The sequence below is a fragment of the Eublepharis macularius genome, chromosome 12 (assembly GCF_028583425.1).
Source record: "Eublepharis macularius isolate TG4126 chromosome 12, MPM_Emac_v1.0, whole genome shotgun sequence".
Taxonomy (NCBI): Eukaryota; Metazoa; Chordata; class Lepidosauria; order Squamata; family Eublepharidae; genus Eublepharis; species Eublepharis macularius.
Genome location: NC_072801.1, coordinates 43,003,162 through 43,579,877, shown reverse-complemented (window position 1 = coordinate 43,579,877; position 576,716 = coordinate 43,003,162). Strand labels below are relative to the sequence as shown.

The following is a 576,716-nucleotide window of genomic DNA, read 5'->3' as shown; positions in this document are numbered from 1 at the left end:
TGCTCTTAAGGACGCGGCTGCTAGACATAAAGGCGAAAGGCAAAGCAAAACCATTTGGGCTATTTTAAAGGGGAGGGGGACAAGTAGCACTTTAAGCAAATTCCATAAACGTTTAAGTATGTTTTCGGTGATTAATTTTTCTTAATGAGGAAAAGACCATTTTCTTGATAAAGAAGCCGTCCCTACCTCTGTTCTTTCTCTCCCTCTGTGTTAGGTGAGTCGCTTGCTGCTGGAATTGGGCAAAACTCTCTGATTTCAGTTGGGGGAGAAAAGTTCTGGTGATTTTGGCACCATCTTATGAATTAGAATAGGGGGTGTCCTTTTTAACACATAGCGGACTTTGAATAGTCCTGGCTCCCCCCCCCCCATTCTTTTCTTCCTCCTCCCTGCCTTTCCCCAACCCTTTTCTATCACTTCCTCCTCCCCCCTTCTCTCTCTCCGAAGTCTTTGAGGGGAAAACCTTTTTGACGTATCCGTGTTGTTAATCAGATCGATGGGGAAAAGTTTGATTGAAGTTCCTTTGTCATGCAAATGTCAAGGGCTTGATGGATGATGGTAGATATCTGACAAACTTCAGGAGGCATTTGCTCATTGGGCTTGAAGGCAACCACGTGGTCTAGCCCCCCTTCCACCCCACCCCCATCCCATTCTGGAGGCTCTTGGAAGGAGGGGTGGGGTGTGGGGGCTCCAAGGCTAGAGAGCCCTGGATGGGAAGGGTGGTTGTCCCCCCCCCTCCTTCTTTTGGCTTAACTTTGACATACTATCCAAAGGTTGTAGGGCAGAAGGAATCCCCCTAAAACAGGGCGACCCTCTTCCATCACTGGCAAAGGAACAATACCTAGAATGAACTTCTTCTTAGACTATGCAATTTGTAACCGTGGGACCAGCGCCTACGCGCCGAAGGACTACCAGCATCTCGACCCAGGGACCACTTCCTTCCCCGCTTGCTCAGGTACCACTCTTTCCTGTGACAGCTATACTTCAGAGGGACGCTTCGGAGCGACAGCGGTGGGCTCTGGTGGGCCCAACGCCCACCACCAGCACAGCTCCAGCTACCCTCCTCCGCTCCCTGCCCACCCTGCTGGCCTTGGCATCTCCTTCGCGGGGTCATCTCAGCCAGGAGGAGGGGGATACTCGGCCCCCAACTGCAGCCCAGGCGTCGCCAACCAGCAGTTCTACCTCAACCCACAGGAGACGGATGGAGCTTATTTCCAGACCTCGGCCTACCCTTCCAATGTGGCTGCAAACTCCTCTTCTTCCAGCCTCGGAAGTTTGTCTGATGGTGGCTTCTGCGCCACCACGGGCCAATTCCAGCCACATCTCTATGGGCCTGAGCAGGGTGGCTATTTGCCAGGGGGCTTTGGCAACCTTTCCCCGCCCTTACAGGAGAACAAAGACCCGCGGCCTTGCTCGGCCCAGCAATGTCCCATGGCTTCCACCGTCACCCAAACCTTTGACTGGATGAAAGTGAAAAGGAACCTTCCCAAAGCAGGTAAAGACACTCCCTAGTAAGTACTTCCTTGCCAGGATTCCTTAGAGGAAGGGGAGCGAGGGGAGGGTAGAGCAGCCCTCCTCGGTGGGGGTTTTCCTCCACTTGAGGGCTACCTCCATCTCAAGAGCATCCTAGACGTATCTGAGCTGGCCTCTGTTGGAGACGGGGATGCCTCAGAGAATGTTGGGAGTGCTTCGACCAAAGGGTGCCTTCGTGGGACATATAAAGTAACCATTCTGGTCGGTTTCCAAAGATGCCAGAGGGGAGAGAAAGAGGTCATTGTTCTCTTCCCCGAGCATAAGATAGAAGGCAGTGGGTTCGCAACTGCAGGAAGGGAGATGGAAGCTGAACCGGCCAAGAAAGGCTTCCAAGAACAGGAGGGAATCGCCTTCCCTGGAGGATTTTTATGGGGCAGGGAAGAGGCAAGAGCTCACATAAGCATTCCAGCAGCTTTCCTGCCGTTTTGTGTTACTCTCCAGGTTTAGCATCTATGTGTGTCACGTGACGACTGCAGTATCAAGTGGTGATTTGGCATGTGTGAATGATCGCCCGCGCAGATCAACCCAAAGAGCCTGTGGCTTTCAAGGGGCCCCTTCCCACATCCAGCTGTCTCGGCCACAAACGTAACCAGCCCTTCAATGCTGAGCAGCTCACCCGCCTGCCCACCTCTCCCCGCAGGTATCCGCTGAGAGTAGAATTCAGCGCGGTACCAGGAGGGCCGTTCATCGGTGCTTATTCTTAGCACAACGACAGTGAGGATTCCGGAGGCTCTTGGAAAGGGACCTCTGGAAAGCACGGGTCACCACCAGTTCCTGGGGCAAGTCTGTTCTTTACTCCCTTCCATGAGGGCTGGGCAGATCCCCCAGCTAAGCTGTGCCCAGGGTATCCGAGTTACCTTCCTGCTACACCAATGTTCCATTTAACCTGACACGAAACAGTAATAGAAGACACATACATTACCTTCGAACTGGGGTGGGGGGGGAGAAAGAAACGAATTTGAAATCCGAGGTTGGGATGGAAAGGGCTGGAATGATGGAAATGGGGGTCGGGATTAGGACGCAGAAATCGAGTTTTGGAAGAGATGGAGAGGCAGAGCGAGGCATTGCAGAACTGCATCTGTGTCCCGCATCTTTTTTAGGGTACATACACGCCAAGAGTAGATAAAAGTGCCCTTGAGCAGGTGCAGAGTTCCTTTCCTTCACCATTCCCAACGCCCAGGAATTAGTTTTCCTAGCAGAAAACAAGTTTCCAAACTTGTGCTCAGATAGGACTTTTTCTAGAAAGGAAGAAGATGATTTTTTTTTAAAAAAAAATCAACATGTAGCCAGCCTTAAACGGCCTTTACCGAGGTCTAGCCAGAAAATCTGTTTTCGGTTAAGTTGCTATTATTGCTGTATTTGGTTACATTAAAAATTAATAATCGACTATCTGAAGCAGATCTCATGAGACTCTTAGGTATGCTTTTAGGAGTGCCACGGAAGAAAGACGGGCTGGGTATATGGCAAACAAGAAAACACTCCTTTTTTATGTACAAATGAGATGAAACTGTAAGAACCAAATGGAAGGCAACGATTAACTTTGTAATGGTTTAAGATGTTAATAACCAAGATAATGTAAAATGTCACCTTGCCCCCAGTCTGTCCCCATCATATCTTTAGAAATAGGGGGCTATAGGGGGCTTTAGGAGGCAGGGGCAGGGGTGGGGGCGGGCCCCCATCAGAGGGGGCGGAGACTTGCAGGTCCCCTGAAGGGTTAGAGGAACGCGTCTCCAGGCTCCAGAGGACAAGCGTGCCCCTGAGCTTCTGCAGAGTGCCGGACCCTCTCACACCCTGACTGGGGAGCACTCTGGGCTTCCTGAGCCGGGCTGGGCTGCGGGGGGGGGCGGGCTCGTGTGTGGCGTTTCAGGGACAAGAGCAGCCTATTCTCACGCCTGGTCTCGCTGTTTCTCTTTTGCCTGTTTGGCGCGGCCCAGTCAAAGTGTCCGACTACGGCTTGGCTGTCCACCCCAGCACCATCCGGACCAACTTCACCACCAAGCAGCTGACGGAGCTGGAGAAAGAGTTCCACTTCAGCAAGTACCTCACCCGGGCCAGGCGGGTGGAGATCGCGGCCACGTTGGAGCTCAACGAGACCCAGGTGAAGATTTGGTTCCAAAACCGACGGATGAAGCAGAAGAAGAGGGAGAAGGAAGGGCTGGTTGGCCTCGCTTCTCTGCCCGGCTCGGCCAAAGAGACCGGCGAGGCGGCCTCAGACAGATCCAGCCGGTCGTCCACCCCCAACGCTTCGCCCAGCTCCGTGTCTTCTTGAGGGCCGCCAAGAGGTTCACACACAGGGTCCTTCCCCTCCCCCTTGCCGTGACCCCCCTTCCCCCTCCCTTTAAGGAAGCAGCTACTCCTTGCACAGAAACGCCAGTTGCATAAGCTCCCCAGAACATGGATGTTTATGCGCAGGCACATGGCGTGCCCATCCAGAAACCCGCCGTGCGCGCACATATCTCAGCAGTCAGGTGGCCCAAGGGGCGTCTTCAATATATTCACGCTCACATCCATGGGCAAGCACAAAGGCACGCCAGCTGGCACGGGAAAGGGGCGCAGCCTTCCTCCCAGCCCCAAGGACGCGGTTTTGCAAGGGCTGCAGATTCCCAGCCACCCCCGTGCCGCCCTGCACAGAGCCCCATTCGGCCACGGATTTAAAGTCCACGGAAGAGGAGTTGCGAGCCACACTTTCAGCCTCTCGGACCCATTAGAGAACAGCCCAGCAGCGATGCCCGCGGGAAAAGTCCGTCTCCACTAGCCTCTCTTTGCAGATCAGACTGGGGTTTAAAGAACTCGAGAGGGGCGGAACAAGCCTCCAGACTGGGCGCCTTCTCTCGAACCCAAAACTGCCCAAAGAGTGCCTGTTTCTTGAACGCCCGCTTTAGCAATGCAACTGATCTCAGGGACGCCATTCCCCTCTCCAAAGGTTAGGGACCAGCACAAGCCACAGTAGAAAACTGCAGCATTCCCCCCCCCCCCCCGCTCCCCCAATTCTTCTTAAGCGACTTCGGATGCAAAAAGTTCTTTGTGGATCTTTTTTTGTTGAGCAGTTCATAGAGTAGAGGGGTTCAGCGCTCTCTTTGCTTCAAGTGTTTGCCACCGATTTGGTATAGATGGTTGTACATTTGACAATAAGAATCTCATACTGCATGGAATGAAAGATAGTCCCCGTCCATGCATTGCAGAGGCCTTGGAGAACCACTTTTACTCCCCACCCCCCATCTTCAGCTTTGCACTAGTACAGAACGATGCCTCTCACATGTAAGAGCAGCTGGGACAGGTGGGTTGCTTGCAATTGCTATCACGGATCTCCTCTCTTGTGTGAATGCATCATCGATACAGCAAAGCGAGACAGTTGATAGCTATCGTACGAATCTTTCTCATTTGCCTTTGATATCAACAGAGAGAGTTTTATGTCTATATTAATAATTATTATCATATGCTTGTGGGATTGTGCCTGAACATAAATGGCTTATCATTTTGTCAAGATGTTGCTTTTATGTAATAGTACCTGGGATTCATTTTCGCTTCAGACAGCTTATGTTGATATAAACCTTTCAACATGCATGATACATGCACCTTAACCACTAAAAAAAATAATATTTCAGCTTCAGCTTCCTTGTACTACAACCCACTTCTTCAGAAATCACTTCTCTAGGGAAGAGCTGGAGTTATTCGTTTCTTTCTTGAATATTACAGTGGGGGGGGGGGTTCGGGGGGGGTAGAGGGTTGGTGGAAGGTGAGGAAAGGATGGAGGGAAAACAGCATTAGATTTTTTTTGGAAAGGCACCAACAACTAGTTTAAACGAAAGGACTTGGATTTTTGGGTGCAGTCTGAAATGCATCTACTTGATTAGTACACCGAAATCAATGGGGTTTGCATTCCAGTAACAGGGCTTTTCAGGCAAAGTTTAACGCGAGTTAGAATACAAATCCAAACTGTCTTGCAATACCAAGGAAAGGAAAGGAAAAATGAAGGTGCATAGAGAATGCGCGGAATACCCCACTGCCCCCACTTGCAAACCCCGCCCACCGCTCCGCCTAGGAGTAAATCAGGGCTCAGGCAGGCTGCTTCCAACTCCTGGTTACTAGGCAGCGCCTCAGTGGGGTGGCGTTGCCGTCCTCGCGGTGGTGGTTTCGAAGAAAGTTTCGCTAAAATCAACGGAAGTGTCATCGAAGTTAGTGTATTTGCCTATAGGCGCTAATTTGGTAAAACCGATCGGTAATGTTTGTTTTGATTCGTTTAAGCATTTGATTGTAATGGTCATTATCCAAACTGTGAACTATAATAATAATTTCCTTGATATTTATTATTCCTTCATCTCCATAGCTTGCACCTTTAAAAGCAAAATAACTAGTTAGGGGTCTTCCTTCCCCCATAAACGCATCCTGGAAGAGACACTGCTTCCCCTGCCCCATCCCGCTTATGGTAGTTTAGAGCAGAACCTTTTTTAAAAAATGGAAACTTTGTTACAGTTATAATTAATTGTAATTATTATTTAGATTTTTTAAAAAAATAAGCTAGTATTTTAAATGCGAATTTTGGAGACCTTTTCTCCTGGTGCTTTGTATTTTGAACCAAAACTACCTCATTCTAAATAAAGTTTACTTTCTCCCAATGTTTCCAGACTTCTTAGTTTGACCCAGTCCTCTCCCCTGTCATCCTTCTCTTTTCCCTGCAATGCAAATGGGTTGGAATGATCTTGAGGAACTGAGATTTTTCCTCCAGTTGCTTATAAGAAACTGCCCTATACTGACTCAGATCCTGGGTCCAGCTAGCCAGGCACAGACAGCAGCTTGTACCAGGCTCAGGCTGTCTGGCCGCTCTCCCATAGCGCTTCTAGTGGAGAATGACCCCAGAAGAATGTTTTAGGTGGGTAGCCATGTTGGTTTGCAGTCAAACAGCAGGATTTGGTTTCAGAGGGACCTTGAAGATGAACAAGACTTTCAGGGTATGAGGTTTCCAGAGTTAGAGCTCTCTTCTTCAGACATCATGTCTGAAGAAGGGAGCTCTGATTTTTGAAAGCTTGCACTCTGAAAATCTTGTTGGTCTTTAAGGTGCCTTTGGAATCAAACCCAGAAGACAAGATTCTTTCAGTCAGCAGCAAATGGACATGGCAAAAGAATTTCTCAACACCCAGATAAAGAAAAGGCATAGTTTTGTACACACATTACAGTGAATGTGTGTACAACACACATGCAATTTTTCTTGGCTTCCTGGGATAGTTCTCTTGATTGGTTAAACTATCTCCAGACTCCTTGCTTTCTAACAGGCATGCATCACTAGGATATTGACAAGGAGTGTTCAAAGGAGGGGGCTTTCTGTCCTTATCTGTCCTGGAGATGCCATGGAGAGGGGGCTTTCACTGGATAGGGGCTTCCTTACTCTGTAATAGGTAGGTGATCGGACAAAGGTCATGCCCATTTCATTCACTGGGACAACAAAAAGTCCCTCCTGGGCTCCATCTAAAATTCAGAGGGAGTCCCCAGAAGAGCATGAATGTATCCCAGCAGGTCTTTTGCATGAGTAAAGATTCTCAACTACCAGACTTCCAACGAATTCTTGCCTAGGCTGGCAAAGACAATCCACTCTGCTTATTTCTTGGCTCCTCTGTTTTTGTTTGTTTTGCTGTGGTTACGCTCTAAAAGTTCTCCGCAGTGGCACACTCCACCTCTCTGTGGCTCCTCTCCTTTCAATGCCAAGGAGATACCAAGGTAGATAATAAAGGCAAAGTGGATGGAAAGAGACTGATCCTGACCACAGTGAGCATGTGGGAGTTGTTGTGTTGCAGAAAATCGGAAAACAACAGCCAGGGTTCCTCCAAGTCCAAAAACTCCATTATGGAATACCTTTTATTAAAACTAACTAAAGTGACACAGAGCAGTCTGCAAACATTTCAGTTCTCCAGAACTCTTCATCTAGAGAGATGTTTAAGGGTGGGGGGGGGCACGGCGGAGGCAGAATTCCATTCAAATGGCAGAGCAAAGAATTTGCAAAGTTGTGTTGGTTTCCTTTCAGCTCCATATATCACTTTAAAAAATCTAATCTTCAGGTCCTTCCTTCCTTCTCCCCACCATCAACCTTCACCCTGGTCTATCATTCCCCATTGTCTCTTCTTTTTTTCCCTTCTAGCCATCCTTTCCCAATCATTTCCCTCTTTCTTTCCATCCTGTCCATCTATTGGTCACCTCACCCATTCCTTCAAAAAGGGAATAGCAAAGATGTGTCTCTATGGCAAAGGTCTGGTTAATGCATTTTCTCTTTGTTGTGGGGTTTCTGCAGATATGAGCCAAACACTTCTGGTATGGATCTCAAACTGAATTTTCAAAAAAAACAGCTTATCTCAAAGCAGCTGTAATTCCCTCCCTATCGCAAATGAAAGGGAAATTCCCTGCTTTTTTTTTTTTTAAAGAGCTTCTAAATCATTTATGGCAATCGTTTGACTGTGCCTGTTGCTCATCTCCTGGAAGAGAAGATCTTCAGAAAGTATGCTGAACAAGCCGGTCTCTTCTGCCAGGATCAGAGACAGCAGAGCAGGGGACAAGTCCGGGAACCCCCTTTGGCTATTGGCAAGGATGTCAATGCCATCTGTTCCTACCCCTTGGTGTGATTTCTCCTCCCCCCTCTCTCTTAAAGCATTTGTTCTCACAATGTGAGGCCTTTTGATCTCAGAAACTCACTGTTTAAAACAAAGTCAGAAAAGTCTTACTTTGGGGATCCTTTGCAGCTTCCCTCTGGGCTTTCCTTGTGATCTTGCTGTCTGCAATGGTTTATCTGAATAACAGGCCCAGTCTATCATGGGAAACTAGGAGAGGTAGTTTTTTTCTTCTCTTTTGGGTTTAGCCAAAATTAGGGCTATACTCAAGCCACTGATCAGCTGGAAAGCAGATGCATAGAGTAATCAAGAATGCCCTGTGTGCATTTTCTTCCCCATTGAGTATGCCCATCCCATCCTTACCCAACTCCTTCTTCCCCATTGAGTATGCCCATCCCATCCTTACCCAACTCCTAGAATCATAGAATCATAGTGTTGGAAGGTATCTCCAGGGTCATCTAGTCCAACCCCCTGCACAGTGCAGGAAATTCACAACTGCCTCCCCTCCCAGACTCCAGTGATCTCCATGCTCAGAAGATGACAAAATATCATCAGGATCCTTAGCCAAACTGGCCCGGGAAAATTGCTTCCTAACCCCAAAGTGGCGATGCACATTACCTTGGGCCTGAAAGAAGGGGCCACGAGAACTAAGCACTGCCCTCCCTCTCATGATCTGCCTAGGTTCACAGCATCAGCATTGCTGTCAGATGGTCATCTACCCTCTGCTTAAAAACCTCCAAAAAAGGAGAGCCCATCACCTCCCGAGGAAGCCTATTCCACTGAGGGATCACTTTAACTGTCAGGAAGTTCTTCCTAATGTTTAGCCAAAAACTCTTGGTTAAATTTCAGCCCATTGGTTCTGGTCCGACCTTCTGGGTAAATATTTCCATGAAGCAAGTGTGACTAGGGCTACAATGCTAAGGATACTTTCTGGGAATAAACCCAATTAAGTAACAGGGGACTTACCTCTGAGCAGGCCTTCTTATGATTACTCCCTAACTTTCTCTCGATTGGGACTAAGATGAAAACATTCTAGATTTCTTAGGTTAACATTTGACATCATTGATAATTTTCATTGGCAACTTGAAATGTATCAAGTAATGCTCGCCTTACTTTTCAGCATGTTTTCTTTTATTTTGAATTATTTCTCATAGGTACATTTTAAAAGTGTTCAAATTTGCTTTCTGAAATACCACCAAGCATAGAATTTTGAAGAGGTGGGAATCGGTTTCTAATTCAATCACATTTCTGAACATAATTGTCTGCCTTAAACATCACAGGACAGAGTCCAGGCCAAATTTCTACAACAAAAAAAAAGACCATTGGGATGGGGAGGTTTATGGCTGCTTGCTGCTGTGCTTGGGAAGATAGAAGCCTACAGAATGTTTTGGTCATTTAATTTCAATAAAGAGAAAAGGGAAGTCATAGTCCTACCAAAGTGTTATATTTACAGGCATATGAGCCCTCCTCCCCAATATTCCCGGAATTATGGGAATTGGCTTTTGGTTCCTTAAAATCTTTATAGATTATCTCCCCCCACCCCAAATAGAGTTCTGCACACACTTGAGTGTCCCAGGAAAGGCGGAAGAACTCTCACACAACAATTCATGCGCCATCTACCTTCACAAGGGAGAATCTCAATTGTCTCCAAAACGAAGATGCTTTCTTCCTGAAGTTTGACAGAGAGGGTCCCTTGGATAAGCCATATACTCGCTGGGAAACACAAATGAAAGTGTGTTTTTCATTGAAGCCAGTGCAGATAAATACAAAATAAAACAAAGCATCAAAACAGTTGTTAAAAATATGTTTTTTTAAAAAAAACCCTAAATGAATAAAATTACCCAAGAACAAAACAACCTAAATAAATCCAGAGGAGTTAGCCGTGTTAGTCTGTAGTAGCAAAATCAAAAAGAGTCCAGTAGCACCTTTAAGTCTAACCAATTTTATTGTTAGAGAACTTGATTCTCGAAAGCTTATGCTACAATAAAATTGGTTAGTCTTAAAGGTGCTACTGGACTCTTTTTGATTTTGAACCTAAATAAAATTTCTGTGCACTTCTTTACAAGAGATCATGCTACTAAAAATAGTTTATATATTATTCTACAGTTAAATATGGTGAAGAAACATTTTTAATTGTACTATAAGTCCTGTGGTGGGTGAATATACAATGCCTCATGCAGGGCCCTCAGCATTAAAAGCAGTTTTTATTTTGAGAGCTCTCCCATGGAGCCCAGACATTAAAATGAGAGCGCCTCTCCCTCTCTCTATATGGCTGATGTAAAGCACCACAAACAAACCTGGGCATGTTAGTGTTGAGAACAAACCAGGAGGTCCTTTGTCTCTCTCCTCCTTCCCCCTCCTTCCCTCATGAACTAGGCCCAGTTTAACAACTAGAAAGCTAATACAGTATAGTGTTTAAATTGTCAGAATAGGATCAAAATCCCACTCCACCATGGAAGCTTGCTGGGTGATATTGGGCCAATCACACACTCTTAGCCTAACCTACCTCATGGGGTTATTGTTTTGAGGATAAAATGGAGGCAAGGAGAACAAAGCTTTGAGTCTCCAATGGGGAGAAATGAGTATCAATGAAGGAAGTAATTAATATATAACTGCAATTGGTTGTAGCATCCAAGTCAAGTGATTTCACCAAACACATTTTAATAACAAAATGCAACATGTACCTCACAACAATTTGTATTGTATTCTAAACCAGGAAGTCTCCACTCCTAACAAGGTGCACAAGAGACAGGGGAGGAGATGCATGAGCGTGAAGCCTTTCTGGCTCATCCAGGACACAAACATGTTTACAGCTTGTTCACAACATCAGTATACCACAAGCATTTCATTCACTCTTGTCTGACCCCACCTGTTGGGTATTAGGTGAAAGGGCTTTCAGGTCATAATATGACTCCCAGGACATGATTCACAGCACCTCTCCCTTTGGAAAGTAAGCAGCTGTGTGACACGTGAACGGCAAGTGGATTGAGTGGAGGGCAAGTGAACAGGGAGAAATACACTTGCCGGTTCAAGTGTCATTCGTCACTTGTAGCTTGGCCCTTATTTGTTGCTGCTTCATGAATTCTATGGCTGAGCACAAATTAAATCTGCAGTGATCGTGGGCAGACTGGCCATGTAACTTACAGGGAGATTTCCCGGTGGGCCACTGTCCTCAAGCACCACTGGCAATAAGGACCAAGCAGAACCAAGCTCCAGAAACTCTGCTAGGGTATCAAGGACCAATTGGCTCAGACTCTTTGGCTTCAATAGTGATCAGCATCAATTCTTCACCAATTGCCTCTTCTCTTTTTGAAGCACCATTGGTTTATGGGAATAGGGTTGCCGGTCCAGATTGGGAAATTCCTGGAGATTTTTGGGGTGGATCCTAGAGAGGGTGGGGTTTGGGGAGAGGAGGGGCCTCAGAATGGTATAATGCTATAGAGCCCACCTTCCAATGCAGCCATGTTCTCTAGGGAAACTGATCTCTGTCACCTGGAGATCAGTTATAATTCCAGGAGATCTCTAGCCACCACCTGGAGACTGGCAACCCTATGGAGGAGGCAATGGGTGAGCCAAGACCCAGTGTAGGTACAACTGAAGTGAATGACCCTGTGGTGCCGCCTTATATCTTGTTCCAGGGCCACTTTAATTTCCCAGTCTGCCTCTCGTTGCTCTTCCCTTGCTCCCTCTTCAGAGGGGGTTTCAGTGTGGGTTTGACCCCCAGGCCCTCTCTTTCTGTAATGAATAGGTGGCCCCTCAAGAAACTCACCTATCCCACCCTAGGTTTACCTACTGTTCTGACAGCTTCATTTCAACCCCTCAGTCTCACGTGTACTTGTTCAATATTTACTCAGCCTGACAGGTTTGCCTAGAGCTTCACTCTGTATGCCTGGCCTTGCTAGCTCCTCTTCCCCTTGAGCTTCGGTTCACTGAAAGTTCAACCCTAAATGAATTCACCGAAGGACAGGCTTGGGCTGTCCAGAGGACCAAAGATGGGGTCACGCTTAGGTCTTCTCAAACAACCAGGCCGCTTTCCAAGGCCCACTGCTCAGTCAGCACCCCAGGCAAGAGATCTGCCTTGAAAAATTATTTTGGCTTGCAGAGGTGGGGTGAGGAAACAAACCACAAGCTGGTAACAAGAGAACACCCAGCATATCCAGGGGTAGGCTTTCAACAAACGGAGCAGAGGTCAAGCCTTCAGGGAAGGTGAGAAAAGTTCACCAGTGCCCTGAGGTTCAGATGATTCCGGAAAAGGGTAACTGTGCACAAATCATGAATTGTGTTGAGAGATGTATTAGAATATGTTAAGTATTGGCATGTGTACTATGCTATATTAATACTATATGATATAAAAGCCAGTTCCCAGCATTTTATCACAGTTTAGTGTGGCCAACAAAGGAAACAAAGATGGGACCCTAGAGATGGGACCAGACTTGATTCTTATGGGGTGGCCCCCCAGTGACAGTGAACAAGTTTGGATCTTTGACTGTTTTGCATAGAAAAGATCTGCTGCGTTCTCATGGTTAGTTTCAGACTAGGATCTAGAAGACTCCGGGTTAGATAGAATCTCTGCTCTGCTATGGAAGCTTATTGGGAGATCCTGGGTCAGTCACACACTTTCAGCCTAACCTACCTAACAGGACAGTTGTGAGAATAAAATGGTGGAGGGGAGGACAATGCGTATCGCTTTAGGTCCCTATTAGGAAGAAAGGTAAATGAAGTAAGACAGACAGACAGACAGACAGACAAATTAATGGTTTCGATTCAAACCTGCGGAGAAAGCAAAGGTCAGTACTTGGAAACGTTATTGTAATGAGGGCACTGCTAAAGTTGGAAGACCTGTTCCTGATGATCCTGCAAGCCCTCCCCTCCCGCCACTCAACAGGCCCTTAACTTGTAATATAATATCCATTACAAAATCCAGAGAGAAGCCACTCTAAACCACAGCTGCAGAGTAGCTCGTAATACGTTTCAGGAGCAGACTGGCAAATGGCAAAAGTTCCTGGTGGGCCAGTGCTTTGGAGGGCTGCTGGCAGCCAGGCGCAAGCGAAGCCAAGTCCCAGGGCTGCAGGGGCCTCTCAGCTCAGAACTGGGTGTCAGCTTACCCACTGACTCCTTCTGCCTGCCATCAATGGCTGACAACTAAGGAGCGGAGTAGGTCCTGCACGGGCCACTCTTTCAGGCTTGCTCTGGGGCCATTTGAACTTTCTAGACTGCCCCTTAATTGTTTGTAAGCCTTTTATCCCACTCACATTATAGCAAGTCCTTATGCAAATACTAAACGTTTCTGGAGGCTCTTGGCAGGCATTTGTGTGGGGATTACTAGGCTAGTGAATGTGAGATGAGATTTACATGTGTTACAGCTCCTGTATAGAAAAAACAACAGAGGAATGATTTTACAGTTACTAGACTCTGGATACAATGGTTGCAAATTGTTTCGGATGCCTCTGGTCCCTGCCTATAGTTTAGCTGCTGTGATATCCTAGAAAGGCAATTCACAGGGCATGGAATGAATGGAGTTTGTGGTGTTAGAGCAGTGGAAGATTGTTCTGTTGTGGAGGGAAAGCTTTACATTGGTCTAGAGTCAGAAGAGGCTGGGTGGTATTAATGTAGATGGACAGACAAGTTCAGAAGCTTAATGCGATGCTCCCCCATATGAGCAAGGCTTCAATGTGCATGTACAGAAGCCACTTCAGTTGCCAGCCTCCAGGTGGTGGCTGGAGATCTCCTGGAATTACAACTGAACTCCTGGTCATTGTTTGCTTGGAGAAAATGCCTGATTTGAAGGGTGAACTCTATAGTATTATACCCTGCTGAGGTCCCTCCCCACCCAAACCCTGCCCTCTCCAGGCCCTCCCCTGTAAAACCCCCAGAACTTCCAACTTGGAGCTGACAACCCTATAAATTGGATTTTAGTTTTAAATGTAAATTGGATTGCAGCATTCTGGTGAAGCACAATTTGTTTACTTCAGGGTCTTCAGCTTACTTACTTAAGCTGAATTTAGGGTTGCCATCTCCAAGTTGGGAAATCCCTGGAGATTTGTGGGGTGAAACCTGGAGATGGCAGGGTTTGGAGATGGAAAGGACTTCAGCATGGTATAATTCCATAGGGTCCAGTCTCCAAAGCCGCTATTTTCTCCAGGTGTACTGATCTTTGTGGCCTGGAGACCAGTTGTAATTCTGGGAGATCTTCAGCCACCACATGGAGGCTGGCAACCCTAGCTGAATTCCTTTTTGGAAAGGAGCAGCACCATCCATCATCAACAGAAATGGAACCAGTTTTATGAATGAAATTAGCTGCCTTTCTACCTTGCAGGAACTCAAGATGGCATACAAGATAAAATAGCAATAATAAAAATATACTAAAACCTCCCAGAATTAAAAACACAGTTTAAGACTACCAGTAACCAGAGAGAACTAAGTTAATAATATCATCAGCTACCTCCTACAGCCAGGCACACCTTCATGGGGAGATTGTTCCATAACCTTGGGAATACAACCCCAAAGGCCCTGTCTTATATAGTCACAAAAGGAGCTTCAGGAGGGCCTCTCCCTGTGATCTTAACTCTTGGGTAGGAACATGTGGGAGAAGATGGCTGTTCAGATCCTCTGATGCCAAGCCATGTAAGGTTTTAAAGCACAAAAAACAACACCTTAAATTGTAGCCTGTGAAATTACTGTATTGTGGGTCACATGCTCCCAATGGTAGTCTAGCCACAGCAGTCTGCACTAGTTGCGGCCTCTGATATTCTCCTGATAGGCATCCCAATTCAGAAACAGGTTTAACTAGATTAGTTATAGGTGAATTTATTTACACTATGCTCTTCATACACATTGTGGGCACAAACCTTGTAGGTCTGGATGTCCTGGAGATACTAAGATGACATATGTGGTCCTCTTTTTATGATCAGGGACAATTTTTGACATGAGAAGCAACTCCTGTGAGTTAGGCATTCTGTCTTGCACAAGTTTCTGCTTGTACAGGAGTCTGGTTGCAATTACTCAATGCTGATGAAAGGGGTCTCTACGTATGTTCAAAGGCATATTCTTTGTTTTTATTTCATATGACCATTTGCAACGATTGTACTGATTTCGAAAGCAGAGAGTTCCTTGCAATTCTTGCGGCATCAGAAGACACAGAGATGGACACCCACCCATGCAGAGAGATCTGAGCCTGCAACTCTGAGGCCCAACCTGGGAACATGGGAGGTAATAACCAAGAAAGCCTCTAAGGATGCGCAGACTGCATTTCTTTAATAATAAGGGCTGCCTTTCTCCACAATCTGGCTTTGCAAGGAATGGAAGAAGGATTTGGGTTGAAGTTCCTGGCAGGATTCTCTTTTGAAATATACCACCGCTCAACAGACAAGGGTTGGTTCAGCCTTTTATTTTTTCATCATAATTATTCTGTGAGCTCCTGTTGTTCTTCCACCTTTAAATCCATGGTGATGTTTCCCCCCTCCTATACCATTCATGCTGACCCTCCATAGGACAAATCCCTTATTCTTTTACTATGGAATTCTTGAAGGGGGAAATGGGGTATGATTTGCAGCTCATGTTTGCTAAACTGTTGGAAGAGCTGACATGCTTCATATTTATATGCTGATGGAAGTATGGTCTACAGAACAGAGTAGTTTGGAAACAGCAGGAGAATCTTCTTGTAAGAAATAAAAGGAGGCATCCAGTTTCAAAGGAAAAACTCACACAACCTACCACCTCCATCTTTCCCCTCCAGATTTTCTGAGACTGGCATAAGAGAACATTAGCTGCTCTTGCTCTGCTCCAACATTATACTGGTATTTCTTCATGGAATTGCAAAAAACAATCAAACTGTCCCACCTGCCCCAATGTGTGGAAAAAGTATACACACTCTAAGTGTGTGTGTGGAATCAAAATTCTGTACTCCAGTAGCCTGCATTCTGTGCTGAATTCTGTGGTTGGCATAACTCTATCAAACATATCTGTATTTATTTACACAATTTATTTTGCTGTATCACAAAGAGTGCAAATGACTAGGAAAGACATTAAAGTCCTTCAGCTCTGCATATTTTAGGATGGCCATCCTTCCGGTACAGACTGGAGATCTCCCAGAATTACGACTAATCTCCAGACTACAAAGATCAGTTCACCTGGAGAAAATGGCTGCTTTGGAAAGTGGATTCCATAGCATTATATCTCACCCGTCCCCAAGATCCCTCCCTGAATTCAGCTCATCCCTCATATCTCCAGGTTGGCAACCCTAGAAATGTAAAGGCTGCTCAGCCTACTCCTATCTCATGAACTCATTTTATGGGATTTCATCAGGCATTGTTCATGTACTTTCAAGCCTGTTGTCACATTCTTAAGGACTAGAAACTTCTGTTAAAGAAAGAAAGAAAGATTAATTCAGATCTTGTTTGCCTCTCTCTGCCTGCATCTTTTGATTGTATTCAAACACTCCTTAAGGTAGCCAGTTTGGTGTAGTGGTTAAGAGCATGGGACTCAAATCTAGAGAACCAGGCTTGATTCCTCACTCCTCCACTTGAAGCCAGCTGGGTGACCTTGGGTCAGTCACAGCTTCTAGCTCTCTCAGCTCCACCCACCTCACAGGGTTTTTTGTTGTGGGGACAATAATAACATACTTTGTAAACGGCTCTGAAAGGGTGTTAAGTCATCGTGAAGGGCGGTATATAAATTGAATGTTATTATTATCATTTTGCCTTCTGTATGGCTGCTCTGAGTTGGGCAGGAGGGGAAACCAGATAGAGACAGAGGCTGTAGAAGAATCAATGTCAGGGGTAAGCCTTATTGAATGGCAGTGGCTAAGATCTTGAGCAGATCTGCTTAGGACTGCTCTCACCATTTATTAAGAAGAAAATCCTTTTTATTCCCTGTGTCCATTACATTTATGGAGATACTCATCCCTCCCCCTTCCTTTTCCCATCTTTTTTTTCATTCTTAAAATTTATTAATGGATTTGGCAAACCTTGTCAGCGTTTGCTCAGATTATGCCAGCAACTGTAAGGCTTCCCTTGATGAATGAGGAGCAGTGCTTTAAATCAGTCCCCTACTGATACAAATTATTTTAATGTGCCCCTTTTATGATTTACTGGGATTTTATGAAGTAGCCAGCTATGTTGTAAGACTTGATTATAGACTTGGGTTGCCTTAAAAGATAAAATGCCCTCTAAGGAAAAGAAGGTGGTTTTTTTTTTGAATAAATGGTGCATTGCTGATTCAGACAGTTCACAAAAGCAGAGCAGCTTGGCTGAATAAGGAACACACTTCCTTCTGTCTTGGCCTTTTGGCAGGGTGTTTTCTTTTAAATCCAAACTTAGGGGCTCTCCCCCACACACACATCCACATTCTGAGGGTGGAAATAGACCAGCATTTTGTGTATAAGCATGCTACTCTTCACACATATATTATTAGATAGGCGCTAAAGAATTTAAATGTAGCAAAATCTTATGTAAACACTGGTTCAGCGCCGTTCTGTTAGATTCTATTTATGTAGAAAACTGGGTTCTTGTGTGTGATGGACAAACTGCAGCTTTAACGGTTGGACCTGGGGAGACTGGCCATGTACTTTACTGGGAAAAATTGTGGTGGGCCATTGCCTTAAGTTGCATCCATTCCCATGGTGGGGCTGGTGAGAAGTAGTAGAGGTGACACTGGCATAGGGTAAATCTGGGCATCACTGTGCCTATGCTCCCCCTCACCTAGTCCTTCACCAGCGGCACCAGTACTCCTCCTCACCAGCCCCACTGTGCCCAGGGCAGCAAGGAAGAACACGGGCTCCCCAGTGCCTCGCTTTGCCCTCTGCTGGCCCAGCCATGGTGCAGCTGGCTAGAAGGAGCATGGGCATTACCAACACCCTCCTCACTGATCTCACCGAGCCCAGGATACAAAGAGAAGCACAGGCACAGTAGTGCCAGGCCTCGCCCTATGCCAGCTGAGGCATGGTGCGAATGGAAAGGAAAGGCATGGCAGTGCCCCCCTATGCCACACTGGCTTATGTGAGGTCCAGCTGATATGTAGGAAAGCAAAAGTGCCTCTTTTCTTTCTCTTGGCAGCCCTTTGTCAGGTGAGGTGAGGGAGACATGACAATGGGAGGGTTGTGGCCCTATCCAGGTCTGTTTTGGCCTCTCAGTCAGCCCTTGGGTTGAGCAATATGTATCAGGGCCCTCATGCTTGGGAAGGGGGATTCTTCCCCTTTATGCCATTTTCTCTGATTTGATATCCCTGCCCCAGCTGGTTAAAGGCCCAGTTGGGAAAAGGACAGACATGATATACAGTCCCACCCACCCACCCTGGCCGCCCAGCTTCGATAAGCCCAGGCAGTCATTTTCAGCTGGGACAATAGCCTCTTTCCCCAATGCTGCAGCCTTGCTCCATGCCACAGCCTCTCTCTACTGCTTTTTACAGCTCAGCTGTGCTTCTTGGGATCTGAACGCTGATCCAAAGCTTCATATTCAGCCTGAGGGCATGGTAGAAAAGAATGAGAATTTCATTTGTGGGGAAGTGAGGCTTTTTGTTTTGTGTGTGTGATGTGTGGTACAAGGTGGAGCAACGAGACAGGAGACTTCACAATTCTTTAAGGATATGTAGAAGGCATAAAGGAGGTGACGGGGAGAAGACCAAAGCCATACTCAGTTACAAAATCTGAGGAAATAAATATTATAGATTGCTATGCTTAAGTGATTTATGTGTTAGTTATTTAAATATTTATACCTCATCTTTCTCCCCAATGGCTTATAAAATTGTCTCCCCATCCACCATTTTATCCTCACAACCACAGTCCTGCGATGTAGGCTAAGTTAAGAGACAGTAAATGAATGAGCTTCTGTGGGGGATTCAAACCTGGGCCTCCCAGATCCTAGCCGGACACTCTGATTGCTGCACTATGTTTGCTCTTCTCTGCTGGTTAAGGGGCAAAGAGTGCGTAGTATTGTAAGAACCCCCACATTTCTTAACCTGCTTCTGCCTCATACCTACTGAGAGAAATGTGGAGCTGTCGAGAGAGAAACTCTCGCCCTCTTCCTGATGCTACTGGCAAGTAGTGGAGAAACTGGCTCAGAGTTCCTTCCTTCAAGAAAAAGAGGAATGTGGTCTTTGACAACCTCTCTGAGGTCCAAGAGGTTATCAGAGTGTAAATGCCTTTGCTGGGGTGAAATGTTTGAGAAAGACCAGAGAACATTTTAAACATATTTATAGGCCCTGTTCTTTCCAGCTTCTGTACCTCTTTCATCTGCAGTTTCACAAGTAAAAGGTGTGATTGTAAGCCTCAAACTGATAATGCCAAAAGCATGACTCAGAAGAAGGGGTAGCGAGGTAGCAAGCTGGCTAATGTTGGTTCACAGACACAGTATAGTTATAAAGGGGGGGGGGCTCTTTTATTGGACTTCATTTTCTGGTTTGAATAATGGGTTGGATCCAGACTAATTTTTCTGCCTGTGAAACAAAACTTTCCTATCTCTTCCCTTTTGCCACAGTCCACTAACCTCCATTTAATGCTGTTCATGGGAGATAGGGGGAGCCCGAGAAACAACATGGGGGGAGGGTCTGCAGTGGGGAGATGGAATCAGTACAAATTGCCAATTTAGTCTGGATCCAACCCTTTATTTATTTAGAAATGTATATGTAGCCTCTCTAGAAATCTGCTTCAGGTGGCTCATAACTAAAGCAATATAATAAAACCACTAAAAACTAGCCAGGACATTAAAAAAAGCCATTCAACTAGTGCCTCTTTCTCCAATTAACTGGAAGAAAGCCCAGGTGGGTTTTTTGCTTTGAGGAAGAAGTAAGGTGGTTGCCATGAAACATATCAGAGACCACCATGGCACCTACACTAAAATATAACAAGGCAATTGTTATTTTATTTGGTTTTTGAACTAAGTGATGAGCTGCCAGAAGAGATGGTGGGTGTCCTACGAAGGGAGTTCCCAGCATTTAAAAAATCAATTATCAAATACAGAAGTGCAGGGGTCATTTCGTAGAAAAAGAGCTGCAGGAACTCATTAGCATAACTCATTAGCATATGCCATGCCCCTTGACATCACCAGAAGTATGTCATTAGCATAACTGAGTTGCTTATGCCCCACACCCTAACATCACCTATCCTAGCTGTTTTGGACCCAATCCTGGCCATTCAGGGCAAAAATTGGGCCCCAAATGGCAAAAAAGGGGCTGAAATTGGCCGAAAAGGGGCCCAAAAGGGTCAGGATTGGGCTGCTGCTGAGCGGGAGAGTGATCCACCACCCATCAGAGGCCCAATCCTGGCCATTTCAGGACCAATCCTAGCTGTTTGGGGTATGATCCTGGCCATTTGGGGCCTGAATTGGGCCATTTCGACCCTGATCCAGGCTGAAATGGGCCCAAAATGGCCAAAAACCAGGTGGGTAGGGCCACCTGACATATAACCCTTTTGGAGAACTACCGGAACTGCGTTCCTGCACGTTCCCCCTCAAAATGAGCCCTGCATAAGTGGCTAAAAATTCAATTATTAGGTTCACGGGAGGGGCACTGATTCCAATCATGACTGCTGTGGCACAAAGGGATGGGGTGAAGCCTTGCTGAGGTGTTGTTTGCCTGACCTGAAACCACCACGGGGTACCACTCTTTACTCCACTGGTATAAACATACAGGCACCTATATCAGAATAACAGGTTGTTCAATGGATCCCCAGGGAGAGTTTGTTTATCAGTTTATTTAAAATATTTGTATGCTGCCTTTCTAGTCAAAACAGTGTCCCCAAGACAGCAAACATTAAAACACTAACAATTTAAAACAACATGTAAAGAAATTAAATTAGAAACATATTTAAAATAGTATTAAAACAGTTCCATAAATGCTGCATCACAAACATACAGAGAACAGGGAACAGGGAGAAGGGCCAAGAACAGTTATTGGGGGTATGCCAGACAAAACAAAAAAGTCTTCATCTGCTGGCAGAAGACAGCAATGGAGGAGACGAATCTCCCTGGGGAGGGAATTCTAAAGTTTTGGTGCAATGAATGAGAAAGCCCTTTCTTGGCTTGCCACCTGCCTAGCTTCATATGGCGGGGGCACTCAAAATAGGGCCTCCAAAGATGACAAGTGTGAACTGGTAGGTAGGCAGTCCTTAAAATATGCTGGTCCCAAGTCATATACGGCTTTAAAGGTCAATACCAGCACCTTTAATTGGCCCCAGAAACAAAGTGGAAGCCAGTGCAGGTGGCTGGAGTGATATAGTCCCTACATCCCCACTCAAATCTGCATTCTGGCTGCGGCATTCTGTACCAACTAAAGCTTCCCATTTTGTATGAACGTGTCTCATTCTAGAAGTGACATTCCATTACCAGATCTGAAATTCTCTCCTAGCTGTGTTTCACATTGTGTCACTGTTCCAACCCCTCCTCCCCAATATCCTTCCAAACTGAGCACTGAGGGAGTGCCAAAGATACGTTATCAAGAGCATCAAATGTTTTAGCTGTTGAAGTTTCCAAGCACTCCAAGAGGAGTGAGACTGTTTAGATATCAGATGTTCTCTCGCTAGGGTCAGGTGAACCACTGTTGAGTAATGGCTAAATTCCCCCAAAGCTCCTTTTTTTTTGCCTTCAAAATGTTATCCTTGCTGCCCTTTAGCTCTCCAGGCATCCAGGGTAAGGAACATATCACTTTCCTAATCCCACACCTCAGCCTGAAGCTCTTTCAGTTTAAAATGGGTGATTGTTTACAGAAGATGAAAGATTCTCACCACACCACCTGGTTTCTGTCTGCAGCCACATTGGACAAGGGGTGAAGGTGCTTCTCCATTTATCTTGGCTAGCTCTCAAAAAACCATCCCTGATTTGGATGTATGGAATTTCCAGTATTTAGTGTGGAAAGAGCAATAAAGTTGGAGGAGGAAATTGGAAGGCTTATTTGAGCTTCAATATTCTGGAATATTCTCAAGGGGCAGTCTTAGTGAGTCTGGGGCTCTGGTCAGAAGTTCAGAATGGGGTCCCAGAATGACTGCTACCCCACTGCTAGCCTCCCTCACCCTGTGAGAGTTGGATGGAAGCCACATCCAGAAGCCAGCTACCTGAGCTCCAGATGGGGCAAACACAAGCAAGCGGCAAGTCCTTACTCTTCTTATTTCCCTCGCTCCCTGGGGTGGGAGGTGGGAGTCTCCCCCAGCAGAGGGCCCAGAGCAATTGCCCCATGTTGCTCATTAGCTAAGATTGCCCCTGATATTCCCTTGGAAACAAATTGTATTTACCTCATTTGTACCAAAGGGGAAGTCAAAGAGCTTTACATCATTCTCTTCTCCTCCATTTTATCCTCAGAAAAAAACCCATGTATGGTAGGTTAGGCTGAGAGTCTGTGACAGGGCCCACTGTCACCCAGCAAGCTTTCATGGCAGGGAGGGGATTCGAACCTGGGTCCCTCAGCTCCTAGTCTGACACTCTAACCACTACAAGAAAAAGTCAGGCTGGGCACCTGTGCTGTGACTGTCTTCTCTCCACAGTAGACCAGGCCAGGGGCACAGGTATTTTCATTCAGGAAAATAGCACAGTGGGGAAAAAGTGAGCCCCTATTCCCTAGTGCTACAAAGCCTGATCTACATTGTTTCCTCTCACCCAAGCAGGTTTTTAGGACCAAATGTCTGGAATTCCAGTAACAGAATTCTAGAAGTTTGGCCTTCGGAAATGTTTGAGAACAATCTCTTGCTGAGGTTATGGCAGGGGTGGGGGTTCTTCAGCTGTAATTTGGAGAACTTCACAAGCTCCTGTACCTTCCACACAAACAGCAAGTTGCTAAGTGTCATAGAATTTCCTTCAGGATTAAATACATAAAGGTATTCGTTCATACTCACTGAATGATGGGGAATCATCATCTTGGAGGCCATCATGGCTTGTGGTCCTTCAATCTGAGGGTGAGAGAAAGGAAACAGTGATGAGAGGTTTCTTGTCCCACCCCCACACCTGCAGCCATCATTTATTATGACTTGGTTCTCTTGCTGGAATCATCTAATTGTTCCCCTACTTAAGGGGGCCTGCTTGGTCCATTCCTTTGCTATAGAGGCTCTTTTATCTTGTGGACTGGGCTCCCTGAGGAGACAAGGGGCATACCATCTAGAATTTTTTAGGAGGCACCAGGAGTGTTTTATTGCTAAGGGTTTTTAATGGAGTTTAAGCCACAGGTGTTTTCTTGGGTGCTTATTGGGGGTTTATTGTATTTTGTATCCTTTTCATCTTGAAATTGTAAGATGTCTGAGCCAAAAGGGAAATAATTTAATCATAAATAAATAACTCTGGAGCAAGCACATTATTTGGCAGGTACCTTAGCCACAATGCACTGGATCTGCTTGTGGCACACTAGAATATGTTGCTTAGGTTGACATTTACATCTGCTCCTGTGGGCAAGGGAATTGGTCTAAATCAGGAACCTCCAACAAGGAACTTGAAAGATATTGGTTGCTTGCCACTTGCTGCAGAGTAGCTCCTGCAACTTCCAGACGACCCAGAAAAGAAAGATCTCCTCTAGGCCTTTTTAAAAAACTTTTATTTCATAGGATTTTTTTCTCTGAGCTGCTTAGCTCATAGCTTCATTTCTGGTGCTCTTCCTAGTCTATGTTGTTTTTAGGACAGAACAGATCTTAGTATCATGCCGGGGCAGGAGAAGTAGCTTGGGATAGTTTTATTACCATACTCAGAAGTAGCTCCCATTAGAGAAAAAGTTGGTGACCTCTGGTCTAGATGACCTTTTAGTCTCCTCTGTCCCAAAGAATCAACATCCAGACAGCTGGAAATGGCTTGGAAAGGGGCTTAACTTTTCTTCAAGGTTAGTAGCCAAAAGCTTAATATAAGGAGGCACTCAAAGCTCTTCACCACCCGGTTTCAGCTTCTCCAAACTGACAGTGGGCTTTCCGAACACCTTGTTCTGTAGACAAGACACAGACTGAAAAAACAAGTCCTTATAATGAGCACCAAGTTGTCACCAGATAAACTTTCACCACTCGAATGTTGCTTGACTCTTTCTGATCCCTTCTGCCATATGTCTTACAACTCACAAGAACTGCAGGGCTATAAATTTTAACCTCATTGGGTGCTACAGTTATTGCTGAAATAACCACTGTCATTTTTAAAGCACATCAGTTCAATTTTTGCTCTTACAGAATGAACAAAGAATAATTTCATACCCCCAAAATGATCTCGTCTTAAACAAAGTATGGCTGACATACTTTGGAGACAGTGGGTATGTTAAAATTCTATTTGCTATATGATTTTAATATTAAACTAGAACACTATTCTATTCTAAAGGTAAGCTAAAAATTCTCTTTGCAAAAAACTCAGATTTATATTCTTCAAGCTGAATTTTTTCAGCATTCTCATTGATAAATATCTTTAACCTTAGGGATTTTAGGACCGAACAATATAAAAAAAAAACTGTTGCATGTGTCCTATCTAAAATTAGTCCATAGGACTGAAGGTTGAAAAGTATTTTTTAAATATTCCTCAGAATTGGATTTCAGAAGTGAAATGTGAAAATATTTGAAATTCAATCAAGTTAATTTCATCCTAGAAAACAGAACAGTTTTGCTGAATGACATGACTGGGATTGTTAGATCTTTGAGAAGAACTAACTTTGCACATGTTCCTGCCCAGCATCCAACATTCCAGTAATCCACACCCCTTTTCATGCCTCCTGTTCCGGATGTCCTGATTCCCCAGTGGGAGATTAGCCACTCATTACTACAAAAGATGGATGTGATATTGCTCCTGCCCAGAATACCATACAACCACCTCTCTCTTGCACTTTAGCAAAAAATGTGATAAGCCATTTTGAGTAGCCAGATTGCACTTCTTCACTGAACGTAATAAATAGCAAAAGAGCTATACATTTCCTTTTTGGAAACAAAATCTGAGGGCCAAGCTACACATGACGAATGACACTTGAATGGCAAGTGTATTTCTCCCTGTTCACTTGCCCTCCACTCAATCCACTTGCCATTCAAGTGTCATTCGTCATGTGTAGCTTGGCCCTGAGGTTCCCAGAATGCTGGACTCTGGGATCATTAACCAGTTCCACGCTTCTGTCTCATGACTGTGGAACATATGGGGGAAGTAGGCTCACCTGTAGAACATCTGCTTTGCTTACAGAAGGTCCCAGGTTCAATCCTTGGTATCTTCAGCTAAAGGATCAGGTAGCAGATGCTGGGAAATGGCTACTCTCTGCCTAAGTCCCTGGAGAACTATTGCCAATCAGACAATAGTGAGCTAGATAGACCAATGATTTTTAAAAAAGAGTTTTATGTGTCCATGCAGTGAGCGGGCGCTAATCTCAGCATGCTTCAGGACCCTTGTGTTTCTTGTATCACTATGTGTTTACCATAAGAATATTGTATGGGAGATAATAGCCATTCGGAGGTGTCTAGTGTGTGTATTTGTAGCATACATGCACTAAAACACTCCTGCTCCTTTCATAATCTACCAAGCAGAGTACCATAAAATACAAAAGCATTCCAGTGATATTTTGAAGACTTAACAAGATTTATTCCTCCATAAGCTTTCGTTGGTTAGAGCTCACTTCATTCCATGACAGGATTGCCAACTCAAGGTTTAGAAGTTCCTGTAGATTTAGCTGTAGAGTCTGAGAAGGACAGAATTTGAGGAGGAAAGGGACCTCAGTGGGGCATAGAGTTGCCAGGTCCCTAGACCCTCCTGGCAGGAGGCAGGGGGTCCTGGTACTCTCCAGGAGAATGACCCTTGCAGGCGCTTCACAAGCATGTGCTCCCAGCACCAATGTGATGATGTCACTTATAGAAGTGATGTCATTGCACTGCCCACATGTGGTGCTCCTATGTCTGATGAAATCATGTGTGCTGTACTTGTGCCCAAGGTGCCTGCCGGTGGTGGACAGTCTCCAGGTGGCTTGGAATCTTCTGGCAAGTAGGCAAACCCCTGGAAGATTGCCCACCATCAGCAGACATCTGTGATCCCTAATGGGGCATGATATCAAAGTCCACCCTTTAAAATAGCTATTTTTTCATGGGGAACTGATCTCTGTTACCTGGAGATCAGCTGCAATTCTGGGAGATCTCCAGGTCCCACTTAGATATTGGCAACCTTACATGCATAGAATTGTAAATCCATATGGCCTGGTTTCTGTACATAACAGAAAGGAAGGGTGATGTTACCAAGAGAGTACAGTTCAAAACAAGATCTAATCCAGTACCGTCACCTTGCTATGTACAGTCTCCCCCACCCATCAGGGTTCAGCAGGATTCCTTTTCTTTGCTGCTCACCTGACACTTCAAGCAAACATCTTGAAGATCAAGATACAAGATAGCTGGTGGACTGCTAGACTCAATGGACCTCAAATTATGCAGGTTAGGTTAATCCAAGAGCTCAATGAGCTCAGCTGAAGCCCAATAACATTTATTCCAGGAACCCCCTGCACAATTTGTAACACATCGCTGAACACCGCCTACCAACTATAGAATATGTCCTGAACTTGATATATGTGCAAATACTAGGGTTCCCAACACTGCCTCGGCATATGCCAGGAAATTTTGGGGGTGGTGCCTGGAGAGAGCAGAGTTTGAAGAGGAGTGATATCACTTCCTGTGGACACTCTAGGCTGCAACTTCCAGTATCTATGGGCTTTAACATTGAGACAAAGGGAAATTCCTAGCATGTCACTATGTGGTGGCCATTTCCCCCCCACTCTTCAATTACTCCAGGTCAGGAAATTAAGGCTGGGCCAGGGATGAGTAATTCCCCACCCAGGGCAGATAAATGGGAGGCCTAACTTGTGTACACACATGTCCACACATACTCATTTGTGCAGACCTGCATAGGAAGTATATCAGGCTCTTGGCTGAGTACCATTTATGCCTTATGGGCCGTACCCAGAACATAGGGCACAAGTTATAGAGAGCTGCATCAGCCAAAATGGCTGCTTTATTGTTACCTCCAAGTCAGCAAGAAACCATCTTACCCTGGCCGACTGTGTCTTTTCTAGGAATCTGCATGAGCAGCAGGGAGTAGCAGGGATCTATAAATACTTTGCTTAAAAATAAAGTTGCCCATAAATTTCCAGACATGTTGAGTGAGACAGTGGAAAGAAGCTTTTAAACTGAAGGCCGAAAATACCCCATGTCACCACGCAGGAGGGCGAGCCAAGCCTTCAGCTTGTCTACTGGGTGTTTGCGTCTCCCTAGGTTTCCGTGGTCGCCTCTAACAGCTTTTAATTCACAAAACTGAAATGAAGCAATCAGTTTTCATTTCAAATGCAGCCAGGCTTTCAAAAGAATGAAGTCATTTCCCCTCTTTCCCTCCTCCCTATCTACATTTCCCCCCTCTCTTTACAGTGTTTCCAAAGTTATTTCTTTTGTGAAAAAAAATTATTCGAGGAGGAGGAGGAGGAGGAGGAGGAGGAGAAAAAGCACACAAGACATTTCTCAGCTGAAACTGGGCAGCTGGTCGTTGATTTATGAAGTGCTGAAAAGCATCTTCAGAACTGTCATTTATCTTAAAGACTTCTGCCTAAATAAACAAAGATCCCCCCCCTTTTCCCTCCCCACACTAATTATATTTACAGTAGAAACAGAACCTTAAGGCCCAATAACAAGCAACCTTAAAAGACAGCACCTTTGAAACATCCAGCTTTGAACTGCATGCAAAGGCAATGCTGAGTAGAACCATATCTCCATTTCTGGGGAACTGCAGGTCCCTGGAGTAAGCTATCACATGGGGAGGGGGGCTCAAGGTTGTACACATATTTAGAGATTAATAAAGGCAATATTCTAGATGGTACCTGGCACAGAATTTTGATGCCATACCTTCATGAAACCGGGGAAGGATTTTTTTCCTTTGCTAGAAGGCAGTGGGTTAGAGTCGCCACAGGCCTGGAAAGAAATGTCCTCTCCCTTTAATAGAGTCTTAATGGGATGTTATTTACCAGATGATGCTATTTACCTCTAAGCTATGAAAAGCTTCAGCCACCCATTTCCACATGTTATTTCAAGGCATTTTTTTCCAGGCCTGTTAGCAACCCTACAGAGGGTGGGGGTAAATGGTATTGCTCTCTTGCCTCCTTTGCAGCATGTGACTTGGGTTAACTAAATGCATCTTCTTCATTACTCTATATGCACCCTTTCTGTGATAAACCTGCACGCTGCCTGTTGGCTGCCTTCTACGTTGTATAGGTTACTTTCAGTGCAATCCTAAGCAGAGGTAAGCCCACTCCTTTCAATGGGCTTAGACTGCAGTAACTCCGCTTAGGACTGAACTGTCCTAAGAACACAAGTAGGTTGTGGTGGAAAATTCTTGTCCTAACTCAAGTTGAGGACAGACCACTTAGTTCCTTCAACTTCCAACTATGATTCTGTACACTAATTCAGAAGGGACTTTTAAATTTTCCAATTTTGAAACCTGATTCTCAAATGGCACACATCTCCTGTGTGGGACTTTGTGTATGCTGAGAGACCATGCAGAACCAAATGTGGTGCTGGGTAGAGAATTTAGCTTTCATTTTTGTATGCACAAGTTTCTATTTTATGCTGAAAACAATCTGAAAATGAGAAAATGGGATTTAAAATGTCTGATAAAATAAAATAAAATCTCAGAAGCCAGACAGCTGGCTGGATAAAAATTTCAGTGGTTAGGACTGGGACTGTAAGTGTTCATATTTTGGTGATGTGCCTTGAGTTCAAGTTATGCTTACCAGGCTTTGATTATTTTTTAAAATTCAGATTCAGTAATTCCCAGAAGACAAAATAGTATTATATTTTGAAGTTTTTTTGGTAAGAAAATGATGTTCACGCTTTTTAACAGGAACACACTTCTTGGCCCATTTTAATGCACTATCAATTTTAGACTTACATGGTAGGTGTTCCAACACCCCATGGGGCCAGAAGATCTGTTCATGTGGGATACAGGTCCCTGAAACTTTAAAATATTTTTTTTCTTCTTATGAAAATTTTACGGTAGCTTAAGAGCTCTCCTGATAACCTCCGTTCTTGTACGATTTTGCAGCTGTTCAGATGATTATCACATATTTAATCTCCTGCCAATGAATGAAATTCTCCATTTTGGCTGTTCCCAAATAAATTTCAGCTACTCTTAAAACTTTTACTATCACCATTGATTCAGGGTTAATCAATAAGCAAAGGAACAAGGTAAGGGTAATCAATAAGCAATAAGGAACAGTTAATTTTAATTTATGGTATTTTAAAAATATATTCATTTTCCTTTTAATACCAGGAATAATATTCTAATCCTTTGCATTTTAGCTTTTTATTATTTTAATCTAAAAGTCAATGTGCTATATAGATTTTTCTGGGATAAAGATATATAACTTATCTTGGAAACAACAATAATAATGGTACCTTGCTCATGCTGTCTGACTTCAACCAGGAAAGTGGGGTAGCAGAGGAAGGGGGTGAGTCAGCAGATAACGACAAGCTGACAAACCAGCAGTGTGTATTATTGATCTTGCCACCAAAGAGGATTGTGTTGAAAGGTTTCTATGAACATAATTTCTGCCAATCCGTGCACTATTGGGGAATGTTTGGGCAGGGTGATCCTAACCAGAAGTTCAGTGAAGTAAACTCTGCTGTGGCTTTTCTGCCATACCAAGTTCTTTCTCTGAGAAAGAGTGGGTTTGGTCCAACCAGCTTTTCTGCTAATGGAAAAGGAGGAGGTGACCACCTAAAGGCTACGTTGAATATCATGGGACCTGCATGCACAAAAGCCATGCATACCAGAGGCTGTAATACAGGGGTACTGGGAGACACTGAAAGAAAAAGCTGGGGGGTTCCAAATTCCAACCCTCTGCATTTATGAGTTTTCTCTCACTTGCTTTATATTACAATTACTAAGCTGTGTTAGAAAGCCTGTTTGGGGGTATCAATACCAAACTGTGTTCTTTGTCTTTTTCTGGGGTAGCCAAATGCCTCACTGTGCCTCCTCCATAAATAAGAATTTTGTTGGACTAAAAAACTTGGGCCTTTCCCCTATGTTAAATTTATCAGGGAGGATCCCTTGGGTGAAGGATACAGAATGTCATTCCAATTGCGTGGGGAGGTTTTAAATGCTGCAGGTATGTTGTGCTTTTAATTGCCAATAAAATTTGGATGATTGTTACTATCTGTCTGAAATTGCATGCAGGATCCCGTAAGTGAGGGATACAATCCCTGAAAGCTTCATCTCAATTGAAAGGGACACACACAAAATGCAGCTGGAAATATTTTCAGTGGAAACCAATAAAAACAGGTAAAGAACATGAACATGTGATAAAAATAATGAAACAAACATACTAAGGAAAAACATATAATCCCAAATAGAAATGAATGATTTTGTAATGCATACTCCTAGTTTTTGGTGCTTTATTTATGTCATTTATGTCATTTATGTGATATGCTATGTGATAGACACTCCAGCATTCCTCATATAATTTCTAATGAGATTTATGTTGCCATCTTTGGATTAAAAAAATCCTACCTTCTTGAGTAGGTAGGTCAAAGGTTAGAATAGACTCAGGCAGTTAAGACAGAGACTGAAGTAAACTAGCAAATCAAAGGAGGAAACAGTGTTGTGTAGTGGTAAGAGTGTCAGAGTAGAATCTGGGAGACCCAGGTTCAGAGCCCCACTCTGCCATGGAAGCCTGCTAAGTGACCTTGGGGGCCTGTCACACACTTGCTGCCTAACACACCTCACACAGTTGTTGTGAGAATAAAATGAAGGTGAGGAAGAGGATATAAGTCACTTTGGGTCCCCATTGGAAAGAAAGGTGGGATATAAATGAAGTTTATAAAAGGAATTTGGAAAATGAAATCTTAAATTTTGAATTTTTAAGTATTTGCTGAATTTAGAATGTATGCAAACATTTCATTATAACTATGATATTAATAAAGATAGATAACCCTGGTGGATTAGATACGAGGCCCTCGTATACGGATTGCAAGCGGCAGGGCCCTTTAAACAACCCCAACCCCAACCCCAGCCCCAGCCCCAGCCACCCACCCCCACCCCACTCCAGCACTGCCAGGTTTCTTCTGCCCAGTGCAAACGGTGCAGGGAGATTCTCCCTGTCCCGCTTGCACCCGGTAGGGCCGGCTTCCCGGGGCTGCTCCTGCCCCGTGCGAGCAGGGCAGGGAGATTCTCCCTGTCCCTCTTGGACTGGGCAAAAGAAGCCACGTGGCGCCGGCTCTCCCAGTGCTAAGAGGGGCAGGGAGATTCTCCCCATCCCTCTCTCACCAGGAGAGGGGCAGCCGGCACTCAGCTGCTCATAGGGGAAGACCCCGACGAGCAGCTGATTCAGTGGTTTAAAATGCTCCTTTCCGTGCTGCTGAGCAGGGGCACGGAAACGGGCATTTAAACTCCTCTTTGATTCCAGGTTTCCAGGGCAACAGCCGGAGTTCAGACAATCCCTGCCTGAGTTGCCATGGGAATTGATTGCAGGTGCCAGACTGTCTGGCTTGACGAACAGCAACTACAGCAAGGAACGAGGCTTCCAATGACCACCTGTTCATTTGGAATTGGGCCTCATGAACAGCCTGTTCGCGAACAGCTGAAGAGGCTGTTCGTGGGCTTTTTTGCATTCATAATTCTGTTCGTGCCCACGTCTAGTTTCTAGCCCTCATGGCTCTTGATATAACCCAAAAAATGTACCAGCAGCAAAAACTCCAGCAATATTGCCTTCTTTTTCTAGCTTGGGTGAAGAGCTACAGGAGAACAGGCAGAATTTTAGGCTAGCAGTCCCTAACCTTGTTGAACCTTATGAAGTATTGTGATTCACAGCTCATATCAAACAACTTTATTGAAGCTGGAAGCAGACAGACAAAATCCCCCTCAACATGAGCTAAATATATACATGAAACCCCATGCCCCTTTTCAAGCAACAACCAATACAAACACATAACTAGAATCCTTAGTTTGCATAAACTATATACATAGTAACTTATTTACAGCATGGTGGTTGGTCTTTATTATACAGATCTGATTGGCCACTGCCAGCAAGAAACAACCAGTAGTAACGAAGGCTTCAGGAGCCTTAGCTCAGCCTGAAGCTAAGCCAATACATAACAAACCTGTAGGCATTTTGGAATTTTGAGAACAGGTAGTACGTGCCACAACAAAATAGTTTTCTTGAGGTGGTTTTAGGACAAGTTGCAGAATGGCTGCCCTGAAGGGACTGTGTCCATTCACAAAAAGTATGTGTGTGTGGGGGTCCTTAAATAACGTTTATTTGGAATATATATATGAACATATATATGATCTGCTAAAGGCAGCTGTTCTTAAAATGTTAAGAAGTTTCTAATCAAGCATCCTCCTGTGATTGGAGGCAGCCATTTTCAAACACAACAATGGATGACATGTTGGGGATCCCTGGCTTAGGCACAAGGAAAGGTGAAAACGAATTATCAACATTAGGAGAGGTCTCAGGCAAGCAAGGTTTTCAGTCATAGTATTCCAAAACAGAAGTGACAGTTGTTAGCCATTGGCAAATTCATAGTATAACCAAGAATCAGGACTGCATGAGCAGGATTTTCTTGGGCAAGGGGTGGGTGGCCAGTAGCCACACACAAGCTCTTCTAGCAACAGAAAACATTTGTCTTCAACTGAGGTTTGAGTAAGCCTGAAATTCGTCAGTGATCCTGCCACCTTTTCCAACCTCTTGCAAGTTCTTTAGGAGCAGCAAAGCAAACATGTGAAACTTGCTCATACCCCTAGGTTTTGGTGAAGAAGAATTTTCAGGTCTCTTTGGGAGAAGAAAGGGGGACTTGCAGGCTGCTAGAGGAGAGGGAAGAGCTCTTCTTCTGTGGAGCTGGTAAGTCATGAAAAGCATCTGCTGGAGGCTGGAAGCCTCCAGGTCTGAGTCATGGAATCACTGGGTGGTGTTAGCCTCACTGACATCTTCTGATGCAGGCAGGAATCCAGATCATAGAGAAGTGGAATTCTTGCTAGCTTATCTCCTCTGGTTTTTCTCATTCATTATCGGCTGCAGAGGAAGTTATCTGATTTGAGAGTTCTTGGGATACTTCAAATGTGGGTGATTCCTAACCTCCCCTATTCATTGTTATGACAGGTATTTGCAGTCTTGATATGACCAAGTTTTCATCTCACGTAGCTGAGGTTACAGATACATGTGCCCGTCCACTTTCATTAGGCTAGCTTTCCTACGATGCAAAACAGAGGCTTAGCTAGAAATGAGTCCAAATATTTAAGCAGTAGCAGAAAAACAGGCACGTCATGGGAAATTTCTGGTAGAGTATGCCTCCCCTTGCTGGATGGATATCTTCTATCAAATAACAAACTGACAATCAGAATATTTTCATTCGTGAGCCATCATTTTGGCAACATTCAAATCCCCAGTAAAAAAATAATGTATAATAATTCTGATTGCTGGATTTGATGTTTCCATTGTAAAATCCAGCTATTTTGTTATGGAAGTCAAACCCACCCAGTTCTTGGTTTGGAGCATGAACTCCAAGTAGTCAACGGAGTAATTAATACCTATCGAAGGAAATGACTCTCCCTCTCCCTCCCCCCTCACCCACACACGCACATCAAGCAATATATATACACAGCTGTCTTGCTCTTAACCTGTGGTCAAATCTTTCTAACCTATCTAATGTTCTTATACCATGAAGAGCTTTCTCATGCATTGATGCAGTGGAGCCAAAAGGAGTTCCTTACAAAGGGACACCCAAAACGCATCCTGTGAGATGGGGTTGGTTATTCCTCTGTGTGGTCTCTCTAATGCAGAGAGAAATGTTTATCTCTGGGGTAGGTAAACAACCCCAGTGAAGGGCTGCTACATTCCTGCCTTGCTTATAGGCTTTTAAGAGTTATCTAACTGACCAGCATGGTATAGTGGTTAGACTAGAGGCTAGGAAACCCAGGTTCAAATTCTCTTTCTGCCATGGTGACCTTGGGCCAGTTGGGCCTAATCTATATCTCAGGATTGCTGTTATTATGTGAATAAAATGGAGGAAAGGAGAATGGGCCCCCACTGGGGAGAAAAGCAGGATATATCAATAAATATAAAAAGATCACAGATGAAAGCAGGATGCTGGAGTAGATGGGCTAAACACATATATAGATACCTATCTGAGTATCTACCTCTATGTACCCAACTTTGCATATGTGTCTATCCTATTTATGTGCTTTTATCATACATTTCATCCAGGCAACTCAGAACAATATATATGGGTCTTCCTGCTTATGTTCCATCCACATTCTATCCATTTACAGAGTAGCATATTTTTAGAGATGGAGTCATACTAGCTTGTCCATGTAGAAGAAGCTCAATTTTTATTCTCCCTCCCCCCAATAATTTTTCCCCTCTCCATGCATTGCTTTGCTTTTCCTGTCTTCCTTAAATCGCTTTGGGACAAGAAGGGTGTTTGCGTTAACAAAGCCAGAGATTTGATCACCATACAGTCCTACAACAAAAAAATGCATATTAATGCCTCTGAGTTTGGAGTCCAATCCAGAACACCAGATGCTTGTCAGCCACAGAGCTGGCTGGGATGAACAGATGAAAAGACGTCTCTGCTTCTGAGCGAATTCCATCAGATCATACACAGCTGTTCCTGAAGGCTTTGAAAGCACCAAATACTCATAAATAAATATTAAGTGAAAGGAAGGGAGGGAGGATTAGGCAACCAAAGAACAAAAGGATGGGAATAGAAGAGGCACAGAGAAGAGACTATGATCTTGGAGGAAAATATATCATTTTCACCAGTACACACTTTTGTTCTTTCCAAGGTAGAAACTACAGTGTGACACATTGTTCTGAGTTGCACTGCATTGTGGGCAAATGGGTCTACAGATACGGCATATTTAATAGATAGATCTTCTGTATGCCAAATGTTGGAACAGAAGTAACACAAAATGCCTGAACACTGAGAAATGCTATTTTCCCCTTTACATTAGAAGCAGACCATGTATTTGTGTGATGCTTTTCTTTATCTGATTTGGAAGTTTCTGACTCCTCCTCCTCTTTCTGTGTCCTTTGTTCTCTCTCTCCCTGTGGTCTTATAAGAAGCAAGATGTTTCTGCAGAGGTATCCTGTGCAAGTATGGTAGAGACAAACTCATGTTTTCATACTCCCACTCAAGTGCAGCTGAATTAGCTAGACACTTGTAATAGGGAATAGTGTTATTTAGATTAGGTTTCTATCTTTCCTCTGATACTACAAGAATGCAAGTGAAAGTGAACCAGCTTCAATATAAGTAAGTTTTATCTGCTGCAATATTATGGCTTGAAAAGTGTTTCACAACACATGATTCCAGGCTTTCCTGACTGAGCAATTTTGCTATATTAACTAACAAATATCCTCAGTACCAAATGGGCATAGTGTCACCAACCTCCAGTGAGTCTTGGAGAATTATAACTGCTATCCAGACTACAGAGATCAGTTCCCCTGGAGGAAATAGCTCCTTTGGAGGGCAGAAAATATGGCATCACATCACTGCTGAGCCAGTCTTCAAACTCCACCCTTCCAAGACACCACCATCAAATCTCCAGGAATTTTCAAAGCAAGAGTTGGCAGCTCTACCAGGATATCAAATGTTATCCCAAATCTGGCTGCAGAACTAAAACAAGTCAATGAAATTGCTCTTCTGAGGCTACCTATCATTCAGCAGACAGAAATGCTGGGTGTACCTAGCAAGGCCTTCTTAACAGTGGTTCCAATTCTCTGAAATTCTCTTCCTAAGAAAATCCTCCTATGATTCAGTCTTTAACCATTTCATAGCCTCAGAAAAGCCTTTCTATTTAGAAAGATGTTTGAAGGATTGTTGTGGTTCTTATATTTCTGGGGCAAGATGCTAACATTATAATAAAAGATAAGGAAGTCCAAATATTTGGGGAAACACAGTTCTAAATATGGATGCTCAAATACCTGCTGGTTCAGCTCATATCCAGATTTCCAGACATGAATAGGGAGCCTGTTTTTCAATGGACTGTTTGTCTGTTTGCAAACCCTTTAGTTTCATGGCTATTCAAGAGGTTGCTTTGCCGCATTCCTTTCCAGTAGTAAAGTACAGTGCAATGGGGCTATTTACGCTTGTGCATTTTCAAACTGCCCAACTGAGTTTTACTTTCCCTCTTGGTGCACCTCTGTCTTGGTTGGTAGGAAATTGTTTAAACAGTTAAATTCATCACAAATCACATAAATCAGTCGTCGATGAACACATTAAAAACTACAATTGGAAATTGGAGGTGGGAGGAAAACTGTGGCAGTTTGAGAACTACTGAAATATAATAAAAGTATAAAAGAGAGGGGTGACTTTACCGGGGGAGGAAGAGAAATGTGAATTTATAAGCAGTTAGATTAATTGATTGAGATATATATAGATATGTATAGGTCAACTGATAGAGAATAATTAATGATAAGGTTTAAACATGAGGATTGACTAACTAACAATATTTTCTTTCTTTGACAAGATTTATATGCACCAAACTGAATGTATAGAAGAGTTAAATTGATTGAGTATCTGAGGAGTTATATAGAATTACCATAAAAAGTTGAAATGAGTAATATATAGAGAACAAATCAAAAAAAAAATCAAATTGTTTGATTTAAATGTGGGAAATTTTTATGGTTTATGATATATAGGTTTATATAGAATTATTCAAAACTGGAAAATGGGATAAATTGTTTATCTAAAGACGTATAGTTTGGGTGTATAATAAGTAAAGGAGTTAAAGATGTACTGCTTAATATAATGGAGAATGTATATCTGTTTTAGACAGAGGAACTTAATAGAAGTAAGGGAAAAGGGACAGAGGGTGGGAAAGCTGTTGGAAGTCAACAAAAGGGGGGGAAAGGGAGGGGGTTAGAAACGAAAAATTAGGGGAAAATTGACTGTAATGTAAAAATAAAAATGTTCTAACCCAATAAAAATTTTTCAAAAAAAAAAAAAAAAAACTACAATTGAGTATGCATCTTAGTAAGATTGTTTATGAAGTTTGAAAAAAAATTACAACCTATTTGGCAGGTGTTCGAGTTGTTCAGTGCCAAACTGAACAGAACCAAGTGATCAGCTCATGTCTGACCAAAAATGGTAAGTTCAACTGTTGAACATGTTCATGGCAAAATTCATGGCAACAGAGTGTCCCACAGTAATACAGAAGATAACAGAAACTATTTCTTCTTATATATTATGAGCATTAAGATTTTCCAAGAGAGCACTATCACAGCCATACTATCAGTGCACTTCATGGGAATGTGGACAAATACCCTTGATAGCTTTTCCTGAACCGTAGAACTGTCTATACCAAAATCCAAGCTTGAATGTTTTCGAGAAGCATTAAGAAACAAAATTGAAGGCTCAAGGGGGTGTCTGAAACACTTTTAACATGAATTTGCAAAACTTTGAATACACACACTAATTTGGACATTTTCCTAAGTTTCAAGTGGTGGAAAACTCAAGCAGAACCCAGTCTAGACTGAGCTGGGTCCAGGGAATCCTTGCCTCAAATAGTGCTTTCTGATTAGGATTGCTTTGATAGCTAGCAGTTTAATCCAGATTTTCCTTCCATGGTTGTAGCTGAATTCAGGATTCTTCCTACATATGTATGTACGTGTGTGTGCACATTTATACAGTAGGAGAAGAAAAAAAGAGAATCCGTTTGCATTTGGCAAAAGAAAGAAGACTGGGCTTGTGGGATTAATTTTATTTGGGGTGGACTGATATTATTTTAGAAACTAGCACTGTCTGTGTGCATTTAAGGGGCAGGATTCCATATATGTGATGTGGTCATATGAAAATGTGAAAAATGTGGAAATGTACATCTAGTGTAGCAGTAGTGTTGGATAAAATACTGAAGGAGGCTTTAGAAAGCTACATCCTGTGATTCTATAAAGATCCTGAATAACAGATTTGTTAGTGATTGGAAAGCAATGCAAGAAAATATGTGCAATGCAGTAAAAATATGCTCAACAGCAGGAGGGGGACAAAGGGGTATCTTTTCCACTGAAAAGGAGTATAGAGTTGGAGTTTTTTCTCTATCTGCAATTCTAAGCAAAGTTATGCCAGTCTAAGCTCATTGAAACCAATGGGCTTAGACTGAAGTAATTCTGATTAGTTGGTTGTTGTGGGTTTTCCGGGCTGTATTGCCGTGGTCTTGGCATTGTAGTTCCTGACGTTTCGCCAGCAGCTGTGGCTGGCATCTTCAGAGGTGTAGCACCAAAAGACAGAGATCTCTCAGTGTCTCTGTCTTTTGGTGCTACACCTCTGAAGATGCCAGCCACAGCTGCTGGCGAAACGTCAGGAACTACAATGCCAAGACCACGGCAATACAGCCCGGAAAACCCACAACAACCATCGTTCTCCGGCCGTGAAAGCCTTCGACAATACAATTCTGATTAGGATTGCATTGTTATTCTCTCCTAGTTCCACTGCTTATTACAGCCTCCAATCCACATAGCTTTTTGCCATACAGGTTCCATGATCCCCAGCACAGCCTTTTGGTAAAAGGAAAGGGAAACACCCTGCTCCTTTCTCATCAGTGGAAAAACTGGTTGGATCCAGTCCATATTCTGTACAAGAGCTCTCTGTCTCTCTCCCATTTCCTTGCAACTCTTACAGGTCCTGTTCTGAGTAGAGGAAAGTTCTACTGTTTAGCAAAACCTTGACATCCCAGTAGAGGAAAAACAAACGGTTTTGGTGGCATAGTCAAATAAATCAATGCAACCCACCCAGCTCAGGGTGTTTTTTAAATTGTTTTTCAAATAAAAATCCATGACCTGCTGTCAAGACAGTTCAGGCAACACACTACACAATGATTTAATGTCTTTATATTACATCTCTCATTAACTGATTGTTTTCTTTCAATTCAGTAAGTTTTCTTATTTATCTTTGAACCAAACCCATTTCTATTAAAGTCAATGGTGAAAATCCCACTGGAGTCAACCAAGTTCAACAGCTGTGTCCAGAGGTTCCCAGTTCTAGCCTTAGCACCTCCTGCAGGAGAAGTATCACAACTCCTTTGCGGAAATTCCCAGTTCCTGTGGTGACTGTCAGTCAAACTAGACGAGACACCAGACACGAAAACGGCATGTCAATTTCCTGCAAGTTTTGATGAGAAATGTAGGTATCTCGTCTGACTTCCACCGCCTTGCGCTTGCTTCACCTGCTCTGCACCTGCTGCCTTCCTTCAAGCTAAGGGGCGAGAGCTCCGGGACCTTGCCTCGTACGCACTGTGGAGCAGCATGTGGACTGGCTCCCCAGTTCTCTCCCATGCACTCTGCCTTCCAGCAATCCGGACCCTGGATGAGCGAGTGAGACGGGTGTATGGGAAAGAGGGGGCCACAGCTGTTCCCTCCAGGCTTCTTCTCCAGCAGTGGAAAATGACGTTCAGCTGTCGCTGCCGAGGAGCCAGCTGGCATCACCCCCCTGCCCCCTCTTGGATCCCATGCTCTGCCTCGCTCACAGGGTCTCCCAGCTTCTCCCATCCACCGTCCCTCTTTGTTGGGCGGGCTGTTAGCTTCCCCCCAGCTATTCCTTTCAAGGAGTCACCCCTTGTCAGGAGCTGGTGTGGGGCTTGGGAAACAGTGAGCAGCATAAACTAAATGGGGGCGGGCAGCTTGAGGACCATAGTCCTGCCAACGCAGCCCCACCCGACAGGTGCAGAGTCCACACAGGCTGGGTTTCCCTTGCACGTATTTCAGTCCTCTGACCCCCTCCCAGCCTGGGCTGGGAGAGCACCCTTCTGGGTGGGTGTTGGGGTCGACCGAAGCAGGTGTGGGGCGGGTGAGGCAGCACACCGTGTGGGTCCGGTTGATGTGGAGAACAGGGCAGTGGGTCAGCCTGCCAGACACCAGCTTCAGAGAGGGGTGGACAATGCCAGCTGGCTGCTCCTCCTCAGTGACAACCGAACACCACTCCCCACCACTGGAGAAGAAGCCCAGAGAGAACAGCCACAGCTCCCCCCTTTCCCACCCACCCATCTCGCTCTCTCATCCAGCACCTGGGGTGCTGGAAGGCTGAGTGCATGCGAGGGAGCCGGGGAGCAGTCCACTTGCTGCTCCATGGCTGGGGAGCTCTGTGGCTTGAAGGAAGGCGGCAGGTGCAAGGTGGTGAAGCAAGCGTGGGGTGGGTGGCAGTCAGACGAGGCACCTACATTTCCCCTCATAACTTGCGGAAAACTGCCACGTGCCATTTTCGTGTCTGGCATCTTGTCTAGTTTGACTGTGTGTTTTCTTCAATTGATGTCAGATCTACTGTCAGCTATGTAGCAGTAGGACTCTCTTTTAGCCACCCAGGACAAGGATTTATACCTGCCCTCCACCCTGCTCCATTTTCCCACCTCTGAGGAATTGAGGAGCAGAAAGAAGATGGCATCTGCATAGTGATGTTCTAGGAATTTCCACAATGGTAAAGAAAGACTATAGAGACTAGGGAGGCAGCTTAGAGAGTCCTGCCTAAACTCTATCCTCCCCAACACTGCCCTCTAAATCACCTGGTGTTTGCCAAGACAGTGTTGAGAACCCAGCAGTGGTGGCGCCACAATTGTAGAACTATTTCCTGAGAGAAGCTCAATAAGTTCAGTCATTCGCATTTGCAAGACGGATGCTGATATGGTTATTCTGCCATGAACTGAATAGACTGTTGGTGGTTTATTTTTTTTCTCACTATGAATATTTTTGTAATCTATACCTATAAAAGGGGAGCCGTGTTCCAAACGACTCACCTCTTAACCTAGAGCGCAGGCATGGTATCATGCCTCTAGCAGAGATAAGAGGGGAGTCGCTCCCCGGCAGGGCTTCCTGCCTGCAGTGGTGCGATCTGGCCCCAACGGAGCCAAAACAGGCAGCTGCTGGGTGCATGAGCATGCCTGCAGTGGCCTGATCCAGCCCCAATGGGGCCAGCATGGGCTGCTGCTGGGCATCTGGCACCCCCTGGTGGCACTCCCCACCTGCGGGGCTGGGGATGGAATGGGCTGCTGCTGGGCATAGGAGCCCATCAGGGTACTTGGTGCTGCCCCCCCGCAGTGCTCCTCACCTGCGGCAGCCCAATCTGGCCCCACTAGGGTGCCTACCCATCCCTCCATCATGGTGCTGAGGAGGGGGCAATGCCAATCCTGGCCCCTCTGCCCTCTTCCTGCCCCAATTGGGGCACTGGGGAGAGGCAATGCCAGACCCAGCCACCCTTTCCTCCCCCCACCCAGATTGGGGCTCTGGGGAGAGGGCAAGGCCTGGTCTGGCTGCCTTGCCTCCCCCCTGACTGGGGCACTGGAGAGGGGGCAATGCCAGGCCCATCCGCCCTGCCCTGCCCTCCTCCCAACCACATCAGGGTGTGGCAGAAGCAGCAATGGCTGGCCTGCCTGCCCTGCCTTTTCTAGAGCCCGTTGTATATTTCCCCACAACGGGCTTTGTTACTAGTGCTTATATATTTGAACATAATACATATTGTTGCTTTATTGTAAGTGGATTGGAGTGCCCCTTTAAGCAGAAAAGCAGAAGATAGTTTTAAAATAAATAGCAATCAGGACTATAGAGTATGATTATTGAATGCATATTTATATAAGCATAGTAACTAGAGCAGTAAGTCCTTTTAGAAAATGAATTGGGGGGGGAATATTAGGTGGATCCTGGGAAGGGTGGGGTTTGGGGAATGGAGAGTCCTCAGCAAGATATAATGTCACAGGGTCCACCTTCCAAAGTAGCTGTTTTCTCTAGGGGAACTGATCTTGTCAGCTAGTGATCTGCTGTAATTCCAAGAGACCTCCAGGCCCAACCTGGAGGTGAGCAACTCTAATGCCATCCCTCACCCTGCGCCACTGGAGTGTTTTCCACTAAATCTCAGTGTATGCTGCTGTTGTGATATACCTACCACTGATTTTTTTTAAACTGGCAAAAGCCCACTGGAGACAGTGGGAGAATGGCAGGCAGAAGGGGAAATAGTGCCAGAGGTAGGCGAGGAGGTGCAGAAACCCTCATCTTCCTGTCCACATAGGGTTGCCAGCTCCAAGTTGGGAAATTCCTGGAGATCTGAGGGGGGGTGAATCCTGGAGAAACCTGGAGAAAATGGGGTTGCATTGGAAGGTGGAGTCTCATGTCCTCCCGTCTCCAAACTCTGCTTTCCCCAGGCCCCACCCCCAAATCTCCAGAAATTTCCCAACTCAGAGTTGGCAAGCCTAGAGTATTGAGATTGTTTTTCCTGACTGCTTATCCATGGCACTTTTTGTGCCATAATACTGCTTCTTCAGTTGCTAGGGGTCCCAACATTGCCTCTGCAAACACTAGGAGATTCTGAGAGTGGTGCCTGGGGAGAGCAAAGTTTGGGGGATGGTGTGGTGTCACTTCTGGGTTTGCAACTAAGTTTCCAGATGATAACAAATTATTCAGGATGGTGAAAATCAAGGTGGATTGTGAAGAGCTATGGGAGGATCTCTCTAAATCAGATGATTGAGAAACAATGTTGCAAATGAACTTCAATGTGGGTGATGCATATTGGCACAAAACCTCCTAATTTTAAATATATGCTGATGGCTTCTGAACTGGCTGAGACTGAGATCAAAAGAGATCTTGGGGTTGTAGTGGAAAGCTTGATGAAAATGTCAACTCACTGTGCAGCAGCAGTGGAAAAGGCAAATTCCATGCCAGCAATTATTAGGAGAGATTGAAAATAAAATGGCCAATATTGTAATACCCTTGTATATAACTATAGTGGAATACTGTGTGCAGTTCTGGTCATTGTATCTCAAAAAGAATATTACAGAACTGGAAAAAGTATAAAGGAAGGTGACCGAGATGATTAGGGGGTTGGAGCAATGCTAGAAAGTCTAGGAAGAAAGACTATTAAGAAAGGCTGGAGAGTCTGGGAAATTCCAGTCTAGAAAAAGAGAGCTAAGGGAAGACATAACAGATGCTTATAAAATTATCCATAGGGTAGAGAAAGTTGATAGAGGGAGCTTTCTCTTATTCTCCCATAATACTAGAATTTGGGACACACAATGAAATTGTTGGGAAATAGGTTTAAGACAGACAAAAGGAAATACTTCTTTACTCAATGAGTAATTACACTACGGAATACACTACGGAATTCACTGGAAATATTGATGACCGCAAGTGTAGATAGCTTTAAAAGGGGGTTAGACAGATTCATGATGAGAGGTCCATCAATGGCTACTAGCTGTGGTGTCTGAAGGGAAGCTTCATCAAAAGAGGCCACAAACCTCTGAATACCAGCACTGGGAGGCAGCTCAGTCCCTATGCCCTGTTAGTTTGACCCTCAAAGGCAACTAGTTGGCAGCTTTGTGAAACAGGATGCTGGAACAGATGGTCTGGCAGGCCTTTCTTATGTTCTTTTGACCTCTAGGCTGCTTCCCCTAGTCTTTATGGTCATTACCAAATTCCTAGAGCATTGTTATATGAAGGGTATCTTTTCTCCCACTCCTCAGTTCCTTGGGAGCCAGGAAATTGGGGCAGGTAATTCCCCAACCTGGTCAGATAAATGGGAGGTCTATGGTTGCACCTTGCCAGTTCTCAGACTTGGGGTGGGGATCCAAATGGTACATCCTCTCCCATTGATCAAAATGTGTTTGATTGCTTTTTTGCTTCATTGACAGTCCACCTGTCTCACGGAGACTCCGTGCAGATTATTGAATCAAAAAAGCATGCAATAAAAACAGCAAACAATGCTGGATTTTCTGAGTTGGCTTCAAAGGCAGACCCATGTAGAGTGCATTATAATAGTCTAGTCTTGAGGTTACTGCGGCATGAATCCACATTACCAGATTAGCTGGGTCATGGTAGGGAGCCATCCTATGGGCTAAATGAAGATGGGAAAGAGCATTTTCCACAGCCTAATTAATTTACTTCTCCAGTAATAATGCTGGGTTAAGTATCACTGAAGATCTTCAGAACCCTACTGAATGTGGGAAGCCCAATGCCCATCAATACCTTGGCCTTGGCAGAAAGTTCTTCTGCACAAGCTTCATTGAAATGCTCTTCTGCTGCTCCTGTTAATTCCCAGGGCCTTGAACAACAGAGCTTCCTAAATCAGGGGTCCCCAACCTTTTGAACCTATGGGCACATTTGGAATCCTGACAATGTGGGGGCTGCAGCCACAAAATGGCTGCCACAGCCTCCCTTCAGTCACTCAGTGAAGATCCTTGTGCTGTGAAAGCAGCTTCTACCAAAGCAATGCCAATCAAATCTCCAAAGGCCAATCAGAAGCCATACTTGGCAAAAGCCCCATCTGGCTCCACCCACTTTCTAAAAACACTTGGTGGGCACCAGGAAAGGCGTCAGTGGGCACAATGGTGCCTACAGGCACCATGTTGGAGATCCCTGTCCTAAATGGATTATTAGTCAAGTCTCTTTGTCTTGCATTCTGCTAGGCCCTTAATAGAAATCCAAATCCACTATCTAAGATGTGGTTGCTTTTTTTGTCCACCTGGTCAGAATGTTTCCAAAACTGCATTACAGAACTCCACAGATGTACAGACAGAATTATGGTTGCTATGTATGGGCTACGTAGGATTCTCCGTTAACATTTATTGGAGATTGTCATCACTTTGGGCTGAACGAACTCCAGATGTGGAAACCCTTATGAGGAAAGTTCTAAAAGGCGAAGGTTAGCTGTGCTTTAACTCCCACCCCACCCCACAGCAATTCCTTTGATTTATTATTATTAAACCCGACAAGATTTGGTAGAGGAGAAAATTGAAGAGAGCAACACAGGGCTGTAGTTGGAAGGAGCTAAGCTGCCAGAAAAAGAGCATGCTATTTTCTTCCAGGGTGGAGACTTAATAAAAAAAAAATCACAGCTGAGAACTCCTGTTGAAAGTTTTGCTGACAGGTTCAGTGTCTTAATATTGCATGACGGATGAAGGGAATCTGGTAAGCTCTAGAAAAACAGAAACATTACTCCTCATATAGCAATAAAATGTTTCAGAATGGGTGGGAGAGTTTCCCCTCCTATTCCTTCACCCTTCTCTAATCTCAGAACAGTAGCTATCAGCTGTAGTGATGAACATAGGATTATCTATGTGTAAAAAAGGGTCACCCGGCCTGCTTCAGCAAATGCTGGGAGATTTAGAGGGCAGTGACTGGGGACAGTAAAGTTTGGAGGCATGTCATCACTTCTTCCCTGTCCCTCTAGGAATTCTCCCAATCTGTATTATCTTTACCTTAGAGATTGAGGGAATTCCTCAAGCATCACCCAGAAGTGATGTCTTATTTAGAGCCGAAACAGACGTGACGAGTTACCTCAATTCAACCTGGGTTTCCTTGCCTCAAGGTTTGACGGGAAGTGTAGGCGTCCTTGCAGGTGCATCACTGCATTTCTCCTTCCCCTGCTTACGTGGCCCGGAGCTACATAGCCGCACGTGCTCTGCCTCCCCCCCCCATCGCACTGAGCATCACTTCATCTCCCCCCCTCCCTTCTCTGGCCCAGTCCCCTCAGTTCTGGGCTGCGCGGCTTCTGGTGGGGGCCGGGCGAGTGAGGGGGAGATGTAGCATGCTCCGGGAGCCTTTCCTCCCGCTCTCCCAGTGCAGCTCGGTGTCGCTCTGTGGGGGCTGGGCCAGGCGAGGGGGGTGGAGTTGCTTCCCCCGTCACACTGAGCGTCACTTCATCTCCCCCCCCCTTCCCTGGCCCAGCCCCCACAGAGCGACACCGGGCTGCACTGGGAGAGCGGGAGGAAAGGCTCCCGGAGCATGCTGCATCTCCCCCTCACTCGCCCGGCCCCCACCAGAAGCTGCGCAGCCCAGAACTGCGGGGACTGGGCCAGACGACGGAGGGGGGGAGATGAAGTGACACTCAGTGCGACTGTGGGGGGGAGGGAGGCAGAGCACGTGCGGCCATGTAGCTCCAGGCCACGCAAGCAGGGGAAGGAGAAATGTAGCGATGCCCCTGCAAGGATGCCTACACTTCCCGTCAAACCTTGAAGCAAGGAAACCCAGGTTGAATTGAGGTAACTCGTCACGTCTGTTTCGGGTCATAGTCAGAAGAGTTTCTGGGCATGACATCACTTCCAGGTGACACTCTATGGTTGAGACCATAGAGATTGGGAGAAATTCCCATTGATGCCACTCCCCTCTACTTTTCCTCCTGCTAGCAAAGGAGGGGAACTGGTGGCAGGGATGGGAGGTTGCCTTTCTGGGATCCCAATATCTTGTCTGTAAGGGGTAATTGTTCATGGATGCTACCATCCAAGATGCAGTGACAGAGATGTCTACTAATCTTAATAGAAAGCCAGCATAGTGTAGGGGTTAGAGTGTTGGACTAGGATCTGAGAGACTCAAGTTTGAACCCCCACTCTGCCATGAAGTTTGCTGGGTGATCTGGGCACAGTCTCTCACACACTCAGCTTAACCTGCCTCAGAAGGTTGCTGTGAAGATAAAATGGGGAAGGAAATAATGCTGTAAGCCACATTGGGTCTCCATTGGGGAGAAAAGTGGGCTATAAATGAAGTATGTAAAATAAAAATGAGTTTGGCCAACAAACTGTGTTCTCTGCTGTGCCAAAGTAGCCTAGTTTCTGCATCAGTGAAAGCTGAATTTTGCAGCTAGTAAAAACTGTCAGGGCTTGCCATGAACACCGCTAGGTGTGGCACCAGTGTGCCTGGCTCCAACTTCAGGGGGGTGTCAGGGATACTGCAGGACCCTGCTCTGTGGAAGGAGAGGCAGTATACCTCACCCTGGTTCCCTCTCAGTCCACTCGCTGGCCTGCTCAACCTGACCCCGTCACCACTCTTACTTTCCTCCATCAACTTTCCTCCTTGTACTCTCGCTTCTCTCCCCTCCATCACTCTTACACAACCCACCATGCCCTGTGGGTGAACTTCCCTTATATTCTGCCCCTCATCCCAGGCTCCACCTGCCAGGCCACACCTCTGTTTTGCCTTCCAGCATTGGCCTGGGCTGCCTCAAGCAGTTGCACCTGGGGTAGCTAGTTTGGCTGCGTTGGACGGCTTCAGCTGTGCTTTCTTGGCTGGCTGCCAAGCTTCCTCTGTTCTGAGCTTCCAGTAGCCTCAGCTGGTCTCTATTACTCCCTTCCTCCCTGTTTGCAGCTTGGGGCGAGGCCCTGTGCTGCTTCTGCTGTCCTGCCAGTAAGGTAGCTGTCTGGCTGGCTGCCTCTATTCAACTTTCTCCCTCTGCCCTGGACCCCTCCTGGCTGTCCTTACTTCTCCTGTCAGGGCCCTTAGTCTTCCACTGGAGGGTGAGGCTGGCTGCCTTCCACCTGCTTCTTTTGATCCTCTGGGGTTTGGGAGCTGCTCCACCTTCCTGTGGCTGGGTGCCTCTTTCTCCCCTAGGGCTTGGGCAGGGGCTTTCAGTACTTCTAACCCCTTGTTGGCACTCTGGACAGGTGTGGGTGCCTGTTGCCCTTTGGGGTGGGGTTGGGCGGCGTGCCCCTGGCTGATCTCTCCCTCTGGTTCCCTTTTCCCTTCCCTTTCTGCTGGCTGGAGCTGCACCCCCTCCCAGGGGTTTCCTGCGCCTGCTGCTGGCGTTCCATCAGCTTTCAGGTAGGGGGGCTGGGGCAAGTCCGAGGTGTTTGGGGTGCTCAACCCCGGACAAAAACAATAAGTAAACATATTTTACTGTTGTGCTCCCTTAAGAATATAAGAAGAGCCCTGCTGGATCAGACTTGTGGTCCATCTAGTCCAGCACACATTTTCACACACTAGCCAAACACCCACTGCTTTGTTTCACACTGTGTTTGCCATTCATAGAGGAAGAGCCAATTTTTGCCATCCTGTGATTTGTGAGCGGTTTGAGCCTGTTTGTCAGCTTACTTGTCCTGTGGTCAAATAGCACAATACAATGAAATTTGGCAGTGTATGAGTTTTCACACAGACTGGTGTGAGTTCTAGTTCCCTCCACACCACAGACCTGTCATCACTGCACATCACTTAGCTGCAAATGGTATAAATTAATAGTGTGCAAAATCAATCGGTCAGCCAGGAATGATAAAGGAAGTCTAGATTTTAAAACAAGTCCTACTATTTGGTGTTCCTTTAAGGCTGTGTTACTGAGGTTATTGCACTTATGTGCATTTTTGCACAGCCTTACAGGAGACATAGTTCCATTCTCACATCATTTAATTACCTGACCCAATGACCTCCTGGGAGAGGATCGATTTCACCTACTGCATATGTGCAAATAGCCCCGCAAAGCAAGGAAATGAAATTCCACTATCACAAGGAAATAAAACTCTACCACTACAGTTACTGAATAGCTACAAAGCTGCACAATATATGTTCAGTACAAATGGCAGCAAATTGAACAGAAACAAGGCTCAGCCCTTAAATAACTGGAGCTGTCAAATACAGCATGTTTACTTGCTGAACCAGCTCATGGTGAAGTTTGTGGCATCTCTAGCTCTGACCATCACTCCTACTAGACAACATTCCCTTTGCTTTCCTTTAGTACTAGAGGCTATCAAAGGTTTCCTGCCTGACTGATCTATGAATTTTGTTTTTACAGGTCTCACTCTCGCTTTGGCCATGATCCTCCATGATGCTTGACCTGATAACACTCTGGTCATGTTAATTGCCTCTTTCTGCACCTTTTCCTGCATCCTTTAGTGATGGGTATGCTGTGAGAACTGCAAACAATATATTGATAGATAGAACAGAATTGCATTATTAATCTGTTCCGTGACAGTAAGCCAGACAGCCTTCATTTTCACATGGATATTTGTCATAATGGCACTATGATACTTTCGGGTATTTTTCTTAATAATTTTTAATACTGAAATCAAAAAGAGTCCAGTAGCACCTTTAAGACTAACCAATTTTATTGTAGCATAAGCTTTCGAGAATCAAGTTCTCTTCGTCAGATGCCTGATACAGAGACTGGTCTCTCCTCCTCTTCTGTATTTGACCAGTCTCTGTATCAGGCATCTGACGAAGAGAACTTGATTCTCGAAAGCTTATGCTACAATAAAATTGGTTAGTCTTAAAGGTGCTACTGGACTCTTTTTGATTTTGCTACCACAGACTAACACGGCTAACTCCTCTGCTTTTAATACTGAAATTTTGTAGATTCTGCAATGTTTTTTCTCTCCCTACCCCCTCTCTTCTTCTCCCTCCTTCCCCTTTTCCCTCTCCCTCTTCTTCTCCCCCTCACTTTCTCTGTCTCCCTCATACATACATGCACACGTTCTCATAGCACACAAAAGAGACAGTCCACACAGTCACTTTTTCTGTCACTCAAGATCACTTGAAGATGAATCCAGCCTCCCTCCCAATCTGAAATTTGGAAACATGTCAGAATGTGAAGTGTTTGAATTTCATAGTTTCATATTTTGTTCTTAATGTAGATACTTTACAAAAATACATTTTGATGATTATTTTAGCTCACTGATACGTTTCAATGTCACTTTTTCCATTTTTATAAAAAAATGATCATTTCACTGATCATTTTGACCCACTTTCTCCAGATGCAAATTTTGTTTGTTTGTTTGTTTATAGTCTGCCTTTCTCACTGAGACTCAAGGCAGATCATACAGTGTAAATTAGTACAGTCAGTTTCTAGGACATTTCAATAAACAATGTAACAGGGTCTGTAAATGCAAATTTGCAAAGATTTAAAACCAACAGAAATCTAATACAGAGCTGGAGAAATGCTGAAACAGAGCATAAGCAATTCGAAGAATGATACATTATATGACATAAAACACCTAGAACTACCCGGTAGGATCATACACAAAGCAACAGATAGCAGACAGTAGCACATACTAATATAGTCTATGGTCCCTGCCCCTCTACTGATGCATCCCTCTGAGAGCACTACCTTACAGTGCAGTCCTCCTATCTGAGTAAAAAAGCCCTCTTGAATAATTCAGTTTTGTGTGGTTTGCAGAAAGCCAGGGGAGTGGGAGCTTTCCTGACCTCTTCAGGTAGGCTGTTCCATAGGTGGGGGCTACCCCAGAGAAAGCATGTGTACAGACGGCTGTTGATTTTGTCCCCATGCAAGGTGGCAACTGCAGAAAGCTCTGTTTGTGTAAATCATTAAGTATTTTATTACACTTTATAGCCTACTTTTCTTCTGCCACCAAGCAAAAGGCAGAAAGTATAAGAGTACCGGGAGGCAGCCATCCATATAATGGGTAGTGTCCTGCCTTCGGCTGGAGTAACTTCCTCTAGGCTAAGGAGCTTTCCTCCAACTTAACTGGCTCTTCTGTTCTCTGCCATTCAGTCTCTGCCAATGGGCAGAGGCATTCTGGGAATGAATCAACTCCTTTCCCTGCAAAAACAATAGGCGTTAAATAGCATTGCTTCTAATAAGACTGAAATCTTTTTTATTCCCATCTATACGGAATCTTCTTCACCTTTTTTTCTTTTTTGGGGTGGGTGTGACAGCCTGTGAACTCCTTGCTCCTGGAAATTGTCTGCTCTCCTACCAGTAGTCCTGGCAAATGCAGGGAAGTCAAACAAACTTCCCAGTCCTGGGTTTCACTTCCAGCACCTGAGGTAGGGGAGTTCAACGGGAGTTTCTTTTCCTGCCCAGTTAAAATGACAAATTGGTACATGAGTGTTTAATGAAAGATGCTGGAAACGTCCATGAAGATCAGAAAAATCACCTCATGGAGCTGACAGGCAGGCCATCTGCATTCCCGCATCCCTATTAATTCCCTAACGATAAACGACAGGAGAGCCTAGAGGGTTAACAGCTTAATTCAATCTTCCTCAAACTCCCCTTCTAGGGCCCTGTCTGTATCTAGAATTAGAAAGTCATTTATAAAGCATTATTTGCACACTGGGTTTTTTTTTCATCTGGCTGCTTGCATCAAGTATCAATCATACCCTTCCCCCTTCTTTACTATTACCCTCATACCAGGTCCTCCACATCAACAGCACCACAGAGTCGCCACGTATCCCATGTTGTCCACAGAGATATATGATGTGCTTCTTGGTGACATCTGCCATCTAGGTAGGGTTGCCAGGCTCCAGGTGGTGGCTGGAGATATCCCGGAAATACAACTGAACTCCAGGTGACAAAGATTAGTTCCCCTGGAGAAAATGGCTGTCTTGAAAGGTGGACTCTATGGCATTATAGCCAGCTGAAGTCCCTCTCCCTCCCAAATCTTGCCCTCTCTAGGTTTCACCCCCCCCCCCAAATCTCCAGTAATTTTCCAACCAGGAGCTGGCAACCCTACATCTAGGTAACCTCATGGATCCCATGGGTCACATGATGCCACCTATTGGTCACATGACTTCCAGCTGGCAATGTGCAGAGAGCAGTGGGAAGTTGCACAGTAAGAGCCCTCAGGAGGTCTAATTTCAGAGCAGTAGCCAAGTTAATCTGTTGTCGCACCAACAAACAGGAGTCTGCCTTAGCAAAACCTGACATTCCTCAGCCAGCTTAGCAAAACAAAGCTGCCATCACCAATTACAGCTATTGCTAATGGTCTGTGTTCTTTTTTTCATTAGATTTTACTTTTATAGTCTTACACTTCACCTACCTTGTACTTTTTGCATTTCATGGTGTTTTGATCTTGTTTGTTTGTTTTTTATTTCGCTGTTTTTTGAAAACACTTTCATAATATCATACTCAAGAGATTTCACATTCTGAGTAACTTGTGGAAGTTGAACTCACTGCCAAGAGATGACAAATTGGTACATGAGTGTTTAATGAAAGATGCTGGAAACATCCATGAAGATCAGAAAAATCAGTGGTGAGGGCCACTAACTTTAAAAGGGGGCAGATTATGGAGGATAGTTGAATGGGACTTCCGGGTTCAGAGGTAGAATGGATCTGGCTGTCAAACACTGAGGGCCAGCCAGCAGATGAGGAATGTTGCCAGCTATTGCAAGGGCTTAAGGGAAGGATGGGTGGATAACACAAAAACTTGAGGCAAAACTGACCAGAAAGATACAAGGGCCGAGGAAAAGTAAGCTCAAAGCCTAGGACAGAAGAAAAGTATAGCAGTAAGGAGACGGTAGGCCTGGGAAGTCCAGGATCAGGAGACTGAAAGTGTTATCCTATGCATATGTACTTGGAATTAAATCCTGCAAGTACATGTGAATAGGACGCCTTCCTATTGGTCCGTTAGGGTCAGTATTGTCTACTGTAATTGGCAGTGGCAGAGATCTTTCACTCCAGCTACTACCAGAACTTTTTAACTGGAGATGCTGGGGATTGAACCTGGGAATTCTTCATGCAAAGCAGCTGTTCTGCCATTAAGCAATGGCCTATTCCATAGCCTGGGTCATTGAAGTTCTTGGTCAAGATAGTTCCTGACAAGGCCTGTAGAATGCAAGTCACCTGTACTCAACAGTATCCACTTAATTTGGTATCTAGAACTGTCCCCAAGGTAACTTCACAGTTATCAAAGGACAGAGAAATATGAGAGAGGGAGAGAACTTGTGCCATTGGCGTGCTTAATTACTTTGTCAGATATCTGACAAAGGGAGCTTGATTCTCAAAAGCTTATGCCCTGGAAATCTTATTGGTCTTTATGGTGCTACTGGACTCAAATCCTACTGTTCTACTGCAGTCCAATTCAGCTATTCATTGCAACTATCTGCTTAGGATAACACTATTAGTGTACTAAAGATGTCTTGAACATCTTTAGTATGAACATTTTTCTCCTGTCCTCTTTTACTAAATCCATCACACCCCAAATTTGGCATTGCACAGTGGTATGTGCTTATTATTATTAATTATTTTATTATTTATTTCATTTATACCCTTCCTTCTCCCTAGTGGGGACCCAAAGCAGCTTACATCATTCTCTACTTCTCAGTGAGTTAGCTTTTAAATCCTGTTTTCATGATGTCTCATCTGAGGGCCTAGGGACGGGAAGGCATTACTAGAACTTAGCCCAGGCTATACCAGAAGAATGAAGAACTCTAAAGCCATTGTAATTGCAGCAGACAGCAGCACTCATTAGGTTGTGATAATTTCCCTCACATATGTTTAAATAACTGCCTTTAGAAGCCACTTGGGTTCAATCTGTCAGGTGAGGGTTGGGATAGATACTACGCTAGTTAAACTTCACATCATGCTATCTCTACTGTAATGTATAAATCAACAAAAGGACTATGGTCGGTGTTTTAAAGCTAGTGTCATACCAAATATCACCAAGCTAGGCTGAATTTCATATAATTCTGTATACAATTATGTTTACAATTACATCAGTACACCATTTCTCAGCAAAATAATACAACTTTCCACAAGGCAGGCCACTGGTATGCGCTCCAACCTTCACAGTCACCCAGTGAATGTCATGGAATAGTGGGGTGGGGGTTTCAATGCAGGTCTTACCAATCCAACTCTGTCCAGTATACCACACTGAGGTAGTATTTCATAGAGTTATAGAGTTGGAAGGGGCCTTACAGACCATCCAGTCCAACTCCCTGCCAAATGCAGGAACAGCCTAAAGCATTCCCTACAAGTATTCATCCAGACACTCCTTGAAGACTGCCAATGACAGGGGAACCTATCCAGGGCCGGTGCGCCCATGGAGGCCAGGTAGGCGGTGGCCTCGGGCGCGTGTGCACGGGAGGGGCGCTGGAGGGGGTGTTGGGGGTGGTGGCGCGCGCAACGAAGCTGGAGTGACTGGGCTGCCTTCAGCTACTGCTGCAGCCAGCCAGCCAGCCCCTTGCTGCCGCCGCCGTCGCCACACACGCCAGCCGGGCACAGCCTCTGTGCGCCGCTCAAGCAGCGACTCGCGGCTTCTGCGCCCAGCTGGGGCGTGCGGCGGCGGCGGCACGGAGCTGGCTGGATGGCTGCAGCAGCAGCTGTAGCCAGCCCACGCCAGCTCCGCTGCGCGCTCCTCCACCCCAGCTGGGCGCAGAAACCGTGAGCTGCTGCTGGGGTGACGCACGGAGCAGCCTCCGCGCGCCTCCCCAGCCCCGGCTCGCAGCTTCGTCGGTCGGCATGCCGCCCAGCCCCCCTGCGGCGCGTGATGATGTCTGCGATGATGTCATCACGCCGCGCAGAGGCGCAAGGCACGCTGCCGCAGGCGCCAAAACCTCTGCCGCCGGCCCTGAACCCATCACATCCCTAGACAGCCAATTCCACTGCTGAATTACTTGTAATGTGAAGGAGTTTTCCTAATGTCCAGCCAGTACCTTCCCTCCTTTAGTTTAAACCCATTGTTTTGCATTGCCAACAGGAAAAGTTCCCTTCTCTCCTTTAAATGACAGCCTTTTAAATACTTAGAGCAATCATGTCTTCTGCCAATCTCCTCATTGCCAAACTGAACATTCCCAGGTCCCTCAGTCTTTCTTCATAGGGCTTGGTCTCCAGGCCTCTGATCATCTTCGTTGCTCTCCTCTGTACCTATTCCAATTTGTCCACATCCTTTTTGAAGTGAAGTCTCCAGAGCTGCACACAATACTCCAGGTGGGGCCTGACCAACACTATATTTATCCTACCCAATCCAGATAAACTGAGAGTAGGGACCGTGTTAGAAGGGTTCTATAGGATATATACCCACAGATAGCTCAAGAAAGCAAACCAATCTACACTGAAAGTTTTATATTGTTTTATTTTCAATCGTCCTTATAAATAAATTAGGGGAATATGTGGATGGATATAGAGTTTCAGCTGAATTAAGGTTTGGCCTTAAAGTTTCTTTTGAATGCCAGGGCTCTCTGTAGGGAGATATGAAATGATAAAAAGATGGATGCTTCAGAGCAGCCACAGCCTATAAAGCCAAACCTTGATTCAGCTGAAACTCTGTATCCATCCACGCAGGGGTCATTTAGTAGAAAAAGAGCTGGAGGAACTCATTAGCATAACTCATTAGCATATGCCATGCCCTTGCCATCACCGGAAGTATGTCATTAGCATAACTGATTTGCATATGCCACACTCCCTGACATCACCTATCCTGGCTGTTTTGGACCCAATCCTGGCCATTCAGGGCCGAAACTGGGCCCAAAATTGCAAAAAGGGGCTGAAAATGGCTGAAAGGGGGCCCAAAATGGTCAGGATCGGGCCGCTGCTGAGTGGGAGAGTGATCCACCACCTGTAAGCGGCCCGATCTGGGCCATTTCGGCCCCAATCCAGGCTGAAACGGGCACAAAATGGCTGAGAGTCAGGTGGGCGGGGCCACCTGACATGTGACCTCTTGGGGGAACTGAAGGAACTGCGTTCCTGTGCGTTCCCCCTCGAAATGAGCCCTGCATCCACGTATTTCCGTGATCTATGTAGCTTGGTTCACTTGTTCAGAAAAAAGACTATTTGCTGGGCTCATTCAGTTATGTTTCAGTTTACAATTACTGGGTGCAGAGAATAGTTATCAGCCAAACTTTTAAAAATCTTGAGGCGAATCTTTGGCTTTTCCAAAACTTCAAGAAGTCTCCTGACAAAGAATCAACCCCCCCACCTACCCACCCCACACTTTCTGGAGGCACAAATCCTATCTGACTCAAACTGACAGTTTTACAGATTTTCTTTTCCACTCCATCTTCCCATCTGGCTCCTATTGGCAGTTACACCTAGGAGGCATACCTAGCAAGCATACAGGAGATTGGTGGTTGATAGAAAATGGCAGAATCTTTGCTCATCGTCACAGTGACCTTAGGCCATTCACTGTGTCTGAATAGTGCCTTGCCTGCCTCACAGGATTGTGATGAGGCCCAAACTGGGGGAGGGCTGGACTGTGCATGTTGCTGTGAGCTCCTTGGAGGAACAGTAGTATAATAATCTTCCTGGGACTGGTGCTGCCGTTGAGCAAGGAATCATGTGAGATCGTATTTTGTTTCTTTTGTTTCAATTCTAAGACGCTCTTTTTATCCCCCTCTGTCTGGTCCGTCTTCATCAGTCTTTTCTGAAAAAAAGATAGCTACAGCCGGAAAGAGCAAAAGATAGGTCCTTTTAGCTGCTCAGCCAACTTGGCAAAGCCTCTTTACCTTTAAATATCAGCCACCCATGGTGAAACAACTCTGACTCCATGTTGGCAGTGCAAGGGGTTTCCATAGAGACAGAAGTGCAGGTCGTAACCTCTGTAAATGTAATCAGAGCACTGGAGCTGTTTGCGTGTGTGTAGACAGGTTTAATTCTCTTGGTAGTGGGAGTTCAGTAATGCAGCGTGTATACATAAGGAGTTCTCAGTGACTGACAACCTGTTATCTTCAAGATGGCTCAGCTCAGAGTAGAGCCGCCTGTCCATCTTTGAGAGCTGTCTTCTTGGCTGCCTTTTCATACACTAATTCCAACACAGACCCCCATTGGGCCCACTTGTCAGCATGTAATGGCTTGAAAATATAATAACCATTCCAGCTACACTCCATCTGTCTGGGTTTACAGCTGCCTCTTCACAATGCCAACTCCATGAAATCAGATTGTTGCCACCCCTTGCCTGTCTATTTGGGATCAGGCTTTGTAGTCACTTTGCAAGGGACAGTGTTTGCGAAGGACACCACCATTACTGCTTCATCCTGCTTTTCTTCCGTCTGTTGTATTCTCCCTTGCCTTCAGTCCCTTGATTGTTTCTCACCACAGTCTGCCAAACTGTAGACACCTTGGGGTTGGGGACCTGTCTTTTCCCATAGCTTCCTATATGCTAACAACAATCATAACAATAGCCCTCCAACTGACCCATTTTCAGCATGACAAAACACAAATTTGAGGGAGGGGTGACTCTCAATAAAATTCTCCTAATATGAATTTTTTGTGAAAAACTGAGCTCATAATCTCCATTTTCTCTTCAGTATTCCCAGTTATAATTTAGATGGGGGGGGGGCAGTTAGGGAAAAAAACAAGACATAACAGCATAGAATTTGGTAAATCAGTATGAATGTATCAAAATCCATCAACAAGATTTAACATTCATCGAGACATAACATTTCAGTCTTTTATTTTTTAAAAATGTATCCTCAAAAGAATTCCAGTCAAGGGAGTTTTTGTACTTGTATGCTAAATCCATGGATGCAACATGCAAGGCCAACAAAGCAGGAATAAGATGGAGAGCTGGTTTTGAGTAAGGTATCAGACTAGGATCTGGGAGACTCAGGTTCAAATCCCCTTCCGCCATGGAAGTTCACTGGGTGACCTTGGGGTAGTCAGTCTTTCTCCACCTAACTTCTTGTGAGGGTAAAATGGAAGAGGGAAGAATGAATGAAATATGCCACCTTGAGCTGTTTGGAGGAAAGACAGGATAATATACATTAAAATAAAGAAAAATTAACTGCTTAAAAGAATTTTAAAAAATCGAAGCTTGTGCAAGTCCAGCACTGCCAGACAGTTGAACAACACAGCAGTGGTTTTTAAAAATAAACTAAAAACCACTAAAGTAATCTTTTTTCCATACAGGAGAAAACAGCTATCCTGGAGCAGTATGACAATGTTGTGACTACCCTGCACAGTTAATACGTCCTACAGGCTCCTTCCTTATAAACTGCTTTTATTTCCTAATGGAATGGAAGAACACATCATTCTGTAGTAACTGATAATTATATTCTAACTAAGTCTTCCAGAATTCATTTTCCCTTTCCCTTCTCTTTAAATCACTATTAGCAAGATTTAGATATTTATAGGTTATAGAAGACTGTACATTTCATAACTACTTTAAATATTTCGAGACATTGATAATCTCTCACAGGACACAATCCAATTGAAATTTGAAATACTATTAACATTGCAATCTGGGGAGGAGACTTAAGTCTGTGGAATGGGATTCGAAATCAATGGGACTTCCAAGTAGGGTTGCCAACCTCCAGGTGGGGGCTGGAGACCTCCCAGGATAACAACAGATTTCCAGAAAACAGAGATTGGTTCCTCTAGAAAAAATCCAGTGAGGTCCCTCTCTTTCCCAATCCCCACCCTCCTGAGGCTCCACCCCCAAATCTCCAGGAACTTCCCTACCAAAAGTTGGCAATCCTACTTCTAAGTGGTTCCCTTTGTTTAGATTGTGCCCTCAGTGATTTTTGGAGGTATCAATGGATACAAAACTAAAGATACTCTTTTTAAAACTAACAACAAACGTGTTAGAAGAATATCACTTCTCTGCCCCATGCTCTCCTCTCTGAAGATTTTTCCTCTTTCATTTTTACCCTTTGAGGATATGAGTAAGTACAGAAAGAGAGGGGACTGGAACACAGGGACAAAACGGCTCCCTTATTAGTGAGTGAGGCCTAAAGGCCTTTTTGTGTAGAGGAATTGGTGGGGAAAGGATGAAGGCCAGGGAATAGAATAGCAGGTGGATGGCCATGGGGAGATTTTTCCACCTTTGATCTCAGACTGTCCTGTTCAGCTGAGTGGAATACAAAGTGAGGGTGCCAGAGAGCCAGCACTTCACCTCCGTGCGCAATCGACAGGGGAGAGGCAGTGAGCGAGACCGACAGACTGTCACTGGCAAAATGAACTGTCACCTCCCATTTTTCAGAGGCGCAGAGGGATGAATTGCAGCTTTGAACCATGTGGCCTGTTGTTGATTGAGTTCCGCTGTCTTCGAACCCCAGCGAACAAGGCAAGTTCATTTCAGACTGACGCTCCCGCTGCTTATCAATTTGGGAGCTGGGGAAATTAACCACTTCAGAGCTGATTTCCTGCCTGCTCTTTTGGAAGTTCCACATCCTCTGTGCATCTTTTTTTGAAGCTTCTCTGGTCCTCTTCTCTTTTAAAACAAAATCAAGAATGGTTGGTTGGCAGGGATAGACTGGCCATTTAATGTATAGGGGAAGTCCCTGGTGGGCCACTACCCTGGAGAGATATTGGCAGCCAGGAACATACAGAGCTAAGCCCTAGGAGCTTTACTGGTGTTGCAGGGGCTACTCTGACCTGGCCAGCACCACCAATGGTGGGTGTCAGCTCATTTCTTGCCTCCTCCTGCACTGCACCACTGGAGTTACACACCCTGGTTTTTTCCTGAAGCATTTCCCTCCTCCATCTGCCCCTGAGGACTGGTAAACAAATTAAGGGCAATAGATCCAATAGATCCAATATCAGACTACAAGTCATCAATCATTATCGAGAATAGATATGATCTGGGCATCAAAAGAGTTGGTAGTTTGTACAAAAGAAACTGACATTTTGCCCAAAATTAGTTCAGATCATAATCCTGTTATGGAGATTTGGAATGAGGAGTAAAAAATTAAGATGGAGAATAAATGAAGACCTCTTGAGTAGTCAAGTGAATTTGGAGGTTCTTAAAAAAGAGACTAAATGCTTTATACAATATAATGTGGACCAAGGGGTGTCAATTCATAAAGTTTGGGATACGTATAAAGCGGTTCTTCGAGGAGTGCTTATGGATTTAAATGCAAGGGATAAGAAAAATAAAGAAATGAAAATGAAGGAAATTCAAGAAAAAATAGTGCAAAAAGAACAGCAATTAAGGAAAACACCAGGCAACAGGAAATTAAAATACTACAGGAACAAATAAAAGTGATGGAAAATAAGGAGATGGAATGGGAACTGAAAAAACTGAAACAAAAGTCATTTGAAGGAGCCAATAAACTGGGGAAATATTTGGCTTGGCAGATGAAGAAAAAAAGAGAGAAGAAAATAATAAGTAAAATAATTGAAGATGGAAAAGAGTTACTGGATCAATCTTTAATTCAGAGAGCATTTTACAAATACTATGCGAGATTATATCAGAAAAAATCTGTTGATAAAAGATTAATAGAGGAATATTTTCATAAATTGAGTTTGCCAATAGTGCCGAAGATACTGAAAGATAAGTTGAATGCCCCAATTACAGTAATGGAAATTATGGATGCGATACAAGGCACGAAAGTGGGGAAGGCGCCAGGACCAGACGGACTTACAGCTAAATTTTATAAAGTAATGGCTGATGAATTAAAGCAGCTGATGCAAAAAGTAATGAATGCAATATTGGGAGGACAAGAGATACCGGAAACATGGAATGAAGCCAACATTACATTGATACCAAAAGAAACACAGGATTTAACGAATGTTAAAAATTATAGACCAATATCGTTAACCAACAATGACTATAAGATTTTTGCCAAAATTTTGGCGGAAAGACTCAAAGCCTGGTTGGTGGAATTTATTGCAGAAGAGCAAGCGGGCTTTTTGCCGGATAGGCAAATAAAAGACAATTTAAGAGTAGTTTTGAATGCTATAGAGTACTATGATAAGAATCCAGGGAAGAAAGTTGGATTTTTCTTTGTTGATGCAGAAAAAGCGTTTGACAACTTAAATTGGGATTTTATGATTGCCACAATGGAAAAGATGCAAATGGGAGAAACGTTTATTCAAGCAGTGAAGTCTATATATAAGAATCAATCTGCAGCTGTAGTTGTAAATTGTGATATAACAAAAAAATTGGAGATAAGAAAAGGAACGAGACAAGGATGCCCACTTTCTCCATTGTTATTTGTGATGGTGTTGGAAATTTTACTTAGACAAATACGGGAAGATGATATGATAAAAGGTCTGAAAATTAAGGGTCTTTCCTACAAAGTTAGAGCTTTTGTAGATGATGTGATAGTTATAATTGAAGATCCTATTCAAAATATGCCAAGATTGATGGAGAAAATAAAAGAATTTGGAGATTTGGCAGGATTTTATATTAATAAAGACAAATCTAAAATACTATGTAAAAATATGTCTAAACAACGACAACAAGAACTAATGGAGATAATGAACTGTGAGGTAGTCCACAAAACAAAATATCTAGGTATTGAGTTGACTGTAAAAATATTGATTTATTTAAGAATAATTATGAAAAGCTATGGCAACAAATTGATAAGGACATGTTGAATTGGAGTAAGATGAATTTGTCATGGCTGGGATGTATTGCCGTTATCAAGATGAATGTGCTGCCGAGGATTATGTTTTTAATACAAACAATACCCAATGTGAAAGACAATAAGCAATTTGAAAAATGGCAAAGGAAGATATTGAATTTTGTTTGGGCAGGGAAAAAGCCTAGAGTGAAGATGCAGGTATTATATGATGCCAAGGAAGGAGATGGATTACAGTTACCAAATTTAAAATTATATCATGAGGCTATATGTTTGGTATGGTTGAAAGAATGGATATTATTGAAAAATCATAAACTATTGACTTTGGAAGGATATAATAAACTTTTTGGATGGCATGCATACTTGTGGTATGGAAAGACTAAAGCTGATGCTATGTTTCTACACCACTTTGTGAGATGGAGTTTATTTGCAGTTTGGACAAAATATAAGAGATACCTAGAAGAGAAGACTCCTATGTGGATTATTCCAGCGGAAGTTGTGAACCCAAAGACGGAATATGAAGGGGAGGAGTGGTTGACATATAAAGAAATTCTTAGAGTGGATCAGAATGTATATACTATTAAAACTAATGAAGAGCTGTTATTTCAATATGGTTGGTTTCAATATAGACAGATAAAAGATTTGTATGATACAGACCAAAGAAAAGTAGGATTTAGGACGGAAAACTCGGAGTTAGAAGAGTGTTTACTTCAAGAGGGGAAAAATGATATCTAAAGTATATAAGATTTTGTTGAAATGGTTTACTGAAGATGAGGTAGTTAAAGTACAAATGGTAAAATGGGCAATAAATTGTAATAAAGATATACCGATGGAAGCTTGGGAGAGGTTGTGGAAAAATACTATGAAAATATCAACATGTACCACTATAAGAGAAAATGTTTATAAAATGATGTATAGATGGTATTTAACACCAAAAAAAGCTAGCTAATGGTAATAATCAAATGTCAGATAAATGTTGGAAGTGTAAGAAGCATGAAGGTTCATTCTATCATATGTGGTGGACTTGTGAAAAAACTAAACAGTTCTGGGGGGAAATTGTGGAAGTTATGTCAGAGATTTTACAGAGAAATGTTGATAAAAACCCAGAATCGCTATTATTATGTATGAAACTGGAAGAATTTGATAGAATGGACAGAGTAATGGTTTTTTATATGATTACTGCGGCTAGAATGTTATATGCACAGTTGTGGAAGACACAAGAAATACCATCGGTAGAAGACTGGATTCTAAAGCTATTAAATATGGCAGAAATGGACAAGCTTACAAGGGACCTTAAAAAACAAGATACAGAGGAATACATTATGAGTTGGGAGAAACTTAAGAACTTTGTGGGAAAAAAGTGGGACATGAAAGGGAAGATGTGGTCTTTGGATAATTGTTGAGGAGAAGATAGGTCTTTATTTTACTTAATTTAGAGGTTAAAATAAGGTATTATATTACATAAGTTAGAATTTAATAATAATAGAAAGCGGGCTTAAATGTTGTAGATAGTGGTATGTTATAGTATATGCTATATTATATATAATATATAATATATAAATTAGAAGTTTATATTATAAAGGGTAATTTGCTAAGCTAGGAGATAGCTATGGAATGTAGATGAAGATGGATATGTTATGCTATATATTATACAGTATAATGTAGAAACTAATATTATAGAAATTATTATTTTAGGAGATAGAGGTGTAATGTGATGTAATGGATAAGAAGGGAATGGAAAACTGTTGGAAGTCAATGAAAAAGGGTGGGGGAAGTGTGGGAATAATATAAGGACATGGAGATTGATATTAAATATTATGATTTGTATATGTTAACCCATCCAATAAAAATCTTATTAAAAAAAAAAGAACATAGGAGGTGCACAGGACCAATTATACATTTTCAATGGATTTCTGTGACTAATATGGCTGGTTGCTACTGGGAGACAGAATTTGAGTAAGATGAAGTATTGGCCAGGACTATTATTTTTATTTATTTAGAAAAAAATATATGCCATTTCTCCGGAGACCTGCTTGAGACAACTAATAAAGTTTTTAAAAAGCAATTAAATAATTAAGGCAACAAACATAACAATTATCGGACTTAAAATGAGCCCTAAAACAAGCTATGAACGTACTAGAGGCATAGAAGTTACATAAAACAACATTCAACAGCCTAAAGTAATATTCATAAAACATCCTTCTGATTAGAAACAGGCCATACCTATTAAAAATTATGGAAACCCTTTAATTGAAAGCCTGGATAAAGAGAAATGTTTTGGCCTGACATATAAAAGACAAGAAAATAGGTGCTAGGTAATCCTCAAGGGGAAGAGCATTGCAAGGGTCATTGGGAGGGCCATTGTTTGGAGGGATGCTGAGAAATTCTATTGAAGTCCCTGCCTCTGACTATTCACTCAAGAACCACAGTCCCTAGAATTTCCCAGGAAGAAGGTATAATTATTGACAGTGCAATCTTCAGCAAAGTTACATACTTGTAATCCCACAGACTCAATGGATTGGGAAGGGTGCAACTCTTTTTGGGACTGTGCTATAAACCAATATAACTCTGCAGATTGAATCTCTTTCCTTTCTTCCTTTTCTGCTGTTCTCTCCTGTTTGAGAAACCCAAAGCAGCAAACAAAAAAGAGAAGAAAATCAATTACAGAAAATCAGCAACATCCATTAAAGCATATCAACAGTGATTAAGACCACTTGCTTAAATCAGTAGCATAGCCCATTGATTTTATGGGACTTACTGCCCAGTAAGCATGTGTAGGATTGCAGTCCTAAGGAATAAAGAATGATCCATTGTTCCATGTGTTTATTGGCTCTTCATATCATTGATATAATTTACCAAGTTCATCCTTTACATTTATCCTACATCATTCATATTTACGTGGCTCTCCATTTCTTATTAATCAATTGCTTATTGTATCATGCAAATTGTAATGCTTTACCATTGCTGTCTGGGAGATGATGTTGGAATGGCAACTGAACTTAGTGAAGGGATAAATTAGAGGTAATTTCTGGCCTTCTATAAATTATGTCCAGGGATGCTGAGACTTAACACAAGACAGGCTGGCATTCTTCTTGCTTGCTTCTCCTGCCCACACATAACACAATATTTTTTGTTGTTGTTCACCTGGAGAGCTTTGTCTTTATACAAACATCCACACACCACAAAGCTTGCTTTGAGGCTGCAGGAACAGACTGGTTTTTAATACCATACTGGAAAATCTTCTGTGATTCATTTTACCTAGCTAATCCCCAGAGGTATTTGTTTATCAAATACAGGATTATGCACAGGTGTTTACTGGGGAGGAGGTTCAGATTTCAAGTGGACATGGGTCCTGATTTATCAGATGTACAGTGCAATTTTATGAAGAACACAATTGGAGTCCAGTAGCACTTTAAAGACCATGAATATTTCCCCGTATACAGGCTTTTATGATTCAAAGTCAGACAGATTCATGAAGGATAGATCCATCAGTGACTGCTAGCTAGGGTGACTAAAGGGAACCCCCGCATTCAGAGATGGTGAACCTCTGAATACCAGTGCCAGGAGGTAACATCATGGGAAGGCTTCACCATCTATGCCCTGCTGCTGGCCCTCCATAGCAACTGGTTGGCCATTGTGTGAGACAGGATGCTGGACTAGACGGGCTATTGATTTGATCCAGTAGGGCTCTTTTTATGTTCTTATACTACACTTCATCAGATACAAATAGAATGAAGTTCCATCAGCCCTTATATCCAGGTCAGAAGGTGGGAGGAGTGTTGCAAAGAACCAGCTGGAGTCAGGGCTGGTCGTTCTGTTACTACAGGCTAACATGGCAACCCACCTGAAACTATCTCAAGAAGCACAAGATTGAAGTCCAGTAGCACCTTAAAGACCAATAAGATTTCCAGGAAAAAAAGCTCCTTTAGTAAGATATCTGACGAAGGGAACTTTGATTCTCATACTCTGGAGATCTTATTGGTCTTTAAGGTGTTCTACTCTTCTACTCTTCTACTGCAGACCAACAAGGCTACCCTCCTGAAACTATCTTATGAAGTATTACGTCTCCCTGGGAGACATCCATACAGGTTGAAGAGCATGTTCAGACGTTCTGTGCTGCCCAGGCATGTGTGTGTCTGACTCATATCAGGATCATGGCACACAGAGAAAGGGGGTTTAGATCTTTCCCTTTTGCCATTTTCTGGTCCCACAAGGGCCTGGGAGGGGTAATTTATTTATTTGTTTCTTCATTTATTTATTGTCTGCCATTCTTGCTGAGACTCAAAATCGATTGTTATTATTATTAACTACTACTGCTGCTGCTGCTGCTGCTGCTGCTGTTTATTTGTAGTCCACTTTTCTCACTGAGATCCAAGGCAGATTACATACTGCAAGTGAATACAATATAATTAATAGGTAGGACATTCAATAACTAGAACATTCACAGCAAAAATACAATATGATCAGTAGTTGGGGACATTCAATGAAAAACAGAATAAAACAGGATATGGCCATACATTTGAAAAGTAGCATAAAGCCGAAACACATAGATTAAATCTTTCTGAATTGAAGCATAAGTGATTAACAAACTTTAGCAATGAAATAGGAGCAGTATAATACATACAATAAATATTGTAATAAGACTGGATTACAGGTAAGAAAACAATGCAACAGAAAGAGTATAAGATATAAAATAGTAAAGAGTCCAGTAGCACCTTTAAGACTCAAAGGGTGGCCATTGGAGATCAGCTATCTCCAGAATGGGAACTATCTTGCGGGGTTCCGCAGGGCGCAATCTTATCTCCCATGTTATTCAACCTCTATGTAAAGCCTTTAGGAGAACTCATTCGCAGCTATGGAGTTGGTTGTCAGCAATATGCAGATGACACCCAACTCTATATCTTGCTATCTAGGTCTGCACAGGATGCAGTAGAAATCTTAGATCGCTGCCTGACAGCCATAGTGAAATGGCTGAAAAATAAATTAAAATTGAACCCAGACAAGACTGAAGTGATGCTTGTTGGGAAGGCAGAGATCTTGAAGGATATTGTACTCCCCTTTTTCAATGGAGTTTGTTTGACCCTTGCTGACTCAGTTAAGAGCCTAGGAGTTATACTGGATCCAGCGCTACTACTAGAAAAGCAAGTTAAGGCAATGGCAAAAAATGCTTTTTACAAGCTCACTCTTGCCTGGAAGATGGCCTCTTATCTTGACACAGCCAACCTGGCCACCTGGATCCATGCTATGGTAACATCAAGGCTTGACTATTGTAATGCACTATGCATTGGTCTCCCATCAAAGCTAACTAGAAGGCTCCAATTAGTGCAAAATGCTGCAGCTCGACTGTTATCAGGAGTGAGCAGGAGCATGAGCATCATTCCCATCCTACAGTCACTCCACTGGCTACCTATCAGTTACCGTGCTCAGTTCAAGGTATTGATTATTATATACAAAGCTCTTCATGGCCTTGGTCCAGCATATCTGTGGGACCGCCTCCCTCCCTATGTTCCTCTATGGCAGCTTTGTTCATCTGAATAGGGTCTCCTGCAGGTGCCAGGCTGCATATGGGCGAAATCAACAACAGTCCATACACGGGCTTTTTCTGTGGTGGCCCCTACCCTTTGGAACAGCCTGCCTGAGGAGGTCAGGAGAGCCCCCACTCTCCAGGCTTTCCGCAAATGATACTAAACTGAATTATTCAAAAAGGCTTTTTACTTGAATGGAAGGGCTATATTGTAGGGATGGGATCTCAGATGCTTCGCTAATGAGTCAGGGACCATAGACTTCACCATTATGTTGCCTTACATTTTATCTATTGCTTTAAATATGTACTACCTGTGCTTTATGTTGTCTAATGTCAATTCTAGAAGTGATAATGTTCTGTTCCAGTATTTTCTTCTACTTTGTATTGGATTCTTGCTAACACTATGTCTTTTTAAACTTGTATCTATTTACCCTATGGCATTGTTTATGGAAATGTACTTGATACTGTATGGAAATGTACTTGATACTGATTATACTAAGCTCGTGCTGTGTAATTCGCCTTGAGTCTCAGTGAGAAAGGTGGACTATAAATAAATAAAATAAGACTAAGCAACTTATTTGTAGCATAAGCTTTCGAGAACTACAGCTCTCTTTGTCAGATGCATGTTCTCGAGAGCTGTGGTTCTCAAAGGCTTATGCTACAAATACGTTGGTTAGTCTTAAAGGTGCTACTGGATTCTTTACTATTTTGCAACAACAGTACAGACTAACACGGCTAATTCCTCTGGAGTATAAGATATGACATATATAGGAAATGCACTTACTAGATTGCTGGGATCATGCATTTATTTACAGTCATTTGTCCAATCATGTAATACCGTTGCGCTAAAAAGAAAGTTCAAAGCATAGAATAGAACAAATAAAACAATTTGGAGTTAAGATCTAGTTACAGTACCGAGACCTGAATATCACCAAACAATATCTGGCTACTTGAAAGGTAATCTTGGCATTCTTATCAGACAGAAGGTAATCAAGTTGAGCTTTTTTAGTGAGACCAAAAATTTTACTTAATAACGGTATGATCGTCTCATCATGGGCTTCCTTATAATATGGGCAGCTAAAAAACATATGCTCTATAGTTTGCACTTCTCTTAATGGACAGGAACAAAGCCTTTCCAGGTAAGGGATTCTATTATATATGCCTTCCAAAACTGCAGAAGGAAGGCCAGGCACCTTGCCAGGACAAACACTCTTCTGAAGCCATTTATTTCTAAGGATGTTAAGTAAAGTGCTGGCTTCACAATATTTTGAAAATTTGACCACACATTCTCAGTTTGTAAGCTAGCAATATCAGTTTGGTCTTCTATATCCTTAGTCCTCTGTTTAACTAATCTCTTTGCCTGATCATAACCACAGGATAGGAGGACATGAAGAGAAAAGCCAATTCTACCAATATGGTTCTGAACAGACTTAAACCAATTAGATTGAAAGCTGTCTCTGTTTATAAATGGGAGTAGACTTTGAGGATTAAAATGTCCCTTCAGCCACATGCATGTGGATGATATACATACCCTTGCTTCAACTCTAATGCTACATGTCTCCAGTCTTACCCTAGCATTAGACATACACCTGGGGACCTATAAAATTGTCCTTAAAAACCTAGATTGCACTCTTTCCTGAGGGGCAAAACACAAGCTGAGAGGACCTACAAATGTCCCACACAATAATTGGGGCACCGTTTTAGCCCTAAATAGTTTAAGGGCTGCAGGGACATAATGTCCTCCTTCTGACTGAAAGAATTTTGCAGTAGTATTTGCTGATCCCTCTCCTTGGTTGGCAGCATATTTACTGTGGTTGACCCTAGAGCCTGATTCTTGTATAACTACCTGAAGATATTTAAACTTTTTAACTTGCTTAATCTAATGGTCATTGATCAACCATGATCTGATCTTTGGTCTATTCCCAAAAGCTGGAATCAGAAAACTGTTCTATAAAAACAAGAAATGCATACAACAGACAGTTTCATAAACTATAACCCTTCTCCTTTTATTAAAACATCCTCCTGAACAATTCCAATTTTACGACAGCCCTATTCTCTTTATAAAAATGCTCCCTTGAACAATTCGGTTTTATACATTCTGCGGAATGATAGAATTGTGGGAGTGCTTTGACCTCCACAGGCAGGCCCTTCCACACCTATTTGCCCCATTGTGGAAACAGGTAGCTCATCAATACACATGTAGCATCCAGATAGGCAAATTGCTTCCCCTGGAGCTATTTCACGTCAAAAACAAAACACAAGTGCAGGGGGGAAGTCTCTGTGTGTACCAGAGTCCTGATCCAAATCAGGGCCCTATGAACCTGGGAAATGTTGAATTTCAGAACATGAATCTACACCTCACTCCAGGGAAAAAACAATGTGAAGTTATTCCCTAAATTCATGGATTTCAATTAGCTTAGACTGGAGTAATTGTACATAGGACTGTACTGTCAGTATATTAAAAGGAATGAAATTATCATAATCAAGCCTTCCAGATCCCTGCTGTCTCACATTAAGGATTCTTCTACATATCATCTCTCTGCATGTTAACTTCTGTCATAGCACGAGACAAATCAAAAGCAGTCATAATCAAGACACCAAGGAGTCTGTGGAACAGGATTGCATCAAACAATTCAAGCACATGAGCTGTACTTCCCCCCGCCCCCGAAACACGATATAAAAGGAACTAAAATAAAATCATATGAAAACAATCAAAATACAAGCTATTACATCAGAAGTTATGCCAATAATGGTAGATGATGATGATGATGGTGGTGGTGGTGGTGGTGGTGGTGATTACATCAGAAGAAACCTGAATGAAAGAGCATGAGCAAAAATTATACAAAAGTTGAAAAATCCCAATGATTATAAATACAAAACATATACACCCCAGAAAATCAAGACAGAGCTTTGTCCACAAACGCACACAGATAAAATCATGTCTGAAGCATACATGAGTCAACAAGTTTGAAAATATATAGAATTAACCTCTAAATGTTTTTATTTACTGTTCTTTTCCAAGCTGCTGAACTAACAGAAAAAAGGCAGAATGCAGTCAGTCTCTTACCTATGTTAGCTGTGAGAGAGCTAGGTCCTCTCCATTCCAGGCCAGGACTCTAATCAGTATACCACTAATATACAGCCTCTTTTGATTGCTTCTAGCAATAGTCATAGTATATAACCCCATGAAGTGTAAACAGGCCTTCTTGAATCTCTTAACATGGTGTCTTGAAACATTTCCATCTAATATGGGGCCAGTTCTCATAAAATACTACTAAGACAGAAACCTGAATCCAATTAAGAAAAAAGCCCAACGTGGAATTGGGTTACAGGCAGAGGTGGTTGTGGGGGAAGTCAATGGGTTTAAACATTTCCAGGGCTTTTAATTAAATCAAGCAATACATCATAAAAATGTCCTGGAGTGGAAGGACTCTATAAAGTATGCAGAACTGAACAGTGGTTGAATTTTTTACAGATTGTTAAAATGGATAGAGTGTTAGACTATCTGTTGACACAAGGCACTTAATTTATTTAAACACAAAGTAGACACAGAAGTTGATTTTTATTGCACTGACTTTGGACAGTGAGCATATAAATGATACATGAGGCTGGAAAACAGCTATTGTATGAAAACTTACATGAATAGAGGGAGAAACTCTCAAGAAAGCTCTAACACGTTTTCTTGCAAAAATACAAATAGTTATTCTGATTTGATTTTTTTTAAAACAATGTTCGGTTTAGAGTTTTGAAAGAAAATAAAGTGGGATAAATAACGTTGAATTTTGGCAAGCTGAAAATTATTTGTTTATTTATTAAGAAAAAGTATATGCTGCCTCATCAAGGACGAGCTCCAGGCAGCTCATAATATAAAACAAGAAGAAGTGGCAAAAACATACAATCATTCACATTAGTAAACCATTAAAAACTCAGCAAATAAAAACAACACAAAAGCACATAAAAACCCAGAGCATAAAAACTGATATGAGTGCCTTCAAAAGTAAGTAACAAAAATGAGATTCAGGTTGAAGACATACAGTGGCCTTTAAGCATGCTAAAAGCTGTTTGAGAAAGGCTTCATTTTCAATTCTGTGTTATCTGTTTCTATTGTCCTATTGCTACTTTTGATGAAACAGGTTTTGTAGATTTCACATTGTACTGAAGGCACGTGTAAAGTTAGTCTGATGGCTGTTTCCTTTTGCAAAGCATCCTGGGAAAGGATTATTTGCAGTGGAGGGCAAAGGGCTGAAAGGGAGAGTATCATCATAAGCCTTCCTCTGCCAACCACTTTCACTCTAGTATATCTGTGGGACTGCCTCTCCCCATATGGAGGCTTGCCTGGGATCGACCAGAGCCAGGGCCTTCTCTGTCCTGGCGTCTACCTGGTGGAACTCTGGCCGTCGTCACACGGGCATCTCTTCCGTTAAATTTACAGCATATAGCGTCCTACCTGTTATCGGCACAGTAACGTTTCTTTGGGTCACCTAACAGCTCTTTGCACCACCAGCTGTCCACACCGAAGCACTCTGTTCTGTTCTCTCTAACCGCGCAGAAGCAGCTCCCCCCCCCTTTTTTTTTATTATTCTGGCGTTTAATTCCACTATAACGGAATAACAGCATATAAACATTCCGTTAGAGCAAAACATTACGACCCTTTTGTTTTTCCAACTTTGAAATTATATAAATAGCCCTTTGCCCACAGAAAACTCCCTGTCTGACGTGATCCCCATAGCTGAAGACTCTGCCATGGCGAATGAGTCATTTTTACTTCAGCAGAAAGTTTGCATTGTGTTATGTCGTTATGGCGTTATAAAGACATAATAAAATAAAAAAAGGGGAGTTGCAGGAAGAAATGGATTCTGGGATTGAAGGGAGGGCATAGGACGTTGCGAGGCGAACTACATCGATGTGAGGCATTCACACTGAGGCACAAAATAGCGCGACTATCAAGCACAAAGCAGAAGAGAGAAAATTGCTACAATGTTGGAATAAGGTGGGTGTTTGCCGGGAAATAGCGCCATTTTAGCGCTAAATAAAAGCCCGTGTGACGATGGCCTCTGTCTGTTGAGACCTGAGCTCAGTGTGATTTATTATCCTTTTGCTGGGCCTGCAAGACAGAGATGTTCCACCAGGTATATGGCTGATGCTGTGCAAGTACAAGCCTTCTGGCCAGCTCCCTGTTCGGGAGGCAATGCAACCCCCTGCTTTGGTTCCACTCATTAATCCATCAGTTCATCTGGGTATCTCCTCCACCGGTGGAGTGTTTTGGCTTGGGTCAAGAATGTACCAGCCCAGTTTCTAATCTAAGGAGGGCGTTCAGGATACACCATGGGACTCCACGGATCTTTCATAGGAACTTGGATTGTACTGCTTCCAGTGAGCGCCTCTTTTTATAGATAGAGAGCTGGAAGCCATATAAGAGCTGAGATATAACCTTTTGTTGGGATTCACATTCACCCTGGTGCTGTGGATCCGTCCACCGTGGTGCTGTCGGGTCTCTGACCCCCTGGGCATGCTCTTACACCCCGTACTGACTGTTTGGTCCACTCTGTTCTCTGCCACGCCCCGGTAGACACTCCCTTAAGGCCTCAGACTTGGCAGGGAAAGCACCAGTACCACAGTCCCTTGTTGCTCCTTCCTTACCTGGGAGGCTGCCCTTGAGGCAGGGACAGGGCCTCCATTCTCGCCGGCCAGGAGTCTATCTGCCTTTTATCCCCCCCTCCTAAATGATAGCCCTTCCTTGTCCCATGCTCCTCCCCCAGGGCCAAGCCTAGCACTCAGGCAATGGGCAGCCAGACCAGGGCCAGATCTATGGGGGGGCAGGGGGGTTGCCTGCCCCCGGCGCCAACAAAGAGGGGGCACTGGGCATGGCTGCTGGCCAGGAGCATGCACCGCAGAGCTGGCAGCAGCAGCACTGGCGGCTGAGCAAGTGGGCTGGGAGGCTGCCTGTGTGCCACCCCGGCTGCCTGCTGCGCTGACGGCAGCGTTTAGCCTGCGGCTGCTGCACCCAAGCAGGAGTGTGTGCTGGTGGCAGCAGCGCGGGGCAACTGAGCGGGCGGCCTCCCAGCCCTCCCACCCTGTTGCCCCGTGCTGCCACCACCAACACAGCTCCTGGCTGGGCACAGCAGCTGCTTGCCAGGCATGGCAAGTGACCGGGGCGGCATGTGGGGCAACTGAGTGGGAGGGCTGGGAAGCCACCCGCGCACTGCCCTGGCTGCCTGCCATGCTGATGGGGTGGCTGGCTTGCAGCGGCATGCCCTGCTGCTGATGTCACGCGCAGTGATGTCATCACACAGTCCGGGTGTGTGCGTGCCCTTTGCGTGTGCGCAAAAGTGCTCAAGGGGGGAGGCAATAGCCCTGGAGCTGCCCCCAGGTGCCAGCAATCCTCACTACAACCCTCGGCCAGACTGCTCATTCCCAGGGCCAATCCGGGGATCCTTCAGTGCAGACTTCCTGGCCCTGGCCCTGCCCCTCTGCCCTCCTCTTCCCAGGCTCACCCAGGAGCTGGCTCCACTGTGAGCCGGAAGAGCCCGATGCCCTTCCTGTGCCAGTGCCTGCCACAGTAGAGATTCCCTTGGTGGCAGCAAGGTGCTTCCTGCCGCCTGCCTGGTCATTGCGCCACTCAGCTGTGCAGCGCGCTTCTGCCTCCTTGCCACCTGAGCCCAAGTGAGGAGTTCCAGTGGCTGCGCACCCATCTCGCTAAGCCCACTGCTGTCTGCTGGGTTCTGCCACTGCTCCTCACCGTGTCCCCGGCCACCTGCCAGGTGGGTTTCTGGGAGGCGAGGGAGGTGAAGCGGCATTGCTGGAGAGTCCAGACGGCTTGCTGACACTGGCTCCAAACACCTTTCCTTGGAAGACCTTGATTGCTGCAGGGACAAAAGAGGAACCTTTTGTGAAGTGGAATCGTAGAATGGCGGAGGATGCTCTGTGGGCAATCTCTGCAGCGTACGATGCCTGAGCTCTCCAATGCCTGGATGCCTGGAGGACTATTCCAAGATATTTAAAGATTTTGGTTTGTTCAGTGTTATGGCCCTCTATTTGCCATCTATGAGTTCTATGTTTTTTGGTGAAGATGAGGACTTTTTTTTTGTGCTAATTTATTGCAAATGACTCCTCTTTACAGTATGTGGTAAAGGCACAGAGTGCTCTTCTGAGGCCCACTTGTGAGTTAGATAGGATGACAATATCACCTGCGTATAGTAAGGCAGGAATTGTTTTGTCAGCAAGCTTTGGTGAATGGAAGCTTGGATTTCTTAGATGTTGCACCAAGGAGTTGATACAGTAGTTGAAAAATAGAGGGGCCAGGATACAACCCTGCTTGACTCCAGTTAGATCTTATTGGAGAGATGGCCTTGAGGACAGCATCTTATTTTTGGCAGTTTCTTTTATGCAGCGAGCGAAGAAGTATGAAGAGTCTTTGGTCTATTGAAGAGTTCTCAAGCTTTGCCCAGAGCCTATTCCTGGAGATACTGTTAAATGCTGCTTTGAAATCCACAAAGGTAGCATAGAGTGCTCCATTTGGCTTAGAGCTGTAATTCTCCGCAAGATGGTGCAAAATAGACACTGGTCTATTGTGGAATGGCCAGCTCTGAGGAAATTAGTCTAGCAGAGGAAAGGTCAAGCAACCACTTTCCTTCTGGCCCTTCTCTGCAGTCAAGCCCTCCTTCTGGAATGTGCTTGTCAATGGAGACCATCCACTGGGCTAGCATTACAGGTGGTTGCATTGTAATGTAAAACTGATCACTGAAACAACAGAAAACCCCACGTAACCTGTTGACAAGAAGCAAAAATAGAATTAGCGTGCACATCACAAACAGATTCCTCTTTCAAACTGATCTCAATTCTCTGAAAAGTTTTTTATCTGCCACCAACTTAGGAACATTCTTTTCAGTGTCCCTTGATGTCAATTTTGGAATTTACTATTTTTAAAAAATTCAGACTTAGAAATGATTGCTAAACTTTGCATTTGTGCAAAATTTCATTAATGGGCAAAAGATTGATAGATGTTTTATTCAATATTGTTGGAGGCTTCCTTTCACCTTGGATGGAGCCTGGTGGGCAGAATCCTAGTCCAACATTCTCACCACTATGGTACACTGTCTCTCATCAGTCGCTCACGCTCTCTCATTGCTCAGTGTCTATATCGGCATGCCTAACTGTGAACACATGGTAGTAGATGGCCATTTCATCATGAGAAAATTGTAGACATAATGGACTTAGATCAGAAATACAAAGTAGGCAGTCATGGACAAACTGTCATTAAGAAGAGGCACTCAGATTCAAGATGGGTTTGGTGAGCCTGTGAGCTGAATGATTCTGTTCAGCACAGAACCATGGTAAAACAATTGTGCCCTTACTCTAATGCCTCATTGGAACCTAGATATGTGAAGCAGCTTCGTTTTCGTGGTCTGCCGGAAGTGGAAGGGAAGTCAGCGCAAGAACAGATGACTGAGGTGTTGGCTGATTACCTGGGGAAGGAGGAGGAGGAAATTGTGGCTATCCTAGATGTGGCGTACCGAGTGAACTCGAGAATTGCAACCCAGAGGAAACTACCAAGGGATGTGATTGTGCAGTTTACAACTAGAAACATGAAAGAGAGGATTGTGACAAAACAATTTCAAGATCCATTGGAGATTGATGGCAAGACGATTATCATAATGAAGGAACTGCCCAGATCAGTGTTATTGGACAGGAAAAAATATAGAGTGCTAATTCAGACTTTGAAGGACATGAATATCAGGTACAGATGGGAGTTACCGGAAGGAGTGTCCTTTGAGTTTGGAGGGGCAAAAAAACGCATCAGATCTGAGCGGGAGATGGAGAGATTTATCAAGGACAATGAAAAAGACTTACCAACAAAACCATGAATATGGAGTGTAAAGTATTATCTTGGAATGTAAATGTACTAAACTCACCGAATAAGAGGAAAAATATTTTTCATTGGCTACTAAAACAAAAATGTGATATTGTTTGTTTGCAGGAGACCCATATTAGAAAACAGGATGTAAAATATTTAAAATCTGGAAAATTGGGCAAAGAATTTGTAGCGGCCTCTAACAAGAAAAAAAGAGGAGTGGTGTTGTACATAAAAGAGGAGCTGCAGCCAAAATTTGTTATGAGAGATGTGGAAGCTAGATTTGTAGCAGTGGAATGTAATTGGAATTTAAAGAGAGTGTTGGTAGTCGGACTTTATGCACCTAACGGTGCAAAGGAAAGCTTCTTTGAGGATTTAAGGAAGCATTTAGACGATCTTGTATATGATCAGATAATTCTTGCTGGAGATTTCAATGGAGTGACAGATTTGGAACTAGACAAAAAGACTACAACAGCACAAAAGAAAAGAGGACTATTGCCAAAGCTTTTTTTTGAGTTGATTCAACAAGAGACTCTCGAAGACGTATGGAGGAGAGAATATCCTAAAACCAAACAGTTTACTTTTTATTCTGCAAGGCATCTTACATTATCAAGAACTGATATGATCTGGGCCTCAAAGGACTTAGCGTTATGGACTAAGGAGGTAGAAATAATGCCGATGGTAGGCTCAGATCACAACCCAATTATGTGGAAATTTGGAAAAAGGAGAAAAAGGAAAGCCTGGAGAATAAATGAGGACTTGTTACAGGAAAGTGAGAATATGGAAATATTGAGAAGAGAGACAAAGTTTTTTATACAATACAACGTGAATAAAGAAGTACCAACCAATAAAGTTTGGGATGCTTACAAGGCGGTTGTAAGGGGCATACTAATGGACTTAAATGGCAGAGCAAGGAAAAAGAAAGAGGAGAAAAGACAAGAGATTGAGGAGAAAATAAAGGCCAAAGAAGCACAGTTAAAAAAGAGACCAGGGAAAAAGAAAATATATCAGGAAATCAAAATTCTTCAAGAACAGTTAACAGCAATGAGTAATAAAGAATTGGAGTGGAACCTTAAAAGACTGAATCAAAAAGCTTTTGAGGGTGCTAATAAACCTGGGAAATATTTGGCATGGCAATTGAAGAAGAAAAGGGAAAAGAAAATAATAAATAAAATCTGTGAAGAAAATAAAACGTATCTGGAGCAGACTACCATTAGTAGAGCCTTTTATAAATTCTATGCTAAGCTGTATAATAAAAAAGAAGTAACCAAAGAATCAATAGCATCATATTTGGAGAAAACCAAACTTCCAGAGATCTCGGAAGCTTGGAGAAATAAGTTGAATAGTGAAGTAACCGATGAGGAAATAAGTAAGGCAATACAATCCGCAAATCTAGGAAAGGCGCCAGGGCCAGATGGACTTACGGCTAAATTTTATAAGACAATGGCCAATGAACTGGCACCATTCCTAAAAGAGGTGATGAATGGAGTTTTCAGGGATCAAAGGATTCCAGATACTTGGAGCGAAGCGAATATATCATTGATCCCAAAAGAGGGCCAAGATTTGACTAACGTGAAAAATTACAGGCCTATATCATTACTTAACAATAATTATAAAATTTTTGCGAAGATATTGGCGGGGAGACTGAAGGGGTGGCTCTCGGAAGTCATAGAGGAAGAACAAGCAGGCTTTTTGCCAGACAGACAAATAAGAGACAATTTAAGGACAGTGATCAATGCTATTGAATACTATGATAAGCGTTGTGATAAAGAGGTTGGTTTCTTCTTTGTAGACGCTGAAAAAGCGTTTGACAATTTAAACTGGGACTTTTTGTTTGCCACTATGGAAAAGCTACAATTGGGAGAAAGATTCATCAGAGCAATTAAAGAAATTTATAGAGACCAGACTGCAGCAATTGTAGTGAATGATGAACTGACCAAGAAATTGACGATTAGTAAAGGAACAAGACAAGGTTGCCCGTTATCTCCATTGTTGTTCATTTTAGTATTGGAGATTCTGATGATACAAATACGACAAGATGAGGAAATACGAGGAATAAAAATAAAGGACTATTCATACAAGGTTAGAGCATTTGCTGATGACATAATGTTAATTGTAGAAGATCCATTGGAGAACATGCCAAAAGTGATAGATAAGATCAAGGAGTTTGGTGACTTGGCAGGTTTCTTCATTAACAAAAAGAAGTCAAAGATATTATGCAAAAACATGACTAAGCAGAAACAACAATTGTTAATGGAAACAACGGACTGTGAAGTAATTAGTAAGGTGAAATATTTGGGAGTTGAGCTGACTGCAAAAAATACAGATTTGTTCAAGAATAATTATGAAAAATTATGGACTCAGATAGAGAGAGACTTGATTAAATGGAATAGACTGAATTTGTCATGGTTGGGCAGGATTGCAGCAGTTAAGATGAATGTGTTACCAAGAGTAATGTTTTTGCTACAGACAATACCAATCATCAGAGACTCTAAACAATTTGAAAAATGGCAGAGGAAAATATCAGATTTTGTTTGGGCAGGCAAGAAGCCTCGAGTGAAAGTAAAAGTTCTACAAGATGCAAAGGAAAGAGGCGGAATGCAACTGCCCAACCTGAGACTTTATCATGATGCAATCTGCCTAGTTTGGTTAAAAGAGTGGATGACGTTAAAGAATAAGAAACTATTAGCCCTAGAGGGATATAAAAAAATTTTTGGATGGCACGCATACCTATGGCATGACAAAGTAAAGGTCAACTCGATGTTCCTACATCATTTTGTAAGGAGAAGTTTATATACAATCTGGAAGAAGTACAGAATTTACCTACAAGAAGGAACCCCCTTGTGGGTGGTTCCATACGAGGTGATAGATCCGAGAGCTGTTGATAATGAACAACAATGTTTAACATACAAAGAAATAACTAAAATTGAAGTATCTAAACTTAGAATAAAGACGCAAGAGGAACTATCACCTAACTATGATTGGTTCCAGTACAGACAGATTAGAGACTTATACAATTCGGACTCTGCAAAAGGGGGCATACGAACAGAGAACTCGGAACTAGAGCAGACCCTTCTTAAAGAAGACAAGAAAAGAATATCCAAGGTATACCAAGTACTGTTGAAATGGTACACTGAGGATGAGATAGTTAAAACACAGATGGTGAAATGGGCTATAAATTTCAATAAAGAAATAACAATGGAGGCATGGGAATACTTGTGGAAAACTACAATGAAGACAACGACATGTATCAATATTAAAGAGAACATTTTCAAAATGATCTATCGTTGGTACATGACACCAAAGAAGATTGCGCTAGGGAACTTGAATACTTCTAATAAATGCTGGAAATGTAAGAAACATGAGGGCTCCCTCTATCATATGTGGTGGTCGTGTGAGGTAGCTAGGCAGTTCTGGGGGGAAATAATAAGAGAAATGAGTGAAATTTTACAGTTTCAAATAAATAAGAACCCAGAACTCCTGCTGCTAAACTTGGGAATGGAGGGAATTCCAGCCCATCATAGGACGTTGATTTTTTATATGACTGCAGCAGCTAGACTTTTGTATGCGCAGAAATGGAAAGTACAAGAAGTGCCAACTATTGAAGATTGGATCTACAAATTGCTGTATATGGCTGAAATGGACAAGATGACAAGAAAACTGAGAGATCTGGACTCAGGGCAGTTTAACACAGACTGGGAGAAGCTGAAACAATATCTGGAGAAGAAATGGGAGGTGGGAGGAAAACTGTGGCAGTTTGAGAACTACTGAAGTATAATAAAAGTATAAAAGAGAGGGGTGACTTTACCGGGGGAGGAAGAGAAATGTGAATTTATAAGCAGTTAGATTAATTGATTGAGATATATATAGATATGTATAGGTTAACTGATAGAACATTGATAGAGAATTATTAATGATAAGGTTTAAACATGAGGATTGAGTAATTAACAATATTTTCTTTCTTTGATAAGATTTATATGCACCAAACTGAATGTACAGAAGAGTTAAATTGATTGATTATGCGAGGAGTTATATAGAATTACCATAAAAAGATGAAATGAGTAATATATAGAGAACAAATCAAATTGTTTGATTTAAATGTGGGAAATTTTTATGGTTTATGATATATAGGTTTATATAGAAATATTCAAAACTGGAAAATGGGATAAATTGTTTATCTAAAGACGTATAGTTTGGGTGTATAATAAGTAAAGGAGTTAAAGATGTACTGCTTAATATAATGGAGAATGTATATCTGTTTTAGACAGAGGAATTTAATAGAAGTAAGGGAAAAGGGACAGAGGGTGGGAAAGCTGTTGGAAGTCAACAAAAGGGGGGGAAAGGGAGGGGGTTAGAAACGAAAAATTAGGGGAAAATTGATTGTAATGTAAAAATAATAATGTTCTAACCCAATAAAAAACTTTTCAAAAAAAAAAAAAAAGGAACCTAGATATGTGGTGAAAAAAAATTATACACTGATGTCAGATGTAGAAATATCTGCGGACACCTTCTTGGCCCACACCCTCAACAAGAAATTTGATGGGAACAGCCTTTAAGTGTTTTTAAAAATGCACACTGTCTTTATCTGTTCACATTTGCCCCCTAAGACCCAAGTTTCTTTGCAAGATCCTTACTCATTGAAGATCCGTTGGCTAATGGCGGTGATAGATAAAGGGCCTTTTCCATGGCCTGTGGCTGAATGCCTATGCTATTCTTAAAGAAGGAGGCTCAGAGCCAATTTAACATCAATCTTCTTTGACTTGTTAGCCCAAAGAGATTTCTCAAGCCATTAGATAAATAAATGCACTGAAATATATACACTAGAAGAACATTCAACAACAGTTGACAAGGATTCTGGATTCTTCTGCTTCAGGTGTTAAACAATCTGGGTTCAAACCTCTAGGGTGGACTCTGCTACCAAGTGGAACAGTTGTATTTGCAGTATAATTCCAGCAGAGGGCTCCTTTCTTTTGTAGTTGACTGACCCCACTTCCGCGGCTCATGTAATTGGGTACTGGTGACTTTGTCCTAGTTAAAAACCTTCCAGATCAAGACTTAGTGACAGTTCTTTTTGGACCTGTGTGGGTGTATTTTAAACATACTGCCCCTCAACCACGATGCTTCTGAGGTTAGCGATTAACAATATAAAGTCTAATCTATAAAATATCTAATAAACATTTGAATACCTGCAAATCTGCTGCTCAGTCTTCAAATTGCTCTGCCTGATTCTAGCATTGCCTTTCTTCTCTATGGCTCCCTGCTGTCAGTCTCTCTTAGACTGACAATCTGATTGCTCCTATTGCACTTTCAGTGGACCTCGGGGCATTGTTTCCTCGAGTGGGCTGTTGTGCCATTTTCTGATGCTGGCCCCAGGAACTAGCTTCACTCTGCTGGTCTGGTGGCTTTTCTCAAACCATGTGCCTCACTGCAAACATGCCACCTTCCTCTTCTAGCTTGTAGAGACTTTCAAAGTTATTTCCTTCTAATGGCATCCAGCTAGGCAAGTCTCCTGCACATCAGTTGGCTGCTCCTTATTTCCTTGCCCACCATCTGGACTCCTGAGAGCAAGCCAAACTTCCTTCTGTGCCAAATACAGCCAAGATCCGTTCAGCCCATATTCTCACTGTACCAATTTGGTTAAGTGAATTGACAAGATCTTCTCCAGAGCCTTCCTTGCTATGCCACCTGCAGGTAAATTATCCTGCACATATTCCATGAGCCAGCTACAGCATGTCTTTCCTTAACCCAATTTCCCTCTGGTTCTGTTCCCTGACATGGCGCGTAGAAACCATTCCTTCCTAGCAATCCTTATTGTCACACATGGCAGACCTCCTCATTAAGACTAGGACTTGTCAATAAAAAAGTCATTATAGGAGATGTTGGGAGAAAGGAGTTGCAATGCTGAAGACATCCAAGGGGAGAATGAGGTGCAGCTCCATCTCATATTCTGACTGCAAAGGCAAAGGATCAATAAACTCCTCGGCTTTATACTGAGGGCCATCCGTCAGTAGGAAAGAATGAGAAGGCAACGGGAGGGCTTATCTTGCTTCTCATCTCTGCCTACCATCTGTGGCATTATTTCTAGCCTTCCTTTTCTTCAAATGTCTGATCGATGCCAGTTTCTTTTGTGCCTCAAAACTTGTGGTATCTCAACTTCCATCTCTTTCAGTTTCCCATTTTATTCTTTCAGCTCCTCACAGATGCTTGTGCAGTTGTTTTGCTGAGGATGAAATTAAATCTGTGCTCTCAGGTACTTAACCAAGTGTGGACCATAAGAAATTTTAACTATGACAGCTATGAATTTTCTTATTAGCTGTTTGTACTGCTCAATCATTTTTTTCTTAGCTTCAAGTGGAATTGCAGATGGGTTTGCATATGGCAGTTAATATAGTTAACATATAATTAATATATTCCCTGTAGAAATCTAGCAGTTCCCATCCTCATGAACAGAAGTAAATCCTGTTCAGCAAAGGTTTTCCTTCTTCTGGCAATTTCTTTTTTTTTTGTTACTATGTTGTAGTGTAATTGATGACTTCCTACTTTCTCATAACCCTGGCAAAATAATTAATTAGTTCTTATTTTTTTTTTTTGAAAATTTTTTTATTGGGTTAGAACATTGTTATTTTTACATTACAATCAATTTTCCCCTAATTTTTCGTTTCTAACCCCCTCCCTTTCCCCCCCTTTTGTTGACTTCCAACAGCTTTCCCACCCTCTGTCCCTTTTCCCTTACTTCTATTAAATTCCTCTATCTAAAACAGATATACATTCTCCATTATATTAAGCAGTACATCTTTAACTCCCTTACTTATTATACACCCAAACTATACGTCTTTAGATAAACAATTTATCCCATTTTCCAGTTTTGAATATTTCTATATAAACCTATATATCATAAACCATAAAAATTTCCCACATTTAAATCAAACAATTTGATTTGTTCTCTATGTATTACTCATTTCATCTTTTTATGGTAATTCTATATAACTCCTCAGATACTCAATCAATTTAACTCTTCTATACATTCAGTTTGGTGCATATAAATCTTGTCAAAGAAAGAAAATATTATTAGTTAGTCAATCCTCATGTTTAAACCTTATCATTAATTATTCTCTATCAGTTAACCTATACATATCTATATATATCTCAATCAATTAATCTAACTGCTTATAAATTCACATTTCTCTTCCTCCCCCGGTAAAGTCACCCCTCTCTTTTATACTTTTATTACACTTCAGTAGTTCTCAAACTGCCACAGTTTTCCTCCCACCTCCCATTTCTTCTCCAGATATTGTTTCAGCTTCTCCCAGTCTGTGTTAAACTGCCCTGAGTCCAGATCTCTCAGTTTTCTTGTCATCTTGTCCATTTCAGCCATATACAGCAATTTGTAGATCCAATCTTCAATAGTTGGCACTTCTTGTACTTTCCATTTCTGCGCATACAAAAGTCTAGCTGCTGCAGTCATATAAAAAATCAACGTCCTATGATGGGCTGGAATTCCCTCCATTCCCAAGTTTAGCAGCAGGAGTTCTGGGTTCTTATTTATTTGAAACTGTAAAATTTCACTCATTTCTCTTATTATTTCCCCCCAGAACTGCCTAGCTACCTCACACGACCACCACATATGATAGAGGGAGCCCTCATGTTTCTTACATTTCCAGCATTTATTAGAAGTATTCAAGTTCCCTAGCGCAATCTTCTTTGGTGTCATGTACCAACGATAGATCATTTTGAAAATGTTCTCTTTAATATTGATACATGTCGTTGTCTTCATTGTAGTTTTCCACAAGTATTCCCATGCCTCCATTGTTATTTCTTTATTGAAATTTATAGCCCATTTCACCATCTGTGTTTTAACTATCTCATCCTCAGTATACCATTTCAACAGTACTTGGTATACCTTGGATATTCTTTTCTTGTCTTCTTTAAGAAGGGTCTGCTCTAGTTCCGAGTTCTCTGTTCGTATGCCCCCTTTTACAGAGTCCGAATTGTATAAATCTCTAATCTGTCTGTACTGGAACCAATCGTAGTTAGGTGATAGTTCCTCTTGCGTCTTTATTCTAAGTTTAGATACTTCAATTTTAGTTATTTCTTTGTATGTTAAACATTGTTGTTCATTATCAACAGCTCTCGGATCTATCACCTCGTATGGAACCACCCACAAAGGGGTTCCTTCTTGTAAGTAAATTCTGTACTTCTTCCAGATTGTATATAAACTTCTCCTTACAAAATGGTGCAGGAACATCGAGTTGACCTTTACTTTGTCATGCCATAGGTATGCATGCCATCCAAATATTTTTTTATATCCCTCTAGGGCTAATAGTTTCTTATTCTTTAACGTCATCCACTCTTTTAACCAAACTAGGCAGATTGCATCATGATAAAGTCTCAAGTTGGGCAGTTGCATTCCGCCTCTTTCCTTTGCATCTTGTAGAACTTTAACTTTCACTCGAGGCTTCTTGCCTGCCCAAACAAAATCTGATATTTTCCTCTGCCATTTTTCAAATTGTTTAGAGTCTCTGATGATTGGTATTGTCTGTAGCAAAAACATTACTCTTGGTAACACATTCATCTTAACTGCTGCAATCCTGCCCAACCATGACAGATTCAGTCTATTCCATTTGATCAAGTCTCTCTCTACCTGAGTCCATAATTTTTCATAATTATTCTTGAACAAATCTATATTTTTTGCAGTCAGCTCAACTCCCAAATATTTCACCTTACTAGTTACTTCACAGTCCGTTGTTTCCATTAACAATTGTTGTTTCTGCTTAGTCATGTTTTTGCATAATATCTTTGACTTCTTTTTGTTAATGAAGAAACCTGCCAAGTCACCAAACTCCTTGATCTTATCTATCACTTTTGGCATGTTCTCCAATGGATCTTCTACAATTAACATTATGTCATCAGCAAATGCTCTAACCTTGTATGAATAGTCCTTTATTTTCATTCCTCGTATTTCCTCATCTTGTCGTATTTGTATCATCAGAATCTCCAATACTAAAATGAACAACAATGGAGATAACGGGCAACCTTGTCTTGTTCCTTTACTAATCGTCAATTTCTTGGTCAATTCATCATTCACTACAATTGCTGCAGTCTGGTCTCTATAGATTTCTTTAATTGCTCTGATGAATCTTTCTCCCAATTGTAGCTTTTCCATAGTGACAAACAAAAAGTCCCAGTTTAAATTGTCAAACGCTTTTTCAGCGTCTACAAAGAAGAAACCAACCTCTTTATCACAACGCTTATCATAGTATTCAATAGCATTGATCACTGTCCTTAAATTGTCTCTTATTTGTCTGTCTGGCAAAAAGCCTGCTTGTTCTTCCTCTATGACTTCCGAGAGCCACCCCTTCAGTCTCTCCGCCAATATCTTCGCAAAAATTTTATAATCATTGTTAAGTAGTGATATAGGTCTGTAATTTTTCACGTTAGTCAAATCTTGGCCCTCTTTAGGGATCAATGATATATTCGCTTCGCTCCAAGTGTCTGGAATTCTTTGATCCCTAAAAACTCCATTCATCACCTCTTTTAGGAATGGTGCCAGTTCATTGGCCATTGTCTTATAAAATTTAGCCGTAAGTCCATCTGGCCCTGGCGCCTTTCCTAGATTTGCAGATTGTATTGCCTTACTTATTTCCTCATCGGTTACTTCACTATTCAACTTGTTTCTCCAAGCTTCCGAGATCTCTGGAAGTTTAGTTTTCTCCAAATATGATGCTATTGATTCTTTGGTTACTTCTTTTTTATTATACAGCTTAGCATAAAATTTATAAAAGGCTCTACTAATGGTAGTCTGTTCCAGATACGTTTTGTTTTCTTCACAGATTTTATTTATTATTTTCTTTTCCCTTTTCTTCTTCAATTGCCATGCCAAATATTTCCCAGGTTTATTAGCACCCTCAAAAGCTTTTTGATTCAGTCTTTTAAGGTTCCACTCCAATTCTTTATTACTCATTGCTGTTAACTGTTCTTGAAGCATTTTGATTTCCTGATATATTTTCTTTTTCCCTGGTCTCTTTTTTAACTGTGCTTCTTTGGCCTTTATTTTCTCCTCAATCTCTTGTCTTTTCTCCTCTTTCTTTTTCCTTGCTCTGCCATTTAAGTCCATTAGTATGCCCCTTACAACCGCCTTGTAAGCATCCCAAACTTTATTGGTTGGTACTTCTTTATTCACGTTGTATTGTATAAAAAACTTTGTCTCTCTTCTCAATATTTCCATATTCTCACTTTCCTGTAACAAGTCCTCATTTATTCTCCAGGCTTTCCTTTTCCTCCTTTTTCCAAATTTCCACATAATTGGATTGTGACCTGAGCCTACCATCGGCATTATTTCTACCTCCTTAGTCCATAACGCTAAGTCCTTTGAGGCCCAGATCATATCAATTCTTGATAATGTAAGATGCCTTGCAGAATAAAAAGTAAACTGTTTGGTTTTAGGATATTCTCTCCTCCATACGTCTTCGAGAGTCTCTTGTTGAATCAACTAAAAAAAAAGCTTTGGCAATAGTCCTCTTTTCTTTTGTGCTGTTGTAGTCTTTTTGTCTAGTTCCAACTCTGTCACTCCATTGAAATCTCCAGCAAGAATTATCTGGTCATATACAAGATCGTCTAAATGCTTCCTTAAATCCTCAAAGAAGCTTTCCTTTGCACCGTTAGGTGCATAAAGTCCGACTACCAACACTCTCTTTAAATTCCAATTACATTCCACTGCTACAAATCTAGCTTCCACATCTCTCATAACAAATTTTGGCTGCAGCTCCTCTTTTATGTACAACACCACTCCTCTTTTTTTCTTGTTAGAGGCCGCTACAAATTCTTTGCCCAATTTTCCAGATTTTAAATATTTTACATCCTGTTTTCTAATATGGGTCTCCTGCAAACAAACAATATCACATTTTTGTTTTAGTAGCCAATGAAAAATATTTTTCCTCTTATTCGGTGAGTTTAGTCCATTTACATTCCAAGATAATACTTTACACTCCATATTCATGGTTTTGTTGGTAAGTCTTTTTCATTGTCCTTGATAAATCTCTCCATCTCCCGCTCAGATCTGATGCGTTTTTTTGCCCCTCCAAACTCAAAGGACACTCCTTCCGGTAACTCCCATCTGTACCTGATATTCATGTCCTTCAAAGTCTGAATTAGCACTCTATATTTTTTCCTGCCCAGTAACACTGATCTGGGCAGTTCCTTCATTATGATAATCGTCTTGCCATCAATCTCCAATGGATCTTGAAATTGTTTTGTCACAATCCTCTCTTTCATGTTTCTAGTTGTAAACTGCACAATCACATCCCTTGGTAGTTTCCTCTGGGTTGCAATTCTCGAGTTCACACGGTACGCCACATCTAGGATAGCCACAATTTCCTCCTCCTCCTTCCCCAGGTAATCAGCCAACACCTCAGTCATCTGTTCTTGCGCTGACTTCCCTTCCACTTCCGGCAGACCACGAAAACGAAGCTGCTTCTCCATGTGTTTAGTTTCTGCAACTGACATCCTCCCCTTCACCAGTCTCATCTCTGTTTGTTGCGTGTCTATTAAATTCTCCATCGCGTCTTCTACTGTTTTAACTCTCTGCTGCGTTCCTTGTAATTCACTACTAATCGTTTCCACGCCTTTTTTCACTTCTGACAGCTCCGACTTTACTGTCTGTGTAACTTCTTTGACCTCTTTAATAAGCTCCAGTTTCGTGTCCTTAAGTTCTTTCATCATGTCTATAAGTTTTTTGTCCAAATTTTCTATCGCCAATTGCCACTCTTTTTTCGACATCGTGGGGCTTGCTTTAGCTCGCTCCCACGAATCTGCTCTCTTCCTTAGCTCCGTGGCGTATGTTTAAACGTTTTCCTTTTTTTCAAATGTCCCAATCTTTGCCAAAATTAATTTTTTGTATCCAAAATGTCGGGCGTCTTTTCTCTATGGTTTCTCTATGTTATTGTAATCCAAAATGGCCTACTTCCTCTTCCGCTGAAGCCGCGACCCTTCCCCTTTCAAAAATGGCGATTCCCTGCTTCCTGTCCGTCGGCAAGGGCCGCTTCCCTCCAGCCACTCTATTGTTGTTACGCACTTCCTGTCTCCCGTCTTCCCACAGCAGGTCTCGCGATGGTGTCTTTTTCCCACAGCTCCGAAACCACAGGTATTCAAAACAATAGTCCAATTTTTGCAATAACTTCTTTAAATTTAGTCTCTTTTAAAATACTACTCCTGCCGAGTCTTCGCCTCCTTTTCACTAGTCTGTTGCAGTTAAAAATCTACTTTCTTTCTTCTCTGTTTTTATCAATCTGTCCCGTTTCAAGAGATAGCGATCTTTACCTTCTCTTCAGCTTTCTCGGGTTGTAATCGCTGTTTCGATCTTAAATTCTCCTCTCGACTTCCCTCCCCGATCGAAGCTTGGGTATGTAGGTCTTATGCCAGCCGAATTGGCCCCAAAACTGCCGCAGAGATTATAGCCGACCCGTCGCAAGGTGGGACCTCAAGGATCAGGGGGGAGACTCCTTGTGTAGAGCCCCCCCTCGTCCGAGATCTAACTCACCCTAGGGTCTTGAGCGTTCTTTGCCTGCTCCCCGCCTGAGAGCAGTCGGCCGCGGGTTATTTTCACCCCTCCGGCCGGTTAAAACGGCAGTCCGGTCAGCTCCGCAAATGGAGCTGCGTTAGACCTCCATGAATCCCAAACCGGAAGTCAATTAGTTCTTATTTTTTAAGGAGCTGATTAAGTAGCACTTTTTACTCTGCAAACAGTTTTTTTGTTTTATTTTACTATTTATGAATGTGATTAACTATGAAATCATATTAATAACATTAAAAGAATAATGAGCAATGGCTCTGGCAGTAAAGAGAAAAGCAGTACTTAATTTCCCTTCCTGTAAACAAAAACTGATAAATAACAATTGCTTCAGGAATACTATGGCTATATGTAAGAAGACATGAAATAACTGATTAAATTGAAATTAGGAAGAACAGAAGAGATGCTAGTCCTCAGAAGCCTCACCAGTTCTTTAGTTTTCATACTAGACAACCTGATATTGCAAGAGGATTTTTTAAAAAAGAACAGATTTTTAATATAATCAAGTGGCCTCCCTTCCCATCCTTAGCTGAGCTCTAGGGTTTTATTTTATTTTTTACCAAAGTTTTATATAGAATTGGCCTGAATAACCACCACCACCTCATGCCCCACCATCCCAATTAGCAAAATCAAAAAGAGTCCAGTAGCACCTTTAAGACTAACCAATTTTATTGTAGCATAAGCTTTCAAGAATCAAGTTCTCTTCGTCAGATGCCTGATACAGAGATTGGTCAAATACAGAAGAGGAGGAGAGAGAAGAGGCAATTAGGGGGAGGAAGGGGGAGGGTGCAATCAAAACATTCCTTTGCTAGTATATGTAAACATCTCCTTTTAGTGTGTGTATCAGTTGGCTTCAAAGAAGTTTGCCCTGTTAGTTTGTAGCAGCCAAACAGCTAGACCATCCAATTCCAATGCAGTATGGGCCTTCGATAACCACAGCTCTCCCTGCCAGATGCATCTGACAAAGAGATCTGTGGTTCCCGAAAGCCCACGCCAGGTGCCACTGAGCTCCCCCAGACCCCACCTCTGTAAAGGAAATCTGTTACCTGTGGTAATGTGATAACCATTCATAGTCCCAATTCAGTCCCAGCTTGACAGAGTCAAATTTGCATATGAATTCCAGTTCAGCAGCCTCCCGTTGGATTTTGTTTTTGAAAGGTTTCTGTTGAACTACAGAGACACTGTCTCTGGCTCTTACAGCTGCTCATCCTCCAATCTGATATATGCCCTCATGTGCCAACAATGTCCTTCTGCTCTGTACATTGGACAAACCAGCCAACCTCTACGCAAAAGAATAAATGGACACAAATCTGACATTAGAAATGGAAACGTCCAGAAACCAGTGGGAGAACACTTCAATCTACCAGGACATTCCATCAAAGACTTAAAGGTCGCTGTAGTTCAAAAGAAACCTTTCAAAAACAAAATCCAACGGGAAGCTGCTGAATTGGAATTCATATGTAAATTTGACTCTGTCGAGCTGGGACTGAATAGGGACTATGAATGGTTATCTCATTATCAGAGGTAACTGATTTCCTCAACAGAAGCAAACTGATCTCCATATCAGAAGGAGCTGTTTGCATCTCCATATCAGAAGGAGCTGTTTGCATCTACTCCACCCTTTTCACATAAATAAGGGCTAATTTGCCAATATCCCATCAACTCTCTAGTACTACCTTTCCTCTGTTTCCAAATCACATTAATAGTTTTTTTTTATTTCATCCACAGATTGCTTGGGTATAAAAGAACTTGGTTATGTGCAGGCCAGCTCCCAAGTGAGCTAGGCTGCATGTTTTCCTGGATGAGGTGTGTGTGCGTGCAAATATAATAAATCAGAAGTCCAGTATTGAGTTGCCAGCCAGGGACAGGGTGGCAATGATAAGGAGGGATGATGTCATACAGATGGTATGGAGTCACTTCTGGCAAATACCAAAGTTTCATCCTGGCACTGAACATGGCACTCTAGGATTCATCCAAACTCTATGGGGAAACCATAGAGGGTGTTTTTTGGCAAATCCTAGAGTGTCATGTTTTGCATAGTGCTATCACTTGCATCTCCAAATTTTCATGCATTATCTCTCTGACACCCTGATGACTGGTGGTGGGGAGAGATTAGGGAAGCTGGAAAGTCTCCCGTTGAAGCAGGAGACCTGGTCTCCTAGTCCGGTGTCATCTTTAAAAAGCTCAAATTGAAATAAATGTCGTTAGTCCTTAAGGTGCCACAAAATTTTTTTGCTTTGGGTTTTTTTTTATGTCAGATTCTGGCTCAGAGTGACAGAGGGTGGCAGCTTCCCTGTGAGAGTGTGTGCTATTGTTTCATTGGCAAAGAGGGGCTTCAGAATGGTTGGGGAAGCAGGATCCTCCATCCTCTGGTTTTCCCCTGTCCTTCCTCTTGAAACACCATGACAGTGACACTGAAATAAAAATATTCGGGCTTCACTATGGGGCAAAGGTAAGAGAAAGGAACCAAAGCATGTTTCCAACTTCAAGTACTTTGGCTAGGAGTTACCAGATTTAACTCCTAGCCAAATCCCACGACTGAATCCCAGTCAGTAACTGCAGGCCCAGATACAGTGTGCTCCTCAAGTCTCCCAACAATGTATGGTCCTTCTCACCCCCACCCTGCTCATCACTATGACAGATGTTTCAAGAATATTAATAGTTCAGGGGCCCTGCGCGTGGAGCTGAAGCGGCGCCTGCGGGCGCTGAGCGAGAGCGAGAAGCTGTGCCAGGCGCACCTGCTGGCGGCCCAGGTCATCGAGCATCCCAGATATCAAGCATCCAGCCGAATCGCGGTCTTTCTGAGCATGCCAGATGAAGTCCAGACAGCAGAAATAATTAAGGACATTTTTCAGCAAGGCAAGGAGTGTTTCATTCCACGGTACAAACCCGGTGGCAGCCACATGGACATGATAAAGTTGGCATCCTATGAAGAAATTGCTTCGCTCCCTTTAACCTCCTGGAACATCCACCAGCCAGCTGACGATGACAGTCGGGAGGATGCCTTGTCTATGGCCGGTGGTCTTGATCTTATCTTTATGCCTGGACTTGGCTTTGACAAAACTGGCAACAGACTAGGAAGAGGAAAAGGGTACTATGATACATACCTGGAAAAGTGTACCCACCACCCCAAAGGAAAACCTTACACCATCGCCTTAGCTTTCAAAGAACAAATCTGCGATATGGTTCCAGTGACTGAAAATGACATGAAAGTTGATGAAATCCTTTTTGAATCCAATTAAACTGTGGCTTGGGCGGATAGTTTGGCCAGGGGAACCAAGAATGAGTCTCGCAAATGCCTAGACCCCTATTGGGTTGCTGGCTTGTTTGCATGTGTTCCCCCCCCCCCCCGCGTCCCCCTTCCCTGGATGAACAGAATACAAAGCAATCATTTGCACATCTGAACAGGACGTCACAGATCTGGCACCACATCACCCCAAACTGCAGTTGAGTCCGCACACATGTTCAACTAACATGCATTGAGTAGACTAATATCTAGGTGACCGAGCTACAATACAGGAAGACAAGACCCCTGCTCAGATTTCTCCTCCACTGCATGCCAGTTGGCCTTAGGCAAACTGCTGCTTTTTACCCCCTTCTACAATACGAGAATAATAGTGCTGAGCTGTCCTACCTTACATGGGCGTTGTAAAGGTTACTGAAATGGTGTATGTGAAGAGCTTCGCACACTATATACCTTCTAAGAATGTTTCCAGTTGGTTTCCCATTCCTTCCGCATTCAGTGCCTTAGATCAGAATCCAGTCAAACTCTTTAAATTTTTTGCTTTTGCATTTTTATATCAAATGTGTAAGGCAGCTTTTCTGTACTTCCTGAATAAACATTCAGTAATTCCCGGAAGAAAAAAAAAGAATATTAATAGTTCAGTTTTGCATGACAAGAAGCTTCCAATACAGCAAGTAAAACTCCCTCTGAGGCCCATTTTATATATACCTTTACCATATACAGTTTTTGCTGCTTCCTCTTCTGTTGCTGGAATCAGGTACATGGAAAGGTCATGAGGTTTAGTTTCCTTACGTATTTACAAATGATACACCTGAACTTTCAGCAAATCTATTGCTTCTGCAGTATGAAAACGTGCTAGGAAGCCAAACCACGTAGACAGAAGTCTCCATGTTTGCTTATATTCTGCCCCAGGCTCCTAGAATGGTGAATGGCAAAAATAAAATCCGTCAATAAAATATAATCCATTTATAATACATAGCAGTACATAAAACAAGAATTAAAACTTTATGCAAGCGGAAGTGCAGCGGGGCAGGACTAGAATTAAGAAGGCAAACCAATGCACTTGATCAATCCCTTGGTACCTAATAATGATTTAACTCAGTGTCTGAAACTAAAGTGCCAAGCAAATAGTTAGGAAAAGGTATTGCTTAAATTAGAAGCAATTGCAGAAAAGGCCCACTCTGACAGCCACACACTTCCTTTCTTGGAAGGGGGATGACACAGAGAGGGGCTTCAATAGGTATTTATGTTTTTGGATCAGCTCATTTGTACTTGGATTGGTGTGGAAACAACCACAGAGGCAGCGAGGGTTTCCAGATGGTCTCAGCAAAAATACTGGACACGGGAAATGGGGAGGCCATACTCATATGAGGAATGATCTTTGTACACACGCAAAATGTGAGCATGCTCCTGACCCTGGTGCGATGACATCACTTCTGGAAGTGACATCATAGCACTGCCCACAGCTATCAATGCTACTGGATGGGGTCTTTGTTAGGCTGGAAGCACAGGGGATAGGAGGCAAGAGGAGGCCCTCCCACACACAACTTTTGAAGCCATGTCTAGGGAAGCCGCTGTGAAGGCTCAGCAGAGCCTTTGGCATCCAGAGACGCACTTGGCCAGCAAGCAGATCCCTGGGTGACCGGGCCGGTTCCGTGCTTTCAGCCTCTCCTCTCTTTCAAGGCTGTTGTGAGGAGGAAACGGAGGCACAGAGATGGTGAGAGACACATTGGTCCCCACTGGGGAGAAGCAAAGAAAAGCAGAAGCTGTGCTGCCTCTGACCCATAGGTGTTTAAAAGGGGCTTGTTTCATGGGGCAGAGAATCTTGAAGTATAAGAAATCTAATTGGGATGCAGAGGAGTTAGCCGTGTTAGTCTGTGGTAGCAAAATCAAAAAGAGTCCAGTAGCATCTTTAAGACTAACCAATTTTATTGTAGCATAAGCTTTCAAGAATCAAGTTCTCTTCGTCAGATGCCTGATACAGAGATTGGTCAAATACAGAAGAGGAGGAGAGAGAAGAGGCAATTAGGGGGAGGAAGGGGGAGGGTGCAATCAAAACATTCCTTTGCTAGTATATGTAAACATCTCCTTTTAGTGTGTGTATCAGTTGGCTTCAAAGAAGTTTGCCCTGTTAGTTTGTAGCAGCCAAACAGCTAGACCATCCAATTCCAATGCAGTATGGGCCTTCGATAACCACAGCTCTCCCTGCCAGATGCATCTGACAAAGAGATCTGTGGTTCCCGAAAGCCCACGCCAGGTGCCACTGAGCTCCCCCAGACCCCACCTCTGTAAAGGAAATCTGTTACCTGTGATAATGAGATAACCATTCATAGTCCCAATTCAGTCCCAGCTTGACAGAGTCAAATTTGCAAATTAATTCCAGTTCAGCAGCCTCCCGTTGGATTTTGTTTTTGAAAGGTTTCTGTTGAACTACAGTGACCTTTAAGTCTTTGATGGAATGTCCTGGTAGATTGAAGTGTTCTCCCACTGGTTTCTGGACGTTTCCATTTCTAATGTCAGATTTGTGTCCATTTATTCTTTTGCGTAGAGGTTGGCTGGTTTGTCCAATGTACAGAGCAGAAGGACATTGTTGGCATGTGAGGGCATATATCTGATTGGAGGATGAGCAGCTGTAAGAGCCAGAGACAGTGTAGTTGATGCCATTGGGTCCTGTAATTGTATTCCCTGGGTAGATATAGGGGCAGAGCTGGCATCTGGGTCTGTTGCAGGGCCTGGTACCTGTGCTGGTGACTCTGCTGGCCGATTCATGGTTGTGAGTGAGAAGTCGTTTAAGGTTGGGGGGCTGTCTGTAGGCAAGGAAAGGTCTTCCACCCAGGGCTTCTGAGAGAGAGGTATCATTTTCCAGGATGGGTTGTAGCTCACTGATGATACGTTGGATGGGTTTGAGCTGGGAGCTATAGGTGACAACCAGTGGTGTTCTGTTGTTAGTTCCTTTAGGTTTGTCCTGGAGTAGACTGTTTCTGGGTACTAGTCTGGCCTTGTTGATTTGTTTCTTCACTTCATTTGGTGGGTACTGTAGTCCCAAAAATGCTTGTTGTAAATCTCTTAAGTGTGAGTCTCGGTCGAGAGCATTGGAGCAGATACGGTTGTAACGTAAGGCTTGGCTGTAGACAATAGACTGAGTGGTATGTTTAGGGTGGTAGCTGGAGGCATGTAGATATGAGTATCGGTCTGTTGGTTTCCGGTATAAGGTGGTATTTATTCGTCCATTATGTAGTTGTACAGTGGTGTCCAGGAAGTGTACCTGTTGTGTAGAGTGGTCCAGGCTTAGGTTGATAGTAGGGTGAAAGTTATTGAAGTCCTGATGAAATCTCTCAAGAGCTTCCTTCCCATGGGTCCAAATGATGAAGATGTCATCCAGGAATCTTAAGTATAGTAGTGGTTCCAGTGGATGGGAGCTGAGGAAGCATTGTTCCAAGTCCGCCATGAATATGTTAGCATATTGTGGTGCCATGCGTGTGCCCATGGCTGTGCCATTAATCTGTAGATATAAGCTGTCACCAAATTCGAAGTAATTGTGAGTGAGTACGAAGTGACAAAGTTCAGTGGTGAGGTGTGCTGTGGTTTTGTCCGGGATAGTATTCCCTATGGCTAGTAGTCCATCCGTCCACGGGGAGAGTCTTTAATATTTTATTGAGTTCTCTTTTGTATTGCTCCGTAGGGTCAGAAGGTAGTATTTTATAGAATGTTGTGTTGGAGAGTTGTCTTTCTGCTTCTTGTAGGTAGTTTTGTTTGTCCATGATGACAACTGCTCCGCCTTTGTCAGCTTCCTTGATTACGATGCCAGAATTATTTTGGAGGCTGTTTATGGCATCTCATTCTGCATGGCTGAGGTTCTGCTTTAGGTGTTGTTGTTTGTCAATTATCTCAGCGTGGGTACGTTGACGGAAGCATTCAATGTAAAAGTCCAATGAGGAGTTCCGGCCCTCAGGGGGTGTCCATGTGGAATTCTTTTTTCTGGAGTTTTGTAACGATGATTGCATATTGCTGGGTTGGGAGGGTGATTGCTGCTGTGATGGTGTCTGTTCAGTGCTTTGTTCATCGTTTTGTTCAGCAGAGTAGTTGAAGAATTCTTTCAGTCTTAGGCATCTAAAATATGCCCAGGGAATACAATTACAGGACCCAATGGCATCAACTACACTGTCTCTGGCTCTTATAGCTGCTCATCCTCCAATCTGATATATGCCCTCATGTGCCAACAATGTCCATCTGCTCTGTACATTGGACAAACCAGCCAACCTCTACGCAAAAGAATAAATGGACACAAATCTGACATTAGAAATGGCAACGTCCAGAAACCAGTGGGAGAACACTTCAATCTACCAGGACATTCCATCAAAGACTTAAAGGTCACTGTAGTTCAACAGAAACCTTTCAAAAACAAAATCCAACGGGAAGCTGCTGAATTGGAATTCATATGTAAATTTGACTCTGTCAAGCTGGGACTGAATAGGGACTATGAATGGTTATCTCATTATCAGAGGTAACTGATTTCCTCAACAGAAGCAAACTGATCTCCATATCAGAAGGAGCTGTTTGCATCTCCATATCAGAAGGAGCTGTTTGCATCTACTCCACCCTCCCCTCTCCTCCTCTATATCTGACCAGTTTCTTTTTGCCCTCCATGCATCTGACGAAGAGAACTGTGATTCTTGAAAGCTTATGCTACAATAAAATTGGTTAGTCTTAAAGGTGCTACTGGACTCTTTTTGATTTTGCTACTACAGACTAACACGGCTAACTCTTCTGGATCTATACATTTTAATGGCATCTAAAATCTTCGGCCTGAAGTGAGCCAACTTACCATGAGTCCACAACTTCTTGTTGGGGCAAAACCTGCTTTTGTGTGTGTATGCAAAACAGATTGCCCACTGCCTTTTCCTTTAAATACAAAATTAAACAGAACTCCAGTGGCACCTAAAAACCTTGCAATAATTTATTCCAGCATGAGTTTTAGTAAGGCAGAGTTCACTTCATCAGATGTATGACATGTCTACCCACCTCAATTTAATGTACCAGCCTAACTAGGCTTACTGTATATCTGCCAATGGCAAACCAACTCCTGCCCCACACTCTGTTGCTGCACTCGAACACTGGAGCAGCTGGAGAAAGAAATAGTGGGTCATGGATGCTGTGATGCCCTCCTCAGACCCCTAAAAGCTCCCAGGATTGGCAGATGTAGGCCTGGTTACCTGAGGCCTAACGGATATACACCCCCATGCATCTGATGAAGTAAACTGTGACTCATGAAACGTTATGCTAGAATAAAGTTTGTGACGCTTTAAGGTGCCACCAGATTTCTGTTTGATTTTGCTGCAGTAGACTAACCTGAAAACCCCTCTGGAATTATCTTTAATAACAAGGACATTCTGATTCAGGGCTGCCTGTTTCTTTTCCAAAAGGCAGTTGCCATTGAGCCTGGCTGGGTGGTGAAGTTTAACCTTGTCACACTCGGTGGTTAACCTTTCAGAAGAGGCAGGGGTGGAGTGGGCAAGCCCAGAGTTTGATGTACCAGGGAGAGAGCAAGTAAGAAGACTGTGACCTGAATGCATTTGAGTATTCAGATGTTCTTCCAGCTTTTCTGACAGGATAAGCTGGAGTGCTTATTTCCCTGACAGGTGCTGGGCCTTAGCCGCAAAGAACACCCCTAACAGCCACATGTCTGCCTGCCAACCCTCCCTCTCTAGATCCTCTGATATTCCTATGCCAAAGCACTGGCAGACTTTTGATTACAGGGTCTTTGTGCGTGTGTGTTTTAACCTTGCCACTCTTTCAAATGCCTTCAAGTCTCTCCTGCTTCCCATGAGCTCAGTTTCCATAGTTACCCCCAATCAGATCGCCTGACTTTGTTGGGGGAAAATTGGATTTCAAAATCAAGAGGAGGTTTCAAAGGAATGTGTCCGTTTAATAGGCTATCGCTAAAGAGAGAGAGAGAGAGAGAGAGAGTCAGCTGACTGCTCTTCGGGCCCAAGTCGAATAAGGTGGAGTCCTTATCGTGCTCTGTTTGGGGAGGCAGTTTGGCATTTCAGGCACCGGAAATGTTGATGAGATACGGCAGTAATGCAGGAGAATTTGCCAGTCATTACATTACTAGTAGTTTATTCCCTCCCCCACACATTGATCTCAACTGTTCTGAATTGGTCCCTGATCGAGATTAATCTCTACAGTGGCAAATGCTGGAGCTCTAATCTTCCTGGAAGAATCCTCCCTGACTTAGAAGACTGCTCCCAGATATGTGTTGCTGGCTATGGTTTCAATACTGAGGGGAAATGCACTTCACCCATGTGCATAGATGTTCAAGCCCTCCCCCTGAGAAAAGTTCTGGGTCCAATATTTATGGTTGTCAGCTCCAGGTCGGGAAATTCCTGGAGGTTTTGGGCGTGGAGCCTAGAGAGGGTGGGGTTTGGGAGGGACCTCAGTGGTATATAATGCCATAGAGTCCATTCTCCATGGCAGCCATTTTCTCTAGGGCAACTGATCACTGTGGCCTTGAGATTAGTTGTATTTTCAGGAGAACTTCAGGCCCTACCTCAAGGGTCGTAACCATACTGATACTTACTGATGTATTCAAGCTTTATATGACTCAGCCACAGACCCCAAGGGGACATTTCCAGTGTTAGAACACTAAAAGGTTTTCCAGTGTCCATGTTTTGTCATGACTATTCTATTTAATGCTACCCTAATGATGCAGATCACCCTGATCTTGTCAGTGCTTGGAAGCTAAATAAGGTTGACCACAGTCAGTTCTTAGGTGGGAGACCGCCAAGGAAGACTGGAGTGGCTATGTAGAGGAGGGCAATGGCAGACCACCTCTGCTCATCTCTTGCCTTGAAAATATCCATGAGATTGGGGTCATTGTGAGTTGGCTGCAATGTGATGGCAGTAATATGCTTGTAATATGACTAGTAATATGACTACATGTGGACGATGGTATGTGTGTGTGTTTAGGCACAGGTCCCAGATGTGGGCTAAGGAAAATGACTCATTGCATTGGCTCAGACAAAATGGCTGCTCCATTATGGACTCTGTATGTCCTTGGACAGAGACTATCTTGATGTCTGTTGTATACAAATTCATTGCTTTTTAACATAACTGCACAAATTTTTCTTATTACAGAGTCTAAGGAAGAGAAATGGGTACTTCACGCAGGGCCTACTCCTAAGTCCTATGAACACCAAGTTGCTGGATTTTTCTAATAGCCTGCTGGGCACTTCTGCCTTTTCTTCTCCTATTCAGACAGTGGAGGTGGGTATTAAATTATCTTCAAACATTCTGACTTGGGTAAATTTTCACTGTCTAAGGTCTGCACTGATGTACAGGCAAACAGGAGTGGATGTTTTAGCTTCCAAGGAAGTTGCACTTCTTCCTATCTTCATTCCTTGGCTGCTGTGTGAATGAAACCTTGAACTGGCAAATACCCTGGCAGCCAGAATAGATTTATATATGAAGACTGCTTTGTGATTGGGATGCATGATTACCCTTATTTATTACCACAATAACAATGAAAATTCTGCACATATTCAGGGGCACATTCTTTCATTCTTAGTTTATACATTGATGTTGTCTGAAGCTGTTGCCAGGACTGAGGCCTGGTGAGCACAAATGAAGCCCTGCATCTGACACAAATGCCCACAGGTCTCAATAAAGCATTGCTTTATTCTCACATCCCTCATTGTGGTCCCTCATTTCTGAGGTTGGGGTTTTTTGTTTTGTTTTGGCCTGCATTTGGTGGGTTTTAGATCATTATACAAATTACAGGCAAAGGAAGATCTATGGTAAAAAGGCTAGAAACGTGACTCTACAGCGGCTCTCACTGTTGGTCATGTGCTCTATTTCTCTTCGCAGGCAGCCCCCTATTACAGAAATCCAGTCTGGATATCACTAAGGCATAAGTAACCATGGCCAAATCCTTTCTGTCTAAAATAGGGTGCAGCTAGCATGCTAGCTCAGATGGGTCCTGGACACTGCCATTATCCAGCCCCCCAAGAGCAATGATGGATCCAGCAGCACTCCCAAGCTGTGAACCTCCTGCATTTTGTTTTGAAGGCTGGGAGGCACAGAGTACTTTATTTCTCCTTAGGGCAGGAGGATGAGAAATCTCTGCACAGAGAATTAGAGTAAATAGGGGCTGGCCCAAAGCTTCTAATTAATGCCCGAGTTTGAAAATCAAAATTGCATTCTTTCTTGTTTCTGCTAGCTGACCTAAGTACAATCCCTTTGGCAAGCCTCTTTGAAATGGACAGAACAGAGGGGCACAGGAGAATCTTCTGGTGAACTGGACCGCACTATGGATAGCTCTTCCTCCCACTCAACTCCCCCCCCCCCCATGTTCTTACTAATTGTTTAACTGGAAATAAATCCTGTTGATTTCAGGGGGACTTACTCAGATTTCATCGTTTGCAGTTCTACACCTACACTGTGGCTATCAGTGCAATTCTAAGCAAAGTTATACCCTTCTAAACCTATTGAAGTCAATGGGCTTAGGAGGGTGTAACTCCTGTTAAGGTTGCACTGTAAGTCACTTTATTTCATAGCAGGGTTGCCTTTGTCTCTAGTAATCTGTAAAAGAGAGGTGACAGAGTGACAAGGGAGTGTTATTTTGTGCTATTATACAAGACAAAGATGGAATTCTTCTGCCATGTTCCACAGAGAAATAAACCAGTAATTGTTTTTGTGCTTCTGCCCTCTAGAGGATGGAATGAGAAACCACCATGTGAACAGACTTGCTCAGAAAGTAACTAAATGTTTGGATTCGGAGGAGACTATATGAAAATAGAGTGTTTTTAAAAAAGCAGATGGGGAAAGGGTTATGAGTTCTCTCCCCCCATTCCTTTGGTCAGAATGCCCTCTCTTCATGAAAATACAAGCTGTTGAGTTTGTGACATGTTTGTTTGGAACCTCTGAATGTTGCAAAGGATGCTGGGAGTATATTCTAGGGCTGCATTCACACATTGTTGTATATTGTGGTGTTGTTATGCTAGAGCAATCTTTGCCAAATAGGTTGGTTCATCCACTTAGGAAAATCTGCTTGTGAGTGACTAGGGTTGTCAGTTCCAAGTTGGGAAATTCCTGGAGATTTGGGGGATGGAGCCTGGAGAAAGCAGGGTTTCGGGAAAGGAAGAACGTCAGCAAGGTATAATTCCTAGAGTCTACCCTCCAAAGCAGCTGTTTTCTCCAGGGGAACTGATCTCTGTGCCCTGGGGATCAGTTATAATTCTGGGAGATCTCCAGCCGTCACCTGGAGACTGGCAACCCTATGAGAGACTGGTATAGCACAATGATGACTGTATCCATGCATTGCTGGATATTGCACTAAGCATACATAGTCCATTCATGTGGAGTCCTGGCACCACTTGATTCTTATTGTCATCTTGTATGTATGGAGAGTGTTACCTAAATCACTCTCCTGCGACCATACTCCGTAGAGGAAGATAAAGCTCTGAGCAAGCTGTTTTCCCAGGAACGTTGCTGTTTTTAATACTGAGAAAACTTTGATAAACTCTCAAGGAGCCCCCTAGAGTCCAAAAATAACTGATTCAGGGCATATTTATATCTCAAATTTAAGGTATAATAGTCGTTCTGTCTTTCCAAGGAATGCTGGGAATTGTATTTCCTTGAGAGGGCTTAGGGATCACTATACAGAATTCTCAGCACCTTTGCCAAACTTTGCCTTGACTTTTACACTGTTAAAAAGGCAATGTAGGTTAGTAGCAGGGCTTTTTTTCTGGGAAAAGAGGTGGTGGAACTCAGTGGGTTGCCCTAGGAGAAAATGGTCACACGGCTGGTGGCCCCGCCCCCTGATCTCCAGGGGTGCGGAGGGCACTCTAAACTCTAAGCGGTGCAGAGGGCACTCTAAACTCCGCTCTGCCTGGAGATCAGGGGGCGGGGCCACCAGCCATGTGACCATTTTCAAGAGGTTCCAAAACTCCGTTCCCCCACGTTCCCCCTGAAATAAGGCCCTGGTTAGTAGTATAGATATGCCAGCAAGCATGGGAAGGCCAGGGAGGGGGGGGGAGCTGAAGAGGGGCTCTCCTTCATGCATACCTCTGTTCATGCAGCGAGAGTCTTCCAGTATGTTCAAAATATTTCCAGGTGATTCTGTACTTCCCTACAAGAATAAGAACTACCCATCCCGGGATGTCTGGGAGCTGTGTCTAGACTGTGATGTTTCTGAGACATGAAATGGGTACAGTAGAATAGAGAACACTGTACCAGGAGTTTCAGCTTATATATCTATAAACTGCAGACAGGGCCGGCACGCCCATTAAGGCAGATCCGGCCCCTGCCTCGAGAGCTGGGGTGCTGGAGAGGGTGCTGGAGGCTGGGGCGGGGGAGTGCGCTGCGGAGCTGGCTTGCCAGCCCCGTGCCACTGCCACCGCTGCTGCCAACACACGCCCGCAGCTGGGCGCAGCAACCGCGGGCCAGGAGTGGCAGGTGTCCGGGGCAGCTTGCGGAACCTCCCCAGCCACCCACCGCGCCCAACTGGGCAGTGACATCATCACGCAGTACGGGAGGTGCGCACGCTCATGCACTCTGTGCACACGCGCATAGGGGCAGCCACGGGCACTGGAAATCCTGGCGCCGCCCCTGACTACAGAGATATATATTCAAAAGAGTCTAGAAAGTTCACACATTTACAGATACAGTGGAATATAAGCCCACTTAAAAGTCTTGCACACTACCCGTAGCTGTGTATGTATGGTCAGGCAGTGATTTCTCAATGGTGAAAGAAATGCAACCCACACCTTTGAAAAGGTTTCTCTTTAACTTGCAGGTTCCAAGGCATTAACAAGAATGTAGGGCTGAGTTTACAAGTCCCAGGTTTGAAGCTTGGACTGAATATCCAGGCATTGCAATTTTTAAAAAAATTGAGGGATGCTCCCTTCTCCAGAGTCCAGACCCCACCCACCTCTCATACATTTTATCTGATCCAAACACACCACATCCTTTCCCCTCTTCTTCAGAAAAAAAGACAAGAATGTGCAGGAAATGGGTCAGATTGGTTAAATGTAGCTATGCATTCTAACCTCAAAAATGTATATACCTTGGGCCACAATTTATTAACATTTACCTGGGGCCAAGTCCCACTGAGTTGAATGTTTACTCCACTCCCCTAGTAAGCATGCAAGCAAGCAAGCATGTGTCAACTTGTTTAAGACTGGGATACTAGCCTTTTCCTACCCTATCAGAAACAACTGCTGTAATGATTAATTAATCAGAGATGCAATCCTAAAAACCGAGTAGCCTTTAGCTGGATGCTGAATAGACCTGTTGATCCCAGAGTTAAGAGCAGAGAAAAGGAAATACCTCTTCATTCAAATAGTAATTAAGTTATGGAATTTTCTACCACAGGATGTCGAGGTGGTCATTAGGTGACTTTAAAATGGGATTACATAACTTCATGGACACATCCACAAAATGCCATTAGTCAGGGCTTTTTTCTGGGAAAGGAGGTGGTAGAACTCAGTGGGTTGCCCTCAGAGAAAATGGTCACATAGCTGGTGGCCCCGCCCCCTGATCTCCAGACAGAGGGGAGTTGAGATCGCTCTCTGCGTCGCTGGCGCAGAGGGCAATCTAAACTCCCCTCTGTCTGGAGATCAGGGGGTGGGGCCACCAGCCATGTGACCATTTTCAAGAGGTTCCGGAACTCCGTTCACCTGCGTTCCTGCTGAAAAAAAGCCCTGCCATTAGCCATGATGATTAAATTGAACCTCCATGTTCAGAGGCAGAAATCCTCTGAATACCAATGCTTGGAGGTTGCCAGAAGGCAGAGGCCTGGGCCTCTGTGCTCTAAGCCTTCTGGATGCATTTGGTTGGCCTTTGTGTGAAACAGGATGCTCTGCTAGATGGGCCATTGGTTTGATCCAGCAGTAGGCAGTTCTATAGGTGTTGAGAAACTTGAGCTAAAATTAAGATAGGCCTTGTTCTGACAAAGAATAAGAATAAGTTTCTGTCCCATCAGGGCTGCAGATTTCTTCCTGCTCTCATAAGCAAATCTTTCCGTTTAAAACTATGATAATTAGAATATAATCCCTTTTTACTTAAATGAGCCAGATGTCTAGTTGCAGAGAAATGCTTACAAACCAAAAACAGCTATCAAAGAAACAGAAGCCCTGTCCAAAAAGGACAGCAAACCCAGTTGTAATACACAGCTTGTGAGTCCCCCAGCTGCCATATATGCTAGCCCTTCCAATGCTATTAAAAAAATCCCTTTCCCCTTGTCTATCTAGGATTCAAAGGGTGGGCAGGAAATGGAGTTGACAAATATCTGGCAGGCCTCAGTATGTGGCAGGTATGCATAGTTCATCTTGATGAATTACAGGTTGTGCAAGCTAGTTGTATCTGTAGTCCACCTGGATCCATGGTCCAACCATTATAACACTGGACAAGATTAAGCGTGTTAGCCTAAGTGGGTCTACTTAGAAGTAAGCCCAATGCTATTCAATGACGCTTACTCCCAGAAAGGTGTCTTTAGGACAGAAACTAAAGAAAACCACTCTAAGCAGGTTTACTTAGACTCTTGTTCAGGGCTGATTCCACACACGTTGGATAATGCACTTTCAATGCACTTTATCAATCGTTTGAGGTGGATTTTTTGTTCTGCACACAAAGAAATCCGTTCCAAATGATCTATAAAGAGGATTGGAAGTGCATTATCCAACGTGTGCGGAATCAGCCCAGGTCTAGTTAAAGGGACTTATTTCCAGGAAAATATATTCTTACAATTATATTGTAAAACAGAATTGCTATGCAGTTCCGTGGAAGTAAGACCACTGATTAAAGTAGGACTTATTTCTAGGTAAAAATGTATAGGATTATACTGTACATCAAAAGGTAGTTGTGCTAAAAAAAATTAATCAAAATTTACATTACTCTAATAGATTTTAATAAGATCATTACATTTAACGTATAGTTTCAAATTCTCTTTTAAAGAAAGGCCCTAGAATATTTTGTGTTAAATATTTAAACCAAATGCATACCACTTAATAAATAAAGTAGGCCTTTTGGAGGTCTTAATGCTAGCACACCAAACCATGTAGTTTGGGTCAGACTTGAGGGAAAGCTACTTCAGGAAGCTGCATACCGATTACAGCCTCCTCTCACAGGTGTTCACGCTTCACTTCTGTGCCAAAGAGAAAGCGGGACTTGCAGCTGCAAAGGAGGGATGTTTTTAACAAACTGTCCCTCCCCCTTTTTCTTACCATTGTTGCTTCCTTTCCTCCTCAGAGACATTAGCAGTAGCAGAACATCCCACAGCAGACTTGTTTTTAACCTCAGGACTCTTCTCCAATGCAAGCTGGAACAGGTACTCTTCCTGAAGATGCCCAGAGACTCTTTCAAGGTAACTTTATGCCTCTTTGACCAACTAGGTCCAGCTCCTATAGTTTAGTTAAAAAAAAAAAGAGGCAAGATGGCTGTCGCCACCAAGAAACCTGTATGATAGCATCTTTTCACAACATTTCCGAAATATATTCACACAATTTTTGTCCCTCATTGAAGACTTTGTTGTGCTTGTAGCAGCTTTATTTGTAACTGTATGTACTAACACTTTTACAGAGGAGGGTACCTTGAAACTATAGAGTTGGACTCCGTGGTTGAAGGCCAGCAGATGTCTTGCAAAGAAATATTGACATTTGATAAATTATATCATTTTAGAAGCATCCTGCCTTCGTATCTTAGATTTGATGTTGGCAGATAAAAGGCTAGAAGTGATTTTAAAAGACAGTTTAGATTCCTAACATCAAGTACTGACAATGTATGTTTACTGAAAGTGGGCCTCAAAGGGGACCTACTCCCAAGTAAGTGTGGCCATTGTGGTTTTTCAAACTTCCTTTTTATAGTCTCTACTCTAGTGAAGATTTCACTGTACTGGCCCAACTTCACAGCAACCACATTTCCTCCATTTTTTATTTTTTGCATCCTTGGACCTCAGTATAGTACCTTAGACCTCAGTACGGTGCCTTTCTGAGCCATCTAAGCAAATCTTCTAAAATTAGGGTAGTGGGCAGGTTAAAAATCTTTCTACTGAGCACCAGCTTTTGAACCAGTTAGTTCAGTTTAAAAATGTGAAACTTCAGTATAATTTTTGGGATGCTGAAGGAAATGTGATACTCTGTAAATTGCTGTTCTGGCAAAATGCAGTCTTTAATATCTCTCGTTTCATTCTGTTGTGGTGGCTCCTTAACAATTAAGAGCAACAAAAAATTCCTGTGTATGCTTTTGTGAGCGAGAGCTCGTTTCTTCAGGTGCATTGAAGTTATATCACATTACATTTATGTTTTTATATTCATGACCGAATCGGAGTTTTTATTTTGCGGCTGCAGACTAATGTGGCTATCCACCTAGAATTATCCTACTGTGATACATGGGGATAAAGTAACCCACACACACTTCCTAACATTTGCTCTAGCTGATCAACTTGGTCTATGCTGATTAATCAGTAAAATGTTTAGATAGTTTATTGATAAAAATTTGTAAATCTAACTTAAATTCTCATGGTAGCTTACAGTTAATTGATGAAACAATTATACCTAGACCATTTTTGAAGGATTTGATTTAAAAGGCGTAAGGCAGCAAAATCTGAGCAAAGAGGAACTGTTTTACCTGCTGCTTAAGAAAGTAGGTAGAACATTGGTACGTGCTGAATGTGCAGTTGTGAAAGTTATCTGGAGAGCACAGCAGCACACTTGGCGGCAGGGTGGGGGGGAACTGTTCACGCATCTTTCCCTCTGTCAGCCAGGTGAGTGATAGCATGCCACAGAGGCTGGGAACAGGGGATCCTCTGCCCCCACTGGAGGAATGAGATTCCTACTCCTGAGCAGCCATTTTCTCTTGGGGGGGGGACTGATTTCTGTGGTCTGGAGATCAGTGGCAATTCCAGGAGATACCCAGGCCCCACTTGGAGTTTGGCGATCCTAGCTTAATGTCTGGCACTGACTGTTGTGATTAGAATATCAGATTAAGGCTGGGGAGACTAGACTTCCAATCCCTGCTTTGCAGTAACGTCCACAAGTTGACCTTGGGCAGTCACCCTCTCCCTCAGGAGGCCTAACTTTCTTCATAGCATTCTTGTTGTGAGGATAAACTGGTGAGGAGGGAATTATGAACCTGAATTCCTTGGAGAAAGGTTGGGGTAAAAGTGTAAGGCAGGAGTCCCCAACCTTTTTGAGTCTGCGGGCACATTTGGAATTCTGACATGGTGGTGTGAATGCTGCAGGAGGGGGAGCCAGCCACCAAATAGCTGCTACAGCTTACCTTCAATCACACAGTGAAGATCCTTGTGCTGTGGAAGTAGCTTCTGCTAAAGCAATATTTTAAAAAAATCTGTACAGGCAATCAAATCTCCAGTGGTCCATCAAAAGCGCAGCAAAAAGCCTCACCTGGCCCCACCCACTTTCTAAAAACACTTGGTGAGCACCAGGAAAGGTGTTGGTGGGCACAATGGTGCCCTTGGGCACCCCTGATGTAAGGGATAGATGGGGAGAAGCATAGCACAGGACAATGTTACAGAGGAGAGTAAAAAAAAATCTCTAACCCATTACTGTCCTGGTAACTATCATGGAGGTGTATTATATCTCTTTATAAAGACCCCTCCTCCTGCCTGTCATAACAGCCCTTTAGCTAGTTTATACATAGTGCTCCAGTTCAGCACTTCTGTCGTTTGGTCATGCTGAACTGTGTGAATGACCTTTCTGTGTGTGAGTTTCATAACATACTGACAGCAGCTTGGATGTAAGTTTCTAGGGTGGGGAGCAGAAGAGAAATCCCTCTTTCCATCCAAAAATCCTTCATTTAAGCATGTGCCACTGCAGTCTCATGAAAGCAGGAAGGGCTGAGGTGGACTGAAAGGGAGAGGGTGTTGACAATGCTGTTGTCATACCTTAAAAGAGAGGAGTATTTTTGCAAAGACTTTGCCTTTTCTAGTCCTTTATTTGAACAATATTTTTTAGCATTAATATATTGATACACAGTGTTCACAGAGTGCCTCACATTATTTATTTAGTGGGGACTGCAAGGGCTTGCAGGGACATCTCATTTCCCCTCCCCCACCATGTCCTCTTTCCCTTCCTTGCCCCTCATAGCTTCTCCCCCTTTTTCTTGCTTCCTTCTCTCCTTCCTGCCCACCTTTGTCTGTCCCCCAGTCTTCACCCCTGCCCTCCACAGCCTCTCCCCTATGGCCCAGTTGTATGGTGTGGAACCTGCAAGGACTCTGGGTGTGGGTGGGTGTGGGTGTGGAGGTACTTCACTTTCCCTCATATCCCCTTCCCCTCACTATTTCTGCTTTCCCTCCTCCTGACAGTCTCCACATGCTCACCTTTTCCTACATCCTTCTCTCCTTCAAACCCATTAAATAATTTATTTTTTCTACCCCATCTTCATCTATATTTAATAATTTATTTCATTTATACCCTGCATTTCTCTCCAGTAAAGCCCCAAAGCAGCTTACATCATTCTCCTTGTCTCTATTATCTTCACAACAACCCTGAAAAGGGTAGGTTAGGCTGAGAGTGTGTGACTAGATCAAAGTCACTCAGTGAGTTTCCACAGCAGAGTAGTGATTCAAGCCTGGGTCTTCTACATCCTACGCTCTAACCACTGCAATTATTAGCTTTTGAGGGAGGAAGGCTGCTGTTGAATAGTACAAGCAGCCAAGCCTGTATGAGTCATGCAAACCATGTGCTATGAAGTTGTCTAATGGTTGCTTCTGGGCCTTCCCCTAATGAGTCCTTTTTCATAGGCCCAAACAGCCTTGGAAAGGGCCCTGCCTCCCCCTTTTGCTGACAGAAACCAAGTCTGGAATAATGGCTAAACTGTTATGGTTGCCTAGCAACAGCCACTGAGAGCATCTGGTTAAAGCCACAGGTGCTCCTTTTATCATTTGGGGCTTTTTTATCCACCCCCCCCCCCCATATATATATATTGTAAAATTTCAAATTTTTTGCAAACTTGGGACATTTTTCAGGAGTATAGAAAACTTTTCTTGTCCATTCATGGCTCCAAGTATCTTCAGATCAGGGCCACTTGGCTATTAGTATATACTTCACTTTTCTCCTCAATGGGGATCTAAAGCAATTTACAGCAGAGTTCTCCATCCGTTTTATCCTCAGCCTTACAGCACTTCAAGGTAGGTTAATCTGAGAGAGAGAGAGAGAGAGAGAGAGAGAGAGAGAGAGAGAGAGAGAGAATAAGTGGCCAGCTTCAGCTCACTCAGCAAGCTTCCTTCGTGGAGTGAGGATTCGTGCCTCAGTTTCTCAGATTATAGTCCGGTGCTAACCATTATACTATGCTGGGTCTCTGTAGATTTTGTGATTCTTTCAAGAGCCGTGTAAGATAATTCAATATTGTTATCACCAGTATTGCACATGGGTGGGCTTGTGGTTAGAGAGTGGCTTGCCTAAGGCTGCCTAATGAGTTTATGGTAGAGGGTGAGATAAAAGAACAACCTCCTGGGCTACAGCTACATCAAGTCCTAGGTTTACTGAGTATCTTTCATGAAATCTGTTTTTATTGCAAGGATCCGCCAACAGAACAGGTACAATATCCATGCAAGTGAGCACCTCAGAGCATGTGCATAGTTTAATACCTACAGACAACACCACATACAAAGGGGTTTAAGTGCAGGGCTTCTAAGTGTTTTTGGGCTTTGGTATCTGGCACAGCTTAGCTTCACCTTTCATGCAGCTGTACTGCTGGGTCTCTCTTTAACAGAAGTATCCATTTATTTTTCTCTTGAGATTTCAACATCTGCCTTTTAAGCTTCCCTTTGATCTGCAGCTAGATGGATGCTTGTTCCTGAGGAGCTCATGGTGCTTCCCTTTGATCTGCAGTTGGGGGCCATTTGGTGATGCAGAACTTATTGCCCACCCCACCTTCTCTCACAGGTACCGCTGGCTATTTAACTGGGGCTCCATGCAGAACGCACGAGCCGAAGTGAGAGAGCACAAGGGCTCTTGGCCCGTGGCTCTTAGCTCGGGGTGCAGAGCCCTGGAACAACCATCAACTACACAAGGTGGTGGACGCAAGAGAATAGGAAGAACATCACTATATTATGAACGGTTCCTGGGATGGTTGCAACTTCATTTTGACACTGTTTGCTTATCTATACCATGATTGTAGCCTTGGTCTGTTGCCTGAATTGAGACTACCAGTATGTTTGATACTCTAGTACATCGTTTTAGAATCCCATGCTAACCTTCTTACTACTTACTACGTACTCGCTTGGTGAAAATGGCTGGCACATTTGCTATTCCAGTGCAATTGGGAGCTGGTAAATATGGGAGCAGGACTTACCAAAGGCACCCAACATCAAGCAGTAATGCTCGTGGGGCGAGGGGGTGGATGTGGCCCCATTTTCAGTAGGGGGAATACTAAAGAGGGGCCACATCCACCTCCCCCATCCCGTTATACTTATACTATGCAATAGAGGTGTGGGGAAAAAAATTCAGGTTTCCTCAGGAAACCTGAAGCAGAAAAAGGAGTCGGAAATAAGGGAATCCCTTGTTTGACCTGTTTCGGTGTGCTCCGTAAAGATTCGAAGCACACCGACAAACTACCCGCGGCGCTTATTTCACCTGATGGGAGGGGGAGGAGGAAACCCCTTCCCCTCCCATTGGGTGAAATAAGCGGTGAGGGGGGAGGAGTTCATACCCCACCGGAGCAGATCAGCTGCTTGGCAGGGTTTGTGGCAGGCCCTTTAAACTCCAGTTGGGTCATGACCGAGGTGAAGCATGGAAGGTCCCTTTCACTGCTGCTTGCAATGCAAGTGGTGGCGAAAGGGCCCTTTAAACTCCATCTGGGTCACGAGGGAACCCCCCCCCCCCCGCGACCCAGGTGAAGAGCGGAAGGGCCCTTTCCAACTGGCTGGAGGGAGGGGGGAGAGTTTAAAGGGTAAAACCCTCTGGGCGCTGCTTGCAAACGGCACGGGGAGCATTCTTCCCTTCAAACTCTTCCCCTTTCCAGCTGGCTGGAGGGAGGGGGGACAGTTTAAAGGGAAAAACGCTCTCCGTGCTGCTTGCAAACGGCGCAGGGAGTGTTCTTCCCTTCAAACTCTCCCCTTTTCCAGCTGGCTGGAGGGAGCAGAGGAGAGTTTAAAGGGTAAAATGCTTCCTGTGCTGTTTGCAAACGGCATGGGGAGCGTTTTTCCCTTTAAACTACCCTCCCTCCAGCAGGCGTGGAAGGCCCTTTAAACTTCAGCTGGCCCACAGCAGCAGGGAGAAGGGCATTTCACCCTGGCAGGCTGCACTCAGCCACTTGTCAGGGAAACCCCTGACAAGTGGCTGAGTCAAGGGTGAAATGCACCTCTCCCTGCTGCACAGCAGCAGCAGGAAAAGGGGTATTTCACCCCGGCAGCCTGCATTCAGCCGCTTGTCAGGGAAACTTCTGACAAGCAGCTGAGTCAGGGATTTAAATGTCCCTCTCCCTGCTGCTCCCCAGCAGCACGGAGAGGGAAATTTAAACCCCAGCAGGCTGCACTCAGCCGCTTGTCAGGGAAACTCCCGACAAACAGCTGATTGGCAGTTTAAATGTCCCTCTCCGTATGGAGAGGGATATTTCAACCCCTTGATCCAAAGCTTCCCGAAACAACTCAGATAGCTTCAGGAATCTTTGATTCGGGGTTTCCGAAACAGCCCCAGTACGTTGAGGCCATTTCGGAAATCCCAAATATTTGTATGCAGTTCGATTGCATGCATTGCTGGGATGTTGCAGGATGTGGCTTGCCTAACAGAAACTTGGCTGCAGGAAAATGACAAGGTGTGTCTTTCCCAACTAACTCCCCTTGGCTATGCAGTCCTACACCAACCTTGTTATGGCAGCCAGGGCGGAGGAGTTGCTATCATTCTTCACGAGTCTTTCAACTTCTGCAGATCTCCAGTACAAGCTATAGCTGGTATTGACTGCATGTTCCTGTCTCTGTGTATTAAAGATAGACTGGGTATCCTGCTTGTTTCCAGACCACCCAGCTCCCCCATAAGCACCCTTTCTGAGTTGGCAGAGCTGCTAGCAGACATGGTATTGGAGACACCTAGACTTATTGTTCTGGGAGACTTCAACATCCATGCTGAGTGTTCAAAGTCAGGCCTGGCTCTTCCCTGGCAACCCTGGGCCCCTCTCAAATAGTGTCAGGCCCTACACATGAAGAGGTCACACACTAGACTTAATAATAATAATAATAATAATAACATTCGATTTATATACCGCCCTTCAGGACAACTTAATGCCCACTCAGAGCGGTTTACAAAGTGTTATTATTACCCCACAACAATCACCCTGTGAGGTGGGTGGGGCTAAGAGAGCTCAAGAGAACTGTGACTCGCCCAAGGTCACCCAGCTGGCTTTGTGGAGGAGTGGGGAATCAAACCCGGCTCTCCAGATTAGAGTCCCGTGCTCTTAACCACTACACCAAACTGGCTCCTGAGCCAGTTTTGCACTGAGCCTTTAAGAGAAAGCCTTGTTTCAACATTGGAGGTTCAGCCTGAACCATGGTCAGATCATCATCTGCTGAAGACAAAAGTGGCCCCAACACCTCACAAAATAAGGGGTTCAGTTAAAATGATTTGCCCACAAAGGCTCATAGATCCTTCCAGATTCCAAAATGCCTTGGGGGATTTTAGAATTCCAGATTCATTGAGAGAAACACAGTTAGAATCCAGTTGCTGTTTCATGTCAATGGCTCTATAGTGCTGCACTAGGCCCACAGACAAATGCTGGAAGTAGTTAAGTTTTGTTGTTCCTTTATATCTTTTAAATTTGGCCTGGATCTACCAACTACTTTTGTGCTTAATTAGAAGCTGCCAGGTCTAAGGAGGTCCTCCAGACAAACATTCTTCCGGGAGTGCTTCTCACACCACATTGTAACCCTCTCCCCCATTCAGAAGAATAGGCACAAGATGCTTTATTAGAACAGGTACGCTGTGACTCCATTAGCACCATGCCTGGCTTCCTGATCTTCTCCTTTCTCCCAAAGACCTGGGCCCGCATAATACTGTATCTCTGTTTAATCTCCTGCCTGGCATCACAGGAAGCTGCTTCATCATGCTGTTATTCCAGCACAGTAGAGCTTGCATCATGGTTTTTTAAATTCTAGATGCCCTTCTTTCTTCTGGTGTTGTCTGAGTATTTTAATTGTTTTGACCTGGATATTTATAAACCTTGTTCTGCTACATGTGCAATATTGTTTTTGTATCAGTTTTACCCTCTTGGCTTCTCGGATAAGAATGGGGACCCAAAGTGGCTTACAATGTCATCTTCCCTCCTCCATTTTATCAGCATAACAAAAACCCTGTGTGGTAGGTTAAACAGAGAAAGAGTGATGGCTCCAAGTCACCCAGCAAGCTTTCATGGCAGAGTAGAGATTCAAACCTTAGTTTTTCAGGTCCTGGTCCAACACTAACCACTAACCCATGCTGGCTGAGTCGGAGTGAATGTCTGATCCAAGGTCACCCACTGAATTTCATGATCCTGGTTTTCTCTGGTTCTAATTAGTAATAGTACAGATGAAGACCAATAGGGGAACTCAAGCTGGTATGCCAGACATTGTTCACCTTAATTGACTTTTGTCTGCATAAGTCTTAAGATATGGCAGGTTATAAATGTAATTAAGTAATAATAAATAAATAGCTCACCAGATGAAACCTCCTGCAAAGATGGGGGAGGGAGGAAATCCAGCTACTTAATGGAATGAAGGATTTTGCACATGATTGTAGGCATTTTTATCCTCCCCATTGCCCATGTTCCAGGGCTGAGTCAAAGTATTAAAATAAGCTTCAGTGAGCCTGGGATTAAATTTAAGACTCATTATAGTTGGCTCACGATAAGAAACCTTGCCTCTTCAAATCCAGCTGAATGTGTGGGTTTCCTCTTTCTTTTTAATTTAAGGCTGTGGTGCATTTGGCTCCTTTCACTTTTTTTATGTTCAGTGCTTTATTGTTCTGAGCTGACATTTCTCGTAAACAACTCATTTTCGGCACCTGCCACCTTTCCTTTAGCTTAGATTATTTTCTTGTTAGCTGACTGTTTTTAATTGAAGACTTCGGATCCCCTTCTAAAGCAGGAGCCTTCCTTTCCTGACAAGCAGAGCAGGCTATGAATGGAGATTAATTGCGTGTCACGCTCCCCTATATCAAACTTGCTGCGTCTTTTAACAATCCACAGAGTCTCCAGGCCTTCTGATAGGGAAGGTACATTCCATCTACACAAGCTAGAAAGACAGGCACTTGAGTCAACTGCCACGTTCGCCTAATGATTCGTCAGAAATGATCATATCATTTAGAAAACGCAGATCAGAAACAAGGAAGCCAGATTGCACTGATATGCTGTATGTGTAGAATTTCATTTTCTTTTTTCTTTGTCACTGAAGGTTAGTTTACAACATCGCCAGGGCTTTAGAAGCTGATTAATTCCTAAAACAGGAAGTGCTAGGGTTCAAGAAAGCAAGGCAGCCAAGCCTTGTAATACTGGCAGATATTTGAGGCAATCTGTATTTAGTTGTTGGTAAGTAGGGTTGTTAACCTCCAGGTGGTGGCTGGAGATCTGGAATTACCTCTGATCTCCAGGTGACAGAGATCAGCTCCCCTGGAGAAAATGGCTGCCGTGGAAGGTGGACTCTATGGCATTGGTGCCTCCCCTACTCAAACCCCACACTCCCCAGGCTCCACCCTCAAGATCTCCAGGAATCTCCCTATCCAGACCTGGCACTCCTACTGTTGAGAGAAGTTAACATACCTTTTCTCAGAAGGCACTTTCCCACTTCTTGTTTCTACGTTCAGTGCTTTATAGCTGGGCCCTGATAGAAGAAACAGGTGCCAGGCATGAACTCTACTGATCCCTCACATTAAACACACATGCACACATATGAACACATGAATTTGCCTTATTCATTCTTATTCATCCTTATTCAATACAAATATTCTTTTGTATTGTCTGCTCCAGGGGTCCCTGTGTGGCTTGTGGGCATTCCTGATGCCTTCCAGCACCTTCCCTGGTGGTCACCAAGTGTTGGTGGAGCTCTGAAGATCTGGTTGACTTGGCAGATGGGAAAAAAGTTGCTTCTGTGGCAACTGCCCCAGTGTTGGTTTTATTCTCTCATTCCTCTCCCCCAGTGTATGTTTAAAAATCACTTTTTTTCTGTCTGTGTTTGGACTTCCTTTGGATGTGTGTACACCTGCACCTTCCATGGCAGCCATTTTGTGGCTGGCTCCTCCTCCTCCTGCAGCAGCCATTTTGTGGTTGCGGCCACCACCCCATGTCAGAATTCCAAGAGTGCCCACAGGCTCAAAAAGGTTGGAGAGGGGACCCCTGGTCTGTTCTGACTGGCAGCAGCTCTCCAGGATCTCACGCTGGAGGTCTTTTACATCACCTACTAGTTGGTCCTTTTAACTGGTGATATTGGTGATTGAACTTGGTACCTTCTGCATACAAAGAGGGTGCACTTCCAGTAAGCCACAGTCTCCCCATTTAATTTAATGTTTAAAATGTATTATCCCTATAAAACACTGTCTGTATATTGATAGTAGTGCAAAATTAACACTCAGCCTGTTGATGTCCGTAGGCTTAGAAGGGTATAATTGTGCTTCAAGATTGCCCTGTAAGTGCATGAATTCAAGCTGAGGCACTTTTTGCCACTGGAATTAGCCCAAGCAGCTATTTGTTCATTTTATTCTCTCTTTCCCTGGTTGTCTGTTACTCTTCCTGCAGTAAGGCAAGCTTTCTTGCTTGTCTGTGTTCTTGATATTTTATAACATCGCAGAGAAGCAGTAAAACTAACGCAGCTTAATCTTGAGCAGTTTACATACGGCTCTTCCTGATCCACTCTGAAACTTTATGGCCGAGCTTTCTATCTCATTTCCTGGTGCTGTGAACATAGCAGACAGCTCTGAAAAGGGAGGGGGTGGACTGCTGCTTGGAGCTGTTTGCAGAAACGATTGGTTTTTCTATTATAATCCTTCCAGTAACTGGTCTGCTGTGGCATTGGAGTTAGAGCTGTTTTGAGACTTAGGGGAAAAAAAGAAGTGCACTTATAAACAAAAAATGCATTACTATACAAGCATGTGCAACTGGAAGGAGCAGGAATCAGCTATGATTTTTCATTGTATGTATTGTATGTATTGTATGATGTACATACAATACATTGTATGTATTGTATGATGACATCCTGCAATGGAGGCCCCAGTACCAAACTCAAGTATCCAAATTCAGAAAATGAAATTAATACACAGAAACAGGTTTCCATATCCAAATCTATTACTACATGCATTCATGGCTTTGTGCTTGCCAGTATTTAAAAAAGAACATTTTCAGTGCTACAAGAAACCAAGGAAAGCTGGATTTTGTTACCAGTATGAAAACTATCAAGCAACTCACTCATTCCTTTTGTGCTTTTCCCTGTTTCCTTCAGAAGTTTTAGGGGAAAGGAGAGCTGGTACTGAGACTTATCTCATAATTTGAGTATGTTGATCTGTGGGACTGGATTTCCAATAACTGTATTATACTTTGTGGTTTTTTTTTTCTTTTTAAAGATAACTTGTTGTATCAGTTTCAAATTCTGGGTTTTTTTCCTATTAGAAATGTCAGTTGGTTTTTGTGTATCTGTGGATTTTACTTATCTGTACATAATCTAATTCCTGCCCTCCCAATTTTTCTTCCTAAACAGATATTGAAGATTACCTGATAGAGGCACTTCAGTATGAGAACCTCAGTGCTAGAGCGAGGGAACGAGGCGATGCAATCTTGTTCGATATCGAGCAACTTAAAGAGAGGTAAGAAGAGCCAATAAATATAATGGTAGCAATTCCTATGGTTGTGAATGCTTCAGCTGAAAAAACTAAAGGAGTCAGGGCAAGCGGTCAGTTCCTGTGACATCACTGATAGCAAGAGACAGCTTCTGCAACCTGAACCTTGTTCTACACAGGCTTTGCTTTTTTTTAAAAAAAACCCTTTCTTTGCTTGAAGTATTGTATGTTATTAAGCAAAGAAGAATCCAGTTGTGCATTTTCTTGAAATGGACAGGGTTATTTGGGAAATCTGAAGAGGTGCAAGTTGTACCTCTACAAACCAGTAGGAGCAGTTGCAGGCCATCTTTGAAGAAGCTGAAAGATGTGGTGGGAATTGTTCCTGACAGTTAAGGGCCCCTAAGAGCTCTCTCCGGGATTGTATATGTTCTGTGCATCCACAACAACTAGAGAAAATCTAAATTCTATCCCAAGAAATGATAAATTGTGCAGCATGTATAAATTAAGTAAACATGCTTATGTTTACTTATTTTGCATCATGGGCAACCAATCCTGTGTGTGCTTAGTGGTGTGATGGTATATTTTTGAAGCATTTTAAAGGTTTTGTGTGGGTTTTTTGGTATTGAGAGCTGCTGTAGCATAGTGGTTAAGTGGTTAGACTGCAAATCAACACTCTGCTGGTTGAAATCCCATTAGTGCCTTGAGCTCAGCATGTGGCCTTGAGTAAGCCACTCCTCTCAGCCCCAGCTCCCCAGCTGTATTGTAGGAATAATAATAACACAACTTTATTCACAGCTTTGAGTGGGGTATTAATCTGTCTATAAGAATGGTATATAAGTGCAGTTGTTATTTGTATTCTGAAAGTCACCTAGAGCTTTTGAGAATACAGGGTAAAAATTTACTTAAGAAATCTTCAGTAGTAGGTGTTTCTCTGTCTGACATAGAACGGCTGCCAGTCATACTAGACAAGTGTAGTCTCTTTAATTGTGTTTAGCTGTAAGCCACCTACAAGCCACTCTGCCTAACAATGCAGAAGATTAACAAATACATTTCACAATAAAACACTAGATCAGAGAATCTCAGTTGCAAATGACAGCTATCTCATTCAGTACTTTTTCTGCAGTGGCAGCAAAAAAAAAATCAGATACAAGCAATTTTTTGTATAGTCCTTGACTTTGTTGAACCTGTGGGCCCTTTTGGATTTTGAAAGCAGATGGTGGGTGCAATCAAAAAATGGCAGCCATGGGGTGGGGGCAGGCCAACTGCAAAATGGCTGTAATAGGTGCTAGGGCCAATCACAAAATGTTGAGAGATTGCAAGCCAAGCATTGCCTTTTGATGGAGGCCTCTGTTTTTAAATGGGTGTTCCCTGAGGCAACACAGGTGATGCCTGGTGGACTCTTTTGAAGTATCTCCTGCCACACTGAGATGGAGGAAAGCCAGGAGCGATTCTGTGCTTTGGGGGAGAAGGTTGGGGTGCTAGGAAACACATTGGTGGGCACCATGGCACCCATGGACACCACATCAGGGATCACGGCTGTACCTATTTCCATCAGAAGACTACAAATAATATCCCTTGTAGAAAGGGTCAAGAGATGAGTCAAAAATCCTTCTTTGCCATAATGTAATGGGCATTGTGATATCTGCACAATGTCTTCAGTTTTTACTTTATGTTATTTACCTTTCTCATTGAGATGCAAGGCAGATACAATTTTTTTTTTAAAAAAAACTCTTACAGTATAAGAAATCCAGTAAGCAATGCACAGAATTAGAAGACAACACAAACAACTAACTGCCTAGGAAAATGTATATTATAAACAATGCAGTAGGTAAATTTACAAAGATAGAAGACAATGCAGTAAAAGCAGTATAGTATCTAGAATAAACATTGCACTAGACAACAAGCCTGTGCCATAAAGGCATCCTCCTGGACAGTTCTGTTCTGCTACAGTTGTAATCTTCAGCTCCAAACTCTGGCAACACTGTACATTTGCAAAAGGAAGGGAAAAAGGAAGTAAATATTCAAGCAAACAGAAATATTTCCTTAAACGTCTGTACCAGACATTGGAAGCCAGCCAAAGAACTCGTTGGACTTCTAGACAGCAAACATTTGCATGGATTACTGAAAGAGGATAGGGAGAATGCAGGCAAGCTAAATGAATTCTTTGCATTATCTTTCACAGTGGAAGAACTAATTTTGAGGGAGCAGGCATCTGAAGAGCTAAATCGGGGTGATAAAAGATGGTCTGGAGCTAATTGACAAATTACAAATTAACAAATCATTGGGTCCAGATAGCTTACACCTGAGAGTTCTCAAAAGAGTTCAAATATGTCTATCTTCTAACAAAAATATACAGCTTTTCACTTAAATGGACAACAGAGGATTGGAAGATGGTCAGCAAAGCACCAAGTTTTTAAAAAGGGATCCAGGGAGGAGTTAGGAAGAGGCTGGCCTGTTAATCTGTCTTCTCACTCAGGTAAATTCCAAAGGCAGCCAAGTAGAATTTGCAGTCTTTAATAAGGCACGCCTGCTTGCAGATTGGTATCTGGTTTAAAAAAAAAAAACAGGAAGCAGACGGTATGGGTAGTTTACAATGGAGGGAAGTATACAGTCGCATCCTCCAAAGATCTGTTTTGGAACCAGTGCTTTTCAGCATTCATTATCTGATGACAGGGGTGAGCAATGAGATATAATATCCACAGATTTGGCTATTCACCAAATACAAACAAGAGTCCATTGGCACCTTAGAGACTCTCCATTACAGCTGCAAGACCAGGACGCCTACATTTCCCATCAAAACTTGAGGGAAGCTGACAAGTGTCCAACCTGTGTCAGGCGTCACTTGTAGCTTGGCTTGTATCATGCTTGATGGGCTTTGTGCCTTCACAGAGAGGAGTTCAGAAATGTCTAGAGCTAGTTTTTAGGTGCAAAAATCTCCCCTCCGAGGTGCAGTTTTGAACAGTGCATGCCCAGACTTCCGCTTAAGCATAAGCTTTCTTGTGTCAGAGCTCCCTTCATCAGATGCTCTGACTTACAAAAGCTTATGCTGGAATAAAATTTTGTTGGTCTTTAAGGTGCTGCTGGGCTCTTGTTTTTATTTTGCTGCTACAGACTAACTTAACTACTTGTCTAGAACTTCTAAATTATCATGTTGCTGAAACCCTAAGCAGCTCTCTCCAAACTGGGGGAATGGACAATGAAATGGCCTCTTGAGATTCAGTGTAAGCAAGCATGAGTCTGTATAAAGTGATGCACATCAGAGTGAAAGATCAAACTCACATATGTATACTGATGTGATCCGAACTGTCAGTGACTATCTGGTAAAGAAGTTTTGGGGTCATGGTGGATAGGTCAGTTGAAATGTCAACTCGGTGTGCAGTGGCATTGAAAAGACAAATTCCAAGCTGGCGATATATTAGGAAAGGGATTGAAAATAAAATGGTCAGTATCGTAATGGCTACATATAAATCTAAGGTGCAGTGGCATTTGGAGTAATGTTCTGGTCACCCCATCTCAAAATCGTTTCTGTAGAGCTGTAAAAGGTACAGAAAAGCACAACTAAGGGGTTGTAATGCCTTCTCTATAAATGTTTGAGGCAAGTAGATTAGGAGAAAAGGTAACTACATGGAGACACTACAGAGGTTTATGAAATTACATATGCTGGGGAGAAAATAGGTGGCGATTCCTCCCCCTCTCCCCTCCATCTTACATAATGCTAGAGCTCAGGGGTATCCAATGAAGTTGATAGGTCGACTCAGGGCAGATTTTTAAAAAGTATGTCTTCACACAAATGATGATTAATTTACAAAATTCACTGCCGCACAATATGGTGAAGACAGCTATGTTAGGTGGCTTTAAAAGAAGATTAGACAGAATCATGGAGAATAGTGCTGCAGTCCTGTGCAGAGACACTTTAAATATATAGCCATATACGTAGCTGTCTTATACTGAAGCAGATCATTGGTCCATCACAGTCAGTATAGTCAAACTGGCAGTGGCTCTCTCCAGGGTCTTGGGCAGAGTTCTTTCATATCACCCACTACCAGATTCTTTAACTGGAGCTACTGGAGAATGAACCTGGGACCTTCTGCCTGACAAGCAGATGCTCTGCTATGGCCCCTCCATCAAATGGTGACTCCAGTCTGTCCATTGTGACTCCAGTCTGTCCATTGATTTTTAATGGGTGTAGATTGGAGTAACTCTGCATTGGATTGCATGGTAAGAGGTCACAGGCAGTTTTATCCAGGATAACAAAAGGGAACCTCCATGCTTAGAGGCAGTGTATCTTCAAATACCAGTAGTGGTGGAACAAGGTTTGGAGGATGGGGGGAGAGCTGTTGCATTAATGTCCTGCTTGCAGGTTTCCAGGATGCATCTGGTAGGACACTCTGGAAACAGGATGTTGGACTAAGTGTAACCTTAGCCTGATCCAGTAGTACTGTTTACATTTTCATGACCTTGTCAGAGAACTGCTATTGCTGTTCCCGTTTATAATGACTTAATATTTTTAGTCTGCAGGAGAGTTTTGTCCTCTTAACAGTAACATGCACTCAGACAGCAGTATCTCCAATTTTCAGGCAGGGAGCTGAGACTAAGCAAGTTTGATCTCTGGAAGGCCACCCATGAATGCAAAGGGTGGACAAGGACAGGTTTTCATAGCCTCATGTGCAATTCTATGTGAGTTACAATATAGCTATCAAAATATTAATGGATACTAAGGTTGAGCACATATAAAATAATAAGATTGTGCCTCTGAACATAAGCAAAGTGCTTCTTACCACTGAGTATCCTGTACCATCGCACACATATTTGGGACTAGGGAAAATGGCTTCTGAATCATGAGGTTTTGACCAGGATGGAGGCTTAATTCCTGGTATCTTTCAATTTAAGAATTAAGCACTGTGTAAAAACCCTACTGCATTGGTGAGGTACTTAGTGAGGGGGAGGGAGAGAACCAAACTGCGTTCAATAGTGTGATGATGTTTCAAGATTCACAAGCTGTATCCCATAGCCTCTCCTGCAGCTTCTTTGTATGGGATTTAATAGTGCACAGCAGAGATGGGAGTTTGAACCCTGAGTTCTCAGTGCAAGTTGCAGTATTGAATTCCTGTGCAGAGAAGTCATACCGGTTTCCTCAAATTTGCACTAGTCTGCAATCAAGGTGCCCTATACTGGGTGTAGTCACTGACAGATTACCACTTTGTTATAGATCATTTCCAATATCTGATTTTTTTAAAAGGATGATACCCTCCTTAAAGTTTGCTCAAGTGGGCAAAGAGTTTTTATCCTTCGTAAGGTCACAGCCGGGTGCTATCCCCTGCAGGAGAACATTGTGTGATGCCCCGCTGTATCCAAATCAATCTTTCCTGCTGGCTAATTAAGCACCAGTTTTCTTACTTAGCAACTTGGGACTGTGTAATTAAGGGCCTAGGTTGCCGTGAATAATTGAAAGACATAGGCACATGAATGCAGGAGATGGAGGGAAGCTTCTGGTTATGGGGGGGGGGGGAAAGGGTGCCTTTTGTTCGGAATGCAGAATTGAGATATCTGTAGCTCTGAATCCAGATTCCCCCCTTCCTGTCCATGTCCACATCTGTGTAAGTGTAGTGCAGTCTTTTTGGGAGGCTTCCTATTTTTCATGTTTTACCCTTTCCCTACTGGAAAAATCTGAAAAGCATTTACAAGATGGACTTGTAGCAGAAGCTTACCTAGAGGGCTGCCAACTCTGGGTTGGTAAATTTCTGGACTTGGGAGGTGGAGCCTGGGGAGGGCAGGATTTGGGGAGGGGAGGGACCTGAGTGGGATAGAATGCCATAGACTCCACCTTCCAAAGCAGCCATTTACTCCAGGGGAACTTATCACTGTCATCTGGAGATCCATTGCAATTCTCAGAGATCTCCAGGCCCCATCTGGACATTGGCAACCATAGTTACTGAGTCTGTCTCATCCATTTACCATCATGCACATGGAGTGGATACATCCCTTGTGTCACCCTTATCCCTAGATCAACTGTCCTAGAAATCTCTTGACAACAAAAATGAAACCCCTCCTTGAAGCTCTCCTTGTTCCTCTCTTCATATTTGACAAATCAATTTTATATCCATTGTCATCCTTTGCATTGATAAGACTCAAGAAACTTAATTGACAGCTTGGGATGTTATGAAAAATATGGTGCATTTACAGAGCAAGCCTAAGCAGAATGGAGGACTGCACTACTGTTGTGCCAAGAGATGCATGCCAGGTCCACAAAAGTTGTTAGTATTGTCATTTTAATTGATTATTATATTTGAGGTTTTGTCGAGGCTTCGGAACTGGAATCCACTTTGGAGGGCATAGCGTAGGGTAAGCATTTGAAAATAAGTCAGCAAGATATGCCCCAGGGCAACAACCAATGTTAAAAAAAGTCATCAAAGGTTTGAATTGGGACGTTAGAAAGCACTTCCAGTGAACTGTGAGGGAGGGTGGGGGAACAGAGGATGGGATGTGAATGCTTGGGGCTTAAAAAAGAAAAAGAATACCTAGACCTATTTATTTATTTCAATGTATAGCCCTCCCTCTCCACAAGCAGGCTCAGGGCAGGTTACAGCAATATCAAACATTACATAAAATATGTTATAGCATAAAATCACATTAAGAAAATAATCCATAAAAACATCAGATAAATACAATCAAGTAAAAGGCATCAACTAAACATCTGAATAAGATGGCTACAGAGAAGCCAATCAATAGAAACAGATGGATACATCCACCAAAATAGTAAAGAGTCCAGTAGCACCTTTAAGACTAACCAACTTTATTGTAGCATAAGCTTTCAAGAGCCACAGCTCTCTTTGTCAGATGCATGGAGGGTATGAAGAAACTGGCCAGAGATATATAGGTGGTGATGGGAGGGGGGAGAGGGTGAAGGGAGTGAGGGTCATGTAAATGTAAATAAGTTACAAGAAGTCATGAAAGAGAGAGAATGCACAATCCAGGCTGGGTGTGACCCCTCCCCTCCATGGCAGAATCTGAATAGAATGCCTGAAGGCAATTACTTTTGGTAATGAGATAACCGTTCATAGTTTCTATTCAATTCAAGTCTGACTGAGTCAAATTTACATATGAATAAGTCATATCCAGGCAGGCAGGGCGGGGCAAGGGAGGCCAACAGGGGCAGATTACCTCAGCCATAGGCCCGTTTTATAGGCCCTGCGGAACTGTAACAAGTCCCAGAGGGCCCAGATCTCTACAGGGAGCATGTTCCACCAGGCCGGTGCCAGAGCCAAAAAAGCCCTGGCTTTTCTTGAGGCCAGGCGAACATCTTTTGGGCCAGGGAGAGCAAAGAACTCTCCAAGGGACATATTGGGAGAGACAGTCGTGTAGGTATGTTGGTTCCAGTCTGTTAAGGGCTTTGAAGGTCAAGACCAAAACCCTGAACCTGATTTGGAACTCAACCAGAAGCCAGTGCAGCTGACACAGCACCAGATGGATATGTGCCCAAAGTGTGTCCCTTAAGGACACGTGCTGCTACATTCTGGACCAGCTGCAATTTCCTGGTCAGACCCAAGAGCAGCCCTGTGTAGAGTGAATTACAGTAGTCCAGCCTGGAGGTGACCGTTGCATGGATCATTATAGCTTAGTCATGGGAGTAGAGGTAGGGGGCAAGCTATCTGGCTTGATGAAGATGAAAAAACTCAGTCCTGGCAACTGCCAAAACTTGGGCCTCCATGGAAAGTGTGGTATCCAGGATCACTCCCAAGCTCCTTGCCATTGGTAAAGGCCTCAACAGCACTCCATCAATGGGTGGGAGCTGGATCCCCACCCCTCAACCCCTGCCCCAAGTACAGGACCTCCGTCTTCATAGGATTTAATTTCAGCTGACTCTGTTTCAACCATGCAGTCACAGTGTCCAAACCCTTAGCCAGGGCCTCTGGCACGATCTCTGGTCAACCATCCATCAACAGACATATCTGGGTGTCATCAGCTTACTAGTGACAACCCAGCCCACAACTTCGGACAACCTGGGCGAGGGGGCACAATGTAACCCAAATTTTACACCAAGAAAAACTGAATGTGCCTATTTTTACCTGTATGGATTTCTTCTTCTCTTGCTGTTCAGGAGAAGGGCAAAGAATTATGCAAAGCACTTGAGACACATTTAAAGCTTTAACAGAAGTTCCTTATCTTCTCTGTTCACTCGAGGTGCAGTCCTGAGCAGAGTTGCACACTTCAACTCATAACAACAGCAGCAACATTCAATTTATATACTGCCCTTCAGGACAACTTAACACCCACTCAGAGCGGTTTACAAAGTGTGTTATTATTATCCCCACAACAATCACCGTATGAGGTGGGTGGGGCTGAGAGAGCTCTGGAAGAGCTGTGACTGACCCAAGGTCACCCAGATGGCTTCATGCGGAGAAATGGGGAATCAAACCTGGTTCTCCAGATTAGAGTCCTGCCGCTGTTAACCACTACACCAAACCATGTGTCGTTTGCTTTCTGAATCTTCTGTTTTCTCATTTTAACTCTTTTGGAGTTGTTTTATTGTATTAAGTGAAACTGTTCGTCTGACCATGAAAATGGAGGGAGGGATCTTGTCACTCATTGTGAAGTAATCAGTTGTGGGATCACTGTGTAGCTAGTGTTAGCTTCTGCGGGAGAAAATTTCCCAGATGACATTAACAAAATGAATAGATGAATGGGGGCGTGGGTGTAATGGCACCAATGCTCTGTTTTTTAAAAGGTCAAAGCCTCTGATAATGAAGAAGAAGAAATATAATCTCTAATGGCAGGAACTCTGGAATTTGCACTGTGAGGAACCCAGGCTAGGGATGTCTCATAGTTGCTGCGTATAGTCAAATTCACAGTTCTCTTCAGGTGTACAAAAGAATAGGGCTATGCAACTGGTCTCTGCGATTGGCTAGGGCTTGGCTAGGCCTGGTCTGGCCTTCTGTCTTTGCTTGGTCAGTGGAACCTTCAACTTGGTACATTTCAATCTCTGTCTTGCAGCTCAAGTCTTTGACCTTGGAGTCTAAGAACAAGGAAAACACTTCCAGATAAAGCTGGCCCTGGCCTGATCCTGACAGTTGTCCATGAAGGCAACATCACATGCATGTGTAGAAACCAATTATACAAAAATACTGTTCTAATGAGGTATAACTTTTGAGGAGGGGAACGACAGAAAATGGAATGTTAATAGCAAGAAGCTGTGTGTCGCTTGCTTCCCCTCCTTGATTGAATACATACAGTGATCTTTGTGCAGTCTTCTGTTGTGCCACTCTGGATGCACACTTATGCTCTTCTGTTCCCAACTGGTCTCTAATTTTTCCCTTTCTAATGTCCTTTTGAGCTGAAACGTTTGGATTTCTGGAATAGCTGGTTGTGGTTAGAATAAAGTGGAGATGTGCAATATTATATGCAACGGACAAACTCGTTGGAAGTCCCCAACATGTGTTCACTTGTCAAGAAACATACATGTCTCTGTCACACTTCATGTTTCCCATGGGAAATACTGATGATGACAACTGGTGCCATATTAATTGGTGCCAAGTAGATGCAGTCCTCAAGCATCCAAAGAAATAGCCTAACTTCTCTTTTTTTTCCCCTTGGCAAACAGTTATAATTTAGGTTTGAAGGAACACATACATAAAGCCACTGTTTATTTAAAAAAAGGAGTGCCTTTGTTACCAGAACTGCTCTTTATTATAATGGGGAATTAGCTATAGCAGTCTGTAACTTAAAATTAAGCGCGGATCATAACCTATGTATACGGAGGTCCCGATCCCAGACACTCTAGTGACAAAGAGGCAGACTACAAATAAGTTCCAAACACGTGTATTTAGTGTGGCGTAAGCCTAAACTTGCACAAGCATACAAGAGAACATACAAGATCTAAGAAATACAGAGTAGGAAATACAGAGACGTTCGCATTAGCTGGTTCCCAACGATGACAGGGGGAATACTCACTTATCCTGAAGCGAAGCAGAGACACAGCAGCGAGGGTGGCCCAATGCCAGCACTGGGTCCACAGACAGACAGCAAGAAAGTCTGGATAGGAATGGCCTAAGCACCGAGTGGTCTGGGAGACCAGCTTAAATACCCCAAAACGTACCCTGGGGCTGGTGCTGTACTTGGTGGTTCTCACAGATTAAAACAAAGGTTCTAATGGGCTACTGAATGGCTTAGATGGGCCACTTTAGTAATCAGATTGTGATAAGTGACACCTCAGGAAGAGGGGACAAAAGAGGGAGGGGGAAATCCAAGTGGGCTGAAAGGATGTTCCAGCGGACAGGGCTTGTCCTGATGTCATCAGCTCTGGAATGCGGAGGTTTCTTTGAGATGCATTCTCTAAGTGCTTGGGATGGTCGGCACTTAGTTCTTCTCCGGGGCGGCTCCTAAGATATGCAGAGCGGGGCGAGGTGCTCTCGCTGCGGACGTGGTGTGCCCGCTTCGCCGAAATGGCTTCCCAAAGCAGTCTTCCTCTCAGGGTCTTCTGGCTGCCTGAGAACATGGATGCCGGCTGGGCATAGCTGGGGCTGGTTTGCAGGTTGCCTGGTAGCGAGGGCAAGCTTGGGGACCGGCCCGCGGGAGGCTCCAGGCGGGAACTGACCAGGGAGCGCCTAGCCAGGCTCGCTGGAGGTTTCCCCGGCAGGCGCCCGGCTGCTAGCAGCGGCTTGGGCCCATATGAGGCAGGCTTCCATGGAGGCAGGGGGAACAACACTTTAAAACACAGTCCAAAGCAGGGAACAGGCACGGTCCGTGGCAGATGGCAATGCAGGCACGGGGCACACTTGTAACAGAGTCCAAACACACACTGGGAATTCCAGATACAGGTCAGGGCAGGGCTGCCCAGAAAGAGAGTCCTTTGTGCAGTTATCCAAACATGGAGTCAGTAAACTACACAGTCTATTACAGCAGCAGGGTAATTGACACGCAGGCAGGAAACTGACACGTGTATCAGAGCACACACGTGCAAAGCAATCTTTGTGCAGCAGTGAAACAGTAACGCAGGAAACTTTAACACAGTTCATGGCAGGCCTTAAAGCAGGGGAGGGGGCCTGCTTGGCAACAATTCCCCCCCTCGGAGACCCCGTGACGTCAGGCGCGTGGGTCTCCGAACTTGACTTCAAAGGCGAGGTGGTCGGCAATGTCCGGTGGTCGAGCTTCGAGCGGAAAAGAAGTGGGAAGGGAAGGGGGAGGAGGCGTCACTCAAAAATTTAGTTTGGAGAACCACCTAACCGAATAAGTGCAATTTAGATCAGCCAATGGGCTGCAGGTCTCTGGGTTCGCACCAGGGGGTGTGCTAAGTGCAATCGTCAGAATAAATAGCAATAATTCATAAGCAATAGCAATTCATAGTTACATAAGCAGTAATGAGCAATTCATAGCAATGAGTAATTCATATGCAGCGGCAAATTCATGGGTATAAGGTTAAAAGCAAAGGCAATTCATGAGCCAATTCATGAATACAGGATTAAAAGGCGAAGGTAATTCATAAAAGCACAAGCAATTAATAGATAGGTGATAATTCATACAGGAGAAAAGTGAAATGTGCAAGCAAGGCATAGACCAATTCATCAAGGGTGGAACAATTCATAGGTGATTAAAACCATAAATACATATATAGGATTAAAACAATAATTCAGGAAGTTAAAACCAATTCCATAGATAAAAGCAGCAATAGTAAAAGCAAGTGCGGGGAAACAATTCATGAGGGGTAAGCGGCGGAAGGGCTCATAGGGGACAGAAAAATAAAATTCGCAATTAAAAGGCTAACTCATGCGGCCAGATTAAAACCAAATTCATAGAGTTTAAAATCAGTAATTAAATAACCTTTAAAAGAGACCATTCCGGAGGGGTCTCAGTTAAAACCAAATTCATAAAATGATAAATAGGCTAGAATTACCTCGGCGGAGGGAGTCAGGTTAAAAAGGCAATTCAAAAGGTTAAAATCAAATTCATAGGGATAAAGTTAATAGGGGGTGATAAAAGGGTCCCAGTTCATGGGAGGATCATGGGCGCACTTGCAGTAGATAGAGGGAGGGACTAGTTCGGGGCTAAATTCATGGGAGTAAAATTCATAAAAAGCAATGGCAAGAAATTCATAAAACAATAGAGCTACAAAGATCACAGACGGCTCAGTCCGCAGTACAGCTGCTGGACTGGGTTGCATATTTACAGAAACAAGCAAACTTAGTCCATGTGTTCCAAAACACACTTCCACCCGCCCTTGCTGTCTGCGTCAATCCGCAGGGCAGGGTCGGCAGGCGGCGAGAAGGGCTTCAGACACACAGTTCTAGTCCTCATGGAGGTGGCACTGCTGGCGGTCGTTTGGAGACGGGCCGTGGGCTGGGAGGCAGAGTAATATGTCCCCCCCTAGTCCACAAGAGGGCCTCGGAGCGGTGTCCGGCAGCAAAGCGTCCATGGGGCCGGTGCAGATTTCTTACACATAAATGCACAAGCATAGTTCGTAATCACACAAGCAACAAAATAAACAAGGGCTAAAATCGGGGCGCCAAGAACAACCACTAAGGCAGAAGGAGGTCGGGGTTATAGTGATCCAAACGGTAAGACAGCTGGAGTTGCTGGAGCTGTCGGCGGCTCCAACAGCCCAAATAAAGTAGTGAGGCACATAACAAAACTTGAAAGGCCAAAATAACAACAATCGAGTGCAAAGCCAAGTTGTAAATTCCAGTGGCAGTGGGGCTCCAGCCAAAGAGGGTCTCCCACCACGAATGCTCACCGGTGGTCTTAATCCGCTGGGCAAGGTCCAAAATCTCTTTGCCGTTGTGGGACACAACCAAAGCAGTGGTGTCCCCGTCCCTCTGGATGCTCTGGAGGGTGCGGTGGAGCTGGGGGTGGGTCAGGAGCTCGTGGATTAGCTCCATACCGATGCCAAGGAGAATGGGCTTCACATAACGATAGATGAAGGGTGCCACCAGGATCTCTTCTTGGGTCCAGACCGGTACCGTGTAGGTGAAGTCACAGGCTGCCACCGAAGACAGGTTGCAAAAGCAGCGATTGACTCCCGGGATCACGGGCTTGAGCTGGAACGAGTTCAGGATCACAAAATCGCAGGCCGTTCGCACGCAGGCACATCCTTTCCCAAGGTAGACCACAGCGGAGCTGTTCTCCCGAACGACCTCGAAGGAGCACTCATTGAGGGCGTCGACTTGCGGGGCTACACAGGGATGATGCGGTGCAAAGGCTTGGTCTTGGCAAATGAAGCCGGTCTGGTCTCGATGCTGGCACCCTTGGAGGCTGACGAGCTGCCATCCGGTCAGGGTGAAGCGGGCCCAATGGTCGGGGTGGCGGGCGTAGAGGACCTCGGTGTCGCTGACTTGGAGTCCCAGAGGCACGACTGGATACACATGGAATGACTCGTGCGCACTGGCCGTTAATAAAAATAATTTAAGCTCCTGGGTAGTCGGGGAGAATGAGGAATTTACGAGAGACCACCAGGATTCAAGCTCCAGTTCTGTGGGTGACAATTTGGGCATAATCAATCTTTTAATTTCCAGGGGCAAGTGCCCGTCCGTGGCTTGCCGAATTAGCCCCATGGCCACAGCCTGATTTAATTGTTGGGCTTGCATACATGCCATGGCTGTTGACACGTTGCGTTCAAAAGACTGTGTTCCTTTGAGCAGCAGAGAAAAATCTCTTTCAATTTGACTCTCCCAGTTAACTAAAATGGAGCTGATCTCGTGTTGCCCATTTGAAATGGAATTTAGGGACTGCACCACTGGTTTACCTAAGTCAGAGATGCTAGTCGTGACATGGGCAAACTTATTAGCGAGAGTCTCAATATTGACCGAATCCATGATTGCTAAGCCTCCGGCTGCAGGAGCAGTCCAGTCGGCAATGCTTCGTCTGGCACGCGAGAGAGAGGGAGAGGGATCGATCCACAGTTGTAGCCATGCATTCCAACCCTTGCTACCGGCCTCCAGATAGGGAGCGCACTGCGGCAGCCTCTGGGTTACATTTAGCTCAGCTAAGTCTATGCGGATCTCTTTTAAAGACATTTGCGGGCGGACTAGAACTCTCTCTCGAATGTCAGTTTTCAAAACATGGGAGCCCACTATATGCGTGCCGCCTTGGCTTAATTGTTCATTGCTAGCAATCAAAGGGTCAATTTGGATGGTGTGGGTCTCCTGGGTCCGGATCAGCAGGGAATAATTGCCTGGTTCATGAGTCAAATTTACAAAGAGCAGCCCAAGCCGGTGAAATTTCTCTACTAGGGGCTTGGTTTGGCATTCGGGCGTCTGCTGAACCAGTATCCAATCGGGTGGGCCGTGTTTGGCTAGGTCTTCCTCTTTTACAATCCAGGTCAGGTTCTCCCAGCGTTCTATAGCAAAGGAGAGAACTGCGCCTGAAGGGGGTGTAATAGTGACTGATGCGGATTCGGTGATAGTGGTGCCTAGTAGGATGGTCATTCTAAAGGGGTCTCCTGCCTTCCACACTGCGGCCGACACTAGAATAACTTCACAGTATGGTTCGAAAGCCTCAGTGACAAATGGCGAGGTTTCGAAGTTGGCAGGGGTGGTATACTTGTCTACCACCGGGACTGCGGTGGGGGCTGGCCTTATACGGGGAAGAAACATACATGGAATTGGAGCAAGTGGTGAAACTGTATCGGTAGGCGAGTAACATACTAATTCTTGAGACAGAGTTTTGACTCCCACACATAAAACAACAAGCTCTGGGGGTCAGATCCACTGCTCTTCGCAACTGCGGAAGTTTGTGCGATCCGTAGGGGTGGTCATATTAATCTGCTGCACAACCTTGCAGATCATCATTTCATTCCCTGCTAGGGTATTGATACATCTCCAGTGGGGGTAGGGCATTAATTTGGACGGGCGTCCCTCTATTAGGGTGCCTGCCAGCACGAGCAAACACAGAGTTGTTACCAGAACTGCTCTTTATTATAATGGGGAATTAGCTGTAGCAGTCTGTAACTATTAATATTAAGCGAGGATCATAACCTATGTATACGGAGGTCCTGATCCCAGACACTCTAGTGAAAAAGAGGCAGACAACGAGTCAGGTTCAAACACGTGTATTGAGTGTAGCGTAAGCCTAGCTTGCACAATCATACAAAGAGCATACAAGGTCTACGAAACATAGAGTATGAAATACAGAGACGTTCGCATTAGCTGGTTCCCAACGATGATAGAGGGAATACTCACTTATCCTGAAGCGAAGCAGAGACACAACAGCGAGGTGGCCCAATGCCAGCACTGGGACCACAGACGGACAGCAAGGAAGTCTGGATAGGGATGGCCTGAGCACCGAGTGGTCTGAGAGACCAGCTTAAATACCCCAAAACGTACCCTGGGGCTGGTGCTGTACTTGGTGGTTCTCACAGATTAAAACAAAGGGTCTAATGGGCTACTGAATGGCTTGGATGGGCCACTTTGGTAATCAGATTGTGATAAGCGACACCTCAGGAAGAGGGGACAAAAGAGGGAGGGGGAAATCCAAGTGGGCTGAAAGGATGTTCCAGCGGACAGGGCTTGTCCTGATGTCATCAGTTTTGGAATGCGGAGGTTTCTTTGAGATGCATTCTCTAAGTGCTTGGGATGGTCGGCACTTAGTTCCTTCTCCGGGGCGGCTCCTAAGATATGCAGAGCGGGGCGAGGGGCTCTCGCTGCGGACGTGGTGTGCCCGCTTCGCCGAAATGGCTTCTCAAAGCAGTCTTCTTCCCAGGGTCTTCTGGCTGCCTGAGAACATGGATGCCGGCTGGGCATAGCTGGGGCTGGATAGCAGGCTGCCCGGTAGCGAGGGCAAGCTCGGCGACCGGCCCGTGGGAGGCTCCAGGCGGGAACTGGCCAGGGAGCGCCTAGCCAGGCTCGCTGGAGGTTTCCCCGGCAGGCGCCCGGCTGCTAGCAGCGGCTTGGGCCCATATGAGGCAGGCTTCCATGGAGGCAGGGGAACAACACTTTAAAACACAGTCCAAAGCAGGGAACAGGCACGGTCCGTGGCAGATGGCAATGCAGGCACGGGGCACACTTGTAACACAGTCCAAAGCACACACTGGGAAGTCCAGATACAGGTCAGGGCAGGGCTGCCCAGAAAGAGAGTCCTTTGTGCAGTTAACCAAACATGGAGTCAGTGAACTACACAGTCTATAGCGGCAGCAAGGTAATTGACACGCAGGCAGGAAACTGACACGTGTATCAGAGCACACACGTGCAAAGCAGTCTTTGGTGCAGCAGTGAAACAGTAATGCCGGAAACTTTAACACAGTTCATAGCAGGCTTCAAAGCAGGGGAGGGGGCCTACTTGGCAACAATTCCCCCCCTCGGAGACCCCGGGACGTCAGGCGCGCGGGTCTCCGAACTTGACTTCAAAGGCGAGGTGGTCGGCAATGTCCGGTGGTCGAGCTTCGAGCGAAGAAGGAGTGGGAAGGGAAGGAGGGGGAGGCGTCACTCAAAAATTTAGTTTGGAGAACCACCTAACCGAATAAGTGCAATTTAGATCAGCCAATGGGCTGCAGGTCTCTGGGTTCACACCAGGGGGTGTGCTAAGTGCAATTGTCAGAATAAATAGTAATAATTCATAGCAATAGTAATTCATAGTAATAGGCAGCAATGATCAATTCATGCATATAAACAACAACAATTCATGTTTGGGTACATTGATCAATTCATGGCGGGAGGTAATTCATACGGAATTCATGATGGGTTAAAAGCATTAAAAACCAGGGGCAATTCATATACATGGATTAATTCATAAGCATAAGATTTAAAAGCAAAGACAATTCATGGTTCAATTCATGAATGTAGGATTAAAAGCAATTCATACAAGGTAAAAACATAAATATCTATATAGGATAAAAGCAATGATCTAGGGAGTGAAAACCAATTCATAGAGATAGCAGCAATAAAAGCAAGTGTGGAGAAACAATTCATGAGGGTAAGCGGCGGAAGGGCTCATAGGGGGTCAGAAAAATAGAATTCTCAATTAAAAGACCAACTCATACAGTCAACTTAAAACCAAATTCATACAGGCTAAAACCAATGTTTAAATACCCAGTAAAAGAGACCGTTCAGGAGGGGTCTCATTTTAAAACCAAATTCATAAAACGATAAATAGGCTAGAATTACCTCGGCGGAGGGAGTCAGGTTAAAAAGGCAATTCAAAAGGTTAAAATCAAATTCATCGGGATAAAGTTCATGGGCGCACTTGCAATAGATAGAGGGAGGGACTAGTTCGGGGCTAAATTCATGGGAGTTAAAATTCATAAAAGCAATGAGAAGAAATTCATAAAACAATAGAGCTACAAAGATCACAGACGGCTCAGTCCGCAGTACAGCTGCTGGACTGGGTTGCATATATACAAGAACAAGCAAACTTAGTCCGTGTGTCCCAAAACACACTTCCACCCCCCCTTGCTGTCTGCGTCAATCCGCAGAGCAGGGTCGGTGAGCGGCGAGAAGGGCTTCAGGCACACAGTTCTAGTCCTCATGGAGGTGGCGCTGCTGGCGGTCGTTTGGAGACGGGCCGTGGGCTGGGAGGCAGAGAAACATGTCCCCCCCTAGTCCACAAGAGGGCCTCGGAGCGGTGTCCGGCAGCAAAGCGTCCATGGGGCTGGTTCAGGATCCATACACATAATAAAATACAAGCATAGTTCATACCAGCACAAGCAATAAAACAAACAAGGGTTAAAGGAGGGCGCCAAGAATAACCATTAGGGCAGGAGGAGGTCGGGGTTGTAATGATCCAAACGGTAAGACAGCTGGAGTTGCTGGAGCTGTCGGCGGCTCCAACAGCCCAAATAAAGTAGTGAGGCACATAACAAAACTTGGAAGGCTAAAATAACGATGATTGGGTGCAAAGCCAAATTGTAAATTCCAGTGGCAGTGGGGCTCCAGCCAAAGAGGGTCTCCCACCACGAATGCTCACCGGTGGTCTTAATCCGCTGGACCAGATCCAAAATCTCCTTTCCGTTGTGGGACACAATCAAAGCAGTAGTGTCCCCGTCCCTCTGGATGCTCTGGAGGGTGCGGTGGAGCTGCGGGTGGGCCAGGAGCTCGTGGATTAGCTCCAGACCGATGCCAAGGGAAACTGGCTTCACATGACGATAGATGGAGGGTGCCACCAGGATCTCTTCTTGGGTCCAGACCGGTACCGTGTAAGTGAAGTCGCAGGCTGCCACCGAAGACAGGTTGCAAAAGCAGCGATTGACTCCCGGGATCACGGGCTTGAGCTGGAACGAGTTCAGGACCACAAAGTCGCAGGCCGTTCGCACGCAGGCACATCCTTTTCCAATGTAGACCACAGCGGAGCTGTTCTCCCGGACGACCTCGAAAGAGCACTCATTGAGGGCGTCGACTTGCGGGGCTACACAGGGGTGATGAGGTGCAAAGGCTTGGTCCTGGCAAATGAAGCCGGTCTGGTCTCGATGCTGGCACCCTTGGAGGCTGACGAGCTGCCATCCGGTCGGGGTGAAGCGGGCCCAATGGTCGGGGTGTCTGGCGTAGAGGACTTCGGTGTCGCTGACTTGGAGTCCCAGAGGCACGACTGGATACACGTGGAATGACTCGTGCGCACTGGCCGTTAATAAAAATAATTTAAGCTCCTGGGTGGTCGGTGAGAATGAGGAATTTACAAGAGACCACCAGGATTCAAGCTCCAGTTCTATGGGTAACAATTTGGGCATAATCAATCTTTTAATTTCCAGGGGCAAGTGCCCATCCGTGGCTTGCCGAATTAGCCCCATGGCCACAGCCTGATTTAATTGTTGGGCTTGCATACATGCCATAGCTATTGACACGTTGCGTTCAAAAGACTGTGTCCCTTTGAGCAGCAGAGAAAAATCTCTTTCAATTTGACTCTCCCAGTTAACTAAAATGGAGCTGATCTCGTGTTGCCCATTCGAAATGGAATTTAGAGACTGCACCACCGGTTTACCTAAGTCAGAGATGCTAGTCGTAACATGGGCAAACTTATTAGCGAGAGTCTCAATGTTGACCGAATCCATGATTGCTAAGCCTCCGGCTGCTGGAGCAGTCCAGTCGGCAATGCTTCGTCTGGCACGCGAGAGAGAGGGGGAGGGATCGATCCACAGTTGTAGCCATGCATTCCAACCCTTGCTACCGGCCTCCAGATAGGGAGCGCACTGCGGCAGCCTCTGGGTTACATTTAGCTCAGCTAAGTCTATGCGGATCTCTTTTAAAGACATTTGCGGGCGGACTAGAACTCTCTCTCGAATGTCAGTTTTCAAAACATGGGAGCCCACTATATGCGTGCCGCCTTGGCTTAATTGCTTATTGCTAACAATCAAAGGGTCAATTTGGATGGTGTGGGTCTCCTGGGTCCGGATCAGCAAGGAATAATTGCCTGGTTCATGAGTCAAATTTACAAAGAGCAGCCCAAGCCGGTGAAATTTCTCTACTAGGGGCTTGGTTTGGCATTCGGGCGTCTGTTGAACCAGAATCCAATCGGGTGGGCCGTGTTTGGCTAGGTCTTCCTCTTTTACAATCCAGGTTAAGTTCTCCCAGCGTTCAATAGCAAAGGAGAGAACTGCGCCTGAAGGGGGCGTGATAGTGACTGATGCAGATTCAGTGGCAGTGGTGCCTAGTAGGATGGTCATTCTAAAGGGGTCTCCTGCCTTCCATACTGCGGCCGACACTAAAATAACTTCACAGTATGGTCCGAAAGCCTCAGTGACAAATGGCGAGGTTTCGAAGTTGGCAGGGGTGGTATATTTGTCTACCACCGGGACTGCGGTGGGGGCTGGCCTGATACGGGGAAGAAACATACATGGAATTGGAGCAAGTGGTGACACTGTGTCAGTAGGCGAGTAGCATACTAATTCTTGGGACAGAGTTTTTACTCCCACACATAAAATAACAAGCTCTGGGGGCCGGATCCACTGCTCTTCACAACTGCGGAAGTTAGTGCGATCCGTGGGGGTGGTCATATTGCTCTGCTGCACAACTTTGCAGACCATCATTTCATTTCCTGCCAGGGTATTTATACATCTCCAGTGGGGGTAGGGCATTAATTTGGACGGACGTCCCTCTATTAGGGTGCCTGCCAGCACGAGCAAACACAGGGTAGCCAGGTGCCTCATCTCCTGGCCTTCCTTTTCCTTTTTGTGCCGAAAATATCCTGGGGAGACCTGCGGATATAAGTACAGGTTCCCTGAGTTTGTTGCAGCAAAATAAATGAAGTAAAGCAGGGAAAAAGAAGGGTGTTTTTCTGCCAGCACTCTTACTGATTGGGGCTCGAACGAGAAGTCCCAGAGCACTAAGCGAGCCTTCCAGCTTGTTGCTCTGGGGAACTCCTGTGCGAAGGTTTCTTTCTAAGGCGTGTATATTTCAGGGGGGACGTCTTTACGTCGGGCAAGGGTCGGCTGTGCGTTAGGCGGGATTATGCAAACTCGCCCCAGAGGTCCCTGGGTGCCTGGGCTATGTGGCCTTCAGGTGCCCCTTGCTCGGTGGCGGGCTATTTTCATTTTGCGGGCTGAGAGCTGTCGGTCCGGCTCGGCCTGGCCTTGCCGTTTTAAAATGGAAAAAAAACTAAAGAGCGACTTCCATTAACTATAAGGGTTGCTGCAGACGGGGGCCCTTGTTTTAATTTTTCAAAAATAGGCCTTCGTCATATGTTTGCAGGACAACCAATTTTTGGGGGGGGACTCCCTCGGGAGGCCCCATTTTCTGGTTTAAAAAAGGTACACCGGGCAAAAAAAGAAAAATACACTGAGCAAGAAAAATGCACTGAGCAAAAAGAAAAATACACGGAGCAAGAGGCATACGGGTGTGGGGTGCTTTTAGGTTGCCCTCACTTGGAAGGCCTGGCAGGGCTTCATTTTAACTTCAATATGTCTCCCCCCCCTTCTTTTCCCTTGTACGGTACGGGCAAGGGAAAAGATTACGTGGGGCGGGCGGCTGCTGGCGGAAAGGGCCGAAATGGAGCCGAAGGTGCTCGGCAGCGTTTATCGAAAAGCGGCGGAGGCGGCCGAGATCTGCCGGCGCCACTGGGTCTGGGTGAATCGGGGGGTCATCTTGGCGCGGGGGATCCTGGCTATGTAAATGAGGTACGCTGCCCCTTGTGCGTGGCGAACGCACCTCAATAACATATTCCAGAGGTCACATATTTACAAAATACTGGCGGGTCTTTTACCTTTGCACTAAAGCGTACTGGCTGGTGGCGCCGTATAGCAACTCACCATGACGAATATGAACATTAGTAAAAGAGGGATGTTGGGCTATTTGGGGATCCTTTTCCAGGGGAGGCACGGCCCTCAAAGCCAAAGCCGACCATCATGCGAAAGCGTGGGTCTGGCAGGTGAGACCCCGAATCTACGTAGATGCGGGATCTTCACCAGCACGGCGGGTGAAACGTTTTCAAACAAAGAAATCACCTTATTTGGTGGTTTCAACGTTGGAAGACTGCATTCACTTCTGGGCTAAAGCCTCTCCAACCACCTTCACACACAGCAAATCTCTTTTGCCTGTGCAATTTTTTTCCGAACATGCGGCTTACAATCCAATCAAGAATCACTTTCGGTGGTGGTCCTATTTGGCTTTGATTGCCGTGTCTTCTCCCAAGGGTCCCAACTGTGGGGCCCGCCTAATGAAGTTAAAGAATAGAACTGGAAAAACTTTTAACATTTACACCGATATCTACATATTCTATTGTTTCTTTTATTCTAAAGCTACAAAAGTCTGGTCTAAGGGGACACACGGTATCTCTGGCCCAGGGTGGAGTGATATCTGGCGAATCACTGGGCAGAGGGGGGCTGGGCTGGTGGTGGTTCCCCCAGGGTCATACACAGGAGGGGCGGTTTGCAGCGGCTTCCCTCTCCATTCTTTTAATTGCGAAGCGTGAAAGTATTTTAGCCAAGTGCCTCCTGTCTTTCTCTGGATAGCTACCTGATAGACGGCTGGGGAGACTCTTTTTGTGATAGGGACTGGGCCTTGCCATTTGGCTGCTAGTGAATGCGCCTTTTGCGAGAACTTCCTGTATAGAACGAGCTGTCCTTCCTCCCATTGCCTGGGATTCCTGACCCATCCTAGTTTGCGGTCCATATCTTTCTGAGCTGTGCCCAACTTCTGGGCCACTTGCATGTGGACGGCGTGTATGGACGAGAGCAGATCCTGGACCCAAGCGTCATTAATCACTACGGGCTGCATATCGGAAGGGAGCTGCGTATCTAGCCAGAAGGCTTCCGGGAGCTGCATTCTTCGCCCTGTCATTACCATATGGGGTGTTAGCCCGTGAACTGCGGTAGTGCCTCTAATGGCCATTAGGATTATGGGGAGTTTTTCATCCCAGTCTCTCCCGGAGGAGCGAACCATCTTGCGGAGAGCCTCCTTGAGGGTCCGGTTGGTTCTTTCTATGGCGCCTGAAGCTTGAGGGTGGCCGGCTATGTGGAACCGTTGCTGGATGCCTAATGCTTTACAAAGCTCCTGTGTAACTTCCCCGATGAAGTGTGAGCCTAAATCGGAGTCCATGACTCGCACAATGCCCCATCTTGAAAAGACATTGTTGAACAGTAGTTTGGCGGTGGTGGCTGCATTGTTGCGCTTGCACGGAAACGCTTCGACCCATTTGCTGAAGGGGTCTATGACAGTGAGGCAGTAGCGATTGCCGCGAGCAGTGGGGGGAAGGGGGCCGATAAAGTCAATCTGTATGCGAGCCCAGGGTCCATCAATTCTCTGATGCTGGAGGGGAGCTCTAGGTCCGGTGGGGTCTGCATTGACCATAGCGCAGGACAGACAGTTGTCTACCCATTGAGCTACTTCGGTGCGCATGCCAGGCCACCAACCAACCTCTTTTACCCTTTCCAGAGTCAGATCCTTGCCTCGGTGTCCCTGCTCGTGGACAAACTGAATTAAGTCAGCCCTAACTTCCAATGGCACTACCCAATGGCGTTCGCCGGCTGCATCTACTGCCCAAACTATGCCTTCCTCTTCTCTGATCATGAGTCTCCCTGTCTGATCCCTTCCTGCGGCTAGGAGGTCAGTTATTTCTGGGTCAGATAGTTGCAGTTGTGCTAGGTCTAGTGTTCCTGCGGTTCCCTGAGCTTGGCTGCGGGCTTGTGCTCGAGTGGTGACAGGGCGGAGGGGACAGTCGGTGGCTGATTCCGGTAGGGGAGCATTTTCAGTGGCGGCTGCCTTGGCTGCAAGGTCTGCCTGGTCGTTCCAATAAGCGGTCTCTGAATTTGTCTTCTGGTGTCCCTTGACATGGGTCACCTGTGTTGGGCCTGAGCGGGACTGGAGGAGTGCTGCTACCTGCTGCCATAGCTGTAGGTGGGCTACGGGTTTCCCATCGCTGGCCCTCCACCCCTGATTCTGCCACACCGGGAGCCAGACCGTGGCGGCTTTGGCCGTCCAATCCGAGTCTGTATAAATGGCAAGTGGGCTTCCTGGGGGCTCAAGCTCAAGCACCGCCAGAAGCGCTTGCACCTCAGCCGCTTGGCTGGAATGGGGGCGGGCTGGACCTTTGAGAGTATGGGCGTCGCTCACTCGCACGGCGCCGTAGCCTGTCCGAGGGGAGCCTCCAACGTGAAAGGAGGAGCCGTCACAGAACCAGCATGTGAAGCCGTTCTGTCGGGCTTCCTCTAGCGGGACTCCCCAAGTGACTGGCCAGACAACCTGTGATGGCGGGTCCAGGGGGCACTCGTGCTCGGTCCCGGTTACCAATAGGCCATAGGGGGCTGGAGGTTCAGTGGTTTCCTTTTTGAATTCTACTCCGCGGTTGACCAGGGCCAGGGTCCACTGGGCTATGCGAGCGTTTGAAACTTGTCCGTCTTGTATCTTTCCCGACAGGATATATTTGAGGGGCGTGTGAGTGGTTTGCACTATTGTACGTGAACCTCCTATGATAAATTCCCAATGGGTCAGACTCCAAACCAGAGCAAGGCATGTCTTCTCGCATGGGCTGAACTTAGTTTCTACTGCGGTTAGGTTGCGAGAGGCATAGGCTACTACTCTAGCGGTCCCTGCTTGCTGCTGGGTGAGCGTGGCTCCTATGCTTTTGTCTGATATTGCTAGCTGGATAAAGAAGGGCTGGGTAACATCTGGATGGGCTAGGGCCGGGGCTGCGGCCAGACTGCGCTTTAGCTCGGCTAAGGCTGTCTGTTGCTCCGGTCCCCACTCCCAGGGAGTGTTCTTCTTGAGGAGAGCATAAAGGGGGCGAGCTTTGTCTGCAAAGGACTCGATGAAGTCTCGGGAAAAGTTGAAAGTTCCTAGAAGGGCTCTGAGGGAGGGGACATCGGTGGGTGCAGGCAGCTTGGAAATGACCTCCATTCGCTGGGCGTCCGGGGTGCGACCCTCGGGTCCCAGGGTCAGACCCAGGTACTTGACGCTGGTCTGAACCAATTGGGCCTTTTCCCTGCTTGCCTTGAACCCAGTCTCGCGGAGGAGTTCCAGGACTTCCCTGGTGATTTGGCGGGCTAATTCTTCCGTGGGGGCGTGGACTAAAATGTCATCCACGTAGCTCAGTACGTGGGGCCTCGAGGAGGGTTGGAGGCGTTCCCACATCTGAACTACATGGGCATGACAAATACTGGGGCTGGAGTGGAATCCCTGGGGGGTCCGCTTGAATGCGTATTGCTGGCCGCGGAAAGTGAACGCGAACTTGTACCAGCAAGACTCATGCAACCGGATGGAGTGGAAAGCATTGGCCAGGTCTATGACCGAGTAGAACCGGGACCCAGCGGCAATGGCCGTTAGGATCTCATTATACTTGGCCACAACCGGGGCAACTGGAGGGGTGGTGGCATTCAGGGCACGGAAGTCGACCGTCATCCTCCAGGTCACTCCATCTGCTTTCAGAACTGGCCACAATGGGGCGTTGCAGATGGACTGCATCGGGAGTATGACGTCCCACTCAAGGAGTCCTTCTATGGTCTTAGCTATCCCTGCCTCAGCTTCTGCTGGGTACTTGTACTGTCTTTGGGGAGGGGGGTCCTTTCCTTCAATCAGGACGCAGGCGCCCTTCACTATCCCACACTCGGCCTTGTCTGTCACCCACACTTCGGGAAAGTCCTGAACCCAGGGGTCTCCGGTGACGGGGGCGAGAGGAAGGGGGGCCTTGAGGGCTGCGCATCGATGGACTGCATTAACAAAGTCGGGGCCTCCCGGGATGCGCCACAGGAGCCCGTTCGCTAGGTCAATGGTCAGTCCCTCGGCACGGAAAAATGGCATGCCCAAAAGTCCATCGTCTTCTCCCCGGTTTGCGCACGCCGAAATCCGGGTGGCCAGGTTCCCAACGGAAAGGGGGATGTCCTGCCAGACCGGGGATTCCTGCATGCCGCCTCCAAAACCGGCGAGCTGCATTGTAGTGGGGGTCTGGGTGCCCTTTGTGACTAAGGTGGGCCGGAGTATATTAAGTGAAGCTCCGGTATCTATGAGGAGGGTGGCAGGCTTCTTCTTTTCCCCGGGAGTCCCGATCCCTGCCTTCACTGTCGGTCTCCCCCATGTATCCGGCTTTAGTTTGGCAACTATGCCCACGGAGGGAAACTGGGACTCGGGGCAACCCTATTCTGATCCTGCACCCTGATCGGTGGAAGCGGCGCTTCCTCTAAAGGGGTTGTTGGGACTCGGGCGTTCCCGGACTGCAGCTATCGGGGGACTCGAGAAGGGAGGGTCTGGCGGTAAAGGGGGCGCTGACGGGGGTACTGGGGGCTGCTGCTGGTCTTCCCACTCCATGATCGCCTTCATTAGAACGGACGTGGGCTTTCCGTCGAAGAGCTCCATGTTCGCTCCAATGTTTTTGAGGCGCATCCAAAGTTCCCAACGGAGGGAGTCCCTGGACTGGGGCGTGCTGCCGCGGTCCCGGTAGCCCTCGTGGTCGCCCTGCGATGCTCCCCAAGCATTAGACTGGTCTGGAGGCGGGTAGACCTGATGGTGGTACGGGTGCGATGCTCGTGAGTGAGAAGGGGCTATGGGTGCATCCTGTAGTCGGGGCTCGTGGGGTCCCTGCTGGGAGGAGTAACTGTAACTCGGGGTAGGCGCAAAGGAAACTCCCGGACGGTAGTCCCTCGGTCCTCTTCCCCGGTTAAAGCTACTGCTCCTTCCCCTCAGGATTCCTCCCCTTGCCTCCGGATACGGGCTGCGTCCCTGTGGTCGGTACTGAGAGTGAGGGCCATGATTGGCATAGGTAACCGCGCTAATCGGCTCGCTTTCCTTCCTACGAGAGGCTGGGGACTTCACATGGCGGATGGCGCCGGTCTCTCGCAACAGGCCAGCAATGCTCCTGATGCGGGATTCCAGCTCTCCCCATGTAATGCTCCCGGGCTCTACTCCTGCTAGGGCTAGGCGAGTGGTGCTGTTGAGTCCATCTATGACTGCTCTCCTGAACTCTAAGTCGTCGAAGTCCGGCATGTCACTTAAATCTAAATCTACCTCGTCTGCTAGTTCGGCTAGGAGCTGTTTCCTGGCTAAATATGCCTCTGGATCCTCTCCGGGTTTTTGAGATTCTGCAATATATAGGGCCTTTAAACTCTTGGTGGGCCACAGGAAGGCGCACAACTCTTTCATGGCACCATACTGACTGCGAGTGGCTAGTCTCCGGTTGGAAATATATGCGTTAAGAGAGGTGACTATTTCGGGGCTGGCACAATGGCGAGCCAGCTGAGCTACATCGGAGCCACTGGCAGAGGGCTGGGACATGGTCACGTGTGCAAACCATTGTATAGCTGAATCTCGGTTCAGGGGTCCCATGCGGTCCGCTATGGCTTGGAGCTCATCGGGTCTCCAATTGCGGGTTTCCTTAACTATTCGGTCTGTCTTCCTGCCATCATCGTCTGTGGTGACAATTTCTTTGGTAGCTATCGGATGGAGGGGCTGTGGAGCTTCCTCGGGCTGGGGCGAAGGAGGTGACCAGTGATCGGTACTACCTTCGGGGAGGGCCAAGAGGGCTGCGGGATGCACGGCGGAAATTACGGCCTGCTGCATTCCCAGGTGCTGTTTTAGGGCCTCTAGCTCCCTCTTACAAGCGGAGTGGTCTGCAGAAGCTACCTTGGAGTGATTGTGCTCTGCCATGAACTGGGCAGCATGGGTTAACTTTGCAATTTTCTCCTGACCTTCAATTACTGCGTGCTCAGCCATATCGGCACGAGCGGTGGCTACTTCAGCCTTGTGCTGGGCGTCCTGGAGGGCGGTAGTTAATCCTTGCTTTTCTAATATGAAATTGACACGTTCGGCGCGCCACTCAACTGCTTTCTCCTCATGGTCTCTTTCCTGTTCGACTAGTTTGGCCCTGAGACTCTGGATTTCTAGATGCAGGGCGTCCTGTTCTCGTTTGGCTTTCTCTTCTAGCTCCTTCCTCTCTCTGTCCTGGGCTGTTCTAAGCCTCTCTATCTCCTGCTCACTATCTTCCTGCGCTATATGTAATTTATTTATCAGGGACACGCTGTCCTGTAAGGCAGTAAAAAGTGCCCAAGCTCCGTATCTGTCCTTCTTGCTCGACTTGGGTTTCTCTTTCTCACAAAAATCTTGGAAGGCACTTCTAACTATCTGGAGTGGGTCGGGTCCCTTGAAGGAACCGGCTTCCCAGGGGCAATCTCCCTTCTTCACTAGCCACTTCTCCAGGCGGGGCACGGTGGGGTTTGCCCGGTACATTTTTACTTTTTAGTTTAAGGCTGATCTCGGGGGAGGTTAAAGAGTAGATCAGCGACACCAGGGGTGGGGCGATTAAAGCTGCTCAAGGGTTTTAACAACTTCTTCCTCTCTATGTTCCTTTTGGGAGGTTTATCCTTCCCTCAGGTCCTCAAGGGTTTTTACCAGGGGGTTTTAAGGTTCTACTTCAAGGGGATTTTTAAGGGTTCTACACTCGGCTCTTCTCCACCGGGGGAGAAGGAAAATTCCTATTCCCGTTTCAAGCTTGCCTACAAGCCACGGGACCAGGAAACGTTTACTGGCTCGGAGGGTGCTCTCAAGCTCTCTAAGCCCAAGAACAAAAACGCTCAGTGCTTCCAAGCCTCTGCCTAGAAGCTAAAGCTCAGGGGTCTCCCAAGCCTCTACTCGGAGAACCAAAGCTCAGGGGTCTCCCAAGCCTATGCGCTCAGAAAACCAAAAAGTGTTCCCAAGCCTCTGCTCAGGAACTGCAATTAGGGGGGTTTCCCAAGCCTATGCTCAGGCAACCAGAAAGGTGCTTCCAAGCCTCTGCTCAGAAGCTGCAAATGCTCTCAAGCTCTCTGCCCAAGAACTATACTCAAAGTGTCCCCAGGCCTCGTGCTCAGAGACAAACGGTTAAACTGTCTCCAAGCCTCGACCAAAAGACTAAATGCGCTCAAGGACTGCCTCTGCAAGTCCCCAAGCAAAAGTGCTCAGGAGTAAAGCTTACTGTACTCCCAAGCGAGGTGCGCTCAAGAGTTCTAACAACTCCCAAGCAAAAGTGTGCCCAAGAGTCCCACTGACTCCCAAGCGAGGTGCGCCCACGAGTCTGACGTAAAACTCGCAAGCGGAAAGGCGCCCAAGAGTCTACCTTAAAACTCTTAAGCACGGTGCGGCCGGCTGCCGCGGGGCTTCAGGAACCTGGCTTTAGATTCCCAAAGCTAAACTGACCAAACGGACTAACAATCCCTTCACGTTTCCTCCGGAGCGGGGATTGAAGCCTAAGTGCTGGCAGGAACAGGGGTTTGGACGGACTTAGGAGAGACGGGGGAGGGCGGAAAAGAGTTTTATATGTGCTGCTTCAGGATATATATCTATAGAGCCTACTTCTGGGATCCCACCCACATAGACGCGTTTAGGCGGCCCGGAAGGTGGCCAGGAACTTCACCAGTTCAGAGGTCCTCACCCACAGTACACCGGTTATAACGGCTGGAGGGCCTCGCGGTGCACCACAAAAGGCAAGTAGTCCAAAGCTGGCTGAAGGAGGAAATGGGGAAAAGCCAACCCACAAGATAGAAATGCTCGCTAGAGCCACACACACTCACACTTTTAATTCCCTGAGCTAAATTGCGCTCTTTACACTGAGGTCTGGAAAATTTTCCTCTAAGTCAGTTCGCCGAAGACACGCGTGTCGACTCACGTGCATTCACACGAACTGGGTTATGCCCGCATATTCTCCACCAGTAAACTGTTACCAGAACTGCTCTTTATTATAATGGGGAATTAGCTGTAGCAGTCTGTAACTATTAATATTAAGCGAGGATCATAACCTATGTATACGGAGGTCCTGATCCCAGACACTCTAGTGAAAAAGAGGCAGACAACGAGTCAGGTTCAAACACGTGTATTGAGTGTAGCGTAAGCCTAGCTTGCACAATCATACAAAGAGCATACAAGGTCTACGAAACATAGAGTATGAAATACAGAGACGTTCGCATTAGCTGGTTCCCAACGATGATAGAGGGAATACTCACTTATCCTGAAGCGAAGCAGAGACACAACAGCGAGGTGGCCCAATGCCAGCACTGGGACCACAGACGGACAGCAAGGAAGTCTGGATAGGGATGGCCTGAGCACCGAGTGGTCTGAGAGACCAGCTTAAATACCCCAAAACGTACCCTGGGGCTGGTGCTGTACTTGGTGGTTCTCACAGATTAAAACAAAGGGTCTAATGGGCTACTGAATGGCTTGGATGGGCCACTTTGGTAATCAGATTGTGATAAGCGACACCTCAGGAAGAGGGGACAAAAGAGGGAGGGGGAAATCCAAGTGGTCTGAAAGGATGTTCCAGCGGACAGGGCTTGTCCTGATGTCATCAGTTTTGGAATGCGGAGGTTTCTTTGAGATGCATTCTCTAAGTGCTTGGGATGGTCGGCACTTAGTTCCTTCTCCGGGGCGGCTCCTAAGATATGCAGAGCGGGGCGAGGGGCTCTCGCTGCGGACGTGGTGTGCCCGCTTCGCCGAAATGGCTTCTCAAAGCAGTCTTCTTCCCAGGGTCTTCTGGCTGCCTGAGAACATGGATGCCGGCTGGGCATAGCTGGGGCTGGATAGCAGGCTGCCCGGTAGCGAGGGCAAGCTCGGCGACCGGCCCGCGGGAGGCTCCAGGCGGGAACTGGCCAGGGAGCGCCTAGCCAGGCTCGCTGGAGGTTTCCCCGGCAGGCGCCCGGCTGCTAGCAGCGGCTTGGGCCCATATGAGGCAGGCTTCCATGGAGGCAGGGGAACAACACTTTAAAACACAGTCCAAAGCAGGGAACAGGCACGGTCCGTGGCAGATGGCAATGCAGGCACGGGGCACACTTGTAACACAGTCCAAAGCACACACTGGGAAGTCCAGATACAGGTCAGGGCAGGGCTGCCCAGAAAGAGAGTCCTTTGTGCAGTTAACCAAACATGGAGTCAGTGAACTACACAGTCTATAGCGGCAGCAAGGTAATTGACACGCAGGCAGGAAACTGACACGTGTATCAGAGCACACACGTGCAAAGCAGTCTTTGGTGCAGCAGTGAAACAGTAATGCCTGAAACTTTAACACAGTTCATAGCAGGCTTCAAAGCAGGGGAGGGGGCCTACTTGGCAACAGAGTAGCCAGGTGCCTCATCTCCTGGCCTTCTTTTCCTTTCTGTAGTGAAAATATCCTGGGGAAACCTGCGGATATAAGTACAGGTTCCCTGAGTTTCTTGCAGCAAAATAAATAAAGCGGAATGGGGGGAAAAGGGAGGGCGTTTTTCTGCCAGCACTGTATGTTAAGCGGGGTTCGAACGAGAAGTCCCAGGGGCACTAAGCGAGCCTTCCAGCTTGTTGCTCTGGGGAACTCCTATGCGGAGGCTTCTTCCTAAAGCATGTATACTTCAGAGGGGACATCTTTGCGTCGAGCAAGGGTCGGCTGAACGTTGGGCGGGGTTATGCAAACTTGCCCCAGGGGTCCCTGGGTGCCTAGGCTATGTGGCCTTCAGGTGCCCCTTGCTCGGTGGCGGGCTGTTTTTATTTTGCGGGCTGAGAGCTATCGGTCCGGCTCGGCCTGGCCTTGCCGCTTTAAAAAGAAAAAAAAAAACTAGAGAGCGGTTTCCATTAACTATAAGGGTTGCTGCTAAAGGAGACCTTCGTTCTATTTTTCTAAAATAATTTTTAAGTAGATGAGGTTAGGGTTGAAGGTATGTTTTATGATGGTTTGCTTTTGCTTTGCCTTTTTCCCTCTGCTTTTTTGCAGGACCTCATGTATGTATTTCAGCGGACCATTTTTTTTTTCCTAGGATCAATTTTTGGAGGGACTCCCTCGGGAGGCCCCAATTTCATGTTAAAAGAAAGAAACACACAAAGCAAAAGCACACGGGCGTGGGTTACTTTCAGGTTGCCCTCACTTGGAAGGCCTGGCAGGGCTTCACTATAACTTCAATATGTCTCCCCCCCTTCTTTTCCCTTATACGGTACGGGCAAGGGAAAAGATTTCAGTACGTGGGGCGAGCGGCTGCTGGCGGAAAGGGCCGAAGTGGAGCCGAAGGTGCTCAGCAGCGTTTATCGAAAAGCGGCGGAGGCGGCCGAGATCTGCCGGCGCCACTGTGTCTGGGTTGTTCGGGGGTCGTCTTGGCGCGGGGGATCCTGGCTATGTAAATGAGGCACGCTGCCCCTTGTGCGTAGCGAACGCACCTCAATAACATATTCCAGAGGGCACATATTTACAAAATACTGGCAGGTCTTTTACCTTTGCACTAAAGCGTACTAACTGGTGGCGCCGTATAGCAACTCACCATGACGGATATGAACATTAGTAAAAGAGGGATGTTGGGTTTCCTGGGGGTCCTTTTCCAGGGGAGGCACGGCCCTCAAAGCCAAAGCCGACCATCATGCGAAAGCGTGGGTCTGGCAGGTGAGACCCCGAATCTACGTAGATGCGGGATCTTCACCAGCACGGCGGGTGAAATGTTTTCAAATACAGAGATCACCTTTATTGGTGCATCTACGGTATTGGAAATCACCTTTGGGCTAAAGCCTCTCCAAAACTTACCACAAGGCAACTCTCTTTTGCCTGTGCAAAATTTTTTTTCCGAACATGCGGCTTAAAATCCAATTAAGAATCACTTTCGGTGGTGGTCCTATTTGGCTTTGGTTGCCGTGTTTCCCCCTAGGGTCCCAACTGTGGGGCCCGCCTAATGAAGTTAAAGAATAGAACTGGAAAAACTTTTGACATTCACATCTACATCTACATATTCTGCTGTTTCTTTTATACTAGAGCTACAAAGGTCTGGTCTAAGGGGACACAGGGTATCTCTGGCCCAGGGTGAAGGGACGTCTGGCGAATCACTGGGCAGAGGGGGGCTGGGCTGGCGGCGGCTCCCCCAGGGTCATACACTGGTGGGGCGGTCTGGAGCGGCTTCCCTTTCCATTCCTTTAATTGAGAGGCGTGGAAGTATTTTAGCCAAGTGCCTCCTGTCTTCCTCTGGATGGCTACCTGATAGACGGCTGGAGAGACTCTTTTCGTGATTGGGACGGGGCCTTGCCATTTTGCCGCTAGTGAGTGTGCCTTCTGTGAGAACTTTCTATATAAAACGAGCTGTCCTTCCTCCCACTGCCTGGGGTTCCTGACCCATCCTAGTTTGCGGTCCATATCCTTCTGAGCTGTGCCCAACTTCTGGGCCACTTGCATATGGACGGCGTGTATGGATGAGATGAGGTCCTGAACCCAGGCGTCATTAATTACTACGGGCTGCATATCAGAAGGGAGCTGCGTGTCTAGCCAGAAGGCTTCTGGGAGCTGCATTTTCCGTCCTGTCATGACCATATGGGGCGTGAGCCCGTGAACTGCGGTGGTGCCTCTGATGGCCATTAGAATTATGGGGAGTTTTTCATCCCAGTCTCTCCCGGAGGAGCGAACCATCTTGCGGAGAGCCTCCTTGAGGGTCCAGTTGGTTCTTTCTATGGCGCCGGAAGCCTGGGGATGGCCGGCTATGTGAAAGCGTTGTTGGATGCCTAACGCCTTGCAAAGTTCCTGGGTTACTTCTCCGATAAAATGTGAGCCCAAATCGGAATCCATGACTCGTACAGTGCCCCATCTCGAAAACACATTATTGAACAGTAGTTTGGCCGTGGTGGCTGCAGTGTTATGCTTACACGGGAATGCCTCGACCCATTTACTAAAGGGATCTATGACAGTGAGACAGTAGCGATTGCCGCGGGGAGTGGGAGGAAGGGGACCTATAAAGTCAATCTGTATACGAGCCCAGGGTCCATCAATTCTCTGATGCTGGAGGGGAGCTCTAGGTCCAGTTGGGTCTGCATTGACCATAGCACAAGACAGACAGTTGTCCACCCATTGTGCTACTTCGGTACGCATGCTAGGCCACCAACCAACCTCTTTGACCCTCTCCAGAGTCAGATCCTTGCCTCGGTGTCCCTGCTCGTGGACAAACTGAATCAGGTCGGCCCTGACTTCCAGTGGCACTACCCAGTGGCGCTCACCGGCTGCATCTACTGCCCAAACTATGCCTTCTTCTTCTCGGATCAATAGCCTTCCTGTCTGATCTCTTCCTGCGGCTAGGAGGTCAGCTACTTCTGGGTCCGATATCTGCAGTTGTGCTAGGTCTAGTGTTCCTGCGATTCCCTGAGCCTGGCTGCGGGCTTGTGCCCGGGTGGTGACAGGGTGGAGGGGACAATCGGTGGCTGGTTCCGGTAAGGGAGCATTTTCAGTGGCGGCTGCCTTGGCTGCAAGGTCTGCCTGGTCATTCCAATAAGCGGTCTCTGAGTTTGTCTTTTGGTGTCCTTTAACATGGGTAACCTGCGTTGGGCCTGTGCGGGACTGAAGGAGCGCGGCTACTTGCTGCCATAGCTGTAGGTGGGCTACGGGTTTCCCATCACTAGCTCTCCACCCCTGATTCTGCCACACCGGGAGCCAGACTGTGGCGGCTTTGGCCGTCCAATCCGAGTCTGTGTAAATGGCAAGTGGGCTTTCTGGGGGCTCGAACTCAAGCACTGCCAGAAGCGCTTGCACCTCAGCCGCTTGGCTGGAATGGGGGCGGGCTGGACCCTTTAGAGTGCATGCGTCGCTCACTCGCACGGCGCCGTAGCCTGTCCGAGGGGAGCCTCCAACGTGAAAGGAGGAGCCGTCGCAGAACCAGCATGTGAAGCCGTTCAGTCGGGCTTCCTCTAGCGGGACTCCCCAAGTGACTGGCCAAACAACCTGCGGTGGCGGGTCCAGGGGGCACTCGTGCTCGGTCCCGGTTACTAACAGGCCATAGGGGGCTGGTGGCTCAGTGGTTTCCTTTTTAAACTCTACTCCGCGGTTAACCAATGCCAGGGTCCATTGTGCTATGCGGGCGTTTGACACTTGTCCATCTTGTATTTTGCCAGACAGAATATATTTGAGGGGCGTGTGAGTGGTTTGAACTATTGTGCGTGAGCCTCCTATGATAAATTCCCAGTGGGTCAGACTCCAAACTAGAGCAAGGCAAGTCTTTTCGCATGGGCTGAACTTGGTCTCTACTGAAGTTAGGTTACGAGAGGCATAGGCTACTACTCTGGCGGCTCCCGCTTGCTGCTGGGTGAGCGTGGCTCCTATGCTCTTGTCTGACACGGCTAGCTGAATAAAGAATGGCTGGGTAACATCTGGATGGGCTAGGGCCGGGGCTGCGGCTAGGCTGCGCTTTAGTTCGGCTAAGGCTGTCTGTTGATCCGGTCCCCACTCCCAGGGAGTGTTCTTCTTAAGGAGAGCATAAAGGGGGCGAGCCTTGTCTGCAAAGGACTCGATGAAGTCTCGGGAAAAGTTAAAAGTTCCTAGAAGGGCTCTGAGGGAGGGGACATCGGTGGGTGCAGGCAGCTTGGAAATGACCTCCATTCGCTGGGCATCCGGGGTGCGACCCTCGGGTTCCAGGGTCAGACGTACTTGACGCTGGTCTGAACCAATTGGGCCTTTCCCCTGCTTGCCTTGAACCCAGTCTCGCGGAGGAGTTCCAGGACTTCCCTAGTGATCTGGCGGGCTAATTCTTCCGTAGGGGCGTGGACTAAAATGTCATCCACGTAGCTCAGTACGTGGGGCCTCGAGGAGGGTTGGAGGCGTTCCCACATCTGAACTACATGGGCATGACAAATACTGGGGCTGGAGTGGAATCCCTGGGGTGTCCGCTTGAATGCGTATTGCTGGCCGCGGAAAGTGAACGCGAACTTGTACCAGCAAGACTCATGCAACCGGATGGAGTGGAAAGCGTTGGCCAGGTCTATGACCGAGTAGAACCGGGACCCAGCGGCAATGGCCGTCAGGATCTCGTTGTACTTGGCCACAACCGGGGCAACTGGAGGGGTGGTGGCATTCAGGGCCCGGAAGTCGACCGTCATTCTCCAGGTCACTCCATTTGCTTTTAGAACTGGCCACAATGGGGCGTTGCAGATGGACTGCATCGGGAGTATGATGTCCCACTCAAGGAGTCCTTCTATAGTCTTGGCTATCCCTGCTTCAGCTTCCGCTGGGTACTTGTACTGTCTTTGGGGAGGGGGGATCCTTTCCCTCAATCAGGACGCAGGCGCCCTTCACTATCCCACACTCGGCTTTGTCTGTCACCCAAACTTCGGGAAAGTCCTGAACCCAGGGGTCTCCTGTGATGGGGGCGAGAGGCAAAGGGGCCTTAAGGGCTGCACATCGATGGACTGCATTGACGAAGTCTGGGCCTCCCGGGATGCGCCACAGGAGCCCGTTCGCTAAGTCAATGGTCAGTCCCTCGGCTCGGAAGAACGGCATACCCAAAAGTCCATCATCTTCTCCCCGGTTTGCGCATGCCGAAATCCTGGTGGCCAGGTTCCCAACGGAGAGGGGGATGTCCTGCCAGACCGGGGATTCTTGCATGCCGCCTCCGAAACCGGCGAGCTGCATGGTAGTAGAGGTTTGAGTTCCCTTCGTAACTAAGGTGGGCCGGAGTATATTAAGTGAAGCTCCGGTATCTATGAGGAGGGTGGCAGGCTTCTTCTTTTCCCCGGGAGTCCCGATCCCTGCCTTCACTGTTGGTCTCCCCCATGTGTCCGGCTTTAGTTTGGCAACTATGCCCACGGAGGGAGACTGGGACTCGGGGCAACCCTGTTCTGATCCTGCGCCCTGGTCTGTGAAAGTGGCACTTTCTCTAAAGGGGTTGTTGGGGCTCGGGCGTTCCCGGACCACAGCTATCGGAGGACTTGAGAAGGGAGGGTCTGGCGGCAAAGGGGGCGCCGACGGGGGTACTGGGGGCTGCTGCTGGTCTTCCCACTCCATGATCGCCTTCATTAGAACGGACGTGGGCTTTCCATCGAATAGCTCCATGTTCGCGCCAATGTTTTTGAGGCGCATCCAAAGTTCCCAACGGAGGGGGTCCCTGGACTGGGGCGTGCTGCCGCGGTCCCGGTAGCCCTCGTGGTCGCCCTGTGATGCTCCCCAAGCGTTAGACTGATCTGGAGGTGGGTAGACCTGATGGTTGTATGGGTGCGATGCTCGAGAGTGAGAAGGGGCTAGGGGCGCATCCTGTGATCGGGGCTCGTGGGGTCCCTGCTGGGAGGAGGAACCGTAACTCGGGGTGGGTGCAAAGGAAACTCCCGGGCGGTAGTCCCTTGGCCCTCTTCCCCGGTTAAAACTGCTGCTCCTTCCCCTCAGGATTCCTCCCCTTGCCTCCGAGTACGAGTTGCGTCCCTGCGGTCGGTACTGAGAGTGGGGGCCATGGTTGGCATAAGTGACTGCACTTATCGGCTCGCTCTCCTTCCTACGAGAGGCCGGGGACTTCACATGGCGGATTGCTCCGGTCTCTCGCAATAGGCCAGCAATGCTCCTGATGCGAGCTTCCAGGTCTCCCCATGAGATGCTCCCAGGTTCTACTCCTGCCAGGGCTAGGCGAGTGGTGCTGTTGAGCCCGTCTATGAGTGCCCTTCTGAATTCTAGCTCATCGAAGTCGGGTACATCGCTTGCATCTAGGTCCACTTCGTCTGCTAGCTCAGCGAGAAGCTGCTTTCTAGCCAAGTATGCCTTTGGGTCCTCTCCGGGTTTTTGAGACTCTGCAATGTACAGGGCTTTTAAGCTTTTGGTGGGCCATAGGAATGCGCACAGTTCTTTGATGGACCCATACTGACTGCGGGTGGCTAGCCTTCGATTAGAAACGTAAGCATTAAGGGCTGTGACTATTTCGGGGCTGGCGCAGTGGCGGGCCAGTTGGGCCACATCGGAACCACTAGCGGAGGGCTGGGAGGTGGTCACATGGGTGAACCATTGGATAGCCGTGTCTCGGTTTAGGGGCCCCATGCGATCTGCTATGGCTTGGAGCTCATCGGGCCTCCAATTGCGTGTTTCCTTAACGACCCGGTCTGTCTTTCTGCCGTCCTCGTCCATGGATACAATTTCCTTAGTAGCTATCGGATGGAGGGGCTGTGGGGCTTCCTCGGGCTGGGACGAAGGGGGTGACCAACTGTCGGTACTACCTTCGGGGAGGGCCAAGAGGGCTGCGGGATGCACGGCGGAAATTACGGCCTGCTGCATTCCCAGGTGCTGCTTTAGGGCCTCTAGCTCCCTCTTACAAGCGGAGTGGTCAGCGGAGGTTACCTTGGAGTGGTTATGCTCTGCCATGAACTGGGCGGCATGGGTTAGCTTAGCGATTCTTTCCTGTCCCTCGATTACTGCATGCTCAGCCATGTCGGCACGAGCGGTGGCCGCTTCAGCCTTGTGCTGGGCGTCCTGGAGGGCGGTAGTTAATCCTTGCTTTTCTAATATGAAATTGACGCGTTCAGCGCGCCACTCAACTGCCTTTTTCTCATGGTCTCTCTCCTGTTCGACTAGTTTGGCCCTGAGACTCTGGATTTCTAGATGCAGGGCGTCCTGTTCTCGCTTTGCTTTTTCCTCTAGCTCCTTCCTCTCTTTGTCTTGGGCTAATCTGAGCCTCTCTATTTCCTGCTCACTATCTTCCTGCGCTATCTGTAATTTATTTATCAGGGACACGCTGTCCTGTAAGGCAGTGAAAAGTGCCCAAGCTCCGTATCTGTCTTTCTTGCTCGACTTGGGTTTCTCCTTCTCACAAAAATCTTGGAAGGCACTCCTAACTATCTGGAGCGGGTCGGGTCCCTTGAAGGAACCAGCTTCCCAGGGGCAATCTCCCTTCTTCACTAGCCACTTCTCCAGGCGGGGCACGGTGGGGTTTGCCCGGTACATTTTTTCCTTTTCGTTTAGGACTGATCTCGGGGGAGGTTAAAGAGTGGATCAGCGACACCAGGGGTGGGGCGATTAAAGCTGCTCAGGGGTTTTAACAACTTCTTCCTCTCTATGTTCCTTTTGGGAGGTTTATCCTTCCCTCAGGTCCTCAAGGGTTTTTACCAGGGGGTTTTAAGGTCCTACTTTTAGGTTCACAAGGGTATTCTAAGGGTCCTACACTCGGTTCTTCTCCACCGGGGGAGAAGGGAAAATTCCTATTCCCGTTTCAAGCTTGCCTACAAGCCACGGGACCAGGAAAAGTTTACTGGCTCAGAAGGTGCTCTCAAGCTCTCTAAGCCCAAGAACAAAACGCTCATAGCTTCCAAGCCTCTGCTCAGAAGCCAAAGCTCAGGGGTCTCCCAAGCCTATACTCGGAAACCAAAAAGTGTCCCCAAGCCTCTGCTCAGGAACTGCTACTAAGGGGGTCTCCCAAGCCTCTGCTCAGGCAACCAGAAATGCTCCCAAGCCTCTGCTCAGAAGCTGCAAATGCTCTCAAGCTCTCTGCCCAAGAACTGTACTCAAAAAGTGTCCCCAGGCCTCGTGCTCAGAGACAAACGGTTAAACTGCCTCCAAGCCTCGACCAAAAGACTAAATGCGCTCAAGGACTGCCTCTGCAAGTCCCCAAGCAAAAGTGCCCAGGAGTAAAACTACGGTACTCCCAAGCGGAAAAAGCGCTCAAGAGTTCAAACAATTCCCAAGCAGGGTGCGCCCACGAGTCTGACTTAAAACTCGCAAGCGGAAAGGCGCCCAAGAGTCTAACTTAAAACTCTTAAGCACGGTGCGGCCGGCTGCCGCGGGGCTTCAGGAACCTGGCTTTAGATTCCCAAAGCTAAACTAACTAAACAAACGGACTATCGATCCCTTCACGTTTCCTCCGGAGCGGGGATTGAAGCCTAAGTGCTGGCAGGAACGGGGTTTGGACGGGCTTAGGAGAGACGGGGGAGGGCGGAAAAGAATTTTATATGTGCTGCTTCAGGATATATATAAATCTATAGCCTACTTCTGGGATCCCCCCCACATAGACGCGTTTAGGCGGCCCGGAAGGTGGCCAGGAACTTCACCAGTTCAGAGGTCCTCACCCACAGTACACTGGTTATAACGGCTGGAGGGCCTCGCGGTGCACCACAAAAGGCAAGTAGTCCAAAGCTGGCTGAAGGAGGAAATGGGGGAAAAGCCAACCCACAAGATAGAAATGCTCGCTAGAGCCACACACACTCACACTTTTAATTCCCTGAGCTAAATTGCGCTCTTTACACTGAGGTCTGGAAAATTTTCCTCTAAGTCAGTTCGCTGAAGACACGCGTGTCGACTCACGTGCATTCACACGAACTGGGTTATGCCCGCATTCTCCACCAGTAAACTGTTACCAGAACTGCTCTTTATTATAATGGGGAATTAGCTATAGCAGTCTGTAACTTAAAATTAAGCGTGGATCATAACCTATGTATACGGAGGTCCCGATCCCAGACACTCTAGTGACAAAGAGGCAGACTACAAATAAGTTCCAAACACGTGTATTTAGTGTGGCGTAAGCCTAAACTTGCACAAGCATACAAGAGAACATACAAGATCTAAGAAATACAGAGTAGGAAATACAGAGACGTTCGCATTAGCTGGTTCCCAACGATGACAGGGGGAATACTCACTTATCCTGAAGCGAAGCAGAGACACAGCAGCGAGGGTGGCCCAATGCCAGCACTCGGACCACAGACGGACAGCAAGGAAGTCTGGATAGGAATGGCCTAAGCACCGAGTGGTCTGGGAGACCAGCTTAAATACCCCAAAACGTACCCTGGGGCTGGTGCTGTACTTGGTGGTTCTCACAGATTAAAACAAAGGTTCTAATGAGCTACTGAATGGCTTAGATGGGCCACTTTAGTAATCAGATTGTGATAAGTGACACCTCAGGAAGAGGGGACAAAAGAGGGAGGGGGAAATCCAAGTGGGCTGAAAGGATGTTCCAGCAGACAGGGCTTGTCCTGATGTCATCAGCTCTGGAATGCGGAGGTTTCTTTGAGATGCATTCTCTAAGTGCTTGGGATGGTCGGCACTTAGTTCTTCTCCGGGGCGGCTCCTAAGATATGCAGAGCGGGGCGAGGGGCTCTCGCTGCGGACGTGGTGTGCCCGCTTCGCCGAAATGGCTTCCCAAAGCAGTCTTCCTCTCAGGGTCTTCTGGCTGCCTGAGAACATGGATGCCGGCTGGGCATAGCTGGGGCTGGTTTGCAGGTTGCCCGGTAGCGAGGGCAAGCTCGGGGACCGGCCCGCGGGAGGCTCCAGGCGGGAACTGACCAGGGAGCGCCTAGCCAGGCTCGCTGGAGGTTTCCCCGGCAGGCGCCCGGCTGCTAGCAGCGGCTTGGGCCCATATGAGGCAGGCTTCCATGGAGGCAGGGGGAACAACACTTTAAAACACAGTCCAAAGCAGGGAACAGGCACGGTCCGTGGCAGATGGCAATGCAGGCACGGGGCACACTTGTAACAGAGTCCAAACACACACTGGGAATTCCAGATACAGGGCAGGGCAGGGCTGCCCAGAAAGAGAGTCCTTTGTGCCGTTATCCAAACATGGAGTCAGTAAACTACACAGTCTATTACAGCAGCAGGGTAATTGACACGCAGGCAGGAATCTGACACGTGTATCAGAGCACACACGTGCAAAGCAATCTTTGTGCAGCAGTGAAACAGTAACGCAGGAAACTTTAACACAGTTCATGGCAGGCCTTAAAGCAGGGGAGGGGGCCTGCTTGGCAACACCTTCTGCCCAAGTATCCTGCTTACTTAGGGAGTGTGGGTGCTGGCTTTTGGGGTGCAGGGTTGAGAGAGAGTCTTTTTACCATGCTCAGAGGTACCATGCTCATTGGGTTGGATCCATCCAGCTTTTTTGGCTCATTCATACTTCTTCTGCTTAAGGCCCCTTGATTCCCAGCACAGCATTTTTGGGTGGTCAAAGGAGACCCTTCCTCCCCTTTTCTGTCAGCAGAAAAGCTGGTTGGAGCCGGCCCACTATTTCATTCACCTCTAAGGTGTCCTGGTTTAATGAAGGCCTACCTTCCTTTTAACTGAAGTTGTGCACAATGATATTCTTGTCTTTTAAAAGAAAAAAGCAACATCTACTCACATTAACTGGGGTTAATTTTAATTTCCAAACTATATTTGAATAATAAGAGATGGGAGCAAATGGGAAAGTGGAATTTCACAGCAATCTTAGCTCATTAGCTTAACTATGGCATATGTAATTCCCCAGCAATAAGAAGCTCATTAAGTCGGATGGCTTGTGATATCAAGATAAAAATGGTATTTAAGACTGTGACCTCCTGATCAGGCAGGTAGCTGAACTCTCTGTGTTTAATACCTTATCTTGCCCAGCCCTGCTAGATTACCTTTAATTAGCCAGAGCATTGATTTTCATATGCTGAAGAGGCTAACAGCTGAAATTAGCTCCATTCTGCAATTTCGGAGTCTGTTCAGCATAACTATTCAGATCTCATTTGGGCATTTAGTTTCCCTAAAGTATGTGTAACATGGATAAGGCTGTACTTTTTCTTTGCATGTCTGAAGTGGGTGGAGGGATCTAATTTTTGCAACAAAAATTTATAAATGGGAGTCCTTCTTTTACCCTGCAGTATCTTTCTGTAATACTTGAAGAACACTTCTCCACAGCTGGGCTTACTTATAGTTGCTGGGCTGCAAGAAAACTACCTGCAGTGATGGAATGCATGGAGATAAGGTGGGGGAAGGCTCATCTCTTTTCACCTACATACACAATGTGCTATGGGGAGGGGAAGCCATAGCTCAGTGACAGAGCCCCTTCTTGGCAATCAGAAGGTCTCAGGTTCAGTTCAGGGCATCTACAAATTAATAGGGTCAGGAAGCAGGTGTTGCAAAGAACCACTGCTGGCGACGCACTGCCAGTCAGAAGAAACAATACTGACCTTCATAGACCAATGGTTTGACTTAGTACAAAGCAGCTGCATGTGTCGGAAGACATGTACATATGTTCTGACCCCACTTTAGACAAACGTCCTCATCATAATAACATTCGATTTATATACCGCCCTTCAGGACAATGCCCACGCAGAGCGGTGTACAAAGTATGTTATTATCCCCACAACAAACACCCTGTGGGGTAGGTGGGGCAGAGAGAGCTCCTAGAAGCTGTGACTGACCCGAGGTCACCTAGCTGCCTTCAAGTGGAGGAGTGGGGAATCAAATCTGGTTCTCCAGATTAGAGTCCTGTGCTCCACTACACCACTATACCAAACTGGCTCACGTATTTGACCCTGAACTTTGAGGGAATTATAGTCATTATAATGCTAGTGTCTTGTGACGGAGAAAACATTGGAGGACTTCTGACTGGCATGCAAACAATGAGTTTTCAGATTTGAAAAGTAGGATTGGGTGTTGCAGTCTGTCCATAATCCTAATATAGTTATTACGTTTGTTTAATATAATTTGTTTCTTGCCTTGCTGCATGAAGCCTTCAAGGTAATTTGCAACCGTAAATAATAGACTGTAAATCAACAATGAGAAACTAAATGCAGTCAGAAGAAATAGAAAAGCAGGCAGCCAAATGCAGGAGAAACATTTTCAATTGTCTCCTAAAAGACCACCGAGTACCACCAGATATCTCTGGGGAGGGAATTCAAGAGTGGGGCACCATCCCAGAAAAGAGCATGGCCCCAGTCACTACTAACCAAAGGTTGTGAAATGTGTATACTACAGAAATACACTCACACAGGGTGAGTGATCTGACCAGCAGAATCTTAGAGCAATTTCTAACTGGTTATTTTGGGGTTGGGTGAAGAGGCTTAAAAAATCTTGTAATCTTCTGATAGCACATTCTGGTATCTCCCATGATCTTAAGACTTGCTTTCCAACATTCTTCCACCAATGTTTGTCCACACATTTTATTATAAATTCATCATTAATTCAAGCCTGTGGTGGAACGGCCCCACTAACCCATGCACCCCACTCCGTTTTGGCCCTCTGAGGAGTCAAGGCACCAGTGGCCATCCCAAGTATTTACCTGCCAATAGGCCACAATGCCGGCTCACCTGAGTCTTGAAAGGGTTATCTTGCCTTTGTCCTTTGGTCAACTACTACCAGCTGGTCAATTTCACAATTATCCCCCAAGAGGGTGAATGCTCCCAGGTTCCCTTTTGTGTTGCTGATTAAAGGCTCTACCTAGTGCCCACATTTCTCACTACCCAATGACTGTTTACTATGGTGATAGCTTACCTCACTTGTGCACTCCCAGGGAATTAGCAATTTAGCAAACAATCTCCTCCTTTCCCCTGGCACCTGTTTTGAATAGTATTTGAATGCTACAGATCTAAGTGGTATGAAGAAGAACTGCTAACAGTAAAGAATTTATTAAAATGAGAAAATTTGTACACATACTCTGCACAGTAATAAATTGAGCAAGGAATACAAATGGTGCAAACACATAATCCTCTGCCCCTCTACTCTATACATGCCCTAGCTGATCTTATTCTAAGGCAGGCTCTTTATGCTTAGAAGTTAATGTTCTAAAAGCTTCTCAGTACCTTGGAGTCTCTGTCTGATCAGCCAACCCTTTGCCTGCTCCACATGGCAATGACCACTGTCCAAGATATAGTTTGATATGACAGCTCTCTCCGGCAAGTTATCCCCAGCTGGAATTGGCCAAAATGGACCCTTCTCTCTCCATGCCAAAGATACTATCTCTTCTTTCTGTTTACCCCTCCGTGAGTCTCTTCTTCCTGGGGTCATTGGGAAGATCCTATCTAGCTTCCTGTATTCCAAGTCTTTGTAATCTTTTGTGTGTCTAGTTCCAGCCAAGGAGTGAGCTAGCTATTTCATTGTCTCCAGCTAGGATGGCCTTTTGTATTTACAAAGTTTTGATGGCTCGGTACTCGCTAGAGCCATTGGCAGGATGAGCAATACTTGGGAGCAATTGACTTCTCCCTTCCTGCCTGTCTTCTGCTCATAGGGAAAAACTTTTTAAAACCAAGTGTGATGATGGATAGAGAGAATCTCTCCCTCTCCCCTCTGTTCCAATTCTGTGCTACTTGGCCAACGAACATATTTGGAATGATTCGCAGAGCAGTTCTTTGGCAATGGTGCGTTCTTTCTTAAGTTTATCTCTCTTTCTCCTTTCCTCTTCCCACTTGTCTACTTGAAGTGTTGTTCAGCATCGATTATTTTTCCTTGGGTGGACATTAAAATAGCCAACATGTTAAAGCTAGATTTGTCAAGATCTATCTTAAATATCTGCTGCAGTGATTTTAGTGATCTCGAATGGCTGGAAGTGCAACAGAGTGTAATTATACCTTGAGTTTATGGATTTGCCTTGCACGGCTTGCTTGTTTGAGCCATTGTGGGGTGGGGGCAGCCTATGCTAAACTTATCTATTCCTCTCTGCTGCTGACTTTTTGAAAACTTTGAAGAGGGGGATCATGAGTACTCCCCCAGCTCTGAAGCCCCTGCTTGCTGCTGAGCAGAGGCAAGGCATTTGGGGTTTGGGGGGGGCATGCTAAACAGAAAGCAAGCACAAATAAGATCCTGTCCCTAGAAAATGGGAAGTGGATACTTCAGATGGCAACATTTTGACACAGGCCTAACCTATAGAACAGAATCTGTTGGTAAGCTTCATCATTGAAAAGAACTGTGCCCGCTTTTCTGTCTCACTCGTCGGCTGATCAGTACCCTGCGTCACAGTTCTTCTCCTCCTGCTTCTTATGTAAGTGAGATATGGGCCATTTCTGCATGTCCTTATAGGGACTGCCCACTCATGGAATGCTGGGGGCTTTCCCCCAGGATTTCAGGATGTCTCCGTTTGCAAAGTGGTTGCAGTCTGTTTGGTTTCCATTTTTTCAGCGCCTTTTCTGGAACCATGGAAAAGTGCAGTCCCAGAAAAGGTGCCGAAAAAACGGAAACCAGGCAGCCTGCAACAGTTTTGGAAACGGAAACGTCCAGAATCCTAGGGAAAAGCAGCCAGCTTTCTGTGGGTGGGTCACCCCTATAAAGACATGCAGAATCGGCCATGGACTCAGGAGTTATTTATAACTTGGGGTATCTTAAATATTAGCTTGAGCTTTGGAGGAAAGGCAGCAAATAAATATTTTAAATAAATAAATAAATGACCTTTTGTAGAATGAAGCCCACTTCTTTAGATTAAATGAGTGGATCCTCATTATGCAGGTATTTATGTAGGGGCATGGGGGAGGGAACTAAACTTCAGGATCACAGGGTCATGAAATGCACGACATACAGGATGAAAAGTAATTATGTAAAGTTAAAATCTAATCAAGAAAAACACAGAGGCCATTCACTAGTTACTCCAAGCTAGTTAAAACCTGTTATGAGTGGGAGAGTTGCACGTTCTGCTTAGATGGGAAACACCCGTAATGAGTAAGTATGTGTTTAAGTCAAGGAGGGAGTTAGTGAAACTACTTCATGAGCTAGAGTCTCCCTTTTGAAGATCTTATGTTAAAGAACTGTGACTTTCATGTCTCATACTGTCAGGAGAAGTTGAAATGTTCACCCACTGGTTACTGAATATTGCAATTTTTAAATGTCAGATTAGTATTCTTTTAGGTCAGTATCGATCTGTTCAGGGAAGAGAGCAGAAGGGCACTTTTGACACGTATCACGTTAGAGGGATGAACCCAAGATGCTTTAGATCCTGTAACGGTATTGCCTGAGTATATATGGGAACAAAGTTGGTATCTTGGTCTGCTGAACAATCCAATCTTTGCTATTGTGTCACTTTTAGGTGGCCCATTGTTGGAAAAAGGTATCTTAGGGCATAGAGGCTGTCTGTAGGCCAAAAAAGGCATGCCACTCAAGGCCTCTGTGAGAGAAATATAATTTGGATGAGCCATAGCTTATTGAGCAGATTCGAACTGAGAGCTATAGGTGGCAGCAAATGGCCTTCTGTGCTTCTTTCTCTTGGGCCTTGTAGTATGCTATTTCTGGATGCCAGTTTGGCTTTGCTGATCTGAGTCTTCTCTTCTTGTGATTATAATACCCACCCAATGAATGCCCATTTTAAATCCTTGTCCAAAGAATTAGAACAAATGCAGCTATAAAGCTGTGCTTGGCTTGAAGGATAAAGGATCATTTTCGCAAGTCTTTCTGGGAACTGAAGTTCCTCTCCCCCACCCCTTTTCCTTCTGTTCCTTCCCCTCGCTGCCTGAAGAGACAGAGAGAGCCTATGGCAACATCAGCTTTTGCAAATTGTCTTGCTGGGGGGGGTGGGAAATGCTCCGGAAAAAGCTGAGAAAGTTGCAGCTGCCTGCCCCAAAGATCACTGAGAGCAGGCTTGTGACTGGAGAAACAATTTGCAAAAGTTGCTGTTGCCACAGGCTTTCTCTGTCTCTTCAGGCAGCGAGGGGAAGGAACAAAAGGAAAAGGGGTGGGGGAGAGGAACTTCAGTTCCCAGAAAGACTTGCGAAAATGATCCTTTATCCTTCACGTGTAAAATGTCACTTGTAGCAAGGCTCTAAGTCAGCCAAGAATATACTTGCCATGTTGGCTACCCATGGTTGTGCCATTAACCTGATAGTATAAATTGTTTCTGTGTGCCCTGGTATTTTCAGCAACAGTGTTCCTGATGGCTTGTAGTCCATCTTTGTGGGACAGACCCTTAATATTAATAGTGGCCAAAACAGTATTCTCCGGGAGACTGCCAGTGGATTGTAGGTTTCTTGGGAAGTTAGCATTTTGCAGGATTCTGGGAGGTGTTCTGGGAGGTCTTCAACACCTTTACAATAATTTTGCTAGTGCCTGGAAAGATGGAGTTTCCTGGGTTCTCGAGCTTGTTTCTTTCAGATAGTAGGTAGAAGGTTCTTGGTTGAAGCTCCTGAGGTGTGTCCATGTAGATGGGTTCCTGAAGATATGTGCGCGATGCATCATTATTTAATTCTTTTTGATTTTCCTTTGTGGGTCTAGAAAAATAGCTCACAGAATGTTGTATTGGAAAACTGTCATGTTTGTCATTCTCTGTATGAATCCAGTGAAGCATTATGAGGGATCCATATAGAGTTATTTCCTCTGTACCATTGGGAAGATGGCAGATGATTGTTGGTGCTCTATTGCATCGGCATATTGAAAAGATGGCAGCTGTGCAGCAGCAGCTTGTTCTCCTTTATGTAAAGAGGATGCTGACTGTCCATACACTAGCAGACATAAATGAGAAATATGCCTCCACAGTACTGCAGAACTGTATAACCTTGAATGGTTTTGGTGGGGCTAATAGATGACCCCTTTGGAAGAACAGATTCTTCTGCTTGGCTCAGTGGGTGATATAAGAGATTGACAGTGTGTTACTGCTGCTGTGTTTTGCTGCTGTGTCCCCATGTTGATTGCATGAGAGTAGAAAGTTTATTGTCCTTTTTTCTGTAGAGTGGGTTGTAGATGGCTTTTTGTTTGGAAAAGCCCTGCCAAATGTAAAAAGGTGTGGAGGGTTGGATCTTTATGGACAAATCTGGTCCAGAGCCCTTACCTTTTGCTGTGTAAGATAGTGTCTGGGAGAGATTGTGGCATAATGTATCATCATAGTTTGTGGGTTAAGTGGACTGCAGTGGATTCTTCATTATAAGCCGCTTGAGCATAACGTCCTGGTGTTTCTGTTTGGATAGGAAGGTGATATCTGTGCAAGATACAGCATCCATATCTGTACTGTGTCTCAAGCAAAATCTGGAGGTATCTAGCACTTCAAGTTTAGCCAACCTTATTTATAAAGAAGACAAAGTCTCAGAATGGTTTCTTCATTGATCTCAGGTTTGGCAAGGTGTGTTTTAATGAGTTTCTGAAAGAACTGGTGTGTGTGTGTTACAAAATTATTTTGTTTTGATCCAATAAAGCTTAGTTTTTGGATTCTTAGCATCTGTAATTTTATTTAGGGAGTGATGGAAGAAATGAGGCAAGTTTCTTTATGCTATGCAATAAAAAAAAAGTTCTGAGTGATGTTGAAAAAAAATTCATCCAATCATACAACTGGCTCAGGGGAACCTTGTAGAGGAATTTGCTGTGACTGTAATGTGCGCACTGAATCTCAGATTTACTTTGGAAAAACCCTCCACTGTACTGTATTAAAAATGACAGAGGTTAGGGACAGAAACACCAATCCTTTTGGTCAAACTGGAATTGAAAATGACAGAAAATCATTTTTAGCACACAGCTACGAAGAAGACATTTTCAGGAGAGATTAGGTGCCCTTCTCAAGGAGAGGGGACAGTCATTCGCTAAACAAGAACCATTTGTGACTCAGAATTGCTAATTGTTCAGGGAAAGAAAAGAATCTTCTCTGCTGAAAAAAGAGGAGGCAGCCTGAACAAGTGGGGAAAGGAGAATAAAAGTACTCTGCTAGTCAGCAATCAAAGTTTATTACAGGCTGTAAAGAGGGGTTGTAAAGAAAGCAGTGGGTGATGGGATATCTGATGTCATGGCAGACCCCACCAGGTTTGCATTGGGAGGCAGTTCATCCTGCTCTTTCTATTATTAGGCAGGTTGTATGGTCACTGTTGGGGCCTGCGGTGTTGGCCTTCTGCCCAGTCCCAAGAGTGGCTTGCTGAGCAAACAAATGGACCTGATTTTGCAATCCATGGCAGTATTTCATTGTTTTTGGAACCACAACGCTGACCCCAAATATGTTTGTTTCAAATGCTGGTGATAAATCTGCTTGTAACATCACATTTGGATTCTAGAATGAAGAATCTAGGCTCTGATTTAAATGCCCCATGAGGTGTATAAGGGTCAAACTAGACAAGCTTATTTTAAAAGAATTAGATCCAGGTTTCAGAGCAGCTGGGGGGAATGGCTTTAAAAAAATTAAGGAGAACCCATTCGGGCTTGGAAGTGGGGGGGGGGGAGCTCCAGCCTTCCCTCCCCCTGAGCCATTTCCCCCCATGCTGAAACAGCGCTGGTGGGGAGTGTTATTTCCCCATTTTTGCTGTGCCATGTATTCTGTGGAAGTGGACCAGCAAAAATGAAGGGACAACACTCTCCCCTGCGCAGTTTCAGCATTGGGGAAATGGCTCAGGGGGAGGGAAGGAGCTCTTCCTCTCCCCACTGCAGCATTCTGAACCCAAAGCGGCTGTGCGGCTGCAGGAAACCTGAGTTGGGAGCCTGGAGCCAACTCTTTAAAACCAAGAACATCTAATTTGCCCCTAAGAAATCCCACCTTGCCTCTGGGGTCTTCTGTATAGCTGGCATTATGTTTAAATTGCTATTCCCCATATTTACATTGTTTTTTGCATTCTATGGATACTTCAGAATACCTAGATGGTCTCTCCTTTATTTTTAAAAGCCATTCCCCACAACTGTTGTGTGGCTGCAGGAAACCTGAGCTGGATCCTGGAAGTCTTAACACCAATAAATACTGCATTTTGCTTTTTGTTTTTCAGGTATCATTGGGAACTCCAGCCTGGAGGTGAGTATAACATTATACTTCTATTCAGGAAGGAAGGTAATATCAAGGATGTAGCATGTCATATGCAAAGTATATACAGTAGTAGCACCTACTAGAATTGAAGACAGATTTCAAACTTCTTTGCTATTGACATTTGTCCTTGAGGGACACTTCTCACATTAAGAATCAGTTTGTCAAATCCACTGCCTTTTGTTCCTCTTCCCATTTATGGGTGCTATCAGATTTAATGGTTTTAGGGATATTGAAAAATTAACTAGGGAACAAGTTCAAGTTAAAGGAATTTGCTTGAGGAATATTTAAACCAGATTCTTTTCAGCTCATTATATGATGAAATGGAGTTGCTACTAGGGTAGTGGTCGAGCCGCTTAGCTTTCCAGAGGAGACATAGACTTGAGATTTCCTTCTCCCCTCTCAAGCATAAGACCTAGAAAATTTCTGGTTTTTTAAAAAAATATAGAAATCTAATATCCAAGGCACCTCTAGTGTACATGGCTACATTCAGAGGACCATGTTCGTTTGGTTTTGTAGCATCCTTTATATTGCACGAAAAGCCAGCATCACGATTGGGGAAAATCTTGCTGTATGGACATAGAAAAATCAGTTGATTAAAGGCATATTCTTAATTTGTTTCCTATAATTATCATTAGCAAATTTTACTACCGTACTTGTCTGCAAGTGCTAGCAACATTTTTTTAAAAATGCAACTTGATATTCTTACAAATTTCTGCAGACCAGTTTTGTTTTGCGTGTGTTCATGTGCATGGTTTGTATATTTCTTAAACTGTTTCTGCACTTGCGGATGCCAAAAGGATATACACTGGAGTGGGCTTTTGCCTGCATGTGGTAGGGGGTTGTGAATGTGCCATGCCCAAGAGAGAGAAAGGAAAATTGACATCATCTCAAGATGATGTCTGTAGTCAGTATAGTAGAGATCAAGATCTTCATTACACGGCTGCTGGGTGCCTCCTTGGGATGATTCCAGGAGAGTGAATTTGGAATAAACAGCAGCCTGTATAGAGGTTTCCAGTGTGCAAGTGTGGACTAGTGATCTTACCCCAACAAAGGAGTAACCTCCCAGTTTTTTGCTTTTGAGTGGGTCATTTCTGCACAGATTGCTCCCAGCCTGAAAAAGAAATGAAGACAAAATGAATGGGAATTTTCTTCAAAAAACAGTAGCCTTGAGATCAATGCTCTTGTCATCCTAGGTAGAGGCAGCAATTAGAATGTCTTTGTGTTGTTGCACACGTTCAGGCTTGTGCACGGAATAAGGAGTAAAATACAAGGGGGTTGGATCCAATCAGTTTTCTGCTGGTGAAACAGAAAGGAGGCATCCCATTGGACCATGCAATGTACTGAGAATCATGGGAACATCATGTACAAAAGCCTTGTGCAATGAAGGCTGTAGCACAGAAGGGAACTGGATAAGAGGTATTGTAAGCCTCCTTGAGTTCCTGCAAGGTAGAAAGGTGGCTAATAAATGTTTTAAGTAAATAAATAAGATTGAATTTTAAAAGCTGGTTGGATTCAACTCAAAGTTTTGCATGCTGTTGGATAAGTGATGTCTTGCCCATGCATAATGGTTTTTGCACACATTTTTAAAAAAATGTTTCTATTTCATCTCTTCTACATGGTTCATGGTGGTTTACTTGATAAACCCTTTAGCCGCATGTAGATAATCTTCTGGATTAGGAAGTTTTTTCCTATACTTAAGGTAGAGGGGCTGTGTGTACAGGGGACTTAACATTTGCACATTTTCATAACTGTTCCATCTTATTCCTTGCCTTTGCTTCAGAATTAAAAATTCTAGCATAATATTCTCTCACTTTCTCTTCTCTCTCCTCCCCCCTGCCCCCCCGCCGCCACTGTGGGGGCTCTGCTTCCAACACATGCTCATCTCCGGCAACACAGAAATGTCAGGAATGCAGCGGTGCCTGGAATTCCCTGTAGAATGGTGTTATCACATTTTAATATGAGCCTTGGTGCTTCTAATTGCTTTCAAATCATTGTTTTCCTGCATTTCCTTGATGAACTGGGCATCTGGCATCATTGGAGAGACAGTAAAGTAGACAGCTGTGTTCAGAATTTTTTTTAAAAAATCCTGATTAGAACACATAAAAGGGATAAAAATTAGATTCTTCTTCCTTCCAGAAATGTTTACATCCATTTTTTTTAAAAGCCCACTCTTCACTATTTGTATTCTGTTATTAAGCAGTCACAGAGATTTATATTAGGGATGGCCGCACATCAGCTAGCATTTTTGTTTGTTGCGTTTCTGTTGCATATGCATATTAAAAACAAAAAAGGAGTGTGTTGTTACTCTCCTGGTTTGACAGGGTTGTGGGGAATGCAAACTACTGCAGTCAGAATGGCTTTTAAGTTTGATATGCATTTTAAAAGGTTAAGCAGAAACAGACTTCTTGTCAGCGATACACTGGACATCCTGTCCATTCCAAGAGAATTGTCCTCTATAGCTTTAAGCTACCCATTTTTTCTTCTTCTTTCCAGTTCCCACAAGTATCTCCGTAACTGGTAGTTCTCTGGAAATAATCCTGCCCCCTTCATCTAACTGAGGTTGCCAACTCTGGGTTGGGAAATTCCTCGAGTTTTGGGGGTGGAGCCTAGGGAGGGTGGGGTTTGGGGAGGGGAGTGATCTCAGTGGGGTATAATGTCATAGAGTCCACACTCCAAAGCAGCCATTTTCTCCACAGGGACTAATCTCCGCAGTCTGGAGATAAGTTGTAATTCTAGGAGAGCTCCAGGCCCTTCCTGGAAATTGGCAATCCAACATCTAATAAGCTTCAGTATAATTCATCTGTTGGGTTTTCACCTGAGTTTACGTTCATTAAGAAGTAGCATGACATATTATTAGCATATCTCAAGCATTTAAACTTAGCATATTTCAAGTATTCCAGAGGGTTTCACATTATCTCAGTAGTTACTGTCTAGTCTAGAGGCTGTCTAGTGGGTTGTTGCTGATATGGAATTTTGAAGTGGCGGTTCAAAAACTGGCATCCATGATGGAGCAGGGTTTTTTAAAGCATCCACATGCTGTCATCCTCTTTTTACCTCGCTTCCATATTTCTCCTCACATTACTGTGATCTTTCCCAAACCTGATTTAAGTTGTTGGCCCTTTTTTGTTGCAGAGATACAACTTTCTCTTTTGGTATAGCCAGTTTGGTGTAGTGGATAGGAGTGCGGGACTCTAATCTGGAGAGCCGGGTTTGATTCCCCACTCCTCCTCTTGAAGCCATCTGGGTGACCTTGGGTCAGTCACAGCTTTTTCAGAGCTCTCTCAGCCCCACCCACCTCACAGGGTGTTTGTTGTGGGGATAATGATAACATACTTTGTAAACCGCTCTGAGTGGGCATTAAGTTGTCCTGAAGGGCGGTGTATAAATCAAATGTTATTATTTGTTATTATTATATCTCCAGAATGAAAAAGGATAGAGATGTAATTAAAAAAAATGAAAACTAAGAGGAGTTAATAGGGGTTAGTAGGTCCTGGCAATAAATTAGTATAATGCAATAATGATATATCAATTTCTGATTTTTAAAAAAAGCCTTCTGGTTTAGGGGAATGCTGGCAGTAGGAAAAAGGGAAATTACCATGCAGATGCTCTGCTGCCAGTGCAAATGCCTCAGCATTCACAGTAGCAATGAAAACTGCCTGGAGAATCATACTGAAAGGAAGAAGCCTTAATCACTATGCAGCAAGGGTGCAGTTGGAAGAGAATGTCTTGTAACATTCCTGGCTGGAGTCTGTTCAATTAAGAGTCTATGGCATTATCTCCACCTCAGTCTATCTAGCACATACCACAATAGTTGTGGTATTGAAAGCTCAGCCTTGCATAGCAACATCTACCTTGTTTTCATATTTGACAGATATTTCCATTGCTTGGATTTGTAAGAATGTGAACATACATGTTTTATAATCTGTGACTGTTGAACAAAGAACACACAAAAGCAATAAAATTCCATCAGTTTTGAAACCATGACCATGTTGAAAAACTTGCATGTGTGAACACTTTTGTAGAAGTTATCATTGCAGAGCTTATCAAATGCCATCCATTGGTTAGTCAGCTTATTTTCTTCCATGCCATTATAAGCATGGAATGGCCATTTGAGGGACAGGAAGGGCCCGAGGAGGCAGCTCCAGCCTTCTCCGCTGCCCTGTGGGCCCGCGCAGCGGTGGCAGAGGCCGAAAAGGCCCTTCCTGCCCCTCAAATGGCTGCCACCATGGCCATTTGAGGGGCTGGAAGGACCAGAGGAGGAGACTCCGGCCTTCTCCACTGTCCTGTGGGCCCGCGCGGCAGCGGAGAAGGCTGAGAAGGCCTACCCCGCTGCCCTGCGGTACCGCACACTGCCGGATCTGGCCTTCCCCACCTAGCCAGGTAAGTGGGTTGGAGGGGACGGGGGGCTAAGTGGGGGATGGGGGTGCTGGGAGAAAGCCCAGCCCCCTGAATCACTTTGGAATGCTCCAAATCTTTATGGAGCATTCCGAAGCGCCTCAAATACCCGAATCAGCTTGCCGCTTTGGGTTTTGGGTATTTCCTAATGTTTTTCCCGCTTCAGGTAAACCCAAAGTGGGAAACCCGAATATTTTCAGGGTGCACACTCCTAGTCTTCACCTGCTGGCAGAAGAGGGAAACAGGTAAATCTCCTTGTGGAGAGAATTTCCTAGTTTTGGTGCCACAACTGAGAATGCCTTTTTTGGGGTTACCACACATCTACTCTCAGATGGTGGAAGCTCCTGAAACAGGGCCTTTGAAGATGACCGTAGTGATCAGGTAGGTTCATGTAGAGGTTGGCAGTCATTAAGATATACTGGTTCCAAGCCATATAGGGCTTAAAATGTCAATACTAGCACCTTGAATTGGGCCCAGAAGCAAACTGGGAGCCAGTGTAGAGAGAACAAGACTGGAGTGATACGGTCTTTATGATCTACTCCAGTCAACATTCTGTACAAGTTGTAGTTTCCAGACATTCTTCACAGGCAGCTACAAGTACAGTGTTGCACGATCCTAATCTAGAATATTTTAGATAGTTCATTCCACATTGGTTCAAATCCAGTTCCAGTCTTTTCTGGTTGAACATTGGCCTTAATACAATTCCATCCATCTTCTGGATCAATAACTAAATATTATTTAATTAGGTAACTTCTAAAAGATAAGTAACTACTGAGGCTCTGTTCCTTATTTTAACAGTTTAACTGAGGCCATCAAAAATAATGTGAATGTTCCATGTTCTGTGATTTTGGGTGCAAATGTGTCCAGCCATGGCCATCAGATACAAGGGAGATTGCTGACAAAGAGTCAGTTGCTGGAGTTCTGGCTTGGCATAAATCAACCACAGACCTCTTGTCAGAGCCTAGGATCAGCCTTGAAATGTGTGAAGTCATGTTAAACAAGGAGAACACTTCCTCAGGGAAGGAAAGGGAAGAGCAGTCATGCCAGATTTCCATGTGTCCCTCTCACTGTTAAGTAAACACTGTGTGCCCCTGGAAAATTGGCTTCCAAACAGAAGGTGTGGCTTTTATGTAGGACTGAACCTCATTACAATATTTTTCCTTTTGGAAAAACCTCCTCCTAACATTTACCAATAGTAGTCCTGATAGTATTCTTTTTTTTTTTTGGCAGCTGACGTATGGAAATCCCATAGGGTTTTCAAGACAAGAGACATTCAGAGGTGGTTTGCCATTGCCTGCCTCTGCGCAGCAACCCTGGACTTTCTTGGCGGGGTCTCCCATCCAAGTACTAACTAGGGCTTGGCCCTCCTTAGCTCTCAAGATTGGGCCAGCCTGGGCCATCCAGGTCAGGGTGATTTTATACAGCCCCTTGTCATATGCTCCCAGCTGTCTCCATTTTCTGGTACCTGTCTGTGATAAATCACAGACTCTGTTTTGTTCCTGGTTTTGCCTTGGGATGTAATGATAAAAACTGTAAATTGCATTTCTAGAACTGTCTGTCTTCAGGTTTCAGCTCCCTGCCTTCTACAAATTATATTTCCAGCACACATGTAGCTGTTGCACTGTGTTTTCCAGTACATACCAGTGCCCAAACACTGTTTTAGCCAGGGGCCTCCTGTAGGTGGGCAAGGGCCAAATTACCCAATACATTTAACACAAATCAGTTTGGGGGTTTCCTGGCTTGACTTGCAGTCACATGTATAATTGGAAAATTCATCTGCCAAAGTGTCCATTACTTGATGTGGCTTGGGAGTCCTTTGCGGGCAAGGGCGCTTCAGCATTCCCTCTCATGCCATTTTCCCAAATAGAAATGGCCACATGGGAGGACTTGTTTACCCCGCTGTAAGGCTCTGCCTGTTCTAGGATCATGTGATTGAGTACACATGGAGCTTGAGAGTGGGGTAAACACACACACACACACACAACCATAGCCATTTCTACTTGGGAAAACAGCATGGAACAAAAGGCTGAAGCCCTTCCTACTCCCAAGCTGCACTGAGCAGCAGACCACTTTGGAAGATGAATTCCCCAATTGCATGTGTGACTGTAAGTTGGGTAGGGAAGTCTTGACCTGACTCACATCACACGTATCATGTAGCTTTGGCTCTTAAATCAGTATTTGCCCTTTTGTGGGCTTTTTCTGCAGTTGTTCCTAATTTTTGGAACGGCCTTCCTGAATATAGGGAAGCACCAACTATTTTACAGTTCTAGAAGTTTTATAAGCTGAATTTTTCAGAAGTTTTCTTGGGCACTGTTAGTTCTTTTCTGGTTGTTGATGGATTATTAGTCTGTGATGATTTACTTAATTTTTTTTAAAGTTCCTATTATAAGCCACCTTGAGCCTATCGTAGGAGAAAGGTAGGTTAAAAGTGAAGTAATTACTTCTAGTGCACAGATGTAGAAATGCCTGTGCATGAAGACATCAAGCAGCACAATCTACTGTTTGGCTTTTTAAATCTACAGAGTACAGGCGATTACAGGGCAAACATACGATGCATACACCTGAATAGAGCCTTGGGGCAATGTGCAGTGGTCCGAAGGTAGCAATGATTTTTTACTCATCCTGTTGTTTTGACTTGAAAATCAATGTTTCGGTTTCGCATTGCCCTTGTGCAAATCAAACCTGTGAGTCTATGCCTTTTTATTTCCTCATGCAGATTAGTTTCCCTTGTTTCCCAATAGCTAATATTTGTGCATCCATTGTTTACAATTGACATGTTGTATAAAAATGATATAGCAAAAACATATAAATTTGGAATGCTAGCAATAAGAATGAACAAAATGAAAACAAAGAGGAATGAAACGAGCATATTCATATATCTCTAGCTGAGAGTTCAGGCATAGATCTCTTTGTATGAGAACATGTCCCCATTTTTACCTGTGAAATCTCTGGGAGTGTGTTTTTCAGGAATGTGCAACTTTGTCCTCTGTCAGAGTCAGGGTTTATGGATATGTTCATAAATGACACAGAAAGGGGCAGATATACTTTATGACAATGTATAGCTGCTGAATGGTCATGATTTTTGCTTAAAGAATCGTGATTGTATAATTATCTTCCCAAACAATGCTTAGAATTCCCTGGTGGAGATCCCAAGGTTTCCTCAGGACAGGAAAACCATGGTCATCAAAATGCAAAACCCCAAAGGATAAAAAAATATGTATTGTCGAAGGCTTTCACGTCTGGAGAACGATGGTTGTTGTGGGTTTTCTGGGCTGTATTGCCGTGGTCTTGGCATTGTAGTTCCTGACGTTGCCAGCAGCTGTGGCTGGCATCTTCAGAGGTGTAGCACCAAAAGACAGAGATCTCTCAGTGTCACAGTGTGGAAAAGATGTTGGCAGGTCATTTATATCTACTCAGGAGGGGTGGGGTTGAGCTGAGTCATCCTGTAAGAGTTTCCCAGGGTGTGGAATGCTAATGGCGGGAGGCTTCACTGTATCCTGAGGAGGTTCTTTTGCATATGGGTGGGTGCTTGATGTGCTAATCTTCTCTGCAGGGCTATTGTCGGGTATAGAGTGTTTTGTTAGCCTGGTGTTTTTCAGAACTGGAAACCATGCTCTGTTCATTCTTAAGGTTTCTTCTTTCCTGTTGAAGTTTTGCTTATGCTTGTGAATTTCAATGGCTTCCCTGTGCAGTCTGACAAAGTAGTTGGAAGTGTTGTCCAGTATTTTGGTGTCCTGGAATAAGATACTGTGCCCTGTTTGAGTTAGGCTATGTTCAGCCACTGCTGATTTTTCAGGTTGTCCAAGTCTGCAGTGTCTTTCCTGTTCTTTTATTCTTGTCTGGATGCTACGCTTTGTGGTCCCGATGTAAACTTGTCCACAGCTGCAGGGTATACGGTATACTCCTGCAGAGGTGAGGGGGTCTTTTGCTGATCGTAGCATCTGTTGTATTTTTCGGGTGGGTCTGAATACTGCTTGAAGGTTATGCTTTTTCATAAGCTTTCCCATCTGATCAGTAATTCCTTTGATATATGGCAAAAACACTTTTCCTGTAGGAGACACTTTTCCTGTTTTTCCTTGGTTGTTTGATTCATCCTGGGTTTGATTGCTCTTCGGATTTCATTTCTGGAGTAGCCATTTGCCTGAAGTGCATGGTTTAGATGATTAATTTCCTCATTGAGAAAGTGCGGCTCACGGGATTCGGTTTCGTTTTCTCAGCCATGTCGGACGCTCCTCTTCGCGGGCTCGAGAGGAAGCGCCCGAGCACCCTGTCCGGGCGGCTGATCTGCGAAGATTAGCCCCCAAAACTCCCAGTGTGGGAGGCTGGGTCCGGGACGCTGCGGGAAGAGCCCCCCGGAATCAATGCGGGGGGTTAATTGCCCGTTTGTCCCTACGGAGGCCGGCGGATGTGCGCGGCGCCTCGAGTGCTGCCGGGCCATGGAAAACGGCAAAGAGCAGAATTAGGCGAGAGCCTGCAAGTAAGCGAATCCCTTCTGTTACTACAAGCGTACGGGAAGGAGTGGTGGGATCTGAAGCTAAGAAGGCTCGTTCTTCCCCTTTGCTGAGTTTCAGAATCCAGCTGGCAGTCCCCCCCCCCTAAAATGGCAACAAAAAAACAAAGTCCTGCCCTGGGCAAGTCAGTTTCGGCTGCCCTAAAGGGAGAGTCATTGGAGGAGATAGTGCGGAGGGTGGTTGGTGAAGCTATAAAACCCTTTGTTGACAAGCTGAATGAAACAGATCAAAGGGTGGGCTTAATTGAGAGCAAAGTGAAAACCATTAAGGAAGCAGCGGGGGGGGGCAGAGAAGTCTGCTCGGGAAAGTGCATCACTCGTGAAGGCTACGAATAAAGAGCTTAAACTGGTGGAGAATCAGCTGATCGGGCTACAAGTGGAACGAACACAGACAATTTTGCGCCTCCAGAATGTGAAAGAGGAGGAAAATGAGGATTTACGGGGTCTGGTCTCGGAACTATTGGCGACACCCGCGAGGGCAACTAAAGAAGAAGTAAAAAGCGCCATTTTGGAAGTCCGTCGGGCTACTTCAAAATATGCAATGAAGCGTCAGCTGCCTCGCGAGATCATCATTGATTTTTCATCTAAGAGGATCCGGGACACTATCCTATATAATTCATACAATGCGGATTTGGACTTTTTGGGTAATAAAGTTAAGATATTGAAAGACGTCCCATTTCTAGTTCGGAAAAGACGTTTTAAGTATAAAAAGTTCGCAGCTCTTCTGAGAGAACGTGGAATAAAGTACAAATGGTTATTTCCGGAAGGAATCTGGTTCAGTCACAAAGATCAAGCTTTCAAGTTATTATCAGAAGATCAACTAAGGGATTTTGAGGATAAAAATCCGGAATTTCAGTGCACCAAGCAAGACGAAAAGGAGAAGTCTGAGGGGGGGGGGAGGAAATGAGCACTGCGGCTGCAGCTGCTCAGAGAGAATTGCGTCCGGGACCCAGGAGGGGAAGAAAAATTTAATTTGAATTTAAATTGTAATTTGCATTTAGTAAGGTCAACCACTCCATCAATATAACATAAAGCTTTAATTTTTGAATAATGGCAGTATGAAGGGAAAACATTTTGTGTAGCATAGCTGTTGCATGTTGTAGTTGTTGTGTTTTTTTTCCCCTTCCTCCCCTTGTTCCCTTTCTTCCCTTTGTATTGTTAGTTAATGTAGTTAATAAAAAATAAAAAATATATAAAAAAAAAGAGAGAAAGTGCGGCTCACATATCCGTCTACAACAGATGCTACGATCAGCAAAAGACAGTAGAGACCCCCTCACCTCTGCAGGAGTATACCGTATACCCTGCAGCTGTGGACAAGTTTACATCGGGACCACAAAGCGTAGCATCCAGACAAGAATAAAAGAACAGGAAAGACACTGCAGACTTGGACAACCTGAAAAATCAGCAGTGGCTGAACATAGCCTAACTCAAACAGGGCACAGTATCTTATTCCAGGACACCAAAATACTGGACAACACTTCCAACTACTTTGTCAGACTGCACAGGGAAGCCATTGAAATTCACAAGCATAAGCAAAACTTCAACAGGAAAGAAGAAACCTTAAGAATGAACAGAGCATGGTTTCCAGTTCTGAAAAACACCAGGCTAACAAAACACTCTATACCCGACAATAGCCCTGCAGAGAAGATTAGCACATCAAGCACCCACCCATATGCAAAAGAACCTCCTCAGGATACAGTGAAGCCTCCCGCCATTAGCATTCCACACCCTGGGAAACTCTTACAGGATGACTCAGCTCAACCCCACCCCTCCTGAGTAGATATAAATGACCTGCCAACATCTTTTCCACACTGTGACACTGAGAGATCTCTGTCTTTTGGTGCTACACCTCTGAAGATGCCAGCCACAGCTGCTGGCGAAACGTCAGGAACTACAATGCCAAGACCATGGCAATACAGCCCGGAAAACCCACAACAACCATTGATAAAAAATATGTCTGGCTCCTAAAGTTTTGGGATGACTCGTGAAGCCAAAGAAAAGTTGTCAAGGCCTATGATATGTTATGCAAACTTGGCCCTCGCCCCAGAAGATTTATGCTTTAGAGTAGGTGTAATCTCTTTTTATAAGATTTTTATGGGGCTAAATGAGAAACCGAACTTGCTAGACAAATGTAAATTAAGAAATTCCTTTAAATCAAAACCTTTCAATAGTGAGACTAATACAACTAGATTTTTTACAACCAAACACATAGGTATAACAAAAAACAGAAACTTGCAGCCAATAATGTGTTTGATTTAAGCCAACTAACTAGTTGTCTCTTGGAACCACTTCAGGGTGAACAAAGTCCAACTTTTCAGTCCACCAGGTGCCAGAGTCCCTTGCCACATTCCTCTTGATTATGGAAACAAACTGGAACCCAGGCTTCTGTCTTCAGCTTATAAATTACAGCCCTGCAATAGTAACATGGTTCCTGTAATAGTACCAAACTAAATTTAAAGACTGCCCCCCTTTTTACTCATTTGTTTTCACATACAGTGTCTTTCCAGTTACCTTATTTAAGGTGATAAGAACTCATAAAATGTTGCTCCCCTGCAATCAACCTTCTCCTCAGCTCCACCATTCCAGACATGGACTCGGCCCAACAGGGCTAAACCAGCTATCTGAACAGATTGAATAGTTGCATGTAGAGTTGCCAACCTCCAGGCAGGGCCTAGAGATCTGCCAACTGATCTCCAGAGATCAGTTCCCCTGGAGAAAATGGCTCCTTGGGAGGGTTAACTCTATGGCATTATACCCTGCTGAGGTTCTTCCCCTCCCCAAACCCTGTCCTTCCCAGGTTCCACAACGCAAATGTCCAAGGATTTTGCAAGCCAGGGCTGAAAACCTTAAAAAGGAAGAAAGGGAAATTTCCCATAGGTTGGATTGGATTTATGAACTAGGGATCTCTATCCGGCCTCAAGCCTGTATATCTGAAGTAGCATTAGAGAAGGAAGTGCTCTGTGTGTGGGTGTGTATGTTATCTTTTCTTTGTGTATGTGCACCCAAAGAAGCCCTACTTCTGTAACTGTTTCTCTCTCTCTATTGCTGTAGTTATGACAAGAATAAGTGGCAAATCGTTAAAGCAGCAACCAAGGACACAAGACCTTGCCATAAGAAGGGAAAGAGCCCTCTTTGAAGCCAAATAGGAGTGTTTTTGAATTAATGGGGTGTGCCACGATTTCTTGGCTAAGTTCTGTTTACTAAAACGTCTTTGCACTCTCGACAGGCCAAGGAGTTCCTGTATCGAGCTGTAAGCAAAAATCAAAAACCCAGGCCTGCCTTGGATTTATGATGTGCCTCAAGCTGCCAGAGACAAAGCACCAGATTGTCAATATTTATACCTCGCTGTTAAAATATATCTTCTGCTGAGTGCTTGGGATTCCTCTTGCTGCTGAAGCACCAGCAACAGAACTGGGATCTCCTCCTCCTCCTCCTCCCCTTTAAAAAAAAATACTTTCAAAAAATTAACCGTGTTTCACAGCTGAAAATGTTATGTGTACAGAGCTTAAATCTGACTTGGAGAAGGAGGGGTGGCATTTGTCTGAAGACTGCTTTACAATGAAATAGTTTGAATCCAGCACGGCATTACCATAGCCACAGAACATCTAGTTTTGCAGCTCCCCCTCTGTGGCTGCCCCAAATACTCCCCCTGCAAATCCTGCTCCTGAGGGCCCCCTCTCTCCAAGGATCAAGGTTTTTAGGAGGCATTTCAATCTGTTTTGGGGAGGGAGGCTCCAAAAATCATTCTCCTTGGATGGAAGTCCTGGTACCTGTGGAATCGCTGTCCTGGATCCAGCCCAATGTGTGAGGGAGCATGCCTCTGAGCAGGTGCAGAGTGTTTTTTTGCTCCCAGGAAGTAACTGCAGCTTCCTTTTTGGGTTTAGGGGGCAGTGCTTCTAGGAATTAGGGTGTAATGCCTAGGGATCAGAGACATAAGCAACTCTATTTTTCTAATTAACCTGTGCTAAGAGCATAAGAATTTTTGTGGGGATCACATCAAAGTCCACCAAATCCAGCATTTTAAGAGCAGCCAATCAAATGCCTCTGGATACTTGCACACTGGTGAAGATGATGGTTTTCCCTTCCTACTGGTCCCTACATTATCTGAGGCCTAACCAGACACAAGGCCTGTGGCAGGATACTCATTTCATTATTTTTTAAAAAAAATCAAATAGTGGTGTAGGGCCCAGTTTGAATCAGGGCTATAGTATCAGGGCAGAAGCATTTGAAATGGCAGTTGAGTTTCTGTGCGGTAGTTTCTCCTCACTTTCCTTGCCTCAGACCCTGTCTGGCTGCCACACACACCACAATATCATGTGGAGGTTTATCTAAAAGATCTGCAATTGATATATCACTATACTCTGGTGGGGGGGGCGGGATCAGGGGTCATTTCATAGAAAAAGAGCTGCAGGAACTCATTAGCATAAATAATTAGCATATGTCACGCCCTTGATCGGGCCAAAATGGCCAGGATTCGGCTGCTGCCAAATGGGGGAGTGTTTCCCCCACCTGGCAGTGGCCCGATCAGGGCTGTTTTGGCCCAATTCAGGCCTAAACGGGCCCAAAATGGCTCAAAATGGCCATTTGGGGCCCATTTGTGGCCTGGATCAGAACCAAAACAGCCCGGACATGGTCAGTGCCAGGCAGGGGAGGGTTCTCCTGCCCGGTACCAACCCGATCCCGGCTGTTCTGTCCCCGATCCCTGTGGAAATGGGCCCAAAATAGCCCCAAATGGCCCGTTTGGGCTTGGATTGAGGCTGAAACAGCCCAGATCGAGTCGGTGCCAGGCAGGGGAACCCTCACCTGCCCAGCACTGACCCAGTCCCAGCCTTTTCGGCCCCAATCCAGGCTGAAACGGGCCCTAAAGTGCCAAAAATGGCCATTTAGGGCCTGTTTCGGCCCTGATCGGGGCCAAAATGGCCGGGGCCCAGTCGTTGTCAGGCAGGGGAGGGTTCCCCCACTTGGCACCGACCCAATCCGGGCTGTTTCAGCCTTGATCTGGGCCCAAAAAGGCCAAAACCATCCATTTTGTGCCCGTTTTGGCTGGGATTGGGCCTGAAACGGCCGGGATTGGGTCAGTGCCATGGCACGAACCCGATCCAGGCTGTTTCAGTCCCAATCGAGGCTGAAAAGGCCCCAAATGGCCAAAAGTCAGGTGGCCAGGGCCACCTGAATGTTTGGGGAACTGCTGGAACACTGTTCCGGTGTGTTCCCCCTCCAAATGAGCCCTGGATGGGATAGTGACTCAGCTAAGGCAAGCAAAACAGTGACAGCATGGACAGGAGCTGCAAAAGCATGCACCTTATCCATGCAGTGTGCCAATGGCCATTTATGATCTGTCTCAAAAGATTGTTGCAAAATGATGGGGCGGGGGGTGGGGAGTGGGGAGAGATGCAGCAGATTGTCACAAAACCATGGGAACTGCAGAAAGATTGTGGAGGGGCGGGGGGAGACCATGTTGTGTGGATGTTCCCAAAAAAGGCACTGTAGTTTGTCTTAAGGTAAGGTAGATCAAAATATTTTGTGTGGACACCAGCCAGGAGAGGGAAGTAAAACACTCCCCTCCCCTTTAGAACAAGAGGGATGGGGTGGGGGAAGAGGTCAGCAAAGGTTTTAAACCCATCCCAGATCCATCTACCCCAAGTGCTGTCACTGTGGTCTACTCTGGGATCTCATCCAGCTGTTCTTTATCTACCTATATATCACATTTTTATCCTGCTGTTCCTCCAAGGAACTTACATTAGCCTATATGGTTCTCCCTTATTATCCTCACAACAATCCTGTGAGGTAGGTTAGTCTGAAGAAGTGACTGACCCAAAGTCCCTGCTTCGTGGCAGTGTGGAGATTTGAACTCAGCTCTTCACAGTCTAGTCCAGTAGCTGAACCACTCTCTCCCAGCATCTTGTTTAGCTAGGCTGTAATTATGTGCTACCTGCTGCACAGAAGTCTCTGACCAGAGTACTATATTGAAAAGGCAGGAGTGGAGGGAGAAGCAAATGGTTTCTTTATTAAAATGTATAACATTGATGCAGCAGTAACTGCTTGCCTTCTAAAATCACTCAGCAGTATATATGCAATGCATAAAACATACATAATATTGTATATGTGAGTATAAAGCAACGTAAAAGCTGAAGGCATCTTTCTTGTTTTTTTCTTGTAGAATATTTTAAAGACATGCATTAAGTTTCACATCAGTTTGATGAGAATTATGTATATTTGGGACGTGGAAAGCTGTAGCTAAGTGCCTAATGTAAACTGAGAACTGGCCCCCGAAGGACTAATGCTGGGCCCTCCCTCTTTCTGTTAGGAGATAATATGGTCAAGTGGAGTTATTTATTTATTTACGTCATTTATATCTCACCTTTCTCCCTGATGGGGACTCAAAGCGACTTTCATTTTTCTTCCCTCCATGTTATACTTGCAACAACAACCCTATGAGATATATTAGGCTGAGTGTGTTACTGGCCCAGGCTCACCCTATCAAGCATCCATGGTGGAGTTGATATTTGAACCTGGGTCTCCTGGATCCTAATCTAACACTCTAACAACTCTGAGCCTGGGAGATCTAAGTTCAGAATCAAGTTCAGCAAGTGACTTGCCCAATGTGCTTGGGCAACTTGCTCATCCTTTGGAATGGTTCTTACCGTGAAAACTGGCGTAACAGAGACTCGTAGGGGAGGAGAGTAGAAATCCCATGCCACCTTCCTCTCTCTGCATTGTGTAAATTTCCTCTTCCCCTGCCAGCTCCTACTTTTTCTACCCTTGTCTCTTGCTTGCACAGGCCTCTTTCTTTGCCCTGGCACCCACTGCCTTAGTTGCCATTCCATTCCTCCTCTCTGAGCTCTTTCTCACCAGATGCCACTTTCCATTCCCTGTCTTGTTGCAGCTCCTTGGTCTGTCCCTCTTCCTCTCTTCCACCCTGCATTTCTACTTTCCCCTCTTTTTGGATCTCAGTGTTTTGTTGAATTGTCTAGACAACACAAAATGACTGCTGAGATCTTATGAGTGGTCTCAAGACCACAGCTGGCAAGGAATTCCATTGTTCCTTTTTTGCAATGAATGTGCATGTTTATATCATGCTAGTCCCATCTGGTTTTTTTTAAAACATCCTTCTATTGTTGTTTTTATTTACTAATCTTCTGCAAACCTGGAGAGAACTCTGCCTGAGCCCTGGATGGGTCCTCACTTTGTGGATTTCCCTGAGCTGCATAGTAGGGGCACACATTTTTATTAGACATATGATTGGATGCTGCTTGTTGGGTCGAGATCGTAAAGTGCTTTGTAAATTATTCTTGAAAGCAAAATTCTCACGTACTTTACCAGGTGTGTTGTGTAAGCCTATTGTGTTCAATGCTGTTACATGTTAAGGTGATGATAGACTAGTTGTGACTTGAGATGCATTTTGGAAAAGGCCAGAGAGAAAAGGGATGAAAAAGTATTGAGGCAATTGATTGACTGTCTAGATCATCATGAGCAGACCTGGTCTCTGCAGTGGTTAATTTTTAAAAAGGGGTGGTAGAGCCTCAGTTTGCCCTTGTTTGTGGATGGGTTTAGCCTGGCTGCATTTAGGCATTTGGAGACAATATTCCTTGCACATACTTCAGATGTTCTGTATTCTGTTACACTTCACATCTTCCAGAACTGAGCCATGGTGCTCATAAACTGAGTGTTAACTCAAATTAAGCCTTTGTTCATTTATTCTTTCTCTCTGTTCAACTAGCAGGCCTCTCCTGAGTCTTCATTTTGATTCTTTTTTCTCTGGAAAAAATTGAAAACTTAACATAACTTAATTTTTAAAAACAGACAGAAAACTACCTAGAGGTTGCTGAGCTGGTTCAAAGCAGAATCCGAAAACCAGTCAGTCACACAATATCTTTTATTAAAGACCCACCAAAATAACATGCAGCAGTGAGCAAGCTTTCAGGTTCTCCAGAACACTTCATCCAGATGGATCCAGAAAAGAGCAGGACAGAAGAAAGAAGAAAATGTTTCAGGCCTCATGCCTGCATCCTGTTGTAGAAAACCTGGTAGCTCTGAACAGCTATCTGTTTCCATTTTGGGCCTTTAAATATCCTGGCATTTAGTTTCCGGGGGTCCAGGAGATGCATCTGAACTGTGAGTCTTTGGGAACTGAGCGCCTGTGTTTGTGGGGGGGAAACACTGCTGCTTTCTATTTTATGATGAAATCTCAAGGGTTACTTAAATGAGCACATGGCCCTACCATTATTCTATGCTCATGATGAACAGAAGAGTGGTAAAGAAATGGCCCCTCTGGGAATTCTGTACATGATATATTGTTTCTACACAGCGTCACCTGAGCCTTGGATTAGCACAATGTGAGAGTCTAGGGAATTCTGAACACATCGGCTCTGTGCTGAGTTTTGAGCAGACGCTGCACTGAAAAAAAATGCCACAAACTTTTTGTCTCAATGAGGGCTAGAAACTTTCCTGTGTTTTTTAAAATATAAAATGCTGACCCTATTGGCTGGCTTCTCAACAAAAGGAAAGTTATTAATAACAATCACTTCTTGCTAAAGTCCAGTAGTCCCTTAAAGACCAATAAGATTTCCAGGGCATAAGCTTTTGACAGTTAAATATCCCTTTGTTACAGCAACCAGGCAAGATGTGGGGCAGAATCTGCCCTGAGGAAGGAGCACATCTGCTTACAGGTGACCAGAGAACGGCATGAAAAAGAATGGAAACCTATCTTGCAAGAGGGCCTTTATTTAACTTTTAAAAGGATTCCCCGGCCATGCTGTTTATTATGCACCCGAGTCTACAAGTGTGTTCAAAAGCACTTTGAGAAGAGTCTAAACGGTGTTCTTATTGTTGCTTGTGAAAAGGACCATTTGCCAGAGAAGAGAGGGAGCAGTACAAGGAGAGGCACAAGGATAGTGCCTGATGTAAAATTCAGTCTCTAGGGGGTGAGGCTCTATTTGTATACAACATTGTTCTTTATATTATAAAGCAGCCTTCTGCTTACCTGGTAGAGTAAGTCCAGGTGAGGAAGTCTGTTTGCATATATGGATTGTAGTCCCTGCAGCTGAGTGTGGATTATTAGCCACTCAGTCTGCTTTGACTACTGAAGAGCTCAGAACTCTTATCCCCATCAGTATGCATTTCCTTCCATTTCTTTCCAAACATTGCTTCCAAGAACTTGAGTTGCCCTGTTCCTGGCTTCCTTACCATCTCCCAGAAGGCTGCATTTGTTGGTTTTTAACAATAGTGGATTTCCCCCCCTCTCCCTCCTTCCTTAGGGCTGGGATTTCCTCTTTCCAAGGCTAGGGATTGCTTTATGAAATATGGCTGGCCAGTGTTGATTTGCCTGTGTCTATTAGTTGCTACCATCTGCCTCCTTTATGAATGCCAGAAAGCTTGTCAGGAGACAGTGATAGGGTTAACATCTAGACTAGTTCATCTTAAATTTTCCTCCATTGTTGAGGGAGCTGTTTTCTGCCTTGCTTTTCCAGACAAGGAAAATGTGGCACACTGCAGCCCCCCCTACTGGCAAAACCCATTCATTGTAACTTGGAATGAAACTATTTTGCAAGTGAGAACCTGATAGCTGCAGCCGAGCTTGACAGTTTGTCTTCCAATCACAGCAGAAACCTCTTCTGATTCATGAATATTTAGCAGGGTTGTTCCTCTCATTCCCAGGCACCAAGGAGTGATCAACATTCTAGAAAATAGTATGGCAACCAGGCCATCCTAATGTTTTGTAGAGGCTCCTCAATTGGGAAAATTGCAGAATTTTAAACTATATGAGCCCACCTTTAGCGAAAAAGACATACATACATCGAGAATACATTGTATTTTGTTAAACTACAATGAATCAAGCATTCTACTACTTAAATGCAGACTTCAAAATCTGGGCAAAGTATTCAGAGGCTTTTTAAAAAAATGTTTTGAAAGAGCAAACTTTACGCACTCTTGACTTCTGCACAATGCTGTCTAATATGTCTTCGCATTCTTTTCATTGTTCTTCCTGGTGAGTGGTGATGCCTTATAATATAAAAAATTTAATGATCTCGCAGCTGAGTTTCTGCTCTGATGTTTACCTTTGCATCTTGCTAGAAGGAAAAGCATTTGCTACCCTGTGTGTGTCATTTTTCAGGAGCTAAGCTAGACAGCTTTTTGTAAAGCTTCCTGCACACATGCGCATGCGTGCGCACGCATGCACGCACACACACACACTATAGAAACACATAGGAATATTCCATTTTAGGACACTTTTCATCTTAGGAACGTGCTGCTTGAAGCAATTGCTTCATATGGGATTGAGGTAAGGCCAGCCCTTCAAAGAATAGATTGCCTATTTAATCTATTAAATTTTTATCCCATCCTGCCTCCTAGGAGGTCAGAGCAACAATTATGGTTCTCCCATGCTCCATTTGTCTTCACAGCAACCCTATGAAGTAGAAGTTAGGTTGTGGGAGAGAGTAACCAACCCAGGGTCACCCAGTAAGCTTCAAAGCCAGGTAGGGATTCGAACCTGGTTTTCTCTTGTTACCTAGAAATTTACAAACTAACAATAAGAGGAAAAACCCAATGGAGACCAAAAAGGTCTCCATAATCCTTCAGCCACTGCCATTTTCCCACCCCAAACTGGTACCTACAACCTGTTTTACCCCTGATGGAGGAGACATGGGTGACTGTTTATATAATTTTAAAACTACAAAACCTATGTTGCAGTCTGACTACAAGTGAAATGTACTGAAATCTTTTTAAGCTTTTTCAAGAAGCTGAGAAAAATGAATGCACGACTAGAGTGTGCTGAAATTTGAATCGATAGTCAAATTACCTTCAGAAATACTTTCCTCTCAATAGGAAAATGGAATTGCAAATTAGAAGTGTGGCAGTGAGATTTTCATGTGCCTATTAACAAGGCAAATGTCAAGAAATATTTGAAGAGCTGGGTAGCTGCTGGGGGTAGATAAAGGGCATGTGCTACTGGCCTAAGCATGTAGGAAACTGAACTTATCTCAACTATTGCCCTTTGAGCAGCTATCCCTAGCGAATCACCCAGGCATGCTTTAGAAGGAGCATGACAGAGTATGACATAGTAGTTAGTGTTGGACTAGGAGCAGAGAGACCTGGGTTTAATTCCTCATTTAGCCATGAAACTTGCTGGGTGACCTTGGGCAAGTGAGAGAGAGTCAGTCTCGATCTCTCTCACAATTTCGTCTACCATACAGGGCTGTTATGAGGGTCCAATAAAGTAGGGGAGAACCATGTGTGCCACTTTGATCTTCTTGAAGGAAATGTCAGATAAAAATTTGACAGTAAATCATCTTTCTAGTTTGGTGCTTCTCATAAGAGAGAGAGTCTTCAGGTCCCTCTTCTAAACTTTCTGTATCATGATTTGTCAGTCATGCACTGCCTGAGCGATGGTTGTGCATAATTTAGTGCCCACAGCTAACTACATGAATGAATCTGAGAACTGAAGAGAGTTTTCATTTTGTTTTATCAGGCGCACTCACCCACTTGTCCACACTCTCTTTCTTGTTTCCTCTTCCTGACTCATTGAAGGCTGAAGGATGCCTGCTTGCCCGGGGAGTCTAATGGATAGAAAGAGCCATAGATGGCTGAAGAGACGTACACAGTGTGGCTTACTCAGGTGCTCCAGAAAGGCTGGGACCTGAGCAGAGTTCCTGGTTGGGGTAACCTTCTCCCATTTATGAACTCTGTCCAAGTGAGGACCTCCTTGGGGAGATGGGCCATTTATTTGACAGGGAAAATTCCTGGTTGGCCACTGCCTTGGAGGGCTTCTGGCAGCCAGGAGCAAGCAGGGCCCAGCAGCTCTGCAGGGCACACTCAGCTCAGGCCAGAGGAGCCAACAGCAGGTGTTGTTTCACCTGTTGCATTGATTTAGTGGTGGTGCAGAAGGAGGCAACAGGTGAGTTGATGTAACACCAATAGTTGCTGGGCAGGTCTGAGCTCAGCGGCCCCTGCATTGCTGGCTTTTAGTGCTTTAGGAACCACTCATCCTGGCTTGCTACTTGGCTGCTTCACTTTGTCCCTGGGCTCTCCCTAGACCATAATTTAAAAGCTGTTTTATTTATTACCAACATTTATCTCTCTCCTAGCCTTGTATTTGGAGAATTGGCACTCGAGCTTCCAATGGGGAAACTGTGTGTGCTTGTTTCTTTAATTATTATTCTAAATTTGAATCCAATAGAACCTTAAAGAAGAACAAAATTTTCCAGGGCTGTTAGTATTTTTGAGTCAAAGCTCACTTTTTCAGATACAGATACATCTTGTAACTGACAAAGTGAGTTTTGACTCACAAAAGTTTGTATCTTGGAGGTACTACTGTACTTGAACGTTCTTCTGCTACTACAGACTAACATGGCTAACCTCTTGAAACAATTGTTTTTCTTTTTTCCCTTGGAGCAGATTTCACTCCAAACCCCAAAACTGCTCTTGAAAAGAGAGGGAATTGAAATGGAGGGTGGCCAGGAGGGTTCACTATGAGAAATTATTGGTGGGAGAATTCTGCTGAAAAACTAGGACTTTGGGATGCCCTGCCAGCTTCTAGAGAAGTGCATCAAACCTTCCTTTTCTAAAATGTGGCTGCATCTGCTTTAGTGTGAGCAAATTTTTAAAAGTGAGAGCATAGTAGCAAAAGGAAATGAGATGGTACTCCCTTTTGTTGGCTGCTGCTTTGGAGAGAAACATTCTTCCAATAAAAAGCCTATCGCTTCATCTGTTTTGCACGCATCTCTTTCATAGGGATTATCACAGCCACAATGCTATTAAACCCTGTGGCATTTTAGTAGCCCGTTAATTTGCTTTTCACTTTGTTTGATTAGCAAACTGGAGTTACCTTAATGAACAAAATTAGCTCTGAGAAGCCATTTTTATCTCTATTGCTGAATCCAAAGTCAGAAGGGACCAGTCTCTGGATAACCCAATCCAGCTTCATATCTGTTGTCCAGCATATTGCCCTGCATTATTTTGTGCGTAAAAAACATTATTAGGGTTATGCCAGTATTCTGTGGTGGTGTATTGTTTTGAAATCTCGGCTTTCGTTCCCAGTGAATCTTTAGTCAGGTTTATCCCAAGTTTCCTGGTAAAGTCCTTATGAACTGTTGAAAATATGTCACTCTGGGAGAACTCTGCCCTGGGTACCAGGTTGGGATCACTTCCAGTGAACTCTAGCCTTTTTCAGGTGTTGCATCTATGCATACTGGGAGGCCAACAGTCATGCATAGATCTTTCCAATACATGCAGTCACGTTGTTGTTTGTACAGGGGCAGCACATGTATTTTGCATGTGCACACAGCTTCGGTATACTTGCGCTGACTGCTGGATTTTCCAGGGTTCTGGTTCACATAGACCAAGCTATACATGTCTGCAAAATTGGCTTGTTGCCCTGTTTAGCCAAACATTGTAACTGTGCATATTGTACAGTTGCCAACCTCCAGATGGGGCCTGAAGCTCTTCCAGAATGACAACTGATTTCCAAATGACAGAGAACAGTTCTCCTGGAGAAAATGGCTGCTTTGGAGGATAGACTTTATGCCATTATACCCTGCGGAGTTCTCTCCCCTACCCAAACCTCACCCTTCCCAGGCTCTGTCCCCCAATCTCCCAACCTGGAGTTGTTAACCCTAGTGTACTGGGAGGATTGCAGGTAGCATGGGCTCTCATTCAGTTGCCAGTTTGCAGAAGGGATGTAGCTTTGTCAAATCAACCCTCACCTCTGGAAATTTTTTGAGCTAAGCTCCATCTTTTCCACCTTAGACTGCCTTTCCTGATTAATGTAGCTCCATAGAATTGAGTCTAAGGCGGGAGGGAGAGAAGTTAATATGTACTATGAGAGAGCTAGAGGGGGTCTGCCCAGAGGAGCTTGGTTGTGTCTACATAATTCCAATTATGAACCTCTCTCCTAGCTCAATGTCATGGTTCAAATAGTCTCCTGTACCTTTTGCTGTGATTTCTAATAGCAAATTCATTTGTAAACTTAAATCCGTTTTCTATAAGCCAGTTCTAGTGCTGTTATCCAGCCCCAAGAGCTGTCGATTGCAGTGTTTAATTTCTTGTTTAAAAATACTGTGTGCTGTGGCTTCAGAAGGCACACTTTCCAACCCTGAACCCCTTCTCTCTAATCCTGGATACGCAGAGTTTAGTTGATTTTCCATTATCAGGTAAGAGAAATGCCATCTGCACTTGCTCAGAGGCACTCCCTGTTTATTACCACTTGCTTTAAAGAGCAGATTCTGGACCTGGGGTATACAAAGGCCCTGGTTGGAGTTGCCCCATAACATTTGAAATTGGCTCTAAGATTTGCACACCTCAGTGCCAAAAGCTAGCTAACAGCACCCATTCAAACGGGTATTTAGGAACCGATGAGGCCTACCAGCCATTCTCGCTGAGAAACGGTGTGCCGTTTTTCTAGTTCATAAATGTGTTCAAAAGGGGATGTAATTTATAATGGCAATGTTGACAGAGCCTTTAACTACAGCCCTGCAGAATGGGAGGCCGTGATATCATTTTTATGTGCGAAAAAGGTTTACAAGAGCGGCTGCATTTCTTCTCGATAGCCAATAATTCAGAGGAACGGCTGCAGTAAGGAGTGTTAAGCTGCAGTATCAATAACACTTCTGCAAATCTGTTTTGGGAATGTGCATTATTGTTAAATTAGTCTCTGAAAATCTGGAGATACTGACACCATGGAGCATGAAGGCAGATGGAGCCTGGATCATCAGCTTTTATTTCCAATGAGATACTTGAGGGTTCATTAGTTAGAAGCGGGATTTTTTGGTTTCTTCCTACAGGCTTTCAAGTGTTGAGCTCGAGCAAGGGACTTCTTGCTTCCTTCCCGACAGGAACTAGTCCATCATAAAAGCATAAACTCAACCCGGTTAATATTGATCCCCCCACAACCTAAAAAGGCTCTTAATGAAACTCCAGGTACCCAGATAAAGACGTTCACTGAAGGGAAATGTGGGCAGGAGGGAAATCTCTAATTGACTCTCCCTTAACAATCTTCTCTCGGACATGAATGCATTTCTCAATGCAGAACCCTTTCAGGTATTCCAAAGATCAATGAAAAAGATGTTTCTTCGAGCCACATGTGAAAGTTACGGATGCTGAAATTAACAGGAGTTATGCAAGAGAGCAGAAGAGCTCTTGCATAGTTCCTGCTTGTTTGGGTGGGGCCCTGGCCTTTCTTTTTAATGCTAAAGAGTTTATGTTCTTTTCTCTTTTGAAGGTAGCAGTGTTAACTGAGGCTCTCTCTTGCAGTAGAATGCACTGCTGGGCACTAGCTGTCTGCATTTTTCAAGAGGCCAATATAGAACATCCAAAATGAGAGCAAGATGTATTTTCCAGTATATGAATTATGAATTGGATCAGCCTTCCCCCCAGTTATTAGATTTACAGAGTTGCCATACTGCACATGTGTTTTCTCCACAAAGGCATCTATTGTCTGTGGGTCGTCTGAAGTAATGAAAGTGTGAATCAGATGTCCATGGATACATCTGGTTGGCAATGGGCTGCACTGTTGCTGGCTATGCATATAACCATGCATGCTTCATGTTTCCATTTCTCCCCATTTCTTGATACATGCTTGGTCAAGAGTAAGCTGTGGCCACAGCAATATGGAGCAAGTAGTTGTACAAACCAGACCAGCTTTGAGTTTGCAAGGTATGCTATTGGCCTGTGTGCTGCAAAGCATCTTCTGGGATTTTTGGAATTCAGTCCAAAGATCTGCTTGGGAACTTTTAATGCAGGGAAGGTATCTGAACATCTTTGCAGATATTGGAGTGAATTGCAATAAGACCAGGTGGCGTGCCCAGCTGCATTCCAGGCTCCCCTAAGTTAGAAGCCACGTAGTGCCATCTGCTGGCATTAGCACACAGATTTGGACTTGCCCGGAAGAATCCACATGTACTGAGTTTTTCACTCTTGCCCATTTTATCCTGGCAATGTGTGTGCCATTCTGAAAGGAAGAAAAAAGGATCCAGATTTTGTGCCAAGAAAAGTTACCTTGTTCAGGCTGTACAAATCTGATTATGGTTGTCTTACATGTGAAAGTATGAACTACCTTCTTCAAATTGTATTGTGCCACAAGTTGTATGAAGTACTGACACGAAAACTGTAGCATGTCTTGATTTGTAGTGATTGAGCCTGTACGCAAACATACAACACACACACAGTCTTCACAGTATTATGATCCTGAAGGGAAGTGTGACATCAGTCTCTGATTTGGCACGTATTACCCATACACATTCAAGATAATCTTTACATCCACAAGGGCTAGGAGCATGGGATTTTTACATATGGAAGCTTAGAGATTCTCCACCCTGGCCAAATTTCTCACCCCTGGTCTGCCCAGGAAATATCCCAGTGCCTTGTCTTTAGGATCTTTTCTAGTTTAGCAAGTTTAATTTTCTGCTGCTAGCCAGTTTCTCAAATCTTGGTACCATTTCCCCAGCTCTACACAGTTTCACTACTGTTATGTTACAAGGTGCAGACATTTAAAAATGCTTAAGGGGGAAAGGAGAGAAAAGGGCTCACTTTTCACTCAGGCTGGGAAAATTCTAGATAACTGCACACAGCTGGGCTCCAGATTGACTGTGGTCTGTACTGTTTATGAGAGTTCCCCATGCCCAGGGCACAACGGATCCTTTCTCTTCATAGCACTTAACATAATAAACTGGCCTATGGCCTGTGTCGTGTTTTTAAAAGCAATGTTAAGAAGCAGCACTCAGAGGGGAACACTGGCAACTCAAAACTGGTGTCTTTGTCTGCTGTAATGTTTTTAATCATGTCTCATCTCCTTCCTCCCTCTTAAGCCTACACAAGGTTTTAAAATGTACATGAATTTGGTTATGCAAAAAAGGTAGTCACAATCTGAATGGAGTTCTATAAAGGACTAACAGCTAGGGTTGCCAGCTCCAGGTTGTAAAATTCCTGGAGATTTTGAGGGTTGAGTCCAGGGAGGGTGGAGTTTAGGAGGGGAGGGGCCTCCACAGGGTACACTACTATAGAGTCAACCCTCCAAAGGACCCATTTTCTCCAAGGGAACTGATCTCTGTCATCTAGAGCTCAGTTGTAATACTGGGAGATTCCTAGCCACCACGTGGAGATTGGCAACTCCACTAACAGCTCAACCCCCGCCCCCTCCAATGAGAGGTTCAAGCCTGCCTGGAGGTCACAACTTTTGTCCTGGGAGCCTGGATGTGATTAATAAGTGGTAAAACAGCAAACACATTTTAGGGATGCTCAGATATGCTGAATTGCTTCATGCAGGCCTTGAGTGATGCAATATTAAGGGTTCCGCTTTTGACTGGAGCCCCGTTTTATGTAGCAGAGTAGTTAATTTTTTCTTGGAGCTTCTGCTTTAGTCTTCTGCCTTTTAGGCCTCTTGTCACTGGAGACAGAATCCCAGGCTGATGCAGCTCACTTTGAATCAATATGGATCCAGCATGCGCTCTCCATTAATTACGCATTGCACCTTTGGGCCTGTCATTGCAGCGCAGCAGGAGCACAGTGGCCTTATAAAAAGCACGCTGGCTAATAGGTACCGCAGTTTGCTTCTTTCTTTTTTCCCCCCGCCATGCTGTAAAACTCAGAGGCAAGGTACAAGCAAGGCTTAATATACTTCCATGGAATTAAAGTACCGTAGCACTAGACCTCCTGTGAGATGTTTTCAGCCCGCATTGGCTTACTTGTTCCTTCCCTGGGACTTTGTCTTATTTTTGTACGTGTGCCAGAGAGTGATAGTTTGGGGGATTTGGGGTACAAGCTAATTACGGGTGCTTCTATGCTATTACTTGTTTAATTCCCTGCATTTTCATTAAAAGCTAATGAGGCTCCCCCCCCCCTCCCCAATTCAGGGACAATAGTTCCTTAGTCTCTGATAAACTTGTTCCCTTGTTTTTCTTTTTCTTTGTCACTTGGACTCATCTAATTGTTGCTGCTCCATAAACTTTATGGGGGAAGCAAATTGAATAATGAAAAACAAAACCAAAAAAAGTTTTATTTTTAAATTTTCTTTTCTGATTCATTTGGGGAGGGATTGAAGTCCTCCAAAAGAAACTGTAATGTAGAGTATTCTCCTTAAAGTTTACAATCTGAAGCTGAAGTGTAAAAGGGACAAGCCAGTTACTCGTCTTCTGTTCACACAAGTAGATGCTTCATTTTTACAAATGTTTAGGATGGTTTTGCACACGACCTTCAAACATCTTTTCCTATGCCTGCCACACTGATGCAAATCCAATATTGGCTACAAGGGTCCCCAGCTTTGTTGAATCTGTGGGTACTTTTCAAATTTGAAAATAGGCAGTGGGCACCACCGAAAAATGGCTGCCATGGTGGCAGGGAACAGCAAAACATATAATGGCTGCCATACCAATCATAAAATGTTTGACATTTCTAATCAAGCACTATCCTAGGATGGTGGCAGCAGTTTCTGAATGGGCACTCCCTGCAAACATAAACCAAAGTACTTCTGCTATAGTGAGGTGGAGGAAAAGTAGATGGGAGTGGGCAACAGGAAACATGTTGTTAGGCAGTATGGTACCCATGCTGGGGGTCTCAGGGTTGTGATATGAGGGTTGAATTAAGAAGAGGCTTTTTGTTGTTTTTTGTTTACGTATTTATTTGAGAGGATTTCTATTCTGCTTGTCTTTTGTTAAAGTAACATTCAAGGGAACTAACAAGATTAAAAAAAACCCAATAAAACTAAGTGAATAGAAACATGACAACAGCAACTAACACAAATAAGTTTACCCCATTCTTAAAGTGATCCATATAACAGCAGCAAATTAGATTAATAAAACAGCAAACAATAAAATAATAAAGAGCATAAAAGCAGCTGCCTATTAGCAGTCATAGATCTAAAAAACAATAGGTCAAAAATAAAATAATTGAAGAACCTTTCAATTTAATCAGTTTTCAGAAAGCTAGAAGCTGAACTTCCTAAGAAGGAAGGAGGTGAGCTGAACATCCTGGGGCATGGAAGAGGAGGAGATAAGCTGTAAAGTCTTCCAAGAATTGGTACTGGGCTACCTGATGGGAGCCAGCTTAGCAGAAGCCACCAGGATTCGATTCACACAAGCAGGATCTCTCAGTAAACCTGTCGGAGCCAGACTCGAGCAGATTCTTTGAATGATGACCAGGAAAACCAGAATCCTTTCTGAGGGATGAGCAGGAGGCCAAGGCAAAACCCAGAACCACTGGACCCCCTCCAGACCCAGAGCCTCTTTCAGACCCAGGGCCCCTGGATCCTGAGGCCACACAGTCAAAGGACTTACCCCTGATGGCTCAACTCCAGGCAGTGCTGCTTACATGCCTGAATCCTGGGCAGCCATTCCCTCGCCTTGTAAGGCCAAGACTTGGACTACCGGTCCCCAAAGTTCTCCCCTAACCCTATGAGAGAGACAGAGACAGTGGGCTCATGAGGAGGCAATGCAGCAATAAAGAAGTGCCTGATCTGCAGGCTGCATTCCAGCTACTGATGAGCCAGAGAATGATGAGTCAGCTTTCTTGTACAGCTGGATACAAATTGAAGAACGTATCCCCACCTAGATGAGATACTGAAACTTTATCCCGACAAGCCAGAGGTGCTAGTGGTAGGGGAAGTTCTGACCCAGGGAATGGTTTCCTCCTCTTCTAGATGAGGTTGCGCGCTCCCCCTGAAGGAGCAGGTCTGTAGCCTGGAGGTGCTCCTGGTGCCTTTCACCAAGTTCAGCCCTTCCTGGGTAGTAAAGATCTTTCCACTGTAGTACTACTGCAATGCACTCTGTATGCAGCTGCCCTTGAAGACTCTTCGGCAGTTTCAGTTGGTATACAATGCTGCGGCCAGAATACTGACTGGAGTGGGTTGTAGGGATCATATCACTCCAGTCATGTTCCATCCATATGGGCTTCCAGTTTGTTTCTGGGCTCTCAATTCACAGTGCTAGTATTACCTTTAAAATCCTACACAGTTTGGGACCAGCATAACTTAAAGACCTCCTTCTCCCATATGTACCTACCTGCTTTCGCCAGTCATCTTTGGAGGCCCTGCTTCAGGTGCCCCCACCATATGAGTGCTCTTCTTAGTTGTGGCACCAAAACTTTGGAAGTCCCTCCTCAAAGAGATTAATCTTTCTCCCTCTATTGCTGTCTTCCACAAGTGGATAAAGACCTTTTTGTTTTGCTGGGCATCCCTCTAATAACTGTTATTGGCCCTCCTACCAGTTCTTTGTGTTGTGTGTTTGTGTGGCCGTATTTATTGATTTATTTTAATACTATTTTAAATGTTGTTTTGCCTTGGGAGGAAAGGTGGCATATACATGTTTTAAATAAATAAATACTGGAGGCCCATGGTCATCTAGCTTTCTTCAAAACCTGTTTCTGAAAAGATTTGTACTGGGGCTGTGGTGCATGGCTGGAGGATGTTTATTGCTTCCCCCCACCCCCGCCAATTGCTATAGAGAAATTGTAATGTGCTTATGGCTATTAGCCCTGATAGAGGGGGAAAGGCTGCCTGTCTTCTTTCCCTGCTAGGGCTAATAGCTGTTGATGGGGTTAGGGGATTTCTGTCCAGGAAACTGTACAGCGAGAAGGGTTAAAACCATGGCTCCAGTCCAAATTGCTGCCTCCTCTGCCTCCCCCCTGCCCGCATGGCTGCTATTAAATAGAACTAAATATGTTAAGAGATCCAGTCATAGAGATCTGACATATCATTTAATTGCATCCTTAGGCATACCATAGTCCAGCCTGGGAGACTTCTAAGAAGGATTTCTTTCCCTCTTGTTGTGGCTGAAGCTTCCAGCTAAAACTGCAAGGTGCCTGTTTGGTTTGTTGTTTGCTAAGGTTGGGGACAGGAGAAGCAGTTAATAGCTTTTCTTTTGTGTTTAAGTTCCCTGTTGAAATTAGACAAAATCCCTCCCTCTCCAGCCTTCATTCTTGGCTGTGGTGTTGAGTGAACTTAGCAGCTGTCTTTGCCCCCTTTATCAGCTGTCCGGCATCTGTATATATGTGAGCTTTTAGAAAAATTGAAGGAGGTTCAAGCACAATATTTGCTCATCAGGACCTCTCTCTTCTTCTGCCCGTGGTGATGAATGTTGTCTTTCTCCATCAGCCATGTCTGTTAGCAGCACCCCCTCCTCTTCAGTTCAGCATAGCTGTGACACCTGCCCAAGAATATTTAACTTTTGTTCCCTTTTGAATGGGAACTCCTACCACTTTGTCATCATTTCGATCTCAGGGAAGGGCTGTGGCTCAGTGACAGAGCATCTGCTTGGCATGCAAAAGGTCCCAGGCTCTGTCCCTGCCATCTCCAATTAAAAGGCTCCAGTGATGTGAAAGAACTCTGCCTTAGACCCTGGAGAACCACTACCAGTCAGAGCGGATAGTCTTTACCTTGAGAGACCAGTGGTTTGACTTGGTATAAGATGCTTCATGTGTTCATCCTCTAACCTGTTCTCTTGTATCTCTGAACTATTAATACCTGATTAGTAGCAGGCAGGTGTTGCCCATTGATTGGGGAACTGGGTGTTGAAAGGGGGCAATTCTCACATATGCCAGTCTTGGGTTAGGAATCTTCTTTTGGAACATTTGATAATGGTGCCAACCTCTGGTGAGTGGCAGTAATTTACATAAAGTGGGGGAAGTCTATGTAATTAAGATCCCTTTCTTGACTGAAAAGCATAGGACTTTACAGAAAATCTTTCATTCCTACAAGGGGCGAGCATTGTAAAAAATTTTCCTCTTTTGGTTGACTACAAAGGAGGTACTGCAGGGAGAACCATGATATAAACTTGTTAAGTGTGATTTTAAAGTGGTTTTATGTTAGAACCATGTGCTGACTCACAGCTACTTGAACACTGCCTGGGAGGTGGCTCAGTGGAAGGACGGAGGCAGTCTCTAAGATAGCGATCTGTTAAGTTTTATGACAACTGCATTGGCAATATGATTTGCAAATTGGACTCCTTGCTCATGTGCGCTCTTCTGTGTTGTGACTAGGTTGGCAGCCAGTAAAACACATACTGAAGGTCTGAACATGGCAAGTGGTCATTTCCCTGACTGCCCATCCTCTAGGACACCTTAAAGAATAACAAAGTTCATCCCAGCTTCATCTCAGCATAAGCTTTCATTAAATCAGAGTTTACTTCATCAGATGCATTGGGGCATGCATCTATTTGGCTGACACATCTATATATTCACAACAGAAAGGGGGGAGTGTTTAAGCTATTTCAAATCAAGATCCAATTTTTTAAAAAAGTTCACTCTAAGTGGGTAAGGACCCACCCATGTCGAAACTGTGTACTCATGAAAACTTATACCAGAACAAATTTTGTTATTTTTTAAGGTGCTACTTGACATCTGGTTTTACTGGGAAAGTGTGGGTAGGTAGGTGGCCCAGATTGCAATTATAGAATGTGATCACACCTAAAGAGATCTGGTTGTATAGCAAAATACAGTTCCGGCCTGAGAACCACAGCCTCCATGCACTGTCTGACAACCCAAAAATTGGCTAGCCCTGTGCTGTTGGGCTTTGCAGATTCAGATCAGAAATTTGAAGTGCACTTGTAGGATTAAATAATGTTGTGGTGATGGGTACAGAAGAATCAAACTTGGAGAGCAAGTGAAAACACCAAATTTGTTATTGCTCATATCTAGTGATTGTATAGACCTTCTCAAGGCGATTTTCACTATTGGAATATGGCAAATCCATACAACCAGGTTCTTCCAACTTTTGGAACACAGATTGTGGGAATCTGCCATCACAGATAGCTGTTTATAAAGCTGTGGTGAAGGGATGTTAGGCAGTCTGCACAGAAAGAGACTGCAGGAACAGATGTGGCTAGCAAGTATCCCTTGTTCACGTGAGCGTCAGGGCTGCAAGCATCAGCTTGTGGGCAATGAAATCTCTTTTGTGGGTTCATAAGTTTTGTAGATATATTTGAAAAGGAGCATTTTATCATTCTAATGAATCTCTGACCACCTTCCAATTTGTTATTCACATTCTTGAACTGTGCCGTTCCATAAGTGGTTATTTGGCTTCTTTAACTAGAACCATCTTGCTCATCCTCAACTTTCCTCTTTCTTGTTAGGGGTTCCTGCCATGTTTAGCCCAACACAAGATGCCTCCGGTGACAGCCAGACCTGGAACTTCACATCAGAAGCATCGCTTTCCCTCAGCTGCCCTGAGAACCGTGAGTCCCTCTTCTCAAACCCTTTGTAATGATTATGATGGTGGTTGAAGTTGCTAGGGATGGGGTGGGGGTCGAGAGTGTGAATGTTTGTGTGGTTTAATGGGTGTGGTGGCCAGCTGAGCTGCCTGTCCATCTTCCACTTATCTAGACGGAGTGCCATAAACTGTGTCCAGCCACATGCAGGCCTTCAGGGCTGGAGCACTGGACTGGAAATAATTGGATTGGATCCAGATCAGACATTTCTGTGGACACAAGGATTTCTGCTCATGAAATATGATAGTTCCACCTCTGCCCCTGTAGCAGCGTGGAATTCCCTCTGCAGTCTTGTTTCTGGGGGTCCTCTCTTCTCCAAGAACAGAATTTTGGGGACCATTGGGGGCTGCTGTGGGAAGGGGAAAGTAATGCTCCATGAGCAGAAATCCTTGAGTCCATGGAAATGTCTGATCTGGATCCAAGCCAGTTTTCTGTTGTTTCTTTGCAAGGTTGGGTGGTCTTATATTGGTTCTTTATAGCTGACCAAATTGCATGCCCTTTCTTGCTCCTGATAAAACTAATGGAAGAGTTGCTATCCTTTTAAATATATGTGTGTTTAACTCTTGTGATCTGAAAGAGAATTTGAAAGGTGAAACATAAAGGACTTTTGACCTGTCTATGGAATGAAAAGGAAAGCCAATTTCATTGCAGAGAGGTTCTGTTGGCTGTCATAGAATGGGGAGAGGACCAAGAACTTGCTGGGGTTCCTCCTGCATCTTACCCACTTTGCACAAAATGTTCCTTCATCCCTGCACAGGGAAATCCAAAACAATGGTGGAGAGTTCTTGTCCTGGGGCTCAGTCTTGTTTGGAACACCAGCCATGATTTCATATGCTAAGACTTAAAAATGGAGCTACACATTCAACACTTAAAAACAGTTGGGTGATTACAGAATTTGAATTTTGTCCTGTCATACGTCAGAATTCTGTGACAAAAAATTAGGTTTTCTACAAAGGAGAACCAATGTGGTGTAGTGGTTAGAGTGCTGGGCTAGGATCTGGGAGGCCCAGGTCTGAATCCTTTCTCTGCCATGGAACCTCAGTTGGTGGCATTGGGCCAGTCACAAGCTCTCAGCCTTATCTACTTGACAGGATGGTGGTTGTCAGGATAAAATGGAGAAGAGGAGAACAATGTTGTGAGCTGCTCTGGGGCTCCATTGGAGAGAAAAGTGTATTTATAAATATCTTTTTTTAAAAGTTAAAACAGACACAAGGTCTGTCAAGGACAGAAGTAACACAGTTTGGTAAGTTGGAATTTTCAGACTTGAGGAATCCCGCCAAATTTATGCAAAAAAATTCATCTTGGCTCAACTCTAAAGCAGCCTGGGAATGGGAGAACCTTTCATCTCTGCAGTCTGACTTAAAGAATGTGGAAGTGAGATAAGAGATCTGGGAATGCCATGTTGATCTGGTTGTTTGGGGGCTTTTGAAAGTTTGGAAATCTGTTGATTTAATCATCTTCATCCTGCTTGTCTAAATAAAATGTGTATTGGTCTGCCTTTTGACCAATGTGCTGTTGGTGTGAGACTGGCCACTGGGTCGGGTCAAAGTCATTCTTTACTTTTGCCTCTTGCTGTAAGGGGTAAAAAGTGAATCGTGATGGCTACAGATGGTTGATGGCCAGAAAGTCTGTGTGCTAAAGAACCTTTGGGTGTGAAGTTGAGATGGATGATCCTTGCCTATTAAAGGTCGAATAACAGCATCTTTGTAGAATGGATACCTCCAGGAGTGTGCTGGAATCGGAGTCAACTTTTGCTTCCAGACAATCGTTAAGGGCAAAACCTCCCACGGCTCTTTTTCAGTAGTCAAAATGGAAAAGTAAAGACAATTAGGTCTCTAGTATCATGGATCCTGCTTTGAAACCCTACTGCCTCCTGGGGAATTTCCTTGATGGTCTTTCAAGGAGCCAGTCAAACTGGAAGGAGGCCAAGGCCATACCAGGAATAGATATGCAAGCAAATCCCCTTAGTAGCCTGTGTTCTGTAAAACATTTTTTTTTTTGCAGAGAGATAGATGCTGCTTTAAAATTGCTTTGGCATAGACTCAGATTCCCACAGGGAGGAAAAGGACTGCTTAAAGACTCTGGGAAAGCACTACACATACACACTGCTGTTCCCCTTAAATGAAGATGTACAGGAATAGTCGCTCCAGGTTTGGCGACTGTGGGTGATCTCCTGCCTGGAAATAGGACACTTGTTTTATGTTGCAGGGGGTGGGGGGAGGAGGTAGCTTTCATAGAACTTTAGAGAATAAGCTCTTTCCATGATGTCTGGCAGCAAGTTTTGACTGCGGGTTTTAGAAATATTTATTTACTTGGGTGTTCACCTGCCATCTGGCAGCAAGTGGCCAATCTGCTTGGTGGTTATAGTTGGCCTGTTTCTGAAGAGTGTTCATGTCACAGCAGTTTACACTGTCATTGGCTTCCATGCTCTGATGTCACAGAGGTGTTTTTGTGGAATGGGAGGCACTCGTTTTTAAATTCCAAGGTTTATAAAATTAAACAAAACTGCAGAAGTGTATAACCTTCTTGAATCTGAGCTACAGACTGTCTGGTTGGTTTGGTTTTAGTCTTTCAAGACAGAGATTAAAACAGATGACAATCCCTGATTATGATGACATGATTCAGACTTTCTGCTAATCCCAGACCTAGTGTTTAGGATATAAAGACATAGTGGTTGGACCAGGCCAGCTTTTTCACTCAGTCTTGCCCAATTCCTCTTCTTACTGTAGCCCCTGTCCCACAGGGCTTTTGTCCATGTAGGCTCCTTGATATCCTTTTTGATGAAAGGGGAATCTCTCTTCCCTTTTTCACCAGCAGAAAAGCTGGTTGGATCTAACCCAATATATCCTCAGGCTTTGATGTTACCCCTCCATCCCCACTTCGTTACAGTGTGCAGGAAAGTGCTGCCCCTGGAATTTTCCATTTTGGGCTCCCAAATGTTTTGGTTTGGTTTTTTAGCATTGTATTCCTGTACATTTGCACAGAAGAATCTCAGAAAGAAGTTTTTTTTTTTTTTAATAAACAGCTTCTTCACTCCTTCAACACATGGCTTCTTTCTCTGGCAGAGGGGAGATCATGATAAAGGGAGGCAATTCCACAAAGTTCGAGAGGGACGGCTTTATTCAATGAGCCACGACCGTGTTCTAGATGATGGCCCCTAATGAGCGATTAAGAAGCTAATGTTTGTATGGCGCTGGGTGGTCCTGGAGCTCTCTTAAGTGCTAACTTCTGTTATTGTGACAAAAGCTTTAGAGTTTTAGGGCTGGCTCCACAGAATCCTAGACGGATATGCCTTGCCTTTGTGTTTCATTAAATTATCATAGTGGAATATCTGCATCCTCTGTATTATAGCTTTTTATACATTCTAACTATTTATTATAGTTAATTTGCAGGTAACAATAGCAACATTTTTTTCCAGTTTGGGACTTGGAAATGTGGGTCCTGCACATGCATCTCTGCATATTATTGAGCATTAATATGTTTTTTAAAAAAGCAGTCGGTTCCCCCATTATGAAATCCTTATGTCCACAATGAGGATTTTGCATCAAACGTGTGATAGGAGTTTTGTGCTTCTCAGATGCACATGGGCCTGATTCTGATCATGACAGTTGCATTAGGATTGCCACCCCCCAGGTGGGAAATAATGACCTACAGCGGTAAGGTCTTAAGGACCTAACGTTCTTAAAGTGCACCGTGCAGCAAAGTAATAAGCAATAATAATATACTCTTGTATGACTATCAAAAATACTCTATTAATGTAAAGTGCTGGGTGCTCCACAAGTCACAATCAAAAGGTTACACAATTACATTAAACACATCACAGTTTATAGAACAAGGCGTGATAATACATCTATAATCATATACAGAATTGATTGAAGCTGCCTGCAAGTCCCAAGTGCCCCAAAAGTCCTTCCTTGAAAATTACAACTGGAGCACACTCTCTCTTCCTTACACTCTGCAGATAACCCCAGCAGCAGGAGTTGGCAGGGAAGCTGGCTCCCGGGCGGGAGGATCTACAAAGGAGGCACAGGACACGCAGGGAAGATTCCACAGCCACCCAGAAACGCTCAACAGGGCGCTAGCTGAACTCCTGTTTCGGGGAAGCTTTTTCAAGAGTGTTCAAAGATGGCAAGAGTATTCCATTAACTTCTCCAAACTCACATTGGAAACCCAGATACAAGGTATCTGAGAGAGTGTGCTCCAGTTGTAATTTTCAGGGAAGGACTTTTTGGGCACTTGGGATTTGCAGGCGGCTTCAGCTCAATCAATTCTGCGTATGATTATAGATGTATTATCACGCCTTGTTCTATAAACTGTGATGTGTTTGATGTAATTGTGTAACCTTTCGATTGTGGCTTGTGGAGCACCCAGCACTTTACATTAATAGAGTATTTTTGATGATCGTACAGGAGAGTATTATTATTGCTTATTACTCTGCTGCACAGTGCACTTTAAGAACGTTAGGTCCTTAAGACCATACTGCTGTAGGTCATTATCTCTCACAGTGTAGTTTACTCTGCGGTGCGCCTCTTGTTACTTTTACCCCCCAGGTGGGGCCTGGAGATCTCCTGGAGTTACAACTGATCTCCAGATGACAGAGATCAGTTCCCTTGGAGAAAATGGCTGCTTTGGAGAGTGGAATCTATGGAATTATACCTCTGTGAGGTCCGTCCCCCTCCCCAAACCCTGTCATCCCCAGACTTTACCCCCAAATCTCCAGGAATGTCGCAGTCTGGAGTTGGAAACCCTAAGTTGCATGGGTGCACATACTTTGTAACATATTAATTGGTCTTAAAGGTCCAAAAGTGGGAGGGTAAGGGTTTTTTCCCCTTTCAAATACCTTTGAATGTTTTGAAAAATGTCTTGCTGTGTACAAGAGAAAAAAAAGTCATTTTATAGTCTTATCTCAAGTTTTGGGAACAGGTAAGCAAAAACACAAGTGTGTGGTATAGTGGACTGAATGTAGACTTCAACAAGAGTGACTTGGGTTCAGTTCCTTGTTGTACCAAAAAAAAAAAAAAGGTTACTGGGTGGCCTGGAGCTAGTTGTAGGCTCTTAATCAAATTTACCTCATAGGGTTGCTGTTGAGAGGACAAAACAAGATAATGCCTTGAGCTTCTTTGAGGATACATGGAATACAGTCTGATTGGTAGCAGTGCACTTAGGAAACAAATGGGAACGATTGGCGTTACAGTTCCCATACAGTTCCCATTTTTTGGCACGCCAAAAAATTAAGCACATAAATGGCTCTGTTCTGCTCACAATAGTTATCATCAAGGCTTTTTTTTCAGCTGGAATGCGGTGGAACGGAGTTCTGGAACCGCTTGAAAATGGTCACATGGCTGGTGGCCCCGCCCCCTGATCTCCAGACAGAGGGGAGTTTAGATTGCCCTCCGCGCCGCTCGGCGGTAACTCCCCTCTGTCTGGAGATCAGGGGGCGGGGCCACCAGCCATGTGACCATTTTCTCTGAGGGCAACCCACTGAGTTCCACCACCTCTTTTCCCAGAAAAAAAGTCCTGGTTATCATACATATTATACACGTGGTGGGCATCTTCTCCCCTCTCCTGAAATCAAGATTTAACGTTTGGGAATAAGGAAGCACAAGCACCTTGCATTGATGTTCCATTGGTGTTGTGTGTGTTCTGATTGGGCTTCAACATGCCAAGACTCTTGCCTCTCTGACATGTGCTCTTTAAGCTAGAAGGACAACAAGACTTGCTACCCCTTGTAAACCTGCAAGACCGATGGGGTATTGTTGGCCCAGCTCAGTTCCTTCTAACCAAGTTGCCAGGTGACCAGGCAACTGGCTAATTGCGAGCCTCATTGTTCCATGTAAACTAGGTTTGGGGGCAGGTCTCATAGCTTCAGTCCCCCACCTGTAAAATGCAGAGACTGCCCAAATCCCCTTTTCCTTTTTTTGGGCACAGAATCTACACATTTTATATGTTGTAATTGCAAAAAGCTCTGCCAGTTGGTCAGCAGCAATATGGTAAAGATACAGGAAGGTATCATGATCGGGGGGAGGGCATGGAAAATGCCACTGTGCGTAGATTTGGACATCCCAGGCATTGGAAAGATTGCAGCTTAGAAGGATGCAGTTTTGCTTAGGACTGAACTGTAAGTGGATGCTGTGCTGATTGGAGCGACTGGGCGAGAAAATGGAATCTGGTCCATGCTGAAAGTATTTCATTGGTCCTTATGACTGACTGAATTGTGGGTTCTGCTGCTGCAAGGGCTGTGCTGTAAGGAAATAGTTCAGAGAGACGTTTTGGCAAAGGGATGGGGACTGTAGACTATACTACTGGGTTGCTACAAGTATGCTCCTATTGGATAGTTTCTGCATTGTTTAATAGGTTGTGTTAAATTGCTTATGTTTTGTTTCAGTATTGTTCCAGCTCTGTATTGGATTTCTGCTCCCCCGCCCCGTAATCCATAATCCAAACAATTGTATTGTTTATTGAGTGTTCCAGCCATTGATCGTATTGACTGACACTGTGCTATCTGCCTTACAGCTCAGTGAAAGAGGCAGACTATAAATAAATGTGAAGTCAGAAATGCCCTCTGGTAAAAATCTCATTGTTTGAATGCCTTCTTGAATGATAAACACACCCATGTGTTTGTGTAAGTGGATAAAAATTTAGACAGTTTGATCTTTGGTGGGTTCATGAGGGCAGGAAGGGCTTTTAAACAGTGCTTTGTCTGGGGGTGGGGTGAAGTGGGGAGGGGGCACGGATGTATTCACAGTTGGCTTCTCTTGCATCTTACCCAAATTGCAGAAGGAATTCTGGCCTTGACCCAGTGTACTTCAAGTATTTATCCTCTTTTCACGGCTAATTCTTATGATTTCTTTCTAGTTGGTCTGGTGTATTTTTTAAAACCCACCTTCCTCCAGGGAGCTTAGGATAGCATATATGACTCTCCCTTCCTTATTTGATCCTCACAAACAACCCTGCAAAGTAGGTTAAGGTGATAGAGAGGGAGGGAATGACTGGCTTCTGCAAGCTTCTATGGCAGAGTGAGAATGTGAACCCTGGACTCCTCAATTCCAATCCAGCACTAACCACCACAGCATAGTGGCTATACCCTCAGATTCTTTCCCTGCACCCAATCTACAGTCTGCTCAGCTAGCTAGACTTCAAAGACTTTCAAGAAGCTACACCCAGCTGCCTCTTCTCCAGGCTCTGGGCAGATTCACAAGTGATCTTTGACCAATTGTGAGAAGATGTAGCTGGGGTAGTGTAAAAAGGTGCCCTGTTGTATGTGCCTGAGTCTTGTATATACCTAGAAGGGGCCTCAGGATCATGGCCCTGTCTGTCCACTTGTTCACATTATAGAGTGGCTTTCTTTTGCTGGTAGAAAATGCTAAAAAAGCTTTCTGTTTCCATCTATTTGGCTTTCTTCCGGAAGCCCATGACGCGCAGTGTCATGCTTGGAGTAGGCCCTTGGAATTAGGCCTGCGACCACGCGATGACAATATGTGGGCGGATATATGTTACATTAATGGCTTAACGCCTTGTGTTGTAATTGCCTATAAAGCAGCAGTTAAGGGCGGGGGGAGGGATTTATAGGCTGCAGAAAGAGAGGAGAGTTCTGCATCTCCCTCTTGTGGCAAAACGGAATAATACATCTGGCATTTCCCGCCCACAAAATAGTATGTGGAGGGCTTGAAGGAGCCGTTGTATCCCAAGCTACACTGTTGAAGTCCCGGCGGTTCAGCATGGCCTATTGTGGCTGGGAGTGGTGCGTCAAGATCAGTAGCAAGTAGAGTTGCCAACTTCCAGGTGGTGGCTGGAGATTTCCCAGAACTACAACTGATTTCCTGACACCAAAGATCAGTTCGCCTGGAGAAAATGGCTGCCTCGGAAGGTGGACTTTATGACATTATACCCAGCTGAGGTACCTCTCCTCCCTATACCTCTCTCTCCCCAGGGTTCACTCTCAAGTCCCCTGGAATTTCCATACCTGAAGATGGCAACCCAGTGGCAGGTAGCAAGAGTTTACAGCCTTGTTTCTGGCCAACAGCTCAAAAAGTTGTGGTTGTAAGTGTGTGTGTGTGTGTGTGAGAGAGAGAGAGAGATTGTAAGAACAGCCCTTCTGAATCAGGCCGGTGGTCCATCTAGTAGTGTCCTATTTTCCACAGTGACCAACCAGATGCCCTTGGAGGAGAGCTTCTGCCAGCTATGCCTGGAGGAGGCCCAAGCTCCCTAACAATTGCTATCAAGAGGTATCATGCTTCTGAACATGGAGGCTCCATTTAGTTATTGTTGCTAATGGCCATGGACAGGCCTCTCCTCTGTGAATCTGTGTAACATCTTTTTAAAGCCCTCTAAAGCTGCTTCCACATATCATTTTTTCTTGACCTTTGCTTTCAAACTGGAGTGCTGATTTAAGAGCATCTGTGTGATGTCATCTTTTCATTGTCCACTTTGCAGGTTTTCCCCATGCTTAGCACAGTCATTCCCAAACCTGGGCTAATATAATCTTCTCTGAAAGAGCATAGTCTAAGCATATTAGCATGCTGTCTGGATGGGAAGTTACACATTTTTGGAGGCCCTGCCCACATATATATGTTATCATTACTGTGCTATAGTGCTATAGCAATTGCCATTTTTTTTAAAAAAAAATCCTTCAATGGTGCGCCAGAGAAAAAATTAGGGGGAAAGAGGGTTGGTGGAGGAAAATCTGCAGAAAACTCCGGTTGTCAGTGTGGCAGCATCAGTGAATCCAAAACAAAAATTCTCACTATGCCAAAGCGACCTAAATGAATGGTTGCTGTGGCTACAACGTGTAGCAACAAGTGTCCTAAAACAGCTGTATTATCCAAAACACTGGAAGGCAGCAGCTCTTACGGTTGCTCCACATTTTATGTGAGATACACTACCACTGTCTCTATGCCAATTTCCTGCAGTGAACTTATAATGCAAGGCCTAGAAACATACATTGTGGAAATAAAAGCAAGAAATTCAAGACTGTGGCTAGGCTTAAGGCTCCCTCCCCATGACTACCTCAAGAATTCCTTTTAACTCAAGGTAATAGTGATCAAACATTAGACACTGTGTTGAGGAGCTGCTTTTTAAAAAAAGTGAAATCCAAATAATTCTTCCAAAAACAAGTTTCAAAAGTGCACTGGGAAGCACTTTTGATTCTCCTTCCACTTGTACAAATCCCCTCAAATTTTGCTCATGCAAATTCCATGGTGGGTTTAAAAGAAGTGCACATTTCTTCTTCCTGTGGTAATTCACAGTCTTGGAGAACCATAGAGGAGAATGGCAAAGGAAGGCCATCCAGTCCTGCCTCTTTCAGATCAAGCCTTGTAATCCAGAAGGCAAAGCAAGTGCAGGAAGATTAGAGAAGCTGTGAGGAGCTCCATAGTAGCTCCAAGCCACACCTGATATGAAAAGGCAGCCCAAACCCAAGATCATTAGCCAGTATCACTGGGAAGGACCCCATTACAGACTAATTACTGCTTCCCTGAACATGTGAACATTCTTTTTATTATCCTAAGAAACCATGCATTTGGAACTACTTTATGTCAGGAAAGCTTCTGCTTTCCTGGCTTTCTGTGGACTATGCAAAACTGAAGGATTCAAGATTTTTTTACACAGGTGATAGAGCTGTCCTGTAAAGAAATAATTCAGAGAGATTCTTTGTAAAGGGATAAGGACTGTAGACTATACTACTATGTATTGTCTGTTGCTGTAAGTATGCTCCTTTTGGATGGTTCTGCGGTGTTTAATATGTTACATCAATTTGATTGTATTTGTTTCAGCTCTGTATCAGATGTCTGTTGTTTTCAAATTCCTCCAATCCTCACCCTATTTTATTGTTTATTGTATGTCCCAGCCATTGATCAGATTGCCTTATACTGTGCAATCTGCCTTGACTCTCGGTGAAAAAGACATACTATAAATAATGTAATTAAATAAAATTAATTGTATTGGTAATCTGATGCTTTAGAGAAAGCAGTCAAGGAGATTGAGAACTGTTTGCAATGAATAGAACAGTTCACCTGTAGAATGTAATAGATGCATGAGAATACGAACTATAAGACAGCCGCATCATCAGTATTTCTGTTCTTTCTCATAACTATCCTAAATGTCTCACACCTCTGTTTCTGTCAAGCTAGTAGATTCAGCCCATTAAAAAAAAAATTAAATACAGGTTGATCATTGTAAAGCAAATGTTTTAAATCAGTACTGATCAACCACTTGTGGCCAGCCAGTCTCATGTGTAGTGTGTGGAAATATTAAGACCAGAAATAGTATTTGATATTATTGCATTCTTCATTAGGTTGGACAGCACCATACACTGACAGAAGCTATGGAAGCTGTAGTACCACTTCCTGTACAAAACACAATGACGCCCCTGTCTTCCGCCTCTGAGGCAGAACTCCACCTCACACAAGACACCTACCCACTCTGGGCATCTGGCCCAAGCAGTACTAATCCCCAAGCACCTTCATTCCAGGGTGCAGGTGGTGCTCAGCCCCAAAGTTGCCACTTCTGACCTTCACAGGTTTCCCTGCCTCTCCTTCATTACTGGGAGGGAGACAGTGGTACAATGATGGGGGCTCTTTGTTTCCTAGCCGCTAGGCTTGAGATGTTGGCCACTACTCCCACATATCAAAGCCTCTCTCTGGTTTTCTGATCTAAATCAACATATGCAGTGAGTTTACCAAGTCAAGATAATCCCCCCATAAAAATATGTCAAATTTGGGGGGAAAAAACCGATTTCAAGGGTTGGTTCTGTGAATGCAGCAAGGGTTTGGTATTTCCTGCTTTATGGGAGCGAACTGGCTGGCAGTGGGTCCAGCCAGATGAGATCCTGAGAGTTTCACAATTAGAGCTCCCAGTATTTATTTTAATACACTTTTCAAGACTGTAGATGCCCCGTTCTTATCAGGACCGTTCTTATCATGTGTGAGTGTGTTTGTCTGACAATCTGCTGTTTGCCCCATTGGGACAAAAATATGGGTACCCTATCTGTATATTTTCTCTGAAAGAGCAAATAATGGCTCCCTGTGGTCATTTCAGGGTGAAAAGATTGGTGTAGGGAGCTTAAACATCATCTCTCCTCACACAGTGGTCACAGTCAGAATTGGGTCCTTCATATGCCTGATAACAATTGCATTTTTTTTAAAAAAAAAATTGCTGGAAACTTTAATGGTGAAACTGCGCAGATCTCCTCTGGTTTAGCGCTGTGAGCCCTGTTTGCCTGACCTTCTTTGGGTAGAATCAGGGCTCATTTTGAGGGGGAATACGCAGGAACACAGTTCCGGCAGTTCCCCAAAGAGGTCACATGTCCGGTGGCCCCGCTCATTTGACTCTCAGCCATTTTTGGCCCGTTTCAGCCTGGATTGGGGCCAAAACGGCCCGGATTGGGCTTCTGACAGGTGGTGGATCACTCTCCCACTCAGCAGCGGCCTGATCCTGACCATTTTGGGCCCCTTTTTGGCCATTTTCCAGCCTCTTTTTGCCATTTTGGGCCCAATTTTGGCCCTGAATGGCCAGGATTGGGTCCAAAACAGCCAGGATAGGTGATGTCAGGGAGAGTGGCATATGTAATCACTTATGCCAATGACACACTTCTGGTGATGTCAAGGGGCATGGCATATGCTAATGAGTTATGCTAATGAGTTCCTCCAGCTCTTTTTCTATAAAATGACCCCTGGGTAGAATGGTGTCATGTGACATCCTTCAATTCTTCCATGCAGTGGAGAGTTGGGACTAATAGTGATTATTGTCTTCTGACAGTGGTCAGTCTGAGACAGTTCTGCCTGCCTCTTCCGTGTGGTTATTTGTGAGCCGCAGCTGAAGATGTCAAAGGGTCTATGCCCTTACAGAGCACAGCGTAACTATTGCATGTTCCCAGCAAGTGATGTAATGGTTTGAGTACTGAGGAGTTTACTTGCCGTGGAGGCATTGGCTGAGGAAAACAACATCTGGATAATGCTCAGCAAATCTGTAATTGCCATGTAATCTTCGTATGAAAAACACATCCCGTTGAAAAAGGTCAAGTTGAATAGGCATATACTCAAGGATCCTTTAAAAGTGGGGAGGGGAGGACAATCTTGGAAAGGAAATGGAGGAGCAGTTCACTCTGCTGTGAAGACAGAAAAAGAATAATTACAAGAGGAGAGGTTTGTGTTAAATTATATTATGGAAACTCTTGCTAACATGAAGAGCAATTCTGCAAATGGGACATGCTGCCCTTGGAAATGTGCTATTCCGTTTGCTTGGAGAGTTCCAAGCAAGAAATGGGGAAAGGAATACTTTATGCAGTAGGATATCCTGTGTGTGTGTGGCGGGGGTAACAGGCTTGATCAGGTGGTATAATCGAACTCACACACATACTTATCAGAGTGCTGAACTGCTTACAAAACACTGTTGGTACAGTTGACAGTCTGCGTGGCTCATTGTTTAATTTTTAAAGTGCATCTATGTTTTTGCATTTCTTGTGACTTGTTTTGTATCTGCTACTATCCTAAAACACATTTTTAAAGTGGCAACAGCATAAAAGAGTGCTGATAGAATTGGAGATTTAAAAGAAATATCAGGAACTTTCTCAGGAGGATAAAGAAAGTTTCACAGTAAGGAGCCCCCCTCCCTGCAAGATTCTAACTCCTGTTCAATTCACATACAACGTGACTATCCCTCAATAGCGAGTGCAAAATGAAGACATTCATGATGTGTAATCCCTTAAGTGTTGAGGTGTACACAAAATGGCGGCTGAATGCGTGCTGCTGCAGAATCGTTCCATTTCCCTTCTCTCATCCTCACTGCATGGCTGCTGCTCAGTTATTTTGCTTTTGTCTGAAGCCATGTGGGTGGCTTAGCACCTGGGGCTTTGGGCCAGAAACATCCACAGGTGTAAAACAATCAGTGCTTCTAAAGTTCAGATTTTGGGGTCAATGGCAGAGACTGGATGACCGCAGAAGCAATTACCGGTTTGTTTCCCCGACATCCAGATGCCCCCTTTGTTTTGACTGGATTGTTACAAATTTGCTGCTGACGTTCTTTATACTCCGTGCAGGCGGTGTTCTGGAACTGCAGAGCACGCTGGTTGCAATTTAATATTGACGTTCCAGCTGGCTTGTTTCCTTCAGATACTGGGCAACATTGTAGACAAGGCCAGGAAATAAGTGGATAAACAAAGGAGTATGTGATTTCCATAACTAAGTCTTCTCCTGATGCAGAGGTGCATGCAGAATTTTCCTAAGGGAGTGGTTGGTGAACCTGAAATGTTGACTGCCCTCAGGCCCTGATCTTAAAATGGATTGGAAGGGAAGGAGAAGGGATGATATGCTCCAGTGAAAATTTGTGATTTTCATGGTGTTCCTGTCTGAGTTTGGCAAATGGAACTCATAGGTTGATCTTAAAATGCCAAATTTGCACTGTTTAATGGGATTCTGTGTATGAAGCTCCAATTACCCCCCTCCCTTTAACTAACTGGTGTGCAGGGCCCTGGACTGATCATAACCACAGTGTGGGGGGAAGGGGAAGCCTCCTATGTCCCCATGTCATTAGGGTTGCCGGTCCCCTGGTGGGTGTGGGGGATACCCCACTCCCAGCCTTCTCCCTCTACCACCACTCACCTGGCCAACAGGGGTAAAGGCACTGGAACAGGCCTCTCAGGGTGCACTCCCACTGCAGTGCGACAACGTCATTGCCATTCGGCCTGGCATGAAACCCAGGAGCAGACCAGGGCCTGCGTGATGATGTCACTCGCAGAAGTGATGTCATCATGCTGCACTGGGAGTGCATAAGCTTTGTGTGCAAGGACATCTGATAGGCAAGTACTGGGTCTCCTCCCCGCCCCCTGAGGGTAAGGGTACATGGCAATCCTACCTGCCATGCTGTTTTCTCATCTGCTGTTGGGCAATACGGGCTGTGAGTATTGACCTGGAGTTACACACAGATTTCCTTGCTTCATTATGGACCACTAGTTGGTAGAGGGATTTATAAGTTGCTCAGGCTGGGATACCAAAAGCAGTATGCCAAAATCCTCTGGAGAGTTGAGTTAACTCTCTCCTGTTCTCTGGACCTCAGGTGCCTCCCCCCCCCCAAAAAAAAATTTGCTGTTCAGCCTGCTGGGAAAAAACATAAAAGGTTGTATGATTTCCCCCAGCAGGGCAACTAGTATATCTAAGGGTTTTTTGAGATCAAGGGAAGAAAGACAAAAACTATGTCTTTCTCCAAGAATCCACTTTGAATTGAGGTCCCATGCAGCTGTTGTTAAGTAATTTTAAAAAGTCCTGGAGGTCTGTTCACGGGAGATCTGTCTTCCAATATTTCATCTAATTTGACCCTAAGAACTGAAATATAACTTGGATGCTAAACCTTGCTTCTGTTTGCATTCTCTTCATGTGCAGGGCATTCCTCTGACACTAGGCGTTTTCCAGTACTTTGACAGGAGCAGGTCTTGTTTGCTGACTTAAAATATTTATGTACCATTGTTCCCAAAACAATTTTAAAGTCCTAAACAATCTTGTGTGTATATGTAAAGTGCCGACAAGTCGCAGTTGGCACTTGGTAGGGTTTTCAAGGCAAGAGACTAACAGAAGTGGTTTGCCATTGCCTACCTTTCCATAGTGACTCAGGTCTTCCTTGGTGGTCTCCCATCTAAGAAATAACCAGGGCAAGCTGCAGCTTCCACTCACACCACTGGACTATATTCCTACTGGAGTTTGTAATAATAGTGGCATCAGGAATGGACACCTTGAGGTATTTGGACTTCAAAAGTTCACTATTATTACAAAATGCCAACAAGCATGCAGTGTAGCTGTGTGAGTTGGGGGTGCTGGAGGAATGTGCTGCACATCAGAAGGCTGCCCCCCATGGAAAAGAGCTGGCTTGTAGCAGCCGTGAATGTTAATTGGCTTTTTTAATACAGGCCGTTTTTGAGGCAAAAAAGTGCATAAATCTGTGCTTTCATATTATGTATCTGAAAATTTGGTAGTTTAAAAATTGTATTGAAAGACCTTGTTCTATTTTCAAGTCTTCATTTGCTAAGTGGTTAAGAGTGTGGGACTCTAATCTAGAGAGCTGGGTTTGATTCCCCACTCCTCCACTTGAAGCCCACTGTGTGACCTTGGGCTAGTCACGGCTCTCTGGAGCTCTCTCAGCCCCACCCACCTCACAGGGTGTTTTGTTGTGCGGATAATAATGACATACTTTGTAAACTGCTCTGAGTGGGCATTAAGTTGTAGAACAGAGGTGTGACCTTAAGGGAGTGACTTGTGATATTTGGGCCCCATGGAGTACCCATGGGTTCCAATCACAAAGTGGATGGGGCAGAGACAATGCAAATGTTTTCTGGTTTCTTGTGTTGTAACAAGGGATGAGGGAGTGGAAGATGAAATTGCACAGTTTGCCACAAAGCATGAATAGAAGTGGCCTTACCATGAGGCAGCTGTCTTGACAGGACTGATTTTGAGCATAATTTAGGGAGATCTTCAGAGATGGATTGTGCTTCTTGAGCTGGATCTATCCACAGGGAGGTTCTTCTGCACAAACCCTAGTAAAATAAGTATGACCGGCACAGGAGCACGCAAGTGCTCTCTCACTGTTCCCTATCAGTTCAGTGAGGCTTGCACAACTGATAGCGGTGCTCCATGTTAATTAAAGGAATGGGGAAGGTGCTTTTTGGATTTTCTACCCAAAGTAGTAGAATGTTTTAGACCAGCCTTGGGTAACAAAATTCAGCACAGTGAATTGCAGTACTTTGATGATATGGAAGATTTGAACTGGACTATGCTGGAAAGAGCAAAAATCCTTTACAACAAAGCAGGAGCGCTGCTTAAACAAGGTATTTCCTCTTCCATGGTGTTTGTGTTAACATAAACATTTCATGTTCATCAAGGAAAAAAATGCATGTCCACTCTTCCCTTTTTTCTTTCGAGAGCTTTCAGCTTGATAATATCAGCACCAGTTCTGAGAAATCTTTCCCCTCCCCTTCTTAACCTTTCCAAATCCCCAAGTTCAGTCTAGTCCTTAGTCTGAAATACAGAAGTTTGATTTATGTGTGGAGGTTGATTGTGAGATGAACATGTGCTCACAGACAGAGCTACGTCTTCAGGTCTCCAGACTGATTTTTGGTTGTTGGCTTTGAAAGAAAGAGGAAGATGACTGGGCGGGGAACAAGGTTAGGCTCCTTGAAGGGCCCCTTCTCTACTTGAATGATGAAGACCATAAAGCCAAAACAATCAGACCATTATATTGGCATTTCAGTTCATTCAGGTCATAAGAAGATCATTGCAGCATCAGCCCAAGAGTTTGCCATCCTCATTCCAGTTGTGGTCAGAAATTTTGATGTTTACCAAAGATGCTTGAGATTATTGATGTCATCTTCCCTTCTGCCTCTCCTATTCTTGGTGGGGATGGAGAAGGGTAGGCAACTACCCTGTTTCTTTTCTTTCGTATTCCCCTCAAACATGTAAATGATGGTGACGATAATGGAGGGGGTGTTTATAGGAGATGGAATATGTTGGGTTTGGACCCTAAGCTTTAACCCCAGCTCTGCTCCAAAGTTTACATGGTAACCTGAAGTTCCTGTCTCTCTTATTTAGCTCACCAAGTGTGCCTGAAGACAGATGTATATACTTCCCCATGACTCTTGAAAGAGTGCCGGAAGGAAAGTTAAATACACCAAAGGAATAAGATTTTACAAATAATATTCCTGGATCAGACTGAGTAAAAGCCCATGTAATCCACGTTTCTTTCTGGCTATGGCCAGCAAAGTGCTCCTTAGGAAAGTTGGGAGCAAGGCAAGGCGGAAATAGCCACCTTCTAATTCATGGCATCTAGTCTTTTTCACCCATGTCAAAAAAAAATGTAGCATCTCCTTGAGATTGTGGTGTGCTGGCAAATAGAAAGAGGCAAGAAGAGGGACAAGAGTTGTAACATGGCCAGACACACTGGGAACAAGACCAGTCCCAGTGATACTGCTTACCTCAGCCCCTTGATAGGGTTTCCAAACTCCAGGTGAGGCCTGGAGATCTCCCAGAATTGCAACCAATCTCCAGAGTACAGAGATTAGTTCCCATGGAGAAAATGGCTGCTTCGGAGGATGGCAATAAACCCTGCTGAGGTCCCTCCCTCCTCAAACCCCAACCTTCTCAAGCTCCACCCCCAAATCTCCAAGAATTTCCCAACCTGGAGTTGGCAGCCCTTGATGAGAGAATATGCCCTGTGTGCTGAGGAAAATGGTCTGGTGAACTGCTGTTCAGCACATATTCTGGAGGTTGTGTATCCCTGGTCCCAGAGCCTTAGGAACTCAATTCCTGATTATTGTGTCTAGTAGCCACTTGTCCATCTGTTGTTTCTGTGTGGGTTAGATGAAATTGAGCTCAGAGTTCTGTTCTGGCCCCTTCTTTGGGTGTATTGAGATGTAATAATTATTGGAAGAATAATGCTAACAACAGATGCATCTTTAAGTAGATGATCAGAGATTTTATTATAAGAAAGGAGACAAGTCTGGTGCCAGGGTCAAAGTACAGATATTTAACATAGGAAGTGTTAAGTGATGGGCTACCCTGTGTATGGATGCTGGGGACCAGGAAGTTCTGCTGACAATGAAACCATCAAAAGAGCGGGATAGGAGCCAAGATGAGAAAGGAGCCATGAGTGCTGCGGATAGATTCGGTTTTCTCTGAACTGGTTCCAAATCCTAGAAGGTGCTCTGCCGGTTTAGATAAATGCCTGATGCATGAGGTGGAAACAGAGGCAGACGATTGATGAGATAATACATCCAGGAATGAGCCTTTCTTCACTAATTTGGGGTGTTGGAATATTGAGGTTGGAGTGAGTGTGATCAGTTGAGCTGCATATACTGGGATATAGCGTTCTGAGTGGCCTTGTTAAAGAAGATGGCATTTCTCAGTTTGCTTCATCTGTGACTGAGAGAAAAATAGTAAAGGAATGTTGGCTGTAAGAAAAAAGTGGAATGGAACACATCACAAGTTAAGTCAGCTGTGAAAAATGCTTTCTTCCATCTTCACTTGGCCCCAAGGACTGCCTTCTGCCTTGATCCAACCAATCTGACCATATAGGTCAATGCCAAGGTCAAGGTTAGATTATTGTAATGTACTGTATGTAAGTCTACCCTTAAAGACAACTTGAAAACTCTAGCTGGTACAGAATGCTACAACTTGTTTGCTATTGGGAGCTTGGCAGAGTATGCATATCACCTTTTTTTGCAATTGTGAATCCAACTCATGGTTTATTGTTGGTTCTTATTGCACTGTTATAATTTTATGATTTGCCTTTAGTTTCAATGAGAAAAGAAAACAATAAATGAAGTTAAATAAATAAATGTATCCCAATAGTTTGCACATTCCTGTGTTTTTCAACATTCCTGTCTTTGAGAAACCATTTCCATCATTATGCCTGGTGATGCATATTGTGGAGGATTCTGGAAATGTTCTAGGACACATATCTACCACTGCTGATGCAATGTGTCGGTCTTGCTGTCTCTTCATGAGAATTAAGAGTGCAGCCTAAGAGCACACACAGCATTTCCTATCAGTAGCACATTGCAGGGGAAGATCAATAGCAATAGGCACGCTTGTTCAACGTTATTGATCTTCCCATTCAGGAACCCTGGAGGAGCTTCTGAGCAAATCCTGGCATGCAGTTCAAAAACTACAGAGATGATCCATTCTTGTGCATGTAGTGTAGTGGACATTTCATCTAGGAATTATGTCTAAATCTATAACTTTCCAAATCTGTTCCCAAATTTGGGGTTGTAGGACTATCTATTTTGGACTGGACTTAGACTTAATGGAGTTGTCACAGTCAGATCTGAGAAAGGGCTTCTGCCTACTCATGGGCATGAACAGGAACCCCCCCCCCCAGCACAATGTTAGTTGTTCGTTGCCATCCACGAACAGGGATTCACAAACATCGACGGACATGACATGTTCAGGAACATGTTCATAGTTGGAGGTTCGTGGGAGCCAGAACGACCCCCTTAGGACTTAGCTGAACTTGAGCCGAGGAAAGGAGAGTCCATGGGTCTCCCCCTTTCTTGGTATTTTCTCTTCACAATGGCAAAAACTGGACTGTCTGCTGGAAGCTAATTGAGGAGTTACAAACTGACCTTCCCAATGTCCAGTACCCACCAAATTTGCAGGGGAAATAGTCCTCACTGTCCTCTAAAGACCCCCCCCCAAGGTTCAGAGAGATTGCACCCCGAGAAAGGCATGATCCATGGTCTTCCCCTTTCATGTCATTTTCTCTTCACAGTGGCAGAAATGACTGTCTGCTGGAAGCTACTTTGAGGGGTTACAAACTGACCTTCTCAATGTCCAATGCCCACCAAATTTGCAGGAGACATAGTCCTCACCGTCCTCTGAAGACCCTCCAAGTTTCAGAGAGATTGCACCCCTGGAAAGGCATGATCCATGGGTCTCCCCCTTTCATGTCATTTTCTTTTCACAGTGGAAAAAACTGGACTGTCTGCTGGAAGCTACTTTGAGGGGTTACAAGCCAGAAGGAAAGCCAGAAGGAGTTCAGACAGAGTTCAGACAGTCCATGCCTATGTTGCCAAGGGAATTGATTGAAAGGCGCTAGATTGTCCGCCTTTATGAACGGCTGACGAATGCCACGAAGAGGGCTTGGAACGAACACATGTTCGCCGGGAACAGGGCCTCACAAACAGCTTCCTCGCAGACAGTGGATTGGGCCGTTCATGGCTTTTTTTGTTCGTATTGCTGTTCATGCCCATCTCTACTCATGAGTCCCTGACATACTCTAGTAATGATGGCAGTTGTGTGTGCCAAACAGACTTCAACAGAGTAGAGTCTGTTATCCTTTCTCATTCTAGATAACTATACAAAATTGGCATGGTTACAAGGAGACCCCAATGCCTGCTGTTGAGGTTGCTGCCTACTTAGCGTGCTACTGGGCATGCCCAGACCCATGTAGGAGCATCTGTTTCCTTACAAAATTCTTTATTGGTGCTCCTGTCGATAGCTCTGTTGACATGATTGTAATTACAATCTAGCTATCCTCCTGAAAGATTTGAGTTGTTTGCCTATTGGGTTGATAGGGAAAGTGAGGGAGCCCCAGAAGGTTAAAATTAGGGAAGAAAAGCTTGTTAGGAAGAAGTGGAACTCCCTCCCCAGGGAGGTTAATGTGTGTACCTCTTGTCTTCAACCAACAGGCAATTTTGTTTTGTTTTGTTTAACTTTCCCTCTCTAACTCATATTAGCCCTCCTCCCTGTTCATGTGTTTAGATCTATTTATGTGTTTCTGTGTTCTGAACATTTTATATTTATTTGTATTTTAAATGCTATTTTAATGTTTGAAATGTTTTAATGTTTACCACTTTGGGAACTCTGAGTAGGGTAAAAAGGCAGTGTAGAAATATTTTAAATAAAATTAAATAAATAAAATATCTCAAGGCCCAAGGTTATCACTCCTCGGTACTCCTGAATTCTTGGTACTGCTTCTAAGATTACTCGAGTAGGGCTTGGAATGACAACTAAATTTGCCTGGAATTACAACTAATTTCCAGTCTGCAGACCATCAGTTCCCGTGGAAGAAATGACAGCTTCAGAGGGCAGACTCTACAGAATCACATCCCCACTGAGCTTGCTTCCCTCACTAGAGACTACCCACAGATCTCCAGGAATTTCTCAGTCTACAGTTTGCAACCTTATCTACTTCCAGTGCAATACTTTGGGTTTCCTTTCACCTTTGTGGCTCCATGCAGACATGTTTGATAGGTAGTTGAGAATATTTTTTCAGTACTGAACTGGTGGTGGAGAGTGCCATCAAGTCATAGCTGACTTTAGGTGACCGCTGATGGGCCTTTCATGGCAGGAGACCAACAGAGGTGGTTTGCCATTGCTTGCCTTTGCAACCCTGGTCTTCTTTGAAGGTCTCCCATCCAATTACTAACCAAGGCTGATCTTGCTTAGCTTCTAAGATCTGATGAGATCGGGCTTGCCTGGGCTATGCAGGTAAGGGCCAGTACTCTTCACTAGAGGTGTGTGCTTCAGAAAGCGTCGTTATTTCCAAATCAGGGCTAGCATGCTGGCCCCAATTCAGAAATACCGAAACAAAACTTCCCAAAGCATTCGTAATGCTTCAGGAAGCTTCAGGGGCCCAGGGGTTAAGTTTAAAGGGCCTTGTCGCAAACAGCAGGGCCCTTTAAACTTTTCCATTCTCACCCTTTCCTCTCCACCCCCACTTACCTGGCACCAGCTGGAGGAAGAGGCCCTCCTGTCTGCCCGCTGGCCTCTGGTGGTGGCGGCCCTCTCTGCCGGCCAGCCGCACCAGCACAGCGCCAGCAGCAGGGAAAGCCCTATCTGCTGGCCAGCCACGCTGGCTGCGGCAGGAAAGGCCCTCTCTGCTGGCCACGGTGGCAGCAGGGAAGGCACTCTCTGCCAGCCAGCTGCACCAGCATGGCGCCGGCAGCAGGGAAGGCCCTCTCTGCTGGCCAGCCACACCGGCGGCAGTGGCAGCAGGGAAGGCCCTCTCTTCCAGCTAGCTGTGCCGGCCATGGCGGTGGCAGGGAAAGCCTTGTCCGCTGGCCAGCTGGCCAGCATGGCATGGGTGGCTGGAGGCTGACCAGGTAAGTGAGGTGGGGATGGCCTCCCCCCTCCCCTCCCCCATCTCTTCAGTATGCTCCGAATCTTTATGGAGCATACCGAAGCGACTTAGAAACCCGAATCCGAAGCAGCATGCCACTTCAGATTTCAGGATTTTTTCTGAAGCTTTTTCCCGCTTCAAGTAAACCCGAAGCAGGAAATCCGAATTATTTTTCAGGTGCACACCCCTATTCTTCACTATTCTATCATTCTTTCCTTTTAATGTTGGATCTGCAAGCTCAGCCATGACGTCCTCCTGGTCATGTGTGGCAGTTAATAATCTCCTGTAGAGAGAGGAAGCAAGCTCACTGTTTGCCAACAGAAGGTCCAGGATTACCTCTTGACCATCCTGATTGTCAGTTAGGGGCATTTAACTCTAATATGAACAAAGTTTTTAAACTGACCCTACCTTAACTTTGCAAAACTTTTTTTCCACTGGTTTTTTTCTTCAGGCTTTTACAGTTCTTTCTCCCCCCCCCCCAAACTTCTAGTCTGACTCACTTTATGACCAAAGGTGGCTTATAGTACATAAAGCAAAAACTACAGTGCAATTTGACAACTCAAAATAATAAATCAAGTGTATTATGCAGCATATCGAACCATCCTAATCTTTTCCATGAGCGGCCAGAAGATTTCAGAGCAATCCTACTAGACAGACTATCCTGAAGCTGGCTACTTTTTAAGCTGAGAGACACCAAGAATTTGGGACTGTATAATCTGCACTGTCTCACCTTGCAAGTTCTTTTTCTTTCATCCCAGAGGTGTTGGGGACTGGCTCTGATGGCTGCATGGTGAAGAGAAGGTATTCTGTGCTTGCTCAAAGACAGAATTTCTGTCCCCAGCTGCCAATGTTGCTACATCTGAGTTCTAAAACTAAGCCCTATAAGAGACTTTGTTCAAATAAACCCAACAAGGGATGTTTTATGATATTGTTATAAACTTTCCTAGTAATCCTGATGTTGGCATTCTCAATAGGGGCTAGAATGCAGACCCAACAGAGCAGTTTTATATTATTTGAAGCTATATAATGCAAAAAGGAATACTAATATTGCTACATATGAATTTATTGAAGTTACTATTTATTTCTTTTTTTTAAAGGAAAAAAGTCCCTCCTGCATTTTTTCCTCTGCTGGCGGGAAAAGAACCCTCAAACCCTCCCCCTGTTTATGGATGTATTGCACTTTTTTTTCGTTTACCCTGAAATATAATGAAAACAAAGGTGCTTGTTTTTTGAATCCATGAACAAAAAACAGTCTTCTCAAAACCTTGAGGCTTTGAGCGTGAGAGGGGTTGAAAAACGAGTCTCCAGGCAGCTTTGTAACCCAGGGGACATCTCTGAGGATGATGGGAACAAAATAGCAAATCTGGACAAAGAGGAGAGTTGGGGGGTTGCTAATAAGATGGAGAACCTGCTTTATGATAATTAGAATAAAATTGGGGTATCAAGAATGCCGGGGTCAGCTTCTACTTGCACCAATCTGCCTTTCACCTTGTAGAGAGAGGCCCGCGCCAGGTAATTAGGTCAAATCAATGATTATATATCTTAAGGCCAAGTGGAAGGGGCAGTAATTGTGATGAAATTTGTCTGAAGAGAGGGAACCATGGGGTGGGGGATGCTTGGGAGGTAACTTGTTTAAAAAAAGGTAACAAGTTCAAAGGGGAAATTAAGTTCAAGGTTCAGTTCCTGTTCACTTCTCACACTAGGAAAAAAAAAACCCAGGAAACTAATATTTCTATCAGGCATGTTGTTTTATTTGGAGCTGCAGAGAGAAAGCGAGAGATCATATCAGAGTGACGAAAGGCAATTAAAACAGAGACAAGGGCCTGTAATTAGGTTTTTCTCCCCCCGCCCCCCACTGGGAAGGACAGCCGAGACGAAAAAAAGGTACGATGAATCTCCCTACTTCCCCATTGGTTAGTTCTTTCTATTCTGAGCACATCTAGTCATCAATGCGTAAATAACCCACATCTCTTGGCAAGATATGCCACTAATGTAGGTTGTTATACACAGGAAAGATTTGCTTGTGGCTTTGCAGAAAAATATAGCAGCTTTAGGAAGCAGATTGGTGGGGGCTCTGGAACGCATTTTCATTTTTCATTTTTTTTCTTGCCTTAAATAGAGTAGAAAAGATTCAGATCTGGCTGCACAAAATAATTTCCCCCCCACCTGGTCCCTTCCCTCATAGTCCCCTGCCCTTATTATCTCCTTAAGTTCCCTTGAGCTTCTATGACCATCACTGGCATTTCCTCCCATACTTCTGTCATTTAAAGTATATGTACATGGAGGCACAGTATACTTTAAATGCCTGCCTCACTGAGACTAATTATAGCCTGACCCCCAGATAGTATGAACAATTTTGTAATGATGGGAGGTGTGCAGTGGCAGCTAGGGATGTTGCATAACTGGACACTGGGTTTCCTATGAGATGATATCAAGCCTGGTTTCTGCTGAGCGGCTGGACAAGATCCTGTGAGAAAAGTCAAAGCAGGATTTAGTAAAGACCAGGAACAGCCCAGAGAGGGAGCCTTCATTTAAGTCCTTTTCAGAGATTACAAATTGATGTACTGGGGGCCTATGAACTGCATGTAGATCATCCCAATATGTATGGTCATCATGTTTTGTTAAAAATATATGTGGGTCCTTCTTTGCATTTGAGGAGAGGCAATATGTGTATTCACCATGTTGATACAACTCTAGTACACATGAGCAAACCACAGTGGATTTTTCAGGACTGTCTACTCATGGTAAATAAGCACGTTTCCCCTGGTCATACAGCATGGCAGCCATGCATGTCAGGAGGATCATGGGTATCATGAGCTCCTGACATACATGGCTGATAAACTCCTAGTATGTGCAATTGTAACATCTGAAAGGGGCTTGGAAGCTTTTGTAAGGAGAGGTCCCTATCATGTGAGCTTATCTGGCCTATTGCTGTTTTCCTTCTGCAGTAACAGTGACAGTGACAAAGGGAAGGGACCATTTAAGTTGTTTCCTAGAAGGTCTCCATGTGTTTGCAGTACCATCTTGGATGAAGAATCTGTACTTGGGTGCACAAAGTTAAAGGTAACTCTCCACCTGGGAAACAACGTCCTGTTTTTAAGATGGTACCTAATGGATAAGCAGATGCTACATCTTTGGGATGTGGCTTCTTGCTCAGGAACTTGGATCCAGAGTAAGAAGTCTCACTAGAATGGCATGTCCTCAGGGAGAATCCATATTTCCCAAGTTACCATAGAGTTCCCTTCATTTAGCCAAAGCTTGGTGATGACACACAGGATCCTTCAAGATGCAGATTATGAACCCATTTAGATTGTGCCAAATACAAATTCCTCTCTCACTGAGATGTCTTTAGCTTCTTTAACTATATTTCTGGCAGTTCTGATGAGATGTAATTAGAAAATATATTACTCATAAAATTCATGTACATTGATCGAGAGGTGTGTGTCTCTCATTGGCAAACCAGTGTCTGGAAAGAGGTGTGGGCTATATCTCCTCAAATGAAAAGGACCCACATATATTTTTAATGAAGTGTAGGTTGTACTCAGCAAGCCCTCCAGCCTTCTAAATGCTTGTGTGCCGGCCAGAAGGAGGGTGCTGTGTGAAGGGTCCCCCTTCACTTCCCTTCATGCTGATGTAAGGGGGAAGATCTTGCTTGATTACAGCATTGAACTGGGAGGGGCCTTTTCTCTCACAAACAGTTGGGGCCTGAGAGGAGAACCCCAGGGCTTCAGTTTTGGACTCGTACCTTTCTGTTCAGCATATGGTATCTCCTGAAAGAGAGATGGTCACTCCAGAAAAACCTTGAATTTATATTCTTGTATATTGGTAGAAAAGAGCAAGAATCCAGTAGCACCTATAAGACTAACAAAATTTGTGGTAGAATACGAGCTTTCGTGAGCCACACTCACTTCTTCAGGTGAGCTGAGGCTCACAAAAGCTCATACCCTACCACAAATTGTGTTAGTCTTATAGGTGCTACTACTGGACTCTTGCTCGTTTTTACTGCACTGGGCAGGGGGTTGGACTAGATGGTCTGTATGGCCCCTTCCAACTCTATGATTCTATGATTCTACTGCTAACACGGCTATCCATTTTGTGTATTGGGTAAGTTAGCTCCTGAACACTACCTTTGAGTAATTCTGCATCCTCTTTAATAGCAATCTGGTATGGTCAACGTTCAGTGTTCCATACTTCTACAAACTGGGTTGGGTTTCTTTCTTTAAAACATAAATTCAATGACTCCTGTAATTGGGTACCTTGGGGAGAAATAAGGAGAATACAAATTCACACTGTTTTGCAAAGAAATTCAAGTCTAGGGAATTCTCAAAGGCCCAAAAGACTGGTTTGGCAGTCCTGTCTCTTTTTCTGTCTGTAGGTGAGTATGCCCTTATATTTTAATCCCTTCATGATTGCAAAAGTAGATGATTACTGGCACATATTAACAAAGCCAGTGCAAAAGATAAAGAGTCCAGCTTGTATTATCACCTGCCATTATTTCGTTGACTGATAGTCCCTAACAGCCTTGTCAATAAACCATCAATAACAAATGCAGCTGAGGTTACCTATAGAGGTAGCAGAATTTGGGACAAGATGGGGGGCAGGGACTAGGCAAAGAATGGAGTAAACTGAGACTCCCATTCTATAAAACAGTCCCTCACTGGTAAAATTTACTAGAAGTTCATGGCCCAGCCTTGCTGCAATATTAATGACCACAGAGGGCATGCAAAGTTCAGAGATTGTCTGTTATTTTCTGCCCCTTTTTGGTACAATTCCTTGCCCCCCACTATAAGCTTCCCTGTCACTGCTCCCCTCTTCGCTCTCTCTATCTCTCTTGGCAACCATAATAATGTCTTTTCTATCTTATCTAATTTTCTTTTTGAGGACAAATGTATTTCATGGCATCCCAAAATAACATCAGTTTTATCTTGGGGTAATGGATTTTGGGGAGGGGGGGGACAAGTGGTGGGGGTGATGGTGGAGGAGGAAAAGGAGGTGGCGGTGGATCAGACAAGGTTCACGCTTTGTTCGTGCGCCATAAAAAGTCTTCAGTTATCAGGTATTTAAACCCAAATCAGCAGTTCCATATCCGTAACCCGAGCCGAATGTTTCTCCACCTAATAGCCGTGCCGCTGTCATTTTGCACCGACTTGGGTGACACTCGATTTGTACTCTCTGACGGGAACAGATGGGCCTTCATTGTGAAACCCCGCCTGTATGCAAATGTGAACCTAGTTTCACCCGATCCCGAGGCCTGACCCGACCGTGTCTATGCATTTTACACTACACGCCTCAGCCTTGGGCGGGGGGGGGGGGGGGAGAAGGGCAGATAAAAAATGGCTATCGGATAGTACCAGCGTCGGGTCAAGTTTACCATCCGTCTTTTCCACAGGATCAAGACGGCAACACTGTTATTTAGTTACATCGTCTGACGTTCACGTAATAAGCTCTGATTTCACCTGTTTCTGAACCCAACCACTTACCCATGGGGTGTTTTTTCCCCCTTTGCAAAGTTAAACAGACTTGCACAATTGATTCTTTTATTTTCATCAACATCAAGAATGCAAGCATAAGAGGAGGTGACTTTTTTTTTTAACCTCCCCCAAACGGCTGCATTTTCAAGCCTGTGCCTTTTCCTCATTATTCGTGTATATTAATTTCTTCCCTCTGGAAGAAACCAGAACCCTCCGTCTGTTCCAAGTCAATAGCAGCATGGAAATGGTTGGTTACACGCATACGCGCACACACGCCACTTCCTTGGCTTTCTTTTTCTTTTTTTTTAAATTTTAAAATAGAGAAAAATGATAATTGATGTCAAAATAAACAAGGAGCATTTTAGACATCAATTAACAGTTTTGCCTGTACACAGACGTTGGAGACTTGTGCCATAAATCTCACCATTTAAACGCACAACCCTTCATTAGAGTGAAAATATGAACAGCTGTAATGTAATCGCACATTTATGCCAGCGACGGAGAGAAATCTGGTTCGGGTTGTCATTTTTCACACTGATGAAGGGCTGTAAGCAGACTTGAGACATGGGTGATTCTAGCATTCGTCACTCATTCACTTTTTCTCCAGCACACAACCCTATTGCTCTCCTAGAGTGTAGCAAATTGGCAGTCTTTGCTTGCAGCGTTTTCCATTTTATGTTGTTTTTTAGCTTGCCATAAAACAAAGTCACCCCCCCCACACACACACACTCAAATTCCCTAGGCCAGGAAGCCTTTGGGGACTGACCCCCTAAACTGTATTTAGGATGAATTGTTGTAATCCTTCCTCCCCCCCGCCCCACAAATCTGCAACATCTGTTGTTCAAGGATACGTTCATTGCTGAAGTCTGAAACAAAAAAAACGAACAATTTTTTCCCAAATACAACTGGGTCTGAAATCTTGCCTTTGAGCAGTACCTGCTTACAAGGTGAGTGGGTAAATGAAAATGTGAGGGAACACCAAGTTCATTTACAGCAGAAAATTCGTGGAAAGATTAAAAGAAACGTGTGTGTGTGTGTGGGGGGGGAATCTTTGAAAACTTTTTGGCCTTCTGAGAAATTTTAATGATTCATATCATGGGGAAAACCCACCTCTTTTCATAGCCAGAACTGAATAGTCATGGAAATTCAGATGGTTCTGCATCAAACTAAATTTACAGGTGGTTATTTGCCCAGTAGGATATTCATAAGAACTATCAAAGAAGACTAATATCTTTGTGTCCATTTTTCTTTTTAGTCACAACCATCCCAATCAAAGAACTTGCTATATAGCAAGAAGGAAACATTTAGGATGGGATAGGAAGGTACCAGTACAAAGCTGTGACTTTTTCTGTGTGTACATCTTGCATATTCTGTGGATCCTCAGTTGCAGAATTTGGAAATGTGAGAAAAACTGCATACTTTCTCCATGCAATTTTAAAATGTGTTCTGAGAAGCCCTGGGGTTCCTTAAAAGCTTCTCAGAGGTTCATCAGTTAGAAGTTCAATAACAACAGATGACCGTACTCTTGGAAAGCAGCTAGCCTGTGGCCCCTCACAGTTAGGAATGTTTTGAGTGTGCTCTCATTTCTGGAATGGTGACAGTGAGGGCTACTGGGCCCTTTTCTGAGGGCAAGCCCTGAAATATCCCTGAGAATCTTTTGTAATATGCAGAGGTTCCTGCCAGGCAAGTCAATCTAGAAATAATTTCGTTGCAAATAGAAGATTTGAAAACCAGTGTGGTGAAGCAAATGGTCCAAGTTTTTCTCCATCTCTAGATGCCTTCAGGCTTCCTAGTCTCTCATATCTTATAGTAGATCCATGTGTGGCAACCTGCTTCTAAATGCATACAGTGTTTGCTGGATGGACATGTGTATTTTTGGGCGTGACAGATTATTTTCTTTTAAGACTAGAAGAGGTCCCAGAGTAGCAAAACAAGCAAACACCAGGAGAGGGCATAAAAGTGGATCAGCTATGCCAGATGCACAAAGGACTTCCTGGGGGGAGAGGTAAAGCAGCAAAGGGGGAGGCCACATCCAACAGATTAAATGCATTTGACGTCCCATGACTTCACACACATTCTATGTGCTTGGGTCCTGAGCCCTGTTATCTATTAATCAGGGCCATGTCCCCTCACACCCATGCTCAGCTGAGCCCTGACTCTTCACCTCAGCATGTTAGCTACTTCACCTGGAGGCACTCCCCAGGCTAACCAGGCCCTGCCTGACATACTAGTGGATGGCCAGACTCTTCCCAACTCTGTGCTTCCACCACTGTTCTGTCATATCTTCCCCATATACCTTCCTATACCTATACCTCCCCCCCTATACCTTCCCCAAGGTATAGATAGAACTCTCTGTCTAGGGCAGTGATGCTATGTATTCTTTGAGTTTGGGGGGGGCAATCAGTGGGAGGGCTTCTAGTGTCCCTTCCCCACTGGCAGACCTCCTGATGAGACCTGTTTTTTGGCCACTGTGTGACACAGAGTGTTGGACTGTATGTCCCATTGACCTGATCCAATATGGCTTCTCTTATGTGCTTATGTTCATACTAGCTGCTGCCATGCACTAAGTGTGGCTGGCAGACCTGCACTGTATCATACTTTGCAGCCAGGCTGGTGGGGATCCACCACACCTTGATGCAGTCTGGGCCCTGTGGCTGCTTTCTAGGTGACCTTTACATGCCCAGAATCCAATCCCAGAACTCTAAACATGGAATGCCGGATTCACATGTAGTTTGGTGCTCAGTGCTGACACACAGGCTGGATTCTTGCATGATGTTGCTGGGACGTTCCATTTTTGGTATGAAATTACTACTCAGTGGTTTTCTGCTGTTTTCCTCCTAGTGCTTGAAAGAACTGTTTGATAGGCTTCTGGATTATTTTCTCTCAAGCAGAAATAGCTGGAGAACACCTGTTTTTCCATGTGCAAGCCTGGATTGCTTGTCTAATTTCTCTGAGGCACAACTCCACATGGCACATAACTGCTTGTTGCTATTCCGAGCTGTAGATAGCAAATTCAGAACACCATGTTCATGGATGTTTGAAGAGCTTAGTGAACTTTGCACCCGCATATAGTCCAAGCTCTAATCAATAGAGAAATAACCCTGAGTGCGTGTGACTGGCCCAAGGTCACCCAGCAAGATTCCATGTCAGAGTGGGAATTTGAACCTGCGTCTCCCACATCCTGTCCTGAAACTGTCTAACTACTATATCATACCAGTCCTCTGTAGAAAGTTGTTTAAGGATTGCTGTGGAAGGGAAGCAAACACCATCCCCCTTAACCTGAAAGAGCCGTTCTTTTGTAGCTGCCTTAGTAGTATGATTCTTAACCCACCTGTTCTGCTGTTTTTCTGGCTGGTACTTGGGAGACCAATGGGGTGTTGAAAGTATGGTTTATACCAATTTTGACTTTCAGTGAGCCTCTCTACCAAGTTTTGTCCTCAGTTGTAGTTATTGCGTCAATTCTAAGTGGAAGATAATAATTTTTGAATTGTGGATGCAGTAGTGAAATAAGTGTGTGTGTGTGTGTGGGGGGGGGGGGGATTTCCATTGAAGAAGCAGTGGGTAGGAGGTTGTGCCGAACCTTTGCTTCTGCTTGTTTTTTTTACCCTTCTCTCTCCTGGCTGTTTCTGCCTGCAAGAGCGGAGTGTGATGTCTAAATCAGCCCTAGAACATCCTGAGCCAAGCAGCCTTGATGGGTGGTGCTGGCAGCAGAGTGAGGGCCACTTGTATTATTAGCTTGCTCCTGGCTATCAGTGGACCTCCAGAGCAGCAGTCCCCTGGGAGTTTTCTCAGCAGGCTGAAGGTTCAGCTCTCCCCTGGTTCCCCCGACACATCAATTTCTGGTCCCAAAAACTGATGGGGAGAAAAGTAGATGGGGTGGTGGGTTGTCTCAGGGATAACAGAGTGGGTAAATTCTTGGTTTTATTTTTATTTTTTTGCTAACTACCCCCAGTTCTAAAGTGGGAGTACATTTCTGGTGTTTGAAACCATAGATGCAGGTGTTGGAGAGTTCATGTTTTATGTTTTTCCTGTCCACAGCCAAGATCTATGGTGCCCTCTGTCTTTCTCCTCCTGCTGGTGACCTCTGTCTTTCAAAAGTAAAATGAGCAGCAGAACCATCAGCATTATCTTGTCTCCCTGAGATGGGGAAACAAAGAGTTTGGTTTCTCAGTGTGGGATTCAATCAGGTTGTTAGATTTTGAGATTCAGGGGCACATCAGTGATGCAGCCACTGGGAAAAGTCCTGGCGGGCGGATGCCTCTTCCCAGCATGGAGAGAGTCTTATCACAAGTGTGGCAGCCCCTGGGCAAATCTTTTTTTTGTGTGAGGTGTGAGGTTTTGTGTGAGGTGGCCCTGGCAGCTCCCATCACCAGCCAGTTTTCCCTTCCCAGCCCTCCCCTGTTGAGATTTCACCAATCATTGCCCACACAATTTTAAGCCCACTTTGAATAAGGTTTCTAAGTTTTGGATCCTTTGAAACTCATTTTGTTAAATGGAAGATAGAATTCTCTTTCTGAGCTTGTGTGGCACAATCCCAGAAATGCGAAATAAGCTATAGTTTCTAGCTGAGGTAGAATTATGAACTGTGACTTACTGTGAAAGTTTTTTTTAACTGAGCCATGTAAAAGCCCCCCCCCCCCCCCCGCAACCATCTTGTTTCCAAGATGACAAATTTTAGAAGCCAGATGTGTAGTTCTGTCACTGGAAGCTTTCTAAAGAAAGTTGGATAGGCACCTGTCTGTGTATCACACTGATAGCTTTTGTGCCTGCGCAGAGCTGAAACTTCTGGAGCTAGCTTTAGGCATTAGATGTACCATCTCAGAGGAGAGAAGTTGAATCAGAAGACTTACCCCTATAAAACGGTTACGACTGTGTTTTTAAACTTTGTTTTATTCATTTTATGACTTATTTTATTTATATTGTAAGCTTCCTTGAGTTCCTTCGAGGTAGAAGGGTCCCTAATAAATACTTTAAATAAATAAACTCTGTGATTCAGGTTGGAGGTTTCCTTAACTGAACTGTGCAAATCTGAACCTCTGCCATCAAAATTCCCCAGCTCGTCCAAGTGTAACTTCCAGGTTAGAATAATTATTAAGTTAATCAAAATCTCATCCAGCCCAAATCCCCCCTGCTCACACACACAATTTCTCTGAATGTTTTTTGGATATATGAAGCTACTATATTCTCTGATATTCCCCCTTGAACCAATGTATCGAATTTTTCACAGAAGGCTTTTGCTAATGTTCATTTTGAGCCTTCTCCACAAGTTATGGAATGCCTCTCCTCATGAAAGCCTGGGTATCTTCCTGAAGCAGCACTTGAACCAATGTAAACATCCAGGCAAGTTGTTCTAGAACAGTATTTATTTGATAGTATGGGGAGGAGGGTGCATGTCCGAATATTCCCCATCCCATGTAACCAACTTAACTAGAAAATTGGGCGAGTGTTAGGCCTAAAATTCTTTCCAATTAGGAAAACATCCCCTTTACCCCAGTGTTCTGAAGAACAAGTATGGAAGGACTGTACCATCTTACCTTTATGAAAGTTCAAATGGGGTTTAAAACTTTGTTCTTGAGTGCTAGCATCTCCTGTTTGGACTAAGTGGGGCCATCTACTACTCTCATTCAAAAATAGATATAAGCTTTTTTTAAATTAAATGAATAGATATAGGCCGTTCCCACACAGCTTACCTGAACCCGGAACGCTGCACAGCATGCCGTAAAAAAGCAGATCACATTTTCTCTTGCGAGTTTTGCAAGAGAAAAACTCGCGAGAGAAAACGCGATCTTCCGCGTTTTTTTCGGCATGCTGCGCAGCGTTCCAGGTTCAAGTAAGCCGTGTGGGAACGGCCATAAACTAAAAAAAAAAATTAAGTACAATTACTTGCCATAAATCAGTGGAATAGATAGAGCAGGATACCTATTTCAACCTCCTCCATTGTGATCCCCCTCTGTTTCCTCTATTGTGTTTGAGATGGTAGAAATGTTATTAGACAACCTGGGTTTCCTTTAAATGATTTTTGATGGTGGAACGGGGGGTAAACAAATAGTCCAACTAGTGACTTGGGAAGTGATGTGAAGGACTCTCCAGAGGGGTTCCATTTTCCTATTCCCCCCTCCCCTTTAATCTTGATATGTCACAAGAAAAAAATAGCTCAGTTTCAGAGCCAGAAGGGATCATTTTTGTAGCATGTTGAAAAATGTCCAAGACCAGCCATTGTGAGTTCTGTTGAAGGGAATGTTAGGGTCAGGAGGACCAGCTATTTTATTTTCAGGCATATTGATGATGATGTTCAGATTCTTTCAGCTATGCTGTTCTCGAAAAATGTTACATTATACACAGTCCTTAAAAGCTTGCTGAGCCAAAATATTTCAGTCGTTTGTTAGGGCTGGCATTCTAGGACAGTGGTCTTCAGCTCATGGTCCAGAACTCATAGATGGGTCACACAGTCCTTTCTTAATGCATCTGATGAAGAGAGCTATGGTTCCTGAAAGCTTATGCCTCAGTAAAGTTGGTTACTCTTAAAGGTGCTACAGCACTTTTTACAGTCCCTATAGAGCAGTCGTTTTTTCTGTCACCTTTTGAAGAACTTTCTGTGTGTGTGTGCGCCATGCCTTCTGCCTCTCTTTGCAGCCATGCTGAGGAGAGCAGGAGGGCACCACTACGGTGAGGTCACTCTGTAGTTGAGAAGATTCCTTCATGGTTTTGACCCTTGGCTTGTTTCTCACTACATTTCATGTCTTGCGGTTGCCTTTTGTTTCCTGTCTCCAACTAATTTGGTCTACTGCTCAGGGTCTGGGCTTGGCACCAGTGCAGTCATAAACTGGGGTCCCTCTCTTTCTGTCTCATGATTCTGATGTCATGTAAGTTCCTGTCATGTGCTTGTAGCTCCGTGGGGTCCTGGGTCTGGAAAGGTAGAAGACCACTGCTGTAGATTACAACTGGATCTTTCTTTTGATAGGTGTCCCATAATAACAAAGCTAATATCAAAAGGCTGCACATGGTCCACAAATAACGTGGTGGTTTTCACAGTGGTGGCTGCAAAAACCATTCTGATTTGGTGTTCTTAAGAGTATGCTAGATGTTGTATTTTATTGTTCTTGATCATTGCCTTCATAATACATTGGGTTGCTCGGTTCGCATGCTTTAGTAATCTGGGCTACTAGCTCACAGATCAGTTTTGGTGATAGGACCCGCTCTTTGTTTATAGGCCATGTCTGTGTTTCACTAAGTTTGTTTATGTATGTATGTATGTATGTATGTATGTATGTATGTATGTATGTATGTATGTATGTATGCATGCATGCATGCATGCATGTATGTATTCATTCATTCATTCATTCATTCATTCATTCAGTTTATAGCCTGCCCTCCCCTCAAACAGGCTCAGATGGGTTACAATAAAATGCTCAATAGGCATTAAAACATATAAATACAGTTAAAGGTAGAAAACGGACTGATCTATACCACTGAAACTTGCAGATGGGGGCTCATACACTGAATGCTCATCTACCCTCCCCCTAGGAATTACCCATATCTAGAAAGCTAGCATGTCAGATAAAGGGTTCTAATGTAGCCTTCTCCCTGGCATCTAGTTTTCTGAATGCATGGAATTTTTTTTATACAGCAGCATTCTTTTATGTGAGTTGCCACTTACAGTCTAAAGAATGGCAGTCTAGGTACAGGTTTATGTCTTCAACTTGACTACTGTAGGCTCTCTCTTGTGGGGCCTGCATTTGGGGGAGACAGAAGTTGTGTAGACCCACTCATGAATAGGGGCAAACTACATCACAATTTGGTTTCCCGCTCAATGATTCTATGTAGACCATGAATGTTTTCTTCAATTACTTAAAAGCAGCAAATAAGAGGAAAAAATATGTTTCCATCTAGAAAGATGTGCTTATGGGGAAAGTTACTGCTTGGTAATGCTGCGGTCAATCTGTGTTCTTTTTGGTTCAGTATTGCATTTTGGCTTACGCACCAATGGATACGGCTGTGGTCCATTTAGTCCAGAATGAAAATACACGGCGTTTATGGATCACAGTTGGACCCTCCTGTTATTGTCCCAGAGAACCAAGCTATGGCATATTTGCAGTTGAAGGCCAGAGGAAGGAAGGGGTACAGGGAGCCATCTTGTGGCTATTTTTGCATCCAGCATCTTGGACATAACATTTTTAAAAAACGATTTTGAAGGTTGGTTATCAAGGAGAAAAAACTGCAGTAGAGGGCAGGGGTATGTAAGGTTGGATGGGATGTGGGGGAGAAATAGAGGAGAGAGGGGATGGATCCAAATATAAATCAAAACAATCAGTCATTACAAACCAGAGAAAATGGCATGAAGTATAAATAGGAGCTGGAACGACAAAAGAGACGGAGCTCCAGTTGTAAATACTCATTATCTTAATGTGACAGAATGTGAATTGCGAGGCCTTGGGAAATTACAAAAGATCGAGGGAGGGAGTACTAAAACGGGGGCTGGAATGATGCAACAATTTTTTTTGTTTTTAACAAGGTGTGGTCACATTTTTTGCGGAACAAACATTTGAGACACGTAATTGGTGTTTGTTTGTTTAAATAATCGGTGTAGAGGAGTTCACATATCCATATATGTTTAAATGTCCTTTTTAAAAATTTCAGATTTAAAGCCAAATAGGAGCATTTTGAGCCTTCCCCCCTCCTGCCTTTTCCGGACATCTGGTTGCATAGTGTGTCAAACCACATGAGATCTGAATAGAATTTATCTAAATTTTATATGCATGGGTTGATGTAAATTGAAATATATCGTACAGCATACCCCTCACCACAGACATATTGGTTTTTCCGTCACTGCTTGAACTTTTAACCTTAGGGGTTTCGAGCCGGTCACACGCTGACCCGTCTGAACTCTGCTGGTACAAGCCAAGTCTAGAAGGCACGCTGGGCAGCCATGGCAACCAAAAGCAGAATACCCTCATCTTTCCCTTTGCTTTCCCCTCTTTTCTTCCCTTCAGAATGCACATCATCACCAAAATATGTTCACAGCCCTTCTTTAGATCACCTTGGAATCTCATAAGAGAAACAGTCCTTGTACTTAAACTAAGACAGTCACCTTGTCTGCTATTGTGTGACTCATTTTGGAATAAGAGACCTTTCTGTTTTTCTCCCCAGAACTGTTTCTACACAGTGCTTCCAGCATTCATGGAATGCCGTGCGAATGCAGGAAGCAACAGTTCCTTAATAGAGGAATTAAAAACAGGGATGGGTTTCAGCTGGTGTCTATCAGGATCTCCGTCTTGGAACTTGTGAAGAATGCCAAATAGATAATGCAGATCAGAATCCATCAGAGCATATGCAGAAAGTTGGAGATCTTGCAGTGGCTGGACAGAACTGGTTTCACCCTTTAACACCCCCCATCCCAGTCTGCTCCAGCAGATCAAACTCTGCCACTTCAAGATAATAAAAAAGTAATGGTCCCAAGTGTTGAAACTAGCATCCACTTGCTAGTTAGGTCATGTCCTTTTGGCCTCCCATCTGCAGGCTGGGTATAATAATGCTAACCTACCTGATTAGGTTGTGTGTGTTTGCATCATTTGCATGTTTTTCAGCTATCTTTCTCTCTCTCTGGTTTATACTGTGTAAAAAATTCTCAAATATTCCAGGGGTCATGCCCAAACAGGCTTAATGAAGATGACTTGCATGTCAATAAACTTATGAAGTTTAAAATTTCCTAGTGAAACCATTTACAGAATTAAGGACAAGTTGTGAGTGTGATGGAACTGGTGAAATAAGCTTCTCTGTGGAATGTGTAGAAAAATGCCCACCTGCCTAGCCAGAAAAGGAGCAGATTGCTGCAGTACCAGAGATTACTATTTAGAATGTGGGTGGGGGAGGTCCTGAGAAAGAACTTGATGGAGTAAGGGGAAGGGTGGATGTTTTGGTGGGTGTTTCTTTTGTTCTGTTAATTGGTACAAATTGGTGTTTTCTCTTCCTTTTCTAGCCCTAATCTTCTTTTCTGCATGTTAAGGGTGCCACAGTGGACATGTAGTCAGTGCTGCATAAATATATAATAAAAACTTGGTTGTGTGTGTATGTAATGTGTCATCAAGTTGCTTCTGACTTATGGCGACCCTATGAACAAAAGACCTCCATGCCAAAATGCATGACCTGGAATGCCCGTTTGAAGGAGTGGATGTAACAGTAATACTAGTGGGTAGGTGGGGATCTGAAAGAACAAGGGGAAAGTATAGCTGCATAAACCCTAAGTTGTTATTGAGTGTGGAATACCAAATTGTACAATGGGTTAGATCCAGTGAAAAATTTCCACTTGCACTAGTGCTCTTACACAAGCAGAAATGCAAGAAAAAGACTGCAATAGCTACTTATGCTACTTACTTGGACGGGCACTATAATATGCAGAGAGAAAAGCCCTAGGTGTTAAACAACATCTTGTGCAAGAAAAATTGTGCAGTCCATTTACATTTCCACTTGTGCATTGCTGGATCCAAGCCAATGTTTGTAGCATTCTTGTGGCAGGAAGTTCAGGTGGCAATCTTAACTTACCACTGCCATACATTCTGGAGCATGAGTGGTGTTGGGACTGCCTTAAACTGATTTTTTAAAAAATTAGATCTAACCTTTGTAGGTTAATTCACACAGGTCTATGCATCAATTGATTACTCTTCAGTATATAATGGCCATTTCCACACACCCTTATAGGGACGTCCCACTGGATTCCTGGCTTTTCCCCAGGAATCCAGATGTCTCCATTTGCAAAACGGTTGCGGCCTGTTTGGTTTCCGTTGTTTTAGCGCCTTTTCTGGAAATGCGCTTTCTGTGGTCCCAGAAAAGGCGCCCCAAAAATGGAAGCCAAACAGCCCACAAGCGTTTTGCAGAGGCATCACCAGTGTTCCATGAGTGGACCGTCCCTACAAGAGTGTGTGGAAAGGGCCAATACTGTGTTCTGAAGTGGCATTATCTATGGTGATTGATCTCTTACAGCTCTTTCATATATGCCATTTATTGCTTGATGCTGCGGGGAGCACATGTGAACTCATTCAGCCCAAGCATCTCTTAAACCAAATGTCTTGTAAACAAGTCAGATCTGCTCAAAATTAAAATATGTATGGTCATAAAGAAGTTGAAGTCCATGTTGTTGCCAAGCAGGCCCCCTCCCCTGCTTTAAAGCCTGCCATGGACTGTGTTAAAGTTTCCTGCGTTGCTGTTTACTGCTACACAAAGATTGCCCTGCACGTGTGTGTTCTGTTACACGTGTCAGTTTCCTGCCTGCGTGTCAATTACCCTGCTGCTGTAATAGACTGTGTAGTTTACTGACTCCATGTTTGGATAACTGCACAAAGGACTCTCTTTCTGGGCAGCCCTGCCCTGACCTATATCTGGACTTCCCAGTGTGTGTTTGGACTGTGTTACAAGTGTGCCCCGTGCCTGCATTGCCATCTGCCACGGGCCGTGCCTGTTCCCTGCCTTGGACTGTGTTTTAAAGTACTGTTCCCCCTGCCTCCATGGAAGCCTGCCTCATATGGGCCCAAGCCGCTGCTAGCAGCCGGGCGCCTGCCGGGGAAACCTCCAGCGAGCCTGGCTAGGCGCTCCCTGGTCAGTTCCCGCCTGGAGCCTCCCGTGAGCCGGTCGCCGAGCTTGCCCTCGCTACCGGGCAGCCTGCTATCCAGCCCCAGCCATGCCCAGCCGGCATCCATGTTCCTAGGCAGCCAGAAGACCCTGAGGAAGAGACTGCTTTGAGAAGCCATTTCGGCGAAGCGGGCACACCACGTCTGCAGCGAGAGTACCTCGCCCCGCTCTGCATATCTTAGGAGCCGCCCCGGAGAAGGAACTAAGCGCAGACCATCCCAAGCACTTAGAGAATGCATCTCAAAGAAACCTCCGCATTCCAGAGCTGATGACATCAGGACAAGCCCTGTCCGCTGGAACATCCTTTCAGCCCACTTGGATTTCCCCCTCCCTCTTTTGTCCCCTCTTCCTGAGGTGTCACTTATCACAATCTGATTACTAAAGTGGCCCATCTAAACCATTCAGTAGCCCATTAGAACCTTTGTTTTAATCTGTGAGAACCACCAAGTACAGCACCAGCCCCAGGGTACGTTTTGGGGTATTTAAGCTGGTCTCCCAGACCACTCGGTGCTTAGGCCATTCCTATCCAGACTTCCTTGCTGTCCGTCTGTGGTCCCAGTGCTGGCATTGGGCCACCCTCGCTGCTGTGTCTCTGCTTCGCTCCAGGATTGTGAGTATTTCCCTTATCATCGTTGGGAACCCGCTAATGCGAAAGTCTCTATATTTCCTACTCTGTGTTTCTTAGGTCTTGTATGTTCTTTGTATGCTTGTGCAAGTTTAGGCTTACGCCACACTAAATACACGTGTTTGAACCTATTTGTAGTCTGCCTCTTTTTCACTTGAGTGTCTGGGATCGGGACCTCCGTAGACATAGGTTAAGATCCGCGCTAATTTTAAGTTACAGACTGCTATAGCTAATTTCCCCCTTATAATAAAAAGCAGTTCTGGTAACAGTTTACTGGTGGAGGATGCGGGCATAACCCAGTTCGTGTGAATCCACGTGAGTCGACACGCGTGTCTTCAGCGAACTCACTTAGAGGAAAATTTTCCAGACCTCAGTGTAAAGAGCGCAATTTAGCTCAGGGAATTAAAAGTGTGAGTGTGTGTGGCTCTAGCGAGCATTTCTATCTTGTGGGTTGGCTTTTCCCCCATTTCCTCCTTCAGCCAGCTTTGGACTACTTGCCTTTTGTGGTGCACCGCGAGGCCCTCCAGCCGTTATAACCGGTGTACTGTGGGTGAGGACCTCTGAACTGGTGAAGTTCCTGGCCACCTTCCGGGCCGCCTAAACGCGTCTATGTGGGTGGGATCCCAGAGGTAGGCTCTATAGATTTATATATATATCCTGAAGCAGCACATATAAAATTCTTTTCCGCCCTCCCCCGTCTCTCCTAAGTCCGTCCAAACCCCGTTCCTGCCAGCACTTAGGCTTCAATCCCCGCTCCGGAGGAAACGTGAAGGGATCGTTAGTCCGTTTGGTCAGTTTAGCTTTGGGAATCTAAAGCCAGGTTCCTGAAGCCCCGCGGCAGCCGGCCGCACCGTGCTTAAGAGTTTTAAGTTAGACTCTTGGGCGCCTTTCCGCTTGCGAGTTTTAAGTCAGACTCGTGGGCGCACCTAGCTTGGGAGTCAGTGGGACTCTTGGGCACTTTTGCTTGGGAGTTGTTAGAACTCTTGAGCGCTTTTCCGCTTGGGAGTACAGTAAATTTACTCCTGAGCACTTTTGCTTGGGGACTTGCAGAGGCAGTCCTTGAGCGCATTTAGTCTTTTGGTCGAGGCTTGGAGACAGTTTAACCGTTTGTCTCTGAGCGCGAGGCCTGGGGACACTTTGAGTTTAGTTCTTGGGCAGAGAGCTTGAGAGCATTTTTGCTTCTAGGCAGAGGCTTGGGAGCATTTCTGGTTACCTGAGCAGAGGCTTGGGAGACCCCTTAGTTGCAGCTTCTAAGCAGAGGCTTGGGAGCATTTCAGTTTCTGAGCAAAGGCTTGGGAACACTTTCTGGTTTTCTGAGCGCATAGGCTTGGGAGACCCCTGAGCTTTGGCTTCTGAGCAGAGGCTTGGGAGCACTGAGCGTTTTGGTTCTTGGGCTTAGAGAGCTTGAGAGCACCCTCTGAGCCAGTAAACTTTTCCTGGTCCCGTGGCTTGTAGGCAAGCTTGAAACGGGAATAGGAATTTCTCCTTCTCCCCCGGTGGAGAAGAACCAAGTGTAGGACCCTTAAAAATACCCTTGTGAACCTAATAGTAGAACCTTTAAAACCACCCCTTGTAAAAACCCCTGTGTAGTACCCAGTTTAAAAATCCTTGAGGACCCGAGGGAAGGATAAACCTCCCGAAGGAACATAGAGAGGAAAAAGTTGTTAAAAACCCCTAAGAATCCAGTGTAAGAGTCCCCGAGGACCTGAAGGGAAATAACCTCTGAACGGCCCCTAGACGGGAAAGCTTATAGGGAGCTTCAATCGCCCCACCCCTGGTGTCGCTGATCCACTCTTTAACCTCCCCCGAGATCAGCCTTAAATGAAAATGTACCGGGCAAACCCCACCGTGCCCCGCCTGGAGAAGTGGCTAGTGAAGAAGGGAGATTGCCCCTGGGAAGCCGGTTCCTTCAAGGGACCCGACCCGCTCCAGATAGTTAGAAGCGCCTTCCAAGATTTTTGTGACAAGGAGAAACCTAGATCGAGCAAAAAGGACAGATATGGAGCCTGGGCACTTTTCACTGCCCTACAGGACAGCGCGTCCCTCATTAGTAAGTTGCACACAGCGCAGGAGGAGTTAGAGGAAAGGTCAGAGCGAGAGCAGGACGCCTTGCGTCTAGAAATCCAGACTCTCAGGACCAAGCTAACCGAACAGGAAAAAGAGTACGAGAGAAGAGCAGTTGAGTGGCGCGCCGAACGCGTCAATTTCATATTAGAGAAGCAAGGACTAACCACTGCCCTCCAGGACGCTCAGCACAAGGCTGAAGCGGCCACCGCTCGTGCCGATATGGCTGAGCACGCACTAACTGAGGGACAAGAGGAGATTACTAAGCTCACCCATGCCGCCCGGTTCATGGCGGACCACAACCAGTCTAAAACCGCAGCCACGGACCATTCAGCTTGTAAGAGGGAGCTAGAGGCCCTGAAGCGACACTTGGGGATGCAACAGGCCGTAATTTCCGCCGTGCACCCCTCAGCCCTCTTGGCCCTCCCAGAAGATAGTAAGGAAGCCTCACAGCCCCTCCATCCGATAGCTACTAAGGAAATTGTATCCATGGACGAGGACGGCAGGAAGACGGACCGGGTCGTTAAAGAAACCCGCAATTGGAGGCCCGATGAGCTCCAAGCCATAGCAGATCGCATGGGGCCCCTAAACCGAGACACGGCTATCCAGTGGTTCACCCATGTGACCACCTCCCAGCCCTCCGCTAGTGGTTCCGATGTGGCCCAACTGGCCCGCCACTGTGCCAGCCCCGAAATAGTCACAGCCCTTAATGCTTACGTTTCTAATCGAAGGCTAGCCACCCGCAGTCAGTATGGGTCCATCAAGGAACTGTGCGCATTCCTATGGCCCACCAAAAGCTTAAAAGCCCTGTACATTGCAGAGTCCCAAAAGCCCGGAGAGGACCCAGAGGCATACTTGGCTAGGAAGCAGCTTCTCGCTGAGCTAGCAGACAAAGTGGACCTAGATGCAAGCGATGTACCCGACTTCGATGAGCTAGAATTCAGAAGGGCAGTTATAGATGGTCTCAATAGCACCACTCGCCTAGCCCTAGCAGGAGTAGAACCTGGGAGCATCTCATGGGGAGACCTGGAAGCTCGCATCAGGAGCATTGCTGGCCTGTTGCGGGAAACCGGCGCCATCCGCCATGTGAAGTCCCCGGCCTCTCGTAGGAAGGAGAGCGAGCCGATAAGTGCAGTCACTTATGCCAACCATGGCCCCCACTCTCAGTACCGACCGCAGGGACGCAACTCATACTCGGAGGCAAGGGGAGGAATCCTGAGGGGAAGGAGCAGCAGTTTTAACCGGGGAAGAGGGCCAAGGGACTACCGCCCGGGAGTTTCCTTTGCACCCACCCCGAGTTACGGTTCCTCCTCCCAGCAGGGACCCCACGAGCCCCGACCGCAAGATGCGCCCCTAGCCCCTTCCCATTCTCGAGCATCGCACCCGTACAACCATCAGGTCTACCCACCTCCCGATCAGTCTAACGCTTGGGGAGCATCACAGGGCGACCACGAGGGCTACCGGGACCGCGGCAGCACGCCCCAGTCCAGGGACCCCCTCCGGTGGGAACTTTGGATGCGCCTCAAAAACATTGGAGCGAACATGGAGCTATTTGATGGAAAGCCCACGTCTGTTCTAATGAAGGCGATCATGGAGTGGGAAGACCAGCAGCAGCCCCCAGTACCCCCGTCGGCGCCCCCTTTACCGCCAGACCCTCCCTTCTCGAGTCCCCCGATAGCTGCGGTCCAGGAACGCCCGTGCCCCAACAACCCCTTCAGAGGGAGCGCCGCTTCCACCGACCAGGGTGCAGGATCAGAATAGGGTCGCCCCGAGTCCCAGTCTCCTTCCGTGGGCATAGTTGCCAAACTAAAGCCGGACACATGGGGGAGACCGACAGTGAAGGCAGGGATCGGGACTCCCGGGGAAAAGAAGAAGCCTGCCACCCTCCTCATAGATACCGGAGCTTCACTTAATATACTCCGGCCCACCTTAGTCACAAAGGGAACTCAAACCTCTACTACCATGCAGCTCGCCGGTTTCGGAGGCAGCATGCAAGAATCCCCGGTCTGGCAGGACATCCCCCTCTCCGTTGGGAACCTGGCCACCAGGATTTCGGCATGCGCAAACCGGGGAGAAGATGATGGACTCTTGGGTATGCCGTTTTTCCGAGCCGAGGGACTGACCATTGACCTAGCAAATGGGCTCCTGTGGCGCATCCCAGGAGGCCCAGACTTCGTCAATGCAGTCCATCGATGTGCAGCCCTTAAGGCCCCTTTGCCTCTCGCCCCCATCACAGGAGACCCCTGGGTTCAGGACTTTCCCGAAGTTTGGGTGACAGACAAAGCCGAGTGTGGGATAGTGAAGGGCGCCTGCGTCCTGATTGAAGGAAAGGACCCCCCTCCCCAAAGACAGTACAAGTACCCAGCCGAAGCCGAGGCAGGGATTGCCGAGACCATAGAAGGACTCCTTGAGTGGGACGTCATACTCCCGATGCAGTCCATCTGCAACGCCCCATTGTGGCCAGTTCTGAAAGCAGATGGAGTGACCTGGAGAATGACGGTCGACTTCCGGGCCCTGAATGCCACCACCCCTCCAGTTGCCCCGGTTGTGGCCAAGTACAACGAGATCCTGACGGCCATTGCCGCTGGGTCCCGGTTCTACTCGGTCATAGACCTGGCCAACGCTTTCCACTCCATCCGGTTGCATGAGTCTTGCTGGTACAAGTTCGCGTTCACTTTCCGCGGCCAGCAATACGCATTCAAGCGGACACCCCAGGGATTCCACTCCAGCCCCAGTATTTGTCATGCCCATGTAGTTCAGATGTGGGAACGCCTCCAACCCTCCTCGAGGCCCCACGTACTGAGCTACGTGGATGACATTTTAGTCCACGCCCCTACGGAAGAATTAGCCCGCCAGATCACCAGGGAAGTCCTGGAACTCCTCCGCGAGACTGGGTTCAAGGCAAGCAGGGAAAAGGCCCAATTGGTTCAGACCAGCGTCAAGTACCTGGGTCTGACCCTGGGACCCGAGGGACGCACCCTGGATGCCCAGCGAATGGAGGTCATTTCCAAGCTGCCTGCACCCACCAATGTCCCCTCCCTCAGAGCCCTTCTAGGAACTTTTAACTTTTCCCGAGACTTCATCGAGTCCTTTGCAGACAAGGCTCGCCCCCTTTATGCTCTCCTCAAGAAGAACACTCCCTGGGAGTGGGGACCGGATCAACAGACAGCCTTAGCCGAACTGAAGCGCAGCCTGGCCGCAGCCCCGGCCCTAGCCCATCCAGATGTTACCCAGCCATTCTTTATTCAGCTAGCCGTGTCAGACAAGAGCATAGGAGCCACGCTCACCCAGCAACAAGCGGGAGCCGCTAGAGTAGTAGCCTATGCCTCTCGCAATCTAACTTCAGTAGAGACCAAGTTCAGCCCATGCGAAAAGACTTGCCTTGCTCTAGTTTGGAGTCTGACCCATTGGGAATTTATCATAGGAGGCTCACGCACAATAGTTCAAACCACTCACACGCCCCTCAAATATATTCTGTCTGGCAAAATACAAGATGGACAAGTGTCAAACGCCCGCATAGCACAGTGGACCCTGGCCCTGGTTAACCGCGGAGTAGAGTTTAAAAAGGAAACCACTGAGCCACCAGCCCCCTATGGCCTGTTAGTAACCGGGACCGAGCACGAGTGCCCCCTGGACCCGCCACCGCAGGTTGTTTGGCCAGTCACTTGGGGAGTCCCGCTAGAGGAGGCCCGACTGAACGGCTTCACATGCTGGTTCTGCGACGGCTCCTCCTTTCACGTTGGAGGCTCCCCTCGGACAGGCTACGGCGCCGTGCGAGTGAGCGACGCATGCACTCTAAAGGGTCCAGCCCGCCCCCATTCCAGCCAAGCGGCTGAGGTGCAAGCGCTTCTGGCAGTGCTTGAGTTTGAGCCCCTAGAAAGCCCACTTGCCATTTACACAGACTCGGATTGGACGGCCAAAGCCGCCACGGTCTGGCTCCCGGTGTGGCAGAATCAGGGGTGGAGAGCTAGTGATGGGAAACCCGTAGCCCACCTACAGCTATGGCAGAAAGTAGCCGCGCTCCTTCAGTCCCGCACAGGCCCAACGCAGGTTACCCATGTTAAAGGACACCAAAAGACAAACTCAGAGACCGCTTATTGGAATGACCAGGCAGACCTTGCAGCCAAGGCAGCCGCCACTGAAAATGCTCCCTTACCGGAACCAGCCACCGATTGTCCCCTCCACCCTGTCACCACCCGGGCACAAGCCCGCAGCCAGGCTCAGGGAATCGCAGGAACACTAGACCTAGCACAACTGCAGATATCTGACCCAGAAGTAGTTGACCTCCTAGCCGCAGGAAGAGATCAGACAGGAAGACTATTGATCCGAGAAGAAGAAGGCATAGTTTGGGCAGTAGATGCAGCCGGTGAGCGCCACTGGGTAGTGCCACTGGAAGTCAGGGCCGACCTGATTCAGTTTGTCCACGAGCAGGGACACCGAGGCAAGGATCTGACTCTGGAGAGGGTCAAAGAGGTTGGTTGGTGGCCTAGCATGCGTACCGAAGTAGCACAATGGGTGGACAACTGTCTGTCTTGTGCTATGGTCAATGCAGACCCAACTGGACCTAGAGCTCCCCTCCAGCATCAGAGAATTGATGGACCCTGGGCTCGTATACAGATTGACTTTATCGGTCCCCTTCCTCCCACTCCCCGAGGCAATCGCTACTGTCTCACTGTCATAGACCCCTTTAGTAAATGGGTCGAGGCATTCCCGTGTAAGCATAACACTGCAGCCACCATGGCCAAACTACTGTTCAATAATGTGTTTTCGAGATGGGGCACTGTACAAGTCATGGATTCCGATTTGGGCTCACATTTCATTGGAGATGTCACCCAGGAACTTTGTAAGGCATTAGGCATCCAACAACGCTTTCACATAGCCGGCCATCCCCAGGCTTCCGGCGCCATAGAAAGAACCAAGGAGGCTCCCTCAAGGAGGCTCTCTCCGCAAGATGGTTCGCTCCTCCGGGAGAGACTGGGATGAAAAACTCCCCATAATTCTAATGGCCATCAGAGGCACCACCGCAGTTCACGGGCTCACGCCCCATATGGTCATGACAGGACGGAAAATGCAGCTCCCAGAAGCCTTCTGGCTAGACACGCAACTCCCTTCTGATATGCAGCCCGTAGTAATTAATGACGCCTGGGTTCAGGACCTCATCTCATCCATACACGCCGTCCACATGCAAGTGGCCCAGAAGTTGGGCACAGCTCAGAAGGATATGGACCGCAAACTAGGATGGGTCAGGAACCCCAGGCAGTGGGAGGAAGGACAGCTCGTTCTATATAGAAAGTTCTCACAAAAGGCACACTCACTAGCGGCAAAATGGCAAGGCCCCGTCCCAATCACGAAAAGAGTCTCTCCAGCCGTCTATCAGGTAGCCATCCAGAGGAAGACAGGAGGCACTTGGCTAAAATACTTCCACGCCTCTCAATTAAAGGAATAGAAAGGGAAGCCGCTCCAAACCGCCCCGCCTGTGTATGACCCTGGGGGAGCCGCCGCCAGCCCAGCCCCCCTCTGCCCAGTGATTCGCCAGATGTCCCTTCACCCTGGGCCAGAGATACCCTGTGTCCCCTTAGACCAGACCTTTGTAGCTCTAGTATAAAGGAAACAGCAGAATATGTAGATGTAGATGTGAATGTCAAAGGTTTTTCCAGTTCTATTCTTTGACTTCATTAGGCGGGCCCCACAGTTGGGACCCTAGGGGGAAACACGGCAACCAAAGCCAAATAGGACCACCACCGAAAGTGATTCTTAATTGGATTGTAAGCCGCATGTTCGGAAAAAATTGCACAGGCAAAAGAGATTTGCTGTGTGTGAAAGTGTTTGGAGAGGCTTTAGCCCAAAAGTGAATGCAGTCTTCCAACGTTGAAACCACCAAAAAAGGTGATTTCTTTGTTTGAAAACATTTCACCCGCCGTGCTGGTGAAGATCCCGCATCTACGTAGATTCAGGGTCTCACCTGCCAGACCCACGCTTTCGCATGATGGTCGGCTTTGGCTTTGAGGGCCGTGCCTCCCATGGAAAAGGACCCCCAGATAGCCCAACATCCCTCTTTTACTAATGTTCATATTCGTCATGGTGAGTTGCTATACGGCGCCACCAGTTAGTACGCTTTAGTGCAAAAGTAAAAGACCCGCCAGTATTTTGTAAATATGTTACCTCTGGAATATGTTATTGAGGTGCGTTCGCTACGCACAAGGGGCAGCGTGCCTCATTTACATAGCCAGGATCCCCCGCGCCAAGATGACCCCCGAATAACCCAGACCCAGTGGTGCCGGCAGATCTCGGCCGCCTCCGCCGCTTTTCGATAAACGCTGCCGAGCACCTTCGGCTGCACTCGGCCCTTTCCGCCAGTAGTCGCCAACCCCGCCTAATGTTATCTTTTCCCTTGCCCGTACCGTATAAGGGAAAAGAAGGGGGGGGAGACATATTGAAGTTATAGTGAAGCCCTGCCAGGCCTCCCAAGTGAAGGCTCCCCGAAAGTACCCCACACCCATATGCTTCGTGCTCCGTGTATTTTTCTTTTTTTTTGCTCAGTGTATTTTTCTTGCTCAGTGTATCCTTTTTTAAACCAGAAAACGGGGCCTCCCGAGGGAGTCCCTCCAAAAATTGGTTGTCCTGCAAACATATGACGAGGGCCTATTTTTGAAAAATTAAAACAAGGGCCCCCATCTGCAGCAACCCTTATAGTGATTGGAAACCGCTCTCTAGTTTTTTTCGTTTTGAGGCGGCAAGGCCAGGCCAAGCCGGACCGATAGCTCTCAGCCCGCAAAATAAAAATAGCTCGCCGCTGAGCAAGGGGCACCTGAAGGCCACATAGTCTAGGTACCCAGGGACCCCTGGGGCAAGTTTGCATAATCCCGCCTAACGCACAGCCGACCCTTGCTCGACGCAAAGACGTCCCCCCTGAAATATACATGCTTGAGAAAGAAACCTTCGCACAGGAGTTCCCCAGAGCAACAAGCTGGAAGGCTCGCTTAGTGCCCCTGGGACTTCTCGTTCGAACCCCGCTTAACATACAGTGCTGACAGAAAAACGCCCTCCCTCTTTTTCCCCGCTTTACTTTATTTTATTTTGCTGCAACAAACTCAGGGAACCTGTACTTATATCCGCAGGTCTCCCCAGGATATTTTCGCCACAGAAAGGAAAGGAAGGCCAGGAGATGAGGCACCTGGCTACTCTGTGTTTGCTCGTGCTGGCAGGCACCCTAACAGAGGGACGCCCGTCCAAATTAATGCCCTACCCCCACTGGAGATGTATTAATACACTGGCAGGAAATGAAATTATGGTCTGCAAAGTTGTGCAGCAGATTAATATGACCACCCCTACGGATCGCACTAACTTCCGCAGTTGTGAAGAGCAGTGGATCCGACCCCCAGAGCTTGTTATTTTATGTGTGGGAGTGAAAACCATGTCCCAAGAATTAGTATGCTATTCAACTACTGATACGGTGTCACCACTTGCTCCGATCCCATGTATGTTCCTTCCCTGTATCAGGCCAGCCCCCACCGCAGTCCCGGTGGTAGACAAATATACCACCCCTGCCAACTTCGAAACCTCGCCATTTGTCACTGAGGCTTTCGGACCATACTGTGAAGTTATTTTAGTGTCGGCCGCAGTATGGAAGGCAGGAGACCCCTTTAGAATGACCATCCTACTAGGCACCACTGCCACTGAATCTGCAGCAGTCACTATCACGCCCCCTTCAGGCACAGTTCTCTCCCTTGCTGTAGAACGCTGGGAGAACCTGACCTGGATTGTAAAAGAAGAAGACCTAGCCAAACACGGCCCACCCGATTGGATACTGGTTCAACAGACGCCCGAATGCCAAACCAAGCCCATAGTAGAGAAATTTCACCGGCTTGGGCTGCTCTTTGTAAATTTGACTCACGAACCAGGCAATTATTCCCTGCTGATCCGGACCCAGGAGACCCACGCCATCCAAATTGACCCTTTGATTGCCAGCAATGAACAATTAAGCCAAGGTGGCACGCTTATAGTGGGCTCCCATGTTTTGAAAACTGACATTCGAGAGAGAGTTCTAGTCCGCCCGCAAATGTCTTTAAAAGAGATCCGCATAGACTTAGCTGAGCTAAATGTAACCCAGAGGCTGCCGCAGTGCGCTCCCTATCTGGAGGCCGGTAGCAAGGGTTGGAATGCATGGCTACAACTGTGGATCGATCCCTCCCCCTCTCTCTCGCGTGCCAGACGAAGCATTGCCGACTGGACTGCTCCTGCAGCCGGAGGCTTAGCAATCATGGATTCGGTCAATATTGAGACTCTCGCTAATAAGTTTGCCCATGTCACGACCAGCATCTCCGACTTAGGTAAACCGGTGGTGCAGTCCCTAAATTCCATTTCGAATGGGCAACACAAGATCAGCTCCATTTTAGTTAACTGGGAGAGTCAAATTGAAAGAGATTTTTCTCTGCTGCTCAAAGGAACACAGTCTGTGGAACGCAACGTGTCAATAGCCATGGCATGTATGCAAGCCCAACAATTAAACCAGGCTGTGGCCATGGGGCGAATTCGGCAAGCCACAGACGGGCACTTGCCCCTGGAAATTAAAATATTGATTATGCCCAAATTGTCACCCATCGAACTGGAGCTTGAATCCTGGTGGTCCCTTGTAAATTCCTCATTCTCACCGACCACCCAGGAACTTAAATTATTTTTATTAACGGCCAGTGCGCACGAGTCATTCCACGTGTATCCAGTCGTGCCTCTGGGACTCCAAGTCAGCGACACCGAAGTCCTCTACGCCAGACACCCCGACCATTGGGCCCGCTTCACCCCGACCGGATGGCAGCTCGTCAGCCTCCAAGGGTGCCAGCATCGAGACCAGACCGGCTTCATTTGCCAGGACCAAGCCTTTGCACCTCATCACCCCTGTGTAGCCCCGCAAGTCGACGCCCTCAACGAGTGCCCTTTCGAGGTCGTCCGGGAGAACAGCTCCGCTGTGGCCTACCTTGAGAAAGGATGTGCCTGCGTGCGAACGGCCTGCGACTTTGTGATCCTGAACTTGTTCCAGCTCAAGCCCGTGATCCCGGGAGTCAACCGCTGCTTCTGCAACCTGTCTTCAGTGGCAGCCTGCGACTTCACCTACACGGTACCGGTCTGGACCCAAGAAGAGATCCTGGTGGCACCCTCTATCTATCGCTATGTGAAGCCCATCTCCCTTGGCATCGGTCTGGAGCTAATCCACGAGCTCCTGGCCCACCCGCAGCTCCACCGCACCCTCCAGAGCATCCAGAGGGATGGGGACACTACTGCTTTGGTTGTGTCCCACAACGGCAAGGAAATTTTGGATCTTGCCCAACAGATCAAGACCACCGGTGAGCACTCGTGGTGGGAAACCCTCTTTGGCTGGAGCCCCACTGCCACTGGAATTTACAATTTGGCTTTGCACCCGATCATTGTTATTTTGGCCTTCCAAGTTTTGTTATGTGCCTCACTGCTTTATTTGGGCTGTTGGAGCCGCCGACAGCTCCAGCAACTCCAACTGTCCTACCGTTTGGATCATTACAATCCCGACCTCCTCTTGCCTTAAGGGTTGTTCTTGGCGCCCTCCTTTAACCCTTGTTTATTTGCTTATGTTGTTATGAACTATGACTATGTTTTATTATGTGTACGGATCCTGAACCAGCCCCATGGACGCTTTGCTGCCGGACACCGCTCCGAGGCCCTCTTGTGGACTAGGGGGGGACATATTACTCTGCCTCCCAGCCCACGGCCCGTCTCCAAACGACCGCCAGCAGCGCCACCTCCATGAGGACTAGAACTGTGTGTCTGAAGCCCTTCTCGCCGCTCACCGACCCTGCTCTGCGGATTGACGCAGACAGCAAGGGGGGGTGGAAGTGTATTTTGGAGCACATAGACTAAGCTTGCTTGTTCTTGTAAATATGCAACCCAGTCCAGCAGCTGTACTGCGGACTGAGCCGTCTGTGATCTTTGTTGCTCTATTGTTTTATGAATTTCTTGCCATTGCTTTTTATGAATTTTACTCCCATGAATTTAGCCCAGAACTAGCCCCTCCCTCTATCTACTGCAAGTGCGCCCATGATCCTCCCATGAACTGGGATCCTTTTTATCACCTCCTATTAACTTTGTCCTTATGAATTTGATTTTAACCTTATGAATTGCCTTTTTAACCTGACTCCCTTCGCCGAGGTAATCCTAGCCTATTTATCATTTTATGAATTTGGTTTTAACCGAGACCCCTCCTGAACGGTCTCTTTTTAAAGGGTATTTAAACATTGGTTTTAGATTTTATGAATTTGGTTTTAATCTGACTGCATGGATTAGTCTTTTAATTGCGAAATTTATTTTTCTGCCCCCATGAGCCCTTCCGCCGCTTACCCTCATGAATTGTTTCTCCGCACTTGCTTTTATTGCTGCTCTTATCTATGAATTGGTTTCAACTTCCTGGTTTATTGCTTTTATCATATATATATATATGTATTTATGATTTTAACCATTTATGAATTGCTCTACCCTCTATGAATTGATATATGCCTGACTTGCACTTTCTTATATGAATTATTCCCTCACCTATGAGCTTTGTTTTAACTTCCTATGAAGTAGCCTGCTTTTATTCTTACATTCATGAATTGTATCCATGAATTGCCTTTGCTTTTAATTCTATGCCTATGAATTAATCCATGTATATGAATTGCTCCTGGTTTTTAGTGCTTTTAATCCACCATGAATTACGTATGAATTACCTTCATCCATGAATTGATCAATGTACACACACATGAATTATTGCTATTTATATACATGAATTGCGCATTGCTGCTCATATCACCATGAATTGTTATTGCTTATGAATTATTGCTATTTATTCTGACGGTTGCACTTAGCACACCCCCTGGTGTGAACCCAGAGACCTGCAGCCCATTGGCTGATCTAAATTGCACTTATTCTGTTAGGTGGTTCTCCAAACTAAATTTTTGAGTGACGCCTCCTCCCCCTTCCCTTCCCACTCCTTCTTCGCTCGAAGCTCGACCACCGGACATTGCCGACCACCTCGCCTTTGAAGTCAAGTTCGGAGACCCGCGCGCCTGACGTCACGGGGTCTCCGAGGGGGGGAATTGTTGCCAAGCAGGCCCCCTCCCCTGCTTTAAAGCCTGCCATGGACTGTGTTAAAGTTTCCTGCGTTGCTGTTTACTGCTACACAAAGATTGCCCTGCACGTGTGTGTTCTGTTACACGTGTCAGTTTCCTGCCTGCGTGTCAATTACCCTGCTGCTGTAATAGACTGTGTAGTTTACTGACTCCATGTTTGGATAACTGCACAAAGGACTCTCTTTCTGGGCAGCCCTGCCCTGACCTATATCTGGACTTCCCAGTGTGTGTTTGGACTGTGTTACAAGTGTGCCCCGTGCCTGCATTGCCATCTGCCACGGGCCGTGCCTGTTCCCTGCCTTGGACTGTGTTTTAAAGTACTGTTCCCCCTGCCTCCATGGAAGCCTGCCTCATATGGGCCCAAGCCGCTGCTAGCAGCCGGGCGCCTGCCGGGGAAACCTCCAGCGAGCCTGGCTAGGCGCTCCCTGGTCAGTTCCCGCCTGGAGCCTCCCGTGAGCCGGTCGCCGAGCTTGCCCTCGCTACCGGGCAGCCTGCTATCCAGCCCCAGCCATGCCCAGCCGGCATCCATGTTCCTAGGCAGCCAGAAGACCCTGAGGAAGAGACTGCTTTGAGAAGCCATTTCGGCGAAGCGGGCACACCACGTCTGCAGCGAGAGTACCTCGCCCCGCTCTGCATATCTTAGGAGCCGCCCCGGAGAAGGAACTAAGCGCAGACCATCCCAAGCACTTAGAGAATGCATCTCAAAGAAACCTCCGCATTCCAGAGCTGATGACATCAGGACAAGCCCTGTCCGCTGGAACATCCTTTCAGCCCACTTGGATTTCCCCCTCCCTCTTTTGTCCCCTCTTCCTGAGGTGTCACTTATCACAATCTGATTACTAAAGTGGCCCATCTAAACCATTCAGTAGCCCATTAGAACCTTTGTTTTAATCTGTGAGAACCACCAAGTACAGCACCAGCCCCAGGGTACGTTTTGGGGTATTTAAGCTGGTCTCCCAGACCACTCGGTGCTTAGGCCATTCCTATCCAGACTTCCTTGCTGTCCGTCTGTGGTCCCAGTGCTGGCATTGGGCCACCCTCGCTGCTGTGTCTCTGCTTCGCTCCAGGATTGTGAGTATTTCCCTTATCATCGTTGGGAACCCGCTAATGCGAAAGTATCTATATTTCCTACTCTGTGTTTCTTAGGTCTTGTATGTTCTTTGTATGCTTGTGCAAGTTTAGGCTTACGCCACACTAAATACACGTGTTTGAACCTATTTGTAGTCTGCCTCTTTTTCACTTGAGTGTCTGGGATCGGGACCTCCGTAGACATAGGTTAAGATCCGCGCTAATTTTAAGTTACAGACTGCTATAGCTAATTTCCCCCTTATAATAAAAAGCAGTTCTGGTAACAATGTGTTACATAAATGAAGTAAATCTAGTGAATTGGCATATGTTTACTTTGCATAAAGTAAAATGCAAGCTCTGGCTATATCTGAGGGTTGTAGCTATGGAGTCCACTGTAGACTAGCTGGCAAAAGCTTTCTCCACCCTTCTTTTTTTCCAGATTTCAGTAAGCATAGCTTACATGCTTTCAATCAATCTGTACAAACCTAAGGACTAGAATCGTGCTCTTTTTCCCAGCAGGAATTGTAATTTTCAGGATAGTAGTCTCTCTTCTCAGCTTTAAATTTCAGGCTTGTACAACATAATTGTAGAATCTATGCAGACATGTGGGTCATCTTGGGACAATTACTGACTTCTGCAGTATTTTCCAGGGTACAGAATGCTTTAACTGCTTATCCCCAAAACAGATAGACTAGCCTACAATAAGCAAGAACCATTTGCTCAAGGCTATCTAATGAGCTAAATGTCAGAACTGACAGGACAAAGAGGCACATGGTCCAGAAACTTGGCTGAAACTTAGCAAGTCCTGCTCTGTTTGGTGTCTGGATAGGAGTCTTGGGTATGTCATTCTGAGTTCTATAAATGGAAGAGAGGTGACATATAAATGCAATAAGAGGTCTGAACTTTTGCCTCTCCTAGCCAAATGTGGCAGTCCATCTTCAGCACTTGTTGGCCACTGAGAATTGTTTTCAACAAATTACTGTGCAAAACCCCCTGTCTAGTGCCAGCTCTACAAACTGCAATCCTACTCCTAGTAGTTTAAACCCCTCATAAAATTATCTCCTTTGAGCCTTCAACACATGTTGCCCCTATGTTTTAAACCTGTTTCAGAGATTCACAAGTGCTTCAGGGAAATGTCTGCAATCATATTGCTGTTCTCATGGGTGAAGAATACCTAGTGGTCAAGTCTGGTGCACATAGAGATCCTTTGGTGTTATGGCACTGATTCTTCTCATGTGGTACCAGCTCGCCTTATAATCTTCCCCCTCCCTATGCAGCAGATTTCTCAGATGCCACTAAAATATATCTGCAGGAGTCTCTACATATAGATTCAGTTCTCTGAAATGGCGTGTCTTTATTCTCTTTATAATCTTTCTTTTTTTGTTCTCTTTATAATCTTTCCTTTTTAGAGAGCCAGTTTGGTGTAGTGTTTAAGAGCAGCGGGACTCTAATCTGGAGGACCGGGTTTGATTTCCCACTTCTCCACTTGAAGCCAGCTGGGTGACCTTGGGTCAGTCACAGCTCTCCAGAGCTCTCTCAGCCCCACCCACCTCACAGGGTGATTGTTGTAGGGCTAATAATAACATACTTTGCAAACCACTCTGAGTGGGTGTTAAGTTGTCCTGAAGGGCAGTATATAAATCAAATGTTATTATTGTTATGTTATTATAGAGTCTTTCTATACAAGACTTCTGACACATGTTCTTCACATGTCAGGAGAGAGAATGTTAGCTGGAAATCATAGTTTTAAAAGACAGAGCCAGTGGAGACTGCTCTGGAGGGGACAGATTCTCTCACAGCTCTCTGCCACCTGTACCGTGCCAGACTGTCTTCCCTTCCAGAGCCTTTGCCCTACTGAGGCTTGGTTAATTCAAAGTTTTAAGCATCAAGGGTGGCAGAGCAAAGCCTCCAGAAGGGGAGACTGTCCAGCATGCTAGAGATGGTGGAGGGCTGTGAGAGAACCTGTTCTCTCCTGAGTGATCTCCACTGGCTCTGTCTTTACATTTCCCGGCAAACATTGCATCTCCTGGCATTCGAGGAACATGAGCCCAGGTGTCTTGTGTAGAGAGACTCTTAAACAAAACGGTGAAAGCTGTGTGTTCTTCAGACTCTATAGAAGATCTGTTTCAAGAATGGTACTTAACTAAACTTGACACTCATCTGATGAAGTTGCTTAAATGTGAATAGTCTCTCAATACTTAGAAATATAGGCATGCATTTTTATTTCATTTGTATCCCACTATTCTCCCCAATGGGGAACCAAAGGGGCTTACAACATTCTCCCCTTCTCCATTTGACCCTCACAACAAGTAGTTTCAGCTGAGAGTGTCTGACTGGCTCAAGGTCTGCCAACAAATTTCCATGACAAAATGGAGATTCAAACCTGGGTCTCCTGTAACCAGTACACCATGCCTACCACCCTACAAAATTTGAAGCCTTCTTCCAACTGAAGTGGCTTTTCTGCTAATGGAAGAGCCTCATAAGCTGGAAGAAGACTCCTAATATTTGAACTTCTTTCAGCCTAAGATAGGATACATGAACTTTTATCTATCATTTTCAAGGTACAGGGAATCTGCACCTCTTGGAAGGAAGCCTCGGTGCAGTGTTTTTTGTTGTACAAAAAAAAAATCAATTACCCACTATTAATGCCGTGTCTATTCACGGAAAAATCCATGTTTACCAGATCATTCTGATACAGATCATGAATTGCTAATATCAAAAATTAGAATAAAGCTGAAGAGAAACACTAAAAGAACCATAGTGCCAAAATATTATCTAAATAATATTCCTGAAGAATTTAAAGACCAGGTAAGGAACAGATTTGCAATACTAAGTTTAATTGATCGTGATCCAGAAGAACTATGGGCTGAAACCAGAGATATGATCAAGGAATAATGTGCAAAGACTATTCTTGTAGCCAAAAGATAGGAGAAGCCTAAATGGATGACTGAGGAAACTCTTAAAATTGCTAAAGATAGACGAGAAGCAAAAGCAAATAGGGTCAAAACTCTAAATGCACCTTTTCAGCGGCTTGCACACAGAGACAAAGAAATCTATTATAATAACCAGTGCAAAGAAATAGAAGAGAACAAAAAAAAGGAAGAACAAGAGACTTGTTCCAAAAGATCTGAGAAATCAAAGGGAAATTCAAGCCACGGCTTGGGATGCTGAAAGATCAACATGGAAATACAGTATCTGATCTAGACAAAATAAAGGAATTCAAGCCACAGAAATGGAGTCCATCAGAATCTTAACAAGAATATGTCAACAAATATGGAAAACAAAACAATGGCCCACAGACTGGAAACACTTATTCTACATTCCAATCCCCAAAAAAGGGGATGCCAAGGAGTGCAGCAACTATTGGAGAATCGCATTAATTTCCCATGCAAGCAAAGTGATGCTTAAAATTATACAGCAAAGACTCTTACCATATATGGAACGAGAAATGCCAGATGTTCAAGCTGGATTCAGAAAAGGAAGAGGCACCAGAGATCAAATTGCAAATTTACAATGGCTAATGGAACATAACAGGGAATTTCAGAAGAAAAATCAGCCTGTGTTTTATAGATTACAGCAAAGCTTTTGACTGTGTGGATCATGAAAAGCTATGGAGAGTCTTAAAAGAAATGGGGGTGCCAAAACGTCTGATTGTTTTGATGCACAACCTGTACTCTGGAGAAGAGGCTACTGTCAGAACAGAATATGGGGAAACAGAATGGTTTCCAATTGGCAAAGGTGTCAGACAAGGATGCATATTATCTCCCTATCTGTTCAACCTTTATGCAGAGTATATCATAAGAAAAGCTGGATTAGATCTAGAAGAAGGTGGAGTGAAAATTGGTGGGAGGAACATTAACAATTTGAGATATGCAAACACATTACTAGCAGAAAATAGTGAAGACTTGAAACGACTACTGATGAAGGTTAAAGGAGAAAGCGCCAAAGCAGGATTACAACTGAACATCAAGAAGAGAAAAGTAATGACTACCAAGGAATTGCACAATTTTAAAGTTGACAATGAGGAAATTGAAGTTGTTCAAGATTTTCTATTCCTTGGCTCAATCATCAACCAACAGGGGGACTGCAATGAAGAAATCAGAAGATTGAGACTTGGAAGAGCAGCTGTGAGGGAGTTAGATAAGATCCTTAAAGATAAAGATGTCTCTCTGGGAACCAAGATAATCCAAACTATGGTATTCCCCATTGCCATGTATGGATGTGAAAATTGGACGATAAAGAAAGCTGATAGGAAGAAAATGGATTCATTTGAAATGTGGAGGAGAGTTTTACGTATACCATGGACAGCCAAAAAGACATATAAGCGGGTACTAGATCAAATTAAGCCTGAATTCTCCTTAGAAGCTAAAATGACAAGACTAAAGCTATCATACTTTGGTTACATCATGAGAAGACAAGATTCTCTGGAAAAGTCAATGATGCTAGGAAAAGTGGAAGGCAGCAGGAAAAGAGGAAGACTTAAAACGAGATGGCTTGACTCAATAAAAGAAGCCACATCCTCCAGTTTGCAGGATCTGAGCAAGTCTGTTAAAGATAGAATGTTTTGGAGGTCTTTCATTCATAGGGTCGCCATAGGTCGGAGACAACTTGACAGCACATAACACACACACGCCAGATCATTTGAATGAAATAGCTGTATTTAACATCTGTTTAGATTAAGAATGTCTGTTCCCAATTCTGCATGCTACATGCTTCCCTAAAGGTGTTTAAAGAAATATCTCCAATGTTGTAGCTGCTTCACATGATACAAGATTGTGGAGGATCTGTTAATTAAAAAAAAAAATTAACAGATCCTCCACAATCCTACAGCATAAAATTTGCTAAATAAATAATATAGGATTGTGGAGGATCTGTTAATTTTTTAATGGAGCAAACAGACAAGTGGAGTTTGACTCTACACAAACACACACTGTACCTAACTGCACTCTAGTACTTTCTGCATACTTCTTTCAGTCTAACTCGTTTGTAGACAGTCATCATGATATAGTGGTAGAGTATCAGACCACTAGCTGAGAAACCCAGATTCAAACCCACAATCTGCCATGGAAGCTTGTTAGGTGACCTTGGGCCAGTCACATACTCTCAGCACAACCTACCTCACAGGGTTGGTTTGAGAATAAAATAGGGGAGAAAAAAATATTCTAAGTTGCTTAGGGTTCCCATTGTGGAGAACAGTGAGGTATAAATGAAGTAAATACACTTCTGGTATCTGATCTTGGTTGGAAGAAAAATGCTGAAAACTGAGCACAGCAAGGTAAATGGGGGTGGCAGAGTTTAGTTCCCCTTATCTGTGTTCTCCGTTTATTTTTAAAAAATAGACACCACCCCAACATTAAATGTGAATAGATGAAAATGCGCATAAATACATGTGAATCCCCTTGAACATACCTGGTTTGACCCTCGTGGGGGGTTTTGTTGTGTGGAGAATTTGTATTCATGATCCTCAGAACTCAGGATCCTCTATATTATTCTTGGGTGGAGCCCTTTGCCCTCCCCCAAAGTTTTGGAACTTTGACCTCTCTGAGGTCCAGGTTCAAGTCTGTTTGCAAGGTTTAGGTTGAAAGTATCTTGGGGTCATCTCTGTTCAGGCCAAGAGCGAGTGTTTCCCATGGCATAAAGATGGCTTATGTAAAAGCAGGGTGTGTTCGTGGAAACGATCTGTTTTTGAAAGAACCTGGAAGTGTATTGGAGAAAACAAATGGTTCTTTTTGCCCCCTTTAGAAAAATATGTGGGCCTTTCAAGTTCAGAACGAGGTCATTTGGGGGGCAGTCCGGGTGAGTTTACAATTCATCTACCAACTTTCAAGACCAGGGGCATAGGGAAGGGGGTGTGCGGAGATAGATAATGAGGGAAATAGTAGGGGTGAGTTAATACATCTTTCATTTGTAACTTGCCTCACGCTTTTCCATGGATTTTGCTTCTTGCTCATTTTCCAAAGAATCTTTAACAGGAGACTTGTCAAGAAACATGGCAATGTGTTCAGTTTATCTGTCCCAAAAGGCAATGGACACGGCTAAGTAAACACCAGTTCTGGAATGCAATATCTATTTTTATTTTTTACCATGAATGTTGAAGCTTGGCTAATACAAGAATAATCACTTATAACAGATACTTAGTGGTTTAAAAGTATGCAGAGCATTTCACATGCTCTCTCAGAAATGCTTGCATAGTCATGTAAGGAAGGTCAGTATTATTTGCAGATGTAGGTTGCAAGGTCCTAGTTTATCTAAGGCTATCTGGTGAGTCCAGAGGAGATAAAATAATAAGTGGGTGAAACTGGACATGGTAGTAGGAAATCTAGCATCAGATATCTCGCTTTTTAATTTATTATTGCTAAGACAAGACTTGGAATGAGGAACCTGAACTAAATTAGGACTCAGCATTGGAGGAAATGGGTTTAACACCCCCGCCACTTTCCCAGTTTAAGTCTCCCAGAGCTATTTGCTGTGATAGGAAATTTAAATTAAATTCAACAAGATGCTGGGAAATCCATGAATGGATCTCTGTAGCACTTTAAATGGGGGAAACAAAAGTCCTGTAGTGACATGGGGTGGCGATATATGGTATACCATAGAGTCTAAAGTAAGAGAATTCCTACAGTGATCTCAATTTCCACTGACCTCCTTCCCCAAATTCTACCCTCCTCAGGCACAGCTCCCAAATATCGAAGGATTTCCTAAGCTGGAGTTAGCAACCCTCCTCCTAACTATTCAGCTCCTGCTAGCTCAGGGTTCTCAGGTGTCTACCACTGGTGGGCAAACTCCTGGGTAGAGATGGGCACGAACTGGAAAAAAAGAAGTGTGTGGTTCGTGGTTTGTCGCATTTCATGAACCATAAACTTGCCCTGGTTCGCGAACCAGTTTGTGAAAACGTCACATGCAGGTCTGCAAATCGTCACTTCTGGGTCAGCAGAAGGCCACTTCCAGATCAGCAGACAGTCTGCAGAAAGTCCATCCCTGGTTGCCTAGGAAACAGATTGACCGGCGCCAGACTGTCTGCAGTGAGGAACCAAAAAATGAACCAAATGAACCAGCTTAAAGTTCATGGCGGTTCATCAGAAATGGGCTCTGATGAACCGCTAGTTCATCACAAACTTTGGTTGGTATTTTGGTTTCAGGCCCATCTCTACTCCTGGTGGTTTTCCCTGTTGCCCGCCAGTCTGCTGTGATCAGTGAGAGGTACCAAGCCCCCGGAGTTCATCTGCCACCAGCTGGCACCCTAGGAACATGTACAGCATGCTTGCTTCCAAAGGGCATAACAAAATCACTTCCTGAAGTGGCATCGTCGTGCTGGCCATGGATGTGCTCCTGTGCTTCGCTGGGGCCAATTTTGGCCCTAAGTGGGCCAGAGTTAGTTCCGCGCGAAGCACGGGAGCTCACCTGTGGCTGGTGTGATGATATCACTCCTGGAAGTGAGGACATCAGGCATGCGCTGAGAGGAGGACCGCACACTGGAGGTATGAGGTAAGTGCCACATCCCCCCCCCCACACACACACCAGGATGATATATATATTTTCTCCTGCCAGAAATAATCTGTGGTCCTCCCCAGTGCTAAGTACCTCCAAGCAGAGGAGAAACAAATTCAGTCCAGATCTTACTCAGCAGCTGGGATCTGTTCTATTTTTTCTCCTGTCAGCATCAACATTGCAACCAACACCCCTCTCCATGGGCACTCTCTTTGTCTTTTACTCCTTCCTGGACTAAGAACAGTATGGCAGAATCAGTTTTGGCATCAGGAATTCTTCTTTCCATACTGGAGTCCCAAACTGGAGTCCCACATGGTTGCTGTTCTTCTCCCCCCCCCCACCCCACAATAGGGTCTGGAGAGATCCACTTCCTGTTTTATGTTTGTATGGCCATTGTAAGTACCTGAAAGTTCCCTATTAGGTAGCCTTTTTGTTAGATCCAGCCCAAAATTTCTGCTTATGCTAGAGCTCTTGGGCAAGTGGAAACACAAAAAAAGACCACAGTAGCCGCTTGCATTAAGTTAGACTTACTGTATCTTGCCTAAGATATTATGCAGCCCGTTTCTGGGCACTACTAGAATATATAGGGGAGCAAGCACTAGATTTTGAACTAAGTCTTGTACAAGCAGAGCTGCACTAAATCTATTTATGTCTCTACATGTGCATTGCTGGATCCAAGCCCGTGTGTGTGATGCGTGCGCCATAAAGTCTCTTATGGTGGCTCTATGAATTAAGGACCTCCAAAATGTTCTATTATTAACGGTCTTGTTCATGTCTTGCAAACTGAAGGCCATGGCTTTCTCTTATTTGGAGTATTCCTCTTTTCTTTACTGTGTTTAACTTTTCCTTCCAGTATTGTCTTTTCCAGTGAATCTTGTCTTCTCATTATGTGACCAAAATATGATAGCTGCAGTTTAGTCATTTTAGCTTCCAGGGAGAATTCAGTTTTGATGATCTAGAACACACTTATTTGTCTTTTTGTCCATCCATAGTATCCATAAAACTCTCCTCCAACACCACATTTCAAATGAATCAATTTTCTTCCTGACAGCTTTCTTCACTGTCCAACTTTCACATCCATACAGTGATGGGAAACACTAGTATGAATCTTGGTCTCCAGTGACACTTCTTTACACTTAAAGATCTTTTCTAATTCCATCATGGCTGCCCTTCCAAATCTCAGTCTCCTCCTGATTTCTTGGTTGCAGTCTCCCTTTTGATGATTGAACCAAAGAATAGAAAATCTTTAACAATTTCAATTTCTTCATTGTCAGCCTTAAAATTTTGCAATTCCTCCATAGTTGTTATATTCAGCCCTTGTGATGAGGATTTAAAGTGGAGGTGAGAGGGCAGTTTAAATTGATAAAGCTCTTCTCCCTTATTGAGAATTGAGCCCTCTACCCCACTGGCTGCCATTTATCATTTTAAAAGTCATGGAATCTCATCATTTTGGCCCTCAAAATCTTTCTAACTGGTTGTTCCCAGAACCAGCCTAAATTGCTGCATCCTTTTCACGTTTGGTGATGGTAGTGGTTAAGACTCTGAAGGAGACTTCTGTGCAGTGCAGCTCAGGATAGTTCTTGCAGTTAAATTCCTGATCTCATTTTCAGGCACCAGTGCCAATTTCAAGTTTAGTTGCTGTGTAGAAGACACAGAGATGGTTTCACCATAACGTTTTTCCAAATCCCAGAGTGTTGACACAATGTTATGCAGACAATATGATATCACTTCTGGTATTCATCAGAAGTGATGTCGTGCTGGCAGCCCAGTGCCATTTCCCCCTGTACCCCCTCACCCATTGGTTGCCCTTTGGCTGTTTTTTAAAGCCAAATTACGTGCTGGGAGCTCTAATAGCAGAACTCTTGGTTCTCCTAAAACTTTCTAATGGAGCAGATCTGAAATTGCTGAATGATACTTTTTTGTGTGAGTGGCCGTTGGAGGAAAGAAGGAGACATTCAAAGTTTTGAGAAGGAAGGAAAGTCACAATTCTGTAAAGATGGTTTTATATCAGGGTCTCAGTTTTATTCGAACATGAACATTAAAAACCTTTACTCATTTTTAAAAGCTGTCTGTCCTCTGCTTTTACTATGTCATCTGGGAGCTAATTGAAACAGAATTTCTCTGAGAAGTCTGATGTTTAGAAAGCATTTGGGGGTGGGAGTGAGGAACAAAAAGTATAGAGTTTTGCATCATTTTCTTTGCTATTTTGAAAAGCCATCTTGAATAGTGAAAAACAATGCAATTAATTTTCTCCAAGTGCAATCATGCATAGATTTAATAAGCATCCAAAGGTGGGATCCATCTGTAACGTATGTGCTGCATGCTAAATTACTTCGCTTCTGTTATTTTTTTCCTTTCCAAATCTTAATTAATTGAAGAAAAAAATTGTTTATTAAAGTGGGAACAGGCTGGGCCCTGTCTTTGCGTCTCTGGTTCAAAAGTTCATGCAAATCCCTAAAGACTCATCTGGGGGTTGTGTGTGCCTGTGTGTGTGTGAGAGAGAGGGGGGGGGGAGTCTTACAAACAGTCTTTATTCATTCTTCCTCATGGGTGTTTCCTCCCAGATTCTCTAGAACCCCCTTCCATGTCTGCCCTTGCCCCTCCCCCCCATTCCCAAACCTTTGTTATTATTTTTCATTTCTTAGAGCATCACTTTGGAATCCCAGATCAGCATCCCCACTGACTGTATGTAGGAAGAGCCATAGAGAACTTAAGTAACAAACAGAAAGGGGCATGTGGGCTCAAATCTACCAGGTTTGAGAATTAATCTGGAAACTCTGCCCTCCCACTCCCCATTTAGAGGTGGACATTTCCTGTAAGTACCCAAGTGCTTTACAGAGCACATTCCACCTCTGAACATGATGGTCTTCTTCTAGAGTTCCAAACTGGTATTCAAACTGGTTTGTCTGTTGTAATATAATAAGGGAAAACAGTCTTGCACAAGCATTACAGGGAAATGGATGGAAGGGTTTATTTAAGAATGCCTCTGTGCCCCAATCTGCTCAGATTTTCCTGTTTGGCAAAAGTAGCAATACTTGAAAGAGATGTAATAAAACCCATTTAAACCAGTATAATATAAGAAATCTGCTATAGTCTGCCTGAAAAAGAAATCTGGTGCTGTAATAATATAAGCTTGGTGTAAGCAGACACCTAAACAGACTTTGCATAGTTCTGCATGCACAAGATCTTGTGCAACACCTAGTACAACACCTCTCTATATTACAGTGCCCAGACTTCACAAGAACTTGACAAGCAGAAACGCAGTAGGGGATACAATAAGTTTTGCTTAGTGCGAGTGACTATAGCTGTCTTTTTCTTATGCAAGAGCTGTAGTGCAAGTTGAAATTTTGTGATAGATCCAACTCCAAGTTCTGCTGTTTGGGGCTCCAGTGAAACTCCCTGGGAAAGACTATCCGCAGTTCTGGAGATTTTACTGAGAAGACTTTGTTACATCTTCCTATCAACTGCAAGAATCTAATCAAAGGCACCATGGTAGGTATTCGAGTAGAAAGATGGAAAACCAGGTTCAGATTCCCCTCTACTCTGACCTTGTTCCTGTAATAACCTCTCCACTTGTCACAAACTCTCCAGTTGTCAGGTGTTCTCTGCTTAAACTACTTCAGAATTAACATTGGAGGGGGAGGGAGTGCTGAGCTCCTTGGAGAATGAGTGGGATAAAAATGTAAAATTGTGAGTTCTAAAGGCATACAGTCCTAGGTTGTTGGGGGAGATAATGGGAAAATGAGAACCTTGAAAAACTCTGCATGGGAACTAATTAAGGAACTTCATTCCTCTTCAGGGAATACTGTACATTAAAAAAAAAAGATTCCACTGTATATCTCCACAGAAAAGCCATGTTTGGAAAGAGGAACCAGAAAGGATTGGAGCCTGTTCTTGACTAGAAGTACTAAAGTAAATGCAGAAATCCCTATTTCATTGTAGTTTAGAAACTAGAAAACAGGTTCTGGGGAGGTGCCCCAACTCCTCTTCCATCACCTGTTTGGGAACATGTTACCCCTCACTGGATGAAAGAATTGAAAGGTATGTCCAACATCTTTGACTTACCACTTAGTTGTGTTGAATGGTCTTGCAGTATTAGCCAGCTAGCAGCAATGTAGTGAGAAGGAAAGGATGGCAAAAAGGACTTGACCATCTCTGTGCAGATTATCTTCTGAGCCTACTTGGTTATGGACCACTCAGCTAAGGTAATATTACCACATGGTCTCAAAGTTTTATCCAGTCCTCTTTTGTTATAGCACTGACTGAGTTCCCATCCTTATTGAGCCTGTGGGCACTTTGGGAGGTTTTTTGCAAGGTGGGGTAATAGGAATGGCCAACCAAAAATGACTATCATGGGGATATGGGCCAGTCACAGAATACTGGGAAGTTCTAAAGTAAGCACCATCCTAGGATGGCGGTATCTGTTTCCTAATTGGTGCTCTCCGCAGACCCAAAAGTTATGGCTGCTGGGCTCTTCTGAAGGACTTCCACTGAGATGGAGGGTAGCCAGTACTAGCTATTCTCTTGGGGAAAGTGATGCTCTGGGGAAGGGGGAGGGAGGTGGCAACAAAACACAGTGGTGAGCACCATTTTGCCATAGGTGCTCCATCATGAATTGCTGTTATAGCAATATTCCACCCTCCTTCGTGGGGAGGGCGGAATAGAAATCAAAATTAAATAAATAAATTTGTAGTGTAAACATCCAGGCTTTTCTGGATTCAGAATTTGTTTAAAAGCAAAGAGCTAGAAGGCACAAAAGGGCTTCTCTAAACTATTTAAGCCTCTCCACTGTCAGCCTTCTGTCTTGGTTTGTCTTCCCCTCTTAGAAGACTGAAGTTCCAAGATATTTTCTCTCACTCTCGCTCTCTCACACATGCGCGCACACATGTATGTACCAATATATGCAGGGTAAGGATCTGTTTCAAACCTGAACCAAACTCTCTGAACAGTTTCACTAGTGCCATAGTACCTGAGGGAGCCAGAAGTATTATAGTTCCATTCAAAATAGTTCCAGCTGTTATTTGTATTCCAAACCATGTCCATAAATGTACAAAAGCCAAATCTTTAGAACTCTCCTTCTGCTTCCCTTCTTCATCCAGGGGAAAGGGAGAAGCTAAGCTCCAGTCCTGCGGTGAACTTTGGCAGTTTTTCCCAGGCTGCCTCCTGCTGGTGCTTGCCTTCCCACAGCCAGGGGCAAGAGGTGATAGCTGGCTGACCTGCTTTAGAGGTTTCTGCAACTAGTTTGGGAGTAAATACCTCTCTCTAGCCAGCCAGCTGTTTGGCAAATTGTATGGGTAGAGAAGTACTTGATAGTAGTTTAGCAGCTGTCTGAGTGAAGACCTCAGTTTCCTGTGTGTGCAGGTACTTCTGCTTTGGCTTAGTTCACACATACAAACTCAGTCTGCACTTGCTAAGGGAGCTGCAGCGAAGATGAGGATTGCAGAGGCAGGCAGTGGCGAGCCACTTCTGTTAGTCTCTTGCCTTGAAAACCCCAGCAGGGGGTCCCTGTAAGTCAGCTGTGACTTGATGGCGTTTTCCACCACCATCTTATTTTCCCATTTTTTGAAAAAACCTAGTCATACATTTCAGAAAGTTCTCTCACCTGTGTAACAAGTCCAGCATGGCAAACTGCTTGTTTAAGCATATGGAACTTTAAGAGGTGTTTTCCTTGTTAGCACAGACAGAAAATTTTGAATTCAGATTAACTGTATATAATAGAAGTATAAATCATGTTGCTGTAAGTAAACATCAAATATTTGTTATAACACTTGTATTTATTTTTGATGTTAAAGGTGTTACATAGTTAAGATCTAGTTTAAACTTGCTGCTTGGTAACTTATCACTGTGATATTCTCTCTTGTTGGTGGCAAACTAAGTATAGCAAGATTTCAGTCCAGTGGCGTCTTAGAGACCAACAAGATATTCAGGGTAAAAGCTTTGAGAGCCAGAGCTCCCTTCTTCAGATATCACACCAAGGGAGCCTTGACTGTTGAAAGCTTACATCCTGAAAATCTTCCTGGGCTCTAAGGTGCCAATGGGCTCAAATCCTACTGTTCTACTGCAGACCAACATGGCTACCCACCTAAAACTGGGTACAGTTTGCATACCCTCTGTGGAAAGTAACAGTAACCTCCCCCACACACACATACAGAAAAGATGGGTGTTCGCCTCAAACCCTCCCCCCCAAACACATATCTGGGAATGCCTGTCCTGTTACCCTTGGCTATTCTCTGTGCAGGAGCCCCTTCCATTCTCAGAGCAGAAAGCACCTCTGCTGTTTGTGTTCAGAGATTGCTAGCTAGAAAGAGCGTGCTTGGGCAGAATTGGGGAGGGGAGCGCGTGGGGAGAGAAAGAACGGGGAAAAATGTTGTGGCCTCTAGCCGTAATCAGCCTGGTTGCTGTCTGATTTCTCAGACTAATAGCTGAGCAATACAAGTCTGGGAGTTCAACCAGAGGTTATCTTTCCCAGGTAGCATCTCGCTCAACGAGAATTTGATTTTTTTTCTATAGGACTTTACTCCATTAGATTAATGAAATTTCAATGAGAGCCCGGCACCCCCCGAAGCTTTGTTAACAAAACAAATGGCGAATCTGTAGGTGAGACAGCTTGCGAGGGAGACGGACGCGAAGGTGAAATGCTTCCCTGCTATCCGCCCGTCCGGCCTGCAACCACATTGATCTCTATTTAAAGCCACCAATTGGATTTTTTTTGTTAATTATAAATGATTGATTGGCAGGGTTTTCCCTCCCCTCCTTATACGTGTCCTCTCTGCCACCCCTGCCAGCTTGCTCCCTCCCCTTCCTTTTTTGCTTCTGCGCCCACGCTTCAAACTTGGCGTGCTGCTGTGCACGGATGGAGCTTTGGGTTTTGGTTTTTTTAAATATTAAAGAGAAAGCAAACTTAAACAATATTCTGTGTCACAGCTGCAAGCTTTTCTGGCTTGGTAGCTCCTCTATTTTTTTGCAGATGAAATGCATATCAATTTCTTTCTTTCTATGGATTGTCAAGTGTGCATAAATTTGACTGTAAATTCCTCTATTCTCCATAGATAAACCGAGATTTACTAATTTCTCTTCAAGATCGGGGTCAAATAGCAATTAAAGACCAACTAGATTTCCAAGGTGTGAGCTTTCCCGAGTCAGATATCTGTCAAAGGGAGCTTTGACTCTGGAAAGCTCATAACTTGGAAATCTAGTTGGTCTTTAAGGTGATATTTGACCAGGATCTTGTTCCTTGATTACAGACCAACGTGGCTACCCACCTGAAGCTAATTTCTCTCCAGGCTTCCTTCTGTTGTCTTTCAGTTTTCACGTTTTTTTTTGCTTTCCCGTTTCCTTTGGATGATCACTTGCATGTTTTTATCACAAGTTCCAACTGTTTTCACTCTGGTGAGATAGTTTTTTTACAAAAATCACCTGTTTTGTATGACAAGCGTCTGTCAAAATTTATTTCATTAAAACTATATTGCTGTAATTTAAAAAAAAGTTTTGAATCTTAACCAATTAAACAGGGCGGTAAGGTCTTGAGTAAGATAAATCATTTGGCTTGGATAAATCTGTGGTTTTAAGTTCCTAGGACAAGGTCAGGATGTAGATATTGTCAAACTTCATTCTGCTTCCTGCTGAAAGAAAAAGTTTTCAGTTGTTTTTGTTGCTCAAAGTAAACAATACCAAATTACCCCGTGCAAAGCCACTCGCTACAGTCAGTCTATGCCCATTTAAATAAATGGATTTAAATTAGATCTGTATAAGAATGCATAGGATACATTCATGCAAATCCCAAGCAACCTACTATATTTAGATTTCTAGAGTTGCCCCATAATATGTGAAATTAGAAGCAAATGCTTGCTTATAGAGACCTGCTAACCCCAAAAATCATTCTGAAATTTCTGTCCTCACTGAAATCTGCAGTCCTTTCATAAGATCAGCTATGCAAATTCACTTGAGACATTTGTGTTTGTGTGAGAGTGTGTTTGCAATGACAGTGCTCATGCTATAATCTTGTAATGTACATTTTTTTCACAGTAATATCTTTAAGGTTGTGCTTGTGCTAAACCACTAATTTAGCCAAATCTAAGCATCCCATACTGCAGTGTGTTTGAATTGTACATAGGATTGTGCTACAAGTATGTGTAATACAGCTGCTTTATTTTCTATTGCTAGCTTACTGTTTTTCCTTTAAAAAAACACATTTATAAGCAAACATTATAATGTGGCAAATAGAACAGAACATGATAAATCCAATGCTGCACTGTGAACTCAGTCAAATGTGCATCTCCTCAGTATATATGGGCCAACAAATTCTGTGAACTGAGGTACTGGTGGGTTCCCTTGAGCTATAACAGGTAATGTGATCTCCCTCATATTTTCAGTGAGCCTTGTTGGCACTGGGGTGTTTTGTATTTCACATTGCCATGGGCTTGTTCCTTTTTATAAAGTTCAAACTTTAGTCTTTCTGCCATTCTTTATGTTGCTTGGGGGAGGGGGTGTCATCTTTTTTTGTTTGGGGGGGAAAGTCTTAAATTTCTCAAATGGTATGTGTGGGTGTATGCAGGGGGAAATGATTAAAAATTCACCAGTCTTTCAGTGCATTATGAGATATCCAAGCATCATCCCTCTCCTCTGGTACCAACTATTAATAGGGAGGAAACGAGGATGCTACACACAGAGCAGCCCATGTCCTAAAACTGTAGCATCCAGAAGCAGCATTAGATTCGGCAAACAAATCTCTATTTTTTTTTCTGTTAATGCATCTCCAGGGAAACAATCAAATCCACCCACATTTTCTCCCCAACAAGCTTCAGTGCTGGCATAATGAGAAACTTAGGAGGCAGATTGTCTGAAGAACATATATCGGCCACCCTCCACTTCAGTTAGGTAAACCATAGATACCTTACTCGTCCCAGGATGGTAGTTCCTGCAACCTCCAATCCTATTTCAGCTGCTATAGTGTAGAAGTTAAGGAGGGCAGCTGTGAGCCAAGAAGACACCCCCCCCCCGACCTTCAAATCTCAGCCAGGAGCTAATGGGTGGCCTTAGAGAAGCTGTTAGCCTTTTAGACACGGTCCTTGGAGTTCATAACATTGGCATAATAGCACATGCCTATTTAATCTTGGATTACTCTATGAGTTTTGCATGCTTATGGAAAAATACAGAAATGTATATTAAATATACAAACATCACCTGTTATAGCTATTGGACTTTGGTAGCCAGAGTTCAACTGCGTATATCTGTTGTATGCAAGGATGACAGCCTTTTAGAAAGGGACTTGCAACTCTTCTCCTTGGTAGTGCTTAAACTTGAGCCAGGTTGGTGTAGTGGTTAAGAACACGGGACTCTAATCTGGAGAACTGGGTTTGATTCCCCACGCCTCCACTTGAAGCCAGCTGGGTGACGTTATAGCTTCTAGGAGCTCTGTCAGCCCCACCCACCTCACAGGGTGTTTGTTATGGGGATAATAATGACATACTTTGTAAATCGCTCTGAGTGGGCAATAAGTTGTCCTGAAGGGCGGTATATAAATCGAATGTTGTTGTTGTTGTTATTGTGCTCATGCCCTGTTAAGTGAGTGTCCTGTGTAAGATATCTTGTGTAGAGAGACTCTGAGAAGTAATAGTAAACAGCTACCTGTCTCCAAGAAATTGCAATGATTTCACCCCTTCCCAGAAATCTCAACCAACGTCCATTCATCTGTGTAGTGTTACCTCCTCTCCATGTCAGTAAGAATTATTGCAAGAGTCCAGTAGCACCTATAAGATCTGTGGCTCATGAAAGCTCATACCCTACCACAAATTTTGTTAGTCTTAGAGGTGCTACTGGACTCTTGCTCTTTTCTACTGCTACAGACAGACTAACATGGCTACCCATCTTGATCTATCTCCAGTAAGAATTATTGTTTAGCAGGTTTGATATCCAGTCCTTTCTCAGTTAAGCCATGCCCCCTTTCCTCCTCTACTTTCTTAGGACTTCTGTCCCCTGCCACTTCTTGCCATCCCAGACCTCTGAGAACAATGTTATCTTTTCATCCTAGCAGATGGTTGTTGGGTTGCCCTCTGTGGTCTGGATGACCAGGACTGATGCCAACCATTCCTACTGGACAAAGCAACTGTGGCTTTGCTTTTGTTGCTGAAGTCACCTGATGTATTGATACTACTTTTTGGTATGGCCGTGGGAGAATTTTTGTATTGATGACATATGGTATAGTATTGATCATTTGGGGAACATTTAGTGCCTGTTGTTTATAAGTGTTTAAGGGCCCAGATGAGATATAAAATGCAACAAAAGATTAAACAACTAGTATGGTCTTCTGGAAGCACTGGACTTCAGCCTTGGCTGAAATGTCTGCTCATCTACAGGCACCCTAGGGTAGCCTTCAACAAATAGGCTCAGTGTCTCACCTGTCAAATAGAGATTAGAATCTTCAACTTGTTCCCTGATGTTGCAAGAATGACCAGTGTCATTTTGCATATCAAAAGTACAGTCTTGATGACAGATGACATTTTTAAAAAAAATCTGTGAATTTGAAATTTCCAGTTGTTTAGGATAGAAGCAGAACTTTAGCTTGCCACATCAGTCCTGTTTAGAACTGACCATAGAGCATCTCTGCAGGAGCATAATTCCATATCTGATGAGCATTCCATTTTGAAATCAATTGAATGGTTGCAGAGCTTGTTGAGTTTTCTCCAGAGTAGCTCCATCAATGATAATGGGTCTGCTTCAGACAACATGGATGTAACGGCATAGCCTCTTTGTAACTAAAGTATGCATAAACTTGCAATGAGGAAAGACTTCTTTGGATGTGTGCGTCCTTCTTTACACCAGCATGGATCACGAGGCCTTGTTTCACGAACTGAGAGACTGAAACATGGGGTGATGCCACTTCCCTCCTGGTGACTGAGGATTCTTCTGAAAGCTTGCATGGGAGTGAAAGCTTTATGAAGTAGGCATGCATCAAACTTAGGAGGTGATGACATGGACATGGATCTAGAATATAATTTCTCAAGGCTGATGTTAATAATGGCATGTTATGGATCTGGAATATGATTTCTCAAGGTTGATGTTAATGATGGCATACTAATGATGGCAAAGATGAGGTTTGCACCTTTTTTACACTACTTCATATACAGCTAGAAACATATATATACTGACTGGGCACATTGCAGTTTTATTTGTACCCATAAAATGTACGCAGGGTGATGCAGCCTCATTTCTTACATATTTTTTTCATGTGGTTTATACTCAAGTATGATGATCTGTGTATGTTGTGTGTTTGTGTGTGTGTGTGTGTGTGTGTGTATGAGAGAGAGGGGGGGGTTATCCTGATACAAACTGACTATATGAATGGAGTTTAAAGCCAGATACTATACTGGCATAGCCATTCCAACATTACTAAAAGAATATACAACACTGTACAAGAACGCATGTAGAAGAAAACACAGCATGGGAATTGGAACTGAAATGGCCCCAAGTCTATAAAATACTGGAAGAAAATTGTTGCTGAGTGTTGCTTCCCCTTAAATGGATTGGTGCTTGAAAATCAGCATCTTCAACAAAAAATGTAGCAGCATTGTTGAGTTCAGAGAGTTGCCTTTCTATTTATACTTGGCCCTTTAAAAAGAACGGAAAGGAAATAAAAGCTGCATATGGGAAGGGGGTACCTTCTATTTGTGTGGCTGCATTCAGCATTGCACTGATATGGTTGGGGGAAGAGTTATTGCTGTTCTTCATGTGGTACTTAGTGGGGGACAGTCTAAATTAAACATGCAATGTTTATTACTTAATGGTTGAATAACAGCCCAGAGCAAATGTATTTAATTTGACATCCTACACATACGCACACACATACACTCCTACTCCTCCAACACCACCACTTTTCTTCTTTAGAGGCTTTCCTGTTTCGAGATTGAGAATTGGATCCAGCTGGGTTTTCTGATGGTGAAAAATTGAGGAGAGGATTTTGACCAGCCATAAAAGTTGGAATCATGGGACCTGCATGGACAAAAGCCAGATGGGATGGGAACAGCAGTAAGAAGAACTGGGGAACTGAATCCACTCTGAATTTACCTCCCAAGTGTCTGAAGGTGTATATAGAAGATAGTTTCATGTAGGGTATTGTTTTTGAAATCCTATAAAATATTTGGGGACCAATTGATCCAGATGTTATAGCAGAAGGGACATATAGTCCCATGGACAATTGATCCCTCTTCCAAACTGTCTACAAAATTCTAGAAAATCCATCATCTCTCTGCCCTTGGCCCAAATCAGAGCTCTTTTTCTCTCTCTTTTCTTCACTTGGTAATCCTCTTTTTCTCATCCTTAAAGGGAACAATCAGAAATCTGACATTTTTATGTTCAGTAAGGAGCACAAAGAAATCCAGTGTTATTGACAATAATAAAAAATGTATTTAATAAAGTCTGTTTTCATTAAGGATCTTTCAAAAGCATTTTGACCTAGGTCATCTTGAATCACTCACAGTAGGGTATTTGGCAACCCAACTCCCAAATCAAAATCTGATAAGCAATGGAATTTTAAATATGGTTTAACAGAGCAGTTAGGCATTAATCAATGTCTATCATGTTTCTGTTGCAACCCTTCTTTGGAGCTCCAGGCAGTATACATCATTCTCAATCATCCTCACAACAACCCTGTGAGATAGGTTAGCCTGAGAGAATGACTAGCCCAATATCATTCTGTGAGCTTCATGGCAAAATGGAGATTTGAACCCAGGTCTCCCCAGATATAGTCCTCCATTCTAACTACTACTGCTTCAATACTAAGTAACTGCATTCTAAATAAGTGGGAAATGACTGAAAATAGCAGGTTTCTGTGGGAAAGCACTTGGTCAGTTCAGAGTTTATTTGGGTCCAATCGGCTTTTTTTCTGGGAAAAGAGATGGTGGAAATCAGTGGTGGAATTTAAGACCGCACAGTGTCGTCACTTTGGGTCAGCTGGAACAAGGGGGGAGTTTTTTAAAGTTTAAATTGCCCTTGGTAAAAGTGGTCACATAGACTCCCCTCTGTCTGGAGTTCAGGGGGTGGGGCCACCGGCCATGTGACCGTTTTTTAAGAGGTGCTGGAACTCCGTTCCACCACGTTCCCACTGGAAAAAACCGCTGGGTCCAATATTGCTTCTTTTCTTAAACATGCCATCTGTTCAAAGCCCTATGTTTGTTGTTGTTCACAAATGCCTTGCTGGAAGTGGAGAGTGTGGAGTAGGGGGTTGCTGGGGGCAGGAGTGGCAGGTGGGGAAGAGATCAGCTACCCTCTGCTGCTTAGAGATATCTTTGTTAAAAATTTCTCCCTCTTGATGCTGTCTTGCAGGAGGGGAATACATTGTGGGTTCTGTAGTGAGTTGACATTCTTGTGCAAATATATTTAGTACAATATTCTATACTAATTCAATATTCTACACTGCCTCAAGGGTTTTATCATCTTAAAAGTTTGTTGTTCTTGTGTAGGAACTGATGCAAGAGATTCAGAAGGTTGTAGGAAATGGTTTGGTGGGGAAAAGCTGAAATAATAGTGACAATGCAAAATGTGACTGCCTATAACTTCAACACAATATTCTGCTTTGATGGAGCCACACAATTCAATCCAAACTTCATTATTAATGAAATTATTATTATTATTATTATTAATGTCATTTATAGTCCACCTTTCTCACTGAGACTCAAGGCAGATTACACAGTGTGAGATTAGTAGTGCAGTCAATTTCAAGGACATTTCCATAAACAATGCCATAGGGTAAATAAACACAATTTTACAAAAGTTTACAAATTATTGGCTTCTAGAAAAAAATTATAGTTTAGTGCATGCTTTATTGTCTAATGCCCCATATTCAGTCCCTGGCATCTTTAATTAAATGATATTCTGAGTGGCAGAACTTGGAAAATTCTCTGTCTGACACCCTGGAGAATAGTCACCAGGCAATGTAGATAGTATTGGAGTAGATGAAGAGTTGGTTTCTTCTTGTTATCCTAAGCCTACCTGTAGCTGTTGAATACGTATGTGTTGGGACAGTAAACACCATTTGGGTTTTATGGACAGAATATTTGTTGTTTAGACGTGAGAGATACGGGTCAAAGATTTTACTCTGCCAGGAATTTCAGCTGGATGGCTAATAGTGCACTCCTAAGAACAATTTCGTGGGACTAAGTCCTACTGAATAAAATGGGATTTACTTCTATATAGGCATGTTTAGGGTTGCTCCCTAAGTCGCTTCCCCGCACCCTCCAACAATGATCACAGGTTCTTGTGAGGGAGCTAAATTGACAGCACAATCTTAAACAGCATTACATCCTTCGAAGCCCAATAGCTCATTGACTGCAAGGGACATAGAAGGTTAAGAATAAGTTCCATTGAATTAAGTGGAATTTAATTCTGAATAAACATGCATAAAATGATTTAAATGTTTTATAATAATCTATGTAGCTCAATTAGCAATACCTTGCGAACAGCTTACGATGAAATTTAAGTTAAAACAGTAAAATGTGTTTTACAGTGCAGCCCTAAGGAGATTTGCTCCCTTCAGTGCATTCAGAAGAGTGTATCTCTGCTTAGAGATACTCACTAGCAAATTTAGTAATAGATTGATAATAAAACAACAAAAAAAACCTGCCTGAAACTGCAACAGTCAAATGTCTGAATTAAGGTCTTAACAGTATTTCCAGATCATAGCTCCACATTGCATGCTTCTATAATATTTTGAAACAAAATGGCCACTTTAGACCTAGAATGAGTCCCTCAGTTTCCCTGATGTGTAAAATGGGAGTAAGCATCTAGTCTTCAAAGAGTTATTTTGCAACAAATGTCAAATAGTTTCATGCCCTGTAACTTATTGTTTGAGAGCTCTGTGAATCCAAACATAAAAGAAAAGGAGGTTCTGAACGATGAGTGGAGAGAGGATGACCTGGTCTCTGCGTGTGGAACATGCCTTCAGCAATAACCATTGCTCTTGTGTTCACAATTAAGGCCAAAAAGGTTACAATGTTTTATTGGCACAATTGGTCAATTTCTTCTCTAGAATCTGGATTGGAGATGCCTGCTTGGGAAGGGGCATTCTTTCCAACAATCTTTGACCATTTTTTTTTACACAGGCCTTGTGTTTGAAGATGATGATGCAATTAATGAAATTGATTGCCTGTAGCTGTAAGAATGCTGTTATCTTTTGAGAAATTCCATCAAAATAGCCTTATTTTGAGAAACTGTCATCCAGTCTAATTGGCTTGATCACAAAGCCTCCAGATAGACTAAAATACTCATTGTGACAGATCTAATTAGGGGGGAGTGAAAAGATTTCTGAGCTGGATAATCATATCATACCTTCCTCCCCCTCCCCTGTTAAAATTGACTTGAAAATTCTATTGGATCTCGTATCCGTTTTGTTTTGCCTTTTTCCCCTTTAAGAATAACCTAACTAATGTTTTTCATTAACATGTTTTCTAATTTATGAAGTCCCAACAGGCTCTGCCAAGGTTAAATAATTTAAAGAAATAAGCTCCCCCCCCCCTCCATCTTATCTACCATAGTGAAGCTAATGAAAAATCTGAGGCACTTTTTTCTCATCCGCAGCACAAAATAGATCTCTGAAAATCATGAGCAAAGAGCAGACCTGAGCCTACAAATCTTGTTGTAAATATGTAGCAAGATGTTGTGAATTTTCTTTTTTCTTTCTGTCTTTAAAAAAAAGGGGGGAGGCCCATAGGAGCAGATAAACTGCCAGCCCGGTGGTCCCGGCTCTCCTGGATTACAAAAGGATGTTATGGGAATGAGCATGACGTTCCCATAAATTAAAAATCAATTCTTAATGATGAAGCCGACTTGTTTTAGCACATTACCCAGGTTAAATGGGAGCGTGCAGAAACATCAAGCCCCATAAGATGAGGGAATCTGTGTATATTAATATGATTTAGAGGATTGTCTACCTCGATGGAATAATTGTTATTATATCTATACAGCCAGATGGTACTTGGAGTAAACAGCCGCTGAACACCTTAAAACAGGAAGGCCGTTGGTAGCCCCTTCAGGGGTTTACTTCATGCCCTGTGGGTTTTTTTTCCCTTTTATCATCAAGCTCTTTGGTGAATTCCTCTACAAGAAGAAAGAAGTCCTTCAGATGCATTTATTTTTATAGTCTTTCTGTCTTTAAATCTTTAGCATGTTCTCCTCCTCCTCATTGCCTTTTAGGAACAGATTCACATTCCATTGTTGCTGTGACAAAGATAATTGTGATTACTACTCAAAATTTTGTTTACTCCTCCTTCCCCCCCAAACAGAAGGAAGTTCAAAGGCAGTTTCTGCACAGCCATCACATTCAAAGCTTAAATGAAGTTTTGCAAAATCAGCAAGACTTTGGAATATTGGAGTCTTTTCAGGGTTTTTTTTCTTTTTAAAAATGTCCTGTTGAATTTTAAAGTAATGATGTTAAATTTCAGCAGTCTGAATCCAGGATTATTTAAAAAAAATTAAATCTAGTGCATCCATGATATGGAAGGTTGTGACCAAATTGATATAAATGTGGACAATATAAATACCAAATTTGCTAGGAGAATTTTCTTAGGTTCCTTTGAAGGAGGAAGAGTTAGAGTTTTTGATGTTTTATGGGGGAAACCATTTCATTACAAATGGATGGGTTGGGAGAGAATGACTAGGAAATAGCAACTAGCACATACAGCATATGAATAAATAGGCAAATGGAAACTTTTCAAGAGTGGTAGATTTTATTGTGGGAGCGGTTAGGGAGGGGAGAATGTGAAGTCTTTTGTTTGTTTTCGTCCAAATACGGTTATTTGAGAATATATTGAGATATAAGGAATTGTACTAACCAGGACAAACTTTAGAATAGTTCCTCAGCAAGCTAGTCTGGAAAACTTGGTCCCAAGCTGGTTGTTGTTTTTAGTTTCTCTGCATAAGAATTACTCAGGCTAAATCTTGCTGGAAGTGGAGAGTGTGGGGTAGGGGGTTTCCGGGGGCAGGAGTGGCAGGTGGGGAAGAGATGAGCTACCCTCTGCTGCTTAGAGGCATCTTTGCTAAAAATTACTCCCTCTTGATGCTGTCTTGCAGGAAGGGCTCTAGGGTTCTGTTACATGCAGTTGCACAAAGATATGCTGTGTAGACCTCAATCTGACAATTGATCAAAGTTTTCTGGGTTGTACCCTATGCCTCTCCATGTCACTTATCCCTTGTGCATAGTATAAAATCCTTCTAGAACAAGATTTGTTGCTCTTTCCACCTGAGTTTCCCCAGACTTCACTACGAGTTTGCAGCCTTTTGTTAGTCACATGCATACCCAGGCTAGAGCCAGTTTGGTGTAGTGGTTAAGAGCGTGGGACTCTAATCTGGAGAGCCGGGTTTGATTCCCCACTCCTACACTTGAAGCCACCTGGGTGACCTTGGGCTAGTCACAGCTCTCTGGAGCTTTCAGCCCCTCCCACCTCACAGAGTGTTTGTTGTGGGGATAATAATAATAACATACTTTGTAAACCGCTCTGAGTGGATGTTAAGTTGTCCTGAAGGGCGGTATATAAATCGAATGTTGTTGTTATTAATTATCTTCTTCTGTGGCTGTCACTTTAGCCTCACTAAACCCTGTCTTATTTATAATTCACACTGAATGCAAAAGGAACAAGAGTTAATATATAGCATGCTGGGGGAATGACCTGACCCATCCTAAGTGATCAGTGGTTCTAGATGAGAGTTTTTTCCCTCTAACTTGAATCCCAAGACCTTTCCATTGCACCTTTCCAACTTGACTTCAGGGAATTTGTGCTGCAGAAGAAAAAAGAAACTGCCTGGTAGCCTTGCAAAGTGGAGTTCAGAGCTTTAGTGTTTTGATAACATTTCCCCTCCTGCCCCTCATGAAGGTTCCAAACATGCTGCCTTTGTGTTTGTGTGTGTGTTCCTTTCCTAAAAGCCAGAAGATTTTGCAAGGTATTGGCCACACAGAAACACTCTAAGTCTCACAGTATTCATACGATGCTTTGAGATTCTTTTAACAAAAACACTGCACCACTAACCATTAAGAGCTAACTTATTAAATTCCTGAAGGGACTCTCTAAGATCTGTCTGTGCAAACAAGACTTTTATTGCTAGGTCTTTTAGGATGTGTAGCCTTTAAGGAGAATGGATAATTTCCAAGTTTTGGAATAGAACTGTGGGATTTCTCTACCCCTCCTCCCCCCTTTTGGCCAAGACATCTAGTGCTGCATTCACTCTCAATTAGGGTTCTGAAAGTGGTTGTGTTCTGCTATTGCGTTTTTTTATGGTGTGCTCTTGTGGTTCTAATTGAAACTCTGATAAGGTCAGTTGGTTGCCAGTTCCCCATCTATGTTGCTAAGGGATACAAAGCTTAAAGATGGGCAATCTCCAATCTACTTATTCCTCTCTCCCCCCACCATGCCCTTTTGTGCCATATAAGCCTGATTTTTTTCAAAGTTCTGAAAGTGTTTTTAGTTTTATAAGGCTAGTGACAGGCAGTATTTCCTATGAGGCCTGAGAATGATGTGATAGGGAATCATTGTCCATTAGGGTTGCCAACCTCCAGTTGGTGCCAACTTCCAGGTGGTGGCTGGAAAGCTTCTGGAATTATACCTGATCTAGGCCACAGAGATCAGTTCTCCTGGAGAAAATGGCTGCTTTGGAGGGTGGAATCTATGGCATTATACCCTGCTGAGGTCCCTCTGCTTCCTAAACCCTACCCTCTCCAGACTGTACCCCCCAAATCTCCAAAAAATTCCCAACCTGGAGCTGGCAACCCTATTGTCCATAGTGTACACACACTTTATCTTGTCCTACTGTTACCTTTGGACAAACAGCTTTTGAAGATCTTTGAAGCAATTCAGAATGGTAGAACCTCAGCCTTTATAATCCTTCCAGATCTGGAACCCGCTAAACCACAAGTCCATGTGTGATGGAGTACACTTTAAAGAAGGTTTCCTAAATCCAGAAATCAGAGAGCTGGGAGGGAAGGAATTAACGATTGCCTGGAATATGAGCTTGATTGACAGGTTGCTCCCTTCTTTCTGACTGGCCAGTCAAAACCAGCCTTCAAGATGAGAGTTGGTTGCTGACAGGATTTAGGAGAGTGTGTGTGTGAAAGTCTGACAGAGAAAGCCAGACTGGTTCCACTCTGGCATGAAGGAAAGAAATCTTTTGCCCTAACTGTAACATCATTGTTTTGAGGGAGAATTCTAGTTAAGAATTCCAAGTATAAAAGCCAGAACCATCTGAAACCCATTTACACAACCACAATAGTACTGGAGGTGGGGGTGGCAAAGAGTAGTTGGTTAGTAAGAAGAGGGTTCCTGCTTTTCTCTCACCAAGTTTCTGAGCTGGGCTAACAAGTCAAATTTAGAACTGCTTAGCAGGGTGGGACACAAAAGAACTTTAAAACCACAGAGACATGCTACTTGGGGCTGTTCAGCCAAAGCAAGAAAACTTGGATTTTGGCAGGAAAATCTGCCACAGCGTGGGGGAGAGGGAGGTCCATCATAACATAACATCAGAGTTTTGTGACAGGATGAATGGGAGCCGGAGTTATGACCTCACCAAGGCTGGAACTACAAGGAGGAAGGCAAGAGGTACAGCTGTAATAGCCACTTTCCCCATTGTTTCTGGTGCTCTGACCTACATAGCACAGGCTAGCCCAATCTCATCAGATTTTGGGAACTAAGCAGAGTCAGCCCTGGTTAGTACTCGGACAGAAGACCACCAAGGAATTTTAGGGTTGCTATGCAGAGGCAAGCAATGGCAAACGACCTCTGAGTGCCTCTTGCCTTGAAAACCCTGTGGGGTTGCCATAAATTGTCTGTGGTATGATGGCAAAAAAAATTGTTTTCATTCAAATTAATAGTGCTACTGTACATGAAAGTATTTAGTTATCATGGCCAATAGCTGTTGCTATACCTTGTCTTCAGTGAATTTGTGAATTTTTTTTAAGCCACCTAAACCAGTGGTTGCCATATTGTGTGGCAGTGAATTCCCTAAGTTAATTATAGTACTTTCTTTTGTCTACTCTGACCGCATTGCCAGTCATTCTAATGGGTAACTACAAGTTTAATTACCATGCCATTCATAACTTCATGCACCTTTATCATATATTCCCTTAGTGGTCTTTCCATCTTTTTCAAACGTCAGTCCCAAAACACATTTAGTAGTTTCCAATCTGAATTGTCCATACTAATCATTTTCTATAGAGTTTCATCACTTTGTGATCTCTGTGCAGGCACAGTATTGGGGGTTCTGTGTTTGAGTAGACCAAAGTACAGAACATGTTAATGTGTTGTTGTTAGTGTGAGAATTTGTCTATATACTGGTTAGAATATCAGACTAGGACCAGAGGGAGCAAGGTTTAAACCCCTACTCTGCCATGAACCTTACCAGTGAGTGCGAACCAATCACTGTCTCTCAGCCTAATTTACCATGCAAGATTGTAAGGATAAAATAGAGGAGTAACATGTACAGTGATGAAGAGGCATCTAGAAATCAAAGAAGTTTCCTGGTCCACATAGATTTTTTCATTTGCATTAAACGCTTCCAGTTTCAAGTTGTAAATTCTTGTTACAGCAGAAGTGTGGCTGCCACTGAAAACAGCAGCTTTGCATCTAGTTCTTTCACCCTTGTCTCTGGTTTATGTCTAGTGATACTAAATACATGATGTCACATCATTACCCAGAGAGTTTCCTTATCCCTGATAGTAACAGCTAGTGAAGTGGAATGGAACATTACTGCCCAGTGAGGAAGATGACAGGGGAGAAGATTCAGAGCTGCTGTTTTGAGCGGCAGCCAGGTGTCTACCAGGACACCTGGTTTTGATCTCATGTCTTGTATAGAGCTAGAATAAATTTGATAGGAAGAATCCTTCTGATTTGAATATGCTTGCAATTTTTTTTCAACCTTTCCAGTTTTAGCTGGTGTTTGATTTGGATGATTTGAATGGGGGAGATTTAGTTCTTAAGCCAAGACTGGTTTACATATGTATTGTGACTGGCTGCTTATTTACCTGATACAATCCCTCCCATGGCTGGAATCCCTACAGAGAAACTTTCATATGAACCTAGCTGAACACAGACAGAACCTCAAATGACCAGCAGCAATTTTCTGCAAACACAGAGATACTTCTGCCAGGTACAGTAGCCAGGGCAATTAGTGATGGTCTTCACCAGCTGGATCAATGTACTACTTTGGTTCATGCAAAAGTTCTTCTATAGAGTCTTCCACTTGGGATGGACTGCACAGGGAAAATAAGCATCCAGAATGTACTCCTCCCCTGCCCCCGCCAACCCTAATAGTGTATGTGGTTTGCATTTTTATTTTGTTGTTGTTGTTGGTTTAAAACTTTTCTATGCTGCCTTTCCACCCAAATAGGGTCCCTAGGGTGGTGAACATTAAAACATTTAAAACATTAAAGCAGCATTTAAAATAAAGTATATATAAAATATTTAAACAACTCAATAAAAGTACACATAGCAACACAACCAGGGAAGAGGGCCAATAACTGTGTTTCCAGGTATGCCAAAGAAAACAAAAAAATTCTTTACCTACTGGTGGAATCCAATGATAGATAAAATTTCTCTTTATTCCAGAAAGCCAAAGGTTCTTTTGGCTCCGATTTCTGTCTAGCATAAGAATAGGGCTGGCCTGTGTTTTTTCAGCAACACGAGTATTGAAAGTTTGGGGGGCTTCTTGACTTAGCTTTAGGTGCATGCTGAGTTGACAGGTATGGCATACACACTAATAAACACTGATGCTCTACTGTCTACAGGTTGAAGACAGCTCAACTGGGCTAGAGTTCCATGGCTAGTCGCTACCATAGTCTTCATCACTGAATAGATTACTATTTGGAACTACTTACTACTGGAACTATGTACTGCTGAAAACAGACAACTGGGTTAGGAATAACTAATTCTGTTTTTGCTCATTATATTTTTTTTCCGCTACCATCATTACTATTGCATTTTTTTAAATTTGCAGAGTGTTAAAGAGTATGGCTTGGATTTAGTTTTGCACAAGTAGAAACATAAATGGGCTTACAGTGAAATCCTAAGAAGAGTTCATCCTGTCTAAAGCCCTTTGATGTCAATGGGCTTAGGCTGGAGTAACTCTGTTTAGAATTGCACTGTTACTGATTTTCCACTTGTGTAAGATCTTGTGCAACACCAAATGCAGGGGTCTCCAACCTTTTTTTGAGCCTGTGGACACCTTTGCAATTTGTCACATAAGGCAGAGCCAGCCACAAAATGTCAGGGTACAAGGATATGCTTAACTCCAGTACTAACTCTTCAACATTTCAGTGGAACCTCAGCTTAACAGGATGCCTTTTAAAATGAGCATACTGTTTAAAAGCTTATCTTCAGTGAAGATTCTTGTGTTGTGGTGGAAGCAGCTGCTGCTCAAGAATTTTTAAAAATCTGCTCAACCAATCAGAAGCCTTCCTAGACAAAAGTTCCACATGAACTTGCCCACTTTCTAAAAACACTTGGCGGGCACCAGAAAATGTCTCTGTGGGTGCCTTGTTGCCCATGGTGCCACATTGGGGACCCCTGATCTAGAGCTTCCCTTCTTAATGTATCAAGAAATGCACAAGATCTCACACAAGCAGAAACACAAGTGAGAATACAGTAAATTTGATTTAGCATGAGTAGCTACCAGAGACTTATGGTTCTGCTTATGCAAGAGTCCTAGTGCAAGCAAAAATTTTGCTCTGGATCCAACTCTGTAAGTCTTTTTGGCTTTATTATCAAACCCTTGGTAGTGAGCCATTGTTGTTTCCATTTTTCAGGTAGTATCTGAAACTGAGAAAACTAGTAATTTACATAAGCCTTTGGTGATGTAGGCATGCAGGATTAGCAGCCACAGAGAGCTGGGGCAACAAAGAAAGAATATCCTATAAGATAGGACCTGTATGGATATTCTGTTGCCTTTGCATAGTAATTGCATTGGAAGAAACATGGAAAATAGTTGCTGTGTGGAAGCAGCACAGGTCTCCCAGATCTGATTTTCTAACCACTTGACTGCACTTTTCAAAGAGCAGAAAGACAGTAAATGGGACCAAGCAGAATACCTTGTGGCAGGAATTTTTTTAAAAAGAGGCTTACATAAAATATTGCAAAAAAGGAAATAGATTGTATAAACGCGTCTGCACGGTGGTTTGCGACAATTCCAATTTATGGAATGGGGTTTCTCGAGAGCCACTCACCTCCGGGCGACAGAACCGAGAAGCTGAGCTGAACAACGCAGCCAATCTGAGACGACAGAGCCTTTTATGACAAGCAACTCAGGTTCCCCCTCAGGGCACTGGGCTAAAATTACATTGCAATGAAACCAACAAGCTAAGTTAATTTTATTGAAATTAACATTTGAGTTCCCATTCTCCCTTCAGCGCATAGTTAAGGTGCAGCTGATATTGCAAGGCCAGAAATGCTCAGGAAGACAGAGCATGAATGATCATTTCTTGGAATAATGTATCCTTTCCTATTTTAAAAAATGCAAAACCTCACCAGATGATGCACTGGGCTTTGTTAGGTCCTTTTCAACAGCTCTCCCCTTCTTTAATCCTCTTAAACTACCTTTTAGATTCAGCCAGATCTAAGATAAGTTGTTTGCTAGACCGCTGTGTGTATGTATGCGCATGCACATGCATGGGTTGTGATGCTGAACAGAAGATTTGAGAAGTCTAATACGCTTTTTTGTTCTAAACCACCCCTCACTGTATCCTCTTAGATTTCTTCCCTCTCCAGTGATTGTCCAATGGGACAGAGGGCTCTAAAAGGATTAGGTAAATTAAAGGAGAATAAATTTATCAATGGCAACTAGCTGTGAGAGCCCAAACTAGGACGTCCATATTCACAAGTAGCAATCCTTTCATGGCTATCAAGAGAGAAGTGTGGTATCCTGTCAGCAGACTTTCAGGGGACATCTGGCCACTGACAGAGAGCTGGACTTGATGGACATTTCATGCTGTCCAGTGAGTAAGAGTTCAAGCAGCATGTGTGCTTGATTTTTAAACAAGAAATCTCAATGTTTAAGCCTGCTTGAAATATAAAGATCCTGTATGTTTCTTCTCCTAAATTTGGCCCCTCTCCCTGTTACATTTTGTGTCCTCCCCAGATCCTGATGATTACACATTTGCTATGAGTTCAGTGCTAGTAACTCAATTCCCCAGCATGCAGGGACCAATTTGGATTAGGACCACAGTGCATATTGGGGCAGGACTGTTTTACCTTAAATGGCCCCACTGTTTTACCTTAAATGGCCCCAAGGTACCCTGTTTGGCCTACTGGGGAAAGTTATGTGCAGCCCATAAGTACACACAGTTTCCACAATAGGGCCATTTCAGATTGAGAATACAGCATGGGGGTGGGGGTAGGGTAAACCCCCTCTCCCTGTGTGCCAAGGTCCCAAGCCAAATTGAGACACACACCCAAGTGCACCTGAGAATTGAGTTCTGAGCACGTGTCTTTCAGTGCATGCCTGATTGGCAGGATCTGGGGAGAACTTGAGGGAAATGTTAATGTAGTTAGACCCCCCAAGGTGTAAGTGAAAATGCACACTGCACATTCTCAGATTACTCTCTATTACTCCACATGTTCAAGGGTTGAGTCTTTGGGGTGACGGGACAGGGAGGTTCTCACTCAAAAAAGTAATGCTGAGGGGGACTGAAATTCTGAAAAGCTGGGGGAAGGGAGGTGTCTGTCACTTGTTTCAAAGCTGCTCTGTCCACGAACCATTTCTCTTTAATATGAGATATGTATCAGCCGGGTGTGGTTTGTCAAGGATAAGATGCTCTGGTGCACCCATTATGTTCCTCAAATGTGACTTCATAAATTCTGTGCTGCAGCCTAGGCAATAAGAACTTCTTTTTGAGGTTCTGTGTCTGTCTTAGGCCAAACAGACTTGTAATAGACAGGTATTCAAGCAGCAATGAAATTCACCAAAAGCTACTTCAGAGGAAAAGTTCCTTATTGAATGCTGCTAGGTAAGAAGCATTTTAAAGACTTTCTCTAGTGAGTTTTTAGTTAAAAAGCTTGACAACCTACAAAGAGAAGCTTTGCTGTAGATCAGGCAGCTCCTGCCCACCCTTGAGTGTTTTCTCTGTGTATGTTTGAGCACCATTTGGGGTCATTGCTTCTGACCCAGGGCTTTAGCTGCTCTCTTGCACTTACAGCAGGAAACTTGGCATTCCATTTAAAAGGTGAGTGTGGGCGGGGGGAGACCAAGAATTTTTAAAGACATTTCTGTTACCCATGTGGTGCTCCTTTCAGAAGAAAACCAGTGAGCCGCACCAGAGAGAGTGCTGGAGCTATTAATTTGCAAGTCAGGATGGTTTTTTCAAGGTGATGTTACTGTGGATTAATTAATGGGGGGCACGAAGGTGCAACCTTGTGCCTCCAAACCATTTTATTAAACATTTTTAAGTAAAAAGCCACCAACTAGCACTGAAACATCATGGAGTGCACTCCAGCAGAATGTTCTCTTTCTCAGCCCCCCGTTTAAATGAATGGGAGCTGTGCAAGAGCACAAGCCATGCTCATGTGCAGCTCCCCTCATTTCAGTGGAGTTGTGGAGTTGAAGGGTATCGCTGTAATTAGACTCCTGTGATCTTTCAAGACAGAAATAACTACCATTTTGTTTTCTTCATATCCCTCCTTCTTTAAAGAAAGGTTTCTCCTTTTTCTGTTAACTCCTCAAGGCTTCTTGTGTTGATTAAAAAATATAATAGTCCAGTTGATGTTTTGGGGGTTTGGGGTGTTTTTTTTGTAAATGTAAAGGCCTAAATTTCTAAAAAAATGAGAGGTGCCTGGGCTTAAGCCTTCCTGGGGGGTTAGGTCTTTTTGCTTTGATCACATTTAAATTAAAGATAAAGCTTGATATACTGTTAGGAATCTATGATTGGATTCTAGCCCTTACAGTTTTGGTGATACAACTGGGCATAAGGGGAGATGACACTACATGTGATCCACTTAGTATGTGTGGCCACTATTTTGTGTGAATAGGGCAATGCACAAATTTTCTATCTTCTGTAGGCAAGATATGAAAACCATATTTTTAAGGGCATTGGTTCACATGTACTGAAGTGGGAAAAATGCATGTTGCCCTATTCACACAAAATGGTGACCAGGCACACTGAGAAGAACCTCACTTTCCTTTTAAATGAGGCTGTAATGACTGGAGATGGTAACAATTTAGCCTCAAAAATTGGGTGCAAGGAAGCTGATATAGGTCAGGAGAGCTACAGCACAGGGCAACTGGGATTTTTATTTTTCTCTCTTATGCTTTCCTGGTTGAAATGGCCTCCCTCAGTTTAGATCTCAGTGCCATGTATAGGATAGTCCCGGCTGTATAGTGGTTGGCTATATTTACCCAGAGATGAGAGGAAGGCACTTTGTACACTTACATTATTACCTGGGCTAAGTCTTGGCTTCAAAAAGCACTTTTCAGTTTTGTCGCATTGTTAACTACATTTTGCCCAGTCACTTTAGTGTGCAGAATGGTTTTCTTTCAGGGTGTCCTGTTCTCTTCCTGGCCAACCAGGAAAAAGGCAGGAGATTTCCTACACTTAGCTCTGCTGAGGCATACCCTCAGTGGAGGAGCTGGTGGATAGCAGGGAGCTGTCCAGGGCGAGCTGAAGCTAGGTTTTAGAGCTGTTGAGCCAGCAAAGGCTAGATCTCAACCAAAGTCTTATTTGGTACATAGATAAACCTCCCCATCCTGTAGCCAGTTGGATCCTGGATCCTGAAAAGGTCTAGAACAGTAAATGGGTTGCTCCATAGAAAAAAGGTTGGGGAACACTGATCTAGAGAATGATGCTCTTCTCCTGCTGGAGACTGGAGTGCAGAATTTTTCAAACTGGAAGTTAGTGCTCCTTTGCTAGGTCCTGGTTTCAGCTCTGGCTCTCCACCTTCTTTGTCCCTGGGAGAGACTCTGAGGGTGCTGGAGTTGGATGGGTATTCTTGGGGCTGCGGGTCTGTTTGTTCCCCAGGGTCTGTGGAGTCCCTGGGAGACAGGGAACCTTGCGTATAATGGAGACAACAAATGGCTCTTCAGTTTTTGAGGAGTCTTCCCTGCTGGGCCAGATAGGTCTTGATGCAGGGATTCCAGAGCTTCAACCAAAACCTCATGCCCAGAATGTGGGACCTGGCATCGCAAACTTTCTTGCATTTTCTTTACACAAGCTTTGTGAGGCCTTTTATGCATGGAAGGGATGTTGCATCTGCCCCTGTGGAGGGCTATCTGATGGAAGCTGCTTGGTACGCTAGTGCTGGTATAAAGACTTGAAGCCTGGCCTTCTGCCCAGGCTTGACCCCCATAGTAGTTACCTTCCCAATGGCTGCCTTTCAGGCTCCATCGTCTTGAGTTACCAGCTTAAGCCACTAACCTTAGGAGTCCTGAGCTGGCGATTCTACTTTTGAGGTCTATCAGCCTAGTCCTGATGCTATTTTATCCTCACAACAACCCTTTGAGTTAGCTCAGGCTGAGAGAGTGTGATTGGCCCAAGGTCACCCAGCAAGCTTTCATGGCAGAGCAGGGAGTTGAATCCAGGTCTCCCAGATCCTAATACACTGTATCATGCTGGCTGGAGGTGCTGTAGAAGCATTGTCTGTGACAAAGACAATGTGGGAATTTCTCCATCTAAACAGGTTTGAAGCCGGGGACTTCCGGTTTGGGATTCATGGAGGTCTAACGCAGCTCCACTTGCGGAGCTGACCGGACTGCCGTTTTAACCGGCCGGTGGGGTGAAAATAGCCCGCGGCCGACTGCTCTCAGGCGGGGAGCAGGCAAAGAACGCTCAAGACCCTAGGGTGAGTTAGATCTCGGACGAGGGGGGGCTCTACACAACGGGTCCCCTCCCGATCCTTGAGGTCCCACCTTGCGACGGGTCGGCTATAATCTCTGCGGCAGTTTTGGGGCCAATTCGGCTGGCATAAGACCTACATACCCAAGCTTCGATTGGGGGAAGAAGCTGAGAGGAGAACTTAAAATCGAAACAGCGATTACAACCCGAGAAAAGTGAAGAGAAGGTAAAGATCATTATCTTCTGATACGGGACAGATTGATAAAAACAGAGAGGAAAAAAAGTAGATTTTTAAACTGCAACAGACTAGCGAAAAGGAGGGGAAGACTCGGCAGGAATTGTATTTGAAAAGAGACTAAGTTTAAAGAAGTTATTAAAGAAATCGGACTATTGTTTTGAATACCTGTGGTTTTGGAGCTGTGAGAAAAAGACACCATCGCGAGATCTGCTGTGGGAAGACGGGAGACAGGAAGTGCGTAATAACAATAGAGCGGCTGGAGAGAAGCGGCCCTTGCTGGAGGGCAGGAAGTAGGGAATCGCCATATTTGAAAGGGGAAGGGTCGCGGCTTCAGCGGAAAAGGAAGTAGGCCATCTTGGATTACAAAATCATAGAGAAACCATAGAGAAAAGACGCCCGACATTTTGGACTCTTTAAAATTTAATTTTTGCAAGAAGACCGGGACATTTAAAACAGAAAAACGTTAAATTTTACGCCACGGAGTTAAGGAAGAGAGCGGATTCGTGGGAGCGAGCTAAAGCAAGCCCCACGATGTCAAAAAAAGAGTGGCAATCGGCAATAGAAAACCTGGATAAAAACCTGGACAAAAAACTTTTAGATATGATTAAAGAACTTAAGGACACGAAATTGGAGCTGATAAAAGAGGTTAAAGAGGTTACACAGACAGTAAAATCGGAGCTGTCAGAAGTGAAAAAAGGTATGGAAACAATACGAAGTGAATTACAAGGAACGCAGCAGAGAGTTAAAACAGTAGAAGACGCGATGGAGAATTTAGCAGACACGCAACAAACAGAGATGAGATTGGTGAAGGGGAGAATGTCAGTTGCAGAAACTAAACATATGGAGAAGCAGCTACGTTTTCGTGGCTTGCCAGAAGTGGAAGGAAAGTCAGCGCAAGAACAGATGACTGAGGTGTTGGCTGAATACCTGGGGAAGGAGGAGGAGGAAGTTGTGGCTATCCTAGATGTGGCATACCGTGTGAATTCGAGAATTGCAACCCAGAGGAAATTACCAAGAGATGTGATTGTGCAGTTTACAACACGAAATATGAAAGAGAGGATTGTGACAAAACAGTTTCAAGATCCATTGGAGATTGATGGCAAGACGATCATTATAATGAAGGAACTGCCCAGATCAGTGTTATTAGATCGGAAAAAATACAAAGTGCTAATTCAGATGTTGAAGGACATGAAAATCAGGTACAGATGGGAGCTACCAGAAGGAGTGTCCTTTGAGTTTGGAGGGGCCAAAAAACGCATTAGATCTGAGCGGGAGATGGAGCGATTTATTAAGGACAATGAAAAAGACTTACCAACAAGATTATGAGTATGGAGTGTAAAGTATTATCTTGGAATGTAAATGGATTAAACTCACCGAATAAGAGGAAAAACATTTTTCACTGGCTACTAAAACAAAAATGTGACATTGTTTGTTTGCAAGAGACCCATATTAGAAAACAGGATGTAAAATATTTAAAATCTGGAAAACTGGGCAAAGAATTTGTAGCGGCCTCTAATAAGAAAAAAAGAGGAGTGGTGCTGTATATAAGAGGAGCTACAGCCAAAATTTGTTATGAGAGATGTGGAAGCTAGATTTGTAGCAGTGGAATGTACTTGGAATTTAAAGAGAGTGTTGGTAGTCGGACTTTATGCACCTAACGGTGCAAAAGAAAGCTTCTTTGAGGACTTGAGGAAGCATTTAGACGATTTTGCATATGACCAGATAATTCTTGCTGGAGACTTCAATGGAGTGACAGACTTGGAACTAGATAAAAAGACTACAACGGCACAAAAGAAAAAAGGACTATTACCAAAGCTTTTTTTTGAGTTGATTCAACAAGAGACTCTCGAAGATGTATGGAGGAGAGAATATCCTAAAAGCAGACAGTTTACTTTTTATTCTGCAAGGCATTCTACATTATCAAGAATTGATATGATCTGGGCCTCAAAAGATTTAGCGTTATGGACTAAGGAGGTAGAAATAATGCCGATGGTAGGCTCAGATCACAACCCAATTATGTGGAAATTTGGAAAAAGGAGAAAAAGGAAAGCATGGAGAATAAATGAGGACTTGTTACAGGAAAGAGAGAATATGGAAATATTAAGAAGAGAGACAAAGTTTTTTATACAATACAACGTGAATAAAGAAGTACCAACCAATAAAGTTTGGGATGCTTACAAGGCGGTTATAAGGGGCATACTAATGGACTTAAATGGTAGAGCAAGAAAGAAGAAAGAGGAGAAAAGACAAGAGATTGAGGAGAAAATAAAAGCCAAAGAAATACAGCTAAAAAAGAGACCAGGGAAAAAGAAAGTATACCAGGAAATTAAAATACTTCAAGAACAGCTAACAGCAATGAGTAATAAAGAATTGGAGTGGAATCTTAAAAGACTGAATCAAAAAGCGTTTGAGGGTGCTAATAAACCTGGGAAGTACCTGGCATGGCAATTGAAGAAGAAAAGGGAAAAGAAAATAATAAATAAAATCTGTGAAGACAACAAAACGTATTTGGAGCAGACTACCATTAGTAGAGCCTTTTATAAATTTTACGCTAAGCTGTATAATAAAAAAGAAGTAAACAAAGAATCAATAGCGTCATATTTGGAGAAAATCAAACTGCCAGAAATCTCGGAAGCTTGGAGAAATAAGTTGAACAGTGAAGTAACTGACGAGGAAATAAGTAAGGCAATACAATCTGCAAATCTAGGAAAGGCGCCAGGGCCAGATGGACTTACGGCTAAATTTTATAAGACAATGGCTAATGAACTGGCACCATTCCTGAAAGAGGTGATGAATGGAGTTTTAAGGGATCAAAGGATTCCAGACACTTGGAGTGAAGCGAACATATCATTGATCCCAAAAGAGGGCCAAGACCTGACTAACGTGAAAAATTATAGACCTATATCGCTACTCAACAATGACTATAAAATTTTTGCGAAGATATTGGCGGAGAGATTGAAGGGGTGGCTCTCGGAAGTTATAGAGGAGGAACAAGCAGGCTTTTTGCCAGACAGACAAATAAGAGACAATTTAAGGACAGTGATCAATGCTATTGAATATTATGACAAGCGTTGTGACAAAGAGGTTGGTTTCTTCTTTGTAGACGCTGAAAAAGCGTTTGACAATTTAAACTGGGATTTTATGTTTGCCACTATGGAAAAGCTACAAATGGGAGAAAGATTCATCAGAGCAATTAAGGAAATTTACAGAGACCAGACTGCAGCAATCGTGGTGAATGATGAATTGACCAAGAAATTGACGATAAGTAAAGGAACAAGACAAGGTTGCCCGTTATCTCCATTGTTGTTCATTCTAGTATTGGAGATTCTGATGATACAAATACGTCAAGATGAGGAAATTCGTGGAATAAAAATAAAGGACTATTCATATAAGGTCAGAGCATTTGCGGATGACATAATGTTAATTGTAGAGGACCCATTGGAGAACATGCCAAGAGTGATAGATAAGATCAAGGAGTTTGGAGACTTGGCAGGTTTTTATATTAACAAAAAGAAGTCAAAGATATTATGTAAAAATATGACTAAGCAGAAACAACAATTATTAACGGAAACAACGGACTGTGAAGTAACAAGTAAAGTGAAATATTTGGGAGTCGAATTAACTGCAAAGAACATAGATCTATTCAAAAACAATTATGAAAAACTATGGACTCAGATAGAGAGAGATTTGATTAAATGGAATAGACTGAATTTGTCATGGCTGGGCAGGATTGCAGCAGTTAAGATGAATGTGTTACCAAGAGTAATGTTTTTGCTACAGACAATACCAATCATCAGAGACTCTAAACAATTTGAAAAATGGCAGAGGAAAATATCAGATTTTGTTTGGGCAGGCAAGAAGCCTCGAGTGAAAGTGAAAGTTTTACAAGATGCAAAGGAAAGAGGCGGAATGCAACTGCCCAATCTGAGACTTTATCATGATGCAATCTGCCTAGTTTGGCTGAAAGAATGGATGACATTAAAGAACAAGAAACTACTAGCCCTAGAGGGATATAAAAAAATATTTGGATGGCACGCATATTTATGGCATGACAAAGTAAAGGTCAACTCGATGTTCCTGCATCACTTTGTACGGAGAAGTCTATATATAATCTGGAAGAAGTACAGAATTTATCTACAAGAAGGAACTCCCTTGTGGGTGGTTCCGTATGAGGTGATAGACCCGAGAGCTGTTGATAATGAACAACAATGTTTAACGTACAAAGAAATAACTAAAACTGAAGCATCCAAACTCAGAATAAAGACACAAGAGGAACTATCACCTAACTACGACTGGTTCCAGTATAGACAGATCAGAGACTTATATAAGTCGGACTCTGTAAAGGGAGGTATACGAATAGAGAATTCGGAACTAGAGCAGACCCTTCTTAAAGAAGATAAGAAAAGAATATCCAAGGTATACCAAGTACTGCTGAAGTGGTATACCGAGGATGAGATAGTTAAAACACAAATGGTGAAATGGGCTATAAACTTTAATAAAGAAATAACAATGGAGGCATGGGAATACTTGTGGAAAACTACAATGAAGACAACGACATGTACTAATATCAAAGAGAACATCTACAAAATGATCTATCGTTGGTACATGACACCAAAGAAGATTGCGCTAGGGAATTCGAATACTTCTAATAAATGCTGGAAATGTAAGAAGCATGAGGGCTCCCTCTATCATATGTGGTGGTCGTGTGAGGTAGCTAGGCAGTACTGGGGGGAAATAATAAGAGAAATGAGTGAAATTTTAAAATTTCAAATTAATAAGAACCCAGAACTCCTGCTACTGAACTTGGGAATGGAGGGAATTCCAGCCCAATACAGGACGTTGATATTTTATATGACAGCAGCAGCTAGACTTTTGTATGCGCAAAAATGGAAAGTACAAGAAGTGCCAACTATTGAAGATTGGATTTACAAATTGCTGTATATGGCTGAAATGGATAAGATGACAAGAAAATTGAGAGATCTGGACTCAGGGCAGTTCAACACAGACTGGGAGAAGCTGAAACAACACCTGGAGAAGAAATGGGAGGTGGGAGGAAAACTGTGGCAGTTTGAGAACTACTGAAGCACTGAAGTAGAGGGGGGAGACTTTACCGGGGGGAGAAGAGATAAATGTGAATTAATAAGCAGTCAGATTAATAGATTGATATATATATAGATATATATAGGTTAACAAACAGAACATAGATAGAAAATAATTAACTATAAGGATTAAATATAAGGATTGATTAACTAACAATATTTTTTTTCTTTTTGGTAAGTTTTGTACCAAACTGAATGTCTGAAGATATAGATGAGTCAAATTGATTGACTAAGTGATGAGAGATATATAGAATTATTATAAAAAGATAGAATGAGTAATATATAGAGAATAAGTCAAATTGTTTGATATAAATGAATGTATGATCTATATGGTTTATGATATATAGAAATATTTGAAATTGAAAAATGGGATAAATTGTTTATCTAAGACGGAAACAAAGACTTACAGTTTGGGCATACAATGTCAAAAATAGTTAAGGATGTACTGCTTAGAATAATGGAGAATATATATTTGTTTTAGATAGAGGAAGCTAATAAAAGTAAGGGAAAGGGGACAAAGGGTTGGAAAGCTGTTGGAAGTCAACAAAAAGGGGGGGGAAAGGGAGGGGGTTAGAGATGAAAAAATTGGGGAAAATTGAATGTAAATGTAAAAATAATGGATTCTAACCCAATAAAAAATTTTTTCAAAAAAAAAAAATAAACAGGTTTGAAGCCGAGGGGTGCTCCTGGATTTTGCTTTGTTTTTGTATAAGATAGTGGTAGCAGCAACAGGCAGTGCAATCCAAAGCAGAGTTACACACACACTTTGAAGCCCATTGACTTCAATGAACTTAGAACGCTGTGGTTCTGCTTCAGATTGCACTGTGGGTTGCCTTTTCTCACCTGTGTCTGTTGTATAGAGTCTTAGCACACATTTTGTAATGGCTAGGATTGACCGCTGCAATGTGCTTTAAGTAGAGCTAACCTTTAAAACAATTTGGAAGCTGGAGCTAGTGTGGAATGCTGCAACTGGCCTCCTGATCAGTATATCCATGAGGGAAATATTCAGTTGGTGCTGTAGCAAGGCAGTTGCAGTGGCTGCCTATGAGCTTCTCGGGGGGGCATACCTTAGAGGCTACTTCTCCCTATGTGACTGTCTTAATTTGGCCACCCTGATGATGTTCCATGGACCTTTTCTAAACAAAGTGAGACCATCAGCTGCCAGAAAAAGACCATTTACTGCTGTTTCCCTGTGCTATTAAATGACCTCTGTGGGAACGTCAGGACTTGGTCTTTCCCCATGGTCTTCCATAAAGGATGTAAAATGTATCTAGTCTGGGCTGTTGATTCAGTGGTGGGAATGTTATAGGTTCTGTTGCAGTTATTAAAGTTCTATGTTTAAATACATCAGTTTCAGAATGGGAAAACAGCCTACAAATGATCCTATAATGTGATTCCATGTATTTATTGGCATGCTGTTTTCCCCATTCTCAAAGTAGCTGCAAACTTGAAAACTACGACCTATCCCCCACAAATCATAACACATCATTGTGAGTATTTATAAATTAAACAAAGAGAGTGTCTGGCAACCAGGCCACACTTGGGAACCCTCCCAGAGCCACACCCAGAACCCAGACTGGCAGCCCCACCATCCAGCCTTGCCACCCTTGACACTCACCCGACAAGGAGGAAACAAGCAGCAGCAAAGAGGAGACAGGCAGCAAAGGCACCAAAAGAGAACTGGAACGCCCAAAGAAGGCCCAGGTGTTGACAAGCCCTCATCAGCAGGAGGCAGGCTAGATGGCCCAGGAGCTGACAAGCTCTCATTGGCAGGAGGCAGGCTAGATGGCAGCTCCTGGGTCCTAGCCACTGCCCGCTTCCCAGCCAGGCCCTTAGAGCAGCCCAGCCTAGCTGGAGGAAGAGGGCACAGGGGGCAGAGACAGTCAGCCCATGCCACCACAGGCAGCAGATCATGGGCAGCGCCAGTGGCACAGGGCCGCACCCCAACCCAGTGGCAGGCACAGGAAGAACTACAGCCCAACAACCCAGCAAACAGGCTAGAGGGGATGGAAAAGGGCCAGAAGAGGCCGGGGGCAAAGCAGGCACAGTGGTGGCTACCTAAGGCAGCCAGAGCAGCAGCTAAGCTGTTGGGGGTGGGGCTAGGAGGTGGTGCCTGGGAATGGTGAGGGGATAAAAGGGAGGTCCACCCACAAGTGGAGAAGGGAGGTTGAGAGGAGAGCGTAGGAGCAGGAAGCTAGCTAGCTAGCTAGCTAGCTAGCTAGCTAGCTAGCTAGCTTGATTGATTGATTGATTGATTGATTGATTGATTGATTGATTGATTGATTGATTGATTGATTGATTGATTGATTGATTGATTGATTGATTGTTCCTGGAGTGGAGGTCAGTCTACTCAGGGTTGTAGAGGGGCCCCTGGGAAATACCCAGGGCCCAATCACCCTGTTTCTTAGGCCTTCAGGAGGCAATATCCTGGCAGCTAAGAGAGGCTAGTGGGCCAACAGTGGTGGAGTAAACCCAAAGGCCAAGAAGTAGAAGTCAGGCAGGCGGCAAGTGAGCACCACCCCGGCAGAAAGAGACACGTGAGGGGTGGGGCGTGCCTGAGCCTGACAAAGAGTTGCATCCCACCCACACCCCCTTTGCCTTAACTTAGGTTTATTGTGACAAAATGTGAAATGGAACAGTCAACCCCCTCAATCTGTTGCAAGAACTGAACTGGAGAAGATTTAAAAAAAATGTTTTAGCATGTATCACCACCATGTTCCACAGGATATATTGACATGAAGATGAGCTTTTCAACTTTATTAAAACTCCCATAATTCTCTTACTTTGAGTAGTAAAAACAAATGTGTTTTGGCAGGCATAATCTGTTGTAGGAAACATACAAATCTTTTGTGAATTTCATCCCACTTGGATTGAATCAAAGAAACAGCAGTCAGAAATGTGCTTCCCACTGAAAATAACGAAAAATGAAAAGTGAATTAATGCAAAAACTATATGAAATGAAAATAAATGAAATGTTGGAACACAAAATGAAAACAAAATGTAGACTAGTAAGCATTAAGCTAACCTGTACCTGCATCTCTTCCCCTTGATCTGAATAGCCTATTTTTAGAGAACTCTTCTACCTACATATCATAGAAACAGAGCTGGTAGGGATCCCCAAGGGTTATCTAGTCCTTCCTGCACAATGCAGGAAATTCATAGCTATCTCCCAAGTTGTGGGCAGGGGTAGCCAACTTATTCCCCCACGTACACTGGAGGTAATAGCAGCTGTAAGGGAAGGTAATTGTTCTCAGGAGGAAACTATGCAAGGAGGAAGGGCTAACCCTCCTCCAACACTGCAGCCCCAATCCAATTTCAGCCCCAATCCAAACTGCCCCCTCCTTTGCAGCTGCTGTTATATGAAATTAATGTGCTTGGGAGATTCAACCTGCATCTTGTTTAATTGCATCCTCAGTGTCCCACAGCCAAAGTCCATCCCTTTAACCAGTTGGACTCTGGAGATGCTGTTTATTTCGCTGGAGAATGCATACAGGCAACATACAGCCTGCCAGTGTATTTCCCCTAATAGAAGCAAGAGCAGCTCCAGGGTGTCTGGGGAGGGTGGGGTTATTTAGGGAAACCCATGTGTTCCCTGGGATAGATGTGGATTTCCTCAACAGGCCAATAGTGTCCTCTGGGACAGTTTTAGGGTGGGAAAATGATGCAGAGGGGGAGTCTGAAGCCTTCTCCACATGCTCCATGGTCTTGATCCACATGGGCACCTCGTCCATGGGAACTGAGGAGAACCTATATGTGATTGTGTTTTGTCTGACACTGTGGGGACACATTACATGGAGGTTTAACTCACTTCTCCTGCTTTGTGATCCCGATCCCAAAAGCCCAGCCTTCTGTGACTGCTCAGAAAGAAAGATCATTCATGAATCTTCTGGCATCTTGATTATTTTGGACCTAACGCAGTGGTTCCCAAGAGTATGCAGGTATTATAAAGGAAAGCTAAAAGATTTTCTTAATGCAATCTCATGAAAATGCTGTCTAAAGGGCTCATGCTGTACACAGCTCACACAAAAAATGGGGGAAGTAGGGGGGAGGGATTTCCAGAATGTGCAGAACCGTCCTCAATGGCCTGTGACACGCAAGTAAATCGGGGCTCTAATGTAAAAGGCAATAAGCCGTTTGCTGGCGATGAATTTGCAATTAAAGTGGTTATAGTTAATTTAAATAGTAGAAAATGAGGTTGATTTAATGCTTATTGATTTGACGATGAGTGTCTGCCACACATGACCAAGGGACTCTGGGTCAGCTGTGGGGCACCTAAACGAGGATATAATTCTTTTTCCAACCATACCTGCCCCCCACATTCCAAAGCCCCCAAATCAAAAAGCATGTTTTAGAGAGGTAGCAACTCACACACCTTCTGTCTTCTGAGGCTTGTGTGCTGTTCTTGAGTTTTCCGGGTTAATTTAATAATGCTGAATATGTATGCAGAAGGCTGTGCATCACGCACTACTTTGAAGGGGGATATTATTATTTAAAAAATAAAACAGGGACCATGGGATATTAAGATGTCTTTGGCTGCATTCCTAATCATGCTTATGAGGAAAGAAGCTCCCTTCAACTTGATGGAACTGATTTCCTGATTAACCTGCTTACGTTTTGGGTTGCACGTGAGTAGTAAGGCATGTAGACCTGTGCAAGGTCAGAAACAAACTCTAATAGAACTCTGAGATGTATGTGCATATGGTTGATAGTACAAAAAGCAGTGCTATGAAGTTTACAGCATTCACTGCCAACCATGGCTGACTACCATCTCCCCGCTGTATTGTGCCATTCGGAGGGAGGTAGGGTTGCCAGGTCCCCTTATCCTCCCAGTGAGAGGGGGGACCCAGCACTCTTTTTTTTTTTTTGCTCCTCATGCATGCTTTGTGTGCGCACACTCCTAGCATGGCGCAATGACATCACTTGCAGGAGTGACATCATTGTGCAGACCCCAGGAGCACTCCCACACTTCACACCAGGTAGATTTGGGCCCCAAATCCCCTATTTGAGGCCCAAATCCACTCGGTGCAAAGCACAGAAGCACTCCCTGGGCCTGCACAATGACATCTCTCCTGGGAGGGACATCGTCATGGGTTCTGGGAGCAGAGACAGCACTGCGCAGTAGGCAGATCAGACTGAGGTGGATGGATTTCCCAGCTCGGACTGGAAAGCAGGATGGGCGTGTATTACTCAAGTGTTTCTGTCTCTGTGCTCATTCCCACCCTCTGCATTCAAACCCCGTGTTTTATTGATGTTAGCCAAGTCAGTAGGCCTGGCACCTCTTTCTAAACAAAATGGCACATGTCGTTTTTGCTCTAACGCAGCAGAAAATTTTCTGATGTGCCAGCAACTTAAATCCATTCTGAGAGGTGGGAATTGCTGTTTAAGCTAAGTTAAGATAATTTTTAAAGGGAGAGTTCAAAAAAACAGCAAGACAGCGGCCTAGTTTGAGAAACATTCCACAGTGTTTGTCCAGTCAAACCTGAAAGGGCAATCACATGAAAGGGAATACCTGTTTGGTAGTATAATTTCTATGCTGAAAAAAGTCCCCACACCCTACAACTGGTAAATCCCAAATTTGGAATAGTGTATGGAATCTCAGATATTCACAATACATTTGGAGCCAAATTATGTGATGACAGATAGACTCCTTGTCCTTCTAGGGAGGCTGCTACAAAGCTTCACACTTGCCTGTTTCCAGGTCATCTTTCTTGTCTCTCACACATTGTGTCCTTCATTTCTGGGAATTTCATGAAGAAAGCTGGGTAGAGGGAAAGGCTTTGGGGAAGACCTGCGGAGACCAAAGGGAGGCGGGGCTATAGAGCATGGTTTGTTATATTCTGCCAGCCATGTGTAGAAACCAGGCTCTTTTGTTGTAACCAGTGGGCAACAATAATGCCAGAAATGGCCAGCAGGGGCTTGTGCCACTATCAGGGTGTCAGTGATCACATGGCAGATTTTGAGCATCCTCAAAAGCAATAGAGCGGAAAACAGAGAGATCTAACCCTTAGGGAACAACCTATTAGGAAGTTCTCCCAGGCAAGTGTAGTTCCTGTTGCAAAACTACCATCCATTTCAACAAGCCTTTTTCAAGATAACTTCCTAATGGATTGTTCCCTACAATAATTAGTGGAAGGAACAACGCTGTTCAGATTTTCAGCCTCAAGCACCAAAATGCCTTGGTCCAGCCCTGCCACTAGTATTTGCATGTCTGCGGGGTTATTTTAATTAAAATTGATTTTGGACTAAATCCCTAACTACTCTTTCAATTGGCTCCCATTTTTTTCTTCCTCTTTGATTGTAGAAGTTAATAAGTTGCAAAGGAAAAAGCAGTCGAGACTTGGTTTTCAGACATGAAGTCACTCTCACTTGCTGCTTGTTCTTTTCTTCAGTGAATAGGGTAGACAGTTCTCCTGTACTCTGGCTACTTTTATTTGAGAACTGTCGATAAATGCTCACTTAGAGCCAGTTTAAATGAGAAACTGGTAGAGCAGGCATATGAAAAGCCAGTTTACCCATTCTGGGTTCCTTATGGCCTGCCATCACGTTAAAACAAGAGTGTCCAGCAAACAAGGATGTCCAACATAAGACCCAGAGGCCTTATCATTTCGCTTCAAATTTTGATGGCTTGGTGCTGAATTCAGGTAGACTTGACAATTTTAACAGGTGTATAGTCCTTGGCTGTGTGCTCGGTGGGGATTTTAGCCTTCCTACCCTGTTAAGTTTGACTCCAGGGCTTGAATCCCATGAAGAAGTTCCACATGTGCCAGATAGTCTGTTACGGAGTGTGCTTCCTCTTGCACTAGCATTTTTGTCTGCACAAAGGGTTATTGAAAACACTTTGTGCAAATGCTGTCTCGAGAGGAAGCATGCTCGTCAGCAGATGCTATCTAGTGTACATGGAAGTTGAGTGGATTGGGAAGTAAAATGGCCTTGGAGCAAGCCCAGCAGCCCCTGCAGTGGTGCAGACTATCATTGAAGGGATGCTTAACTCAGTGGGGCAACAGCTCAGCCACGGCTTCCTCCCAGAATCTGGCAGCAGTACAGGTGGAAGCAGTTGGTAAGCTGACATTAACTGTAATGGCCGATGAGGGACCAAACAGCCCCTGAGGCTCAGGCAGAGTTGCTGAAGCTTGGCTCTGCTTGCTCTTGACCACCAGTGAGCCTGTATGGCAGTGGCCCACCAGGAAATTTTCCTTATAAGTAAATGGCTAGTCAGCCACTCTGTACTGGCAACAATACTGTACCAGTGATTCTGGTCCAGATGGTTTCCAACTTGGGGTTGGGTAATTCCTGGAAATTTGGGGAGTGGAGTCTGAGGAGGGCAAGGTTTTTTTTGGGGGGGGGAACCTCAGTGGGGCATAATGCCATAGAGTCCACTCTCCAAAGCAGCCATTTTCTCCAGGCAAACTGATCTATGTCATCTGAAGATCTGTTGTAATTCCAGGAGATCTCCTGGCCTCACTTGGAGGCTGGCAACTCTGCTGCAGTTGCATGTAATCACTAAATCCACTTGAGCATGGAATATACTAGGTCACATGGAACCCCATAGGAAAATGCTTTTCCTGTGTTCAGCCTCATAAAGACATAAAAACAGCCCTTCTGGATTAGACCATTAAGACTAGTATCCTGCAATGGAATTCAGAAGTTTACTACCTGTGAATATGGAGGTTCAATGTGGCCAGTAGCCACTGCTAGGATCATCCTCTATCAATCTCTCAGATCCCCTTTTGAAGCCATCTATGCTTATGGGCATCTCTATATCCTATGGCAGTGAATTCCACAATGTATTTACACGTAGAATAAAGTAGTACTTCTTTTTATCCTGATTATATTGCCCATCAACTTGCCCATAGTACTTCCTTTTATCTATCCTGACTCTATTGCCCATCAACTTCATTAGGTACCCCTAAATTCTAATACTACAGGAGAGGAAGAAAAAGTTCTCTCTATGCACTTTCTCTCCCCCATGTATAGTTTTATAAAGCTGTGTGATTCCACCACCATCACCCCCATTAAATTGGCACATTCCCATATCCCAAGAACTTCAGGAGCTGCAGAAAGCTACTCAAATGCAGAGAACACATTAGGAGCATCTGAGAATCTTCATACATGGACTTACTCCATTGTTGTTGCAGCCTCTGTCCTCCCTCTACCACCGCTATAACAATCTTTGTTCAGCAGAGAGATATTTAGAAGTCTCTTTTCATTTGTGAATTTCAGGAATAGGTCCCCCCACCCTACGCTTTTCATCTTCTAGTCACATTTCCCTCTATTTCTAATTTGGCTCAGGGTTGCTAGAAGCAGGAAGTACTTTGAGCAGACATTCCACAGGCTAGCTGGCTGCATTTTCTACATGCCATGGGTATGAACATTTAGGCAGAAGGGGTCTCTGAGGTCATCCAAGTGAAATCAGGTGAAAAGGTTACTGTCTGAGAACATTAGACGGACCCCCATGTTGGAGTGGCAAAGGTCAGGCACACAGTACTGTACAGCAAAAACAAATAGAGCAGTTGGCCAAATGCCAGGCCATGTGGGAAACTGCTGTTGATTAAGAGCCTTGCATGGCTTTCTGAAATGATACCAAACACCATGGTTTCATTCTGGCTTGTGCAGATTGTAATTTATGTCTATTCTCTGTCAACTCCCAACTAGGATTGCCACATCTAGGGACAAGATGTTGTTGGGTGGACCTCCTGAACTGACACTAGCATTTCTTCTTGGGAAGGGAGAAGGTTGCTATCCTACCAATCTGAAATGCTAAAGTACAAGGAGTTTTCTGCCAGAGGAAGAGCCTAGTCAATTTGAGGAAGGAAGCTTGACCCTCAAAAGCTTATACCCTGCAAAGTCTTGTTGGTCTTGCTACTGGACTCGAATCTTGCTTAGGTTCGACACTTAGCTGAGCAGAGTAGTAGGATATAACCTGGGCTTAGCCCGAGAACTAATTTTAAATGCCTGGGCTCATACTGGAGAAGAAATTGAGAGTTTGGTACTTTTGTATAGGTGAAAAATAACAAAAACAACTGCACTTATATACCACTCTTCTAGACAGATTAGTGCCTCACCCAGAATGGTGAACAAGTTAGTGTTATTATTATCCCCATAATACAGCTGGGGTGCTGGGGCTGAGAGGAATGGTTTACCCAAGGCTACCTGTTGAGTTCATGGCAGTAGTGGGTTTCAAACCGGTAGAGTGCTGATTCGCAGCCAAAACGCTTAACCATAGACTGTCACCCCCCCCCCCTCACACACACAAACACATATCTAGAGTGACTAGAAAGGGTTCCATTGAAAAGTATGCTTTCTAGGCAGGCCATTGTTTTAAAAAGCTCAGAGTGAGGCATCTTTGTGGGTGAGATTTTATACTTTGGGTCTAATCCCTCACACCAGTCAGGGTTCTAACATACCACAAACACATCATCACATCATTGCACGCTAGATTAATTAGCCTGCTTTCCAGACAAACTTACTTGATGAGTATAGTCTAGAATTGTATGTTTTTGTGATTCTGGGAACTATCTCTGAATTTTCTCTTTTTATTGCCAAGCTACCTGTATTACTACAACATTTTCACCCTTAAAGCCAAACCATTATTGCAGTTTGAATCCTTTTGTAGAACATATATTCATGCATGTTTACGAAGAATAAATACCCCACAACTCATAATGCAATGTGACTTTAAAGAAGTATCGCATGGGTGAAAATATTCAGGACCTTTGAACTGAAACATGAGGATTGGAATGTAAAAAACAAAAACAAAACGAAAGCAGAATTCAATTATGCAGAGCAATCCCTCCCATAGAATTGTTTAACTTGGACTGAGAAAAATAGAATTGAAAGTAAAATTCCTCCTTGCATACCTCTTATAGTAGCCAGAATTCAGCTTCCTTATACTTCTGAACAGTGAGTGCTGAGTGTACCCCTGCATTCACATGCTGCTTATGTGCATCCAGAGGCATCTGCATAACTGAACCAAAGGCAGACCTAGGCAATTGCCTAGGACACTGGGATGGAGGTGAGAGCAAAAAAAGTCTCAAGACAGGTCCTGGCTGTGGCCACAAGGTGTGGTATGTGGCAGCCCCAGGTGGTGTCATTGGCCCCAGTATGGCCACTTGGCTTGCCAAGCTCTAGATGGTGGCTGGAGAACTATTGGAATTACAACTGATCTCCAGGGTAAGGGTGATCAATTCCCTGTGAGAAAATGGCTGTTTGGAGGATAGGCAGTATGGCATTATATCTCGCTGATGTCCTTGCCAAACCACACCTTCCTCAGGTTCCCCCCCTCCAAAATCTCAAGGAATTTCCCAACCCAGAGCTGGCAAGTCTCTCTATCACCTGGGGCCTGCCTTCCTCTAGCCCTGTAACAGGGGGATGAAGGACAAGCAGGCAGCAGTAGTTCCTTGCCTACTTGTCTTCATGCAAAACAACCAAACCGGGACTCTACAATCTTAAGAGCCAAAATACACTCTAATTTTCTGTATTATAAAGTGCAAACAGTGCAATAAATACAAACATGAATACAGAATGCGTTATACAAATTTTTAGAAGTGCCAAAATACAAAAATACAGAGTCCAAGCATATATACATATATCACAGTGTTTCTGTTGTCCGGAATCGTCAGGAAAATTTTTTATAAAGTGCCAGTTGCCAGTTGCCAGTACATCAAAGGGAGCCGGTAGGTAGGGAGTTGTGCACAGTACTTATATATTCACAGCCCATAGATATGAATGTAATTAAACGAACGCCGACGGGGGTTTGCTGGCAAATATCATTAACCCGTTTCGTGAGTACCACGACTCACTTCCTCCTGGGCTTAAGGCAATTCGGACTGGTCATACTGGCAGGGAGGAGAAGCAGCCACAGCAGCTCAGAGCCACACCCCAGCCTCCACCTCAGCTTGAAGACAGCAGCCTGGCTTAGGAGATGTTCACAACCAAGCCCCTTTCAGCAGCTCCACCTGGAGGGGCTTGGTTGTGAACATCTCCTGAGCCAGGCTGCTGTCTTCAAGCTGAGGTGGAGGCTGGGGTGTGGCTCTGAGCTGCTGTGGCTGCTTCTCCTCCCTGCCAGTATGACCAGTCCGAATTGCCTTAAGCCCAGGAGGAAGTGAGTCGTGGTACTCACGAAACGGGTTAATGATATTTGCCAGCAAACCCCCGTCGGCGTTCGTTTAATTACATTCATATCTATGGGCTGTGAATATATAAGTACTGTGCACAACTCCCTACCTACCGGCTCCCTTTGATGTACTGGCAACTGGCAACTGGCACTTTATAAAAAATTTTCCTGACGATTCCGGACAACAGAAACACTGTGATATATGTATATATGCTTGGACTCTGTATTTTTGTATTTTGGCACTTCTAAAAATTTGTATAACGCATTCTGTATTCATGTTTGTATTTATTGCACTGTTTGCACTTTATAATACAGAAAATTAGAGTGTATTTTGGCTCTTAAGATTGTAGAGTCCCGGTTTGGTTGTTTTGCTTTATATTGGTACCGGGGCCGCCCGTTGTTGTTTACTTGTCTTCATGTGCAACTCGGCCATGGTGTGTGCATATGTGTGCTCTTGCACCCAGGTCACAGTAACTCTATGCATGACCACTGTGGGGTGGGAGCAATCCATGGACCACCTAGGGCACCTAAAACTCACCCCCACCCCCGATATCTGGCTGGGTATCAAAGGATGTTATACTAGATGGGTCATTATTCTCTCCAAGGAGAGCAATTCTTATATTAATATGATACATCAGTGTGCAAAATATGTTCATACTGATATTGTGATACGTTCAGCCAACCATTCATTCCTCAAGGTAATACATTCATGAGATGCAAAATGTGTGTTTTGTTTTATTTGGTGGAGGGAGTTTGCATTGGAAAAATGAGGATTTCCTTTTCTGTAAAGATCAAGCCACATCAAATGTTAATTTCTGTGCAGCTGCCCCTTTGATGTAAAAAAAATCTTCTCAGACTTGAGTCTATCAGAACTTTGGGGGCTCTTGAAGTGAGAGAGAAGTCATCATAAATATATTCCCTGCAGATAAATCCTCCTGCCTTAGCCTTGGGCCTGTACCCAGCAGGGCAAGGTCATAGCTAGTCTCAATGGAGAATAAGCAAGCCTAGCAGCATGTCTGTAATTTCAAGGGGGATGGGGGAGAGGACTAAGAGGGTAGGTTGTCCATCAGGATGGGCAGTCCATGAGGTCACCCAGCGGTCAAAAGCAACTAATTTCGAGCCTGTCCTGAGGCTGTAAGCTCAAAGCTTGGAGTTCACCGTCCCTTGTCATTTCAGCATCCTTTCCCCTTATATTCTCTCTAGCTCCCCCTCTTCCCAAAGCCCTGGGAGAACCTTTTCTCCTTCACAGCTGTGTTTGGTGGGTACTTGTCCCTATAGGCCTGATTAGTGAATTTTCCAACACCCTAATATTGGGCACTTACACACAAGAAGTTCAAGTGTTTGTGTGTGCACATGTGCTGCCTTCTATGATATTCCTACACACATTCGTAAAAATACATGGCTTTATAGTTTTATTTGTTTATTGCATTGTGCATGGAAGCAACTGCAGACAACTGTTTTCTCCCACAATGCTCATAGATGCAGAGGAGTTAGCCGTGTTAGTCTGTAGTAGCAAAATCAAAAAGAGTCCAGTAGCACCTTTAAGACTAACCAACTTTATTGTAGCATAAGCTTTCGAGAGCCACAGCTCTCTTCGTCAGATGCATCTGATGAAGAGAACTGTGATTCTCGAAAGCTTATGCTACAATAAAGTTGGTTAGTCTTAAAGGTGCTACTGGACTCTTTTTGATTTTGCTCCCGCAATGCTGGAACTCAGAACCATCCAGTGAACTCGATGATCTGTAGATACAAGGCATAACAGATGAACAATAGCAGACTGCAAAATGTTCAGAGATAGGACATAATGACATAAACAAACAAACAAATAAATACGCTTCTGAATACTAGATTCACATGTGGCACAAATGCCATAAGAAGCTCAAAATGTGCCTCTGCCTTGTGTAAAAATACCTTTGCAGGTTTTAAATTTGTTCTTTTGTGGGGGTGTTTTTTTGCTCTGGGAACTTGAACTAGGAACCTTGAAGTCTGAACTTCTTAAACTACTGTAGTTTGTGTTTGCTCAGACCTCAGAGTTCAGAAGGGAATAAATAGGGTGTGTGCAACATTGATCCCAGTGTGGTTTAGAAGTCAGAGTGTCAGACTAGGATCTGAGAGATCCAGGTTTGTCTCCCCATTCTGCCATGGGCACTTGCTGGGTGACCTCAGGCCAGTCACTCTCTCGCAGACCAACACCCCTTGATTAGGATAAAATGAAAGAGAGGAGAACAATGTAAGTTGCTTTGATTCCCCCTTGGGAAGAAAAGCACGAGTATAAATGAAATAAATAAAAATGAACAATAAATAAACATTGTTCTCTGTGACTGGCGGATGTTGTGGATTGGCCATGTCTGATTTAAGTGGTAGAAGCCTTGCCTTGTGCCCTTGCCTGATCAACAACAGTTCTGCCTTCTTCTCCTTCTGGCCCCAAGTCAGAACTCACCTTTCAGTAACTTACTTTAGCGATCTTGTACTGGGGAACACACTCAAGGTCTGGATTTGTTTTACCACCTTACTGATCTTGCCAGGCTATGACATCCATGGCTTCTCTAATCCACTGTTGACATAGGGGGATACTGGACTACTTGTAATCCTTTGGAACATCTTAGAAGCCCAATTCATACAAATAAGCATCTTTGGGAAGGGAGCATTTTAATTCTGTGATCTGATTTGTCATGCCTAGCATGCATGGATTTGCCACTGCTCACATGAGGCCCATTCACAGGTTGGCCCCTGACAGGAGCACTGTCAATCATGTATATGGTTTCCAGGTCCCTCAAGTCTCCCAGCAGGAGACTGGGACACTGGCTCCTATCCTGTCGCCACTCTTGATGTTGTGACCGTGTGTGCACGATGATGCCACTTCTGGGAGTGATGTCATCACGCAGGGTCAAAGGGCGCCCTGCTTGACGTCATGCGCGCCAGGAAGGGGTAGAGACAGAGAGCAGCTCTCTCTCTCTTGCCACCACTGCCATGCCCCTTGGCCCTGCCAGCACGGGCTGCACAGGGGCGGCGGCAGCAGCAAGAGAGCAGGCCGCAGCGGCTGCAGCGGCAGCGGTGAGAGCAGCCTGCTCTTGCCACCACTGCCTGCTCTCTGCTGCTGCTGCCGCCTGCTCTCATGGTGCGGGAGCACACCCCGCACCCAGGGGTGTGCCGTGCCACCTGGGGAGGGGGCGACCCAGGGAGCACCCCCCCCCCCCGCCAGCAGGTAAGTGGGCACAGGGGGAGGGTGGGATTGGGGAATCCCCCGCCCCTGGTGGGAGGATGGCAACCCTAATAATGTATCCACCACTTGCAATGTGTTTTGTTCATGTACCTATGGAAGAGGATATAAATCTTTATCAGGAACCTCCATGTTCCATACAGTGTTTTCTCACTGTTTGTGCCATGCAGTTTTTAATACAGAATTAAACAATAGACATGCCACAGTCAAACAGCAGATGCGTAAGTCTTAAAGCTTCATGTATCGGGGCCTTACTACATTTCATACTGTTTCCATGCTCTGTCTAACCAGATGTGCACTGGGAGTTTTGTTGGAACTGAATTTTCAAGTGTATGGGGGCCCCATTCAAATCAGGGCTGTGGGGAGTTGGGGCTTGAGTCTTCTCCTTTCATGCCATTTTCCTGTCCTGAAATGGCCTCTGGGGAAACCTATTTGCCCTGCTGGGGAAATTTGCTTGTACTAAGTGCTCTGTGTAGCTTTCCCCAATGGGGCAACGAGCAGCCTCTCAAGATCATTTCAGGAAAAGCATTTCAAGGCTGCTTTCACACATGTTGGATAACACAGTTTCAGTGCACTTTAGTGATCGGTTACAGGTGTATTTTTCTGTGCAACCGATCGCTAAAGTGCATTATCCAGTGTGTGTGATAGCAGTCCAAGTGCGGAAGGTTAAGCTCCCTCTCCCTGTGTGCTGTGGTCCTGATCTAAATTGGGCCTTCACGTACCTGAAACTTACATTTCAACATGGAACTCCTGATGCATGCCTAGTTTGACAGGAGCTAGAGCAGACCCAGAAACATTAATTTTATTTATTTTACTTCATTTATATCCTGCCTTTCTCCCCAGTGAGGACCCCAAAGTGACTTACATTGTTCTCCTCTCCTCCATTTCATCTTCACAACAACTCTGTGAGGTAGGTTAGGCTGAGAGTGCATGACTGGCCCAGGTAAGCTTCTATGGCAGAGCATGGAATCGACCCAGGTCTCTGAGCTCCTAGTCTGTCACTTTAGCCACTACATCACAGTCAAGCCCTTAGCACACATGGCCTTTAGGACCAGGAACAGTGTCTTACTAGGTTTGTGTGAGTTATCCAGTATTTTTCGGCTCTGACTGGGTGCCCTGGACCATGCACAGCAACATATGAAGCGACATTATACTGAGTCAGACCCTTGATCTATCAAAGTCAGTATTGTCTACTCTGACTGGCAGAGCTCCGCAGGGGTCTTAGGGGGGAAGTATTTCCTTTCACCTGCTACCAAAGCCTTTTTAAAATGGAAGCACTGGGGACTGAACTTGGGATCTTCTGCATGCAAAGAAGGTGCCCAGCCACTAACCTGAGTCTTTCATATTGCCTGCTACATGATCTTTTTAGCTAAAGATGCTATAGATTGAACCTGGGACCTTTGGCAAGCCAAGCCACTGCTCTGCCACTGAGCCATGGCCCCTCTCCGGTACAAGCAAAGTGCCCATATCTCAAGGGTGGGGGAAAGCAGTCAGCTGTTTCCATAGTTTTCTAGAGAGCACAACTCTCTTTTTTGGAAGTTAGCCATTTGTCCTTTTAAAAAGATTCTCATCATATCAGTGACCAGATATTACATGCAGCAGCCTGGCAATGTTTTTAAAAAAATAGCCACAGGAGGTTGCACATTTAATAGAAAAGGGTAGGTGCATAACCCTTTCCCTTCTACCTACTTCTACCTGCTTTTCCAATCAAAGTCTGCCTCCCAAAGCTGCCTTTCCATCTGTGGGAGAAAAAACAGGGGTATCTTCTTGTAGCTATGTCCAGTCTTGTCATCCTATCTCTCCTTTTAACCATCCCCATTTGGTGTCACCCATTTCCTTCTGTGGCTCTCATTTAAACAAACAGATATAAACTAATAAGGAGCTTTTGAGTATGCACAGAATGTCTTTCCCCTCCCTCTAGAGGAATGGCAGCTGACAAAGATGCTATGTAAAGCCCAAACCCTGGCACCTCTCTTTTTTAAACAATTAAATTCCATCTCCTGTGGCAATACTCTGATGACTTCTTTAAAACTTACAGTGGCCCTCTATAAATGGCCATACCTGCTCACTTTCATCACTACGTAATGTACAAGTTACAAACATTATGTCTCCAGTATATATGAAGCATGAGAATCATCCATGCAGCCTTCTCTGTTAGGCTAAACCTGGAGATTGTGGGTGCTGCTGCTGACCCCTGATCTTCTTCATCTTTTTTTTCAGTGCAGCAGCTGAAAATCATACACATGTATCTCCTACCCTCTCTGACCTTGGGAGGCAAATTTAGGAGGATTTATTAGTCTGTGCACCGCCAGCCGAAATATGGGAAAACATCACTTTTAGTTTAGGGAGGAAGCTGACTTGCTGCTGTGTTCGTATTGTGTGTAATAACATTTTGCTTGGCCCATTCTCCTTAATTCAATTGATATTAATTATGGTGTATTAAGAGAGCTCTGACGGTAATGCTTTTCCATATGGATTTCCACCCATGAATCATTTTAACTCCAGTGGCTTTGGTTAATGGGGGCCCTATGGAAAGAAAATATTACTAATGAGTTACAGTGGAGCTCTTGCATGATCTCCCCCTCCTTCCCGCACTACACCCCACAAGCTTCCTTTGATATTTCACAGCAAAAAACAGCTGATGAAATGTTTGGATCTGCAGGCTTATTCGAACAGCTTAGAAAATAGATAAATTTTTCTTCTTTCTGTGATGGCTTCATTTATTCACTTTTTTGCAATAATCTGATACAGGCAGAAGAGTTAACATTTGGAAGGCCTATTTGTTTTCTGTGTTTGTCACCGCTGGAAGACTATATCCCCTCCCCCCCTACACTTCTTAGCCTTTTACACATTTAGAAAAATTCATCCAGCAATGGTTACAGTGCCATCTACTTGTGACTTTGAGGTTGACAAGTGTTCCCAGTCTTTTTTAAAAATCCAAATTGTCTCTTTCTCCACAAAGGCCGAAAGTCTCTTGTCTCAATTCAAAGAATTGCAGGAGAAACACAAACACTGTGGGCCTGCCAAATGTGCTCCAGGGATAATTGGTGCCTGGCATATACATATACATATATACACATACACATACACATACACATATACATATACACACATATACATATACATATATACACATACACATACACATACACATACACATACACATACACATACATATATATATATATATATATATATATATATATATATATATATATATATATATATATATATATATATATATATATATATATCTTCAAAGCACCCAGGGGGAGCTGTATCATTCTTCTCCATTTTATCCTTGAGAGAGAATGGCCAGCGGATCTGAACTTTGGTCTATGGTCCTAGTCTGGCCTTTAACCACAACACTACACTGACTCTGTGTTTGTCACAACCTAGGAGAAAGGGGGCTACACATAAGTGTCAAACAGCACCTTCCTGTGACCATTTCAGGCCAGCAAAATGGCACGGGGGAGGGCTTTGTTTACTTATTGAGAATATTTCTACACCATCTCTTCTGAGATCTGTTCAATGCAGCTTACTAGTAAAATAATATATAAAACATCCACCCATTAAGCCCCTTCTTCCTATTTGGCACCGGCTTGATCCTTAAACGGATCCTCCCCCCTTCCACCCCCCCCCCCCGAAATCTTGTTTCACCTGGCAACTCCCAGCACACATTTGTTTTACTGGACCTGGGCCTGCTGGCAGGAAGGGGAAGTTAATCAAGACAGGCAAGTATTTCACAAGTATTTTCAATAAATAAATACATTTCTGTGAAGAGTGAGAGGAAGGCTAGGGCCTCTGGGTAGGGTTGGAGATCAGCTGGAGACTGGAGATCTCCCAGAATTATAACTAGGGTTGCCAGACCCCCTCAACCTCCCAGCGGGGGATTGGGGCCTGGCACTTACCTGTTTGGGTGGGGTGCACGTGAAGCATGATGATGTCACGTCCGGGAAGTGATGTCACCACGCAGCCTGTGGGTATATGCCCACATCTGCTGGGGCCCAAAATGCACCCGCTTTGGCCCAGATCGGGATAATTTTGGGCCCATTTTGGCACAGATCGGGCCCATTTTGAGCCGCTATGGAGCGTGGGAGCACTCCTGTGCTCCACAGTGGCCTGAAACAGGCCCGATCCAGGCAAAAATGGGCACATTTCAAGCTGCTGCAGAGTGCAGGAGCGCTCCTGCACTCCACAGTGGCTCAAAACGGGCCTGATCTGGGCTGCAATGGGAACGTGTTTTGGGCCCCTGCAGAGGTCAGGAGCGCTCCCACGCTCTGCAGTGGCCCCTATCAAGGCCAAATCAGGCCTGATCCGGACAGCAGCAGCACACGGGAGCACACAGCGCCACGGGAGCGCACACAGAAGGCGTGCTCCCACCCCTGCTGGCCAGGTAAGCTGGGGCAGGGTGTGGGGGCGGGGGATCCCCCACCCCCAGCAGAGGTCTGGCATCCCTAATTATAACTGATCTCTGGCTAACAAAGATCAGTTCCCCTGGAGAAAATGGTTGCTTTGGAGGGTGCCCTCTATGGCATTATACCCCATTGACGCCCCTTCCCTTCCTGAACTCTGCCCTCTCCAGGCTCCATCCTCAAAATCTCTAGAAGTTTCCCAACCTGGACCTAGCCACCCTATTTCCCCCACCCCCACCCCGGTAAAGTTACTTCAGTGAAAAGAGGCCTGTGCTTTCTCTGAAATAGATGTAGTGCAGTGGAACCCCAGTCCAGCTCCTAGAAAGACTGCAGTTGGAGGGCCAATTTTATTCTCTGACCAAATCTTACAATGTTTTCTTTTAACACTGAAGAGCAGCCCTTGGGGAGGGGAGGGCAACCAATTGAATCGGTGAAAGGGGGCTTGCAGATGTGGGGGATGAGTAGTATCCTTACTTTATCTGTCTTCTCTCCACTCTCAGCATTATTAGCAGCTTATATAGGAAGGAGTCTACACGGGAAAGGGAGAGGGATGAAAAGATTAGCCAGCCTCTGTCCCTTTCCCTCTGTCCCACATGCCTGTCTTGTAAGGTTAAAGAAAATACTTGGAGATCCAGTCCTGTATCTCCTACATAATACTTAGGGTAGCTGTAGTTTGCTGTCAATTATCACACAGTTGTTTAATTTCTAACAAGAGATACGTTACTGTGAAGTGATATGTACACCTTCTTTGGGAAGCCTTTTCTGCCTAATCCCCAATGTGCAGTAGTTATGGTGAGAAAAACACTCTGCACTTACTCAGAATATTCACATGTCTCGGGAACTTCCATGCTTAGAAAAATGACTGTAGTAGCAGTATCTTCCATTAATTTTAATGGGGGATTCCCAGTATATTTGGCTTCATGCCTTTGCCAGTGTGAAAACTGATAGATTTTAGATCCTGTGTAAAATTATACGATACTGACAGTTTTCAAGATTGTATTAAATGTGCAATTATTGGTGGCTCTGCCCCCTTACACATGCTGTATCCCTACACACAGAGAGACACACAGACACACACACACATACGTCTCTTTATTTATAATGGCTACCATTTTCCAGTTAACAGTCTAAATAAAAGAGCCATTTCATAAAATGCCTTATTCATATTAGATAGCAATTACCATTCCTTGCCATATTCCTTAATAACCTCTTATAAAGCAGGTTATAAAAGTCACCGGTAATGATGGCCGGGAGGTGGGGGGGTGGCTTTTCCGAGCAAAGCATACACGCTAATTATGGTTTGCATGCACATCAGTAATGAAAAAAAACATCAGTTTCTTCTCGGGTATATATATTATTAGAGATGGATGCATTAATTGATTAATCAGTGTAGCTAATTGAGGAATTCATTGGCAGCGATCCTGTGTACTTTTTCAGTTGATTTCTATTGGAGTTACTACCACATCAACTAGGCAGAAGAGTAATTGATTTTGGCTAATTGATTTGAGTGATTGATTGCCAGCCATTTTGCTGTTGAGGATGCTGTGCTTTCAATGAGACCAAAATGTTTTTCCTCTTGCAGTTCCTTTGATATCATTATTTATTTTTCCATAACTGCCAGGCTGGAGCCACTTCACACAACCACTTCTGAGCTAGAAGAATCACTACTAGGAGATTCTTCTCCCGTCTTGTGACAATGTGATGGGATCTCTGTCCACAAACCCACTAACGTTCTTCCATTTTTCACAATGTAACTAGTAATTATTCTATCAGGATGCTGTCAGTGCCCCAGGCACATGCAGGTCCTTCGTCTGTGACCTTTGGTGATAAATGATTTATTTCAGTTTATTAATTTTAAATATTCCACACTGAATAACTGTTTGGTTCCTGAGGTTCAGCCTAAACCCTGGCTAAAGAAGGACCACCAAGAATCACCAGAAAATTTCTGTATGTGATACGTAGCTTGGCCCTGTAATAAGTTACAGACAAGTACCCTTAACCCAAGGATCTTACAATCTAAACTTGTGAGGCAGGCAAGGGATTGAACAAACGATGAATATAGGTAAATGGAGTTGTAGGTATATGGGTTTTAAAGAAAATTAAGCTGAGGGTGCTATAGAAGAGGAAGATTTGCCTTAAAGAACGGCAAAGGAAAATGGATGGAGTAGGTACTGGGCAGCTCTGAGCAGTGGGTACTGGGCAATTACAGTGTAGTCCTTTTTCCTGAAAGAAGGCCCCATTGACTACAACTTAGTAGGATTCTAAGAAGGCTGGCTTAGGATTGCTCTTTTGGAAGAACAAAGATCATGGGTGGGGGATGTACAGAGAGATATGGAGGTAGGGAATTATGACCATGGAAAGCTTTCAAGATGAACAGGTTGATGCTGGGAGGTTGTAAGAAGCCAGTGAAGGGATCTGAGGATGAGCATTGCAAGATCTTGAGTAACAAGAGAGGTAATGAGAGTAGTGAGGGAGACGATTTTGGCAGCAGAGGTCTGGATAGGGGCACCAGTGTTTTAGTCAAAGGACCAGAGAGAAAATATTTTTTTCCAGTACTGTCCATTACCAGGACTTGATAAGGATATAGAGAGCAGTGGGAGAGGCAGGAAATAAAAGTTAATGGCAAGGAATTTTTCATGCTGGCCTGGCAGTATTTGAATAAAGGGAAAAGTATGTTAGAAGGAAAGAGGAGAAGTTCAGTCTTCAAGACATTGCATTTGGCTTGTTACCACATGTCTTCCACCAATTCAGACTCTTGGAAACTTGTTTTCAGGTGTTGCTTATTTTAAAAGCCGAGTCAGTCCTGTAACCAACATCACTTCCACGTGTGCTGTGGGTTTGAAAGCAAATAGTCTGCGTACAATACCTACAATAGAAAGATGTGGGAATGGTAATAATTCTACATTTAGTTCAGCATCTCATGGTGCTTTTCTATGAAATGCAGGGCCAGACCTTAATCTTGGGTTTGTCACAGCTCCGTCTTACGTTAACAAAGCAATACAAGTGCTACCTTAGTCATAGTTGTTTGAAGAGTGGCCATAGTAATGAGTTGCAGATGACCCTTCATAAGTTTTTTCCCATTAATATCTTCTGCATCAATAACGATTGATTGGTGGGACTGACAAATGTGAGAACACCTACCCCCGTTCCAGTTACGAGATTAAACCTCTCTATACAGGTGGAGCAAAGGTATGGAGGGGAGTGAGAATCTTTTCCTCCTCTTTCCCATCCCCAGCTCTTTGCACATTTCCAAGTGAATGTCTTTATTTTTGCATACTCTGAGGTCACATGGACGGACGCATCTTGTTCTTGATCAACTCAAGCTATGATTCCCCCCGAGCCCAGTAATAGACCTTCTTGGTTATTACACCAAGCCTATGGTATCCAATGTGGATGCTTCTGTGTCCTATAAAGTGGCACTTTTTGCCTTGGCCATTAGGAAAATAAGAGCAAGTGTGGTATCTATGAAAGCACCTCATACTTCTAAGAAGTAAATTTGGGTCTTGCTTGTGAATAATTTTAATGTTTTCTGTTATTTTAGAATTTTTAAATTTTTATGCCTGTAAATTTACAAGACATTCTGTCTTGTAAAGGCCAATAGCCATATACAGTAAAATTTACTTACCTACCTTCCTACGAAACCTATAACAACATCAACAGCATTTGATTTATATACTGCCCTTCAGGACAACTAAATCCCCACTCAGAGCAGTTTACAAAGTATGTTACTATTATCCCCACAACAAACACCCTGTGAGGTAGGTGGGGCTGAGAGAGCTCCAGAGAGCTGTGAGTAGCCCAAGGTCGCTCAGCTGGCTTCAAGTGGAGGAGTGGGAATCAAACCCAGCTCTCCAGATTAGAGTCCCGCGCTCTTAATCACTACACCAAACTGGCTCCCACTCTATCATTGTTTTCTGCCAGTGGATGAAAAAGTTTCTGTTTTGTTTGCCATCCCTTCAATGACCCTCATTCCTATGTGTTTTGTTTAATTGTTTCTTTTAACTGTATGTGTGTATATAAGCTTGTTTTTAATGTTTTTGACTGTTCATTACCTTGGGGAACCTAAGTTGGGTGGAAAGGCAGCATCAAAATCTTTTAAATAAGGAAACATATATGAGAGGCAGTGGAAATCCACTTAAGTGCTGTAGGTCTTATTTGTATAGGCCAGTCTGGGGCTTTTATTCCTGCAATCTGATTCCTGCACATAGATCCTGCACATGGAATGGATGTATTGGGAACATATACACAGAACTGTTATATGGGAACGGGAAACGACCATATCAAGCAGCAGAAGGGGTCAAAATGCGGCAGTTTAGTCCAACTTATGACGGTCTCCTAACACATTATCCCAGATGGCATGGTATGCACAGACAGCAGTACCTCTGTCAAAAAAGTTCTTGAAGAATAAATTGTAGTGGATGCCTCAAGCTTCTTATAAAAACAAAAGTTTACTTTGTTTTTTTTATATCCCAGAGTATCTGTCATTCGTATATCCCATTCTTATCCTCAGGGCCACGTAGTACCATGAAGGAGCCTGACGCTTGGGGCACGTTACTAAAGGGGAAATTTAAATAAAGTATCTTGGAATATAATTCCTGGTGGCAGCAATCTACCCAGAGGGTGTAAGAGAAAGGTTAAAGGCAAGATCTACCCAAGAGAAAGAAAGGGTCATAACACAAGCATTAAAAAAACAGTTATAAATCTGCTTTTGGTGATTGGGGAGGGGTATAGATGAAGTTCTAAGTGTTAGCCAATAAGTGTTTACCATCATCAGCTTTTCAGTAGTTTAAACTGAATCATCCAAAAACCTGCAGAACATTTTTTTCAGTGTTCACCCAACAGAAGAAGAACATATATGTGTTCTTGCAGGCAATGCACATCTACCACGCTTAAATTGTGTCTTCACCCACACAACGAACCATACTAGCCCTCCCTAAAACTTTACACGCACACAAATTGATGTCACTGTTGTTATTTGCATGCAATTCACTCTTTTTGGGGGGAGTCCCACCTTAAGATATAAAAAGATGAGGAAAGATGTTGGAGAAAACAGCCAGAAATTGCCAAGTGACACCCTAATTCGCAGGCTAGTTGGGAAATATGGCAGTGTCAGTCTGATTTCATTTATACACTTTATTTTATTGAGAAATATTGGCTAAAATAAATTTTCTAAACAAATGTAATAGCTTTTCTCCATCTTTCCCCCTAGTATGTAGCTCTTTCTCTCTCTCTCTCACACTCACACACACACACACATATAAGTGGAAGAGAGAATGAAAATGTTGGGGTGGGGGGATAATTGCAAATCACTTAGCTAAGCAAACACTGGAATGTAAAGAAGTATGTGTAGGGAGGGGAGATTTTAAGAACATTAGAATAACAATGGGGCATTTCTTTAAAGCTTATGCTATCTTATCATGCTATTATTTTTACCATTATTAATATTACCGCTGAGGGCAATAAAGTGCAAAGCCATAGATGGAATGTGCTGGCAACCTAGTATGGGGGGTGGTGGTATGTGATAAATTTCTTAGAGGAATGGCTATGCATTTATTCAGGCGCCCTCTCTCCTCACCCCCTTCTGTATACCTAAGCCCGTATTTCTGCTGAGTTTATTTAGCTGTACATTTGTATTTATAAGAATTGGTGCATATACTAGCAGTAAATGGGCTAATCTATTTTAGCAATGTAAAAACTGGTACGTGATGGGCAGGCAGAAAGCCTGAAGCATGAGAGGGTCTGACCACGGCTTAGGAGGTGTAGGTTTTGCAGCATGCTTGTATTTAGATGGTTTTTATATATCAGAATGATATCCTTCAACTTTATTTTCACACTGTGTGTACTAGTGAGGGCTATTGAGGACAGCTTGTGGTACAACAGTGGCATTGTTGTGGCCATCTATGATAAGGGAGGATCCCTGTGCATAAGATCATAATGTTCATTTGGACTAGCATATTGTTTTTGACAGCAGCAAGCCAGAACCTCACAAGTAAGGACTCCATGGTGTGTTTGTTCCCTAAAGTTTTGTTCTTAACACATATAACCAGCTTCTAAATATTATTTTGGGGTATATGACTAGTGACCAGTCTTGTACTCTAGCAATTAATCTTGACATGTCACCCATAGGAGGAAGAATCCAAACTGAGGCTACTCTGATCATTACTGAGCGGGACTGATCTAGAATGCCTAAGTTACAATGCCTGTTGGATCAAAACAAAACACTTATAAACTGATCAGAGCAACTGGAAGGGAGGCAGTGTAATTGACTGTTCTTGTTGACAGGAAGGGTAGATTGTGCTTCAAAGAGGACTGCGCTGAATTGAAGTGGCTGGAAAGGATAACCAGAGAGAGAGAGAGAGAGAGATTCCATTCAGACATCACAATAAACCATGGTTTGTTCACATCACTGGTTTCTTTAACAAACTTTAGTTAATCCACAGAAGTAAATAACAAATCCGTCTGTGTGCATAAACCGTGGTTTGTTTCTTCTTTCCCTTCTGCTGGGGAGGACAGCCTCCCCATACTGCCATCTATGTGACCAGATGACCACAAGGGGCAGTGCTACTCAACAAACTCTGCTTTGTGCATTCAGACATTACAATTTGTACAAACTGTGGACAATAAACAAGCTACGAACCCTAGTTTAATATCCCCATTTGGTGCTAACCAGCTAACCAACAAACCTGTCATTCAAACATTAATACTAACCAAGTTTTGATCAAATTCAATTTATAAACGATGGTTTCTAGTGACAGCTAAATACTGCCTTAGGTGTCTATAAATTGTCCAGCAGCTCTAGTACTAATTGATGCTGTTCACTTAATTTATGGCATCTGAACCAGCTTTTTAATATGGCATTTTTAATATAAAAACCTGGCCTTCTTGTATCAGAAATCTAATACAAACATATTTAAAAGAGGTTTTCTGTTTTTCTTATGTGCACATTAACAGTTTAAAATTGACTAATATGGGCTTAAAGTGGCATGTGAGTGTCTGGCCCGCAAAGTCTGATTTATTTATGTTTGTTTACTATCCCACTTTAATCTCTAATTGATACCCAAAGCAGTTTTCCCCATTTCCACTCTAACCTCACAACAACAACCATGTGAGGTAGGTTGGCTGAGAGATTGTGATGGCACCAAGGTCACCCAGTGAGTTTCAGTGGTAGACTAAGGATTCAAGCACAGTTGTCTCAGGCTCTAGTCTGATCCTCAAACCACTGAGCCACAAAAACTCTCAACTTACTTTGCATGTTTTGATATTCCTATGCTTTACAATGTCCATGAAATTTTAGAATTTTGCAAGCCAGCATGAGTCAATAGTATTTGCTTGTGGTGAGAATTTTTCCCCAAATTAATTTAACTTTTTAGCATATTTTCAATGTATACCTGATTGAACAGTCTTACTACCAACTGCATAGAAACAACTAGGTTCTGTTGCTTGTTCTCTAGGGCTATGAGTACTGCATACCCTGAATGTTACAAATCCTGTGATCCAGTGTGCCACAAAAGTGCAATAAATGATCCCCTCAATTTTGAGATGTTTCTGAAAAAATCCAGAGAAAAATCTGTTTTGTGACTCCAGATCAGTAGAATTTGGAGCAGATTCATCTAGGAGGGTGGTCATTTAAAGCTGTACTAAACATGCTACCTGCCTGTAGAGGAGTATTACCTGTCCAAAACCTGAAGGAAAACTGCACAGACACTCCTTCAGTCACTACATGGGAAGTAATGAAGGATATGGTCTCTAGATAAATGGTGTACTATAGCAATCCCATCGATGAAAGCATGAGAACAGAGAAAGAAAGGTCACAGAACTGGCGGGGAAAAATATAATAAGAAAAATATATAAGTGTTTTCTTATGAGGGAAATATTATGAGTTCTTCCTTTTCTTTTCAGCTTTTATGGAAGGAGATTCTGCCAGTTCGCTCAGGAAAAAAAGAAGAAAAAGGAGTTTTAAAATGAGATTATGCACCTTCAGGGTGCCATTTGGAAGTTTTACTGTACTGAGATGACATGGGAGCTCTGGAATTAATATCCTGGAGATGCTTGAAACCTGCAATAGCAATTATTGTAGTACGTGTCCCTGGATAAATAATAGGGCCATTCAACTAATTAGCTCCAGTGATTTCAACTCCCTGTAAATCCTTTCTCACCCAGCTATAAAAATAAGGCTAGGCAAACTTTTGGTAACGGAAAGGAAACTTCTTCTGGGGGAAGCAGAGAAGGAGGGCTTCCCCCCTTTCGGTCTTAATTCACAATTGCCGTCATAACAACCATGCGATAGCAAGGGCTGGAAATATTAACAGGCTATTATATATATAAAGGCTGTTATTAATTGCCACTTAGTGGTAATAAAGCTATCGCGGGAAGTGCCGCCCTCGCGCATGCGCAGCCCCATTAAATTTTAATGGGAGACCTGCGTGTGTGAATTGACAGTGGTTTCTTTTCTATTCCTTTCTTTTTCTTTCTTTCCTTTTCATCCACTGGCTGTAATGAATAGCTCAGACATCTTACAGGACAATTTGTAGAGTTTAAAGTGTGCAGCAGCCTCCCTATAGAGGCACTAGATGTTGCTAGGAGTATGCATATATGTGTATATGTATGTATGTGTTTGTAAATTCCTTACAGATTCTTTCTCGGAGCAGACATTGTGCATTTCTTGATAGGTAAAGGCAGGATTACAGATCTTTGCTCTTCTACTTTGTTTTTCAACCCAATCAATGTGTATAATGTTGACAGGTGATTCTGGGAGCCAATGAGAACATATGGTTACTTGCTGGCAATGCTTGATTTTGTCAGAGAGATACTTGTAGGGCTCAGCCAGGAAGTCATGAGCCACAAATAATCTCAAGAGCAAACTCCAAAACAAGTCACATAAACTAGGGGGGGGCATCCCCAAATATATTCACTAGTATTTGCTGAATGACAGCCCAGGAACTTAGGAAAGTTAGCCAAGATTGGAGCTCTAGGGTGAACATTCTGAATCTCCGTACAGGAGAGTAGATCAGAATGCAAGTCAAGCAGCCAAGGATGAACAGCTAAAAAACAAGAGGTCAGCTTTGAGACTTAACCCAGTTGCCCCAACTTTCAGAGAAGAATGGACTTCCCAGAAGGGTTTTCTGTGTAGTCCAAGGAGTCAAGTTAATAAGAACCAGGTGGGCAATGAAAAGTCAAAACTAGGGACTCAGTCCGGAAATATTCTGTGGGGCTTGTTCCATTGGGAGATTTTCAGCATCTTGGAATTCTTGTAGCCTGGATTCTTTGTTTCTGCCTGTTGCATGTTGTGATGGGGAAGATACTATACTTTTTGGATACTGTAGCTTGGATCCTATGACATTGTTCTCCTTGCGCTTCTCCCTGGCCATGGTGGAGGCTTTCCTCCATTTCGGTGCTTGCTTTCTCTATTGATAGCACTACTACATGTACAAGATCCTGTTTTTCTAGGATTCCTGATGCACACAAAAATGCCACAGCAGAGGAAAGCATCCTCTACAGCCAGAGAAAAGTGCAAGGGGATTGATGTCATAGGATCCAAGCCCAAAATATCTGGGGTATCTATAAACTACAATCTGTCCCCAGGATTGCCATAAAATGAAATGAGTAATCAAGTCAGGAAACAACAGAGGTGTCCAGAAACAGCCTCATACTTATTTTCTGTTCCAACACGATATGCTTCCTTCCTAGGGTTGCCAGCCTCCAGGTGGTGGCTGGAGATCTCCAGGAATTAACATCTCCAGGTGACAAGCTTGGTTGGTAAAGAGTTCCAAAACAAAATGTCTCCTATACAACATCCTTTTGAAAAAGTGAAGATTCTCCTGTGAGATGGACAAACGTCACCCATTATGTGAAAATGGAGTCCGCCATATTTCATATCTTGGCATATGGATGTTGATTCTAGCAGCACAATGAACTTCCAACTATGGAAAGCTAGATTGGAGAAATTAGAATTATACTTTTTTCCAAATTCTTTTTAGAATTATCTTTGTCTTTGATGCACTTATCTCTCCGAGCTTACAAATAAAATGCTCTTTTGTTGGTTAAATCTTCCAAAATCTTCAAACTCAATAATCCCATGTGCCCCTATGGAATTTGTTTCCATATTCCTCTGATGGAAGTATCCGGTAGCTAGGAACAATTGGTCCTACACAGTATTACTTGAAGAACCTTTAATAAGGTAACACAAGGCTACTGCAGAACTGTACAATATCTCCTCACATTCAACTGAGCAAAATAAGCATTGTTACATAATGAACAAAAATTTCATAACATGATGGTGAATAAGCCAATTGAGCAAGTTGTTCCCATGATGTATTCTGCTAAAAAAAATGGAATATTTCAACCCACAGTATACATTTTAACATTTTAGTTTTCATAAATGTGTCTCGTTTTATTGTCATAGTATTTCTCACTCCATACATATTAGCATTGTCTGAATTTCCAGAGGGTTTTGTGCCAAACAAGAGTACATTTGGCACGCAAGCTCCAGGATGGGGTACTAATTTGGCATAAACCAGGGACCTACGTGCTAGTGCTTTGCACACCTGTTAGCTGTAAACTTAAAACATTGGTGCCATGTGTTTTTATCTGGGTCCTTCAGACAAATTAAGCATATTTAATGAATATAGACTTCCTGTTGAAACTTCTTTGTGAATAATATGAATGTCACTTCTGAATCTTTTAAGTGTTCCAGAACTGAAACTATTAAGTATTCCAAAAATGAATCATATTTCTGATCACAAGTGACACCCACTTGAAATAAATTTCCTTGAAAGATTTCTAAATTAATTTGAATTTGATTTTTTTAAAGCCTATTTGATCTGATTATGGTTACCTATGATTTTCCCTATTCTTTCCCGTTGAAACTAGGGTTGACCTATTGCACTGCTTTTCTTAGTCATGAGCACTTTTGTTCATTCCTGCCAGTAAGCTTGCTGTTTAAAGATACTCCTGATGTTTTAGAGTTTCTATGGGAAGTTTTAACCTACAATGACTTGCAGTGCCAGGATGAACCATGGCATGTTTTTTAGACCTTGTGATAATGGAACAGTCACCATGTCTTAGAGTTGCCGTACGCTCACTAGAGAGAGGAGATCTTATGCCCCCAGTATCCATCGCTAAGGAGCACTCCTGTGGCCGGTTGAGGGGAGTCATCAGTGACACATGGTGTCACTTCCAGGAGGGAAATGGAAGGGACACAAGTCTTCTCTATGAAACATTGGCAACTCTGTGATAGAACCATAGAGTTTTCAGTGGTTCCTAGAGAGGCATGAAGGGACTTCCAGGTCCTGTCTAGGAACTGATTCCTAGAGAAGACTGACATCACTTCCAGATTTTCCTGGAAGTGATATCATGCCATCATGGATGCCCTCACCAGTTCCCCTCCCGGACTCCCTACCATGTCTTAAACAGCAAGTTTTTTCCATAATATAAAGTTCTCAAATCATTCATTCATAGCAGAAGCCTTGAATTTGAATTCTAATGCATACCTAATACAGAGCTCAGTCTAGCTCTGAAACGGCTTATCAAAGCCACTGAAGGGCAATATTCAGACTAGGATCTGGAAGATCTAGATAAGCTCAGATCCCCACTTTGGCATTGAATCTAGCTTGATGACCTTCGATCAATCATTCTCTCTCAGCTTAACCTACTTCACAAGCTTCTTGTTAGGATAAGATAGAGGAGGGGAGAACAGCGTAGTAAGTCTCTTTGGGTCCCTATTGAGGAAAGAAGTACGGTATGTATATCTAAATAAATAAATAAAAAGTGTTTTTTCCACCTCTTGAGTATACTAGATCAATACATCTAAGATTAATTCTGTGTACATTCATGGGTAATGTCTATGAGGCTACAGAAAGAGACATTTTGTCACTATTAAGCAAGGTTTCACACTGGACTGTCTGGAAGCAGTCACAATAGATGGACCATATGAGGTGACAGACTTGGGGGGAGGGTATGTGGGAGCCAAGGCCAGTGAGCAGATCATAGACAGTCAACTCAAGACACAGCAACCGCCCAGCGACAGAGCTATTGCATTGTCCATGAAAGCAGCTGCACAAAACTGTTTCTCTTAGTATGCTGGATCTCAGAAGCATCCAATGAATATGAGCTGTAGATATGAATGATGTGATATGGTGTGAATGATGAGAAATAGATAATCGGAAACTGGATCCTCCATGCTCAGAGATAAGAGTATACATAGGAACACGAGATTCTATGGTGGGGTGGGTGGCTACAGTAGCAGGAGGCTTTGACCTCTGTGCTTGTGGGCCTTCAGGGGCTTCTGATTCGGTATTGTGGGAAACAGGATTTATTTTATTTTATTTACTTTGTTTATACCCCACCTTTCTCCCCAAAGGGTACACAAAGGAGTTTACGTTGTTTTCCCCTCCTCCATTTTATTCTCACACCAACCCTGTGAGGTACGTTAAGCTGAGAGAGTATGACTGGCCTGAAGTCCCTCAGTGAGTTCTATGTCAGAGTGGGGATTTGTACCTGGGTCTCCCAGATCCTTCTCTAACACTCCCAACCACTACATAAGAGGAATGCTGGTCTTTGTGGTCCATTGATCAAGTTGTTCTTATATTTTGATACTAATTGATGCTTTATGTATTGGTGAGTCCAGGAAATCTTCCTGGGTCCCACTTAAAGGGCCATGTGATACAGTGATTTAAGGTAGGACTTAGTCCAGGCAGACTCGACATCAAATTGCCTATTTTCTGTGCCATCCATGGGGTCATCTTGGGCAAGTGATTTTCTGCAGGACGAAGATAACATGGGGTGATGCTGCACATGAAAATGTGTGGTTTGCAGATTTATTGCTTTAAGCCAAAATTTCTTTGTCCCAATACCACTGGTGGTTCTGGCGAAAGGACATACTTTTGAGAATAGAAGGCAGCTACTCAGGGTACTCTACAACATTGGGGAATGCTTCACTTACAGAGAAGGGACTTGTTCTGAGTCTATAAAGGGTTCCAAGCTGCTGCATACCAAAGTCGTCATCAGCAATGGAGAAAGTGGGTGATTATGATCTGGGGTACTTGCAGAATCATTTCATTCTCATCAAAAATCCTGAGATATTCATCCATCTGGATACCTCTCAAAACCATCATTTTCCAGATTGTGGGGGTCAGCATCATTTGCAGGTTAATGAAGGTGAAAATCAGGATTTAAATACTAGGTTTAAAAATCTCATTTCGTCATTACTGCATCCCACAGGCTCCTGGACACTTGATTGTTAAAAGTTTTAGGTTCCCCCCCCCACACCAAAGTGTGTGTTTTAAATAACTTTTATGCAAGGGGAAAAGGCAGATATGGCACAATATTCTCTGGACAGTTTTGCAAATGTCCTCCTGCTTGCGTGGGAGCTGCTGTTGTACCCTCTGGTGGCTGCCCTCCGTGCAGAGAAGGCAATATCACATTTCTGCAGAACAATGCCTGTAAAATAGGACCCAGGGATTTCACCTTAATTGGTGTTATGGAGAAGCATGATGAATACAGGACGCACAATGAGAGACTTTGGACCTGATCCCTCTCTGTGTGATGAGGAGCTACATACAGTGGCTGCCACATCTGGTGCGCAAAAGGAGCGGATACCATTTCTCTCTCTCTCTTTTAATTCGTTTTAATTGCGAAAGCTCCTTGTGTTTCTCTCTTTTTTCTAGGATTAACAGCTAAATCCGGAGTGCTCCGTTTTGTAAATCATCTTATTTCTACTAAACATCCGCTCCCCTGAAAGGACTCCGCAGAATCCCATAAAACATTATTTATCTGTGTGCGTTAGCCACACGCCACTGTAATTTCCAAAATAAATGCCGGGTGTAAATTGTTGTTTATGTCAGAGCCTGACTGTCTTTATGAGAAACAAAAGTGAAAATGGGAAATCTTCACAGGTTTTTTATTTCTTCCGCTGAAGCCTCTCCTGCACGAAGAGAGAGAGGCACGCTTGGTGGAGTGCTATAATGAAAAGCTATAAAGACTAGTGACTGAAAAAGCCAGGATTAGGGGGATCGCCTCTGTGTATAGTGACTGCCTTTTGAAAACCAGGAACCCCAATTTGCATAAAAACAGGGTAAATTTGTGTTAATTTGTTCCCATTTAAATGCACACTGTGCCCCTGTGTGTGTGTGTGTTTAGAAGATCTGGGTAAAGGGTTCTTAAGTAAATTCTTATTTAATTTGCTTGCAAAAAATCCAAATTTACATTTTCTTAATTTTGATTTCTTCCCTTCCCCCACTCAACAATCCCAAATATACTATTGAATTTGAGGGTTTCCGAGCAAAGATGTAAAAACAGAATTTTGGCAGTAGGACGCTTAACATTAAATTCACCTACAACGTTTAGGATTTAAATTTTAAGAACCTCTGGAAGGTCAAATTTCAAAAAACAATATAATAAAAAATTAAAATTCAGAATTGAATTCAAAGCCTTCAATTCTTCCATATTTCAAATGGGCATGGAATTATATTTCAGGTCCCGCATGGATTTCACATTCATCCTTTTCCCTAGTTGCAAACTGGCATGAAGTTTCTTTTGGGGAGCTGCGTGTACTGTTTGGCCTTGGTTCTGAAGGAACTAGCAGAGGGATTTTCATATTGTACTATTTTATATTTTTAAAAGGTAGTTTAGTCTAACCTTTTAAAAAGATTTTCTAGGTTGAACTCTTCCCAAATGCTTTTATTTAAATGTTGAAGTGGCCCTTTAAAAGTGGATGGGATGGCAGTTTTCATCTTTAGCAGCAGTGTCCCCAACTCTCATTGCTCTTATAAAATTATCATCTATATTCAACATCTGTCTCTAACAATGCAATTCTAAGCAGAGTCACAGCATTCTCTTCCCATTGACTTCAATGAACTTAGCAGGGTATACGTCTTCTTAGCATTGCCCTGTAATGTTCACTCCAGCAATATTAGAACCTGACATTTAAAGATGATCCTGAACATCTCACTATTGGGTGTCAGAGGTGGAGTGGGGGTAGAGAAGTGATACCCTGAAATGATATTATTTTGGTTTGGTCTAACAGTGCAATGCTAAGTAGAGTTATAGTCAGTAGAGTCATACTGAGGCCATTGACTTCAACAAACTTAGAAAGATATAACTTTAAGATTGCACTGTAAGTTTGCTGTAGTCCTGAAATACTTCCGTTATTATTATGTTGCACTCCAAGCACAAGTGTTTGGAAATTTACTTTTATAAAGAACTGCCAGTGTATTCAAAGCGTCTAAGTCAGAGGCATTTTTTGGAAAGATTTCTGTTCCCTGAAGCAATTCAGGATGTTAAGGATGAAGGAGTGGGGAGTGAGGGAATGTCCTCTAGTGACTGACTTCCTTTTTGGTCCATTTGGGAATGGTGAAATTCCACTGGGCTGCTTATTATAGATTTCCTCCTTCCTTTCAACCTTGTGCCCTTTCAGCTATGGAGTCCATGGAGCCCTATACCAAAGGTCAAGATCCTCCTGCCTAAAGAGCATGCATACAAGACCATCCATTCTGTTTTCTACATAAAGTTGCCTTTAGTAATCTGTTTTTTGGAACAATGTCTGTTTATTCTCATCACTGCTTGCCTGTTGCTATTATTAGAGATTTTTCATTGCTCCTCCCTTGTTTAAAAATAGCTTTTCAGCCTGCCTTAGTTGGAGGCAGCCCTTCCAGGAGGCAAAGCTTTGGCTGGTGGCTTTTGGGTACCCTTAAAAGCGAGAGTGGGGGGATCTGACCCATGGGGTGCAGTCTGCTGATAAATGTTCCTGCACAAGCTCCATTGAAATGATAACTGCCACAGTGATCTTGTATGGCTCAGGTTCACTTCAATGGCATGTGCATATTATTTAGTGGGTGTGTATACAGAAGGTGCCATTTGGGGTTTTCCAAATGACAAAATGCTTTTGGATCTGGGTTGGGTTTTATTCCAACCCGGGCCCAACCTTGGACCCCTATAATAAATGATGCTGAAAGTGTCATTGTAATTGTAGAGGGTACTTTTTCATCACTGCCAAGGATGAGATGTGGCTCTAGGGTTGCCAGTCTCCAGGAGAGCCATGGAGATCCCCTGAAATTACAACTGATCTCCAGGCTAGAGAGATCAGTTCTTCCAGAGGAAATGGCCGCTTTGGAGGGTGGACCTGATGGCATCATAGTCCATTGAGGTCCCTCCCCTTCCCAAACCCCACTGTCTCTAGGATCCACCCCCAAATCTCCAGGAATTTCCAAACTCAGAGTTGGCAACCCTACCTAGCACTGGAAACAGTCCTATTTCCCCTTAGGCCCTGCTCATTTCTTTTTGTACTGCTCTCAGTGTTACAGTTGTGTAATCTTAGTGGGAACATCCTTTCTTTTCCTTTCATAGAAATTGTTAAATGGCTCCTTGGCTATTGATCAAGGAAATATTCTTTCCAGTTAGCCACTTGGTTGCAGAAACTCCATTGCCCATGTTTTTTGAAGCCTCTTGCTCAAAGATCTCACTTGAATTCACCACCATCGCCTTCACTTTCTTTGCCTCTGTTGACTCAGTTAAAAATTAACCCCAACAGGAAATAAGCTGGCCCAGATGTGAGAGATTGAGGGAGAGAGGTATTTATGACCTGACAGAAAGATAAAGATAGAGATGAATCCAAAAGCCGCCTGGGCTGTGTGGGTGGGGGTGGGAAGGAAGTGTTTATGGCCCCATCTGCTGGCATTTTCAATACGATGGCACCCGGTTTTATGACAGCAGCCTCCACTGCAACTTCCTTCCATTTGGGGGCTAATCAGCTCCTGGCAAGATGTTCTCACACAGGCAGTGATGAGCCATCCCTTTGTCTGGGGCAGCAGGGGGAGAAGCAGGCAATTGCATTGTTAACAGAAGGGGATGAAGTGTATGGCTGCTACAGAGGGCCATGCAAACTGGTTTTGTATTTGTTGAAAGTCTGGAGAAACTGGGTGGTGATTCTTGTTACCTGTTTCTGGAACAGTCTGGATGGATTCATTGTATTTTATTATTTTATTATTTTATTTATCTGTTTTTAGGGGGAAATCAAGCTCCTCTATGCAGTTAAGGGAGCACTGATAAGCATGTTTACTCAGAAGTAAGCCCCATGTTTTTCAGTGAGGCTTATTCCTAGGAAATCCTTAGGATTGCAACCTTAGAATCACAATCCTTATTACCATGTGGAGCCATAGCTTCCAACTATCTTGTGCTGACTTCCTGCCATGGAAGGTGGTAGTATACATTCCAGCAGTGTATATGAAAATCAGTGCAGACTGGCTTTTTCCCCACAACCACAAGGAAGTGAAAAACTACTCTGGACTCACATCAAGACCCATCTTCTCTTTTTTCTTGCGCCTAGCCTTTCAAATCTAGCTCACATATACAGAAGCTGCATGTAATTTATGACTAGAATTGTATATAATGGCAAACCATGGTTTGGTGTTACAGGAACAAACCTAGGGAATTCTGGGTAGGTTCCATGGCTTGATGGCAGAGCACTCAATTTGTATGGGAAGGCCCCCTAGTATCTCCAATTTAAAGGATCAGGTGATATAAAAGACCTCCACCTGAGACCCTGAGAGCTGCTGGCAGTCTGAGTGAACAATACTGACCCTGAGAGGCCAATGGTTGAAGGCAGCTTCATGTGTTCAGTTGTTGGTCTCATCCCCTCCCTCCCCATTCCTCTTCCCCTTGACTGTGACAAACTCTTCCATTGCAAATCACAGTCCCCCTCCGCTCCCAATTCTAGTTTGCTCTTTGTCCTCCATACCAGGACTGAACTATTGTTTGGAATCCTGATCGGAAGGGCAGAGAACAAGCCATAGTTTCCATTTTGGATGAAACACCAAACTGTGGTTTGCTGTGAAGTGGAAAATGTTTCACTTTGTAGAAACACTGGGAAAGAGGAGGGAGGGGAAGGAAACACAGGAACATGAGGATTTCCCAGGTTGATTCCTGTAAGGACATAATATGGTTTGTCTACACGTTTTTGTTCTTTAAATGGTACCAATGTGCATGTGATGGCAGAAGCACATTTAGCTTCTCTGGAGATCACTGAAACCTTGCCCTCTTTTTCTGAAATCTTTACCAGGCATTCTACAATACTGAGATTTGTATACCTGTATGGAATACCAGAATACAAACAGACTTTGATGCAATAATCACTGTATTTTGAAAGTGGATTGCTCTGTCTTTACAAGTGACTATACTCCACTTCTGCTGTGGATAATCCATTCCATGGATTATCTTTCCTAGCATCAGTGTCTCTCATGTGTACTGCACCCCAGAAACCACTCCAAAAATCCCTCACAAAGAATATGCTGTACCAGAACTCTTTCTTTCTTTCTTTCTTTCTTTCTTTCTTTCTTTCTTTCTTTCTTTCTTTCTTTCTTTCTTTCTTTCTTTCTTTCTTTCTTTCTTTCTTTCTTTCTTTCTTTCTTTCTTTCTTTCTTTCTTTCCTTCTTTCCTTCTTTCCTTCTTTCCTTCTTTCCTTCTTTCTTTCTTTCTTTCTTTCTTTCTTTCTTTCTTTCTTTCTTTCTTTCTTTCTTTCTTTCTCTCTAACAACTCCTCTGTGTAGCTCTCTGAGCCTGGAGAATTGCACATTGAATGGGAATTGTTTCTTCCTTGCATCTGAAAAGAGCTTGAGCCATTCCCCCCCCCTCCTCTGAGGAATACTCTTAATGGGCTCCGTAAATTTGGTTGAATCAGGGTCAGCCCCATGCATTAAGCTCTTTAATAGCAGGAAAAGATTATACCATAAAACTGTGCACTTGGAGAATTATCTTTCTTTCCTTCATCCAGTGGCTTTACAAGAGGCAAGCTGAGTTTCAAATAGCCTCATTTTTGCAAAGGGGGGCCCAAAGCTGTGACAATGTAGGCTTGATCCTGCCATGTACCGATTAGTAGTGAAAGAAAATTTTACATATTGTTTAAAATTGAATATATAAACATTACTACTTAACTTTGTCTTACCCGTCTTTTTTGCCTGAGCGCAGCTGTGACATACATCACCCAAATCTAGTGGATTGGAACCAGCCAGCTTATGTTCTCATTTTCACCCAATTCTCCTCCAGTCTGCACACATGCACCCCATCCCACATGGATTCTGTCCATGAGGAGTTCCCAATGTCCAGAATTGCAACAGGTCTCCAGGCCACAGAGATCAGTTCCCCTGGAGAAAATGACTACTTTGGAGGGGAGACCCCCCCCCTTCCTCCAACTCCACCTTCCCCAGGTTCCACCTCCAAATCTCTAGCAGTTTCCCAATCCAGAGCTGACAACCCTACCCACAATCCCCAGCATAGCCTTTTCAGTGGTCAAAGGGGATCTCCAACTCCCTGGCTGGATCCTACCCATTTTTTCCCCCTTCTTGGCAGTGGCTTGTTGGGGTACCTCTTTCAGGGCTTCTAGGACTGTTAGTGCTTGGAGCAATTATATCCAGAGAGCCAGTGTGGTGTAATAGAGTGTTGGACTAAGATCTGGAAGATCCAGGTTTGAATCTCTCCTCTGTAATGGAAATTCACTGGGTGACTATGGCCCAGTCACACACTCTCAGACTAACCTACGTCACATGAAAAAATGGAGGGGAGGAGAATGATGTAAATTGCGTTGGGTGAGTCCTCTTTGGGGAGAAAAGTAAATTTTAAAAAACTGCTTCTTGTTCACTCCTGATTGGGCCCTTTGAGAGAGGGGGATACATCATGTTCTGGAAGCTTTTTAGAATTGCCCCAATTTGCATCTCCCCAGGTGAATTCAGTAGTCTTAAGATCTCACAGGGAGGGAGAGGTCTCGCCAAATTTCTCATGCAGTCCTCCTGATGCTCCCAACTACACACTTAAATACCCAAGACAGTATTGTTTATCATATTCCTTTGAAACATCTAGCTGGACTGACATTAAGGAATTTCAGCAGCTCTATCTAGGCAAAAATTCATTCCCCTCCCCTCACAGTACCCCTCCTCCGGTCTTTTCTTCTCTTTCTGCCAATATTGTCTCCTTTCTTTGCACTGAACTCAGCGGTGGCTTCCTCAAATATTTACACCGTTAATATTAGTAGGTGCCAAAGAGCCCTGGAGAACAACAGTGTTGAAAAATCCCAGGAAGGAACATCTATCGCACCTGTAATTTTCTTCCAGTTGCCATGGAAATAATCTGCTCTGTGGAATTGTTATTGGGTGAGGCATACAATAACGTAGCCACTGGCAATTGCCAAATTTCAGGCTAAAAGAAACTAGGCTCTAGCTCCCTCCACTCTCATGCAAATGGTAGTGATATATCTCTGGTTCTACTATTAGGGTTGCCAGGGGTCCCAGAGTTCAAAGTGGGGGTGTAGAGGGCTGGGGGCAGGGGAGGCCAGTGGGGTACCTACTTCGTGACATCATTATCCAATGTGATGAAGGAGCTTAGGATGCACTGAAGCCAAGCTCAGTAAAACCGCCTCTCCAGGCTCCACTCTCCAAATCTACAGGTATTTGCCAACCTGGAACTGGCAACCCTAGGGGATGCAATTTTTAGAAGTTCTTAGGAGGTGCTATACCACCATTTTATTTGCTAGGATTTTTAATGTAGAGTAAGCTGTAGGCATTTTCTTGGGGAGAGGAGTTAATTGGGGTTTCATTGTACTTGTTTTAAAATTTGGAATGGTAAGCCACCTTTAGCCACAAGGGAAAGGTGGGATATAAACATAAACAATTAATGCTCATGTAGCACTGTACACAGTGTTCAAAATAGCTGGGATCGGGAGGGGGGGGGATCTTCAGCAGTGTTAATTCCAGTCTAGGGTGGCAAATTCCAGGTGGTGGTGGAGATCTCCTACAGATACAACAGATCTCCAGGCCATAGAGATCAATTCCCCTGGAGAAAATGGCGACTTTGGAGGTTGGACTCTATGGCATTCTACCCCTGCTGAGGTCCCTCCCCAATAGGCTTACCATTCCCCTGGTGGGGGCATGGAACCCCCCACCCCCAGCCTCTTTCCCTGCTGCCTCTTACCTGGCCAGCGGGGGGGGGGGAAGGTATGAGAATGGCATGCTAGGGGCGAAGCATGTGCCCATGTGCTCCAGAGCAGACATAATGGCTTACGCCAAGGATCAACTGAGTGAAAATTGGCCCCAAATTTAACATTTGGAGCCAATTTTCACTCAATCAACCCCTGGAGCAACCAATTATTTCCATGCCACATCAGGATTGATATTCCTGGTGCGACACTGGGCACTTTGGAGGTAGATACCCCCCCCCACACACATGACTTTCCCATATGCCCCATCTCCCAGTTTGCTCCTCTAGGGACCTGGCAGTCCTTCTCCACAAACCCTGCCCTCTCCAAGCTCTATCCTCCCCCCTGGAAAAAAACCACCTCTAGGAATCGGAATTCCCCAACCTGGAGCTGGCATCCCTAGGACACCCCCCCCTTTTTCTTCTTTATTTTAAAGAACTCAGGCTCAGTGGTTGCCCTCATAGTAAACTGGTACTGGGTATGACTGTGTGGCCTCAGATGGGTGGCCTCCAATGGGCTGCAATGGCATTGCCTCTCTGCTAATGGTCTCAGAGAAAAGAAGGAAAACATGCATACAAGCCTTTTCCTTCAGAGCGGTAAAGGAGGCAGGCCAAGCCTTCGATCAGGCTGGTAATAGCTTCAAGGTGGGAGAAGGGAGAGATATAAAAAATGGTGAGTGTTTAAATTGTTAATGGGTTTCATGTTCCTGTCACTGTCGAAGGTTTGTTCCCCTTTTATAAACTCATAGTTTTCGGCTGACATCGCCTTTATGTGAGCTATCAGCCAGGCGGTGATGGTGTTCCCGTGTTAGACTGTTACTGCCGGATTGTATTTGCAGTAAAGGAAGAGAATGGAGGCCGTAAATCCTATGAGTGGAGATTTAGGGTCCTGCTAGGCTGCCGTTTTAGGCCCACGTTCCAAGGAAGTCCATTCTCCTCTGGTAGAATTACACCCTTCAGAACATTTCTTCTCCCATCACTGATCAACAATATCCATGGATCAGGTAATTTTTTTTTCTTCCAAAGGCACTTAATACAGTTAATTCAGTTTAAAGGAGCAGAGCAGACTGATAGGAGGGGAGAGGAGGCTTTTTCCACATGCTGGGAGCAGTGAGTTGGCTGTTGTGTGCTGTTCAATCCCTACTTTTTAATGCAAACATGTCCCCCCCCCATTTTTATAAAATTAAAGCAGCCCAAAGATTTTTTTAAAAAAAGGAATAATCAGGGAGTAAAATAATGCATTCAAAGCTGCAAAAAGAAGTCAGTTCCGTTGCCTCAAAGTAGTGCAAAACCATAGTAGCATATTTTTGCATAAAAGTGCATAGTAGTTAGAATATCAGACTCTAACCATTATGTACTTTTAGGTTCAAATCTTCTCTGTTTGCTTGGTGCTCTTCAGCTAGTCAAACCCTCTCAGCCTAACCTATTGTTTTGAGGATAAAATTGATGAGAGGAGAATGATGACGTCCACTTTGGGTCCTTGCCAGGCTTCAAGCGAGGACCCAAGGTCACACAGCTTCAAGTGGAGGAGTGGGGAATCAAACCCAGTCCTGCTGCTCTTAATCACTACAACAAACTGCAGCTAAGTTTTTTGACTAAAGTCTTCTGTAGTCTCACTCACGTGTCATGATCAGGGCTGGCACGTCCATTGAGGCGGAGCCGGCAGCTGCCTCAAGCACTGACCAGGGGTGCGGGCACGTGCTGTGGGGCTGGCGGCGGCAGCTCTGGCGGCTGAATGGGAGGGCTGGGAAGCCTCTCCCATGTGCTGCCCTGGCTGCCTGCTGCACCTGGCCCACAGATGCCCGGCCAGGAACGTGCACTGGCAGCGCCAGCGCAGGGCAACTGAGCAGGCAGCCTCCCAGCCCTCTCACTCAATTGCCCTGTGGTGTTGCCGCTGCCGCCAGTACACAGCTGCAGGCCAACCAGGCGCGGGGCAACTGAACGGGAGGCTGGGAGGCCACCCGCGCGCTGTCCCAGCTGCCTGTCTCATCAATGGGGCAGCTGGCTTGCAGCAGCACGTCCTGCATGATGATGTCACTGCACGTAACATCATCACGCAGTCTGGGTGTGCACGCACACGTGGGGGCAGCAACGCCCCTGAAGCTGCCCCTGGGTGCAGGTATCTGGCCTCAGGCACCAGAAAACCTGGCGTCGGCTCTAGTCATGATTACTAACTAGTGAGGGAAAGGCCATCCTGACATCTTTTTATTACTTCATTGCAGTCTTGGGACTGAGCCCTAATGCTAATGGTAGGGTCTGGTACCAAAGTTCTCTACAGTTAAGCCCTGGAAGAAGGCTGATATTTTAAGCATTGTATATTAATTCCATCAGTGCTATATTAGTTTTTCTTTGGTAAGGCAGCAAAGTATCAACTATACTCAGAAAATCTATAAAACTTCTGGAGAAACTAGAATTTGTGTAGAATTACCAGGGGATACTAGTCTTCATCTTGATATTGCAATGAGTCAGATTACTGGTCTATCAAGGTATTGTCTACTCTGAGTGGCAGAGGCTCTGCAGGGTCTCGGACAGAACTCTTTCACGTCACCTCCTACCTGATGCCTTTCAACAGGATCTGCTGAAGATTGAACCTGAGACCTTCTCCATGCCAACCAGCTGCTCTGCCACTATGCCATAGCTTCTCGCGATATCTTAAAGTTAATGGGGTAAAAAGTATGCAGATTTTGGAGTGCACCAAGGTATTCATTGTAAACAGAGAGCAGAGTGTTCCCAATACATATCAGTTAATAAGTAAGACTGTGCAGAAACTTTGAAAGCAAAGAGTCCAAATCGAGAAAGATGTGGGGGCAAAGGGGGCTGCTTCTTCAGAGAAACTAGTGGATGTAATCTGCATACAGAGACAGATTTCTGCTAATGGATTTACTATACTAGATGCGCAAATGCCTGATTCATGCATACATGCATAGTGTTATAATACTGGGATCTTGATGTATCCAAGCTTCTTCACAGTTTTATCTATGGACGCAGCAGCAAGCATACAGCCTTTTTTGTTTGCTTGGACTCTTTGGGTAGTAGCTATTACATATAACAAGAAAATATAGTGTTCCGCTTGCCAGAAGAATATAGTACTAGGCAGTTGGAGTAGGGATGCATCCAGAGGACAACAGAAAAACGTAATTTATAAGTGCTACCCTGAATAAGTTCTAATTACTCAATTATATAGGTCACATTATCTTTATCAGCTTATTCAGAAGAGAAAACTATCCTGGAGAATGTTTTCCGTACACATCTTAACTAAAGCATCATCACCTTTCCTGGGAGAAGTTCATCCAGCCACCCCTTTCCGTGTGTTCAAAGCAGCCTGAATCAAACTCACTCTTCACTAGCTTGCACTTGCCAAAGGATATCTCCCACCTAGGGAAATGCTAAGCATTCCAGATGGCTGAGTAAAAGGAAAGGTTGCCATCCTTTGCCCATAAGAAAAACAACCCTTTCCTTATTTTAGCTGCTTCCATTAACTAGTAGATCATAGTACATAGGGAACAGTTTGTAGTTGATTTTTTTATAAGGATAGTAAAGGTGTCCAAAGGAAATTGGTTCTACATAGGCTGCTTTCAGTATTCTATCAGTGCTACTTCACAGGAATTTGGAGGGGTGGGGTTGAGTAGCACGGAGGGAGGAAGAACAACTTACAAGCTATTTCACATCTTTTCTGAGGACTGTTTTTTTCCCTTCCTGTTTCAAGTAGCATACAAAGCTTGGCATAGCCAGAGGCATGAGATTTTGGGCATGAGCCAAAGAGATCTTGGCTAGGATTTCCAGAGTCTGTCCCCCCCCCCCCGCGCACACACACACACTGCTCAGTGGAGGAGAGGGGGGAGAATGGAAGACAATCAGCATCTCCTTAAGCTACAACCCAGAAATGACATCACCATGTTGCAAATCCCTCTAGGAATTTCCCCAATCTCTATGTTTTTTACCATAGAGTTCCAGGAAATCCTATACTGTTTCACAATGAGGTGACATCACGTCTTGTTACACAGCACTGTATGACACCCTTTTGCTAGCTCTCCCCCCACTAATCTCCTGCCAGTTTTCAGCACTGGGCTAGCAACCATCTTGGCCATTTGGCTCTTAGCCCAGTCTTTGCAGTTCTGTGTCTTCAAAAAAAAAACACCTACAGTTGAAGGGACTGAAAATGAAATAAAATTTGTTGTTGTTATTTAAAAAAAACCACACAAATGTGCAGTCCAATAACTGCATTTTGGGCCAGTCCTATTTGTTTACTTCTCTTCTGGTTTATTTATAATCTGTTGTAAACTAGGTGGGATCCCTCCAGGGAGAAAGGAAGGCTATAAATACTTAAAATAAATAAATCAGAATTTCCTATACAAACTTCTCTGTTGGCCACATCCATGTGTAGTGTATCACGCATGACTTGGGAGCACATATCTATTTCACCTTGTGATTGGAGTAGAAAGCGAGGGTGCTGATAACTTACACATGTATAAAAGGAGAAATAGATGTATGTATTGATCATGCATGACAATTGTAATATTCTATACTGAACTGACATGCATGTAGAAAAGTCCATCCCTACCCTCTGTAAAAATAGGGAATAGTTGCCAGTCTCTCTCTAGCAGCATGCCCTCTCCCAATTTTCCCCCATGTCAGCTGTGCCCTAAATGTATCTGATTTCTGCTGCAAAACGAGCTGTTTTGTCAGCCATTTGGACAACCCATCTCCTCAAGCTGTCAGTCCATGAGCCTTGGGCCTGGTACTTAAGAGATCTAATTTTCATAATTACAGTCCCCCTCTCTTTCCCACTCCCTCCTCCCCACCCGGCCACCCGTGTGTTCCTACAGAAGGGCTCGTTCTCCAGGGACCCATCACTGCCTTTGCCTGAAGAAACATTCGAAGTTCATCTAAGGGTCGCGGTTAGATTCTACTTCCTGTTTAGGAAGCATGGTGTGCTCACTGAGCCGAGGAGGATGTGTATTGTGGATGACGGGGAAAGAAGTCATTGGTTAAGGCAACTTTTTTTGCAGCTGTATGGTGTCATCACTCAAGGCCAGGTTTTAGTGGGTGTGGCCAGTACAAGAAACGCTTCTGCCTGCGCTTTCCTGCTCAAAATGAAATCCATGAAATGCTCCACATTCAAATGATTGCAGAGCCAGCCCAAAATGTTGTTGTGCCTGAGGAAGAAAACCCAGATGGCATCCCCCCAGCCCACCCCTTCTCCAAATAATCAAAAAGCGTAACTGTTTAAAAAAAAGTCGCCACTGAAGGGATCTCAGGCGCACAAATGTTCCCTGAATAAAATACTATTACATATCTTTTCTATAGAGTCCGAGTGGGGTACTTGCTTGTCTGAGCTTCAAGAGTCCCCATCAGTAATTACGATTTTGGCACTCCTTCCTTGCATACAGGGAGAACACAACACATGCAGCCTTTTCAATATGCGTGTCCACCATTTTGTGTGAATAGGTCAATGCACATATTTTCCAGCTTTGGTACACTGGAACACATATCCTCAATGTCAAGATTGCACATAATGCATTCTCCTGGTGTGCAAGGTAGGAACATCAAAATCGTAGCACTTGAAAAGTGCCATTGTGGGGAACCCACATTCAAATCTTGCTCATCTATAAAATTCTCTGGACAGCTTTGGGCAAGTCATTGTCTCTCTATCTTAATCTAGCTCAGATTTCTAGGGAGGATAAAATTGTGCTTTGCACTTACTGTGGTGATACGGCAAAATAAAACAGTACATTGGCACTTTAGAGACTAACAAAATTTTATTCCAGCATAAAGTTTTGTGAGTCACAGCTCATTTCATCAAATGTGCGTAGTGTACAGATGTGTTTGATGAAGTGAGCTCTGGCTCATATTAGCTTACACTGGGATACATTTTGTTTGTCTCTAAAGTGCTACTGGATTCCTGTTTTATTTTACTGCTACAGACTAACACAGTTACCCATCTGAAGTTATGGCAATATGGTGTTATGGTAATAAGACATGTGTCCTGTGTTGTTATAAACTGCTTTGGCGGCATCTGGAAGTTTAGCCATTTTAAGAGAAAGGCTGGTGGACCAGTGAGATGTAGACCACTAAGGCTATTTCCATGTTCTTGCTGTTGGGCAGTATGAAAACCTGTAGTACCATCTGCTGGTGGAGGTACAAACTTGACAGTATTGAACATGGTGCTTGGATAAGGAAAGACCCAAGAGCGGCAATAGCTTCTGGTATTTGATTCCACTTTATTTTACCTAAGTACCCAGGATCTAGGTGCCATTCTGTGAGAATCAAACAAACAGGGTGTCCTTTTTGTTATCTTACCTCCCAACAGCTGTCAGAGGAAAATCAGCAATGCTGTGCTATACAGTGTGAGATCAGGAATAAGCAAGACCTTCCATGACAAAACATACCTTCCATAAAGAAATTTAGGCTCTAACTAGACATGGCCCAGGCAACCCTGTGACTATGACCTCCTGTTTTATTGTGATTTCCCCCCTTAATTCCCCCCCACCTCACACACACACTGTTGTTTACCTCACAGGGGGGAAATGCACACACTATACAAACACGGCTATTTGAATGTTTTCCCCCAAGCAGCAAACACTTTTTCCCCTGTACCATTTCCTGGATGTGGTTTGGACACCCTGTCTGGCTGCTTTCAGCTAAGAAGAATTGCAGGACATCCTGATCTCTGGCAGAGGGAGGGGTCATGGCACAGTGATAGAGCATCTGTGTGGTATGCTGAAGATCCCAGGTTCAATCTCCAGTTAAAAGGATCAGTTAGGGATTGATGTGAAAGTTCTCTGTGCCTGAGACCCTGGAGAGCCACTGCCAGCCTGAGTAGATAATACTGACCTTGATGGACTGATGACCTGATTCAGTATAAGGCAGCTTCCGGTGTACAGTCCTTGGTCTTGATCTGGCAACTGCACAAGTAGCAGATGGTTGTGCCCATGTGTTACTCTGCTCTTGAATGAAAGAGTTCCTAGTGGGGGCACTGGTGGTACAAGACAATCCTTATGGAACGAAAGGCAAGGGATTTGATTTGACATATGCTACCCCATTCACCTCTGTAGTGTCTCTCCCCACCCCCCCAACATGCATAGAATTTTGCACATCTGGGAGAAAATGGCAAAACATTGGTTTCCACATGCAAATTGTGTTTGCTAGACATCAGAGCAATCTAATTTTTCCTTCTGGCAATAAGAGAGTTAATGCTTCTCTTTTGAAATTCAAGTTGATAAGTTATTATCTGGTGCAACTACATGGTCCCTCTGTTGTTAACGGTAGAGTTGAGAGGTTTCTGTGGATGAAGAGATGCCTTGTGTCACTGGGACATGCCAGGAGCCCACTTTGACCACAGAATGGCAGTCTGGGCCTTTACCCTTTACTCCTTCCTCAGTGGAACAAGTCGCTGATCCTTCCTTGTGTTTCTTTCTCTGAGCCCCTTTCCTATCACGTTGTTTTTGGGAGTTTGTAGATTAATAGGTAGAGGGATTTTTGAAGAATCTTTCCTTATAGCAGCATACATGCAGATCTGCCTTTCTAGAGAGGATCCTACATGTGTACGAGGGATGATGGCAGGGACATTGTCTGCACCTACCCATAGGAAATGTGTATACAACATTCCTTACAGGATCATGGCCACACAGGTCCCACAGGTTGATCACATCATTGGGTGGAATTGTTTCTAACCCCCTTTCCCCTTCCCACCTTCCTGGTCAGTAATTAGTGCTGTTAATAGGTAAAACCAAGACTTACAGATAAGTCTTCATGTACTGCAGTGCACATATGCAAGGTGGAGAACCCTGGTTTGGAATGGAAATGAATAGCATGCATATTTAAATGCTATCAAAGTTTTGGGATTTGCATGAGAAATCTTTAATGTCACAGTTAAAATCTTGATGTTCCAATTTGAGGAGCCATCTTCTTCTTCTTTTGCCAGCATACTTTCCCCAAAAATGAACATATTTTATAACTAGGCATGTTGGAAATATATTCAAATTGACAAGATATGAATTCACATTCTTATATGCAAAACAGAGTTTAGAGAATTTGCTGAGAATCCCTCCCATCACTCTAAATTATCTTCAGAGGTATAATTATTAATAGAATCACAGAGCTGTAAATCCTATGAAAAACTCAGTAAGTTTAACCTACAGAAGACAGAATTAATGAGAATGAATATTTGTGGCAGTTTTCATATCTTTAAATAGTGTAGAAGAACAAACAATATTATTTTAGGGTTGGAATGTAGTGTTTTTCTACAGGAAAAAAATACTGATGAGGTTGTGTGGGGGGTGTTAGTTCAGAAAAGAGTGATTTGTAGAAAAGTGATAGAAACTTTTAAAATGTTGACTACACCAGACTGTTTCTTGAAGTACTAGATTTTAGCCAATGATATTTTTGATGCACCTGATGCTTCCCAAATTTGGAGCAGATTCTTTCTCTTGAATTCTCTGTAGATAAAGTTGTCTCAGTGTTAATGGGCTCTGCTCTAAACTTGTTTTGCATATTATCTTTAAACTAGACCAGTCATTAGGACTTTGGTGATTCAGCCCTGCATAAGGGGAACTTGCATTCTTTTTAAAAGTGTTTAGTGTCAAGAGTCCTGACCGTTATACATACACCTGCATATCATATCATATACAGCTAGTCCCAGACCTGACCCATGTGACACCTAAAACTGAGGAACTTTTCCAAGGAATTTGGCTTGCCATTGCAGCATGGCAGGAGGAGGTATTTCAGCTGTCCCTTCTGTGCCTTTTTCCCAGAACCAAAATGGTCACAGATTTCCTGTTTTCCTGTAGAAAACAGTGCAGGGGGGGAAGGCTGATGCCACTCCTCCCTTCACTATGCTCTCAAGCCAGATCTAGACCTGCAGCCCTCAGAAAAGAAAGTTCCCGGATATGAAATGAGACAGGTGACACAGGTATCGTCTAGTTGGGACCTCAGGAACTAACTCTTCCCTGACCTACAATCCCCAGAATAGTTTTACCAGTTTAAAAAGTGTAACATTCTTTTCAATAAAAAGGTGAATATTATATGTGACTCTTTAAAAAACATTTTTCTAAATCCATGTCTTACCTCTCCCACCCCCAGCAATGCCCTATCTTTTCAGGATCATTTTCTTATTTCTTGAGTAGTATGTGCATCTCTCATTTTCCCACACTAGTGTTAGTATCTCCCATCTTTTTTTCTAAGGAATAGAGGAGTATGGCTCTCTGGCATTGAATTAAGGCTCCTCCGTTAATTCATTATGTTTGTACGGTGTTTAATTACTATGCAGGATTAGGCCTAGAGCCCTGTATATCAAACACGAGTTTTGTCTCTCTTGCCTACACTTTATTTCCTTCTTTATCAAGAGCCATGAACTGAGTCCATTGCTCAAAGCCTGGCTTTTCCCTGAAGTCTTATGTTTACGGAGACACCATAGATCCCTGGGGCTCACTCCCATAAAACCTTATTATCATATATTCTGGGGCATAAACTCTGGCTGTCAAGCCTGAAACTTAACAGAGGCTGTTCTCGTTCGCCTTCCATTACACTCTCTGCCTTCTCTTCTTTTTATACTGAGGGGTATGTAGATATATCTATTTTGCTACGATGTTTGGTTTTTATATCCCACTTGCTCCTTAAGCCTATAAGAAGGAAAAAGGTGGTTTTTCTGGGGAGTCCGTAAATGGGGCCTGACAATTGACACGACAACTAACATCAGAGCCCATTAAATTCATAAATGCAAGATATTACAAGCTCTACAAATTCCTTCAGATGCACTTCCAGGGAATATACTCAGAGGCAATAACAGCAGTGTTAATTCTTAAATTACTTACTCTAGGCTTACAAAAAGAGTTGCACTTACTGCAGCTTTAAATCTGATTTGCACTTAATCACCAAAAGGTCTAAGGCATGGTTATATGTTCTTTCACACGTTGTATCAATATAGTGCACACAGTAGTCGCAAACTAAAAAAAATACTCCAAATAGATTCAGTTATTTACTCAAATGTTCTCTTTGCACCCTGCTCTTCTTGCAGGGAATTTATGGCGGTAAGTACTGCCATACCTATTATGGAGTACACAGCTTGGGGCTGGGATCATGTCCCTGGTATCTTTTCACACATTAATTGTGGGTTCTCCTCAGTTCCTGTATGTACAGTTCCCAATTTGGATTCTGATTGTGGCACCCATGGTGAAGAGGCTTCAGCCTTCCCCCTCCTTCCTTTTCTCTGACCTGAAATCGTCTAGAGGGGCACTGTTTGGTGTGTTGGGGAAATCCATGAGTATAATATGGGTTTGCTCAGAGACCAACTAGCTCAACTCAGGGACTGTTGCAGGTCAGAATAATGGCACTGGGGGAGGGGGGCTGAAACCCACTTGAGCACAGTCCTAATCTGAATTGCCATGCAGGAATGGATGAAAACATTGGAATACATAATGTGTGCATTGGCTTTTCAGGTTTTCTGCAGTTTCTCCTCTCTAGGGGATGGCCAGACCCCCAGCCTGATATAACTTTAGAATGGGAAATTTATAATGTCTTCACACTGTTTTTAGGAACATTAATTACATCAATCCCAAGCATCTTTCCAACTTAGTAAAAAGATGTAGGCTCCTGCTTCTTATGGTCACTTTTCCAGTCTTACAAACACAACATTTTGGAGGTTACTCCAGGTTTATGAAGTTAGGCATGCAGTGATATTATCTGAAGATGAAACAGGGTCTACAAATCTGGTTGCCAAGCAGCCAGTGGCAACTCCCCCCTCCTCTTTAAGTGATAACCTCTGCCCTTGAGAGCACCCCCCCCCAAAGCACCCCTCTACAAGTAATAAAGAACTCAGAGGAACAGGGGATTTCTGTGGTTAATATGAGAGACCTTCTCTACCTCTTCAAAATGTTCAGGAATGCACAGAAGATGCAAACTCACTTTGTGTTCAGCTTTAGAGAATGTAGAATCAATCAGAACTAGACATGGGCACGATCCAAAAAAAAATTCCGATTAAGCCGTTCGTGGATCTGGGCTGCCCCCGAACGCAGGTCACCGATTCTAACCGATCAAGTCTCGTTTCCGGTCCAGAATCGGGAATTGGGGAGGCCAGCGCCCAGGGCAACTGTGGTCAGGCTCTTACACGCTCGCGTGCTCCTGAGTTGCCCCCACCCACGCAGCAAGCCGGCTGTCCCGGTGCGCTGAGGAGCTGGTGGCAGCGTGAGTGGCTCGGAGGCTGCCTGCGCCGTTCATCTGCCCCGCAAGACAAGGGGCGGCCAGCTTGCCCGCGTGCCCCTTGTCCTGGGGAAAGGCGAACGGCGCAGGCGACCTCCCAGCGTCCCACGCTACCTTTTGCCTTTCCCCAGGACAAGGGGCGGCTGGCTTGCTCACACGCCCCTTGTCCTGGGGAAAGGCGAACGGCACGGGCAGCCTCCCAGCCTCCCGCGCTGCCTTTTGCCTTTACTTTGTGCCCATGGCTTCAGAACACCCCCTTCCCCCTCCCTCCCCTGGGTTGCTGCTCCGTGGTTGGAAGGAAGCCTGCTAATCAAGGAAAGCTGGGCTTCCATTTGTGTTTCAAGGGCGACAGAAGGAGGGCAAACACAGCTCATTCCCCTGACTCCGTTGCCCCGGGAATAAATTACTGGCGCCAGAGTGTCTGCAATTCCAAACCGAAACTGACCCATCTGATCAAGTCCTGAACAAGCAACTCCCGACTGCTGGATCGGTTGCCATGGACAGAACCGTTTAGCTGAGTCACGATGGAGCAAACGCCAAAATCGGAGGGGTTTTGAAATCGTAATTCAGATCGGGCCCATCTCTAATCAGAACTATTCACACAGTTTCTGCCTAGTGCAACATATGGTCTGACCCCTTCCTTCTCCTGAATTCTCTGGTGTGCTCAGAGAACTTAGGAATGAAAAACATAGTATGGTATTGTTTTGTTCCTGAGATTTCTTGCTGCTTCTACCTTCCCTAACCTGTGATGCAGAATAAGAGTCAATATCTAATGCCAGAGGATTTGTTGGAAGGCAAAGGACAGTAATTACTTCAAATAATTGCTAGCAACTAAGCTAAGCCAAAAATTTATGGACCTTTCCAGTGGACTGTTGTGTGAGGAAGAGGGGAAGAATTGCCATTTGAATTTGTGAGTTTAGCGTTAAAAAATGTGAGTCCTAGCCAAGAAGTCAAATTTTGCCATTCATAAATTTTGCTGGGGAATTTCAGTGTACTGTACTTTGAGATGGTTTGTTGGTATATGTGTTTTCTTCTCAATATAAACTATCTCTGTACACACAAATCAGTTTTCAAGTTTAATATGCAATAAACTGTGCTTGAAAAAAAATCTTACACTTTCCTACTTTGATCCTACTTACAGTAGAGAGTGATCTCCCCCACTCAGAGTGAATCTTCTGATTAGATGTTGTTGTAAACTGTTCTGAAACCAAGGTGGCAGGTTCAACCCCCTGGACAGTTCGAAAACTTTTTTGTAACATCTCTTTCTTTCTCTATCCCTCCCCCCACCCCCAGTCTTTCTGTTATAAATACAAATGCGTTGGCCTAATGGATGTACACGTCATGCATCTGATGAAGTGACCTCTGGCTCAAGAAAGATGATGCTGGAATAATTTTTGTTAGTCTCTACCATGCCACCGGACTCCTGTTTTATTTTGCTGCTAATGACTATATGGCTACCCACCTGCTTTTAGAGTTGATCTTTTGGGCCCTTCCAGGGCCAGCCCAAGAGCTTTCCATGTCCTAAGCGGGCTAGCCTGAGCGCACCCCTGCCAGCTGGCTCACCCACTGAGGTATACCTCAAGCCTTACATCTTTAAAGAGTCAGGCTTTTGGGAATCCGAACCCTAGAGTACTTTGCTGAATGGCTAATCCCACTCTGTGTTTAATGGCACAGTGATTATCATGACCCACAATGTTTCAAAATGTGATTCTTGCACTTCTCAGTGTCCTTGCTAATGATGGCTCAGTGTCAAAAAGTCTCCAGTTCAATCCCTCTGGTATCAGGGTGCGAAACCACTCACGCCTGAGACCCTCAAGATACTACTATCAGTCAAGGTGGGAAGTACTGTGCTCCGCAGATAGTGGCTCCTTACATCCCTTATCATATGACTTTCTGTGAGACACCCCTTCTTTAATCTTCCTACCCATTTCATTCTTCTTTTCCCCCTTTTTTCCTCTTTTCTTAATTCACTGTCTAGTGAGTTTCTGATTGACTCAAAGACCAATTAAAGTAAAATTTAATGGGAGAATAGATTAACTCCCCGAGGTTTCCCTCCCATCCATCACATTTTTATAGCAGGAGCTGTGTGGAGGCTCATAACTTCATGCTGTGAGTGTGATAATAAAGGGGGCACGGAGAGGATTCCAATTTACTGCCGCACTGATGCGCTCTGGGGATGGGATTTACTGCCCTGTCCCTTCCTCTTTTTATTCAGGGGGAGGTCACTAGATCCGTGGCCAGCGATGGGCCTCTGACGGATGGGATGTCAGGCAGAGAGATCATGACAAGGGATTGGGGGGGGTGTTATGTGTAAATGTAATTGTGTCCAGAGTATGAGGATGCGGAACGTTCACCTTTCGCGCTCGAAAGGCTACGATTACTGTAGGGCAGAAAGGCGCTTGTTGTGCAAAAATTTAGGAGCTAACGGACAGATTGGAAATAATGGGGAGCAATTTGCTTCTTTTAAGGCTCTGGGGAGATGATAGTTTTTAAGAGAGTTGAAAGTGGCTTCAGTGTACACACGCGTGTTTCTTTTGTCACATTCAAACATGTTTTGTGTGGGATTTTTTTAAAAAGCAGTTTAAAAAAGAACTTGTTTAGTGCAGGTGAAAGCAGGGGTGGTACACATATAATGAGCAGTAGTCCCTCTTTCAAAAACTGCCATCAGCTCTCCTAAAAAAAACCCCTCAAGAATAACCAAATCTACCATCCGTCTCCTGCCTAAGGATGTGTCAAATATTTGTTGCTATGAAATTCTGCTGGGGAAATGTTTGATTCGACTGATAGAGGAATTTCAGTGGTCATGTTTAGAATTGACAGGAATATATGGGATGACTGTTGGGGAAAAAATGTAGAACTGTTTCTCCTTGCATCAGCAGATACAGAATCCCATCATGCTCTGTTGTCAGTTAATGATTCTCTGGCATCACATATTTGTGAGAATGTGTATGTGTGGTACTTGTTTTTCTGTTTCACACTTTTAAATGCCTCTTGAGGCTTGTTACCTGGCACTCTGTGCCTAATCCTCAGTTTGGCATTTATTTCCTCAGGATGGACACAATAGTATTTGAGACTGCTAGTGGTGAAATGATCAAGACATTGTTTCACTTGGTGTACAACAGTGATCCCCAGTGTGGTGCCCATGGATGCCCTGGTGCCCACCAATGTGTTTTCTAGCACCCGCCAAAGTATCTCTTTACCAAAACAAATAGCCCTGGCATTCCCTCATTTCACTAACATAGGAAGTAATTCAGAAAAGTCCAGGAAACACCACCTTTATGTTTTCAGGGAGTGTACATTTAGAAACAGCTGCTTCCATCACTGGAGGATGCTTGACTTGGAGTCTTCCAATGTTTTGTGATTGGATCCAGACCCTATGGCAACCATTTTATGATTAGTTCCAAAGCAGCCATTTTGTTGTGGCAGCCATTGCCTGTTCTCAAAATTCAAGTCCACAGATTCAAGAAAACCAGGGACCCAAAGGGGTACACACAGGTTTCTTTTTTCATCCTGCTGTTAACACCAGCAAAATTGGTTTTGCAGATTTTTAACTTTATAGGATCAAAACCAATACCACATTTTATTCATTTGGCCCCAGCCTTAGATGATGGTGGTAGCTTCTTTTACTACCTCCATCTTAGCTATGTTCAATAAACAAAAAAATGATATAAGCTCTAAAGGTCTTGGACCCAAAATTATTTCGTTACAGACATAGACAGAGGACCTGAATGGTGTCTCTTTGTTGCAGTAAAAATATAGAGGTAGCCTGGATAATTGACATGCTGCCCCATAATTGCGGCCTGAGAACTTGCTCTACAGATTTCTTTTGGCTTGGCCAGATCACAAAACTGGCCCTGATCATGCTTTCTGATGACTGCAGAGAGTATCAATTGGTGTGTAATTCAGTACCAAAAGAGCCAATATCTTGATACAATGTTAAAAAAGAACAAAATCTTGACATTGAGTATGAGGATTTTTTAAAAAAACCCATCCCACATGAAGCTATTTTTATGGGCTTGGATACGATACTTTTGCTGTGGGTACACTCCCCTCCAGCTGCTATGGAGGCAGTCCTCTGCTGTGGAGCTCACTTTCCCTTTTGCCATGTGCTTCCATTTGCACAATTCCAGTGTTTTTCAGCATACAACTCCCTTTGCAGTGCCCAGAGTAAAGTGAATGCAGAGCAAAGATATTCACCAAGCAGTGGTCCCCCTTTTAGGGTTGCCAGTCTCCAGGTGGTGGCTGGAGATCTCCTGGAATTACACCTGATCTCCAGGTGACAGAGATCAGTTCACCTGGAGAAAATGGCTGCTTTGGAGGGTGGACTCTATGGCATTATACCCACTGAGGCCCCTCCCATCTCTAAATCACACCTCTCTTGGCTCCATCCCCCAAATCTCCAGGAATTTCCCAACCTACACCTAGCAATCCTACCCGCTTTGGAGGTGTTTAAGCAGAGGCTAGAAGGCCATCTGACAGCAGATCATGAGAGGGAGAGCAGGAAGGGTTACATCAGTATTTAGTTCTCATGGCCCCTTCTTAGATGCCCAGGGTGAGGTCGATCGCCACCTTGGGGTCAGGTAGCAATTTACCCCAGGCCAGTTTGGCTAGTGTTTGACAGTGTTTTGCCATTTTCTGGCCATGGAGTAAGAGTCACTGGGTGTGTGACCCGGGGGGTGGGGTTACTTGTAAAGTTCCTGTATTGTTCAGGGGGTTGGACTAGATGACCCTAGAGGTCCTTTTCAACTCTATGATTATCCCCAAGTATAATTATGTCTCACACACTTCCCACTACCCTTTCTGAAGCTGTGGAAATTGTGAGGAAAACTGAGCACTGGCAGTCTGCTTCCTGTTGTGAAAATTTGTTTTACTGAGGGCTCTCTCCACCACATTTACAAGTGTAATGTAAGTTTCTCGGAATGACAGTGGTTCAATGCAGTAGCTCCCTGCTCCTCCACTTTTATTCCCCACTCCTCCCCTTGAAGCCAGCTGGGTGACTTTGGGTCAGTCACTGCTCTTCTAGAGCTCTCTGAGCCCTACACACCTTACAGGGTGATTGTTGTGGGTATAACAATAACATACTTTGTAAACTGCCCTGAGTGAGCATTAAGTTGTCCTGAAGGGCAGTATATTATTATTATGCAAGGATGCCGGGTTCAGTCCATGCAATCTTCAGCTGAATGCCAGTTAAGTGGAGAATGGTGGCCTTGCAAGTGCAAATTACATGTTTTATCACCAAAGAATAATTTAACTTGCTATCACCTACAAACCCTCTTTTTGGCCTTTGGCTGAGTTAATGGGTTGAGGAAGTAATTCTGTAGCATCCTTTCCTCTAATGGATATTGTTAGACCTAGATTTAAATTTTGCTTAAAACTTATAGGATAGACTTAACCAGATTTGAAAGAGTTAACTCTAGAACAAAGATTTTAGAGCTAGAGGTTTGGAGCTAAAACTTTAAATTAAAGTTCAGGTCTACAGCTATAAGATAGATTATATCTCTGCTCCCTGAGGGGAGCCTGAGTGACCCTTAATTCCCCTCCCCTTTTAATTACCCCCCATTGTTCATAGAAGCTGAGTCACAAACTCTGTTGTAATGGCTAAGCCCTATTATTCTAATTGGTTACAAGAGGAAATTGGAGAGCTAGCCACAAGTATATATTTAGGAGTACTTTGCCAGGGAATGTGAGTGGGAGGGAAGTTCCACTGATGAAGGCATCGTAACATCAGAGGCAAAACAGCTTGGAAAAGGTAAGAGGTTAAGCACTTGAGCGAGGAGAAGGTAAATGCTACTTTATATTTAATTTAATGCAGTATAAGCTAAAACAAGGGCTATAATACATTAAGAACTGAGTGAGGAGGTAATTCTATAGCAATTTACATCCTCTCAGCTCTGTTGCAGCAGTTAGAAAATCAGATACAACTAAGCATAGACCTATGCTAGGCTGGAAGGGGTTAAATTCAAAATAGACAGCTGACTTAATTTGAAAGGTTAACTTAAAAATACAGGGCAGATTTAACAGGAAAGGAATGGATTAATTTTGAAACTAAAGTTTTAATGTTAAAGTTCAGGGATGGACCTAACGGTTGCATATGTTAATGGAGGAATCTACTGAAAGGAGCCTTCCTCTGGTAGAAGAGATGTTCACTAGTGGATGGTTTCTTGGATCCAGCCTAGGGTTCTAATGCCCTGAATGACTAAGGCTAGCCCAATCTTGTCAGATCTTGGAAGCTAAGCAGAGTCAGCCCAGTGAAGTCCAGGGTCACTAAACAGAGGCAGGCAATGGAAAAATCATCTCTGTTTGTCTCAGAGGGGGTTGCCATCAGTTGGCTGTGACTTGATGGCACTTTACATACACACCACACTGCAGTGTAAGATACATTAAGCTAAAAGAATATGTCTCTTCCACCAGTGGAAGGTTTCTTGCACTAAAGTCCTTGGGTTGGATTTAAAGGCTCTTTCCCACTAATGACAGAGCCTTCCACCAGAGGGACATTCCTCTTCCACCATAGGAAGGCTTCATCATTAGTGGAACAGAATCTTTTGGATCCAGCCCAAGAGGACAACAGTTTAAAACTATAAGGTAAACTAGCTTTCTGCTCCCTGAGGGGCACTACTTGACCTTTAATCCTTTCCTTTTGATCACCAACCATTCCTCAATTACTATAATAGCTTTTTCTAATAGCTAACTTTAATTGGCTACAACAGGAAATTGGAGAGTTAGCCACAGGTATATATTTAGGGGCACTTTGCAAAAGAGCCCAATTCTGCAAGCACAAGGCAGCTCCTGTGACAAAAATGTCATAGCATCAAAGATAAATCTCCTTGGAAGAAGCAACTGAGAGTCTCTCTACATGAGACATCTGACATGTGAAGAACATGAGTTGAGAGATGCAATGGTAGCTGGGAAGAGTAGTTTAAAAAGACAGAGCCAGAGCCAGTGGCAGAGCAAAGGCTTTGCTATGTGCTGGAGCTGTGTGGATGAGCTATGCAATGCCAGAAGGGAAACTTCAGCCCATTATAACCTCTTCAGGTCCAAGCCTGGCAATGGAAGGCAGCTCCCGCCCATTTCCATTCCTCCTGCCCTCTGGTTGTAATTCCTCAGAGTTTTAGACTAGAGAGGTGAAATTGACAGAGCCTTTGGGGAGGCAAAGATGAAATTAACAAACCCTCTGAGGACTGATCTCCTCCAGCTCTGTCTTTTAAAACTATGCTTTCCGGCTAATGCATTTCCCTACACTTGAGGAACACGTGCCGTGGCATCTCGTGTAAAGAGACTCTGAGACATGGGAGTGAAGGATCTGTGAATGTATGGTGTCCCATTCTGCTCAATATTAAGATTACGCTGAATCAAGGGCTTATATGGTTCATGAGTAGAGTCAAGGAAGGCAAAAAGGCTTCCTTTATAAAGAGGATACCATCATCAGATCAGACCAAGGAGGGGCAAAATAAAGTAAGTTGATAAGGCAAGCAAGAATAGAATTTGAGGAGAATACTGTTTAAAATCATTAAGACGCAGAGGGGCCATTACTCAGAAATAGAGCATCTGCTTTGCCTGCAGAAGGTCTCAGGTTTAGTCCCCAGCATCTCCAGTTCAAAGGTTCAGGTAGTTGGTGATGTGAAAGGCTCTGGAGAGCCACGGCCAGTCAGAGTAAACAATGCCGGCATTGAAAGACCAGCGGTTTGTCTCAGTATAATGCTGCTTCAAGTGTTGAAGTGAGGCTATGGTTCAGTGGTAGAGCATGGTCAATCCTGGGTTTAATCCCTGGCATCTCCAATTCAGAAAGATCAAGTAGTCGGTGAGGTAAAAGACCCCTCTCTCTCAGTGCCCCTACCAGTGAGAGCATTATTGACCTTGAGAGGCCAGTGGTCTGATTCATGAGGGCAGCTTCATGTATACAAGACAAATAACATACTTTAAATATACAGGAAACGACTTAAGAATTTAGTTGGGCCATTAGATAACAATGGAGGAAAAAGATTACTAAAGGAGGATAGGGAGAATCTGAATGAATTGTCTTGATTTTTTCACTGTGTAAGATGTCAAATAGTTACCCACTGGAACTGCTGGTCTGAGGAGAAAGGCTCAAAAACGAAATCAAATGGAGGTGACAGGATTACATTCTAGATTTAAATTCTAACAAATTCAAAACTAACTAATGTAGAGTTGCCAGGGGCCCAAGGGGGGCCAAAGTGGAGTGCTGGGTTGTGGGGGACAGCAGGGTACTGACCTCCTGTGTGCATGCATAGTTTGTATGTTCTCTCGCACTATCCTGTGGTGCCAGCAAATGACATTTTCCAGTGCGACAAAGGAATCATGGCATGCGCTGAAGCCTAGAGCTGTGAAAACTGCCCCTCTGGCATTTTCACTTAGCAGTTTTCACTGAGCTCCACTTTAGTGTGCCTCATGATTCCTCCACTGTGTTGGAAAATGAGTGCAACAGAGGAGTTGCTATGCGAACTGAGATGAAGTTAAGTAAAAACCACCTCCAAAGGGGCAGTTTTCACAGGGCTCAGCTTCAGTGCACACAGTGATTCCTCTATCACTGGCGCAGTGGGAGAACGTGTGCACAATTTTGCTGCCCATGCCTACCCCCTCCACCAGCCAGGTGAATGGAGCTGAGGGGTGGGAGGTGGTGGCGGAAGTTCCTCTGCCCTGAGCAGGAGGATGGCAAGCCTAAATCAATGTGGTATGGAGGTTAAAATTTCAGATTACTGCTGGGGAGGTTTAACCTACTTCAAGATGAGGATAAAATGAGGAGGGTCTGTGTATGCCCACCTTTGTAAGTTCTAATTCCTATCTGGGTGCATACATTAGCTTTTCTCAGTGGGAAGGGGTGTTCTTATATGCGCCAACCATGTGTTTTGCCACTATAGAGTACTTTAGCAACCTCCTATCACTTGCTCACCCCTCTGTTTAGCTTATTACTGACTTAATGATGTCATAGAAAGTTCACAAACATTATGCAGAGGGGGAAGGGTCAGTCACATACTAGAAACACAGGCCTGTCATAAAATCAACTTCTGATTGCTAGCTCAAATGCTTCCTTGCACAGACCCCTGGATTCCCCCTCACCACACATGCACGCACGTGCAACTTGAACCAATTTGCCAAATTGATGGCTTTCTTTAAACAAGATTTCAGAAGAGCTTGAGAGCTATGTTTCCTGTGGGACAGATTATACAGCACCAAAGGGCCCAGAAGAAAATGCATCTTCTCCCTAGCAGGTATCTCTCTCAAAAGATCTGTGCCTGAAACAGCAGTGGACTGAGCAGAGGAAGCAGAATTTATTTGGAAATAATAGTCACTATTTGTTGAGGCTCTCCCCATCCCCCCACCTCCAGTGTGAAGATCTGGAGTTAATCATTGTTCTGCAAAACCATGAATAATGTTCCTTGTGGCTCCCCTGCACTGAGAGTGTCCCTGCGGGAGTGCTACTAACAGTGTTTTGTCAGGCACTATCAGCAGTATTGAGCCAACCTGAGCAATCCGTTATTAATCCTTTTCTCCTGGTGACATGACCGGCAATCGATGGTCTCAACAAGCCATTGAAACTGCAGCAATCAGGCAGGCTTCAGCTAATCCAGCGGGTTATAGACCTGCAGGTGCTTGCCTGGGGGGTGGGGGAAGAGAATAAGGAACTTAAGCTAAGTAAGGGGTTGTGTTGACTGTAGTGATGCTGAGGGGTTTCACAAAGGGGGCCTGACCTCTGTTTGAGAAGAAGGTTTGGGGGCTGGCACCTTGAGCCATAACGGAAACAGTAGGCTGGCAACCTCTTCTATTTACTAGGAAAATGTTGATTTGTGACACACAGCATATGTGTGCGTAGAGAGTGCAGTTTGTTCTTGTGACTTCTGTAGGCAGGAACATACTGCGTCCTCCTCATGAAATCTTATTGGAGAAGTCTGAGCTACCTGCTGTTGGGTCCTAGGCAGATTTTAACTGCTACATGCAACTTGGGGACAGCACTTTATTTTCTCCTGATGAGTGAATGGCAGCCACTGATTCATATTAGAGAAAGGAAAGGATGGAAGATAAACTTGCCTCTAGTAATTTCAGAATTTCATATTGAAGGTTTAATATTGCCTTTTTTCAGCTGTGTCCTTGATAGCACCCTGCTTTCTTTATCCCAGGGAATTTAATGGGAATTATGGAAACGAACTAACTACTGTCTGTCTTGTTGCATTCTTTTATTTGTAGGACCCTGCCCTGAGTTCCATTTCTTAGTGTGGCATTGAAAAGTGATGGAACAATGGGAACCAGCTCTTATATATATGTATTAGGGAGCTGGTGTCATAGCTAAGGACATGAGTAGTGATCTGGGAAGATGCTGGTTCAAATCTCTCCTTAACCTCCAACTCTCCGTAAAGCCTTACACAAGCCGCTCTCAGCCTCACCATTATTAGCTGACCTTACAGGGATGTTATAATGATTGTTATAAGATACTGGGCTGGATACTCCAATTGGAAAAAATTCATTGACTGAAATTTCCACCTTCCTTTTGCAGCTTCCTGCATCTCCTGAAGAGTTTCTCAAGAAGATCCAGGCAACCCTTGAGATGTTGTGGCAAGAAGGGGGGGATCTTCAGAAGTCACATTGGCCATTTTCTCACACACACCGGGAGATCGCACAAACTCACAGCATGAAGCGTCTTCCTAGCATGATCTCCTGGCACGATCCCCTTTAATGGCCCAGTGACATCAGAAAAAGGGCCATTAAATGGGATTTAGGAAATCGTGCTAGGAAGACGCTTTTATGCCGTGAGTTTTGCACAATCTTCCGGGTGCGTGGCCATGTGAAACCAGCCATCTTCTTCTGCACAAACAGCAAGCAGAGGTGGAGAGGTGATTTCTGCGGACTTCCCCTTCTTGCAGCAGGCCCTCAACTTGTGCTGTAGCTGTTTCTAAAGCTCTCCTTATCATCTAGAACAGCTTTTCAAGCACCACAGGCAACTCTAAGGGTAAGGGACAGAGATCCTTGCTGCAAACTCAATGGCCCTTTTCAATCATTACAGTTCTGGGCCTCCATCCTTGCATAACAGGAAACTGCACTCCCTGCAATCCTCCTAACGTGCGGTCACCATTTTGTGTGAAGAGGTCAACATGAGTATTTTCCAGATTTGGTGTTCACAAACCTATACCATCAAAGAGCAGGATGGACCCAGATCTTGCTGTTCGACTGCAGACTAACATGGCTACCCATCTGAAACTGTACCATTAAGTTATCTGGGTTTCTTATTATACACACCCGAAGATTGAAAATGTGCTCATTGCCCTGTTCTCACAAAATGGCAACCATGTGACTTGAGAAGATTGTGGGTCACTGTCCTCTTACTTGAGATTGAAGCACCAGAACTCTAACAACTGAAAAGGGCTCTTCAGTGCACAGTTTATAGAATCCAACCCAATGTGTGTTAACTGCTTTGCACACTGAAAACCTAAATACTAAGTATCAAGTTAGATAACATTGACATTTTTGCTCAAGCTCGTTCAGTTTTCCTCCTTATTACATCCCCTAGTGGTGCAGAGTGGTAAGCTGCAGTACTGCAGCCCAAGATGAGTTCACGAAGCCAGGTTCAGGTAGCCGGCTCAAGGTTGACTCAGCCTTCCATCCTTCTGAGGTCAGTAAAATGAGTACCCAGTTTCCTGGGGGTAAAGTGTAGATGACTGGGGAAAGCAATGGTAAACTACTCCATAAAAAGTCTGCCAAGAAAACGTTGTGAAGCGACGTCCCCCCATGGGTCAGTAATGACTCGGTGCTTGCACAGGGGACTACCTTTACCTTTACATCCCCTATCCCAGCTGGTTTTTGTTGATACAGGGGACGTATGATTCCTCGCTTATCTTCTTTGGTAGTCAGGGGACCCTCTTTTTCATGACTGAAAAATCTGGTATCTCCAACCCACTGTGCATTAAGAACCAGTACCCACCCCTATTCATGGAATAGCTGCTTTTTGTGCAGAAACATATTTTGGCATGCAGATTATATTCTGCAGATTGGGATAATTATTTTCAGAGAAAGAACACTTGTGTAATGCTTAAGATGTTTCTTCCCAATGCAGGGAATATCTATTTTCTCTGTGATTCCATACTACTGAAATGAAGTTCAAAGACAGCAATTCTCAGTTTTCAGTCCTTACTGTTTTTTTTTTTTAAATCAAATACTGCCTCTCCAAAGGATTTTGAGATGAGAAGGCTGGCCCGTGCACAGCTGCAGACTGTCAGGCCCTTGGAATGTTTACTAATAAGCTTGGTCATTAGGGCAGGGCTGTGATGAATGGACTTGAGCCCTTGTGCCTGGTCCAGCGTATGCCGAGACAGTTTGTGATCAGCAGCCGTCGGAACAGCTGCCTTGTTAAGGGTTCCTCATTGAAATCGGCCATATATCAGCCTAGCTGATATCCTGGATTATTTAGACTTCTTATGGCTTGATGGATTGTGCCAATTGATCTGCCTTTCCTCTTCTCGGTGACTTTGCTACAGCCACACAGTCCTTTCTCTTTGCTTTCAAAATGCAAATGATTCTAAAAATTAATGCTTTGAGCATCCTTGCCAAGTTTCAAGTATCCAAAATGAAGAAGATTTATATGTACTTATTTCTCACTTTTGTAGACCAACCTTTCTCCCGGGAACTTTATGCTTTGTATGGGATCATCCCATTTTATTCTCACAACTATGAGATTAGTTGAGTAATGTTGTTGTTGGCTTCATGGCTGAGCAGGGATTTGAACCCATGTCTCCGTGGTTCAAGTCTGGACTATTATCCTGCTCATGCTTCTTTGCTACTAAATCCCCTTGAAGTTCATGGAACTTGTTTCCAAGTAAAAATGCACAGTTGACAGCTGTTAGACTGGTCTGTTTTCACTGCTTCTTCTGCCCGTAATAAAAATAAAAGATGAAAGCCATAGAAAATGTATTTGCATTTTCCAGATTGTATGCTAAAAGCAAACACATAGATGATACTTCCTATTACCATGTTGTACAGTAAATGTTACTTAATCTGAAATGTTACTTAATCTGTTTTTGGCAGATTCCATACCTCGAGAAATCTCTATATTGCTTTCATCACCAGTATGAATGCAGAGGCAGAGTCTTCAGCTGCGGAATTTGCACACTAGTGTTTTTTCACAATTTCCTTCCTTTAGTCCTATGCAGCTCCCATTTTTCCTGACACCCCACTGGAACGTTTTTGGAAAGTTTTTTTTTATAAGAGTGTTTGTTTTCTGTGCCTTAGGGCTCAACTTGATAATATGTGTGATATGAGTTGCGTCAGAGATTCCTCAACCTGACATGTGTCACATGTAACATCAGGGAACCAACATTCCTGAATACTTGCAAACCTGGTCCAGCCCCACAGCACTTTAGATTCCCAATGCTAACATATGACAAGACTTGGAGAGGGACCCCAACCTGATGTGTCACACACATCATCTAACTGAGCCCTTAGCTCTCTTTCTCTGGGTATTTTTCTCTTTTCTGAGAGTTCTTGGTGCACAAATGTACCTGGATTGTGCATGTGCGTTTGTGCAATGCCCCAGGAATTATAGCTTGGTCTCATCTGCCCTGAACCTACTGTATAATTTCAGTCATGAACAGAGAGCAGCTTGGAAATTCACCACTCCCCCTAACTCTCACACACAGAAAGAGAAATGGGGGGTGGGATATCTGGCTGTGGGATAAACCCATATAAAAAGTTTGTAAGTAACAAACATCGAAATCCTAAGTAGAGTTACTCCAGTCTAAGCCCATTGATATCAATAGACATAGACTGGAGTAACTCTGATTAGGATTTCACTGAAAAAATATTAATTTACCCCAATAGTTATTATATTCCCCGCAAAGAAAAGGATGCTTGGTCATGTAGTTTGCTGAAATGAACAAGAGTTGGAAAACAGGTAGCTTTGGGATCCTGGTCTACACTAATTACACATGCGCAGACTCTCATTTAACATCCTAGGTTGCATAAAAACTTCTCAGGGAAATTACCCTTGATTCATATTATACCAGTGGACTTCAACCCATGGGTCATGGAGTTCTTCCTTCTTGGCTACAAGCCTCCACATTTTTTCTGCTGTATTTTGGAAGGGCATGATTCTGTTGTGCATGTGTAGAGTGCAAGAGCGCCGTGTTTCTTGTCTCTATATGCATGCTGAGAAGAGTGGTAGAACAGTAAAGTGAGGTCACTCAATGATGAAAAGGATTCTTCTGTGGCTGTGACCCTTGACTTGTTCCTCACTAGAGTACACTTTCTCGGGCTTGGTTTGTGCTTCCTGGCTACAGCACTCTTAGCTGTTGGCCGCAGGTTTGGCCTGGACACCTGTAAGGACATAGCAAGTCCCATGCTGCCTGAGAGTTAGAGGTGAGTCTTAGGTTTGGAAATGTTGAAGACTACTATATATTACTGCACCCTGCTGGAAAGTGCATATACTAAACAAAACGATTATGAAACTTGACAATACCTCTGAGAAAACTTCATGAAGCAACTGATTGAGATTTATGATGCTGAATTGGTGGTGGGGGTGGGAGCACATGCTCCTTTTTGCTAAAATGAAGTCCCAATCCACCTTGTTTTATATGTGAATGAAACAGACACAAATGAGAACAAAGTCTATCACTACCATGTTTGACATCCTTATTCTATACTGACTCTATTTTTTAAATTAAAGCAGAGAGATCTAGTCAAGCAAATTATACCTCTGATGCAAGGGAAAAGAGCCAAACTGCATGTTATGGGCTTCCATAGGCTGTATCCAGGTTCCCCAACCTGATTTTCAGTCCAGTCAGTCACGTATCAGCTGCAAGTTGGATCATGACCATGGCACATGACACACACACACACACACACACACACACACAGTTTTCCTGACCTGAGAAATTTGGGGTGCTGTTTTCTCTGTTGGGGGGGCTGCACATGTAGCCAATGAATACGTGGGCTACACTGCAGCTAACACCCACCTGGGGCCATTTCAGATCAGAAAATGGCACAGGGTGGAGGTCTAAGCCCCTTCTCTCAGATGCACCACGGTCCTGATCTGAATCAGGCACCCTCCACTTGCAGAAAACTCACTGCTGATGTTTAACTGACTGAAAGTCAAATCAAGGAATAAAAAAAAAACCTTGGGGAAGGTATAATTGTAGTTTGATCCTAAGTGTTCATTCGTTCTAGCAGTAATCTAGGTCAAATCCACATTCACCCATTACCCGCATGTTTATCAGATATCTTCCGTTTGCCTCCAATCCGCGATTTTTTCCTCTTCGTTCACATTCCTGCTTCCAATCCGTCTTTCTCGTGCGCCCCTCCGGTCACATGGCCGCTCGAAAACCACTTTTTTGGGCGGGACCTTTTTTCCCGCCCATTTTTTAAAATTTTTTTGAGCGCACTTTTCCGTTATTTCGATCTTGCCTTATAAGGAGACATCATTGAAGATAATGATGCCTCTCTTTCCCCCACTGACAGCACTGATGGCTCTCTCCCGTTTCTTTTTTGGAAATTTGGAAGCATGTGGGAAGCTTTCGTGGGCATTTCCTATGCAGGACAGTTCAGTGCCTGAATTTTACTGAAGTTTCACTTCCTTGGAGTGTCATTATTTCGATATTTCGTAATTTCGATATTACAGTAATATAAAATAAAAAAAATAAAAAACAGTTAAAAAGGAAGTTTCGCGAGTCTGTTCTGAGGATGGATTCACCCCAAAATGATTTTTCAAACTACCAGATTTGATTCAGAAACAGCATAATCAATAAATCCAATGCTATGAAGTCAAAAACAGTCTTTTGCAGACTACGGAGCACTTGCAAGTTGAATCAGCCAACAGGAACTCTCGGAACGGCCGGAGAGACGGGAAGGGGGGTGGTTTTTAAAAAAACCGTGTAAATTATGCATTGGCCCGTTCACGGCCACCGTGAAACTCCCGTTGAAAACCTGTGACCACATATTCGGGAGAAATGCGAATGAAATGCATCTGTTTAATGAGGTAATGTGACCGGCACTCGGGATTGCGTGGGGAATGCGGGGAACATGCGACTTAGAATGAGTAATGTGGATTTGACCCTAGTCTAATGTTATACATTAGTGGTCATTTTACTAGTTTGTGCATGTGTGTGTGTGGGGGGGGGGGAAGGGTGCAGTCTTCAAGAAGTACTACCATATCTTTGGCATGTTTGGCTGTGCATTAACTGCCTTAAGCCATTGGAATGGTGGTAAAAATCCCCAACGAAATAGAATCTCCCTCTTTCCAAGTCTGCTAAGCCCAATGGGCACTTGAAAAAAGCAGGGAGAAAGGAAAGATTCCCCCTTAAAAATCATCTGGGGAATGGGAAACAACTTTAAAGTACCTTATTTCAAGCAGAACGCCATCATAAAAGTAACAGGTTAATGATTTTTTGTTCAGCCTAGATATTAGAGGCCCCAATATTGATTGGTTGGTTTCCCTTGTCGTTCTAACCTCTGATGGAACTGCATTTTTTTGACAGGGAGTGTAATAAAATGTACAGTTTCCAATTTGAGAGCCCTATAAATGTCATCTCGACATGCAGAGTTACAAATTCTTCGTGTGGCGTCAGCAGGAGTATCGGTGGCCGTCCCCATCTTTTGCAACGTGCCAAGAGTTGCTTGTGGAGGTTAGAAAGCTTGGGCAGAACTTGCTGATCTCGTCCTAGAGGGAAGAATCTTCAAAATCGATAAAAATCCTTCGTGCTAGCCAAGCTGCTTTCTTCTCAAAAATATAACACTGATTATGAAGGTAGAAAATTACTTCTTCATTCTGGAATATTAGCAGCAATCAGTTTCTTTCTTTTTTAAAAAGGAGGTTCCAGGGCTCAAGACTAAAGCAAAAAAATAAATAAATCAGTGCCTTGTCTCTAATCCCAAATATGTGTTGGCTAGCTGTTTTTGTTCAGCAGCTTGGAGTAGTCTTTCCACCCTTGCTCAGAGGCACTCTGTCTTCCTTATTATTGCTTCATATATCCCAGGGTTCAACTCTGGCCGTTTCCGCACGGCTTCTTGTTCCAGAAAACAGCGAAATCTTGCATGAAAAGATGCTGTTATTGTGCAAGAAGACGTGATAACAGCATCTTCTCACGAGATTTCTCTGGTTTCTGGAACAAGGTAAGCCGTGTGGAAACGGCCTCTATTGCTCAAAGCAGATCTCTGGACTCGGGGCCAAACTAGAAAAGATACATGTTATGTGTACTAAGTTGTGAGTTCAGGGAGCTAATATTCCCAAGTGCTTTGGTGCCCAAATTGTCTTGGGAGCACACCTCAGGAGAAGGAGGTGCTTCATTCTTCCCTCCCATGCTGTTTCCGAAGCTGAAACAGCTCCAGTTTGTACTGAGTGCTGCATGTGGAGCCCCACAGCAGGGCAAACAGTGCCCCCCCACACACAGGTGTTTCAGCTCTGAAAAACAACAGGGGAAGGAAGGATGAAGCCCTTTGTCCCCTTGTGTTGTGCTCTGGAACCAATTTGGGCACTGGTGTGTTTCAGAAAATTTTTCCAAACTCAGATGTGACAGCAAGTAGGGCCAGGGGCCCCCAATCTAATGTGTGTCACAGGTACTGTCTAGTCTGGCCCTCAGTTCTGGGGAACCGATGTTCCAATTAAGCCCTAGATTTTTGCATTCAAGAGGTTATAAAGAATTGAGTTAAACCATAGACCTCACTTGATTCAACCAATAGATCACTATTATTATTCCTGTATGTTATGTGAAGGGATAAGTCTGAGAGAGTATGGCTAATCCACAGGTATCTGTTGAATTTGTTAGGAACGATTGGAACCAGGCTGCAGGAGTTTATCTTGCGTTATTTATTTGTTTATTTAATTGGATTTCTATTCTGCCCTCCATGCAAGTGGGTTCGGAGCGGATTACATCATTTAAAACACAATACAGCAATAAATATACAAATTAACCATAAAAACAATATAAAACATTATACGATCTTAAGCAGTTATAACAATAGTATTAATAATCAGAATAGCAGCAACCATTGCTGTAATTTTCAGGTGCTATTAAGCTGTTAAAAAGTAGGGTGGTGGTGGAACATCTGATGAGGAGGGTTAAAAAATTCATTCATGCCCTCCTCCCACACATGGCTGGCAGGGGCCTAGCCCGGCTAGGGTTTCCAGGTCCAAGTTGGGAGATCTGGGAGGAGAAACCTGGAGAAAGTGGGGTTTGGGAAGGGAAAGGACCTTGGCATGGCATAATTCCATAGAGTCCACCCCCGAAAGTAGCCATTTTCTCCAGGTGAACTGATCTCTGTGGCCTGGAGTCCAGTTGTAATTCCAGCCACTACCTGGAGGCTGGCAACCCTAACCAGCCTCAGCTATATGCCTGGGGGAACATCTCTTAACAGGCCTGGTGAATGGACAGCAAATCCTACCAGGCTCTGGTTTCAATGGACAGAGAGTTCAAGAAGGTCCTGGCTCTGGTTGAGGCCAGGCTGGCCTCCCTGGGGCCAGGGACCACCAATAGTTGTTTTCCCCCTAAGGCAATGTACTTCAAACATCTGACTTTTGTGATGCAATCCTAAACAAAGGTGCAGAGTCTTAAGTCCATTGAAGTCCTTGGGCTGGCATAACTCACTTTAGGCTTGTACTGTTAGGGAACTCTTTCCACTTTAGTTTGTCTGCCAAGGATCCCAGCAAAGACTTGCAGTTAATTCTGAAGTGCATAGTCATATTGTGTGGGATGCCAGCCATGCATACTGGGCATCACAACTGCCTCATGTGAACTGCTGACATTTACTTCTTGTACACTTACAGATAGCTCAGAAGTGCTATCACCACTAGTGGCTGTCACCACTAGCCTAGCTACTAGGATTGGAGAAAAACAAGGTGATCATAGAAAAAAGGAAGTGAAGATGAGGAACCTTTGGAAATCCCACTATGAGGCTAGGCCAGCAGGGGCTGATGCGAGAAAAGCTACAGCATGGATTGAATTCTCCCCCTAAAGCCGTTTCATAGCACAATATGTGGTGAGGGTGATAGATGGTGTGCTGCCGCAGTTGCTTTTATTGGGTGCATCTTTCCTTGCCACTGCCATCCTCCCCTCCTCTTTCTAACCCCCACCCCATCTGTGTTATAGAGAACTTCGCAAGGAGGGGGAACTAGCCCTTTCGCTCCTTTCCTTTCTTCACTGTGGGATTTCAAAGGTACCCTACTTCTTCCTTTCCAAGTGACATAATCATACTTCCTTTTTTTCTCCATGCAAAGGGAAAAGCTTTTGTTTCTACATGGGTGGAGCAACATCTCCACACTAATGGCAACATATATGTAGATGAACCCAACTCTTCCGAGTTACCTTCCAAGTTGAGTCACATGGAAAGTATCACATCTGATCCCTTTTCAGTCATTATGATTTTGGTTCTCCAGCTGCATTTAAGGAGAGATTGTACTTTGTGCGATCTTCTCAATATATGTGGTTGCTGTTTAGGGCAATACATTTTTTCCAGATTTGGTACACATGATCAGAAAACCAGATGTTCAAAAGTATGTGTTAGATGCCAGAAAATACACACATCGGAGTGCCAAAATCATAACCACTGAACAGGGCTTCTCTGAGAGTGCTCCAGGAGACTGACAGCAGTCTTTAAGATCACTTTAAGATCACAGGAGTAGGTCCCATTGAATAGAACTGAATAAGATTCTGAGTAGAACTGCTTAGGATAGCACTATGAGTATTACAGTGGATGGAAGCAATAACTTCCAACTTTTCAGATGAAATCAGAGAGCCTTTTTATATACTTGTAACATCCCTCATTCTCATGCCAAGGATCACTGACTGAGCCCCACTCTGCTATTAAAGACAGCTGAAGGCTCTTTGTACCTCTTTTAAGCTGTGTTAATTTACCCTGTGATAGTCTGCCTTGCATGGATGTAAAAACCAAGTGGGAGCGCCTGCTCTTTTGGTTCAATATATGATAAAGTATAGTAGTTGCATAATATGTAGATCAGTAGTTCAAAATGAATTTTACCTACTACATTGATCAAATGGCAAGCTGTGTGCTCATGTGCGCACAGTCAGGAAAAAAAGAGCTGCACCAATGAGGTCCTGGAAGAGAAAAAAGAAAAGCAATAGGAGAGTTGTTTATTGATACTTATAGATCCCAACGTGTTTCCCAAATGGCTTTGTCAGGGGATCTAATAAAATTAAGTTAAAAATAATAAAAACAATTGCATTTCAAAAAACATTTAAAATCAGAATGCAGACAATCATTAAAACTCTTCCAAATAACTTCATGATAACATTTAACAACTTCTCTCTTCCTGGCACACATTTACATGTGTGACAAAAGATGCTTCAACCCCCATTTAGTAATTTAGGGTATGTGCAGAGTGGGTGTGGTTTTTTTCTGCTGCGCTCCCCCCCCCCCCGCCTTCACTCCTCAAAAGACAGAAGTACAGCATACAAAGCTGCAACTGCTTCCACACAGGGATTCTCCCTGCATGGCCAGCAGGAAGCCCTCTGCAGTAAATGGGAGCATTCAAATGCCATGCCAAGTGAGGACATGACTCATCAAACGCCTGCTTTTCTCCCCCTTGAACCAGAGAAAATTAAAGCTTCATTTTGTGCAGCTCAAAGCAGAAACTGTGGGGTGGCTGCAGGCAAAATGCCCAGTTTGGATCCTCCAACCACAGCCTCTATTGATAGGGGCAGGCCTTCAAAATAGTGTGGGGCAGCTGGCTGCCATGTGCAATCCTCCGTCCCATCCCTTTAAAGGGCTTTAGCTTTTCCTGATTAGTTGTGCTGTTGAATTACATTAGGGGAAGGGGGGGGGTTCCAGGCTGAAGGGGAGCCCACAGAAATCACCTTGGCACCCATGGTTTTGAGCAAGCATGATGAAGAAAAGGAGGAGAAGCAGTGGTTGGAGGTGGCAGCAGTGAGTAGGGATAGACTGGGTCATGTGGACACTGTTCCAGCACTGCTTGCAGGGGCTGCCATGGAGAGGGTACATTTCGCACCCCATGTAGATGTGACTGGCATTTTCCTCCTTTTGTCCCTTTATTAGGAAGTAAGGGAGTTTTGGGGTCAGAGGCATTATACCATACTTTGTGGATCAAAGGCAGAAGCAGTCCTCATCCATCCCATTTCATAGGCAAACCCACAAGCCTTGTTCCCTCAACAAGGCCAGTGGACCAATATTGAAGCAAGTGACATGCACAAATGTCAAGTATTACCCAGGTGTCACATTTGTGTCAATTATGTGTTGAATATTGTTTGGAGAACATTCTCCTGCAATCAAAGAAATCTTGGAAGCAAACTTGTTTCAGCATATGTAAAATTATTGTACATAATTTATCAACTGAATTTGAGGCTGATGAAGAAACAAAGAACTGATTATCTCAAGAGGAATTCAAAACAACACTACATTCTAGAGCAAAAACGGCTTCCTTGACCCAGGACATATTTCCTCCTTGCAAAGAGTCCTGAATCCACAAGGCATCCATGCTTTGCCATGGCAAAGAGTAGTTACACTAACTCTCCAGGAGATACCCTCATAAAGTGTCTGCCTTTGAGGTTTCAAGCAACCTTTTAATTTATTTTCAAAACTACTTCAATCACTCAGAGCTCACCAGATTTCCTTTAATGCTAGAATGTAGTCTCATAACTGATACTTGGTACTTTTTATGGGTCTCGGGGGGTCATTGGGGCTGTTAAACCTAATGTTCTCTTTTGATGAGGTACATTTCAAAGGGTCTCAGCATCTCTCACCTTTGAGCGAAACCTTTCCTCCTTGTCTTTGTGACAAACTTGGCTGAAAATGTCATCTACGGAGCTGGTTCAGTCAGTTGTTTGACATGAGTGGGTTTTTTAAAAAACTATAGAGGGATGGTGTAAAAGCTGACTTTTGTTCTCAAATTAGGTGAAACTCTGGGACATATCTCATTGGCCATGCCATTTCCCTTGGGCTAAAATTTAATTCTGTTTTTTTTAAAAAACAGTGCAGGCTTGGATTCAGCAGAAATGCTTTTGCTGGGGGTTGGGGGAAGAGAGAGGTGAGAAAGTCATGCTTCATGGACGGAAATCCTTTGGCTCATGGAAATGCTCTGCAGAATCCAAGCCTGTAAATAGGAGAGTAGTTGATAACATCATGTGGGATTGGCATAAATGTTTTTTTTAAAACCACCCTAAGCAAATTAAAACATTTATCTTCTCTAAACCTAATCTCTCCTGGGCAACAGTATTTTGTTTACCTACTTCTGCAGTAAATGAAGAGAGTCTAGACTCGAGACCACATTATTTTTCTCCCTGGGAATTAACCAGCCATCTCTGTTCTCGTTGGGTTGGAGTTTAGGGCCATTTGAGCCTAATAATTGTTGGTCTGCAGTAGATGGCCAGGGTTTGAGTCCAGTAGCACCTTAAAGGCCAACAAAAGTTTACAGAGTATAAGCTTTCGAGACTAGTCAAAGCTCCCTTCATCAGATGTGAGGATTCAGATCTCCATTCACACTCATATCTGATGAGCAAAGCTTGAAGCTTATATTTGGAAACTCTTGTTGGTCGTTAAAGTAGAATTTGACCTAAATCTTGCTAACCCTAAGTAGGTGATAGACATCCTGGCAGCCAGCAGTTTGATCCTATGGAGATTTGGAGCTTCTCTTCCCTGCTTCATCTTTTCCAAATCACTGCAGCTGGTTTAGATCTTTCCATGCCACTTTCAGACTTTGGCTTATGGAGAGTCTAGACTGAACATGGGCACGAACAGAAAAAAAACCAAACATGGTGTTTGTTGTTCGTTGCCATCCATGAACAACGAACACTGACGAACATGACCTGTTCATGAACATTTTTGTTGTTCATGGGGGCCAGCAGGTTCTCCTCCAGCCATCAAGATCCCTACCACACCACCCCCAGAAACCCTACTGGAGCAGGCAGCAGGAAATGTACCAGTAATAAATAATAGCTTGGCCCCAGTGCCTGGCAGCAGCCCTGGAACATGAAGGGGTAGATCCCTACTGCACCACTCCCAGAAACCTTACCTGAGCAGGCAGCAGGAAAGGTACCAGTAATAAATAAATAGCTTGGCCCAGAACCTGGCAGCAGCCCTGGAACTTGAAGAGGTAGATCCCTATCCCACCACAAACAAAAGTTACACTCCAATGCACTCTCCCTGTCTCTCTCTCAAAATGCCAACAGCAACTGTTTCTCCCTCACTGTCTGCAAAACCAGCACTGGGAGTCCCCCTCCCCCCTGCTCTTTGCTTCCTTGTAACAAATTTGGAGCTCCACACTTGAAAGGACTATCAAGCTAAATTGGGTTTAGATTGGGGTTTCCAGGGCAACAGCAGGAGTTTAGACAAAGTTCAGGCAGTCCCTGCCTCCAGTTGCCGAGGGAATTGATTGCAGGTGCTAGACTGTCTGGCTTGAAGTGAGGCTTGCAATAACCACCTGTTCGTTTAGAATGGGGCCTCACTAACAGCTTGTTCACGAACAGCTGATTGGGCTGTTCGTGGCTTTTTAAAGTTCGTATTGCTGTTCATGCCCATCTCTAGTCTAGACCTACATTTTGGTTTTGTACCTCTTATGAGTACTACTTAGACATAAAGTCCATTGAAGTCAGTAGGCTTGGAAGGTGTAGGACAGCAATGTTAGCAGGTATGGAGAAACAGTGAATAAATAAATAAGATAAAATAAATAGATGTTACAACTTTGTTTCCTGCTGCTAGATGAATACAACTCACCCATTTTCAATGACACACATAATTGTTGCCACATCAAATGGTTATTTCCTCTTTTCTACTTCCTACAAGCTTCTACTTCCCACAAGCTTCTAGTGAGCTATCTGCTCCCCCCTTACAAATGTATCCAATTTAAATATTTGGGGAGGGCATTTTTTTAAATGTGTTTTTTATCTTCTTGAAAATTACTCTGAGGAGGAGAGGGATGGCTTTGTGATTGGCATAAGGATCGGTAAAGCAGTGCTGTTCCCTGTCCTTTTGCCTAGTATCATCTGAGAGCAATATTTAAGAGAAGGTTGTGTATTGGATTAAAATGGAGTGACTGTGGTTTCATAGCAGGCTTGTGTGTGTGTTATGTGCTGTCAAGTTGCTTCTGACTTGCACTGACCCTACAAATGAAAGGCCTCCAAAACATCCTATCATTAACAGACTTGCTCAGATCTTGCAAACTGAAGGACATGGCTTCTTTTTTTGAGTTCAGCTATCTCTCTTTGGGTCTTCCTCTTTTCCTATTGCCTTCAACTTTTCCTAGCTATTGACTTTTCCAGAAAATCTCATCTTCTCATGATCTGACCAAAGTACAATAGGTTTGTTATTTTAGCTTCTAGAGAGTATTCAAGCTTGATTTGATCTAGAACCCACTTATTTGTCCTTTTGGCTGTCCGTGGTATACGCAAAACTCCTCCAGCAGCACATTTCAAATTTTCTTCCTATCAGCTTTCCTCACTGTCCAGCTTTCACATCCGTACATAGTCATGGGGAATACCATAATTTGGATTATCTTAATCTTGTCCCAGTTGAGACATAGGGCAAATCCATATGCCCTTAGAGCGTCCCGGCGTTGTGATAAAAGTTTGTTAAACACCCGGAAGTATACTGTCTTTCAAGTGCGATTTCTGAAATTGCGCTGGAAAGACGCTATACTTCTGGGTGTTTAGCAAACATTTAGTGCAACGCTGGGATGTGCCAAGGGCGTGTGGATTTGCCCATATTAATATTTAAGGATTTTTTCTAGTTCCCTCATGGCTGCTCTTCCAAGTCTCAATCTTCTTTTGATTTCTTGGTTGCATTCTCCCTTTTGGTTGATGACTGACCCAAGGAATAGAAAACCTTTAACAATTTCAATTGCTTCATTGTCAACCTTAAAATTATGTAATTCCTCGGTAGTCATAACTTTTCTTCTTGATGTTCAGCTGTAATCCTGCTTTGGCACTTTCTTCTTTAACCTTCTTCGGTAGGGCCAAGATCGCAGTTCCTGGGCAGGCATGGGCCTGATTTGGACAGGTACCATAGTTCACTAGGAGAGTGCCTTCAGTGCCCAACTGTTTCTTGACCAGAAAGCCTGAAAAAGATGCTATTTGACATGTAAGTACTTGTAAGTTTCCCAGACTAGCAAATACAGCTCCGCTGGGTAATTTCAGGTCTGAAAACAGCACAAGGAGGAAGGCTGAAGCCATTTTCTGTATGCCACAACCCCAATTTGAATTGGGTCCACTTGCACCTGGGATTAAGTTTCAAGATGGGAACTCATAGAACAGATGTATAGAAAGTCCATTTGGAGATTAGCCCTTAGGGCCAAAGTAGATGCTGCCACTGTTTCAGAGCTGAACTCAGGCCATTTAAAAAAGCCATGAGGGCTAGCAGCGCAATAGAACCAGATGCTTCCTCCCACCCCGCACTCACCTTTTCCAGTGCTGAAACAACTGTGGGGAGGGAGTTCAGCTCTAGAATGGCGGTAGTGTCCATGGGTGAAAACAAAATCCATGTAATATCTTTTAGTAACCAACCAAATTAGCACAAAGTAGTGTGTAAGTTTGTGAGCCCACCATTTCTTGAAATCATAAAATGCTGATTTTTGAACACTGAAGATCTCTGGAGGGGGAACCAGATTAATCTGGTCAGCCACAAACTGATATCTCGTATCTTATAACAAACCACTGATCTATAACACTTTTCTGGGTTTACTGTATTATCAAGGGTTTCACAGATAGTAGTAAAAGATGGCTGTTTTTTTACCTAGTATTCTTTATGCAGGCCTGTCACTTGTATTTTGAAAAGTAGGATTCCACCAGGGGTGGGGGTGGATTTCTTTTTGTCTTTTGCTGATGATTTTTTCCCATTTAATCAGAGTTTTTACCCATATCTTCATCCCCATCAATTTCAAAGGTTTGGATAAGTAACAATTTAAAAGAGAGCTGGATTCGGCAGTTTTTGAAAAGTTTACAAAAGCAGGTGGAGGGGGAGTCAATAGATAAGAGTTATTGCATGAAACCATACAAGGGTTCTCTCTGTGTTGTTGCTGTAGCTGTAGCAGAAGACCTCCCCGTGGTAACCCTCTCTTCCCAGTTCCACTCCTTTCAGCTGTGAGATAAAAATAGAAAAAAATACCAGTGTCAAATGCAGTGTGATGTCACTTTTGGGGAAACCCTGTTACTATAGGAATTGCCATAAAATCTGTATTTCACCATATTGTTTCTAGCAATTCCTAGAATAATGTGATATCACTTCTGGTTCCACCCAGAAGTTATGCCACAGTGTGCCCATTACTGGCACCCCCATGTCCCCCTCCTCATGTCCCCTCCCAACCATAAGCAGGAGTGGACAGGGAAGTGAAACCAGCTCTGGAGCAAGCTGAGCTGAGTGGCCTATTACTGTTGTCCATGAAAGGTCTGAGCCAAATAGCCTCTGAGGCACTGGCAGAGGTGCAGGGGTTTAGTTTGCTTCTAGCCACCAGTGGGCTACTAGGGCAGTGTCCCAACGAAAAATTTCACTGTAAGTTCAATGGCCAGTCTGCTTCATTTAGAAGCTGCCTTTTGTCTGATCCCAGTTCCAGTTACATAAGATGGAGATGCATGTTCCATATAGTTTTACAGTTTTTTAAAAATTATTTTATACAGTACTGCTGATTAGGCTGCAATTTAAAGGTGAAGACCAGGCTGGGGGTGGGAGGAGAGGCTTCTCAATCATTTTTTTTTCATTCCATGTTCCTGTTGAAAATCCAAAAACAAGAACAAAATCCATGTAATGCCTTTTATTAGGACCAGCCAAATTGACAAAAAACATAGCGCAAGCTGTCAAGTTCACTAGAACTCTTCATTAGGCTGGAAGTTACCATTTTTTAAAAAAAATAGAATGGTAGGAGGTAGGTTTTTTGGATCATCATGCTAAGACCTGGTCTTGCATGCATCTTCTGTGACATGCTGGTAGGTCATTAGCGTAACTTTATTGCAGGTGTGGTGTTATGTTAGAGCATATGCTCTAGGAAGCTGTATTCCCTATTCAGTCATGATGAAAGTCAACACCCTCTGATCGCTTTTACTAGGGACAACTTAACATTTACACATAGGTTTTCCCCATGAGTGGCAGTTTTTAGCAGGACAATGGCATAAGGGGAAATAAATAAGAACCCCTCTCCTTCTACGCCTGCCTACCCCTTTTAAAGTATAAAATAAGCCATCTGTAAAAAGCATCACACATAATGTGTAGGCTGCAAACTAATGGTAAGGAAAGGCTACACTGTGCATACACAAAGGAACTCTTGTCTTTATTAGTACTTGTTATGCAACAGAGTTCTGAAAGCAGACTTTGGGATTAAGCCCTGAACAAGGATGTCATCATGGCTTTTAGATTTTGCTGTGGACCGGATTGTTTCTCCACTTTGAGAATATCAGAATTTAGCTGTTAAAGAAAGGGACATTTTAACTGGAAAGAAAAAACTTGGAAAGCTTCACTAGATAATACCATGGTTTAGCTTACACTGATTTTTTACTTAGTGCATCAACTAAAAATAATATTGGTAATATAGGGACTACTATGTTTTTCCTTTGCTCTTGGCACTTTAAGGCACCCATGTGTTCCATTTGGTGTTAGAGAAACATTTGACCATTGCTTTGTTGTCTGTATTCAGTTCCGTTGCTTCAGTTTTTCTTCTGCCTTCTACACTGCCATTTTGTCACATTGAAATTGTGCTGGGGGAAAAGTTATTTCCCTGTTTTTTCTGCAGATGAAGAAATAACAGCCTCTAGCACCATTTCAGCATGGAGAAAAGTCAGGGGTTGAGGCAGGAGACTGCCCACCCCCCACAACAATGTTCCAAAGCCAAACGGGCTCTCCTTTATTTTTCAACAGTGCTTTTCCTGCAGCTGCTGTGTGGCTGTGGGGAAACAGCTGGGTATGCGGAACCCAGATCTAATTCATTAAAAAAAAAGTGTGAAATATTTGGTCCTTAGTTCCAAATCTGAGCTGAAGAACCCTTCTTTGAGTCTGGATTCACTACAGCTACCAACAGCTCTGGTCTGAGTCTGACGGTCCAATTCGCACAGTTTTAGTGACAGTCTGGATCTGGGCGACCCAGGTTCAATTCCCCCTCTGCTATGGAAGCTTGCTGGGTGAGTATGGGCCAATCATACTCTCAGCCTAACCAACCTCATATAGTTGTGAGGGGGAAATGGAGGAGAGGAGAATGATGTAAGGCAGTTTGAGTCCCCCTTGAAGAGAAAGGTGGAAAGTAAAATAAAACATTTCACAGAATACAAATTAGGTCCGGGGTCCCCACCTTATGTAACAGTCAGATTTGAGCCCTGGCTTCCCCTTGATGTATGTAGAGATGATTCTTAATTCAGGTCTGGACCATGGTCCACATAGAGAAAGGGTTTCAGCCCCCCCCCTTCTAACCTGAAATATCACCAAGGTGGAGGTGTTATTTGGCTCTTTGAGAAAACCTGCATATATCCTACTTTGGAGGAGGGGAGAGGTCCTCCATACATTCTGTACATGCTTTAAGATTCTCTCGAATGTAAGAAGATGCCTTATCAGACCCTTGGTCCATCAAGGTCAGTGTTGTCTAATCAGACTGTCAGCAGCTCTGTTGGCTCCCAGTCTCTCACATCACGTCACCTACTACCTGAATCTTTTTAACTGGAGACCCTGGATTTGAACCTGGGATTTTCTGCATGCCAAGCATGTCCTCTGCCATTGAGCCATGGTCCTTATTTAACAAGACTGCTCACATAAAGCTTGTAGGCTCGAAGCTTCCAGGTCAGGGAGATGGCAACATACAGTACGGATTCTCACTACTTGTTCTAGAGATTTTTTTGCTGCCTTTGTTTCACAGAAGATTTCTGTGTAACTTGAGGTCTGCATTTTCTTACACCAGCAGGAGTTGATCTAATAAAAGATATTGCTTTAGATATTTCAGTGCCCTCAGGAGTTAACTCTGAGTAGAGGTATGGGAAATGGGGCTCTCTGGTTTATTTTGATATCCTAATCTTGCAGTGCTTCCCTGTGGCAATGACATGGAACTGCAGCATTCACTTGCAAAATTGCCTTGTTTAACCCTCAGTGACTCCTTTTATCTCAAAACCACCACCACCACCACCCTCCCCCGCGCAAAGGAGACTGGTTTAAGGAGCCCTCTCTGGTAGGATTGCCAACCACCAAGGGGTGGCTAGAGATCTCTCAGAATTACAACTGATCCTCATCATCACACTGGTTGCAGGCACACTCCCGCACTTCGTTGGGACTGATTTTGGCCTGAAAAGAGCCAGAATTAGCCCCACACAAATTGTGCAAGCACACTCATGGCCAGCATGATGGTGTCACATCCCAGAAGTGATGTCATCACACAAGCACTGGGAGCATGTACGCGTTTCTTGCACGCACAGAAAAAGAACATGGACGAGGCACAAGGTAAGTGCCTGGTTCCCTCCCTCCCGCTGGGAGGGTATAGGGATCTGGCAACCTCATCTCCACACCCCACCTTCTTCAGGCACGGAGGGCTGCCTAGTAAGGGGCGGGGAGGTGAGCAGCCCAAATCGCAGAAGTGCTGCTGGGGAGCAGGGCACAGGCACCACACTGAGGAGAGCCTGGGCCTGTGTGTACTTAGGCGTTAACTTCTGTGCATGGAACTCTAGACATATATCTGATTCACAGGAGGAAACAAGGACTTTGTAACATGTGAACTGTCCCTTAGATTGCAAGCAGGGGCTCACGTGACTGAATCCAAAAATTTCCTCTGCCTAGCAAACTTCCACACCAGAGAGGATCTTTCTAGCCTAAACATCTCATTGACATGATAGTTATCTATATATAGAATTTTTTTTATGTATTGGAGGAGCATTCCATCATGGAAGACCCCCACACACACCTGAAGTGGAATAGTCCAGGTTTACCATCTCAGCAAGAGCTAGGTCAGAGCACAGGAATGAGAGAGAGATTTCACCTTTATCCATCCACACACTGACCTTTTGCTAGTCTCTTTATAAGTCAGTCAGATTTCTGCCCGCAAGCCCTTCCCGGTGACCGTAAATATGCCAAAGCAGCCAATGGAAGTACTTGATTTCCTACAGATGTGTTTTTAAAGACTTAAAACGCAGCCTCAGTGTCAGGATGGGAAGGCGTAAGATATTTATGATGTGATGCCCCCCCCCCTCCAGCTCTAATTGAATTCAAGTACATTTTCTGGACAAAAAAGCAAAAAGAAATGTGGCATTTGTTCCCACCTGCCTCTATGATCAGCATTTGTGGGACTTCCCCTGAAGAATTCACTGAGGCCTAACCCCTTGCTCTAAGGCAAGTGGATTTTAGTGAGGCTGTCCATGTTTGGAGTAATATTTGGATGTCACAATCTGTATATTCAGCTTGGATTGTGGCATCAATACAAAAACAACCTGGTAATAAAATCCAGGTTGATATCTCATAGATATCTACCTGCTGACAATCATGCTTATTTAAATGTAACCTTCCGTCTTTGAAGAGACTATTCTTAGGTGCATCGTAAAGCATCTTAATAAGCACCCGGGAATCTTCCCTTGCTTCAATTAAAGCACAGTCTCACCATTCACATATTCTTCTCCTGGAAAAGCTTATCACAAGACATGTCCAGCCAAAGAAAACCTGCCTTCTTCTCTGCTGTTAGCAGCTTTTCCAATGCTTTAAGAGTGATATTCTAGTCTTATGGTCCCTAGTATGGTGCCAACCAATTATGTTTCCTGGCACCCACTCCCTTCCTTCCTGCAGAATTTTTCCCCCAAAGCAAAGAGCCAGTCCTGACTTTCATTCCCCTCACTGAAGCAAGTGATACTTCATGGGTTCCTGTTGCTTGCAAGACTCTTCAAAATTTGTAAGAAGCCTTTTATCATACTGTTGGGCAAGCTCAGTGGCTTGGATTCCTCATTGATAAACAGCTAATGCATATAATGGGCATACTTGAGCCAGCCCTGCTTGAGGAGAGTGTACAGCATGGCTTGGTTCTTGTATCATGGGCTTATTTTCCGTGCTGTGTAACTCTGAGAGACATCTGTTGAGCGAGATGGTGGCAGTGCTCCATTCAACATGATATCACCTCACCATCCATTGCCTTTGGGCAGTAAAGCCTATCAAACATACAAGATTTCTAAAGTCAAAAGCAGTTTGCTTTGCTTGACCCAGGTCTGACCACTCCTGATTTGCACAGCAACTAGTTGTCTTCATTGCGCTTGTTGCTGCCTTAAGTTCCTCAAGAGTTTTTAGTGTTGGACTATAGTGGTTTAAATATCTTCATTAGTTCTTTCCCTGAATGATGGGTTTCATGTCACTAGAACAGGCCTCCTACCAAAACTTTGTGAAAGTTGCTTTCTTGCCAAAAGTTGATGGGGTTGTCAAACATATTCTAACTGGTTTTTAAGGAGTCCAATAACTTCTTTAGCATTGCCTCCTGAACCTTCTGTGGTAGTTTCTGCTTCAATGCCTCTTAAAATGTTTTCTTTTGATCTTTCACATTGAGGCAAGGCCACTGGTTCACTGCAGGCTTTCCTCTCTAAATTCTGAGGCTGCACTTTGATCTTGCTGCCGAAAAGGGGATGGAGCACATGTCAGGGTTGTCTGTTTGGATGCAAGTGGGAAGCAGGGAGGCAATCAAGTGGGTATTCAGGGATGGACAGTCTGAAAGCTCAGATAGGCTGGGTGACAGTTTGCTGAGAGTGAGAAACAGCCTTCCTCCCCCCGCCCCCACCTCCCAAAACCAAGTTCATAGGATTTAGTGGAACTCTAGTGTCCTCAGACTCCTACTTTGTTGAGAGTTACAATACCACCATCTGGCCATCAACAGTGATGGCACAGGAGAGCTTTTGCTCACATCCTATGGTGCCTTAACATCATGTCATAATTAGCAGTATGGTATGAGTAAGTGTGCCATATACTGGTTATGTCACCTCTCCAATTAATGGGAAGATGGACTAGTCCCCTTGAAACTTTGGGATAATATTTGCCTTCAAATAATGTAGTGAGGCAAGTCAAAGGGTGTAATTGTGAACTGCATGGAGAAAAGCTTTGCTAAAGAAATGGGACTGTAAAAAGCAGGGGGGGCAGAGTTTACACAATGCAGAGGAAATGTTTGTTCTAGGCACAAAGATAAGAGTGAGACATGACAAAGGTGTGTGATTGGGTGATGAGCTTATGGAAGAAGCTGAAAAATGTTTATTCCATAAGATTTTTTCTAAAATATTCTGCAAGTTTGGATAATAAATATTCTACATTCTAAATATATGGATAAATTGTTGGATCCAGTGTGAAATTTCTGGTTGCACTAGATCTCTTGCACAAGTGGAAATGCAAGGAGACTGTGGTAGCTCCTTGTGCTAAGTCAAACTTTTTGTATCCTTGCTTACGTTTCTACTGGTGTGAGATCTTGTACAGCCAGTTTCTGAGTACTTTAATATATAGGGAGGGAAGTGCTAAGTATTGCACAAGATTTTTTGCAAGTGAAACTGCAATTATGTTTCCACTTATGCATCGCTGAGCCAATGTCAATATTTAACAGTATTTTATTATGCAATGGTGCTTGGGTATTGGCACGCAGTAGCATTTGGTAGACTTTTATAATATGTATCAGTGTTTTACATTAGGTAGATATCTCAGGGGTCGCCTTTTTTTCCTTGTTGTGCGGCAGAAAGGCAGTCAGGGGTGCCTTGCCATCCCAAGAAGTTGGAGCAGGTGTTTTCCCACATAGTTGTGGCCACCTTTATATGGGTTCACTGACAGCAGTTCAGTGGGTGTAATTGTATCTGATAGGGGAGAGACTTGTCTTTTATGTAGCTATCCAAAGGCAGAGAAGTTCTGCCAGGAAAAAGGTGACAACCCTAGGCGTCCTGTACTCTAGTGCAGCTGTGTTGAAACAGTCAAATGTGAAGCAATTACAGAGTGGCTGTGAGAAAATTAAGCAACTTGTGTGTGTCTGCCTCCCCCTTCCCTCCTCCCCAGGGCTTCAGGGTAAAGGCTGAAAGTTGAAGAGTCCAGGCCTGTCAATCCCTTCTCTCAGCTTGTGAGGGTAAATGAAAATATTTGGATAAGCCAGGATATGGGGACCATCTTTATTTACAGAGTTGGGGACCTGCCGGCCTACACATCAAAAGCCCTCTGCGTTTCACTCAGTGCTGACCACCTCACTCCTCTTGTCTTTCAAGCAGTTGAAGACATTATTTGATGTTCCACTTGGGCTTGTTTACCTTAATTAAGGTGCTCAGATCCATCATCTATGACTTTCTGTGTCTCTCCCCTCCCCACTCCTGAAAGAGGCAGAAATGGTTTTAGGTAAAAGTGTTGGGGGGCTGTGCATGAGAATTGCCAATGCGCACATCTCATGCAGGCGTTGGCTGGTCCTCCTTTAAACTCCTTGCCCTTATTTTTTTGTTCTTGGGAAGATAAAACGTATACTTATTCTGTGTAGTCATGTGAGACGATTGAGTTTACTGACAACCCTTCCAAAATGTGATGACAAATGTGACTTTTTTGTCTGTAAAGAAGCACAAAAAGGAGTTCCCGTGCCGTTATGTTACTATATAACATTTGTATAGAGTTGGGGTATCCAAACATTTTGGTTTGAGGGCACGTTGAGGGAAACTGTTTAGCAAGACAACTCAAGTGGGGTTGTGGTCTGTATCTTTTCTTTATCATGTATACCCCAGCCACTCTAGGACTTGTAAAGGGGATAGAGTCTCTCTATAAATAAGCATATGTTACACGCATGGCTGTCTGTCCACTGCACTTCAGGCTCTCATGCTTACTTCCAGGCAGGCTGTTGCAGGTTTGGAGCTGACCTGGATACTTGGCAGCCCCTGATTTGATCACTCTTCACATGCCAGATGAAAAGGTCTGCAGGCCAGCAGTGGCCCTCAGGGCATAATTTGTGTGGCACTGATTTACAGCTTTCAGAATGAGTTTAAAATATGTATGTTATCTTGGTAATCTTTACAACAACCCTGTGTGATAGGTCATTATTATTATCCCCTTATTGCTAACAAGGAACTGGTGCCTAGCTACTTTCTAAATTCATGGCAGAAATTTGAACAGAACACTTCCTTGTTCATAGCCCAGTCCCTCCTGCCCTTCCTTCCAAACATGTCTATCATGCTTTGTCTTCTCCAAGCTGCAAGGACACAAATGATAACAGTCCAAGATGGCAAATTTAAAACACAGATTACACAAATTGGCCTGCCCTCAGTCAGAGCCCGTGTACATCTAACCCTGCTCAGATTCTGGAGGAAGGAGCGTAACGACAATACCAATCTATTGCACAGGTTATGCTACAAAATTATGCATAAAAATGAGGCTGTACAACTAGCCAGCTATAACAACATCCGTCGATGGTACTCCATCAGTGACAATTCCCAGGGTGTCCCGGTTGCTGGCTTTAACATTCAGGAATGGGTGTTCCACTGTGACGCCATAATGGATAGGCAGGCGATCTCCTATTCTAAATTCTCCCCATGGTTTAAACTTTTCAAGAAGGACCATGTTAGGGCACCCTATTTGGTCAACATCCTCCCTCACAACCTCAGGATAGCCTTTACCTCAGTTCAGTTCCAAACTATGCCCACAGCGCTGCTAGCTGGGTGCTATGCCAAAACACCTCAGGCCCTCCGCTACTGTATTTGTGGTGCTCACGTTGTGGAGGATTTACCACATTACCTACTATCCTGCCCACTTTATGCAGAGCCAAGGAATAAATTCCTAGAAGAGTTTTTAATTGGTTTAAATTCCTCTTCAGGCTCTGAGAAGTTGTTTTTTCTCCTGTCTGACACTGCTGCATTTGTTTCTTATAAAGTCTCTCTGTTCGTCTTAGCAGCCAAGAAAATCCGGGCTAGAGTTGTTTCCAGAGACAGCAATGGTTTTATCTCACTGGTATTTTCTGCCTAGATCATTTTAATCTTTTAATATTTGTACATATGTTTACATGCTAGAGTGTTTTATGTGTTTGGATTGTAACGGCCTTTGTCCACAAACAATAAACTTACCTTACCTTATCTTACAAAAATTACAAATTTGAAAGCACTTAACATTTAAAACACATACGCATAAAACACCAGGATTAGAATGAGGATTAAAATGAGTACAAGACATGTAACATGAATCAGACTGGGAGTTCTCCTGGGCCGGCTCATATTACACGTCTGACTGGAGACTCCCCTTAAAAATTGTTAGAGCCCCCAAATTATCTTTGGAGCATGGTGCAGTAGAAGGAGGGACTTGAGTCTTCTCCCACACACTGTTTTGGGCAGTAAATAACAGCTGTGAGATGGGCTGTTTGTCTCACTGACAGTTCAACATGCCTGCCCAGGACAAGTGGGCAGACATGTGGAACCAGCAGCAGGTTTAACAACCAGACCTATTTGCTGCTAAAAATGGCCAAGAGAGAACGCTGAAGTCCTTCCTTCCATCGCTCCATGTTCCAAAGACAATTTGGGGCCCCCAACAATTTTTAAGGTGAGTCTCCAGTCAGATGTGTAATACAGGTCAGGCCATGCATCTTTTATAACAGGGGCCTTTCATATCTTCCTCACTCACTTTGGCAGGCAGTTCCAAAGGGCTGGGCCCATCACAGAAAAAGTCTGTGATCTTACTGTAGCCGTACAGACAGTCCAAAGGGCATCCTGTGGAGAAGGCTATCTGAAGAACATAACAGGGAGTATAGATGCTATACCACTCTAGTTATCAGTGACTGGGCCCTCTACTTGTGAAACAGGCTGGCTGTGCCTTTCACCATCCAAGGACTGACCATGAAAACACACATGCACACACAAGAGCAGCTTCAGACAAGTGTTGATAAGGGGGTCTGTAATTGTGTTGTGTGTTTTCTATAAAGATGCACAAACTCAAAGTGCTTGTGTATTTCACCTGTGTGAAGGCAAAGCACGTCTAAATTGTATGCACTTGTTGTAAAAGTCCAAAGATGCTTTCAGACAATGCTTGATTTCTCAGATGGAGATAGAATGAGGGCTCAAACTTGACTGCAAGTTAAGACTCTTTGATCTCAATCTCTCACCTAATTCCTGGGAACTTTTATTAGAGATAAAGCCTTTCCTACACTGATGATCTTGTTGTCTCAAACAAATGTTTGCTTCCATTGTTCCTTTTCTTTTCTTCCCCCAATTCTGCAGTCCAAGTTTCACTAGGAAGCTGTACTGTTAGATTCAAATGTTATTCTTTCTTGCAATCTGCTTACCGATTGGCTGATGTTATCCTGTTTCGTAATCTGCCTACTGCTTGACTGAAAAGCATTTATCAAACTTGCAATCTGCCTTGCGTCCTAGCGAGAAAGGGAGACTATGAATGAAAATAGTAATAATAATGAAAATAATAATAATAAAATAATAATAATCAAGTGTATATGCTCTTGAAGGTAAAAATCACATTTTAGGGCTGAGACATAGTAGAGAGAACAGATGAGCACCAGCTGATATTTAGCCCTGAACATGGAACCAATTCACATGCACACATGAGAAGGAGGGCAGAAATAGCTACATCAGTGCTTAGTTCTTGAGGCCCCTTCTTACATGCCCATGGTAAGGCCAATTGCCACCTTGAGGTCAGGTAGCAATTTTACCCAGGCCAGTTTGGCTAGGGATCCTGACAGTGTTTTGCCATCTTCTGGGCATGGAGTAAGCGTCACTGGGTGTGTGCTTGCGGGGGGAGGGGGAGGTATTTGTGAAGTTCCTGCATTGTGCAGGGGGTTGGACTAGAAGAGTCTCTAGAGGTCCCTTCCAACCCTATGATTCTATGTTTGAGTATGCTGAGAAGTGGACTTTCTATGAAGTGGTCATGAAGTTGCTTTGTAACATGCTAAGTCCCACAAGTTTAAAGTGGTCTGGCCTTCTAATCACAACCTAAAATCCTAACAGTGATCTATCATCAAAAGATACGTGCTTTAAAAAAAGTGTTTGGTCACTTTCCTCATAATTTTTAGGTTTGCTCTCATTTCTTTTCTATTTCAAAATTCTAGTACTTGCCTTTCCCCACTTTGTTGATTTCATAATTCAAAAAAGAAACCATGGAGTGCAGTGCCAGAAGGAGGCAAGTAGAAACACCTACTTCATTTATCTGTAAAGGGTTTGTTATGATTCTGTCCTTAACAGATAAACTGCACTTAGCACAAATCTCACACTCTACTAATGGAAAGCCCTTTTATCTAAGAGCTACATATTGCCCAACACCAGGGCTTGTGATCCCCTCCTCTCCCACACAAAGATCACGGTACTCTTTCTTCCTTGGGTGGAATGGGGGGATATGATTCAGAGGAAGTTTACTTGACTTCCCAGCTGTGGTGTGGCTTTATGCCAAGCTTGCTAAAGCAAAGGAAGAAGCAGGTGTAGAATGGAAACTATAGAGATAAGTGTGAAACCTATACTTAGGCCGATTCCAGACGGCCCTCTGCATTCCGAAACGTCGCGCGTCATCGCGCGGAAAACACGAAATATCGTGTTTTCTCACACGAGTTTTGCGTGACCTTGCGCAAAACTCGCGTGAGAAAACGCGATATTTCATGTTTTCCGTGCGACGACGCGCGACGTTTTGGAATGCAGAGGGCCATCTGGAATCGGCCATGGTATCATCCCACCCACGGCTTTTTTTCTGGGAAAAGAGGTGGTGGAACTCAGTGGGTTGCCCTCAGAGAAAATGGTCACATGGCTGGTGGCCCCGCCCCCTGATCTCCAGACAGAGGGAAGTTGAGATTGCCCTCCGCGCCGCTCAGTGGCGCATAAGGCAATCTAAACTCCCCTCTGTCTGGAGATCAGGGGGCGGGGCCATCAGCCATGTGACCATTTTCAAGAGGTTCCAGAACTCCGTTCCCCTGCATTCCCCCTGAAAGAAAGCCCTGATCCCACCTATAGAGTACCTATACTGTCAGAAAGATGCAGGAATATAATGGGGAAAGGAGAGTTTCAGCTGCTCTAAACTGATGTGCTACACATAGGATTCCAGGTTCAATCAAGAATTTACAACAAAGGACGCTCGCAGACTCACCACAAGCTGTAGGCTGGGGGGATGAGGTGAAGGTCGGCTGCAGAACAGAAGGAGCCTACCAGGAGACCTTCTTCCACATGCAGCAGCATGGTCAGCGCCATTCTCAACCATTGACGGCAGGAGCAGGATGTTTCCCTGCCTACCCACACTTTGTTTGGGGGCTGGTGGTGTGGCCCATCACAACTTTAGCTGGTTAGGCAGTTTTGAGTCATTGGGTCGTATCCTAGGGGGGTGAGCAGTTCAAAACGGGCAGCTCACTTCTGCGGCCAAAAGGAGTGGCAAGAGCCGTCCAGCAGCTTTTGGCGGCAGAGCATCACTTGCCATCCAACAGTTGCCAGCATCATGGCTGGAGGAACAACACATCGAACAGCAAAGGGCCTTTCGATGCCGGTGATCCGCTGCCCTATGCCTTGCCAATGCTTTAAAGGGCTGTAATCAACCAAACGGGAAGTGTCTGTGTATCATTCGATGGGACCCCAGCTGGCCCACAGCACGTAAGTTGCAACTGGAAAGCTACTCCGTGTGAGAGTCGACAGTGACTACATCCACATAGAATACTCCAGCAGCAACAGCAAGAAGCACAGGAACAGCTTCCACATGTACCCTTTTCCTGTACCACTCACTGCTGCAACTGGTCAATGCCCTTGTTCCTCCCCCTTTTCCCCTGGCACATCTGTGCAAAATGCATGTGCAGCAGTGATTGCACTGGGTTTCCCCATGACCCTAAGCTCTCCCTTTCCCTTTACTTTCCATATTGAGCCACACAGTAGCAGTACAATGGGGATCAGCAGGGAAAGAGGAGCAGGAATGGCTGATATTTGTGAGTTGCTCTGCACCATTTTTAGCTCCTCCCACCTGCACATAATGGCAATGGAAGGATCCCACTCTCCCACTGCAGTCTATTGAGCCTCCTGAAATTTTGTTTCTGGGATGTGGACCCTCAGAAAAAGCATAACAAGAGGTCTGTATTGGGAGAGGGAATTGGTGGAAATCATCATCTCCAATTCCAAAAACAGCCTCATTGCTGAACAGCTGCATCCCAGTGTTTATTTTGTTGTCCTTTTGTTGTTTTTATGAACTTATTTATGACTGTTTTCCTGATTTGTAATACAATTGTAGCACCAGCTATCCAGTGTGGACTGGAAAAGTGCTATTTAGGAAGTTGGTCAAGTTGGTAGTGATGAGTGTTTGTGTGCCCTGTGATTTTCCTTTCCCCATTACTTTAAAAGTGTTCATGTCTGCCCCACACTAGTCCAAAGTGCATCCTCAGTCCATCAGGGTCCAAGAAGCAGTATGGATGCCTGTTGTATAGGCACCACGGGAACTCTTTCCCTTTCCTGAGTCCTTGACAGCTACTGCTTCTTCCTGTCTTTGTCATTGTACTTGTGCAAGAAGAACCCTGGCCAACCTCTGCCTGCACCATCCATTCCTAACCTCTACTCTTCTGGAGAGGAGGAGCAGAAGCGAACGAGCACATTAGAGCACATTCACACATGCTCCCTCCCATTGTACCTTGAGGCAACAGTGCAGTTCAGCCTGGGGTCATGTTTACAGCATTTGCTAGCCAGCTAACTTTTGGTTGTTGTGGGTTTTCTGGGCTGTATTGCCGTGGTCTTGGCATTGTAGTTCCTGACGTTTCGCCAGCAGCTGTGTCTGGCATCTTCAGAGGTGTAGCACCAAAAGACAGAGATCTCTCAGTGTTACAGTGTGGAAAAGATGTTGGCAGGTCATTTGTGTCTACTCAGGAGGGGTGGGGTTGAGCTGAGTCATCCTGTAAGAGTTTCCCAGGGTGTGGAATGCTAATGGCGGGAGGCTTCACTGTATACAGCATTCCACACCCTGGGAAACTCTTACAGGATGACTCAGCTCAACCCCACCCCTCCTGAGTAGACACAAATGACCTGCCAACATCTTTTCCACACTGTGACACTGAGAGATCTCTGTCTTTTGGTGCTACACCTCTGAAGATGCCAGCCACAGCTGCTGGTGAAACGTCAGGAACTACAATGCCAAGACCATGGCAATACAGCCCGGAAAACCCACAACAACCATCGTTCTCCAGCTGTGAAAGCCTTTGACAATACAGCTAACTTTTATTTATGTATTGAAATATTTACACCTCACCATTTGTGGAAGACTGAAGGTAACTTACAAAGACATTTCTAGGCTGCAAAGACAAAGCAGATGCAGCCATGCCTTTCATGTGCCCAGCCTTTGAATTGTTTTTGTGCCTGTTCTTCCTCTTTCTTAAACCTGAGTTATGCTACTTCATTTTTATAAAGAGCTCGGGATTAATTTTGCAACTGGCTATGGACCAAACTGCTTGCAATACTGGATCTCCCAGTATGTAATTTAAGCTTTAAAAGTGATTGAGGGGATGGATGTGGCTCAAGTGGGCCTGACATTAGAGTAGAGAGGATACATTTTCACACATCATTTCTACAAGAGAGGTGCCACCCCTCCACTGGCATTTGACCTCATGACTGGGGGATCTGCAGGGACTTGTGGGGACATGCATTTTTGTCCCCTCTGTGATAAGTTGCTTCCCTGCCCACTGGCCAGGTGATGGTGGGGGCTGGAGCAGAAAGCATATCTGGGACACTTTCAGGTCCAAGCACAGACCTCTAAGCAGTAGGACCAGCACTGACTGGTAGAGGGAGACTTGGAGAAGAAAGCAGGTTGCGATCTCATGACATTTATGCTATTTCATTTGGCAATTTGTTCGCGTTCTTTGGGGGAGGTTGCTTGTTTAGGGGATTTTTGCAAAACTGGGAGTCTCATTGTGTGGATTTTAAAAATTTATTCTCTGGGACTATGTTCAGAATTAGATTTATAGGGTAGATCCAGATTAAATTGGCAGTTTCCACCAATTCCTCCTTCCTACTGCAGAGATCCATTTCTTGCCATTCCCACAGTACCGATCCCCCTGGTGTAGCATTTTGTAGAGATCAGTGATCTGCAGTGGGAGGGAAAGGGGAGGCAGAAAATCTCCATTCTTCCATTGAAAAAATTAGTCTGGATGCAACCAACAGATAGGGGGAAAACAGAGGTGCACTAAGCAGTGCAGAAAGGGTGCAAGGAAGTTAACACTTCCCTTTCCTTGTGCCATATCCTTGGTTCAAATTAGAAAATGTAAGGTGAAAATGTAAGGTCCAAACTGCTGTTATACACTGCTGGTCTCCATCTACACCTGTTGTAATTTACTTCATTTATATGGTTAATTATGACTTAACTATATATATTTTTGTGGTGGTTGTTTTAAAATGTTGTAATCCTCTTTGAATGTCATGGAAAGTGGGCTACAAATAATTAAAGAAGGTGCACCAAACAAGTGTGGTACCATGAAATCCAGTTAGCTGCTCATATATTAGGTAGAAAACACTGTTTCCAGCTCAATGGTTTCTGCTTCTCCAAAGTGGAACCAACTTGTTGGATGGCTTATGTACAAATGCAGGTGCTGGGGAAACAGTTGTCTTTTTTGTAAAATGGTAAAAGAAAAAAAATCTTTTTTTTAAAGACAGGGAGAATATTTTCGCAAGAAGTACGGAATATTTGCTGTCTTCTCACAAGAGTTCTTGACACTCGGGTAGATGGAGGAGGGCTGGGGTATACATCTGATATGAGGCATGAGCCAATGCAAAGGTGAGGTCAGAAGCAGGCATCGTTCATCCGCTCTTCTGTGCTCTGGATCATCCCTTGGGCAAGTAGAGCCAAGATGCCTCAAATAGCAGAGGTCACCTAAGTGACATCGCTAGAGGTAAAAGAGCTAAGCCCCCTCAACCTACAGGCCAGATGGCCCCTATATATCTTCATATTACCATTGTTTCCACTTGAAAGATGACTCTCTGTTTTGTTACACCTTTTGACTTTTCCGCCTGTCTCCCAACCCCACTTCACTTAAATTGCTTTCATTTGTTGACACGATCAGGAAGAATTATGTTAAGTTGACTATTATAAAGTCTAAGAGTTGGACAGGAGAAGTTAAAATAAGATGAGCCTAGCTGGAAGTTCTGTTTCCTAATTCCATGTTTGGGGAGCAGGGATTGAAGCAGAGTGTGATTACTTAGGACCAATCTTCATGCTACAAAATCCTTGTGTTTGCTAGGGGAGAACAGGAGGTATTGGTATCAGACAAGAAATGGTAGTTTCATGCCTCCCAGGCACATACCACCCCTTTTCTGCTTACAACCCCTGTGGAGCTGCTATTGGTTCCATTGTATAAATTACTGATAGTAAGCAGGGTTTTTTTCTGGGAAAAGAGGTGGTGGAACTCTCAAGAGGGAAATGAGGAAAAAATACACAGGATTCTTTGAAATAATATTATTTTCAAGCACTATTGCCAAGTATTTTCAAGAGGTTCCGGAACTCCGTTTCACCGCGTTCCCCCTGAAAAAAAGCCCTGGTAGTAAGTAACAGGATTTTAGAAAGGAACAAATAGTGGAGTCACAGGGCAGTTTGAGGGTGTGTGTGTGGAGAGACTGAAGCAGCTTCTCCTCTTGAGTTACCAGCTCCAGTTTACCAAATTCCTGGAGATTTGGAGGTGGAGCATGGGGAGGGTGGTGTTTGAGGAGGGAAGGGATCTCAGTGGGGTATAATGTCATAGAATCTCTTCTCAAAATCAGCCATTTTCTCCAGGGGAGCTGATCCTTGCCATCTGGAGATCAGTTGTAATTCCAGGAGATCTCCCCACTTGGAGGGTGGCAACCCTATAGAGGACATGAGCAGCAAGGTACATGTCTAGAGGGTCTAAAAGTGTTGTATGGTAATTTGCAGCACAGAGCTTAAATTGGGATTCATTATGGTGAGGCAGTTTAGCAAGGCCAAGAACATACAAGGAAAGACAGGTACAGAATAGGGTTCCTAGGTGCCGGCTGGTGGCGAACAAACTCCTGGGGGTTTGCCAGCTTGCCCGCCAACTTACCAGCGGTTGGCAGGTGGTGGCAAGCTCCCAGAGGTTGCCCACCACCGGCAGGCACCTCAGGAATGCACACCGTGCGGGTGTTCCCAACAGGCGTGGCAACATCACTTCCAGAAATGATGTTGTTGCGCCGGCCACTGGAGCATTCCTGCGCTTCATTTGGGTCCCAAATGGGCTGAAACGGCTCCACATGGAGCACGGGAGCATTACCGTGGCCAGAGCAATGACGTCACTTTCAGAAGTGATGTCATTGTGCTGGCACCAGAGCGCACACGCACTTTGCACTTGTGCAAAAAGGACCTCACCGCTGGCACGAGGTTAAGTGCCAGGTCCCCCTCCCCCCGCTGGGACCTGGCAGCCCTAGTACGGAAGGCAGGAGTTTGTAGGTCATGTGGCATAGGGAAGTGACCTTGTCTTGATTTGTTAGGGCCTCTTCACACTTTTACATGTTAGGAATATCTTGGCAAGTGAGACAAATGCAATCTGTAGTGTTTTATGGTGGGTGGTTTACAGCATGTGTTTGATATATATCTACTGTGCAGGGAGCTCCCGCTTGGTCACAGATCCTTACACTGTGGGCTCATATTGGAAGTTTCCAAAAGCATTGTGCAAAGAGGTCCTTTGTAGTGAGTAACCAATCTTGGCACAGAACATTTTATATAAGGCTCTCAGCCAATGGGATGACACTGCGGTGGTATGCTAGCCAACTGGGGCTTGAGTAGTCCCTGATGGAATGGGTCTTTCCTTCCCCAGGCCTCCTACAGAGGCTGAGTCTTATCTCTCTAGGCCCAAAGGACCCCTAAGTCTCAGGCCTGCAGGTGCTGGCAGCAAATTTTCAGTCCAAAGACATCCTGAAGTGAGCCAGTGTGTCGGCCGTGTCACCACACAGCTTGCCCATATGTTATTACTTATACATCAACTCTCCCTGAGTAATGGCCTACAGGCCGAGGCAAAACCAGCTTTCGTCAAGCATATATTTCAGCGATGTTTAAATAAGCCCATCGAGACTCGCGTCGCGTGAACTTTTCTCTCCCATCCGTCTGCTCCAAGCCGCCTGTGGAACAAAATGAATAGAGGGTAAGGGAGGCAAGGGGGGAGGTGCTTTTGAGCCTTCCTCAGTCCCCCGGAAAATGAGCTAGTCTGCTTTAACAATAAATGGTGGCCAGTTCGCAAGCACACATGACCGGTCTAGTGAAGATTGAGCAAAGTAAGTTGAGCTTAATGAAGTTCTGCGTCTTCTGGACAGGAAAGGACGGATGTTTTATAACTGTTTATTGGAGTTAATGGTAATAAATTCCTCACTTATGACGCATTAACTTTAATGTTTTCATTATGAGGTGATATAGGGTTTGCCTTTTAACATAGTAAATCATGTTGTCCCGGTAGCACAGCGGGTTGAAAGGCTGACATAATGTTATGTTTGGGGGGAGAGGAGAGAAGAAACAAGAGAATGGAGGATATTCATCATTGAAAATTTTTTGATTCCCTCCTTCCCCCAGTCTTAAACTCCTTGGCAGAACAGGCAGACATACCAACAGGACAAACAGATTAGAGGACTTTTAAGTTGGAGTTGTGAAGCCTTTTGTGAAGGCCTTGTTTCCATAGCAACTTCTCAACTGTTCTTGGTGTTCAAGCTTTCTTTTTGTTTTTTTCCTCCCTTCTTTTCTTCTTTGTTCAAGTGTTCGTCCTTAGCTAATGAGCTGTGCAAATAGGCATTGAAATGTGGAGCCAACAGTGGACATTTTCAGAGTTAGTGGCTACCCATCCACCTTTCTGTTAGAAGAAAGTTCTCTCCGCTCTCCAGGTTTGTTTTGTTTTTTAACATGCATCAAGATATTTTGTCAAGAAACTAAAGAAATCAATGCTTGTAGAGTCTTAGGACCCATTCCAGGAATGGGAAGTCTCAAGAATGGAAGCTTCCAAAAAATTGAAGCCACCTGAAGTCACCCATGACAGCATGGTTGCCAGACATGGGATACTGTGGGCAGGGAAATGGGGGGGGCAGCCATCAGTGATGGCATGATGCCACTTCTAGTTTTAGTGATGTCACACCTCCCTAGGAATCACAAAAAACTCTCTGGTAAAATGATATCGTTTTCAGAAATTCCTGGAGAGGCATACCATCACTTCCTGGTTTCCTTAGAAGTGACATCACACTTGTGATGATTTCCTGGTTTCCCAACAGCCATTTTTTAAAAAGTATTTTTTCTGAGCAACAATGGAAAATGAGATCTGGTGGGACAGGGGAACCCCTGCTCCAGCTGGGGGACTAGCAACTCTACATGCCAGGAAGGCAAAATGTAACTAGTATGTAGGTGTTCTTGATGTTCTACTTCCTCTTTTGGTGGATCTATTTGTATGTTGTTTAAAAATTACCAAAGGAGACAAGATTTGGTCTCGCCACTATTCAAAGACCACCATCCCCATTTCCCCCAGCCGTGATCTTTTCATCATGTGTAAGTGGCGATGGGCCTGGATAAGGAAGTCAGTTTAGTCTCCAGCTGTATCCAAATCTGACCCCAGACAAGATCTCCTACCTTCCTAGCCATATCCCTTCCACACATAGCCATATCCCTTCCACACACATATATAGTCAGATATTCTCTCTTGTTCATTAAAATCTCTTAAGAGTCCCAGCTTCTTCATTCTATTATATATACATGCTGAGGGAACTTCCTTGCCCTGTGTGGCATTAACTGCTTTAAAACTTCCCTTCCATTTGGGCCAATGTCAGAATCCAAGAAAGAAACCAACCAACCAACCAACAAGTTCCAAGACTTGTTGATTTCCAGCATTTGTTTATGATGATCTTCAAGGGTTACTGATGGTGAACGTGCTAATGTAAAAGTGCTTCTTTATTTTAAAAGTTTAAATGAAAATTTTAAGATGAACAAAGATCTACATACCATAGCATTCTCTTCTCATATTACAGTCTGGGGCAGTAGGGGGGAGCTCTAATGAACTTGTTGCAGAATCCCATGTGTATCCCAGGAAACACCTGTATTTTCCCAAATAGCAGCCCTTGGGACTTTTTCAGGTTGGGAAAATGGCGCAAGGGTTCATGTAACATGAATTTTTTGTTTAACTGATGCCTGGGTCTTCTCCAAACTGTAAGATGATAATGTTGGGATAGAAAATCCAGCACAATTAATTTTTTGAATTCTAACTTTCTTCCATTTGCTTGTACATGCATCTTCAAACACTAATGAGGCATAACTCAAGAATGGATCTCTATAACAAGTTGTTGGTCAAAAGTTTATGACAGCTGTTAATTTGGGGCAGCTTCACACAGATTGGTTCTGTGATCTCAGGCCATTTCATTCAGCCTTGGTTGCTTCTGTGACATCCTTGCCTTGTGCAAGCAAATTTCTGGACACCATAATCTATAGGGAGGAAAGCACCAGAAGTTGCATAAGATTTTGTGCAAGTGGAACTGCAGTAAGTCCGTTTTTTGTTTGAGCTGAATCCAAGCCAAAGTCAGGCAGTTCAGCAAGTGCTTTTATTGGCTCAGGGACTGTGCTACTTCATTGTTGCACACTAAAGTAGCTGAATGCAGTGTTTTGAAAAAATCCACATTAGAAAATAATTTAAATTTGCATTCCCTCTCTGCCCTAATAACAGTACTGTAACAAGCTCCTTAATCACTTTCTGATCTCATTTTCTTTTTGCAGTCCCACAAGTTGCTGTTTAATTTTAATTGATCTGTCAGTCATGCTATTTCTCCATTTTGCACAAAACAGAACTGCAAATTGTTACGTAAACTTCCACATGCAAGCAAAAAAATTTTTTTTTTAATTATGAACTCATGCTTTTTCTACCACTACCACCGTTTATATAATTGGCCCTTTAATGAAACATTTGTTTCCTCTTCACAATCCTAAACTGCTTAAAAATGATCAGGGCAGAGACAATATTGTATGGCGTTTTAAAATGACTATGCAACCACGAAATGGCAGGGCATAACTGGCCATGTCACCATGTCAGTCATTCCTCCTGCCAGGTACATTGATACTGCTTTACCAAGCCACACTGGACAAGTTAGCACTACAATACTTTTCAGAGGCAAAGATATCACCACGATCCAGGCCTGAAAAATAACAGAATGACAACACAGAATGCACTAGGATGCCATAGATAGAGTAGCTTCTTTATAACAACAAGAGCAAATAATTGCAATTTCAAACCAAAAAAAGCTAATATGGAGATAATTGTGTCCTCACATGACAGGGCAGGGGTTATGTTTCTTAAGGATTTTTCTATTATTGTTCTCGTTATTATTCTATAATAATTTCTAAACAGAGCCATATAAATTTACATTTGTTACTTATTGCATGGAATCCAGTTGTCTTCACTGAGGATCAGCACTTGCAAAGATACCTGAGCATTCATACCAGTATTTTGCACCGATTTTATATTTCCCATCATACCATAGCGATAGCAGCTTTTGCCTTCTGCAATGTTGTTGAGCAAGTATGATGACTTTAGTTAGATTTTTGTCTGGTGGTATGAATAATGAGGGGCAGCACAGCTCTTCCTCTCCCTCCTCATGATTTTCCACATTGTATTGTCGAAGGCTTTCACGGCCGGAGAACGATGGTTGTTGTGGGTTTTCCGGGCTGTATTGCCGTGGTCTTGGCATTGTAGTTCCTGACGTTTCGCCAGCAGCTGTGGCTGGCATCTTCAGAGGTGTAGCACCAAAAGCTTTTGGTGCTACACCTCTGAAGATGCCAGCCACAGCTGCTGGCGAAACGTCAGGAACTACAATGCCAAGACCACGGCAATACAGCCCGGAAAACCCACAACAACCATTTTCCACATTGCTTAAGAATTTGCTCAGCTATGGGCAGTGAGTATATTGGCTTAATTCTAGAATTTGTCCATAGCATTACCAGCCCAAAACAGCCCACAAAGCAGCTTATAACTTACAAAAAACACAGACAGAATGATAAATCCACAATAAAAATTAAGAGTTGCAATTAAAACAATAAAATATCATGCCAGGTCCATAAAATATTTAAAACACTGAAGAAAACATCCTCCCTCTCCCTCCAGTGACTCCCAGAGCCTTCCTGAACAAGTCACTAAAAAAAACCTTGGTGGAGTTTCACTGTCTATGACCAACAGGGTGCTGCTGATCATGAATTCGGCCATATCTGTCCCACTTTGGTGCTGCCAGAGCGCAGTGGCTGGAGTGGTGGATTTGAGGGGGTCGGGCTGTACATGATGTTTCTTCAACAGGGGGCCACCAAACAGTAGAGCAGGGGGCAACTTTGGTGGAGAAGCAGTGGACATTCCTCTGTCTGCTATCCCCTACAAATGTTTTCCCTGACTTTTCTCCCAAACAGGCTCCAAGACTATACTTGGAGACTATAGATAATTCTGGGATGGGGCAACAGTTACAGGAAATAATGGTGGGCATACAACAGTGCTACTCTGAAAGAGCCACATTCACAATTATTGCCAACCAAAAGAGCCACATGGCATTTGTATGCCTATATATAACACTACCAAGCACACACATACTACAATATTAAATACAACTGTTAACATGACCAAATACATTTTCAGTGCAACAGGCCTAAATTTCTCTAACATATTGATTGCACACAAAACAAATCACCGTAAACCAAAATTAGAAGAGGAGTCAAAGGTGACATTTGAAAGAGCCATATGTGGCTTTTGAGCCTCAGAATGAGTACTACTAGCATAAAGGTGCACTATATCCTCCATCCCTAGCTACTGTCCCATTGGAAATTGCCTGCCCACTCGGATGAAGATGAGGATGATGATAACGATAACCACCCTTCTGGACAGATTAGTGCCCCACTCAGAGCAGTTTAAAAGGTCAGTAAAGCTAGGGAGCTGGGGCTGAGAAGAGTGGCATACCCAAGGCGACCTGCAAAGTTCACGGCAGAAGTAAGAGTTAAACTACTCACACCAAACTTACAGTTTTACTGTGTTTCTTGTAGAGAAAAGTAGCAATTTGAACCAGTTTGAGTTATAGATATGCCCTTGTCGGTTGATGCATACTGCGGAGGAGGGGTATGTGATGGTACAAGAAAGAAGACTGCTTTTTGCACTTTTCTTGTTTGAACCTGGTGTGCAGATGGATTCATTAGAGACAACTTTCCTCTGAATAAGAGGAGGAATTGGCAGTCTCTAAGCCTTGTAGGACTTTCTAGATCAGATCCACACTTTTAATTTACATGAGAGCCAATAGAGAGCCAATACAAATGATGAGCACTAATCTACTATACTCCTCAAGGAGGGAGGCTATTGCATTTTGCACTGGCTGAAACTTCCAAAAAGAATTAGTGCTATGGATAAAGGGTGTGATAGTAGCCTGGCTTCAGGGCCGCCATATAAAAGGCTGCAGTTTCCTTGCCAGGTGTAGTTAGTATAAAACAGTCCTTGCTTGGGCTTCTAGGTACAGCACCAGATGGACCATGCTGTGACCTGTTGCAAAGTTGGGTGAGACAATGTTACCTGCATTGGCCCTGCAGACTGCTCTGAACTGCCCTGTAGATTACCTAACATTTGGTACAAACTCTAAACAAGTGATGTGTGGCTTGTTGAATTCAGATGCATTGAATCAGCATAACGGAACGCTAGCAAATAGTTGTGTATTTCAGTATTTCTGAAATATTTCTAGGGCTTTTGTTAAACTCAGATAGTAGCATATAATTTAAAAAAAAATAGCAAAAGTTCTATTTGAAGGTACACTTAGAAATGCAAAACACGAAGTCCTGGTGATAAATCTGTCACCTGAATATGATTTGCTACCATCGATTCTCACACCAGCATTGACTTGATGTAGTTAACTTCGTGTTGATGCCCACAATTTCTGGATTTCTGCTTACTAGCATCTTACAAAAATGTCCACATAAAATATTTCTGCCTGATCTTTTTTCATGCACTTCTCTTTCTTTGGGGAACAATGCAATAAAATTAACTTTTATGTAGGATCAATTTCAGGTGATCCATATGCTGACAACTGCGTTACAGTTTAACCTCTCTCTCTCTCACACACACGCACGCACGCACGCACGCACACACACACACACACACACTCCTTACTTGTTTCTTTTGAAATATTTCCTTATGTTGTTCTCTCCATAATCTCAAGGTATTGAAAAGTCACTCACAATAGTAGGTAAAAGAACTGTAACAACACTTGGAACAGGGCAGGCTCCTAAAGGTTATATCAAAAAAAAGCTGACAGTAAAGAAGCTTTAGAACTAATAACTATGACATTTTGACCTTTTAACTAAAATTTGTTGCTTTGCCCTCCTCTATTTTTAGCAGAGCATTGAAAGATAGCCAGTGTAACACCAGCTTTTTAAAAAAATTAAGGAAATTATAGATTCATTGAAACTAAACAGTCCTTCAGAAATTGGTTTTTAAAATTATTAAAAGTAGAGGGTGCCTTTTTGAGCAATAATAATCTGCAAGGTGAATTTTCCCCTCAACCAATTTTATCAAATTCTTTGTATGTCAGCCAATATGTAAATTTAGTTAGTTAGTTATAGTCTTTATTGTTAAAGCCTTTCTTTCTTGCTGAGATTCTAGGTGAAATTATGAAAAAGACTGTAATCAAACAACATAAGACATCCAATGAACAATGCAATAGAACTCAGATTACAGAATTAGAAACAATGGAAACAGAAAACACTCTAAGGCAAGACAATAGAGGCATAACAATACAGAAAGCAGGGTACAAAGATAGAAGACAAAGCAGTAAAAGCAAGATGATACATACAGTATGACCTGTGATTAACTACAATCCTATTCCCTTATAAAATCATTCCTTTACACTATAGTGCTAAACCCTTTGAAAGAAAAATGCTCTCCTGAACATTTGTGTTTTGCGCAGTCTGTGGAAGCTGTAGTATAGAAAGAAACTGGGTGAGATTGAGTAGGAAAGCTGACTAGATTGTGGTTGCCACCCTCCTGGTGGGGCCTGGAGATCTCTCAGAATTAAAACTGATCTCCAAACAACAGAGATCAGTTCCCCAGGAGAAAATTGTTGCTTTGGAGGCTGGATTGTATTGCATTAGACCCTGCTCAGGTCCCTCCCCTCCCTAAATCCTGCCTTCCCTGGGCTTTAGCCCCAAATCTCCTAGCACTGGATCCAACCCATAATGTAAAACTGTGGTCTGTTTTAGTTCACAGACAATCACTCAAATCCTGGTTTGTCTTGACAAATGCCAGCCAAGCCAAGCAAGCCTTTATTGGCATATATATATAATATAAAATTTTAAATACAGAAACGAGTCCATACAGAGTAAAATTAAAATTACAGATAGGAACAGGACAACAGTGTAGCAAAACCAATATAGAGTATTACTTGTCAGGGCATATAGCCATGGCACTGTAGAGAAACTTCACTACTATTTCAGTTATTTCCACATCTAGGTTGTCAAGAAGAAACTGAACCTTAAAATTATTTTTGAGAAGGACTCAGAAAGCAGGGATAAAGATTCTATAGATAAGTTCAAGAAACTTATTTTAGCTTCAATACCGGCTGACCAACTAGAGTTGACAAATTCAGATAATAAATGATACGTATAACTGAGGGGGTCAGAATTAAAAGTCGCAACCAATATTTGATAGTGTGAAGCCATGCCTTAGTGGCCAACAGATTCTGACCGCACTCTAAGCATAAGGCAACATATGGAATGCACATAGGATCCCCCAGGGGTCGTTTCGTAGAAAAAGAGCTGCAGGAACTCATTAGCATAACTGAAAAGAGCCCAGTAGCACCTTTAAGACTAACCAACTTTACTGTAGCATAAGCTTTCGAGAATCACAGTTCTCTTCGTCAGATGCAAGAAGAGATGCATCTGAAGAAGACAACTGTGATTCTCGAAAGCTTATGCTACAGTAAAGTTGGTTAGTCTTAAAGGTGCTACTGGACTCTTTTTGATTTTGCTACTACAGACTAACACGGCTAAGTCCTCTGGATCTATTAGCATAACTCATTTGCATATGCCACGCCCCTTGACATCACCAGAAGTGTGTTATTAGCATAATTGATTTTGCAAATACCCCACCCCCTGACATCACCTATCCTGGCTGTTTTGGACCCAATCCTGGCCATTCAGGGCCAAAATTGGGCCCAAAATGGTCAGTATTGGGCCACTGCTGAGCTGGAGAGTGATCCACCACCCATCAAAGGCCCAATCCTGGCCATTTTGGGACCAATCCTGGCTGTTTTGTGTATGATCCTGGCCATTTTGGGCCTGAATTGGGCCATTTTGGCCCTGATCCAGGCTGAAATGGACCCAAAGTGGCCAAAAATCAGGTGGGTGGGGCCACCTGTGTTCCTGCATGTTCCCCCTCAAAATCAGCCCTGGGAAACCCCATGATCTTACACAGAAAGTTAGAATGAACACATTTAACTGAATTGTCAATAGCATCAATCCAGAGCAGGGCGCCATACAATAACTGAGCTCCTATTTTAGCATTGAAAGCTTTAAGAGCAGCAGGCACATATTGGTTACCTTGATCAGAAAAATAAAAGCGAGATATTGCTGCAGCATTAACTTTGGCTGCATTAATAGCCATCCTACAGTGGAAGGTTCAAATAGCATTAGATTGGAAATAGACACCCAGGTATTTAAAGTGCTTAACTTATTCAAGTCTATTATTGACAATCCAGTTATACAGTTTCCGGGAATTGGGAAGACAAATGCTTGACTGCCATCAATCTGGTCAAAGGTCTCTGTAACTGGGTGTGTGTGAATGAACCATGATCTCTCCATGTTCAGACAGTCACACTAACCATAGTTAGGGTTTTTGTTTTGTTTGTTTTATGTCTAAGCTGAGCCTTAAGTCCCTCACCTGCTAAGAAAGTATAGCAATAATGAGATGAGAGGATGGGTCAGTAACTGGTTAAAAAAAGCAAGGGACAAGACTAAATAGACAGTAAAAGGTGAAGTCCCTCTGCTCTAGTGAGATTCTGCTCCCAACATCAAAGCCTACTCTTACTTGTATGATTGTAGAACTGCAGAATACACATAGCCCTGGCAGAAGCCCTTAACAACAATAGTGTGCTTATATACTACCCTTCTGGACAGATTAGTGCCCCATTCAGAGTGGTAAACAAAGTCAGTGTTATTATTATTCCCACAATACAGCTGGGGAGCTGGGGTTGAGAGGAGTGGCTTACCCAAGGCCACCTGCTGATCTCATGACAGTAATGGGATTCAAACTAGCAGAGTGCTGATTTGCAACCCAACAGTTTAACCACTATACTGCAGTTGACTGTTCAGTTGTCTAGCTGCTTGATCTGCTGGTTCCATGTTGGAGCAAACTACTGCCTGGTTTTAAGTCACAGAGAAGACCCCAGTGGCAGTGCAATGCTGCAGTTACCCCTCCCCAGTTCTCTCACCCATCCCTCCCCAGTCCAGAACCATCTGGTTGGACAGGACACACGTAATGCCCTCATAAGCCATATTGCTGTGGCAGGACAGGGTTCTGTCTTATTTTTTTTAAGTTCTTTGTAGAAAGTGCAGAAGAAGGTTTTTTGCCCTCTTCTGAATTTCTGACCTGGTCTGAAGGTAGCCAGAGTTGAGGGAGGCTATTGTGTTTGCTTTTTGGCAGTCCATCTCTCCTACGAGCTAGCACACTTGAGCTCTTAAAAGCAAAGGGACACTTTGAAAGCTTGCACTTCTCTATAGATTTTAATCTTTATTGCTCTGTGAAAGTTGAAAGAACAGACAGGAGATGACAGAGGTATCTCGCACCTGGCTTTTGACTCTCACAATAATCTTGCTTCCATTTTTCAGGGAGAAGTGTTTTTTTTCCTTTTATCATTCTGAGGAAGGATGTTGGGAATTTTTTAGTGCAAAGTACCCCGTTCTTTCAGTTGCACATTCAGCAGATATAGAAGATTTTCCCAGTGCACATATTGGTAGAAATCTGTTAAAATAATAACCTCCTAGTTGAGTGGACCAGAACTGAAACCTGGTGGATCTCTTCTGTTGTTGGAGGAGGGGGAAGGGTCCTCTTTCACCTGTGCTGAGGATTGTGGGACCCATGTGGGAGAGGAAATGCCATGCAGAACAGGCTTCAATAACAATTGAGTATGATCACTTCCATCTCTTTTCTGCACTAGCAGAAAAGCTGCTAGGGTCCATCCCAATATCATCTTCCAAATTTGCATGCACCCCAAACTATCCTGTAGTGCAAAATTGGTTTAAAAACGCAACAATATTGCCACATTTGGGAGTGGGTATAGTATTCCAAACTTTTCTCCCAAGTTTATATTCATTGAAGTTGAACAAATAGATGGTTAGAGTAAAAGTTAGTTGAAGGTCTTTTAGCAGCAAGTGTTTAATGAGAGATATAGAGAAGATTAATGATACTCACAAAATCAGAGTGACTTTGCATTTGTGACTGCTTCTTCTCCACAGTTGATTAAACCTTTGGTTCTCAACCAGAGATACTCGGATTACAAGTGGGACAAGAAGTACTCTAGTGAGAGGCAGGGTTTTCATAACAATTACTCAGAATTTGATCTCCCTCAATTCCTCTGTCTACCAATAAGTGTAATGTGCCATCTCCTGCCAGTCCTACCTGCTATAGATTATCCACCTGTGACCTTTTGACATACTACTAGCAACCTTTGTATATCTCCGAATCCCATGGCTCACCCCCACTCACCAACCAGTCTTCAATGAGATGCTTCCTGGAGAATCTACCAATCAGGGATTGTCTATTAAGCCTATAGCAAAAAAATTTACTCCCAACAATACTACTGCTGCTGTAGCACAGTGCTTATGTAGTTCAGCTGTGAATCAGCACTCTACTGGTTTGAATCCTACTACTGCCATGAGCTCAGCAGGTGGCCTTGGGTCAGCCACTCCTCTCAGCCCCAGCTCCCCAGATGTATTGTGGGGATAATAATAACACTAACTTATTCACCGCTCTGAGTGAGGCACTAATCTGTCTAGAAGAACGGTATATAAGCACAGTTATTATTACTGCAATTTTCTGTATTCTTAAGACTTACTATTAATATATTAATATTAAATTAATATAATTTCACGATAAATATCATTCTCATGGGGAAGTGAGCTTTGGTTTCTATCATGGTGAGACCCAATTTCTTTGACAGTGATTGGTGGGATGCAAAATAAAGGTTGAGAACCACTGCTTAGGTGACAACAAAATTATGAAGACAATTATGCAGGCAGAAGAGCACTTGCTGTCATATATTTAAAAACCACAGGCACAATCTGGCAGGAAGTTCACCTTCTTGAGTCATAGACATACCTGTAATGTTCTTGCAGACAACTTATTTGTTTTGGCAAGGATTTCACATGGGTACTTCCTACTGGACTATACCTTATAAGTACAGGAAGCCAAGAAGGGTATTAAAACAAATTACACACACACACATTCAGTTTCTGTGGGTTGGGATGAAGGTAGCATAGTAAATCCTGTGTTTTTGTTGCTCTACTTTTTCATAGAATTGATGCAAACAGTATTAAGTAGCTCTTGCTACTGACCCTTTACATTCTAAATGAGCTTGTTAATACGTATAAGGATTTATTTTATTTGTACCCAATCTTTCCTTTGAGATAGGGCATTCAAAACAGTGAGTTGGATCCAGCCAGCTTTTTCACTCATTTCCCCTCAGGTCCTTTCCTTACTGCAGCCGATTTGCATATACAGGTTCTATGATGTCCAGCATAACCTTTTTGGTGGTCAAAGGTGACAATCCCCCTCCTTTTTCAACAGCAAGAAACCCTGATTGGATCCTACCCAGTTTTTCTCCTCACAATGCTCCTGTGAGGTAACTAGCCTAAATCTGCCCACTGAGTTACAGAGCAAATGAGCAGCACATTGCTGCTAGAAATGATTAGCCCAAGGATTATCACAACTCCTCCCCACCCTCCCACACAATCAGTGAATTCTGAATGTCCAGCATGTAGATCTAAACTATAAACATACACACATTTTATTTGTTTGTTTGTTTGTTTACTTTCTCCCCAGGACCCAAAGTAGCTTATAACAATTCTCCCCTCCTTTTTTCCTCCCAACAACCCAGTGAGGTAGGTCAGGCTAAGTGTATATGAAAAGGCCAAGGTTGTCCAGTTTGGGGGTTTAATCCCGAGTCTCCCACATCCTTTTCTGGCACTTTAACCACTACAGGACACTGGACCTCATTCTTATTTGCGTTCTATTTGTCATGGCCTCTCCAGAGAGTCACCCACACATCTTGTGAATTATAGTTTGGTTAAGGTGCTTAGAATTAAAGATCCTTAGTGCCTCCCAACACCTCATACCAGTACAGTTCCCAGAAGTCCTTTGGGAGAGAGAATTGCTGGTTTAAGTCAGTAAAGTAGGCATGACCTCCATGCTTCAGTGAGAAAAGTTTCCATAAGGGAAGTGCATTAAAGGTAAGGGTACTATTAGGTACTAAACCTATAAGAGAAAGAGGAAACCCTGCTGATCTGTTTGAACTATGGTAGCAGTCATCATGGGGATTGACCTACGACATTCTATGTATATAATGTGATACAGTGTTTAGAGAGTGTCAGATTAGGATCTGGGAGAACAGGTTTGATTCCCTCTTTGCCATGGAAACTTGCTGGGTGACATTGGGTGTCACTCTCTCAGTTTACCCTGCCCTAAAGGATGGTGGTTGTGGAAGGATGAGCAATGCTTTAAGCCATGTTGGGTCCTCACTGAGGAGAAAAGCAAGTCATAAATTTCTGAATAAATTTTAACACATTTTAATCCTGCCCTGCCTTCATGCTCCAGGTGCATGAAGTGGTTTGGCCTTGCCCACCTTATCCTCACAACAACTTTATGAAGTAGCTTAGTCTGAGACAGAGTTGCCTAACGTTGGCCAAGTGGAGATTTGAACCTGGATCTCCCAGGTCCTAGCCTAAGCACTACACCACAGCGCCCCATTTAGCTTCTGAAGTTCTGGCACGCTGAATGCCAGTCCCCAGAGAAAGCCTTATTATTATGATCATCAGAGAGCACCACTACGGAAGCTCCTTGAGAAATATGTAGCAATAGGAAACTGTCATTCCAAAACTTCGGCGGGGGGGGGGGGGCAGAAAAGGACAGGCAGATATCTGTGGCAAGCACTTTGGCAGAATTAGAGATGGCTACCCTCTATATACTTTCAGGCCTCTCTGTTCTTCCAACACAGGTGTGGATTAAAATTTGGTAGGTCCATTATAGGTGGATGATGTTAAAAGGATGAAGAAATGGAGCAGGAATGTTTTCAATAGGTGAAAAATTTTCTGTGGGGCTAGCCAAGCTTAAGGTTAGCTATTTTTATTTTATTTTATTTTTACAAATCCAGTGATCATTTTCTCAGGTCAATATGACTGCCATTTATAATCTTGATGGCAGAAACCAAAGATGTTGTAGTAATTCACCCAGTTAAGATAGTTTCAGATAGGTAGCCATGTTGGTGTATAGTAGAACAGCAGAATTTGAGTCCAGTGGCACCTTAGAGACCAACAAGATTTTCAAGGTATAATCTTTCACGAGTCAAAGTTCCCTTTGTCAGATATCTGGAGCTTTGTGACTCTTGAAAGCTTATACACTGAAAATCTTCTTGGTCTCTAAGGTGCCACTGGACTCAAGTCCTGCTGTTCCACTCAATTAAGTGTCTGATGCAGATATTCTTGTCCTGCTGGTATGAACAGTTGTCTTAAACTTGCCTTGTTCTATTCACTGTTGTGTTAGGAAGGGGAGGAAATAGCAACTGGATAAGCAAAGCATTTTTGCAACCTAGGTATAGAAAGGGAAAAGCAGAGCCTAAGCTTATGTCCAAGAGAAGATGTTTGTCAGTGCTGCACTGCTTTTGTCGAGCTACACATTCCTCTGTGCATTCCACCCACAATTAACACAGCTCCCCCAGTGCACATGCACTGACTCGCCATGATAATGTGTATCTGCTTCTGCAACTGCTTTTTCATGGAGGAAAAAAGAATATCTTCTACGCATATTGTTCAGAAAAGAAAGAATATCAAAGACTCTCCACGTGGACCCTCTGTGATTTGAGTTTCCAAGAGCACAGGGGAGACAAAGAGCAAACTCAAAGAAAGGGACAGTGTTAACACATTGTCAGCTCAAACCATTCCATGGGACCAGGTTTAAGATTAGCCTTTGTAAATGCATTTTTAACAACCCCAAGTATGATTTAGATAGGGTTGACAACTCCAGTTTGGGAAATTCCTGGACATTTGTGGTGGACACTTGGGAGGACAGAGTTTGGACAGGCGAGGGACCTCAGCAGGATATAAGGCCATAGATTCTGCCCTCCAATGCATCCATATCTCCAGGGGAACTGATCACTATAGACTGGAGATCAGTTGTAATTCCCTGTGTAATTTAGAGGACTTTCTGGTGTCCTTCCTGATTCAAACATTCTTGATTTGGGCTTCTGCAAAAGCAGCAAGTGAACCTAGGCTGTTTTTTTCCCTGCAGCCTTATTTCTTGGGGATAGAACCAAGGGAAGCCTCATGCTGACTATGTACTGATAGCAAATGAGATTAAATAAGCACGGCAGCTCACTGTCAGCTTCCCCACCTCCCCGCCCCCCAGTGTAATTCAATTCGAGCGCGAGCAGTGATGGGAACTCGCAGGGGCTGCCTCTGTCACCCCCGCTGAGGTATGGAATCTTTTAACGTCTAAATAAAAGTTTCACTCAAGCATTTTTTATGTTCCTGCCAGCGGGATCAGCGAGCTGGCGTTGGGCACATTAATGTTAATATTCATACTGGCAGATTTCTCCTCGAGTATCAGGCCTGTGTTGGTAATTATAAATGCATGCCGCAAGATGACATTTAGATTTGCAGGCTTCAATGCAAGCGGAGAAGGGGGATGGGATTCGTGAAAGAGGTACACTTCCCATTTGTCATTTATGCAAAGCTGACCCTAGCATAAGACAGGGCAAAGGTGGCAGAAAGAGGAGCTGATTTTGACAGGTAGCTAAAACTTATCTGGTGCAGGTCGACTTCTGCTTCTGACCAGAAGCTTTGGTACCTTGCAGTGGTCTCCATTGACCATTGTAGGCATGTGCTGACTATATTAACATCCTGTGCTAGCCACTGGTGGACACTGCACAGCCCCCCTCCAAGACCTTGGCTGTAATATGTCTAAAGCTCAGTCTGCATTCATGTACCACTTGTGATTACGATCTGTGTAGCCCTGGAAGGTTGGTCCATTGCTCTGTTGGCCAAGTTAGGAGAGACTCTCTTACTCAATGCTTCATAATCACTCAATTCCACTAGACCCAGTCCAAGTGCCATATTTCCATGCATCCATGCATACACATCTGATGAATTTTGTTATAGGATGAAAAAGCAGAACATGTTCAGGAACATACTGGTACCATAGGGACCTGCTTGTCCAGTTTGAAGCACCAGGCAGGTTCTATTAATCCATGTATCAGTCAGCCTGCAGTTCTTTGGACCTAAACTAGAGTGTCGAGTTTTGACCCCTGATCTCTTCTTTCCAGTGGGTTGTTCATGCTTGAAATGCTCTCCTCTTGAAGCCATAATAGCAATGGCAGAGTTTCATTTCAGGCAAGCATGTTCAAGATTTAGCCAGCATTGTGCTATTCAAAGAGAGATACTTTCTGCTCAGAGTTCTTACAAGGAGATGTGTCAGCCAAGGTTTCCTTAATGTTTCCTCTTCTTTAATGCCATGTGTTGTCTCTCGAACATATGAAGTAATAAAAATGCAACTTGTTTGGGTGTATAGAGAGTGGCTTAGCTAGCCCCAAATCATCTAGGATTGTGGGAGAGGGCTTAGTTCAAACAAATATGCAACAATCAGCCTCCCCTCCCCCAGTTCACTGTACCCTGATTCAGACCATCTTTCTCTTTGTCCCTCCCACCCTGTTCCATACATCCTTCTCAATTTTGGCCTCAGCAACCTCTGTCCATCTCTACTTCTTATCACAGAGGGTCAGTAATAATAATAATAACTAATAATAATAACTGTGCTTATATACCACTCTTCTAGACAGATTAGTGCCTCACCCAGAGTGGTGAACAAGTTAGTGTTATTATCCCCACAATACAGCTGGGGAGCTGGGGCTGAGAGGAGTGCCTTACCCAAGGCCACCTACTGAGCTCATGGCAGTAGTGGGATTCAAACCAGTAGAGTGCTGATTTGCAGCCAAACCACTTAACCACTATGCTACAGTAGCTCACCACTGAGCAACATAGTAATTAAACAGATCATGCTAGGAACCAGAACCACATGTGAATTCCATGTCATATTTATTTGTAAGATTTTTATCCTCCACTTCCCTCCAGAGAGCTCAAAGCGGCATCCATGGTGGTTCACCCCATTCCTTTCTCTTTAACAACCAGTTAAGCTAGGAAATATTAACTGGCCCAAGGTCACTCAGTGAGCTTCTTGAATGAGATTTGAATATGGGACTGTCCATATTTGATCCAACACTCTAGCCTGTACACTAGAGTGCCTTACATTGGGCCACTCATGTTCTCTTTCTACCTAAACTACCTCACAGGGTCATTGTGAGGATAAGAGAGATGTATTCTACCCAGAGGTCCTTGGAGGAAAGGCAGGATAAAAGTTATTTTAAAAGCCCTTATATATACTTCTTCTTCTTGCTGCTGCACTACTTTGAGGCCCTCTTTTCATTCACCTTTGTAGTTTTCAGCCTCCTTGCATGCCTTCCATTCATATTTCTTTTCCCATGTTCCTGCCATAGGATGACACACAATCCCTGCTATCTTTACAAGGCCTTGTATGAGGTTTTCCCCAGCCAGACTGACCTTTACTTCCCTCACAGACTCTGCATCAATGTTCTGTTTCCTGACAGAATACTAATGAACATTCCATGACATCACAACAGTATAGCCAATGGCAAAGAGACGCTGAGAGGCAAAGGATTATTTTAATCTGTTATATTAAGAAGCTAGTCAACATTCATGTTGCAAGAGAAACTCCACTGCCATCCCATACCCATAGCAGGGTCACTGGTCAATCTGACTTCCCTAACCCCCTCCTTTAAGCAAAAAGTGCTAATCTGTGCATCCGGCTTCCCACTGTTGCTATGCAAGTTTCCTGGGGAAGAACTTCTCTTTCCTGGGACTCTTCATACTCCAGAGCCCAATCCTGAAAGTGGGTTACTGCTTGCATGTCTGGGGGGAAATCCAGTCCTGAAAATAGGGTTAAAAATAGGCTTTCTCACTTTGGGTGAAAGAAAAGGAAAGCTCCTGTTCTTCCCTAATAAAGATCCTAGGACAGAACTTGGGGGGAGAGGGGGCTTCTGCTTCTGCACAAATGAACTCTTATGTTTCGGCTGCTGCAGTTATGCCTCATGCTCACCTTGAGACACATTTGTGAGGATTTATGGCCACCCCCAGAGTTTTGCAGAGTCATAAAACTCTGAAATGAAAATAGTCCTGTGAAGGAAGAGAGGGAGTAGGGAAGGGAAAATTTGACAACATGGATGAATTGACATGTTAAGAGAGAGCCGCTTAGCAAAACAAAAAAGAGCCCCTTCTGGTTGGGGGGATTCATACTTAAAAAGCTGCTGAACATGGCCTCTGGGGAGGTGATCAGTAGCATTTTTAGACAGTGGGGGGTGTTGGTTGAGTGTAAAGTTACTCCAACCTGGAACAGTGCCAAGGCTTCCGCAGGAGTTTGGTGTGCACTGCTAACAGCATAATCCAGAGGTCAGAATTCTCAACCTCTGGGAAGAGTCCGATTCCTGTGGGCTCTCTTGTAATCCTGATGTGATCCTGGCTGATTTTGAAAGCATTGTGGGATTGCTTCATTTTTAACACCTCTGAGGCCACGACTTTACCATCACCCATGTGTACTCTTCTCTTGCTACAAAACCACAGACGCAACACTTCTATCATGAGGGCATGTTCAGATGTGAGACGGAGATACCTAGGCACAAAGCGGTTGCAGTTTTCTACTTTGTGATGTCTATTTAGAAAAATACCAGTTGAACATAAGGGGGCACATAGAGTTATAGTACAAGTATTCAAAACAGCATCAGTTTCCCCCACAAAAAAAACACCAGGCTGCCCTTGAAACCCTTCAAGGCCAACCTTTGAAACTCCTTTGCCAACCTGTTGCAGCAAGTCTGGCTTCTCTTTCATTTTCCAACTCCAAACTATTTCCCTATATTTTGTAATCTGCTTTGCATCACAGTGGGAAAAGCAGGCTACTGATGATGATGATGATGATGATGATGATGATGATGATGATGATGATGATGATGATGATGATGATGATGATGATGATGATGATGATGATGAATACACACGCCCAGTGAGAACATCAAATGCAGCCTCTACCTTGCAGGTAGTTTTGATCTGCTTTTCCGTCTGTATCCCATCCTTCCTCTAATGAACTGGCATATATGTCTCCTCCTCTGCAGTGCCTAACAACCCTATGAGGTAGATGGAGCTGAGGACTTAATGAGATTGGATGCTGAACTCCCCTTGTTAATTTTTTTCTAAAAGTTTTTTTTTAGATAAAAAGAAATTTAGGGAGCTCTCTTTACAGAAATCCCAGTGTCACATCTGTCTGAGCCCTTAGAGTATGATTGGCCCTAGGTCACCCAGTCATAGTGGTCTGGTGATTTGAACCCATGTCTCCTTACTCCTAGTCTGGTACTTCAACCATTACATCAAATTGTTTTCAAGTGGGTAGTCATGTTAGTCTGCCATAGAACAGCAAGATCTGAGTCCAATGGCACCTTAAAGACCAACAAGATTTTCAGGGTATAAGTTTTCAAGTCTCTGATAAAGGAAGCTTTGGCTCTCAAAAGCTTATACCCTAAAAATCTTGTTGGTCTCTACATTGCCACTATTGCTCGTATACCACACTGGGTCTCCTTTTTTAGCTCTAGAAATATTAACAGATGATACCCTTTACAGAAGGGCCACCCAGCTTTTCACTTCTTAAAGATTCTTCTTCTGGGAACTGCTGAAAGAATGTTTTGTGGTACTGAGCTCCTCACCAGTGAAGTGAATCCTCATAAACCATTATGAGAATCAGTGTGGAATAGTGGTTAGAGTATCAGATTAAACTTTGGAAGATCCAAGTTTAAATCCTCACTCTGCCATGGGCATTCTGAAGAGGTATAGACCACAATTCTACCACCTCATAATGTGTAGGATAGACTTTTTAAGGCATTTCATTTTGGACACTCCTGCATCATGTACTAGGAAAGCACACCAACTCCTACTGATACACACAGACATCATTATGAGTGAATAGAGTAATACACACATTTTCAAGTTTTACTACACATGAACCAAAGCAAACCTAGGCTTCCAATCATATGTACAGAAAGCTTGAAAATGCCTGCTCACACAAAATGGCAATCACACATAATGTGCTGTTTCAGTACATGAGGTAGGAAAAATCAGTCCCTGGCAAATTCTAAGCTTCTTGACTCATTTGCTTTCATTCTAGATTAAGTAATCACATATGCAATGCCATGCTTGTCTTCTGTGGTGGGTGGAGCTCATAATTCCATCTGGAAAGACAGCAGGTTGTATCTGACCTCTCCTCTCAACCCAACTACATGGTACATTTTTTGGCAAGTTGGGTCTAGATTTCTCTGCAACCACACAGCAGGTGTGAGAAACATAATTTTAAAGATCAGCAGGAGCCTGATTTGGCTCAAAACTGAGGCATGGAGGTAGGAGGAAATGCTTCTGCTGCCCGCCCCCCAATGCTGTTTTTTTAAGTCAAAACAGCCCAGGGAAAAGTCCTGTCCCCCAGTATGGAGCTGCATTTTGGCCCTTCCTGGAGCTTGCTGCATGAGGAAGGCTCCAGTTGCATGGAGTGGTCAGAAACAACCCTGTGATTTGTGAATGACCAAAGAAAGCCACCAGCAAGGGAATGTGACTGAAATGCCCTTTGGCAATGTAAAGGATTACCACCTTCAGAATAATAGTCCTTTGACAATATCTCTGGATCTTGTACCTGTAAACAAGCTCTGAGTAATATGCAAGGCATGGTTTTGTGTAACTTTTGAGGGCTGGAAACTTTAAATACAGAACAAAGGCCTGAAGCCAAATAAGAACTTCTGTCCCCTGTTCAGTTGGGAAGTGAGAAGCGGGTTGAAGGGCCAGGGGTAGGGGGGGGGCACAATTGTCATCATGTTCGTGTGTCTGCAATTACACAATGGAAGGAAAGGGAGAGGAGAGAAGGCAGCAACAGCCAGAAGTGTGGGGAAAGGTCATGTGAATGCTTTCCTACCTGCTCCCACAGTGCTTATTTACGGATATCTTGTCTGCATCTTTCTCGTGCTCAAGACTAGCTCCAACTGTACAAGCCACCCCACTAGCTGCTTAAGGAGCCCATATTTTGGGAGTGCCAATAAAGCAGGGTGTAATTGCTCCTAGGGTTGCATGGAATTCTGAGACTATCTGACTCAAGCGCTCGGCTTCCACATTCTTTGCAACACTGCAAGGCAACCCTGTGCAGCAGCAAAATCTTCTAAGCTAGCTTTGCTGATATCCCCCCACAGATTTCTCTAGGTTGGGACCTTTTGGTTTTCCCTTTCCTCCTGTTGAGAAATGGAGAGAATTAATTGACTCTGAATTTCTAGCTTTCAGCTAATTAAAAAGAAATATAAGTAGAGTAGGCAAAAGGTTATGTAAATGTCTGAGAAAGGGTGTAAATCTCTGGCTGAGGCAAACGAGATCAATGCACGGGGCCAAGTTTGATGTGCTGAGATGTGTGTTAAATGCATCTGTGGTGTGCAGTGCTCCCAGTCATGAAGGGGAGGGCATTTGTGTTTTATAGATGTGTTTAAAACTCAATTTTCAGGCTGTTGTCAGAGCCTATGTTCACTCAGCTTCTCAATAGCAAGGCTTAGTATGCATGAAGCAATAACAGAGACGAGTCCTTCTAAAAATGTACCATTCAATTTTTTCGCCACTGGGAAACTAGAGGCAAATCCCACATCCCTGTGATTAGAGAGAAATATTTTCAGGGCAGAGGGTGCAATTCCATGTAGGTTAGAGCTCTGGCACCTCTTACTTAAAGAGAATTGTACTAGCCACCTCCAGTGCCTGACATCTGAAATGTGAATTGCTTTTGAAGCTGGACAGGTACTGAAACAATGGCATGATCTCTTCAGCACACTTGCAGCTATAAAGCATATGTATGGGGTTTTGGCACATCAGCCCACAATAACAATTTGTCACAAGCCCCCCGCAAAAAACATAATAGAATTCTTAGGCAAAATATGACTGGTAGGTTATAACCTAAATTTTGAGGGGGAGGAGGGAGAGGGAGAGCATCTAAATTCTGTACCATGCAAAATTTTTCATTTCAGTGAAGATGCAGAGCTGGTGTGATAGCAATTCACATGCGTCAAGTAACCTGCTTTCCCCCCTTTATTTTATTTATTTATTTATTTATTTATTTATACATACATACATACATACATACATACATACATACATACATACATACATACATACATACATACATACATACATACATACATACATACCCAGTGGGAGACAGCAGCTTGCAACAATGTTCTCCCCTCCTCTGTTCTATCCTCACAATACAACCCTGTAAAGGAGATCAGGCTTAGAGAAAGTGACTGGTCTAGTGTCACCTAGCGAACTTCCATGGGCAATTCAACTCCAAATCTGGGTATCGAAGATGCTATTCCAACACTCTAACCACTGTACTATTCTAGCTCTCCAACTGATTGGTCAATTAATATTATTTAGGTGACTTGGGGCAAGTTCACATGGAAGCATTGGTCAGTTACTGCCTTTATTGTCATTTAGATAACACAAAAATTAGGTATCATTTGTTTAAATTACCATTTTGTTTCCTTGGATAAGTTGTCTTGGGACAGTCTCCAAACACGAAAGTGTAATTTCCCATGTTTAATCCAAAACTGTTCCCTTTAGGTGCTGAGAATTTCTTGCCAAAGGCCACTCAGGAGCCGGGACTTGTTCTGAAACAAGGATACTTGGAAAAAAAATCCAAAGGTAAACTTCCTGCGAACCACCCTTCTCAGTAACCACTGTTGATTTGTCAGTTCACATACCATCCCTGTATTGTTCATGTGTCATAAACCCTGTGGCAGGAGACAGACAGACAGACAAACAGACACAGACAGATGATGTTGTTCTATGGGAAACCATCAGAGTGTTTAGAGTCCAGCCACAACAGACAGGCCACTTGCAGCACCTTGCACACAATTGGTGCTGATGAAACCCCCAGGAAGAGTAATTAAACAAAGAACAATGGAGTTACATCTTGGGAAACCTGTTGAGTTTGTAGAATCATTGCTTGTTTCTCAGATGTGCCTTGTTTTGCCTTTTCTCCCTTTTTTCTTCACAGACCCCAAAATCTTTGGCTCAGAATGGCAGAAGAGGTGGTGTGTCCTTGACCAGATGGCCTTCTACTACTATGCAAATGAAAAAAGTATGTTACATTCCCATTCTCCGTCTCTGTCTCTGTCTCACACACACATACACACACACTTTTTTACACTTTCCCGCACATCCATACCTTCAATGTTTTCAGCACACCATCCAGTTGCATTGAAGGAAGGAGGATTGTGTTTTAGACCCAACAAATCATTAGTGTAGAATGGAGTGGGCAGGGACAGGATTATAGGACTCCAGAGCATCAGATCAGAGGTCTAGCAGGGCCAGCATAGGATGATAAAAGCTGCTTCCTTAAGAGGGGTATGAAAATGTACCCCTGCTGCCTGAAAGCAGGCAGGAATGCCACTGGCTGTTGTTCCCAAATACTTCCCCCATTCCCAGAAGCACCAACATGACTGCATTCACTTTGCACCCCCGCCTTGTGGCTTGGCAAACCCCCCTTTCTCTCCCTTTCTTCTTCCCAGCTGAGCCAGGGTGTAAAATAACATTGTAGCTCAACAGGGGAAAGGAGAGGGGAAAGCCTGTTAAAGGGCTTAAAGAGGGAGGAGGGAAGGCCAAGCTTATTTCTGGCTCTATCAGATTTTTGCTGAAGACCTGGATATTCCACTTTGTTCCTCCTTTGAATGCAGGGGTACAGTATGCTCCATTCAAGTTAAAAACACTGTGGTGGGAAAGCTGCCACAATCATAAAGGATTGCCCAAGCGTGTCTGCCCTAGATCCAGTGCTGCTGCTTTTGTAGTTCTTTTATTCCCTGGTACATCTTCCTATACATATTGCAGATGTATACCATATTCATACGGAACTTCACAACCAAGCAGGGATTTGAACCTGGGCCTCCCCCAGTCCACGTGCAACATTTTAACCATGACACCACACTGGCTGTCACAGCTGAGTGACAAATTGCTTATGAGGCAACTTGGGAGGCTTCCTTTCAGATGCAGCCTTAGGAAGGAAGACCACAGTCTGGTTGTATTGTAGCATCCTTGTCAGTAAAGAATGAGGGAAAGGAGAAATACGGACACAAGGCCCTGTGTAAATAAAGTATGGCCCATTTTTTTCCTCCATTAGTTGTCAGGCAGGCTTTAACCCTCCCCTAAGTGACCATATATAATCCATGTGTCGGGGTGTATAAATATTTTCCAGTTATGCTCCATCAGATGCATATAAACAGGAAGCTAATACTTCCAACTGAATTTGGCATGCCTAGATAGATGGGCTACAATTATACAGTGCCTCCCATCCAGAGCAATTGAATGCAGAGCACGTTTAAATACATATATATACAGGGAGGAGCAGTCAAAGAGAGACAACATTTGCAGTTTCCAGGCTCAGGGACAGGACTTCTCTTCCTGCCATTCAAGGGATGATGAACATTGGAGTGGGGTAGGGGACACTGTTCTGTTAATATCCATATACTGTATTTACTCAAAAGGAAGACAATTTTGAATGTAAGACAACCGCCTTAAAAATATTATACACACAAAAATGATTAGTGGACATAACTGTAACTTGTATGTACATGTAAGATGACCACTCTCTTTTTTTGATGGCATACCTGTGGAAAAAAACTGGTCTTGCATTTGAGGAAGTACTGTGTAATAAAAGCCAGTGCCCCAGCTGTCCAACCAAGTAGCCGCCACAAGAGCTTTCTCCAAACATAGTCTGAAAGTTCTTCCCTGAAAATTCCCACACTTGCAGGAAGTCAGTTTGGATCAGGACTATGATATCTGGGGAGATGAGGCCTAGGTTTTCTGCCCCTGAAATGGCCCCATGGAGCTGCTACTTAACCCACAAGAGAAATTTGCATTGCCATCAGTACATGGCAAGTTTCCCCAACAGGACACCCAGTCGCTTCTTGGATCCATCTTGAGGTAAGGAAAATGGCATTGGGGTGAAGCTTAATCCCCTTCTCCTCTTGTGCTCTCATCCTGATCCCAATCTGGCCCACACACGCCTGGGAATTCAGTTCCAAGCATTGAACTACAGTTGCCTATCTGACTGAAAATCCTCCTGGTGACCTGAGAGGGCCTTTGCAGATAAGAACCAACTTGATTTTCAGTGGCTAAGGTCCCTGGGGGGTCACCAAGAGCAGACACTGGTTTTAGTCCCTAATCACAGTAGTGACATACATTTGGAGACATTGCTGGGGTAGGCGGAAATCCTGCCTGTCGCCCATCGCCTCTGCCAGTGAGAGGCATGCAGAGATCCTGCCAAGTGCCTGTTTCCCTTTACCAATCCTTACAGGTTATCTCAAAGCCAGCACACAATTCAAAGCTGCCACAGGAGACTGCTTTAAATTGCTTCAAGTGGCAACTGTGTGATGAGCTCTTTCTGTGCAGCGGCACACATATGTGGATCAGGCAATTTTCTCCATGCCATTGAAACCCCCAGGGGAGGGGTCCGTTTGTAACTGAGTGGAGGAAATCTGCGTGGGAAGCAACCGCACACAACATCTAATCACATGATGATAACAGCTGCTGTATAAAGCTATTTACATATGCTTGTGTGCAGCAAGAGCTCTACTGTGCTATATTTTTTGCCAATAATAATAATATTTACACTTAATATAGTACCTTTCATTTGTTCACATCACTCCACTTACAGCCATCTTTTAAATAACCGTGTAAATTAGGCCCCATATTGTAGAATGTAGTTTGGATGGTGGTGGCTGACGGTGGGTTTTTTTAAAGCTGTTTTTGCCTTGATGAGACTCCATGACCAGATATAATCCCTGCTAGGGGGGAAATGGCTTTTGAAAAAGTGCTTTGGGGTGGGAAAGCAAGGGCAGTAGAGGGTCCAGTTTGCCACTGCTGCTAGCCTATGATGTACTTTAAACTGCAATTTAAAGGCAACCTGGGGGGGAGGAGTCGTCCCTGTTGATATGCATCCTAAGGCCTTGTATTGTGTCTGGCTGCATTCATGTGCCAGATGAAACCATGATTAAGGGGAAATGTACACGAAGCCAGCTTGCTGGTGGGCTCCCTTCTCTCCTTGCCCCAAGAATCGTGGTTAAGCAGTAACTCAAGTTACTCATTATATAGAAATGCAGGTGCATGGGTTACCAGGAGTTTATAACCCCAGTTAGTGGGAGAAACCTAGCATTGTACAGATGTTGCACATGCCTGCAACATCTGTACAATGGCTCATATACATAGATCAGGCAAGAGAGTTTCACATGATTTTTGGTGCCAAAAAAAGGAGCATGAGTAAACCCAGGAAGAAACTGGGTTTGTGCAGCATTATTCCTTAGCTGCAATTATACGTGAGGTCTGAGTGCAGAGGAAAGCATGACTGGATCAGGGTCTGCCTGAGGCAAACAGCTTTCTGTTTACAGCTGCATTTAATGTGCTCAACAAGTGCTGGGATTTACAAGGGAGCAAAGTTTCACTCGAGCAGGGATCCGCAGTGTGGTACCTGTGAGCGCTGTGGCACCTGCCAACACATGTCCTGGCTCCCATCAAGTGGTTTTCAGAAGTGGGCAGGGCTTTTGCCCAGCAGGGCTTCTGACTGACCATTGGAAGTCTGATTGGTTGTGCAGATTTTTCAAAACCTTTCTTTGGCAGCAGCTGCCACCACAGTACAAGGATCTTTACCAAAGGTATATGCTAGAAAATATTTGTAAACCGTATGTTCATTTTTAAAGACCTGTTAAACAGAGCTTCAGCCTGAAATGTTGGAGAGTTACTGCTAGTGTTATGCATGGCCATGCTGACTGACATTTTGTGGTTGACTCTGCCTCCTGTGGCAGCCATTTTGCAGTTGCACCCACAACACTTTGGCAGAATTCCGAAGCTGCCCACAAGATCAAAAAGGTTGAGGATCCCTGCTGCAGAGCCCGATTGTCTGCAGGGTTTCATGTCACAAGGGTGGGCATGCCTGCCTTGGTTATGAGACCACTTCACTTTTGAATCCTTTGCATTGCTTGTTGTAAAAACTACCAGCAACAAGCAAGATAGTGGCTTTAAACTGATGCAGTGCTTATACTGGATAACCTTTACCATCTTGTGCAGGCAAGCAACCCAAAGGCATGTTCCTAATCGAGAATTACCGTGCCCGGCTGGCTTCCTACCTGCGCAAGGATGCCCGAAGAGATTGCTGTTTTGAACTGATGTGTCCTGGAAAGCGTACCTATGAGGTAGGTTTAGCAAAAATGGAAGGAAATCTATCTGCCTGAGAGAGAGGCTGAAAACTGTTCTTTCTTTTCCTCTTTGAGCTAAAATAATTAAAGGGAGGGGAATGCAGGTCCTGTTTCATATCTAGGGTTTAATCTATTGGCCTCTTTTTTCTCAGTTTTATCCTCCTCTGAGATGTAGGGCCTTGCATCCATTGGACCAAGCTTGCTGTCTGAACTTGGCAGCCTTGCATGTTGACGGGGGAGAGGGAACCAGGGCACCTGATGCATCCTGCACATCTGGACTGTGAGGGATGGAAAGAAAGGGTTAAAATTATACATCTAGTCCCAGCTATTAGAGCGGTCTGGAACTGACAGCACCCAGGACCATCACCTCTCAGCTTCAGTCTACCTGATTCATTAAGGCTTTTTATATACTCTGTGATTCTGCATAAGCACTACCAAAGCACAATTCAGCACCCCAAGGATATTAGCATGCATTTCAAAAACTCAAGTTTCTAGCCCTTCAGGTTAGGAGGTTAGTGCCCTGCATAACTCTTTGTCCCTTTCCATGACTAGCAGAAGCAGAATATACTGCTTAAAGGTGAACTGATCATATATGCTCGACTGCAAAAGTTGCAACTTTCCAACTGTCCTTGGCACAGAATCTTAGCTTAGTGCAGAATTTTGATTGCCAGCTAATCTGTCATAGGGAGCTTCTCTGGACCTGTTTGAATGGCAAATTCCCATTTGCCAGGTTTGTCTCTGTTGTACACAACTGGCAATGCTGAAGAAATAGAACAATCGTTTTTCCCTCTCAAATGATGTCATCAAGGACACATCCTCTAGGTGATCTGCACAGCTCTTTTTTTTGGTTCCACAATTGACTTGTTAGTCATGCAGACAGGAAGGAAGCCAGTGGGGACTGATGCTGCAGCTGCGTACAGTTCAGGTGTGCCTAGTCACTTGGCATGCAACACATTCCTAAACACAGTTGCACCCTTCTAAGTCAGTTGGCTCTGCTTAGGGCTCAACGAGACAATATATGTGACACAAATCAGGTCAGGAGGAGGCCTCTGACTCAACTCATGTCATATATAACATTGGGACTGTGGAGCTGGATTGAGCTCGCAAGTATGGCATGGGAGGAGGGGCTTCAGACCTGTACCATTTTCCCAAGCCAAACAGCTAACAGGGGGGCCCTGTTTGCCCCACTGTCAGGCTTCACATGTACTGACTGCAGCATGTGGCTCTCCAGAGCAGGACAAACAGGGCTTTACCCCATAGCCATTTTGTCTTCAGAAAATGGCATGGGGGAGAAGGCTGAAGCTCTCCCCCCCGAGCTATGCTCGGAGTCCTGTTGGGACCAGCATGCTTGGGAAGGTTAGTTCCCAGACAGTATGCATGTCAAGAAGCAAATCAGATTGGAGGAAGCTCAACCCAACTCGTGTCAAGCATATTGTTTAGCTGAGCCCTTAGGATTGCACCATAAGACACTCACCTACTTCACTTACAGACATCTGGGACTGGAACATAGAGTAGAGGTGCTTTCCCTCCCTCCCCACCGTGTAAACTGGTCGGAGAACCACAAATATATGTAGATCGTGGCTCAACATAGAAGGGAGCGGTAGGCACTTCAGTCCATAGCATATAGGATGAAGCCCCATTATACTTCTCAGCCCTGAAGTTCTAATTTTTCTCATTGGGAGAAGGAGGGATGGGACAGAGAAACTATCTTCCTTAGGAAGCCCCACCTCACATTTTGAGGATTGCCTGCAGTGTTAGATCAGCTTTTCTTCCTTGGCTGGCTGTACAGTCCCATCTCAAAGAGCTTTTTACCGGTGAGACTTAAATTTCCTTTGAGCCTCTTCCAGGCTGTACACATGAATCATGTGATTGTGGTTAATGCAGACGTGAAAGCAGAGGAGAGCCTTCGTCTCGCTTGTGGCAAGTGTAGTTTGAAGGTATTTTTACAAGAGGCTTAAAGTGCCCCTTGAAGTAAATGCCATCAAACTTTCTTCCTCCCACTGTAAACTGGCAGACCCATTTCTCTCCTGCTCCCAACATCTTTCCAAACTGGGAATGGAACCCAGGAGTTCTGAAATTCAGGGCACACCTCTCTGCCTTTTTGTTATATGTTTGGCATTGACACTGGTTGAATGACATGTGGAAATCCACCAGGGTAAGTTGTATGAAGTTGTCTTCATGTGTACCAGATCTTGCTCTTTATTGCTTTGTTACTGCTGCTCACTTGGCCAGCCTGCTGAACTTCTGACAGCAGCTAGATGGGCACCTCTCCTTGCCTTCCCTCCTTTCTTTGCTCAGCCAGAAACAGCAGTGTCCACCACTGCAGGAGCAAGAGCAGTTTCTCCTTCAAAGCACTGCCCTAGGATGCCACCTAGAGGTGCCTGGTGGGGAATGCCAGCTTTGGGCATGTGTGCTCATGTCCTCTAAACTCTTAATACCAATCCAGTGATTCTCAAACTTTTTGAGAATTAAATTGTACTGTACGTATCAGGACCTGCTTGCAAACTAACTCCATGCTACTCTCATAGCAGTTAACAGTGATCAAGTTTATAATTGATTTTTCACATTTGGTATTTATATATACAGTGTTACCTAGCAACAGGTTAAGAAATGTCATGGTCATTTTGCAGCTTACACAAACCCGAAGTGAGCCTCTTCCTGAGCCTCTTCTTGCAGCTCACTCTGTTCCCTCTCCTGGCCTTGTGATCCACATTTGGCTTCTATACTGCAGTGCTGCATTCATCTATACTGGGCATGTTCATGCATATGCAGTGTTTGCCTCACATGTAGTTTGGGCATCAGTGATTACCAGTTAATGGTTAAACCAGTTTTCCTGTCTTGCAGTTGTTCATACTTCAGTTGGATTTGCCCCCCCCCCCAAAGTCTGTCATTGACCTATTTTTTCAGCATGTGTTTTATTTTATTTACTTCATTTCTTGCCTTTCTCGCTGAGGATCAAGGAGGATTACAGAGTTATAAAATACAATGCAAAACACAGCATAATACATACAGTGAACTGTGCAATAAAACTGCATTACACAAATTAAAGGTCAAGAAACAGCAACAGTATAATATATCACATAAACTGGATTTTAAAATTAGAGAACAATGATCCTTTAAAAATGGTTTTCATAATTAGAGAGCAGAAGTTCAGGAAGTATAATATGTCCAGTGAACAATGCAGTATACAGGGGGTGGGAAAGAAGGTGCCTAAAAATTGATGTGGGACCAGGTCGTGAAGGGCTGTTCATGGTCTCTGTTCACCACCTGCCTTACCTCTACAGGTAGGGGCATGGAAATCAGGGCTTGAGAATAGGATCTCCCGACTAGTAGGTTGGACAATATGAGGAGGGTTGAACAATATGGTATCTTTCAAATACCTGAGCCCCAAACAATTTACAGCCTTGTATTGTCGAAGGCTTTCACGGCCGGAGAACGATGGTTGTTGGGGGTTTTCCGGGCTGTATTGCCACGGCAATACCACGGCAATACAGCCCGGAAAACCCACAACAACCAATTTACAGCCTTATAGGTAAAAACCAGCACTTCGAATTGTGCCCAGAAATAGCCAATGTATATCTTTCAGCACAAGAATGATACAATCCGTGTATCCAGTCCCTGAAAGTAACCTGGCTGCCACATTCAATCTAGACCAAATGAAGTTTCCAAACAGTTTTCAAAGGCAGCCTCACACTGAGCGCAGTACAGTAATCTAACCTGGATGTGATCAGAACGTGGGGATCACTGCACCCAAATCGCATTTTTCAAGGAAGGGCCATAGCTGGTATATCAGCTGAAATATGTGCAAAGACAAGTTGTGCATCCCAGCATGCTGCAGTGACTGTTCCTGGGTGTATAAAAACATGATTATGTGGGATTCCATAAAAGGTGTTACTGAAAAACACTATAAGAATAGCAACATTTCATTACGGATAATTAGTACGTTTGTTTTCTTTATCTCCAGAACATCCTCCGGCTGGATGTTAAAACCAAAAATGGGGGAGGGAGATGTTTTGGGGCATGATGGGGAAAGCTTCTTAATCCAATCCACAAATTACTGCAGTCTTCAGATAAAGCACTGCAAGCATTAATGCAGCCTTAATGAAATTAAGCCCATTCACTGTGCAGAAAAAGATCTCGGGTAACACCAGCAGCTGCTGGGATGAAGAAGCAAAGGGTTGTTCCACCTTGGAAATATAAAAGACTAGCAAAGGCTGCCCTGGGGATTTTCCCTCCTTACGGAAAGCAGGAAGTCCCTGGACTGAAGTAGAACATCCACATGACATCACACTGATGCAGAGTAGGACTGGCATCCTTCCTGGGGCTTTCCTCTTTATTCTTGAGAAAAAACCGAACGTGTTCTTTGGGTTTCAAGAGGAGCTTTTGGAGTTGCTGTGAGAGTGACCATGTGGCCATTTCCTCTGCTGCCACTACAGGCACTGGGCACATGGCCAGCTTATGGCTGCACACACTCATCTTTTATCTCTTGAAATAGCTCTCTCACCCCTTTTTTCCTGCTGAGCCATGTTGTAACATTACAGTGTGGCATAGTAAGGAAAGGAGGGAGGGTTTCAGGACTGGGGGGCGGGTCTTGTTTGATTACCATCATGCCTACACTATTATGCAGGCACAGCCAGGGAAGGCACGGAGTGGGGGCTGAGGTCATCAGCAGCACAAGGAGGGGGATCTGGTATGTGTAGATGCTCCCACTCATTCTTGCATTGCTAGCTACTGTGGGTTGCCAGGACCCCTTACCCTCCCAACAGGAGGGGGAGTCAGCACTTATCTTTTTACTGCCCTTGTGCGCGTGCTCCCAGAACAGCACAGTGATGTCAGTTCTGGGTGATGTCATCATGCAGGTCCTGGGAGTGCTCCCATGCTTTGCACCGGGTGCAAAGCTCAAGAGAACTCCCGGGGCCTGCAGATGACATCACCCCACCCCAAGAATGTGCCTGGGAGGCCTCTTCCCTGCATGTTCCCCCCAATGGCCAGGGGAGTGGTGGCAGAGGGTGGGAGCAGGGGCCATGGCAACCCTAGGCTGCTGTTGTAGCAGGGGACTGTTTTAAACAAGGACAGGTCAGCCATGTCACTTACAGGAAAATTTCCTGGTGGGCCACTATTCTATAGGGCTACTGGTGGCTAGGAACAAGCAGAACCAAGCTCAGCAACTCTTTCTAAGCCTCAGGGTCCACTTGGCTCCTCTTCAGCCATGGCATTTTGTATCAGCTCAACAACAACTCCTGCCCTGCTTCCAGTTTGAGGAAGATGCTGTGGGTGAGTGAACACCTGTCGTCTGCCACACTGAGCCAAGCAGTCCTGCAGTGCTAGCTTGTAGCACAGCAGGAACCACTCAGCTTGTCTTACTCCAGGGCTGTTTTCACTCTGCAATCTGCTCCTTCTTTTCACTGTCCCAGTTCAGAGAAAGGAGCTAGGTGGTAGCAGCCTTTCCTCTGCTGAGGAGCTGAGCAATGGCAGTTGACAGTCTGTAGCCTAACTGAGTGCTCTGTATTCCCTTCCTCCAAACCTACTGCTTTTTTTTTTTACTGTTCAAGGCCAGAGAAGGAGAAGGGGGGCAGCCTTGTCTCCACTAAGGTAGTAATATGGAAAATCTCTGCCTCTGGCACTTGGTCTAGGATGGGCCATGCCAGTTGGGGATGTAGCAGGGCAAGTGATGAATACATTTGCAATCTCATCCCCCTGCCAAACCCACCAAGTAGCATGAGCATTAGCAGGGCTTTTTTCTGGGAAAAGAGGTGGTGGAACTCAGTGGGTTGCCCTCAGAGAAAATGGTCACATGGCTGGTGGCCCCGCCCCCTGATCTCCAGACAGAGGGGAGTTTAGATTGGCTGAGCGGCGCGGAGGTCAATGGAAACTCCCCTCTGTCTGGAGATCAGGGGGCGGGGCCACCAGCCATGTGACCATTTTCAAGTGGTTCGGGAACCCCGTTCCCCCACATTCCCCCTGAAAAAAAGCCCTGAGCATTAGCATGAGTTTGAAATACGACCCAGACCAAAAGTTCTTGGTGTACAGTTTTATTTATTTTATGTAAAACATTATAATGTAGCTGTTTCACCTGACTTAGGACCTCCAAGGCAGTGGGCAATCAAAAACATTAAAACCATGTTTTAAAAGACATATTTATATGTAACAATTAAAAGTGACAACTAACCAAAATAAAAAAAACAGGAAGGAGGATTGTTGATAGCAGTTTATCACTAAATGCAGCAGGTTTTGGTAAAGACCTTGCTACAATCACCATCTTCTCAGTTCACAGCTCCAAGCCCAGAAGAAGCCAAGGACTGGGTGGATCAGATCCTGTTTCTGCTTAAGGGTGAGTAACTAAATAGGGAAGGAAGCTATATGTGACGGCTCAGGGCTATGCACCTATGTATGTGTTGAACTCCTGACGGCCTAACACTTGCAGCTGACTCCAAGGCTAAATTTAGGGGTGTGGGGGGATTCCTTGCCCCCTGCCCCTCTTGCCTCCAGTCACCTGCCAGCAGTGAGGGGGAGGCACCTGGGGTGGAGACACACGTCTGAAAGCAATTCTTAAATGACTTGCCCCCTGGTGCGACCCATTTTCCAGTGCCACAGGGGAGTGCAGGAGTATGCTCAAGGATGACTACCCTGCATCCCTCTGCCCTACCCACCACCTGCCCCTTGGCTCAGGAGGACTCGAGGAGACTTGGCAACCCTATCTAAATTTGAAAGTCGGGAGATGTGAGATCCATCAAGAGGGAGGAGGGGTTTGTGTCTGGGCACATGTGTGATGAAAAGAACAGAAAGTGAATTTATGGGAAGAAATGAACTGGGGAGCTCCTGGGACATGGAGGATGCATGCAGGATGAACATAAGAAAAGCCCTGCTGGATCAGACTACTGGTCCATGTAGTCCAGCATCTTATCTCACACAGTGGGCAGCCAGTTACTCTATAAGGCCAGCAATAGGGAACAGAAGTCAAGGCCTCCAGAGTTGCCTCCTAGCACTGACACTCAGAGGTTAGCTGCCTCTCTATGTGGAAGTTCCATTTACTCACTAAGGCTAGTAGCCATTGGTGGGCCTCACCTCCCTGAATCACCTTAGTCCCCTTTGAGATACAGGCAATTTCTGTCTTTTCTGGAGAAATATCCACCTGTTTACCAAAAGGTACAAATCTGTACTGAACTTAAGAAAGAGAAAAGAGGAGGCTATTCTAGGCTTGTGGATTAGGGATGGGGGCAAAGTATGAGAAAGGGATTAATATAAAAAACAAATCACACATTTTATTTATTTCCTTCCTTACTTCACTTATCTCCTACTTTTCTGCCTAGTGGGGACCCAAAACAGCTGACATCCTTCTCCACTTTATCCTCACAACACCCCTGATAGGTTAGGCTGAGAGTATGTGATTGGCCCAAGGTCACCCAGCAAGCTTCCATGGCAGAGCAGAGATTCTAACCTAAGTCTCCCAGATCCTAGCCTGACTCTTTAACCACAATGCCATGCTGGCTCTCAGCCAATTTAGTTAGCTTCTGTTGCTCGTTAATCATTTTATCATGCCAACAATTGGGGTGCTGAACAAAGAATGCCTTTTCTACCCACTCTGTATTTGTTTATGGGTGAAATGTGAATTCCGCCCCACTCTGGTGCCTCTGGGTATGAATCTAGGGGCTGGGAGTTGCACCAGATTCAATTAACTCAAAGTCCAGGGGTATGATCTTGTAGATGTGCTATAAAATGAGGTAAACTCGAGCCAATGCTCAAATGCAAGTCGATGCCCTCTTCCTTGTCCACTTAAAAATAAAAGCTGCTAGCAATACTTGCTCTTCCTCATTTCCTGGCATTTATTATAAGCACAAACCTAAGCCCCTGACGATAGCAAGCGTTGTGTGTGATGGGTTAATTAAAAAGTGAACTCCCATCTGCTCCACTGGAGTCGTCCCCTCCCCCCTTCTTTCTGGCTAGCAAAGAATGTGTGCTCTGAAAGTGCCCTCTGCTGGCCAGTCTACAAAACTGACATTGCCACTGGATTTGTTGTAACCAAAACCCATGGTAGTTTCCATAGAATCATGAAGCTAGGAGGAACCAGAACACCATCTCCAAAGCAAGCCTGTCTATCCTCCTCCTCCACAATTGCCCTCTTTAGCCAATGAAATCCTAACCATAGTGTAAAGGAGTGAGAAAAGGCAGGTCACGGTAAGCTACATGCTAAGAAGAAGTGTCCAGTAAAAAGGGCTCTAGGCGTGCCCCTAGTGGAGAAGAGAAGCCCCCCCCCCGGAACAGAGGAGGGGGTTCATATGGAGCTTCTCCCAGCATGTTTTTCCAGTTGCTTCAAATTCCACTGCTTTGTCAGCATGGCAAAAGTATGTTGAATTAATTTTGTACAATTTTTTTCTAGATTTTTTGGTTGGATGCTGTTCAGGTCTGAACCATGTAAAATAGTAATCACGGAAAAAATCAGCCCCTTTGGCATATCCAGAGCACCTTTGGCAATGCTGGGAAATCTCAACCAGCTTTCTATCCCTACTCAGTGCATCTTAAAATCAGAGGAAAGAGATCTCAGGCCATAGAAAATGCCTTCACTCAAGCTTGAACAAATACCAGCCCCCTTAGTTTAAAAATCAGTTATCTAAGACGATAGGCCCAAGTTCTCTTTGTGGCTTAATGCAAGTGGTGTGTTAACCATGGATTTGAACCAAATAGTTTTCTGTTTTCTATGTGGAAATTAGTCTGCATGGGCTCCAGTCCAATAAGATACAATCTGTGTGAGAAACAATTTTTGATTTAAAGATTGCCCCAAACCATGTGCAGAAAAGACTGCTGTGTGTGGTAGGGGGTTGGACAGAAATCCCTTGCCTCTACCAGTCCAGCTTACATAGTGGCTCTGATCCGGAGACCTGCGAGTGTAGCAGAAAGCAAGCACATTCCTGTTGCATCTAAGAGAAAAATTTTACCACTTAGTCTGTGTTGCGGGGTGGGGGGCCAGTAAAAGGACAGTGTAGTTTCCATTTCCTATTGGGCATACCTACCCCTTTCTAATAGTTCTGTGATTAACTGAACTGCCTATATTATGTATGTATGTGCTGTCAAATCACAGCTGACTTATGGTAACCACAGAAAGGGGCTTTCAAGACAAGTGAGAAGCAGAGGTGGTTTGCCATTGCCTTCATTTGCAGAATTTTCCTTGGTGGTCCCCCATCCAAACACTGACTCAGCTTAGCTTCCGAGATCTGGGCTGTACCAGGCTGCCTTCCCTCCCTCATGTATTAGGTAGCATGCCTTTCCTATACTGATGTTGTAATGAACAGTGGTTATGTGCCCTGTCTCTTGATTTTTTTAAAGGTCGCATGCACACGCCTTAGGTTTCACTTGTAGTTATGGTATTCTCCCTACCACCTGTTAAATGTATAGAAATAATCTCCTCCCATACATCCCATAGTGATCTTCTAGATTCATCCTTTATATCTCAAAAATACTGCCAGAACACACACTGCCATACACAAATACAGACATTCTCCAGCTCTCTAACTCCCTTCCCAGAGCACCTTGCAGCCCCATTTCCCCTGTTCTTCAGAAGCTTTTTTCTTGTTTCACTTGGGCTGCCACAGCTCGCAAAAATTCTGGGTGGAAGTTAAGCCAGGAAAGAGACTGGAGCATTTAATGTTTGGGATTTCCCCCCCCCCTCCATTTTTAAAATGTGTTTTTTTCAGTTTTGTTAATTGCTCAAGGCCTTTGACACTGAACATCAAAGAAGAATCAAAGGACCTAATCCGCTGGGAAGGTGGCCTTCCGGTAGAGTCATGGCCAGCTCCAGATCGTCTTAGCTTTAGAAGTGTGGCTACATCAGACATCTTAAAATCATTCTCTGGCACCAGTCTGACACTTGATCTGAAGATATGAAGCTGATTGATGTTGCAGTATCTGTGATCACGAGTGAGACGTCGGGAGTTAGTATCCGAGCATGTGATGGGACTGTCCCACATCCCTTTGTGTACTTGGCAGAGAAAAGCTCCATCCTCATTCACCTGATCCTGCTTCAAATCCCCCTCCCTCTGTCGCTTAGATCACTGGGTGATGTTAAGCCATTCAGTTGGTTCAAGCTAATCTACCCCACAGGGTTGCAGTGAAGATAAAATGGAGGAGAGGAAAACCGTGTATATTGCCCTGAGCTCTTTGGAGGAAAAGAGAGGGTATCAGTACAATTAAGTAAATGTTTGGATCGATCTATGAAATGCCAATGCATGAACATGGTGGTCAGTTTTCCTGTCCCATGATTCTCTTGTTTTCCTCTTCCTTTGTGTATCATGTCTTTTCCTTCTTCTGGCTTATCCCCTTCTCCTAGATATGAGGTCCCTCATTATCCCTTGTGAGGATGAGGAAGATGACAAAGAAGAAACCTATGATGACATTGATAGTTTTGATTCCCCAAGTACAACGCTTCAACAGAATTTTTCTCTGAACCTGGAGGAAGAGGAGACTAAGGGAGAGAGCAAAGAGGGCATTTATGAAATCCTACCAGGTAAGGGTTAAAGATACATCTTTTCTCCTTTAAAATGCCAATTACAGAGCAAAAGAGACACTTTCATGTAGCAAAACTGAGTGGTAGTTGAAGGATTAGACTCCCTCTCCCTTCCCTGCACAGCCCCAAGGCAATATGAGGCTGCATAAGCCTGCAATTTGCACTTATGGACAAATCTTGTCTCTTTGACAGCACAATGTTGTCTATTCTGACAGGCCTCCAAGTCCAAGATAATGTGTGTGCATTTATAAAATCCTATTAATCCTTAATAGTCACAGTGCAGTAACTTTTTTCTGCCCCTGTATCTGAAAATACAAGACTGCCCACTGAGAATGGGTCCACCCTGGGACACAGTCCTTTTGTCTACAAAATACTTTTGCCCAGAATATATTATTACGCAAATCAGTGTAAATCATCATGTCAATTTGCAAGTGAAAGCAAACAAAATAGAAAATTGAACAAGGGGCTTCAGCTACACCTGGAATGCACCTGGAAGGAGATGGGTGGGAGGGAGTGGTACAAACCTTTGCAAATTTTACCTGTCTCAACTCAAACCTCATTGAGCTTTTCAATGGGGTGTAAAACTGCAAGTTTGGCACCTAGCAGATAGCTCAAATCTTAGGGATGGTCATGGAGCATCTACCGTGGTCCCAAGAATGAAAAGTGGCTGCTTTGGTAATGTACGCTCAGCCCTGAATTTCCTGAGATGTTTGGACCTTTGTAGCCCAGTTCCATTATCCCCCCCCACCCAGCTGTTGCTAGTTCTCTGCCTTTCCTGTTCTAAATTCAAACATGCTCCAAATTGTTTCTCTGCTGCTTTTGCTGTCTTTGCCAGTGTCACATACTAAAGGCTAGGAGGGGAGAGCGATTTCCCAGCCATTAAGAAGAACATCTCCAACAGTTAAGGAACACAAGTGCTAACATTTAATCTGTTGGGTGAAATCATAGCAAATTCATGCTAATCAAGACAGCACCCTTTTGCAGTACCATTTTGAAGTAGATGCATACCACCATTTTGAAGTAAATGTCCATCATCCCTTTCTGTTAAGATGTGAATAGCCAATCTGGGAGTATCCACAAGCCATCCACCCTGGAATCGCCATTACCCACACACGGAAAGCGGTCAACAGACCTGCTGTTCAAACAGGAGCAAGATTCTCTTGGCATCTTCAAACAGCAAGATCTGCACATGGGTTTCTGTGCATGATGTAGATCAGGGAGTCTAGGTTTCTGTGTGCAGCAGGATCCCGTAGACCACCACTAAAGATGCACACAGTATCCCCAGTACACACAGAAGAGGTCTCTTGAATCAGAGGTATTTAGATGCTGCTTTGCAGTGCAGCTGTGTTTGGTTGCTCTAAAGAATATAAATAGAACTATTGAGGGAGAGGAATGCTCTGCAGTTGGGGTTCTTGAACAGCCGCACTTCTTCTATAGGGACACGCTGGTATGCAGAATCCTTGCATATGTATAGCTGCATTGCAGAAAGGTAGCTACAGAGCAAAGCACAGATGTTTCAGACAAGAGGGCCTGGCCTAGAGAGGAATATCTTCCTGCCTCTTAAATATTGTAATCACTAACTATAATACATTATCCTTTTCTCCGGGTTCTCCCAATCTATACACACTTGCAAGTTCCCCACTTGGAACTCAAATCCCAGGTATATGGGGCCTGATTTGGATCAAGGCTGCAGCATGTGAGGAAATGGGGCTTCAGCCCTCTCCCCCAAATATGTTTCCCCATCCTGAAACTGGCCTGAGGGTGCACTGGGGGGAATACATGAAGGTTTTCCCAGTGTGGCAAATAGTGCCCCCCTGGGCCGTTTCAAGTCAGGAAAAAAAGCATAAGGCCTATGCACCCACTCCACGTGCACCACAGTTCCAATCAGAATGAGGTCCTGTCACACCTGGCAGCCCAAGCAGGGAACTCACAAATTCACATGTGACTGACAGTCCTCATGGCAGACCTGGACACAACTCAAAAACTCTAGGGATTGGATCCAGAATAAATTGACAGTTTCTACCAATTCCTCTTTCCTGCTGCAGGCTGCCCTCATGTCATTCCTCAGGGTCCCCCAGAAGCAGTATTTTGTGAAGATCAGTGTAAGGAGGGAGGCAGGAAAGCCCCATTCTGGCACTGGAAAATTTAGTCTGAATCCAACCCAATATCTTGTAGGTGGGACCTGATCAGACTCTATACATTAGCAAATCCTATACATGAAAATCCATCAAATTGACTTTTTGTTTGGACTCACATTTATCCAACATCTTATTGCTAGTTCTCATCCTTGAAATGGAGTTGGAAACTCCAAGATTACAGGTGAGAAAAAGATGAATGTTTCTCCTCCATGCATTATAGCTGAGGCTGTATTTGTTTACTGGCAAAGAACAGAGATAGGAAAGAAAGGGTCTCCATGTTAATGCTACCAGGTAGAAAAGGATAATATCTGGGTAGGTTTGAATCATCTCCCCAGTAAAAGCAAAGTGATCCCAAACCAAAATGCAAAGGAAGACACCTCAAAAGAGATGATCACGAGAGGCAAGACTTCCAACCAGAGACAGCTGCTTACTGCAAGACAAAAACCACATTGAAAAATAGAGTATCTGGTAGCATGGGACGATGGCCATTCCACATGGAGAGATGGGAAAAGGCAGCACAACTTCATCACCTGGCCTTCTGTTCTCACATGTCCTGATTCATAGTCTCCCCAGTACTGCTTGGAAAGTGACCCTCAAAGCCAGGAGATGAGAGTCAGCAGAGGACCAAGTGGTTCTCCAGCAGGAGTGGGTAGGTTGCACTCTGAACACTCAACATCAGTTGGGACCAACATAAAATTGTCCTCCAGATATTCAAATCTCTTCTGCAGTGAGTGGCTTTGGCTCCATTGATTGAGTCATCTTGCAGCTCTTGGCTCCGCGTGCTGCTTTCTGCGGTGCAGCTAGAGATGAAGCAAGGGAGCCAGGCAGGAAAAATATTGCACCAGCAGAGTCCTGAGTGCTACTGAGGAACTGCAGACCCTTGAGACCCACTCCTTTCTGGAGTCTTAGCAGCTCCTGGTAGCAGCAGTGTGTGAGGAGCTTCACAAGGGAGGAGAACATGGTGGAGGCATGCCTGGGTACCCAGCTTCAGCTGTTCTGTGGGTTGGTCTTAGTCGAACGCAGGCATCTCTGTGGCTGCTGCTTCAGTACAAGAGGCCTGTTACAATCCAGCTTCATCCTCATATAGGTCCCTTAGGATTTGGGCACTGGAGAATGCAGGGTCTTGACACCTTTGAAGAGAAGCAAAGGATTATGATACATAAGGCACATGCACACGCAAACCAGCAATATCCATAGTCATTCACATCTGCATGCAAAGTAACCAGCCCATCTTAACTCTCTTCCATTTTATCCTCACAAAAGCCCTGTGAGATAGGTTAGGCTGAGAGGGTGTTAATGGCCCAAGGTCACCCAGCAAGCTTCCATAGTGGAGTGGCAAGTTGAACCAGAACTCTCCAATCCTAGTCCGACACTAACCGCTACACCTCGCTGGTTCTCTTCTGTGACCTAGCAGCTAGATTTCTCATCCCCCCTTCTCATCCTGACCCCCCATCTTCAGACTTGTTGATTCTAAGGCTAGGTCTTCATTCTGCTCATATCTCCACAGTCAAACCATCTTTGCTTCCCTTCCCCCTGTACTGAAGCAGGCCTGCATACGGGGCAGATCCTCCAAGGAGCTGTGTTTTAATGTTGCAATTTGATTCAATTTTCCACTCTATAAAATTACCCATCATTGTTCGTTGCCTCCTAACAGACACCTTCACTCTTAATTTAACAATCCTATCGAATTCTGCCTCGGAAATTGGAAAAATTTATCACCTGTGAAATTTTATTTTTCCTTGGTTGTATCTGTTTTTGTAAAACTTCATTAGCGACGATGACTTGCTGAGGAAATTATCTCTCTCTCTTTCTCCCCCCTTTCTCTACCCCAGTCTCACTCCCTTTCATTCTTAAAAAAAAGAACACTCAACTACAACTGAGATTTTTATTTGCATAATAAAAAAATACTACACAAGAAAAGAAACAACACACACACACAAAAAAAACCTCTGTTGAATTTTTAGAATTGCCATGTTGGATCACACCGATAGTCCATTCCACACAGGAGCTGACCAATCCTTTACCCAAGGAAAACATATAATGGCAGTTTCTGGGTCCAGTTGCTGGACCCTTGCGTCAGGTAATGAGAGGGGATGCTGTGTACACATTTGTGGCCATCACAACCACCATTAGTTCTGATCCTTGAAATGTTTCAAAGCCATTTTGGATAGTGTCTGCAAGATAATCCAGTGGCAGTGAGTTCCTTTGACTGTTGTACAGCAAAGTCCCTGACCAAGGACTGGCTAGGAAGGAGAAAGGAATCCATGAGTATTTATTCATATTGCTGCTTGTTCACATGTAAAGTAGGAGACTGGGGGAGTCTTATTTGTTCACATGAAAGGGAGCACATGGGTCAAATCCATGGCCCCTCTTCCTGCTTACCTCACTGCACTTCATTGCTTTAAGCATTTGCCCCCAGCCAGACTCTGTTAGTAGAAGAGAGCCAAGTAAGGTGGTTGAGAGAAAGCATGGTTTAGTTTTCCTTATGCTCAAAATATAGGCATGCCCCACCTCTTGCTTTACACATGAATGAGAGAACACAAAATATCTTCCTCCTTCATCCTCCGTGTTACATATGAGTAAAATATCTTGACTAGTTTTTCCTTCATATTAGTCTTTTTTATTTGCTAATATTCTAAATATTTATTTGTTTCTTTCTTTCTATTTATGCTGGATTACACAGTGTAGGTCAATATAATCAATGGTTGGGACAATCAGTAAACAATACAATAGGGTGAGGATTGCAGAAATTTGAAAACAAGCAGAAATCTGATACGGAGCTAATAACAATGGTGAAAACAAAGCATAAGCAAGTTGACATGATATATTACACGAAGCAGAACTATCCAGTAGGAGCGTACTTACAGCAACAGACAATACAAAGAAGTATAGTCTGCAGTCCCTGTCCCTTTCCAGCACATCTCTTTGAATGATTTCCTTATAGCATAGTCCTATGCAGGGCTCATTTTGAGGGGGAACGCACAGGAAGGCAGTTCCAGTAGTTCCCCATAGAGGTCACATGTCAGGTGGTCCCGCCCACCTTACTCTCTGCCATTTGGGGCCCGTTTTGGCTGGGATTGGGGCCAAAATGGCCCAGATCAGGCCTCTGACGGGTGGTGGATCACTCTCCCACTCAGCAGCAGCCTGATCCTGACCATTTTGGGCCCCTTTTTGGCCATTTTCAGCCCCTTTTTGCCTTTTTGGGCCCAATTTCGGCCCTGAATGGCCAGGATTGGGTCCGAAACAGCCAGGATAGGTGATATCAGGGGGTGTGGCATATGCAAATCAGTTATGCTAATGACACACTTCCGATGATGTCAAGGAGCATGGCATATGCTAATTAGTTATGCTAATTAGTTATGCTAATGAGTTCCTCCAGCTCTTTTTCTACGAAATGACCCCTAGTCCTATGACTTGCTGTCCTGAATACTTCAGTTTTGCATAGTTTGGGAAAAGGCAGGAGATGGGAACTTTCCTGACCTCTTCAGGCAGGCCATTCTATAAGGAGAGGGGGGGACCACAGCAGAGAATGCACATGTACAGGCAGCTGTTGATTTTGCCCATGTGGAGGGTCGCACTTACAGAAGACCGTGTTCAGATATTAGGATAATCACTGTGCTGATGGCTTCTGCGCAGGGAATCAGGATTAACAGTCATGCTCCTACATTAAAAGTAAAATCCTAAGCAGAGTTAACCAGTCTATGCCCACTGAAAGCACCAAACAATGTGTAGTGATGGCCCAATGTTCACAATGACATCAGCCCTTTCTGCACACAATGCACAAGCTTGGTCCCGTGCCCTTTCTGCACAAAATGCACAAGCTTTGTCCTGAGGAGAGCCCAAAGGACAGGGGTGCCTATGTTTTTGAGCTTGCAGGTACCTTTTTGAGAAGGGGTGGTGACTGCCAACCCCAAAATGGCTGCCAAATGAGGTGGAGCCAAATAGAATGCCTCACACCTCCTAGGAAGAAGGAAAACCTGAAGTGGGGAATAGAGCCACTCACTGATTAAGGAAGTCCAGGTTCTTACTAGTCCACAAGTGGAAACCCCTTTCATTTGAATGTGGGCAGTCAATAAGATGCCCTACCTTACAATGCCCCCTTCCACTTTTTGAAACAGTCAGTGGGTGCCAAGGGAAATATTGGCGGATATCATAGTGCCCATGTTATGAAACCCTGCCAGAGGGATTCCCTTGTCTCAATAGTGCCTCTCATGGGCCAGTGGATAGAAAACCAGTAACTGGTGCATGCAGCCAGAAGCTCTAGTGTTACCTTCAGGCTGGAGTTCAGATTAGAGATGGGCATGAACTGAAATTTGAACCAAAATTAAGCACGAACCAGGCCGGTTCGTGGTTCGCGAACCAGCGGTTCATGAGATCCTGTTTCTGATGAACTGCCACGAACTTTAGGCTGGTTCGTTTGGTTCATTTTTTGGTTCGTCACTGCCTACCGCCTGGTGCCAATCAATCAGTTTCCTATGAAACAGGGGATGGACTTCCTGCAGACCTTCTGCTGACCTGGAAATAAACTTCTGCTGGCCCCGGAATTGACCTTCTGCTGATCCGGAAGTGATGATTTTCTGACCTGGATGTGATGTTTTCACGAACCAAACGAAACGGTTCGCGAACCAGGCGCAGGTTCATGAAAGTTCGTGGTTCGTGAAATTTGATGAACCACAAACCACATGGTTCGGTTTTTTCCCGGTTCATGCCCATCTCTAGTTCAGATCCCCATAGCCTATTCAGTAGAAGAAAGCAAATAACCACCCTTTCACCAGGGAAAGGGTCAGCAAAGACAGAAAGACTTCCGTTCTAATCACAACAACCAGCAGGCCTGTAGCCAGGAATACTGATTTAAGCACTCGTTGGGGAGGCTTAACCCCTATATCTCTGGCAACGTCCACACAGCAAAAAAAATTCCATTGTGTATTCATACATTGTGTATTCATACACAATGCAAAAGCAAATTAAATCACAGCAGAAACTCTTTAAAAACTTTGGAGACTTGGAAGGTTTACAGTTAACTTAGAATGTATTCTAAAACAGGGATTTGGACCTATCCCTGCTGAAATCTGAAATGGTGGCATACAAGTCCTCCAGTGGGGTAGCTGAGTCTGTTGCAGAGAAAACAACCCAGAGTCTTATGTAGGGTTGCATTTCCCCAGTGAGGATGGGGAGTCCCCCACTCCCACCTTCCCACCACCACTCACCTGGCCAGCAGGGGGAAAGGTGGGGGAACAGGCTCCCAGGCACGCTTCCAGGGTGGCTCGACAACATCACTCCCAGAACTGACATCATTGTACTGCCCCGAAAGCACTCCTACTTTTTGCAGCAGGCCAATTTGGGCCTCAAACGGGCCAAATCGTCATCCCAGTGCAAAGCATGCGTCGTGTGTGCTTTGTGTGCATGTAAAGAGGAAAAGTAAGGTGCCAGGTTCCACCACCCCCTGCCCACCAAGAGGGTAAAGGGACTTGGCAACCCTAGTCTTGTGGCTTCATAGGGCTTATCTACACAAAATGTGGGCTGTGAGTAGTGTCAAGGGTCCCTGATGGACTTGCAGTTGCATGTGTGATCAGGGATTCACCTTTAAAAAAGCCATTGGGCTTGATTCTGCTCTGGAGTGTGTTGTAAGAGGGGAGGGCTTCAGCCTTCTCTTCTGCACTGTTTTTGAGAGCGGAAACATCTGTGGGGAAGAGGCTGTTAGCCCTGCTGCTGGGGTCCACATGTTCTGAAGATCTCGGCTTGCATCACACATGTTGTGCAGATAAGCTCTTAAAACTCAAAGCAAGTTTATTGTGGCAGAACCTCCTTGTGCTCCCAGAAGTGTACGTTGATAATCTTTAAGATGCTTTACTGGGCTCTTAGCTGAGATTCCTTCAGGTGTGGCATGCTTTGAGGTCTTCTCCTTTTTTGCTCATAGATGTGAGAGCCATCTGCATAGGTGGGGGGAGGGGCTAATGTGTAACATTATTTACTGCATATGAAAAATGGGCTTGGTCAAGCATGAAGATAGGGCTATCTGTCCGTGAGGGGGAATGTCTGCTGAGGAGGGTGTCCTGGGCGATGCAAGCATTCAGCTGCCACTGGCTTACCCAAGGCTTCGACACCATATTTGGGCAGTGAGCCCAGTGTGTGAAATTCATCGCAGACAAGTTTGAAGGATTGCAGTTGAAACATTAATATCCTAATTAAATGCAAGGCGTGCATGTTTCTGCCGTCTTTACCCAGTCTCTCCCTGATGCCTTACAAAGGAAATTCTGGCATGAGCTGCACTCACCCTCTTTCTGTCAGTGTCCAAAGGCAAGGGGAGGCAGTTTGGAGGGCAAATGGAGTCCAGTTTGCAGCCTCTTCGTTGAAAACCGGCTTGTAGTGACTGGGCTGCTGGCAACACCTTCTTGAGGAAAAGTGTGAGTGGCTTCCTTCCCGAAAGCCGCCATCCATCACAAGCTTTTAGGGGCACTGTGCAACTGGGAAAGTCTGGCATTTAATTATGACATTAATGTTTCAGCTGCAATCCTTCAACTTGGCTGCCTTGGATTTTACTCTTTCGGCCCAATGCCCAAGCATTGTGCAGTCAGAGCCCTGGCGGAGCCAGCAGTAGATAAAAAAACCTCTGTGCTGGACAGGTCCTCCTGCTGGGCATATAGTAGCCATTCTACCTGTCTCCAATAGGCAAGACAGCAGGCCTGCCTGGGACAGACTACCATTTGGTTCCTTTGCTCCTGGTACCATCTCCTGCAGCGACCATTCCATCTGGTCACTAGTTGCTCGTTTCCTTCTTCTCTTTTTGATCCCTTCCCCTTTTCCTTTGTGCCTTCTATTGGAGGTATGCTTTTGAATGGTAAACCTCCTGGAATGCAAAGGCAGAAAGACAGTATGCCAATATCGAAAATAAAACTTAATACAGATCCGCATAAAAGAGCAGAGCCGTAAATGGTTTGGGGCAAGGGATCCCTGGAAGACTGTTGCAAGTGCTATATTTCAGGGATCTCCTGTTTTGCGTGTGGGGACTAACACTGGAGGTTTGGGAGGTGACCACATATGATGGAGCCTTTTTAGTAATGGCACCAAGATGATGGGATTCCCTCTCCTGTTAGGCTCATCTGGCACCATCTCTTCAAATATTTAGGAGTCTGGCCAAAACCTTTCTTTTTTTTCTTTCATGGCTTAGATAACTTGGTGAACAAGGAGTGGCGAAGAAGCTGGTTTTACACTTTTTCTACTTTGTTGTGGCTCAGTTGTGGGGCTTTGTTGCCATTTTTACATCATCTTTTCTTTCGTCGTCACCCCCCCCCCCCCCAATTGCTTTGACATCATTTTTCCCCTTTTCATTATTAATGTACATTCTGTTTTGCAGTGGAGGTATTTTATTATGGTGTAAGCTGCATTGGGTGTGTTTATACGAATAAAGGAGGATGTGGAACTAAAAATGTTTTAGTGTGTCAGAAAAACACAGGCATAGCCAAGAAGATTTTCTGTAGAACTTTGGCTCACTTTGGGGCTTTGGGCTTGGACTGTCTGAACCCATTAAACAAGCTCATCTCATGCAGTTGGCACAGCCACTGAGATGAGAAGCGTTTCTAGCAAAGCACAGAGAGTGCGAGACAAGGCAGTCTCCTAGGGGTAATGTCTAGAGCTCATTCTGCTAAACAGCTCTACCAAGGCATTTGAGCTCCATCCTGGATAGAGAGGAAGGGAGGGGACTTGATCTGAGACAAAAGGAGGAAAAGGAGGAGCTAGCAGTGCAGTGTTTTCAAATAGGATCCCTCCAGTTTTATTGTAGTAAACTTCATGAGGTGTGTCTGCACCGGCATTACCCTAACGCATTTCTTAAAATGAACTCTGGTGGGTTGGGTACCATGCCATGCAGAAGATTTTTGCTGCTTGTAACCAGGTGAGGCAGCTTGAGGTCCGCTTCCCCAGAATCCTTAGCAGCTGAGGAGCTGCATGGAACAGTTTCTCATACAGTTGCAGACACCTGTCAAGGACTTTCTGGAGCTTGACCTTCATGCCAACAGCCTAGGAGTTCATTCACAGTGCAATCCTATACCTGCTTAAGACTAAGCCCTTTTCCACCCACTGGACTTTGTTGACTACAGCAACTCAGAATAGTGTGGCACTGATAGTGAGTGAGCCCCCTGGGATTCCATGTTCAGGCCTCAGAGAAATCACAGCAAGGAAGATCTCAATCTCTGTGACTGGCCAGGCCAGGCCAGGCCAGGCATTGACACTATGTGTCCGAGCATCTGCTGTTGCTTGCTCAGAAGAGCAGTGGGTTTTTCTAGCTGGGTCTTTTGGACTCTGGCAGCTAATCTCAAGGATCCTAGACTGGAACTAAGCTCCCTCTAGGACTGAACATGGATACGGCTGCTGAGGGCCCCAGCCTAGTCCTGAAGATGACCTGGAATGGAAAGTTACATGGTAGTTTTCTGTCATTTGAATCTGCCACACATTTTTGTTTGCCCCTTTTTATTCCACAGTAGACATGTTCATAAGAGAAGCATTTGAATTTCCCATGTCTGTAAATCACACAGAAAAGCCCATTGATTGATGCATGCATTCGGATTTGGAAAGGGTTCTCTTTCTGCTTTCTGTATGTCATTAAGAGAATAGTCTTGAAGGTGCCTGAGTTCTGATCTATGCCTGGCAAGTTGCCTAGATAAAAGACCTTCCGGGAATCCCCATGTTAACCACTCCTCTGATCTCCCTAGAGGGTAGGCATGATGCACATGCTGCAAATGAATAAACAAAGTCCAGAAGGCTCTGAGCAAACTCCAACAGGAAATTCTACATATGCATCATTTCAATGAATGGGAGTTGTGAGGAGAACTCTCTGCTGGATTTTATCCTTAGGACCTTTCTGGGCCTATCCATTTACTTCACATTAAAAGTGCATTTGTTTCCCATTTGTTGTGCACAGTCTTCCCTCAGGATTCATGAGCATATTCAGAGCTCATTTTAGGCATGGAAAATGTTGGATACCTGTGCCCTCCCCTGCCCACCCCATGTTATCATTTCCTCCCTCTCACCAGGGAAGAAGCATCTGCAAAATAGAGCTGTGCATGTGCAGTGTGCACCAATCGGGTGACATTTTGGATTTGGGGAGGAAGAGAAGCGAAAAAGAATAGGGTTGCCAGGTGGTCTCCCCCCAAAACCAGACCCTGGTAAGGGGGGGGGCTGGTACTCATCGTTGGCAAGATCCTCACAAGCACAAGGAGCACACATGTGCTCCTTGCCCAGGTGCGATAGTGTCACTTCCAGAAGGGGCATCATCATGCTGGCTGTTCAGACTCCATCCCCCAAGTCTCTTAGCAGCAGCACCGCACAGCCAGGGCCCGGAGGTTGGGAGCCGGCCTGGCCAACTCATCCCTCCCAGTGGTGTGCTGCTTGAAGGGGAGCAGAGAACTGGAATGCTGTGGGCCTGGCCTACAAGCAGCATCAGCCCCCTTACCAAAGCCATTCCCACCTGTTCTGCAGCAGAGGGTGGGATGGCTTCCTCAGCACCACTACCTCTCTTTCCACACTTTCCCCTTTCCTTCCTCTTCTTCTCCTCCCTCCCCCAAGTGTCTGGTATTTTGAGTCCATTTCCCCCAGATAGTCCAACAAAATATCAGACTCTCTGGGTGAAAATCGGACGCCTGGCAATCCTAAAAAAGAAAGAAAGCAAATGCAGAAAGCAAAAGAGATTTCAGAATGAATGCACGTATGAATCAATATTTATTTAAAACATTTTTATGCCCCCTTTCCACCCAGTTCAGGGTCTCAAGGCAATAAATAAACAAAACATCAAAACAAATTTTAAAATGCATATCTTTATAAACAATAAAAACAATTCAACAAAATCTGAACACTTTGATGGAAAGTGAGGTCACTGAGAGCAGACCAAACAAAGCAGAAAAGTCTTCATCTGCTGGAGGAAGACAATAGAGGGAGTTCCAAAGTCTTGTCACCATGACTTAGAAGACTCTTGGGTTGCCACTCATTGAGCCTCAGATGACGGGGGCATCCAAAGCAGGGCCTCTGAAGATGACCCAAGAAGATGGGTAGATTTATGGGAGAAGGCAGTCTTTTAAGTATGCAGGCTCCAAGCTGTGTAGGGCTTTAAAGGTTGATGCCAGCACCTTGAATTGGGCCCAGAAACAAATTGGGAGCCAGTGTAAATGGAACAAGGCTGGAGTGATAGGGTCCCTGTGACTCATTCCAGTCAACATTCTGGCCTCAGCATTCCATACCAATTGTAGCTTCCAGACAGTTGTCAAGAGCAGTCCCACAAAGAGCACACTGCTGTAATCTAATCTAGTTGTTACCAGGGCATGCACCACAGTGGCAAGATCTTTCCTGCCCAGGGAAGGCCACAGCTGGCTTACCAGCCACTGCCACCTGTTTGTCCAGTGGGAGGCCCAGAGCCTGCTTTTTTTAGGGAGGAGTACAACCCCATCCAAGACAAGAGAGAGCCCCATTCCTGAATCAAACCTTCCTCACACCAGTAGTACTTCTGTTTTGTCAGGATTAAGTTTCAGCATGTTAGCCATCCATCACAAAGCTTCCTCTGGGCACCTGTTCAGTTTCTACTGCTACTGCCGCCTTGGAATCTGCTACAAGCAAAAGGTAGAGCTGAGTGTTATCTGAGTATTGGTGGCAACTCAACCCAAATCTCCAGACAACCTGTCCCAGCAGTTTTATGTAGATGCTGAAAAGCATGGAGAACAAGTTGGAACCTTGGGGTACCTCATGGGCAAGTGGGCAAGGGGTGGAGCAGCTGTCCCCCATCACTGCATTCTGAAGCCTGCCTTTTAGGCAGGACTGAAACCACTGCAGAACAGTGCCTCCAAGTCCCAACCCTGAAAGGCAGTCCAGAAGGAAACTTTGATTGATGATCTCAAAAGCTGTTGAGAGTTCCAAAAGAATCAACAAGATCACACTCCCCAACTTTCCCCTTGCATCTCCCAGCTTAGTTGTCAACCAGCCCAACCAAGACGCTTTCAGTTTGATTTACAAGCACGGGAAATTTGTGCATGAAGTTCAAGGTCTGCTTTGAGATACATTTAAGATAACATGGCTAAAAAACACAGTGTAAGAGCATTTGCCATGAATATTTGTATGCCTCATCAATGCAATCCTATGCAGAGTTGCACCCTTCTGAACTCATTGACTCCAGTGGACACAGGAATTACTCTCCTTCGGATGGCACTGCATAACAACTATGGAAAGGTCATCCACTTTAGAACAGTCACGCACACCCTTTAAGTAACAGGATTTGTGCATTTAACAGACACACCTATGAAATAAGCCCATTGGGTAGAACTAAATTAACCGACCTCAGGTATGATGGAGAATCACTAGGTTGACAGGTACTGGGGATTGGCGGGAGGAGGCAGGCCATCCAGCAATTGCCCTCCACCAGCAGGCAACCCAAGCAAAGGGGTGTATGTGCTCCCAACCCTGCATGCAATGGCATCACTCCCAGAAGGGACATTATTGCACGGAGGGCAGGAGTGTGCTCATGGCTTATTTAAAGAATTGACCCTAAATACTGTTTTGGAATATGGAAGTACAGGTAAGTACCACCAGCCCCACACTCCCACCGATCACTAGGAATACCTGACAACCCTAAGAATCACGCTGAATCTGAAAGACAGATATGGAATCTCCATTTTTCCTAAATGATGCTTCTGACGCAAGTCTTAAAGTAGTTGCTGTCAGAAGCCTGGATGTTGGTGAGCATGGCCTGTCATATTGTGGAGGTGCTTCCACAGCCACCACTGGAGAAAGGGAAGAGGAGGAGACCAAGAGGGAGGGGCCTTGGCCAGCTTTCTGTCTCAGTCAGCACAAAGGCTAAAGAGGGCCCTGATCAGCAATTAGGACTCCAGAGGCTGTCCTCTACACCTCCCGCTGCTTAGAAGGGGAAAAGGAGGAGCAGCCCTGAATGTTCCATTAACTCTTTTTTTTTCTGCATCACAGCATTGCCTGGAAGGATATTAATCTTATTTGATTGTTCCATTATTGTTGCTTTTCCCTTTTTTTCAAAAAAAAATCATTGCAAGAAAATAACATTTATGATTCTCCTTCACAAATGCACAGAGGATGGGGCGGTGTCAGCGAGGGGGGAGGCGCACTCAATAATTTATTTTAAAATCAATGCTAATGAGGTTGCGTCTCATCATTGGCTTGAGTTGTACAATCAAGGCTGATTTATTTAGAAAAGATCTTTGGTGCCACTTTCCCGTCTGACGGTGGGGGTTGGAGCAGGGTGGGCTGTGCAGTTTCTCTGACCCTTCCAACTTCAGATCCAATTCTGAATTCACAGAGGGATGGCCAGACCAGGTTTGCATTGATTTGAATTGAGTGCAAGAGACAGCTGTGCCCTAGACAAAGTGGTGGTGGGGAGAAGTTCTGGCTTCCCGAAAGTGCAGCAGAACACGGTTGTCTAGTGGGCTTTGCACTAAATTGTATGATATCATCAAAAGGTCTGTCTCTCTGACTGAATGACTTTGTATCTAACCACCTGTCAAATGCCTGTTCTGGTTGCCTTGAACTCTTTGCTAGACAAACACAGAATTTGCTATTAGGGCCAGAATTCATTAACCCAGGAATCTTATCTGGATGTCACTGTATAGTACATATCTGATGAAGTGAGCTTTGACTCACAAAAACTTATACCTGTCATGTCTGAGCCCCACCCATGCCAATGCTAATAGTGAACTAATGCTTCATACTGTAACTTGATGTCATATTGCCAATGCCATAACTGTTTCTTTCACAGGCTGCTTGCAGGTGCTTATCTAACGGACTGTAGAAACTTTCAGTGTTCATGACTTTGTGTACTACTCACTCCCGTACATTGCTATGTCTTGCTTTCTCAGTGACTCAACTTGATAGTACAGCTGTGCGAGATGTTCTCAGGGCAAATTCGTGCCAAAAATCCTGTTTACTGTTGGGAGGGGGGAAGGAGCAAACATGTGTGTTAAGAGGAAGGTTTTCCCCAAGAATTACTATTCTTATCAATCTTGCTCTTACTGCTTAGATGCTTACCTTGCTTCTGAGTAATCCTATGGACATATATATGGAAATGATTTTATTTCTGAATAAAACCATTTAACCAAGAGCCTGGACTTATTGTTGCAATGGGACAGGGATCTGTCTGCCATATCCTGTCATCCATAGCCTGACAATACCCTGGAAAACATTGTTGGTCATTTAGGCACTAGTGGACTCAAATCTTGTTCTATGACTACAAACTAACACAGCTACCTTTCTGGGCACCCTGAGTCTAGTCAGTCCCCAGCTCTTATCTACAGGTGGGGTCTGAGAATTCTGTGCCTGTGTTTGCCACTGGAGAAACTTACATATAGCCTATCAGTACACATTACGCTTCCCTAACAGGGCATTTAGCAGCACCGCAGTAACAGTTGATGTCAGGAAAATGGCATGGAGGAAAAGTTAAACCCCCTCTCCCACTGCTCTGTGGTCCTGAGCTAAGTCAGGGCCCTTCATGTCAGTGAAGCATGGAACTCCCAGTCAATGTCTTTTGACTGGATCTGGGGAAAATGTGTTGTGTAATTAGTTTTTGTGGTCACTTTCCGAGGGGGAGGGGCATGCTATAAGAATGAAGTCAGGCTGCCAAGACCTTATGAAATTTCCAAGCTAGAAGGTGGGGCTTAGTGGAGCTTCCATTGGTCAAACTAAGCAGTTCCAGAATCCCAGTGACTAATCAAAGCAAAAGAAAATATGCAAAATCAGCACATTTGTATAAATTTGCTTGATTTGCTCAGTTAGTAAAAATTCATCTTAGTGTATGGTATACCAATCTATTTTATCTTAAGCATTTTATTTACACACACACACACACACACACGATATTAGGGAAAAAGAGAAGCAAAGTGCAGATCTTCTTGCAATGTTTTCCTGGGTCTTCTATGGTCTGTATAAGTTGCTCTGTAACAGCCAGTGAGCTACTGATAGCTCATGCACTACCTGTTGCAGACTCCTAGATTAGATAGAAGGGCACTATCCATGGCGCCACTATCCATGGCTTGCCAGAAGTTCAGTCTCCATATCTGCAGGCAGGATTCTGCATGCTAAAGACTGCCTTCCTCAAGATGTCCCACAGCCATCCATTGGCACACAGTGATCCACAATGACTTTGGCAGTGGGAGGGTGATGTTTGATGTTTCCTGGTGCCAGTATATAAATACAGATTATCATCTACCAGGCATGAAATCACCTCAGCATCCTGCCATGTTTTTTTCCCTTCAACCATTTGCCACACAACTGCACAGAAAATCAGGGGGAGATGCAGAATGGTAAATTCCTCGTCACCATTTGTCAATGATACAGACTTTGCTCACCAATTGCCTTGTACACTGTTAAATTATCACTTGGTAAATGGTTGTCGGTGTCCACCCTTTGTCTCCTTAGTGCTCACTTCCCTCTGGAATCCTTCCTCCCCCTCCACTCAGGCTGTCCTTCCGCCCACAGCCCCCCCTCCTTCTTCTCCCCTCCTTTTCCTCTTCCCCTGGCCTCCATAATCTCCTGACAGTGTGTTTCATTCATTGTCTTCTCTTTAGTGAGACCGGAGATACTTGTCAAAGCTAAGGAAGCTTTCCCCGCTTGTGTTATGCTTATAAAGTGCCATGTAAATTTATGATGCTATAACAAGTGATTGCTATTACTGCCTTAAATAACAATTGATAGGTTTATGGGGCATGTTTTAAAATATTACCTCCCTCTGCTAGCAGGTGATAACCCATTTTCCCTTCCTTTTTCTATATGTTAAGCTTTGCAGTATAGGTTGTTGCTGAGAGACAGCAAGGGGATATGGTTGGTTCAAGTGTGACTGTAGCAGGTTGGTTGCTCCCAAAACTCTTTTCTCGTCTGGTTACAGTTTCACATCTGAAATCAACCTCCTATTAGCAATGTGCACTAATTTACTAACATATGAAAAAAATAACAATTATGAAAATAAGAAAACGAACTCCATTGTTTAATATTAATACTAATTTATCTTTTATTCCTGTGCCTGGTTGTCCAGTTTAGCATTCAAGGAGGTTAGAGGGAAGGGGAGAAAGTTGTGAGATAAACAAACTGACAGAGAACCTTTCCGCTCATTGAATCAAACAGATCTTGCAAGAAGAAAGAGTTGTGTTGATACGTCTTTGTTTCCTCCAGTGGCTCGAGGAGAGCACCTTAGTTTTTATCAGCTTCTGTTTATTAAAGTGTTCGGTTCTCTACTGCTTGCAATTACAATTTAGGTAAAGTGAAATCATCCCCCCCCCATTCCCTCCTTTTCTGTTAATAGTTAAGGTGCTCTAAACACAGTCAGAAGGGGAAGACAGACATTTGTTTTCATTTCACAGGATGCCATGCAGCATCTTCTAAATAATGCAAAATTTGTGGTATTTCGGTTGGTCCTAATAATAAAGTTTTATGTTACTGCTGGGTTTCGATTTTTCCCCATGAACCATTCTGGCTACCCACTAATCTCAATAGTGTGTGATCCAAAGAATAACATATAGAGACAGACAGATGGAAGATCAACTCTAAGGCTTGCCCTTCCCTTTGTGTTTTAGGTGAGCCCTTTAAAAAAAAAGTTGCACAAATACATGTATTAGTATATATGCTCATTGTTTACCTTTCAAAATAAATTCTCAAACAAAAATAGTTGAAAAACTGCTCCCGATATTGGAAAGGATTATGATGGTGACAGCATGAGCAACAGCCAATAGACACTTATCACACCTGGTTTTAACTGAGCAGACTGGAGGGGTTGAAATATGAATCAGATTCACAGTACTGGGAGAGCTGACTCTTCCACCTATGGTTTTTCTCTGTTTGAAATCCCCTCCCTCCTCTCCTTCATACCCTGGTAGGGGAAAAAAGTAGATAGGCACCCATACTGTGCCTATTTTCCCTCCCTACTAGAGATTAAAGCTCTGCTGTAACTCTCTGTTCATTGGGCTGCCCTTGTATACAATCTGGAAACTTCACCTGCTTTGGAATGCAGCAGCCAGTGACTGTCAAGGTCTAGCCTCTTTTAAAACAGCTGCCAATGTGTTTCCAAGTTCAGTTCAAGGTGCTGGTTATGACCTGCAAAGCCCTTCACGGTGTAGGACCCATGTATGTGAAGGATCATCTCTTCCCATATGCCTCCATTAAAAAAGTAAAAGTAGTCCCCTGTGCAAGCACCAACCCATGGGAGACGTCACAGCACCATGTTTTCTTGGCAGATTTTTGTACACTTGACAAACTTCTGGTTGCCATCTTCTTCTTCTTGCTCTGCATAAAGTGTCCCTTTTGGCATCATTAGACTCATTCCTTCTGTATAGTGGCTCCTACTTTGTGGAACAGACTCCTTGAGGAGGTAGAGGGACACAGTGTTTAGAAGATTTTAGGAAGTGCTGTAAGGCTCTTTTATTTGCAAAGGCTTTGAACATGGTTTAACCTGCAGGCAGTTTCTTGGAGGGGGAGTGTATTAATGGGGATTTATTGAACTTTGTCGATTCTTAATCTTGAATTTGTAAGCTGCCTTGAGCTGCAAGGGAAAGGTGAGGTTATAAATGTTTTAATAAATAAAACAAAGCAGCCATTTGGGAGGGGGAATCAGCATACTGGGGAGAAGTTACCCGACCACCACCATTACACACTTCTGTAGTCCTGATCCATATTGAGATCCCTGTAGCTGTTTTTCAGAACTGGATTAGACATCAGATGATCCACTAATGAGTTAGGAACCATAGACCTCACCACTAATGCAAAGTCTTTATGAACTTGTGTCTGTTTACCCTATGGCATTGTTTATGGAAATGTTCCTGATATTGACTGTGGTAATCTCACACTGTGTAATCCACCTTGAGTCTCAGTGAGAAAGGTGGACTATAAATGGAATAAATAAATCTCGAGTTCCAGTCATAAAACGCCAGTGTCGCCTGTAGTCTGCACCCGTTAGCAGGTGCCTGCTGGATTAATGATTTGTTGTAATCTCATTTCAGATGAGGAGCTTGGCTTGATTGCTCCAGACAACATCGAAGTTGCTGACAAGTTAGAGAAGACAGGTCAGTGGTTAGCGTGGTGCCAATAAAAGAGGATTGGATTGGGGCTCAGGTCAAATCACTATTGAAGGTCGCTTCACATGTTACATCTCTGAGGGGCCCCCCTAATGTTTCTGAAAAGTACCATTAAATATATAAAGTGTACATGAGACACATGCAGGTTTGGAAACGGGATTCATACAGGTATACTTGTCCAAGAGCAAAGTGTGGCTGCAGTTCCTTGCATGGCAGCAAGTCTTGTCTTCTCCCATGACGCTTGAAAAGGGTTGGTCACCAGCCACTTTCTGAAGCTGGCAGCACTCAGTCAGAACAATTGCCAATATATCTTTTAAAATTTCCATCTCTTGTACTGATAGTCCCTGAGCTTGTCTGTTTTTGAAGGCTCTTGGAATATTCTATTCTCCTAAAAAGGAGGAAAGACTACAGAAAGATGGCCATCCTTTCCAGCAGTAAGTCCTCACTTTTGCTAATTAAAAGCTATATTTTCTCATGCTTCAGAGCAACTCCACCCTTCCTCCTGTGCACCTGTGATGAGGTTTTGGCAATTTACAAATGTGCTTACATCTAATCAAACAATTAAAACCTAGGCCATTAATTATCTTTTTAAAAAATCTTTAATTGGTTGACAGCCCTATCTTGTAGTCCTCCTGAAGTTCTTGAGATGAAACAGGAACATAATCTAAACACACAGCCAAACAATGGTATAACCTTGCCAAGAGAACCAGAAATAACCCCAGGAAGGCAAGTCCCCCTTTATTCAATGGCACATTTCTTTCTTTCTTTACCATGGGAAGACAGTGGTGGGGATTGTATGCTTTGTGGTGGCTCCATCTTATCATACAAAATAGATGCACTCAAGCAGAGCTATCTTTTACCCTAGTAAAAAAATCCAGAGGGGGTAGCCATGTTAGTGTGTTGTAGCAAAATTTTAAAAAGGATCCAATAGCATTTTGAAGACCAACAGGATTTATTAGCTTGCATGAGTAAGAGCTCTCTTCATCGGATGCATGACATGAATATCCATAACTGTTATAAATGTAATAATAATAATAACATTTGATTTATATACTGCCCTTCAGGACAACTTAATGCCCACTGAGAGCGGTTTTACAAAGTATGTCATTATTATCCCCACAACAAAACACCCTGTGAGGTGGGTGGGGCTGAGAGAGCTCCTAGAAGCTGTGACTAACCCAAGGTCACCCAGCTGGCTTCAAGTGGAGGAGTGGGGAATCAAACCCAGCAATCCAGATTAGAGTCCCGTGCTCTTAACCACTACACCAAACTGGTTCTCTGCGCTACTCTCCTCTAATACATCTGATGAAGTGAGCTCTGACATATAAAAGTGTATGCTTCAATACATTTTGTTAATCTTTAAGGTTGTCATGGGACTCCTGTTTAATTTTCCAACTAAATAAAGCACAAGGGGGGAAAGACTATGCAGGTGGGGGTGGGGGAATAACATGATCTCTTCCAATCAGACCAAAGTAAACAAAATTGAATTTTCTAATCCCAAGAGCATCACTGGTTTTTCACATTGTGCAGAATTTAAAATGGAGGATAAAAGTTTGCCCTGCTTGCCGCTCCTTTCCTTCCCAATTCTGTGATGTATGGCAATTATCATAGGGCTTTCTTTTCATCAAGCTGCCTGATCCATCATCCTGGTGTTGAGTATTTTTCCCCCAAGTGCCAATGCTCTGAACCTTCCCCCACCCCACCCCGCTTTCTTCAGGAAACAGGTACCAAAAAACCTTTCAGTAAGAGCCAAACTCATAAACGCCAGGCAACAAAAGGGTGGAGGGACAAGAACAACCAAGGAGGGAGGAAAGCAGAAGAGAGAGAGAGCTCAGGTAGAGGGGGGGGGGGCTAGGAATGGCCAGGCAAACCAGAGGCAGGGCGGAAGGAGAGTCACAGCTGCCCATGCCAAGAGGAAGGGAGAGCAAGGAAAAGCTGTGGACTGGAAAGTTGGCCTTCTCCATCTCTGCCTCCAGTCACCATCGACAGGCAGCATTCCCTTCCAGAGTGCACCGGGAGCCTTCGTTCTCCACCCTTGCTTTTTCCTTGAGAATTTTGGCCTCATGGGAGTTGAACGGAAAGCCTGTTTCCTGGAATCAGCCCTGTCCTGCCCGCCCACTCCTCCCTCCAGCTACCCACTGGCCACCTACTTCTTTCTCCCCCTCTTGAATCTTCCGGACCCAGTACAGGAAAGAAGCACTTAGGTGGAGCCACTTTTGAGCTTCCTGCAGTTCTGGGTGTCGTTTTGTGCACTTGGTGCAGGAAACAGGAGTGTGTAAATAAGCTGTGGTTCATCAAGGCCACTAAGATGGAGCTCCCAACTTTTTTATGTGGTGGGAGGTGGGATAAGTGTTCAGCTGCCACATCAAGCAGGGGAGGTTTGGATAGCTCTTTTAGGAGATACACTTATTGCAAGGGTTGATATAATTCTGCCAGAAACCATGAAAAGCCCTATTCTGTTACCAAAACTTTCTGCCCCCTGCTTTAAGATGTATGGTGATGGGCTGTGGCCTATTCAATAGTAAAAGAAATGCACTCTTCTCATGTTCAGAAGCTGTCTGCTGTGCGTAACTGTTGTATATGTTCCAAGGCTGACAGTTTCTGGGGTTCAGTTCTTGCTTAAAGTAAACCCTGCACTGTTGGATTCAAGTTAAATGTGCTTTGTGGGAGCTTTTCCCCTACCATCGCAATTTTTAAAAAATTATTTTTAGTGGTTTCTAATATGTTTTTATTGTTGTTTTATTACATTGATTAAGGTGCCTTAATTGCAGGGAGGGGCACTATATAAGCAAATTGTCATCTTTTCTGAACATTTCCCTTGATGTAATTTTTTTTAAGACACAGATCTTAACTATTTAGCAGCTCAGGTGGTGCAAAACGTCTTTCTTTTTTTTTTACTTGTAAAGCAGTGGAAGTCTTTTAGGTAGCTCTGTTTTAATCTAGAGCTTTCATTAACTTTTGACTAAATAGAAAATTCAAGGAGAATTTAGAGGTTCCTCCTCCAGCAGGGGTGAAAGCAAACTGGTATAAACCAGGGCTGAGTGCCAGTAAGAAAGTGGGCAAAGCAAAAATACCCAAAGTGTTACATTCCATCTTCTGCTTCGAAGTCCCCTCCACCACCCCAAGAGAGGCAGTATAGGTAAGAAATGCAAGTTATTTTCATCCCTGTTCTCAGGTGAAACTTCCAAGGGAAGTCCAAGGAAATTTCAGTAAACCACTGACTTTTTGTGGGAGGGAGATGTTGCACTTTACTTGTGAAGCCAGTGAATTTTATTTAAAGCAAAATACAAAGAACTGTTGAAGGTTCCGGTGAAACACCCAAAAGATTTTGAAACCCTACTTGAATCCTGTTACCTTTTGCTCTTGGTGAGCTTCCTTTAATTAACTGGCAAGAGAAAGTTGGGGGGAGCCTTATTTATTATATCTATTGCACACTTGTATCCTGCCTTTCTTCCATGGTGGCATTCCAAGGCAGCTTATAGAAGATTCCCAGGAGGTATCCTATCTGTGCACCAGCTGGATCTGCTTTGCTTCAGCAGATGTGCTGTAGCATGTTTCATACCCCAAGGACTGTGATCTTAACTTTAAAAAAAAGTTGACCAGAACAGAGGAAAATTGAGGAAGGTAAATGGAGATGACATTTCAAACAGGAGAAAAGAAACCAGTGTGAATCCTAAATCTGTCCTTTTGCCCACTTTATTGTTGCCTAGCGATTAGCCCTATCTTGCTTGCTTCTCTCTAAATCAGAAGTTTTGAGCCCTGAGAAGTTTTTTAATTTTCTACATGAGCTCCTTTGCTCTCTTCCCAGTCCTATGTCTCACGCTCACCTCTTGTTCCCTTTTCAATATCTCAAACAAAAGAAAAAGCAGACCTACTTTCTTTCACGCACAGTTGCCGAGACTGACTTTCTCCCTGCTCTGCCATTACTCGTTTCCGCAAATGCCCTCGACATATTTAGGTAATCTAAAACTGGCCACACTAATCCAGGGAGGTGGTTGTTGCAAAGTCTCTTACATCTAATTCGGAATGGTGTTTTTTTCCCCCCTACCTTCATCATATGTGCCCCCTGTTATATAGCACAGCAGGGTTGTATTAGTGGCAGCGAATTTACTTTGCTCTCAGTTAAGTGCAAGAAGTAAAGAGATCCAAGACTTGAGCTGCTGATGCCCAGCCACCTAACATAAGGAAATCCTACCACACAAATGGATGATGACACCCCTTGAAAAACACACTGTTTAAACCCAGCTTGGATGCGCAATTCATTAACCTGAGAAATATGTAAAACAGGCTTCTAGACCTCATGATTTCAGAAAGAACCATGAAAACTGGACTTTCGGATGGGATGCTGAGATTCCATTGGTCAATGGAGTGACATTTCAGTGCTCAGTGTTGCTTTGGTCTGTTGCCCTGTGGCAGACAGAAGAGGAATCAATTATGCAAAATGAGCATATTTATAATATGCAAACTTTTTTACAGGTTGGGGTTACTTCATCACTGTATTTGATTTCTTGAGCAGAGAATCCAGGCCACCCTGTGTACCCAAGAGGACCAGGTCCTATGAAACTTGTCCTCATGTGCTGCCTCCTCTCTTCTGCCCTCTGGCCATCTAACAGTGGCCGTAGCCAAGCTTTCCTCAGTTACCCTCCACACTTCTCCTGCCTTGATGATCTATCAGCAGAGGTGGAAAAAATTCCTCTAAAGGAGATGCATCTCTCCCTGATTTGCCAATATCCATTTGCACCAAGGTCCTCTGCATAGTTAGATGAACTGAAAACTGATGATGTTGAAATTCATGTATTTATTGGCAAAGAGAGTATCTGGTGTGGGACATCCATACTTATTGCCTTTGTCCCCACTGGGGAATCAAAGCTGCTTACATCCTTCTCACCATCATTTTATCCTCAAACAACCCTGTGAGGTAGGTTAGACTAAAAGTGTGTGACTGGCCCAAGGTTACCCAGTGAACTTCCATGGCATAGTGGGAATTTGATCCCACATCTCCCAGAATCTAGTCTGACGCCCTAAGCACTACACCACACTAGCTCCACCTTGAACAAAAGCAGAGATTTGGATCAGCATATGTAATGGGATAGTCACCCGTGGTAGGGGGTTATGATTTGGCAGTGACTGAAGCTTATTTCAACTCTTTATACATATGTGTTGGGCACATTTTGCATAAAAATAGATTGTGCAAGAAAATGAGGCGTTGGGCATCTTGGCAAGGGCAGCCATGAGAAGTTTGTGTTGAAGGATAGGGCAAAGCTTATTTGGGGGATGGGACAGAGTGCTTAAACTTCAGCTCCTTATTTGGGCTGCACATGCACTCCTTTGATGAATAAGTAGGGATTGGCACATTTCCCCTTGCCTGTTCATTTAGTGTGCTCTGTATTTACTTTCACTCCTCCTTTGTTACAGTTCAGCAGGATAATTTCAGATTTTAATGTTGGAATTAGAACATGCACATCTTCATTCTGTTTTAATCCCTTCAGTTTATTTGGATCATTTACCCCAGGGGATCCCCACACCTGCCAGTTCCCACCCCCTATTACTGGTTACCTGGCTGGTGAGGGGGGAAGGCACTGGACAACAGGGGATGCAGCCCTAAGGCATGTACATGAAGTGCAAGCACGCCCATCTACTTCACCAGACGTGCATGTGGGGGGGGCGGGGAAGTACTTACCCCCTCCTCCATCCCCTAGTTTCCTCAATGGGGGACCTGGCAACTCTGGTTTCCTTCTACCCCATGTTCCCAATATACACATGTACACTGATAAAACACTGCAGAAAAAGCTACCTTATGATTATTATACTGAGGGAAAAACATCACCCAAAAAAAAGTATCTTCCTGCAGCAATACATACAATCCCATCGTGACTGCTTCTTTTCAATGTTTTATCAATATGGATGTGCAAAGCATAATGCAGAGGAGGAAAAGGATACAAACAAATTAATGAAGTACCTGAGCAGTGTCACATGCTGCACTTACAGAGTGCTCTAAACAAAATTTGTAAATGACAGAAAGAACAATGAACAATTCCTAATGCATCCGTTCTTCACTGGAAACAAGTTATTCGTAACTCTGAACTCCAGAGAGACATTTGAATGAGAATTTTGGGAGCCACCCCTATGCATAAGGAATTGGGAACAAGAAATCAGCATCAGCATTCATTAGTCTAATCCAAAGAGACTGTAGTAGCTGAAGGAAAGTGGTGTGCAGGATACACATGCACACTGGGCTTGAAGGCACTTAGCTCCCCATCCCTTTGTTACCAGCAGAGGCTGAAGCCAGAGAGGTTAGGGCCTAAGGGAAGCAGATTGTGGATGAATATCCAAAATGTAAATCTCCAAAACTGTTATGAGCCCCTTTCTTTTTCAGTTTGATTTTACCTTTAACCCTCCTCTTACACCCACTGGGTAGATTGCTGCCACCAGGAATTATATTCCAAAACAAGTAATTTAAATTTCCCATTTAATAATGTGCCCCAAGCGTCAGGCTCTTTTGTGGGACTATGTGGCCCTGAGGATAGGAATGGGATATATAGGAATGACAAATACCCTGGGATTTAAAAAAACCAAAATAAACTTTTTTACAAGAAATATATCCGTTTCACTCTAGTACTTAAACTTGATGGTTTCAAAGATAGTTCTCATTTGTTACGTTTCTTCACACAGGCTCAGTCACACAGATCTTCATAAACTTTCTGTCTCAGGCACATACACAGTTTGCCTGTCAAAACCCAAAAGCAGGATGAATGTTCTCTCACAGATCCACATAGTTCCGGCTTCCACACAGGTTGCCTAAATGAACTAGAATGAGAATCCCCTCAGACTTTCACACAGGTTGCCTGCTCTGCCCAGACTGACTTATTTCTCCACTCAGTAACTAAAAACTGCAGTTCATTCTGCCCACACTCTCAGTCATCATCTCACTCACTCATTCCTCTCTTTCATCCCCACTCTTCATCTGTACCACACCAATTTATTGATTTATTATTTTATTTTATTTGCTTCAACTTATATTTTGCCCTCCCCACTCCAGCAGGCTCAGAGCAGATTACACTGTATAAATATTTCAATAAAACACATTTCAAAGATTTAAAACCACAAATAAATACAATATAATTATTTTAAAAATTACAAAATTACAGGATTACAAAGTTTCAACAGCAGCACAGAAATCATCACAAAAACATTAAAAATCTCCAACATTTAAATTCTTTAAAGCTGAGGTGGAATTAAGCCAGTCTTGTGGCAATTGCTTTGCAGGCAATTATATTTTTTTATCTCTCTTTTTTTCTGGTTCCAGGAAGCTTCATCAGAAGTTATACAAATTATTACCAAGGCCTTTGGGACTGTACCAGTGGCCACCCGGATGAACTATCCTTCCAGCGGGGAGATTTGATCTACATCCTCAGCAAGGTACACAAAATACATGGTTTTAACTCACAGCTTTGGGTGCAAGCATTCCACCACCACTTTGAGTCCAATAGTTTGGGGAGGTGCCATGGAAGAGCATTAGGGTTGTCAGCTCCAGGTTGAGAAATTCCTGGAGATCTTGGGGGTGGAGCCTGGAAATGGTGGGGTTTGTGGAGTGGAGTGACCTCAGCAGGGTATAATGCCATGGAACCCACCCTCCAAAGCAGCCATTTTCTCCAGGGGAACAGATCTCTATTGCCTAGAAATCAGTTGTAATTCCAGGAGATCTCCAGCCACCACCTGGAGGCTGGCAACCCTAAAGAGCATCTGTGTTGCACACCAAATGTCTCAAGTTCAATTGCTGGCATTTGCATTTAAAAAGATCTGATAGCTGGTGATGTGAAAGGACCTCTGCCTCAGAGCCTGAAGAGCCACTACCCGTCAGAGTAGACAACACTGGCTTTGATGGACCAACAGTGCTATCCTAAGCTGTTACACCTTTCTAAGACCATTGGCATCAAGGGGCTTTGAAGGGTGTAACTCTGATTAGGATTGCACTGCAAAGGATCTAACTCTGCTGAGGATGGTACCTGGGGAGCATGGAGTTTGTGGAGAGATGTGATATCACTTCTGGATGACACTCTTGGAATTTCTCCAATCTCTGTAGTAAAAACTGTAAGTGGTGGTAGAGAGTGCCGTCAAGTCATAGATGACTTATGGCAACCCATGGTGGAGTTTTCATGGCAAGGAATGAACAGAGGTAGTTTGCCATTGCCTGCCGCTGCAACCTTGGTCTTCATTGGAGGTCTCCCATCCAATTACTAACTAAAGTTGACCTTGTTTAGTTTACGAGATCTAACAGGATTGGGCTTGTCTGCCTTGGACTATCCAGGTCAGAGAGACAGAGAAATTCCTGAATCATCACTATGGAGGACATTTTCCAGCCATTTCCCCCCTACTCCTCAATTTCTTGAGGGCAGGAGATGGAGCTGAGGGCAGAGGTTTTTCCTCCATAAGTGGGCAAACGGCAAACCTGATCAAGGAAAGCAGAAGTGGATGGGCTGTAGACAATAAAGGCTAAGCTACACATTACTTTTTGAACTTACTTTCCCTGCAGCCTCATTGCAGCTGCTTTTTAAAGGCCTGGAGGGACCACAGCATGGGAGGCAGGGAGGAAGAGCTGCCTTCCCCCACTCTGTGCCATTTTCCTGAGCCAAATCAGGCCTCCACAGTCCTTTAAAAGCTGTTCCCCGCAGCTGCTGTGGAGGTTCCTGGACCTGACTCATTAAAGATTGAAATGTCTAGTTTGGCTCACACACTAAAACTAAACCCAAGTTTTAAAAGTGGCAGGACATTGCTACGTGGGAAGGAAGTAGATAATTATTTGTGTTTCTTTTAATGAATGCTCTTGAATTGAAGTTGCATTGCTGGAAGGAGGGCAGTTAAGGAGAGGTGTTTGAAAAGAGCAAAAATCCGGTAGCACCTCTAAGACTAACAAAATTTGAGGTAGGCTGTGAGCTTTTGTGAGTCACAGCTCACTTCTTCAGATCTGAAGAATTTGAGGTAGGGTGTGAGCTTTTGTGAGTCACAGCTCACTTCTTCAGATCTGAAGAAGTGAGCTGTGACTCACAAAAGCTCTAACCCTACCTCACATTTTGTTAGGCTTATAGGTGCTACAAGGAGAGGCATTGTCAGTGTGTATTCAGGCACTTTCTTTGCAAGTGAACAATGTATGAGAGGGCAGACAGGCATGGTAGGGAATACTGCCTGGTGAAAGGAGTATCTCTGCCACAAGCATGCAGGTGAATAAATTAGCTAGTAATATGACTGACAGGCATGGCAGTGAGGCAGGGCAAGGGAAAAGGAAAACAGAAAATGTCTTGTAGTCATTTGTGCCAAAGCCAGCCAGGCTGTGTGTCCTCTGTGCTATGAAGAAAAAATAAAATACATTTCTGTGCTCAGGTCATCCAAATTCTGGATCATGAAAAGCCAAATTCGGTGACATGAATAAATTATGTAAATCAATGGCCCCCTTCATACCTGGAGATACCAAACTCGCAGGGAGACTTCAGCAGGCTCTCCTTCACCCACCCTCCCAGTTTGCAATACGGTGATCAGGAAGGTCAATGGGAAGGGTGGGAAGGGAAGTGCTGCCAGAGTGCATGACTGAAATGGGAACCGGGAATTGCTGGATCAGAGGAGGAGGATGGACTGGCCATGGTGTGGAGCTGGGCTGGGAAGACAGAGTGGATGGCAAGCAGGGACAGTCCCAAGAGTTTGGGATGTGGAGGAGGAGCTGGTTTCTCCAAAACCCCACCATTCATCCTGAAATATGCCCTAAGGGGCGCCCACCAGAGATGGCATGTGGGTTTTGTTGGTGGCTGCCCCTCCTTGTGGACTCGGGAGGCGGTCAGCCTCCCTTCTGCCCCTCGTGGGCAACAGGCTTGGGGGTGGGGGTGGCCCGCACCCCCTGGTGCCCTCAGAGGCAGCCCCCAAATATGGCATGTGGGTTATCTCGGTGGACACCCCTCCTCACAGGCCCAGGAGACGGTCAGCAGAGCTGACCACCTCCCTTCTGCCCCCCATGGGCAACAGGCTTGGGGGTGGGGTGGCCCGCACCTCCCTTGTGCCCTCAGGGGCACCCACCATATACACCATGTGGGTTCTCTCTGAATTTTGGGATAATTTCATGATAACCGCGGCCCCACAAAACACTGTTTCGCGACATACGAAACAGCCCGTTTTGTGATGAAATTTGCTTCGTATTTCAATTCGTGCCCAGGGCTGTTCCCACACAGCTTACCTGAACCCGGAACGCTGTGCAGCATGCCGAAAAAAATGTGGAAGTTCGCGTTTTCTCTCGCGGGTTTTGTGCGATATTGCGCATGCTGCGCCACATTCCGGGTTCAGGTAAGCCGTGTGGGAATGGCCCATGTCTATTTATAACTCTCTTTTCTCCCCATTGTAGACCTAGGCATCATTCTTCCCTCTTTGATTGTAATTCTAACAACGACAACCCTGTTAGGTAGATTGGGCTGAGAGTGTGTGACTGGCCCAAGGTCACCCAACAAGCTTCCATGGCAGAATGGGAATTTGAACCTGGGTCCCACAGATCCCTAGCCCAACACTAAGCACCACATCTATGCTAGCTCTCATTTGCATGTGTGACTGTCTCAACACAGATCAGACACTGCAGCTAGAATTTTCATATCCCTTCGCTTCTTCTCAAATGTAGTGCTTAGTCATTGCTTTATGCATTCAGCTGTATGCAATCACATGATGAAAAATCAAGGAAGGATGTGCATGTGTGAAACATGGTTGCAAATCCAACTTGCATTGGTCCCACAGTATGGTCTGAAGGCATATGCTGCTGCAGTGAAGCAGCTCTAGGTCTCTTTAGTGCCTAGATGAGTACTGAGGACCTCTGTGTTTGCCAGCTTGCATTGTGTGATAGAAGAGAGGTAAGGTGTACGTGCAATAAATAATAGTATTGCAGGTACTGTGGCGGGAGCACTTGGTCATGTATTTCTTCCATTCCATTTCCAGCTCCAGAACAAAATCTGCCTCTTACTCATGGTTTCTCTGCCAGCTTTTTGGCGGCATTGCCACGCCAAGGTAAATTAGAGTTATTTTCAACAGCTGGCCCTTGAGAATGAAAATGAAGCATCCTAGTTAAGTGGAGAGGCTTTTCACCTAAATTATTTTTTATACAAAAATGCATATTTTAAAACATCATGCTGGAGGGCCATTATGGCACAATAGTTAGAGTGTCAGACTAGGATCTGTAGAGACCCAGATTCTAACCCCTGCTCTGCCATGGAAGCACAAGTGTACTGGTTAGAGTGTCGGACAAGGATTCTGTGGGACCCAGGTCCAAATTTGCACACTGCCCTGGAAGCTTGCTGGGTAACCTTGGACTATTCACACACTCTCAGCCTAATCTACGTCACAGGGTTGTTGTTGTGAGGATAAAATGGAGGAGAGAGAATGATATAAGCCCATTGCAGAGAAAGGTGGGATAACACTGAAGTAAGTAAATAAAATGAGAAGATTCAAAGAACCACGCACCTAGTTTCACACATTCAAGGGGGCTTTGGGATGTTGCCTCCATGGTCAGGCTTGAGCTCTTGCCTGTGCCTAAGACAGTCTTTTACATCCCAGACCTCACATGTGTGAAATAATACAGTTGCCTCCTTTTCTTCCTTCTCAGTTTTTTCAAGGCTTCTACTTTTTCTTAATTTTCTCTGGTTCCACATAATTTGTCATTCGGAACATTTTAACAATCTCGCAAGTCTTCAGTCATCAATTCTTCAATTTGTTTCACCACCACCACCATTCTGTTGGCAATATTTAGCATTAATCATTTGTACAATAATTAAGGAAAATTTCCCACCCTCTTCTCCGTTTTCTTAGGCCTAACCCAACTAACTTTTTATATTTAAAATGGGTGGGAAATTTTCCTTAATGGGTGGGATCCAGTCAGCTTTTTCATTCAGTCTCATTCACTCCCCTCCTTACTTCAATCCCCGTCCCACATGGCTTTTGTCCCTACAGGTCCTATGATCCCCATCAGAGCCTTTTTGGGTGATCAAAGAGAGCCCTGCCCTCCTTTATCACTAATACTGGGATTCAACCCAGTATTATGATTTCCTGAATACATCATTCTAAGGTCCCCCCCCCCGCGCCTTACACGTAGATTTAAAAGCACCAGTTATTATTTAGGCTAATCAAATGATGTACTGCTATCTTAAACAAGCTGCTTTCGATGTTAATCGGCATTCATGTAGCCTACTGTTGCCTGCCTTTTGGTTCCTTTCTTTCCCCACCACATGAGAATGTGACCTGGTTTTAACTCTCTTCAGTGGCTCCAGAGTGGAGCTTGACGCAACTTCCTTGCATGTAACCCATTGGTCCTCCGTGTCTTCCTTTCGTAAATTGCTTTGCGTGGCAACAGAACTCACCTATGACCACCGAAGGAGTGGAAGCTAAATAAAGCTTGGTGTGTTGGGGGGGGGGGGAGACAGTTGAACAGCAGGGGGGAGGGGGAGAGAGAAAGGTGTTTGAAAAGCCTGTTCACTCAGCTGCATTTTAATTTCCTTTTCAATCTTGTCCCAATTAATTTTGCAGAATTAATCTCACCGAAGCAAGCATGGCAGCGGCTCAGAGGCTGGGTTGCTAGCTTGCTTGCTTCTTTTTTTTTAAAGTGGCGCGGTCGCTGTGCCTTGAACATGAAATAGTAGCTAATATAAAAATCCATCTGGTGTTGTTTGGAATGCACGCCGTCTGCTGCTAAGGTCCTGTCTGACATTTCGTGCATCAGCCGTGGGGAGACGTGATTCAGGGGCGGGGGGTAGAGCTACTTGGCTGAGATTCAAGAGCCAGTGATAGAAGTCCATCAGGTGTTGTAGCAGGGCAAGGGGAAACTGGCAGCACAAACCGCTACAGTATCGTTGGTAGGTAGTTCCAATCAGAGAAGCAGCAAGGCCTTTCTGCTAGCTGTGGAGTGTAAAAGTCATCTCCATTTGGTCAGGTTCAAATATCAGTATGCCACCTTGATAACATATAAAGGTTCCTGTTCTGTTGAAGAAAAACTTTGTGTGCTTATGTAAACACTTTTCACCTGGTAGGCTGTTTCATATGTTATGTATCAACAAACTCCATTTTGCCCCAAAAAGGCAAGGACCAAACAGAGCAAATGGTATAGGTGCGAGGGCTGTGTGATAGTCGTTTGATAGCTCTTGTTTGACAGCAACAGCAGCCTTGGGAAAGCATGGTTGGAAGTGGAGAAGCAACAGTGGAGATGTACTTCTCTTTGCTCCATACCTGCCATTTCTCCAGTGCAAATCTAAGCAGTTTTTTTGTGTTAAAAATACACCATTGGGCTATATCATTACACACGTTTATAATGTGGAACAGGTCTCTGAAGAATATACCTGTATGACATTTTCAAACACCTGTTTGTCATATTCATATTTAGCATTCTTTCATGTACAGTCTAAAAAAAGCCAATGTGGTGTAGCGGTAACAGTACCAAACTAGGGCCTTGAAGTAGTAAGAACTTTGCCTTTAATAATAGGGACAGATGGGATCTAGAGTTAACGATAAGAAATAAAGGGGTTATAGTGCTGTTGGAAGTCAATATAGGGAAGGGGGGAGGGGGTGGGATGCATGTATTAAGATAATGGGGAATATTTGAAAATATGTATAATGAATATATGTTAACCCATCCATTAAAAGCTTTTAAAATCCAGTACCAAACTAGGACCTGAGAGCCCCAGGTTCAAGTTCCCACTCTGCCATGGGTGCTTGCTGGGTGACCTCGGGTTGGTCACGCATTCTCAGCCTAACCTAACAGGGTGGTTATGAGAATAAACTGGAAGTGAGGAGAATAATGTCAACCACTTTGGGTCCTCATTTGGGTATAAATGAAGTAAATAAGTAAATAAAAGAATTCTTAGATTTACACCTAACAAAGTAATGTATGAAGCATATCCACTTGCTAGTTGATAACATATTTTGTAAACCACTCTGAATGGGTGTTAAGTTGTCCTGAAGGGCGGTATATAAAACAAATGTTGTTGTTGTTGTTGTTGTTTGGAAATGAGATGTGTGTGTAAAGTGCCATCACGTTACAGGCAACTTACAGCAACCCCAGCAAGAAGCAGACAGAGGTGGTTTTCCATTGCCTGTACAGTGACCCTGGACCTCCTTCGTGGTCTCCCATCCTAGTACTAACCAGGGTCGATCCTGCTTGGCTTCCAAGATCTAACGAGATTGGGCTAGCCTGGGCCAACTAGGTCAGGGACAGTTTGAAATTGGGGTGGAGTGGTTTGTGAAATCTTCAGTTTCTTTGATCTTGAATTAGGTTATAAACATAATTTATATTGGCTGTTGTGGGTTTTCCGGGCTGTATTGCCGTGGTCTTGGCATTGTAGTTCCTGACGTTTCGCCAGCAGCTGTGGCTGGCATCTTCAGAGGTGTAGCACCAAAAGACAGAGATCTCTCAGTGTCACAGTGTGGAAAAGATGTAGGTCATTTGTATCTACTCAGGAGGGGTGGGGTTGAGCTGAGTCATCCTGTAAGAGTTTCCCAGGGTGTGGAATGCTAATGGCGGGAGGCTTCACTGTATCCTGAGGAGGTTCTTTTGCATATGGATTGGTTCTTGATGTGTTAATCTTCTCTGCAGGGCTATTGTCTCTGCAGGGCTATTCCTGGATACCTTGGTCATCCGCAAAGCAAACTTTCAGTTAGGTCACAGGGTCTACAGGAAACCAACTCACACTGATCGGTACTTACACAAAAACTCCAATCACCACCCCCGACAGAAAAGAGGCATAATGAAAACATTAGTGGATCGTGCAAGACGGATATGTGAGCCGCACTTTCTCAATGAGGAAATTAATCATCTAAACCACGCACTTCAGGCAAATGGCTACTCCAGAAATGAAATCCGAAGAGCAATCAAACCCAGGATGAATCAAACAACCAAGGAAAAACAGTCTCCTACAGGAAAAGTGTTTTTGCCATATATCAAAGGAATTACTGATCAAATGGGAAAGCTTATGAAAAAGCATAACCTCCAAGCAGTATTCAGACCCACCCGAAAAATACAACAGATGCTACGATCAGCAAAAGACAGGAGAGACCCCCTCACCTCTGCAGGAGTATACCGTATACCCTGCAGCTGTGGACAAGTTTACATCGGGACCACAAAGCGTAGCATCCAGACAAGAATAAAAGAACAGGAAAGACACTGCAGACTTGGACAACCTGAAAAATCAGCAGTGGCTGAACATAGCCTAACTCAAACAGGGCACAGTATCTTATTCCAGGACACCAAAATACTGGACAACACTTCCAACTACTTTGTCAGACTGCACAGGGAAGCCATTGAAATTCACAAGCATAAGCAAAACTTCAACAGGAAAGAAGAAACCTTAAGAATGAACAGAGCATGGTTTCCAGTTCTGAAAAACACCAGGCCAACAAAACATTCTATCCCCGACAATAGCCCTGCAGAGAAGATTAACACATCAAGAACCAATCCATATGCAAAAGAACCTCCTCAGGATACAGTGAAGACTCCCGCCATTAGCATTCCACACCCTGGGAAACTCTTACAGGATGACTCAGCTCAACCCCACCCCTCCTGAGTAGATACAAATGACCTACATCTTTTCCACACTGTGACACTGAGAGATCTCTGTCTTTTGGTGCTACACCTCTGAAGATGCCAGCCACAGCTGCTGGCGAAACGTCAGGAACTACAATGCCAAGACCACGGCAATACAGCCCGGAAAACCCACAACAGCCATCGTTCTCCAGCCGTGAAAGCCTTTGACAATACATAATTTATATTATCTTAATTTTATGCATTTTCTCACTTAAATTTGTGGTTTGGTTGAAGACTTACAAGGAAAAAATATGGTATAAATGTATTGAATTTGCAAACGGAGTTGTCACATTTTTGCCATAAAATAAATCAGCAAAATTTTGAGGTATACTTTTTAAAAAAGTTTTTAAAAGTATACCTTAATGTCAAATTGTATATATCATATTCAGTTTAATTCAGACTGAGAGTTTGCTGATGACCAACTGTTTGCAGAATCACATTCAACTTTTCTGCTGCTCACGTCTCTTGCCAAAGATGTTAATGTAAGAGAGAGAGTATTATACCTAATGCCTATCCATGTAGGCTTTTAATTTGATTTACAGATACAGAAATGCAAAAATCAGTTGAAGCATTTTTGTGAAGGTTCCCTAGTCTTTAGCAGTATTCAGACTTGTGACTTTCATATCACAATCACCTACAACCTGTTTCTAAATATTATGGTGAAAGGCAAGAGATCTAAGCTTCTCTGAAATTCTGCATCATTGATTCTTGGACCTAGGCTCACGTGTTGGGCGGGGCTATTCGCATGACCAGTTGCTGAATTGCTAAATCCATTCATTTTGATTTCAACCTTGGAAAATAAATAATGTGAGCAAGCTCTTGGAGTCATGTGAGAGGAATGGAGGGTGGGTTCAAACTGCCTCAGGGTCTCTGTCCACTTAAAAGGGGGCTCATTATTGGGTGTGGCCTTCAGGAGAGCAAAATAGGACAAGTGTCTTTCCTTGAGCCTTACAGTGCAGTCCTAAGCTGAATTACACTCTTCTAAGTCCATTGAAGACAAGGAACTTAAAAAGTGTCACTACTGAGGACTCTGCTTGTTAATGTTAAAATGAGCAATGGTTTAATTAGTGCAGGTGTCAGGTGTTGGAACTGCATGGAAACTGTCCTCTCTTAGTACTAAATGATTCAGAGGACTGGCTCAAATTACTATACCACACGGCACCATACTTTGTTCTGGGGGTGAAAGGGGGTATTTCTGTGGCTGAATCTTTTGGGGACATGAGAGTGGTATTCACAGTTATTGTATTTCTGATGTTGAAGTAGATTTTGGGTCACTGTTGGCCTTTAGAAAGGTTGTACAGAGTTGCCTGTTCTGATGCTGCAAAAACAAGGGGCCACTGTTCCCCACCTGCACATTTCTAGGCCCCTAGTTAAGTTTCTGGCACTGCAGGTTAAAGTAGCGAAGGCTGTTCAGCTGGGAAAGACCTCTGCCTATGGGTGTTTTCACAGACTGAGTTTCAAAGCTGCTCCTTTTCATTTGAGGTTGTTATGCAATACCAAACTGATGATGGGCAGATAGCTTGTCCACATGACAAATGCCTGTTGTCCTCTGTTTTCCTTTCCTCACTAAGTTTGGTTCAGTGGAAAACTGATTTCCTACGCAGGATTTCAGCATAAGCATGTATGTTTCTACAGCCTTAGTACATTTCCCTTTTAAGCTAAAATGTTCAGAAATCTCCACATATTTTTAAATATAGCTTCACAGCCATAAGGCTTGATTGAGTTTCATTTTGTTTTTTAGACTGAATGAAAGCAGAGATTGAGTCTCTGCATTCAGGATCATATATCACACTTGCAGAATACAAAGAGTCCTATAAAAAACTGCAGCAATACTAATGCCTTTTTAACCAAGGGTACCTTTTTTGTCCTCTGCCAGGCTGTAGTAATTGGCTTCCTCTCTTCTGTGCTAGAGAGGAGTATTAATACATACGTCAGGCACATCTGTGAACTCACTCCTCTTGCATGGATATGATGAAAGGTGGACTTCTTCTATGTGTATAATCAGCATTTCTCTCATAAACTCCAGCCTGGGTCTAGCAACTCCTGGCACTGTCCACCCGGCACAGCTTCCAAAGTCCCAGGCATATACCTCCAGCCCCCAAGATAGTTGTAGCCTGCAGGTATTTGGGACAGGGCTGGGACAGGGTTACATGTGGTCTGTCTAGCTGAAGGCCCTTTTAAAAAATAATATTGTTCATTCCTTTTTTACTGCCATGCCTGGCTGAGCTTATTGAGCGAAGCAGGAGATTGTTGAGCTAGCAATGTATCTCGGGCTCCATTGATAACACTGTTCTGGAGCTCCTTGCTATCCTCATTAATAGGGCAGTCGGAGGTTAGGTGCAACAACTTGAGCGTAAACTTTGACAACACTTGTGATTGAGCTTGGCCTTACTTGCCAGATGACCCAGTTTTGTTTTTTAAGAACTATGCCCTTTTCCTTAATGTTTATTTTGTGCCAGGCAGTGCGCAGAACACAGTTGTGGCATCGTCTCTGCCCCAGACAGTGTACATTTCTACAAATCCACACTCTCATTGTCCTCCTGAAGAGCTGAGTGTATTATTATTCATTTCTGTACAACCATTTTTTTCATCAAAGGTTTTTACAATACGTGAGAAGAATTATGAGTTGGACCCAGTAGAAAATCTAGTTCCTCCCCACCATCCATGCCCATGAAATCAGTGGCATGGAGAGAGAGATCATGTCTTGCCCAAAATGGTCCACTCACAGTTAAGGATATGTAACAAAAAATGCATCTCACAGAGACACATACCATTCCTAAAACAAAAAAGCAACTACAGAAGGAGGAGGTTTGAAGCAGAGGGGCAAGAGTAGCTGATTGGTTTGAAAACTGTGTATACATGTACATTTTTATTTTGTAATGTATGAATATGAAAACACATGTTTGGAAATACATGCATCATATAGGTACACTCATCAGAATGTCAGGATCGACTGTACTTCCCTGTCAAAGATATATTTATATATCTAGCAAATTTTTATGCCACCTCTGCAGGGAACCTACTCAAGGCAACTTACAAAATGCAATATAATTAAAACAAAACACCAGAAGTTATTAATGAAAATCCAGCATTAAAATCCAGCAATAAAGATCCAGTCGCAGCATAGACCAGCATAAAATAACAGCTTTCTAGCATACTAAAATGCTGTTAAGAGACCACTTAATTAAAAGCCTGGGTGAACAGAAACATTTTGGTCTGGTGCCTAAAAGAAGGTAACGTGGGTGCCAGGCAAACTCAAAGGGAAAGGTGTACCCAACCCAGCTGCTAACGTATGGAACGGCCTTCAGTGATGAGTTTTGCTTCTACCCCTCTGAGTTATTAGCATATTTGCAGTCAGATAGGAATTTTTCTGTTCAGGTAGATTGGCTAGTGATTACGAGGCGGATGTATTTTGGTTTCTGCCATGTGTGACATAGCTCACTTACCAGAGGAGTTAGCCGTGTTAGTCTGTAGTAGCAAAATCAAAAAGAGTCCAGTAGCACCTTTAAGACTAACCAATTTTATTATAGCATAAGCTTTCGAGAATCAAGTTCTCGAAAGCTTATGCTATAATAAAATTGGTTAGTCTTAAAGGTGCTACTGGACTCTTTTTGATAGCTCACTTACATGAGTCATCTGAACCTCTCTGCTGTGCTGGTACCTTTGGCACATGGCTCAATAGAATTGTGGCATGTGCTTCCCTGGATTTGTCGGGAGATGTCTCATGGGGACAGGGGCTGAAGATCACATTAGTATAGGAGAGGATCTACTTATTGGCAAGCAGAATGGGCTTGGCACACTCATTGGCTCTGATTCAGTGCAGCACTATGAATGAGAAAGAATCTGTGGCTCCAAAATGCTCTGCTGCTTTATTTTTGGAATCCTAGCATCATTTGGGCAAAACTAGATGAGAAGTTACTTGCAAGAAACAAAGTTCCCCAGTCTGGGACCCACACCGCAGTGCAGGAGAAAAAGGATCTTCAGCAGTCCTCCCTGCACCATTTTTCCTGGGCCAAAACAGCTGGGGTGGGATGCTATGCCTCCATTCACCCATCCTACTGCCACTAGAATGTGGAATGTGGTTCACATAAACACCTTGATGCAGCAGACACAATCAGTATTTGAAGACAGTGTTCCACTTGTGGATTTGATGTATCAGGTTCTCAAAAGGCTGTTAAATCAGATGCAAGCTGCAAACTCCAGGATTTGAGTCCAATAGCACCTTAAAGACTGACAAGATTTTCAGAGTGTAAGCTTTTGAGAGTCAGAGCTCCCTTCTTCAGACATAAATAGGAATGAAAAAGAAGGAAGCTCAGACTCTCAAAAGCTTACACCTTGAACATCTTGTTGGTCTCTAAAGTGCCATACTGGACTTAAATCCTGCTGTTCTACTGCAGACCAACATGGCTACACATCTAAAACTACAAAGCAAACAGCAACCAGCGCACTTCATGGAACTGCCCATGTTACCATTATGGATCCACGTATATCCCAAAGGTCCTATGCAGGCACTCTTTCTTAGCAAGCGCTCCTGCAGTTTTCTGGAACAGGGCAATCTGTTCCAAAGTTGTCTGTCTGCTGTCGCTTAGTAGTCCTTCTTTCCATTTTTATCCATCCTTAAAGATATCACTGTTCAACCACCATGCTGCATCCCTATCCCCACCTCGGCCCGCATAACTTCTACATTTGCACAATTATTTTAATTTATCAAGACTGTTTTCCTTTATTTTCTTAGTTCGCTCCTTTTAGGGAGGGCAGGAGATTCCTGCATGGAGAATGCACTTTATTGCTTTAAGTGTTTTTATTTCGGCAGGCCGTGGAAGGAAAGGAGGAGGTTGGTGACATCTAGTGGAGTTTCCATGGTACTACAGGGAGGGACAAACAGCACTTTAGCTGGGGGCGGGTGTGCAGAAGAACAATTGGGTTACGTTGTGAACGTTGATTTCAACAGAGGCTGTTTTCACAAGTGGCACTTAAACCCACACATCATTCCTCCCTCTTCCCCCCACCCGGGCATCTTGCCACTCTTAACAAGCTGCATTGCAATGACGAAGGATGTCATGGTGGCTGGGAGGGGGGCATTTTTGCTTCCATTAATAACCCCCACAGGGACAGCAGACTATAGAATCGGAAAAGGCCTGGGAATAGAATTCGAGGTCAGCTAGAAGGCAACGGTCATACACCGGTCAAATTCAGGCTTAAGGCTATTCCCCCCCCTTCAAAAACCTTCCCCTAACACAACCCCCCTCCATTTCCACCCTCAGACAAGAACCAGCCACCCAGAAACAAACCCCCAGACAATTCATTCCTCCCACGTAATTTTCTATACATCGTTCTGTAAAAAGGACAAAAAGGGTTATGGGGTAGGTTGGGGGCTAGGGCTAGAATTGCATGCTTCCACCCCTTATAATGAACCGTCACTACTCAATAGCTGTCCCATTCCAAAATTCATGTATCTGCAACCATATAATCCCCGGTTTTTTTGCATACCCAAGCATCCCCCCAGCCCCCTCCATCCAGTATCAGGCTGAGCAAGCGCAAGTTGTGTTTTCCTCTAAAACATATTAACTCCTTTCTGGAACTTACTGCCCTCCCCCCAAACATCCACTTTCCAAATTCTCCAGCAGCCCCACGATCACTGAGAATGAGATACGTTGTTTACCATACATCTACAAGATCTGTTCCCTCATAATTAATCCCGAAGTGTGATTCCCCCCCTTTCCTGTACTCAGAACCTCTGAAGTTAAACTGAACCTCCAATTGACCCATGAGTATATGGAATGAACAGGGTGGGTGAAAAATCTGAGTTTTTACCATTCTTTTACTTACCTGACTGTGGCTACATCATGGTTTGTTTAAAAGGTACATGCATGAAGCCCTTAAAGTCACCTGCAGCTATTGCTTTTTAAATCCACGGTGAGTATTAGAATCTCTTATCTGTACTGGAATATTGAATCTACTGGCACCCAAAGGGCAGGCAAAGGGAGTTGTATTATATAGCTTGCAAGATCATAGTCTCGTACTTTAGTGCTAATTAATATGGAAGAAACGCCAGCACCTGGTTCTGTAACTCAACTACTAATATGGACTGGAATCCCCACTTCACCCATAAGCAAGCATTGAAAGGCTGGGGGGAAGCAGGAATCCGCCCTCTCAGGACCTGGATTGCAACTGCAGCAGAAGACTTTAAAGGCTGCTAAATTTAATCTGCATTAAAAGATTGTGAAGTATTCGTGCTGGAACAGAGGTGGCCGTGTCGCAAAGCATAGTCAGTGAGCAGATTCTGAGTGCCACCATTTGTGGTGGTAGAGTAGGACATGGACAGGTCTGAGCCAAAGTAGCACAACCCACTAGGGAGTTCTTCTGTGTGAGTCGTGCCAAAATGAATAGGATCTGTGCAATAGTGCTTTATTTCCATGTCACTTGCCCAGGCAAACTTGCAGGTGGATTGGTTCCCATGTTAATTAGAGGAGGGAGGTGTCATTTGGCTTTCTGTCTGTTAGTCCTACCTTTGTACTCAAACTTAATGAGCTTGTCATGTTTGCATCTCCCCAAGTATTGTACTGGAACATAGGATTTGAAATGTTGGTAAAATAAGCCTGTCTAAAGAAGGGTAAATATAAAGCTGCCATTCAATAGGTGTTTTCACCTATACAAGAATGTGCCCATTACTTTGATGGGCAATAACCATGGCAAGCTTGCATTGCTGTGGGTCTCCCAATAACAAATAGGTAGCTCCATGGCAGGAATATTTTCTGAGCCTGGCTAGCGTTCATTATTTTCAGAAGCCTCCTTTAATTTAAAATGTCATCCCTTTAGTCCAAGATATTACAACCCCATATATAAACGTCCCTTATTTCATCCATTCCAACTCTAAATGTCCTTCAATTTTGTTCCAGGAACCCAGTTAATCCTATACAGAAAGAAACCTAGACAAACGCGCAGGATTTTCCCGTGTGTGAGTTGTATAATATTTATATATAATATATATGTGTGCATGTTTGCATGTGTGCTATTCTCCCTCTCCGTTTATTTTGTGCTGAAATTTATCACGGACGCTGTTAAAGCCTTCGTTCTTTGACAGAGGTAATAATAAATACACTGCTAAAGACAGTAGTTTAATTCCTTATACCTTCCAATCCGGCGCAGAATAAACTCCATTCATCGCTGAGTAATTTTTTACTGCATAAATCTTTAAAACGAACCGTAGTAGGCTGTTGAGGCTGAAATATTGCAAATTTATTAGTTATGCCTGTGTCGTACTGGATTCGGTGTGTTTCCATTCGAATATATTATCAGGGAAATTTGTGTCTTTAAATGTGACATTCTTTCCATTTTCCAAAGGCAGGTTTATAACAAGCAGCTCTTGGAGAAAACCAACTCTGCCTTTATTAGACAAAGATTTAGTTTTAAACACTTTTAGCAAATCTGCCCAGGTTAGTTATTGAGATGATGCTTCTCTGTTGGCACCTTGCTTAGAACTGGCATTGGAAATAATTGATTCCAACACTACCAATTATTGAAAGATGCCAATTATCTCAAAGGAAGGATGATGTAAGGCCGTTTTTTCTGTTTGGGTTTCAGAATTCAAAAAATATGGATGCAAAAAGTTGTTTCAGCACAATCTTGAGACAGAACCATGCTTGGTAGCTTTTTCCTTTAATTTCTGTTTTTCCTTTCCTTCTGATGGGTATTTTGCAATGATACAGTGAACAGTGAACAGAATCCAATTATGCTCTTTCAAAACAATAATAATAAACTATAAAAAACCCAAAACAAAGCAATCCTCCTACACTATAAAATTTGTTAGAACTTCCTCTAAAATACCAAATCTGGGAGAGAAGGCAACTGCAAATTCTGACAAAACTTGTTTCGCTTTAAAGTTTTTATTTTTTATTTCCTACAGCTTCAGAATATAAATATGCATTGTCATTTAATTTGGTTGCGTTAAAGAATTAAAAGCAAAACAAAACAAACAAAAACCCCAAACAACCCAGCAAGCAGCAGTGAAAATCTCTTCCTTCATTTAGAGAGCAAGAGATAATTATAAAACCATTTCCCGATCCGTGCGAGATGCGAGTAACATTTAAAAACCCGATTGATGTCGGTAACATTTAAAGTGGTTAGTGCCATGAAATGTCACGTTCAGCATGGCTTTTCATTAGAGAAAAAAGCAGATAGATTGATGGGATCAGAGCTTATATTTCTGGGGATAAAATAAGTTTGCCTTAGCTCCATAACTCCTTTCAAGTTTTCCAATATGATGGACTCAGCTGGGGAGGGGGGCATAGAGGGGACAGCAGAGAGAATTGTGCTGTGCAAATAACTCCAATTGTAATGGTCAAAAATGAAATTTGTATGAATTTCCAGAGGCTGCTGTTGCAACAGAGTGGTAACGAATCAACAGTTTTAAAAAAAGAATTAAGGGCAGGCTATTAAATGGCACACAAAAGAAGCAAAATTCCACAGCCCTAAGAAACTATCATTCATAAGGAGCCCGGTTTGAAAGATAAGAGTCGTGCATACAATTAATATTCAGTCATTTCCCATTGAAAGAATTCGACCTTCTATCAGAGAATCCTCAGAAGAGAGAGTACTGTAGACTCCCAGAACGGTAGCCCATCTTTTTCTTCTCTTTTCCTTTTTTCCAACTCCCGCCCCCCCCCCCACCCCCATGCCTGCTTCATCTGTAAATGAACAAACATCTTGATTTTATGGCTCTTTTCTTTGTTAAACTGAGAAATGGAGACTGAGGAGCCAAAAAAACAAAACACCTCCCCGCAAAAGACAAGAACAGAAAAACGAAGCAAACAAAAATAGACCCCAAAAGATGATGGCATTCAAAGCCTAAGTAACACTTTAATTCCACATTCATTTACGCTTTAGTGATGAAGTTGTCACAAGCCATAATGCAGTATTTAATTAAAGTAGTGCAAACGGATCTAGATATGTCCTGCGGTTGCTATCTCCAAATTATAGCTTGCGCTGTCCTTGGTTGTATTTATGAAACAGCAGTTTTGAAGGTGCAACTGAGCTGATACAGAAAGTAAACATTTTAAACCATTGCTGTCAAAAAAAGGGTGTTTTTCTTTTCTTTGCTCTCTCTCCTTTCTTCTCCTCCTCCCTCCCCCAAATTCTCCTTGAGTACAACAGAAGCATCTGAATAATTTCCACAGGGGGAAAAGCATTTGGGGAATCTGGGATAGCTTCCCATTTTTCAGTTCCCTTCATCTGACCTAGAGAGTTCCACCAAAATGTGATACTGCTGTCTCTCTTCTTGAAAAAGGATTTTTTCCCCCTTTTGGTCGCATGTCCAGCTGTAAAAGTAAAACATTTGTGAATATATCCAAATGGCAAGTTCTTTTGCCTAGCCAGATATGCAGGGCGTGTCCTATAGAAAGACAGGTAACTTATTTCCTGAGACACTTCACTGCCTACTGGCATTCCCTGCAGTGTGCCGGCCATGTGAACGGTTCTGTGCCCATTGTGGTCCCTGTCAGATGTGTGGACTGTTAGGGACAAGGACCAGTATAAGTATCCCACATGTCTGGGCCATGGGGATCAGAAATGCTGAATTGCCACACCTGCTCCTTGAAATTAGGACCATCTGGATTTCTCTAAAGGCTCCACTTACAGATTTTAATCAGACCTAAATGGGCCATTTTAGGGCTCTTCCTCTATACACACACAGGCAGGTGTTTGTGAGCAAACTTTTTGATCTTTTGATCTCTCCTTCCTTCCCAGAAAAAAACAAAACACCTACTTTTTGGGTCTGCAGAGTTCAGGTTGTTTCTAATGTGCTGAAGGGAGAAACCTGTTTTTCAGAAAATGTTCTATGAGCTAGACATCCAACTATTGTTATTACTATTACCTCCAGAGACTGAGGACCTAGTGAACAAAAATGGGGTAGGTGGATTTGCACTGGACCAGCGTGGCAAGTTTTTAGGGCAATGGGCACTGCCAGTTGCGTGTTCTTCTGTACAGCATCCAGCACCACCATTCGAAGAAGATACAACAGGGGGATTGCGAAGACCTAAATATACATCCGTGTTGTACAAGGACTCCTTCTTTGTCATGCTAATGGAAAAATGTAGTACCAACAGGAAAATGAAAGGGAAAACATGACTATAATCTTCCTCCAGTGCCTAGTCCCCCTACCCCACTTGTGGAGAGATGGCCACTTCGTGCCCTTCTCGGACACAGGCTAACTCTCTGAGGAGACATCTCATAGAAAGCCCAGAGAACCATGTATAAAGTCCAGCCTACAACCAGAGAAATCTGAGTTCTAATTCCTCTTTAGCCATGAGGCTCACTTGGGCTTCTCTCTCTCTCTCTCTCTCTCTTTCTCACACACACACACACACACATCAACTTCTCAGGGTTGTTGTGAGGCTAAAATGGGGGGTCCTGTACATGATCCTGAAGGAAGGATTGATAATGCAGTGAATGCTTTACGGTTCTGCAAACTGTTGCTTTGCGTGAATGGGAACTGTTTTAGTTGCTTACAATCTTAAAATGTGCTGTAGAGTGAAATAGTAAGGTCCTGAGACAATTCAGCAAATGTTGTGCCACTTGTCGGGATTGGGGGTGGGGAGTGGAGTTGAACATTCTCCTAAGTAAAATGCTTCCTCCCCCCCCCCCTCAACCAAAAACCTAACTCCCAATAGCATATGATATGCTCATTTTCTCTAGGGTTTTTTTGGCATGTAGGTATTCACATTCAGTCTTTAGATATATGACCCATTCTTTCAAGCCTCCACCTCTTCCTTCTATTGAACAGGTAGATCCCACCCTAGATGGTACATTTTCAAATGGGTTTGGCTAAGTGGAGTGCTACCAAGTTGCAGTGTCATTGATAGACCACAGTGCAAGCAGGAAAGAGAAGGCAAGGGGGAGTGCTGGTGAATCCTTGCGGAGCTCCAGGAAAACACTTCTCTGACATTATTACTATTACTATTACTATGCCTTTCTCTCTGAAATCCAAGGTGGATTACACAGTGCAGGTGAAAATACAATATAATCAACAGCTAGGACATTCATTGAGCAAAGTACAATAATGAACAGCAGTTAGGACATTCAAGAACGTTCAGTGAAAGAGATACAATAGGGAACTGTATCAGAATATTTGAAAAACAAGTATAAAGTTGACAGGGCCGCCTGCCTCTTGGGGGGGGGCAGGGGGATCACTTGCCTCCAGCGCCAACAAAGAGGGAGTGCCAGGTGCGGCTGCCGGCTGGGAGTGCGCGCCGCGGAGCTGGCAGCAGCAGCACTGGCAGTTCAGCGGGAGGGCTGGGAGGCCGCCCGTGCACCACCCCAGCCACCAGCTGCACCAACAGCTGCGTCTGGCTGCCTGCCACACGGTGGCAGCGTGGGGCAACTGAACAGGAGGCCTGGGAGGCCGCCTGCATGCTGCCCTGGCCGCCTACCATGCCGATGGAGTGGCCAGCTCGCAGCTGCTGGCTGGGAGCGCATGGAATTGAGGGGGTGTGCTCCCGAGGGCGGTGTGCCCTGCATGATGATGTCACTTTCAGGAAGTGACATCATCGTGCAGTCTAGGTGCGCACGCACACGAGTGGTCGCAAGGGCACCAACAGCCCTGGAGCTGCCCCCAAGTACCAGTGATCCGCACTACGGCACTGAAAGTTGAACACAGAGATGAAATCTTTCTGAAACAAAGCATAATTAATTTACGTGGTATGTTTAGCAATGTGGAAACTCCCTAATAGGCACATGTCTACATCAACAGACTGTATCCAGTAGAGTAGTATATAGACTGTCTTTCTCTCTCTCTACCAATGTATCTTTCTCAGCTACTTCTTATGGCACAGTCCAATAGTCTGGGTAGAAAGCCCTCCCGAATAATTCAGTCTTGCATAATTTACAGAAAGTCAGGAAAGTGGAAGTTCTCCTGACCTCCGTTCCATAATGTAGGGGCAGGCTGTTGCATAAGGTGGGGGCAACCACAAAGAAAGCATGTTTGTGGGCAGATGTTGATTTTGCCCAATGGCAGGGTAGCATTTGCAGCAGGCCCTGTTCAGATGAACAAAGTTACCATGGTGGAACATAGGGAGGTGGTCACACAGATATGAGGGGTCAAGGCCAAAAAGGGCTTTGAATGTGATAGTCATGATCTTGAATTGAGCCCAGTAATGGATGGAAAGTTAGTAGAATGACTGCAGAATGGGAGTGATATGCATAGTCCGTTTGATTAAACGAGCTGCAGCATTCTAAACCACCTGGAGTCTCTGAGTCAACTTTGAGGGTAGACTTCTGTTTCTGAGCTGTGGTGTTTGGGCTTTATGAGTATTGTTAATGCAGAAGAGACTATGAACAGGACTAGGGCCGGCGCATCCATTGAGGCGGGTCTGGCAGCTGCCTCGAGCACTGAGGTGCTGGAGGGGGCGCCGGGGGCGCACGACATGGAACTGGCAGCAGCAGCACTGGCGGCTGAGCAGAAGGGCTGAGAAGCCACCTGCGCTGCTGTGCCTGTCCGGGAGCACATGCTGGCGGTGGCAGTGCGGGGCGGTCTGAGTGGGCAGCCTCCCAGCCCTTCCGCTCAGTTGCTCTGTGCTGCCGCCACTGCCTGCACGCAGCTGCGGGCCAGGCACAACAGGCGGCCGGGGCAGTACAAGGCAACTGAGCGCCAATGGGGCCGGCTCACAGCGACATGCTGTGTGGTGCCCCCAGCCTCAGGCACCAGAAACTCTGGCACCGGCCCTGAACAGGACCAGTGCAAGGCAGTCTGGTGCCCAAGAGGGATGATCCAAATGATACCATTGCATGCTCTAATTAACATAAAAGGGGAAGTTCTCTCTTGGGATGATTGTACAAGAAACTGTACAAGCGATGTACAGGACAACCTCCTTGTGGATCAGGGCCAATGGAGTCAGACAGTGTATCTTCTTCTTGGCTGCCATTAATAGCATCCAGTATCCTTGCTTTGCCTCACAGGGTAAAGACAGATGTAATATTGAAAGAAAAGCTGCAATACATTTTTCACCTGCAGCACAGGTCCATCTTCTACCAATCTTTGCAATTTACAATATAACAGACAGGTATGTTCTATCAAGTAAAACGCAGGTCCAGATGTTAGGCTTGGCCCTCCACTGCATGGTTCAGGTGGGCTGACCACTTCAGTTTTGAAAAATGATACATGTACATATGTTTGTTTATACATTAATTCAAAATGTTTGCAAAAGTGCCTTGCTAGCATTACAGGCACTAGCCAATTGATACCATCCACAGCTAGTTTTTGTTTTCAGAGCTTGACTCTGGAGAAGGTTTTTTTAAAAACATAGTACAGACATGTCCAAATCCAGCCTGCACTCTGCACCTGTTACATCTGTCTTCAGCTATAGTAGAGCTTGCTGTAATGCTGAAGATAATGTCATTATATATTTTAGCCAATATAGGTTTTACAGAAAGAGAGAGTACTTAACCTTATGTGTGAAATTGCCCGTGGAATACCAGCAAAACATTATGGGAGTTCTAGTGAAGTATGCAATCCAATTTAATCAGGGTTCCTGGCATAAATTTTCACCAATTCAGGAACTTAACAATGATCATGTTAGCCATATTAGGCTCCGTTCTCATGATCATCTCTGGCATGATGGTCGCTTGTACACACAGTCTACCACTGATGCGCATGCTTAGACAGTCAGACTAAAACTATGTGTAGAACTTGGACTGAATATTATGGTAGCACAGAGCTAGTATCTAAGAGAGTGTGGTCTAAGGAGGAAGTCCCTGGGTTGGAGCCCATTGAAAAGACCTGCATAAGAAAGAGGAGAGCTAATACCCCTCTCCTGCAACAGTTCTCTACCTCTCCCCTCAGGTATGGTATAATCATTGAAGTGTCAGACTAGGACCTGGGACAACCAGGTTTGAATCCCTTGCTGAACCATGGAAGCCCACCAGGTGACCTTGGCCCATCACAATCTCTCAGCTTAACCTACCCTCACAAGGTTGATGTTGTAGAGATTAAGCGGAGGAGGGGGAAACGATGTGATTAGGGGTACAGCATGACAGTCCCTAAGAAATGTCTCTCTGTGGCCAGACTTCATGTTATTGACATCGATCAATGGTTCAAACTGCATAATTTCACTGGGTCACATTGTGATTTTCCATGCCTGTGTCAGTAGCACTGATAATAGTGCATTGCTGGCACAGAAACCGCATTTAGAGTACAGCAGTGCCCCCCAGCACGGTGCCCATAGGCCCCGTGGCACCCATCAATGTGTTTCTGAGTACCCACTGATTTCATCCCCAAAGAAAAGAGCCAGTCCTGGTTTGCTGCCATTACTGGAATAGAAGTTGCTTCAGAAGGACCAAAGAGGCATTGTCTTTCTATCTGCAAGGGCATATTTGGAAACAGCTGCCTCCATCATAGGAGGACACTTGACTTGGGACCTCCCAACATTGTGTTGAACGCTCTAGCACTCTGTGATTGCTCTCAGCAGCAGCATTATGTATCTGTCCTCAAAACTGCAACTTGCCTGCAACAAGCTTGAGGAGTATGCCTTTGGAGCTCCTGATCTGATATGAAACCTGACCACCTGTAAGCAGTTGATTGGAGACCATCAAAGCACATCAGTAACCTGCCCCCCCCCATACACACAATGTAAGAAGAAGAATACAGGCCTACCTTACAGGCTTTTAAAAAGGGGTTATCAGGGCCAGGTCTTCACGTGCAGCCGAATGAAGTGGAAAGGAGTCTAAAGAGTTCTGAGGTGGAAGAATGGATTGTGCCACTTCAGACTGCAGGGGGAGAATTACACACTGAATGTTCTCTTATGTAAAAAAACACATTTCCAGCGAGAAGAAAACTTAGCACAGTGATGAATGAGCTGGGCAAGAATATTTCTCCCTGATGTGCTGATTTCTAATTGTATGTGGGGGTGTCTTTTAGGCAGCATCTGCCCCCTGCAGCCTGATGTTGTACAGTTCATTCTACCATCTCAGGCCACCTTATTCCATTGCATGTACAGAGCAAACCCGCATACATTAAGACTGAGCAAGTCCTGTATCAGATTTGTATTATGATTGTGTGGATCAGCATTTTTTCCCTAGGTGCTCGACAAGCTGCCCTTGCATCAGCAAAGGGTTGAACCCCTCACACAGCCACCGGTAGTGCTGCTGACCTTTACGCAGCCACTGCAGCATGTGGTCCCACAGGCTGAGATCTGACGCATGCATCAGGTGCTGTGATAGGATGGATCTTGAGAACCAGCTCCAAAGATTTCATTTCCACTTTAAAGATTTCATTTCCACTTTAAAATGGGTTGTAGAAAATGTGAAAAAGATCATCCTTTGTCAGGAGAGGTAGATCCATTCTCTTAGGAAGATATTGTGGCCCTTTTAAGCATACGATGGAAATAGTGAAGGGTTTTTAAAAACTCAATTAGCTGGAGTCTGTGGCAGTTAAACAAATAAACAGACTCTTAGAGAACAAGATCTACTAATGGCTAATAGCTGTGATAGGTAAAAATGGAACCTCCATGTTCACACATTGTATTATTGACTACCAGATGTGGTGTGAGGCAGAGGAGAATAGTCAAGGAGGATTGGTTTCCTCCATCACGCTCTGCTAGAGAGTTTTCTGGGGGTGTCATCTTAACTAGCTAGAGTCAGAGCTAGCAGTGATCTAGACAGACATTTGGTTTAATCTGACCAAGCAGTTATTTTCTTAAAATCAGCCACTGCTCCTTAGCGAAAGCTAGTCTTTGGGACGCCTTCCGTTTAGCATCACTGTTCCTTTTGCAGAATTGGTCATTACAGGTTGCTGAAAGAAGGGTGGAGGGGTGGGGAGAGAGAATGGCTCTGCACAGTCATCTCAGAGAATGAAAAGACACTGGAAATAATTGGAGTGACCTTTTTAAAAAGAAGTGGCCCTCCGGGGGGTTCCAGTCAAAGAGATATTTTGATAATTCTAATCATCTAATCAGCACTTGATTATTTTAATTTCTCTCTCTCTTCCCCCCTCCTGTACTTTTCCTTTTTTCTCTCCCAGCTGGGGGAATCTGAAATAAATTGACTCCTTTACGTAATTATTCCAAGCCCCTTCACAGGTCACTTCCAAAGTTTAACTCTGATGGCTGCTCATTTTCATCAGATGCGAGCGGCTCAAGACGTTAACGCTGAAAATAATTGGCTGCTGAACAAATTTAGGAAATTGAGTGTGTGATAAAGCAAATAGAAATGTTTCCTTTTTATTTTTTTCAGCTCCCCCCCCCTTCATCGTTTCCTCTCTGGCATGGCAGTGGGGGTGGGCAGAAGGTGGACTTGTTCTCCTGCCGCCCTTCCAAATCTGGCTATTAAAGTTCCACCTACGGCTAAAGAAGTTTTTGTCTGTGAAAAATGGTCATTTTGTTCCCCATGTGCCCCCCCTTCTCATCTTTGCTGGATAGAATGTTATTAAAATGCTAATTTAAAAGGAAAAAAAAGAGTTAAATATCTAGCAATGGTGAAGTCTAATTGGACCCATAATGAGTTTACTAAATGTGAGCACCCCTGACACTCGCGGAGCATAAACAGCCAGCAAACAGATCATTAGCAACGGCGTTCATTTATTTTGGCGACCTTAAGATGACCCCGCCGAGGGTAGGGTAAAAGAGCAGGTGGATCCGGCTGTGACACCCCCCTGGGGGGGTATCCAGGAAATGAAGCTATAAGCAGCTGCTATAGCAACACCTCTGTTGAACAGATGATGTAACAAACACCACCAGCCTGGAAATCTTGGCAAACCAGAATGTGGCCAATTCCCTTTCCCTCATCCCCCTCCCCGAGACACACACACACACAAAAACTAGCTTTACCGAAACAATTGCTGCTTTTAACATGATTCATTCATTCCTTTTCAATGTGTGGAATGTACATTTTTTCTACCCCTTTGGACTGCAGAACTGAAGGATCAAAAGCTCGCTAAGGGCATCCCTCCAGAGCACTTTATACTTTACTGGACCCCTTCCCCTCCTGGGACTCCCCCACCACCCAAAAAAACCACAAGCCCCATGCATATTTAAAAGTATCAGCAAGTGCAGCTTTCAGTCAGGGCATGATCCACTGTTCCTTTTGCTATCAGAGCCAAATTGACACACAAATGCAATAAACTACAGTTTAGAGCCTCAGATTATGAGAGACCTCTAAATTTTAAAAAATACCAAATTTAATATTAAATCAATGCACATTTTGCTAATGCTATGGGGTCTTTCAAAGCGTAACAAAGTTTAGGGCCTTAACATATTTTAATCTGACCCTGGCTTCTGTTCCAGGGCTTAGGGGAATGGAGAGGAAGAGAACAGGCTAAAGGAATGGCATTCCATTATAAGGAAGGTCCCAAGCCATCCTTGGCCTTCAGACAAGCTGTGCATCTCATGCTACTGCCTTCAGCAACATTGTCTGGGACCTGTTGGACCCTGCTGAGCTGAGCTGCATGCACATGGCAGGGTCACATGAAATCACAAGCATGTGACAAGAAGCTAAGGAACTAGAGTATCTGAACATGCCTGTGCAATCTCCTCTGCTGATTGACCTCATCTCGCTGTCCTGCTGTTCCTTTCAGCATGTATGCAAAGAGGAGACAAAGATGTTACACTTTTCTTTTTATATAGGGTTGCCAGGATCAGACTAGCAATCAATGGGAGACGTGATTGGAATATATGGGGGTGGACCTTCAGTGACAGTGTGATGACACTTCCTGGAAACGCCAGAAGTGATGTCACACCTCTCTAAGAATAGCCAGAATCCATAGAATTGTCAGTGATTCCTAGAGAAGACTGGCATTACTTCTGGGGGGAAAACACACACCAGTAATGGGCCCATTCAGAAAGCATGGGGAGAATGGCACCTATACAGGGGCTCGTAATCCAGCAGGCAGGGCTTCATGATGACCCACCCAAGGGTCTCAACACTCGGGATTGAAGACTACTGACTTGTGTTGTGATATTTTGATTGGCCTTGATGATACGTTACTCTACTGCTTTGTGTTTGGTAACAGGAGGTGTAACAGGTAGCGTTGCCCACTCTGGGTAGGAACTTCCAGAAGATTTGGGAGTGGAGACGAGATAAGTGAGGTTTGGAGAGGGGAGGGACCTCAGTGGAGTATACTGCCATAGAATCCACCCTCCAAAGCTGCCATTTGCTCTCAAGGAACGGATCTCTGTAGCCTGAGGATCATTTGTAATTCCTAGAGATCTCCGGGCCTGACCTGGAGGTTGGCAGCCCTGGTCTCAAGTCAGATGGCTCTAGTGTGATAGAACTTGGGTGGGTGACAAGTCATCACTTTTTTAAACCAGAAATTTCCCTGTTCTGAAAACAAGTCGTCTTTATTTAAATGCTACATATTTTTTAAAAAATCTTTTTAAAAAAATTTGGTTTCGAACATTCTTAAATTGGTACTCATGCTGGTGGGTAAGGCTGTACTCGCTGGACCCTTGCTAGACCTTGCAAAGCTAACAGTGCATTTGATTCTCTATGTCTCCATTACAAGTTTAAACCAGATTGAGGGACCAGTCGGGTACTGAACATATTGAAATAAGCATTGCAAGAGAAAATGTTAACACTTTTTACACATAATAAAGAATAATTAGGCAATAGCTTTGTGAAGAGCAGTGGATCTGATGTAAGATGGGGGATTGTCACTGTTTATAGAAAATTCATAGAAGATCCATTCTGTGGAGCTTTAAGGCACTTGAGAGATGCTTTTATGCAACAGGAGTGTTCTGAAAGAAGGGATGTATTTTAAGTATTATGCACTTCATCGAAAGAAGAGTATAGCTTGAAGTTTCTCCACTGTTCCCAGCTGCTGTTTGATACAGCTGTAGGCAAATCCAGAAGAAAACAAGAGCATAGGAAAATCAAGGTGATTGTAAGAGGTGGCTTGAAAGAATTAAGTTCAACTCAAGGGCATCCTTGACAACCCAAGGGCCTCAGGATGTATGGCTGCTCACAGATTTACATTTTGTCTAGTTTAGGTTTGGTCTGTACACACTTCTGGCTCAGTTCTGACTCAAATATTAGTAGAAATTCAGCCAATTTTAAGAAATTAGACACAGTTCAATTTGAATTCCGGAAAAGGAAAATCAGGGAAAGAGAAACCAAGCAGAACTTGCTAATGTAGAAGTCAGCATTTCATGCATGAAATCTGTATTTCAAGGCTTCAGAAGCCAAAGGTTACATAATCAGTCATGTGGATGGAAAGTAACACTCCATACTATAAAGGTGAAGTTCAGATAAATGAGAGGATTATTTTGTTTTTAATTTTTTACTCCATCGTTAGAAGCCTAATAGATTAAATAAAATGCCTAATTTCCAGAAACAAGAATTCAGATTTTAATACAGCAGTTTGACTAGTTCAGAGTTCTGATCTGAACATTCTGTCACCCATTCCCAAATTCACCATGCTTCCTAAGAATCTGCTTGAGAATGACTTTGTTATGAACAAGCAATAAGTGTTCTCATCTTTTTCATCAAACCATCTTTATGAGCATTATATTTTAATAATGTGGCCTTAATGACTACAGAACCCATGATGCAATGTGACTGTAAGCAAACTACATATATGCAAAATATATCTAGGAACTTTTAACTGGAGCAACAATATTGATGGAATACTGTGCAAATATAACTGGCTGAAACTGGCATAGGGAGATGAATTTTGTACTGAATTCTGCTCCTGGGGAAATGGAATTGAGAACAAAATTCCACTTTTAATGTTTGGATGATTGGCCATAGCTAGCTAAATCCCATATGGCAGATGAGCACACACAACTTAATTATATGGGGCATATTATAAGCACAACCAAAGATGCCTGGACTGACCTGTAATGTTCATTTCTGTCCTATATTCTGATCTTAAGGGTCCTTCTTCACAACTTCGCAGGACCCTTAAGATCAGCAGAGAGCATCCTCTGAAGAATTCCATCTGTATGTCAGTTTTAAACTACAAAGTTTCATACAGAGGCATTCACAGAGGTTTGTTTATCTAGATCTCCCTTCTGAGGTTCCCCAGAACTTGCTTTTTTTTCCTGATATGTAACTTTCCTTCATTTGTGTGATGTAAATTTCCCAGTTTGGGCAAGTAACCAAGGTTTTATCCTGTTTAAGTTTATTTTAGCTTGTTCACTTAAACTGTGTTTTGTAGATGTACTTTATACATCTGTTTTAAAAGATAAAATTTAATATCGTAATATTCCTGTCTAAGCTTTATACGTTGCAATATTCTCTGCCTTGAAGGGTGAGGTGAGGGCAGTTGTACACTTAAATTTATTATTTTTATTATCCTTGGGGTCCCTCCTGTCCTCCAAGGAGTTCAGAGCAGTAGAATAGGGATCCCACATGGACTCATGTCTGGTTACTGGCCGGGCTCAGATCTGATTGGGCTTCAGAGAAGGAACTTCATAGTTTACATTCTGCCTCTTCTCTTACTCCAGAAATAAATATATTGGCAATTATAACAAGGTATTCTTCTACCTGATTGTGTTGATCTGGTCATGTTTCCTTTCTCATTAAAGAGATCACTGGGGGAGAGAGCTCTACAGGATCTGGTCTATAAAAGTTCCCAGTTCTCCATTATCATTTTTAGCCAGGAAGTGAACGAAAACAGACACCTAATCTGTATTCATCAGAACCATGTATAGATTCTTTGTCTCTAGTGACCCAGCATGATATCTGAAGATCAGCTAGGAACATCCTTTTGGACCATACCAGCCATGCAGTATACAAAGTAGGATTCACACATGATGGGTGGGATCCAGCCACCTTTTGGGCTGGGGCTATGCTTTGATTACCTATATGCATCTTAAAAGCAGACCTTCATCCTCCCTCCCCCTCTCCCATTTTGTAAATATGGAAGTAAAGCCAAATCAAAGGAGCAGAAACTTTCTAACATTCCTTGAGTGGCCTGAGAATAAGCTCTGATGCAGCAGCAACCACCCCCTCCTCCAAGTAGCAGGTAAAGTGACCCTAAACTAACAACCCTACTACGCCATTTTGTATGTGTATTGTCTCCATAACACAGAGATTGTGGAGCAGAATAAAGGGTGCCTATGATGAAAGCTTGCAGTGCTGAAATGTCCCTGCATGGTAATGTGTGGGATTACAGGTGCATTACCAGGTTGCTGGGTGAATTCCGTGATTTCCCACACAGTTGGCTTTTGTATGCCTGCTATGGCAGATCCATGTGCTAATTTGGAGAGTGGACATCGGCAACACTTGTGCTGGTCTGGAGATTTGTCCTGAGCAAGTTACTCCACAGCATCAACCAGGAATAATGGGCTGGGAGGCGGGCGTGGTAGCCTTCAAAATCTCAAAATCATAACCAAAGTTATTTTCTTATCATACTTGATAGCACTCTACCAGATCTGGCCATAGCATACATTTCTTCTGAGGGCTGAAAAAGGACAAATTATCAGCTACCCAGAAACATTTTATTCCAACTTGCTTGCTTTGAAGCACCTTGACTCATGCCAACAGATGGTTGTCTTTATTAAGGGGGTGTTTTCCCTGCCTCTTTACAAAGGGCATGGAGCGAGTGTGAGCATAATCTCTAAAAATTATTACAAAACAAAACAAATCTCAGGCAACTAATGCCCTCTTACCCCTGCTTCCCCCCCCCCCACCCCCGGAACATCCCCCCTCCCTCCCTGGTGCACTTTCGATGAACCTGTGAAATTGTAGCAATGGCCCTTGAAGTGCGGTGGGGGGAATGATTTAGGAGAATATTAAAGGCAGTGTGGAGATTCAAAGGCGCCTCTCTCGGGGAGATGTGGAGAAATACGCAGCACAGATGGGCCGCACAGATTAAACATTTCCGTCACATTGTTTCCAAATTGTGTTGCGGTGCCTGAGGGTTGGCACTGCGGTCAGAGCAGCGCAGCGGAGTGGTACGAAGCCGCCACGCTTTTATGGAATAAATATTAATACGGCAGCACCACGTGATTTCATGATCCCATTGGCTCGGGGTGATGAGGGGGGAGAGTGAGAAATGTTAGAGCCTTTGCTATTGTTTCTGAACTTGAATGCTTTCTGTGGAAGATGCCAGAATTGTAAGGCACTTTTCAAGCAAAAAAGAAATAGTGTTTAATTGCAAGATTCTTAATACTGAGAAGGATCAGAAGGCTGTCTTCTTCTCAAGTCAGCAAAAGCTTCCTTGGAAGGGGGGCAACATCCCCTCCCCTTGACCCCCCCCCCAAACACTTGGCTTTCTTTATGCTAAAGAATTGTCAGATACTGTTATTTTAATTTTTTCTCAGGATCAGTAAAATAATACTTTTTAGTAAGACATACCAGTGTGGTGTAGTGGTTAGAGTGTTGGACTAGGATCTGGGAGAACCAGGTTCAAATCCCTGCTTAGCCATGGAGGTTTGCTGCGTGACCTTGGGCCAGTCACATATACTTAGACTCACAGGGTTGTTGTGAAGATAAAATGGAGGAAAGGGGAATGATGTAAGCTAAGCTACTTTGAGTCCCCATTGAGAATAAAGTTGGGGGTACAAATGAAGCAAAATTAAATACCAGGATTCCTAATACAATATGCAAGCTTTTGAGTTACACAGGAATCCTCCTCAAGATGGATAGTCAAGGAAAAAAATAGACATGGTTGCATGTAAGGAGGTAAGTACTTTTTAAACAAAATGCTCTCTTTGAAAAACTGTAATGGCTATAATGGAGGGGTAATAATATGGGGGAAGAGAGAATTCTCAACTAGATCCTACTAATTCAAATCTGATAGCAAAATTAATTTGTTTGTATTGGGTTTTTAACATCCCTGATGATGATTTAAGAGATTTTAATGAGTGGGAAAGACCGAAAATTATTGACTGTGGCAAGTAGATACAACATTCTGAAAATAGTGGAAATGGGGGAGATTATTGTTTGATTACTGTGGTTAAATATTTCTGCATGCCTTCCTATTTTAATTGTTAATAAGTGTGGATCCTCAGCTTGTGTAGAATATTCATCAGTTACTCGCTCCTTCCTCCCAAGTATCAGTTTAATAGTTGATTAAGATCTCCACTTTTCACCTTTCTTAGGGGATCCCACCATTAGATTATTCTCTCTGCAATATACAATCCTTTATATGTCAATCACTGCCTATAACTCATATGCTACAAGCCAAAAATCAGGAGCACAAGAAAGAATGCACAGCCCAGAGGGAATGTTTCCCACACACAACTGTTGGAAATAAATGGGAAATGCCCACTTCCATAGGGCTTACCACAAGTCAAGATCCTGCTGGTATGTTCCCCATGGATCAGATCTGTCTGTCTCTCACTCTGCTAAACTTAGCAGCACTCTAAATGGTGACATTTCTGACCCACCTTTCCTCCAAGAAGGACCACATACAGTTCTTGTTCGTCCGTTTAATCCTCCCTGCAACTCTGTGGGATAGGTTAGGGTTAGAGAGTGGCTGGGCATAAGGTCACTCAGGTGAGGAGGGATTTGAACCCAGGTCACCTAGTCCTTGTTTGACCCTGTAATTACACCACACGGATTCAGACATCTGTGAGGGTCTTGCTTATGGTATAGCCATCTTCACTGCTCTTCTCTCTCTCCCCCCTCCCCCATTATTCTGTCTCCGTCTGGAAATAAACTGCCCGCTTTTTGCTCTTTCCTATGAAGTTCCTTGCAGGAGTCTTGCTATATCATGTGGTCTTGAAATTAATAGCAAAAAAAAAAAAGCAATTGCGGGGGAGGGGTTACATTTAATAATTCATCCTAATTGTGATTTATTGGAGGAACCATTTGTGTAGATAAAGAAGCAGAAAGGGGGAGGGGGGAAACTACAACTCTCAAAGAAAGAAAGGAGGCAGGCTGGTGAGGTGGGGAGAGACAGGAAGGAAAGGCAACAAGATGTTGCTTTCTTTGCCAAGGAGATTCTCCGCTGAGGTTTCTTGTGATAGAAAACGTAGGGGTGTAAGGGGTTCAATGAAGATGTTGCTCTGCTGTTCCATTGTCCAAGAAGGTTACTTCAAAAGACACAACTGCATGTTATGTTTTATATTAAACCTGTATTGAATGTGTCTTTTGTCCTTATAGTGGCTAATAGTAATTTTAGGGGGCAGTTTTAATAGGAAGGTGGAGAAAAAAGGAAGCATTAATTTTCCCTCCTACAGAGCCGTGGTCCTGATCTAAATACCATGCCCCACCCTTTCAGCTTTATAACATTAAACAAAATGGTGGGAGATCTGATCACAGATCTCTTGCATTAAGGAATTTTGGTCTTTAGAAATTCCAAATATTTGACTTCCCATTGGTCTATAATATAGAGAAGGTTAAAAAATTCCATAGTCATGGCAAAGAGACTTGAACTGGGAGGGGGGAGTTCAAAGATTTGCTTATAGGGAATGACTGAAGTTAAACATAGAACGCACAATGCATTTTAGGAACGTTCCTTGTTTTATATTGTGCAAAAACTAGAGGTATGTACAAATGTACATCATTTCAATGAAGAGTTTGCTGTAAAAGGATACTCACAGTGTATCTCACACAGACACACAAAGCCTGGGGAGCAGGGGTGGGGGAGGGAAACCTGATAGGTTTTCCAACTCTGGCTTGAGAAATTCCTGGAAATTTAGGGGCACTATCTATCAGGGGTGGAGGGAAGGGAAAGGGCACAGAAAACATGTGGTGTCATAAAATCTACCGTGTGAAACTTCCATTTTCTTCAGGATAGTCTAACAATCAGCTTTAATTCCAGGAAAACTCCAGTCCCCATCTAGAGATTGGCCACCCTAGAACCTCTTCATCGAGATGATAGCAAAAACCAGATTCACCTAGTACTGACTGGTATACTCCAAGCGTCTTCACAGAGACAGACCCTCTTCTCAGAGCCAATCTGTAAAAGCACTCATTGTTTGGCCCAGGTGCCATTCATAGAGCTACTTTCCCTCCCTTAGCAAAGCACATTAAAAAGTTTAAATAAATGTGGCAAATGTTTAAATAAGCGGCCAAAGTGAAAGCAGATGAAAATGTCAGGTGCTGAGGAAAATATCCAAAATAAAACAGACTGCCTTCAAAAAGTAGCGGTGGACGGTCTGTTTTCAGTACAGATTTCAGATGATTTCATTTGAGTGAAGGCTCCTTTTAGGCAACATTTGAACATCAGGGTCCATCCCCAGTATATCTGAAACAAAAGGGTATTTCTGAACATATGCAGAGTCCCTTCGTCACTGAGCAACTGCAATAAACCTACACATATAAAGTAGCCAAGGCCCTCCTCTGGTGCAAATCTGGGTCATTCATTCACCCATCTACCCAAATACCCTATGCAATTCAGACCCTAGTGATATCAGACATTGTACGGCTCAAGCCAGGATGGCAGACAGTATTCCTGCTGGCCAGAGGAGGGATCAAACCGAGGTTCTAACATTCCCAGACAAGAATCCTCCTGATCATGAGATTCAGTGAGCCCATTACTTAACTAGATATCTCCCCAACAATTCCTAAATCTGCTCCTTAGTGTGGGAAAGGTGGACTGATCTGGGAGGCAAAACTCTTTTGTGACCCCATACCTCAATCAGACCCTGAGTATGAACATAACGTATCTATTGGAATATTCCAGAGGAAATGTAAGTAGGGGTTATCTTCATGCCATACAATATCCTGTCGCTGGCTATGGCAATTCCTAGCAGCCCAGTGTTGGGGGGGGGGGGGCAGGTAGCTAAGATCACATATGCAAGCCCTCTTCAAATGCCTGCAAGCAACTGCAGCTTCTAGGATGATTATAGAAACTTGCCATATTTTTTTTAAAAAGAAATTAGCCAACATACTTAAGTTTTTTTCTTTCAAGCAAGAAGCCCTTAAATTTTGTTTTGAGTTGGCTTTCAGCGCCTGGCCGGCTTTTGAGGTAAACAGATGTCTGCTGTGACCCAATATAAAGCCCTTCTATGTCAAGCGACCTTACAATAAGGCATGACATGGCTCACCTATGAATTAGAGGCCTCCATTTTACTAACAATAATGTACGATGCTCCGGCACTAATAATGGGACCAAGCAATCATATACCGATAAGCCTGTGATTGATTCTGGCTTTTCTCCTCGGGCATCCGTCATCCCTCCATTGATCTTCTGTGAGGTCTGAGGCTGATTAACTGCGTCACCAGAGTAGGACCGGGGTTGTTTACGAGGCGCTTGGACTGTAACTAGAGCTAAGGTGTTGAGGAATAAATATTGCTAGCTCAGCAGGGTACAGAATCAGCGAGCCTCTCCAAAACAGGGTTTGTTTCCCTATGCAGAAAAGAGGCTGCTTCCAGACTTCTTGTGTATACCAAGGACTTAATTCGAGACTGGGAACATCAACCTCTGGAAACTGTTTTCTGTGCCACAGCTCTGCTTAGAGATGTGAAATATTTACAGAGGAGGTTGTCTCTGCCCGTGCGTAAAGTATACCTCTTTTAACATTGAAGGCAGAATTAAATGTTGCAAGGCAACAATGGCAGCCCTGTGTTGCATTCTTTCCATCACAACATAGTGTGATGTTAAGTTTCACAGTATAGTGAAACTTAACCCCATGCCTTGATGACTTCTTGCCAGCATTGCTCCATATCATTGTTTGGCAGGAACATGAGCTCTGCCACTGTCACAGCTGTATGTCTCCCATAACACATCATGCCAACCTGTGTAGCTGCAGGATAACCTATTGAGATTTGAAGAAATAATTTCTGGACTTGAAGGTATTATTCCGGGCAAGCCTGGGGCCTGGCACCTCTTATTTCTAAAAATTTGGCCTTTGTGTTGATTATCTCCCACCATGAAACCTACTCAGTCTTACTGTCCCCTTCTGGATCGTACACGTGGCCATGTTGTCGTTTGCCAGTGCTCTCATCAGCACCATTCAAGATTTATTTCTTGATTGGTTTGCATTGCTGATGCTTAGAATAAGTTTTGTGGAAGCTGAGCTGCTGAGTTCCTTGCAAGAGCTAGCTCCTCAGCAGGTTTGCAAATATATCATAGTTATTACATAGTTATTACTCCAAACCAAAATTTACTACTTGCAAATAAATTCCTGTGATTTCATGGGGCGTTCTTAGGATTAGATCCAGCCAGATTTCCACAATTTTCCTTACTACAGCCCCCATCCCATATGGCTTTTGTCCACACAGGTGCCATGATCCCCAGCAGAGCCTTTTGGGGTGATCAAAGGAGTCCCTTTTTCACCAATGGAAAAACTGGTTGGATCCAACCCATTGTGAGGAGTACAACCAAAATCGGTGAATTTTGCAAACATTGAAATTTTGAAATAGGAAGGAGAGGAAGGCAGGTACTTTAATCTACCTCTGAGATCTAACTTTTGGCAAAAGGAGATGTCTTATTGCTTATGTTTTTAATGTGTCTTTAAAACTTCAACCTAGATGAATCTGAATATGAGAATACCCATCTTAATTTTATTAGATGAACAAGTGGAGTTGCTGGGTCAAAGTGAGGCCTTTAGAAAGATTAACTAACATAACAGGTTGGATCCTACCAGCTTTTTCGGTGGTGCAGCTGGATGGAGGGATGATCTCACTCAGTTCCTGCCTTCCTGCAGTTCTTTTTGTCCTCATGGGTCCTACAGCACCTGGTCAAGAGGGGCCACTTCTCCTAGTACCAGCGCAGAAGCTGCCAGTGTTGGAGATCAGGCCCTATCCATCAGTCTTGGGGAGGGGGGGGGACTTCAGAAGTTAACTGAGTCAGGAGGTAGATTGTGCACAGTCAGATCTGTATTCCAGATGTGTGTCTAGCAGATCGGCATCCTGGTAGAGTCATCCCATTTTTTGTAACTTTTTCACCATTCCAAAATACGACACAAGCATTTCGCAAGCTAGCTTCTGAGAGATTTGTCAAACCGGCACCTCAGATAGGGGCCAGACTCTTCTAGATCTGAAAGAGTTTCACACCAATTTCCAATTCATTAACATTTTAGCATTTCGGAGTCTGAAATCTTGACTTTCATAATTTTAAAATTTCATTTTAAAGAAAGCTATAGCTGGCTGATAAATTTTAAGGCAAGAACTCTAATCATAAATTATGCAAAACTCAGCACTGCACGCATTCTCCTGTTCCTTTTCTTCCACTAAAAAGCTTACATCTCAAAGCATCTATAATTAGAAGAATATAAATTTAATTTTTGCTTACAAATTAAAGTTAGGAGAATTTGAAAATAATTTTCCCCCACCTGATTCATTTTTGGTCTGGACTATGCACAAGTTAGAGCCAGTTTGGACAATATATTATGGCAGTGTTGTATATGGGAAAAGTAAAGTTGAAAAGATATTTGCCACATGCACAAAACCCAATGCGCAGAGCAGCTGCATGCCAGAATCACTGTCACCAGAAGGCTACCTGCACTGAAGCTGCAACTCTGGTAAAGTTCACTGAAACACTGCACTCCCTCTGTGAAGCACTGCCACAAATAATGGCTTCTGCTCCTGTGCGTGGCTGAAGGGCCATCTGAACTATCCCTTGAGCACACACCAAGCCTTCCCAGAGTTTAGCACAAACATTGCCTTGAGGTGCCCAGATTCAGAACAGTAACAAGTGACATTATAATAAAACAGCAAGGATCTCCATTCATAAGTAGAAAGATCTTTGTGAAGGCACTCAGAGCATATGATTTGCATGCAAGGGCTAGTCTCTAGCTTCTCCATCTCACAGATTCCCAGTAAGGAAACACTAAAAAGTCCTCTGCCTGCAGTCTTGAGGGAGCAGCTGCTGTGAGTCAGACACACAGCTGTAGAGACCAATGGTAAGGCAGATGTATATGTCCCCATGACTGCTAAGTGACCAATATTCACAACATAAAAGGTGCCCTTCTGCATCAAAGAAGTGGTCCATCTAGTCCAGCATCCACTTTGACACACTGGTCAACCAATTGCCCTGAAGGGCCAGCAAGTAGGATGTAGAGGCCAAGGTGGTGTAAAGGCTTGTGTTGCCTCCTTCCACTGGTATTTAGAAGTTGGCTTTCTCTAGACATGTAAGTCCCTTTTAGTCATTAGTGGCTAGTACCCATTGACTGACAGGAGCAGATGGCCATTGTAGCTACCAGGATGTCACCAAGTGGGCTGATGGCCTGACCCCCTACTTAAGAGTAGGCCAGCCCAGTGGCAGTGAGGACAACACCCAACTAAATCCCACATGCCACTGGGCAGGCAAGCTGGCTGACTCTTTCTCTATCCCTCTCTTTGGGGGGAGGGCAGGGCCCTTTTCCAGGCCCATTTTTTCCTCCAAGTCCACTCCTGTTCATAGACCTCTCTTCCAGGAATCTGCCTAATCCTCCTTTTAAAACCACCTAAGGAAGTGGCTGCTAGGACACTGGCAGCAAATTCCCCAATTTAATTACTCATTGAGTGAAGAACTGATGTCTGGTATCAAATGGGGAGCTCAGTGGAGAGTAGCTTCCATCCGGGTAGATTTGAGCCCCAGAACCTCTTTTTATGTACATATATATTCAGTGCCATTTGGAGTCCTGAGATTCTTCCATCCCGCCTGTCAAAGGCGTCTCAGTGGTCATCTTGGGTAGTTGCTGAGCTGTCATGCGGAACGTTCCACAAATAAGGAAACAGTGGGAACAGGGGCAGACGGAAATTAAAAGCGAGCAGCTCTGTCGCAGGGGTTTTCATTCTCTTTTCCAGGCTTACGAGAGCTGCCTGCTGCTTGCTCCCCACCCCCTGCTGCTACCTGCTTGCAAAAGCACTTTCTCGCGGCACGGTAGAGAGAGTCCAGACACTGAGACAGGAGGCGTGCAAAGGACACCCGTGACGCTGCTGGAAAAGCAGTAAAAGCCCACAAGGAGGCTGAGAGTAGCCAGGAAATCTCCCCCACGCTGCTTGTCAGCTGCCTATTTTGCTTTACGCAGGATGTCCTTTCTCATAGTTTTAGATGTCATTTTCCCCTTCGCTGGTGGACACTAGTGGCATAAACTCCTCTGCATCTGTATGTGCATAACCCCACTGAAGAACCACCATCCCTCCATCGGCTGAGCAGCACACAGCTGCTGTTACCAATTTGTTGTTGACATGGAATTTGGGAACCTGATGGTAGATAATTTTTTTTTTATTTTTACTTTGGATTTTTTTTTGCATCTTTGTATTTGGAGAGGGTATAATCTCTGAGCTAAGTTTATGGCAGATTCTTCAAATAATTTAACATGCATTAGTTAACGCACATACCCACACGCCAGGGATCCTGCCACCCTTGCTCTATCTGACTGTGGCCCACTCTCAGAACCCAAAACACAACCATTTTCTCCTTGAGTTGGACCCAACAATTTCTTTACTCAGTCTTGCCCAATTTTCTTCCTTATTACAGCCCTGGTTCCACATGACTGTTGTCAGGGCAGGCCCCGTGAATCCCACATAGCCATGGAGAGGGAGTGGAATCCAAGGGATTCCCAGTTCCCCTTTTCACCAGTGGCTAAGCTGGGAGGATCCATGGCTGATGTTTCATACAGGACGTCACCTCAAGTTAGGGTTGCCAGCTCCTGGTTGGAAAATTCCTGGAGATTTGGGGGATGGAGCCTGGAGAGGGTGGGGTTTGGGAGGGAGAGGGACTTCAGCTGGCTATAATGCCACAGAGTGCACCCTCCAAAGCAGCCATTTTCTCCAGGGGAACTGATCTTTGTAACCTGGAGATCAGTTGTAATTCCCGGAGATCTCCAGCCACCACCTGGAGGCTGGCAGCCCTACCTCAAGTAGACTTTGCCAGGCCTTTGTATGTGACAGTTTTTCTGTTCTAGCAATTTCAGGTGGGTCTGCAGTAGAAGAACAAGATTTGAGTCCAGTAGCACCTTAAAGACCAAGAAGAGTTAAGCTGACGAAGGGATATCATGTACTGTGCTGCGGGATGGGGGCAAATGGCACATGAAGGCCTTTACTTTAGCCAAGGATACCTTTGGGTTGAGACTCAGTTGTGAGGGATTTGCCACACTGTTCCTGAAGAGGGGCTGATTTCTGTTAGAAATTAATAGTAATAACAATTTGATGTATATACTGCCCTTCAGGACAACTCTATACCAAATTAATCCAAGTGCCCTCAGTCGCTGAACACAACCTACTCCCTTTCCCTGGCTGTGAGTGATTTTTGTTAAAATGGATGTCACTTTGAGGGGTTATTTAAGCTTAGCCTTTGTCTAGCACCCAGAGACTTCCAAAGCCAGAGAGAGGCCACGCAGGATGCTCTTGCCCTTTGTACTTCATTCAACCCAGAATGATTCCTCCCAGATCATTGGAGAGGACATATTGAGACAGGAGTCTGACCTCTAAGTGATAGGGATTTAGAAGTTAAAAACCAGCCCCTTGAACTGTGACCAGAAGACAGCAGGGATCCCATTAGAGAAACATGAGTTATTAATAGTCTAAATAAATAAAATACATTTTTAAATAACCCAGAGTAATTGCTGGGTTGCTGCAGTGCCGAATCTTGGGGTGGGGGCTGTGGGATGAGAAGAAAAGCATCTCTGAGCTAAGTGTGAGAGCAGTGTTGTGGGCTCTGGTTTGGATGGGTGGCCAAAAAAGGGCCCTGAGCTTCTTTTAGTACAGGTGGACACTCTTTACATGGGATTGCTCTGAACAGCCACCTCTGGGTCAGGCTGACCTTGGAGCATAGGATGCACCCCAAGTCAAAGTATCCTGTGTTCACTGATGTTTGCTTCACCATTTTCTGCTGAAGAAGCCATCCCGTCCATCATCGCCCTACCCCCTGCCCAAATCAATCCCCCTTGCAAAGCAAACCCCCAAACCTCCGGCATCAGCAGCTTCTCTCTAGAAGCTGGTGAATTAGCACCTCCAGACGCAAAGCAGGGTTCACCTCGGGCCGGGACTCTGCCAGTGCAACTTCCTCGGTTTTAATAGTTTAATAAAAATTAGCATAATTAACGAACATCTGTATGATCCAGAGCGGTGTAATTTGGCACTTGGAAACGAGAGCTTAAACATTATTGCTGGGAGTTTAATGTTGTTTTAATTCTTTCTGGCACAGTGTGGGGAAATAAAGCGCCCAGCGCCGATGCTTCTTGCCTTGCTCTCATTTGCATTCCATTCTTCTTCTTTTTTTTTTATTATGAGCAATCGCCAACTCCCCAGCAATCCATCAAAGCTGAAATTGTTTTAAAATATCTCGTAGCGCTCAGGCCGCCACAACACATGGAAGGTGGGTCGGGTTCTCCAATCCGTGCATGTCATTACATCTGCCCAATCTAGCACAGCTACTCCCCCTTTTCTGTCCCCCCCCCAAGTGCTTTTGGGTTAGTTCACACATGCATGCTCATCACTTGATTACTCTGTGATAGAGCACAGACTGCAGCTCTCTCACATGTGGCTAGTAACCACAGCAGAACATGTGAACTGACCTTTTTCTTGGAAAAACACAGAGTTGGGTCTGATTGCCTTTTCTGCTGGTGAAGAAGGAAGCATGGGTCTCCTTTGATCACCCAAAAAGGATTCATGGGGGACCACAGGACATCCATAGGCAAAAGCCATGTGCGACGGGTGTGGTAGCAAGGAGGAGAACTGGGGAGATGGATTGGAAAAGCTGTCTGGATCAGACCCACAGGGTGGAACTGGGCTGTGATTTGTCTGTAATGACCCATTCACGCAGGCTGGAGAAAGCCAGTGTGGTGTAATGGTTAGAGTGTCAAAACTGTGATCTGGGACTCCCAAGTCCAAATGCCCGGTCTGCCATGAAAGCTCACTGGGTGACCTTTGCCCAGTCGTGTGCTCTCTCAGCCTAAGCTATCTCACAGGGTTGTTTTCATGAGGATAAAATGGAGGAGGAAGGAGATGTTGTAAGATGTGAGAAATAAATCCATAAATATGCAAGTCACCATTGATGTTCTGATCAGCAGGTGAAGGGAATTGCTGGGACTTAGACACGTCTAGAAATGATCTGAGCTTACTACATTTTACCACTAATTTGTGGGGAGCTTGTTATAAAAGGAAGCACTCTGTGTAACTATTTTGTTAACATTTTTGGCTACTATAGTAGAAAAGTGCAAGAGAATCCAGTCCCATCTACATGCAGATGGATCTTGTGCTGTCACCCAAAAAGAAGTCTCTCTGTGAGGAAAGGGCAAAGACCCCAGGAACTGGGCAGCAGGATGACACTGTTGTGTGCTTCTGCCTGCACACATGCATGTACACACCATGGCAGAAGTCCATTAGAACATCCTGCAGTTCTCTGAGCAGCATCAAAAGACTCCTCTGTCGACACCTTTATACAATCAGCGTCAGGAAGAGATAAAAGCTTTTCCGGCAGATTTCCTTTACCTTCAGGCTGCAGGTCGAGGGTTGCATGTTTGAAACTCTCCCACAAAAAGGAAGCTTCTTTCCTACAGAAAGCAAATAAGTCAGGGAGATTCTGGAGCTGATCTGCTGTGTGTTACCACTTGATTTACTGATTCGGTTTGGGGCTTTTTGCTGACTTATCAGGAGCTCTCTCTCTTTCTCCCTCTGTTTTTCTTTAAATTTCTTTGTCTTCCTTTTGTAAAAATACAAGCTGGCCTAAGCTTTAGGGATATAAATCAATAAGGCTACAATCCTAAATACACTTTCCTTAAGTAGAATGGGGTTTACTCCTGAGCAGACCTGCTTATGCTTGCTCCCAAAATCTTTTAGGGACTCAGTTGTGATGTTGCAAACAGATTTCAGGGTTGAGTTCTGATTCAACTAGGGTTGCCAACCGGCCTGGGGGGAAACGTCCTGTCCTCTTCATAGAGGTTTAATATGTAGAAATGGTCATCTGAAGTTTTTGATGGCAAGCAGGTAAATAACATCCCATTAAGTCTCTGTTGAAGGAACAGGACTTTTTTTTCTCTCCAGGCCCTTGGCAACCCATGTTCCCTATAGGATCATATCTAGAAATTGGCAACCCAAACCACAGGGTAGCTTGTTCCTAAGCTTTCTTATAAGGAGTTCCATCTTCTTTTTTACAGTTCCAAGGAGGGAAACTCTGCAGCTTCTCTGAGGCGGCTTGTTCCCTTCCAGAACTGCACTGATAGGTGGAAGGGTTTCCTGATGCTTAACTTGCATGTGCCTGCCAGTCACTAGTGCAGTGATCCCTAACATGGTGCTCACCAATGTGTTTTTTGGTGCCCACTCTGTCCCATCCCAAACACACATTTCCCCAAAGCAACAAGCTTGTCCTGGTTTTCCTCCATCTCTTTGGAGCAGGAGATGTTTCAGACGACTCCAAGAGGCATTGCCTTTCTGTCTGTAGGAAGCATCCACACAGACATATCCATTTTCATCACAGGAGGACGCTTGGCTTGGAACCCCCCAGAATTTAGGACTGGATCCAGACCCTGTGGCAGGCATTCAGTGGTGCCACCCACTCTGTGTCCTCAGCAATCCAAATGTGCTCATAGGCTCATCAAGTTTGGGGCCCCCTGCCCTAGTGACTTAAAACTCATTGCTATCTAAAACCTCCCTGTCAATATGCCAGGTTGTGAGTGTGAAGGTCCATGGACATTCACATTGCCAGTGAAAGGAGAACCTTGCCCAGTAATGCCCATCCCATTGAGCCGTGTTTCTTCTCCCCATGAAGCCGTTGTGACTAGGGGCATTGTGTTAGTGGGAAGAGGCATCCTTCTCCCCTTGGTGTGATTGAATCCCTTTGCGGTTGACCTAGTTGAACCTCCTAGAATATGTAAAATATGGTCTGACACCAGAGCAGCAGAAGGATCACTTTCTCCTGTATGAATCTGCCTGCTTACTGAAGTCTTCAGTGGATGGTCTGCTCCATACACCACTGCTAGTAAGACGTCCAGTGCAGGGCGACCAGGAGGGCCTTATCTGAGATGGCTCCCCAGGTGACTGAATTCTACCACTGATGTTTGCCTGGAGCTTACTCTTCTTCTCCTGTAGTGTTTAAAGTGTCAGACTAGGATCTGGAAGACTGGAGTTCAAACTCCCACTCTGCCTTGGAAGCTCGCTGAATGACTTTCAGTTGCTCCTTCTTTGCCCACCTAATCTAATTCACTGGGTTGTTACTGTGAAGATAAAATGGAGGAGGGGAGGATGATGTTGTAAGCACTTTGGGTTGCATGAAGCTGATTTTTCCTGAATCGGGTGATTGGTCTATCAAGCTCTGTATTGTCGACTCAGACTGGCAGCAGCTCTCTGGATTCTCAGGCAGAGGTCTTTCACATCCCCTGACGCTTTCAGCTGGAGATGCTGGGAACTGAACCTGGGACCTTCTGCTTGCTAAGCAAATGCCCTACTACTGAGCCACGGCCCCTTCCTATTTGTATGGTAAAAACATCATTTCATGTGGTGTGTACATTCTTAATTTTGGTCTTCCTCCCTTCTCTTTGACACATATGACTCATGAAAGTGCCATATACTGAAATCAGTCTACTCTGAGTGGCAGTGGCTCCCCAGAGTCTCAGGTAGAGAGGTCTTTCACATCATCTAATCCTTTTAGCTGGTGATGCTGGGGATTGAACCTGGCAGCTTTTGCATGTAAAGCAGATGCTCTGCCACAGAGCCACAGCCCCTCCCCCATAGGCCCCCACAAAGGAGAAAAGCATAGTATAAATCAGGGCTTTTTTTCTAGGAAAAGAGGTGGTGGAATTCAGTGGGTTGCCAGCACAGGGGGCAACTCCTGGTGGGAGGTGGTGCCTCTGGTACCACATGCGCATGTGCAAAGTGCGCACACACTCCCAGGACTGCACAATGATGTCATTTTGGGTCAGCTGAAACGGGGGGGGGGGGTTAAAATTTAAATCACCCTCGGGGAAAATGGTCACATGGCCGGTGGCCCCGCCCCCTGATCTCCAGACAGAGGGGAGTTTAGATTGCCCTCCGTGCTGCAGCGGCAGGGAGGACAATCTAAACTCCCCTCAGTCTGGAGATCAGGGGGCAGGGCCACCGGCCATGTGACCATTTTCAAGAGGTGCTGGAAATCCGTTCCACGGCATTCCAGCTGGGAAAGAAGCCCTGGTATAAATATTTAAAACATGGTCAGGATTTTACACCAAGTATTTTATGTTACTACTGTGTTTCTGCTTCTAGTATGAGGTAGTTGTTAAAATTTTGGACTAGAATCTGCCCTGAAAGCTCACTGGGTTACCTTGGGCCAATTGCACTCTCTCAGCCTAACATACCTCACGGGGTTGTTGTGATGGTAAAATGGAGGCAAGGAGAATGATGTAAGCTACTTTGGCCCCCCCTTGTGGAGAAAGGTGGGTTATCAAAGAAGAAAATAAAATAAAACTAAACTTGCTTTCTTTGACATTTTAGTCCATTGGATTATTGCATTAAACTGTTTTTGCTAGCCATGTTGGATGCTTTTCTTAGAGAAGCAGGTTATAAATATGTGATACAAATGAATACTCCATCCTTTTTATGCAGCATCATTGCAGCCATTGTGCACAATCCAATGAGCACTTCACTTCCCACTGACACACAAGGTGTGTGTAATGCCAAATCCACTGCGACTCATCCAACTAGACACCCCAAACAAAAGTAGCATTTGCACCTTGGTCTGTGCCCCTGGATTGTTTGCTCTCACACCCAAGGAGCCGTTCAACTTTTTACTGTCAGAGGCTCCAATGTGCCTCTCAGTCCAGGTAATGGGATGTATTGCAGTGGGAGGGGACTAAACAGGCCCCACTGAATCTTGCAATGATTTCCTCCAGTGTTCAAATGGTGGGTTGTGCAGCTTGTTTACTTAAGGGGCCTGTTTAGATGCCCATATGAAGAAAATAAGCAGGACTTGCCTGTCTAATGGGGCTGTTGTTGTTCTTAAATTACACTTGTAAAAGGCCTAATAACAATACTTATCATTTACATAGCACTTCAATGACATTACTTCAGTAATCCGTAAGAACGCCCAGTAAGGTTAGTCACCGTGTTTATCCCCATATTGCGCATGTTGGGGCTGAGGCTCAGCATTTTTCAGTGCATTAAGGAAGATTTGGAAACAGAATAAAAACACTGCAGTTCTCTTAGGGGATCCAGTGGCAGGAAAGTGTGGCAAGGGAATGTAAATGTGCCCAGCATTGCATAGAAAAGCTCTGTGGCGAGGTCAGGAATCCAGCACCTTTTCTGCTTTTCACCTGAAGGCTTTCTTCAGCTCTACCCTTCCATCCCTCTCCCCTCCCCACCCAGCTGTTCCAGTCAATGCTGTCCCTTGCTTTATTTCCAGGAATACAACATGTATGGCTGGTGGGTCGGAGAGCTGAACAATGTGGTAGGGATTGTCCCAAAGGAATACCTCGTGCCAGCCTACGACATGGAAGACATTTGAGCAGCAGGTAGAACTGAAGCCTTGGTTCAAGGGGGTACGGAGACCGGGGGAGGGAGAGTAAGAAGGCAATGAATGGGGAGTTAGGGTGTGATGTTTTCCCAGGGAGAAATTTTCCTAAGCCCTAAACCATGCCCTTGTAGAGCTCGTGTTCGTGCCAGTGGTGCCTGTGCTGAAGTTGCCGTTGATTGTGTCCCCTGGCTTAGATCTGCCAGCTTTCACTTTGCTGCCTGGCTTTACCGACTGGTAAGTCTGCACAGAGATACACAGTGGAATGTTCAGGCCCATCAGAGGAGCCTCAGCTTGTGCAACCGCACTAACACAGACCATAAAACTTCCTTCCACAGCTGCTTACTGCCTGGAAAGTTACCTGATCTGACTTGTGTATCAGCCGGCAGTCTTCCTCTTGAGGTGACTTGGAGTTAATCAAAGGGCATTTGAAAGCATTGAAGCACACTCTGCTCTTCTTTTCATATCCACTGGGAGGTGGTGCTCTTCTTTACCTTTGTGGTAAAAGATGCTTCAGAGGCTATCCAAAAGAAAAAAGGGGAGCTCTAGATGCAGTGTTTTTTTTTCCTTGTTTTTTTTTTAAAGAGGTCCTCAGGATGTTTCCCACTTCAGGAACCAAGCCTGTTGGCCAAAACAGGTGCTGGAACTGTGAAAAATGTTGCTGGTACTGCATATTGGCATGCACCACCAGAAAAAAAAGCCCTGCCTAGAACAGTGAGAATTTGGCAGCAAAGGGGTGGTGAGGGCTTGGCAGTTGCTTGTCTATTCTAATTTGGTGTTGGAGCTACCTGAATCTCTCTCTATATATATAGGGACACTATTTGGCCTCTTCTAAGCCAGAGAGAGAGAGAACGCAATGATACTGCCATGGTCAAATTCTGTAATCATTTAATCTAGCCAGGGTTGAACTGTTGTCTGGAGAACTGAGAGATAACCACCTTTTTTGCTTACCAGTTAAAGAGTGCTGTGTAACTCTGAATGCTTGCATGTCCTGACACCAACAGCAGCAGGCCTATATTAACTATGTCTTAAACATTATATGAACATTCATTTGCCTTTAGTATAGCTGTACAAAAAGTGTGACTGCAAGGAGAATCATGTAGGTTTTGGGTACTAAGGATTACATGTGTCTGTCAGCCCTGTCCTTTGACCTGGAAGCTTGGTCCTTTAGCCCAGATATGCCAGGAATGCTTATAAGTAATGATGAAGGGAAACTATCTTAAACATGCTCAGAGATCCTCTGATCCTTATTAGATATCATATGTTCTAGGATCCAAGCCCAGCCAGTGAAAAAAGCAGCCTTGGTGAACAGTGGCTTAAGTTAAACAATGAGCAGAAAGCCCTAGGGAAGATCTAGGAGTAAAGCAGGCAGTTGCGACATGGGCACAGGCTTTGTTGCAAAGGCACAGCAGTGTCTCTGTGGCTGAAATTTCCCCCACTTGCCTGGGTTAAACTGGGAGAATACTGTCTCTGGCTCCATCTTCTGGCCTCTCTGCTGGAGCAAATCAGGAAGTTCCCCACATTGGGAGAAAGAACGGAGGAGCATAGAGGTGAATTTTGAGATTACAACAGAATGAAATTGAGCAAGGTCAAGTCAGGAGGGAGAGAGGGAGAATATTTATACAGTATAGGGAAGGGGCAGAGGAGGAATAATTGAGAAGGCAGTGGTTAAAGAGTTAGGAGTTATGGATGATAATCAATTGCCATGATTTAAAAGGCCATTTTATTGAAAGGGTGGCCAACTTTCAACATGGAGAAATTAAATAATGCAAGGAACAGAGGGATATATGGCAAATCTGGACCTGTGGACCTGCATATACCATAGAGCCCTGCCTGTACTCCTCCCTCCCCACTTCATTAGGGCACAGAAGTGGGTAAATAGTGGCCTGTGCATGTTATCCAGTACCTGGTATCTGACTTGCCGCACACTTGGGCAAAAAGGCCAGCCCCCATTTTGCCTTCATTGCATAGTTGGCTCCAGTTTTCTGCGGAATCTGGGCAAGAGATGATAAAGTGGTACCACTTCCTGCCCTATGAAAGGTACACCACTCAGACCTTTAATTCTCCTTCTTGCAGGGAAAACAGCCAAGAGGAAGTCTTAGGGGTATTTCTGAAACCAAAGAGAGATACTCTGCACATTTTTGCAGTGGGGCCTCAATGCAGTGGAGCCTCGTGTTGAGGCAGTGGTGCTCTTCCTCTTTTGATACAGCATCAGCCTACATGCCTAGTTGTTAGGCAGTCTGTCACTCTTGCCTGTCTGTAACTCTCACCTGTTTAGATGGCACAGCATGGAGAAGAATAACTGGTAATATCTAATAATCATTGTTTGTTATATCTCATCCCAGGTATAATAGAATTCACATTTCTGTTGTGTTCACTCCTAGATCCCCAGGGATTGCGTCTCTTCTCATCCTCCGCTTTTCTGATCCAATAGAAGTGCGTCCCTGAAGCTTTTTTGTTATTCTTCACATGCACATCAGAAGAATTGCACATGCTCCTTAGCCCACATCGGGACACGTACAAAGGCAATGTCCGCTCTGTCATGATAGGATGTACATATCCTTAACTTTGCCTTGGTACTTTCTCTAGCTGGCTGCATCCAGCACATGCCCTCATTTTGGAAAGTTGCTCAGGACCTAAGGTGGTCAGAATTGTCACGCGTGTCATATTAGCATTGGTTTCCCCCACCCCCCAGAACACTCAAAAGGAATTGATGGTTTGATGAGAATCCAGAATAAACATTTTTGTTGTTTTCTGATTACAAATTGTTCATTGTGCTAAAGTTGTTCTCTCTTTTTTTGTTAGCCTGACAATCTAAATTATGTGGTTTTTAGTCAAAGTCCACAACATCTAGTACAGAATACAATGTCTAGAAAAAAACAATTACCCAGATAAAAGATAATCACCCGAGCTAGAGATTCCATTTGCATCAGAGACCCTGATATAATAATCAGAACCATTAAGAGATATATAAGTATGAATGATTAAAAGACAGCTTAGTGCCAAAATGTCTGGGTTGGTGTGTTACTCTAGAGGAACAGAGACCAGAAAGGAAAAGCCTCCACCCTCCCCTAGCTTTTAAACAAAATTTAGTTGCTGGCGGTGCTTAGGCCTCAGGAACAAATTGAATGTTTGTCAGTTTTGATTATTTATTGCTGCCTCATCAATGGACAGAGGTGATAGGAGTAGATTTAAGAGAAATGTTAGCAGCAGTACAAACACCCACAGTGGTGTGAGTGTTGGCTTGGGCCAGGGAGACCCAAGTTCACATTCTTGTTTGCCATGAAACTTGTTGGCAGACTGTCACAGCCTAACTTACTTCACAGGGTTGTTAATGAGGGTGAAAAACAGAGGTAGGGAGAACCATGAATACTCCCCTGAGCTCCTAGGAAGAAGGTCAGAATCCAAATGTGATTGACAGCCAGTTCCCCCTAAAGCAGGCCTGAACAACTTAAGAACTGCAAACTGGACACCGCATATGAGCCATTTACTGTTACTTGCTAAGTGCCTGAAAGACCCCGCATGGATTTCACAGACAGGCAGGAGATTTGCTGACAATATCAGCTCATATGTCACCATTCATGGCTCATAGGACTGTGGCTAGTTTGGTAGGTCACAAGTTATTCAGCACATTATAAGGAAAAATCCATCAGACCTAAAATACAACTGCTAAGTGTTTGCACAAATAATTCATTTTTTTCAAGACCCCATATTTTGCTCCGAAATGTTGAAGCTGATGAAAGCCAGAATTGATTTGCTCAAGCATTTGCTCAAGCCATTTAGCACAATGCCTCATTGTAGGCATTTTCTGGTGGTGGAAAGTGCCATCAAATCACAGCCAACTTACAGTGACCCTTTAGGACTTTTAAGGCAAGAGACATTCAGAAGTGGTTTGCCATTGCTGCCTCTACCTAAAGGTCCCTAAAGGAGGATAAGCTGCTTTGAGTTCATTCTGGGTTTTTTTCATTCCTCTGTGAGTGAGAGAGAGAGAGAGAGAGATGGGGTCCCATATAAGTACTAACCAGGCCATCCCTGTTTAGCTGCTGAGGTCTGACAAGATTGGGCTAACCTGGGCCATCCAGGTCATTTCCTAGCTAGTTTATATTTTCCAAAAAGAGAGATGTTGGGGTTCAAAGTGCCCTGGAACTCACACCCTCTGCCTGGAGAACCTTTGCCCTGTGTGTGTGGACAGTAACTGCAGATCCTCACTGGTAAGAGAAATGAACTTTGTATGTGCTCAGACACTCTGCTTCCTCATTGTTGCATTTGTTCTCTTTTTGTGACCCAAGGCTGAGTATTTGCACTAAATACAAGTTCTGGTGAGCTGCAGCTTACAGCCAGCCCTTTTCCTATTACAGCATCTTGAGGGAGTACATGTCACACATGTCATGGGTAGAAGATTGCCCTGCCAAACCCTGGATCTCTGGGATTATAAAAGTGATGTCGCCCTTAACATCTGAGACTCTGGATAAACTGAACCTCCAGCGTGTGACAAAGGAGAGCTATGAGACCAGCAGCCATCTGCCATGCAGTGATGCCAGCTAATGGGAAGCCATTTCTTTCCTCTGTATTTCAGGTGTAGAGGTTATTAAAGCCACAAGGTGGCAGTAGTGAACTGATCACCTGGAACATCCAAATTCCCATTGGTAAGAAACCTGGAGTTCTTCCTCATTCCACAGGGATAAAGGACACCAAAGAGTCTTGTCAGCAATATTTCAGTTTTCAATGCTGATAATGCTAACATACAAACCATATTGATCAGAACCTGAGATGAGCAGCTTGCTCGAAGTGTGCTGAATTACACAAGAGTTCAGCAACCTGTGTGCAGGTTTTCAGCCTTACATTTGATTTTAAAATGGACCCCTTGAAATGCATTTGAGGAAGGAGTATTAAGCAAAATTCTGCTAATATGCAAATTCGAATTTTATATACACACACACACACACACACAAGTGCAGCACCCACAGCAAAACAGGATCACCACAGGGCTTAAAAGAGCCTTGTTTTCTCCCTCCCTCAGAGCATTTGCACAGACAGCAGGAACTCTGTTATCCTGTCTGTGTGAGAATTTCCATGCCCAAATGAGCAAGGATTGCCCCTGAACTGAAGCCCTGTTCACATGTCACAGTGAACACGTGTGTCTGTCTGTAAGAAAGAGCCAACAAGCATTCACTTTACAAAACAAATGTAGGCAGGGGGAGTACCTGGATAAATGTGGAGTTTATCTAGGTGTACATGAATGTAACATGAAAATGATTTGATACATGTACAAAGAAAAATCAATTATACACTGTACATAGATGGTATGTGCATTCATTGCAACTTAAACAGTACTGGGCTTGAGAAATGTTCTGTAGCCATGGAAGCAAGGCGCTTAAGGGAAAGAAGGGGAACTTTCCATGGTGCTGAAATATGTATAGACAAATGTCCAGCATCATCCATACAAGCACATTCCTTCCAGTCCCTGGATTCTCAGACCTGCTTCTTATAATTTCCTCCTTTAAAGAATATGTCATATAAGACATAGCATTCATGCTACAATTGATGACTGAACATAGTCTGTGCATACGACATACCACTGTCAGGGCTCTCCCCCAGAAACCTGGAAGATTTACACTGGGAGAGTTACTGAGTCTTTTGTATGAAGGCCTTTGCTCCTGCCAAAATTATAATCCCAATTTTAAATTATTTAAAATTATAAAGTAGCCATGCTTTTTAAAAATGGGGTAGGTGTTTTATGCAAGATATATACAGATCATGATATTAAGAATGGGAATATATGGAAAGGAGGGGAGGGCACAGAGGACATTTCATCTCACCAAAATGCTACATCCTCTGAATTTAAAGTTGCTATACATAGAGTGGTGGATGGAAGCAAATCTGTTCAAATTGCTATTTGATTACAAATAGGCCAAAGCACACTGGAATACTCAAAGTGATTTAAGTTTTTAGTGGACACTCAACATTGTTCTGAATTGTACTACAAATGTTCTCTTTCTGTTTTCCCATTGCTGTCACTGTCCTTTCCATCATATCATTTGCTCAACCCACAAGACAGGGAAAAAATTACATATTCTCCCCCCAAAGCTTTCTGTACTTGTCTCAAGTTGAGGCATGGCCTTGTGATTTACCTTTCTTGAATTCTGTCCTTGTCCCTTTGTTCATAGCTGACTTCCAAAGCCCAACATGTATGTGTTAATCAACTTGGATTGCAAATACTTTGTGTGTTCTTGCATGGCCATCTGGGAATTGTAGTTTGATCCACCAAGTTCTGAGTATGCTCACCGTATTAGGAATGTTGTTGACTCCTCAAACACAAAAGCAGACATAGTCTTGAAACATATCTGGCTTTGAATCACATGACCTGTTTAGGATGACCCAGCAGTATATTTAATTTAAGCCAGACAGTAAATTGTAGCCATGGGCCAGTCCAGCCAGCCACCATGCAGAATGCTTCCAACTGCACAGATGCAAAACTTCTTGAAAAAATGCTCATTTTAAATTATTGGTATGATTGTATGGGGTGCTGGCCTCAAGAGCAAATAGACATTGTGAGCCAGGCAGATTTTCTTTTTGAATGTCATGCAAAAACCAAGTATCACTTTCTGTAAGTAGAACCATTTCAGACAGCAACAGAAGTAAATAAGGATGGGAGTTCTCCATTCCTGTTATCCTGGCTTCTCACCCTGCTGCAGCTGTATCCTCGTGACAAATAGAAGGTGGTTTTGCTGTCAAAACTGCTCCCCAAAGGTTTTGAAAATGGTGGTTTTGTAGGCCAACAGAATGTGCTCTGGGGAAATTTTTACTGCCTCAAGGAACTAGAGCACCCAAGAGTTTTTTGAGGGGTGGAAGAAGCCATGATAGTATAGAAACACCCTGGCTTGGTTTATTTTTCAGTGTAGCACTGTTCAAGTGAAGATAACCTGCCACTTTCTCAGCCCGCTTCATGCAGCTAATGAAACTGGGTGTTTGTCTATGAGAGCTTATGCCAAATAGACTGGTAAATGTGTTGCATTATCAAGGCTCTTTCCTTTGGGCAGCAGGGAGGGGGGATGCTTTCTAAATGAGAGTCAGTACACTGACGCACTAATGTTGCCAACATGATTGCCTGCATGGAATGCAGCAGCAAAGCATACACAGTGTGGAGGACACGAGCATTTCTTTAAAACACTCCCACATACATGCTTTTATTCTATGATGCCTAACAGTGTTTATGGGAGCCATGTTCTTCTCCAGTGCTTTTGCCCCCAAGCAAAACAGACAAATCCTGGCTTTTCTCTATCTCATTGAAGCTGGAGGGGCCTCAGAAGATAACCTGGAGGTATCACCTCTGTTTCTGTAGACAGCACCCATTCAGAAACAGTTTTCTCCATCGTAGAAGGATACTGCCCAATTTTCTGTCTCTGGCCCCAGACTCCATGGCAGCCATTTTGCCCCCTGTGTGTTCTCAACATTCTAGCAGCATCTATGAGCTCAAGTTGAGGATCCGTTTAATTCGTTAGTGCAGAAGTCTCAAATGATCTGTGATTCTTCAGGAAATGCATACTTAACCTGCACAGTTCATCTTAACATTATGTTGTGCTGATCACCAGCATAGGTGTAATTTACCACACACACAAAAAACACCTCAAGACAAATCAATAAATTGTGCTGTAGCTCCAAGAGCTAGAGAAAAGCAGAAACAACATATTTTTTGTTTACCAGATGCTGGAGCAAACAAAAGGGAGGAGCCAATGTGCATTATGCCCAGCTTGTGAGTTTCACCATGACTTCTGGACTTCTGGTTGGTCTGTCAGAGAAAGAACACTAGGCTGTGAAAGGCCCAGGATACCAACAGTCCTGTCAACAAAGGTGGTCCATCTGCAGGATGGTTGTGCTGAATTCCTCCTGTCCAGGATTGATTTGTGTTCAGTTTCTGGAAGCCTAACTTTGCCACCATAGAGACTGCTTGGGCAGAGAGAGTGACAGAAAGAGAGGCACCTGGTGGGGTTATTAGCAAACTTGGAGTTCATCCTTCTGCAGGGACTGGCTCATAATTACAGTCATTTTCTAGCTGTGCGATGAGTGTTTCATCAGGGCCTGGCTGTCTCTCTCTCCATCCCTCATCATTCACTGGAAGGGCTCTTTAAAGAGACAGCAGCTTTGCAGCCCCCCCCAGCCCCTCTCCCTCCCTTTCTGAACAGCTGTGCTTTAATTGGGAAGACATATTTGAACCTCTCAGCTTACAGGAAACAGGGATTGCTGCCTGCCACAAATCGCCCACTCTCCTCCACCACAGACTTACTTTCAGCAAAGGAAAGAAAAAAGGATACACGTCATTGGGAAGTTCTCCTGCCCATGCCTTCCAGAAATGAGTGGGAGCAACTCTGACTCATTTTGATGCACAGAAGAACTTCCCAGGAGATACACCTATTCCGCCAGCACTACCAACATTTTGTCACGTTGTAGTGTGACCCAAAAACAGAACCCAAGCTGGCTTGTTTCTCAGCAGCTTCTGTTGAGTTCTTCAGCTTCCACAATGGGTAAGAAGTAACCAAGCAAGGTTTGGGAAAGGACCAACCTTTCCCAAACCCTCTTCCTCCCTGGTCCATCAAATCTGGTTCACCAGAACTCAATGCTACATAGAGAGGTAGTGCTTTAAATTGTGCAAAGTGTTTCACATTTGTAATAAATCAGTATCATAATTCCCATATTGAACAGAATCTGGGTGGAGTGGGGAAACCAAGCTGAGAGATACACAGTACTATTTTATGCCACTTCATTATGCGTTGACTTCAGTGACCTTAAATGGATGTAACTCTGTGTCCAACTGCACTGTAGGCATCGTTATTTATGAACTAGAGAACTTACTAGCCTACGTTAACATTTCAGCAAACCTCCTTAAAAGTTTCTGAAGTATGTTTGCAAACTAACATACAATCCCAAACACACCGCTTAGGTTGGGGAGCATGCAATAACAATGGCATATAAATTACTGGCTGCAGCAAGAGCCCGGGGAGCCTCCATCCAGAATGACAACTCAGGAGGACACCGCTGTACACACCTGTTCATCTCACTTCCTGGATATTAATAATACCAGCTGGCACCTGAAAAGTATTTCAGTGGCTTCACATACAAGCCATACAACAACCCTGCAAGGTAAGTGCATGTTTTGATAAGAGATGATGGCTAGTGTGAATCATATCTTTGCACTCCTAATGGAGATGTCTCCTTTTTAAGTAGCAGAAGGCTTAAGGGACTGCATCTCAACTCCAGAATTGTGCAATTGGTGTGTATAGGCACCTAGGCATTGTTGCACAACTGGACAAGCAAAGCCAACCCCCTCTTCTCCCCTTCTGAGCTTGCAAGTAAGTCAAAGGAGATTGGATGCAGGAAGGTTTGAACCCCAGCACCTCTCAGTTTAGAAAGAGAGACCTGAATCCAAATAAATCCTCTGCATAACAACAGATATTCCTGTTGGATGCAGGAATAATGATGATTTTTGATAAAGAGCTAAGCAGGGTGAAAGTACTACTGTCACAATTATTCCTTTTAGTTATGGAATTTGTAACAATCAATGTCTCTGTGCATGTGCAGAGATCATCGTTCTAATTGTAACTGTTACCCTCCTCCAAACATCTGAGACTGAGAGCAACTTTCAAGCAGTACTGATTTTTTTAAAAAATCAGGATTCAAGCTTGCCCAAACTCACATTACCTGACCTGGACCTCTTTTCTAGTTTCTGCCTGTCGTCTTTCATTCATAGGGTTGCCACAAGTCAGAAGCGAACACACACACACACACGCAGGCTACAAGTAATTTGTGGCAAAGATAATGAACTCTGCTTATGCTCTGCGGCATCCCTCTCCCTATGTTAGTTCATATGTTGCAGGGCAAAACTCCACATTCAGGTTCCAGGACTGAATTCTGGCCCAAATTAGACTCTGCTTCTAGGCAAGCTTCAGCCCTAGCACCACGTCAGTTTAGAAACTTGGCTCAGGCCAGCATTGGCAGGGAAAGGGGGGGAAATGAAAGCAAGGTCTTCTTTGAAATGTGCTTTGAATGTGCTAATGCACACTGTCAGACTAAATCTGGTGCTGAAAGCAAGTTCCAGTTTGGAGCCCTGATTCACCCGGAGTCTGGTGCTTTCTCTCCTTGTCCTTAATTTTGGCAGGAGGTGGTGCGTGGAGAATAGAGGTGCAGGATTCATGCCCAGGCCTTGATGGAAGGAAGCATCTCTCTCTCCCCTGCGTCTCAGATGGCTGCCCACATCTCGATCCACAGCTGCCACCCCACAACCCTGAACTTAATGAGCCTGCAGTAGACACAGCTCTCCCCCCTCCCCCCTCTATTTTTTTCCTCTCTTCCTCTAATCACCACCCTGAAATTCCAGGCTGCTGGCAAGAACAGCAAGAATTACTTTCCCTCTTTGAAAAAAAAGGGGCAAATGCCTGCCAAGAGAAACTTGGAATGGAGCAGAAGGCAGAGAGACTTGGGGAGCCTTAGTGAAGCTCTGCCAGAAATCCAGCCGACAGCAGGGGGGAAAAAGAAAAAAAGCCAGCAGAGAGATGTTTGCAACTATGTGCCTCAGCCCAGCTAACAGCTTGCATCTCCAAGGGTGTTAAAGCCCACCCACCCCTCAGTCTCCCTGCAGAGCAAATCTTAAGAGTTGGAAGGGCCAAAAGGCAAGAGGCAGCCCTAGAATTATGAGGCAAGACGAGGAGGGGGATTTGGGGCACCATTAAGCGTGGCAGAACAAGATCTGGTTTGTTGCAAAGTGAATGGCTTGAACACATGCAGACTATATTTTGCACCTTCTGGAGGAACAGTAGCCAGCCACCAGAGAAAGCTTTTAGATGGGTGGGAAAGCTTTTAGATATACGGATGCCGATTCTGAGCACTTTGAATGCTAAGTAACTCAATAGGAACGATTATAAAAGGTCTGTATCTGAGGTTTTATCAAGGCCACGCCTTAAGCTACCAACTCATCATAAAAAGCGAAATGCCACACTAAAAGAAACCTTTGCCTTCTAAGCTGATACTTTGGTAGTAGGGAGGGTGGCTAACCCAGCAGAAATCTTTAATAATTATAATAAAGCATACCACTGACTATGGATTTCCTGTACGGAACAGTTTCCCCTTAAGTTCTGCAGCTCTATTCATTCCTATGGTGTGATTTTTGAAAGCTCAAAACAATGGAGGAGTAGGGTTGTCAACTCCAGGTTAGGAAATTTCTGGAGATTTGGGGTGGGGAACATGGAGAGGGTGGGATTTGGGGAAGGTAGGGACCTCAACAGGGTATAATACCATAAAGTCCACCTTCGAAAGCATCATTTTCTCCAGGGGAACTGATCTCTGTGGCCTGGAGATCAGTTGTAATTCCAGGAGATCACCTGCTACCACCTGCAAGTTGGCAACCGGGGAGGGGGGAGGGGCGAGGAATCAGCACAGCCATAGAATTCCTGCTTTTGCCTCCTTGCCTCCTATCTCAGCTGCACTTCACTCAGCAGAAGACAGTCTAGCTATGTTCAGAGGCATTCCTCTTCAGCCACCACAGGCTCACTCCAGACCAGAACCCTGCAGACTTCTGCCTCGAACAGCAGCCATGAAAAAATCTAGTGGTGAAATGACAGCTGATGGAACTTGTCTCAGTCTGGGAACTATACTTAAGCATGGTCTCAAGCATGATGTGGTAGGAACAGCCATTCCCTTTTTAACTTCTATTCATGCAGCTATTTATGAGCTATATTGGCTCTGAACGCAGATTCCATTCAGCAACAGCCATTCACAGACCTGTCCTTGGCGAAGGTGTCTAAGCTTGTTCCACTGCCAGCTAGGGCCCCATTCCTGTTAGTTGTGGGATGTGGGAGCCACGGATTCCATACCATGGAAAAGAACTTGAGAGAAGAGTCTTAGAGACTCTTACAAATTGCACAAAGAGTTGATAAAATTGGTGGGGAGATGAGTTGTTTTTCCTTTCTGTTCTGTTGCACTTATCCCACTATTTGCATATCTCAGGGAGCAGAACTTTCCCCTCCTGCTGCACCTCACTGAACACCCCTGACATTTCATCCCAGGGGTCATCAAGACTCTCAGGAACAGCAAAGGGGTCAAACAGAGGAGGCTTGCAGCAATCAGCTGAAATCTACTCCACTGCTTCCAGAAACAGCTATGTCATTCTGTCGAAAGACCTCTTATGCTTGCACACATGTCAAATATTTTTAAATCCCTGCATACAGAAAGATTGCATCTAAAGGAAAATAGTTGTACCCAAGCTCTAGCGTTCTACCTTTCTCCTTGCAGGGAGGTTTTTACATGAGAGTAGCATTAAAAAAAAAAAAGCTCCTCTCCTTGCATGGTTCAGTACTACAGTTCCTTCTGCAGTCTGGCTCCTGTCTAAACTAGAAAACTTCCATACATTTTACAGCACCACTTAGGCATTGCATAAAGACATGTTTCCTTCTGGCTGCCCTGCATCTCCTGACAATTGATTTTGTGGTACTGGGAAATAAGCACAAGGCCTGAACGGGAAGGGGGGGGGGTACAAACTTGTGTTTTTAGGAGGGTGGGAAATCAAAGCCCCAACAGCTCCAAGCAACTGTCTGGAAGCTTTAGAAAGCTGAGCTGGCAAGGGCAGGTGGTTGCACAGCTGCGCCATTTGGATCCTGCACTCACATCAATATTCATGAGGCAGCCTGGCCAATCAGCAAAGGAGCTGTCATTAGTGAGCAGCTGGCTGGTGCAAAGAGGTTTGTTGTTTGGGGGGGGGTCTTTTTTTTTTAAGTGAACTTCTTTTGACATTTTGAGAATTTGCCTCTGTAGGGTTTCAAAGGCCTCTTTTCCTACCCTCCACACCTGCCTGCTTGGCTCAGTCCCTTTTCGGCGTGCAGAAAGCCCAAATGCTGCTTGCAAGGTAGAGATGCGTTCAAGGAGCAGATGTTTCGGTGTTGCCACATTCTAGGGGTTTTTTTGAAATAATTGCCATCAGCGATCAACCTTACATTGGCTACTACAGCATTGCTCTTTGACCTGGTAACTCCACTAACTTAAGCCCCTTGGCATGGCTAATGGGTTATTTTAACAGCACATCAGCACAGTGATGGCTCCTCTGACCAGACTTGGGATGTTCTTACGGTAGCACAGCAGCATCCTGTCCTACCCCACTGAAAGAGAAGAGCCCCTGCACATTTATAGCAGGGATCCCCACAATTATGCCCAAAGGCTGCCAACAGTGTGCTTCCTATTGCCCACTTGCTTCTTTCTTAAAGAAGACAGCCACATCTGGATTTCCTCCACTTCATGGGAGCAGGGCATGCTTCTGATGACCCCAGAAGGCATCACTCTTTAGCTCTGCAAGGAGTGCCTACTCAGAAATAGCTGCCCCCATCACAGGAGGACGTTTGGTTTGGAACCACCCAACATTCATTGCTACTGCTCCCCCCCCGGCAGCCATTTTGTGATTAGTCCCCCTTCCAATGGCTGCTATATGGCACCCCCTATGCTTTCTTAAAATTCCAAAGGTGCCCACAGGCTCAGCAAGGTTGGAGACCCCTGGTTTTCATAGTACTCTTCTCCACTCATCAGAGAGCTTCTATACATTATTGCCTTAAGCCTTCCAACATCCCTGGTTAGAGGACCCAGAAACCACTACCTATAAAGAGAAAGGTTAAATTCCAGTATTACAGGAATAAATAGAAAGCTAAATAAATAAATAGAAAACAGGATCAAACTTACAGTTTCAGAGCTGGATCCTATTGTCCGGGGTCTGAGCCTCAGCCCCCAGCCTTGCCGGGAAGAAGCCAGGGGTGGCAGCCAGGAGACAGCTGCCCTGCCGCCCCAGCCGGCAACCAGGGCCAGAACCTGCCTACACCAGGGGGAAGAGGCAGAAGGCCAAAGCCTCAGAGGGCTGGAAGGGACAGGGAGAGACCAGCTAGTCCCACCCTCCAGGGGGAGGATAGGGGGCTAAACAGACCAGGGGGAAAGGGCAAAGGCAGGGGGAATAGGGACCTAGCAGCGTCCCAAACAGAGCCCTTACCAGTCAAGGAGGAGAAGCAGTCACAACAGCCCAGAACCACGCCCCAGCTAGAGGACAGTAACCTGGCTCAGGAGATGCTAAGAGCCAAGCCCCTCCAGGTGGAGCTGCTGGAGGCACTCTGTGGGAAGAGCTGGGCAGCCAGCCAAGGGGCCACAGCTGGGCCTGCCTTCAGCAATCGGCTCAGCCAGAGAGGCCTGGCAGCCAGCCTACAAGACACAGCTGTTGCTGACCCAGGGAGCCCAGCCAGCTACCCCAGCTGCTGTAGCTTGAAACAGCCCAGGCCAATGCTGGGAGGCCGAGGAGGGGTGTGGCCTGGCAGGCAGGGCCTGCAAGGAGGACTGGGCAGTGAAAGGAAACCCTATAAAGGTTGGCTGGGAAGAGCTGGGGGGGGGTGAGTAAGGAGCAATGGTGTGGAGCTGTGCGAGAACAGAGGCTTGGAGGAGAGTTCTTGGAGGAGGTTGCAGAGGGTGAGCAGACCAGGTTGAGCAGGCCAGCAAGTGGACTGAGAAGGGAGTCTGGGAGAGGTATACTGCCCCTCCTTCCACAGAGCAGGGTCTTGCAGCATCCCTGGCACCCTTCTGATGTCAGGGCTGACCCAGCCAGCGCCCTGCCCAGCAGCAGTGATGGCTAGCGCTGACACCTATGGATAAATTCTGTGCACACTAGACAGTTTCAGCTGCAGAGCATACTGCTGCTTCTGCTCACACTTCTATTGACACAAGATCAGGATTTTTCAGTAAGCCCTTGTATAAAGAGAAGTGCTAGCACAAGAAGTGCATTCCATGGCACAGCCTGTCAAACTTGTGACACCAATCCTTAGGATCCAAGCCAGAATGATTAGAATACATCATAGGAGAAAGGAAGATTAACTCCCCGTCTTGGCTCATTTCAACCCCCACCCACACACACACACACACACACCTTTCACTCTGGTAGAGGGGAAAAAACAGGCATGACGTGAGTATGTTTTGCCTTACAGGCATTAAAAGCAGTCCTGAATGGGGCCATTTTCAATGGGGAGAAGGTACATTGCTTCTACTTCTTACCATCTCTTATGCAGACAAAATAATTCCTTGATTTGTCTACTTCTCCTCTGTCAAGGGTTTACCTTACAGAAAGCAGCTCTCACAAGTCTATGTTTTTCAGCAGGGTCCCCAATAGCTTAAATTCCAAGGTCAAGGGTAACTGGGCAAGGCAATAAAAAGCAGATGAGATATATATCTGCAATTTGCAAAGAGTACAGTTGTTACACATGTTAAAACTGCCTCTTTGCTGATCAATGGTTATTGTTTGTATACTGGCAACTATCACAGATGATATTCAGAACCGCTTGAGGATGTAAGTTTATGTAGAGTAACCAACTGGGAGCAACAATCAACTCAGAATCACCTTTAGCTATTTTCCTCCTTGAGGCCCTTAAGGGGCTCTGTAACAAAAGAGAACAAACAGTTGGATCCAACCAGGTTTTTCACTCAATCACATCCAATTTTCCTTCTTTCTACAGTTCTACCACATCTGGCTTTTGGCCATGTACTTTCCATATCCCCAGCATAGTTTATTTGGTGGCCAAAAGGAGTTCTTCTTTCACCAGTGGAAAAGCTGGTATGATCTAATCCCAAATCATATTTCTCATTGTGGGGACCTGTAATTCTGCACCAATAGAGAAAGAAAGGTAAGCAAAGGCCTGGAAGTTTCGGGTTATGGGACTAAGGTGAGGTTGCCAACTGGTTTGGGGGGTGGGGGTTGTCCTATAACTTTTAGTAGTTTAATGGAATGTTATTTTCCAGGTAATGTTATTTACCTCCATGTCATGAAAACCTTCAACTGCCCATTTCCACACATTAAGCCTCTATTAAAGGGACAAGGCATTTTTCTCCAGGCCTGTTACCAACTCTATAATAAGCACATCTCTCTCTGTATCTTAGCAATTCAGCTATCTCAGTCTTCCCTGAAGAGTTTTCCTTGTTGGAGAAGTTCCTTCTTCAGTTTCTTGATGGATGGATCTATTATCATCAAGAGGGAAATGTCAACACCTTGTTTATTATTATTACTGAGCACCTCTGTATTGTGAAATGGAAGGACTGAGCATTCTTCTCCTCCACAGTGTTCTCTATCTAAACATGATCACATTCATTTCAAAGAGTAGTTCAACTTGCATTATGTTTATTGAAATCAAGAGGAAGAGAAAAGGATATGAGGAGAAATTCAGCACTTTTTGTTAAAGGAGGAAGGTTTCAATTCCATTCTTTAAATAAAAAACAAATCTTGCCACTTCCAGCCAAAATTCAACTGACGTTTGAGTTTCTCCTTGAAATACTAAGGACTAGAAACTTGCTACCCTTTTAAATTAAATGGGGGGCCCTTACTTCGTAACATACTGGACTAGAAGGGAAGGAAGGAGAGCAACACATCTGTATTACCCTCCCCCCACACATGCCCCAACATTGCCCTTTAGGATAGAAGTGGAATGTGGAACTGAATACAGTAAGCCAGTCATTAGTAGATTTTGCGTGGTGATGCCTGAGCAGGATCATCAATAACTCCACTAAAGTTTGAGAGGTGTGGGTGTATGTACAGGAAGGCAATTTTATTTCCAGAGCTTAGAGTGGGTTCCATGAACATACACATACACACCCCAGATCCTGTTTCAAGCTGAAAGCTGCAATGAAATAACCAGGAAAGAGATTGTTTCCCAAGAGATGTATCAAGCATGCAAGAGTCCTGCAAAATAATCTTCCATTTTCTCCTCTCCATATTTAATAAGTTCTTCCTAGTTGGATTTCAGAAGAATCAAGTACAACACTAATGAGTTGGGGGAGGGAGAAGAGAGACACTCATCCCAGCTGCATGCAGTTCCACCAAGGGAAACCAGATGGGGGCCTGGCATTTAGGGATAGCAGGTGGGTTCTCTGGCTCTGTACCAGAGGAAAGTCCAACCCAGGCAAGCTATTCAACATGCCTATGAGTCTGTACTTTTCTCAGAAGCCCAGTTGTCTTCTACCAGCTATGGGGATGGGGAGAATAGACAGGATGCAGCCAAACCCCAAAACAGAACCTTTTCCTGCCCAGTGGGATTCCTCTACAGCTGGGAAAGCCCTCGTAGGAAGCCAGCTGACTTACAAGGAAGGAGGGCCACAATAAAACCAGGAATACTACGTCTCCTTTAGAACGACTCTGGGGTCCCTGGGCAGCAGCTATTCGTTTTAGTTCACCAAGTGTTCTCGCTGATCCAGGCCAAATGTTCATTCAGCTCACCAGATCCAACACAGACAGCAGTGCCTCCCCTCTAGGGTCTGACAGGCAAGACAACTGCTGAGAAAGAACTCCAACGATATCCCAAAGGGGCTGTTCTGACTCTCACTGTTCCTTGGCATGGTCAGTTGATTTTACAGCGCCAACCTGAAGTGACCCTGCCGAATGGCTCTCCTCTTCCTCAGAATCTGGACTCTCCAACTGGCTGTCTTCCATGCTGATGTCACTCCAATAAGGAAGGGGCTCAGGGGCACTTCCAGCAGGATGGCTTCCTCTGTCAAACCTTGGGCAGAGAAAGGGGAAGTGTTGGGTTTCAAGACAAAAAGAAAACAAGATGTTCAGAGGACTTCTGCAAGGAGGATAAACGTATTCTCCACCCCTTCCTGGAGTCAACGTCCCTGAACTGCCCAGCTGCGGTCCCACCAGAAGCGGCCTTTCAGAAACACTCTTGGACCACAAAGTCCTGACCTGAACATGAGACACCTGAAAGCAAGAAATTCATCACATCAAATTTCAAAAGGAGAGCACTCCTTTTGCAATCAAGGGGATAGGGAAGAGTAGAAGAAAATCAGAGAGAATGAGATGTCTCTAAGATTGGGCTACAACAGAAGAACTCTGGGAAGCTAGCAAAGAAAGCTGGGACTCAAGACAGCCACAGGTCAAGAGAGAAACAGCATGGAGTACTACAGAGGAACAAGGAAGAGATCGAGGCGATGAGGAGGAAAGTAGAGGAAGAATGGGCTGAGAGGAGAACAGCAGAGACAGGAACTGCACAGGCAAGGAAGGCCAAGGGTTACCCATCAATCTGAAAGAACCAGCCTGATTTCTGACTGCAGTTCTCTAGTTACAGGGGTCCCCCAGGCTGAGCCTGTAAGATTTTTTGGAATTTTGAGACCAGTTAGTGGGCTTTACCACCAAAGGGCAGCCATGGGAGCCGGAACCAACCACAAAATGTTAGGTCCTCCTACGACTGAGGCAGTTAACATCTGACCCTCCTGGGTTCCTCTGAAGCATCTTCTGCTTCAGCTAAGTGGATGAAGGCCAGGACTGGCTCTTTGTCTTCGGGAAACTGTACTTCGTGAAATAAATTGAGCACCAGAAAACACATTGACAGACTTCATGGTGCCCACAGGTACTATGTTGGGAAATCACAGCACTGTTAGTTTAAGAGATTCACATCCAGTGTTTTGTACAGTCTGTATCATCCCTAAGAGTCACCATGGAGAGACCAAAGCCTGGAGATCTGGTGTGATGTAGTCATTAGAGGTCTGGACTAGGACCGGGCAGACCTGGAGACAAATCCCTACTCAACCACGATGCTCATTGAGACAGTCACTCTCTCAAAGCTCAAGCTACCCTACAGGCTCACTGTGAGATTAACTACCCAGGCAGTTTAGCTTTGACTTGGGGAGCTTTCTTAAATATTATACTCATTCAAGCATGGATTGAGCAGGGGTTTATTTCCTTCAGCGCTCTTCCCTGGACAGCCAGTGTTGTATAGTGGTTAGAGTATCAGACTAGGATCTGGGAGACCCAGGTTCAAATCCCCACTCTGCCACAGAAGCTTGCTGAGTGAAGTTGAGTCAAGCCTACCTCACAAGATTGTTGTGAGGATAAAATGGAGAAGCGAAGAATGATGTAAGCCACTTTGGATTCCCATTGGGGAGAAAGGCAGGGTATAAATAAAGCAAATAAATAAATAACCCAGTTTTGTCCTACAGATAAACCTTGGTCTTAGAAGGGGATGGGAGTTAGGAACTGCGTTTGTACCAATTACCTGCCACCCAAATCTCCTCTGGCCAGCCAGGCCGAGTGGCCATCCTCTTCCTGTGCCCAACCACAGTTAGACATGGCGTAGCGGAGAATGGCATCTGTGACGCTTAGAGGTCCCTGTCCCTGGACACAAGCTTCAATCTCCGGCACGGAGAGCTGGCTCTGGAGGAAGAGGTGCAGCTGGCTGTCAGAAAGAAGTACGACGTTTTGTACCACCCTAGAATGAGGGAAACAGGGACCAGGTGAATATGGCACCCAGAAACAGAAGGAAAGTCTTGGTAAGCAAGTAAAATGTTCTCAAGCCAAGATTGGATGCTCTCACCCTACAAAACGAGACAGGTGATGAGATCTCCTGCCGAACTGGAGCAGAACCCATTCTCCAGAAATGCTAGAAGAGGCATTGCTTTTCCTACAGGCTGGAAAAGGACACCGCAGGGTTAGCCTGGGTTCCCGTTCCTGGCTTTGATGGTTCAGGAGACGCAGCTGGATGGGGCCATTGTGCTCCTGCCATGCAAAGGGGGTGGCAAAGGAGTTTCTGCCAGAAGTCTACTTGTTTGGGGCACCAGCTACTCACTGCAGCTACACCTCTGGATTGGAGTCACATGAAGGGAAACCCAGGGAGAGCCATCATGATCCTCCCTGGGCAGCCATTGCTGATCACGGGTCAGTATCCAACCTGAGGCTGGAGGAAGTTCCACCATCTTAAGGAGCCTACCTCCAACCAAATGGAAGAAGGCAACCCTGACTGGGGCTGGCTTTACAACTTGGCCTTGTCACAGCATCTTCCCTCCCATTTTCCCAAGAAAAATTATAGTCATCAATGTGCCCTGTACCCTCATTTTTCACTCACTTCTCCAGGAACTGCTGAAGACCCTGCCGTCGCTTCTCAATGAATTCGTCTGCATGGCCAGCAAAGAACGAGGACTTCCCAGGAAGTTCTGGAACAGGCCTAAGGTGTAGGAGAGGCACAAAGATGTCCCACATGAACAGAAGGCGGAGGATTTGTCTATGCTTCTCAGCATAACCCCTAGGCTTGTGCTCTACTAAGAAAGGATCTACTAAGAAAGGATCATTTTTATCAACCACTTTTTCTGGTCAGCTTCACAGGACGCCCTGCACCCTTACAAAGAACCATTTTTCCTCTTGAAATACCAGTAAATGTGAGCAGATGGCCCAGATCCAAACTGGAGTCACACTCGCCATTCGCCTTTTACAGACACACAGAGACTGTCCTATCTGTTTTGGTTTTCCCGGAGCTGAACTGCTAGATCATGCCAGTCAAACTTACATGGACTCTGCAAGTCAGTCTTGAGCACTTTTGATGTTACCAATCAAGTCAGGCCTAAATTAAGACTGGATGCTGGACAACAGATTTCCCAAATGTTTATGGTATATAACAGCTTCTGGGAATTGAATTGGAGACCAACAGGAGATGGGGGGAAGGTGATAATCTAGTCTCTCTTGCTATTTTTCCAACCTGGGGTTACTAGTCCCATTTCTGGAATATTCAGATACCTTTGCAGTATAGTAGCACCTTTAAGACTAACCAATTTTATTGTAGCATAAGCTTTTGAGAATCAAGTTCTCTTCGTCAGATGCATGATCTGAACTGGTCGGATCATGCATCTGACGAAGAGAACTTGATTCTCAAAAGCTTATGCTACAATAAAATTGGTTAGTCTTAAAGGTGCTACTGGACTCTTTTTGATTTTGCTACCACAGACTAACACGGCTAACTCCTCTGGATCTTTGCAGTATAAATAGCATTTCCAGGGGCTATCAGAAAACCAGGACAGGTGGGCAAGGAAGGGTTAAATCCCTCCTCCACAACACCCCAATACAAGTTAGGGGTGAGTGGGAAGACATAGCTATTTATCAAATTTTAAAGCCAGAATCAGAATTTAAGGGGAAAAGTTTTGCAGGTTGACTGGAATCAAAGCATCATTCCCCTGAGAGCTGAATGGTGTTTAAGTATCTTTGCAAAACCATCAGTTTCAAGTCTGTTCACCTCTTACTAAAAAGATCTGTGGTGTGCACAACACAATCCTAAGCAAAGTTTCACTTTTTCAAGCTCATAGACTTCAGTGGACTTAGAAGGGTGTAACTCTACTTTGGATTGCTTGGGCAACGTTGCAATGGGGTTTGCACATGTTCTGCGTATACACAAGAAGTTTTCCCTAGTTTTATCCAGCTTCAGTGTTCTCCACTGAGATTTATTCAGAGAATAAAGCCATGCTCACACAGCAGCAGAAGCTTCTAAATAGAGGTGGAAGAACCTTGACTCTTCTGAACAGTTATCTTTGGGGTATATAGCAGAAAAAATAAGACTGCCATTTCACACTTACACTAATCCAGCATTCTTCTGTAGCTGCTTCTTCAGCCACACAAACTCCCGGTACCGTCTGCGCACACAAGATGTCTTCGCAGTGAAAGCTTTGCTGTTTGTCTGTATAAAAGACAGGAGAACGGGCCTCATCACAGGGTCTCCTCCGTCTCTTTCTACTCTGGCTCCCCCTGCTGACTGCTATATTAAATCTGAACCAGTATTATAAACCCTTGGCTCAGAAGCACAAGGTCTGCAACCAGCAGCTTTGCTATCTCATATCCCATTAATTTATTGGTGTTGTAGTTTGCACATCAAGCAGATCACTTGTGGGACTTTCCTGCCTTACCCTTATCCCAGAAGCTGCCTGCAGATACCAGGGGTTAGGATGACCTGCCCAAACAAAAAGTCACACAGCACCAGCGGCTGCAGTGAAGAGGAAAAAATGGGCAACAGCCACCCACCTCCTGCCACTGGCAAAAGTGCATCTTGTAGCTAACATAAGGCTTTTTTGCACTGGCGAAAATGATTGATAGGAACTAACACAATATGTTTTTCATTTATTGATCAACAACATTTTTATAATCTCTGTTATGAAGACAATTAGATTTCTTTGGATTTCTCTCTGTATAAAGCTTTTAATGATTATTCTAAGATTAATCTGTTGATTATTAACTCTAGAGTTAATCTCTTTTTAAAAATGTCTTGCATCTGGGAAAACTTTCTCTTTTACTTGTATTGATTACTGTTTTAAAACAATAAACAAAAATGTGGAGATTTCTTTTTTTAAAAAAAGATGACCTCAAGACTTAGATTGAAAGAGGACCCTCAGATTTCATGGGTGCGCATGACACAGCAATATAACGAAGCAGACATGAAATGCTGATGCACCATTTTCTTGCACAGGAAAGTCACAGTACAGTTCTAAGAAGAGTGATGCCCTTCTAAATTAATGGGCTTAGAAGGGTATAACTTTGCTTATGACCATAGCTCCAGCAGCAAAATGGTCTTATCCTTTTTCGATTAGAATTTAGAGCTGTCCAGGTCTAAACAGACAACTGGAGCAACCATGTCTAATCTATTCCTCTTCAGAGTAGTAGTAATCAGTGGAAGAATCTCTTCAGGCGTGATGCTGCATCTTGGGGACTCTGTCCCCTAAGAAGCCCACCTGGCACCTTTATTACTGGCCTTTCAGTATCCAGCTAAACCCTCCACTCTCCTTCTGGTTTGGTTAATTGGTTTTTTTTTATTGCAGCTCTGATATGTATGGACTGTGTTAGGGCTGTGCTATTCGGGTTTCGCTTTGGGTAAAGATACCCGAAGCGGACCCAATTCAGCAAGCTTCAGTATTCCCGAAGCAGGAATACCAAATCTCCCCACCCGTGCACAGCCCTTGACTGTATATTTTTGAAAATCCTTTGCTATTCTGTTTGTTCTGTATATATTTGTGGTTTACATCAAAATAAAAAATGATGTAGACATTTTAAACCCTTCAGAAGAGCAGAAATATTTCCCAGCATGATAATAGTGATCACCATTAATAACGGCCATCTAATTTGCCATGGATGCTTGCTGGGTAACTTTGGGGCAGTCACACATTCTTAACCTAACCAACCTCACAAGTTTTTGTGAGGATAAAATGGAGAAGAGGAGAAAAATGTAAGCTACTTTGGGTACCTACTGGGGAGAAAGACAGGGTATAAGGAAATAAATAACAATCCTTTTAAAAACAATTTATGTTGCTGCACATCATAACCAGTAGGAATGAGTTCCACAAACCAGTTCTCTCACATGACATAGTGTGGCCTTAAACATGCTCCTTACCATCTTCAATGGATGACAGAGATTTCATACCATAGAAAAAGAAAATTATGTATTAGAATGTTACCCATTCCCAAGTTATTTTATTCTCTCAAAAACAACAGTAATTTTTGAAGACTTTTTGACAGAAGAGGGCAAACTGTCTTCTCAGTAACTTATGGCCTGTTCTTTGGACTTCCTCTATTTCAGCTGTTCCATACTTACATGGAGGAATATTTTGTAATCCACATAGGAGTTCCAGGATCCCTCATTCTGGACACGAGGATCTTGAACACGCACAGTGGTCAGTTCCTAAGTGTGAAGGTGAAGGAGAGAAAAGATCATAAACAAATATTTCCCACCCCAATACCTCCCCGCCAGCCTTCCAACAGTCTATGGTGAGAGAGAGAATCCATCCATCTTGAAGAATGCAGTCCACAAGCAGAAACCCATGAGGAAAAGCTTCCTTGGGCCAGATCAAAGGTTTATCTCATCAGCATTCCTTTTCAAACGACAGCCAGACGCCACCTCAGATGCTCACAAGCAAAGCACAAAGCCATTGGTTCGTCCCCAGTGTCTTGTGCTCAGACGTATACTGCCTCTGAACATGAAGGTTCCTTCTGGCTATCTCCACCAATAGACCAATCCACTATGAATTTATCCAACCTTAGTTTATAGCCATCTAAACTAGCCACCCCAGCTATAGGATTGGTCATTAATTTCATATGTTATTTCTTCATGAAGGTGAAGGGCTTCATCTATGGCAGTTAAGTTTAAAATAAACAGTTTAATTCAGGGATATTCCTTTCCCTCCAGCCCTTTTTGAGATCGGCACAATGTTATCTGGAGGGGAGCCCTTTTAGAAGGTGTGGCTTACAGAAATGCCCCCACCTAGTGGAGCAGTCTGTCAGAGGAGGGGAGTAAAGAGATTCTAAATCTCTGGTAAAATTCAGGAAGTCATGTATGGTAATCCTGCTTTTTTTGCAAGCTGAAACTGCCTGATGTTCATGCAGAGTTAGAATTTTCTGGCCATTCAGGATAGGGTTGCCAGCTCCAAGTTGGGAAATGCCTGGAGATTTGGAAAGAGGAGTCGAGCCTAGGGAGGGTGGGATTTGGGGAGGAGCCTCAGCAGGGTATAATGCCATAGATTCCTCCTTTTAAAGCACCCATTTTCTCCAGGGAGACTGATCTATGTTGTCTGGAGATCAGTTGTAAATTCAGGAAATCTCCAGCCACCCCAGAGTTTTGTTTTATTTTTTTGATCTCCCAAGTTGTAATACTCTTTGAGGTTAGAGCAAAAAATTATTTAACTGGTTTGGGGGGAAGGTGTATTAAATGACAGCATTTCTCCAGACAGCTTCCCCATCTCTGATGAAGGGAGTATGGCAAGAGACTGCGGTCAGGTGGCCAGATCTGCTACTGCCTGAGGGCTTACCTCTTGGTCTTGATGTTCTAACATTCTATATCCACAGCCCAAGGAGAAGCATCTGTTGAGGAGGAAAGGGGATAAATTAACACAGACAGGTGTTCCCTTGAAGAGGAAATTGCTCATTAGGTGTTCTAATTCTGAAAGAAAAATTTCATGCCTGGACCTGTTCTTATCATGTTTATAGTCCCGTCAGCATTATTAAGAAAAACTGAAAAACCAGATTAACCTTCTAGATTACAAACTGGAGATTCCCAATCTGGGATGAAGACTTATTGGGTGACCTCTGGCTAGTGACTCTCTTTCAGACTGACCAGTAGGGTGGTTGATATGAGGATAAAATGGAGGAAAATGATACACACCATCCTGAGCTCCTTGGAAGACAGGCAAGATTAAAATCTACTAAAGAAACAAAGCATATTGTGGTTTCTGGGAGTTTACTGCAACTGAATGCAGGGAAAGCAGGACTGGATATTTCACGACGTGTTAATTGTTCTGAGAATATAAATAAATTTGTAAAAAGGAGGCAACGTTTTATCAACCAGTGAGTTAATCAATTAAAAAACTAAGAAGGGGCTCCTGATTAATCAACTAGAAGATTTAATTATTTTTAAAAATATAAACACTTATAAATGCTGTAGAAGGCAAGTATGATTTTAGAGATACCTTTTTAAAAAAGGAAAATAACAGTGTGGTGTAATGGTTGGAGTTCTAAACTAAGGTCACAAAATTTTACGGCAAGTACACATCTGAACCCAGGTCTCCAGGGTCCATCACTTTACCAGGGGAACCCATTCAGTGCTCTCCCGTAGGAGCTGCTGTGAGGCGCATCTACAGACAAAACCTATGCCAATTGTTATCTCAGCTAGTTTTGGGGGGCGGGGTTAGATATTTATACCTTCCTTTCCCTAAAGCAGCGTAAAGCATCATTCTCCCATCTTTCATTTTACCCTCAAAACAACAACCCTGTGAGGCAGGTTAGGCTGAGAGTAATGAGCCCAAGGTCACTCAGCTAGCTGACATAGCAGATTGAGGATTCGAACCTGCAGTCTGCCAGATCCTAATCCTCCACTTTAACCACACTGACTAAAAGAGCACTAACCACATAGAAGCAGTTTTCATTTGCATACAGCTGAATCAAAGTCTGAATCACACACAGACACATCTTGGATTATGTAAAAGGAAATAATGTTACATATGTGGGGTTGGTTACACATGACTGTGAGAAATTTGAGGGGTGTTCAAATCTTGATTTAGGTTACTGCTAAGGTAGGACTACAGGGTTTGTGATTTTAAAACAGGAACTCCTAAAAGCCAAAGAATACTTTACGCCATGAACTAATCTAAATGCTTCCCTGTCCCCTGAGGTAAGGGCAGGATGTATATCTTAACAGATTCCTACACTCATTTAGCTCATTTGGCTGGCTAATTGTTTTTGTAGTACTTTTTATTAGCTTGCAAAACACTTGGCAACTCTTATCTGATCCTCACAACCCTCTTCTTAAACAGGGCCTTTACTCCTATTTTACTCCCAGTGAGGAAGAGTATTGTGATGGATATGAACTTTGATGTACTCTGATAATTCCTTTTCAAATCTCTGGGACTACAAAACATCTCCACACAAACGCCTTGTGAGGCAGATTTTCAGTTCCTCAAGGCACAGAAATAGATCTGCCACTCCTGTTTAAACAAGCCTGTTTAAATAGCCAAGGTCTGAGAACGGCTGGAGAAGTGTGACTCCCATTTCAGGAAGGGCCTTTCCCTCAAGGGATGGAGGGCTGTCCTCTCAATGTCAGAGGCCATGAATTCCAGGCAGTCTCGAATGCCAAACCCTGCCCCCCTTCAGAAGTTAAACTCAGAGAAGAGTTGAAGCATTCTGTACAATGGAGCCTGTTTAATGGTTGGGTGTTGGGTAAGAGACACTCCATGCATTTTGCAATTCAAAGGACTCTTTGGAGGGGGGTCCCAAATGAATTTGTTGGCTTTGTTTACATTTCTCTCCCAGAATATAGGACTATAGGAGAAGCCTTCCTCATTTGGTGACCTTTCCACAATGCTTTCACCCAGGTTCAAAAGAGGTATAAGGGACAGTCCCCTCTTACCGAAGAACACAGGCTATTTTTTTCTAGAAAAAAACTTCATTGGGCATTCTTCGATGGAAAGGCAAAACAAAGCTACTCCTGATCTACAAGCAGTCTTATGGGAGTCTTGCCTAGGAAGTTTTTTGCTAGCTATGCCCTTTTGCTAGCTATGCCCTCTCCTCACACACACTTGTAAGAGGACAAAATGGGTGTAGCTACAATTCCAGAACTGGTACATGTTGAGAAGAAGGTGCCCAATATATCTAGCCTGCCCACTTAACAGACTGGAGTGGGGGAGGGGGTCTGGTAAAACAGACCAGAGATTAGCCTCCCCCCACGCCCACACCACACACATCCATGTTTCCTAAAGGATAAGCCCAGGTCATTTATTTGCCAGTACAGCCCCACACCCCAAATCTGTTCAGCGGCTACATGCTCACTCCAATATCACAGAGATCCCTGGACCCCCTACAGCCTGCTCCCTTCAAAGCTAAAAAAAACCAACCCTACTCTAGCAGCCAGTGTTCTATAGTGGTTAGAAGGTCAGACTAGAATTTGGAATTGTGAGGTTTTTAATGTTGATAAGTTTATAAGGTCCTCAGTTCATTGAGTTATGGAAAGTTGACTTTTGTCTTTCTTTTCTCCATTTTAAACTTTTATTGAAATTTGTGTAAAACATACAGACAAAAGAAAAAGACAGAAAGAAAAAAGGAATTGAAAAAAGAGAAAATCTATATAATAGTAATATATACTGATTTTCCATTGCTATAGAATAAGTCTTTTAGTGACCATAAGGGCATGGAGGATCCATTTTTGCAGACCATGAGTTAGGTTTCATGAGACAGGCAAATAGTTTAAAAATAAACAACCTCAAAAATAAATGAGTATTATAGTATTCGCTCAAGTTTAAATCTCCACTCTGTCATGGAGGCTCAGTGGGTGATGTTGGGCAAGTCACATTCTCTCTCAACCTAGCCTATCTTAGAGGGTAGTGGTTGTGAGGGTAAAAATGGAGACGGGGGCAACGATACTGTAATGCGCTTTGGGTCCCCACTGGAGAGGAGAGCAGAATATTAATATCTATGTTAAAAATAAAATAAAAGCACAGTCAACCAGCTTCCACCACCCTTTCCCTCCCACATACATTCTGGATTACCAGACGTGGCATACTAGGACAGAGGCCATAGCTTCCAAACAGGCTCAAGGCCTAGCACTTCTCTCTCTCTTTAGACAATGAACATTGCCCTTGGTCCAGACACATCTTCCACCTCAGCCAGCAGCTAACCTTACACCCACCTTAATCCCAGTTTTGCCATCTGAAAGAAAACTGGATTAGGAAATGGTTGAGAACATAAGCACGTTCAAAAACCAGATTTACCACAAACTCATTGGGCAGCCTTAGGGGCAACAGCTCCTCTTCCACACATAATAATATAGGGCTTCGTGGCTGTGGCTGACTTTATTTAAAATCTTTAACAACTGTCTGAGTGTTTTGCACATTTGGTATATTACTGAATTACAGAACTGGGGAAGGAGAGGTATGTACTGCAGCCACCGGTTCCTGACAAAACAAAGGGGGAATGCTATTTCTGGGGAAATCTATTGAAGGACATTGCCCCTGGGCCCTGTTTACTACAATACTCCAGGAATTCCACACACCCTCCTGCACAAATCCTGGCTTCTTTCTCTCTATTTGTTAGCTACAATGAATGAAATAATTAGTCCAGAAACCACCCCATGAGACTAGGATGAGAAACCGTGAGGTCACCCAGTATTCTGGCAAAGCCAGGAATTCAGGCCTCCTTCTTCCCAATCCAACACTTTTAACCACTACGCACATCAACTTTCAGAAGTTCCATTTCAACATTTTGCCTGCTGTAACATCCCAATATCTCCATCTGCTAGCTGCAGGTTTCAAAAATATTATGGCTCACACCACTGGCAGTAGACTACACCCAGGGTTTGCAGGGCCCAAGAAACAACTCCTTCCTATACCCCACAACAAACCACACATGAAACTGAGTCAGACCCTCAGTCGTTCAAGCTCAGTCCTGGCTACCCGAATTGACAGCAGCTCTCCAGGGTCTCAGGCAGGGGTCTTTCACACCACATCCAACCTGATCCCTACTGGAGATGCCAGGGATTGAACCTGGGACCTTCTACAAGGTAAACAGAGGCTTTAGCACTGAGCCAATGATCCCCCCCTCAATGCAGGGTAGACCTTCATTGCCAGTGGGAGGGATGAGACACCATAAGCTGATAGGACAGGGAAGGGCTGGGGAGGTATAAGAGTGTTCCTGTCAGTGTGTGCATTCTGTGCTGTGCTTGGGGGCTACCTGTATCTGGGTCTGTACAATGTCTCCTCATAAGCTACAGTTTATATATGGAGGTGGTGGAAAGTGCCGTCAAGTCATAGCTGGCTTATGGCAACGCTCGCCGGGGTTTTCAAGGCAAGAGTCTAACAGAGGTGGTTTGCCATTACTTGGTTCTGCAACCCTGCTCTCAAGGCCGATCCTGCTTCGTGTCGGAGATTTGAGGAAATCGAGCTTGCGGGGCTATGCAGGTCAAGGCAAACTATACACACCTGCAAGAAATACAAACCCTCTGAAAGGTCGTAAAACAGAAATTGGAAGGGACGGGCCTTAGAAATAGCTAAGCGGTGCTCTTCTTCTGCATAAACACTGGCAGCTGCTTTTGCAAAGGCTTCAAGCAAACAGCCCACCTATCCCACCCGCATCTATTGCAAGAAGCAGCCGCTCGCTCCAATCTGAAGCAAATGACTTTTTTTCCAATACAGAAGAACCCGGGAGCAAACCTGAGACCTGCTGCGGTGCAAATCATACACTGATTTATGCCCATGGAGCCTCCTCCCACCGGCATCCCCGTTCCCCTACCAGCCCTTCCCAAGCTTCATTCACGAGTCTGAAGTAGAGCTCCCTGATCTCTCCGGGCCAGCCTTCCTCACCGCCCGCAGCAACAAAGCCACCTGTTTCCCACCCCATCATGATCCCCACCCATGCCTCTCGGACCTCGCTTCCAACCATCTGTTCCCTAATCCACGCCGTCTTCGTCCTAGCTGCCCCGCTTCTGTCTCACCCCCTTGCAATACAGCCCCCTCCTTTGCTATCCTTCACACTTCTTCACTTACGGTCTTGTTTCCTTTAACAGCTCTCTCCCCCCGCCCAGCAGCCGCACCTGACGTGGCCCCTTTAAGAATACAGAAGCCCAGCGGCTTTTTAACGCTTGCGTTCCGACGTGACCCCTCTCAGGCTTGCAAGCCGCATGGTTTGATGGGAAGTGTAGTCTTCATGCTCAGAACGCGCTTGAATGGGTGGCTGGGATGAAATTTCAGGATGTTCTGGTTTCCGGTGGCAAATTCCCTCGGCTTGCGCGAAAATGATAAGCTTTTTACTACGCATTTTTTAAAAATCCAAAATAAACCCCATCCTCGAGTCTCTACCTCAAATGCCGTTGTGTAGCACGATACTGGACTTTAAAAAGGTGATGGCGGGGGGAGTAAATCCCGTTGAAATCAATGAGATTTTCTCCCAAGAAAATAAGCATAAGATTGGCGTCGTAGAATACCTACATAGTCATGAAAACGTGTGTTGAAAAGTGTGGGTGGATTGGGTAAAGGATCCAGTAGATCCTTTACCCAATCAGTAGATTCATGTGCTCGAACATTTCTGGGGCTAAGATTCACGTCCCATTAGGCATCTGACGAAGAGAACTTGATTCTCGAAAGCTTATGCTACAATAAAATTGGTTAGTCTTAAAGGTGCTACTGGACTCTTTTTGATTTCTCTAATAAGTGTTTTCAGGACTACCACAGAGGATGAGTCCAAAGGGATAGTTAAAGAATGTTTAAAGCGGAGCGGAGCGAGGTTGTCTTTGCCAGCCAATATTGGGTGCTAATACAGGTTACATTAGCGAGAGAATGTCCTTTTTACTTCAGGTCAGAAGTAAATCCCATTTTATTCACTATGGCATACTTCCAAAAAAGTGGTTTGAGAATTACACTGCAAGTTCCCCAGTTTATTAGGAATAGGCTTTATTTTCTGATATTGATCTGGGTTAAACCATGATCCCTGTATCTCTCCCCCCACTCCCGTTTTAGGATACCCTAAATTCCTTCCACACGGGCAATTCCCCAAGTTTCTTTCTCTAGTGACTAGTTTCTCTAGTTTCTTTCTCTAGCTAATTAAAATCAAACTTGTTCTCAGCAGTCCCTTCCCAAGTTCTGTTTCCTGGGATGACGACAAATTTAACCTTTTTGAAGTATGGTAATAGTGGTTAGTATATACATTCACAACCATGAAAACAAATACCACAAGAACAAAAGACAGATAACTACAATTGTCAACATCCAGGTGGTGGCTGGAGATCTCCCAGAATAACAACTGGTGTCCAAACCCCAGAGATCAGTTCCTCTGGAGAAAATGGGTGCTTTAGACAGTGGACAGTATGGCATTATACCCTATTGAGGCCCCTCCCCAAACCCAACCCTATCCAGACTGCACTCTCCAAATCCCCAAGAATGTTCCAAGGTGGAGCTGGCAACTCTAACCTTGTTGATTTTATTGATTACTGAAAATGACAGCTTTCAAGTTACATGGATCCTCTTCAGGTTCAGAAATCAGTAGGTTTAGACTGAAGTAGAGGGGAAAGAAACCATATTGTACAAGTGTAGTCATATACAAAGCTCTTCCAGTCTAACCCTATTGAAAACAATTGGTTTAGACTGCAGCAGGATAAGCTACATTTAACAGTGCAATCCTACCCAAAGCTATCCAAATCAAATCAATTGGAGAAATTCTGCATAGGATCATGCTGTTAGTTGCTTACTTTCAGTGCACCAATGATCCTTTCAGGTGGGTAGACATATTGGCCTGCAGTAAAAGAGCCAGTTGTAAGTCCAGGAGCACCTTAAAATCAATGAGATTTTCCAGGGTACAAGCAGGGATATAAAGGTTCAGAGATCTCCATTACTATTTGAGTCTGAAGAAGGGAGCTCTGACTCTTGAAAGCCTACACTTTGAAAATCTTGTTGGTGTCTAAGTTGCCACTGGACTCAAATCCTGTTCTACTACAGCAGACCACCATGACTACCCACCTAAACTATCTTCATGGGGGGAAAATGTGTGATTTGACAAAATGAGATTTGACTGGAAATTAGTTGTCAACTGACCTGGAGAAAAATATCCTGTCTCTTTGTTGCAAAAATAACAAGGTTTGTGACCTGGTGCTTTGCCCAATGATTTACACCAAGACTTGGAGAACTTTGAAGAGGAAACACAGCCCAAATATGATGGTGGGGTCTTTTTATACCTTTCTTCTTCTTGAGTCAAAAGTTCTGTTCTGAGAAAAACCCACCTCCGTTTGTTTCTGGGCCCTAGTGGAACTATCTCTTCTCTTCATCTCTCCAGCTCAAACCAGTTCTTGTTTACACCTACTGCCTTGCTGTCTAAACTGTTCTCTTACATTGTTATACATTGAAGGCCAAGCAACTAAGCAGCTTTGTATTTCAAGCTAGCAAGAAAAAAATGGCTGTGCTTTTGTTCACACCTTTAATAGAAGTTGATATGCGAAAATGGACTGTTTAAGCTTTTTTGTGGCATGGAGGTAAATAACATAACCTGATAAATAACATCCCATTAATTCTGCCAGGTTTTTTTTTCTCCAGGACAGTTGGCAACCCTATCTTGGACTCGAATTATGGATTTTAAGATTGAGGTGTTTTTTTTTAAAACTAATTCTCCCAGGGGGCAAAGCAGGAGAGGGGGCTTTTTGCGAGCACTTGTTCTAGGTCCAGCCCCCTCGCCCCATTGTTTCTGGGAGTTGTAGTATTTACATTTTACAATAACTCAAGACGGAGGAGGGAAAACACGCACACACCAGCATCCGCTCCCAGAAGGCCGCGAGCGAAGAGGGGAGGGATTGGAGGAGGTTGGGCGGAGCATGCGTAGTACCTCTCGGCGGGTAGAGGGGTTGCAGCGCTCTTTTGTTTGGCGGAGGCGGATCGAACGCGGGAGGCCCGTCGTCCAACCGTTTCTCACTCTCGCTGTTTTTTTTGTTTTTGTTTTTTTTTAACTTTAAACCAGAGCGCCTTGTCCGGATAGCTGCTCGCACCTTATTCCTCTGCATCAGTATTGGTTTTTTAAAAAAAATTGTTTCTCTTTCCCCTCGTGCGTTCGTGGTGAGGCTGAAGCAGGTAAAAAAAACGCGCCGAAAAAAAGTGGGGAGAGGAGACCCGCGCGCGCGGGCTGAGCGGCCATGTTGGGGGGTGGGCTGAAGGGGGATGGGGGGGTCCCTCCTGAGGAAACCGCACACCCCTCCAGAAACGAAGGAAGTGGAATATTAGGTGGGGGGAGGTCAGTGTAGAGGGGGAATATGAGAAGGTGAAATACGAGGGGCTGAAAAACGGTCTCCCCCACGTATAAGTCTATGGAGGGTGGGAAGGGATTGCAGTCCTTTAATAACGGGTTGGGGTGGGCGGGGCTTTCATCAATATTTCTACTCAGTTTAAAAAGCCTCGCTAACTTCAAATACGGCCGCTGTTCAGGTGCAGAAACTTCTGTTAGGTTTGGAGCCAACGCATGTGCTCCTCCTTGAGCTGCCCCCTTCGCCAAGCTATTCCAGAACCCATTTTCTTAACTGGTTGCCCTCGCTATGTTTTTTTCAACTCCTCATCTGACTCAAGGGAGGAAAGTGAATGGTGCTTTGGGGGGTAAGCCTTGAAAAGAGGGAGGTAAGCGGATTGTGGTGGGGTATAATACACTGGCCTCAACGCTGACTTCCCCCCACCTAATATTCCACGCCCTTCGTTTCTGTCGTTAAGTAGGTATTTTGGGGAAGGAGAACTTCCATAGAGTGTGTTGGATTAACTATTTAAAGTTTCTAGTGGGGTGGGCATGTTATGAAATAAAGCAAAAGTCCAGTGATGTGTTAAAGACTAACCACGTTTATTTCAAAAAGAGTTTTTTAAAGACATCTCATTATTTCAGATGTGTATGGGTATGTGCATATTATAGCTTGAAAGAGGCTGTGAGTGATTGTATGGTGTATAGAGGGAGGGAGGGAGGTCTTTTAGAAATTTGAAATGTGGGATTGCAAGGGGGATAATGTGGCTGTGCTAGAGGGAATTGGTGTGGGGGGTGTAAGACTAAAGGTGTGTAAAAAGTGAGGAAGGCCTGTTCTTAATAGGTGTGTGCCATAGAGTGGGTGTGCTCACCAAATGCCCCTTTTTCCATTAAAATGGGGTGTGGATTGTTTTTGGATATTTACTCCTTTACCCAAGGAGTTCAAGGTGGCATACACAGTTTTCATCTTCTCCATTTTATACTCATAGCAACAGGATTACCCAGTAAGCTTTGTGGCAAATTGAGATTTGAATCTTGGTCTTTTAAGTCAAACACTCTAACCATTGCACCACAGTATAATATATAGAGAGAGGAAGTAATAAGGATAGGCTTTTGTGAGGCAAGGTCGGTGCTTGGGTGAGATGCCTTACTCATGTGCAAGGCTGTGGTGAAGGAAGATAGTGGGATATTTGTGAATTGATTAGTGGAGTGGCTAAAAATAAAGGATTTAGTCTATGCTTTGGGGCTGTGTGAGAGTAGAAGCAGGGAGGGGTAGCTCTTTTAGGGAAGATGGGCTTTGTGAGTCTGGCCTGAAAGCTATATTTGGGGCAGGGACTGAGATGGTAGTGTTGGGGGAGCTGGAGAAATGTTTTTATGTAGACTTTTGCGTACTGGGGTTCATTGTTTTGGGAACTGTGCCAGCGGAAGATATCCTGGACAGAAGGATGGGCATCCATTGATTTGCACAGGTGCCAGTATTCTTTTTGGTATATTTAGGGAATTGAGCTGGGTAGGAATGTTGGGGGCCTACACTACATAGATAATAATAACTGAAATTATGCCCCATGCTTATAGATAGATTAGTGCCTCAGTGGTAAGGCTTACCCAAGGCAACCTAAAGAGCTCATGGCAGTAGTGGGATTCGAACCAGCAGAGTGCTGATTTGCATCCCAACCATTTAATCACTATGAAATATTGTTGGTCATTGATAGAGTCTGAATGCAAATCATAGATATAGTAGGAGAAACTTGGCAAATGGAGGGTTGCATATGGTTACATGAAGGGATGTTTACTTTTCTTTACCTTGCTTTTACTGTTGGGGATCTGAATATCCATGTTGCTAAAAAATGTCTAAAGCCAAGCTGAGTCCTTTTCTGACGCTCTCAGTGAATGTTCATTTTATAGTTCCTGGAAGTCATTTTACTAGTTGGATGCATAGGAATCCCCCCCTCTCCCAGTTGTCTTGGCTGTGTGACCTGCAGATTCCACTCTTGTTTGTTTATGTAACTCAAAGGCTTGTAGGCAACATTTTGAACTTCAGCTACTCCAATATAAGATGTCCCTGAGTATGACCCTCCATTGTTTCCAGTCACCAGTACTAGCTGTATAGCATAAAGAAAAGGTACGTGAGGGTCATTCAGAAGTCTCGTCACTTTGCAGAACTGAGCAGTGGGGAGGGGAAGGGCAGCATAGAAAAAAAACACTTGAGTGCGGAGCGGGCAGAGGAGCATCAGCAGCAAGTGAATCAGGAGGGTACTACTGAACTAACTTTGTTCACCACTCTGAGTGGGGCACTAATCTGTCTAGAAAAGTGGCATATAAATGCAGTTATTATAAAACATGTAAAAGAGAATATAGAAATAATGATAGTAAACAGAAGCAAAGTACACTTTTGATATTTTTTAAGGAAGTTTTATCCTGCCCTTCTTCCAAAAAGTTCCGGATGGACATACATAGCTCTCCCCTCAACAGACCCGTGAGGTAGGTTAGGCTAAAGTCACCCAGCAATCATGGCAGAATGGGCCCTTGGATCTGGGTCTCAGATCTTTACCTAGCGTTGTAACCACTACGTCAGAGCTCTGTTCCTATGTAAGGATTTTTAGGACTGTGTTATGGAAGCAGCACTGGGCTTGGCTTGAAGGCCTCTAGAAAACAGGCTGTGTCACTGACAAAAGGTGACTATGTGAGGAAGTCAGAGAACAGAACTGCTTAAAAAGTTAAGGTCATCTGAATCCTAGCAAAATAGCTTTTTCTCTACTAATGAGAAGTGTAGAGATGGTTTGAATCTAAAATAGAGACTGACATCAGAGTGTTGTTGCAACCCTGTTTCTCCAGCAGTTCCCCCAGTTTCAGCACATCAACAATGCCATTTACTTGACTTGCAAAACATATTTGGGAGACATTAGTATGTTTCTGGATGCATGTTGTCCAAGGTTCCACCCTTCTCCCTCTTGCCTTCCCCTGAACTTTGTAGAGGTCTTAATCTAATTAATAAAGTTAGTGGAATAAGCTGGAAATATGAAGTTTCATAAGACCTGTTGTAAGTGGTGAGGGGACTTGCTTTATTACCCACAGGCAGCTTTGGAGCCTTCTATGAGAAGTGTGAAAATCCAAGTGGAATCCTGACAATTTCTGATTACTGTGGTTGTGCCAACAGAGAAGGATGATAGTACCTAAAGACAATGGGGAGTGTCAGTGTGGTTTCATAAGTCAATTTGACTCATTCTCATGATTCCAAAGGTTTGGGGTTAGCTAGTTGACCATCTAATCTCAGATTAGGAGTAGAGTTTGTTGCATTTAAAGCCATGCTTTTGAAAGGTGCAAACTGTCTCCTCTTGTCTCGTTGCTCTCAAACTGTACCTCAGACTTCAGGAAATCTTGAGCCTTGACTATTAATAATATTACTGCCAAGCCATGTAAAATTGCTTGTTCTTTCCAGTTTGGGAAGATGGTTTTCTGAAGACTAGATTTGTGGGAACTCTAGCTGGTCAGAACCATTTAATCTTACAGTAAAAGCATGCTGTTTATCTTTAGTGGTGTTATGTTGCTGATTTAAAAATCACTATTCTCCTATAAAATAACATCAAAAGGAGAACTAATGGGAAAGTGTGGGATTAAGTCTAGCGCTATCATCCTACAGTCTCCTCCCCCCGCCCTTGAACATGCATTTGGGAATATATTTTTGCACAATAGCTTTTATTTACTTCATTTATAGCTTTATTTCATTTATACCCTACCTTTTCTCCAGTGGGGACCCACAGCTGCTTACATTCTTTTTTCTCCATTTTTATTAGGACCCAGTTAGCATTATAATTATAATTGAGAGCCAGTTTGACATAGTGGTTAGAGTGTTAAACTAGGGTCTGGGAAACCTAGGTTCAAATCTCTACTCTGCCATGGAAGCTTACTGGGTGATCTTGGGCCAGTCGCACTCTCTCATCCTAACTCTTTTTTACAGGGTTGTCGTGAGGATAAAATGAAGGAAAGGAGAATTATGAAAGTCACTAAATGTATCTGCCTAATGGATGAACACTTCATGCATCTATACAAGTGACCACTGACCCACAAAAGCTTATGCTAATGTAGTTCGTCTTTAAGGTGCCACTGGACTGCTGCTTAATTTGGCATGTCCTTTAGAAATCTTACCCCTTCCTCCCTATTCTGCTGCTATTCCTGGGTCTCTCTCCCTAGCTAACCATCCTTCACTGCAAACAAGCCCTGTTTCCTCTAAACCCTGGCTGTGCTTGACAGCCCCTTTTCTCTACATTTTATCAGACCCCAACTGAGACAAGTGTATCCTCCTGCTGAGAGATACTTTGCCTGCAGGAGGCCAGCGCAGTATTCTTTTTCCAGTAGACTGTAACTTTTCATTTCTAGGAACAGCAAGCTGTTTAATCTCCCCTGCTTGCTGGGTGCCCTTGTGGTGCCTCTATTCCATCCTCAGCACCTCCTTCGCACCAGTGTCATCCTTGTTTCATGCATTCAAACATAAATCCTATAGTTTTTAAAGGGAGAGAAGCAGAGGCTCCTGCTTGCTTGGTCATGAAGTGCTGGTCCACAGAATCAGAGTCCTCTGAGTGAAACACCTGCAGTGCTTGCTGGTATCAACAGAAATTTTAGTATGCAAAGCTGGACACCATGTTGCAATTTTGTTGAGGCAAGTTGTGTGTTCCCAACTGCCTTTGCATCCAAACTACTCACATTTATGTTCAGTAACCATGTCCGTTCAGTTGCAGCAAAAAGATTTGACAAACCCTCCACCATGAGCTAGTATAGATGATTGCTTCCATTGTGTTGTATGTGTGTTATGAGAGCTATCAAGCAAGAGTTGAACATTCTGCCTGGCTCCCACTGGTATTTGTGGGCCTTCAGTGCATTCTGCTGTGCAGTTGTGTCTGCAGTTGCTTTCTGTATTTAGATATTTTTATTCCACTTTTCTCCCCAGACGAGACCCAAAGCAGCTTACAACATTGTTCTCTTCCTCTCAAAGTGACCACCCTGTGACATAGGACAGGCTGAGAGTGTGTAACTGTCCAAAGGTCACCTAGTGAGTTTCATGACACAGTGAGGGTCTCCCAGAGCCTAGTCAGATACTCGAACCACTACACAACCGTGTTACTGTGTTCATATAATGTATTTCTGCTGTTGAGATGTATCCCTTTTGGTACACCTTGTAAAAAAATTCTTATATATCTAGCTGTATTTATACATCTGTTTAGGTTTAATAATACAAATATTTAAAAAACAATAAAAACCAAGTGCAGGAAAAGATGAAGGAAAATATCTGAAATATACAGGGCCACCCATGATGCTTGGAACAGCTGAAACTATACCTATGACTTAAAGAGTGAACAAAGGCTTCACTTGTGTATATGATGCATTTGGTGAAATAAAGCCACATTATGACTTCACTTTTTAAAGGCGTTGCAATGTGTTTTCTTTTTAGCAGAGACGGTTGCAGCCTCTAAACCTTTATATTAGCATGTGTTGTCTTGATGCCTGATCCTCTGCCTGCATCTTTTTCTCTGACAGCCTCCTTTAAATCTGCAAAACTGGCGAGCACAATGGGAAAAAAGCAGAACAAGAAGAAAGTGGAGGAGGTCCTAGAAGAAGAAGAGGAAGAATATGTGGTGGAGAAGGTCCTTGACAGGCGGGTAGTGAAAGGCAAAGTCGAGTACCTGCTCAAGTGGAAGGGCTTCTCAGAGTAAGACTCCTTTCACTCTCTTTAGGCCCTGCACCCTGCATGTTCTCAAAAGCGGAAGTTAGTATCCCACTAGCCCATGTAGACATTCTAGTCATCTGTGGCACATCATTAGTTGGACAGAAACCTTGGTTGTAGTGAAACAAAAATGACAGGTGACAAGTTATTAAATGAATGCTTTCAACCCTGCTTTGAATTTTGTATCCTGCCCTGATGATGTGCTTGGGTTGATGGATAGCTCAGATATAAATCCCAACAAGTTTCTCTCCCAGTTTATCTTTGTCTATCACTGCTTCAAAATTTTATTGAAAGGTTTAGAAGTTCAGAAAAATTAACTGTAGGGTTCATGGTGTGTTATTGGAGGAGGCAACAGGTGTCTGGGACATACCTATATATATATAAAAAACAACAACAAGGCAACGGAACAAACAGATGTTCCTCACTCCTTCTACTTGGGGTGCAGGGTGGTTGGGTATTGAAGACAGGTCTGCAGTATATCAGTAGCAGTAACTACTCTCCAGAACAGGTGATCAAGCTTAACAAAGGAGGAACCAGGCCTTGTCTCAAAAGCATTCTGCTTATTGAAGCTGCAAAGCAGGTGGACTTGAACAGGTCTGAATAGCCACAGAAGGCTGTTGTGCTATTTCATTTTCTCATTCCTTCTTCCAGGTAACGGATATCTGGAGTCCAGGATTTGGTCAAGAATAGTATAGACTGCTGATACTCTAGTAGCTTTACTCTCTCCCTTCCACTCATCATTCTGTCTATATCCTCTTGCACTCTGTCAGGTTCAGGTCAGACTAAGCAACCATGTCAAGCTTGTAACTGATCACATATGAGGGGGCATGCTTCTACAGCTCCAGAAAATTTCTCAGAAACCTTGATAATAGTACCTGGCTTTGTGTAAATCTTGCCTTGTAGTGTAACATTTATACCTGTAGGTAACAGAGTCAAGAATTTCCAGAGTTGGTATCTAGGCAAAGTATTTACTTCTTCTTAAGTTAAAGTGATGGGTGGCATACACTAAAATAGCTGTCTTCTCCATAAGAAGCTTTTAATTGCAAAAATTGATATTTTGCAGTCCTGTCCAACTAATAAGAGTTCTGTGGTTGCAGTGAAGATAACACATGGGAGCCGGAGGAGAACCTTGACTGCCCTGACCTCATTGCAGAGTTCCTGCAGTCCCAGAAAACGGCACATGAGAGTGACAAGTCAGAGGGAAGCAAGCGCAAGGCAGATTCGGATTCAGATGACAGGGGGGAGGAGAGCAGACCAAAGAAAAAAAAAGAGGAGGTAAGGTAGACTCTCTCAAACAGCAGACCAGTGAGGGATACTGCTGCCATACAGTTAAAGAAGCTCTAAAGTAGGAGGTTGCTAAGGAGGAATACAATTGTGAGAAAAAGCAAAGGTCCTTATTAACTGAAATAAGTTGTGATCATTGCCATGTCTTCTGTGCAGTCCCACATGAGGAACTCCACATTTGCAGGTCACCTGCAGATGTTCCAAAGCTAGAAATGTGAGATGCTCACCTTGCCTTTTTGCATGCTTTTGCCCCAGGCGTGGCTATAAAACGCGGGGTGAGCAGCTCCCTCCCTCAGTTCTTCTTTTGCCACCATTGAAGAAGGACGTGTCTTCTCTCTACTCCTTGGTTCCATCACTATAGATTTGAGTAAGGGCCTTCGCTTCTATGGTGTCAAAGGCCCTTTTCAAGAAGTGTTCCCATTGTGGCACGAAGATGGTACAATCGAATGGGCGCATGGTAAATGCCTTTTGTCTGGGCGAGGGCCATGACACATTTCGGTGTGTGGTCTGCAAATAATTTACACCCAGAGCATGCCATGAAAGGACGTTGTGACTTAAAGCAGCGCTTTAGGAGTCAGCTCTGAAGGACTCTACTGACTCCAATCATAATGCCCCAGATAATGGACCACAGCACAAAGAACAGGCCTCCTCAGTTCCTCCAGCATGTTTGGTGCCTATCGCTGCTCAGAAGAACCAGTAGGTTCCAGCCATGCCTTTGTTGGTTCCACCTCTGTGCTAGTCAGAGCTGCTTACAAAAAAGGCTAAACAAAATACAGGCAACACAGTGTCAGTATTAGAAATAAGCAAAAATCAACTGTGTAAAAATCACTGAAAGGTATGGCTCTCAAACCTTAATCAGATAGTTAACTATCTGATTAACTATTGTTATATGTAATAATAGTAAGTGTATTTCAGTGATTTTTACACAGTTGATTTTTGCTTATTTCTGGTACCAAAAAGGCTACGCTCATGTTGAAGCATGTTAATAAGACATCAACTTCTAAGTCACAAAAGAGGAAAAAAACATCTTCAGCTCTGAAATGCACCCAGAGTTTGGAGAACTCCATCCCCAACACCCAGAAGGTATTCCATCCCTTTCAGAAGGTGAGGTTCCTGAAGTGACAGAAACTTCTACACCTGTTTCTCCATAGCCGCCATCACCAATACAACTTGTGGAAAGACAGAAGGGTTCCTCCGAAAATGATAATCTCTTGGAACTGGCTTCTCACCATAGATACCACTGGTTACATTATTCTCTGTATGGTTCCCCATACTATTACTACACTTAGGGGGTTAAAGGTTCACCGGGCATGTACCTACCTGACTCATTACTTCTTCCATGATGAAGACCCTTATGTTTCAGTTCACTCAGAAACAGGACATAAAACTAAACCTACATCAGTTCTGGCCACGGTTCCAGAAGACAGCAATGCCCTGGAACCAACGTTGAACCTCACTATACACTCTGATTACGATTCCAGTCAGCTTTGATCTTGCCTCTCCACCAGAATTTCGTACTGAGGATTCTGCTGTATCCTTGAAGTGACCTGCTCTGCTCTGACATCTTCATATCTGGTCTTCAAGGTCCTGCACTTAGAAGCGGCCAGACTGGTGATATTTCCAATCATGCAAGGCATTGAGATTTCTGTTTACTCGATTCGGTTTCGTTTTCTCCGCCATGTCGGACGCTCCTCTTCGCTGGCTCGAGAGGAAGCGGCCGAGCACCCTGTCCGGGCGGCTGATCTGCGAAGATTAGCCCCCAAAACTCCCAGTGAGGGAGGCTGGGTCCGGGACGCTGCGGGAAGAGCCCCCTGGAATCAATGCGGGGGGTTAATTGCCCGTTTGTCCCTACGGAGGCCGGCGGACGTGCGCGGCGCCTCGAGTGCTGCCGGGCCATGAGAAACGGCAAAGAGCAGAATTAGGCGAGAGCCTACAAGTAAGCGAATTCCTTCTGTTATTACAAGCGTACGTGAAGGAGAGGTGAGATCTGAAGCCAAGAGGGCTCACTCTTCCCCTTTGCTGAGTCTCAAAATTTGGTTGGCGCCCCCCCCCCCCCCAAAATGGCAACAAAGAAACAAAGTCCTGCCCTTGGCAAGTCAGTTTCGGCTGCCTTAAAGGGAGAATCGTTGGAGGAAATTGTACGGAGGGCGGTTGGTGAAGCTATAAAACCCTTTGTTGACAAGCTGAATGAAACAGATCAAAGGGTCGGCTTAATTGAGAGCGAAGTGAAAACCATCAAGGAAGCAGCGGGGGGGGGCAGAGAAGTCTGCTCGGGAAAGTGCGTCACTCGTGAAGGCTACGAATAAAGAGCTTAAACTGGTGGAGAATCAGTTGATCGGGCTACAAGTGGAACGAACACAGACAATTTTGCGCCTCCAGAATGTGAAAGAGGAGGAAAACGAGGACTTACGGGGTCTTGTCTCGGAACTATTGGCGACTCCCGCGAGGGCAACTAAAGAAGAAGTTAAAAGCGCCATTGGAAGCCCGTCGGGCTACTTCAAAGTATGCAATGAAGCGTCAGTTGCCGCGCGAGATCATCATCGATTTTTCATCTAAGAGGATCCGGGACACTATCCTATACAATTCATACAATGCGGATTTGGACTTCTTGGGCAACAAAATTAAGATATTGAAAGACGTCCCATTTCTAGTCCGGAAAAGACGTTTTAAGTATAAAAAGTTCGCAGCTCTTCTGAGAGAACGTGGAATAAAGTACAAATGGTTATTTCCGGAAGGAATCTGGTTCACCCATAAAGATCAAGCCTTTAAGATATTATCAGAAGATCAACTAAGGGATTTTGAGGACAGGAACCCAGAATTCCAGTGCACCAAGCAAGACGAAAAGGAGAAGTCTGAGGGGGAGGGGGAGGAAACGAGCAATGCGGCTGCAGTTGCGCAGAGAGAACTCCGTCCGGGACCCAGGAGGGGAAGAAAAATTTAACTTGAAATTAAATTGTAATTTGCATTTAGTAAGGTCAACCACTCCATCAATATAATATAAAGCTTTAACTTTTGAATAATGGCAGTATGAAGGGAAAACAGAAATGTAGTGTTTAGTGTTTAGTGTTTGTAGGGTACCTTCCCCTTTTTTCCACCCCTCCCTCCCTCTCTCTTTTTTCTTTCCTCTTTCCTATCCCTTGTGTTATTGTAGTCTTTTGTAGTTACTGTTTTGTAGGGTATGTATGTATGTAGTAGTTGTATGTTAGATATTGAAAATAAAAAATTATATAAAAAAAAAAAAGAGATTTCTGTTTACTCACCCTCCCGCCAATTCTTTTGTTACTGAGACCCTTCAAGGCAAGGGCCTCCAAAACGCATGGACCATTCAGCTCCAATCAATAAGGAGGGCAAGAAACTAGACATATTGGATAGATTTATGCTTCCACATTCTTAGCCTTTAGAATCAGTAATTAGGAGGTCATCATGGCCCGCTACCAGCTTTTCTTATGGGAAAAGATAGGACCATACTTGAGCCTAATCCCTGATGATAAACAAAGGCTTGCAAAAATTTGGCAAGGAGAGGCTTGAAGGTTCTCCAAATAACAAATTGATACGGCCAGACATATTGGAGATTGCTCTTCGAGAGCAATGGCCTCTGCAGTTCTATTACGTAGGCATACATGGCTCAGAACTACAGCTCTAGCTCCTCATCATAGGATGAGGGTAGAAGACCTTTCCTTTGAAGGTACAGACCTATTTTTGTCCACCACGGACGAGGCACTCAAAGATTAAGGATGATAAGGTGACAGCAATGTCATTGGGTATCACATCTATGTACTCAAATCCTTTTAGGCAGATATTTCCCCCAAATTCATATGTGCCTTATAATAGTAAATAGTCAGTTCCATCCCCATCTGATGCACACATTGCCCAGAGACTCTTAACAGCCTTCTTCCTCTGCCTCTGTTCATCCTCAGAGGAGATACTTCCAAACCAAATCAAAGGATGGTTCCTGATCCCCAAGAGACTAGTCTGGATCCAATAAGCAAGGTTCCCGCCCCATTTTGGACCTCTGTTTCCTAATGAATTTTTAGTTTTCAAACCATTTCAAATGTTGTCACTAAAAAGACATTTTACTCCTGTTAAAAAGTCAAGTTTAGTTTGTTACTGTCTTTTTAACAGCATATTTTCATATTCCATTAAATGTTCACTACAGAAAATGTATTTGCTTTCAGTATGGCTCCAAGAACTACTAATAAAAGGTTCTTCCTTTCAGTTTCTCCTCTGCCCCTCATGTATCTTTACAAAAATCATGGTGGTAGCAGTAAGCCACCTCAGGGAAAAAGGTGTACTATTTTTCCTATCTCAACAATTGGCATCTGGTGGGCCACACTAGAGAATCCCTGTTCCAGCACAAGTCTCAAGTCCTCCACCAGCTGGGCCTGAGGGTCAGTGTGGAGAAGTCATCCCTGGTTTGCCAGCAAAATATGATATTTGTGGAGGCGGTCTTAGACTCCTCTCTAGCCCTTGCTTTCTCTACCCCAGAAAGGACAGGGAAATTTCTCCTCACCCTGCTGCCTGTATGAAAAGACCTTGTTCAAAGCTCAAAACAAATTCAAAGACAGTTAGGTTTTATTGCCTCTCTGACTCTAAAAGTTCCGTTTGCCAGGTTGAGGCTTTGTCCCCTGCAGAACTGGTTCGCTAGACTGTTTCACTAACACCAACAGAGGCCATACAAGCGGGTTTCTATCCTGAAGTTGATTCACAGGTCCCTGAACTGATGAAACAACACACAGAACCTCTTGGTGGGAACCCCCTTTGGCTCCTCCCCAGTTCATGTATCAAACTACGCAGATGCCTCTCTGTCAGGATAGGGGGTCTTGTTCCAGAACCACCCAGGTAAATGGAGCATGGTCCCCTCAAGAATTGTCTATGCACATCAGCCTCCTCAAGCTCAGAGCAATAAGGTATTCTCTGAAGGCTCTGGTTTGCCTAGTGGAAGGCAAAAATGTTCAAATATGCACGGACAGCCCAACTGCCATGCATTACTTAAACAGCTTCCCTGACTCTTGTGGGAATCCTCACTGGTATGGGAATGGGCTATTCAGCATTGAGTTGCTCTCTTTGTCCTTGCCACATAGCGAGCAAGGACAATGTTCTGGCAGATGCACTAAGTTGGTCCAAATCCCAGAACAATGAATGATCCATCTGCATGGACTTTCTCCATCCTGTTTTTGCAATGTGGGTCTATCATAGATCTGTTAGTCACAGACCTCAACAGGAGGTACTCAATATAGCTCATAGGCAGGAAAGGGGAAGGCCTCTCTCGGGGATGCCTTTCAGATCCCTTGGTTGGGCACCCTCCTGTATGCGTCTCCCCCTGTTTCTCTTACGATGTTGACTTTTAGCAAGATAATGAGGGAAGGTTCCTCTGCAATTGTAATAGCCTTGTACTGGCCGAGGCAAGCCTGGTTTCTTACTCTTTTCCAAACAGCTTGCAGCAGAATCTACCATTTTCCTCCCAACACTACACCTGCTACAGGATGATGTGGTTCTTCACTATGACCTGGGCACCCTGAAACTAACAGCCTGGTTCATATCCCCTCTGGATTGAATTTCTCCTCCCTAGTCCAAAAGGTCTATACACCAGGAAATCATACCTAGCCAAATGGAAAAGATTCTTTCTTTGGGCTGCAGGCAACAACTTGAACCTGGTCTCAGCCTCATTGCCATCTGTTTTGTACTATTTGGTGCAGCTAAAGGATCAAGGTTTGGCTAATTCCTCCACTAACGTCCACCTAGTGGCCATTTCAATCTCTTGATAAGAGCCCCGCGGTGCAGAGTGGTGAGCTGCAGTACTGCAGCCCAAGCTGTGCTCACAACCTGAGTTCGATCCTGGCGGAGGCCAGGTTCAAGTAGCCGGCTCAAGGTTGACTCAGCCTTTCATCCTTCTGAGGTCGGTAAAATGAGTGCCCAGTTTCCTGGGGGTAGTGTAGTGACTGGGGAAGGCAATGGCAAACCACCCCATAAAAAAAGTGTGCCAAGAAAACATTGTGATATGACGTCCCCCCATGGGTCAGTAATGACTCGGTGCTTGCAGAGGGGACTACCTTTACCTGATCATATAAATGGGAAATCTCTTTTTGCCCAGCTACAATGCAAGTCTTTCCTCAGAGATTTAGCAAACCTATATCCTCTAGCATCCAGGACGATTCCCAAGTGGATTCTCTCCTTGGTTCTTGCTTCACTCATGCCCAAACCTTTCGAGCCCCTAGGTACCTGCTCCTTTAAGATTCTAACAGCTAAAACAGCCTTTCTTGTGGCTATTACCTTGGTTAGGAGGGTGAATGAATTGCAAGCCCTGAGACATGACCATCCTTTCATTAAGATACTCACAGATAAGCCTCCTCTTCTGCCAAAGGTCATCTCTGCTTTTCACTTAAATCAGGACATTGTCTTATTGGTATTTTTCCCTATTCTGTGATTGACACAGAGAAGCTTTTGCATGTCCTTGATCTTGAATGTGCTTTGTGCTTCTACTTGAACAGGACCACTTCTTCTGAAAGGACCCTAATCTTTTTATCTCATTTAAAGGGCCCCAAAAGGGTCTGAAGGTCATCGCACATACCATTTCTAATTGGACAGTTTGGCTTATTAAGTTTTGTTATAATCAATCTAAACAACCATACTCATTGCACATAAGAGCAGAAGGGCTCAGTCCACCTCATCACCCTTCAACTTGGGCATTCCTCAAGTGGGATTGTATAAGGCATCCACCTGGTCTAGGCCATCCACATTCATCAAGCATTATGCCATTGATGTAGACTCCAGAAGGGATGCAGCTGTGGGCAAGACCATCCTGAAGAGTCTCTTCCATTAAGGAACTACAGGCCCACCTCCGGGGTAAGTTAGCTCATTAATTTCCCATGTGGGACTGCATAGAAATCATGAAAACAGGGTTGCGCTTATCTGTAATTTGTTCATTGAGTGGTCTTCTGTGCAGGCACCCATTCTTCCCCCTTCCCTGCTGTGTGCTCTTTTTCTTGCCTTCCGTCCACACTGGTGACTTAGAGAACTGAGGGAGGGAGCTGCTCACTCCACATTTTATAGCCGCACCTGGGGGGAAAGCATGTGAAAAGGGCTAGGCAAGCATCTCATGCCTTTAGGAGCTTTGGAACATCTGCAGCTCGCCTGCGCATGCGCAATTCCTTGTGCATGCCTGCACAGAAGACCACTTGATGAACAACAGTTACAGGTAAGTGCAACCCTGTTTTTAAAATGGGGGGGGGGGGTTGGTGATGCTCCTGCATCGCAACTCCCCTCCCCCATTTTAAAAATTAATTCTGTTTGGGGGCTAGCGTTGTCTGCTTTCCTGTTTTAGCACCAAAGCTAAACAGCAGGCAATACCTTCATAGACAACATTCTTCGAAATTCACACTTCTCCCTACTTTTTTCCCTTTGTTTCTTCCATACAGTTCCCCCACCCACTCACCTTTTCTCATTCAGCTCTCAGCATTTCCATCTGAGCAGGTAGTTTGCCATTGTGTGAAAAAGGAGGCTGGCCTAGATGGATCACTGGTCTGATGTAGCAACAGGGCACTTTTTACATTCTTTCTGCTGGCATCCTCTTTTTATCCCTATGGTTTCCTCCAGTGTTCTCCTTTTTCACTGTACTATTCTTTTTGTTCAACTTATAAACACATTCTTGGACCCAAGCCCATTCCCCCCCCCCCCGTTTTCTTCCCTGTTTTCACTTCCCAGTCCCTTTTCAGTCACATCTTCTCCCAACAGACTTCCTTGGGATTATGGCTTAATCTGAGCTGTGACTTTCCAGAACACAGTGCTGGAACCCATTTAGTTCTGGAAGACTTCTGTTAGTTGTACTGCAGAGACCCTCCAACTTAGCCTCTAGCCTGTGTTTTCCTGAAGATCGTGAGTTCTGGCAATCTTGAGTTGGAGAGAGACGCGAGCAAACCAAAAAGAATAGGATCCCTCTTGTCCAGAATTGCTCCTAAATTTTGTGATCCTCTTTACATCTTGGGTTAGGAAGTTTCTATGATGGTGTTGCCAAACAAGTCTGGTGAAGCAAGCAGACTGGAGGGGCGCCCCCATAACACATTCTGAAAGGCGTCTGTTCTATACTAGCCCTTCACAGTGCTCTCATTTTGACTTGAGGTATCTGACAGGCTGATCTGGAACAAAATGCAGTGCCATAATCGTCACTCTAAATGATGCTGTGTTTGTTACAGTATGCTCTGTAAAGCAGTGTCACCCTATAAAGAACTCTGAAACAAATAACTCTGGTAGCTTCTTCCAGAGAAAATGGGAGTTCCATGAGAATACAGAGAATTTCCATAGAGATCTCAAACACTTCCACAGAACAGGATCGTATATATGGTTCATTGTTTGGCAGTCAGAACAGCTAAAACACATGCATGAGGTGTTCCTTGCCTCGTTCCCTCATTCTTAGCAATGAATTTTCTGGGGGTTGGTTTTGCTTTGTTTAAGCCTGTTACTTGAAGTCGAACACAATGTCTGGTCTCTCTAACCCCAAATAGCAGCAGGTAGTTGTTCTTTAAATGGAAGCTTCATTTGAGCTGCATACTTGTACCTTTTGAGCAGTGTTCCTTGAGGGGGGGGGGTTGCCTATATTTGTTATGATTGGTTTTGAGTGAGGATAGACCTCAGGGTTTAAATTTTATAAATAAATATCCCCATTTCATTCTTCAGGCTGAGAAGCCTCGAGGTTTTGCGAGAGGGTTTGAACCAGAGCGGATTATTGGTGCCACAGATTCCAGTGGGGAGCTAATGTTTCTGATGAAATGGTAAGTGTGCATGTTGTTGTTTGCATTGTTCTCAAAGGAGCATGGAAAAATTTTAATGTGAAATTTTGGAAGATGCTACTAAATACTGTGAGAATCCGTAATGGTATGATATATAGGTTTGGACCCACAGGTTTGACCCTTGATCTTTTATGACTAAAAGGTAGTGGGTGGGGGGGAATTGCAGATTCTTCTGGCATGCCATCTGACAGTTTCTTGATCCAGCTGCTTTGTGCTTCTGGCTGAAGGGAAGAGTGGAATATAAACCCATTTGAGATTGTTTCTAATCTTCCTGGAGCTTGGAAACTGATCCCTCATTTGTGAGTTCAGCCCTACAACATTAACTAATTTCATCAGCCTGCTAATAGAAGGGTTCTCATGAATGTATGTTAAACCACACTGAGCGCAAGCTAAACATTTGCCCAGTTTAGCTACACAGGACTAGCTTCATCCTGTCTTAACTTCAGCAGTGTGATTCCTCCCTTCTATGACACTTCCCATTTAGCAGAGACTGTGTTTTGTAGCTTTGCCTTATGCCAGAAGGAAAAATAGTGGCTGCTATGCCCCTGCTTTCTTTGAGGAAGAGGGTACTGTCCTTTCCAAAGCTGAAGGTCATCTCTTAGTCTGGGAGGACAGTACTAGCTGTGCTTCAGAGTTGTCTACAATATCAGTTTAAGGCAAAATGATGCCAGTCCATTGTGAATTGTAACTGAAATACCCAGCCACAAGTTAACTTGTATACAAGTTAAACAGCGGGTTAGGGTATTTTTAGCAGTTCCTAGCTATTTTGGAGGTAGTCTGTGTTTAAGAACAACAGTTTAATATCTTTAAAAATAAACTTGGATAGTGTGTGTTTCTAGATGCTGGTACAGCCACCTCAGTCATTTGTGTATGGAAAAATGTCATTGATGCATCTTCATATGTTCCCGCTGAAGTAATCTCTCTGGTTCTCTTCTCTGCTTGGCTCTGCAGGAAGAACTCTGATGAAGCTGACCTGGTTCCTGCCAAGGAAGCAAACATAAAGTGTCCACAAGTGGTCATTTCATTCTATGAGGAGAGGCTGACATGGCACTCCTACCCCTCGGAGGACGATGACAAGAAGGATGATAAGAACTAGCCTTCCTTCCCTTCCGTCCCCATCCCTCCTCTGGCCAACTTTTGTATTAAAACATCAAGACTATGGGTTTGAGCATGAAACAAGGAAGCAAAGAGGCTCTTGGCTGAGGGGGAAGGTGCCCTCTGTAGAAAACAGGACAATTTTCTGTGCCCTTGCCACCTTGGTAGTGCAGCACACTGCTCTTTCTTTCCTGCTTCCTTATGTCTATGTGGGGAAGGAGGAGAGGATGGGGTGAGTCTTTCCTGCCTGTTTTTTCTTGCTTGGGGGAGTGAAGCAAAAACTCCATGCAGGACAAAGCCCAGGCCTGGACAGGCTGCCAAAAGGGGGAGCAGGTTGGGGCTGCGTGTTCTCTGAAGACCATCTCTCTGACTTGGAGCCTTTCTTCCCAATAGTGTTAACTGCATTTTTACGGTTTAGCATGTGTGTAGCCTTTCTTTCTCTTTTTTGCTATTATTGGTGTATCATTGGGGAGGGGGAGGGCACTTCCTCATTTATTTGGGGATAGGAATGGATTAATCCAGGCTCTGAATTCAGAATGGCAGTTTTTACAAAATACATGCCTCTTACCACAAAAAAAATTGAATGCTGCTGAGAGAGGCTGGGGCGGGGATTGTTTTAAGTGTTAAAAAAGTTGAAAAGTCAGTTAATTCTGACTGTCGTGAATGCAGTCAGAATTATCACATTATTTCTAAAATCAGAGTAGGAAGCATCCTAAAAAAAATTGTTCCCCCTGCTCCCTTCAGCTCAACTGAGGGCGTTGCCGTTGAAAATGACCCAATAACCAGTAAACATAGAGCGTTACTAATTCTGCATCATTGCCTCATCCTATTAAGCAGTTCTCGGATCCTACATCCTTTCTTTTACTTTTTCATTTACCTGGTATGTGTATGTATTTCAGACTTTCTAAGAAAATTTAGGGAAGGAAAGCAGGGATGAAATCTACCCCTCTACAGCACAATGTAGATTTCAAACCATTCTGTAAAAGCTATTTTCTGTTCAGACTTGGGGCATTATAAGTTGCTTTCCTTGCCCTGGTCCTCTGCTGATTATTTCATTTATATTCAAGCAGCTCTGTTTTTACAAATTTTACCTCTGAAATTTGCTCCACATCTTGATAAACAGCCAGCTTCTCCTCCTTCACAGACTGGTATGTACGTAGAAATGTATTGTATAAACCTTTTTTAAAATTAAGCATGTGTTTTAGGTTTGTGTGAAAATGTTGTCTAAAACTTAAGTGATTGGATTTTAACTTCATACCAAACTGTCATTTTGTCTCAATAAAACTTTAGATTTATAGTCCTGATCCTCCTCTTTCCCTTTCCTCTAATTTAGGCTCTCTTTGCAAATATTTCACAACTGGAAGAGGCAGCAAGTTTAAAAGTAGCCCTTATACTAAGGATCCAGACTTTTTCAACGTGTCAAATGTTGTGTCCTACATTTCTCCCCAGCATGCCATAATGCTTGAGATAGGAAGTTTGCATTTGAAGTGGCGGACTCCCAGGAGATCCCCTGTCCCTTTCCCCTCTGAATGAGTTGAGTAGGACTTGAGCGTGAGGAAGGGATGAGAAATGATAGAATCTTCAGTATATGTATACCACCACCTTATATATGTTAAGCTTGTAAGTTCAGCTTTGGGTATCTTTAGCAGAGACATACCAAGAATATAAAGACTAGTTCTTATGTGGCTGTATATTGAAATATAAGGTGGATCAGTGATCAGTTCATTTTCACTGCTCATTCATGCAGCTTTCAGAAGCACCCCACACAGATACCTTGCAGCTAGAAGCTATAGAGATTTGTAATTAGCTATGCTGTAGCCAGTAAAATCCCTGCTCACATGCTGAAGTGTGTACATCTGTAAGAAAGAGCCAATGCACGTTCACTTTCTAAAGGAACATAGGGACCAGTACTTAAGAGAAAAGAGTGTGTGTCATACTAGGGAGCTGGGAGACCAGGGTTTGAATCCCCACTCTGACACGGCAGTTTGCTAGGTGACCTTGTGCTAGACACACTGTTAGCATGACTTTCCTCACAGAGTAGTTTTGAGAACAAAATGGGAGTAAAAAATGACGTAAGCTGCTTTCGGTCCCCCATTGGGGAGAATGGTCATCTTTAGAAATGGAATAAACAAACACACTGAGCTGTACATAACAAGAATTACTCTGTGCATATTAGTCTTTGATTATCAAGCTTACAGTAGAGTTCCATTTAACACGAAAGACCACACACACTGATGCTTAAATAGTGAATAAGCCTTTTTTATTTTTTTGTCCTGTGCTCGCTCACACTCTCCTCTCCCCAACAGGTCACAGAAACCATTCAACATAAAAATCTCTAAAAGGAAAAAAATAAATTAACACATGCACACATCAGGGCTCCATCCGAAGCACACAGCAACCCCAGCCACAGCTGACACACTTTGTGCTTCAAGTTTTCATGCTGTCACACCTTGCAGGCAACAAGAGAGGCAGAAGAGGCTCATCTCGCCCACCCCCCTGCTCACACTCTGCAAAAACCTAGGCCATGAGAAGACAAGATCAATTGGAACACCAGGCTGCCTTGTTTGTCCTTTAAACAGCACATCATACCCACCCCCCTCTGGAGGATGCCCATTTCAGTGCTACACCATCATGTACACAGGACTGGCTAGCTAATGGGGTGGGGGTGGGAACCAAAGCCCATTAAGTTCTGCAGGTGCTGGTAAGGTCAGTAATACTTCCAGCTGTGCTATACTGCAAGTTTAACTGCTTCAAGGACTGCTCCATAGCTTGAGGCCAGCCGTGTTCAAGGCACTACCCTCATCCTTTGCCTTACTCTTAAGAAAGGGAGGAAGGGGTGGACAGAGTAACCCTCCAAAAATACCAGAAGGGAAGCCAGCTGTGAAATCACACAGTATTTAACACAGTCTCTATGGCAAAAAAAAAAAAAAACCTTTCAGCAGCCTTGGTCTTTGTGGGAGGTGGCATCATTGCCCTTGCTTTACTAGATGTATGCTATGAGATCAGTCTACAGTGCAAAAGGGTAAGGAGAGACCAGGTGGACATTGCTCTACAACAGTTCATTAAAACTCAAGTACCCATGGAGAAGGCAATTCTCCCTATGCCACAAACCTACTTTAAGAGGAATCAAACCCATTTGTGCTGTAGACCAAATGGTAATGACCACACCCACCCCAGCCAGCTGAGGAAGCCAGTCTTCATAATTGCACCCCCCCCCCAAATCCTCCCCCAAGCAGTTTCTTCAAGTCAATTAGTGGGAAAGATGGCATACTGGAGCATGCAGTTTATTGTATGCCATCTTGCTATGCCTCTGGGGGACAGCACCCATGCCCGCTCCTCCACACAGGCAGAGTGACATGCTTGGTACGTGTTTAATGGGAAGATGCACCACCATAGCTGTTCCATTAACCCTTTCCAGTCCCAGCCTTTCAACAGTTATGGCAGGTTTTAAAAAGCTGTATGGTTTCTCTCCTTAAGTGGAAACCTTTCCCCTACACTCAGAAGGGATAAGAAAACATCCCCTTTCTGTAACCAAACTCAACTTAGTGCTTTCCACCTACTATGGTCCCCCCACCCCCAAACTAAGGAAGGGATGCTAGCTAATTGTGAGATACAGTTGTGTTTTTAAATTACACACAACTAATGTCATAAAACAGGTTCTGAAAAACCCAGCTGCCCAACATACCCATCTTTTTGAAAGCTGAAAGAAAACAAAATGCTCTCTTAAGCCTGCTCCATCTGTCCACAAAATCTACCCCCTTATCTTTAAAAATCCCAGCTGTAACAACTCAACTTTTCTACCCCTTCCCACATACATGTTATGCCAGGTATCTTCCCCCACCCCCACAACATTCCATAATGGGTTCCAGGCTGCTGGGGGCACAGGTCTTTCCCAACATGCTTTGCCATTTTGCCCCCTCCAGACTTGTTGGCCCCCTCCCCGCCCTGCAGTCTGCTCGTATACACTGACTGGCAGCTGCTATGGTTTGAGAAGATATATTGGATAAGAAGGGCATGAAAGTTCCTTCAGCTTCCTTCTGGGCTCAGCCCTTCTCCAGATGTAGTTTCAGTGAGTTCTGCACTCTTCTGCCGATCATCACCACCTCTCACTTCCTTCTGTCTTTCTGTTTCCTTTCTTGCCGCCTGCCCTGCTGGTCAGCCAAGGAGCGTGGTATTAGTATCACACTGCCATCATTGGCATACTGTAGGGCATACTGATTTGGGGAGTAGGGCTGGCCATTCTCATCACGTAGGCGGCCGAATACCTCCTGGTAGAGGTTCTGCACCTTTTGCTTCATCTGGCGTAGAGACCTGAGGAATTCTACCTTCTCCCTGAGCAACTTCGACTTGTCCCTTTGCAAGTCCTCCACATCCCTTTCTAGATTGAGGATAGTGTCCAGCTTCCTCTTGCGACAGTTCTGGGCAGCCATCTTGTTCTTCCCCCGCCTACGGATATCCCGGATGAGACTCAGCTGGGCCTCACTCAGCTGGTACTTGGATAGGAGTTCATTGAATTCTTCTACAGGTAGGTTAATGATCTTCTCATTGGGGAAAGGGATTTTCATGGCTCGGGCTCTATGCTCATCTCTGCTCATCTGTTTATCCAGGAAGTCTACCTGTTTCTCCTTGGCACTCTTCTTTCCCACACTGGCTGGCTCAGGCTCGTCAGTATCCAAGGTCCTGGGGGCCATGTTGTAGGTGTGGTTATGACCCACATGCTCTAGGTAAGGCAGGTAATGCAGCTCGGAAGGGTTCTGATAGCTCATGCGACAGAACTTACTGTACTCCGGCTGGTACCCAACAGCCCCTTCCACCTCTTCAAAGTCCACGTTTTCAGAGTCTGAATTGTAGCCTACAGCACCTTCCTCGGAAAAGGAGGAAGATGCCGAAGACGATGAGGAAGAGGCTTCTGAACTGCTGAGAGAGGCAGGGCTGTGGCTTGAGTCCAGGGAGAGCCCCGAGTCTGAATCAAACTCTTCCTCCAGGCGGGAGGCCTGCACTGGGTTGAAGCCTTCTTCGATAGCCAAGTCCATCAAGCTAATCTCATCCAGCATGGCTTCATCTAGGAGTCCCCCTAGAGGATCTGGAAGGTCAGGCCCAGATGTTTCATTTGCAGTGTTGTTAAGCTGAAGAGGGAAAAAGATCCCACTCAAGTTGGTTGAGGCAAAGGTGGAGCTGAAGCCAGTGGAGTTGTCAGGAACCAGCTGCAACAAAGCTGAGCTGCCAGCTAGCGAAGGGCTCTCAATCTCAGAGTTGAACAGGGAAGGGAAGTCCTGGGTGCAGCTGCCTAGTGATGCCTGATGCAGGCTGACATTCTGATTGATGGGGGTGGAAGGTGCAAGGCTGTAATTGGTTGTCAGGATGTCTCCGCCTGTGCTGTTGTACAAGTTCTCTGCAGCTGCTGTGCTGTTGACCTCCATACCCTAGAAAGGGAACAGAAATTCTTTCAGTTATCTCTCTTGCCCTATGCTGCATCTACCTCAACATCACCCTGGGATACACAGAAGCAGGCATGCAAAGCAGGCCTCCCCTCTCCCAGAGGAATCCCAACAGAAAACCTAACACTCCATATTCTAAACAAATTGCCTGGGCCATATAAGTATATGGAACTTGATTTCCCTCCAATAAAGACCCTAAAGGGTTTCAGTTTGCAAACACTTCCAAAATTCCACGCCATGTTCTTGGACAACTGTCCCCTCTCCTTGAAACCACAATGAAACCTGCCTTGACTATGTATGTTTCATGTATCTTAAGGGCTCTTGCAACCCATTCAACTTTTAGCCACTGTTGTTTGTTGATGTTATTTACGGCCGTGCTGGCTGAAAAGTAAAAGCCAAGGAGGATGGAGGAAAAACAGCAGATAGGCCAAGGGACTGTGAGTAGGCTTCTTAGGTGGGAAAACCTTGGTCCCTTTACAAATGATGACCAATGAACCTGTACAGCAATTTTAGCCACTGTTATTTGTTAAAAGAAGGGGGTGACTGTTTATAGCTATGTTGGTCCAAAAATAAAAACCAAGAACACCATTAGGACCAACCCATTGACACTTAATACTGTGCAAACTTTTGAGTTCCCCAGAACTTTTATTTTTTTATTTATTCTCTTCATTTACACCTCAACATTCTCTTCTCCTCCACTTTATACTCACAACAACCCTGTGTGGTAGTTTAAGCTGAGTGTGTGACTAAGGCCACTCAGCAAATTTGCATAAGAGCAGATGCAAAAAATAAAAAGGGGGGGAAAGCAGGTATTTCAGATCATGACCTTTAAGACCATCTCATGCCCTGATATGGTGATAGATCAAGATGAATAGCCGTGTTGTTCTTTTCTACTGCTACAGACAGACTAAAAGTCCTGTAGCATGTATAAGACTAACAAAATGTGTGGTAGGATATAAGCTTTCTGAAGAAGTGAGCTATGGCTCACAAAAGCTCATACCCTACCACAAATTTTGTTAAGTCTTATAGGTACTACTGGACTCTTGCTCTTTTCTCCTGATATGGTGGAACTTCTAACAGGCTGAATAAAACTGAATTAAGAGGACCTTTACAGGTAATAGACCTGTACTGTAAGAAATTGCTCAAACAGATGTCTTGGTAAAGGGACTGGGACTATAGGACTATACTGCTGCATAGTATTGGTTGGTGTAGCTATGTTCCTACTTCAAGTGTCTGCATTGTTTAATATGTCATGTCAAATTGCTTATGTTTTGTTTCTGCCATGTATTCAGATCTATGCTTCTTTTCAAATTTCTGCAATCCATACCCTATTGTGTTGTTTGTTGAATGTTGATCAGACTGATTTATACTGTGTAATCCACCTTGAGTCTCCGTGAGAGAGGAGGACTATAAATAACATAAAAGGTTTTTTCCAGCATCTTTTGTACAGTGTTCACCTCTTCCGTTATACAAATTGTGTCAAGATATGCAAAACAGTCTGAGTATGATGTGTGTGAATCACTCATGCAGTGTTTTGGCCAATAAATAAGGACCCAGAAAAAGCCCAACGCCTCAGTCCCACAACTAGGGTTTGTGATAACTGACTCTTGGGAAGGATAGTCTTAAGTAGCACAGACAAATTACAGGCTGCTTTGCTTGTAAACCCAAGCAATACTGCAGGTCCATGCCTTCCTCCTAGGAAGCCACAAAGAGTGTAACAGGAAGGCACTCTGCACATGCCTAGCAGCATGCTCTGCTTCAGGTGTAGAGGAAATACTTCCAGAGAGACAAACTGAAGACTTGGATTTTCCTGTGTTTCTCGCAGGGACAGTGATCACCTGTTCCCCTTTGAGGGATGCAGCAATGTTTGGTGTTGGGCTCTAGTTTGCATGGGCTTCTTATGACCCTGGATTCTTTCACCGAGTCCCCTCTTGCAGCAAGTGACTTGGGCCTCCTCTGGTCTCCTACTACTTTGCAGGCAGCCATACTGTCTTGCTTGCTGCCTAAAACAGATTGAGGTCTAGATGGCACACTAAGCAGGTGGGAGATTCTGCCTTTTGGAAGTAGATGAACTATATGGTCTTTTGGATCCTTGTAAGTCTGCTGTTCTGTGCATCTCACTAGGTAGAGATTAACATGGATGGCAGCTGCAGTCTATACTTCTATCTATCCTTATTGGAAAGATGTGGGGGTGGGGGGGAGGAATCTTCAACAGTAGGGTAAATTCACTTCACACTTGCAAGGCTTGAAGCCTACAAACAAAACAGGCCAGGCTAGAGCCTCATATTAAAGCGAGTTGAGACTGCACATTTCTGTTGTCTGGAGGTACACCCTGGGACTATACTTCTTATGTGAAGTAGGTGCAAGCAGGACAGAGGGATGTTGGGAGAAGAGAGGAAGCAGCAGGGGAGCCAGAATAGGCAAGCCAGCCCTCCTCACCTGCGTTTCCATGATAGACATGAGGTCTTGCCACTGCTGCTCCAGATCAAAGGGCAACTCAGTCTCTGTCAGAAGAGGAGACAGGAGCCCATTTGGGACAACAGACGTCCCACTCTCGCTAGGCACAGCTTCAGTCAGGGTGGGGGCATCTGCAGCTGGAAACTGAAAACAAAGCAGAATTGGCTCACCCTGGGAGAGAAGCTGCAGGGAGTAAGATCAGTGACAGATAACCCAGCCTCTTTTTCCAGCACAAGCTTTACAGGCTCCAAATCTCTGATTTAGACTGGTGCTGTCATCCCTACATAAAAACAGGTTTAAAACATTGGGGGCGGGGGAGCAGCCATGATGGCTTTTCCCTGTTAATCTATCAGGCCTTGTGCTTCACACAACAAGCTTTCTTCTCTATTTAGGAAGGGTCACTTAATGAAACCTGCAAAGCACAGCAATATATAGCAGAAGAGAAATGTGGTTTTACTGTGGCCAACCCAGGTTCAAAACGCTGAGCGACCTTGAACACCCCCCTCCCACACCTACCAAGGTTATTGCAAGGACATGAGGAGGAGGATATTCAAGACCCTTTATAAAACTGAAAAGTCCTGCAGAAATGTCCAAAATGATTCACTTTCCCTCTGCGAGGGTCAAAGCACACCCACCTCTGAATTCTCCCCAAAGGGAAATGTGGCCTCCAGCAGCCTAAGGCACTCCTCCAAAGACAAGGCTGTCTGGTCCTCCACACCAGGCACCTGGAAGGCAGCAAAGAATTCAACAGCTGTTTTAGCTCACTGCAGCACAAACACGAGGCTCCTCTGTCCCAGGGAAGTCCAGTCTTTTCAGACCAAGGTCCTCCTTCAACCCAACCTGCAAGGGATCCACTTAGTATTTTACTGTCTATCTTCTCTGTACATGAACTTTAAAATAAATGATCAGTGGTGCAGCCCATCCAGCTGGGGTGCCACTCAGCTCTGAGTCATAACCAAGACTAATGATCTACTCCAGTCCATGGCTCAGGATGCTCCTCCTGCTTAACAGCTCATCTTAGCAACAAGCAGGTGTCTGGTTTGTCCCACAAAGAAGACCTTAATCCCCCTCTCAGTGTGCCCTGTACTACTTCCATGCCTCACATCCCATGCTACAATTATACCCAACGGCTTGCTTTGTGCTCAGGCATTCCTGGCCATATCTTGGCCCCAGAAATAAATCCTCTAGTAAACATTGAAGTGCTGTAATCAAAGTAAAATTCATTTAGACATGAATTCACTTGGTGGAAAACTGGTACACCCCAAAATCAGGAAGGCCAATATCTTGCCCTTCTTTCAGTGAGCTCTGAGAAAATGAATGACTCAAGGTCACCCAGCAAGCTTCGTAAGAGTGGAGATGTGAGGCTAGATCTCCCCAGGAGGAAGAAGACTGCTCGGTTGGCAGCTTCCACAAAGATGCCCATTAGAAAGGGGGTAGGCTTCCCCACACCCCAGCCCAGAAAATTTTTAAAAGAATGGGAGGTAGCCAAATTCTCAGAGGAGACAGGAAGCCAGAACTATGGGGGAAAGATTTGAGACCAGAGGTAAACTCCAGAAAGAATAAGGGTGTATATGCTGAAAACACTGGGAGGGACATGATTGCAGACAGAGGTGATCAACTAAGGCACCAAACGGCACTAACACGTAAGCACCCAAATCCAGCACAAACTGGAAGAAGCTGCACTGTCTGCTTCCTGGACAAGACAGGCTAGCAGCACTCAGGACTCATTCTCTTAGGGCTCAGCTTCCGAAGGGAGAGCACTCACAAGCATCATTGCATTGCCCTCCCTTTTCCCCTTGAGAAAAGCCTCTTTTGCTCCAAGACCAGCCTGAGCACACAGCCAATCGGAGGCAGGTTCATATTTCTCCTCTCTCCTATTGGGAGTTAGAGACCAAACCCCAAAATGAGAAAACCTGCCAAACTCAACCAAGGGTGGGGTGGTTTTGTTTTTGTTTTCACCTGTGCAGGGAAGCTCTCCCCTGTCTCGCCATCCACTAGCAGGGCCCTTTCAGCGACATCGCCCCCTCGGCTCCTCCAGCCATCCCCGCACTCCTGCCCGTTGCTGGCTTCTTTGTCCACTTCGTTCTCTTTCTGGCGATGGCTGTAGTCAAAAATCTCACGGCCAGCTCCAAGGTCGATATCCTGTCTCCACAGGATGTCAATTAAATCAATGTCCTAAAAGGGAAGGTGGAAGGTGGGGGAGGAAACTTTTCTTCAGTGCTCAACTCCCCCCTGCTCACAGCCCCCATTCCCTGAAGAACGCCCCCCCCACAAAGCTCAAAGCATAATCATCACCAGCCCCTACCCCAAAGAACTGACACCACTTCAGCCTTCACCACCATTTGTCCCTACTCACCTCAAAGTTCCAGCCTTCCTTCAGAACAGGGGGCTGCCCCACCTTCCCCACTCTCTTTCTGGACCACCCCCACTGCCGTGGGGCTCCAGACTCCTTTCCCCCACCTACAGCCATTCTGCACTGAGAACTGGCCAGGGGCGGCTCTATAAAGAGGCTGCTCCGGGGCGCAGATCGCGAACTCCATGAACAGCAACAGAGCTGTCTCCTCCTGGCTGCCCATGCTACGCAGCAGTGCTCTTTCGGCCCAGGCAGGCGGGAGTCTGCAGCTTTAACTGCTCAGACGGCTGGCTGGCTGGCGAGGGAGGGCCAATTGTCATTCTGGATTGCTGCTCCATAGCGGGCTTGCATCAGCCTGTGGTGCCATTCTAGGCATTTGCATAAAGGGGTGGGGAATCTCTGCATTTCCAGCCACCTGATGCAACTTGAGAACCCCGGCTTGCCATGCGTGCTGTGCCTTGCCTTGCCAGCTCCCAGGCTTCAGACAGCAGAGCTGCCTTCTGTGCTAGCCATCCCATCTAACTGAAAGCTCTTGCCCTGCTGAACTACCCTTTTTTAAAAAAGAGCTGCCTTCTCTGAACCACAAAGTAGTGATCAGACCTTCCCCATTCCAGGCATCCTTTCCCCTCGCATTTCTTTAACCCACCCACCTACCCCAGAACATCCTGCAAATTTTTCCTCTGCAGGACAGGCGTCTCCCAAGGGTGACCTACCTTCAACCCACCCACTCATCCCCCTAACAGGCACACTATATTTATTCATGAACTGCAGGAGCATGTTCCTTTCCTCCAGGCCCAGTGCTGGAACTGCCGACAACAGTTATGTAGCATTACAAGAAAACCTGCAGTCAAGTGTCACAGGCAGCCTGAACTTGGGACTCCACCCACCTACTTCCCATGGAAAACCACTAGCAATTCTCCCCACCCCCCTGCACCCTCCTATTCCTGCATTAGGAAAGAAAAGGATTCAGGCTTGCCAGATGAACCCATTTTAAGACATTACTTCTGTTTTTTCACGTGAGAACCCAACAGAATAAAGCACTCCTTGTTATAAAGCACCCCAGCTCCAAGAACACATACGACATCAGCATTATAGCTAGTTTTCCTACCTTCCCCCAACCACAGAATTCTGACATTCAATCTACCAATGCCATTTGGAATTACGCAGCTCTCTGTTCCCAAACTTAACATTTCTGCCTTGAATGTGTCAACTCTGGTGCTGACCTCAACTGGAGGTCCAAGTATTTCAAGACTACCTTGCCAACAACCCTCTTCACAAATCTTAAGGGTTCTACTTTCCTAACCTGGGCCCACAGCAACTCTATCCCACAAGACTGTTATCTCGTGGCCTAAACTGCGCTAAATACTCATCTGGATTATTCTGTAGCCAGTCATCCCCCCACCACCACCCATACTGACCCATATGATTATGTACATCATCTCTCCCCTCCCAAATCTCAAGCCAGACGAGTTCTTTGTGAGATATCTGATCCAGAAAGGCATCTTCACCCACTCCCCCCCCCCTTTTGTACTTGTCCCTCATAATGAAAAATACCCATTCAGATTAAGGACTCTGGTCCAGGTTATTTACAGAAGACCGCTTTTGTTTTGCGACTGGGAAAGATTATTTGCATACCCTTCCACAGCCATCCCCGCCTGCCCCATCTTCCAAGGAGTAACAGGCCAGGACACTTACCGGGACCACATTCACTTACATCATAACCCCACATTCTCAGCAGTATATTTTCTTCTGACAAGCATTCACCTATCCTAAGTCTCTACACATCCGAATGGGAAATGCTGCCCCAAGACCCTCTTAGCATACACACTTCCTCCAATACTACTACTGCTACTAATCTGAACACCATCTCCACCAAGACACCCCCGGAAATGAAGGACCACTTCAGTCACCACTTCCTCCTCCTTTCTCAGTCCACCAGTCCTCATGAAAGTGTCAAAGATCCTTGCTTGCTGCAGACCCTTTGGGGGTCCTGGTATCTGGTGGGAGAGACCTGGCCTGGTTTGGCATAAAGCAAGTGGCAGGGAAGCATGACAGGCATGAAAAGGGTTAAAAGGAAGAGATACCTTTCTCATGTCCCCAGCTGCCGCTCCCAGAGCTGTCCACCCAGATCATGGTCTATGTAGAGCGCAAATTCCAGGCAGGCAGAGCTGGGTGACCCAGGCAGGGTGCTGGACAGACATCTCCAGTTTCAGTTAGCAGCTGCGCTTTTTCTTTTTTTCTTTTTGGCAGGCTTGCCAGCTGCCCCTGAGTTGTTTGGAAGCCCCCCTCCCTTCGTTGCCAGCATGTGACCCACAGGTGCTGTGCTAGAGCCAGCCCTCCCCCCCTCCCAAGCATGAGATCCAATCCTCTGCTCTCCTTGGCTTCTCGCTTAGAGAGGAGTTCCGGCGAATCCCCACCCCCTGCTCAATGCCCAAGCTGCAGAGATGGAATCCCCACCCCATGTGCCGTGCTGAGGCTGCAGCGAGACTGAGACAACACCTCCCCCCCCCCCCACGCCTGTTACCTAGGCTGCAGCCGGAGCCAATCCCCTCCCCCAGGTCACCGCGGAGGATGCAGAGGGAGCCAGGCTCCGCCCTGTGCTGGTTACCTAGGATGCAACAAGAGCCAATCCCATGCCTCGGGTCCCTGCCGAGGATGCGGGAGAAAGGGCTCCTCCTTGAACGCGTCACCTAGGATGCAAAGTGAAGAGCCAATTGCTGCTTCTTGCTTCAACCACGCCCAGGTCGCCTGGGAGCTGCAGCAGCAGCGTTTGGGCCTCTGTCTCCTTGAGAAGCTCCAGGATGCCCCACCCAAGCCAGGCAGAGACGCCTGCAACTGCCGACACACTCCCTCATCCCCCCCCCCAGCACTGCATACCAGCCCTTGCAGACAGCACCCCTGCCCATAATGCTTGCTCCTTTCCCCAGAGGTTACATGCAAACCTCTCTCCTCCATCAATCCAGATTGCGTTCTGCTTTTAAAAGGTGACAGGGAAGCTTGAAGGAGAGGCCTGGTAGGAAGCGGGCAGGAAGAAAAGCAACTCATCAGGAACTTTTCAGCTCATGCCACTGGGAATCTGGGCTTCAGGGGATAGAATACCATTACCAGTTCTGCTTTGGAACTGACATGAAACTGGGCATGAGGGAATCAGAATGCAGGAATGGGAATGGCATCTCCCCACTCAATGCTGCCTTCTACACACCCCCTCCATCCCAAAAGCAAGCAGGAGACAAAAAGCACAAAGAACCACCTGCCTTGGACTGTTCCAAGGTGGGCACAAGAGCCCAAAAATTCCCTTGCACAGTTTGTGAGGGAAAGGATTGGGGGGGGGGGAATTCTGATCTAAAGTCCTGTGCAATACACACATATCCAGGGGAATCACCAGGAAATGGAAATAATTTTCTTGGCAAACAAGAAAGAGGAACACAAGCAATGACTTAATTATGGTGCTGAGACTTCCCTGCTTATACTTCTTCAGCATCAAGATGCAGGGAGTGCTGCTGGCCCAAAGATCTACAAACAGCAGATTAACAAGGGATGTTCACATGCATTTTAACAGTTGATGGTATCCAGTCAGGGCCACCATCTGAGTCCTGGGAACTCTGCTCAAAGCATACATTTTACACAGAAAGCAGAGAGTCAGAGAATGGTATACTTCTAGAGCAACACATGCATAAAATACATGAATATTCCCCAACATGAATGGCAAAAGTCTATCTGGTTCTCAGGCAGATTATTTTTGTGCCATCCCATTGCACTGCACAGCTGTTCCTACCAACCACCTCATAGGGCTGCTGTATGCGTCTTTTTAAAATACTGTAGTATCCATGCAGACACATTCGCCAACATAAGGCTGGTTATTGCCAAACTGGCAATGGGAAGTTTCTCGTTGAAAGAGGGACAAGAAATGAAAGCAAGCCTTGTAAGAAAATCAACATTGCACCCTATTATGTAGTCACCTACTAGGAATGACTATGGCAGAATATTTGGATGTGGAAAACCCAAGAACTTAAATAGATCTAGATGTTACTGTAAGCATGAAAGTTGACACTAGGGAGATTCCAGGGCTCTCTTCTGGTAAGTCACCATTACTGCATGGTGTCCTGGTATGCTGGACTAGGATCTGGGAGACTCAGGTTCAAATCCCCACTCTGCCACAAAAACTTGTTGAGTGGCCTTGAGCCAGTCACATGCTCTCAGCCTAACCTACCTCACAGGGGTTGTTGTTGTGAGGATAAAGTAGAAGCAAGGATAATGACACTGTAAGCTGCTTTGGGTCCCCACTGGGGACAAAAGCAGGGTATAAATATCTAAATACATAAATATATACGGATTTGAAGGCACTCTTGCAAAGCCTGACATAAGCCGACTACATCCCATCACTAGTTTTTTCAATCTGCTGAGAATAAACTGGCCACTTACACCCTCATACCCCAAAACCTGCCAAACAAAAACAAGCAATCAACTTGAAAGTGAGCACAGGAGACCATCTAGTATCGAGGCTGATGGCTGTGGCAGCCTGCTATATTTGCTTATCTAGAACTCTTTCCAGAGTTATAAGTGCTATTTAAATCATTAAATACTCCCTCAGGAAGTGCTACAGGACTCTTTAAGCTGCCCACCTTCTGGGATGGGGATGTATTTGCTTCCTGGTGCCTATTTTCAGGCATACAAGAGCAACTGGTTTGTCCAGAAAAAGGTTCCCACAGGAATGGCGGGGAGGGCAATGGAAGAAAGGGTCAGGTCATAAGGAGGTACCTCCATAAGGAGGTATGGTTTGCTAACTGTTGTTCAAATGTAAAGCAAAAAACCACACAAAGCGTTGTTCCTATAGGGCCAATTTAAATGTATTTCTCTTTTTACAATTCACTGAACAATGCTGAATCTTTAGGCCCATCTTTTCAAGCCTTCCACCCTCAGCTATTTCATTATTAAAAGTTGCAATGAAGCCCACTAACACAAAAATGAGGTTATGGGTTCAGGGAATAGAGAGAGGTGTTATTTACTTATTTACTTCATTTATACCTTGCCTTTCTCCCCAATGAGGAACATAAAGTGGCTTACCTCATTCTCCTCTCCTCCATTTTATCCTCACAACAGCCCTATGAGGTAGGTTAGGTATTAGACTGCAGCTCCCTGTGGAGGGAGTTTAGAACAAACAGAAGGACCAGAAGATTCTGTTCCTCAACCAAACTGCCTGAAAATTTCTAAAGAAGGCGCCACACTTGCTTGACTCTTATCCTGTACGCGCAGACTAGCTTGACTCTGCCTAAATCTTCTAAAAGCTTCCCCCTCAGAGGGCAGCTTTCTGCAAATTTGTTTTCGGGGGCCCTGATCCTGCAGTAGCCGAAGTCCCACTTGTTATGTCACACATACAAACACACACACATACTTACTGAAACAGACATTACTGCAACACACACGATTTTCATATAAAAGGAAGACTTCGGATTTTTTTTTAAAAAAAACACTTCTGTGACAGTCACAAACTGAGTGAGCAATTAATCAAACTGAAATAAAGACAACTGCAGAAATATCAAAATAGGAGCCTAAACCTAAAACAGAGTGAACACCCCAGCTGATATACCTGTCAGGCCAAGATCCTACTCTAGACAGCACAAAGGGAATTGGGGGGGGGGGGGGACCAACCAAAACAAAGGAAAACAGACGCACAAAACCTCAAAATATGTTGAGTAGCATTCTCACCACTAACAGGTGGCAAGTTTCTTTAACAAGGAATTCCTTTAAATACTCTTTTAAAGAAGTTGCCCGTATCCTAGTAAGAGCGCTGCTCCTGCTGAGGTTTCAGCTCTGCTTTGCCCTGTCTTATTTTAAAGAAGCCACCTCAACACAGCCTGGCCTCATAAAATAACTCTCCAGGGTGTCTGGGTTCAACAGGATGGGCAACAGCCTCACAATCTCTGTCCACAAACTAGAACAGCTCATGTAACTCTACTGACCCTGGGACTGTGTGAGAAACTCTTCCCATCACCTCTCGCCTCTTAAAGTTTGAGGGAAAACAGTATGTTCTCAGCTGGCACATGTTTACAGCCAATGCCTGAGGGACAACAACCCCTTCAGCTTTGGGCATGGTGGGGGGGACAGGAGAGAAGGGACTCAGCAAAGAGTAAGGAGATCTTTTCCACATGCTGCCAGCGTACTGACAGGCTGGTGGAGGGGAGGAGGCAGGTCACAGTGGGATAATACCAGCTCCGGCAACTCTCATCACATGTTGACTGAGCTGGGCATTTATTTTTATCCCCTTGTTGTGGAAATACTGCGAGGACACCATAATCCAGCGAGCAGGTCTTTCTAGAAGAGCGAGCTACACCAGACCTCAAGCTGAAGCAGGAAAGATACCAAGAGTTATCAAAAGCAAAATCTGTCAACCTTAGCAGTGTTGCCCCCAAGGGATCTTTGATGGGGAGCAGCCGGACATCAAGACTAGAGATTCCTGAAAACAAGCCATGCCTATCTGATGTATTGTCGAAGGCTTTCACGGCCGGAGAACGATGGTTGTTGGGGGTTTTCCGGGCTGTATTGCCGTGGTCTTGGCATTGTAGTTCCTGACGTTTCGCCAGCAGCTGTGGCTGGCATCTTCAGAGGTGTAGCACCAAAAGACAGAGATCTCTGTCTTTTGGTGCTACACCTCTGAAGATGCCAGCCACAGCTGCTGGCGAAACGTCAGGAACTACAATGCCAAGACCACGGCAATACAGCCCGGAAAACCCCCAACAACCATCATGCCTATCTGCTTCCTGCCCCTTGCCTCAGGAAAGATACTGATGTGCAACAGTTTAGGGGAACCAATCTTTAGCAAAGTCATACTATTGTTAGCCAATTAATTTCAGTGGACTTAGAAGGGTGTAATTTAGATTGGTCACTGGCAGTCTGTAAGGATTCAAGAAAAGACTGGACCCATTGGGGCTAGCCATCATGTGAGAAGAACATGTAAGATCAAGAGAAGCTCTTTTAGGATCAGGTGTCGTGGAATCAGGACCAGAGACACACTAGACAAGGCAGGCAGGAAGCAAGCTCAAAATAAAAGCCCAGGAGCACAGAGGGCAAGCAGAAATGCCAAGAAGAAAAACAGGGTCTAGCAGCAGGGATAAGAAGGAGGATAGTACGCATGTTATGAACAAAGAATCCAGTAGCACCTTTAAGACTAACCAACTTTATTGTAGCATAAGCTTTCGAAAGCCACAGCTCTCTTCGTCAGATGCATGGAGGGTATGAAGAAACTGGCCAGAGATATATAGGTTTCCGGTATAAGGTGGTATTAATCGGTCTGTTATGTAGTTGTACAGTGGTGTCCAGGAAGTGTACCTGTTGTGTAGAGTGATCCAGGCTCGGGTTGATAGTAGGGTGAAAGTTGTTGAAGTCCTGATGAAATCTCTCAAGGGCTTCCTTCCCATGGGTCCAAATGATGTTGTCATCCAAGAACCGTAAGGTTCTTTCACCCTGCTATCAACCTGAGCCTGGATCACTCTACACAACAGGTACACTTCCTGAACACCACTGTACAACTACATAATGGACAGATTAATACCACCTTATGCCGGAAACCCACCAACTGATATTCATATCTACATGCCTCCAGCTACCACCCTAAACATTCCACTTGGTCGATTGTCCACAGCCAAGCCTTACGTTACAAGCGTATTTGCTCCAATGCTTTTGATCGAGACTCTCACTTAAGAAATTTACAACAAGCATTTTTGTGGCTACAGTACCCACCAAATGAGGTGAGGAAACAAATCGACAGGGCCAGACTAGTACCCAAAAACAGTCTGCTCCAGTACAAACCAAAAGGAACAAACAACAGAACACCACTGATTGTCACCTATAGCTCCCAGCTCAAACCCATCTAATGTATCATCAGCGATCTATAGCCCATTCTGGAAAAAGATGCCTCTCTCTCACAAGCCCTGGGTGAAAGACCTCTTCTTGCCTACGGACAGCCCCCCAACCTTAAATGACTTCTCATCTACAACCATGAACCAGCTAAGAGTCACCAACACAGGTACCAGGCCCTACAACAGACCCAGATGCCAACTCTGCCCTCATATCTACCCAGAAAATACAATTGCAGGACCCAATAGCGTCAACTACACTATCTCTAGTTCTTACAGCTGCTCATCTGCCAACGTGATATATGCCCTCATGTGCCAACAATATCCATTTGCTCTGTACATTGGACAAATCAGCCAACCTCTGCGCAAAAGAATAAATGGACACAATTCTGACATTAAAAATGGCAACATCCAGAAACCAGTGGGAGAACACTTCAATCTACCAGGACATTCCATCAAGGACTTAAAGGTCACTGTAGTTCAACAGAAACCTTTCAAAAACAAAATCCAATGGGAAGCTACTGAATTGAAATTCATATGTAAATTTGACTCAGTCAGACTTGGATTGAATAGAAACTATGAATGGTTATCTCATTACCAAAATGCCTTCAGGCATTCTATTCAGATTCAGCAATGAAGGGGAGGGGTCACACCCAGCCTGGATTGTGCACTCCAAATCTTTCTAACTTTTGCAACTGATTTGCATCTACATGGCCCTCACTTCCTGCACCCTCTCCCCGCTCCCCTCACCACCTCTATATCTCTGGCCAGTTTATTCATACCCTCCATGCATCTGACGAAGGGAGCTGTGGTTCTCAAAAGCTTATGCTACAATAAAGTTGGTTAGTCTTAAAGGTGCTACTGGACTCTTTGCTATTTTGCAACTGCAGACTAACACGACTAACTCCTCTGGATCTATGTTATGAACACACAATTATAATATCTTGCCTATGTCATTTAGGGGCCAATGGGTCAGGGCAACTAAAGGCAGGTCCAAGGCAGGGCTGAGAAACAAGTATTGACAACAGCTGAGGCAGACGATAGGACAGCCAGAAGCTCTCTGCACAATCCTACAGTTAGAACTTTAATAATAATAACTATACTTATATACCACTTTTCTGGACAGATTAGTGCCACACTCAGAGCAATGAACAAAGTCAGTGTTATTATCCCCACAATATAGCTGGGGAGCTTGGGCTGAGAGGAGTGGCTTCCCAAGGCCACCTGCAGAGCTCATGGCAGTAGCAGGAGTCAAACTAGCAGAGTGCTGATTTGCAATCCAGCCATTTAACCACTATGCTACAGCAGCTTTCTTAAACTAAGTATCAATTTCTGTTGAAGATCTACATTCCTATTCTCCCAACACCACAGTGGTAGTTCTGCTCCACTCACTATTCCACAGGAAATATGCTAAACCTCAACTACACAGTGGAGAATATTCCTAAAAGCATATGCATAGGATTCAACAAACCTCCCTTTTATGCACTTCCACCATACAGACTTCCAACAAGAGGAGCTTCATTTTCAAGTTGATGAAACTGCATTAAAAACCAAAAGGAATTCCAGGTTAAATGGCCTTTCTAGGACAGAATTTCTTGAACCTTTACTACTAAAAGAAAAGAACAATTAACAGCACTTTGAGGTAAAGTAGTAATAGAGTTGAGAGCATGATCTGGAAGTCCCCGGCTCAACTCCGACCTTAACCGTGAACCCACTCAATGGTCTTCAACAAGCCACTTTCTTTCTGTCTCCATTTACCATCATTAATATAAGAATACCAATCATATCTCCCTAATAACAAAGATTACCAAATGTTAGATTAGGAATGAGGAGACCCCAGTTCAAATCTCCCTTCTGGCCAAGAAGTTCACTGGGTGATCAAGGACACACTCTGCCTAACCTACCTCACAGGGTTACTTGAAGATACAATGGTGGAGGGGAGAATTCTGCACACTGCTATGAACTCCATGGAGGAAGAACAGAATAAAAAGGTAACAAGTAAACAAGTATTGTTTACTTGTATTTCCCATACTACCCTGGCTGACTTCAGTCATAGTAAGAACCATCTAAAACTTAACCTGAGTCAAGGCTTAGCTTGGAGTACATAAAGAAGAACTTCTGAGTATAAGCAGAATGCCTTTAGGGAACTAGTTCATAAGCTCAACTAAACCCCCAGCACATCCAGTCTCAGGAGCATACAGACATTTTTTAGACAAGCTTTAGTCCCCACACCCCACTCTCTTAAGTTCCTCAAGAATGGGAAGTAGGGGTATCAACAGTAGACCATCCAGTTTCTATTGAAATAGTGTCTAGTGGGGGCAGAACTCAAAGTCTGTATTCAGGGTGCTAACAAAATACAAATCTTGGACATCAAGGAAAAGTTGGTGAAAGCTTGTGCCTTCTCCAGCAACTGGTCATGGTTCCTGAAAAAAGGCAGGTTTCCCTTCTTGAGAGTAACCTGGATATATAAAGGAGAGCACCCATGTGGACTTCAAACATACTGGAAATTGCTGTGTCCAAAACAAGACAGCACAGCAGAAACTCAAATCAATTAGTTCATGTCATACTATCACTAAGCTCCCACGTAGCAAAGCATATATTCTACCTGGCTCTAATGATTTTGAGGATCTCATGTTATTTGCTCCCAATCAAGTCCTCCAGAGGACAGATAGCAACATTGCGATGCTTTTCAAATGTCACAAGATCACGCTAAATTCAGGGAGAAGGCTCTACTGCAGAGTCCAACCTACTTCCCAAACATAAAATGTGTAATAGAGTGCTCTTTACACTACACCTGTACATACACTCACTTATTCCTCTGCATCTCAAAATCCCCTTCAGAGCTCTGCAGGCAAAAGAAAAGCAAAGCCAATTTTTTGCTTTGATAGAAGTCTCCATGATCCATATCAGCAGCAAGCACCACCTTGCTCATCCTCCAGGAGAGATGCAACCGTGTGTGGGTAGGATGCATGCACACACATGCCAAGTGGAAAGTCTGAGGCTACAGAAAGAACAAAAGGACAAACTATTTGGAGCGGGACTGCTTTAGACAGAAAAATCTAAAGGATTGGAGCTACCCACAGGGATGGAAGGACAAAGAGTTCTAAAAGGAACAGATGAGCAGGAGAAGAAGGTATTTACTGCCAGTCTGCAGACCTAGGGAGGGATGAGACCCTCTCCACCCCACCCATCCACTACTAACTACTGCTGTGATGTCACAGTACAGAAACCTGCTTTGAAAGGACCGCTCGCTCCTTTCCGATAGCAAGTGGAAATAGATACATGCACTACTGTGAATGAATAATCAGCTACATGACAAACTGATCCATCTCCACAACTTTCCAATGTGTTAATTTCTTAAAAGAGAGGAACTGCAGTTTAAACATGCCATGAAGCCATTCATTTCTCTCATACCAATCCTGGAGGGTCCAGTTGTCATTATTGCATAGTGAAGTAATAATAATGATAATAGTAATAACAACAACATTTGATTTATATATCGCCCTTCAGGATGACTTAATACCTACTCAGAGCGGTTTACAAAGTATGCCATTATTATCCCCACAACAAAACACCCTGTGAGGTGGGTGGGGCTGAGAGAGCTAGAAGCTGTGACTGACCCAAGGTCACCCAGCTGGCTTCAAGTGGAGGAGTGAGGAATCAAACCTGGTTCTCCAGATTAGAGTCCCGTGCTCTTAACCACTACACCAACCTGGCTCTCTCAAGTAAAGGGTCACCACCAATTTACATTATCCTGGGGCCTGGTCTTGGCAAACTCTGGTCTCTGACATTTCATGAAGACAAACCAACAGTACAGTTATACCTCTTTATTACTATCAACAATTACAATTGTTATAACAATAGTTGAAATTACAATATTTCACTGCTACTGTTTTTTTAATTTTTCCCACCTGGCTAGCACAGCTACCTACAATTTTTACAAGAAAAGGGGAGGGAGAGTGCCTCATACACAAGACAGACCCCACCTGCTCATTTAGGCAGAGGTGGGATGTGCAGGAATGGGCTAAGGCCTGGAGCAAATGGTTTACAGAATTTACAAGGACTGAGTTGAGGGAGGGGAAAAAACGTTTTGAGGGCTGCAGTAATGCTTACCTCCTACGCAAGCCAGTACTTGGATTAGCCCAGATTCCTTCAATGAGGTGGATCCAGTCTAAGCTAGCTAGAGTTTGTAACGGACTCATTGCATTTGATGGGACGAGAACATACTCTGGGAAACAGTGTTTAAAAAAAAATTCTACCCAGCAAGTGAATGAGGTTCTCAGAAGCTAGACAGAACTTCAAACCCTCAGATAGCATCTCAAAAATGACACAACATCTGCCCTCCATCTACCTGGCTATTTTTATTCCTTAAGCAAAACATTTGCTATCAACCTCCCACCCCCCCCTTTTTTTTTTTGAGGGGAGTAGCCTAAGGCTTGGAACTGCATTTCAAAACCTTTCATATATGTGCAAGTTTCACTGAAGGTCAGAGCAGTGTAGCAATTACAGTATCCGAGCAGACTTGGAAGAGTCAGGTTCAAATCTCCATCCAGCTATGAAGCTGACTAAATGACATTGGCTCAGTCACACACTCTCAGCCTAAACTACCTGTCATCTGCATATATTTTTATTGTATTTATATATACATTTTAAATGTTTTAAAATGTTTGATATTTGCCACCTTGGGGACCCTAATTGGGCGGAAAGGCAGCATATAAATGTTTTCAATAAATAAATAAATACCTCAAATGATTGTCATGAGGATAAAACCATAACTCCTATGTTGAATTCCTTGGGGAAAGGGTGGGATAAAAATGTATAGATGTGAAATTGAAATCTCACAGAGGTGTTGTGGATCTCCCTCCCTTGACATTCTGTACTCTGTCTATTGTTTTACAATCTTGATTTGTTCACTCTCACAACTGCCTTGCAATGAAATCCATTTTATATGGGGGAAATTGAAAGAGAAAGTCCAAATCACATAGTAAAGCTCTGGTTAAAGACTCAAGCTCCTTTTCTTCCAGATCCAAATATATACTGCAGTCAGTCCCAGGGCCACAACAGCTCAACCTCACTGCTCCCCTCACCACAGTTTATTACAGCTGTATTCCACTATTCCCCAAACTTACATTTTTAGCTTCATGACACTCAGAACGACAGAGAGAGACTGGCATGAACCACCCAGTGAGTTTCAAAGCTGCAGGGACTGGAACTGTCCTGTGTGGAGTCAGAAGCAAAAGACCATCTAGTACAATGGTAACTATATACTCTGCCTGATGGTGAGTGGGATCTCAGGCACAGGTTTTTGTCAGCCCTGGTAAGGAAGGTGCTCATCATGGTGCTATGCCAGTAGTAGGATTGATGGGAGTGTGGGCTGTTGTGAAGACCAGAGAAGAAAACAACAGTGATAGAGTCAATGGGCATACTGGTGTATGGGAAACTTGGTTCCATAGCTCTGCCCTTTCTGTCCCGTTATTGGGACCAACAACTATATCCCTTACTCTGTCCTTAAGTAAACAGGTGCACTACGTACCTGCTAGACATCTAACAGTTAAACAGAGTTCATATTTGGCAGGCATGGAAAATACAGTCAGTTGTTAAGCCCTCTTTGGAAGACCCTGTGCCATGTACAAGTCCTAGCACAAAGCCAATGCTTAACACAACCAGCAAATAGTTTATTCTCCTGCCTCATTTCTTGCTATTTCTTACTATTGCCTGGTATCCTGCATTTGAGAATTTAGGTTTGTCTAACATGTACCTGAAGTCAAATTAAAAGCCATATTTTTTTCATAAAGCCTTTTTGAACCAATTTAGCCTCACTTTCCCTCTTATCCCATGGTCGTAAATAAGCACATCCATGCCTGAAGAAGGGAGCTCTGACTCTCAAAAGCTTACACTCTGAAAATCTTGTTGGTCTCTAAGGTGCCACTGGACTCAAATCCTACTATTTTACGGCTGACCAACATGGCTACCCACCTAAACACATCCATACCAATTCCCGCTTCTCACTGTCAATTCCTGAGTGTCTCTGTATTGTTCACTTACAAATCAACCATAAAAGAACTGAGCAGGGATTGCATTCTTTTTGCACTTCGCCAAGAACACTACTGACACTTGTAAGAAGAAAATGTCCATATGAGAGTACTTTGTACAGTCCGAAGGGTCAGTAGCTGCCTAAGCACACACATATCAATCCAGCTCTGAATTTTCTTCTCAACCTTCCTTTCTGTCCTTTCTGTCTGGGAAGAGACAAGGAGAACCAAGCTATTCAGGCTTCAAAACCTCTGTAAACTCTTCCAGTTACCCAGTGTTTTCTGCAGCTTGCATATGAATTTTTGAATTGTCTGCTTGAGTGAGGAGAAAACAGCTCTTTGCCAAACAGCAAGCAAAATGATTGTGTAGCTACTCTCCCTACCTCCAGCTCCTGAATTACGTGCTCTTGGTACCTATACAGTAGTACAGACAGCACATAAAGCTGATGTAACATAATAAGCATTACACACAATGGGAAGCCCCTGGTTAAAACCGTACCTCAGACAAACTCACTGGATAGGCTAAGGAGAGCAACTATCTACTTCAGCCCTCATGCAATGATAATACTGGCCTGCCTTGCACTGCTGTAGGAAAGATTAGAGACAACAGAAAGGGCACTGAGCACTTCAGGAAAATGCTGTATATATGATAAGAGCTACAATGATTTCATGGCTTGGCCATGCCAGCCTTGGGTCTCACATGAGTGGCAGCCCAATCAAAAAGCCAAGGTCTAGAGGGGGCAGAAAGGTTCAGCATGAAACATGTACACTCAGCCAAAATATTAGATGCTGTATGTCTTGCCAAATCCTGCTGTCTGCCATGTGTACCAACTGAACTAAGACTGAGGGCCTTAAAGGTGATCCTGTACAGGGTTGGTCTCCACAGTCATGTTGGAGGGGCCTTGCTCCAAAACATAAAAACCCAGTTAGGCCTGTTTTCTCTACCTTGTAACCTTCAGGGATTTCAGGAGCTATGTACACACTTCTACATGCATTCCTGAACCTCTCTCTTTTACCAACTAGCTCTCCATATGTATGGACAAGTCACTATCAATATACCACTTCTTAACTCTCCTAAAACTGCTTTATGATCTTCATGCTCTCCACCTTCGTGAACTCAAGGTGGCTACTATTGGTTTTTTTATGACCAACAATAATGGGTCATTAGTATCGACATTTTAGAGATAATCTGCAAGCATGAGAAATTGTAGACTATAACAATCTTGATTCCCACAAGGAGGGTGGAAAGGCACACATCTGAAGCCACAAACAGGTGGTGGTTCACTCTATTCAAGTATTCCTATTTTTCCCAAAACCAAAAAGAGAGAAGAAAAATCTATTATTCTGCTTCATTCCTCTGTTCTAAACACCAACCTTCTCCCTCAAACTCCTCTCCCCCGTCCCCGCCCAATTTACTGGTTCATTCTCACTTCTGGCTGCTGAGGAAAACCCACATCCAAAGCAAGTTTCACTTTTAGATTTCCAAGGCCAAGCTCTCTGAAACCTTTAGCCTATTTTCCGCCAATAGAAGCTATGAGAGAACATGACAGGATCGGAAGGCAGCCACAACAGCTGTTCCAACAACCCCCAGCCCAGCCGCCAGGTCTAGTAACCCTGTCCTCTTTCAACACAAGACGCTGGGGATTAAGGGCAGTCAGGAAGCAGCTCCACAGGACCATCCCACCCTGTCTGTTTTGGAGCATTCATGTACACCACCTGCAAATTTCACAGCAAAGCACATCTACATACAAGCCAAACTGGAACAGGCCTTTCACAAAGAAAACCCTACGGGACAGCTTCAGGGAAAGGACTACAAAGGCAGTGTTAACTGCACAGTGTAGCTAGAAACTAGGGCAGAGTTGCCCTGCCTAGTACGGTGTTGAAAGAAGAAGAAGAAAAAAAGGAGAAAGATCTTTTGGAAGTAGTCCAGAGCTGAATAAATCACCACTCATTTGATATGTGCAATGAGACGATTACCCAACACTGCAAACTAAACAGGTGGTGTTATTGAGAGAAGTGCCTCCTGTAAGCAAAGCCAAAGGCTGAGAACAAAAGAACTTTTTAAACTTTAAACCAAAATGTCTCCTGACCAAGGGAAAGATTCCTAGAATCCCTCCTTGCCACCCAAGCTAATGAGGCATGTTAAATCAGACAACTGTCACACACAAGAAATATATTCCTTTCTGAAAGTCACTCTAGAATTCTCCAGCAGTCCCCTTCTCCCCACCACCCCAGTCTACAAACTGCACAAAACAAAGCCACCTTACCTCTTTGGTTAGATCTCCATTCATCGGAGGAGCCACTGCACCTAAGTCTTCCAACTCTTCACCAAAGCCTTGTTCTGTTCCACTTTCTCTCACCACATTGTCTGGAACTGTTCCATCTTGCAAGCCGCTGCCATTCTCCAGGACAATGCCCGTACTGGGCTGGGCACCAGAGACAGAACCTTCAGGGTCTCGATGTACCAACCAGGCACTGACTTCTGTTGTGGGCACCTGGAACCGGTCCAGGGCCCTCACCTGGTTAAGAAGTCGGCGAGCTGTGAAATAGTAGTCCAGGTCTACACTTTTGGGATGGATAACATAGCCATCTAAAGTGTTGCGCAGGTTGTGGAACTGCGTCTGAGTGTAAGCTGAGCTCTGGCCCAGAAAGATCTCCCGCAGAGGGGGAAGGTGCGAGTTCAGGTAGGTATCTACGTCCACCCTCACACCAATCAAGCTGAGGAGAATGGTGAACTGGATGAGTCCTTCTGTGAAATATTTCTTCAAAGAAAGCATTTCTGGAAAAGGAGAAGCAAAGGCATGCAGCAGGATTTTAATAAAAGCCACACTTCGCCCAGCTAGCTCTCCACACAGTCTTTTAAGGAATTAAAAAGCTCAGGACAACTGTGTTTAACTCAGTTTAAAACAAAAAAGTAAAAACAATCGGGTCGCCACCAAAAGAAGCAATGTAAAGTTCTCAAAATTTCCAGAGGCAAAAAAGGCTGTGTCTCGACAGAACTACTATCGATTCTGGTGCTCTCTATCTCCTCAGAGCTATGAACTGTTTTGCAACCAAGCTGAGGTAGTTGCCTATAAGCCCACGTGACTTACTGCCTCACAGAGTCCACACACAGCAACTTCCTCGAGTCTTTCTTGTTTCCCACAGCGGGTACAAGACAGGACAAGTCTGCTGGAACAGCTGTAGCTTTACTTGCTTTCCCCTCCCTCTTCCTCCTCCGGATCTGAGCAGCTTTCCTGAAGGAGAAGTTAGAGTCCAAGATTCCCAAGAAGGGAAAGGTTCAAAGACTCTTCCACTGTTTGCTGCGGGTTTCGTCAGACACTGAAACACAGCAAACAAACGAAGGTGATAAGACGCTGAAGACACACCCTTTGTGCACTGTTCAGCATCGACTCTCATCTTCATCTATGGGTCACAAAAAACCCATTTTTTATGGTCTACACCTAGTTCAAACAACAAAAATACTTGACCACAAAGAAAGCCAATGTTAAGCTTGGGTCAGGATTGTCCCACTTCTCCCACCCTGTTTTGTTCTCAGTTCAAAGCAAAATCTGGCTTTCCTTTCTGCTGGGTCACTTCCACCTTGCTTGCTGATCCCTTTCACTCCTCAGCAAGGCACAAAGCACAAGCCAGCCCACATTGCAAGAACACTGGCGCCTGCCTCCCTCTTCAGCCATCCTGGCTCTTCTACCTGCTGACAGCTTGAAGTCTAAGCATGCTGATAAAGCCTTTTATTCGGTGTGACCATCTGATCAGTTTACAATAGCGGCAAGTGCTGGGGTCAGCTTCTGGCTTTAGAGGGCTGAGAAACTACTTAACAACGCAAATGTATGCAGCCATTTCTCCCAATTCACAGGTGGCTTGACAGGACTTAAGGGTAAACCCCACCTCTCTCCAACAAGGAGAGGATTCTAAACATATCTTTAAAGTTCCATTTCTAATTAAAACTTTTGAGACCATCTGCTAGGAAATGCCCAGGTCGTTTGTGTTTTACTAATACTTATCCTATACCATTGTGGTACCTGGGAGAGTCCAACTAACTTTGCCCACCCTCTTGAGCTTTTAAAGACTTTTTTCATGGGCTGATCGCAACACTTTGGGACTTCCATATTATTGATGTTATTATGCACCGCATTCTTGAATGCCATTTTAAGGGCTTGCATGCATATTGTTTTCAAAGAATTTTGAAACAGGATTTGTCCCCTCCTTGCCAAGTTGACAGTGCATATGAAGCGCACACATTATGATTAGCAACTTGGGAAGAGTGAGTGTAGAACGTTGGCAGATCACTGTCTGACTAACAGGCTTATTTACCTTCCCAGGCTTTTTTTGGAATAAGATTCAACCTCTTCCACCTTCCAGTTCCCCTCAACTTAGCATACCGTCCTTTAGATATCTGTATGGTGCCAGCATGGGCTCCAGAGGCCATACTGAGGAGGATGGAGAGGAAATAAGTTTCATATTCTTTCTTCCTATACAGAGCGCATGCATCAGCACAGGAAGCCTAGCAAATTCCCATCTACCAGTGTCCTATGGTTACCTGGCAAAATAAATGCCACTAAAGTTCTATTAAGAATCTACATGACAAGAAAATCTAGCTTTGTAAAAGCTTTTCAGCAGTTGCATGTACAGAATTTAGCGGCATGAAAGTGGGGAGCACCTATCCCAGAAGTGTTACAGAGCACACATGTAGGGACTGCCTATTCTAACTAGCTGAAATCTTTTTGGGGGGGGGGGAACCCTGAAGTGCAGGTAAGCCCCAAGAGGAAAGATGGCTTCTACAACTCCCTGTCTTACTTTTAAAAGCAACTGTTTCAACACAACTTTTGCTCCAATTAACTTGACAGCAGTCATCTTGATCCACATTACACTCTTGCTCCAGATGCTATTGTCATCCACAATAAGAAGGAGACAAAAAGTTGCATAATCCACACCTTCACTCTGAGGAGTGATTGGGTATTCATCCGAATCCACTGTCTGTTTTGACATTCAAGCCTCTCCTGTCTCCTTTCCTTTCCATAAGTGGGTCATAATGTCCAAGTTGTCTAAACAAAAACAAGGCTGGAACAGCTAGACCCCCCCCCTACCACGTGCTTTTTTGGCATGCCCCTTCTTCAATCTTAACTTCTTGATCACTGGGACTTTCTGGGGCTCATGTTTCACAACGCCTCTTTTAAAACCATCTCAAAATCCATCCAAATGGCAAGGGAGAGAACATGCACAACTCGCCCAAGACCAAACATTGCTGTAAAGTCCTTTTGCGGATCAGCATGGGGCCTATCCTAGTTATACAATATCATGAGGAAACACGACTACTGTGAAAACCCCCAAATGTCCATCCTCAACCAAACACCAACCCCCTTACTTCAATCAAAGAATGTTCTCTTTTCTGTCCAGATATTTCATCTTAAGTTTTCTAAACTATTTCACCAAGTGACAATTCACACATTTAACAGACACTATCACCTGTCTACTCTTAACCACATATAAACTTGCTCTTCACCATTCATTTCCTGGCTCCCTCCCCTTTCTAGAAACCCCTATTTTTTCCCACCTCCTCGCCTCCTGCACTTCCCCCCAATATCCCTACTAGCTTGCCTGAACCAAAAAAGAAGAAACCTCTGAACCAATTAAACTACTCTCCTGTACTCATAGTCAACACAGTTGAAACACAGTGCAAAAAGCAGGTTATCTTTGCATGTTTGTTTGTGGAGCTGTGATTTCTAGACACCTGTGATAGCAATTGCTGAAAATGAATTCATGACATTATTACTCAATTTAATTCAAACATTTTTATCTGGCCTCCCTAAATCCACAAAAGGCATTGTATGCACTTCCAAAGGATCTTCTACTTAATCTCCCCTCCTCTCTTCTTTCCAGCCACTTCTCTTTGCTGTTCTGAAAAATTCCCATATTTCAACTCCTCCACATCTCTAACACCCCTCACACCCTTCCCTCTAGAGCCTCCACACTGCTCTTCTGACCCCTTTTGTCCCCTCATTTTACTCCTTCTCATCTAAACCACCCCCAGTGCCTCTGCAATCAGCCTCCACTCTCTCTTGCCGCCAGCCCAGAACAACCCCTCCTCCTTCTTTTAAGTACCCTCCTCTCAGGCTCTGTTTATTCCCGTTCCCCTTGCCGCACTTAGCCTCCCACTTCCATCGCAGCCTCCCTATGCATTAACTGCTAATTCACACTCACCCATTCAGACTCCCCAGTGTTTCCCACCTCCTAGCCAGTCACACTCACTTCCAGTCTACACAAACACACACAATCTTCTGCCTGCCCCATTTCCACTTAAGACTGCAAGAGAAAGAATTCCACTCAGCTCTCTCTCCTTCAACCCAACTTTCAGCCTTCGCACATCCCAGACCACCTCCCACCCTTGTTTCTCTACCCTCTTACTCCCTAGATCAGTAGCCGTCTTCCTACTTCTTTATCTCCAGGGTTGCCAACTCTCGCTTGGGAAATTACTGGAGATGTGGGGACAGAGCCTGGGGAAGGACCTCAGTGGGGTATAAGACCATAGAATCCTTCCTCCCAAGCAGCCATTTTTTCCAAGGGAACTGATCTCTGTCCTCTGGACATCAGTTGTGATTCCGGGAGATCTCCAGGCCCCACCTGGAGGTTGGTAACTAATTATCTCACACTCCGTATCAGCATCCTCCAGAAATCGCCTCCACTTGCTCCTACCCTTTCTCAGCGCCCCAACCGCTCCTCTTTCCATTCTCCTCTGACATTTGCACCCCCCTTCCTCTCTACTCCCACTCATACACCTCACGTGTCTCTGACCCCCTCCACCCATACGGCCCGTTCCCAACCCCACCTTTCGGCTCTCCCCCACCACAGCCTTCCTTGGCCCTTTTCGATCCACCTGTAGCCCCCTCCCCATTTCCTCTCATCAGCTTTCCCTCCGGCGCCCATTCCTTTGCTTTGCACCTCTCACTTTCCTTCCCGGAAACCCTCCCACTTTCCTTCGCGGAAGCCGCCCCGTTGATACCGTTTCTCTCTTCAGACGCCGCCGTCCACTACCCACGGTTGCCTTCGGACGGCCTTGCCCCAACGCCGGTCCTGCCGAACCCCAAACAGCCGCCGCCGCCTGCTACCACCCTTCTCCCCGCCTCCGCGCGACTTCATCCAATCCACCTCCAAGACGGAGGCCAGTGACAACCCCTTGCCCCAATCGCAGGACGAAACCGTTTTTCCTGCCGACACAACTCACAACGAGTGACAACCTGATCACCCAATCACAACATCGAGAGGTTAAAAAAAATGAGGGTTTCTCTGCTGACTTTTTTTTTGGCAAGCGTGCGTGTGGGAGGGGTAAAAGCCAATCCTTTTGCTGGAGGGTCGGATCGCATACTGATTGACAGGACATATTTACCTATCCGCGAAGCACTCTAGACCACGCCCATTGCGCAGTTTGAGCGATAGGTTTCCTAGCCAATCGACGGAGTAAAAATTCATTGCAAAAAGTCATTTTCTTAA

At 44.4% G+C, this 576,716-nt stretch overlaps 6 protein-coding genes across 9 annotated transcripts; 4 read left to right on the top strand and 2 right to left on the bottom strand.

The window, feature by feature from the left end:
• Positions 1-843: 843 nt before the first annotated feature.
• Positions 844-3,799, top strand: HOXB1 (homeobox B1). The gene is made up of 2 exons (XM_054995328.1): positions 844-1,492; positions 3,465-3,799. Exons 1-2 carry the CDS (start codon positions 844-846, stop codon positions 3,797-3,799), a joined length of 984 nt encoding a protein of 327 aa, XP_054851303.1.
• An 86,442-nt stretch (positions 3,800-90,241) lies between these two features.
• LOC129339102 (5-formyltetrahydrofolate cyclo-ligase-like) lies at positions 90,242-91,493 on the top strand. Its single transcript, XM_054993705.1, has one exon. The coding sequence runs from the start codon at positions 90,242-90,244 to the stop codon at positions 90,884-90,886; it is 645 nt and encodes a 214-aa protein (XP_054849680.1). The 3' UTR covers positions 90,887-91,493.
• A 24,096-nt stretch (positions 91,494-115,589) lies between these two features.
• On the top strand, positions 115,590-497,865 carry SKAP1 (src kinase associated phosphoprotein 1). The gene is made up of 12 exons (XM_054994890.1): positions 115,590-115,664; positions 165,038-165,063; positions 197,035-197,136; positions 408,049-408,129; positions 408,485-408,568; positions 412,546-412,670; positions 418,941-419,004; positions 422,995-423,171; positions 442,295-442,357; positions 449,676-449,788; positions 495,079-495,187; positions 497,571-497,865. Exons 3-11 carry the CDS (start codon positions 197,046-197,048, stop codon positions 495,178-495,180), a joined length of 900 nt encoding a protein of 299 aa, XP_054850865.1. The 5' UTR covers positions 115,590-115,664; positions 165,038-165,063; positions 197,035-197,045; the 3' UTR covers positions 495,181-495,187; positions 497,571-497,865.
• A 13,513-nt stretch (positions 497,866-511,378) lies between these two features.
• SNX11 (sorting nexin 11) lies at positions 511,379-525,061 on the bottom strand. The gene is made up of 7 exons (XM_054993578.1): positions 525,004-525,061; positions 519,784-519,835; positions 518,574-518,660; positions 516,571-516,671; positions 515,076-515,174; positions 514,230-514,442; positions 511,379-512,735 (listed from the first exon to the last, which is right to left on the bottom strand). Exons 2-7 carry the CDS (start codon positions 519,805-519,807, stop codon positions 512,558-512,560), a joined length of 702 nt encoding a protein of 233 aa, XP_054849553.1. The 5' UTR covers positions 519,808-519,835; positions 525,004-525,061; the 3' UTR covers positions 511,379-512,557.
• Positions 525,062-527,834: 2,773 nt separating this feature from the next.
• CBX1 (chromobox 1) lies at positions 527,835-546,392 on the top strand. Its single transcript, XM_054995352.1, has 5 exons — positions 527,835-528,066; positions 533,747-533,918; positions 535,031-535,208; positions 543,888-543,982; positions 544,952-546,392. Exons 2-5 carry the CDS (start codon positions 533,779-533,781, stop codon positions 545,094-545,096), a joined length of 558 nt encoding a protein of 185 aa, XP_054851327.1. The 5' UTR covers positions 527,835-528,066; positions 533,747-533,778; the 3' UTR covers positions 545,097-546,392.
• A 941-nt stretch (positions 546,393-547,333) lies between these two features.
• Positions 547,334-576,316, bottom strand: NFE2L1 (NFE2 like bZIP transcription factor 1). 4 transcript variants are annotated; one of them, XM_054995349.1, is made up of 7 exons: positions 576,229-576,313; positions 572,321-572,549; positions 571,496-572,007; positions 554,950-555,165; positions 553,626-553,715; positions 552,973-553,134; positions 547,334-550,518 (listed from the first exon to the last, which is right to left on the bottom strand). In XM_054995349.1, the coding sequence occupies exons 3-7, from the start codon at positions 572,003-572,005 to the stop codon at positions 549,202-549,204; spliced, it is 2,295 nt and encodes a 764-aa protein (XP_054851324.1). In that variant the 5' UTR covers positions 572,006-572,007; positions 572,321-572,549; positions 576,229-576,313; the 3' UTR covers positions 547,334-549,201. The 4 variants fall into 4 exon arrangements, with proteins under 4 accessions (XP_054851324.1, XP_054851323.1, XP_054851326.1 ...); XM_054995348.1 differs by lacking the exon at positions 572,321-572,549 and having other exon boundaries at positions 576,229-576,316; XM_054995351.1 differs by lacking the exons at positions 571,496-572,007; positions 572,321-572,549; positions 576,229-576,313 and adding an exon at positions 555,347-557,610.
• Between the last annotated feature and the right edge of the window lie 400 nt (positions 576,317-576,716).

Excerpts from the sequence above, each read along its gene's own strand:
- HOXB1 (XM_054995328.1), top strand. The coding sequence starts at position 844 with ATGAACTTCTTCTTAGACTATGCAATTTGTAACCGTGGGACCAGCGCC. Across the intron at positions 1,493-3,464 it reads AAGGAACCTTCCCAAAGCAG|TCAAAGTGTCCGACTACGGC; the intron begins GTAAAGACACTC and ends GGCGCGGCCCAG.
- LOC129339102 (XM_054993705.1), top strand. The coding sequence starts at position 90,242 with ATGTATGGTCCTTCTCACCCCCACCCTGCTCATCACTATGACAGATGT.
- SKAP1 (XM_054994890.1), top strand. The coding sequence starts at position 197,046 with ATGTTTAGCCCAACACAAGATGCCTCCGGTGACAGCCAGACCTGGAAC. Across the intron at positions 442,358-449,675 it reads TGACAAGTTAGAGAAGACAG|GAAGCTTCATCAGAAGTTAT; the intron begins GTCAGTGGTTAG and ends TTCTGGTTCCAG. Across the intron at positions 449,789-495,078 it reads TGATCTACATCCTCAGCAAG|GAATACAACATGTATGGCTG; the intron begins GTACACAAAATA and ends CTTTATTTCCAG.
- SNX11 (XM_054993578.1), bottom strand. The coding sequence starts at position 519,807 with ATGTTAGAACATCAAGACCAAGAG. Across the intron at positions 518,661-519,783 it reads TAGAACATCAAGACCAAGAG|GAACTGACCACTGTGCGTGT; the intron begins GTAAGCCCTCAG and ends CTTCACACTTAG. Across the intron at positions 512,736-514,229 it reads AGAGGAGATTTGGGTGGCAG|GTTTGACAGAGGAAGCCATC; the intron begins GTAATTGGTACA and ends TCTCTGCCCAAG.
- CBX1 (XM_054995352.1), top strand. The coding sequence starts at position 533,779 with ATGGGAAAAAAGCAGAACAAGAAGAAAGTGGAGGAGGTCCTAGAAGAA. Across the intron at positions 533,919-535,030 it reads AAGTGGAAGGGCTTCTCAGA|TGAAGATAACACATGGGAGC; the intron begins GTAAGACTCCTT and ends CTGTGGTTGCAG. Across the intron at positions 543,983-544,951 it reads CTAATGTTTCTGATGAAATG|GAAGAACTCTGATGAAGCTG; the intron begins GTAAGTGTGCAT and ends TTGGCTCTGCAG.
- NFE2L1 (XM_054995348.1), bottom strand. The coding sequence starts at position 572,005 with ATGCTTTCTTTGAAGAAATATTTCACAGAAGGACTCATCCAGTTCACC. Across the intron at positions 553,716-554,949 it reads GGGAGAGCTTCCCTGCACAG|GTGCCTGGTGTGGAGGACCA; the intron begins GTGAAAACAAAA and ends GCTGCCTTCCAG. Across the intron at positions 550,519-552,972 it reads TGTCTATCATGGAAACGCAG|GGTATGGAGGTCAACAGCAC; the intron begins GTGAGGAGGGCT and ends TTCCCTTTCTAG.